This window comes from Eleginops maclovinus, chromosome 3, assembly GCF_036324505.1.
Source record: "Eleginops maclovinus isolate JMC-PN-2008 ecotype Puerto Natales chromosome 3, JC_Emac_rtc_rv5, whole genome shotgun sequence".
Lineage (NCBI taxonomy): Eukaryota > Metazoa > Chordata > Actinopteri > Perciformes > Eleginopidae > Eleginops > Eleginops maclovinus.
The window spans coordinates 13,923,968-14,371,959 of NC_086351.1; the positions used below are offsets into that span (position 1 = coordinate 13,923,968).

The 447,992-nt window shown below is 40.4% G+C and overlaps 19 protein-coding genes and 2 long non-coding RNA genes across 32 annotated transcripts in view; 16 read left to right on the forward strand and 5 right to left on the reverse strand.

Annotated features, from left to right (window-relative positions):
- The window catches only part of LOC134861564 (trypsin-3-like), a 1,390-nt gene extending 821 nt beyond the window's left edge, over positions 1-569 (reverse strand). The window contains exons 1-2 of the mRNA XM_063878859.1: positions 381-569; positions 83-242 (exon numbers count right to left, since the gene is read on the reverse strand). Coding sequence (XP_063734929.1) covers positions 83-242; positions 381-453 — 233 coding nt within the window. The 5' untranslated portion in view covers positions 454-569. The remainder of the gene's footprint in view (positions 1-82; positions 243-380) is intronic.
- Positions 570-8,698: 8,129 nt separating this feature from the next.
- On the forward strand, positions 8,699-11,792 carry fpr1 (formyl peptide receptor 1). Its single transcript, XM_063878849.1, has 2 exons — positions 8,699-8,790; positions 9,471-11,792. Exon 2 carries the CDS (start codon positions 9,482-9,484, stop codon positions 10,622-10,624), a length of 1,143 nt encoding a protein of 380 aa, XP_063734919.1. The 5' UTR covers positions 8,699-8,790; positions 9,471-9,481; the 3' UTR covers positions 10,625-11,792.
- A 5,541-nt stretch (positions 11,793-17,333) lies between these two features.
- LOC134861558 (chemerin-like receptor 1) lies at positions 17,334-19,426 on the forward strand. The gene is made up of 2 exons (XM_063878850.1): positions 17,334-17,484; positions 18,171-19,426. The coding sequence occupies exons 1-2, from the start codon at positions 17,466-17,468 to the stop codon at positions 19,277-19,279; spliced, it is 1,128 nt and encodes a 375-aa protein (XP_063734920.1). The 5' UTR covers positions 17,334-17,465; the 3' UTR covers positions 19,280-19,426.
- A 12,556-nt stretch (positions 19,427-31,982) lies between these two features.
- On the forward strand, positions 31,983-43,455 carry LOC134861575 (uncharacterized). The gene is made up of 2 exons (XR_010165430.1): positions 31,983-32,118; positions 40,314-43,455. It is a non-coding gene; the product is annotated as an uncharacterized LOC134861575 (long non-coding RNA).
- A 6,895-nt stretch (positions 43,456-50,350) lies between these two features.
- On the forward strand, positions 50,351-67,057 carry znf1035 (zinc finger protein 1035). The gene is made up of 4 exons (XM_063878805.1): positions 50,351-50,710; positions 57,483-57,537; positions 58,370-58,433; positions 58,530-67,057. The coding sequence occupies exon 4, from the start codon at positions 58,571-58,573 to the stop codon at positions 66,485-66,487; it is 7,917 nt and encodes a 2,638-aa protein (XP_063734875.1). The 5' UTR covers positions 50,351-50,710; positions 57,483-57,537; positions 58,370-58,433; positions 58,530-58,570; the 3' UTR covers positions 66,488-67,057.
- Positions 67,058-74,550: 7,493 nt separating this feature from the next.
- Positions 74,551-83,612, forward strand: im:7147486 (zinc finger protein 226). The gene is made up of 2 exons (XM_063878815.1): positions 74,551-74,709; positions 79,784-83,612. The coding sequence occupies exon 2, from the start codon at positions 79,837-79,839 to the stop codon at positions 82,801-82,803; it is 2,967 nt and encodes a 988-aa protein (XP_063734885.1). The 5' UTR covers positions 74,551-74,709; positions 79,784-79,836; the 3' UTR covers positions 82,804-83,612.
- A 1,608-nt stretch (positions 83,613-85,220) lies between these two features.
- Positions 85,221-88,388, forward strand: LOC134861574 (uncharacterized). The gene is made up of 2 exons (XR_010165429.1): positions 85,221-85,382; positions 85,987-88,388. It is a non-coding gene; the product is annotated as an uncharacterized LOC134861574 (long non-coding RNA).
- Positions 88,389-88,867: 479 nt separating this feature from the next.
- On the forward strand, positions 88,868-95,054 carry si:dkeyp-84f3.9 (zinc finger protein 624). 4 transcript variants are annotated; one of them, XM_063878814.1, is made up of 4 exons: positions 89,323-89,601; positions 90,431-90,556; positions 91,064-92,035; positions 92,287-92,841. In XM_063878814.1, the coding sequence occupies exons 1-4, from the start codon at positions 89,554-89,556 to the stop codon at positions 92,323-92,325; spliced, it is 1,185 nt and encodes a 394-aa protein (XP_063734884.1). In that variant the 5' UTR covers positions 89,323-89,553; the 3' UTR covers positions 92,326-92,841. The 4 variants fall into 4 exon arrangements, with proteins under 4 accessions (XP_063734882.1, XP_063734883.1, XP_063734884.1 ...); XM_063878812.1 differs by lacking the exon at positions 89,323-89,601 and adding an exon at positions 88,868-89,309 and having other exon boundaries at positions 91,064-95,054; XM_063878813.1 differs by lacking the exon at positions 89,323-89,601 and adding an exon at positions 88,868-89,197 and having other exon boundaries at positions 91,064-95,054.
- Positions 95,055-95,294: 240 nt separating this feature from the next.
- LOC134861566 (trypsin-3) lies at positions 95,295-97,032 on the reverse strand. The gene is made up of 5 exons (XM_063878861.1): positions 96,808-97,032; positions 96,528-96,684; positions 95,836-96,089; positions 95,611-95,747; positions 95,295-95,517 (listed from the first exon to the last, which is right to left on the reverse strand). Exons 1-5 carry the CDS (start codon positions 96,845-96,847, stop codon positions 95,368-95,370), a joined length of 738 nt encoding a protein of 245 aa, XP_063734931.1. The 5' UTR covers positions 96,848-97,032; the 3' UTR covers positions 95,295-95,367.
- Positions 97,033-99,103: 2,071 nt separating this feature from the next.
- LOC134861565 (trypsin-3) lies at positions 99,104-100,840 on the reverse strand. The gene is made up of 5 exons (XM_063878860.1): positions 100,616-100,840; positions 100,337-100,493; positions 99,645-99,898; positions 99,420-99,556; positions 99,104-99,326 (listed from the first exon to the last, which is right to left on the reverse strand). Exons 1-5 carry the CDS (start codon positions 100,653-100,655, stop codon positions 99,177-99,179), a joined length of 738 nt encoding a protein of 245 aa, XP_063734930.1. The 5' UTR covers positions 100,656-100,840; the 3' UTR covers positions 99,104-99,176.
- A 1,990-nt stretch (positions 100,841-102,830) lies between these two features.
- si:ch211-261d7.3 (uncharacterized) lies at positions 102,831-106,591 on the forward strand. Of its 3 annotated transcripts, none has more exons than XM_063878837.1 (4): positions 102,831-102,935; positions 103,222-103,906; positions 104,321-104,746; positions 104,829-106,591. In XM_063878837.1, the coding sequence occupies exons 2-4, from the start codon at positions 103,651-103,653 to the stop codon at positions 105,692-105,694; spliced, it is 1,548 nt and encodes a 515-aa protein (XP_063734907.1). In that variant the 5' UTR covers positions 102,831-102,935; positions 103,222-103,650; the 3' UTR covers positions 105,695-106,591. The 3 variants fall into 3 exon arrangements, with proteins under 3 accessions (XP_063734907.1, XP_063734906.1, XP_063734908.1); XM_063878838.1 differs by having other exon boundaries at positions 102,854-102,935; positions 103,642-103,906; XM_063878836.1 differs by having other exon boundaries at positions 102,844-103,906.
- Positions 106,592-106,798: 207 nt separating this feature from the next.
- zgc:66448 (uncharacterized protein LOC327401 homolog) lies at positions 106,799-112,536 on the forward strand. Its single transcript, XM_063878806.1, has 2 exons — positions 106,799-107,266; positions 107,628-112,536. The coding sequence occupies exons 1-2, from the start codon at positions 106,888-106,890 to the stop codon at positions 111,155-111,157; spliced, it is 3,909 nt and encodes a 1,302-aa protein (XP_063734876.1). The 5' UTR covers positions 106,799-106,887; the 3' UTR covers positions 111,158-112,536.
- Positions 112,537-113,070: 534 nt separating this feature from the next.
- si:ch211-261d7.6 (zinc finger protein 184) lies at positions 113,071-122,684 on the forward strand. Of its 2 annotated transcripts, none has more exons than XM_063879561.1 (2): positions 113,071-113,445; positions 121,038-122,684. In XM_063879561.1, the coding sequence occupies exons 1-2, from the start codon at positions 113,334-113,336 to the stop codon at positions 122,366-122,368; spliced, it is 1,443 nt and encodes a 480-aa protein (XP_063735631.1). In that variant the 5' UTR covers positions 113,071-113,333; the 3' UTR covers positions 122,369-122,684. The 2 variants fall into 2 exon arrangements, with proteins under 2 accessions (XP_063735631.1, XP_063735630.1); XM_063879560.1 differs by lacking the exon at positions 121,038-122,684 and adding an exon at positions 114,848-120,073.
- A 900-nt stretch (positions 122,685-123,584) lies between these two features.
- LOC134861155 (uncharacterized) lies at positions 123,585-134,690 on the forward strand. Its single transcript, XM_063878185.1, is given in 11 exon segments — positions 123,585-123,967; positions 124,072-124,624; positions 125,671-126,165; positions 126,523-128,562; positions 128,565-130,051; positions 130,142-130,400; positions 130,768-130,965; positions 131,041-131,130; positions 131,259-131,451; positions 131,668-131,875; positions 133,000-134,690. Coding segments are annotated over 10 exon segments (6,717 nt in total). The 5' UTR covers positions 123,585-123,967; positions 124,072-124,134; the 3' UTR covers positions 134,257-134,690.
- Positions 134,691-135,508: 818 nt separating this feature from the next.
- Positions 135,509-139,307, forward strand: znf576.2 (zinc finger protein 576, tandem duplicate 2). Of its 2 annotated transcripts, none has more exons than XM_063880379.1 (5): positions 135,509-135,606; positions 136,299-136,483; positions 136,561-136,676; positions 137,267-137,410; positions 137,513-139,307. In XM_063880379.1, the coding sequence occupies exons 2-5, from the start codon at positions 136,339-136,341 to the stop codon at positions 138,356-138,358; spliced, it is 1,251 nt and encodes a 416-aa protein (XP_063736449.1). In that variant the 5' UTR covers positions 135,509-135,606; positions 136,299-136,338; the 3' UTR covers positions 138,359-139,307. The 2 variants fall into 2 exon arrangements, with proteins under 2 accessions (XP_063736449.1, XP_063736450.1); XM_063880380.1 differs by having other exon boundaries at positions 135,511-135,606; positions 136,296-136,483.
- An 866-nt stretch (positions 139,308-140,173) lies between these two features.
- On the forward strand, positions 140,174-144,377 carry wu:fe05a04 (zinc finger protein ZFP2). Its single transcript, XM_063880374.1, has 4 exons — positions 140,174-140,540; positions 140,647-141,061; positions 141,543-142,504; positions 142,839-144,377. The coding sequence occupies exons 2-4, from the start codon at positions 140,656-140,658 to the stop codon at positions 143,628-143,630; spliced, it is 2,160 nt and encodes a 719-aa protein (XP_063736444.1). The 5' UTR covers positions 140,174-140,540; positions 140,647-140,655; the 3' UTR covers positions 143,631-144,377.
- A 212-nt stretch (positions 144,378-144,589) lies between these two features.
- On the forward strand, positions 144,590-148,565 carry LOC134862441 (zinc finger protein 391-like). Its single transcript, XM_063880378.1, is given in 5 exon segments — positions 144,590-145,412; positions 145,566-145,848; positions 145,932-146,985; positions 146,987-147,119; positions 147,122-148,565. Coding segments are annotated over 5 exon segments (1,758 nt in total). The 5' UTR covers positions 144,590-145,385; the 3' UTR covers positions 147,383-148,565.
- si:dkey-34d22.1 (discoidin, CUB and LCCL domain-containing protein 1) lies at positions 147,667-163,666 on the reverse strand. Of its 2 annotated transcripts, none has more exons than XM_063880377.1 (15): positions 163,499-163,666; positions 158,849-159,070; positions 157,576-157,713; positions 156,223-156,274; positions 156,060-156,132; positions 155,845-155,978; positions 155,687-155,724; positions 155,170-155,361; positions 153,969-154,081; positions 153,703-153,877; positions 153,509-153,601; positions 153,244-153,337; positions 152,701-152,738; positions 152,507-152,614; positions 147,667-149,259 (listed from the first exon to the last, which is right to left on the reverse strand). In XM_063880377.1, the coding sequence occupies exons 1-15, from the start codon at positions 163,599-163,601 to the stop codon at positions 148,832-148,834; spliced, it is 2,001 nt and encodes a 666-aa protein (XP_063736447.1). In that variant the 5' UTR covers positions 163,602-163,666; the 3' UTR covers positions 147,667-148,831. The 2 variants fall into 2 exon arrangements, with proteins under 2 accessions (XP_063736447.1, XP_063736445.1); XM_063880375.1 differs by having other exon boundaries at positions 152,507-152,617.
- A 427-nt stretch (positions 163,667-164,093) lies between these two features.
- LOC134862419 (glucocorticoid modulatory element-binding protein 1-like) lies at positions 164,094-172,385 on the forward strand. 2 transcript variants are annotated; one of them, XM_063880357.1, is made up of 9 exons: positions 164,094-164,521; positions 166,389-166,530; positions 166,842-166,900; positions 167,096-167,214; positions 167,339-167,442; positions 167,952-168,136; positions 168,545-168,703; positions 170,486-170,623; positions 170,788-172,385. In XM_063880357.1, exons 2-9 carry the CDS (start codon positions 166,406-166,408, stop codon positions 171,228-171,230), a joined length of 1,332 nt encoding a protein of 443 aa, XP_063736427.1. In that variant the 5' UTR covers positions 164,094-164,521; positions 166,389-166,405; the 3' UTR covers positions 171,231-172,385. The 2 variants fall into 2 exon arrangements, with proteins under 2 accessions (XP_063736427.1, XP_063736425.1); XM_063880355.1 differs by lacking the exon at positions 164,094-164,521 and adding an exon at positions 164,582-164,702.
- A 2,593-nt stretch (positions 172,386-174,978) lies between these two features.
- On the forward strand, positions 174,979-316,737 carry ptprub (protein tyrosine phosphatase receptor type Ub). Of its 3 annotated transcripts, XM_063878794.1 has the most exons (31): positions 174,979-175,217; positions 219,423-219,554; positions 247,269-247,540; positions 254,262-254,343; positions 256,882-256,997; positions 260,534-260,708; positions 264,391-264,684; positions 269,969-270,286; positions 271,879-271,988; positions 274,121-274,322; positions 276,394-276,496; positions 276,586-276,859; positions 284,067-284,103; positions 287,399-287,537; positions 288,500-288,523; positions 288,780-288,934; positions 289,591-289,778; positions 295,583-295,655; positions 295,758-295,834; positions 299,829-299,865; positions 300,750-300,847; positions 303,138-303,254; positions 304,065-304,219; positions 304,981-305,116; positions 305,823-305,972; positions 307,923-308,237; positions 310,325-310,450; positions 312,257-312,414; positions 314,218-314,353; positions 314,466-314,520; positions 315,264-316,737. In XM_063878794.1, exons 1-31 carry the CDS (start codon positions 175,148-175,150, stop codon positions 315,344-315,346), a joined length of 4,407 nt encoding a protein of 1,468 aa, XP_063734864.1. In that variant the 5' UTR covers positions 174,979-175,147; the 3' UTR covers positions 315,347-316,737. The 3 variants fall into 3 exon arrangements, with proteins under 3 accessions (XP_063734864.1, XP_063734865.1, XP_063734866.1); XM_063878795.1 differs by lacking the exon at positions 288,500-288,523; XM_063878796.1 differs by lacking the exon at positions 288,500-288,523 and having other exon boundaries at positions 314,466-316,737.
- LOC134861505 (zinc finger MYM-type protein 1-like) lies at positions 190,440-193,789 on the reverse strand. Its single transcript, XM_063878764.1, has 4 exons — positions 193,704-193,789; positions 193,348-193,446; positions 193,067-193,147; positions 190,440-192,890 (listed from the first exon to the last, which is right to left on the reverse strand). The coding sequence occupies exon 4, from the start codon at positions 192,832-192,834 to the stop codon at positions 190,558-190,560; it is 2,277 nt and encodes a 758-aa protein (XP_063734834.1). The 5' UTR covers positions 192,835-192,890; positions 193,067-193,147; positions 193,348-193,446; positions 193,704-193,789; the 3' UTR covers positions 190,440-190,557.
- Positions 316,738-447,992: the final 131,255 nt, after the last annotated feature.

A 447,992-nucleotide genomic window follows, 5' to 3' on the forward strand; every position in this document is an offset into this window, starting at 1 on the left:
CTGGAAGAAATAAGCTTTAATATCAATCTATTAGTGTTTACCAGCTTCTAACAGTTTGGTTCTGCATGCGTGTATTTCTTACTTTGTTTTGCAGTGTGCGGCAGAGAGCACCCACTCCTCAGACAGAAGAGTCCCGCCACAAAAGTTGTACCCAGTGTAGAGAGACACTTGGTATGGCACAGAATTCTTTGGACACTCATAACCTCCAACAATCTTGTTATCTTCCCTCAGGGCAACTGCAGCTGTTGAAACATTAGAAAAAAGACAAAAACAGAGAAATTATGTTATTGACATCAATCATCATCAAAATGTTAGTCTGTGCAACCATTTAATGACACACATTCCGGTTTTTTACAGTATATATAAATGATGTACTATACCTGCCCCTCCAAAGAGAGTCAAAAGAAGGAAAAGCTTCATGCCGTCAGTCTGGCAAGAAGATTGAATGTGCATTCACCCTCTGGATTCCAGGTATATGAATCCTCTTATCTCATTTTCTCAAGGTCCTCTAGCATCAGGGGTAAACATGTGTTACATTTCCCAAGAACAATTTACAGCATACTGTAAAAGACAGAAAAACAAACTGGGGGAAAAACTGCTTGGAAAAGTAAACTATTTGAACTGCAAACACTGACATTTGGAATTCCCCTTTTGCAGCATGCTTTCAGTCTGAGATTTTGAGCAGTTGTTTGTAAGATAGAGCTTACTGTGGAATCAGCATGTTTTCTATAAAACTATGGCACGATGGCAAGGTTTTTCATAAGAGGGTTATTTCACAATCAATTACTGGATATAATGAGTACTGCCTTTAAGTGACCATAAATGAACATTCACACTTGTGGATGTTGAGTAAAACTTGGTATATGGGTGTAATTCAAGTTGTTAAACACACGCTCCTGGATAGTTCATTTTCTTATAGCAAATGTGTCATTTCCATCATCCAGAGAGCCGAAATCAAGAAATATATGTAGAATTATTTTATTGTTTTAATGTTCTGCTTACTCATACGAGAAAGGATGTCAGTTAATCAGCAAGCTGTCACATTCAAATTAAAACATGATCCACATTTTCAGCTAAATATTAAGTGTTTACAGGGTTGACATAATATCAAAGGAGTTCTGTATTGTTTAGCAGAGATAGCTAATACAACTGGCATACAATTGATTTCACTTGCTCCTCTAGAGGCCAAAGTGAAACATTGTAGCTCCAGACTGCTCCAGACTGCCTCTAGCCTATCATGAGATAACGAAAAAAAGAGCTGTCGGGGGTCAATGGTTGAAGGGAATGGGTCTGTGTGCATTTGGATAGATGGTTTATTGGAGGAAATTTAAAGTCAGAGAAACAAAAAAAAAAACATTTACTTTTTTTTTTAAAAGAGCAGGATTCAGCTCAGGGAAATGGACCTTCAATTGTGGCTGTAGTACCTCAAATTTAGCCAGTGCAAACCGTCCATAGCAAACTTTCTATTGCTGGCGTTTACACTTGCGACTTTGGGTTTATTCCAATATACCAACTATCAAAGCGTTTACAGACTCCACAGTCTCTTTTTAGTGGCACAGTAAAAACACAGTTTACTAAGATTAACTATAGGCTGACTCCACACATGGAGATTAACAGAGAACTGTGTTGTTGAGTTCCAAAAACTTGGTCGAATTGTGTGTTTATTAGTCCTGCTGTTTGTTAGTACATGAATTTTAATAACTGATGATTGGAAATGTATGTTTTACGGAACCAGTAGAAGAGGTGAAATGCTGACCTTTTTCTTTGGGCATGTTTCCAGGCATTACACATAGCACCTTCAACATGAAATAATACTAACCAAAAAACTGCATTTTCAGATTCCTGTATATTATCCATAAAGAGTCATTTGTTGACAGTAAAAGCATGTATTTGTTCATTTATTTTATTCAAAATGTTTTTATTGTAACTAACACAGAATGTTTTTTGTGCAATTTTTTTTTGCGCCATTTAAACAATTTCTATGAGTTAAAAGGAAAATGTTTTTCCTTTACAGTAAGACAGAATTTTGCATGATTCAAAGGTTTAAAATGAAATCTTGTAATCCCCCTAGGAAACATATGTATCACTCTCCTCTATCTCTCTGGTTTGGGTATGAGATGTTCAAAGGAAATCAGCACTCTTACTGTTTTGACATTGGAAACTGCTTATCGTTGCTGAGTCAATGCAGACTGGAGACGTACAGTACTGAGAGGTACAAGTCTCCATTACTCATGTATGAGCATAGGTGTTTATCAGCACCAGACAGGGAAACATTTAAACGTGAGGGTACATTTAACCAAACCCTATGATTATACACTTAAGGCTAAAATATAACGCATTCCCATCCAGCACAGGCAAGTTCTCCCCCATCATTACTGTGTGGCACACTCATGTCTGCATCATTCCTCTTACAACCTGCATATCTTTTATTTTATTCTTCTTCAATTGCATCCACTACAACCTTCTGCTGAGAAAAAATACTCATTCTCAGGGTGCTTTTGTGTTCACTGTTTTGTTTGTTTACTCTTCACTCTGGAACTACACTAGTGATACAATTTCATTACGTTTTCAACAGTAAACATGAGGCTATAGGACATTTCAATGGCATTTATTAGAGAAAACCAAATTTCCAAAATCGTTAAAATGAGCAACAAATGCAAAGAGTCCTTGAGCTAATTGCCAAGAAACGTCTTTGATAGTATCACATATGACACCCAGATGCCGGTTTCAGTTGCACACATGCAAAACCACATCCAGGATGTGATCCACTTGATGAATAAAGAAAGTGGATAAATACTTTGCATGCAATCTAAAACTGTCATTGACCTTAAATAATGGCCACCACTTTTTTTCCCACCATTTACCAACATTAAGCTTAGTTACAGTACATGGAAAGGATCATAACTTCCATTATTGTCACCATCTGGTGCTCCCTGTTTAACCAGTTCCGGTTCCCCTAACCCCATTCCACCGTACCCAAGAATACCCTCGGAGAGACGGAGAGTGCTCTGTGTTGAATCATTGTATGCCTCATGCCTTGCCAGCCTTGTTTTCTGTCAGACAGAGCCCATGCTGATTATTCATATCCTTTAGGTCTGCTGAGGGGGACCAGGCATTGCGGTTGAAAGTAGGGACGAATGTAAGGAAGTGGTTTGGGTTATTGAGGTTTAGCTTTTTTTCCCTGTGTGAGGTGTTTTTCATGGAGAAAAAAAATGTCAGTCAGCCATTGGCAACGGTTTCGACTCGAAAAACAAAATTCCTGACCTCTCCGCACCCGTAAGACAAAGGTTGATTTCCAATCATCACCGCAACAAGATCAACAAACCTTTGAGGTTTCAGGACGCTGCAGATTCCCACTATTTGTGTCTTGGTTGCAGTGTAACTGGAGTCTGGTTTCAACACAACAGCTAGTAATATACTTACATTTCACAAGAGGAGTTAAGAATACTGTGAGCTCACAGTGTTTTTCACTCAGCAGCGATGGAAAGTACTGGGTGTATTACAGTGATGATGGGAGCAGGAGTCACATTCTGAGTACTGCATTGTCCCACAAGCAGAAACAAACACACTGCATACATTTAGCTATGCCTTTCAGGTTTCTACCCCACCCACTCAGCTGCTGTAGTTAACAATAAACCCCCAAGCTCAGACTGCATCAATCAGCCTCTACTAAAACTAAATTCTCTTTAAACCTCCACTAGTTGTTTTACACACCCAAATTGGTATTTGTGCGGCACAAACATAATTGCATGTTGGGTTGGCAAATCAAGAACTCTGGCAAGCCTTCGGCTCTGAAGGCTTCCCTCAAACTATAGCCTTGGGATAGCTATTAATATCCCCCACAGACACCAGCAAAATGCTCTGCCTTCAAGTTCTTCTGGAAGACTGTATGGCAGAAGATGCAAAAAGCACATTTAAGCACAGAAAATGAAAAGTGGACGTATTGCTAAAGAGGGTCAAAACCAAATTAAATAAAGTAGTTATACTGTCTAGACCATAGCTCAAACAGTAATGTGATTTACTGTTGCAAACAGGGCTGAATAGTTCAATGTGAAAGGATGATGAAGAAAGGGGGGGGGGGGGGTATCCAAAAGAATAAAGGCAATGATAACACAGGCATAAGTCCTCCCACACACTTAAATAAGGGTGTTGCTCTGAAGTCATGCAGAGACTGAGGGGGTGCAGTGTCCCTATACCTCTTTGACTCTCTCTCTCATTCCTTCTTCCCCCTCACATCTGGACTTTTGGCAGTACATAGTTCCTGTGTGGTGTGTGTATGCATTAGCGGGGGATTCTTTTTTTAGGGTAGGGCAAGTTATGGCAGCTCACACTGTGTGAATCTGATTAGTTCAAGATATTGAGCGTCATTTTGTTTCACAGTTAGATCACATTTTTAGATTTACATTTCTTTATACCATGTTTTTTGTGTGCAACCCAGTGAGTTTTTTATGAAATTAAGGAAATATCAATCAATTTTAGGAGTGGCTCTTATCTGTTTTTCCTAAACTCTTAATCTTTGGAAAATACAGACAGATAAATAGATATTGTCTATTGCTGTAGGGTTTTAAGTTCTCTTTGATTTGGAGCATAATATTTATATAATGGTTTTATATGTTACTGCAGAACTTCAAATTCAATTCCCCCCAAAATTATTTGCCAGCAAGTTTGTTTCTGTTGGCCAAGTTCCTCGTAACATTTGTTTAATTCATGTCAAAGTTTGTGTATTGAGATGCCCTTCAAGGATATCAAATTGAGTCACATGAACTAATAAAAAGGGAATCTTGCATAAAAAGTATTTTTTGTTCAACATCAGTTTGTTTGCACGTGGAAAGTGAGAATACACAGAACACTCGGAATGAGGAAACAGACCATTCATCAAGTTTTGCAATTTTCCACAAACGATTTGTAGGGGGAAAAAACGTGTGGGTAGCGTTGTAGAAGAACTGAGAAAAAGGAACCATGTGGGAGGAAATACGACCATGGAGTCAATCCCAGATGAAACATTTCTCTCGCAATGAAAGGTAGGACTGCACTCGGGGGAAATGAGACCGATTTTCTTTCTCTCCAGCCAACAATCCCCCCGTGCTTAAATAACAAAACATGTTCACTGCATGAAGTTTTAGTGAGTTCGGGAGTTTTGAGGTTCCTTCAATTCTTCTGGTTTGCCTTGTTATTTGTTCAAAATAATGTTTTTTACTCTTTTAATTATTCAACCAATCTGTAGGTCCATGTCACGGCAAGGTCTTTAGATAGATTTCCATTTTCGTGACTGAGAACTTGGCTATATCTGGAATATAAAAGCAGCAGCAATGTGCCACAGCAGGCTTTGAAGGATGAAATTGCTAAGATTTACAGCTTAGGTTTGCTTCAGGGTGGGTAGATGAATCCCCTTTTGTTTTAGGGTTGCAATCAGGTCTGTGGTTTTTGCCATATACTGCTCTGTAGTGATGCCTACAGTTATGCACCTTTACTGTGAATTTAAGAGGTTCCAGGAATGTGTGGTTCAGTGTAATGATTGATTAAAATATCCTATCCTTTCCCAAGAATCCCCTGTTTTAAGTTTTTGCAACATTTTTGTTTTTTGTTTTCAACAGTAAATGATTAGGTTGCAGAAGAAAGAAATCCTGTTTTATTTACTGTTTGACTGCAATCAGTAGTGCTTTCAATAAGTCCATCTACGATTATGATAGCACTTTAAATGTGTTTCCACATTTCAAAAAGAATTTGAATTTAAAGGTCCCCTATTATACTCTTTTTCAGCAATATATTATAGGTCTCAGATATATACAAAACATGTCTCTGAAGAGATTGTGCATTTTAGCATGCCATATTCAGCCCTGTTCCAAAAGTGCTGATTCTGTGTCTGTTTACAAATGAACTGCCACTCCCTACGCCCCTCTGCAAGATGTTTGGTTTAAAATAACACAATGTAAGAGGAGATTCAGGTGGTAAGGTGGGCGGGCGCTACCCTGGTTGGTTATTGGCTAATGGTTGCATTACCTAAAACAACATTGTGACATCACAACGTTGCCAAAATCTTATCAGCTACATTTCAGACAGGTACTTATCTAAATGAATCAGTACACATTTTCCTGAATCTCTTTACACAGAGGGGACATATATGTATGAATAAAAGACATGAACAGGTGGATTTTGCATAATAGATGACCTTTAAAGTGCAAAATAGGATGCTGTTTTTGTTTTCAGGTTTAAACCTACAGAGGCGCAGTTGTGTGTCCAGCATCAAGTGGACAGGGGCACAGAGGGAGTAACCTGCTATTTTATAAAACTGCACGGCAACCCTAAATTATCGACAGATGTTGCAGTGACTTTCTTATGTGCTGCAGGGTAAAGAGAGGAGGACATTAAAAATAAGTAACCTACGTCTTCAGATGTTAATTCGCACAGTGACAAACACACTTAACCTCAAGCCACCATGAGGTCAACCCACATAGAGAAAAACACATTACGCAGCAGGATGGTACACATGAGAAGTCTCGGCTCATTTCTGTCTCAGGTAATCATATCTACAACCCACAATTTATGGATTTAGTTGTTTGCAGAGGCGGCTGGCCCATAGGGGGCGCTGGGGCTCTGCCCCACCAGCTGTTGAGGGGAAAAAATATTTTTTGTATATATATTTTTAAATCAATGTCAGTTTTACTTAATAGTGTGTGTGCCTACATGCAATTTAAATCATTTAAACAACATTTCCACCAACTAACACTCATTAAACAGTGAATTTCCACTGACAGACAGTGTATCATTCTCTCATGGGGCGATCGGCAAAGTGCCCCTGACCGGCAGCTAAACAGCCAATCCGGTTATGGTTGCTAGGGGGAAATTATGAATAATTGGCCTATCAACGTCGCCAAATTTAACGCCGGTGGGGCGCTGGAAATTTAGCCCCAACTGCTACGTAAAATGCGTGAAGGTTTAGGATTGCTGTAGCTACATAAGGAGCCAGCGATAGTTTTTTTTCGTAGTGCGACTCCCAGACTCTGTCCTACGCTACGTGGGGAAAAAATACGCGCGACGACGAAGAGAGATGATGGCGATGGCGGTGACAACTGGAGTTCAAGAGCAGCTTCCACCAAATTCGGTGAAATCGTTAATAATATACCCTTTTGCAAGACGGACGACGGAGGAAAAACTTCTCGTTAAGGAGCTGGGACCCGACAAGCCTGAAATCAGCATTTCCCAGCAAATCAAGCTGAAAGATAAATCTTACAAACTGAGTTTTTGTCGGAGCTGGTTCAACCGTAAGACGTGGCTGGCAGGTTGTGGAGCAGCCAATGCACTTTTCTGTTTCCCCTGTATCCTCTTCAGAAGTGACAAATGTGATTCGACTTGGACAAAGACTGGACTAACTGACTTAAAACACCTCTCTGAACGGATCAAGAAGCACGATCGATCCAAAGTTCACATGGAAAACTGCGTAAAGCTAGCTGTGTTCGGAAAGATTAGCATAGCAACGCAGCTCGATGATGGGCACCGCATCGCTGTAAGAAGGCACAATGAAGAGGTAGATAAAAACCGCAATATTTTATCTAAGATCATCGATTGTGTACATTTTTGTGGTGCTTTTGAGAGGAACAGAGAGGAACAGACACACTCAGAGGAACAGACAGGAACAAACACACAGAGGAACAGACAGAGAGGAACAGACACACAGAGGAACAGAGAGGAACAGACACACACAGGAACAGACACACAGAGAGGAACAGGCACAGAGAGTGTCTTTTATGTTTATTTTACATTCAATGGGCAATATGTAATAATATTATAGTATGTAATTGTAATATAGTTGTGGAGAATGCTTTGTTGTTTCTCTCAGGCTGTGACATGCAATGACAACTGTATGGCACTGATGCTGTTTTCTCCAAGTAAATGCATTTTTCCTTGAGAGAGGGTATTAAAATAATCTGTTTATGTAAAATTTTTTGAAAATAACTTGGTTCTAAATTCTTTGTATATGTTACATTTTAATAGGAAAGTTCTGTTTCATTCTCTCTTCTCAACCCACACTCACTCATTCACTCACTCACTGTTGATTTGTATAGATTCAGCTGAAATCATACCCTTGTTGTTAATTTATCCCTTGATTGTATTGTATAGTATTTGATAGCATAAAGTCTAATATAGGCCTAGCTGTAAATTGTTACTTTTTCTGTGAAGCTGGAAACTGTGAAATTAAATTATTATTGTGGAACTGTAGTCATTTTCCGACTGTTCATTTGAATGCTTATGCTAGATTAGGCAGGGAAATCTGTTGGCACACTAGCCCCACCAAGATTTTTTTTCACCAGCCGCCACTGGTTGTTTGGTTACTTTGTGTTTTCACTTTTGGAGTTTCCCAAATGACTATTGTTTGGCTCATCAATAAGAAGGCATGTCTTGGCATGATTTTTGCGTCAGACAACTTCTAGATAAGCTCTAGTATTGAGAAAGCGGCATGTTAGAACCAACTATACCCATATACTCAATCTTCAATCTGAATGTATCGATTTAATACGCCAAAATTGTTTTGTTTTTTTAACTTAACAATATATTTACTAAGCTGCAATGCTTACAATAATGGCTTAAGAACAAAGTACAAGAGGTTTAATGGGTTTTAGGGTGGGGTGGGGGTGGGGGGGTGCAGCCTGAAGTCCCGCCTCATGAGTGCGATGACGTCACATATTTAAGGAGTCGGGGATCAGATCCTCCCGATTTCAACAGACTAGTCAGATTTGTCCGGTGTCTTCTGCAACGAGGCCACCTCTTCATCAAACTGGCGCTTTAAAGACGGTAGGTGCTATACCTTGTTAAACTCAGAAACCGTAGCTCAGGAGGAATTACAATATAAAATCATCCGATGCAGGCTGCACTGGCAACAGTTTTCGTATCAGAGATTTGCAATTCTTTGAGGTGGACAAATGTCTTTTTAACTCATTAACATGCAAATACTGTGATATTGTTAATAAGACTATCTGATCTGGGTTTTGACTCCTGTTTATCACGCCTAAGGACTCTTGCTTTAATTCAAGAGTTGTTTAATGGTTAAATTGTGTTTTGTGTTTCCGTCCCATATGTGCACTGATGTAAATTTACTCAGTATGAAATGTGCGCGCCTTATGCATCTGCATGTAGAGTGACACTTAAGTGTAACTTTTAAAGTCCTATTATGAATCCTCTAACTAGCACAGAAAGCTAGAAAACTTCTTCTTAGGAAATATTTGTCTTTTGTGATGGCTCACGAAATTGCTACAATAAACTCCAAATAGGAATTAGGACTCGTGCCTATGTGAATAGCATTTTAGAGCAAGACATAAATGGAGGTACAATTTGTCGTTTTAAGATTGGAATGAATATCCTAGCTTTTAATTGAAAATTATTTATAAAAACGTTATGCTTAAGTATTATTACGGTATTTTGTTCACATCTAGATAAATTACTGAAAGGTGAAATTTGTTGTCCCTTTGTTGCAGGTCTTAAGACAATGATGGATCTAATGACAGCTACTCCTTTCTATCACATCAATTCAACAGACGCCAATGGTAGAAATGGCTCTTCGTATGAGGAGGAGGATGAGTTTGATTACAAAGACGAGCATCCTGAGCTGAGACAGTCTCTCAACATCATGACTCTCATTGTTTATTGCCTGGCCTTTGTTCTCGGTGTGCTCGGGAATGGAGTGGTTATCTGGGTGACTGGATTCAAGATGAAGAAAACTGTTAACACAGTTTGGTTCCTCAACCTCGCTGTGGCCGACTTCCTCTTCACAGCATTCCTGCCTCTGAGTGTGACCTACACAGCTACAGGTTTTCACTGGCCTTTTGGCAAGTTCATGTGTAAGCTGAACAGCACTATAAGCTTTCTGAACATGTTTGCCAGTGTGTACATCTTGGTGGTGATCAGTGTGGACAGATGTGTGTCTGTGGTGTGGCCTGTCTGGGCCCAGAACCACCGGAGTGTACGTAAGGCGTCCTGTGTGAGTCTGGGTGTTTGGGTACTGGCTCTGATTCTCAGCGCTCCATACTTCGTCTTTAGGGACACTGGGCGATCATATAACAATGAAGAAATCATCAATTGCTACAACAACTATGCTCTCTCTGATGACTATGAAACACTTTCTGTGAATCAGCTGCGTCAGTTTCGTCATCAGGCCATGACCGTCACCCGCTTCCTCCTGGGATTCGTTGTCCCCTTCACTGTCATTGTCTCCTGCTATGCTGTGATAATCCATCGTCTCAGAAGAAACCGCACCCTGGCCAGCCAGTCAAGTCGCCCCTTTAAGATCATCGCTGCAGTTATCACCACTTTTTTCCTGTGCTGGGCTCCTTATCACATCATGGCTTTAATTGAGTTAGTAAATCACATGGCTGATCATGCAAGTGAAACATTAGACCATATCACCACCATTGGAGTTCCTATAGCAACCAGCCTGGCTTTTCTCAACAGTTGCCTTAACCCACTGCTGTATGTGTTCATGGGGCAAGACTTCAAGGATAAGGTCCGTAAATCCATCCTGAATGTATTGGAGACTGCCTTCCAAGAAGAGGTTTCTCGCTCTTATACCTACACAAACTCAATGGTCACGAGTCGGAGCAAAGAAAAGTCTGTTTCTGATGCTGAAGTATAAGATGTCAATGATATGGATACTGTAACTGTACATAGATGTCACTGTATATACAAATAACTAAGTTTTGGTTTTGGAGCTAAGCTTGAGGACCCTCAAGGCGGTCTGTAAACATTTTGTACGTTTTAAACATTGCACCTGGTACTGGCACCTGTATTGATATTAGTTATATGATTGACAACTTTCAAGGCTTTACAATCTGTTGGCTGTATGTTAATATTATACTATAACTTCTAGATCCTTTTTTGATGCATTTGTGAGATAATGCATTTTGAGACTATATATGGCTTGTTATAATATACTGGACTACTGTTTCCTTGCCCTGGAATAAAATATGTGTTAAACTATATTGAAAAGCAATAGCGATTAGCTGAGGAACTTGCCCTTCAAACATCTAGTCCAACTGAACCAATGATACCACTAAGTGCGAATATCAGAAAGTTGGGTGCATCCGAAGGGGTAACAAAGGGCCATCTTTGGGTTCATAAAGGGAAATGAGGTGGGCTGATGATCTCATTACTCATTTATCCTGTATAATAATGCTTACTAAAAATCCTTCTGTAATGTCTATTTTTTATGTCAAGTATCATTTAACTGCTACATGTCTACTTCATGCTTTAAACATTGTTTTAATCATGGGCTAATGTAAGCCTAATACTTACCTTTACACAGTGTTGCTTAAAATAGCAGCTGCATTGTAAACTTGGCATGGATTGATCTCTAAATCATTGTTAGTTATTTTAAAAGTAAATAAGTCAATGTGAGTAAATGCATAACGTGTAATAATCTGATCATTTAAATGTATCATTTTCTGAACTTTTTTATAGAACAAACCTATGTTCCTTAATTGATTTGTAACTACCGAAAAGATAATATATCCGTTTACAATCAAAATGGAAAAACACCAAATCTTATCATTTTAGAAGCAATCAGTGAATACAATGGCACACATATTCTATGTTTTGACTTTGGTACGTGTGGCATATGTGATTCAACATGAAGTTTCTATAAAAGATGTATTATTATGTAAACAATGTAAATGATAAAACGTTTTATATATATATAGTTATAGCCTAAGTGTCCAACTGTACCAAGAGTCCATAGAAGCTGATAAAGACTGCTTATGTGTTGTTACCATTATCTTCATTATTAAAATTTTATTTCCACTTCATTGTTTGCATCTCATAATCACCACTTAACTTCATCAAACAGTGAGCATCCAATCTCTTTTATCTTTTGAGAGCAACATGTATGTCGATCAACAAGAATCTAATGTAACACTTAGTAATAGGCAGTGGTGGATAGTAACTAAGTACATTTACAAAGTGCTACTTGAGTAAAATGTTTAAGTCATTCTACTTTACTTGAGTATTTACATGTTTTGCTACTTTGTACTTCTACTACACAACAAGTCAGAGGTAACTTGTGTACTTTATTTCCACTACAATCATGTAATAATAGCATCTTTAGTTGCTTTACAGATTTGGCTAAATGATGTGAAATATAATCATTATTAATCAACAATTAAAAAATGCTGTAGGTACACCTGGAGTAAATTCACAAGCTACCCTGCAGTATACAATGTCATTAACTAGCTAGCTGCACCTTTACCAGCTTTGATAAACGCATGAATCCATAAATAATTATAATCAAAACATATCATATATATTATTCTGAATCTTCATAATGAGCACTTTCTGTACTTATATTTTGATGCTAATAGGTTTGTATTTTTACTTAAGTACCATTTTGATTGCAGAAATGTTACTTGTAGCATTGTATTCCTATGCTCTGGTACTTCTACTTTTAACTAAGTACAATATATGAGTACTTTTACCATCTCTGATAAGAAGAAACCAAAAACAGGATGAACGTTTCATTGTTTCGCTTTATTGCTGGTGTTAAAATATTTTGCCAGTAGAGGGAGCTGTTCCACTCATCAGGCGCTTCACAGATCGAGGAGAGAAAACTTCAGAGGGAAAAGAAAACGCTTTGATTCATTAACATCCTTTAATATAGACCTACCTCTAATAGTGCAAACAGATTTGTAGCGCAGCATTAAAGCTATTCCAGTAAAGAAGTGAGGAAGTGGGAAAATCATCAATCATTTGTGATTAGGTATAAATATTTTGAGTAGGCTTTCAGTTCCAGACTCGGTAATTATAGCTTATGCCTCTGGTCCTACAATTCAGATAAAAACGGCAATGGTGAATTTGTAGCTGACAAAGTATTTATGATGATTTAAATACGTTTTGTGCACTCTTTATGTAAAGACTTAAACCAATAAAACTGTTAGGTCCCTTTTTACTTTTTCACAATGCTATACAAAGTATTTTGTAAGTCATTGTGAGCTTTAAGTTGTTCTTTAATATGATCTAAAAGTAAAAGATAAGTGCGGGCCAATACTCTGCTGCTAATGAAGCTAGTCGAATACTGTGAGTCAATTGTGGTAATGTTTAACGAAAGTCCAAACAAGTGAGCTCAGATGGAAGGCTGTGGCTCACTGGGATAATACGTTGATATTTGGACCAGGTGGGCACTGGTTCCATCCCCACTGCAGCCATCATGTCATTTTGTCCCTGGGCAAGACACTTCACCCCAAATTGCTCTTATGGCGATTGTCCACAGTATTGAATGTATGTAAGTCGCTTTGGATATAAAAGCGTCTAACAAGCGACATGAAATGTAAACAGCTCTTTAAATGTCTCTAGAAAGTTCACTTAATGAGGCAAATCCTGCGAGCTAGTTCATGCAGTCAACTCGAGCACCAATGATACATTCGCACATAACGCCCCTTGCCACTCTTGCAACTAACCAAACACATTCTCCTAAATCTGCCGCTGCTGCCTGATCTACCTGCCTCTGCCTCGCTAATGCTGCTGCTTGATCATCACTCAATGTTCTATGTAAATCAGTGGAGTGATGAGCCCCAAGCCTAGATGCCAAACTCAAACGATAAGCTGCTTCTAATAAATCTAATATCAAAGAAACAAGTGAGTTGTCTGACTGAACTAAATTATAGTTGTTAAATAGGTTTGATAAAAGCTGACCTTCATTGATGGGGTCCAATTAAAATGTAAAGTGACTGCTTTGATAACACTTATCAAAGCATAATAATTATAACCAAACTTATACAGCGGGTAAAATAAGTATTGAACACGTCACCATTTTTCTCAGTAAATATATTTCTAAAGGTGCTCAGTGTTGTGCGTGAACGAGTTCAAAAGAACGCGTTCATTGAACACGCTCATTTTTTCGTGAACGTTGAACTGAACGCAACACATTTTTCAATAAAGAACTTGAACGTGAATTAGTTCACATTATGTGTCATGAACGGCAGACATCACTGTAAATGAACGTTGGCATTTGTTTTCCATTGAAAACTGAGTGACATCTGTTTTCTCTTTTGAAACGCAACGAGAGAGAAAGTTCCTCCCTCCTGTAGGTGCCGCTTAAATCATGTATCAACGCAGAAATAGTTTTGGCACTGTATGCGCAATGCATTGCGGGCAACGTAGTGTCCGGCTGAGAATAGTTGAGTTGAATAGCTGAAACGTACTGGCTTCCGCACGACGTTACCCATGATGAATTGCAGCAGAGCGGCTTAGGCATAGCAACGCCGAGAGCGCGGAGGGCTGGAGGCTCGAGAGAGAGAGAGAGAGAGAGAGAGAGAGAGAGAGAGAGAGAGAGAGAGAGAGAGAGAGAGAGAGAGAGAGAGAGAGAGAGAGAGAGAGAGAGAGAGAGAGAGAGAGAGAGAGAGACAGAGACCAATGACGAGAGTGAGAGAAAGCGCTGCGATTTAAAAAAAAAACTAAAAAAACAAGATGGCTAGTGGAAGTGATGGCACGGAGACGGACTCCGATTCTCCTCACGAACATTTAAAACAATTTTACACTCTTGCAAACCAAGACCCCGACGGCAAAAATCTTTCCTTCCTGTGTAAGATGTGTCCACCTGCGCAGCAAAAACAAGTTAGGACATCGACAACGTCCTTCTCGAATTTGAAACGGCACATTGAATTAAAACATCCATCCAGTGTGAATGCAATTCAAGAGTTTTGCTCATTTCATACACACACATAGGTATATATAATATCATATATATCAAATAATATATTCATATTTCATATTATATATTCTTTATTTAATTGAATGCTAGTAGATTTCATTGCACTAAGTATAGAACTGGTCTATCTTGTCTGTATTGCTACAAGTTTCAGCACCTGTTAAGAAACCCACAATAGCAGTGTTATGAGCAAATGTCTACAATGAACAGTTTCAAAGAACGTATAGTGATTTCTAGCTCGTAGTGTGAAAAAAAGTATTTATTTGAATATTTCACGAAAAAAGTGAAATGAACTGAACTTTGAACTAGTTCAGAATTCAAATTGTGAACTTTGAACGTGAACTGTTCACTTTGAGCATGTATGAACTGAACTTGAACTAGTTCAGAAAAGCTGTGAACTGGCACAACACTGAAGGTGCTATTGACATGACATTTTCATCAGATGTCGGTAACAACCCATGCAATCCACACATGCAAAGAAATCAAACCATTAGATGTCCATAAATTAAGTTATGTGTATTAAAATGGAATGACACAGGGAAAAAGTATTGAACACATGAAATAAGGGAGGTGCAAAAAGGCATGGAAAGCCAACACACCAGCAGAAATTTATCAGTAATTAGAAAGCAATCCTGCCCCATGTCAGTGCAAATTGATATCAGTTGGTTCAGTCCCAACTGACGGCCTATAAAAAGGTCTCTGATTACCAAGGTGTCACACAAGAAAGATCTCATGATGGGTAAAAGCAAAGAGCTCTCTCAAGACCTTCAAACCTTATTGTTACTAAATATATTGATGGTATTGGTTACAGAAGGATTTCTAAACTTCTGAATGTTGCAGTGAGCACTGTTGGGGCCATAATCCGGAAGTGGAAAGAACATCATTTCACCATAAACCAGCCACGACCAGGTGCCTCTCGCAAGATTTCTGACAGGGGAGTGAAAAGAATTATCAGAAGAGTTGTCCAAGAGCCAAGGACCACTTGTGGAGACCTTCAGAAAGACCTGGAATTAGCAGATACAATTGTTTCAAAGAAAACAATAAGTAATGCACTCAACCGCCATGGCCTGTATGCACGCTCACCACGCAAGACTCCATTGCTGAAAAAAAATTATGTTGAATCTTGTTTGAAGTTTGCTGCTCAACATTTAGACAAGCTTGTGAAATACTGGGAGAATATAGTCTGGTCAGATAAGTCCAAAACGGAACTCTTTGTAGGCCATAATACACACCATGTTTGGAAGTCACATGGCACTGCACATCACCCCAGAAACATCGTACCAACAGTGAAGTTTGGAGGTAGGAACATCAGGGTGTGGGGCTGTTTTTCAGCATATGGCTCTGGCAAACTTCATATAATTGAAGGAAGGATGAATGGAAAAATGTACAGAGACATTCTCGATAAAAATCTGCTGCCATCTACCAGGATGATGCAGATGAAACTAGGGTGGACATTTCAGCAAGACAATGATCCCAAACACACAGCCAAGGAAACTCTCAATTGGTTTCAGAGAAAGAAAATAAAGCTGCTAGAATGGCCCAGCCAATCACCTAATTGAATCCAATAGATAATCTATGGAAAGAACTAAAGATCAGAGTTCATAGAAGAGGCCCACGGAACCTTCAAGACATGAGGACTATATGTGTGGAGGCATGGGCCAAAATCACACCTGAGCAATACATTATGTATGTATTAAATACATTTCAGTAAGGTTTTACTTCATTTTAATACACATAACTTAATTTATGGACATCTATGGTTTGATTTATTTGAATGTGTGGATTGCATGTGTTGTTACCGACATCTGATGAAAATGTCATGTCAATAGCACCTTTAGAAATGGTGACATGCTCAATACTTATTTTACCCGCTGTAATTAAATTATTCTGAAATGGACCATGAGCACTTTTACTTTTGGAACTTTAAATATATTTTGATGCTAATTCTTGTGTACTTGTACTTGAGTAACATTTTGATTGTAGGGCTTTTACTTGTAACAGAGTATTCCTACACTCTGAGTATTAGAAGTAGCAGAGGTAGTAGTTGAAAGTGATGCCAACAATGACTTTGGAAGCAAAGTGTACTTCCTCAAATGTTGCCTATACGAGGAAGCACTTATGAGGAAAGGCCAACTGCAGTTTCATGATGCCTTTAAAAATATTAAAGTAAATTAGCTTAAGATTACAAAACAGGATGGAACAAGACTGGTTGAACTTCCCTTATACTAATATGTATCAAAATCACATGAAAGAAAAGGACACAATCTAATTTCAGTTCTCTTTGGCTTGCATGGACAGATGTACAGAGGCAGCACAGTACAAGTTTCCAGGTTCTAGTGGAAATTTTAAAGCAGGAAGTAAACTGCTACTTTATAAAACTGTTGGAAAACCTCAATTATTAAAAGATGATGCTGTTAAGTTATTGCACAAAGGGGGAGAGGGTAAAGGGAGGGGACATTAGATTATCTAACCTACGTGTTGTTGATTGACTGACAAATGTATAGGTGCTGCTCAAAACAGTAACATGTAGCATTTTTCACCCCTTTATAAATCATATCAATAAAGCCTATTTTATTGTTTTAGAAAATGAGGAGGAAATGTAAGTACAGTGCTTGAATAGGTTAAATGTAACTGCACACAGAAGATGTAGACTTTTTTGGATGGATGGATTCTGCCCATGTCTCCGCCTCGAATTGGTCAATAGTGTCACAACCCACATGGTTAGCTAATATTATTGTGCCAATTGTATTACTTCTGCTAGAGATTTATCCTCAACCACATGGAGAACTTCAAGGAAGGTATGTTATCAATTCTTAGAATGTGATTTTTTTTACACAATATTAATCTGAAGAGGTTGTTAAAAGGAAACAAGAACATTGATTTTGGGTATACAGGTATAGAAAGCTCTTAAAAATGCTTTAATATAAACAATAACGCTAATAATTCAAATGTATACTTAAAACTAAATCACTTTGTTTCAGATGACTTGCTTGTTTGTGGGTCAATGCTTTGGAAACAGTTGACAAAACATGTTCATCATACAGTATATACATATGGAAAATTAGATTTGTTTCTGTTTTTTTTGGTAAAACGCCTTGGCCATTTAGGTCAGTTCATTTGTTCCAATTAATGTTGAAACATTTATTATTATTATAATTATTATTATTATTATTATTAATAAAGGATTAGCATATGCATTTTGCGGTGTATCAATTATAGACAGGATAAGCAACAAAGTATTAAACAGTATTGTCAATGTAAAGATGGATTATACACCACAGAAGATACAATCTAAATCATATATGTGGTAAATCGAGCCCAAAAGGGAGTCCTGTTTGGGACACCCTTGATAAAACACAGAAATGTATATTTGGGCTTTTCTACCTGACTTGTGTTGTTTGCTTTGACTGTGCTTGATTATGTTAAACTTCAAGATCTGCTTGAGAAACGTTGTTCATACTGTTTCCTCATATCACCATTGCAGGTCTCAATACAACAATGGAGCTGCCGACTACCCCTTCCTGTAACAGCTGCACAACAGACATGTCTGAATCTAATAGATCTGTGTTTATTGATGAGTATGTTGTTCTAAGACAGTCTCTCAACACCATGTCTCTTGTCATTTACTGCCTGACCTTTGTTCTCGGTATGCTCGGGAATGGAGTGGTTATCTGGGTGATCGTATTCAAGATGAAGAAAACAGTTAACACAGTTTGGTTCCTCAACCTTGCCATAGCTGACTTCCTCTTCACAGCATGTTTACCCCTGAGTGTGGTGTACATAGCTCAGAATTTTCACTGGCCTTTTGGCAAGTTCATGTGTAAGCTGAACAGCACTATAAGCATTCTGAACATCTTTGCCAGTGTCTACATCTTGATGGTGATCAGTGCGGACAGATGTGTGTCTGTGGTGTGGCCTGTCTGGGCCCAGAATCACCGGAGTGTACGCAAGGCGTCCTGGGTGAGTCTGGGTGTTTGGGTACTGGCTTTGATTCTCAGCGCACCATACTTCGTCTTTAGGGACACTGGGCGATCATATTTCTATGAAGACATCATCAATTGCTACAACAACTATGCTTTCTCTGATGACTATGAAACACTGTCTGTGAATCAGCTGCGTCAGCTTCGCCATCAGGCCATGACCGTCACCCGCTTCCTCCTGGGATTCGTTGTCCCCTTCACTGTCATTGTCTCCTGCTATGCTGTGATAATCCATCGTCTCAGAAGAAACCGCACCCTGGCCAGCCAGTCAAGTCGCCCCTTTAAGATCATCGCTGCAGTTATCACCACTTTTTTCCTGTGCTGGGCTCCTTTTCACATCATGACTTTAATTGAGCTGCTGAATTTCACTTATCGCAGTGAAACATTGGGCTATGTCATCACTATTGGTAGCCCTATTGCAACCAACCTGGCCTTTCTCAACAGTTGCCTAAACCCACTGCTGTATGTGTTCATTGGCCAAGATTTCAAGGAGGAGGTCCGTAAATCCATCCTTGCTGTGCTGGAGACCGCCTTCCAGGAGGAAGTTTCTGGATCCCACAGTGACACAAAATCAGGGGACACCAGAGGGTCAGCTCTTAGCACTGAAGTATAGGATTTTCCATTACACAAAATAAAAAATACTGGAACTGGAAACAATCTAGTAACAAATGTAATGTTTTTTTTTTGTTGCTTGTCTTCATATAAAGGACCCTCAATGCAAGCTGTAAACATTGTGCAAAATAAAAGCATTTAGACCCAATGTAGTCTGATTCATGTGAGTTTTATATTAAATAAATGTAAAATTAAATAGTTACTTGTGATGCCTTTGTGCGCTAAAACTGTGTTGATCGAGGGAGTAGTTTTTTAAATACAGAGCAAATGGCCACAAGAGATCTGCAGTTTTGTGGTTGGTTGGTTGGTTTTTGAATCACAGCAGTGCCTTAAGTCTGTACCATAATAGAGATACAGTGGGGCAAAAAAGAATTTAGTCAGCCACCAATTGTGCAAGTTCTCCCATTTAAAAAGATGAGAGAGGCCTGTAATTTTTATCATAGGTATACCTCAACTATGAGAGACAAAATGAGAAAAAAAATCCAGGAAATCACATTGTCTGATTTTTAAAGAATTTATTTTCAAATTATTGTGGAAAATAAGTGTTTGGTCAATAACAAAAGTTCATCTCAATACTTTGTTATATACCCTTTGTTGGCAATGACAGAGGTCAAACGTTTTCTGTAAGTCTTCACAAGGTTTTCACACACTGTTGCTGGTATTTTGGCCCATTCCACCATGCAGATCTCCTCTAAAGCAGTGATGTTTTGGGGCTGTCGCTGGGCAACACGGACTTTCAACTCCCTCCAAAGATTTTCTATGGGGTTGAGATCTGGAGACTGGCTAGGCCACTCCAGGACCTTGAAATGCTTCTTACGAAGCCACTCCTTCGTTGCCCTGGCGGTGTGTTTGGGATCATTGTCATGCTGAAAGACCCAGCCACGCTTCTTCTTCAGTGCCCTTGCTGATGGAAGGAGGTTTTCACTCAAAATCTCACGATACATGGCCCCATTCATTCTTTCCTTTACACAGATCAGTCGTCCTGGTCCCTTTGCAGAACAACAGCCCCAAAGCATGATGTTTCCACCCCCATGCTTCACAGTAGGTATGGTTTTCTTTGGATGCAACTCTGCATTCTTTCTCCTCCAAACACGACGAGTTGAGTTTTTACCAAAAAGTTCTATTTTGGTTTCATCTGACCATGTGACATTCTCCCAATCCTCTTGTGGATCATCCAAATGCCCTCTAGCAAACTGCAAACGGGCCTGGACATGTACTGGCTTAAGCAGGGGGACACGTCTGGAACTGCAGGATTCAAGTCCCTGGCGGCGTAGTGTGTTACTGATGGTAGCCTCTGTTACTTTGGTCCCAGCTCTCTGCAGGTCATTCACTAGGTCCCCCCGTGTGGTTCTGGGATTTTTGCTCACCGTTCTTGTGATCATTTTGACCCCACGGGGTGAGATCTTGCGTGGAGCCCCAGATCGAGGGAGATTAGCAGTAGTCTTGTATGTCTTCCATTTTCTAATAATTGCTCCCACAGTTGATTTCTTCACACCAAGCTGCTTACCTATTGCAGATTCAGTTTTCCCAGCCTGGTGCAGGTCTACAATTTAGTCTCTGGTCTCTTTTGACAGCTCTTTGGTCTTGGCCATAGTGGAGTTTGGAGTATGACTGTTTGAGGTTGTGGCCAGGTGTTTTTTATACTGATAACGAGTTCAAAAAGGTGCCATTAATACAGATAACGAGTGGAGGACAGAGGAGCCTCTTAAAGAAGAAGTTACAGGTCTGTGAGAGCCAGAAATCTTGCTTGTTTGTAGGTGACCAAATACTTATTTTACCGAGGAATTTACCAATTAATTCATTAAAAATCCTACAATGTGATTTCCTGGATTGTTTCCCCTATTCTGTCTCTCATAGTTGAAGTGTACCTATGATGAAAATTACAGGCATCTTTCATCTTTTTAAATGGGAGAACTTGCACAATTGGTGGCTGACTAAATACTTTTTTGCCCCACTGTAAGCTGCCAATCAAAGAATGTGCATTTTTGCTTTTGAAAGTAGTGAACTTTTACAACTATAAACTTTTGTTTTTATATTTGACCGGCAGAGGAAACTCTTAAAGTATAGTTCAATTCATACAAGCTATATAACCTTCATGCTATTTGTAGCTGACTCAGGGGGCTGCAGCACTGATAACGTGCAGAAAGGTCTCAGGAGTGCAGCCTAAGGCAGTAGCAAAACTGACATTTGGGAACACTGAGAACTTTAAATGAATATCCTAAAGAGGGCTTAATAAAGTGCTTCTTCTTCTTCTTCTTCTTCTTCTTCTTCTTCTTGTTCTTTAAAATCACAGGAAGAGTTTTACATTACAAATTTAAAGCCATGGTTTACTACATTTAGTGGTAGCTATATAAAGAACTCACGGTTCAGTCATTCTGAAGAAGGCTTTGATACAGCTTTACAGAACTCCCGCCTTCATGTTAGAAAATAAACATGTTACCGTAAATATAACTGAAGAGTTAACTCAATTAAATGAGAAAACATATTAAATATGAATGGGAAGGGGCGTGGCTATGGCGCGGAGCTGAGCGGTCGCATATATTCTCTCTCCGTCAAAATCGGTTAAATTGAACAGTATCCTGTGTAAAAAGCGAACAAACGCCTTTATTAACCCAAGTTAAGTGTATCTTAGACCGTGATATGTCGACCAGACAACCTAAAACAGCCTCGGGCCACCAGAAAAAGTCTCAGAACAAGGCCGACCGACCTGAAGAAACAGAGGATGATGCTAACAAGCTAGCTACCCAAACTCTGGAGGCGGCGGACATTCTGGAAGCGATCGCAGCTCTGAAGGACGACTTCGGCACCAAATTTGACGGGGTTATGACTGCAATAAACGGGATCAAATCGGATATCAAACACTTCTCAGGGAGACTGGGACAGGCAGAAGATCGGATTGATGAGGTTGAAGACGATATCGCTGTCCATAATACTAAAATAGCCACGCTGGAGAAACAGGTGTCTGAACTCACCTACAAAATGGATGACCTGGAAAATAGGAACTGCCGCTCAAATCTCAGGCTCGTGAATCTCCCGGAGAAAGTTGAAAAGGGCAACCCAGTTGCTTTTCTGGAAAAGTGGCTACCTGAAGCCCTGGGCCCGGGCACTTTTCCGACTCCGCTGATTATTGAAAGGGCTCACAGGCTAACCGGGCGCGCCGCGCTGCTCCGCTCTGCGAGTCATGATAATGAAGTTGTTAAACTTTCAAGACAAGATCCGAGTCATGCAGGCCGCCAGGAACAAGGACAGGATCATGTACGAAGACCACCATGTCATGCTTTTTCAAGACCTGTCTACAGATCTTCACAAGAAAAGGAGGCTCTTCGATGATGTTAAACAACGCCTGAGAATCGATTACGGATTTATCTACCCCGCCAAATTCAGAGTGTTTCACGAGGGTAAACCCCACCTGTTCGCTGACCCTTCAAGCGTGGACTCGTTTATAAAGAAGCTTGACACATAGCTGGCTGGTCACCTTGTGTGTGATGAACAGTCTCGGTGACGACAGCAGAGGATGTGGACACTCGACCTGAACTGAACTTTGATTTGCAGCTATCATAAAGGGAAGGTAAAGTACTGTTTTATGTAGGCTGTAACGCTGCTTTCCTATGGCTTTTGTCGGTGTTTTTGTTTGTTATGATGGCGGGTTGCGTCCCGATTTGCTTTTACTTTTCTTTTATTGTCGGAAACTTGTACATATATTTACAATATTTTAAATCATTTTACACCTGGCGTGCGAAAAGCGGTGCCGGTGATCACCGGGTCGCAGCCTTAACTGTATCACCCTCTGCTGAGTCACTGTAAACTAACGTGGTCTTATACCCACACAACAGCCAGGTACACATGCACACTTTATTGTTCGTTTATCGCCTTATACCGATTATATCCAGAGGGCTGGTTTATTTTGTGACACGCCGGTTCTTGTCTGCTCCTCTTTATTAGTGGATCAGTGAGCTCCTAGTTCGCTCCCAATGTTGCGAGGGAAGACTCGTCGTCTCGTTTGGGGAGACGACTCGGGGACAGTGTTGTGCCAGTTCACAGCTTTTCTGAACTAGTTCAAGTTCAATTCAAACATGCTCAAAGTGAACAGTTCACGTTCAAAGTTCACAATTTTAATTCTGAACTAGTTCAAAGTTCAGTTCATTTCACTTTTTTCGTGAGATATTCAAATAAATACTTTTTTTCACACTACGAGCTAGAAATCACTATACGTTCTTTGAAACTGTTCATTGTAGACATTTGCTCATAACACTGCTATTGTGGGTTTCTTAACAGGTGCTGAAACTTGTAGCAATACAGACAAGATAGACCTGTTCTATACTTAGTGCAATGAAATCTACTAGCATTCAATTAAATAAAGAATATATAATATGAAATATGAATATATTATTTGATATATATGATATTATATATACCTATGTGTGTGTATGAAATGAGCAAAACTCTTGAATGAAGGTAATGAAGGCAAATCTCAAAGGCACAACAAACTTTATTTTTAAGGAAACTGCGTATCTTTATTTGATATAATGATTTTTAAGATGTAACTTTGTGTAAGATGGAACTTAAAGCAACTTTAGGTAGGTAACTTCAACTTTCATGCACATGGTTCATGGGTCAGGAACATGGTTAGGCCTACACTATAGTACGAACTGAAAACTGAACCCCACCCCCCCTGGATACTTCTTTGTTCTTTCTCCCCTCAGGTCAGTCCAAAGAGTTTTTTGTTGGCATTTAACACCAACTGTTTTTCAAAGTTGGCATCTCCCAATCTGTTTCTCCTGGGCCTAAATATCTGGCCACCAGTACAGAACAATCTCTCCACTGGAGCACTTGAGGGAATTGCTGTGTTGTATTTCACAAACAGCTTTTTCAGCTTGGGTAGGACTGTGTACTCATGGAAGTTGTCAGCAGTTGGGGCATCCAAGTACATGTCCACCTCGGACTTGGTGACTGTTGCTGGGCTTCGAGTGAATTTAAAAAAGGAGGAAGCACTGCTTTTCTTCTCTGTTGCAGAGGTTTGCGCTTGTTCAGACTCCACCACAGAGATTGATTGCTATGCTGTCCTCGTGCTGCGTTCTCTAGCTTGCAGAACTAGACAGCTAGCTAACAATTTGTCGTCTAATAAATAAAGTTGATGAACTCAAGCGAGGCAAGAAGTGTTGGTTTTTCTTCCGTTTACTTTGTTCACCAAGCAAGTATTTATACAGGACATTCGTTTGTAAAACTGAAAACAAACAGAAACAAAGGATACATAAATTTCACGAAGATAATATCACAGTACATAGCAGGTAGCATGATACCACGAGAGCTAGCATAGCTAAGTGACATTATCATAGAGCATGTAGAAACTAATATTCATCGTATATTCCTAATTATTTACATGGCATTGAATGTACTAACAAATGATAGACACTTACAGACTAATAATGTCCAAAGCTCACGCGTGAAAAGGTAGCTCTTCGAGGAGGAATTTAGGCAGTGGCTGAATCCGTGTGCTCTTCTAACTGAGGTCAACTCCTCAATGAAAAAGAAACTAAACCTGCGTGACTTTGTAAATAATACTGTCCACTAGGTGGCAGTTTTTTCCCCACATATAAAACCCAAAGCTACCAAAAGCTTATGGAGGGCAGAACAATTGCACTTCTTGCTTCAGCATCACTCTGTACTGCAAGCGCTGAATGTCATCCGACACCCAGTCCAACTTGAACATTGGGAGTAGCACAGCTGCAAGGATGCTCTCTTTTTCTTCAAGCCTGCCATCCAATCTTTTGCAGATTGCCTGAATCATGGTTTGGATGAGAAGACGACATGCAGCCAGACCTTCTGTAGCTGTAGGCTTTGAGCTCTCATCCAGCAGCCCTCTCAAGTCATTTTTCAGGTGCACAATTGTAGGTACCAGGTACCCAAGGAATGTGTTTTTCTCCCCTTGAAGAATGTTTAGTGCAGCGGCTAAGGGATGCATCACATTCACAAAGTTATGGATGAAATCAATCTCCTGTGGGGAAAACCGCCGAAGGCCAAACTCATCACAGACGGAGTGCAGAAGCAGCCGGTCATATTCAGGAGCTGGATCTTCACCTGGCGCTATCAGGTCGCTGGCCTGTGGAGTCAATGTGGCTATGTGGCTCAGGCGCTGCATGGAGAGGAACATTGAGTTCCATCGTGTGTCATTTGGAGTGACAAAGCCAATCTTTAGCTTTTCCTCAACCAAATCTGAGGCTTTTGAGCTCCGTTTTTCTCTGTTCCACAGAGCGCATGCTTTGGAAAACACAGGCCTCGTCAGTGTGTTGTACTGCCTGTCAGTTACATTCTTTGTGTCTGCAGCAACAAGATTTAAGGTGTGGGCCATGCACCTTCTGTGAGGGGGGAGGCAGGGATCCTCTAAGGCTGAGAGGGGTGCTGGCTCAAGCCCATCATCATCATCACCATCATCCAAACGGTCAATTGCCTGGACAGAAGCCTCTTCCACTGTGTCATCAGCAGCTGCAGCCGCAGCTGTAATAGCAACACCCTCTCCAACACAGTTAAATGCCTTAACAAAATTTGAGGCATTGTCTGTCACTGTGCACACAATTTTGTTCTGAATTTTAAATTCTTTGTACACCTCTGCCAGTACTTTTGCCAGTACATCATATGTGTGTGACCCCCTGACACGACGGCATGCAAGTGCAGCTGATTTCCTGAGTGATGGATCATGTTTGTCAAGCCAATGAACTGTAATGCCCATGAATCCCTTGTTGACAGCAGACCAGCAATCAGCTGTTGTGCAAACAAAATCAAGCTCGGCAAGTTCACTTTTTAATTTATTGATAACCTCCTGAAATTCTCTATTCAGTAGTCCCTGCACTTGTTTTCTTGAAGGCACATGTCTGGTTGGTTGCAAACCTGTCACTAGTCTGATGAAGGAGGGTTTCTCAACTTTGCTTAGAGGTTGTAAATCTTCCACAATGTAGTCGATTATCAGTTTATCTACCGTCTCCTGTGAGACCAGGCTGCTGACAGTGTCATTTGCGTCTGGGGTTGGCAGGGGGTCTTTTTTCCCTTTCCTCCCTTATGACCCTCGAGGGCTTGCATATATGCATTCACACTGGATGGATGTTTTAATTCAATGTGCCGTTTCAAATTCGAGAAGGACGTTGTCGATGTCCTAACTTGTTTTTGCTGCGCAGGTGGACACATCTTACACAGGAAGGAAAGATTTTTGCCGTCGGGTTCTTGGTTTGCAAGAGTGTAAAATTGTTTTAAATGTTCGTGAGGAGAATCGGAGTCCGTCTCCGTGCCATCACTTCCACTAGCCATCTTGTTTTTGTTTTTTTTTAAATCGCAGCGCTTTCTCTCACTCTCGTCATTGGTCTCTGTATCTCTCTCTCTCGAGCCTCCAGCCCTCCGCGCTCTCGGCGTTGCTATGCCTAAGCCGCTCTGCTGCCATTCATCATGGGTAGCGTCGTGCGGAAGCCAGTACGTTTCAACTATTCAACTCAACTATTCTCAGCCGGACACTACGTTGCCCGCAATGCATTGCGCATACAGTGCCAAAACTATTTCTGCGTTGATACATGATTTAAGCGGCACCTACAGGAGGGAGGAACTTTCTCTCTCGTTGCGTTTCAAAAGAGAAAACAGATGTCACTCAGTTTTCAATGGAAAACAAATGCCAACGTTCATTTACAGTGATGTCTGCCGTTCATGACACATAATGTGAACTAATTCACGTTCAAGTTCTTTATTGAAAAATGTGTTGCGTTCAGTTCAACGTTCACGAAAAAATGAGCGTGTTCAATGAACGCGTTCTTTTGAACTCGTTCACTCACAACACTGCTCGGGGATTAATTTAAGGGTTATAAATGTAACGTTACATTATTTTCCAAGACATCAGATAACCACATGCGTTCTATTAAAAACAGGCACATCAGTGTTTATTTCCATCCCGTCTATGACGGGGCTTGTACCACTCATACTGGATTACGTTAAATATGACTTCTAATTTAAATTGAAAGTTTACGTCCTGGAATCAGAGTCGGCGCCAGAGCAGATCTACTGGAGGGGCATTGGGTCATTGGCGGGGGGGGGGGCTTGCTTGCTTTTGTGACATTAAAAACTCTTTAGCAACTTCGAACTCAGCGTCAATTATAGTCGATTGTGACAGATCGAGAATATGCTTCACAGCTGGTAGGAGGGGCATCAATGACCGCTAGGGGGGGCACGGCCCTCGAATGCCCCCCCTTAGCGCCGGCACTGCCTGGAATGTTAGAGGCTTGGTTAGACTGGTTAAAGCGAAGCAAGTAATAAGTAGGCTTAAGCAACTAAAATCATCAGTAGTGTATATTCAGGAAACCCACTTGCTGTCAGATGAAGTCATAAAGATAAAAAGGAGATGGCCAGGGCAAGTAATTTCAGCCTCTTACGTATCTCATACCCGTGGGGTGATGATCCTTATTCACAGATCTGTCCCCTTCAAGGTAGACAATATAATTCGTGATATAGGTGGTAGATATTTGATTGTTCAGGGTACATTGCCAGACGAAAAGATAAATATGATTAACGTATACGCCCCAAACGATGATAACCCCAAATTCTTTGAAAATTTATTTTTGATAATTGCCTCACTCCCAGGGAGGGTTCTCATGGCAGGTGACTTTAACTGCACTTTAGATCCCAAATTGGACCGCTCTTCTGGAGTAGACTCCTCTCACACACAGAGTAGGAAGAAGCTGTTGCAATATGTAAATTATCTAAACCTGTGTGATCCTTGGAGAAGTTTAAACCCTGATAAATTAGAATTTTCCTGTTTTTCTTCCTCTTTTAAATCTTACTCCCGCATAGATTATTTTTTAGTATCAAGCTCTATGCTCTTCTCTGTGGTAGATTGTAATTATAATAGTATACTGCTGTCAGACCACTCTCCTACTTCACTTATATACAACGTCCAGAGGTTGGTTAAGTCCACTTCTAGATGGAGATTTCATCCAAGATGGATTTCTGATTCAAACTTCCTGCTTTTTTTAAAAGCTCAAATTGAGATTTATTTTAACACAAATACAAATGAGACCTTTACAATGGTATTTTTGGGCTGCCCAGGTTAGGGCAGCAATGTTCTGGTTCTCAGCTGAGCCTATGTTACCATGGGTACAAATTGAAAGTACTTGTACAAAGGGCTTGCGGCTTGACACTTATTTATACTCTGCGCCTGTCAAAAAATTTAAAAAGCTCACTGATAACCCCTTTGTGAGAAACACAATTAGTATCTGGCATGAAGTACAATTATTTCTAGGTGAAACAGCTTTTCTTTCATGTTTTTCACCAATATGGGGAAACGACAGCTTTTCTCCCGGCAAAAGTGACCTGGGCTTTAAATTGTGGGCAACAAAGGGCATTTAAAAAATCATGAATCTATACAGTGATAACAAACTTTTGTCATTTGAAGAACTTAAAAATAAATATGACATACCTCAGAAACATTTTTAAAAATATTTACAGCTACGAAGCTTCATTTATACGCAGACACATTCTGATGTACAACCTCCTTTATCCATATTAGAACATGTGTCGGTGAATAACTGTATTGGCAGGGGTCAAATATCCTTACTTTATAACATACTGGTGAAAAACCATAAAGACTCCACTGAACATAAGAGAGCTCAATGGATAGGAGACTTGCAAGAAGATATCTCTGAGGGGGAATGGGGTGAGGTATGTTCAAGTGCTCATCTCCTAACAATAAATACTCATCTCAAACTGATTCAGTACAACTGGATTATGAGGGTTTACATTACTCCAGTTAGACTGAATAAGATGAATCCAAATATTCCTGATATCTGTGTCAAATGCAATTTAGAAAAAGGCACTTTATTTCACTGCCAGTGGAGTTGTCCTGAGATACAAAAGTTCTGGAATGAAATCATAAGAATGATTTCTAAAATTACCTTAAATCCAATCCCCAATTGCCCTAAACTTTGTATTCTGAATCTGTACCCAGAGGACTGTTTGTTAAACAGCAAAGAGAAGAAAATGACAGATTTATGTCTATTACAAGCAAGACGTTTGATCTCTCTCTGTTAGAAGGATGTAAAGAGCCCTTCTGTTGGCCGCTGGCTTAAAGAGTTGTCCGCATGCCTTGTCCTTGAAAAATTAACCTACACAGTGAAAAAGAAATCAGCCAAATTCTATGAGGTTTGGACTCCCTTTCTTACATTCCTAGAGAATTTTGATCTTGGGGAAGTTTTGGAGACTTGAGTGGTATATCCATAGTGAATACTGAATGTATAATAACTTTGATGTCTACATACAACCATATTGTGTCCAGCACCTATTTTATGTCTTTTATGTAATGTTATAAGCCTGTATGTGCGTTGCATTTTTTATTTTATTTAAATTATTATTATTATTTAATTAATTTTAATTCCTTTGTTAGTTCTGTTTATTTTCCCTCCATCTTATACCTAGGCTTGGGTTTTGTAAAAAAAAGAAAAAGAAACGGTAAGCCTATCTCACATAACGCAGCAACATCTGAACATGACTAGACTGACACTGTAAATGGCCTATAATCTTCATTTCAGTTTAAAACAGGGATGCTCCGCCTGGTAGTCAGGGATGTCATTACAAATGAACACAAATGTGTATAGATGATAGAATAAGAATAAGATTTGTTTTAAAGTAAAAAGTGGGCTTTCTCTTAACTGAGAAGGCAAGTGGGAGTGGGACAAGTAGAATGAAAAGACAAACATCTAAAAGTGGGAGGCTTTAAGATCATCGCTGCAGTTATCACCACTTTTTTCCTGACCACATGGCTAATCATGCAAGTGAAACATTAGACCATGCCATCACTATTGGTAGCCCTATAGCAACCAGCATGGCCTTTCTCAACAGTTGCCTTAACCCACTGCTGTATGTGTTCATGGGCAAAGATTTCAAGGATAAGATCTGTAAGTCCATCATGGCTGTACTGGAGACTGCCTTCCCGGAGGAAGTTTCTGGAACTCACAATGAGACAAAGTCAGGGGACAAGGAGAGAAATGAGAAAATAGGTCTTAATACTAAAGTTTAAGGCTGTCCATGACAGGAGCAAATGCTAAAACTGTACAAATGATCCACACATGAGGCAATGAAGGAATAATGTCATTGCTCAAACAACCATATAGAAGGTTTATTCTGGACTGCACAACTCAACCTCCTCTACCCCCAAAGCTTGAGGAAACTTAGACACAAAGACAAACCCCACCAAAACCCAATTTAATATTCTGCATTTTTGTGCATGTTGTATCACGATTTCATCTTTCGGAAATGCATTTTCACTTACGATTTTCACATGGTAACTTAGACTGAAATGTTTATTTCTTGTGGGGCACTGACAATCTTGGTGCCAGTGATTCTATCTACAACCTACCCTGCATGTGTCAAATTGAAACGTATTCATCTGAATGTTATAGCTATACCAACGACACAAATCGATAAACATTGAATGATATTGTTTTAGTTTTTACTGTGAGGAGCTGATGTAAGCTCTATATACAATTAACATTGATTTTTTTTGAAGTATTGAGTATGTATTTTTTATTATATCATCTGTTTTCATGTAATTCCTTTAGGTTCACAGCCCAATGCAACCAAAAACACACACATTACATGCCAAGCTTGTCGATGGGGAAACAGGACCCAAGTGCAGTAAATCCAGGGGAAGCAGGTAAGGGTCAAAAACAAAAAGCGAGCTTTATTCAAAAGCTGTTGATGAAAACATGAAGCAAGGGTAACCCAGGACATGAAAAACACTTAGCTCCAGACATGAAGGGTGACAGCAGGACCAGGCAGGTAACATGGACACGATCAGGGAAGAAATGACAACGACCGAACAACAGACAAAAGGGAAACAGGGACTAAATACACAAGGGTAATCACAAGACGAGAGACAGCTGGAAGGGGGAGGAGAAACACAGGGGCAACAGGTGAACACAATAATGCAATCAGGCACAGGAGGGAAACCCAGACAGGAAGTGAAGCTTAACATGAAACAAGAAGGGAAAACATTTCAAAATAAAATACACAACACAAAGACATGACAGATACGAAACATGGATCATGACAAAGGTCCTTTATTGTTGCTTAATCGCCACTGATTGTTTTCCATTTCATGGTGTTGAGCCACCTTTTTATTTTTTGTGGCAATCATTTTTTCAAAAATAAATTGTTATTAGAAATTAATATGGATTTTCTGTCTCTTTTATAATTTCTTCTCTGTCTTCTTCTCTTTTATTTAAGTATCGAGTATCTATTTTTTCATGTTATTCCTTGAACCGGAGGGAAACTGTTCCACACAGGACATCTCAGGAAACGGGAGTCTCCTCAATTAATTTTGATAATGTAGGATATATTGCCTAAATATTTTCTGTAATATCTTTCCCCCTACTGAATCAATGTAATACCTGGTGTATGTATGCAATGAAGTGTTTTTGTATTTTTTGTATCAGCGCTATCATTTTGTTTTATGCAATACTTTAATATATTTTTGTAATACATTTGTGGAACACTTGACTCTAGTTAACTATATATATATATATAGAGAGAGAGAGAGAGAGAGAGCGAGAGGGAAATATATTGTCGCTTATATATCGCTTATAAATGATGCGTTGATTTTGTTGTGATCTAATAGACCTAAAATGAAATAAAAAATTTGAAAAGATGTTACGTATGCGGCGTGCGTCATGACGTCACGGCCTTTACGTTCTTAATACGCTTCAGAGTCAGAACAGAAGAAGCAGCCTCGGCCTGCAGCGCTAAACACTGAACCGTACTAACGGCTGGCTGGACATATATTTTACTCTGTGCTGAGGTGAACCAGATTGCATGGTAAGTCATGTTTACATCAGGCTAAATTACCGGCCCCCAAATGCCTGTCGATTTTGAAATCACTGTGTTTTTCTCCCCTTACTAACTAGCCTTAGCTAGGTGCAGATAACGTTAGCTATCCTCTGACCACAATATTAGCTTCACGTTCAGTTAAAGCATTTTGCGGCTGATGTAACTGACTATGCCTGTCTGTAGTTATCACTCCCAAGGAGCCCTTGCCATTTATTTACGCGTATTATTTTCAATTAAACACAAGCGTTCAAAGAAGGTTCACGTTAGCTTCCAATCTACAATTGTTGTTTGGGAAATGTTCAGTCGCCCCCTGGCTGCATAAGATAATCATGAAATCCTGCACATACACAAAATTCTTGGTACGTAATGGTCATGGACAACATCTGCTCAACACAGCTCAAGAACTGAGACAATTAGACCCGTGTATACCTTTTGTAGTAAACATGTAGTTTTTCTATGAATAACTTCCTAAAATGGATGTATTGCCCCATGTATTGAATACAATTTCCAAGATGATATATTGGAAATATGTGGACTTAAAAAAAAAAGTTGGTTTGTTATTATGTTACAACTCAATCTACATGTGAAATCGTTTTTCAGACCTACTTAGCAAAATCTCTAAAGCATTTGTGCATCACATCACCAGTTTCATGCTCTGTTTAAGATGTATGCCTCGTCCCTATCAAATTAATTAAATTAATTTCAATACTTTTCAATACTTCGTACAGATTTGGTCTTTTGAAAACATCCATTTGCTATTTCAGTTTGCTGAAACATTTCTTTGGTTGAGATTCTAGTAATCAAATATCAATAGTGTTTAAAGTATGGTGAATATTATGAATGTGAATGTATCTGAAAATATAACCTACAACTAATGTTTTATCGGGAAGCCATTAACATTTTGTGTTGCTTCACATAAATCCACACGATCAACGCGCAGTTTCCTGAATGCTTTATAACAAAACACGGATACGAATTCTCCACGACAACGTGTGTTCCTTTGTCATAATCGGAGGGGAAAATCAGCAGTGAATCAGGCAGCAGCCTAGCCTTGTATCAACATGTATAGAACTATACTTTATATTTATTCTGACTTCTAAAAACGATATATTCAAGCTTTCATTTCACGATGAGGGTGTAATTGTTGGTGTTTCTGTTGCCTGTGTAGTAGTTCATTGGGTTGTATTTATTCAGATAACATACCTGCAAACCAGTGGCGGCTGGTGAAAAAAAATCTTGGTGGGGCTAGTGTGCCAACAGATTTCCCTGCCTAATCTAGCATAAGCATTCAAATGAACAGTCGGAAAATGACTACAGTTCCACAATAATAATTGAATTTCACAGTTTCCAGCTTCACAGAAAAAGTAACAATTTACAGCTATATTAGACTTTATGCTATCAAATACTATACAATACAATCAACGGATAAATTAACAACAAGGGTATGATTTCAGCTGAATCTATACAAATCAACAGTGAGTGAGTGAATGAGTGAGTGTGGGTTGAGAAGAGAGAATGAAACAGAACTTTCCTATTAAAATGTAACATATACAAAGAATTTAGAACCAAGTTATTTTCAAAAATTTTTACATAAACAGATTATTTTAATACCCTCTCTCAAGGAAAAATGCATTTACTTGGAGAAAACAGCATCAGTGCCATACAGTTGTCATTGCATGTCACAGCCTGAGAGAAACAACAACGCATTCTCCACAACTATATTAGGCCTACATACTATAATATTATTACATATTGCCCATTGAATGTAAAATAAACATAAAAGACACTCTCTGTGCCTGTTCCTCTCTGTGTGTCTGTTCCTGTGTGTGTCTGTTCCTCTCTGTTCCTCTGTGTGTCTGTTCCTCTCTGTGCCTGTTCCTCTCTGTGTGTCTGTTCCTGTGTGTGTCTGTTCCTCTCTGTTCCTCTGTGTGTCTGTTCCTCTCTGTCTGTTCCTCTGTGTGTTTGTTCCTGTCTGTTCCTCTGTGTGTGTCTGTTCCTCTGTGTGTCTGTTCCTCTGTGTGTCTGTTCCTCTGTGTGTCTGTTCCTCTGTGTGTCTGTTCCTCTGTGTGTCTGTTCCTCTGTGTGTCTGTTCCTGTGTGTGTCTGTTCCTGTGTGTGTCTGTTCCTCTGTGTGTCTGTTCCTCTCTGTCTGTTCCTCTGTGTGTTTGTTCCTGTCTGTTCCTCTGAGTGTGTCTGTTCCTCTCTGTTCCTCTGAGTGTGTCTGTTCCTCTCTGTCTGTTCCTCTGAGTGTGTCTGTTCCTCTGAGTGTGTCTGTTCCTCTGAGTGTGTCTGTTCCTCTCTGTGTGTCTGTTCCTCTCTGTGTCTCTGTTTCTCTGTGTCTCTGTTCCTCTCTGTGTCTGTTCCTCTGTGTGTCTGTTCCTCTCTGTGTCTCTGTTCCTCTGTGTGTCTGTTCCTCTGTGTGTCTGTTCCTCTCTGTGTCTCTGTTCCTCTGTGTGTCTGTTCCTCTGTGTGTCTGTTCCTCTCTGTGTCTCTGTTCCTCTGTGTGTCTGTTCCTCTGTGTCTCTGTTCCTCTCTGTTCCTCTCTGTGTGTCTGTTCCTCTCTGTGTCTCTGTTCCTGTGTGTGTCTGTTCCTCTCTGTTCCTCTGAGTGTGTCTGTTCCTCTGAGTGTGTCTGTTCCTCTGTGTGTGTCTGTTCCTCTGTGTGTCTGTTCCTCTGTGTGTCTCTGTTCCTCTGTGTGTGTCTGTTCCTCTGTGTGTCTGTTCCTCTCTGTTCCTGTGGGTCTCTGTTCCTCTGTGTGTCTGTTCCTCTCTGTTCCTGTGTGTCTCTGTTCCTGTGTGTCTCTGTTCCTCTGTGTGTCTGTTCCTCTCTGTTCCTGTGTGTCTCTGTTCCTCTGTGTGTCTGTTCCTCTCTGTTCCTGTGTGTCTCTGTTCCTCTGAGTGTGTCTGTTCCTCTCTGTGTCTCTGTTCCTCTGTGTGTCTGTTCCTCTGTGTCTCTGTTCCTCTGTGTGTCTGTTCCTCTCTGTTCCTGTGTGTCTCTGTTCCTCTGTGTGTCTGTTCCTCTCTGTTCCTGTGTGTCTCTGTTCCTCTGAGTGTGTCTGTTCCTCTCTATGTCTCTGTTCCTCTGTGTGTCTGTTCCTCTGTGTGTCTGTTCCTCTCTGTGTCTGTTCCTCTCTGTTCCTGTGTGTAGGATAGTCTGTGTCTTGGATAGCTAAAAACTCAGCTGTCTTCACTTCATCCACGATCTTTTCTCTTAGAACTGCCAGCATACAGTCCAGGAGCTCGTTCTGAACGGTCTTCGAGGTGCCTTTAAATACGGTCGCATTTTCAAGGTGCTCCCTCAAGTCCCGATCAATGGATGCCATTAGGTTGACTAAACCTCTGAATATTCCGGCGTTGTCTGAGGAATCCCTTTCATCATGTCCCCGCATTGCTAATTCAAAAGCACCACAAAAATGTACACAATCGATGATCTTAGATAAAATATTGCGGTTTTTATCTACCTCTTCATTGTGCCTTCTTACAGCGATGCGGTGCCCATCATCAAGCTGCGTTGCTATGCTAATCTTTCCGAACACAGCTAGCTTTACGCAGTTTTCCATGTGAACTTTGGATCGATCGTGCTTCTTGATCCGTTCAGAGAGGTGTTTTAAGTCAGTTAGTCCAGTCTTTGTCCAAGTCGAATCACATTTGTCACTTCTGAAGAGGATACTATTAACGATTTCACCGAATTTGGTGGAAGCTGCTCTTGAACTCCAGTTGTCACCGCCATCGCCATCATCTCTCTTCGTCGTCGCGCGTATTTTTTCCCCACGTAGCGTAGGACAGAGTCTGGGAGTCGCACTACGAAAAAAAACTATGATAATGAAAAACTGTGATAATTCACAACCATGAACCTAATCTGGATCTTAAACCTGCCAATTGCCAACAATTGTTACTACATATAAAATATGTTTTCGTTTTTAGATCGCGTGTTTCAAAGGCATCTGCGTCTTGTGTACATAACACAGCGCAATATGAATGATGTCATTTCCAACAGTGAAGCTTTATATGTGCTTACGAAAACTGTAAACAAACTCTACACACGGTCGCCAGCGTTTGTAGATTTTGTTCGTAACTCCAAACTTTTCGTAGCTACTAAAAAGTTGATGAATGCGAAACCGAAATAATTGATCCGAACGGATCACGGATCAAAGATGATCCGTTGCACCACTACTAGCTTCTCATTAACCACACACGGATGTGTATTTGTTCATTACGTGTTCGTTTTCATCCCTCTCATATCTGACCACAATGACAGCCGCCAGTAATATCAGATAACAGGACGGATGCTGTGGAGATCAGCCTTCACAAACGAATTCTTTTCGCATTGAACGAGGTGACGTAGAACTTGTCTAGCTAGGCTAACTTTAACACAATTCACTGAGGTTAGCTAGCAACCTAACAAGCTGATAAGCTTAAGCATGTTAATACACTTTATTTTGCTAAAATCATTTTACTTCAGCAACGTTAAAATTATACAGCATACAATGTTTTTGCCAGATTAGCTGCAACTAGACCTACCTCAAAACTTGTATCTGTAACGTATCCCGAAAATTGTCCAGAAGAACCACTCGCTGACGACTGAGCACTCCAAGAGGGACCGATGGGCGCTGTGGTTTATCTTGCTTATGATTGGTCGGTGGTCGTGGAACGCGAGTCATTTGAACAAAGATTTTATTTATTGTGAAGATAGCAAACTTGTTTCTTGCTCAATAATACAGTCGGTTATACAGTCTATGGTTGGTCGGTCAGCCCCCCCCCCCTAAAAAAAAAACAACTCTTCGGATCTACACGATTCACGTCAATGACATATTTTGAGTTGAAAACGGCGAATTTCGCCGAAAGGTGACTAGTTTGCAGGTATGAGATAAGAATGATAGAAACCATAACTAAATGCTCCGTGTGTGTCCTCACTGATGTTCCGACACCCATTAAGAATCCTTACCGTATATTATGTTTATACCGTTAACCGGCGGACTGTTCAATCCGTGCTGTGCCCTGCCCTGCCCTCATGCACTTTTATATTTCAAAGGTTCTTAATTACAGCTTTATTTCATATTTTAAGTGAAGCACAACGTACCATGCTGTTATAATAACGTTCTTTATCAGCCGTTGAAACTGAAATCATTTTGGGAGAAAGAATGAATAAACAAGATTAATAATCATAATATATCATATGTGTGACGATTAGTTCAGTAATCGCCTGAGAAAATCTTTAGTCGAGGGCAGCCCTAGTTAGGGTTGGGTACCGAAACCCGTACCAATATGGCAATATGACGACCGGTACTAACTGGACCGAATGGCAACAGAGATTTCGGTACCTTTCGTGTCGGGTTACACGCAACAGAAGTGCCACGCCACATGTCCCGCAAAATAACAAAATTAAAAAAGTTATAACCTAGAGCTGGAAAGCTTTTTTAAAAAATGTTTTAAACTTGGTGTAGAGGTTGCAGACATAAAGATGATTTCAGCTGGCCAGTACTCACATACCCCTTTCCCACCAAACCAGTTCCCATGTAGGGTCCATGCTTGTGGTTCTTCTTTTTAACCCCAGTTGTGTTTCCACTGCCCAGATCCCGACTTGTGCATGGCATCACCTTTTACGTTGCTGCTTTGAATCATACGAAGCCAGATTAAATTAAAGAATAACTTCTCCAACATTATACCCAGAGTGCCGTGATTCATTGTTTATTCATGTGGATCAGCAGCATTTACCATCCGCTGCAGTGAATTGCTGCTCGTCTACTGGCGTTAAGTCTACCGTTAACTCACGGCAACATTCGCTGGAAAGCATTAATTCACTGTGTGACTGTCACACCAGTAACAAACGTATATCCCCCCATCCCCATAAGTGAATGTGTTTCAGTCTGAATTGACACTTTTTGGCATCGCAACGCTGTTATTAAACCTTCTCCGGTATTACAGGTGATGTTAGCATTGCAGACCGAAGCTCATCTGACTATCTTGACTGCTTGTTGTCACAGGCTACAGGCATATTTTTCTCTATGAATTTACTTGTTGTCCATATACTGATACCATCCGATAGCTACTATAATAAAAAAACTAACAGGAAAATGTATGAGGCAGAGTGATGGTCTTCAAGAGTGGAAATAACAGTGAAAGGATGATCAGCAAAAGTAAGCCTCACTATAAAGTTTGTGTGTGGTCACGTTCTAGCCACTTTGCTCAAGGCCCCTGCCTCCGACATAAGTGTGACATATTTGGTTCTTGTTTTTGATGGGCAGTCGAGTTGGGCCAGATAAGAAACTGTTTTCGGGAAAAAAAATGCATTTGAAAAGCTCAACAGCAATGTGTATTTTTCAAAAATCATGTCCTGGTTACTCAAGATGTTCATCAAAAGGTAGTGCAGAAGAAAGTATGAATCTACTCATAGATGAGAGGCCCACGCTTACTAGCGCATCTGCTAAGTAGAAAAACACTATAAGTTTAAGCTAGCTAACTCCCAAACATCACAAGAAATAAATCTAGTCATTTACCCGTTGTATGTTACTAGTGCCTTAATTTTGCATCATCCATAGCAGGTCTTACCTTGTCAAACAGTTTCCTCTGGTGACCACATTAAAGATAGTCAAGCTAAAAGCCCTTCAGAACTCAGAAACACAGCTTTAACCAGTGGCATTAGGGATGTCACGAGACCCAATACATAGGAAACAATGCGAAGTATTCTCAAAACATGATGGTGTAGTTTATTTGGTACCACCTACTGTCCAGTAGTACTGTCAGGGTGTGAGACGTCATTCCAGAGATGATAAAAACCTGTGTTTGCGATAGGGCTGGGCGATAAAACGATAAAGATATGTATCGCGATAGACGTTACCTTTCTTTGCTGCCGGTATCTAGGCTCCGCAGCTGTAGCTGGGATGCTCACCGTGACTCTGACTATGCTCGTTGTTCGTTGTTCGGAAAAAGATGAAGGGGACGTTCAGAATCCGTTTGAACACCTCCGTTGTATTGCTGTTCAGTACAGTAACGGTGATACAGATACTGTTGAACTACACTATTATTCCGCTGACTGACTGTTCTATTTCTCTGCTTTCTTCTTAACTTTCCTCCCTCTGCTCACACCTGTCCAACTCTGCCTCGGCTGCACCCCTCCTCATACACACGCACGCACACAACTCCAAATCCCACAACCCCTTGCAGCTGCCTTCCTTAAAGGAGCAGGCCAGGCACTACACTAGGTAGCGAAGCAAGGTTGGTTGCACGAACAAAGACACTCGTCCTCTGGTACCTAGCAACATATGGAGTGACACTCTAATAGACAATCATTTAGCAGTATCACGTTTGGTTGCGCCATCTCGTTGTCTCGTGTTTGTATTTCTTAAAAAACAGAACAAGCGTCTTAGCTGCTCTCACCCTTTGGAGCACAGTGGTATTCGACAACAGCCAACAACATCTGTCGCTGCAACACCGCAAAAGCAGCAGCAGCAGACCACTATGGAGAGGTACTAGGCATCAACGCCTTATGCCTTGATAACCGACTTGATTAAAATCAGAGGAAGGTTAAGTTTAAAATACAAACGTTTAAATTTAGTATATTTATCTCCTGGTCCTTATTTTAAATAGGTCATAAAAATTATCGATATTGACCGATATGAAATACTTATATCATGATACAGTTTTCAGCCATATTGACTTTATCGACACAATATATTAAAGATAATGCTACATTGGGAACAACAAATCCGTATAGAAATAGGCAGGAAGAGAGCTAGAAGAAGAAAAAGAAGAACAAGACATACTTTAATAATCCCCAACGGGTAAATTACTTTTTCACTCTGGTGTTACACACATTTCTGGGTACACACATTACACACACAGGGTTGATATAAAGGCTGTTTACTGTTACCAGCATTTAAACAAAGGCTCATAGATTTGCACCATAGTGTATATAAGCAGTATTCAGTAAAAATGTATTTGTGTCAAAAATGTTGGAATTATGTTGGTATCAGCTAGTAAATGTCTGGTACTGTGATATCCTTTTATCCCTTTTAGTTAGGCAATTCAAATTAGTCATCATGTGTTATCCAACCGGGCTTGGATCATTTAAAAAAAAAAGAATGCACAAGTTACATTGCATAGTCATAAGGAATCATTTTTAAATGTTCACATACATTTGGACTCCAGTAGTTTGTTGATTTTATTTTTTTCTTATCCCCCTTAGGTGCTGATGCATCATGGAAAACCAGAGGGATGAACGTTCAGCTCACAAGGACATCTTCAAAACCAGCCTATTGAGAGTGGACACATTGATTCGCACATGAAAACCATTATGTGACTGGATATAGCTTTATTGATGCTTGCACATTGGAAAGCGATGCCCTCACGGATCATCATGGAAAAGCAGAAATCAGTGAATGCTGTTACTTCAACAAAATTGAGTGGAGAATCTTGTACCTTTATCTGCACAGAGTGCGGTGATGGGTTCAGTCAGTACTCTTATCTTTTGAGCCACATGACTACTCATGGACCATTGGAGTCATTTTCCTTTGATGGCTCATCAAATGGATTTGAAATCCCTCGGGAATATGTGCTGCAAGAAAATGGCACACTGACAGTTGTGAACGGCTTGGAGTTACAATCTTCTGTAAAACCAGTATCTCCTGGAATCCTGCCATCTCATGTCCCATCTGCCATAAAACGCATGTCTCCAACTCTGAAGCCACAGCCAAGGCCATCTGACTTGAACCTAGATAAGTCCCGACAGGGACATTGCCGTTGTGAAATATGTAGCAGATCATTTAACAGCCTGCAGAGTTTGCATCGTCACCAGCAGTATCGAAACACAGAGCGAGGTTATAAGTGTACTTTGTGTTGTAAAATATTTGAAGGTAGACAGGACCTTAAGAAACACCTCCAAGACCATGTCAATGAAAGGTTTCATTGCTGTAGTTATTGTGGAAAGCGATTCCTTCAAATAGATGCACTCAATGCTCATCACAAAGAAAATCACCTCCCCAAGGCTACAGCTTTGGATGGATGTGTGAATAGGCAGGAAAATAATATGGAGAAATCATATCCTTGCAGGAAGTGCAAGTTGAATTTTTTCTGGATGTCAGATTTTCAGATCCATTCAATGCATCATTGCAAAGGAAAAGATCCTGAAGAAACATTAGCATCCAAAATGGAATTGAAGTCTAAGGACATAGAAGACACACCACTTCAAAACGTCTATAGTAATGGGACATCTATTGATGTAAATATTGAAGATAGTAAAATCTTTAGGGATACTAGCAATAAGATTGTTGCTGATTTCTCTCCCACACCATACAGATGCGGTTTGTGTGGTGATCGTTTCCAAAGGTTAACATCTCTAAAGGAGCATCACCGCACACATCAAACTCAGGAGGAAATAGATAAGCTGAATCAAGAATCAGAAAAAACAATTAAGCGAAGAATGCCGCCTAAAGGCAGACGTAGAAGGACGAGTAATCCAAATGGCAAGCTGCATCCTTGCAAGCAATGTCATCGTGTTTTTAACCATTCTAGCAGTTTATCTCGGCACATGAGATACCATAAGGGTACTATGCACACATGTGTATTTTGTGGTAGACATTTCCCACAGCGCTGTGATTTAAGAAGGCATCTAGCCATGTATCACAAAGCTGAATCGGAAAAGAAACCAGGTTTGAAACACTTGTTCCCAAATCCACAAAATGGGCCAGACACCAGTTCTTTCAATGGTGAGATAAACGCAGACTCTCCTGATGAGAAAACCAAGAGCTCCTCTGACAATGAACAAATGTCCTCACCAGAGCAGCAAACAAAGAGCAAACAATCAGGAAAAGCTGGCCGAGTTAACTATAAGTGCCAAGAATGTGGAAAGAGATTTGGGCTGCTATGTGTGTACCAACGGCACTTGCGCTATCACAAAAAGGAACCTAGTAAGTCCTCGAGGTATCCAGCTCAATTCAAGAACAGTTTGTCCCTTGAGCTTCAGCTTCAGAATCACCCAAGCCCTGGAGATGCAAATGATGTTCAACAAACATTTTACAGCAGAAGGGACGCTGTTTTAGAAAAGGGGAATGTAGAGGATATAGACGATGACTATATGGACCATACCCGAAATGACAAAGGAAATTCCTCAGAGGTCCTTTACGAATGTACTGAGTGCACCGAGACATTCTCATGCTTGGACACATTCCTTCAGCACCAGACTTCTCATGGCTCAGAAAACGGGTAACTATCTTGTCAACCCCAATAGTAACTGTAATTGCCAACAACCAAGCTCTCAGGAGTTGTCTTTTTGACTTTTTGAATACAAGTATTTCAATAACAGTATGATGTAAAGTTTGTAACATTTTTTTGACCATGTACTTTAATACACGTTTCTTTGGCATGAGAAGATTTGTTTGTTAGTCATTAAATATCAAAAACCAATGGGAACCAGAAAACAGGGCTCGGTGGGAAAATGAATGTGAATTCAATTCAAACTGTAAAAAACAGCATATGTCATCAGTAAACTGCGAGTACAGTGTGGTTTAGTGCAAGATTAAATCTGGTATCAGTGTTTCCCACAGATCTGAAGGCAATCGGGTGAGGGGGGGTCGGTAAAAATAAAAATTTACCTCAAACTTGCGACTATAGTTAGCCTAACTTTATAAAGAAGGCGTAATCGCTTGTTTGCTATGGGTCGGGTCGGGACGGGACAACATTGTATTCAAAATATAAAATATTTATATAGGACTTTTTAATGTGTGATTTTATAAAGGTGCACGTGATACCAACCTTTCGTTGAATTTCGCCAGCCGTCTTCTCTTCACTAAGGCACAGCTTTCACGCTTCCAGGGATGATATCGCTGATGGAGACATGTAGTGTGCACGGAGGGGAGGGGCTGTGTGTGTGCAGGCTATGTGAGAGAGACGCGTGACTGACAGAGAGACGGAGGGAGAGCAGGGAAAGGAAATGCAGCTTAACGAATACGATGCGTATTTTTTAAATAGCGTTAAAAAAAATAATAATAACGAAACGCAATGTGTGGCGGCCGGTGATGAATCTGTGGCGCACCGCCACAAATTAGTCTATGTGTGGGAAACACTGGGTATTCTCCAACAGACTACAGGTTTAGTAAACATAGGTCCCACAAATTACTCACTAGCTAGGACGAATACATTGTATTTTTTGTGGCTAATCATGATCTTCTTGTCAATCATATTGCTGATTTCTTTAAAATACTTTGTATGTGGTTTTAAGATTTTCTTTAATATGTGATATGTATATGTCTTCCTTTTCAAAGGGTAGCATTGCTGCCCGGTGGATTTTTACTGGTGCCATTAAAGTCATACAGAAAAATTACTTAAAAGTACAGTTTTGCTTTGACTCCCTTTTTGATGATATATGGGGGTTGGAAACTATATTTGTAGTCCTTTTACATGTCATTTAGTTGTCCTATTGCGTTTGAATATCAATTGCAATTGCACAGAGAGATTTAATAATTATTTCATAAAGTGTATGCAGCTGGATAATGGAAGAGCCTTTTCTACTTTCAGACTATCAAGTACTTGCCTGTAAATCAACTTTATGTAGAGCAATACAGCATTTTTCTGGTCGTGTTGTTACGAGTTAAATTACGTTTCCATTATATTGCGCTTGTGGTATTCACGTTGCCACAGAAGCCTAGCTTGGTGTCTTGAAATAAGCATAGCCATAATTTTGTTATTATTTGTGTTTGTATTGTATTTTAAATATAGTAAATCAGCTTGTTAAAGTGCGGCAAAATTGTCAAATGCATTTCATTATGGTAGGTCTATAGCAGTAAGTAAAATACGAATCCTAATGACTGGGCCAGACATGTTTTTTCTTTATATGGCAGAACATCATGCAAGTATCCTAGAAAACAAATTTAAGCCAAAACATGTACTAGTGGTCCTTACTCCTGGACCATTCAGTTATTTCAATTACTATCTTTTGCATATTTATATATATATATATATATATATATATATATGTATAGTATATCCTGTATCAATTCTCCAACATTTTTGATGCTGCGTCAGCAAATATATTCTTGCAACAATAGGTTATGTGAGTCAACTACATTCCTTTATCAAATGCAGCAAAAACTTTTTTTTTATGCGTTTTTCTTCCTTGCAGCTCATGGTAACGCCTTCCCTAGGACAAAAAGAGAGTACTGTTTTAAGTAAAGGCCCTGTGAAACAACAGTAGTTTACATAACAACCTCTTTCCCTATTGCAACAGGCACTGTGGCCTCATTGACCTCCGTTTACTGAAAACATTCATGTTTTTTGATAGCTCTTTATCATGTTACCAACTGTAACTTTCCATTGAACTTGTTCCCATCCAATGGCCGGCCAGAATGGTTTGGTTTAGCATTCTTGCCCTTTTAATCCCTAGCCCTTCCCACACTTCGCCTGTACAACACACTAAGGTCCATTCACACCTAAGTCTGCTTTATTTTTATTCCAATATTACATGTTCATAACTGATGTGTATTTAAATTGCAGGCTTACTTGACAACAATAACATTCCATCTGAATCAGAAACTCAATGACATAAGGATAAAAAAGGAAAAGGACCAATTCATTTTCTATAAAACCTCCAGGAAAAAAAAGTCATCGTGGCAAGCTTTTAAAATCTGCATCACATTAGACTCACTGCAGCTTACACTGGGAAGTTCAGATATTTTAACATAAGAATGGCAGTATGGATAAATCTACTAACTCTGGCACTGCCTTTGAGCATTTGTAAAAGTATTCCACTGGATGGTATCAACACTGGTCGATAGTCCGCTTCTTTGGAGCGCAACAGATGCAAGATTGTGCTGTACACAGTGGACAAGTGAGGTAAGCATTCACTAAAACCAAATATAGCCTAGCTTATTTTTATATTTGTTTTAATTATTTCAGAATGAAGGAAGGCATGACCCTATAGGCCACTATACACTTACACTTCTACGGTGCTCACTATGGGTCTTGTGTTCAAAATATTGTCGAGGTCGTCATACCAAACAAATTTGTTTTTAATGTCGGGAACTGCCATTTTTCTGCAGTGCGTCCAGCACTTTTATGTATTGTTGACGGAGCTTTTTTACTTTTTCTCGACCCTGTTCAACACTCAAAAGTTGAAAAATGTTCTCTTCTGCCCAGACATCTAGAAGGCATCTGTGTTCTTCTTAGCTCCACGTTTGTCCCCTGCTGCCCATTTTGTTGGCCACAACTTGCTAACTTCTCCTCAAGTAACCAGAACAGGAAATGACGCGTTAATACTATGTTTTGGTGCGAACTGCATTCACACCAGCGATGAGCCGCTCTAGAGTTCACTAGCAAGCAGCCTGAGGCCACCTCTTTTAGGTGGACCAGAGTCCAGTTGTTAAGTTCACATCAGAGGGCTCGGACTGTGTTCACACCAACCCAAACAAACCTCACCAAGGGGTTAAACGATCCAGGGTTCAATTTAACCACACTAAACAAGGCTGATCTGAATGCAACGTAATAGTAATTCCGACGAAGACCCTATCTGATGGAAAGAAAGACATGCATATGCTTCTTTCCATATATGGGCAGTAACCAGCTCTGGCCTAAATGGCCTGTGTTCAACCTGTTGCTTTGTTTTCTAGTTACTTTTCTAAACAAACCCAGAAAACGGAATATCCTTATCTTCATTATATGGCCGACTTCTAATGAATAAGCATGAAACACAGGCTGGGTGCCTGCATATCTCCTTGTGCTTCTATGTGTTGAATATCAGGTTGTCCTGCATAGAATAAACATAAACATCTAATGCAACAAAGTCATGATAAATGCGTCCTTCAGATTGGCTGACAGTGTCTTGTTAACATCTTTAACATTTTAATGATACCCTAGACAAAGTTCAGGTGAATGAATTATCTAAAGGTCCATCCAAAAAAAAAACAATTATGCAGTGCTGATGGCTACTGGGTCTGCATGGCAAGCTCAATCAAATGAACAGTCAGTGTGTTCATACTTTTTTAGGCATATGGTGTCTGGTAGACACAAGTTTAACATGTTCATCACACAGCCTAGCAAAGGTGAACTAAACAAATGTATCAGGTCCCTTGGAGTTTTACCAATATTTTCCTGTGTATCACTAGTATGTGTTTGGCATGGTCCTTGACCTACAGGCAAGTTCCCCACCAAATCAGAACTGTGACCTCTTTATTCAATTCAATTCAAAGTTTTTAATGTCACATGCACATAAACTACAGTGTAGAAATGGCATTGGAAATCTTAAGTACCGAGCTCTTCCAACAATGCAACATAGAAGTCATAAAACAAGTAAAAAAATCAAATAAAAAATAGTGCAAGCAGAAGTCTTTTGACACGTAATTAGAATATGATGTATACAAGAACAGAATGTGAAATGAAATATTGTACAGCAAGATGAAATGAAATACTGTTTATTCCAGTGATAACTATTTAGATAAATAAATTGTAAGTGGACAACAGATGAATGCTTATGGAGGCACTTTAGAGAACTCATGTGTTTAAGAGTCTTATGGCCTGTGGGATGAAACTGTTTCTGACTCTGGTGTTTGTTGTCCAGATGCTGCGGTACCGCCTGTCAGACAGCAGCAGACATAACAGTTTGTTGCTGGGTGATGTGGGTCTTTGATAATCCTGTGGGTTTTCTTCCTGAGCCGCTGGGAATAGAAGTCCTCCATGGATAGCAGCTCTGTCCTGTTGATGTGCTGTACAGTTTTCAGGACCCTCTGGAGAATCTTATGGTTGAGGGCGGTGCAACTGCCATACCAGGCTGTGATGCAGCCAGTCAGGATGATCTCATCTGTAGAAGTTGCAGAGCTATTGTAGTAATGGTGTTTGTGTGATGAGTCCATTTCAGGTTCTCAGTGATGTGGACACCAAGGCACCTGAAGCTGCTGACACTGTCCACAGTACTGGCCCTCTCTCTGCTGCTTTCTGTAATCCACAATCAGCTCCTTGGTTTTGCTGACAGTGATTTCGAGGTTGTTATCCTGGCACCAAGATATCTAGGTTTCGACCTCCTCTTTGTACGCCGTCTCGTCGCCATCAGTGGTCAGGCCGATGACACTCGTGTTGTCAGCAAACTTCTTGATGGTGTTGGAGCTGTTTGTGGCCATGCAGTCGTGTGCGAACAGGGAGTAGAGGAGAGGGCTGAGCATGCAGCCTTGAGGGGCACCCGTGTTGAGGATGTGATGTTTTCCACCCAAACTGCCTTGGGTCTGCTTGTCAGGAAGTCCATGATCCAATCAGAGAGGGCGATGTTTAGCCTGAGGTCCCTGAGCTTGATGATGAGCTTGGAGGGCACAATGGTGTTGAAAGCTAAACAGCATTCTCAGATACAGTATGTTTTCCTCTGATCCAGATGGGAGAGGACAGTGTGGAGGATGTGTGTGATTTCTTCGTCTGTGGATCCGTTTGCTCTGTAGGCAAACTGCAGTAGGTCCAGAGAGTCAAGGAGGGAAGATGTGATGAATGTTTTGACTAACCGCTCAAAGCACTTCATGATGATGGAAGTAATGGTGGTAGTCATTGAGGTTGATGGTTTTAGTCTTTTTGGGACAGGAACGATGGTGGAGATTTTAAAACATCCGGGGACTACAGACTCCAGCAGTGACCTGTTAAAGATATCTGTGAACCCCTCTGCTAACTGAACTGCACACAGCCTAAGAACACCGCTGGGCATGCCATCAGGTTCAGGAGCTTTCTGTGGATTAACCCTTTTAAAGGATCTGTTCACATCTGCCCTGTTTATAACAAAATGGCAGGGCCCCTGGGCCTTCTGTACCACCCCCAAGCCTGACTGCTCTCAAAACGAGCATAAAAAGCGTTCAGCTCATCTGGCAGAGATGCACACATAGACATTCCCCTAGCACCACTAGCTGCCCCTTTTGTAGTTAGTCATTTTCCTTAGCCCTGCCCACATATTCCTGGCCTCAAAGCATCTGAAATCAGACTCAGCTTTTTCTCTGTAGAGTTTCTTTTCACCGCAAGTAGCTCTCCTGAACGCGACCTTGACTTCCTGTACTCTTCCAAATCTTCACCTCTGTGCACGATAGACTGCGTTTTCAGTTTGGCATGGACCTCGCCGTATATCCAGGGCTTCTGATTCGGGAATAAGAATGAGGTCATTGATCTGCTTGGTATATCTTTCAAGGAATCCTATAAAAAGAAGAACTTAGAAGTGTGTCGGCTTGTGTGACAGAGCTGACTCCCAGAAAGCCCTGGCCGACTTGATCCTGTTTCTTACAGTCCTTTTTAATGATATAATATGGGAAAAAATGTTTGGGGGTTTGAAGCTGCAATATCAAGTAGGGCCACTATACCACGATTGCTTAACAATCTGTCTCCTAGGGCCTTGCTCTTAACTAACCTGCCTTGAAACTCTTATGCATAAGTTTAAGGCATCGGTGTGCTTGTCAGATCGCCAAGGTACATCCTCCACATGCACCGCACACACACACTTTGGTGAGTGTTGGAATTGGAGTGGCACACATCTTTTTTTTCTTTTTTTTTTAATATCACAACGATTCCCCGCATTTATTTGTATGGTGTACAGCGGGAAGGTTGGATTTAAACTTGTTTCCAGACCTTTCTTTTATCATTGACCTTTATTCTGTAGAAACAAGTGCCACACCATGAAGGCCTTCAAGGAGAGTGTAAAAGTGCATGCTTTCATCTTTACTTGAACAACAATAGCATCTTGCTCATCTCCACAAGAGCAGATTTTTTGTCTTGCCTGTAGTGCCGTACCCAGTGGTCGAAAGATGTACTGCAAACAAGTTTGTTTCAAGCAATCCCCTATACCTTTAACAGTTGACAAGTACTGCTGGGGACATGGGAACTGACAAATGCAGCCACAATTGGGGTTTATTTTATTGTTGTTTTTTGCAGTAGGGAATGGTCTCATCCAAATTTGTAAAGGGGGCTATGTTTCCTTTTTTCCCAAAATCAGCATTTTACAGCCAGTATGATTGAATTTTCTAGTGAAGCATAATAGTGGCATCTGCAGTCCATTGGGACTTAGCTTTGGAACAGAGGAGGATCTCAGTGCCTCAAACCGACCAAGGGCTTAATGTTGATTGGTGGCATGGAGAAGTGCTAGTTAGCCACCCGTGCACTGCTAAAGTGCCCTTGAGCAAGGCACTAGAACCCTACAAATGCCCCCACTGTATTTTGGGCACTTTAAAATATCTGCTCACTACTTCTTATACTAAATCATGTTAAATAGATCATGTTTAATTTGCACTGTGTGACATGTGCTTGTGTTCATGTGCGTAACTACATGACATCAAAGAATACCCAAATGAGGTGTGCTGTCTCACAGGAAGGGAAAAGGAGAATTGCTGAGAATTGCAGAGGGTGCATGTTTCAGATGTTTTAGACTTGTTTTTTATGTCTGATACAGCAAGTTACCTCACTCCATGAGAGAGGTTAAATATTCGACCAGTTTTGTTGGTAGAAACCTTTTTTCCCTCTAGATTGCAAGTTTGGTTATGTGTGACTTGGTCCAAAAGCAGTTTCATATTGATTTGCATAATTTGTTGTACATGGGACCAAGGATCAATGACCTGGTGATCTGCACATTCTGAGGTAAAATCAAAGTAAACCTGATGGAAGCATAAATGCACTAATAGAATTGGACTAGACACAGCATATCAGACATAGCGTATCCAGAGGATCCTGTTCAGCCATTATGCCATGGTTGTGTAGTTTTTTTTTCTTCTTCTCTAGAACAGTAAGACCTTATAAGACCTCTCAGCCAGAGTGGTTTAGAAACAGACCAGACCTAGAAGGGTGCCATTTTGAAGCAAGTCTTGTTCACAAAATGGTGGTAAACAACGTGTTAACCCTTTAAAGACCAACCACGTCCAGTCCAGCAGACAAGCAGGCCCGTTTGATTGAGTTCCCCCAGTGACGGTCATCAAACTCATGTTACATCAACATAGTTGTACTGAAACTGCACAGGGGAGCACTAAAGCTCAAGTGTGGACTTCGCTGATCAGTGCAGAGACTGTCTGTGCAAGTACAACTGCCTGCGCCACAGCACGTAGAGGGTGCGGGTGCGGGAGCAGCTGCAGCAGGAGGAGGAGGAGGAGGAGGCACCGTGTTGCGGTCGCCCGGAAGTACTAGAACTGCTGCCCTATCAGGCTGTGGCTCTGTCAGCCAAAGAGCATGCAGGGGCGGGATATTTTTGAGACCCCGCACCTTGTCATTGGTTGTAACCAGACCGTTGCATAACTAACGCACAATTTCGGGCACATTGTGTGAAATTGCGCAAATAAACCTAGTGGAGGCGGATTTACATGTAACGTTGCAACCTGGGGCACAACAAGCCGCGTAGTGTAGCACACTTCGTGTGGGGAAAACACTGGGTTTTTGATCTAACTATCCATATCGACTCACAGTCACAAAAGAAATATCTCCTGACGATATTCCTCCGAAGAGACGGGAGCCATTGGCAACGAGGACAGCCAGTGTCTCCGTGCACTGGCAAAGAAAGCGGACATATGTGGGGGATAGCAACACAGACCACGTAGCGGATGAGTCACAAAGGGATTGCCGGTGAAGCACACAGAAGCTACACGGAGCACTTTTCCGGTAAGGGGTCCTGCTTTAGACAAGAGGAATCATTAGCTGTATCGGTGCTAGGTAGCATTGTGCTAGCTGACTGAGGTAGCTTAAGGTAGCCTCAACCAGAACATAAACCAGTGTTGGATTAAAACGATACCCACACGTGGCTAGAGTTATAAAAGCTCACGGCTTCTGAGGATGTTTGTGTGTTTTGAGCTGATTGAATCTCCGCGTTTCCTTTGTGTTCTCCTCCGTCCAGGCTGGCTAAAAGTTCATCTTCTTAAAAATTCACAACCATTACAACAGCAGAACACAACATCGAGGTGGTCATGCCTTCTTTACATAATGCTTATCTCTTACTCTTAAAAACCAGGAACTGCTTGTGGCAGCTCTGTTGATGTGTAGCTTTATTGCTTTAAATGGTATTAATACATTGCTCAGTAAGCTTTACAACATCAAATGTGTCACCTTCAAGTTATTAATGTGCTATCCTTGCACCAAAGAGTTTGATGTAAAAAGTGCATTTAGTTTAATATTTCTATGTCCTTTAGGTGGTCCCTAGCTTTTATCATATTATCAAAATACCCCGTGATCCCTCTGCAAAAGAAGCAATGTCAAACCATGTAGACTCCCTAGTCACCTTCCTATTTACACTATATTATTTATATATGCACACCTCAAAACATTTGAAACTCATCTCAGTGTACCTAATGCAGTCAAGTTTAACAGTAACAATAAATAAAACATTTAATGAATACCTCTCTGACAGTGTCAATATATCTGGACATTATTCTTTTATCAATATATCTTCCACTTTCCAAAGTGAAGTTTTGGGAAAATAAGAAATTACATTTAAGCTGTCTAGAGAGAAGGTCTGAAAATCACAGTCAGTAACAGGTTTATTGCCAAGTAGGTATAAGATATATTTGATACATTGTAAAAAATACATACAAGTACTAAAAAGAAAAACAATTTTAAGAAAACTATTGAAACATTGAAATATAGCCATATGTACATAAAATATAGATATACCCGGACAAATAAAATATGTGCAGTGACAAGCGGAAAGCCACGCAGATATTGGGTAGCTTTGTGTTCATTGTGCATGTGCAAAATTCTGATGGGTTGTGCAGGACTGACAGTATTAAAATGAACTACATATTGTTTGCCTTGTGTGCATTAAGGTAATGCATAGAATCTCTGATGTGGCTGAGGTTCAGTGTCAGTGGGGCTGCTGGGCCTTGTTAATGAGGCCGGTAGTAGAGGGGAAGAAACTGTTCAAGTGGCGAAAGGTTTTGGTCCTGATGGAGCGCAGACTCCTGCAAAAGAGGAGCAAGTCGAACGGTTTTAGTTAGTGGGAGGGGTCGGCCAAAATCTTCCCTGCCTGCCTCAAGGTCCTGAAGGCTTGCAGGTTCTGGAGAGAGGGCAAATTGTAGACGATCACCCTCTTGGCAGAGCGGCTGATAAGCTGCAGTCTGCCATTTTCCTTGGCTGTTGCTGCAGTGTACCAGATGGTGATGGAGGATGTGAGGATGGACTCGATGGCAGTGTAGAAGTTCATCATCGAGTTTGGCGGGTGGAATTTCTTCAGCTGCCACAGGAAGAACATCCTTTGCTGGGCTTTTTTGGTAGTAGTGAAAGAGATGTTCACCTTTTAATGGGTTTGGACATTTGGCTGATAGAAATGAATATGACAAGAATATAGCTATGGAAAGTTACATCTAATAAGCAAATATGCAGATTTTGCAACTGCTAATAGATATTTGCTCAATAGTTACACAGTAATTGTATGTCTGCTCTGACTTGCCTGGCATTGGCTGATGTAGGGATAGGTTAAAGTCTCTATTGTCTTTGGTTTATTCTTATATTGTAGCCACCTAGGAAGTTGTGCATGCATTTTGTGCACCTTGCAGAAAAAGATAGGTGCGCCACTTTAACAAAGGTACACACTTAAAATGAATGCGTTGTATTCAAAACACTTTTGTGAATGCCATACAATGTGGTATGCAACTCAATGTAGCTATGTCACCCCCCCCTCCCCCAAGGCTATTATATCAGCTGTTACTTTTTTTGTTCAAGTGTTGTTGTCAAATCCTAAATGTCTCATCTGGGATTTTGCAGTGTTCTTTCCTATTACAATTACCAGCAAAATTTAAAAATCAGTATAAATGTTTTGTTCAATGCTGTATTAATTGCTTTGCTTTAGGGTTATTAGGGTTAGAACAATGCACATGGAATAGGTTGGCAGTTAATAATAAAAAAGTAATGATACGGTGTGCAGTGTGCTCCTACTGGCCTTCAATCCTAGAAGCGGAAACCAGAGCCGAAAGTGGGGGAAAAAGCATGCAAAAATCCAACATCCGTGAGCAAAGGCATAGAGAGGCACACAGTGTTCTTCTCTGAATGCCCAGGAGATCGCCTTGGTCAGGGATCCTATGTTCTGTAAGACAGCATAAGCTTTTATTTATTTTTTTGTTTGGTACTGCACGTAACATAGTTGCTAGCATAAGTCATCTCTTAAATTTCCAATTCATATTGAGGCATTCTCCTTTGGGGTTCCAAATATAAGCATCCTATGTATTTTATTGGCTTACATGAATTTTCTTCATTCCTCACTGTTGACTGTTTTACACACCACTGCCAGGTGTCAAAGAAACTTTTAGCAGCTGCCACTTACAAGTCCAAGCAGTCCGGTTGCAAGATCCGAGAAGAACTTAATAACTATCGGCATAATGGATAAATTGTATGATGCTTCTGCCACTTTTAAGTCGGTGCAGGAAGTTCTGTCACCATGACAACCAGTAATCACCTTGCACAGACAGGTGTTGTATCACGTTCTGAAGTCTGATCAGTTCCTCCATTCAACTGCACAACAAGGCCAAGACAAATTAAGATGGCACCTGTTGCGTAATGTGCTAGAATGTTTGTGTGCATGAAGTAAAGTGGAAAAAACAACATTGCATGTATTTGGACATATACTGTATGTGTGCAGGTGTTATTGACATATCTCACATATTCCACCTTGTATTTTTTGGACAAAACTCCATGAGTTTATATCCCTAATAAAACCTCAGATTTTTTCCCAATTTATAGATTTAAATATTTTATTAAAATGGTTAACCAAGACACACAAATAAGTGTCACAAAAATCATACATGAGGTCCTTGTGGTGTCTTAAGTTTTTTGCAACGTACACAAACCTGCCTGCCTCTGGCTTGATGCATGCTCTGTTGCATGTTAGAATACCCCCCTTCCCTCTGCAAACTATCACACTAAAGACCCATTCTAATTCAGCACTTCATGAAGAGGTATTTCTTGACTAGATGACAGCCAGAGGGTTAGCATGATGAGTTCCCTTTTAGATACAACGGTAGAGCAATGCAAACATTCTGTTTTCTTAATAATTCTCTCACCAACCAACTCTTGCTGTTTAAGTTGACCAGGGAACCAATAGGCTGTCTTCCTGCTTTGCCATAAATTCAAATGAATTGATGGAATAGAGTTATTCACCCAGCTCGAGGATGCTTTGCCGAAGAACATTGGTATCTTCAAGTTTTCCTGTTAGGCTGGCACTATGTCTTTGACTGCTAAGAAAATGTCTGTGCCAATGGCAGTGTATCCATTTTGCTTTAATTGTCTTTTCCACAAAATTCCCCACTTCTTTAGATTGTTGTCCTTACAGGTTGTGCAAACACAACAGGCAGTTTTCTAACACAGTTATTCAACATCACTCCTACTGAATCCATAGTATTGAGAACTTTTGTTCAGTTGAAGTGGAGGATGTCATCCCACTGCAGATCAACTGTTCCTGCTTATAGTGGCAATAAGCATATTTTTCAGATACCCCCTAGCATTTCCAAGTAGTTTATTATTGGTGACTGTTGAAAGACAATTGGACAGACCTTGTTTGCTATTGACAAATTTAGTCAGTTTTATTATAATCTTTTCCGAATGCTGCTCAGAGTTATTGCAGTCCACTGCCCTTATGCTGTCATCTGTCAAAATGTTGCACACAACTTACTGCATTACTTTGGTAGTTCCATTATCCACCATTTCCGCACTGGGGATAATAACCACACAGAACTTCTATTGATTATTTGGTAACTGAAGATAGCTATTGGGAGAAATATAGTGCCATCCTCTTTCTGTTTTGAATGCCTAATGGTGGACCAATTTTAAATTGTGCCCGGTGGCAGAGATTATATATTGAAAGGGAGGCTTGTAGGGAAGCATTATGAACACCAATAGTGTTATTATTGTATAGCCATTCCAAGAAATCAACATTTAAATCATTTAACCTTAAAATAATAAGATAAGTCAAACGATTGTCTATTGATACTTTTTTATATGACCACAATAAACAAAAGTTACAGTTCACTATATCAGACAAATATGTAAGTAATACAGGACTATTTCAGGAACTTTTTTTCCAATAAGCTAATATTGTGAGATATTTAAGGAAGAGAGTACCTGATCTTTTTTTTTTTCATGAAAATGTTTTCTTCTTTTAAGAAAAATGGTGAATTTATAAATGCTATTCAAGCTTAATTAAGTGCATCTTGCTTGTTTTATGTCATAGGTGCCTCGGCTCTGGAGCTAGCTTTTCCCCCCTTGTTTTTCTGCGATGCACCAACTCATGCACTGGAGTTTTGGATGTAGGTTATGCATTAAGTATTTTTTTCAAGCAGAGATTCTCCAGAATGCCGTCTTCCCAAGGGTTTGCTTGCGTGATCACAATGTAGTTGATTGTCACACAACTTTATGAAATGTGCAAATTGGGAAGTTAGTAGATCCATCCATCCATCCATCCACCTTCTCCGTCAGGGTCTCGGAGGTAACAGCTCCAGCAGAGAGCCCCAAACTTCTCTTTCCCTGGCCACATCAACCAGCTCTGACTGGGGGATTCCAAGGCGCTCCCAGGCCAGCGAAGAGATATAGTCCCTCCACCTGGTCCTAGGTCTACCCCTCTGTCTCTTCCCAGCTGGACGTGCCTGGAACACCTCCCTAGGGAGGCGCCTGGGTGGCATCCTTACTAGTTGCCCGAACCACCTCAACTGGCTCCTTTCAACGCGAAGGAGCAGCGGTTCTACTCCGAGTCCCTCCCGGATGACTGAACTTCTCACCTTATCCCTAAGGGAGATGCCAGCCACCCTGCGGAGAAATCCCATTTCGTCCGCTTGTATCCGCAATCTCGTTCTTTCGGTCATGACCCATCCTTCATGACCATAGGTGAGGGTAGGAACAAAGATGGCCCGGTAGACAGAGAGCTTTGCCTTCTGGCTCAGCTCTCTTTTCGTCACAACGGTGCGGTAAAGTGACTGCAGTACCGCTCCCACTGCTCCGATTCTCCGGCCCATCTCACGCTCCACTGTTCCCTCACTCAAGAACAAGACCCCGAGATACTTGAACTCCTTCACTTGGGGTAAGGCCTCATTCCCTACCTAGAGTGGACAGTCCATCGGTTTCCTGTTGAGAACCATGGCCTCAAATTTGGAGGTGCTGATCCTCATCCCAGCCGCTTCACACTCGGCCGGGAACCGATCCAGTGAGTGCTGAAGGTCACAGACCAATGAAGCCATTAGCCACATCATCTGCAAAAAGCAGTGGTGCAATCCTTAGCCCACCGAACTGCAGACCCCCTGCCCCACGACTATGCCTCGAAATCCTATCCATGAAAATCCCAAACAGGATTGGTGACAAAGCGCAGCTCTGGCGGAGGCCAACCCTCACCGAAAATCTGTCCGACTTGCTACCGAGAACCCTGACTCAGCTCTCGCTTTGGGAGTACAGAGATTGGATGGCCCTTAGTAGAGACCCCCTCACCCCATACTCCCGCAGCACCTCCCACAGTATCTCCCTGGGAACCCGGTCATACGCCTGCTCCAAATTCTCAAAGAACATGTAGACCGGATGAGCGTACTCCCAGGCCCCCTCCAGGATCCTTACGAGAGTAAAAAGCTGGTCCGTCGTTCCACGACCAGGACTAAATCAGCATTGTTCCTCTTCAATCTGAGGTTCGACAATCGGCCGGACCCTCCTTTCCAGCACCTTAGAGTAAACTTTCCTGGGGAGGTTGAGTAGTGGGATGCCTCTGTAATTTGCACACACCCTCTGAAAGTAGATCAGCTAGAAAAAGGGGGTTGTTCACCGTATTAAGCATTGTTTTCCTACATTAGCAGTTTTGGTTGTAATGAAATGTATTAAGGAGTTTGTATGGTGTGTCATGAAGGATGCTGGGGCAGTAGTCGATTCATGACGAGATGAAAGCATGGACTAAGGTTTTGGCAGCAGAGAAAGATGGGTGTGTACATTCATGCTGCCTTTAGAGGTCACAGTGTTGGGTACTGAAAACTGGTCCTTATTCGAATGGGACAGGAAATGTAGCAAGCACAAAGCTAGAGTTTGAAATGTTGATGTGTGGATGGTTGGCTGGTTCAAAGATTAAAACTTAAAAGCCAAACAAAAAATCTTGAAAAAAAACATGATAGGCTCTATTTTTCAGTTTTTCCTGGTACAAATTGTTAATGCGAAAAGTTCCATTTCATCCAAATGTAATTTTGAAACATAAGGCCTAATGGGCCAATCACATCACTTTTTTGTAAAAGATCAGGCACCCAAAGCACCGTATTTGCCTGCTGTGGCCGTAATAGCATTGGTTTTTGTGTGTCACAGTTCTTCATTTTATTTTTATTTTTGTGGAGGAATAGCCGGCAACCAATGCAATTCTTTTATGTTGTAGAAACAGAACTTAAAATAAGTGACAGTGGTAATAATGCTTGCTTTTTTCCCCCCTTTACAGGAAGCCCACATCAATGTGCTTCGAGATTCAGATGCTAACAGATGTTAAACACCAGGTGAGTGTGTAACTCTTTTGGTTTTTGAGATATGCTTGGGCGAAAGGAAATTACATGTAAAAAAAAAAAATCGCATTTTCAACTCAAATGGAGGTAAGAGGTAAGTTCAAGACTAAGTTACCAGGGTATTCCACAAAGGACTGAGACTTATCCGAATGTACATACAAAGTACACCAGACACCCCTATCTATCATTCAGCTCTTCCAGGGGATCCTAGTGTCTTCACAGGCCAGATGGGATAAAAGGATTCCTGCATCTGCCCTAGCAAGAGAAGAGAAGCGTGCGATCAGACTATGGTCAGCCCTGCGCTACCTACCTACCTGCCTACAGACGCGCACTCTGCCAGTGCACTCATTGCGCATTACTGGATTGTTCCAAAAGGCTAGGCAGGAAAATTCTCACAATAAGGCTTACCTTTTGACAAGCTGCAACAAGTAAATACTTGGTTTATTTATTGAATGATCATTTTTGTAAGGAACCAATCAGCCTGACCACTCTGCCAACAACCAGATCTTGCCTTAAGGGGACCCGGTTTCTCTTACTATAGTTTCTCTCATGGTATGACCTTTGCCAGGGACCATTTTTATCTTGGTTGATACAATCAGACACAAAGAAAACTTCCAATTCCATAAAGTTAAGCTCTGTAAACCTGCTTTGGGAATTTGTGTAGTCCCCCACACCTTACCCTGTATCCTGCCTCATCTTACCATCCACACTCCATCTTGGACACATTTCATATCCTCCTAGGTTCTTATTGGATTGCATTTTGATAATATTTGAAAGTGTCATTTTTTGTGACTTTGTCCACAATAATATCAATTACTGTTTTTAGGTTCCCACTTGGATGCATCCCAAATGACCGTGGATTGAGTTATTCCTCGTGTGTCCAAGAAAAGGTCAGATTTTTCTTTTCAAATATTGTACAATAGCTTTTTAGATTATTACAGTTTTAGTTTGTCTTTTGTAACGATATACTACTTTGTGTTTTTCAGGAATTGGCTAAATAAGCCCTAGCTTATGTGTATGGCGTAAAATGGCTCAGGGATGGGATTCATACTTCCATAATATTCCACCTCTTACATTGGAGACAAGCACTTTGAGAAGAACATCAGAGTCTGAGGAAAGTCTTCCCAAAGATATAGAGAACTTCATTGGACATCATGACTTCACAGGCACAATGGATTCAAATGAAGCCCCTGCAACAAACTCAAACTTTGACAAAAACTATTACTCAAATCCCTGTATTGAAAATACCAGGTCAGACTGTCTTTATCAGAGATACTGCAAGGAAGCACCATTGCAAGCTGATCTAGAACAAATGGAGAAAGATTACTTGCCAAGATGTGCAAACAGTGATATCTCAGATTTTGCTACAGAAGGGTTATCAACATCCGGACCTTTTCCTTCTTCTTTAGCAACAGATTTGCAAGATCTTAAGCAAGACTGGGGAATGCTCGCTACATCATTAATTGGGGACTACTCAGATGTTAGTAGCTGCTCGGAGGCAGGTGAAACAAGGCAGTATTGTAAGTTCATGTCAAGGAATTCTGTTCCAAAATCTGAAAGTAATGTTGCTAAAAAGCCCAGTTCAACAGAAAAGCTTTTCAATGATACTGCAAAAAGTATGCTTCCCACTGAAAGCCTGTGCCCAAATATGTCTGAAACTGATGGTATTTTGCCAAGTACATCAAATGTGATGGTAGCAGAAAACATAGTTGAATGTACTCAACATGAGCAGCAAACTCCTGAAAAAAATGAAAAATCTTTAACAGGACACAAACATTGCTCGTCGACTTCTAACATGGTGACAACTACAGGAAGCAAGACTGTTGCGGGGAGAAATGATTGTGGTGCTTCTCCAGATCAGAATCTAAAGGAGTGTGTGGAGACAGACCCCACCCAAGAAAAAAATTCAGAGGACTCGATAAGTGGCCTTGAGACCTTGACTGGTGATGGAATAAATTACCTAAATGGCAATGAGGAGGATCAGATTATGGGGACATTTCCAAATATCATAACTCTGTTGGAGAATAAGCAAGATCACTCTGATGAAAAAGTCCTAAGAAAGGAAATTAAGGAATCATTTGACGATGAAAGTGATAGTTCGAACTCAACTAATAGTCAAGTTGGAGATATGGAAATCAACTTTCAGGAGAAAGATGTTCATGTAAATACCTCTCAATCTTCAGATCATCCATCTATCAAGGCATCCAATTGTAAAGATGCCACTCAAAATGTGGCTCAGGACATATTCAAGCCTGTGATGAGTGATGGTCATTTGGGCAATGCCAGTGACAAAGAAGAGAGTAGTGGTGCAACAGAGAAAACAAGTACCGCTGATCAAAAACAAGATTGTACTGCGCCTGGTGTCAAAAGTGTCAATCTACTTATTGATACTACTGATAAGGACGAGCAAAGTGTTACTGGTCATGTAGAATCCTGCTTGCAGCCAAACAGCCCAAGCACAGACCTAAATCCTAATCTTGAAAATGAATGTCCAGCAGAGAATATAAATACAACCTTTTCAGATCAGGAACTATCACTTCATCAAAGCCTACTGTCCCTAGAACCAGGAAGTCAAAGTGGGGATGTTGATGAAAGTTCAAGACAGTTGTTCAAAGAGATGGACACATCTATAGAGGAGCAGTCTGAGCATGACACGTTGTATGGTGAGCCTCTGTCAACTGAAGATTCTTCTTGTGATGCTGATGGTACAATACTTGATGCAAGACACTATGAAGACACCTCTGTGTCCAGACCTGAGAGTAACAGCGTGAAAAATGCAGAAGAAGCCCCGCAACTCAAATCCTCTGTACAAATGGCGAAACGCCTGCAACCTATCGTAATATTGAAGACGTCAGAGTTAATAAATGGAATAAGTAACTCTTATCAATGCTCGAATTGTCAACACACAACCAACAATGTGGATCATCTAATTGAACACCACCATTGTAAACATACAGTGCACAATTTCCAGTTTTGCAAGACTTGTAATCTCTACCTGATGAAAAATAAGCAAACAGAAAAACATGTGTGTTGGCAAACCCAAGATAGCCCTGAGCTTTCTTGTGATTCAAGCCTACCAAAGAAAAGAAAACGCTGCAGCGGACACAGATGCTCAAAGTGTAGAATTACATTTTCAAAAATTAATCTATATGTCAAGCATATGCGAATTCACACTGGCAAAACACCCTATCAGTGTATTGGATGTGGATTGTTTTTCGCACAGGGTAGTAGCTTGCAAAAACACAAGCGTATACCTGGTAGATGCAAGCGACCAAAACTTCCAGTCACAGATGTTGATGCTGTTATCGGAGAAACTAAAAAAACACCACAGAAGAACTTGGTACCAAGCAAACCATATGAAAATCCATCTGGATGTTATGTAAAGCTGGTTAACATCTCCAAAACCCATCTGTGTAGTTTCTGTGGTAAATGCTTCTTGACTGCAGTCAAGGCAAAAAAGCACATCTGCAACTTACACAATGGAAAGTGTCTGGCAGTTTCATCAAGTCTGTGTACCACAAAACACAGTAATGAGAAAACCCCAAAAGTGGAGAATGACACAAAAGGAAAATATAAATGTCCTCTCTGTCCACGGCTTTTCAAGTACTCCTACAACAGGGCTCGACATTTGCGTGACTGTGTCAAACTTTCACTAACTAGTGGGAAGAAAAAGATTACTGGTAAATATCGGTGTCCATTGTGCCACATAACCTTCACTTTACCAAGCAACCGATTTAGACATATTAAAACTTTTTGTCTCAAAGACTGTCTTAATCGACTTGCAAAGGAGAGGGCAAAATCAAAGGAACAGACCAACCAGAGAAAAACTACAGAAATGAAGCAAAAAACACCATCAAAGAAATATGAAAAGACAAAACAGCCCCAGGAAATTAAACAAAAAAAGCAAGCACCCCCAGCTTATACACCCTCTACAACTGGTCCAAGGTACAAATGCAGTTATTGTCCAGCGGTTTTTTGTCATGGTTCTGGAAAGTACAGACATATGAAGAAACATGAGCAATTTAAACTCACTGGTAAAATGTTCACATACAGGAATTCAGTATTCTCTACCTTGTCCGAAAAAGCAACTTTAAGTAGTGCAAGCACTAAAGAGTGTAACGATACCTTAAAATTCTCACAAGCAAATGACCGTCTTGCCCTGAGCTGTACATTTTGTGGAAGTTGTTTTGACACACAACAGTCATTGAAAAGACATGAGCAAAATCACAGAGGTGATAGACCATACCGCTGTCTGGATTGTGGAAACAGATTCAAGAAACGTGCCTATCTAATCGTTCATAAGAAAAGCGGTCATCAGAGGAAGATACAATGCACTGTCTGCAGAAAGATTCTCCCAACTATTGGAGCATTGATCCAGCACCGAAATTCGCATCTTAAAAGGGGAAAGCTTCAATGCCCAGACTGTCATCAACTGTTCCAGTATCCTGCATATCTCCTCAGGCATCTGGAGAGCCACAAAAATAGAGAAAACAAGACAAGCCTGCTTGAAGATAGACCAGCTATAAAACCACAGCAATCCTTGAAGTCTGTCAAAGAGAAGAATGGACCAATACAGCGGCAGTGTTCCATATGCAATGAGGTGTTTGATGATGCCCATGTACTAAGAAAACATTCTCTTACACATATATCTGGGTCTTCGTCACACCAGTGTCCATTTTGCAAGCGTAATTTCAAAAATCGCCGCAATTTGCTACGCCACATGGTCATACATACTGGAGATAAACCCTTTTCCTGCAATGGCTGTGGAAAACAGTTTTATCTAGACGCGTATCTCAAACTTCACAGTAAAAAGTGCTCAGCTGATCAAACTAGACCTCTTATCAAATTGGAGTCTGAAACCAAGAAAAAAGGGCCACATCAGTGTTCCTATTGTCCTCGGACTTTTACTAAGAAAAACCGCCTGAAAAGACATCACTATGGACACAAGACAAACACTCTGCTTTTCTGCTCCGGATGTGAGCAGTTCTTTGGATTGACAAAATTAAAACAACATCAAAACAACTGCATGGACACTACAAAGCACAACACTGGCTTCTCAGCCAAGGAGAGCATCTGCAAAAGCACTTCACAGGCAAGCAAGAATGTCAGCAAAATGTCTTCAAAATCCAATGCAGCCAACATGCTTTACTTTAAATGCCCTCACTGTATACAAAGGTTCAGGTACAGGTCGTTACTCTTGAGACATGTTGTTAGCCACACTGGCGTACAACCCTACGCATGTATGCACTGTGGACATTGTTACAGAAGTAAGTCAATGTGTTTGAAGCATGAAGCTTTCTGTGATGGTGTTAATGAAGAGGGAAAGTCAAAAGTGAAAGATGCTACTGCAACTCAATTGTCAAAGACTCTTACTCCCAGAGACGCAGCACAAAATCCCAAAATTGACGGGGAAGCTGAGTACAAGTGCAAATTCTGTACCAAGACCTTCATGAAATCACGAAGCCTGAGACGTCACATTTTGACACACAATGAAGTGAAACCGTATCGTTGTAAGGCCTGTGACAGCTGCTTTTCAAGGTACGATCATCTGAAAGTACATCAGACTCGCTGTAGGGGGAAAAAGACGCAATTGGAAGTCTGTATTCCCAAAATCAGCTTGGATTACGTTGGCAAGGGATGGCAAAATAACTGCGGAACAGAACGCAATGCAAAGCATGAGACATTTGAGTGCAACATCTGTTCAAGGAACTTTCCATCTCAGTCTATACTGTCCCGACATGTCACTATGTTCCATACTCCAAAACCATTTAAGTGCACACGCTGTGGCTCATCATTCTCTCAAGAAAGATCCCTGAAAAAACATATGAAGACGCAGAAGTGCAGAAGGCCCTACAATGAACCCTCAGAAACTAATCCACAAACAGAAAATGTCACAAACCCGCTTAAAGGGGTGAGAAATAGAATTATACATCAAATTCAGCCCTACTTCAACAAAACCTACAGATATGCATGTAGCTTTTGCCCCCGTGCTTTTAAAAGCGGCTGGCAATTGGCTGTGCACAACCGTCTGCATACAGGAGAGCGGCCATATGCCTGTGAGGATTGTGGTGAAAGATTTATAAGGAAAGATTATGTGAGACGTCATTCAGCGAAGTGTCCCCAAAAAAGAGGCACTCTATCGTCAACAAGATTATCAAAGTCCACATTATTTCAAAGCCAACAGACAATCTCTAAAAGCCAAACAAAAGGCTTTTCTTGTGCATACTGTAGTTCCCGTTTCCTGCTATTTTCACAGCTTCAAGAGCATTTTTTAAATGAACACAAGCTGGAAACAAAGGTTCCACCTGTGTCCTCTGCTCCCCTACAACACCATCTGTCAAATATACCTAACATCAAAGAAGAACCTTTGGATGAGAGTTGTGACAAACAGTTCAGTGTTGAGGTCCCCAAACCATTTATTTGCCCAGTGTGCAATATGTCCTTCACAAATAATGCTGGACTAACTGGTCATCTGCGTGTTCACACAAGAAAAGTTCCTTTTAACTGTAAAACATGCAAGAAGGGCTTCTGGAATAAAAGTCTTCTCCGTAATCACAACAGGAAATGTAGATATGGAAGCTTTTCAGAGAAAACTAAAACCAAACAATTGGAAGTCCCTTTGAAAGCAGAGATTGATATTGTGCTGAATGACATGCTCGATTTTGAAAAATCCTCCAAATTGGTGCAGACCGACTTCGCCTGCAAAGAGGAATTTATGGACAAATCACCACAAAGTTCGGAGGAAAATGACGAGCAAAGTAAAAAGAAGAAAACTGTGCAGTACCAATGTTCCGAATGTGATCAGAGCTTCACAGATGGCTTATTGCTCATTAGTCATCTTGAAGACCATGGAAGGCAGGAACAAGCGAAGAAGCGCAATGCATGTGTTAAGTGTGGACAGGTGTTTGCTAGTCAAACAAATCTTGGAAGACACATGAAGATACATGAATCTGATCAAATGTTAACTTGTCCTGTCTGCTCCAGGATTTGTACCACCGAATCTGAACTTGAAATTCACAGAACATGCCATGACCCTAATAGGCCTTTCATTTGCAAACTGTGTAATCAAAGGTTTTGGACAAGACCATCTTTACGTAGTCATTACAGAGAAGACCATTCAAATGATGTATTTACTTGTCGTTTCTGTAACAAGGCCTATACAGTCAGAAAATCACTAGAAAGACATTATAAGAAGTGGCATATTAAAGAGCAGAGGGATCTTATGAAAACTATACAGGGAAAGAGCCGTGCTGAAGAACCATCCAGCAGTCAGGTCAGTACATCTGGTGAAAGTGATGAGGATGACAGGAATGAGGACAGTGACTCTGATTCGGCGCCTTACTTCCCATGCCATGTGTGTGGCAAGACATTCCCAACATCTGAAAGTCTTGAGGATCATCAGCGGTGTCACCTGGGAGAAAAGCCACATGAGTGTGCAGAATGTGGTAGATGTTTTTTTCAGGCATCCCAGTTGCAGCAGCATCAACGAATGCACAAGTCTGAATTTCAGTGTCAGGCATGTGGCAGGGGTTTTGTCTCGCTTTTTGCACTGCGTAAACACAAGCATACGCATGGAAAGAGCCGGCCATATCGATGTTCCAAGTGTGACTTTAGTTTTACAGGACCCTTGCAGTTGGCAGAACACATGTCTACCCACCGTGAAGAAAGCTTCCCATGCGATATATGCAATCGTGTGTTCCTCTCCAAGAGCAGTAGAGTCGAGCATCGGAAATGCCACTCAATGTCAGTTGACCGCCACCCATCTTTCACTACAAGAGAAGAAAGTGAGACGTCTGTTTCATCTTCTGAGATCTCATCAGTATCCACCGAAGAACTTAAGTATCGCTGTGGTGTATGTGGTGAGCGTTACAGAGACCCAGAGACACTATCAGAGCATGGTTGCATGGCAGCCAATGAACGACAATACTCCTGTTCAGAATGTGATAAACATTTTCTGCATGCATCTCACCTGAAAAAGCACAGGGCCATCCATCACCCACCATCTAGTAGCAAAAATCTATGCAGTCAATGCAACTGTAGCTTTCCCTCTCCTCAGCTCTTTCTAAGCCATCTAAAGAGCCATGATACTGCTGGAGGAATAGAACACGGCCGTGAAAGTAAAGATGGAGATCTATCACATGGCTTCATATGTCCAGATTGTCATCAGTGTTTTGCCAGTGCCACTGACTTGATTTGTCATTTTGCTACGCATCCTAATGGTTCATTCGAATGTAAAAGCACATTACCATCTGGAAGTAAACTTGAAGATCAAGATCACCTTCATGTAAGCAACTCAGCTACTGCATTTGAATGCACCCAGTGTGGCCAGAGCTTTTTGGGAAGAGATACTTTCCGTCAGCACCACTGTTCCCATGAACAGCCCACAACAATGGAGGCTAAGTGCTCAAACCCATCTGCCAAGACATCTCTTCAAACTCATCAAGCAGCAGCAACAGAGGAGGAGGAAGTCGATGTTCTTGGAGAGGACTTGTACAATTGTCCTGTTTGCTCAATGGAGTTCTCCTCAAAAAGTGTCCTTTTGGAGCATCAAAACAAACTGCATGGAACTGACAAGCCCTACATATGCAAGCTTTGTGGAAAAATGTTTGCCAGGAGCCGGTACCTCAGAGAGCATGAGCGAAGGCACCGTCAAAAAAACACATCTCTGCAGGACACTGAAAAGTTCATATGTTCCCAGTGCCACAACAAATTTAGTACAGCACAAGATTTATCATTTCATATGAGATCACACGCTGAAAACGAAGATGGAGAGTTCCGCTGTGATATGTGCTACAAGTCATTCAACAAGTGGTCTCATCTTAAGAAGCACCAAGAAAGTCACATGGGCCAAGTTGTATATGAATGCACAGAGTGTGACAAAGCTTTCGCTTTTCCTCACCTACTGGAGGAACATCAACAGACACATGTTGGGACCTCTCCGTAATGGTTACTGCATACCATCAACCTTCCCTTTCATGGCTTATCTCTGACTGTACCTCCAATTGTTATCACAACTTAGATCTAGATTGTTTGCCTTGTGTTACATACTTACCAAGATCTTAAGTCCTGTCACTATGACAGTGCATCTTCTCCTGCATGTCTATTGACAAATATATGTATTTTTATTTGTAATAACATATTTGTATAAAGCCAATCAGCCAGTTTCGTCAGTTTTTAAATATGTGTAAATTGTGTAAAGCTGTTTTGAACATTAAACATTGTGTCCAATCCAAACAACGCATGATCTGAGGAGATCTTAATGAAAAGTCTTTGAAAAAGGCTGACACTTGTAAGATATTCTTCAACCTTGTCCTTTTAATCTAATGGTATTTGATATGACTTCATGTACTGTAGATAATTTTATAACTGTTCTATTCTCGGTTTTATTTTGAAAGTTTTGTGTACATGCATTTGAAATATACTGTAATTGAATATTCTTTTCAAAACCCAATGTTAACTTAAGGCATTTAAGCAAATTCATTAAATTGAGAAATAAAAACAACTATGAAATACATTTTTGTTTCACTTATTTATTTATTTTGAGTACTTCTACTGCCACATAAAAATTGGGTAAATATTTTGTGTAATATTTAACATCAGCAGGTTTACTTATTATTGCCAAATCATGTGGATATTGTGTTGTGTTTGTGCTGACAAAATCAGCTTGCCATGTAAAACATTAAAGGAAGACCTCTGAATAGTTAAGTTGCTAATAAAGGTTTGGTATCTTTTACAATTAAAAAAATGCAGAAGTAGCGCTTGGTAGATGACAAATTGTTCTTCATACACAGGTAGTGTGGCAGATCAGTGGTTAGCACTAACTAATAGAAGTTGGCCCTCGTTTGAATCAAGCAAAAAAAGTCTGCTCTTTCTGTGTGGAGTTTTCATATTCTGTTTGCAGTTCTTCCCAAAGCATCGGGAGATGTATGTATCTTTCTTTAATCCTTTTAATTGTTTTGACTTGAAGTAATTGTAGAAATGCCCTGCCATGTTCTCGAATTACCTTTCATTGGAAACAATTCTATAAAATACACATTTTCAATTTCATTTGAAAATAAGTCCAATATTTGCTATATTTTTTTAAATAGTGTATAAAACCAGGAAATTTCCCAAAGGGATCACATACTTTCTATACTTTTCATTAGTGACCACCTGCCTAGTATTGTGTAGGTCCCCCTTTTGCGGCCAAAACAGCCCTGACCCGTCGAGGCATGGACTCCCCTAGACCTCTGAAGGTGTGCTGTGGTATCTGGCACCAAGACGTTAGCAGCAGATCCTTTAAATCCTGTAAATTACGAGGTGAGGCCTCCATGGATCGGACTTGTTTATCCGGCACATCCCACGGCTGCTTGGAGGATTCAGATCTGGGGCATTTGCCTGGCAAGCCCAGGTAAGCGATGCACACGCACCCGGCCATCCACATTATGTCAAAGAAAACGTGATTCAGCAGACCAGGCCACCTTCTTCCATTGCTCCGTGGTCAGGTTCTGATGCTCACCTGCCCATTGTAGGTGCTTTCAGTGGTAGACAGAGGTCAGCATGGGCACCTTGACTGGTCTGCAGCTACGTAGCCCCATACGCAACAAACTGCAATGCACTGTGTGTTCTCACACCTTTCTAACAGAACCAGCATTAACTGTTTTAGCAATTTGAGCTACAGTAGCTTTTCTGTTGGATTGGACCACAAGGGCCAGCGTTTGCTCCCGGCGCGCATCAATGAGCCTTGGCCGCCCCATGACCCTGCCTCCGGTTCACCGCTTTTCCTTCCTTGGACCACTTTTGGTATGTACTGATCACGACAGACTGGAAACACCCCACAAGAGCTGCAGTTTAGCCATCACAATTTGGCCCCTATATAAAGACGCGTTAGCGTATTAGCATATAGCCATAGCATAAACAGATACACATTTTATTCCGGATGGAAGATTTAGACTGAAGCACCAGCTCAGCCCCTCTTCCATAGTCTTCCATAGCAGTTTTGTTCAGGCCATCAGTTGTCATGGTTACAGATACAGTAATCCTTGTTTCTGTAGAAGGGGCATTTCTGTGAGCTGTTTTTTGGCCCAAAAAATGAAATGGCTCCTTAATTTGCATCTAAAGTCATGTTTGCTGACAGGCACACTTCTGTAATATGGCTGCATAACCATACTATTATTAGGTAATTTTCTTTCTTTCTACCATATCATGTTTTCTTTGGCTAGATGGATAATCATGATTCTTTACAAGAAATATTTGCAACTGTCTTAGAACATTATAAGATCATCGTCAGTGACTCTATTTAACTATCCACTAGAGTCTGCCTCTAATGCAGCAGGCTCAATCCAAGAACATGGACCTTGGAGCAGTCCTTTCATCTTTCCAAGCTAGAGGAAGAAAATCCCCATCTTGTAGGGAACAGAGAAACTGTCAGTCCACCCAGTGAACAGATCCCCTTGAACAGAGATGGCTGTAGATAACATTCCTGACTGGTCAAACAGCCTTGAGACTGCAGCAAAATCAATAAAAAACTCCTTCCTTTCATCGTCAACCTTACAGTCGACACCCTTAAATATTACCTCTAATTCGACAGAAGAAGGTTTTTAGGCTCAGGTCTTCAGGGACAGATGTACCGTTAAGTCACTTGTTCTTTCCAGTGATCCGAGTAACAGGTGGTGATGGCACTCGCTCAGAAATGCACAGTCATCGGCTAAACTGATGTTAAACCTGTTCATCTGCCACTGGAATTTCAAGCTCTCTGGTACTGTTTTGATAAAGGGGTGGATACCATTTCCTGGGATCTTGAGAGATGACGGAGCCTTTGAAGCAGAAGAACTCCACAGTGTCAACTGGGGAGCCACATAGGATGATGGGGGTTGGTTGGGTTGCCTTCTTTCATGAATCCTATTAAGCCCTGAATTGTTCTTACTGCACCAGATCGTCAATCTGCCAATTGAAGGCTGACTCATCCATACCAGATAAGTCCAAAGAAGATGGTATCAAGAATTTCAGGAGATTGACAAACTGGTGACAGGGTGCAAAGTTGGTGTACATTAGAGAATTCCTGTTGTGATCCAACTGCAGGTGGGGTTATTTGCAGCTAGAAGAGCTCGTCCTGCACTGTAGCCTGTACTCATTTTATTGAAGGCTATGCTCAACCCTTCAAACCAAGGGCCATGTTGACTGCATGTGTGCAGACCTGTTGGCTCTGTGAGCTGAATGCAGGGGGCCCAGTAGGCGAGAGTTTTGTGGTGGGACAGGACAAGGCTCTCAAAAGACCTGATAACAGTGGAGGTCAGGGCCAACGGTCTGTAGTCGTTAAGTCCTGTGATCCGTTTTTGGAGGATGTGTATGACGCTACTTGGCATGTTTTCAGTGAGGTGTTGCTCCAAGCACTCCCATAAATCCTCCAAAGCTTCAGTGTTCCACTCCTTTGATGTTCTATCACCAGGTTAATGGAGCTCTAATTGTTGCCCAAATGCAGGATTCTGGTGGAATATAACAGGTCATAGTGTCCAAGCGCAGGGACTGCATGACAGGCAAAACTGATGTACTGTAACAATAAAATTGAGCTGCTCCATTTTGGTCATAGCTCTCAGTCAAATGGGTAGCAGAGCCAAGGAGGCGACACTTGAATACAATTATTTAAAAAACTATTTTAGTAAAACTATAATAACATAAAAATGTTGCAATATTTACAGTGAATATGGATTAAATGTATATATGTATATATATTACGTATATATACACAGTATATATTATAAATGCATTTTGTTTTGCAAATAAAGAACGTACCTATCAAACAAACACATTCTGAAACATGATTTATTGGAAAATGTAATGTGTTTTTTGCAAAACAAAATGCATTAGTTTGTAGATGGTGTTTTTTATTTGTAAACCACACTGTGTTTGTTAGTGACTCATAGGGCATTTGTAAAACATCTTTAGTTTGCTTGTAGAGTTATGCCAGGATAATAGCTCCATATGTATGGCAATGAAAATCTTCTCCAACATTGCAACATAATATATGCATGTATATAGAACATTAAAAATAAAACAAATTTAAAAGTAAAAATAGTGCAAGAAGAACCAAGTAGAATAGAGTAGGTTTCAAGGTTTCAAGGTTTCAAGGCTTTATTGGTCATATGCACAGCAGATACAACGTATATGTTGGCAATGAAAATCTTATGTCGCGTGCTCCTTCAACAACTCAACATACATGGTGCAAATAAGATAAATAAAATAGTGCAAAAAGAGAGAAGAATATTTACAATAACAACAATACAGATTTGAGGATGTGAAATATATACATATGTGGAATACATTGAAAGTATTTAAACACTTTACAATGTTGAATGAGGAGGTATGGACAGATGCATATATTATGTATATGGCAGATGTATATATATATATATATATATGTATGTGTGTACTATAAACAGATGTGAGTAGACATTCACACAGCTCAGGAGTTCAGCAGTCTTATAGCCTGTGGTATAAAACTGTCTCTGAGTCTGGTAGTCGTGGTCCGGATGCTGCGTCGCTGCCAGACGGCAGCAGACAGAACAGATTGCTGCTGGGGTGATTGGGGTCCTTTAATATCCTAGCGGCCTTCTTCCTACACCGCTGGGTGTAGAGGTCCTCCATGGATGGCAGCTCCATCCTGGTGATGTGCTGAGCAGTTTTCACCACCCTCTGTAGAGTCTTACGGTTGAGGGCGGTGCAACTGCCATACCAGGCGGTGATGCAGCCAGTCAGGATACTCTCGATGGTGCACCTGTAGAAGTTGCAGAGTATCCTGGAGTCCATGTTGAACTTCCGCAGCCTGCGGAGGAAGAAGAGCCACTGTCGAGCCGTCTTGGATATGACCCTGGTGTGATGTGTCCATGTCAGGTCCTCACTGATGTTTACCCCGAGGAACCTGAAGCTGCTGACTCTCCACAGGAGTCCCGTCGATGGTGATGGGTGTGTGTGCCTCTCTCTGCCTCTTCCTGTAGTCCACAATCAGCTCCTTTGTTTTGCTGACGTTGAGATGGAGGTTGTTGTCCTGGCACCAAGATGTCAGGGCTCTGACCTCCTCTCTGTACGCCGTCTCGTCGCCGTCTGTGATCAGGCCGATGACGGTCGTGTCGTCAGCAAACTTGATGATGGTGTTGGAGCTGTGTGTGGCCACGCAGTCGTGCGTGAACAGGGAGTAGAGGAGAGGGCTGAGCACACAACCCTGAGGGGCTCCGGTGTTGAGGGTCAAGGTGGAGGATGTGATGTGAGTAGAATAAAATAGTGCAGATTATGCTGCAAGACCAATGTGCAAGTAATGCAGAGGAAGTAAATATGTCCGAAATAAATAAAGCAATAGGCTAAATAATGCGGCGAATGTTGCAAGTGATCATGTTAATGCAGGAGTCTATATACAGTGCTCAGCCTAATTGAGTACACCCCTTTTTTAAACAATTTTAAACAATATCTCAATGAACACAAAAACAATTTTCAAAATGTTGACAAGACTATTTTTTATATAACATCTGTTTAACTTAATGAAAGCAAGGTTAATAATATAACTTAGATTACACATTTTTCAGTTGTACTCAAATAAGGGCGATGCAAAAATAAGTACACCCCACAACAAAAACTACTACAGCTAGTACTTTGTTTGGCCTCCATGATTTTTAATGACAGCATCAAGTCTTCTAGGCATGGAATAAACAAGTTGGAAACATTTTGCTACATCAATCTTTTTCCATTCTTCAAGAATGACCTCTTTTACAGACTGGATGCATGATGGAGAGTGATGCTCAACTTGTCTCTTCAGAATTCCCCATAGGTGTTCAATTGGGTTCAGATCAGGAGACATTCTTGGCCACTGAATCACTTTCACTCTGTTCTTCTTCAGAAATCTAACAGTGGCCTTAGATGTGTGTTTAGGATCATTGTCATGTTGGAAAAGTGCATGATGACCAAGGGCACGGAGTGATGGTAGCATCTTCTCTTTCAGTATAGAGCAGTACATCTGTGAATTCATGACGCCATCAATGAAACGCATCTCCCCTACACCAGCAGCACTCATGCAACCCCACATAAGGACACTGCCTCCCCCATGTTTGACTGTAGGCACCATGCATGTTTCTTTGTATTCCTCACCTTTGCCACACCATACAGTTTTGAAGCAATCAGTTTCAAAAACATTTATCTTGGTCTCATCAGTATAGATAGTATAGATATAGAGTATAGAGTCCCAGTAGTCTTCATCTTTGTCAGCAGGGCTTTTTTAGATAACTGCAGTGAACTTGCATGCCGATTTTCTTCCACCCTTCTCATCAGAAGACGCTCCTGTCGAGGTGTTAACTTCCGTGGACGACCTGGACCTCTGTGTGAGATGGTTGCAGTTCCATGTTTTTAAAGTTTTTGTGCCACTTTTGCTGCAGTATTCTGACTGATAAGTAAAGCTTTGCTGATCTTCTTGCAGCCTTCACCTTTTCGGTGTAAAGAAATTATTTTCTTTCTCTTCCATGTGGTGCCATTGCCAACAACATGAAATGGGAAGGGGTTTTCTTTAAGTAACACCCTTTTATAGTCAGCTGTCTGCTGGACACCTGTGTAATGAATAATTAGACTCACCTGTGGTTGATTATTGTTAAATTAGACATTTGTAGTCTAAAATTTAGCTTTGCTCCAGAGACTTTCAGTGGGGTGTACTCATTTTTGCATCGTCCTTATTTGAGTAAAACTGAAAAATGTGTAATCTAAGTTATATTATTAACCTTGCTTTCATGTTATAAGTTAAACAGATATTATATAAAACTTAGTCTTGTCAACATTTTGGAAAATGTTTTTGTGTTACTTTTCGAAGGGGGTGTACTCATTTACGCTGAGCACTGTACATGTGAATGAGACATAAGGACATAATGTAAAATATTGTAGTGAAAAATTCAAATAAAATACTGTTAATTGTATTGATACATTTAAGGATAAATACATTTTAAGATACAAACAGATGAATGCTTTAGGTTATGGAGGCACTTAACAGAGCTCAGGAGTTAAGTTGTCTTATGGCATGCAGGATAAAACTGTCTGTGAGTCTGCTGTTTTTTGTCCTGATGCTGCAGAACCGCCTGCCACACAGAACAGTTTGTTGCTGGGTGATGGGGGGTCTTTTATAATTTTGTGGGCTTTCTTCCTTAGCCGCTGGGTCTAGAGATCCTCCATGGATAGCAGCTCCATCCTGGTTATGTGTTGTGCAGTTTTCAGCAACCTCTCTAGAGTCTTAACATAGAGGGCGTTGCAACTGCCGTACCAGGCTATGATGCAGTCGGTCAGGATGCTCTCCATGGTGCACCTGTAGAAGTTGCGGAGTGTCCTGGAGTCCATGTTGAACCTCTGCAGCATACGGAGGAAGAAGAGCTGCGAGCTGTTTGTTGATAGTTTTTGTGTGATTTAAGTGCTTTTTTCCATTTGATATAATTCCTTTTAATGAAATATCTGCTTTTTTTGTAAAAAGGTCTTGACTGTTTGTTTCAATGGCTTGCACCCCATGTGACCCAGTGAAAGTGCAGTTTCCTAACAACTATGGACATGTAAACCACAAATGTTTAATAGGATTTTAGTCCACCTTCTATTTTATATGGTGGATTTTTTGGCCATGGTTACCCCAATTTGTTCAATCCTCCTATGCTAGTAGGCATTTGGCAGTAAAATGCAACTTCTGCTTTATAGGAAGTATTCCAAATCTGTGGCAATTAGGGTTAGATTATTCTTACTTATCATGATGTGTGCCTGAATAGACATAATCTAAAAATAAAATACTATACATGTTATGAGGGGATTTAGAAAAAAAGAGAAATGATTGAGGTCTGTAGTTAGAACTCAGTGCATGGACTGGAATAAAAAGGTTAATGGGTTTAATGTTCGACATCTGGCTGTAAGTGTCATAATGCAAAATAGTTTTTTTTCCTAGAGGGTTCGGCAGTGAAACACGCATGCGCTGAACCCGTTCTCTCGCCTGCTGCTGCAGCTCTTGAGTCAGTGATTTTTTCCCTCTTCCTGGCACAGCATCACGTTTGTTCATTGTGGAGCGGAGCAGATCGGTGTTTTCTTTGAGAGTGTATAGGTTCAAACTGCACTGATGTTTGTGCAGCCATTTCTTCTCCTCCGGCACACCCTCTTTAAAGTACAACGCTAACGCTTGTGGGTCTGGTGAGTACATGAAGATAGAAAACAGTTGTTTTTTTTGTTGCAAAAGCTGCTCCATAGGTCATGGTTGCTAACGTTAGGTAGCTTGCTAGCCGCGTTAGATTATCCTTTATTCGGCCTTCCCCGGGAACGTGGCTGGCCACATCCCCATGTTGGCTTTTACTAACGACCCTTCTGTGAAATGTATGCAAGACCCTCGGGTTATGCACAATAGATTCAGGCGATAAGATAGCAAGCTAGTTCTCATGTGAGAAGCTCGCTAGCCTCCTGTGAATTGAACAAGAGCTTTTGGGTAATGTATGGTAGGCTCCGACCACAACCAGTTTTCCTTAAGAGGGACGCTCGTTAGCCTCATAAAGTAGCTTGTAAATTGATGTGAGAGTGTGTGATTGTTGACACAACATCCATATTTTCGTTAGCAGTGTAAGCTAACGTGGATTGAAAGCTCGTTGTGATGGTGAACCTCTTTTTCTTCCTAGCAAAGGGTCCTTCAACGAGCATTGTTTTGTTTGTGGCCATTGCTCCACAGCTAATGCCTTTAAAATTGTAAAAAAAATACTAGCATAAACATGTAATTTAAGTTCCAAAAGCAAAAATATTTATTATGTATAATGGGCCATTTAAAGACCATATATTTTTAAATGATAATAATAATAATAAATTGTAGCTATCAGTGCTGTTGTCTTTTGAATAAACAAATCTCCTACAAACTCCTACAGAGTAAAATGGTAGCAACAGTAAGTTAAAATAATCAGAATCAGAATAAAAACATCAGGCAGACATTGCAAGAAATATGTGGTTAAAGTTCTAGTAAAAGGCTTTGTTAAAAAGATGGGTTTTTTGCCTTTTTAAAAAATAAAGTGGGGTTCATTTGAAATACTTTATAAACCCACGCTTAACCTGTAATAACATGCACCGATCAGCCATAAAATGATGACCACTGATAGGTGAAGTGAAGAACATTGATTCTCTCGTTAGAATGGCACCTCTCAGTGGGTGGGACATGTTAGGCTGCAGGTGAACACTTTGTCCTCACAGTTGATGTGTTGGAAGCAGGAAAAATAGGCAAGCGTATACAGTGGGGCAAAAAGTATTTAGTCAGCCACCAATTGTGCAAGTTCTCCCATTTAAAAAGATGAGAGAGGCCTGTCATTTTTATCATAGGTATACCTCAACTATGAGAGACAAAATGAGAAAAAAAAATCCAGGAAATCACATTGTCTGATTTTTAAAGAATTTATTTTCAAATTATTGTGGAAAATAAGTATTTGGTCAATAACAAAAGTTCATCTCAATACTTTGTTATATACCCTTTGTTGGCAATGACAGAGGTCAAACGTTTTCTGTAAGTCTTCACAAGGTTTTCACTCACTGTTGCTGGTATTTTGGCCCATTCCTCCATGCAGATCTCCTCTAAAGCAGTGATGTTTTGGGGCTGTCGCTGGGCAACACAGACTTTCAACTCCCTCCAAAGATTTTCTATGGGGTTGAGATCTGGAGACTGGCTAGGCCACTCCAGGACCTTGAAATGCTTCTTGAGAAGCCACTCCTTCGTTGCCCTGGCAGTGTGTTTGGGATCATTGTCATGCTGAAAGACCCAGCCACGCTTCATATTCAGTGCCCTTGCTGATGGAAGGAGGTTTTCACTCAAAATCTCACGATACATGGCCCCATTCATTCTTTCCTTTACACGGATCAGTCGTCCTGGTCCCTTTGCAGAAAAACAGCCCCAAAGCATGATGTTTCCACCCCCATGCTTCACAGTAGGTATGGTGTTCTTTGGATGCAACTCTGCATTCTTTCTCCTCCAAACACGACGAGTTGAGTTTTTACCAAAAAGTTCTATTTTGGTTTCATCTGACCATATGACGGATCATCCAAATGCCCTCTAGCGTCTAGCTTCAGACAGGCCTGGACATGTACTGGCTTAAGCAGGGGGACACGTCTGGAACTGCAGGATGTAAGTCCCTGGCGGCGTAGTGTGTTACTGATGGTAGCCTCTGTTACTTTGGTCCCAGCTCTCTGCAGGTCATTCACTAGGTCCCCCCGTGTGGTTCTGGGATTTTTGCTCACCGTTCTTGTGATCATTTTGACCCCACGGGGTGAGATCTTGCGTGGAGCCCCAGATCGAGGGAGATTAGCAGTGGTCTTGTATGTCTTCCATTTTCTAATAATTGCTCCCACAGTTGATTTCTTTACACCTAGCTGCTTACCTATTGCAGATTCAGTTTTCCCAGCCTGGTGCAGGTCTACAATTTTGTTTCTGGTCTCCTTTGACAGCTCTTTGGTCTTGGCCATAGTGGAGTTTGGAGTATGACTGTTTGAGGTTGTGTACAGGTGTCTTTTATACTGATAACGAGTTCAAAAGGTGCCATTACAGATAACGAGTGGAGGACAGAGGAGCCTCTTAAAGAAGAAGTTACAGGTCTGTGAGAGCCAGAAATCTTGCTTGTTTGTAGGTGACCAAATACTTATTTTACCGAGGAATTTACCAATTAATTCATTAAAAATCCTACAATGTGATTTCCTGGATTGTTTCCCCCATTCTGTCTCTCATAGTTGAAGTGTACCTATGATAAAATTACAGGCATCTCTCATCTTTTTGAATGGGAGAACTTGCACATGTGGCTGACTAAATACTTTTTTGCCCCACTGTAGATGTGAGCAACTTTGACCAAGGCCAAATTGTCAGATGGATAGATGAATGGGTCAGAGCTTCTCCAAAACTGCAGCTCCTGGAGTGTTCCTAGTCTGTAGTGGTTGGTGCCTTCCAAAAGTAGTCCAAGGAAAGAGAACCGGTGAACGGGTACAGGCTCATGGCCAACCATGGCTCATTGATGCATGTGGGGAGTGAAGGCTGGCTGGTTTGGTCTGATCCAACAGAAAAGCTACTGTAGCTCAAATTGCTGAAGCAGTTAATGCTGGTTCTGTTAGAAACTTTTGCTTATGGGGCTGCTTAGCGGCAGACTGGTCAGGGTGACCATGCTAACCCCTTCATTGCTCCCCGGGCGCTGCACGATAGCTGCCCACTGCTCCTAGTACTAGGATGGGTTAAATGCAGAGGACTAATTTCACTGTGTGTGCTCTGCTGTGTGCATGCATGTGACAAATAAAGAGGGTTTCATCCTCCGATTCTATCTTCATGAAAACAGTATTCCCTAATGGCAGTGGTCTCTTTCAGCAGACTGAGGAACACAACAAGTTCAGGGTATCGACTTGGCCTCCAAATTCCCCAGATCTCAATCTATCAAGCATCCGTGGGATGTGCTGGATAAACAAGTCTGATCCATAGAGGCCCCACCTAGTAACTTACAGGACTTAAAGGATCTGCTGCTAACATCTTGGTGCCAGATACCGCAGCACACCTTCAGAGGTCTAGTGTAGTCCATGCCTCGACGGGTCAGGGCGGTTTTTGCCACAAAAGGGGGACCTACCAATATTAGACAGGTGGTCATTATGTTATGGATGGTCGGTGTATAATGTATTAGTTGATTTATATTATATTTTGTACTGGTTATCTAAATTTGCACCCAATAAGTAACTACATTTGTAAAATAAATGTAGTCAAGTAAAAAGTACAGCATTTGCCTACAAAATGTAGTGGCGTCGAAGTACAAATTAACATGATGCGAGTACAAGAATCTTGCATTTTTGCTTAAGTACAGTAGTTGAATTAATGTACTTGGTTATTTTCAACCACCGGTAGTTATGGAATCTGTATGGGATCTGAATCTGCCGAAATTATTAGTGAGATGTGAACATAATAAATAGAATCATTTACAGTTTACCCACAGTGTTAACACTATTGTCAGTCCGAGAACATCAAATGATGAATCAAAAGCAGAACCTGATGGCTCGGCCCTAAAGTGCCAACATTTTGAGCACACCTCACAAACCAGGGCGACAGATGCTCACAGAGGGGCCAACATTGAGGATGGCCGATAACTGCCTCGGTGTGCCAGAGCCTTAAAGCATGCTTTTTCTAAACCAGTGGGAATGGTCTGTTAATCTGCAGTCACAGGAAGTGCTCCTACTTCTGGCAATCAGGGCTGTGTCTTTTCATTTTGCAGTGCAGAGTCTATCTCAGTTGCTCTGTGGTTTACTGGGAGAAAAAAACTAGCCAGGCCTCACTGACCAAGCGCAGCCTTATCTTGCCTATCAAGCTTTCTGCTCAGAGCTCGTCAAAAGAAGCCTGCTTAAGCATTTTCCCAGCATTTATTATACGTATATTCATACACACCTGTACACCCACTTATATAAATATTATACAGCCTCGGAAAAATTAAGAGACTACTTCAGCATTATCAGTTTCTCTTGTTTTACTTCTTATAGGTACGTCTTCTCAGTTAAATTATTATTATAATTTTTATTGTATTCTATAAACTTCTGTCAATTTTTCTCTGTGTTGGTATTCAACACACACTGGAATTGGGGGAGGGGAGGGAGTTTTTTTAGTCGGGTGGGGCTCGACCTTAGGCTGTGGAACCTTCTCCCTTAAGGCAGGAGGGTGAAGAGGGAGTTGAGCATTGCTCACTATGCGCTGCAGGGTCTTGCGGCTGGAAGCTGTGCAGCTTCCAAACCACACAGTGATCCAGCTGCTGAGGATGCTCTTGACGGCGCCTCGGTAGAAGGTGCACATGATGTGCATATGACCAATAAAACCTTGAAACCTTCAGTTTGCGGGTTAAGTAGAGGCGCTGCTAGGCCTTACTGGTGAGTGAAGTGATGTTGTTCCTCCAGGAAAGGCCCTCAGTGATGGTCACTCCCAGGAATTTGGTGCTGCTCACCTGCTCCACAGCACCATTGCTCGTCATATAGCCCTATACATATTGACACATTTCTTTAAAAAACGCAATAAGACCCTTTTTTGTCATGCTTGCATTTCTTTTGTTTTTGTATACGAGACCATGTTTAAATCACAATACCCCATATTACTGTGAAATGATATATATAAAGTGTATTCGGTTCTGTTATTAGAAACATGTTGATTGAAAATGTAATTTGAAAACTTTTAATGTTTTTTTTAATCTTTTAGTTTTTACTTATTCTTTTTGTATGTTTTTTGTCTGATTTACAGGACACATCCTTTCATGGCTGCAACACCCAGATTGCCTTGAAGGTTTCGCTTCCATGATGCTTGGTTTACATGGAAGTACTTCAAACCCCAAGATGTATCGTTGTGTGGCATGTTCAGCCACCTTCCCTGGATTGGCCTCTTTGCTCGTACATCAAGCAACCCATGCTAGTGTACTCCCCAAAGTCTCTACCCAGCCACAAGTGAACATCAGCCCTCCTGAAACACTGTTTGCAAGTATGGACTCATCCAGTGAGCATCCCGGTCCACTCTTGCCTGAGTGCCCTTCAGCTTCTTTTTTTATTTGTGATTGTGGAGAAGAATTTCAGGACTTTAGTCTAATGCTGCAGCATAAGCAGTCACATATCCCTCAAATCCAACTACTACCACCTCCCAATTGTAATAGTGCTATCTCTAGTGAAATAGCATTCGATGAAGATTTACCCTCCCTGCATGTACCATGTATGCCAGCGGAAACGCAGCCAGATTTGACCCTTAGTCTCCCCTCTACCTCAAGGTTTCCAGCTGTCGAACTACCCACATTAACAGACCATAAAGCAGATGTAAGCCTGGAGGATGGCATTGCCATAGTAACCACTCCTCAAGGCCAAAGTACACCCTCTCAAGATGAAGGTGAGAAACAACTTGAGAAAATATCAGGCCCAGCAGAGCTAATACCACAGACTGTAGAGGACATGCATGTGCAGGACCAAACAAATGATGTTCCCAGCAGCGTAAAGGGTGAGTGTTTGCCTAAAAGTAACGCTATAATGAAGATGCTTGCATCAGCATACATGAAACACTCGCCACAGCCACTGTCTCAGAATCAAAACGATAACACAGTTACCCCCAAACAAGAAGTGGTCCCCGTTGATATAACAACAGAAGCAAAAACTGAGGAGCCCCCAATCAACAATCTGTCAATTGCACAGTTGAGGCGGCTGCTTGCAAAACCCGGAATAAAGACAAAAGCTCCATCCATCAGCAGAATTCTTGAATCGAGCAAAAAGAAGGTTGTCTCTCTTACTAAGACTTTATCCCCCGTAGTGGTTCTTGAAACCCGTCAAAAGCTCATGGATCCTGGCACTAATGGCACATATGGGAGGTATCAATGTGGCCGCTGTCGAAGGGTCTTTCAAGACGTGGACAAACTTGCAGAGCATCATTTCTTGCACAAAAAAGAGAGGATTAAATGTTGCCGTCGCTGCAAACAGCTGATCATTGGGCGGCTTCCTTTACCTGATAATCATGTATGCCCTCGCTCAGGAAACAACACCACACAACCATCAAGCTCTCTTAAAAATAAATTACCATTTGCCAAAAAAATTGTTCCATTCCATAGCGTAAACAATTCAAGAAAATCTTTCTTTTGTCCATTGTGCAAGCACAACTACGCTCGGATGTGGAACCTCAAGATGCATAAATGCCAGGGATCAAGGTCAGCCCCCTTAACGCAGACGAATTCCTTCGTTCAGAGAATGCCAATATTAGGATCAAACAGTGAAGCTAGACCTCAACTCTCCTCGAGTGTTGCAGTGGGAACTGAACTTACTGGTCATATCAAGGTCGAGGTGACCTCTCCAGATTCGGAGCAGTCTGCGGTTTCACAGTTGGCCTGGGTTCATCCAGGAAAAAGCTTCTTACCATTTTCCTCCAAATCTTCCATGAAGGAGCAGCACATGGGCGGGGTTGCACTCAATCAAAGAGAAGAAAACAGCAGCTGGGATGCAGCAAATGAAATGGAAGACCATGATGAAGGGGAATGGACAATGCCCTTGGATGATGAAATGGAGGTGCTTAACTCTACAGATAAAACTGATGGTGATGGAGACTTGAATAATGCTGTGACAGGCGAACATGAGGTGACGTCGCTGCGCTATTTTGTCAGAGATGGTATAAAACGTTACCCTTGTAACCGATGTCAGAAAACGTACAGTCGTCAATCGACTCTGAGGCGCCACCTACAGCTGTGTGGATTTAGGCCACGTGGACCTGGCACTGTTGCACAAAGCGGTAGTCATGGTGCCAGTTCCCTAACTGCAAACAATATGAAACCAATGTTTGCCTGTTTTGTATGTGGGAGAGAATTTAACCGCAAAGATAACATGATGGTTCACAGTAAGAAATGTCAGTTGCAACAAAAAATCGCAGAAGGAGGACAGGTGGGTAGAGGGACTGTGCAGCAGAGTATGTCAGGCAATGCAACAGAGGAGGAGGATGAAAGCAACTGGGGCATCATGTCCCTGCCCTCTGTTCTTCCAAGAAGGGTGACGTGTGAGTGCGGTGTCGGATTTACTTCTCCTAGACTTCTCTTGGTGCATCTGCAGAAACATGCACAGGAATCCTACACATGTCCGACTTGTGGAGAGACTGTCAATTCCTGGGCGGACTACGAAGTTCACCTTCAGATCCACATGCATCCTCATCACCAGCTGCTGAACGCACTTAAACCACAACGATCACAACCTTTATTGCTTCGTTTTCAGCAGATGCCGCCTCAGCAGAAGCCGCCACCTCAGTCAGTGCATCAGCCCCCACAGAAGCAGCCACGCCCGCTGCAGCTTCCAAATCCAACAAAGAAGCAGCAGCGCATTGTGTGCACCCGATGTAGCAACACCTTCTCCTCTCGCTGTTCCCTTCGGCGACACTTATCCTGGAATCGCTGCAAAGGTGGACGAGCTACAAATCCCGCAAACCCACCCAAAACGTTCCAATGTTCCAAATGCAACTCTGACTTCCCAAACACAACCAGTCTTATGTTTCACCAGAGGAGTGGGGCTTGCAAACCTGCCATCAAGCCTGTGCGTTGCCCTGTTTGTCTTCGCTGGTTTGGCACTGTGGACGGATTGCAGAGACACCTGCTTACTCACAAGCCATCTGAATCAAAACAGTCTGAATCATATCGCTGTGATGTCTGTCAGGGTACCTACTCAAACTTGAAATCACTCAAAAACCACCGCAGGAGGATCCATCGCATCATGGCTGGGGACACTACACCCAAAACTCAACTGCTGACTTCCTAATGACATTTTAGTTTCTACTTAGATATGGTAGGGGTGCATTAAAAACAGACCACATTTTTGTACACTTTTTCATTTGTGCCAAATGGAGTTTACTGTTTTTTTGTTTTTTACTGGCCATTGTTACAGTGTTATTGAAGCTTGCCACTGTTAAAAAAAAGAGGCTGTGGTATACTGTAAATATCAATTGAATCATTTTATTACATAAACTCATTGGCCTGTAAATAATCAAACGTTTACCACAGTTAGTGATGTAGCTTATTGTTGTACCTGTTTTTAATAAACATCCTAGTAAGTGAAACATGTACGTTTTATAATTTTGTGCAATATGGGATCTTATCTTAAGTTATTCAAAGCAAGCAATGGATATAATTGTTACATATGTATATGCCTCCACATTATGTAAGGGCAGTTAACAAACTACTCATTGAATTAGAGTCTTAGTTAGGGTAGATTAAGTGGGCAGCCCAAAACTTTGTGCTCCCAAAAAGCTCCAGGTTTATCTCTGTTTAAATTTGTTTGTGCTTGTTTATGAATATTTAGGGGTAGGTATATTTAAAGCAGAGCAACAACTGACAGGGTGAGATCCTTAAGGTGGCCTTTATTTTGAGGTCCATCTTGATCAAATGTTATTTATTTTATTTCATTTAGAGTGTACTTCAGTATATTAACTAAGCTCTATTACGATTTTATCCTAGCAGGTAACCATTGTATTTGAATAAAAATAAGGTTTAAAAGAACAATTCTCATTACTTTAGTCTTGGAGTAATAACTGGCTAATAAAAACATCTTTTGATGTGTTAATGTGTTAAGTGAATGGTCATTTATTCCATATTTACAGAGGCTTTCTAACTGTTGTTTTATGAATCAGATTTAAAGGCAACCTCAAGTTAAAAAAGAGATCAAATGTCAAATGTGTTAGCTCTTGAGGGTAGAATCTGCTTCCAAACAAGGTTTGTATTAAACTAAATTCTTAAATAACTCTGAAATGGGACAGTGAAAATTATAATCATTGCCTAATTTATTTACATGGGTTAAGGAAAACCACATTTAATAAACTTTGCTGACTGTAGAAAAGCTACTTCTAGTATTCATTTAGTAGGCCTAATGGAAACACTACAATCAACAAACCTTCATGACCCCTGATCTGTCTTTTTTGTTTCTTTTCTGGTAAATCGTTGTAGAAGGTAAGAAATCTGAGCTATAAAACAGAAGCAAATAATGACTAATGAATTAAATCAAAAATGCTGGTTAAAAGAAAACTTAAATAGGGACCTCTGACTTGTTACTATAAATTGAATGCAATGACACTACCCATTCCTGTTTATTTATGAATTTTGCACAATCATATTTTAATATAGGCAATGTACTGTTACAGCCCTGGTACTTCTCTAAAGGACTGGTCTTCTTTCTCTTTTGTTCAGGAGCCTTTAACTGTTTCCAGGGTTGGTCAGTCACAGACTTCTTGTTTTTTGGATAACTTAATCAGATTGCAGAAATAAATAATTAAACAGCCCAGCATACATTTGACAAAATAAAACAATAAATGCATTTTATCTGAGTTAAAATAACTTTTGAGGAAAAATCATGTTTTTGTATATGGAATACTTGTGGGACATTTCTTGTAAGGTATTTGCATTGTTAGATTTTTAAATGATCCAGTCATTAAAAAAATCTGTTTAGTTAGTAGTTACATTTTTATCACAATCAGAATACCTTTAATAGTCGCACAGAGGGGAAATTTGCATTGATACAACAGTAATATTACACCAAGATACTAAAAAATATTTATATACTAGAATCACACAATTGCAAAATACACAAAACTAAAAGTATAGCAGCCAGATATGTGTTGCATAGTTATTAACACAACAGGGGGTGTTATAGTCAGTGATGTTATAGGGGGTGGGGGTCTACCGGGGGCCATGATGGTCATAGAGTCTGACCGCTACAGGAAGGAAAGACCTGTGGTATCTCTCCGTGAGACACCGCGGGTGCAGCAGACCTGTCGCTGAAGGAGCTGCATAGTGCGGACAGGGTGTCCTGGAGGGGGTGGGACACATTGTCCAGCAGGGAGGACAGCTTGGCTGCCATTCTCCTGTCTCCCACCACCTCCACAGTGTCCACCCCAGGATAGAGCTGGCCTTCATTATTATTTACTCGTATTTAGTAAATATGTATTCTAAAGCAGTCCTAAGGGTTTTATAATAACGTTTTGTATCCCTGTTTATGGTTACAATGGTGACATATCCAATAGTATAAATGTGTGTCAAATGACATTTTAAAAGTAGGCCTAATCCAACCCAACCCAATACAGTCCATTTCAGCAGACTGAGCACTGAGCAGGGACCTCATGTTAATGGTCTTTATTCTTCTCTGTGTCATTAAGACTAGAGCCATGAACTGTATATTTTTAGCTAAAAACAGTTATTAGAGTTATAGCCTCCAGACGATAGGTGTCAGTATAACGATGCAACCCCCTATGTTGAAGCGTGCCATCAGTAGAAGAAGTGAGGTATTTCCTCTTGGGTTTTGGTGTGGTTGATGGGCTAAATGAAACCGACTAGATAAAACAACGACAGGTAAGTCTGATGTTCACTGTCTTTCCAAACGACAATCGACACATTGTATGCGTTATCTGTCGCACGGATATGCCAGGATTTTAACGCAGAGACACTTAAATGTGATGTTAAGCTCTCGTTTTTGTCCATGAGCTAATTGAAGCTAACGTTAGCATGCCAGGTTTTGACCAAGGCAATGGCGCGTACAACAAAATAACGTTCAGAAGAAATGTAAAACAGGACTAAATGACGTATGTCCCCAAATATTAAGTAGTATATAATAATATTTAAGCAGGTATACTAGCGTTATTAATAGGAGGAAGACTATGTTTGCATTCCACAATTTTTGGACTGTTGAATTAGAAATGACCAAATAAAGAGTTTATTTGACAGTCCCAGAAGTGTTGTCTTTCTGTCTGATACGAGTAGATGTGCAGTGGTATATGAAAGTGTGTTAATATTACAGCTGTCTTTCCTAAGCTTAGCATCCAATTGTATATAGTCGTTAGCATAACTAGCCTACCTACTGATTTGGATAGCATCAGTCCCCATGGTGAGGTGCAACTGTTGTTATTTGTTTCATTATGTTTATGATTGCAATTAATACACCACTTGTCTCCAATAGCAAAGGTGCTCCAGAGGGCTCGACACTAGCAGTGAAGATTTCCATACCTAGCCTGATGATGGAGAGGGGAAAGTCAAAACTGCAAAATATCCTGGAGGATGGCCTGGGCAGAGATTTAATGAACGCTGGGCGGTTTTGCTTCAGCTGTGAGCAGATATTTGCAAATCGAAAATGCCTGGAGGAACACTTTTGTTCTGCTGCAAGTCATATTTGCTCCTGTGGCACAGAGTTTGCTGAATACAAAGAAATGCTGGACCACAGCACAACACATGAGCCAGGTTACCAAGTTCTTGATCATGGAACAATAAAGAAACGCAGAATTGAGAAACGCATAGCAGAGGAGCAGCAGCTGAAAAGAATACAGACTGGTGAGGTTGTCTGGAACGCACCTTCACTAAACAATGTGCCATCCATTTCTCATCCGGGGACACCTTCGCAGAAAGTACCCATGACATCAGCACTAATGCCACAAGTTCCCACACAGTCTGCACAGATTTCACAAGCGCCTCCATTGTACAGCTCTCTGTCACAAACACCTGTTCTCATTAAACCCAGTGAGAAAGACGTGCAAAACATTTTTGCAGGTGTAGGTGCACCAACTGTAGATCTTTGGACACTTTACCAACCTGTTGTGTTGTTGCAAACACTGCGCAAATTCAACAAGACAAATCCTTACACATGCTCTAAATGTGGGCAATGTTTTGAGAGAACGACATCTCTCATCTCCCACCACAGCTCTCATGTCACAGATAAAATCTCTGGCTGTATTGGATGCGGGCTGCTGCTCTCCAGCAAGAAAGTAGTGCCTCGCTTTCACGTTTGTAAGGCACCCAACACTGCCACCAAATTCAGACTCATCACTGCAACACCGTTGAATTTTATGAAGCCAACCGCTGCCAGTACAGGCAGTACTCCAAGTCTTGAGGGGCCTTGGGCCACTTCTTCTCGACAGCTGAAAAGTCAAAATCCCATTGCAGCAAGGAAATGCAGTCAAACTCCTGCTGTGATTTCCCCCGTGCAGCTGAAAAAACAGAAAATCAGTGCACACATTAAAAGCAATCGGGGGCTTAATGTCTCGCCGCACCTGGTACCAAAGGGTCCCAGCTCCTTCAGTCCTTTTATCACTTCCCCTTTACTATTGAAGACTCCTAATCCCAGTGCATACAAAAACAGCAAACGAGGGCTTACTGTCTCTCAGTTGCTGCAGCTGAAGATGCCCACACAATCTGCTTCAGGTGTATCAAGCAATCCAATGCAAACATCCTCAGCATCAAATGGTTTTGCATGTAGAGTCTGTCATCTTCCCTTTGATTCGGCTCATCTGCTACAGAGGCACAAGTGTGCCAAAGCAAAGGAGTTTATGGCACAGCATGTGCGAGGTGGAAAACATTTCAGACTAAAGAGAGTGACGCACCCAATTCCTCTTTTGATGAAAGGAGAGCGAAAACTTGGGGTTCCAGCTTATGGTAACCTAAAGACCAACCAAGTCATGCCTGGTATTCCAAACAAAGAGCAAGGGGCAGCTCCAGTGGGTGGGAAAACAGGAGGCGATATGGACGATGATTGTTTCATTGTTGAAAGTGGACCAGACAAACCTGCTGAGATGATATATCAAGTAACCTCATCCGTTCCTATCACGAGTTGACAAAATTAGAACTGTAACCCCAATTTGCATGTCACATTTATGGACCAAGTGCTTAAAGTAAGTTCTTTTTAAAACAAAATTTAATTTTTGAAGTCAACTGCACAGGAACAGTATTCGTTCTGGTTTTCTCCACAATAATTTAAAGGAATGTAAGGTGACAACATTCATGTATCTTATTAAAACTGGGTTTATTTTGCCTGGACTGTAAACAATCAGTGCCCCTGAAATTGTAATAGAAATTGTTTGTCATACTATTCTGAAAATGTAGGACCATGGCTTACCCAGGTTTGGTGGGATAACCAGGATCTCTATTAGTTTTTTTTTTTTATATATATTTTTTGTATGATAAACGTATTGTGAGGCTGTGGGAATTGAACGCAATAAGAGGAAGTATGTGTTCCTACCAACTTTGTCAGACTTTGAAAGGTATATGTTGTATTAAAGTGTATTTTCCAACTGAGTGTTTTCATCATAGGCTATTGCAGCATGTAATAATATCGATGTTATTCACATGAAAAATGAACTGAATGTACAGAGATTTTTACTGTCTGACTAATGGAAACACTACAACAGTGCAAATAATTCAATTGATGGCAGTATGTAATATGTAATACTAAACAAGTGTGTGCAATTTATTGTGCCTGATAAGAACCTTAAGATCAAGTACAACATTGACAGAGCATCATTAAAATAAGTCATAATCAATCTTTAAATGAAGATATATAAATTAAAATCATAAAAATGGTTGGCAACAAGGCCATTTTGTCCTGGCTTTCCTCCACAGTGCTTAGCGTACTTGAATTGACTATTTCTGTAATTTTTATTTTTGTATTTGTTACTTCATTTACTATTTCTTGCGATTTTATTCAGAATCCCTTTTTATTAGTGATGCTTTCAGGGACTATTGTAAGTACCCGCTCTAATTTCCAGCAGAGGGAGCCATTTCAACGCAAAATCCAGGCGCATAAACACAGAAAGGTGCTATGTTTGCAGATGAATAGAATAAAATAGAATTACTTCATTGATCCCAACTTTGGATTTTGTTATGGGATCAATAAAGTTATTCTATTCTATATTCTATTCATCTGCAAACATAGCACCTTTCTGTCTCACAGATGTCTCACTGATAAAGGTGTCTGGCACATTATTAGTAGTTTAACTGCTTGCAAAACGAATGATGGTGGTGTATCACTTTCCTGCTTACTCACACCATATATGTCACATAACATTGTATTTTTCACTGTTTTACTTCAAGCACAACGTCTCATAATTCCCAAATTTCCCACACCATCTGAAGCATCCACCCTGTCTGCGCTTTGATTGACACTTTTTCGGCTTGCGTTATGCGCGGATATCGAGCGGGTTACAGCTGCAAACTGCTTTGAACAGAAGATAAAACAAGGTCCACGTTTACAGACCCCCTGCCACACCAATGCATCAGTGTAAAAAGGTCCAAACAGCCTTGCAACGACCAAGAAAATGTTAGCACTGAGCTAGCCAGTGCTAGCTGGTGTTGCAGCGGTCAGTGAATGGCTACGCAGAGACCAGTGCCGACTCCCCACTGAGGCAAGCTGTTTGTGTTTACCAAAACCCATCACGATAAGTTACTACTGTGCAGAAATCAGACTACGTTTTTAGCCTCAAAGTTGTGTGAGATGACAATGTCTTTAACGGGAAGGTACGTATAGCCTAACCAGAGATAGCAATGTGGCCTATCAAAAGATAACGCCTACATTTGTATTAGTCATGCTGCTGATAGCTTGCAATGATAACTGGTAGCTTGACGCTGAAGCTGACTGATCGGTTGTGTGTGTTTAATATGCACGTTAAGTGACACGGTTGTCTGCGTAGTTTTCTGTGTGATTAGTTCTAATAATTACAAACAAAGGCCTTTTTGATCAGTACATCAGAAAGACCCCACTATGTCTACAAATGAAAGGCCGGCTGACTTTACATCTGCTCAAACTAAGGTAGATTTGTTTTACATTACCTGTTATATTCATACTTCTTAACTTCACCACCGTATCTAAGTGTTGGTGTTTTCCCCAAGTTAAGAAGCTTCAAAGTGTACAGTCTATGTAATGCATTGTCCGTTATAAATAGATATGGGGAAAGTATTATCATGCATTACTTGTATACAAGAAGCAGTATTTCAATGTTATTCTACTTCACAAGTGCATCAATATTTTTCGTGAGGGAAAGGGGAAAAAAATACCAGCAACATGTTCCAAGAGTTAACGTACATTGTTAAGAGAAGCACTGTCGATTGATTTATTGTGTAAGCAGCATTTTAATATTGTAGCTGGTGGCAAGGGTAACAGTTGGGCAGATTATTCTGTAACAAAAGGTTATCATTTATAAAATTCCCATGTATTTTTATGAAAATGTCAATATGCTTACTGTAACTCCTGTAGAAGTAGTGGTGGACACAATATATTTTTCGTAAAATGCTTGTATTAGCTTTTATTATGCTTGTATAACTATAAGTAACCTAAAGTGGAGGTACTAGATAACCTGACATGTTTTGACTTTCCACCAAAGGATTGGAAAGCTAGGAACGTCTTTACCAACACAGCCTTCTATAAAATAAATAACAAACCGACTACTTGGATATCTTTCAGGACAGGATTTTAACTTGGCAGCCACAAAAAGGTTTTTTATGTAGGAATTCTGGCAAAACCAATGTGTGTCAACAGTTATAAACATGTCCAGTGATGGCTTTGCAGGCTTCTCTCAAGGTTAAAAATATGTGTTACTGTTTTATTAGGTTACATTCTCCTTGTCACTGTTTATCCACAGACCTTTGACATGGGGAGTAAAATGTCCTTCAGCAGAGGAAGCAGTGACCAAAATCCAGTGTCTGAGTTAACTCCTGCGGCATCGCATCCTCACCATACCATACATAACGCTTCGGACTGCAAGCAGGTAATTATTGAGAGCGCTGTCAGCTGCAGTATACAGCACCATTTCTGGAGTAACCTGCTCACGTAATATTGGTGCGTTGTCTATACAAAATCTTATTTTTTCTTATTTAAGGGCTTTTGTTGTGATATTTTTTTTAATGATCACATTTTGACAATTTGGTGTTGAGTGAATCATTGTGTTATATTTATGTTGGTCCTGTAGAATCAAATGGATAATTTTTTTATTGCTTGGGATCTTCCCTCGTACACCTTACTGTTGTAGCTTTAAGTGCATACAAATAGAAATTAACATAATTAAATAAAATTAACGTTTGTGTCATACGTTTAAAAAGGGAAAATGTTTCTTGTTTTAAAATGTGAATTTTCTGAATAGTATTCAACACAGCTGTGTCATTACAGATGTTTTATTGTCACAAGGTATGCATGCATTTTACTTTATACAATTTGAAAAGACTTGTGCAACAACACATAACATTTGTGACAAAATACATTCTTTTTTCTTCCAAAGATACCTGAAGATGAGAGATGCAGTGAAGAAGACCTGGACTCCAGGTGGAAGGAGGAAATGAAAAAAACAGAACTGAATCATCCTGCATCTGAATCCCAAACATCGGGGATCGTTGAGTCTGATGGCCGTGTTAACTTTGAAACAGCAGGTAGAACACGCAACCAACACAGTGACAACATATTGCCGCAGGTAGGAATGGAAGCAAAGTCTCAGATGGCATCTGCAAGTGTGTGCAGCTCTACAACGGACCGTCTTGGGCTGCCTGTGGAGAAACACAGGAAACCTGGACGCCCGCGGAAAATAAAGTCATCGTTGACTAAAGACAATAAATACCCAGATTCTGCTGGTTTTGATGCAGTTCAACATAAGGAGATCAGCACGACAATACCTTTGCCAACATGTTTAGAGAACTACAACAGTAAGGATGTGTCTAACACTATAGACGGGGCTCCTCAATGTGTCGTTGTGCTGCCTAAACGGAAAAGAGGCAGACCACGAAAAACAGAAATCTCAGCTTATAACGCTATGGTTGCTAAGACTGATGCTGCTAGTTCTTGCGCTTCTTCAGCTAATGCTTATAATGCGAGCGACCGTGCACGAACACTGAGGAGTAAAGCTGATCAACATCCTTCGACACAGGATGGAAAGCCTGATTGTGATACCAAGGAAGACCTCGAGCACAATAGTAACATATTGAACTTTCAAGGTTTTATGAGAAAAAGAGCTGAACAGGCTGATCAGCGGGTTCCAGCAAAAGTGTCCATAATGGATGTTTCCCAGGAGGCCTGCGCACTGTTGAGCAATGGCACAGACTGTGGGGAAAGGGCAGAGACAGATAAGCAGATGGACATTAACACAGACAAGCAAGAGGTCAGTACAGACGAGAGGAGCTGCCACCTCTCCCCGCAGTCTGGAGGAGAACAAGAGCAGCAGACAGAGCCTAAAGGTATTCCTTCAAAGAGTTTGAACGAGGTAGGCCAAACTTTAAGGAACATGAAAGACAGGGAGGAATTACATTCCAATATTACATTTGAATCACAAAATATAGAAGCCTTACAGAAAACAGTAGCCGTAACATCCTCTCAACCACTAACTACACCTGCAAGCGTGCCCCCTGCTGTTAAAACTGAGAAAATAGAAATTGAGCAGGATATGTCAAATAGTCTTGAATCTTTACATTACAATGCCAACACCACACCTGATGTTCCAAACTCCTATTTCAGGCGCAGGAGAGGCGGCAAGAGACGGAGGAGAATAAGTAATGTTTTGTTGCAGAGAGAATCGCTGGTCCAGGGCCAAACAGGAAGTGATGACACTAAGGAGGCCAACTCAGATATCAGCTACATTATAAAAGGGGGGAAAACTTTGATGAAATGTGGTTACTGTGAGCAAACATTTAAATTTCACTCTCAGTTTGTCATCCATCAACGCATTCATACAGGAGAGCGACCTTTCAAATGCCCTGAATGTGGAAAAGGTTTTAGCAAAAATTCTAACTTAAATCTTCATCTCAAGACGCACAATAAGAGCAACATGTATCAAAAATGTCCATTTTGCAAGATCAAATTCTCTTGCTCAGAGTATGCCTCTCATATGAGAATGCATGCACACAACCAGGACTTTGAGGACAACAGATCTGAAAGACGCAGCAGAGGGAACCACCAGGAAAAGAGTCAGGGGCGTCAGAGAAACGTTTCGCCTGAAAAGAAAGAGAAGAAAGTGTGCCAGTACTGTGGTAAAACATTCCCGTTTCAGTCTGCCCTCATCAGACATGTGCGTGTCCACACTGGAGAGAAGCCTTATAAATGTGATATATGTGGCAAAGCTTTCGGTCAAGCTTATTTCCTCCGAGTTCATGAGCTGACACACTGGTCTGTGAAGCGTTACAACTGTACCCGCTGTGAGAAATCATTCACTCATTACAGCAATGCAAAAAATCATACCTGCAAACCCTCGGCAAGCAGTGACGAATTACAACCCAACCGACGTGTAAAGCCTTCACTAACCTACACGTGCCACATCTGCAAGAATATTTTTGCCCATCTGCAGGAGTTCAACAGCCATATGAGAGAACACACCGGCGCAAAGCTCTATCGCTGCTTGTATTGTGACAAGCTGTTTGGTGTGCTGTCTGGATTTAATGCCCACCGCAGTCAGTGCAGAGGAGAGAAGAATCACAGCTCCAGCTTTGAGATAAAAGCAGAAGAAACAATGTCATTAATTCAGTACACTGTGCCTGCTCTTAGGTGTGCATCAGGACACAATTCAGCTTCTCTCCCAGCTGGAAATTGTGAAACACTCAAAAAATCACACGCCAGCCCCAAGAAACGCCTTGCTAAAGTAAAACAATGTTTCCAGTCGACAGTCGTACCGGCTCATCATATCTCACACTTTGTCTCAAAGTTAAATAGCCTTGATAACGGCTCAGACCCCAGGAAATATTTTTGTCCAAGCTGCGGGCGGCTGTTCAGACACATGGGCCGACTCCGAGCCCACATGCTTACCCACGGCCCTGGTCAAAGTTATACCTGCTCCTGCTGCGGAAAGACTCTAGAGAACTGGAACAAACTTTGGCGTCATCAAAGAATCCACCGACAGAGAAGTGGTCGCTTTACTTGTCCCCAGTGCGGTCAAGGTTTTCGGTTTGTGGGAACATACAAAAAACACATGAAGGAGCACGCAGAGGTGCAGTGGGTTCAGTTCAGGCACAAAAAAGGGTTTCGGCCTCATCAATGTGATGAGTGCAGGTGCAGCTTTAAGACTATAGATTTGCTGTTCAGTCACCAGCTTTGCCATTCCTCAATGCACAAGGACTCTGATTTTGATCTACTCATAGATGATAGCACTACACAATCCACCAAGAGCAACCACGAAGCTACATTTAGTTCAGATCCTGAGGTGAACAACTGTCTTCCTTGCCCCGTATTCCAATGTTCAGTAACTCAAGAGTTTCCTCTCGCGCCAATGAGTTCTTCGATCCAAAGTAAGCATCTGGATTTGGGTAAGAATACCAAGCAACCGAGCAGCACACATTATATCCAAGACAGAGAAACCAGCTGTGACAGAAAAGATGAAAATGCACTTCGAAAACCTATTACTACTTTGAGAACTGGGAAAAGACATGTGAGCCAAAATGCCAGCACATCACATGAAGGCTCTGTAGATGGTATTAAGTGTGCTGTGTGCGGTAATGCATATCCTGCCATTTCAGACCTCTATCACCATTATTTGCAGCATGCTAGAGGCCAGCTGTAATAACTTAAACAGAGACACAACGCACATTGTATGTGTTTATCATTTTTTTTAATACATTCTCTAACAGGGGCTTCTTTTGTCCTAGATTAGAAAAGGTTGTCATTTACCCACATGGTAATGTTATGGGAAATGTAATGCAGCAAAAAGGAAGATTACTCATGTTTTCAACCCGTTTACAGATTCTGAAATATACTGAATGTACAAAATATTAGGGACCCTTTTTGTTTTGTTTAGATCATTAAGACATTTGAGGAAGAAGTTATGAGCCTACTTTAGTTCATATAGTTTCCTTTCTGTCCAAAAGTAACGCAATACAGATAGAAAGAACATTTCAAAAGGGTTTATTACAAATCATGCCTTTTCTTGACTCTTGCAAAGGAAATCAAAAAATGTTCAGAGACATTAATGTATATTTGCTTTGTTCTGTTCTCCAACAGGGACTCCTCTTCGCATTATGTTTTAACATTGAAGGTGAATATATCCGTTTAACTTGTGCGCACATTTTTCCTTATCAAATTGTCGTTAGCGTTTTCTCTATTATGCTCAATGTAAAAAAAATCTACTTAAAAACACACATTTGACACCTGAAAAAAAAGGCAACAGGAATTGTTGTTAAACATCCATATTTGTTTCACTGCCTGCTTGATTTTTGTATAATCATAAAAAAACTGTTTCAAATGTGTTTCAAAGATACTCTGTGAATATGGTTGTATGCTATAGTTTGTCTTAAAACCAATAAAGGCAATTTTTTGTATCGCTATGTGATTATGTCCGTTAAATTTCTATAGGATCCTCAAATCTAGAGATATTACATAAAAGGGTTATCCAGTAGCATGGCTCAACTATCAGTTATTCATAGTCTAAAGATCTGTATGTTAGCTAACAATCAAGACAACTATAGAGCTGTTCCGGCATTATTTTAGGTAATCACTTTGAGCACAATAGTTATACGTATGCCACAAATCAAGAACACTAATTATTGTTGCAAAGTTTATTTATTAAAGGGGCATACAGTTTTCTGATTTTCAACCAATGACTGTGAAGTGACTTTAGTTGGAGGACATGGTGTTGCGAATCCAGGAGTTGTAGTTGCAGACCTTGGCGTACACGCCGGGCTTGTTCCTCATGGCGCAGCCATAACCCCAGGACACCACACCCTGCAGCTGACCGTTGCACACCACGGGTCCACCAGAGTCTCCCTGTCGGCACGCAGAGTGAAAGGACAACATGTGAGCAGAGCTGATCTAAAGGTTGTTTTGTCGGCTTTAGGAAACTGTGACTGTGTCTCTAACCTGGCAGGAGTCCTTGCCTCCCTCGAGGAATCCAGCACAGAACATGTTGGAGGTGATCTGTCCAGGGTAGGCGGACCTGCAGCTGCTGTCGCTCAGGATGGGGGCATCCAGGCATCTCAGACGATCAGGGTAGTTGCCTAAAGAGGAACAAAGTCAATACATGTGGTGTTCAGACTCAAACATAGCAAAACTGTCTTCCAGGTGTGACTGCAGTGAGTTACTGACTTCCAGAGCCGCTGGTGTTGCCCCATCCAGAGATCAGGCAGCGAGTGCCAGAGCTGGCACAGCTGGAGGGCAGAGACACAGCACGGACGTAGCTGTTCAGGGCGGCGGGGGTGCTCAGCTTGATCAGCATGATGTCATTGTCCAGGTTGCCGCTGTTGTAACTGGGGTGACGGATGACCTTGGCAGAGTTGATGAACTGCTCTGTGCCCTCACTGACGGCAATGTTGTGCTCACCCAGACGCACCTGCACACGACTGCAGAGAGAGGCAGTGTTCAAAAACATGTAAGTAATGTGACATTGCACCTGGATGATTAATGATTAAAATTCAAAGGTTTAAATAATATCTTCCATATGTGCAAAATAGCAACAGTGTAATTTTGGCAATGAAAATGTCAAGTCTGAGGTTCCTCCAACAACCTATGATACACATTACATAACGTAAAAGACATAAAACAGTGCAATACAATGCAAAGGGTCCAAGTAAGTTGCATGAATAAGAAACTTAAGTTCATATTAAATAGATTAAGATAAACTAACAAGTAAAATGATATACTGAACAGTAGAACAAATAATGTAATACATACATTAAATTGGAATACCAATTACATTGGAATAAACAGATGTACAAGTGAACATTATATTATAAGAGGCAGTGAAGGTATGCCAACCTTTTTCAAATGTGTGCACTTACGACTTGTAGCAGTGAGCAGCAGACAACACCCAGGTGCTGGAGATCAGGGAGGCTCCACAGAAGTGGTAGCCAGAGGACAGAGAAACCTGGTACGGCAAAGCATTCTTCCTGCACTCGTAGCCGCCAACAATTTTGTCGTCCTCAATGGGAGCAGCATCTGGTGGAGAATTAAGCAGAGTTTATGTTACTTTTTTTTTTTATCATAAAGGGAAATTACTCCAGAGTCATACTGTCAAAACATTTTATGTCACTTCAAAATGACTTAAGTCTTTATACTTACAGGCCACTGCGAACAGGGCCAGAAGAATGAAAGCCTTCATGATGATGTCGGTGTGTGAGCTCAGGTTCACTGCAGGCCCTTTTAAACCCACTCTGCAGTCTGATTGACCAATGACACGTCTGTTCTTTATCTCTCTGGTGTGTGAAAGCCCACCTGGAAGAAGAGAGCCAGCGTATTGATGCCAAGAGTTTTAGTTCCACCTACGCCCCAAGCACAAGTGTATGTATAAACCCTTAAACCCAATGTGCCTGATTTCATGTTTATACCTAGAAATATATTTCACACAGAATCTCTTTTATTGGTATTCAGAGCAGACATGTATTTCATTTTGAATGTATGCTACTTGGTCTCAAGTGGTCAGGCACAAGTTGTCCCTTATTCAAAGAACTGTGTGTCAATTGCCTGTGGTATTTTATGGTATACTGTACCATCAACTCAAACCTTGGGGTGATGTGTATTGAATAACATCCCAAACTATATATTTTTTAACCGTATTGTTAACATTGAACAGCAAATATGATCCCTGGCAACAAAATGGCAACATGCCTTTGTTTTTAAATATAACCATTATGTTTGTTTTTTATCTCAATTATTTAAGCTTTGTGTTAGATACTTCATTTTAGACTCCAGCTGAGGTTTAATATAGACCTTGGTGGCCTGTTGTGTTGAAAATAGTACTTAAGTAATACAGCTGATACAACAACCTTTCTATTCAGACATATGCCAAGTAACTGCATTATATACTTTTTTTTAACACACTTTAGATCTCAACGCTTAGTAATCATGGAAAAGAAAAAGAGACATCAAACGAATGTTATAGAAAACGTATTTATTACACACAAATCAAATTCAAAATGTGTACACGGTGTCTCTGTGAAATATTGTCAGTATTTTAGAACTCGTGTTTCATCCTTTTAACAAACCATTGAGCTGCAGGTATTATGAGAACATATGAGAAGTGGCAGAGCATGTTTGACTTGTGTTCCTGTGTAATGTGTGAGAAGACACATCTGGAAGACGAGAGCCAACATATTGACAATGGGACCTCTAGTCCCGCCCCCAGTCACACACACTTTATGTAAGATATGCACTATTCTATTTGTTTCATATTACTGGAATTTTAAAGTTAATAGAGTTCCATTTGACGCTTTAAACGCCACAATCTTTCAATTAAATGTACCTATTACTATCACACATTACTAGTTGTCATATATAGCGTAACCTGGAGAAAAACACAATAACTTTCATAACAAAAGTGTATGTCAGTCATCTGTATTATGGTAAATATGAAATTATACTTTCAGTTTAAGATGTTCTGTCTGACTGTTAAACAGAGACACAACGCACATTGTATGTGTTTATCATTTTTTTTATACATTCTCTAACAGGGGCTTCTTTTGTCCTAGATTAGGAAAGGTTGTCATTTACCCACATGGTAATGTTATGGGAAATGTAATGCAGCAAAAAGGAAGATTACTCATGTTTTCAACCCGTTTACAGATTCTGAAATATACTGAATGTACAAAATATTAGGGACCCTTTTTGTTTTGTTTAGATCATTAAGACATTTGAGGAAGAAGTTATGAGCCTAGTTTAGTTCATATAGTTTCCTTTCTGTCCAAAAGTAACGCAATACAGATAGAAAGAACATTTCAAAAGGGTTTATTACAAATCATGCCTTTTCTTGACTCTTGCAAAGGAAATCAAAAAATGTTCAGAGACATTAATGTATATTTGCTTTGTTCTGTTCTCCAACAGGGACTCCTCTTCGCATTATGTTTTAACATTGAAGGTGAATATATCCGTTTAACTTGTGCGCACATTTTTCCTTATCAAATTGTCGTTAGCGTTTTCTCTATTATGCTCAATGTAAAAAAAATCTACTTAAAAACACACATTTGACACCTGAAAAAAAAGGCAACAGGAATTGTTGTTAAACATCCATATTTGTTTCACTGCCTGCTTGATTTTTGTATAATCATAAAAAAACTGTTTCAAATGTGTTTCAAAGATACTCTGTGAATATGGTTGTATGCTATAGTTTGTCTTAAAACCAATAAAGGCAATTTTTGTATCGCTATGTGATTATGTCCGTTAAATTTCTATAGGATCCTCAAATCTAGAGATATTACATAAAAGGGTTATCCAGTAGCATGGCTCAACTATCAGTTATTCATAGTCTAAAGATCTGTATGTTAGCTAACAATCAAGACAACTATAGAGCTGTTCCGGCATTATTTTAGGTAATCACTTTGAGCACAATAGTTATACGTATGCCACAAATCAAGAACACTAATTATTGTTGCAAAGTTTATTTATTAAAGGGGCATACAGTTTTCTGATTTTCAACCAATGACTGTGAAGTGACTTTAGTTGGAGGACATGGTGTTGCGAATCCAGGAGTTGTAGTTGCAGACCTTGGCGTACACGCCGGGCTTGTTCCTCATGGCGCAGCCATAACCCCAGGACACCACACCCTGCAGCTGACCGTTGCACACCACGGGTCCACCAGAGTCTCCCTGTCGGCACGCAGAGTGAAAGGACAACATGTGAGCAGAGCTGATCTAAAGTTTGTTTTGTCGGCTTTAGGAAACTGTGACTGTGTCTCTAACCTGGCAGGAGTCCTTGCCTCCCTCGAGGAATCCAGCACAGAACATGTTGGAGGTGATCTGTCCAGGGTAGGCGGACCTGCAGCTGCTGTCGCTCAGGATGGGGGCATCCAGGCACCTCAGACGATCAGGGTAGTTGCCTAAAGAGGAACAAAGTCAATACATGTGGTGTTCAGACTCAAACATAGCAAAACTGTCTTCCAGGTGTGACTGCAGTGAGTTACTGACTTCCAGAGCCGCTGGTGTTGCCCCATCCAGAGATCAGGCAGCGAGTGCCAGAGCTGGCACAGCTGGAGGGCAGAGACACGGCACGGACGTAGCTGTTCAGGGCGGCGGGGGTGCTCAGCTTGATCAGCATGATGTCATTGTCCAGGTTGCCGCTGTTGTAACTGGGGTGACGGATGACCTTGGCAGAGTTGATGAACTGCTCTGTGCCCTCACTGACGGCAATGTTGTGCTCACCCAGACGCACCTGCACACGACTGCAGAGAGAGGCAGTGTTCAAAAACATGTAAGTAATGTGACATTGCACCTTGATGATTAATGATTAAAATTCAAAGGTTTAAATAATATCTTCCATATGTGCAAAATAGCAACAGTGTAATTTTGGCAATGAAAATGTCAAGTCTGAGGTTCCTCCAACAACCTATGATACACATTACATAACGTAAAAGACATAAAACAGTGCAATACAATGCAAAGGGTCCAAGTAAGTTGCATGAATAAGAAACTTAAGTTCATATTAAATAGATTAAGATAAACTAACAAGTAAAATGATATACTGAACAGTAGAACAAATAATGTAATACATACATTAAATTGGAATACCAATTACATTGGAATAAACAGATGTACAAGTGAACATTATATTATAAGAGGCAGTGAAGGTATGCCAAACTTTTTCAAATGTGTGCACTTACGACTTGTAGCAGTGAGCAGCAGACAACACCCAGGTGCTGGAGATCAGGGAGGCTCCACAGAAGTGGTAGCCAGAGGACAGAGAAACCTGGTACGGCAAAGCATTCTTCCTGCACTCGTAGCCGCCAACAATTTTGTCGTCCTCAATGGGAGCAGCATCTGGTGGAGAATTAAGCAGAGTTTATGTTACTTTTTTTTTTATCATAAAGGGAAATTACTCCAGAGCCATACTGTCAAAACATTTTATGTCACTTCAAAATGACTTAAGTCTTTATACTTACAGGCCACTGCGAACAGGGCCAGAAGAATGAAAGCCTTCATGATGATGTCGGTGTGTGAGCTCAGGTTCACTGCAGGCCCTTTTAAACCCACTCTGCAGTCTGATTGACCAATGACACGTCTGTTCTTTATCTCTCTGGTGTGTGAAAGCCCACCTGGAAGAAGAGAGCCAGCGTATTGATGCCAAGAGTTTTAGTTCCACCTACGCCCCAAGCACAAGTGTATGTATAAACCCTTAAACCCAATGTGCCTGATTTCATGTTTATACCTAGAAATATATTTCACACAGAATCTCTTTTATTGGTATTCAGAGCAGACATGTATTTCATTTTGAATGTATGCTACTTGGTCTCAAGTGGTCAGGCACAAGTTGTCCCTTATTCAAAGAACTGTGTGTCAATTGCCTGTGGTATTTTATGGTATACTGTACCATCAACTCAAACCTTGGGGTGATGTGTATTGAATAACATCCCAAACTATATTTTTTTAACAGTATTGTTAACATTGAACAGCAAATATGATCCCTGGCAACAAAATGGCAACATGCCTTTGTTTTTAAATATAACCATTATGTTTGTTTTTATCTCAATTATTTAAGCTTTGTGTTAAGCTGTTAAGCTTTGTTCTCCTGATTCAGAAAACAATAAACAAGATAAAGTAGTGTCAAGTCAGCAAACTGTATTAACCATTACACATCACTGTATATACATAAATACTGTATTACGGTCAAGTAAATATTTAGTTTTTAAGGGGTAGGAAACATAAATGGTCTGACATATTTGTATACTTGTTGATGTTGGGATGACCCATACATTGATTGTAAATGTAAAATATATGTATGAATTCACTGAACTCATCAGTATTTAATTTGTAAAATAACATAGACTCATCCACAGTATACAGCCCCGGAAGAAATTAAGAGACCACTTCAGCATTATCATTTTCTCTTGTTTTATTATTTATAGGTATGTCTTTGAGCTAAATTATTATTTGTATTTATTTATTGTATTCCATAAACTACTGACAATGTTTATCTGTGTTGAAATTCAACAAACACTGGAAAGGCTGCCATAAATTTAGTGGTCTCTTCATTTTTTTCGGAGCTGATAATGTTCATATAGCTGCAGGCAGACCGCTCTTTATTTTACTCGCTCACAGATTTTTCCATGCAGGTTGCACAATGATCAAACATTATCCCACCTGGGAAACAGCAGCATGGTCAAAAAGAAAAAAACCTAGAATTTCAGGTCATCATTTTTCCAGTTAACAGATACAGATACTGTATGCAGCCCTCAACCCTGCTAGCTTTATATTACAACTATTTATTATATTTTGGTCTGCACATGCTTTACAAATCCTGTATTACTATTAGTGGTGGTGGTGACACACACACAAACACACACACACACACACACACACACACACACACACACACACACACACACACACACACACACACACACACACACACACACACACACACACACACACACACACACACACACACACACACAAAATAAACACTTTTGTTTTCCTGTTTAACTTCCCAGTTTATACATTTTTCAAAAATAATATATGTTTTACATTTGTTATGTTATATTATATTTATGTTTAATATTTGTCTCAACTATTATTCAATAATTGCATTGACATTAAATAAAACCATGTGATGATTGGGGTGATGTTTCACTTCACACAAATCTACAAGCTTTTGCATTGTAAGTCATTAGTTCAAACTTTATGGTTTATTGCACTTATTATAAGTCACTTTGGATAAAAGCATCGGCTAAATGCTATGAAATTCATTATTTATGTGACCCTCTAATTATTTATATATGTATACACATATCGATATTCCTAATGTCATTCAGAAATATGGGAACATTTGGTTTTCTATTTGTCCAGTTCATTTAAGGTTGGTGTAATTGTCCAAAAACTCTAAATAGCCTCATTTAAAATCTAACATGTTTGTCCATTTAGGTATTTTCAAAATAAAACAAAATAAAAAAATCGGTGCCATAAAGCATGACCATTTCACCTGTTGTTGTTTTTTAGATACAATACAACATGTGAAATACAATAGGAAAATATTTGGAAATGGTTTCCTCAAGGCATTGTTTTGGCTACAGAAAACACAATAATCATTCATCATTCAATCATTCAGATTAAACCTTTCTCCCCGACCTGATTGGTCCTGAACATCGGCCCCACCGTGACGTCCAAAGTAAGCGACTGTCTTCGGTTTGTGTATCGGTTGCTGAGCTAACAGCTGCACCAATTGTGTTTTGGTTTGTTTTGCCTCCCATGTGCAGTTATCATGAGGTAAGGAATACAACCCTGGGCTTTCATGTCATGTCTGCTCGCTGGTCACTAGTAGTTCAGGCCAGAGCTTTACATTTAAACTGTGTTTCCCTGTTAGCTAGCAGCTAGCATTGCAAGATCAGCACCTAATGTATGCGGAATGCGCAACCATTGCGGATGTGGTGCAGAAAAAAATGCGCATCGATGCGACAGATTAAAGACGTCAACGTCGGTGATACAAAACGGACAATTATTTTAAAATGCTTCACATTTGTAAGCAGTGTTACGTTGTGTTGTTTTATTTCAGCTCTGGAGGATATTCTTTGCCTTGAAGGACCACTGTATGCCAATTGGACTTTTAGATGTAGCTCTTAGCCTGCTTTAGGTGTTTTAACACCTTGTATATACATTCATAGCGACATATCACTATAAATAAAGATGCTATGGGAGCTGGATTTAAGTAGCTGCAGCTATCTATAAAAGTCTATTGACTCTTATCAAGATGCAACCATGGCTTGATTCATTTGAAGAATACTGATAAAAATAGTACTTTAACTCCATATTTCCATTAGAAATAGCCATAGTCAAATCCTTATTATCTGATACGGTATACTGAAGAGTTGTTATGTCTTTAGCAGTAGACTTAGTAACACATTGAACTTGTGTTAATGGGGCAACAGCTGCCACTATCAGAATTGGCCCACCAGTCAGTTCTGCTGTAAATCAGGTCTGACTCATGACTGAGTACTACGAGGAGGGGGGGCTGCTGTACGAGCAATCACCTCCCATGCACATCAAAGTGGAGTCTCCGGAGGGACCCTTTGGAGGGGGAGCCTCAGAAAACGGCTTCCCCAGGGAGGATGATGACTCCGAGGGCAGCTGTGACCAGAGCAGCGGATTGCCTGGGGGACTCCCCTTCAACGTGGTAGTGGTGCATCCGAACATCATGGCACCTGGCATCTCCTCAGACGACCTCTTGTCTATTGAACAAAGTAAGCCGGAGATTAAGAACATTATTGGAAACTGGATTGCATGTTTCCTTGTTTATTTGTACATTCTGCAAAGCATGTGGCTCTTATTGACCAAAGTTTACATTAAATGCTTTTCAGCAGTATGTTAAAGCACAGGCAAAGATACATAATAGTACACAATATCTATGCAAACAGTCACAGCATTTGCTTTAACATTTAGATCCAACATTATCACAGAAAGAAGATCTGATAAATTGATTTTTATAATCAATGTCTTTCCAAAAGTAGTCATGTAAGAGTGTTTTTGGATTAGCAGAGTGGAAATAGGGCTGACACTGTTAAGCACATTTTTCTTCTTCACACAGTATATTTAGCTTAACTTGAAACTGTTTTCTTTCCCTTTTGGGCTGTCCTCTCGCCTCTTTTTCTTTACAGACAGAGCTATGTCAGCTGCGCTGGCTGCTGGTGGTGCAGGAAAAAGAAAGAGTCGTTTCAGTGGAGCAGAGTTGGAGGTGTTGGTGTCAGAAGTCACTCGGTGTGAAGGGGAGCTGTTTGGTCCTGCAGGGAGACTCCGGCGGCGTGAGAGAGAACGCATCTGGGCAGGCATCCTAGAGAGAGTTAATGCCGTGTCCAGAGTCCCACGCACCCTTCGAGAGGTGAAGAAGCGCTGGGACGACCTAAAGAGACGCAACGGAGGCCGGCTGGCTGATGCTCGGCACCGCAGCTGTTACCTGCCATCAAGCAGAGGAGCTTCGATGCTTGGCCGTCCTTCACAGTCTAGCCCCAGACTTCAACATACCAGGCAAAAGCAAAGCACCAGACCAAAGCCCAGTTTCCCATGCTTCCCTGACTCTGATACAGGTAAAATATAAGTATTTTTCTTTGAAGATTCTCGAGAAACATATAACATCTACTCAAGTGTAATTACAGTATTTCTTTGCAGGTGTAGGTGGGGAAGGGTCAGAGAGAGATGGTTTGGACAAAGACGAGGACAATCCGGAGCGGGACAGAGAGATGGGAGAATCTGAGTGTGAACCAGTTGAGAACAGCATGGAAGACAAGTTGGGATTGGGACTAGGTCTGGGCATAGGACCCCCTCCTCCATCAGAACGATGGCTGCCTCCTTCCCCCCTCTACAGTGCTCCTTTCCTCAATGGCAGCCCTCAGCCCAGTAGTCCTCAGCCTTCACTCGGAGCACAGCAGGGGCCTCTTGAAGCCCCTCCACACAGCTCCTGGCTTGAAGATGAGCTTCGAGGGTTAGGGGAGGCAGCAATTCAACTAGGAAATCGGGTAGAGAAGAGCCTGCTGGAGTTTGGGGAGGGTTTCAGACAGGACATCAGAACACTTGTTGCTTCACAAGAGACACTGGCAGTTAGTCTTCAACAAAACAATGTCCTATTGCAAAGGCTTTTAGGAGTGCTTGAGGCCCAGCAGCAGCCTCAACAAAATCGTGTTCAACAAGCACACCAGTCGCAAACATCACAACAGCACTTACAGCCACAGGCAGCTCAGCAATTACAACACACAGAGCCACTGCAGCTTCAACAAGAGCGGATTGAAGCAACATTGCAAACACAACATCAGCAGCAGCCACTGGTGGTACAACAACAGCACCAAACGCAAATACAGCAGCAGCCACAAGTCAACCAGCATTCAACTCATCAGACAACTGTGGCAGTAGTTCCTGCATCATCGTCCCCTGAAGAACATGGCACTTTTCCTTTGGAAGCACCCACAAACACAAACAGAAGTGTGCAGAGGCCACGGCGAGGAAGAGCTGTTGATCACAGGCGCAGAAGAAGGCGCTGAGGACAAAATAATTTAGAAACTTAAAGTGAACATCATGCGTAGTTGGTGTTCCAAAATGTGACAAGATGTTATGCTGTTTTTTCTATTGACTGTAAAAAATATAATTTATGAGTTTTACGCCCCACTTCAAATCCATCATGCACTTAATTTTGTTTCAAAGAGGACTGAAGCCCATAAGAAAATTACACACGTGATAATAAGGTGGCCTTAACATTAGCTTGGTTCTTGAAAATTTGATGAAAGACTTACTGAAAAACAGTTGCTCTTTGGAGTGTCAACTTCCTTCATGAGACTGAAAAACCAGACAATGACATACTGTAGGATGTGATGTTTATTACGCATGTCACTGCACATGCTTTGCAGCCGAACTGACACTCTTAAGGGTTTAGCACTGTCTCAATTTTCCTGATTCACTAACTACATTGTCATAGAGTACTTGTAATCTGCAGTTGCCATATATGGTAGTCAAACAGCTATTGTACTTACCTGCTAATGTATGCTTGTGCTTTTAAACAGTTCCATGGAAAGTAATGTATTTTCCAGCTGTGGTTGGACAATAAAGTTAGACTGTGTTCTGTTTTGATGTGTTTCAAAACAACAGTGTTACATTAAGTCTAGCCAATTTTTGGTTTAAAGCAGAAAAACCTTCACAGCATAAGCAGTTCACAGTAGGCAATCGTATGTTTTTGATGGAATATAAAAGTATACAAAAGTATGTACGGGATATTTATTCAATTCTTGCATGCAGTACGATGAATGTGTTTGTAGATAGTCGCAAAGAAACAGCATATGGCCATCATCTACGTAGTTTTGCACAATATATATATTTTGTAGATAGTGACTGTTCCAATGAAATGTAACTAAACGATAATAAAACTCAGACATGGACTTAATAAATCCAGCTGATCACTTGTGGATTTGTGATTATAGCATATACAAAAAGTTTATTTAGTGTTGAAGATTTTTGATGTTGTGAATAGAGTGTTTGTTGTCTGTATAACAATAATGACAGCAAAACGGAAATTATAAACTTAAAGTTTATAATAATATTTGAAGAAATGCTGAACCACAGCTGGTTGTCAGTAATGGGTCTTTTATTTTGAAAATACCAACCGGAAGTGTCCTTCATTTTTCAGGCTGGCTGCATGAGCATGATCCTGTGTGTTCTGGATAAGGGGGTGCATGGGTGAAACATGGCCGACCCATCGGAGTCTCCCAAACGACAGAAATCCCCTGCGGAGGAGGTGGACACATCTGGGGGGAAGACTGAAGCAGAGTCGGGATGCAGCTCAAATCAGAAGGATGAAGAGACGCACACTGATCCCACAGAGAACCCCCATACTGAGCAGAGAACCAGCGTGGGGAGAGACTGTAGTGCCAGCCATCCTGAGGTTAGTATCGAGTCCGGGGCTGGAGACGGGAAAAAGACAAGTAATCCAGTAGAGGACCTAACGTCGGCGGAAAAAATGGCCGAGGCTCGTGTAAACGACCAGCGGGCTTACGAATGGTCCGAAACGGAAGACTACGATACAGAGGAGAAAACACACATGGATGCAGATGAGAAGAAGTCTGGTATGCTCACGTTTGTTAATGTTTTTTAACTATTAGCTTTAGCCTGTAGGCTAACCTGAGCTCTCACTACCGGTTAAACTCTGCTATGTTAATTACCATAACAAAATATGCTAGCATCCTGCAAAATATGTTGTGTTCTGCTTAGACCGGTAGCTGTGTTGGTTGCGTGCAGTTTGTGAAGTTAGGTACAGATATGTTGTTTATTTTTTGCATGCTCAATTATTTTAATTGTATTTATTTATTAGTTTTATTCCACTCGTGGCACTTATTACAAACAAAATATGCACACTTTAAGCAGTGTTTTGTAGCCCGTAATGGAAAGGAGCGTAAAAAATCATTACATTTTTTTAATCTCTTGCAGACCCCAAAAACGTATCAGAGAGTGCTGGAGAGCTGCAGCAAGATACACATGTAGAGGATCATATTACAAATAATGCTACTGAGGCGAAAACAACCCCCGATGAGGAGAAGCGACTGGCTGAGGAACCGGTGGAAGACTTTATCAAGACAGAGGATGTAATTGAAGAAGATGAAGAGGCAGAACAAGAAGATAGTGCTAATTTGACAGCTAAGCCCAAAAAGTGCCGTTTGGAGTGCAAAGAGTGCGGCCAGAGGTTCACCAGGCGTGAGACCTTCAACCTTCACCGACACTTTCACGCACACGAGGATGAGCTCACTCCGCTCACCTGTAAAGAATGCGGCCTTACCTTTCAGCACCGCAGCAGCCTCATCAAACACAAAATTGAACACAAAGAGAAGGATGAACAGCTTGCTTCTCCAAAAAAGGAGGAGGGTAAATTTAAATGTGCAGAATGTGAGAAGGTGTTCTCCTCAGTGGATAAGCTGAGGGACCACAACTGCAGCATTGCCGCAGAAAAGCCTTACCACTGCCCCCTTTGCCGCCAAGAGTTCCAGTTTAAGGTGTCTGTCACCAAGCACATGATGCTCCACTCCTGTGATAGCATCTTTACATGCCAAGAGTGCAGCCAAACTTTCCCAGACAGCATGGCACTGCGCTACCACCAGCGATCTCACACCGCCCTGAAACCCTATGAATGCCCAGAATGCGGCTTGGTTTTTAAACACTACTCTGTCATGGAAGATCACCGTCGCAAGCACACGGATAACACACGCTCTCATCTGTGCAACATCTGCGGCAAGACTTTCAAGTACAGCAGCCTCCTCCATCAACATCAGTATCTGCACACAGGCCAGAAGCCCTTCCGCTGCCCTGAATGTGGTAAAACATTCGCCTTTGCACAAAACATGAAGGCACACTGCCGCCAGCACAGACTGCGCCAAAACAACTCTTCAACTGAGCAGCCCAGCAACACTGCGTCCACACAGGAGGCAGGTAGAGGGCCGGGTAAAGAGAACACACACCAGAGCGAGGAACAAAAACGCACATTTAACTGCCCCCTCTGTCCCCTGACATACTTAATACCAGCTAACCTGAGAGCCCACATGCTTATTCACGAGGCCGAGTATGAAACGCTGGAGAGAACCCCCAGACACCCAAAGGAGAAGAGCAAGCATTGGGAAAAGGGATACACCTGTCCCTACTGCCCAAGCACTTTTCGTGAGAAAGTCAGTTTAAACTTTCATATTTTGAGTGGACACAAGTCTATACCACATCATATACAAAAGGTGACAACACTGCCTCAAATCCAATCTACTCCATTAAGCAGTGATAATGTACAGGGGAAAAGATCAAGTGATGGTGAAATCAACAAGTTGTTCAAGTGTTTAGAGTGTGGAAAAACCTTCCGCCACTCCTCAGTGTTAGATCTGCATATTCGTGTACATTCCAAGGACAGGCCTTACAAGTGCAGAGTGTGTAACAAGGGCTTTAGATTTAGTAGCTACTTACAGCAGCATCTCATCATCCATACAGGCGAGAAGCCATACACATGTCCAGACTGCGGAAAGGACTTTGCTTTCCTGCAGAACATGAAAACACATCAAAAGCTACATCAGGAAAAACCGTTCCGCTGCACCAGCTGCCGCAAAGGCTACAGCGACGAGACCCAACTGCAGCATCATATGTTATCACACAATGGGGACAAACCTCACAAGTGTAACCAGTGTGACAAGAGCTTCGGGTTAGCCTATCTTCTCCGGGATCACATGAACACACACACAGGGGAGAGACCTCATCGATGTGACGAGTGTCACAAAACTTTTTCTTGGTTTAGCAGCCTTCTAGTACACCAGAAGATACATTCTCGCAAACGCCAGGGTTTAAACCAGTATAATTCTTTCCCAATGGGTGCTAGGATTAGAGGCAGGGGTGGAAGGGGTAGCAGCGGAAGGAGAGGGGGGAGGCCCTTGTTGGGCTGGTCCCGACCTTTAGGGAGCTCTGGGCCTCAGCTGTCTCCTTATTCAGTTTCTGCACTGAGGGATGCCGAGTTGCACAGCAGGACGGTCGAGCCACAGCAGTCAATGCTCCCGTCACACATGGATGTACAAAGTAGAGCGCAGAAGGACCCGTGGCTGCCAGAGCTACGCCCACAACCGGTGCAGTGGAAGGTGGATGGTGGAGAGGTTATGCCTGTACCGCAGCAGCAACACGCAGAACCTCAGCAGAACCAGTTTGACAGTCCATCAAAGCTGGGTCTGCAGCAGCACCACCATCAGAGAGGTCCGGGCTGGCCCGATAGCCCCCTGATAACTCAGTCAGGCACCACATCTGCTCTGAGTTCAGAGTCATCTCACATGAAAAACAGTGCACCTGCTATTGTCAGCTCCCACATGGCAGCTGTGCCAAAAAAATCCAGCCCTTCCACAGTGAGTGAGATCGAGCAACAAAGGCTGCCCAAGCCCGTTACTTGGAGTAGCCCGCCCACCTCAACAGTGCTGGCTTCCACAAGCTCTTTGCAACATGATTTTTGTACTCCGTTGTCTTATGTAGATGGCGCTGCGCTCTGGAGCATCAGACCTGCTCTTCTGGCAAATTCACGAGGCTCTCCAAATAAGCTGGGTCAAGAGCTTCAGCTGCCAAGATGGGCAGGTGTCCCAGTGTCAATACAACAAGAGCCATCCACACATACTAAGAAAGAGGACACTAGAGTGTGGGAACTTAGTAATCCTCAAGTTATACCGTCGACTGTTATTCATCCAGAGAAGCCATGGAATGGCTCTGAGCTGCCAAAGCAGTGGGTTTCAGGCTTACCAGGTGTCTCCACCTCAGCTCAAATAGACCAAAGCAGTGCTATGCCAATTTCAACTCCTGTTTCCCATGGAGTAGGTAGCACTTTGTGGGACTTACAGACACCACCAGGAATTCCAAAGACTATAAACCCTGAAAAATTAGTAAACGCTCAAGATTTTCAAAAGCAGGTGTCATCCGCCTGGGCCAATGTGCAGAGTCTGACAACGACACAAAAGGTTCCCCTCACTATTCAATACGAGCCTCATCGTTTTGGCCAGGGTTTGGGAACCCACGTATGGGGCTTCCAAAGTAATCAGACGCTGCTCACTGGGCAATCTAAACCAGGAAATGGACCGGAGCTGCAGCAACAGCCAATGGTAACAGCCACTCAAATAATCATAAATCAGCCTTCTCCTTTTTTCTCAGCTCCCCTTGCTCCGCTCCCTCCTCTCGCTCTGCCTGGCCCACACCCTCTTCACTCTGTCGCAGTTGGCTCACTCTCAAGACCTCCACACCCTAATATTTTTTTTGCACCACAGGCAGTAATGAGCGAGAGGCCACACATGCCACAGACATTGCCCCTACCTCAGCTCGCCACACGGACAGAAACTCACAAGCTTGGCTCCCGTTTGCCTTTTGCCCAAGAACGGCTTCTCCAGTGCATGATATGCGGGTGTTCTCTTCCCCGGGAACTGGATCTACAAATGCATTACATGCAACATGCACAAGGAGACATTTGACAGTTCAATACTACCAATAGTTCTGATTTTCTTTTAAAATAATTTTCATTTTCTGGAACCTCATTTATTTGACCATCACTTGTGCTGTTTTAATAATTGAGCGGATGGGCATTAGATAAAAACAAAATGAAAGTGAATCTTGATTTGGTATCCACACTGAATTCATGGTGAAATATTTGTTGCTCCAAATAAGCTTGCACAGCGTTGTCTGTGATAGGGGGTGTATACTAGTGCCATTAAAATTAGTTTCACTGTCTTTTAAATGCATTTGTTGTTCAAATGTTTAACTGGTTTGAGCAACTTCTGAGGGTAGCAGATACATGAGGTTCTACATTTCATTTGTTGCCAATGACCTTTTAGATTTAGATAATATTAGTACTTTTAAGGCTAGTGTCATATGCTTGAACCATTTGAACTGTGTTTCTTCATGTACAGTATACTGTGTGCCTTTTTATGAGTACAGTCTGCATGTCTGCTGTCTTGGTATTTAAGGCCTAGTTTGTGCTTAAGGTTGGCTCAGCAATGTGACCTCACTCCAAAAACACAGAGCAACTCTTTCTTATAGTAAAGAAATGTAAGTTTTTGCATTTGAGGAGGAGGGGATTGGGATGATGGACAGCTTGATGGTTATGAGCTGGGTCCAAATATCACATAAGTTAAGTTTTAATCATGACAATTTGGTCAAGTGATTATTGGGAAAACACAGAAAAACTTGTCATTACAAAAATATTGAAAAAACAGTTGTGAGATAGTGACAGAAAAAAAATCAAACATAAATGTGTGTGATTTTTAGTCAATATATCACTATGACAAGACAAACATTACACTGACAAATATAATGTATATTCTGCTCTGTGCAATCAGCCCAGTTGAATTCAGCTTATTTCTGACAATGTTTCAGGACTGGTACACTTTATAATAAGACTTTAAACAGATTCTGAATAGCAGTAGCACCTACTGTTGAGTACCATGTAATGTGTATCTCTTACCAGAATGACTATTTCAAATTGGAATGTAACCGCATTTATAAAATTAGGTCCACTTTTGAGTACAATGCAATGTATTTTTTGTGAATACTGAATGATATTATTCCATTACTAGAGATTTAGCTGATTACAGAATCCCATCCCCACCATTGTGAAAATGGGCATTTGGTTGGTTTGGTGGCCCAAAAAGTCTGAAAATCTTCATAACTACTGTAAAATAAACACAGTCCATTTGTACAAAAAAAAATAACCTGTTCCTGTGCGTTTAAACATTCAATGTCTTTCAAACACATGTGCCCTTCTACCTCTATCCACTGTTTTAGCATGGAAAGAATTAGAATTTTCCCATGATGTCTACATATTGGATTAAATAAAACCTGCCTTTTACTACAATGTTATGATGTGCACTACTTCTCAGGGTTGAGATACAACATTTCGACATTCATATTAACATTAATATTAACATTCGTATTAGAGAGGACTTCATTTAGGCTTGGTAAAATTTCATATTCTGCATACATTTCTTCCTCTCCAACTTTTGGTTTGAAAAGATAGTAAGGCAAAATAAAAGTTTTGAAACGTTTTGGATAATTTTACACATTATTTATTTTGCAAAAGTACAGAAAGTGCAAATTATGGTTAAACCATTCTAACTTAATAAATCAAATAGGACAAGAAACCTTCGTACAAAATATTGCTAATTCGTTACTTAAGTAATACAACGCTTACAATGCTTTATATTTTTCTTTTTTTAATAACAAACTGATGTGCACACGTTTAAAGGATCTTTGTCCTAAAAAAAAAATTAAAAATGTTATAAATGTGTGTAATAATTGAAATATTTTATGTTAGTGTGTAGGGGGGCAAACATTTTTGCATATTTTACATTCAGATTTTCTACACTGTCCTAAAACCAACGAAGAAGAATCCACTTCCGCCGAGTGATGCATGTGTGATGTGTGTAAAACAGCTAGCTGTGCTGTTCTTCATCACTCACTAAAAGCATCACCGGCTGCTGCCTTGTTATGCAGTAGATTAGTATATGAGTTTTATTCTTTATTTTTCACCTCAGTTCTGCGCGAAGTAATTTCTGATAATAGCAACAAGCACATTCACAACAACTGTGGCGCTGTTAAGCTAACGAGCACTAGCAAGAGGAAGCTAGCACTACCACACAGAAACACTCCAAGATGGACGAAGCTGCTGCAGAGATCAGAGAGGACGGAGCAGAAAACAAGATCCACGATAGAGACATCACGTCTGAAAACAACGTCGATCCATCGGCCGAGGACACAACTGATGGTGAGTTGGCATTAGCTCTAAGTTAGCTGATGTCAGTTAGATTAACGTGGTTAGCATGCTCAATATCACTATTGTGTTCAGGCGTGGTGACCTCCTACACATACTTAACAGCAGGGACAGGGACATACTGTTCGAAATAACTGCGAATAACGATACTAACAAACCATTAACAATAAGCATGTTGCATTGACTTGCGTTGTCGCAGATCCACACACTGGACTGTTTTATATTTCATTATTTATGGATGCTCACTTCTGTTTTTACTGGAAAACCTTAGCGACCGTCCTAAAAACAGCTTATGTGGATACAAAGGGTTGACAGTAAGTAAATATGGTTTTGTTATCATCAAATAAGAAATGCATAAATAGCAGTCGTAGCTTTATTGAAAATTATTTATTAGGTGGCCAAGCTGAGAAACCATAGATATGAAAGCTTACATGCGATTGTTATTGTTTTAGTTTATGACCCGCAAACTGTTAAACAAATTGAAATATTTTCTGATGACATCAAGCACTGTATAGTAATCTATTTCGGCCTAAAATGAACACACATCATACAGAAGCACTGCATTAAGCAGCTTAACTATACACTTAGCTTGATTGTAGATCATATATCATCTTTTTGTTTCATCATAACCTAAATAACCTAATATGATCTTTTGGTGAGATAAAGCTTAAATATCTACAGGAAAGCGGCTTCCTCTCTGAAGGCTTTTCATTGAACATATTGTCTTCCTGTGGGGTTATTCCAACCTAACTTCCTATGTGCACAGATTTTGAATTCAGAAATGAATCAATACAAATATTAGGGTTGTTCTCCAGAACACTGTTTTTTTTTTTTAACAATTATGGATCCAGGGGGAGGATTTTAAACTTGTAATGGCAATGTGATGTAAAAGAAAAATACGTTTACTCTTGTGTAAAGCGAACAATAAGGAGTTTTGTGACGTCTGTTTTTATTGTCTGGCAACAGACTTAATGTTCTTTCTCAAAGCTTATCTTTGTATTTCGAAAACATGAATTTAGATATTATCATACATTTTTAAGAAACCTTGTACTGTTTACAATTAAATTTGACTGCAATTGCAGTACAACTTACAGTGAATCATCTGCAGTGAAGATTTCTCCTTACTAAACCCTATGGTTATGCACCACAATGTATCGAAATGTGGTGATTTGTAACATTTTCCTATTTAACAATGCAAAACTGAAGTAACCCTTTTTAATAACTGAACTTCACAGAGGTAATTTGGTTCAAGCACTGAATGTATTAGCCCCTCTGTAAACTTTAATTACTCATTAAAATAAAGATATGATTTGCACCTTTGTATTTGGGTTTTTTGTCTTTCTTTCTTGAAACAGTAGGTGGCTTTGACCTCCTATCTTCCCCTTTCTATTTTTAGGGGTTGGGGTTTTCTGCTGTCGGGATTGTGGAGAAGCCTTCAGAGAGGAGGCAGCTTTCTTGGAGCATCGCCATCAGCACCCACAAGAAAGCGTATATTTAGACAACCAGTTGGATGGTTTACCTGATGCAGAAAAGGACAATGAAACAACTAATTTCTGTACTATATGTTCACTATCATTTGTGGAACCAAGTGAATTCATCTCTCATTTGGAAAAAAGCCATGGTCAAGCCTTGCCAAAGGAGTCTGGCATTCAAACAAATCCTGGGATAACAAAGCAACACACCTATGAATGTCCAGACTGTGGGAAATGTTACTTTGTGATCGGACACTTCCTCAACCATCAGCGCTCACACAGAAAAGCCTCCAAATCTGTTTTTCATGATCTTGAACATTTGAAAAAGAAGTCATTTCAATGTGAGTCTTGTGGGAGGAATTATTCACGGGCTTCAGCTCTCGATGCACACCGTCGTTGTCATGAGGAAAAGTTAGTTAAGCCACGAAACAAGAATTCAGCAGAAGCATTTCACACTGAGGAGTCAATAGTTGAAGCCAAGCCCAGTGAAAGCCAGACTCTTGAGGATACACCTGAAAAAACCTTTAAGTGTTCATGTGGTAAAGCTTTTACTGCTCTGATGCGCCTTAAAACACATCAACGATTTAGCCGCAACAGTCAATGCTCCCCAGAAGAAATGAAAGAAAAACCAAAGAAAATCTCCAATGAGTTTTTCTGTGATGAGTGTAAAAAGGCTTTCACTGGACATATTGCCCTCTTTAACCATCAGCGATGGCATGCCAATCACTCTGATGATTCTGCGAAAAGGTTTCCATGTGAGGAATGTGGCAAAGTATTTATGACACTAACGTTCTACTACAGGCATCAGCGCACAGCGCACAGTGAGGAGACACCAGCAAAGTCGTTTCTTCACCAAGTGTGTCAGCTGCAGAAAAAGGCATTTGAATGTAAAGATTGTGGGCTAAAGTTTTCTAGGGCTTCAGCACTACTATCCCATCAGCTTCATCACACAGATGTTTATGGAGAAACAGAGAAGGAGTCTCAGATGAGTACATCTCTGCTACCTCAACCGAACACGTTGGAAAAGGAAAAAAAAGAGACTAAGCAGGAAGAAGTGGAATCAGAAAATGTGCCTCCTATAAGTGTGGTTGAAGAAGACTCGCATGCAAATGAGACTGATGAAGAGTTGGACAGTTATGACCCTGGGGACTTTATTGTTCAGGTGATCAGTGCAAGTGAATCTGAGGATGAGGCCGCCCAAGACCCGAATCCTGATCTTGAGCTGCTGTGTGAATCAGATCAGGAAATAAAAGATGACGGCGACACTGGAGTTTCCCCCAGTGGTCTTGTTTTAAAATCAGACATGGATTTGAAAATTGTAGAAATTGACTTCGAGCAAACTGATGAACAATGTGCACTGATAGCGAGCGAAGCCGAAAATAAACCGACAGAAGAAAGATTTGATTGCCCAGAGTGTTATCGTTGGTTTTCTAGCGCTTCATCTCTGCGCGTTCACAGAATGTGGCATGGCGTTCGTAAGAGAAAACGACAGATTCCAGGTCAGTCAGTGGCAGTTAACACATGTGACACATGTGGCCACGAATCCAGTAGCTATGCAGCTCACTGCAGTCACATTCAACAACACAATAATCTTAACACAAGCAATGATGGTGAATCAGAAGGATTAGAGACGAAACATATAGTGTGCAATAAGTGTGGTAAGAGCTTCTCACGTTTGTCTGCTTTAGTCTCTCATCAGCTGCATCATCCCAAAAGAAAACAGTATCAATGCCCAGATTGCATGATGTCTTATTCTTATGCAGCTAGTTTTGTTAACCATGTGAAAAACTGCTCTGCACAAAAGAAGGAGAATATGTTGCTCAATAAAAAAGAATACAATCCAAAGAAGACCCTTCTAGGCCCTAAGATTTATCATTGTGAACAGTGCGGGAAGGGCTTTTGGTCTTTAGGAGCGTATTCCCACCACAAGCAAAGTCAGACCGAGTGTACAGATTTAAGGCTTAGAAAAGGTGCCCCCGGATCTCTGCACTCTGTTAATGGACACCAACGCCCCAAGGTTGCATGTCCAGTTTGTGGTAGAAAGTTCCGTCACAAGGGCATAATGGCATTGCACATGCGAAAACATGAAAACGGGAATCACAAATGTGAACTGTGCAACAGGTCGTTCCGTCTTTTTTCCAGCCTTCTGAGGCACCAGGTTGTACATAGTGAGTTACTCCCACCGCCCATCAAGTCTTTTCAGCATCAGGTAGAGCAGTTGAAAAAGAACACATACAGCTGTCCTGACTGCGGGAAGCTATTTTCACGGGCCAAAGCACTTCAGTTTCACATGAAAAGCCACGGGTACGAAACTGGGCACTCGCCATCATCGCCAAGATCTACTGTCACGCTGGAGGATCTGCAGTGTGCGACATGCCTTGCACATTTTAACAACAAAGCTTCTTTGCGGGCTCATCGCAAACTTTGCATTAAAAGAGAAAGTCAAAAAGTTGATTTTAAGACAGAACCCTCCGAAAATGATTATACTGTAAAGGACAGTATGGATAGCACACAGGGAAGCTCTGAGCAAGTAACACTACATGAAGTAAAGCAGGAACACGAGAGTGTGCAGCCAATGTTGGTAAATCAAACAGGTGAAGGCAAAATAGGAAACCCAAGCACAGCAAATTTAAAATATAAATGCGAAAAGTGTGACAGAAGCTTTTCAGTGGCTGGAGCTTTGAATTTTCATAAAAGAACTCATGCCGATGATGACAAATCTGAAGCAAAATCAGAAATGGCCATGTCTGTAATGCTTAAAAAAGCTAAACAGGAAGAGTCGAGTAAAGGAGGTTTTCACTGCTCGGAATGCGGGAGAAGGTTTATGTCTAACTCGGCCCTCGGCTCCCACAGAAGATGGCACAAAGATAAGAAATTAACATGGTCCTTGCTAAAAGATGAGGAATTGAAATCTGTGAAAAGCAAAACAGAGGATGGGCATTTTCAGTGCCAAAAATGTGGCAAACAGTTTTTTGACTATCGTGTTCTCCAGCGCCACAAAATGTTTAACCCTCAGTGTCAAACAAAAACTGAACCAGAGCTTGATTCAAACAGAAGAATTGAGAGCCCTAGCAGACTAAACAAATCTAAATTTGTTTGTCTAGAATGTAACACAACATTTGAGCAACAATTTCTTCTAGCTGCTCACTATGAAAATGAGCATAACGTTCGATCCGATCGTGCAGAAGACGGTCTCGCCATAGTTGGCCAGGACCCAAAACAGGTTGATGTAAACCTTAGTCGGAGAGAGTTAATGTCATCAAAATCAAAGCCAAAAGCTCACCAGTGCCCCATGTGCTCTATGACTTTTGCTAAGGCAAGAGGTCTGCATGCCCACAAATGGCAGGCCCACTCCAAAAGGACAAAAAGTAAAAATAAGATAATTTTGAGGGTAAAAACCAATGCCTCAAGCAGTGAAGTCAAACAGACGGAAACAATGAGTCATGTTGGCAAAGAAAAGAAGAAAACTAAACCAGCCCCCTCACTTGTAAGATATGTTTGCTGCCTTGACTGTGGGAAGCAGTGCAGTTCAACAGACGCCCTGTTTGACCATAAGAAAGTGTGCCACGAGATAAAAGAAGAGAAGATCAAGACTCCGGAAACCCTGGCCGAGGTTTCCCCACCACTAAGCCGTCTATCAGAGCATACGGCCAAATGCCTATTCAAGTGTGATAAGTGTGGAAAAGCTTTCCAAACTGAGGAACAACTGGCGACCCATAAGACCAAGGCAAAGAGCCGCCCGTATTGTTGCGCCCTGTGCTGCATTGGATTTTGGTCAGAGAATCAGCTGCAGCAACACCTCGCCTGGCACGATGAAGTCCGTTGTCGTCTACCCAATGAGGTTCGCTATAGGCTCAGCGCTGCTCTGACCTCTAAACCTTCAAAAGCCAACATCCCCTCTGCTGACACCAGGGGAACATCCTGTTCATCAGAGAACCAGTCCCAAAAAAGCCATAAGTGCCAACATTGTGGCAAAGCCTTTCTTTCACCAACTGCATTACAAAAGCACGAAACTCAGCACTGTAACAACGACTCGTATCATTGCTCCATTTGCCCCAGGACCTTCAGTGAAATACAGGACCTTATCGATCATCACCAGGAATGTAATGGTGATTACAAAAGGCCGAATGATGCCCCTGCTGCTGTCTCCTCAGGAGAAGCCGATAGCCTTACTTGCCTTGAATGTGGAACTACTTTCAGTCAAGAAACTGATTTGCACCAGCACTACATGGAGCATGCCCATGGATTGTACTATACTGTACAACCTGTAAAGGACTGAAGTGAAAACACTGTAGATTGTTTTGGAGGTTGCCCAACCACTTAAATATGTTAAGCTACGTAATTCTTGGATAGAAATGTTTTTAGGCTAAGTAGAAAGCGTCTCCATTTTGTTCCTCTCTCTCTCTCTCTCTCTCTTTCTCTCTCTCTCTCTCTCTCTTCCCCCCCCCCCCCCCCCCTTGTTGTTGTTGTTTTTTTATTTCAGGCTTCCGTTACACTGGAAAAATTACTGTGCAAAGGTTTAAAAAGAACCTCTTTTATAAATGATGTTGTAATGTCACAATTATTTTTGAGCCACCCGTTGATTTGTCCCGTTATTAATAGAGTTGTCAAGAGTTGAACCGTGGTTATTTCTTTGGTGAAAATTGACTTGAGTATGGTAGTTTATATCTAGATGTATAACGAAGGATTGGAAGCATTTATGCATGTACATGTTTGTCATCAATCTGAACATTGCGGCTGACACACCACATATTTTCAAAGTTTATTAATTGAAATACTTCTGCACAACTAATGTATACTAGATTTGCTTGTCCCTTTCAGTACATGAGGTACAGGTAGTTAGCCATTACCTACCAAAAACACATTTAAATTTCAGATAATTGTATGTCATGTACAATACGTTTAGCATTAATTGATGGAGATACTCCCATGCTATTTCTTTTGTAGTGTTGTGTTTCTATGTTGTGGATATACTATTCCTTATGTAAACTAAAATAGTGCTTACGTTTATGTAGGATAGTTGTTAGTTTACTGTGCTACTTAAAAGGTATTTGGATTTTACAAAAGATGTTACTTTGTCTTACTTGCTGTTTCCAAATTAAAGAAGAAAAGAGCTCTAAAAAAGTTACAAAATAAAAGCAAAACAAATATTTGGTATGTGTCACGTGAATTACTGGGTTGTGTGATTCATATAACTTATTTTTAGTCATTAACATCAGAAGAACATCAGTCTTGACATCCATCGAAATCATTTCAGAGAACATTATGGATATAGTTTCTGGAGTGTGCCAGCAGACTATTTATAGAATTTGGTGTTAAATAATAATCAATTTAAGGTTAATTGATGCATTATAAACCTAAAAAAATGTTACATTTCACAATGAATGCAATTCTACTCATTGTGTTTAAGTTTTTAATTCAAGATGAATGTTTGAAGAATTTTTTTTATTGAAAAATAAGTTAGACATTTCTGATTCTTCTCTCTTTTTGCACTATTTTATTTATCTTTTGCACCATGCATGTTGAGTTGTTGGAGGAGCACGCGACATAAGATTTTCATTGCCAACATATACGCTGTATCTGCTGTGCATATGACAAATAAAACCTTGAAACCTTGAAACCTTGATTATAAATATTACATTTGTTTTTCATCTTTATAATGTAATTGGTAAAAGCTTCATTTGACATATAAAGAAGTCTTGATTAAAATACATATTGAAGTAATGTGCCACCTTGGAATAAGTCTGAGCAGCTGAGGTATTTTACTTATTTGAGTGGCTCTCTCCAGGCTCCATAGATGGGTCACAGATAATATCCTTACTTCACAGACAGGCTGAACAAGGCTAAAAACATTCATTTCACTTGACGAAGAGAAGAGCCACATCTCAGTCTTGTAAGTTTAACCTGCTGAAGTTAAACTTTGGCCACTGTACCAGTAATGCTTTTTCCTACCTGTAACCAACAGCAAAATATCAGCTGGAAAATCATGTATTTATTTATTCATCGAATCAGAAAATATATGCTAGTTTATTTTATAACAACTTAATGAGTTCATTCAATTCATGAAATGATTTTTTGACTTGTTAAACTAATTGCTCCTTTTTTCTTTTCTAGCCAAACAGGACAGCATTTCATGTGAGGATTGTGGACTGAAGTTTACACAATGGGACGTCTACAATACCCACCTGCACCAACACGCCCTGGAAGAGGGAGAGGAGGAAGAGGAGGAAGAGCCCCAGATGGGAGAAGACATGAGTCCTGTGTCAGAACTGGATTCTGAAAGAGGAGACGATGGAGAAAGCCAAGATGTAGACATTGGTGAAGCAGATGAGTGTGACACAAGAAGTTCATGGCAGAAACAACCCTCAGGATTTACAGAAGATGTTGGGGACGCTTCAACGAAGGAGCAAATTGGGAAATATCATACTTGCTTAGTTTGTGGGAAGGTTTATACTTATCTGGTTTCATACCAAAAACACCTACAGCTGCATGAAAACCCGCCATCTCCCACTAAAAGTCCACACAATATCCATAATTTACCTCAGCATCAGTGTCTGGACTGTGGGATGTCATTTATCAGGCGAGCACGGCTTCTTGGTCACATGAGAATCCACAGGTCATCCAAATCAATACCTCCTAGATGTGATCAGTGTGGCATAGACTTCAGGTCAATAAAGTCATGGATGAGTCACGTCGACATCCATAGAAATAAACCCTTTTGGTGTTTAAGTTGTGCCAAAGGCTTTAGAAGCGAATATTCTCTAGATAAACACCTGCGCAGTCACACTCTGACGAAACATACGTGCCATATTTGCCACGAGAGCTTCCACGCATCGAAACAGCTAAGGATCCACTACAACACCCACAGCGGAGCGAAACCTTACCAGTGTACATTCTGCGGGAAGAGCTTTTTCAAACGTGGAAATCTACTTTTGCACCGAAAAAGGCATCTTAGAGCTTATGCTGGGTTCAACGGGATGCTTCGGGGTTCCAGGAAGCGAAAAAATCAAAGAATGAAACATCTTCTGGCTAGTGTCAAAGAGGAGCCAGAAATGGATACATACATGGAACATCTACCCTGGAAACAAGAACCAATCGAGGAAAATGTAACTCAACAGCCATGTGAGTCTGGGGATCATGCAAGCTCTGAAGAGTCAGATTGTGGAGAGCCCTTACATCACTTCAAGCTTTCAAAACCACCAGGGTCTGCTCTGTCCGATCCACATGATGGATTGAAATCAGAACCTGTACAACCTCCAACAGGACAGGCGCTGTTTGGGAGCAAATCACAAGAAAATAACATATACACAGAACATAAGTATTGGGAATGGGAATGTGTTGAATGTGATATGGGCTTTGATGAAGTGGAAAAACTACATTCGCATTATGTAAAGCATGCTACTGGGGAGCTGCCGATACCACATGATGATATTGAAGATATTTAGGATCGAAGGCTCACAAGCATTTATTTTTCACATGTCTTACCATTTAAAGAAATATGGTTAAGAAACAAATTGGATGAATTTGTATGGTTTGATTATTGTTATTTAGTGTGCTTAAAGGATATTAACTCTAACCCACTGTTACATTAAAATGATTATAATGTCACAACAGAGTAAGCCTCATCATGTCTGACGCTATGAGATTGTACTACAGTTTTTTAATGCATTTTGATATGTAAACTGTGACTATTGGTGTGGGAAAAGTAAAGCTACTTCCCCATTCCATCTTAAACCCAAATAAAATGAAATGCATTCAAAATGTTTGTGTTTGTCTGTATGTGCTTTTGGATAATACAGTTTAATATAATATAGTATATGCATAGAGATGGCTATTCTGTAAATGTTGCATGATTTGAAATATTTTATTTAGAGCTGACATATTATAAGAACAGCTGAGATATCTGAGTGGTAAAAATATATATCCATTCATGAATGACAGCAACAGTAAGTGTGCCGGACTTCTGTGCATTCTATAGCTCTTAATAAAAATGTATACTATAAGCTTATATATGGCTGATTAGCTAGCCACAATCAGCAGTTTAACAATAAATGGAGTTTGTACAGTATGTGATGGCTAAGGTTTAAATACAGTGATAACTGATGGAGCTCAAGAGACTTCCACACATTAGCGTATTCTTGGTTTATCAACTTACCTTACTGAGCAGTTCCTAATTATAATGCAGCTTCAACAAGGATATAAAGAAATAAGAATACCACAGATATGTGAATAAGATAATATGTACTTTATTGATCCTTGAATTGATTGATTATTTTGGTCAAAGCTGCATGTTAAAACAACTAACACATTTTAGAAGTAGGATATTACATTAAGTGTGCAAGTGTGTTTGAACAAAGTTAAAAGTACATTTTATTTTAAAATATTTCTTAAACATAGTTGATGTATTGTAGTCTTTAAGCAGAGTGTGGGCGTAGCACTCCTGGATGAGTGGCGGGCTGATTGTGGGAAAAACCACAGTTCCCATGATGCCTCCGCGGTCCCCTCAGGAGTGACGTCACGGTGTCTGCAGTTGGTCTGTGTTGGCTTTGTGCAGAGCGACGCTGAGATGTTCGGGCGGACAAGACAGCATCGGTAACCTTAAATCTACATCCTCCTGCATTCATACAGCTATACGGGATGTTATAATGGGACACTTAGATGACTTAGGTGAAGTCTAAATGTAGCTTCTTTGGAGCTTTTACGGGTCAGAAATGGTCACATTTACAACCGGATTCTCCACATATATAACTAAATTTAAGCTAACTGCGCTACTATTATCTGCGTAACTGTATTTTAAAGAAGAATATCAGTATTTTCAAGCATTGTACATATTCACGATTCATAAAAATAAGAGTATATAGTGTAGGTTATAAACTAGCATTTAAGGGCTGCCCTACATCTCCGCTGGTCTTCTTTTGTAATACCAGTGTTTTGAACCTATTCATCCCCTGGTCCTCCAGCTGGCGCCCTGTAGATCACAAAGGTCCCATTCACTGATTTGAGAACAAATCAAATAGTGGATCGAACCCTTTTTTATACAGCAGGTAAATATATTCTAATAATACAATAACAGTGTTGTTATCCTGTGTGAGTCTCAGTGTTTGTTTACCTGTGTAATTAACAGTCATAATGTGTTTCTCTGTGATAGTTGGTTTCATAGGAACACATGAATTGCTGAACTTGCTTTTGAGAAGCCAAAGAGCAGGAAGCCATGCAGAGTCCGACCCAGTCACAGAGCCGGACAAAGCCTGTGAGCACAGCCACCCAAGAGCAACCACTGGACACCCAGACTGAAGCTCAGCCAGCACCGAAGGATTCAAATGAGCAAAAAGAGAAGGATAAACCAGCAGCTCCCATTATGACTGAAACAGTAACAACACAGGAAAATGGGACAGAGGTGCAACCAGCAGAAACAAATGCAAGCCTACCAGGCACACAGGCAGTGGAGAATGAGCCTGCAGTCCAGCCACAGACAGAGCCCTCAGTTAACAGTGTAGGGATCGAGACTGACTCAGCTTCCAAGCCAAGCACACCCTCAGAACTGGTACCTGCCACAACTGCAAAATCTAAGTGTGATGCGAAAAAGGCAAAGAAAACGGATAAAGGTGTTCGTGAGCCTAAGAAATACATTCCTTCCAAGAAGGCCATGGTGGATCCTCTGAAGATGGACATGTCCAAACCACCAGTTATACCCCTCACATGTGAGTGTTTTAACTTTTATTGTGTCGTTCTATGTCATATCATCATGTCATCTTTCTGAAAGCATAGATTGGGAGACGTGTTTGATGCTTGATTATTAACTGCAAACTAACATAAAGATAAAAGCACTTTTAGTCACATTGTGTACTTGGGAGGTGTTGTGATTTCTCATATCACAGTTTACATTGTGTTATAACGGTAAATAGACACTGATTTTCTACTGTGGCATGTTGATTGCTGTGGATTTATGTTGAATAGACAATAATGTAAAAATATATTCAGAAGTTAGTTGCACGTTAACGTTAATGTGGATTTCATAATCAGTTTAAGATAGTTGTTTCACAAGCTAGTATTCTTTAAATGCTTTCAAGTTTTGCTTTACCCTACAACCAAAACTTCAGGTTTGGTTAAACCTCTGCCATTACCGGTAATAGTTCCTGGTGTTCAAAAGCAGCCAAACAAAATGTTTCATGTTAGAGCTAGACCAATATTTTATTTTAGAATATTTCATAGCCTATGTCTTGACTGACATTTCATCAATTTTAGTATGCGTATTTTTGTGTTTTTCTAAGAGCCCTGACATGTGCACTGCTGAGTACATATTGTAGCCTAAAAGAACAAATATTTCAGAAAAAATAGAAAATGTTTGTTAGAATTATTAATTCATGTAAACAATCAGCTGATATATCGTTATAATATTTATCAAACTCTCGTAGATATATTATATTGGTATTTGCTGCATTACAGGCTACAATGCAGAGCGGACAGTAATGATGTGATTTCTAATTTTGAGCGGCTATTACTAATTGAATATAGCATTAGTTGCTAAGGATACATTGTAAAACACATATGGTCTCCTTTTCTTTCCCTTTTTTGACAATGATTTGTTTGCTCTGTAATAACAATACAAATAATAATAAAATGTCCCCAAAAGCCACATTTTTTTTAGCAAGCCTTTTTACTTTTTATAAACACTTATCACTATTCAGAGTGTATGGATGTATGTTAAATGTAACCTTTCTCCCACTCCTGTCTCGTTTACCTCTAGCGTCTCAGCTGTCCCTGCAATGCCTTGAGTGCCACATAATCTTCAGTGACCTAAAGAGCAAGGAGCGTCACCTGAAGTTGAGCCACCCTGCAGAATATGAACAGTGCATACTGAGGAACTCCCTTTTCGCCTGTTACGTTTGTGACCGCCACTTTACAAATTCCACAGATCTCATGGTCCATCAGAAAGCTCACCCAGAGAGGAAACCCTTCAAGTGTCCAATTTGTGGCCTGGCCTTCAACAAGTCATCAGAGCTCACCTTTCATAAAAAAAACCACTATGGCCAGGACGGTTATGAATGCACAGATTGTGGGAAAAACTGCAAAACGATGACTCTGTTGAAGTATCACCTCCGTAAACACTCTGGAGAGAGGCCGTATGTTTGCAAGGAGTGTGGAAAGAGGTTCACCATGTCCAAAGCTCTGCAGAAACATATGGTGGCACACTTTCCTGAAGGAGAAGGCGGAGATCCAACAGCTGACCCACTGAAAAAAGGTACTGGTAAGAATAAATCCAAGTCTTAAGATTTTACACCTTAAAATGTTGACATGTGTTTTTAGTTATGCTTGCACACTGGCTCTTAAGATGAATTGTAATTGTGACTTTATCCTTTAAATTGTCATATAGTGCCATCATGAAATCAAAATGTTATTTGTCCAATACTTGGTCATTGGTTAATGACTTATTGCATTTGGTACTAATAAGCAAGTACTAGCATGCTAACATGCTAAACTAAGAGAATGAACATGGTTAACATTTAACTTAGTGAATGTATCATTTATTTGAAAACCCCAATTTTCCAATTGTGTTATTTATTGTAAACCACAATAACTGTCTTCTTATTGTCTCTAGGGGCTTCTTCGGTAAAGCATCCTTGTTTTGTATGCAAGGCCACTTTCAAGAGTACCAAGACACGGCAACATCACATGAAAACCAAGCACAACATGTTACCTGCTGCAGCAAGTAAGACCCTCTCAGCTGAGCATCAACTGAAACAAAATACACCCATCATAACTCCAATATCTATTTGTCAGTCATCACTACTACAGGCAGGCCTCAATGGACCTCTGCAAAAAGTTGATGCCAACATTGACACAGAGCAGATTCGCAGACTTATTGAGTCTTTGGGAAATGTGCAGAAAGTAAACCAAGTTGTCATATTGGGGCAGCTGCCACCTCATGCTGCACCACTGGAATTCCATCAGATCTCACAACCACCGCAGACAGATTTTATGGAACTGAAACAGACAGAAGCTAACATAGTTGAATTGGACCCTTTAAACAACCCATGGCATTCTATGGATCAAACAATTATAATTGAACCTATTACGCCAGAAGGGCAATTGGAAAACCCTTCTTTCTCAGAACTAGGTTCCAACATAACAGTAGGGGAAAATATAGAGCTAACACTTGAGGGAGGGGGGATGCATCAGAACCTTCAACAGCATGATAATAGTGCAATTCAGTTTGATTCTATGGATCAAACAATGTTTCAGAATGGAGTAGAGCAAGACCTTGAGCAAACAGTCATATTAGAACTTATACCAACTGAAGAGCTTGAACAAACACAACCTGTTTCACAAAATGAAATCCCATCCTCCCCTCTGGTAACCACTGGCCTGCAGCAGACTGCAGATCAGACTGTAATCGATGAACAAACCAACATGTCTGCCACAGCCATCGTGACTGATCTGGAGCTGACCCCTTTACAAGAAGAACAACAGGACCTTCCCTATTTTGTTCCACCAGACACACTCACACAAACAACAAGTGGAGCTGAAGTGGTTGATTCACAATTGCAAACAGTAAGTCTAGATCAGGATTCCCCTGTAATGGATGGAACTGCACCACAAGAGACACAAGAAAAAGCTGAACAAGAAGCATCAGAGAAGCTAGCGGTAGATAAGAACAAGGGTGAGGAGCAGGTGGAGAACCTGTCTGAAGTAGAGGATCCACCTGCTAAAGAAGTGTTTCCATCAAACTTAGAGACCAAGCAGGTGCCAAAGGTGTCTGAGTTACCCGTAAATGTAATGTCAGCTCAAGAACTTGTGAAAGTGCGGAAACGGAAGTCAAATAGGGCATTTTACTTTCAAGGATATATGCATGAACTAGGTGGATCAATATACAAGGATGATTTTCAAATTGATGCCACACCTTCCAAACGGCAACGTAAAAAAAAGGCTCACCTTGTTAAATTTAACCCTCAAAGCAAAGAGAAGAAAAACAAGAAACAGAAAAAGCCATCACTGCAATATCAGCAAACACAGGAAGAAGAGATAAGAGATAAAACACCAGCAACAAATCCCTCAAAGAAAAAGGGTCCATCACAGAAGAAGGGAAGAAAGGGAAAAAAGGACAACAAAGCAAAACATTTAGCTGAAAATAAATCGCCTACATCAACCCAGGAACCACTAGTCCAGCAAATCAAAGAGGGTACAAGAAAAAACAAAACAAAAAAGACAAAAGAAGTGGCCGCGGAAGGTGGCACACCAGTTAGTAAGCACAACACTTTAGCCTCGCCTGTATTTAAAAAGAAAAAACAAACCAAAATAATGCAAAAAGATCAGACCAAGAATGCAAAGGGTGGAAAGCAAAAGAAAAACCTTTCAAAAGAGGAAAACGTCGATACAAAAGAGAGCGCAGCTTCAACAGACATACCTGCAACACATATAACACAGGATGCTCTACTTCTACTGAAGGGTCATAAACAGCCTCAACTTAAGGTTTACAAATTAGACCCTTTAAAGGCACCAGGCCAGACACCGGAAACTTCACCTGTTCTGGGCAGCAAAATATCCCAAAAGAGTAAAGACAAAAAATGTAAACATTCAACAAGTGAATGTACAAATAAGGAGGATAAGAAAAAAGGAGGACCAAGAAGAACCAGAAGGCTCTTTCATTGTTGTCCTCGCTGCAGGCTTCCCGTCAAGCTCCCGAGACGCTGCCTGCAAAGCCGAAGACAACAAGGAAACGTAAAGCCTCCTTGAAAGTGGAGACTGAGGGAGTGATAACTTCTCAATCCAAGCGTGCCTTAGAGTGTAAGGACTGTGGGCAAAGATTTAGTGAAGTGTCATCCCTTCAGAAGCACAAGACAATGGTGCATATCGTAGAGAGTCCCGGTCTCACTTACACAAATGGAAACATCTTTGAAGGCGTCTCAACGTTGGATATTTACCATCTTCCAAAACAACCCGATAAGGTTGTCGGGATGATGAATGCTGCTGCAGACTGGGATACTGAGCCTGAGATCGCAGATTTGGCATTAGATGAGAAAGAGCGAAGCGTCTCTTTTCCAGCTTTAATTCCATCCCCATCGTTTACTGTCCCTCCTTCAGATGTTGAAGTAATTGCGTATGAAAATAAGGCTGCAGATAAACAGTCCCTTCCCTCTCAAGAAGTTCACTCACCAGCCCATCAAATGAAAAGAAGTGGAATGCATCCAATCCTACCGTCTGAACCCCCATTAAGGGCCTCTACTCAGACAAAGAGTTCAGAGTCAAGTGAGCCTTTGGCATCAGACGAGAACAAACAAGAAGACGCTTCCCTGAGAAATCCCAGCACAGAATCTGAAGCCCAGGGTACCACAGATGAGGACATAAAGGAGAATTTACTTCTTGATGTAGATTTAGTCACTGTTGGGGAGCAGAATGAGAGAGTTGAAACAACCTCTCAAGAAGACTCTGTTCCTCAAAATGAATCAAGTGGAACCTGTAATTCTGAGGATCAAAGCATCGACAAACTTTCTGGGCAAGTTAGCAATGAAACAACAACTGAAAGAAGTCTAACTTCGCAAACCGTGTCATGTTCCACTCATCAAGTGGAGATCAAGGACGAGGAAGAAGAACTGCTAGTCCAGAAGAAAAAACAAGGAGGAAAAAGAGCTGTTTCAAGAAATACTACAAGGGGTAGGAAAAGAGGAACAGGACGTTTAAAACGGGACGTTATTTCAAAGAGAGCTTCAGTTGGAAATACCATCGGAGCAACAGAGTCAGAAAAAGAACAGGATGAATGTCAGCTACTTTATGAAAAACGTCCCATCAGCTCTGATTCAGAAATAAATGATGAAGGCCAGCCCGGCATTAGGACATTACAGCCAGAGGTCAGCACAGAATTTGAAGCCGACCAAACTACGGCTCCAACTGCATCTTTGTCTACCATGCCCTCTACATTAGAAAAACCTCTTGAAGAACAAGTTGTGTCGGAGTCGGACACTAGTGCTGACCAGGTAACGGGTGTTAGACGATTGGAGGGAGTCGAGGATCACAACAGGGATGCTAACCAGTCTCCAGTGATCATACTCGAGAGGTTCCTCACCTCCAGACAAGAAGCAACTACTGACAAGGAGCCGGGACTGTTGACAGAGCGGAACAATCAGAGAAAGGTGAGATGCCAATTGAACCAACAAATACCATGCATTGATGACCATTATAAATTGAACATTGTAAACTTAAAACATTGGTTTTGTTTTTAGGGTATTGACAACATTGTTGAGAATGGAGACCTTGGGAGCCAGCAGATCAAGGTTGAAGAGAATATCGCAGATCGTCCACTGGTTGCACCCATCTGTCAAAACAGGCGGAGTGCAAGTGTGCATTCACAGCACCATCGTGATATAAGGACCGTTCTGGTGAAGGAGGAGAGCAGCCTCGTGCCGAGTGAGGCCCAGACCAGCAGCAGACACATCCGATGGAATGTGGAGCTAGTCAACACGGAAAACATCTCCAGTCTATGTAAGTACTAATATGCACTGTAGATACATTACTAGTACAACTGTGTTAGTTCAACATTTGGGTAAATGTGATTATTTGATTTCTTCCTGGAAGATGGATAATAAGATCGATACCACCCATGTTTACTTATTCCGCTATAGCCAGATAGCGGTTAACTTAGCTCAGATTAGTTAAATCTAATTATTATGTTTGTCAAGGACAATGTCCAAAAATACAGCTTATACAAAAATGTGTTGCACCATAATCATAAGCCTTTTATCAGCTAAGCAAATCACCTCCGAGCTCTACCTTTTCCTGGTGGTACATAAGCCTATGTTGTGGTAAATGAGTCTGTAAGCCTTGATTTCTGACTGTTTTTGGCTTTCAGTAATTGAGAGTAAGGAGACAGCCATGGACGAGAGTTGCGTAACCCCCCCTGAGTCGATCACAAACCAGTGCATCTTCTACCCAGTAAAGGAAGAGGAGAGGGAATATTTACTGGGAGCTCAGACCAACAGTGGGAATTCAACAACAGGGGCATCCTGTGATGCCAAGAAAACAGAACAACAAGCAACAGATATGTCAAGTGAGTCATTGCCTTTCCCATTGATATTTAAAGAAGATTATACAATTATTTTAACGTTGAATATGTTAACAACAGATGAAGGTCGCCATTCTGCACCCGGCTACCAGGAGATGAGAGGAAGAGGACTGTCAGAACCTGGCGTCGGTGACTTTGCAGATAAACAAGGTATGTTTTCCTGTTGCAAATTCCATGTACTTGTGGCTACTAAAAAAATTGCTAACGTTCTTATGCTGTTTGTTAAATATAAAGATTTTACTTGAAGTAATATGTTTGTATATGATCTGATTCTTCAGCTGAGGCAGAAGCTGAGATGCAGCATCCACCCGACCTCCGGGACTTTCTCCTCCAGAGTTCGGATGAGGAGGATGTGGGAGTTTTTGAGTTGTCTGATCCTCAGCTTGACTCAGAAGCAGAAGTTATGGCTTATTTCTACAAGAACCCAACTAATTGCGCACGGCAGCACGGCAGTGATGATTTATCACAAACGTACAGTGGATCTTTCCTTCCTCAAACCTTCACAGATAATGTCTAACTGCTTCTTTCTACTATGTTTTAGATTCAATATTGTCATACTGTTCAGAAGTTATGAATATTGTGTTATATCATGAAACTTAAAATGTTCCAAAATGGGAAAAACGAGGGAGAAATCAAAGTTTTAGGGAGCACAATATGTCTAATGTGTTTTTTTTTCTTATCCTATAGCATGCCAACTTCATCAGGCCAGATCAAAGCACCAAGAGAGGAAACCAGAACCAGAGAGCCCATTGACTACTTCTCCAAGTATTTTGGATGGGATACCTGGGTAGAAATTGCGAATTGCACAAATAAAATATCCAACATGCCCAGACCTGTCACATCCAGAGAGGTTGCACAGTTTGTTGGGTTCCACGTTGCAATGGGAACTTTAAAGGTTTGTGCTCTGTTTTTTGAAAGTGTATTTGTCTCTGTGTCATTTTGGATTGTAACTTCTATTGACAAACGTCGAATGTTTCTTCACTTTCAGGGCAGTCTGAATATACTAGTATTCATTCTAACTATAAAATTTAACCAGTCGGTCTACTGGTTGACTAAGTTGTTGTGTGGACTTTTCGTTTCTTCTTCTCATGGAGCTTGCTGCCGCAGGACCTCAAATTAAGTCAAGAAAATTTACTGACAAAATGGGTCCCTGAGAAATAAGACACGCAAATGACTGCTCTGAACCAGCGATTCCCTGTTGGGTTCAGCGCTGTTTTTTCAAGCAGGCCAGTTCCCAGACAAAGAGATGATTATCAGTTGTTTTCATTTGACTGGACGTCAGACAAAGACAACTGCCTTTCTGTACACATAAGGTGGTGTTTGCCCTACTGTGATTAAGGCAGTCCAGAGAAGATCGTTAGAAAATCAGGTTCAATAGGCTAGCAGTAGTTGATTCATCGCAAACAGGGGGAAACCTGTCCCCACCGAATGCTGGAGGTAAGTTGTTAGCGGAGATGTTAAAACTCAATTTGATTTGTTGACCAAAGCTCCCTTAAGTAATTCAACAATCTGGAGTGAAGCTGAAAAACAAAACTTTGTTTTTAGTTGTCTTGACCACTGTAATGCTCAAGCCTGGTCCACGGAAATCAGCAATTGCAAAACTACGAATGATTAAGAATGCTGCTGATGCTTAACAAAAGTGGAATGAGTGCTCATATAACTACTGTTTTTCTAACCTACACTGGCTGCGTGTATCTTTTAGAATTTAGTTTACATTCTCAGTGTTTAAGGCACTTAATTTCCTTGCCCAAGACTGTGTCCAAACCCTAAGATCCTCCACAGATGATCTGTTTTGGGATGCTGCTTTAAGGCACCACAGTTTTGAAAAGCTTTTTTTCATTTATTTTTTCAATAAAGCCTATTACTAGCAGCTGTCTGTCTTTTTATCTATATGATTGTAGTTTTTATATTACAGATCAGAAATGTTTTCCCTTTCTACTTGTTTATGTGGTGGCATTTTCTGCATTATATACATAATGTTGATTCATTAATTCTAACTATAACTCAACTATTTTTCAGTATCCCAGTCCGAGACTCTACTGGGAGAACTTGACTAAGGTGCCCTTGGTTGCTGACTCCATGCCACTTTCTCGTTTCCTTGAGCTGTCTCGCATGTTGAAGCTTGCCTGTCCTGCGAAGGATCCAGTCAAAAGTAATGTTCAGGAAGGAAGATGTGATAGTGACTTTCAAAATGCTCATCAAGGTCAAACCCTGAGTGAAATTGGCCAGCGAGACACGCCAAATGAGCTAAGCAGCTCAAAAACACAGACTGATCCCCTGTGGAAGGTTCAGCCATTGTTGTGCCGTTTCAAAGCAGGGTGCCATTCTCTCAGACAAGAGAGTGATTATGCAGTTGACCAATATCCTCTCCATTTGACTGGGAGGAAGCACAAAGACAAGCTGTCTCTTTCCTGTACTACATTAATTGGATTTGGAGGTTTGCTCCTACATGTGGATCTTAAGTTGGGTCAGTCCGGCAGAGAAGATGCAGTAGAAAAAATGGTCCCCAAAGGTAGCATGGTGTTTCTTTGCAAACAGGAACTGTCCACCCCTGCAATGCTGGAGCGTCTGTTGGTTGCCGGCGTTCATGGTGCAGGAAGGGTCGGAGGAGCCAGAGGACAGATCGGAGATGAGTTCGTAAGCTCCGATGGGAAGCTGATGTTACGTAGATCACACTGTGGCTTTATACTTTCTACAGCGGGCAATAATCAGAGGAACATGGCCTCATTGATGGACAATTTTGAGAAGGCCCAGATGTCGGCTCAACTCAACAGAGATTTGCAGAATCTTTACTCGATTCCTCTCACTGCCTCGGCCCCAACCTGCTGGCCTCAGGCGGTGCTCTGGTACCTTACAGATCTGGCTTTGGTCAACTCCTGGCTCCTCTACAAACAGGATCACGGGGCAGTGTCTGTACCCTTGACTCTAATGGCCTTCAGATTGGAGGTGTCCAAATCTTTGATATTCTCGAATGGCTCTGATACCCAGGACTCAGTCCCCCCTCAACCCCCCAGAGAGAAGTCTCATGCTACAAATGAAAAGCCCAATCCTAGCCTGGTGGACGAGAGTCCTCTGCCAGATGCAGCCACACGGTACGATGGTTCAGGCCACTGGCCAGAGCAGCTTGAGGAGGGAGAAGGGGGCAGGTGCCGCTATGGAGACTGTCAGAGAACATCTCGAGTGCTATGCCTTAAGTGCTGTGTTTTTCTTTGTATCTCACGCAACCACAACTGCTTTTTGAATTTCCACAATCAAGGGAGTTTGGGAGAAGAGTAGAATCAACTGCAGAATTCACGCATTAACATTGTGCTTCCTGATTTAGTATGTAGCCGTGGTTTTGATGTACTTATTCCCAGTTAATTAAACTGTCCTTCCAACTTTTCCATGATGCCTTTCACTGGTAGGGGCAATGGTTATGAAGCATTATTTGTGCTGCAATTGAAGAACAATGCTATGTGAGGATGTGGCATTATATGTGTAGTGTGACTGAATTTGCCTCCGAAGGAAATCTAAATAAATATGCATAGACATACTATTTGTGCAGCACAAAATATGATTTTTGGCATTAAAGTAAGTTCTTTTTTCTAAATATTTATTTTAACCTGAGCAAACATGAATTGACATCCTTTAATGGGGTTGTTTTGTGCTTTTAATTAAAATGTTATTTATTTGAATTGAAGAATACAATTAAAAAAAGATGAAAAAATACATGCATTGTTGCCTTTTTTTGCAGATTGCCAACACATTCTTGCAAGAGCCATTTTTATTTTATTATTTGGGATTTCCTGTTTTTTTTTCTACTGTGACATGTCAACATGTGTTTTATTTATGCATTGAAACTGTTGTGTAATTTTCACCCCACTCTCCAATAGGTATTAATAATGTTCAATAGTTGTGACTTTCATTAAGATAATTGTAAAAGAGAAATAATTGTAAATTCAATACAAACACTCATATACAGAGTTGTGTTATGCTCCAGATATAAGCCAACAAATGCTACATATATTCTTTTAGAGAACATTATACAAAAAAATAAGGTACAACATATACCGTTGGGTATAAGCTTGTTAGCACTCATTTATTAAAGAGGAGGTTGACTAATCAATGACAGAACATTGAATGAAAACAATGAGTACTTTTAAATAAGTTGTTTTGAGTCACGTGACAGTCAATCATAGAATCAGATTGAATAGAAAACGAGGTAAATTAAAATCCATGATCGTAAAGAAATAACTTTATCTGCCCTATTTCGTATTTTAAATAATACTGTTATTTAATTAAGTGCATTAAAGTTACGGTTACATTTTTAAACCTTTGTTATAGTGCTATTATACTGTAATTAAGTAATGTTCACCGTGTCCATGCAAAGGTTTGTGCACAACATGCAAAGTGCAGCTCTGCCAAAGTGAAAGAATAACTTGGCTATTGGTTGGCTTGGTTATTTTATATTATTATTGTATTTGTAATATTTTGTTAAATATTATCAATAATAGAAACGAACACTCCACGGCAGCCATCTTAGTTGTACCAACGGCTATCACATCCACCAGGAAGTGTCCGATCTATCTGCTGTATTTCTATAGGGTCAACTCTTTCAGTCAAACTACCTTCAAAGAGCGGCTAGAGGTAACGTCTTCTCAATTTTACATTCGTTTTTAAAATACTTTGTTTTATGGCTATACAAACATGCAATATATGGTTACACGACAGGGGTATGCAGGCGCAAAACAATTATTTAAACTTGGTATGTGAAAAGGCACGAAAAGTCCTCGATCCTCTTTGAATGGCAGCCAGTGTTGTTAGCGCTAACAAGTAGCTAGCAAGCTAGCTGGCGTTAGCTCGCTCGGTAGACTCGTAGGTTATGATTAGCGTTAGCTACATGCAGATGCTTAAACCTTAGGCAGTTGCCAGTTGTGTTCATGGTTACGCTTACAATATGTTCACGTTATGGTATTTTAGCAGTTAACTAGTGGCCGGATGATCATAGGCTGTAATGGTGCTAGTTAGCCTAGCTAGCGGCCTTAATAGCAGTAACGTAACGTTAGCCGAAACTTGAGTGTTTGCTACTACTAGACAAACAGGCGAAATACACTTATGGCCATACAGGTTGTGGCATCGACATATATTTGTTTTAAATGTATCAAAGATGAAATAATTGTTGATTATATTTGTTCACTGTATCCTTTTGAACATAACTGTTTATGAACGCAACAAACGAAATGTGGGATTACGTCTGTTATATATTCCCGCTTTTATTTCCACGTCATATGTGACCTCACTTTAATTTTATCGTTGTTTTTGCTTTCTTCTTTAAGCAGCCTGTTTTGTGTGACGTTGGATACCACACAGTTTACCAGGATGGACTCAGATATTTTGAACATAGAGGAGATAGTGATGGGACGGGCATTGCCGGACCCACCTCCTGAAGCTCCCCCCGAAAAGCCAGCCGCACCATACAAACCCATCACTTTGAATGGACCTCCTGCCACCACCATTCAACCTTGTAAGTGTTAATGATGGTCATAACTTAGTTTGGCTTTTTCTTTGCTTGTCATATCTAATTTGCTCACGTCCTTTTAGACCAGCATGAGAACCTGCAGTGTTTCCAGTGCTTCATCACGTTCTGCAGTGCCAAAGCCAAGGAGAGGCATATGAAAAAGAGCCACCGGGAAGAGTATAAGCAACAGCTTCAGCAGGTAAGCTTAACACAAGCATTTCATCTAATAATTAGACATTGTAACAGTTTGTGTCTTTTTAGAACTTTAGAATAGGACAATATACATCAATAAATACACTTAAAATTTGTGTTTATGACTACTATTGTGTAAGACAAGTCATTTGCCAACCTTACTTTCCAACACTGAGTTGTATGACCCTTATTTTGCAGTGCGTGTTCCTTTACTCTCCTCAAATGGTTAATGTAGCTGGTTTGTTAGTCACACATTTTTCCAGCACACTACGCTAAATGTAAAATTGGTTAAAATGTAATGGCATTGTAGTGGTAAAAAAGCACTAGTACCAAATAGCATTCACTTTTTACAGTTATTTTGTACAATTGAAATGTATGTAGTTAACCTTCACGTTATGTATTTAGGAGAAAGCACATTGTTTATAAAGCTCATAGAATTTATACTTGTTAATTGTCAATAGCCCAAAACAGGCTTCTGAATATCACATGTCCTTTGTCAATGAAGTGATTCTGATGAACTTGGGTTGAACATTTTAACAATTTGACCTGAAACTATATTAACTTTGGCACTTCTTCTTTTTTTTTTGTTCTTAACAGGGAAACACATTGTTCACTTGCTATGTGTGTGACCGCACATTTCCTTCATCTGAGGAGCTGACACAGCACCAGCCAACCCACAGCAAGGACGATAAGCCCTTCAAATGCGTGCACTGCAAGGAGAGCTTTAAAACATTCTCTGAAGTAAGTGCAATGCTTAAAAGTAATTTTCCTTGGTTGTATTGAAACTAAAATAATGAATGTTATACTTAATGTTTTTTTTTTTTTTTACCTGTCACCTAACAGCTCACAGCCCATAGAAGACAGGTGTGTCCAGAGAAACAGTTGGTTTGTAAAGATTGCAATGAAACCTTCAGGAGTGCAGCACTGTTGCGTACTCATCGCATTGCCCAGCATCCCCGCACTGACGTAGAGACCGCAGAACAGCCGGACGATGCTTCGAAAACACATCGCTGTAAGAAGTGTGGTCAGGGCTTTGAAACAGAACCAGAGCTGATAGCACACCAGGAGAAATACCCTGAAGGCCAGCAATGCAACGGCAGCACTTCATCTGTCAAGAAACGTGGACGGCCTTCCAAAGCTGAAGACGCGGCAGCTGCTGAGAAGAAAGGAAAGCGCAAAAAGAAGGATGAGTCTGAAGCGCTCGAGGAGGCAGTCGTGGCTAGCAGCACATCAGAGTCCGCAGCAGCTCCAGCAGAGGAAAAGGGAAAGGTAGTTGGAGCAAAGCGTGGCCGTCCTCCTAAAGTGGCAGCAAAACCAGAAACGGAAGATTCAAAGAGCCTTGAGGATGACAGTGATGCTCCAGCGAAGGAAAAAAAAGCTAAAGCCGAGGCTGCTCCAGTGGCCCGTCAGCACCCGTGTCCTGAGTGTGACCAGGCATTCCCCAGCTTGATTCAGCTCCGTGCTCACAAGAAGGAGAAACACGCCCCTCGGAAAGCCCATCCCTGCGAAGAATGTGAAGAAAGCTTTGCCCGCCCTGAGCAGCTGGATGCCCACATGTCCCGGGCTCACGCAGTGGGCCGCCTCTCCTGTCCAACCTGTGGGAAGAGCTTCGGCCGTGAGCGAACCTTAAAAGCTCACCTGAAAAGTCACCCCGAGGAAAAGCCTGAAACCCAAAGTGCAAAAAGATAATTGAGACATGGGGACCTTGTAAAGTCTATGGTTTTTGAAGATTTTAGTCAGGAATTGTGATTTTTTTCTCTTTTAACATTGGAGATCTGATGGTTTCAGATGAGTTTGGAATGGTTTTGAGAATGACGTTTTAGCAAGTTTTGGATTTGAAGTTGTGTTTTGATTATGATCTGTTGATATTTTCGGACGGATGCATATTGTAAATTGACTAACCAAATGTTGTTAAAAACATTTACTACACCCTTTGCCAGAAGAAATAGTTTATTTGTAAAAACCAAGTGTTTTGATTAGATTTTTAAATGATTTGTTTCAGTTTTTTAAAGCGTGAAATATTTGTGGTGTGACTTTATTTCTTGGTGACTTGAGTTGTTAAACTCGGTGTGGAATTTATTTTTTTCAAGTTTTCCTCTTGTTTGTTTTGTTTTCAAATTGAGTAAGTTTATATTTTGAAGCAAATTAGATGCCTAGTAGAGATACTATGTTTGAATGTTTAGACAGTTTGTCAAAGATATGTTATGTACAGCTTCTGGTTCATAGTGCATTTTTTACTCTCAATATTTTGATTATGTTCCTTTTCTAAATTAAGTCTCATGGAGGAATCATTTTAAAATAACACAACTATGTCCTGCTAAAGAAATATTTTTGCCTTAGTGCTGCAGATTCAAGGTGGAGTGTTTGGCTTGTGGGCAGAAATGATCCACTATAATCCTGATATCTCCACAATTAAAAAATACTCCTTTTAATTTTTCACTATTAGAATAATATCTCATGTCTTAGACATTTCTTGAATGGAACTCATGACTCTTCAATGCCTTAGGGTCCCATAATGAACTGTGTATATCATGTGTTTTTCACTAATTGGATTGTTTCTCGCACCATTGCAATGTGGCTGGACACTGCAAGAATGAAATAAAACATGCTATCTCAAGGGAGGCTGCCGAACATTTAACTTGTCTTTTTGTCTTTGTTCACATTTCTAAGGCAGGAACACAAGACATTTTTGTGAGTCTCTTTATTGGTTTACATTTAAGGTACTGTCAAATTCAAACATTGGAGTTATAGTAGCCATGATGTTATATGTATTATATAATTTAAGCTCACATACTTAGGTACATTTTACACAATACTGTTTACTTCAAGAATTTGCTGCTTACTACTAAATGAAAAAAAGGTTTTGTTTAAAGTCCTGTATATTTACTATTATCAAACAAAACAATACAAAGCCAAGTAATTCTTTATTTAAAAAAACAAACATTTTGAAGCATAGCTTTTATGTGCCAAATTATAGATCCCTTGGTCAAAATATACAACTTTGAAAACTAAATGTAGCTATTTTTCTAGAATATGGTCAGTAACCTGAATTTCACTACACTCCCTGTCGGATCAAACAATGGCATTTGGTATATATGAAATGGCCAATAAATATATTATAAATATTAATGGATTGATAAAGCAGATGCTGAAGTGCCACGCATAAAGTATCACAAAGGGAAATCCCTAATTATTATCTGCTTTTTTTGTTCACATGCTTAATTGTTTTTGCATGGATGTCAATGTACTTAGTTAATTTACACTTCTGGTAAACCCCAATACGTATTAATACACATGATTCTGAATCGAGCATAGTACTCATAGTATTTTAAATGCAGGACTTTTACTTGTACTTCTACATTGTAGCATATTACATTTTATAGGATATAATAACTTTTTTTCACCACTGTTTTGGGTTAATTCTTCCACCTGTGAGGATGATTATTTGTAATATAATGTAATACCGCTCCAAGACGCTAGGTGTGCTCGAACGCCAACACGGGTTTCCTCTCCTTGCTTCATTTGTTTTCCTTATTTTCAACACCCATTTATGCTGTGTACAGCTAGCTAGTCGGCTAATTCTCTAATTTTTACACAGCATATGGGCAAATCTGGTTGTGTCATATTAATATAAACATATAAACAGCGCTCCTCTTTTGCATTGGGACTCAAATCTAATACGCAGGTTGTTGTATTGTTCTGAAGCCACGCTGTGCCACCATCAGTCCCTCCTGCCAGGTAAGGGAGGTTCTTTCAAGGTGCGTCATAAAATGCATTTCCAAGGAAAAGTTGTCAGACAAGCTCGATAGAAAAGATTAGCGAAAAAGGACGCACACCTTGAGGATCAGCCGCAGATGTAGTCGCTCGACAGGTAAGGGGACATGTTAGATTACCTGAACATACGTCTTAAACTTTAACCTATTATTGTGAATGCTCATTAAAGTCTTCCTGATCCTTTACTCCTTTTTCATCCCCAGACAGCAGTCATGTCCATTGAATACACCATTGATATTCAGCTAACAGAATTGGGATACTCGGACATCTTACAGGCGGAGATCACCTCTGATGGAGAGACAACCAGTCAGTCTCCCCCCTCACTTTCAACCACACATGTACAAAAACATGTAGTCAGGGGCCAGCAGTCACTTGATGGTACAGAAGCAGGAGCAGAAAAACAGACCTCTAACAATGAACACACTGCAGACCTTCCACAGCTAATAACTGATCAGCCTGACACTAGAGAGAAAGATGTCGAAGGAGGAAATGCTACAGAGAAAAATTCAACAGAAACGCAGCAGGACAGGGAGGATGACTCTGATGACAGCGATGTGTATGAAGAAGAAGAGGATGAGGAGGATGATGATGATGATGATGAGGAGGAGTTAAACTATGGTATGACTCATTACCTTTGACACACCACATAGAGTAGTAATGTATTGTTTACAGTCTGACTTGAACAAAAATGATATAGCTGATATGGTTTTTGTCTCATGATAAGATTACATATGTATATCATCAGTTCCTTCATTAAAAAAGATCTTGAATTTATAGATTATTTTGTCTGAACACTGTCCCGTAGTGGTAAATGCACACTAGAACCCCACCTTTGTCATATCACTCTGCTGAAAATAGACCCTCAACAAATGCAGCTGAATGTTAACTGCTGTTTAAGTAACTTTTGCAATAAAATACAGTGCCTGGCTGTCTAAAAATGTGTTAAGCCTTAAAACGTATTGTAATTTGTGACCTGCTTTAAAAATGTACACTGCAGGATATAATATATAATGGGCTTGGAGTCAAAAAGACGTGGTGAGAGTTTTGACAGGGTTGGATGTCTTTATAACATTTTCCTTAATTTCCTTTTTGCCCACAGAGTCGGGTCATTCAGGTGACTACAGCTGCAATGTCTGTGATCTCCAGCTGTCCTCCAAATTCAAGCTCCAGGACCACATGAATCTGCACACAGGAGCTCGGCCATACTGCTGTGCTGAATGTGGGAAGCGTTTCTGCCAGAATAACAGCTACCGAATCCACCTGCGTACGCATGCCCAGGCCAAGGTGGATCTCCTCCAGTGCCGCGTGTGTCTGAAAAAGTTTTCCTCACCGGAAGACATGAAAGTCCACCTGTCCAGAACTCACTTTGAAAATGAGTTTTACGAGTGTGACCTGTGCAAACGTGTGTTCACTTCTCTGGCAGAGTGTGAATACCATGTGCAGTTACACAAAAATAAGCATGATGTCGGATGTGAGGTATGTGGCCGCAATTTTACCTCTCCAAAATCTCTCGCGCGTCATCGGAGGACAACCTGCCATCGCAACTTTAAATGCACAGACTGCACAAAGACCTTTACTAAGAAGAATGCTCTCCTGAAGCACAGTTTCTCCCATCTAGGTTTGTTGCCTTACACCTGCGTAAGATGCCGCTGCCACTTCCGACTGGCAAAGCTGTATCGTCAACACAAATGTGAACCTGAACGCCTTCACTGTGTGGCGTGTCTGAGAGAGTTCCCAAGTCAGGAAGACTTCCAGCAGCACAAAAAGGACACAGGTTGCTGGGGCAATCAGGAGCCCAAAGGGGATGAGATCAGATGTCTGGAGTGTGGGCAGAGATTCGACACTTCTGAAGAGCTGAAGAAACATGCCGGGGCTCACCAGAGGGTACTGAAGTGTGCTGAATGTGGAAAGGGTTTCCGCTCCGCCTTACTGTTAATGTCTCACATGGGGGGCCATGCCGCGAAGTCACCCTGCCTCTGTCAGAGCTGCGGAGTGGGCTTTCCCCACCAGCAGAACTACGACAGCCACCTAAAGACCTGTGGACAAACACCCCAGCCTGCGGTGAGTTGTAAATGAAAGCAGAACGTTTTCACTTAAGAATTGAAGAGTTTGAATTGAATGTGCAACATTTTCATTGAGAAAACAGTTGAATTCAGCGTATTATTTTGACAAAAAGTTGAGGGGAATTACATTTAACTGTGGGGTCTTTCTCAATCCATCAATATCAAAGAGATTATATTCCAGTTCCTAAATGATAAATGCACTGTTGCAATTTAAACCCACCGCAAGTTTGGGTTATGGGTCTCTCCAGGTTGATTATACTGGGATGTGACCCTTGTGTTTTGCATAATTAATTGAATAAGTGGGATGTTTTTTGTTGTGTTTCTCATTTTAGAGTGCTACCAAGAAACGGTTGGCCTCAAAGAGCTCCTCATCGGAGTCAAAAAGGGCCTTTGTAGAACCAGTTCCAATAAAGCCAACAGAGACAGAGTCCACTGTTTTAAACAACCCCACTCAACCGGTGAAGGATTCTGGGAGTCGAGGACCTTTGACCGGGGGTGTGTCGGATGGCTCTGGTCCTTCAGACGGTTTATGGAAGCTAACCCTAGACAAAAAGCCGCCTCCTGGGATCAAACTTGTCGTGTTTCTTCCTGTCTGTGCATCTCAAACCCCCGGCCTGAACCTCCCGCCTGCATCTTCTCCTACACTACCATTTTTAGCTTTGCAGGGCCAGCCTCAAGAAGCTCTCCTGCATACTTCCGGAGTGCTGCAAAATGGCCTGCATTTGGAAAATGGGATCAATCCTGAGCATGAAGCCCCTCTGGATCTGTCCAAGAATTGTAACTCTTCTAAGTCAGCTTCTTGCAACATATCTCTTCTTCCTATCAAAGCTGAGCCAGGAGATTGGGACATCACAGGAGAGGGTACTGGCACTGAAAGAAAGGAGTTTAAAAATAGTTACAGCAAAGCGATTGTTAAAACAAACCCAGAAGAGAAACATTCAGAAGTGAAGCAGTTTAAAATTGATCCTATGGATCTCTCCAGTTTTGAGCTTAATACAACATCCTCTGGACTTAGAATAGACATAAAGAAAGAGTCCAAATCTCCTGGTCCTGATTGTGATCCAAAATCATCCACATATTGTCAGCTGACTGAGAAAGAAATTAAGATGGAGGTTGACATTTGACACAATGCTGATGTAGAGGAATTTGACATTTTGGTACGGGGAAAATAAAAAAAGAACATATCCTACTGGAGGCTGTGTTTAAATCTTGCAACAGACACACCTAATGCTTTACCTGTGGCAACGCAACGCATGTGTTATTCTTCAGCCAGAATTATGAACAATTGAAAATAGTATGCTTTTCTGTCGAACCAACCCCTAATCTAACCTAATTGTTTTTACCTTACCACACCCTGGTATGCAAATGCAATTTTTCAAATTCTTTCACGAGGAGTGCGTTTCTAATGCGGGACCTTCTTAGAAAAACAAATCTTTTAGTTTCTTGATCATTTTAAACAAACATTCCAAATGCTGGCCTCTTCTGGCATTTCTTTTATTTGAATTGTCACATGAAGCTGTTCCCTTCGGCCAACGGAGCGAAAGGGTACCGTAGCTGTTCTGAAGCCTATGCAATGTCAAATCTTATTTCCAATGTCTACCTTTTTCTGTTCTTGTTTTTGCGTGAGAAGTCCTTAGGTTAATGAATGTGTACTTAGTTGAAAGAAAAAACACTGGATTTTTTAGTTTTTATAGATAACTGAAAACTTGAAATACATTTTTTTTACAATGTACAATGTGGAATATTTATGCAAATTATGGTACTGGTCAACTATATTCTGTCACCATGTCATTTGCGGAATCTTTATAACCTCTTGATGTTTTCCTGAACACAAATACATATAAAGTTGTTCTTGATGAAACATCAGTTCATATCTTGTTGACATCAGTTTTTCTCAATCCAAAAATATCTCCTTGTGTCTCTCATTAAACAGGAAGACAGCTGTACATCCAATTCATAAGGTAAGTATTTTACAAGGGCTCTCTTTGTCTTGTTTATTTTTTCTTGAAGCTACATAAAGAGTGAGATCAGGCAATTACCAATTCAAAAGTTACTTCTTAAACTTTAAAAGCTATGGTTTTTGGAGATTTGTGAGTTGTAGTCTATTTCCATTTCATTGGTGAGTATTATGATTATTTTTGAACACTGATGATAAAATAACTTCCTTTTAACATATGTATTTAGATTTTTTTAAATTTTGAATTGGACTAACTACAAGGACTAAAGACTATCCTTCCATAGTCCGACACTTGTTTTGAGTTTGTTCTTGCGCAACAAACTTTTCATTATTGAAAATCATTTTGGCAATTTCTGTCGGCATAACCATAACACACTTTGGGGATTTTAGTTTTATCATATCTTAAAACACACGTTTGCCAATTGCCAGACTCATGGAGCCTAGCTGGTGGATCTTAATTTCTCATTCCTCTTTCATCTTATCTGTCATACTCAAAAAACACTATTTAAATGTTATTGGAATAACACTTTATTTGGTAGTTGGTTCAATTGTGATTTAAAAACCTTTGTACTTAACATAAATTATGAATAATATTTTCAATATTCGTTCTGTGTTTATTTTTTCTAGTATCCATACTTTTTTTTGGGGGGGGGGAACATTTATTGTTTGATGTTAAAATAAAATAAATGAAAAGACTACAACTCGTGTCACATGATTAAAGAACCCGGAAATACAAAGTCTGCTGCCGAGTGACGGGTTGTTACGAGATCTTAACGGGAAGAGGCTACGGTAGATAAGTAATAATATAAAAACAAAAGTGCATTTTGTTATGCCTTTATTGAACCTCAGTGTATGATATATTGAAATCGTTGATTTAAACTAAGCTAAGCTGTACATCCGACACTACTGTTTGTTTATATTCATGGACAAAGATAAGTGTAGCGACATTGTAAGTAGACCCCGTTATTTAAATCAGTCCATTTGAGAGGAACTTGTGTTTTCAGCTAAAGTCATGCAACACATACATCTTTGTCAATACACAATAAGTTGCACTTTTGGTTATTCTTACACCAAATGCATTCAGACTCTCTTTTACTTGTAGCGTGCTCCGTGCTCCTGGATGGAGATGCATCAGATCATTGGTGACCTTATCACATCTGGAAACTCCATGAAGGATCACCCAGATGTGCTGAACCCAGCATGGGGTGTGCCTGCTGCAGCTGCTGCTGGTAGTGGAGTTGAGGGTCTGCGATTCAAAGACTCTTCACTTGAACCTGCACAACAACCTCCATCCGCCCGGGATAAGCCAGAATCACAAACCGGCCGACAGCTCCAGCCTAGGGCGTCACAGAGGAAGGGACAGGCGGCCAAAGACAGAAGAGAAGGTAAGATCTCAAATTTGGTTTGATGGTTTCTATAATTTTCTTGCCTTTATTATATTGTAATTAATATTTCTTTATGGGTCCAGATGTGCATAACACCTGCACCTGTCCTGGCTGCCCTTACTCCACTTATCCTTCTTCCTTCGATAATTTCAAACCCAGACAATCTTTGTCCTCACCCCCACGTGCTAGTGCAGTATGCCACCCCAAAGACTTCAGCAATACTGCTCCAAAAAGCGTCAGCATGTGCCTACCAGACGCCAGTGAACCCAGCAGCACAACACCTGAGCTGGAGAGCAGGGCGTCCAGTCGTTCATCTCTGGGCTCAGTGTCCCACCTTTCCGTGTTTCCCTGCTTGTGTTGCCATCACCTGCAAACCTGCACCCAGATACTGAGCCAGCAGGAAGGCACTGACCCCCGTTTTTCTCACACCCATCATCCCTTTCATGACCACCACTGTCCTTTAACATCTTGTGTACCTTGCCCTCAGCTCTCCAGCCCTTTCCACTGCTTGCCTTGCCAGCGCTCTTTACCCACCTGCTCTCACCAGCACAGACAAACACACTCTCAGCAACAAGAAGAAAGAGGACTGGCGCCTACGAGCATGTTGTCGCTGCATCCCTGCATGCACTGCTCTGCCTCTTTTTCCAGACCGTCCCAGTTGCTGCAGCACCAGCGCTCTGAACATGGCAACAAACCATCCGGCTTCCTCTGCACGGAGTGTGGCAGGGCCTTCAACTCGCACAGCAATCTGCGCATCCACCTCAACGTGCACACCGGCGCCCGACCATACTCCTGCTCTGACTGTGGAAAGAGTTTTAGCCAGTCGGGGGCTCTGAAGATACACAGGCGAATTCATACAGGCGAAAGGCCGTATTCCTGTGGATTTTGTGGCAGGGGGTTTCCCCATCTTGCAGGGGTCCGAGCCCATCAGAGGACCCACACAGGAGAGAAGCCTTACTGCTGTAGCCAGTGTGGAAAATGTTTCACCCAGTCAGGAGCTCTTAAGATCCATATGCGCATCCACACAGGGGAGAGACCCTTCATCTGCAGCTTCTGTGGCAAAGGCTTCTCTAACCGCTCCGGGATACACTTCCACTACCGCACAGTCCACGGGCTGGCCCCAGAACACGGAAAAAGCTGGAGATGCACATCGAGGTACAGCAGGTCGTAGTTGTCATCCTGGGCGCCCCAGGACTTTTCCTGAAGCAGGCGTCGGGCTAAATACACCGGACGCTCTGGATACAAACTCACAAACAAACCCTGGTTCGGCCGCTGCTCATCTGGTAATGAGAAAAAATCTCAGTCAGGGGCAGCAAATCCAGGCAGCAGCAGAGAGGGGCTTCTGTATGCATGTGAAGACTGTGGCCTGCGCTTTAAGGACGCCCCGTCCAGGAACAGACACCAGACTCTGATGCACTACTCCTCTGAAGGGAGGGATGAGGAGGGGCAGGGGGAAGAGATGAGCACAAACAAGAGGGTCCACAATAACAGTGATACTTTACAACAGGCTAACAACATCCAACCTTTGGAGTGAATAGTTCTTAAAAAACAAGTGTTGAAATGATGGGAGCAATATAGTATTTGATATAGCTCTACATCTCTTAGCGGTATTATTTAGACCTAAATGTTTAATTTAATTTTTAACACTAAAACTGATTTAATTAAAGGTTTTTGTTAATCTTAACTTCAGAAGTTCAATCATTCTTGTTTGAAACCTAACCGTTGGATAATATATCCTATTGGTGAAGTATCCAGCTGCCTGTTTCATGTCTATTTTAAAATAACCTTAATGCTTTAATCACACACCTAGCCAATTAATGAAATGCCAATCATAGTTTTTATTATTATGCCTTACTCAGCAGTGGTAGAGGTAAGCCAATTTATTGCAAAATGTGGCATCACAAAAAATTCTAGAAGATTATATTACATTTATGAGGTTCTTTTATTAACATTTTCACAAATAATGGCAAACTTCCACGGTCACTTTACCCTTATTATATAAAAGGCCTTAGGAGAAAGGACAATTTTCTATCTTCTTCGTTTCCACAAAGTGTTGACAGATCGGTATAATTAAATGTTTGTTAGTAATTCTATCTGTTTAAGACCTGTATTTTCCCTTAAAGAAATCTTGGCATCATGGCATAGATAATTAAAGCAGGAAATACAGAGGTAAATACAATTAAATTACTGTACAGTGAGAAAAGCTAACAAAAAACAAGGCCACATATTGGAAATGTTTATGTTTTGTGTGTTGCTTTAGGACGCTGCAGTAGGTTGGATTACTGGGGATTCATCCACTCTAATCTCCACACCATCTTGCCTGGTGTGCCTTTCTGTGTTATACTAAAAGCATTTATAAAAAAAAACATGTTTGTTACTATTTATGTTTATAAATGGATGACAATTATCTGAGGAGTGAGAAAAAGCAGACAGTAAAACACTTCATTGCTGTTTAAAGCTCGAGGGAGCCCTCTAGTGGTTATTCTTCATCATAGCAACAATATGAACCACTTTGTTACAGTGTACCATTTACAGTGCTTCTTAAATGTTCGTTTTTTGAGCAAAACATGTACATACATTGTGAATAAAATGTTCTGTGAGAACAAGTAACATTACCAATACACTTTGTTTGCATTAACCTGTTAAACACTCTGAAGCATACATTGCCGTATGTGTTTTCTGAAAGTGCAGCTTGTGATTAAACCTGTGCGACACCACTGAGCCTGCAGTTTCTTTGTGCATCACGGTATACTTCCGCAACATACTTCCAGGAAGGAAATATTTGTTTGCATATGGCTCTCAGATCTTTGTGCACCCTTGTTTATGCATTGTGCTCCAGAGCGACTTCCCAGCTTTGGGTCCATCACCGACAGGAAGTTCAGCTCTGTCTGCATTAGTACTCTCTGGACAACACTGTCCTTCTTATCGTAAGCTCGAGATCACATTTAAGCTCAGAAGAGTCTTTTTTCCTCCATGTCTGAGCTCACAATGGCTCTTCATATGTGGGTTTTTGTAGTAAAGTGTCACATGACTTTGGCTCAGCGTACACCACACTGACGGGCCGGGGTCCGTTGGCATGCAGGGCAGGAGTGCAGTAGCCGTTGGACAACACCCTGTGTGAGGGGCAGTCGTACTGAGAGCGGCTGGGTGATGTCCTGGTGCCAGTGCTAGGTGCTGGTGTAAGAGGTGTGTGTGTGTGGCTGTGAGCTAGAAGGCTGCACTCGGAGATCTGCTCACTGAATGGGGTGGCGTACTCGGGCTCTGGGGGAAGGGGCTCGGCGTACTCCGGCAGGTTGCCAGGAGTGTCATAATGGTTGAAGGCGAAGGGCGTGGTGTAGCCTTCGTCTGAGGAGGGTCTGAATGTTGACCCGATCTTCTGTCCAATAGCAGCAACAGCAGGCTCTGCATAATCTAAGTGGATATAAAAGGATATTGTATTTCTATTCATTTGAAATGCAACAAACATTGTCATGGGTATCAAAACAACCAAAACTGTATCAGTGTTAATTGGAGAGCAGTGGATTTGGTTACTGTTGGACATAACTCAGCTAGCTGTTAGCTGCACTTTACATCCTTGTGTGAATGAAAAACGAACAGACATGAGAGTACAATCAAGAGTCTCATCTAACTGTGTACAAAAAAGCTAATGTTTGCCTAAATCACTGAATCAGAGAGTAATTTATCGGATATCCTTCTTTTACACATTTTTTACTTTGTAGAAATATCACTCAATGGAGGGTTTTATTATGCAACTACAAAGTGTGACTCTTATTTTGTTTATCCCTGTAAACAAGGCACTCCTGGGAAACAGATGTTATTTTTTGTGAGTTTCCCTGTTAATAAATGTTTTTCAATCCATTCAATTTCTCTGAATATGATAAATTAACCAGGATTCAAGTAAAATCTTTAATACCATTTGATTACTAGGGGTGGCACGGATCACAAAACTCACGGTTCACGGTGTATCACGGTTTGAGGTCCACGGTTTACGGTTTTGTACGGTTCTTGGTGTTTTTTTACTTTTTTATCGTAGCCCCATAATACACGCCGTTACACCAGTGGAACACTGTAATAGTCACTGAAAAGATTTTACTACCACAGCACAACATTACACAGTGCCTTTAGCAATGCATTACAACTTGGTCCTTGCCATTCTGGTAACAGCCAGTTTATAACAGGAGCCCTGTCTCTGAGAATATTCTTAGGCAGATGCTATTACTAACCATAGTTTAGGATACAGCATTTAAAAGGGTATAAAATTATAGTTATAATGTAACAATAATGCACAAACTTGAATTTCAATTGACTCTAAGCACACTGTTTTAACAATCTCAGAAAGGTAGTATTTTGATAGAGCAAGAGGGAAGACATGGATGATTTCAACATGTTTTACTTTATTACTCAAAATAAGTGTCAGGAATGTTTGCTGTCCTTTGAACAGGCGAACACAATTGCCTATGAGAACATGAGGCCGTAAACATAATATGAGCCCACCATCCAACCAGCCTAACAGAAAACAAAATCAACAACTCTTCTAATCCCTGAGAGTGAGGATGTATTTTTTTCACTTGAAATTAAAGTGCAGTGCTTTGAAACATATGGCTGGATTTGGTATCTAAACTTAAAGTGCCAGTGCCACTGTTATATTAACAAAATTTCGAACAAAATACACACAGACACAATCAGTATAAAATATTGCAATAGAACCAAACACTGCACTGTTTAAAACAGCCTTCCCCCTTTCACTTAATTCTCATATTCTTCTGCATGAAAATGAGTTTGTCAACATTTTCTGGCAAGAGACGAGACCTACTTGCAGTTACAATGTCCCCTGCTGTGGAAAAAACCCGCTCACTTGGCACAGATGTACCTGGGACAGCCAGGTCACGTTGTGCCAACTTTGCTACATGGGGATACGTGCGTTGGTCTTCCACCATGCGAGGGGATTTTCATCCACAGAGATGCAGCCTGTTTCCTTGTATGAAGTGACCTCTTCACGAATTATATCTTGGAAAGGCTTTGTGCTTCTTGCCTGTGTTGTAAAAAAATCGTAGCTTTTTGGAAAGAAATTCGCTTGTGTGGCTGTCGTATATTGGGCGCGTTTGTAATACGCAGCTTCGTAACTCCCATTGGGGATTAATGTGGTGGGCAGTCACTGTCAGGTAACTTTCCGTGGACCTAGAAGTCCATCCATCCGTCGTCAGAGCTACGTGGCATGCCAAAGACAACTCCGTCACTATTTCCTCCCTTGTCTCGTCATATAACTTGGGTATCACATTGGTGCCAAAGTATTTGCGAGAGGGCATGACGTACCGCGGCTCCCGGAGCATCCTCTATCTCCGGCCTGGGCGGCCCGCCTTCTCCACTCCCACTTGCCATGTTTGTACACGCTGACACACCTCGACCTCTTAGCTTTCGCTTCTTTCGCGCGAATGAAAACCACGTGGTAACATACGGGCATTAGGCTACAATGCAACGTCGAACGTCTGGAGAAAAAAAAAAACAAAAAAAACCGTGGACTCCGTACGGTGCACAGACGCACCGCACCGTGGCAAGCAAACCGTACGGTTCGGTTTTTTCACCAAAACCGTGCCATGCCTATTGATTACGCTATAGTACCTTTTAAAATGCTGTGATTAAACTTCTAACTGAAGATTTTACTACTCCTACCAAACCTCAGGATAGCAAATAAGTAAACTTTAAGATAGAACTTTTTTCAGTGTATGCCTTTCCGTGTAATTTTTATATCTTCAAGACTCCTTTAAATGTCAGCCAATATGGGCAGGAAATATCAGTAATCATAAAGTATTGGTGAATACCTCATTAAATGGGTATGGAAACTCTCTTAGCCTCATAGCAGAATGTTGTCCTGATGGCAACAACTTTTGAATGAACTGCCTATTTGCATATTACGCCGCACTTTCTGGGAAGTGCTTCTCTTCTTCTCAGTAGCAGTCCCACACTTGGCCAGTGTTGCACCCCTGCCTGAGCTACTTGGCCACCAACAATGTCTCCTCTAATCACAGGGACGGGGGCTGACAGTATGACCAGACCCTACTCTTCGCCTGGGCTAAGAGGCTGTGGTGTGGGAGGCCTAGACCTGACTTGAGAGCCCGGGGAGCCTCAGCCACAGCTATTTTAATCAGACGGGCCTCAGTGAGGGCTTTGATTGTCTTAGCTCTGACCCTGTGTCCTGTTTATCGCTGGACCTCTCAGTGAAGGGCCCCCTTCGCTGGGGGAGGGGATGGGGGAGGCAGAGAGGGGGACTGGTGGTGGTAAGAGAGGGGGGGGCTGAGCGCCATTTATCGAGCTCCAATTAAAGGGTCTCTTTCAGAGAGGCTCTGTGGACCAAAGAAAGGAATGTTTATACTGCATCTGGGTGATGGGCTGAGCCGGGGGAAAGAATGGACGGCCCGTGGAGAGAGCTGTTTGCCTGTCAGGCCCTGCATGAACTCCTCAAATTGACCACTGAGGCCGGAGACTGTTAGTGGAGGAAAGATGGAGGAAGGAAGGCAGAGCTCACCACTTGAGATCAATAAGAAACTGTGAATAGGCAGTGAAAAGACGAGCAATAAGGAAGCAGCTGATAATAGCAACGCTTACTGAGACACTGCCACGTTTTGTTGAAAAAGTAAAACATTTTTCTATCAATTCTCACCATTAAGAGGAGGGCTAGGTAGAGCATCATGGACATTTCTCTCCAGAGGGTAAGAGATGAGCTCTGATTGTGGGCAGGAGAGATTCTTAGCCTGGAAACTCTGACAACCTGCTTGACACACAAACGCACAGTTAGAGGCTTTTCAACAGGAAGTTTAAAATACAGGAGAATCATTAGAAGAGCATCTAACTCACTTGAGGGTAAGGAGTACTTCAGCTGTGAATCCTTTTTCCTATATGGAGAAGAAGATAAACACAATAGTTAAAATATTGCAGTCCCTGGCTACTGGAGCATCCATTTGTGCCCAATCTATATAGTAGTATGATGAGAAAAATGCCTCATTTCATCTTATTGTTCTGATTGTTGAAATCTGGCACGGACAATTTTGGGGAGGAATCTAACAATACAACTTCGATAACATTAAAAATCTCAAACATTGTGCTTATTAAATGCCTTTTTTCATATAATTTGTTTTTATTTGGACTACATGTATTCGATATTCCACTTGTTATATGCTTGTATATACCAAATACTTGATTGTGTTCAAAGACTAAATATAGTTTGATAAGAAAACCCCCCCTATTTACCAAACGGTTTGACTGATATTGAACATTTCTTCAGATTGTGATTATGGAAGCCAAAATAAAGCCATAATAAATCCATTTCAATCAGAGTTTGCAAACTGAGTATGAAATTAAATAAATGTGGAAAATGTAAACGGTTTTAAAATACAGTACCTTCGCTTCCACCAGACCCCAGCCAACAAACAACCACCGCACATTATCAGCCCCAACACCACTCCCACTGCCACTATCACCGGCTGGCTGGAGCCTACAGGAACACAAGTGTGTGAGTGAGTAAACAGTAGTATAAGCGCGAGCAAGGAATGCACTTTATTGCAATGTAGGCTACACAATGTGTGGGAGAAGAACGTATCACATTGGTTTTTTTTTCTTAACTAGACAGTTGTACACATATGAAGGAAATGATACATGTACATACTTAGTCTTGTCTCCACTAACACTGGGCCCTCTGTGGGGGTTGGATGAGCGCTGGGGCGCGGTGTACCCATATTAACTTTGATGGGTGGAGATTCTGCAGGAAAAGTAGGACGGGGGGTCATATTATCAGAAATAACCTCCACAGCTAGGAGAGCTCATGTAAACAGCTGGTTCTTGATAAGTTATAATACACACCAGCAGGCCGCGTTGACCTTGGTGTGGCCTTGGCAACGGGACAGCCCAGAACCCGCACCTGAGCGGAAGCTCGCCCCTGCCAGCTCAGCGGCTGCAGCCGGACAAACCGAGCCACTACAGGAGGGAAGAAACTGTTGAGGACTCTGTGATGGCCGTCAGTGTAGGCCTGAAACACCTGGGGACCAAAACAGCCAGGTTACGTATTGACAGAGAACAGCAGTATGAATCAGTACGAACCATCTAGGCGAGTATAGTACAAGGCATACCTTTTTTTCTTTGCCGAGAGCACCCTTGTAAAGCTTCCAAGTTTTCCTGTCCTTGCTGAAAAAAAGAGTGAAGGATTCTATGTAGTATTCATTTGATCCCGTTGTTATTATTCCTGGAAAATCAGAGGACAACCTTGCATTAGATACATAACCACAAGATATCTCATATCAAAAAAACTACTTTGATCACATTTTGTAATACCATTTTAGCCAAGGGAAAGATTTAATGTATCAATTTTATGATATTGTTTTTTCGTAGTCAATAAATCCCATGAAAACACCACATGTTGGGCCCTCTCTCAGTACTTTAAGACTTCCCCACCTTGTCTGAGAAAAAGGCAACTGAATGAGAAGTCTGTGATTGTATTTTTATTCAATCAATAAGGTAATGCCATATGGTCAGCTCTAATTCTTTTTAATAAAACAATGTTGGGAGCAGACAGAGAGAAGTCATCGTGGATGGTTTAACTTTGGGATTTTATTTGCTGGATTTTTATTGTGTGCAGTCCATTGCGTGGGTACAAGAAAAGCAAGTGTTAAAAATAGTGTAAAAGAGAGGATGTAGTGAGCTTCAACTTTGGAAGGATGTTACTTATTAAGACTTGGTGTGCGCGTAACCTTCATTTAGAGATATGTTGCAATGTCTGCTCTCCAAGCGCTGCACAATAGCTGCCCACTGCTCCTAGTACTAGGATGGGTTAAATGCAGAGGACCAATTTAACTGTGTGTGCTCTGCTGTGTGCATGTGTGTGACACTAAAGAGGGTTACTACTGAGAAGAAAAACAGGTCACAAATATAAAGTTCCACTTTTTGAAAAGGCACAATAGTTTCCATAACAATTTTAATCAAACATTATTCAGATAGTAAAAAATAGTGTGTTTGTTTGGGAACATTGTGGTGGATACATGTTTTGTATGCTAATGAGTATTTCTGCAACAGGAAAGTGTGAATATGTGGGGTTGACTAATAAGTAATTACAGTGGCCATGTCTATATGACTGGGAACAAGTCAACCATTGATGTGTTTTTAATTATTGTTGGACAACAACGGAATCAATGGCACAGAAAAATAACATCCTGCTCACCAGGCCTCGCATAAACAGAACTTAGAACTTAGTCAGACTTATCCTTCACAGAACTTCGTAATAAATTGTTTTGATAAACATATTTTGCACACATTATTTTATTCAAGCGTGTTTACCTGTGATAGTGCTTCTATCAGTCAGCCCCAGCTCCACCCACGGGGACGGGTCAGCACCGTCCGCTGCCCAGTGCAGGGGCTCATGGCTAGAATCCATGTTTGTGGAGGGCCAGAACAGTGTGTGCTCTTGACTTTTTTTATCCCAGAAAGATGAGGCATTTAAACCAGAGACACTCAGGATGTTGTTGCATTCTGTTTGGGAAGCAGAGGAAAAGATGGCGCAATGAAAGTCATTCATAATGTAACCCAGAGTGTTTTTTGACAAAAGTTGTTGACTACAAATCATGAGTACTTTACTGCACTAGTGACTAGTGTTCACTGTGATGAATCAAGAAACTCATTTTCATATCATAGCAAAAGGAAAAGAAGCTTGGTGTCATGAGGTATGTAAAATCACTGTAGTAAAATATGACAGCATGACTTGAGAATTGGACTACAGGAATGTAAATAATGTGGTGCTTGAAGGTGTGCCTTTGGATAATTCTAACAGAAAAAAGTGATACATGTCGTGTCATACCTTGACTGAAGAGCAACTTCTTTTCAGATAATGATCCCCTGTCAAAAGAGAGCAGTTGAAAAGTTCAGTGCATCTACGTCAAATCAAGCATGAACACATTTTAAGCTCCAGAACAACCAGGGGATGTCTCATTTTGAGTACAATAACAGCAGGCATACGTCTTTGAAAGGATTCCATTGGAGAAGGTTGATTCATAAAGTGTAAGACTCCTCCCTCGGCTCACAGTGATACGACCTCCCAGACTGTCAGACGCAGCTCCAGCATGGACTGCAGTCTTGCACAGGACTGAGGTCTAAAGCATGGGGGGACATAAAGTTCATTAAGGCTCATATGTGAAAAAATAGCTTTGCCAAAAGCAATGTGGTTTACTTACATCTCTGTAACCCTGTTCAGAGTTTCCCCAAACATCCCCTGTGACATTCTTGCATCCAGCGGGGCAGAACACACTGAGAAACAGAAGAACAACACGTGAGAAACAGATCACTGTTTTACTGAAACAGAGTCTATTATGGGGAATGTAGAGGTCAACCACTTACCTCAAAAGCTGCGAGCTAGAATGAGAGCCTCGTTGTAAACACGAAATGAGATCTGCAACAGCAAAACAGACATAGATATATTAAAACTAACACTCCTGAGAACTTAGAAAACATTGCCTGAATATGTATTGGTGGACTAGAATAGTACGGTGTGGGATCCAGTAATTTAGGCTTACATAATTGTCCACGCACAGACCGATTCAGTGTGAGACGGTTCTAGCCGGCTGCACGGGTGCTATATTAGGGGATGAGCGGTCATGGCTGTGGATGTGACTAAGTCCTTTGTTTCTGTGACTCTGTCACGGTTCACGAGTACAGTGGATGGTCCTCGTGTGATCACAATTAACAGACAGTGGTTTGTATGTCTGTACATGGGCTTAGCTCCAGACACTTACAGATTTCATAAACAACCCGGTACAAAAACAGGAAATGATGATACATACTGTACAGCATGGGTTACCTCATGCAGGGAAAAGGAAATTATCTCTAAGTATAGAGATAACTCGCATTCAGACCAAACAAGTCCACAAGATCATTAAAATGATACACATAAAGAAATATGACTATTTTCTAATTAAATCTGAAAATCCAGACATTTAAAAACATCACAATGATCTGTCGCATTAATAGAGCGTAACATTATGTAGTGTTTATAACTGCTAAAGCAATAGCCTGTGGGTTGCAACAAACATGGGATGGTAGTGGGCTTGTAGTGTAAACGGGCCGATGAAGAGGAGGGGGAGGGAAAATAAAAAACCTAGCCACTCCAAGAGACAGCCTGAAGCCAGAGGCCTCTCTCCATTCAGCGTGAGAGAAGGAGTCTCCTCCAGCTCTGTGAGCAAACAGGCCAGAGCAAAGACAGCGATGGAGGGTGAATGCCAATAAGTAGTGACTCACAACTTACAAACGCACACACTACACAAGGACAAACATTCACACGGACATTGGTGTTAGAATTACACCAGTTTCAACTTGTAAATGAGCAAATTTGAAAAATTCCACTCATTAGAAAATCAAGCATTTCTAAAGATGAGCTGAGTGTGAACAGATTTAGGGATGGTGATGGCGGCGTCATGCTTTGATTTATTTCTAATCCTCACTGGTGTTTCCTCGCTGTAAATTATTGAGATTTATGATAGTGTATCTTTAGTTCCTGTTTATATTTCTAGTGAATGCTTTTTTATTTGTGTATTTAATATATTTTGTGTGTTGGTGTGAAATGGAAGCACTCACATTTCACTTCTCTGAGTACTGCTAAACAGATCAAGTCTATTGGATTCATAATAAACAACCTACTTATAATAAGCATGTTAGCACATAAAAATTGTAATCAACTAGTTACAGATGTCGTACCTGGATACTGGTCAGTGGCATAGGAGAGTAGAAACCCTCGCCCGGAGCGATGAGGGCCTGACTTGAAGGTTATCGTCACTTCATTGCTTTTAAGTGTCACATTCTTCTGTGATGCATCAAGCTTCCCACACACTGGACCTGGGAACGCAGAGACATAAACTACATTGGTAAAAGAACATAAACAGCAAACTACATTCTTGAATAGTGAAATAGTGTTAGTCCCTTTTTCAGCATTTATCAACAGATGTAGATGATATAAAGGGCCCCTATTATTCTAATTTACAGGTTGATATTTGTTTTGTTTGACTCTACTGTGACATGTTTACGTGCTTTAATGATCAAAAAAGTCTTTATGTTTCTCATACTGCCTGTGCTGCAGCACCTCATCCGACCCTCTGTTTGAAACCAGAGCCCAGTCTGCTCTGATTGGTTAGCTAGCCGGCTCTGTTGTGATTGTTCAACTGCTGAGAGAGGTCCCGTCCCTTATCACTTACAATGTGTTGGAGCGCTAGCCAATAAAGGCGTGAAAGATAGTGTCCAGGTGACTAAGAGAGACAACAACATTTTGAAAGTGGTGTAGTATAGACAGAGACTGCTGCAGACAGCAGGCGGTACTGTAATGGCTCGCGGCGATTCCACAACTACAACTCATGTCAGATCAAAGTGTTTGACAGGCCCAGACTGTGTCTGACAACATTTTGATAAGGACCCTACTGAGAATTAAAATGTTTCCTTTCACTAGTCAGTCCCCTGGTGTTTTCCTGACATGTTTGCCTCCTATATAGACACAACTGTATAATAAAGAGCAGAGCCATAGACTGCATGTAAGAACAGCTCTCCGTCTGAGAAAGCTACATAAAAAATGATGAGCCAGGTATGAGGAATCCGCTTATAAAACACAAAGGCAGCCCAGCAGATTATTTCTCTCTTTTGAATCTCTCAGTCTTTATTTTGGTGTCTTGTCAAATATTCATACCCTCGAGACATGACTTGATACACCTGGTTGGAGAACGGGCATGCGTCTGTTGTGAAATTGGGTTTGCCTCTTCTGTCAATGTGTCAAAAGAATGGCATGCTCTGTGTGGATTCCACAATCACGCTGGGAGGACGTCAGTCATAATGACATGGAACATTAAGAGTCTATAAGCAGGTGTTTCAGAAAATAATCGACAAAGGAGACAGTAGTCTGTAGACACAGGGATCCGACATCTAACAGAGAAGCTTTAAAAAAAACAAAAACGTGCCATAACCAACCAGCGGTGAACAAGCTTACCCAGAGTGAGCTCTCCGCTCTTGTCTGTGATCACCAGAGAGCCATTCCTGCAGCCTGGACTGCTCTCAATGTCCAAGTCCCCAAACAGCAGCCGCAGCGTGCGCCCCTCTGGCACCCGCAGCCTCCATCTACACCAGGTGTTACTGGGGTAGGTGCCTGGGTAGTTCTGAGAGGCCAATGTGCCAGACTCTGTGCCCAGCAGGGAATGTCCACAGCCATTACCTGGAAAAATAAATAGATAAATAAGGAGGCTGTGGCAAGAAAGAGACACCAGTTCACAAAGTCAATCCAACATTTTGTATTTTAAATGTCTTACAGATTAATCTAAATCAGTCATTTCGATGTTCAATGTCAGAAAAAAGTTAAAAATTGCAATTATTTTAAGGGAAGTTGAAACCAGCTGGAAGTAGTGAATTATTGACTTTGTACTAGGGGTGGCACGGATCACAAAACTCACGGTTCACGGTGTATCACGGTTTGAGGTCCACGGTTTACGGTTTTGTACGGTTCTTGGTGTTTTTTTACTTTTTTATCGTAGCCCCATAATACACGCCGTTACACCAGTGGAACACTGTAATAGTCACTGAAAAGATTTTACTACCACAGCACAACATTACACAGTGCCTTTAGCAATGCATTACAACTTGGTCCTTGCCATTCTGGTAACAGCCAGTTTATAACAGGAGCCCTGTCTCTGAGAATATTCTTAGGCAGATGCTATTACTAACCATAGTTTAGGATACAGCATTTAAAAGGGTATAAAATTATAGTTATAATGTAATAATAATGCACAAACTTGAATTTCAATTGACTCTAAGCACACTGTTTTAACAATCTCAGAAAGGTAGTATTTTGATAGAGCAAGAGGGAAGACATGGATGATTTCAACATGTTTTACTTTATTACTCAAAATAAGTGTCAGGAATGTTTGCTGTCCTTTGAACAGGCGAACACAATTGCCTATGAGAACATGAGGCCGTAAACATAATATGAGCCCACCATCCAACCAGCCTAACAGAAAACAAAATCAACAACTCTTCTAATCCCTGAGAGTGAGGATGTATTTTTTTCACTTGAAATTAAAGTGCAGTGCTTTGAAACATATGGCTGGATTTGGTATCTAAACTTAAAGTGCCAGTGCCACTGTTATATTAACAAAATTTCGAACAAAATACACACAGACACAATCAGTATAAAATATTGCAATAGAACCAAACACTGCACTGTTTAAAACAGCCTTCCCCCTTTCACTTAATTCTCATATTCTTCTGCATGAAAATGAGTTTGTCAACATTTTCTGGCAAGAGACGAGACCTACTTGCAGTTACAATGTCCCCTGCTGTGGAAAAAACCCACTCACTTGGCACAGATGTACCTGGGACAGCCAGGTCACGTTGTGCCAACTTTGCTACATGGGGATACGTGCGTTGGTCTTCCACCATGCGAGGGGATTTTCATCCACAGAGATGCAGCCTGTTTCCTTGTATGAAGTGACCTCTTCACGAATTATATCTTGGAAAGGCTTTGTGCTTCTTGCCTGTGTTGTAAAAAAATCGTAGCTTTTTGGAAAGAAATTCGCTTGTGTGGCTGTCGTATATTGGGCGCGTTTGTAATACGCAGCTTCGTAACTCCCATTGGGGATTAATGTGGTGGGCAGTCACTGTCAGGTAACTTTCCGTGGACCTAGAAGTCCATCCATCCGTCGTCAGAGCTACGTGGCATGCCAAAGACAACTCCGTCACTATTTCCTCCCTTGTCTCGTCATATAACTTGGGTATCACATTGGTGCCAAAGTATTTGCGAGAGGGCATGACGTACCGCGGCTCCCGGAGCATCCTCTATCTCCGGCCTGGGCGGCCCGCCTTCTCCACTCCCACTTGCCATGTTTGTACACGCTGACACACCTCGACCTCTTAGCTTTCGCTTCTTTCGCGCGAATGAAAACCACGTGGTAACATACGGGCATTAGGCTACAATGCAACGTCGAACGTCTGGAGAAAAAAAAAAAAAAAAAAAAACCGTGGACTCCGTACGGTGCACAGACGCACCGCACCGTGGCAAGCAAACCGTACGGTTCGGTTTTTTCACCAAAACCGTGCCATGCCTACTTTGTACTGTTTTATTCAGACTACTTTAAAATAATAACTGATTATCAAAATGTTTGCTTTTGTTGTGCAGTGAACTGTCAAGAGTGGATGGTTATCAAAGTATTTTATAAATTATACGTCTACATTTGAAATATGTGTGCTGGTCAAAGCTGAGCAGCCCAGGCTTAAATAAAGCTAAATTCACAAAACCACACACAGTTTTGCACTTAATTCCCTAAGTAAATACACAGAATATTAAGGGCTTTGTTAATGCAATACTTCAGATGAGTAATAATCTCTTGTGAACATGCACAGCAGACCGGGGCATGTTTATACTCTTCTGATCATAACACTGAGATGACACAGCTGTCTGCTCAGGAAGTGCTCCAACACAAGACCTGTGCACCGGATACGTTGCTAAAGGTTTTCTTTTAAGATGAAGTACAACGGCCTCGGCTGTGGCGCAACTGGCTGGGGCACCTGCACCGTACGCCGGCAACCCAGGTTCGATTCCCGACCCGTGGTCCTTTCCGGATCCCACCCCGACTCTCTCTCCCACCTTCCTGTCACTCTCCACTGTCCTATCCGATTAAAGGCAAAAAGCCCCCAAAAAATAACTTTAAAAAAAAGATTAAGTACAACACATAGCCTAGGTTTTCCTGTATAAAACATAATGCTGTTTTGACCAAAAACCCAGACAAAATACGTATTTATTTTATTTATTCATTCACTTCTTTCCTTTTGAATACTGTTTTTCTTGAATTGATGTTTTATTACAATCTCTAACCTGCGGTTGCTGTGACTAACGCTTTACCGAGAACTGAACACACAAATATTTAGATCTTCTAACCTCTCTGTGGGTCACAGAAAATAAATGAGTCAATTTCCACAGTGGTCATACAGAGATAAGTGGTGTGGGGGCGGCAGTCTCAAATCTCAGCCTCAAAATGTCAAGTAATGACGTGTTCCAAGAATGGTCAAAACTTGAAAAAGGCTCCAGGGTCCATCTAAGTCTACAGCTCACCCCTGTCCTCGTCTTCCTTATAAGGATCCTGGAAATATGTTGAGGGGAAACTGGAGGATAACCTTCTACTCACCCTGTGTCACACACACACACACACACACACACACACACACACACACACACACACACACACACACACACACACACACACACACACACACACACACACACACACACACACACACACATCCTGCATCACACCAGTAGCTCCCCTACTTCCTCAGTTTGGCTCCTAATGCCATAAACCGTAGGATGTTATTGTCCCTCCTCAGGTCCCCAAAGGATTCCCTGGAAATGCCACAGCAACACTCTGTAACCGTGGGCAACAGAGTGTGGACCTGTCACCTTCCGGTGGGAGGCCGAGGAGGCCGCAGGGCTGGGGACGTTCTGGGTGGCCAGTAATCTTCCCCTGCTCACTCAACCCTGTCACCTATGGACTGTTTCTAGTCTCACACAGCGAGCGATATGTGTTCATGACCCATTTAGAACATTACTAAGGGAAGTACAAATAACTGGAGTCAGACAGGGTGGCATGGATAGTAGACAGACAATCAAAAGCAGCCCGGCAACATTGTTTTTCCACTCGAGGCTTTGCTGGCAGGTCTTTACAGGTCCACACTAGCAGAGAGGATGTTCACCTGTGCTACCTGTCACTACCTTGCCTTAGCCTAGTCTTGTGTGTCAATCACAACGTTACAACAGCTGAGGATTTCAACTCTTACCCTGGCCCCACAAAAGCTCTTTGCATACTTGCCAGAAAAGTGATTCAGAATAAGTAATTGACTCTGGACTTAATCATCTTCCGATGTGATGAAACCAAAGCTCCAGAGACAGACAAAAATCAACAAAAAAAGATTTGTGGTATTGCTGAGTGCTACAGTCACATTTAATTTGTATCAGTAAATTGCTTTCATGATGGTGTGTTTATTATCATTATGAATCATACTGCACATGGACTGGACTGATGCTTTGAAAGAAAAAAAAACTGTGGTGAGCTAGCTGGGAGCAGTTGGTAAACATGCACAAGGGGAGAGTATGTAAAGAATGCTACCATGACATCACATCGACCTTTGAGCCAACTTTAATTTAAAATAAAATAAACATATAATGTACTTAATACTACTCTAGAAACCTACCCTTGTGGTGCAAACTACAAAAGTAGAATTGACAGAAGAATAAACAACTGTTAGGACATGTGTATCACTGAGTATAGGTCTATAATGGTAGCAGAATAGTTGTTGATGTAAAATTGAATAGTCAGTGGTTTCTATGAAAGGGATTAAGGTTTGCTCAGGTAAGATGCAAAGGTTGTGTTAAAACCTGTTGGTCACTGGTGCTTGTCACAACAATGCTCTAAAACTATGTCACTACTAATCATTGCAATGTTATTAGCTACTGTGATAATGAGTAGTAGTAGTAGTAGTAGTAGTGTTAGTAGCCTATTCATAGTAGCCTAATAGCTAACAAGGTGTTAGAAATTAAGTATCACGTCTCATTCTTTATCTTATTAAAAGCGTCAACAAAATAGTTTTTTCTCACCCTCCTGGCCGTGAACACCTACGGAACAGACGCTAAAAGTGATCCAGAAACCGGCAATAACAGACTTCACAGCATCCCGGATGTTTTCGCAATTTGCAAGCATGATTTCCAGAGCTCGGCGTGAAAAAGTAAGGTGCAAGCCCCGCTGGCTCGATCTTCTGGCCTCAGTAAAAGTTATAGTACAAAGTATTGGACATCTACCATTGGCCACGAAACGTAGACTCGACCTCTCATTGGCTCCCTGCAAGTGTCAATCACAGAATCCCAAGCATTCCATCCCCAAATAGGGGTGGCCTGATTTGTAGGTGTGTGCAGATCTGAGACCAGCCGTTGGCAGTAATAATGAAGATTTACTCTTGTTCGCAAAATGGCAAGACTGAACCTGGATCAGATTGTTATGTTCTTCTGGGGAGGCTATATAATAATGTCAATATGAATAATGATGCATTCTAGTGTCTATAATCTTTGTGGTTAAACCCACATTTCCCTCATCTTGCCTGTTTGACTTACTGACACACCTACTGTACATGACTTTACTGAAATAAGTACAAAGTCTGACATCTGCTGGTGAAACACAGGCAACAACAAAAACACAGCACCCAACTGTTTTTGAACAGCGTTTATTGCAAGACAAACAACATTTAATCAGGCCACACAAGTGTAGACACGATCAAGCAACGTAGTGTTGATGACTCTTAAAACCTTGAGGAGTCAACCGTCCAATAAAAAAACCATAATCTCGACATCCTGTGTGGTAAAAGGATGTTTCTAAAGACTGAAACCCGTTCATCCCATGCGTTAAGGCTCAGAGAGAGTAGCTCACACCGAGCCGCGCGCTTGCACATACGAGCAATTTGACCGATTTACACATCGCGTGCGAACTAGCCGCTTCTCGTGACAGCGGGACAGATGCTTCTCAGGCAAATGCTGCCTTCACTGCAGGAAGTGTACCAGAGCAGCAGAGCGCATGCTCCTGTGGCTGTCTGACAAGCAAGAGGATGAGCTATCTCCTGCTGTAAAACGGTAAGTTAAACTGTGACAATACTCTTTAAAGTAGCAGGTAGCGTGTTGAAGAGTTTTAGTGCAGACCCGGTGAGTTTTTGTGCACCCTCTGTGGGACAGGAGTGCGCGCCGTCGCACTGTTGTTGGCCGGGGTGTGCGTGCTGCCGCAGCGACAGACGTCAGTGTGAGATGGTGAAGGAGGGTGAGGAAGGCACGCAACTGTCGGTGCAGGAGTTGTTGATCCAACACAGGCTTCTTGATACAGTTTGAAATATATGGTGCTCTTTGCTGCATGGAAAAGTTGTTTTAAATGTATAACCTAACAAATAGTTTGTTCATATCTCCACTATTTCTATCTGTGCCCTAAGTCGCCTTGTAGACTAACGCCTCAGCTGCTGCTTGTTTTAAGACATTTCATGGCTAGAATCATACTACTATTAATGCATCAACAGTAGGCCTATTCATTATTTTGTGTCTGCTGCTGGGGAGTGAACTGACCTCTCTTATTCTAATTCTTAAGGTATGAATTATACCAAAACATTTATTGTAATTATTTTCGGCTTTTATGTTTTTTAAGATCTCCTACCTGTGCGTGTGTGTGTGTGTGTGTGTGTGTGTGTGTGTGTGTGTGTGTGTGTGTGTGTGTGTGTGTGTGTGTGTGTGTGTGTGTGCGTGCGTGTGTGTGTGTGTGTGTGTGTGTGTACGTGTGTTTGTTTGTGTGTATGTGTGTGCGTGTGCGTGTGTAAATGTTTGATGCTTTGCCTTTTGGTCACGTAAGAACGTGCGTGCGCGTGGAGCTCTAAGCTGCGTCTCTCTGACACTATTTATATAAGTTGTAAATTGAAGTTCAATGTTATATAATCGTTTAATCTAGCTGTATATAATAACAAATACATTCGGTGTATTTCCTGAAAATATCTCACATAGATCATTTCATTTTGTTATGATTCTAATATTAAAAAATGTACTCATTTTAGAAGTTCACAAATCAGCTTACCAATAACGGTCCTCTTTAAATGTATCAGCGTGGATGTTTTATCAGGAGGGCCCACTGTCACACAGAAACACACAGTTGATGACTTTGTACATATATTTCATATCAGACACAAAGAAGAAGAGACTAAGTAGACATCAATGCCAACTGAAATCTACCTGTCATTGGCGTCAAAGCAGTGGAACACAGATTACACATGGAAAGTAGCGCAATGTAAAATAAGTACATTTTTGTATCACTATATACATTGCCAGTAATTAAGACTTGATACCACATCATTTGACTGTAATCTTTTTATAATTTATACATATTGATAATAAAGCTAAACATTATGACAGCAGGCAGAAAGAAACACTTGTCCCTAATATCAAATTTGACCGATTTGCTTTTTTAAAAAACTTGTTGACAACATTTGGTTCATATTTGTTGAGCCTTTTGGTACCGTCCTTGTGGAAAAGAAGTGGCCTAAATGCAACAAGGTTGAAAAACTAAATACTTGCTATAGCCTCTTTGAGAATTTCACTCTAAATAAAAAACAAAACACACATATCCACTTTGACTATTATATTGCCTCACCATTTTTTTTTACCAGTTTACTATGGTTTCACTAATTCCTAGGTTTTAGTCAAAACTATCATGTTTTGTCCCATTATAGTATAGAATATTATTTATGTGCATTGTCAACTGTAATATACGAAAGCAAGGCCTGCCTACAGTATGTGAGCATTATATTATTGTAAGCCCAGTATGGATTCAATTCTGTGACAGTTGCATGCCAGAACAGCCCCCGTTGGGGGGGGGGGGCTTGTGTGTGCATTAAATAGCAGCAATGAATGCATGTGTGTGTGTGTGATCTAGATGTTAACATGCGTGATTTTCCCTCTCTGCATGCAGCTCGGCGGGTAGGGGTGATGGCGGCTGCTGAGGTCACTGTGTCTTCAGGGGATCTCATGACGGTGAAGGAGGAGGAAGCGGAGTCCAGTGGCAACAACCATAAGACTCAAGTCATCCTGCACCTGCAGCCCATCCTGCATGAGTAACATGGCCTATATTTCTAAAGGCCCTGTATATGTGTAGTGTTAGACACGATAGAGAGGCATGCATAAACATATAACACATACAGACACATTTGTATGATAATGTCATAATCAAATATTATTACATTATTTTTCATATACTATTTGGAGAGAAATATATGGAATTAAAAAAAAGCCCTTTCCATTTTAAGAAAGGATGATATGAATGATCTATGCACACATTCTGCTGTTTATTGAGATCTTTTCAACTCTCAGCTTGTATTAAATAATAATGTTCTGTTCAATTTGAGGATATTGTCGCCCTCTGCAGGATAAATGATGATATTGCTGACTCTGGCACGACAGTCTTGGCCATAGAGACACATCATGGTATGTTACACAGACATTTCTCTTTACTGCTGACACTAAACCACAACAGAACCTGTGAATGCCGTGCATGAAGGGATCCTTCTTTGTTCAAACATACTTAATTGTATGATTACATTATAACATTATTATGTTAATGTATAATACAGTTCCACAAAGTTTCTGCAAGTGGTTGTTTTTTTTACTTGTGATCTTCAGACGGTAAAGCAGAAGGAGAGGAGATCGAGTATGGCTACCCCATCACCTGCGGAGACAGCAAAGCGGTTCTGCTATTTAAAAAGTTTGTGTGCCCTGGAATCAACGTCCGATGTGTCAAAGTAAGTTGAACCTTCCTCGCTCAACGGACATGATCATCTTCTCATTTTCTCATTATGATGTGTTTTATTTTTTCGCCAAATTCTTCTAAAAGTATTCATGAACATGTTGTCTTTGATTTTCCAGTTTGACGACCAGCTCATCAGTCCCAAACAGTTTGTTCATCTGGCAGGGAAAGCCACTCTGAAGGACTGGAAAAGAGCCATCAGACTGGGAGGGGTAATGCTCAGGTAGACTTGTGAAAATGTGTCTATCATTTGTCTTTCCTCTTCCTCATAGCTGCTGACAGGTGCTAACTCTAAATCTGCAATCCTTTAATTACTATGTTGCATTGGAGTTAAAGGTTCAGACCACACCACAATCTAATGTAGTCAACATCTTATCTCATTCATATAATTTGCACTTGCACCGAGTCTGTCTGAGTTGGGGTTTGCCAGTACATTCCAGAGGTAGTCAGTAAGCAGCATTATTATGGTTGCATGATCAAATAACATGCAAGCAAGCTGCTGAGTGAAACTTCTCACCCCTTTATCGTGTTTGCACTTGCTCCTGGTGTTACTGTGAATCAATGCACAGGCTCAATATCTGCTCTTCTCATCCTTATTCCTCCAGAGGTCAGATCAATGGGCTTTGTGTCAAACAAACCTCTGTAAAGTTATCGAGATTGTTCAACAAATTCAATCCGCACTTTTCTCAGATACTCTGCCATGTTCTTTTAACCTGCTTCTCCCCCTCACAGGAAAATGATGGACTCCGGCCAGATAGATTTCTACCAGCATGACACAGTGTGCAGCAACACCTGCCGCAGCACTAAATTTGATGTGCTGATCAACAGCACGCGGCTTCCTCTGGGGACAGCAGTGCAGCCGAGCCTGACGTGTCTGGCTCTTGACCTTGTTGGAGGACAGGGGCCTCCTCTGACAGGTAGATTTCAGTTGGCATTGATAGTTTGATATGCTTTGGCTCTTTTTTGTTATTGCAGCATTGAGATGATGCAGACACAAACCATTCCCCTGCATCTGATTTATCTCCAGTAAGAAAACAAGCTGAGTAGCTTTGGACACATGGTCTTTAAGCTCAAGGACAATAAGGAATTAGGAAATGAACTGAACATTAAAAGCAGTATGGTACCATTCTGTATATCTAGCTCCTACCTGCTGATACCTTTCAATAAACACACCTGTTCCTCAACTGTGCATTAGTTGCACAGTTAGGAAAGTATAATAACAAGAACAAACTATTGGATTTCCTTGGTAGTCCTTGCACTGCCTACTCATGTCCTATAATATGAGACCTTTACGCCCTTTATTTACAATGTATTCTTTTTTGCAGTCATTTCAGCTGAGGCTGTGCACGAGGCAGCAGAGGTAAAGGAGCTTGCGGAAGAAAAATTTAGTGCAACAGCGAAGATGAGCCCATGTCCAGCCCGAGATGTAAATCAAACAACCGCCAATGGACATGCTGCAAAGAGAAAGAGGGCTGATACACCTGGTAATAAATATATGAAAATATATATCTGCTTGTATAAAATGAGGAAGCCTGAATAAGATAAGGGTGAGGGTGTGGAGAAAGAGTTTCAGAATCTGCTGAAATGAAACATATATATATTTATGTATACAGTATAGACTATTTTTGCTGAATCCATGAACATTTACTCACACAAAACACAAGGAAATCAGCTCTCTTATACTGCAGCCTTACTAAAATTTGATGCTGCTGAATATAGTTCACTGCTGGAAACTGTTCACCTGCAGTGTTCCACTCTGACTCTAATAGGAGGCGCCACATATTCTGTTTGAAGCTTTGTAATTCAGTGGTATTAAACCTCCACTTTAAAGTCATGGAAGTAACATTTACTTCTAATATTGTCAGCTGACCAAGGTCAATGTCCTGGAGGTAAATTTGGAAAGTTTTAAGACGCAGGTTCAGCTCGCTGACCTTCAGTCCTCCAGAGGCCACGCATTAGTCAGTCATGTCCTTTAAATAGGATGGCCCTTAATGTGCAACTGTGTGTCCTGGCTGATGTTAACTGTTTAGGGGAAGAAGTGCAGGGTTTAAACTCAAATATCAACTGTCATTGCATGTTTATTAAATGACAGAATCCCAGCAGAGACACAATGACAAATGTGAACATTAACATCAGCCTGTCGGCAGTCCCTTGTGTCTCGCCTCGTGCAGCCTCTGCTGCTTGACACCTGTGATACATTGGGCCAATGAAAGCTCTGAAACTGCAGTTGTAGGGTGTTCTGCCATTCCTGCAGACTGACCTTAAAAAGTTGCTGACTACTCACAGGCAGAGACACATCTCTTTATATTACTACCCACGGCATCTGACGTTTTTATATGCAGCTTTTCTAGGAGGGACCTAAGCTTTGATTTAAGGGCTTTTAAAGGTGACCTGATTAGGCATTGACCCTACTTCAGTGTGAATGGTAAATCGCAGTGCTTCACTTCACAAGTGGAATTGCTTGTCATAGTGTTTGAAACAAACTGACAACTCTCAAGAAAAGTACTTATTCTATAACTATGCTCCTCCATCTCCAGAAATGTGTTTCTTTCCATTAATGTACATTCCCGATGTGGATGTATATGTGAATGTATCTTCAGATAGCTGTAAATTGGATTTGGAAAATTTCCGTAGGTACATTACATTTATCTTGACAGACACTTAAGCCTACATGAAAGTGGACGCATTTCTTTCAAGATAAGATATCAAGCACCTCTGGCATTTTATCACTTTAACATACTCAACTTCTACTTGGCTCAGTTTTGTACCGACCCCAAGCCATTTTTCAGTCTCCCTCCAATCTTCTCCGTCCTCCCTTCCAACCCATTTCCCTGCACTTTTCTCTCTACCTCTATCACCCATTTAACATCCTCTCTCCAAGCGCTGCGCCTCTCCCATTTCCTCTATCTGTTTTTATCTTTTTTCATTGTTTCGCCAACCCTGACACTTCCTCCTATATTCTCCTTTTCAATGTATTACTCTCTTTTAAACCTTTAACTCTCTAAAATCTCCCTTCCAGACATTTCCCTGCCTCCACAGCTGGTATAATTTAACCCACAGTTCTTATTTAGCTAGCTTTCCCTTTTCTTCCCATTGTGTCCAATCTCTTTTACTCTCCAACAGCTCACACATACAAAAATCACCTCTATGATTCCGCTGTCTCTTATTTCTCTGTGTCACTTTGTCATTTTTATATGAAAAGACAAACACACATACAGAGTTCCCCACATATCATAATAATGTCCCACCTAATTGACCTTCTCTAGATGAAGTACTGGGCCTGTGGAGGGGTGTGGCAGACGCAGGGCTGATGGGAGAGGTCCTATCCAGTCTCCAGACTGATTTATTAGCCACTCTTAGAGGAGTGGAGGTTCGCAGTGAAAAGGCCAACCTGCAGGAGAACGGTGAGTTCCCAGAGTGGGACCTGTCTTACCGCTGGACTGTTAAAATAATTGCTTTTAATTTAGTCAAATATCAAGTCAAAAAAAAATCTGTAGAGGTGTAGAGGTGACAAACCTTTAAATCATTTAATCCTTTTCGCTGACTCTTCCTGTTTTTGTTTTGTCAGATGCCATCATTCTCAATTCCTTGTGTAAGATGTTCGGCCTTTTAGACTCAGTGAAACAAGCTCTGGACCTGAAGCATCCTGTCAAAACGAAGACAGTAACCCAGCCTTTATCTGCTGCACCACACGCTCAGCTCACCATCAACCCTCAGCTTTTCAACTATTTCCCTGCCTCCACTGGCCAGCGTCACCATGCTGAAGCTGTCAGGATGGACAGGGACGGCCATGATACCACCCTGGAGAGGGAGTGTGAGCTTGGCAAGCTGGGACAGGAAGGCGTGGAGGGAGAACACCCCTCAGGGGTCCATAAAAAACCTGCACAAAGGACGGTTAAATATCAAGACCCTCACCTTAGAAGTGAGGACTTGGAGGAGAAAGAGGGCTTGTGTGACATTCAAAAAGTGGTTATAGGAAGAAAGTCATCTAAGAAACATAAAAGCAAGTGAGGGAGCGATAGAAACGACCCCAAAGAGATGCTGCGCTAAATGAGGGCTTTTGCCTGAGAGCTGCAGACTAAACAATGTTCAAGTCAAATGACTTTTTTCTTGTATTTTCATATAAATATATGCATACTGCAGTAACTGCAAGTGTTACATGCTCAGATTTGCTAACTGAAGATGTGATGACATTATGTGATGAAGAAGAAAGTTTTGGACGCATTTTTCTACATTTAAACATCTCGAAAGAGACTGAATTGGCCTGAATTCAGAATTGATTATTTGTCATTATCTAATCCAAAAGTCTTCACAGATCCCAGTGTCTTAAATGTGAATATGTGTTGGTTTTCTTGGTCTTACCTTTGGGTTTTGGACTGTTGGTCAACAGAATGCAATACTTAGCAAGCCTTGATCACTAGAAATTTGCAATGGGCATTTTTCTATTACTATTTTCTGATATTTTATAAACTGAGGGTTATTAAACAGCAATACATCAACAACAGTTTAAATGATAGTGTAAATATTGTTCAGTTCAATCCCTAAAACACAGACACCTTTCTTGTCTATTGAATATAGTACCTGTACTCTTTGTAAGTATTTCTAAATTTACTAAAGATAAAAAAGAAGTTTCAAGATGCTTCTCGTATATCTGTAAATATTACGTTTTGTTCTATTCATGAGCATTGATGGTAACATTTTCCCTCAGCTAAAAGTAGTTTGCAATTTTTTCAGATAATTCTGACAATATTTTCCTCTTACTTTTATAATTTATTTCCAATACTCTTTGTAATTGAACATTTTGTGAGTGACACGTCTGTTGACTTTTATATAATTTGGATTTTTGTAAAATATTTCTAACTCTTGTATTTAGGCCCTTTGTCATAATGCCTAAGACCTGCCTAAAATGAATGCACCAGACACTCACGCAGACAGTGAGAACTACATATTAAGTAAGTATTGTGACTGTTGACATATCGTGTCTTTACACAGTATTTTATTAACGTGCTGCAAATACCTATTTTTTATTAAATGATTTATCCCTTCTCTTTATCATAGAAGAACGACAAAAATAAGTTATGCGCATGAGAGTATGATGAAAAGGAATTGTCCAAATTGACCTTGTAAGACAATACAAACATGTAAAATAAAGTCCTTTATTATTGATATTCTATATTTCATTTTAGCATAGACTCAAGGCCACAACATTAGACAAACAGATCATTTGGTTTATTCTTCTACTAAGCCACATTTTCGTTTTTATCTGAAAGGTTTTATTTGTATCTCCTCATCTTTCCTACAGTCAGGTTCAGCAAACCTCTGATGTCAATACCTTTTGCTTTAGTTTCCATTCATAAAAAGTTAAAGGATAATTCAGCTGTAAACAACATAGTGGAGGAACTGCTGCTCTTTGGTTTCACCTTAAAAGAACGTCAGACTTGCGTCCACACATCAATCAGTGATGCCAAACGATAACTTTCTATTTGACACATGATTGAAATTGACTTTTGTGGTATCACTGTTTGGTGTGTAGCTCACAGATAGTGGTGTAGCAGCTGCTCTGTGATTGGCTGTTTACTTTGAAAGCACCATGCTGCATGCAAAAGCTGCGTGTGATAGACAGTGATGGTTTGATAGCCAGCCTTTGACATCTTCCCTCAGAACTAATAATATGTTATTATAAATTCATGCACAACGCTGCCTGTGTAGATGCAGTTGTTTGTGAAGGGTCATGAGTGGCAGCTGATGAAATCCTTGATAGCGTTTCTTTCATGGTAGTGCTGCTGTCAGCACCTGTCCTGTTGTTGGATTTGAACAGAGTTTTGCAACATCCTGTCTGTTTGGTTTACTGCATATTAAACTATCATGCAGTTGAATGGATTCACGCCAAAGCACTCCCTAGTTTAAATAAATTACTACTCTGTGCCTTGAATAACGGCGTGCAAAATGGCTGCCATGCATCAAGCAGGTGTAATTACAGGTGGTAGCTTGACATACGCTGTGCTCCTTTGGTTAAATTAAGTAATTTGCTTAGCAATGCATCGTTCATCTGTCATTGTGGGCTAACAACATTAGAGACTAAGATGTGTGCACTCATGTTGGGAGCTTTCGATGTGTCTGTTGCCCCCCTGTAATTAAATCCACAGGACAACAAAATGAATGATGAATAACATGCATAATGACTTCTTGATCCAATTTTGATTCCTGGATCCAAAGCAAAACGTGTCAGCCCGGCCATGTTTCAATACCCGCTTGGTTCACGCAGAGCAGTGGCTGCAGAGTCAGCACTTGTAAAACAATTTCAAAGGTGAATCTCAGAGCCTGTCTAATGATGTAATGATATACAAGAGGGCACCTTGCAGCTTATGACTTTAGTGTCCAAAAGGCATGATGAAATACACAACACTGATGCTTTTAAACATCTACAAATATAAGATTATGACATGCCAGATATTTTTAAATATCAAAGTCACACTGGCTTGCTATTTGATTTAGTTTTCCCAACAGCAGTGATGAAAAAAGTACTCAGATATTTTACTATTTTATTTATTTACTAATATTAAATCAATATTTGTTAGTCGGATGTTGACAATTAGTAGTAACATTATAACAGTAGATAAATATGTCAAATAGGTGTAGTGACATAATGTATGAAGTAAAATATTTCACTCTGAGATGTGGGGGAGTAGAAATATTAAAAAGCAGAACATCGAAATACTGACGTTAAATGTGAATACACCATATTTTTTAACATAATTTCAGTAGGACTTCAGAGGCACTCAATCACTGCACTGTACTGTACAGTACATAAACAAGTGATTTCTGTCAGGTATTCTGCAAACATTGCAGCAAACATGGCCTGCACTGGGTAGAGAAGAAAAAAGTGACCTCATCAAATGCAAATTCAATACACACAACACGTCAGACTCTAATTTATGGAAAAATATGCTTTGAAACCTGTCACATGGAGGTGTGAATCTTGTCTGAATATATGGCTTTCCTCAGCTTTAAAAAAAAATAACATAGAGTAGAAATAGATTTTGTATGCACAGGGGAATTAGACCTCAGATTGCTCATGAATTGTATTTATATCACTGTTAACCCAAAAGTCACAAATTACAGGGGTTGTGTGTTAATCACATGGGCGGTAGCTTACTTAAATAATGAGCAATTTCTCAACCTGTTGTCAGACTCATAACGTTATCCCTGTGGGTGCATGGTGACATGGTTATATGAGCTGTTGGCAGTGTATATTAAGTAATGCCAAATAAAGATTCACCTTAAATGGAGGATAAGGCATGGAAATAGTTGAGCAACTTGTCACCTTCTCCAAATATAGCTCACATGCACACTAAGAGCTAGCATTAACTAACATTTATTCCCTGGAGACTTTGCCTTACCACTAAACACTACATGAGCAACCCAAACTTTTATAAATGTTTAGTCCCAAAATGAATGAGTCTTATAGAAATCTCAACCACCACTTATTATAACCTATTTCTGACCTTCACCTTTAAATCCAGTTCAACACCTCAAACAAGTCTTTTAAGGAATAGGTACACATTTTTAAAAACAATTAATTCTCAACTTTCAAAACATTCATGTCCCCCCTGGGGCCTGGCTTTGAAAACCACGGTGTCGTTGCCGGCTCCGGCCTCTTGGAGGCGCCCGGCTCATACTTTGGATATGCAAAGAAGTGGCGGCTGGGAAGGAAAGTGGGTTTGAGAAAGAAATCTCTCTCTGAACTGTTTACCCTGACGTCAGTTTGCAGAACTAGCTCTGCCCTGTCTCTTTCAGTGTCTCTGAAACTCCTCTCAGAGAATTGGGGGAGTGGATGGGCTCGGCTCTACTACTGGCGTGCCCGGACCTCACGGAGTGAATGAAATGATTTCTTCTACACATTTAAAGTGGACTAAAACAGCTACACGATGAACACCTGCGCCTTTCTGTTGATTTTGACTGTTCAGATCTACGCCGATGGCATCGAGGGGCCAACAGGTAAGGAGCAAATTCATCTCGATCTGCTTTACCTGACTGGGAAGTTTTTACATGTGGATGAAACTCCACTGAGTGCAAAAGCGGAGCGAGTCTGGTTAAGGTGCCAACTTTGTGTCCCCTTTCCAACACACGTTGCTGCGTGAATCTGCGGCTCGCTGCTGCTTCCCATTACCCACTGATAAGGCACAATGTTATTCCTCTCAGCAGAAATTAAATACACATTCATAATAACTTTGTGAACTGAAGTGTTAAGTTTTCTTTAACATGTTTATTATTTAGGAGGAAAGCGTCTGTGTGTGCTGGGAAAGCTCCCATTTCCTAAAACAGCAGTCTCCTGCGACACGCTCTTTCTGCAGTTTGCTATTGCTCAATCATGTTTAAAGGCACCAAGTAGCCTTAAAAGGTGTTTTGTATTGTGACCCAAAGTTAGACATCAGTTATTTCACAGCGGCACTTTTCACCTCAAAATAATCAGCCACACTCCCATGACTTTTAGGTAATTTAGTCGATATTTGGGACCAAGAAATTCCCAAACCCCAACAGCCTGAATCTGTGATGACATCCAGAGGAGCTACTCCACACAGACGTTGGATTGGTTAGTTGTACAGTCACCCTCTGAAAGTTTAGATCTTGATGAGGATTATTTTATTGTAAAAGGCTTCTTATTGATTAAAACACATAATATAATATGCCAAATGATAGCCTTTCAGTGTTGGTAAACAGATTAATTCTATAAACTGCTGGATTTTCCCTTGATGTGATGAACTGTCTCTGGTTTTTATATTGTATTGCTTTAGGAGATATTCATGCTCACTGATCGGCTCTATATCCACCACGATAGTGGTAAAATATACATGTTTTATGTGCAAAAAGGCTTGATTGCAACAAGACGAAAATTTGTTTTTTTTTTCAGATTAAAAGCACAATGTAGTTATTATTAAAAATAAACTGGTGGTTTAAAATGTCAATTTCCTTATCCAAATTCATCTTTCCATTTTTTTATATCAGTAACACCATCAGAGCGATGAAAAGAGGTTCAGCAGAGAGGTAAAATCATTTTTTAAAAGAAATGACACAGACCATTTCACAATCATGTTTTCCAAATCTGCTTTTATTCCTTGACTTATATTGGTTGTTTACGCAATGTTAAAATTAGAGTGCCTTTGGATATTTTTGTCCAAATGCTAAAAGGATATGGGCCTGTTTGAGTCTCTGACACACCATGCACACATGCATAATTCTACCCTTGTAATACATAAAACCAGGTTAATAAGGAATAAATATTGATAGTTTTTACATTGTAGGCTGCTTCAAACCTATAGCGATGCGGTTGAATGTGACACTGTTTTAAAGCTTGATGATGTTGCTATCATCTGACTTGGTATTTTCATATGAATTTGGCTGATATTTGTATTCCTCACCGGCAGTGGAACAACAAATGGCCACTTCAACATTTGTATGTCTAACTCATTGTGAAAGAAGCAACAACAACAAGAATAAATTCATGCAAGCAGAGTGTGTATTGTCAAGAGCTGAATGGAGCAGATCATTAAGAGGAGTGGGCTGAGACATATGAAGGATTCAATCTCACACAGGTAATTAAAAGAGCTGAATGGAACGGGGACGCCTCACTACGGTTGTCAACAGAAATTTACATGGTGCAGGTTTTTTAGTTTGTTAACTGGAGTTTTGCAAGCCTCGCCATCTGCGCTTTCACCCTCCCATTAGCAGGTAGTGGTTAACACTACTGTTTTTTTGGCTTTTGATTTCCTGCCCTGACTCCCTTCTGCCTACATCCTACAGGAGGAAATTATGAGCATAAAGGCAGCCTTATATTCCTGCCATTTTCAAAGTGTCTCCTTCTCATAAACACTCTTCCTTTGTTGCTGTGAATGTGTGAAGACCACACCTTGACCTTGAATGCTTAATAACAGTTAAGACTCTGCACTTGGGGATTTCTAGCCTTTTTCCCTCCATGTAATCCATATTTTCTTTCTTTCTTGAATATCCTGCCATCTATCCAGGCAACAATTAGAGTGAAACAATTAGAGGCTATGAAATATAGGGGCTCTCTACTGCACTGGACTGACTGTAGTGGTGTTGATAAGGGGGAAACAAATATTTTCTCAGAAACAATGAGGTCATGAACACGAAGGTCCAGTTTGCAGTGCTTTTTTATGTTGTAAAGCCCATGTTACACCTTCAGTTTTCCTTTGTCTCTTGGGAATTGAATGAATGTTCAATTACCATCTGTTTCCTCTTTTAGCAGCAAATGGTGTCAACTGAGTGGTGTAATTATCCTGTGTCTCACACTCATTTCCTGGTTTGATCTATAGTTGATGCAGAATATCCTTTTTGCTTATTTCACTGAATAAGATAACATTTGGATCAAGATGAAAAGGACTTTCAAGCCCAGACTGTCTAGTTAAAGCATGGCATAGAATAAAAAATACTTTACATCAGCGCTGGGAAAAGAAACCTAGTACCACCAGCACATATAAGCGTAAAAGCAGAGCTGCTATTAAGAACCACATTTTTGTCATCAAATAATCCTTAAAGCAAAAAATGTCAAACATTTCCTGATTTTATTTTCTCGAATGTAAAGACTTGATGTTTTTCTCAGTCATACATTATACTTAACTAAATATGTTTGGGAGGGATTTCAGAGATTTGACAAGGAAATGTGTGTTTTGTGACAATTTCTAGTCAAACCCCGCCTGGATGGCATAAGCAGATGCAGTAACATGCTGATACATGCAACAAACAGACAAAAGAAAGAAAGATTTAACAAGATACAGAGAAGGCTCTTTTCAAAGGAAACTACACAACCGACATTCCTAACAGGAAAAACAGTTCTTCAAAATATTTTGTCTTGGCACTATTAACCTCAGCTTGCTGTCCAAATTCAAATGTTTTTCTGTTGCAGCATAGTGTCATTATTGTTACATTAATCATCTCCTAGTTCTTAAGAGTCCATGACATGTGTAATAAGCTTCTATGAATGGACGGAAAGAATGAGGCTGAGATGCCTTTTGTGAATTATTGTAGGGAAGAAAATGTAACCATCATGTAGAAAATGTTGCCTCGCACCACAGAGTGGAAGTGTTCCCTGCAGGAGCCAGGCCACCGTCTGTGGATAGAGGGTGAGGGGCGGGAGGGACTGGGCCTTAATCAGACTCCTGAAAAGAGTGGTTGATTTCCGTCTTTGTGGGATCATGGGCAGTAATTCAGTGAGCAGATGGAAAACTTTACAAGAATGCAGGGGATTGGAGAGGAGAGCATTTTCAGAGAGAGAAGACAGAAGAATTTATTCAGATAAATTGTCAGGGTGTTTTTTTTAGCTGAGCCCATAGCGGGACTCAAGCTGGACTTGAGTGTCCATTCTGCCTTCAGCACTGGATTGAGTGATTAGGTGGGGTGCTGATGAGAAGAGTCCTCTGCTCTGCTGTGTGCCTCTTCCAGTTTCTGTCTCTGATCTATTGTAATGTAGGGCTATGGAGGAGAGCCAGCCCCCGATTGGCTTAGTCATCTCACAAGCCTGGAAGATGAAATGCATCCATCTAGTGTATGTGTTCAAAGAATTCTGCTTAATGCCAAAGCGCCATGATTGGTACGCCTCCTCAGATGAAGCGTGTACAATCAGGGGCCTCCTCTGTCTTGAGCTGGTCTCATTTGTCATTATTTTATGGTGATGTATCTCAACTTGTGCTGTGCTGAGTGTGCAGACATTTCTTTATGCTAGACTGCAGCTCACAGGCATCTTGTGATGGTTGTGCCTAATTAATCCTGCTGAGCATTTTGTTTAGTTTTTAATCACACTGTTCTGTTTCTAAATCAGTCCCAATCTCTTTTTTTTTTTGAAGGCTCTGCGAGTTGCGGCCCACTCAGGCGAAAGGATGGTTTGCTCTTCTGAAAAGTCAAGTGCCGGTTTAGAGTCATGTTTCTGGGGCAGAGAGAAAGCCGGTTGAGGGGAGGGCAGTGCCCAAAAGCAGGATCCTTTCTGCTGTGTTTCTCCTCTGCCATCATATCTGCTCCATTTTTCAGGCAAACAATGAGCTCTTTAAGAATTCACTCATTATTTGAACATGCACCTTGTGTCTTAAAATATCAGGGTTTTATATCGACAACACAGCATATAAATGTGTGTCTTAGACTTGCTTTTGCATGTGCTTATCGGAATCCTTATTCATTAGCGCCTTTGCCTGTGAGAGCTGGAAATCAGGCACGGTTAAGTCATGTTATGCAAGGAAGGTCCCACAGTACAGAGTGACTCAGCCCTGACACTGATGCTAGCAGGGGCTACAGCCGCCGCTCTGGGCTCTTCAGGGTAACTCTGAGACCTTCCAGCACCCGGGAAAAAGACGCCAAAAACACTGAGAGATTTACAGTCAGTGGCCTGCCTTGGCCTGCCTCCTCCTTTCCACTCGGCAGCGACAGCCAGAGTGCAAGCTTCTCAGCTCTCTCGACCAGGTTTTATTAATGTGGTATTGATCTTTTCAAACTCTGGCAAGTCCATTTTACTTACATTTGATCAAAGTGGCATCCAGTCTGTGACCGGCGAGTTTGATGTAGTTGTGAATTATCCAGCCAGCCAGCACTTGCATGACGTAACACAAGGAGCCTGGTTTACAGCAGAGAAATGTTTGCAGCATTGTGTAGAGCCAAGGACAGGAAAAAGTTGAAATCCTCTGAAACATGAAAGAGTGGGCCTCATTTCCATAAGACGGCTGTATTTATTACAAATAAGCCACAAAATATCCCCTTGATGTACTGGTATAAAATGGCAGGACTATTTTACTCATTATCACTTAAAAGCATATGTTTTACTGGAATAATGGACAGGGAATTCAACACAGATGGGACCAGTGTGTATGGCCTGAATATGAAGGAAAATGAGACTGTGTAGCCCCAGCACAGATAGATGTGTAATTATCCAACAAAGAAATATAAGCATGGATGTGAGTTGCAGTCCCAGTGTTTTCTTCCCAGAGGAAGCGGGCGCCAGACTGCAAAAATTGGGTCTGGAAGACTGATGCTACGAGTGCTGCTTATCCCCTACCCAGAGGAAAGAAAGCCTCAGGAGCAGTTTATATTTAGCCCACTGGCCGTGTTTCAGTTCTTTACCTTTCTCCTATGCCAACACATTTACAGCCAGATTCTTCCGGCCCTCTGTTGTTTGTCTATGTAGTGTGTAACAAATGCTCAGGTCACTTGAGTCAGGGTTCAGGATTAGGACAGGATTTCATTGTCGAGATGTAACCTGTTGTTGAGCTGCCTGCACTCCCCTGCACCCTCCAAGTGAAATCTGAACTGCTGACGCTCCTCTAAAAGTCAAAACAGTCTCTTCAGGACATTTTTCTCCCTTCTGGTGTAATGGATGCAGGCTTCAGTTGCCTTTGTGCCACGGTGCCTGCTCTCTGAGGGGAAGTGGTATTTCTGGTTTGACCGGTCCCCTTTGGGCATAGCAGTATCCTCTCACAGACCCAGCCATGAACCCGAACACTTATCACCCTGATGTATCTCACTCTTATTAGACTCACGATCTTTCACATAAACTTTATTAGGACAGTGGAAATTGAAGCGCATTAAAGTGTAACAGTGCATGGATAATGGCTAGTGTGCCAATTTAAAAGAGCAAAGTATTTGCGGCCTTCACAGCATGAAGCCTAAGTAAAATTGAGCTCTTAAAAGAACCCTCATATCTGCTCAGTTTTACAGCTTTCATTGCTTGTCCCAGTTTTCTGTTGAATTGAAGGCGGTTTGTATCTCTTTTTTTCCCTGGCAGCACAGTGGCATGGCGCAGCGGTGACACTCAGCTGTGACAGATGCTGTTGCTGGTGGGTTATGGGTAGGTCATGGCAGTTGTGGTTGCTAGCTGTAAGTCAGTCATAAACTGATTCCAAACCTGTTGAGCATTTTAAAGTCCTTTTTACAAGAAGGTGGGGATGACTAATCGTGGTTTGGTCTGTAAGACATTACCAGGGTTTTCAAGAAGTTAATCTGCAAATGTCAGAATCCATGAAATAGGGAGGTGGCCGATACTACCCTAATATTTTAATTTAAAATGTATGAAATTCACCCAAACTTGAACTGCATGGTTTTCACGAGAGCAACGTGAGTGTTGCATGTCATTTCATCATAGTTTCTTGCAAAGAAAATTGACACAGTAGTCTGGCAGTTTTTGTAAAAAAGATGAATAAAAGTTAAAAGGTCATTTGTGTTACTACTGCAGAAGGCATTTAATGCTTTTCTTAGTCTGGACTGCGGGGTATGTATTGACATCTTATTTCAATGTAAATAGAAGGATTGGATATGCAGAGTGTGGTGGCATGCTAAGATATGCTAGCAGCATACTGGCTTCTGACCGCCAGTGGGGTTGAAAAGCTTTTGTCAAGTGATGTTAGTAGAGAGAGCTTAGGAACTCGGCCGGGCTTCAACGCTTTGTTCTGTTTCAGGTGTTGAAGTGAGACCGAGCAAAAGCAGAGACTATTGATTTCTCAAACACAGCCTGTCACAGTCAGCTTATTGTCTTCTTCGTTTAGAAATGCTCCTGTCTATTCTTCATGACCTCCCATCACAATAAATCTAATAAACTATTTCAGCAGTTGCTCAGGGGATTGTGAGTACCTTTTTTTTATATATAAAAAAACCAAACATCCCTTTTCACCTTGGCTGTTACACTTTGTGTTGTTGTAAGACATTTCAATGGCAACCCGTTCAGGTTTTCCCCTTTTTAACCATTTCCTCCTGTGTCACCATTAAGCAGTGCACAAGGCAACTCAGTCATTAGCAGATGATTCATTGAAAACAGTGTCTATTATTCATTTCTTCTGACAAGGTGGTATAACTGCCTGAGGGCAGAGACATGAATCTGTATTTGCTGCCCAGTGTGTTTTTACGGATTATGAGTCAGCCCTGCAGGGACACTAATGAAGAGAGATAGCTCCTGACCAGGGAAATATTGGTGCCCTTTATCTACAGATCACTGTTCTATTGTTGCGTTGCTCAGAAACAGGTGCAGCACAATTCCATATGTACTTTGATGTGCAGGTCTGTTTATACAGACCCAGAGATCCAATCTTGTCACCCGAATGCCATGTGTGGTAGCCTTGACAAACCTTCCTTCAGGGCACGCTTCACAGCCCTCGGGGGTCTTCCTCCTGGCGATTGCTGAGCTGCTTGGCGTTCCTGAGAGACAGCTCGTCAAACAGTTTGAAAGACCTTTGTTTGTTCTTTTGCCTGACTTGGTCTGCCAGCAAAAGGGGGGCTGGGATTCAGGAGGTGAAGGCCCCAAGAGATGAGGGGCTTATGAGTAGATCGAAGTGGGCACCAACGTGACCCAGAGCCTTGTTTGAGGAGCCTTTCATGTGTCTTTGCACACTCGGGCAAAGACGATGTCCACACTGTTGTTGATACATTTGAAAGAGCATTCGTTCTTGGTCAGCTGTCCATGCTAATCTGGCACTGAAAATGTGACCTTTTGAAGACGCTTCCCATGGTGTAACATTGTCATGTGGGGAAAAGGGAGCTTTTCCAAAACGCTGACACCACCATTGTGATGTGATCTACTGTAAAGCTCCTGGCGCTAAGGCCCTACGCATGCCCAGTGGAAGAGATTTCAAAGCTTTTGTTTTTTTGGCATTTTAATATGAATGGCAAACTTTTTGAAATGGACTGGAAAGGCTAATGTGGACGGAAAGCTTTCATGCCATTTTCAAAAAGCGTGGACTTTCTGCAGCCAAAGGCACCGTTTGCGTGTCTCACATTAGCTGAAAACCAGAAAAATGCAAGAATGTCCAGGGAGCCCACGGGGAGTCGTTAACAAAGAGCTTAATTCAAAAGCACACACAGAAGATTATAATAATTGCTTGGCCTTGTGCATGTGTGTGGCTGTATTTGTTTGCAGGCTGGCTAGTGCCTAGGTGTGTGTAATGGAAGGAAAGCATTGGAAACTGTTCCCACCTGATCATATGCAAATATCTGCTTTACTCCCTTTGCTGTTTTGAACTTCTATAAATCTGAGCCATGTGTTTTATTATAGAGCTTTTGTTTGTTTTGTTCCTTTATGAAGTGCTCATGAAAAAAAATAGTTAAGGACATATTTTCCTCATGATAAATACTTAGCACGGCAAAGATGAAAGAACCAGGCTCTGCCATAGAAACAGGCTTTGGAGCCATTCTGTGTTTAGAGAGTAGATGGAGTACACAGTATGTCGGAGACCTCGGAGCAGGTTGGACTGGCCTTTGTCTGTGCGGACAGCCAGGGTAATTAAGAATCCGCTTAGAGCTGGGATTATGGCTGGAAGTAGGCTGATCACAGGGGGACAGGACAATGAGCATTAGCAGAATGGTGGTTAATATGGGTGTTACTCTGCTTAGCAGTGGTATCATGTGACAATAAGACAGCTGACAATGAAACCCTGTTGATGCTGAGATCCCTCGCTCTGCGCTAATAGGCTTTACTGCAGATAGCTTTGTTTACTCACAGTGTGAAGCACTCCACCTTCTTGCTTTGTATTTCTTCCTCAAGCATTTAAACTTTTCTAATAATTTGTCTCAACCTAATTAGAAAATGGTCATATTTTGCTGTACACCTCCCCGAGGTATTTTAGCAGTGTTCAGACAAATGTACACCAGGACCTTTGAAACAAAACATGCAAGATTGTTCATCTCTCTGGTGAATGCACACACACTCTCTTGCTGTTTTTGAGATGTTTTGGATTTTTTGGAATGTAATTAATGTTCTCATTAACTGAGTACAAGCTATAAGGCAGAGCTAAATGCGTGTTCCCCTCGGGTCCTTGCTCTCCTCTACTTTAGGAAATGTGTGTGGATAGCCTGTGTCTGGCATGTGAAACAGGGAATGGAAAGACAGCTTCTTTCTTGTCAGTCCAAGCTTTTATTGTGATCCGCATGGAGAGGTAACCTGAAGCCTCTGCACCACAAGTGAAGCTATTTGTTGCCCTTGGAGCCAGGTCAGTGTGAATAATAACAACGGAGGGAACAAGTTTATCCAAACACAGAAAGGTTACATCAAATGGCCCACCTAATTTGTTTCATTACTCATATTTACAATGAGGCTGTGCATTTGTTCCTGGTGTCAGCTCTGCCTGAATTAGAAAACATTCCTGCAGGTGAATAGTTGGCGGATTTATCAGTGCACGGTGTGACATTGCAATGCTTTGTTTCAACTTTGGTTTCAAAGGGAGCGGGGAATTGTTTTCCGCAGTGTTTAAGGGCTAATCCCATCAGAGGGACTGGCAGCATGGAGGGCTAACAGAGTCACGTCGGACGTTACGCTGCCAGAACAAGAGGCAGACAGGAATGTGTTTGTCTCTAACTTGGCCTGATTTACTCTCGACTGGAAAAGCAAAAGAGGAAAACTCCTCCCAGACATCTTGACTTCTTAACTACTTTCTCTGAGCCAGGATAAGGAGCGGGTGCCTGATTCTGTCAGTGAAAGCAGGAGACAACTTCTGTATGGGTTTTTGGAGATGCAATGGCAGCTCAGACTATCATTATTGCAGATGAATTAACAAGTTTTTTACCTCTCTGCGGAGGGTTCCTCGCTTCACTGGTTGTCTATTGGCTTGGTTAGGCACATGTGCTCCTGGGGGAACGGGCTCATTCAGTGCTTAGGCCATGGAACTGAGGATTTATCCCAGCCCACTGAGTCCCTGAGTCGCCACAAACTCCTGCTGAAGGATTTAAGATTGGTTAGTCTGTCAGTCCGCTATTTTCTCAAGAGATTTGAAAAGAACAATTTTTCTTTAGTTTGAATAAATGCTTGTGTCTGCACCTGTAGTTGATACCATCTGGTTAAAATGAATAATGTGAGAACAGTGGGTGTAGGTGAAGATCAGAGTTATTGAGAAAAACATGTGTTGTAGCAGTATTTTGTGGCTCGTAATCAAGTACTATATACAAAAATGGTTTAACATGAGATCACATTCTCATAAGTATGAATTCCTAAAGAATTTTTATATTATAACTCTAACTAAAAGTGTAAATTCTTACAAAGCAAAGTCTTAAAAAACACTAAAACGTTATCTGGCCTGCTGTTTGAGCTGTATTACCAGCAGCTTCTGCAACAGGCAGAAAGGAACTTAACCATTTGGGGCCTATTTTTGCAATTTGCATCAGAAACCTTGCTCTTTTTTAATGTCATATCTTATTAATCTCTCAGATATCTATCACTCATTGACTTCAATAAATCGGTGAGGAAAAGATTGAACAAAAATGGTTGTTTAACCTTCAGAAATCACCACAGATTTTTTCAGTTTCAGATTGCATTGCAAAAAGGAAGTACTAATAGCTGAGTCTGCATACTCAAATGGCCAACATGTGCCATCTGCTCAGGATATTTTATGATATTTTAATTGAAGTGTACTTACAATGATTACCTGCCTAAACATTAAGATGGATCAGTGCCTAAAGGTATATTTAGCCCAATATTTAAGCGAATATCATTGGGTGTAGCCCAACACCTGCGACAGTTTTACAGAATTCACTCGCCATCTGTTAGTTTTTCTTGAAGGCTTTTATTTTGAAGCAGATGCACAAAGTCTTGAGTCTGAATCACTGGAAGACAAACATAGAAAGCATATGCTTTCTCACAGCTGTTTTCAGCTGCTTTCGTTCTTTAGCCAAGTTCAGTTATGGTGATGCATTGCACTCCCTATGTTGTTTTGGTGATAAAATAGTATTCAGGTTATTGTTAATTTGGTTAAAATAAAACATGAATTTAGTCATGGCACACTCTCCACCAATCCTCCATGTTGAGCTGGTCCTAGGATTCTAATAAACTGGACATCAGGTAAAACTATCTTGAGCTTTCTAAAAGACATATCCTTCTCTGTGTTGTGTCGCTTTTCTGTTCTTAATTTCTGTGTATTCATGCTCCATTATTCCCCCTGCGCGTTTCACTGGGCGTTGTTTCTTCTCCATCTTTGTCCTTGTCCTCTCAGCCTTTGGGCTTCTTTGGGATCTACAGTACACTCAGTGTTTCTGGGAAGGGCTCAGTATTCAGCACTCAGACCTGTCTTTGAGCGTGTGCGTCTGCCTGCATCCCCAGGCACTCATTAAGCTTGTTTGTGTGTGAAGGTGTGTTTCTGGAGTCTTGTAGGGGAGACATGCGTGCATGTGGAGGTTAAAAGGCACCCGACAGAGACATAATTTTTCAGCCTGTGGCGATGGGAGAAGGTAACTTCATTAGCCGGTTCCCTCTGTACAGATTAACTTGATTATACTAACCAAGTCTGGATGGCAACAGTGGCGAAGAGTACAAATGTAACACCTGGATTTCAGATCTGTGCAGCTTTTTTCCCTTATTTTATAAGTAATGGTGTCTGCATTTGTGTGTGTGTCTGTGTGTTCGTGGTTGAGCGCACGGGTGGGGAGAGAAGGAGGGTCAATTGATACACCTGGGACATTTGGCTGCTCTGTAATTTGGCAAAGTGACTCATCTTCAGGTAATGAGCAGGTACCGCTCTAGGAACTTCTTTCTATCATTTGCTTGATGGAAGTCACACTCTTGCTTTAATTTATGCCTGTATGCGCTTGCACACTCTTTCTCTCCCTCCCTCCCTCCCTCTCACACACACACACACACACACACACACACACACACACACACACACACACACACACACACACACACACACACACACACACACACACACACACACACACACGCAGCTTTTCTTCAATATCTCAGGCATGCATTCCCTTTTGTCTTGTCTTACTGCTGTATAATAATCCTGCCTCCCTACCGTAAAGTGTAACTATCAGTTATTTCCACTTTGACTGCATCTGCAATATGTGTCAGCATGTCTTTTACAGATAATATGCACCAACATTTGCAGTCATGCATAGTCACACACTCTGCCTTTCATTACTCTAGGGGCAAACAACATTAACCTCTTTTAACCTGAATTGATCCACAGCACCGCTTGCCTTAACTCTCCACATTAGCTGATGGGATTGGCAAGGTTTTACTAATATGTTCTTGCTCTCTTTGCCCCTGAGGTGCACTCCGGGCAGTAAAATTAGCAAGAGAAGTTAGTTTAATTCACAGAAGGCACTTCATTGGAACCATCACCTGTCATATAGTCATGGCCACTAGGTCCTTTCACTCCCCAAGATTTTATTGACCAGAAAATCGAGGAATTTTGTTTCATTCACAGTGTTAGATCAGATTTATCTAAGCCTTCAGTATGAAGCTGCTCGCGACAGATTAAACACTTTAAATCTCTTGAGGGAGTTGTCGTGAAGGCCACTTTCATGAATAGTCTCACCGCTTATCCTGAAATGTATTGTTGTGGCTTTGTGTCTGCACCCACCTGTTGAAACAGAGGGTTTCTTTGTCTGTGAATGTGTTTATATTGTGCATATTCTGTATTCTCCCCACAAACACTGCTGTAATATAACATTCATGAGCAAGACTTTACTGTCAGGCCAGCAGAAACGTACTCCTAAGCCATCTGTCAGACTCCCAGTGAGGCTATTTTTTCTGACCTACAAATGCTTCAGAAAACATACACACACACATGCCTGGGCTTGTCAGCTCCCCAGTCATGTATCCTGGTCAAGGTGAAGAAGTGTGATGGGGGGCAGGTGAAGCTGGAGAAATGCAGACACATGGAGATGAGAGGAGGGAATGTGGGATAGAGAGCGCACCATCGCAGACGCCCTGTTGTTGACAGTCTCAAGCTGACAGGCCAGATTCAGTGGGCTTTTGTCGAGCTGCCGCTTTGATGAAATGTTTTCAGGAAATGAGGAAAAACTGTGCTGACTGCAACCTCTGGCTCTAAAGACACAAAAACAAGACGCTCATGAAAATGAGGTTGTCCTGTTGATGATTGCTGGAAAAGTGCTTTGGGGATAATTTTTCTTTCCTCGGTCGCTGCTCAGCAAAGATGGCAGTAGCAGATTTCTTTACTTCAGGGTAAATGAAGACATATATATTTACAAGTGCAGATTATAATTTCTGGAAAATTACAGTTTTCAAATTCCGCCACTCGTCTCCATCATCATGGCACTGTGTGTGGCGCAGGGTTTACAGCAAAACCACCAGGCACCAACAAACCCAGACAAAGGCAGCCACTCAGGTTGATCATTAGTGGTTATATCAACATGAAAGCTGACAACACATCATGCTATGTTATTATCTCTGCAGACACTATACTCACTCATATTGTTTTAGCTGCACGCAGGGTGGAGGACTTCCTGTCACAGGTCCTGTTTTCCCGGCCACCTTTTAATAGTTGAGGAAAAATAACTAGAACAAGCCTCATGTTCAGCATTGACCATTTAAACAGAAAGAAAATAGGGGCATATTAGCAGAGCAGAAATTCAGAGAGGGTTCTTATCTCAATCCACAAGCAACTTTATGGCAATGTTGAATTTGCATGATTTTTCAGTTAGTTGATTAATTGTTTAGTCGCTTGGCAAAAAATGTATCGGCAGTTTTGACAAAAGATTAATCATACAAATAATTTATAGTGAGGCAAAATTGTCAGAATATATGCAAGAAATCTCTTCTCATATGTAACAATTTGATGATGTATCTGACTCTGTCTGGAATTTTCCATACTTTTATATCATTTATACACTAATCAATTAAAAAAGATATAAAGTGAGAAATAAAGTGTTTTATTTCATGTTTATTTTTTATAAGGAGAAAGTATCAACTAGTGCCTCGATTCAATGTATTTATAGCCTCAGGTACTCCTGTCGATAGATGAACCGTCACACACACAAACTCAACAAAACACATCAAAACAAAAAAAGCCGCAAAAACAATGACCAATAAACATTCTAAAATGCAGTGAAAAGCAACTGATGATTAGAATTTCAGTTCATTATAAAAAGACATGTTGCAGAAAAAGTACTCCTGCATATCCCTGTTGTGATATAACATTACCTTGAGTGATGGATGGTTCTACTCAGTAGCCCAGCTTTGCACCGTTAGAGGTACTATAACATACCTCTACACAGTAAGAGGTAGACACGAACACGCTGCCTTTTCTTTAACATACACCTTTACGAAAGAAGGTATTTACATCATAGATGATGTAGCAAGCATCATTTATACTCAAGCTGAGTGATGCATACAGTTTTGCCTGAAGGAGCAGGATTAGTATAACATGGAGGGCTTCTTTATTATCTGCCAGATATCCGAGCTGCACTGAACCTTCTCCACTTGGCGCCACAGCTTCTTTTAACTCCCCTCTTGCTCTAGTGTGATACGCAAAAGTCATCCTTACCTTGAAGAGGATTGTCCACAGGGGGTGTTTAAAAGAGGTGGTTACGCTATTATGACCCTTCAAACTTTGGCTCTGTTTCACAACTTTTTTTTCACGCAGTGCTCCATTCTCATCTTGATTGACCTGATTCAATCATTTGACACCATTCCAAGACCCACACACCTTTAGGCTACACGTTCACAGGGGGGCTTTATTTACACAGCTGCCTCCGTTTTGCACATTATTTTCAGTGGGTTTGGCACGTTCGTAGCAGTGCCGAGAACTTTGCTTGTCTTTTTGCTCATGGCATCGACCAGAACTAGAAGTTGAAAATGTTTCCTTCTTCTCTGCGAAACATTACCACCGCTGAAAAAGAAGTGCTTGGTGCACAAGCCCATCTTCCAGATCCTTCTCTCGCCCCGCTCTGCTGCTTCTACTCTTTTCTTTCCCCTTCGCTCCATCTCTCCTCTGCTGTTGTCTTTCCTTCTACACTTTCCCTCTCGGTTTTGCTCTGTCTCATCCTTTCCTCATATATCTCTGGCCCCTGCTCTGTGGGCTCTCTTGATGTCCATGTGGAAAGCCTCAAATCAACACCAGCAGCTAGTCCGGGCAGAGCCGGCGTTGTCCCGCAGCAAGGCCACACAGCAGCGCAAAATTGACGGGCTGTGTAGCCGGATGCGTTCTGCTCCGCTGCACTTTGTGTGCGTCTGAGCGCGTGCTTTTGAGATTTGCTTGATGGAGGGATGGATGTAGGAAAAGGGAATGAGAGAGCGAGAGGGAGGTACAGGAAAACTGAGGCCAGGGGAACCAGCTTTGCTTTTGTTGAGTTTACATAATTAATGCTTTGTTAAACAGAACTGTGTCTACACACAGTATCAGCTCTGATCACATATGCAAATATTGTCAAGAGGATAAGCGTGGAAAACTCTCCAAATGCTTCACAATGGTCAGGCCCGTTTCTAGGATTTTGGGGGCCCTAGGCAAAGAAGTTGTTGGGGGCCTTTAAAAAAAAAAATTCCGCAATTCTGTGCGTTTTAATCACAAAAGAGGTCAAACATACACTGAAAAGTAGCCTTTATTATTTTTTTTATTTCCTACTGAAACTGCTGCTTGCGGCCCTTGGCCTCAGCAAATGCAGACACAATCCCCTCCAAGTCCAAAGACCTGCGGACGTCACTCTCAATTGACATGAGTGCCAGTCCAGAGAGCCTCTCTTGGCTCATAGTTGACCTCATGTAATTCTTTATGCGCTTCAGAGATGAAAAGCTCCTCTCTCCGGAGGCAACCGAGACAGGAAGGGTCAGAAGTAGGCGCAGTGCAATGCTTAAATTGCTGTACAGGTCCAACAGCTTCTCACTGTATATGTAGTCCAGCATTTTAAATGGGCACCTGGATACTTCATCTGGAAAGGTGTGGACAGCAGAGTTGATCTCCAATGCCAAGTCGTCTGCATCAATATCATGGAGGGTTTGTTCCACTTTCCTGCATCTCTCATGCAATTTCCCAGTCTTGATTGTGGCCCTCATGATATCAATGCTGAACAGGAAGTCGTACAGGGCATACACCCCCTCCAGTCTGGAAAATCTGTCTTTTAGGCTGGTGATGGCAGTGTCAACCAAAGGCAGGAAGAAGTCCCTTCTGAAGGCCTCTTCTGGGGTCGATTGGGTTTCATCTGTACTCTCGTAAAGGAACTGCCTTTTCTTTTTACGTTGCCTTTTCTCAGGCAATTTCCTCTCAATTTCCAGATCTTCTGCAATCTCCATTGCATCCGTTTGGCTTGATGCGAGTCCATTTTCCCTGAAATCTTCTAGGTACTCTGTCACTCCCTCGGTTTCTTTTTTCAGTGTTTGCATTGAAACATCCGGGCTCTGGAGGAGCTTGCTCATATGGTTAACCTGATACAAAACGTTGTACCAGGTTATTGTGCACAGAAGAAAGGACCATGTTTTAAGCTCACCATGTAAGCTTTTTGCTGAGGACATGGTCTCTGAGTCCCCCTTCTCTGTAGCATATGTCTCCAGTGCTGACAGTCCGTCTAGTATTTCAGGTAGATGGTACCGCACTACCTTCACACTGTCAATTCGGGCCTCCCATCTCGTCCCTGAAAGTGGCTTAAGGGTGAGCTGCTTCACATGCTGCTTCAAAATTGCCCAGCGGTGCACAGAGGAACTGAAAAGGTTGTACAGTCGTTGCAGCATACCAAAAAAAGACATGGACAACACTGAAGACTTGGCAGCATCTGACACAACCAGATTTAGTGTGTGACTGCTGCATGGGATGCATAGCGCCTTGTTGTTCAGCTCTAAAATTCTTGCCTGCACACCCTGTTTGTGGCCCATCATATTGCTGCCATTGTCGTATGACTGCCCACGGCAATCTGAAATGCTGAGGTTGTGCTTCTCCAACTGGTCAAGCAGGATTTCACTGAGCCCTTTACCAGTTGTGTCTTCAACATGTACAAATCCCAAAAAATGCTCAGCAATAGAAACAGGTGTTTCACAGTTGACAATCCTGAGAACAACAGAAAGTTGTTCCTTGTGGCTGATGTCAGGAGTGCAATCCATGATCACGGAGAAGTATTTTGCTTTGTGCACTCTTCTTGCAATCTCCTGTAGGATTTTGTCTCCGACCAGCTGAATGATTTCGTTCTGAATGACTCCACTCAGGTAATGCACCTTTGTCTCTTTGCATTGTATTCGTCTGATGTGTTCATTCATTACCGGATCAAACTGTGCTAGGAGTTCCACTTGAGCCAGAAAATTCCCATTGTGGCGATCATACACGGTACTGGTAGTTCCTCTCAAAGCCTGGTTGCGTTCTGCCAGATGGGAAACTATGGCAATCACTCTCCGAATCACGCCTTTCCAGTGTTCAACTTCAAGTTGCATCAACTCCATCTGTCTTTGATCAATCAGTGTACTGGTTTGCAGTCTCCTCTGAAGGTCGTGCCACTTTTTCACATTGTCACAGTGCACCTTTGTGCACTCGTGTTTTTTTAGGCGATAGGAAAGGTTCTTCCATCCACCGTAGCCACAGGTCGTTAAGGCATTGTCACGCTCACGCTTCCCGAAAACAGTACAAGGGAAACAGAACACTCCATCTGTGTGGATGGAATACACCAGCCACGATCGATGTATATTCTCACCATTTTTCATGGTTCTTTTGTAACTGTCCTTGGTGAATCTTCGAGGAGGATTGTCTAAGTTTTGCGGGAATTCAATGTCCATGATTTGCACAGGTCCTTTTTTGACTATTTCACAGCGCATACTGCTTGTTAGGACACTGGGCCAACATCCTGGGTCATCACTTAATGTGGTGCTTGCAATACCTACAGGTACCCCAGTTCTGGATGGTGGGGTGGTCTCTGCCATGTCAATGTCATCTTCCTCTTTGTCCTCCTCATGAAGTGGAGATGGAGTTGATGGCACTGTTGAAAACATATAGTTGCAAATTAATTTATAGCACAATTGCCATGTGGTAAGTACAGCAACTAGGGAATGGTGATCTACTTGTATAATGCTTTAAAAAGAAAGGGTCATTTTAATACACTTTCATAGCACATGGGTGTTAGGTGATAAGTTGAAATTGTGCGGCTTAATGCACCTTCTGTTGAACCACTGCTGGGAAGTGGTGTGGATGCTTCCACTTGCTCCTCCTCAAGTCGTGATGGAGTTGATGGCACTGCTGAAAAATATGTAATTACAAATTAATTCATGGCACAGTTTCATGTGTGAAGTACGACAACTAAATGCTTAAGGTATGGTGATCTACTTGTGTAACGCTTTATAGCAAATGGTCATTTTAATACACTTTCACAGCACATGCTGCTATAACTTTGGGTCACTATGATAGGTGATAAGTTGAAATTGTGCGGCTTAATGCACCTTCTGTTGAACCACTGCTGGGAAGTGGTGTGGACGCCGCAATGTTGTCTTCCACTTGCTCCTCCTCATAAACATGTGACGAAGACGATGTTGATGGCCCTGGTGCAAAAATAAATAAATACATAAATAATATTCTTTTTATTTATATTGCACATTTTGCATGCATTGATCTCAACAACTCAGTTATTCATTAACATAAGTGAATGTCCCACATATTTGAAATGTCCAGAAGACTCTGTGGGCAAGTGGAATGAATACACACAACTATGACTTGAATTAGAAAAATGTAAAGTCATTTTTGATAACATCAAGTGTGTTGATAGAAGGCACTAATAATAGGTAGAAAAGAACGTTACCTTCAGTAGCACCAGAGACAACACTTGGTAGAGCGGGATGAAGAAATTTCAGCAATGCCCCTTGGAGAAAGAATAAGTACTGTATGATTAGCTTGGTTATTTTTCAAATGCTTTTGAAATCCTATCATTTTACAGTCTGATAATTGTGGTGAAATAGATATTAAAAGCATTACACACAGTTCCTACTAGGCGGTTTAGTGGCGGTTTCTATACGACTACAGGTGAAGCACTGCTTCACCAAAAAAAAGTTAAAAAAAAAAAAATAATAAAATCTTACAATAATCCCGTTTTCACTGGTTTGAAAACAGAAATACAGTCACTAAGACGAGCTGTTTTCCTGAAATCAATTCTGTGAGTGGCAACAGCGCCATCCCCGCACCCGTGGTGTGTCTGTGTGTGTCTGTGTACTGTCTGTGTCCCATAGAAAAAGCTCAAAGCTATCGGTACAGTTTTTAACGGTGGTCCAGTGGTATTTACAGCTATCATGGAGACCAACAACAACAAACAGCAGAATAGGTTTAGAAAAGGATTAATTGACACTAAAGTGGCTGTTTTCTTCATGTGGCTGATCTGCGCCGGGATGTTAACCGTTAAAATGTAAATAAAGTAAGTAAATCAACCCAATGGTATTCTAGCAAAATTATTGTAAACTCCCATGTTAATCTCCTATTAAATAGCTAGCTACTACAGGAATAACTATTTCACTGGTTGTCTCAAGGCTCTAACGACTGAAAACATATGTGAAGTTTATTTAGGATATTAAGAGGAATTAATCGTTGATCAATTTGGCCAGCTGATAACGTTATGAACTTATAGTGAAGTCAAAGGTAGCAGTTTAAGTTTGGTTAGCATGCTAGCATGCCAAACCACTGGTTCCTAGCTAGTCGTCGTTACAACCTCGCTACTCTAGCAAAATATGGTATACCCTGCCTGGCACAATTTTCATGTTGATTGTGTATATTCTACTTACCGGTGTCTTGTTTTCTTTTCTACTCCTCTTCCCTTTTCTTCTTCTTTTTTTGATTGCCGGAGAGATAATTTCGCTTCATTTTAATTTTTCACTTTTCACTTGCACTTGACGCTGTCGCGCTAATGCATGGGAAAGGGGGGCCCCCTCGAGCTGGGGTATTTCGACTACAATGTGTCGTTGCGCTTTTCGGACATCGCATGCTCTAGGGAGGCGCTGTTGCTGCCCTCGCAGTCGCAGCAGAGCCCTTCATATACAGATGACTGCTTATTATTATGAAGCTATTTAAAATCGTCATTGCTGTTGAATACATGACCTGTCTTATTGGTATGCATGTTGTTTGATTCATGTTGCATTTGTATCAGACTTTTCTTTGAATTTTGAAAAAAAAAAAAAAAAAAAAAAAAAAAATCTTAACCTGTCGTCTTTGGGGGGCCTCCTCCTACTCGGGGGCCCTAGGCAATTGCCTACCATGCCTACCTGAACGCGACGGGCCTGACAATGGTCTAAACGAAGCTTCTTTATACATTCATTACTCTGGTGGTTGTAGGCAATTAAATTCCAGGTAATGAAAAGCTGAAAACACTGATTACTTTTTCTCAGAGCCATTCAGATGCTTTTCCTTGTGTGCATTTATTACCAACTGTAAGGTTGTGCTGCAAAGAATAATCAAAGTTTTATTGTTTCATCACTTTTCTGCTTTGTCTCTCCCCCCCACCTACTGATTAACTTTGTTTGTTAGAAGGTTTTACAGACAAAATTTGATGTGACTTAACTCTAGCGATAACATTTGACACAGTGGTAATTAAATCAGTGATATGAGAGTGTGTGTGCATGTGTGTTTTTTTTTTCATGAGTTGGGGTTACAGTTGTTTGTCATTCATAGGCAGAAGGGCTCCAGAGAAACCGCTGTGATTAGCCTCCGGCCCCTGGGACCGTATAGCTTTTCAGGACCTGCTCTGTCAGCACCAAACAGGGCATTTATCACAAACTCCACCTCAGTTATGCTACCCCATGCAGCAGGGAGGCAAGCTAATACTGTACCTCAATATATTACTGCAAACACAGAAAGACAAACACAAACACTGAGATAATGCAAGCCTGTTTGTGGGATAATACACAAAAAACGAGAAAATTAGGCAGCAATCGTAGAGTGGATGTTTGTATTTACACTAACCATACACATATACACATACATTTGAATAATGCAATTTCGTTTACCTACAACTAAAACAAACACACAGTTTTATGATAAGATGCTTCTTGTTGTTGTCCCCCAGTGGTCAAAATAATCAGTTAATGTAGTTTTATTTAATTTAATATAAACATCAAAGCAGCTTTACTGACACAGCAGCTAACACCATACCCTATAGAACCCAATATAAATTAAGCATGTATAAATCCTTATGCCTTAAGGTCACTCTGTTAGTTATTATGTCAGTCTTTAACAACCTTTTAATACAAACATTAATGACAAATCACACAGTTATTCATGTTTCATATGAAGAAAGTTCAAAACATAAATACAATACTACATATGGGGAATCCATTTGCTGGGGGACGAAAATAATCACAAAGATAACAAGCTGTTCTATTCCTGCTTTATTAGACCATTATGGACACACAACACACACACACACACACACACACACACCCACACCCACACGCACACAACACACACACACACACACAAACACACACACACACACACACACACACACACACACACACACACACACACACACACACACACACACACACACACACACACACACGCACACGCACACGCACACGCACACGCACACACACAGGTGAAGTCCAGCCAGGCACAGTCTGAGTCACTGGACTCAGTGAAATGTGACTGTAATTCAGCCTCGGAGCTTCATAAGTCATACCCATAATGCACAGCATGCAACTGAAAAGCGATAGTTAATATTACTGAATCACTTTGATGAATAACTGCTGCATAGGAAATGGCTTTAATGTGGTCCTGACTTATTGTTGGGGCTTTGTGATAACCCTCTGGGAAGCACTGTACAGGGTGGTGCACTTTACAATTCAATGTGGGGCCAACACATTAATAATCTTGAGGCAATACTGCCATTTTATCTTCATTATCTGTAATTTATTTAAGAATATGTAAATAAACTACAACAGAACTTATCATTAAATGAGTGTAATCTAAATGTGTGATGGAGTTATTCAAGCTACCAGAATATATCTGTAACTCAGTGTAGAGCTGAAATGCTGCATTTCCTAATCCTACATTATAGTAAATTGTATATATTTTGGCTTTGGACTTTTAGTCGAACAAAACAAGACATTTAAAGACATTAGGCATGGGCAAATTGTGTAAGGCATTATTTAAACATAATTGAAAAAAAGTGGTTAGCGGTTGCACCCCTATTCAGTGTATTGGTTGTTCCAGAGAAAAAACATTTAGTATTCAGTGAATACAGGCAGATAAAAGAGTAGCTGTTATGACAATTGATTTTCAATTTTGTAAAACATTGGAGTGTTTCCAATTGTGTTTTCGGGTTATTAGGGACTTCCCTCGCACAAATCTCTCAAACATGTCTATACAGTATGTAGGTTGAGTTGTTGTAATGAGTCTTCAGATGCTCGAGCTGTCACGCTGTTGCGTGCAGATTATGTCCTGCTTGTCACTAGCTGGAGGGTATAAAGAGGATTGCATGATCAATACTTTAACCCACTGCAGCAGTCTCTCATGTCTCATCTCTCACACTCTTCCTCCCTCTCAGATACAGAGTGTGTTTCTATGACTGGCTGCCAGTGTGGAGTCAATAACACATTTGTTAGAAACTGGCCGGGACCCCACAAGAGGGACCTCTCTGGGTTCATCATTGGCTTATTAGACATACGTTTGTCTCCTATCGACCTGTTAGGCCTGCCGCATGCCGCATGATTCACAACGCTTCCTCTACGGCCCGTCCCCCTGGCAGATCTCTGTTCATACATAACATCGATTGACAGCAAATTTGTCTTTCTGAGGTTTTGGTTGTAATTATGCCTGAAGATGTGATAACTCCTCAGTTAGAAGCAATTCTTTGATAACTAACTCAGTGTAAACTGTAAACCAGTTTTATTGGAAGCTAAGGAATATGCAAATGTTTAAGCATTACAGATTCAAACATTTTGAAGAAATCTGGACGTCTTTTGACATGTCAAATGATGCATTTATTTGGCTTATAATTGTACAAAACTGTTGCCCATTAATTATTTTTGTATATTTAAGTTCTTATTAGCAGTAGGTAGAAGTTTCACTCCCACAGACATTTGATGGGCCAAATGGCAAAGCTTCTGAAAGCTAAACAGGCCTTTAAATACACGAGTGTGTTTATTATCCTTTTATCAATATATGTTTTTTCTTTGCAACTTCGATGCTGGACTGTTTTCTTTTAAAGATCCAATCCTGCCAAAAAGGGATCGCTCTTACTTTTCTCTTTGATGCTTTGAGGATTGGCCAAAATCCTGAAAGGCATTGTCAAAATATATTTAAACAAAAATGACAAACCAGAGTTATTGGAACTCTTTGTATGTTTTGGCTTCGTTTTCAGGTCTGATTGGTGCATTAATGGCCAAATTGGCAAACCGTCATCCTTTGCAAATGGTGAAGTATTTCTATTAAGATGTATAAATGTCTCCCTCAAAGTAGAAAAGAGCTTAATGCAGGGACAAAAATCACAATATTGCTGTAAATGTGGAAGTTTTTATTCAAAAGCATGACTTCATCTCTTTTAAGTTCTGCAGTCATTTCTCTGGGGTTCTGTTCTTTTGGTAGCTATTACTAAAATTACAGACAAGAAAAGAACTGACAAAGCTCTTCACCACTAATTGCCTCTGGAGAAAGCTTCCTCTGCAATATGCAGTAAGCAGAGTTGTTATCACTGTACCTCTGCAGGCTTGATATGGGCTCAGGTCTCAGGTGAGGGGCTGCAGTTCCTCTTTGTTTTCAACAGAAGATAGAGATTCCCTGCTGGTTATCAGTGGCTGGCAGCACTGTTCAGGGTTAGTGGTGCTTTCACGGCCCTCTTCCACTCGCTAGTGTTATTCATTGCCTCAACCAGGCCTGGAAATAATGCTAATCATCTTTCATAATGAGTAGGAAGTAGAATGAGGCACAATACAAACCAATCAAGAGTGGAAAGTATCAAATGGGGTGTACATAAATTTACATTTGTGAAGAATTCTGTCTCCATCTCGAACTGGCTGCCAAGTGCCTGCGTTTATAGTGAGCTAAAACTGCCACAGGCAAGATGGTAGCTGTTATTTATGTTCAAAGACTTCTGCATATGATTGAAAAGCCACCCCGCTCTTTGATTTAGCACTGTGTATCAATCAATCAATCATGAGTGTATGAGTGAGCCCGCCTCAGTCTGCCGCGCTTTGTCGTTTTACAACACTCACATCATTAGTATTCCTATCGGGAGACGTGTCGCGTCAGCCAAAGGTGGAGTAGTTGCTTTACCACTCTGTCTGCAGATACACCTTGATGATGTCTCTATGAACAAAAAGCAGAATCTTAAGCACGCGATTGGACGCTAATGAGACATTGCTTGCAATCGGGAAATTTGAAATCTAGGGCTTCTATTGTTTGACATCTCTCTGCTTGTGTAAAATGAAACCTGCTGTTCACTCCAGTGGTGTGATTGTCTCTCAAAATCCTACTACTCACTTACTGCTTAAAGCACCTTTATTTTTTCATCCTTTCTTCTATTTGTAGACAGACAGGGACCCGCACTGGGGAAGAGCAAAGGTGCAAGAAAAGCAAAGTAAAATGGGTCAAGGGAAAAATAAGTCTTTTGTACTTATAAATAGTCATAATTTATTTAAATTCAGACAGCTCCCCATTCAACCTTAGTAGCAGAGTGTAGAAATTTCAAGACGGTAAAATAATTAGGTCCTGTTCCGACAAATCGCACACTGTTCTTTTGGCTTATTAAGCACTATAATTTGCATTTAGTATCTCTTAAAAAACAAGTTAGTAATTTGTTTTGAGTATGGTAAAAGCAACAGCTCTGAATAATGAATATTTATCAAGACGAAGTTGTGTTGGAGGGCTTTGCTTCATGTTGGATTGTTTTGTGCAATTTCTATCAAGCCTTCAAACTTTTTTCCCACGCTCATGCAGTTGTCGTTCTGCTGATAGGCAGGCCTATGCTCGCCCATGACTTACAAACATCCCCTTTCTGATCCCCAGGGCTCTGCTGGAGTTAAGAATAGTAATACCGAATGACGCTTTTCCTCTGCATTCGAAGTACTGTAATGTTGTTTTTGATCTTGATTCGGAAATATATTTTATTTTCTATGAAAGTGCAATGTTAATCTGAAGTGAAGTTTTGGACAGGCTGTTTATTGGGTGTAGTAAAGTTTGGAGTGATGCTGAAAGACTGATTTTTTCGATTAACTCTCAGCAGGAACATCAAAAGGGAAACAAGAGTGTAACCCTCCAGAATAGAAAGATTCAAAGCAGTGACCAAACTGATTACCCTTGTGTTCACCTTGTCGTCTGATAGCTCTGTGAGGAACAGAGATGGAGAGGAGGGAAAAGGCGGTAATGTCTGACGAAAGACTGATACTTTGTATGCAGATGAGATGCAGAGTATTTTTAACCAAGCAAACTCTTGTGGATAACAAATTGTTTGTTTTGGGGCTTTGACAGTTTGTTTGAATATGTTAATATGACAAAGGGAATAGGGAGGGAGGGAGTGAAGGAAGGCAGGCAAAGAAAACGCTGCTCATTTACAACCAAGGTTAGAGATTAGATAATGTGGTTCTTGGTAACAGTGTAATGGAGTGTACTTCCCTTAGCCTTTTAATAACCCCTCAATACTCATTTTTACCTCCATCAGGGTTGTTGATTTGTCTGTCGCATTTCAGTAGGACTATGGGCAAACTGTTGGCCGGGGTTTCATTACACTTGTTAGAAGGATGTAGTAGAGAAACCCATTACATTTTAGTGAGGGTTTGAATCACAGGCGGTTACAAAAAAAGTTTTTAATTTATGCAAACTCTCTTGGGGTCTGCACTCCTCGAATTACACTCTTGTTTCCTTTTTTGTTTGTTTAAATGACAGTATCATGTATCTTCTGTAGCAACTTCTTTTAAATCTTAAATGAAGCGGCAAGATTTGCACTGAATTAATTAACTACAGATAGTTTTCTTCTTTTCAATAACACATCCAGCAAAGCCCTCTTCACTGCAAACCATCAGCTCTGTGTGTCTAACAGAGTGAATAACACTTTCTATAAGCACAGCTGTAGATGCATTTTCGATTTATACACTGATACTAAAAGATAAAATTGCCCTGGAAATGTAGTATATTTGGAGTAGCACCAATGCTCCTTCTCATTGAAATTTGTCAGAGGTGCTTGGCATGGTTGAGGCATCTGGCTTCCTTGCTTTGTTAGACCCATAACACGCTGTAGGGTCTATGTATCTCATCTGGTTCTTGGAGCACCTCAGGATCCCCCAGGATAGCAAGAAGACATGGACAACCATACCGCCAATACTCCCCAACTGGGTAAGTGGCCGGAAATGGATGAATGGTTTAACAGTTTTTGCCTAGGGGGTTAAAACCAGAGGATCCAAATGCCTGCTTAGTTGTGGACTGTTCCTGCCCAGCCCCGATTAATTACATGCTGAGGTTATGCATATCGACCCCCTTATATCCTCCCCGACACCTACTACTCTCCTTTGTGTTCGTGGTCTAAAATCCGCCTAATTTTGGAGGTGACCTGCTGCTCCTGAGATTAAGTTATGTATCATTCTCTTAATCCTCACCGACAAGTGTGTGTGAGTTGTGACGCCAACTTGTGCAGCACGTCAACCACTAACAGATGGCATAAATCATTCTCTTAAACGCTGCATTAAGTATTAATCATTCTCAGTGCTGTCACTGTCACATTGCTCGGTGGGCCGCAGGCATGCAAAGTGTGATTAATGGAGGTGGAGACTTAAGGAGCCACTTTTGAACCCCCCACCTCTTTTACCCAGCATCCCCTATTGGCTGTGGCAGGGCTGATGGGGCACCTGCACTTCCACAACAATGACCTCGGAGAAGTAGCCAAATGGATCATATGGGATAATTTGCTCTTTGGTGTGGCAAAACCCAGCTGTCTTGTCATGGAGGGTTAAAGCAGTAAAAGTGATGTACCATTTTTCAAGACATGACATGATATTATGTTTCATTTGACTTTGTAGAGTCTGTATGCTTTTGTCTGTCTGTTGTTCTGTTTTCTTTTTCTGAAAAACAACATGTCGTAAAACCCAAAAGAGACACTTTAATACAGTGTCAGGCGCATTATTATCGAGGGAGAGAACTCATCCTCCATATATCACACTCAGTATACATCAGCCATGTGGTCTGACAAGAAGTGACAAGTCTGAAAAGTGTCATGGAATTGTCTTTTTGAAATAAGTTTCCAACAATTTTTCGTGAAAGAACATAATAAAACGCACTGGTGAACAGTGAAAGATTTGACGCTGTGGCAGGTGGGGACTGAAGAGCATTTAGTTGCATTTTATCCGTTCAAATGGGCCTTCATGGCTTGCTTCCTCAGTGTTACTCCATTTCCCAAACATTTGTGCTAAACTTATTTCACACATTTTTCTAAATTCTTTAACACAACCTCCAGGTCCATGTTCCATATTCAAACCTGCCAACACTCTGATCCTACTGCTGTTCATCCTCAGAGACAGTCTTCCAAAGAAAAACTACAGCATTTGGTCATTTTAGCAAGTGCCTGTGAATGACACACTTTCCAACTTTTATTGTTGTAGGAAGTTTCCCTTAAGAGTAAGGAGCCTCATGTCAATTAAGAGTCACAAAGTTTGCTTCAGGAGGAGGTCAGTCAGGAGAGGTGGACCAACCAATAACTATAACTATACCACTATAACCACAATGACTCTGGGTTGCTTCTTGATACATACTGACATTTTTGACCATAAAGGTCACTTAACCTTGAGAATAAAGTAGTTATTTTATCCCAAATTAGGTTTCCCTAACCCTCACCTTAACCTTAATTATGCCTTCACAAACACTTAGTTTTGGAAGGCACTGGCAAAAAATGGCAACCTGCTAACTAAGGCATCAGAACACTTTTTTTTTTGTCAAACAATTAATTTGGCCTTTTTAGAGCAAGACTTTAAGTCTGCTGAACAGCCTTTTAATTTTTAAAACGTTGTGTATCTGAATCACAAGTAAAGCATTGTCAGAACATACAACAACTATACTTGTAATGTCAGTAGCATATCAGTAACTTGTAATGTAACATAACAAAAGTATCTACACAACATCTCAAACTAGAGAGCAGTACTTTTGCAGTAATTGCAAAACAAGCCTCCACTCACACTGAGAGAACTTTGATTGCCTGAAGTAAGGCTTGCACTCAAACTCATAATGTATGTGTGAATGAAAAAACAATGGCAGTTGATTATTGTTCTTTTAAGGAAAAGCACAGTTTTCTGTGCAAGCAGATTTCTCTTCATCATCTTCCATGATCCCAGTCCCTAAATAGGGCTTCCAGTTATGTACAGTGGCAGCGCTGGCTTCAGGATTAACACTCTCCTCCCTTGCTCCCAACACTCTTTTGCCACCCTTACCCCTCGGTGCCTTTGCTCCTTCTCTTCTTGCCAGTGCCCTTAATCTGACGCTGATGCAAAGTGAAAGACCACTGGCGCTCCTCCGACATCCCTATTCAGGCCCCTCTGCTTCTGGTCTCCGATCTACTGCCTTTGCATTCCATTTGCTTAGCTTCAGGCCCTGAGCCCCCCCCCCCCCCCCCCCCACAACTTCCTCTTGTCCCTTTGCTGCTGCTGCTGGGATGCTGGACTCTGAGCTGCAGCTGATGTGGTTTGGCGAGCCGTGCGAAGTGCGATACAATGCATAATTATGTTGTCAGAGGACATCATTATGGAAGCATCTTATTGCCGGGACATCACGTTGGGATTCTGCATCCTTCTGTGTGCAGCGTTAATGAAATGGAGGCTCACGTTGTCCCTGATGGCTGCTGGAGAGGGACTCTCTCACCCGTAAGAAGCTTGTTAGAAAGATTGAGAGAAAGTCCTTTTGGTTTTCATGACAGTGATGTATTTTAAAATCCTCTGCTATCATTGGGCCCGGGTTCATCCTCAAGTCATGTGTGTATGTTGAAGCAAATGATTCTGATGTTCGCAAAGTTCCTATGACCAATTAACCTTCAGAGACTTCATTGGACTTTATTTCTGTCTCTCAGCGTTGATTTCGATAATAGGTCCATGAAGATATTCATCAGGTTCTGGTCAAAAATGTTTATACTGCTGTTTTTTCAACTTTCTGCTGAAGTACTTGCAGTGCGATGGTTGAATAATATTTATTGATGAGCATTAATGACCACCAATTATGTCCCCCGACTACAAACACACGTCCCTCTGAACAATAGATGCATGCGAACACAGGACATAAACAATTAACGCAAACACTATGAATCATTCTGCGTTATTATGAAATAGCAGTCCTCAAATGCAATTTCAGGAGAACTTGCCAGACGAAACAATGGCAGTTCAATTTCAACACAATTATAATTTTATAATTAGGAGATAAATAGATCTTTCTGAACATCGTCATGAGCAAACGTTAGATACACGCATGCTGGGTAGCTGCGAACCAGCAAGAACTCTCCACCTACACAGAAGCCAGCCTGAAATTAGAAAAAGCGTCATAAAAAGCCGCCCCCCGCTCTAGTCTAATGCCAGGTATCTACGGTATTTCCACCTTTACTTTTCTACTACTTGATCCCTGATTATGAACCATAATTCATTATACTCGTGCTGTGTATGCGGCTGTAGAAGTCCCGATGTGAAGACTGGTAAGGAAATTATGTCTTTGATGACGTCTGTATTTCTCCGTTTGAAAAAAGCTCTTAAACTCCTTTTTATAGTCTTGTTTTCCCTTGAAAGACCTTTTGTACCTTCATGGAAGATATTATAACACAAAAGTGCAGATCTCATTAAGGGGTACAAAAAGTAGACACTCATAAATGGATTGGATTACTTTCTGACCTTTCACTAAATCGCATAGGTCTTTGAAAGCAGCTAAAAGCCTTTTTACAATATGCCACTGAGAAAACCTGTTTGAGGTGCATTAATGGCATGTGGAAAGGATTTTTTGAGAACAAATTTTCCCCTCAGCTACAGATGCTATCTCAAATAATTCTTACGAGAGGATTTTGTCCTTTATTTCATTATTTGTAAAATAAGAAGTAGTACATGTGAAACAAGTGTGACTTTAAATGATAATTTGGAATATAAATAGCACACCAATCATATTTCTGTGATTGGATGATTCAATGTGCTACATATTTGATTGTGGGCATTTAATTTGGTGTTTGAAATATATGGTTGTCAGTGCTCAAAAGAGAATACGAAGTACTTCAAAAACTAGGCCATCGTAGATGATATAAAAGAAGGATAAATACTGATACATCACTGGTTAGCAAGAACTGTCTTGTATGCATCACTTAGGCTGGCCTCTTATCATGTCAGTTGAAAATGATGTCAGCCCTGATAAAAAATCAAGTCTCCATTTAGGAATCAAATTGCTCCACAGCCCTCCAAATCTCTACTCTCAATTCTCAGGGAGTTTGAGCTTGCAGCCATCTGTGTCTGCATAACCTCTCTTTGACTCTGCATGTGTCCCACAGCTCTAAATGTGAGGAGGAGATGGAAGTAGCCCGTAGGGTCTTCCCTCGGTACGGCTAACCAACTGGGGATGAACCGCCACTGAGGCCCAGCAGGGCGCAGATATATCTGAAGGCTGTGCATGCTCTGATGTATGCTGTGTTAATGTTCTGGGTTACACCCAGAACATTAACACAGTGAGTTTGCCACAGGCATAGAATATCTAAGAAATGTTTGCTGCAGCAGTCCTAATACACATCTTACGGATTCACGTGTTACTGCAAAGAAAGGCTCACACAGTACTAGTTTGGAGTATGGCTGCACCAATCAGATATTTAGCAACTGTATAGGTATAATATTGGCCAAAATAATTTACTTGAAGTATCACTACAATTTTCATTTTGAATGTTTGAATGTTTTTTACCAATATAACATGCTGCTTAAAGTTCTGTTCAAGAAAAAAGTTAGAATAAAAGAAGCACGAGTTTGCACAACTGCTTTCTTAATCTTCCTTAATATGATATAATAACAATAATAATAATAATAATAATAATAATAGTTATTATTATTATTGTTATTATTATTAATATATGAATATATTTTATTTAAAGAGTGCTTTTAAAAGGTATTCAAATACACTTTACAGAAACCGGTTAAAATGAATAAAGAAATCATAAAAACAAAACACCTAAAACACTCATCATTACATCTACACACATGTAGCATTAAAGGCTTTGAGGTTAAAACAGTATGGTAAAAATAGTATTGGTATTAAACCTTTTTTATTGAGCCATCCCTGTTTGAAACATAAAAGGTGTTTAAATAAACTGTTCTATTTTGATGAGTGCATTGAATTTAAAAAAATGTAAATATCCATCAATAATGCACTCCAAGAACTGTCTTTCCTTTTCACTAGTCATGCATAATGTGTGACCACTTACTCTTTAACAGTCGGTTAAAGAAGCAACATCTTTTGAGGTATTTAGATGTGCAGTCAGAGTCCATTAGCTTCAGTGTGCATGGCCCTTATTCTTCTGGCCAGCAGCCATATATAACAAATGAACCCCTTACTCACCATCTTCCAGCACTGCTCATCTGCCAGCAAAATATCCTTATTCTGCACATTTCTTAGAATTTTTCTTGGATCCGCTAAGTTGTCTTCAGCAGCAGAATTACAGGATTTCTCAAAGAAATTGAGTATAAAGAGACCAATTTCTTTGCAGAGCCCAAAGGGACCTTTCTCCTGTATTCTTGGAATGTTTTCATGTTGAATTTGAAGTTGTACTGAAAAGTCTGACAAATCTGCTGAGATCCTACCTGTAGAATTTTACCTCAACAGTTGTGTCCATTTACAATTCTGAATGAAGCAGTATTTCACTGCCAGGTACACATATTTCAATGTTATTTAGCAAAAAAGAAGTGGCTAAGTCATCATTTCATTTCATCTCAACCTTGTGTCACTTCCTCAAAGCAAGACAGCTGCTGCCGTCATTCAGAGTTTGTAGTAGATGCTCATTCTTTCATAGTTCGATAAAAACACAGATGCCTGCTGCAGACAGCACTACTTGCCACTGATTTTTTAATGTATTGTGTCGTGGTGCATTGTGTTCCCTTTTTTAATGTCTTCTGCACACACAAGGAACTCATCACTGTTCACAGTGTGCACAGTGATGGAAGCTGCAGAAAAACTCCTGGAATAGCTTTTTCTTCTGCAAGGCTAATTTTGAACTTTCACAAGAGAATGAAACAGAGTGAAGTTGTAGAAAGGCCATCTCTGGCCTGTTTGTATGACTCAGTGGAAAATGTGCTTCAGTAAGTGCAGCCGCTCAGAAGGTACAGAGATACTTCCCAGGGTGAGCTCATGCCCATTCTTTAACCCTCACCTCACTCACAATAGGCAGATAGTTTAATTATCCTTCTAGCCAGCAAAATGTTGGCAGCCTTTTTCTCTCTCTGCTCCCTCCAGGACTTCTTCCCTCAAACACTCTCACCTACTGGTTGGCTGAGCTCCAATAGAGAGCGTCTTTCCTTATGATCTTTCTCTCTTTCACCCTCTAGCTCTCAATGTAGAACATACACTGTTTTCTACTTATTTGTTTGCAGTGTAGTAGATAAAAATGCATTTGATTGTTTAATTGACATTCTATTTTTACCTTTTTATCAATAATATTTGATCCTAAAAGAGTATTATTTTCCTTCCATTCCATCCATCCAGTATCTTCAGGTGTGAATTGGATATTGATGGGTTTTTTGGTAATGTCTGATGTGGTAGACCGCAAACTGGGACAGTATAGAAATTGGTTTGAAAGGTATTTTCCACACAAAATGGTATTTTCCACTTGCACATTTTCCACAGCTTTGAATCTGTCTTCACTGTGACTGAGGCATGGCTAATTACTTTAAACATGGCTTTTTGTTTCTGCCGTCTTTACTCGGCCTGACATGGCTGAAACAGGGTTTTGTCCTCATCTCCTCTCTCCTTATCACTGACAGGCCCAGCCAGCTCTCTGCACCCTGATCTTCTCATTTCTCTCCTCACATGATGTCGACAGCAGACACTCACTGATTAGTCCCTAAGAGACTAGTGGAAACACTCAGACACACTTCTTTATTATGTTTAAAAACACACCTCATGACCCACAATCCGCCCCAGCTTTTACGAAATGCTTCCATTTCTTCTACTGGAGTATCTGGAACTCATAAAAAAACCAAACCACAGATTGATTCGGAGTATCGCTGGGCTGCTAGTCTGGCCATTACTGGACTTAGCTCTGATTTCTACACATTCCACGTCTGCTGCAAAGGCCAGCTGAACTAACACAGTCTAGTCTTTCAGTCTGGTTCTTTAAAAAGTGCAAAAGGATCAGTTCACGGCAGGTTAACACTCAACAAATAACAGTTTAAAAAGCAACATATGTAACCAGTGACATTCAACTCTCTTAGACTCGAGGTTTGTTTAATCTCTTCTTTGCTTCACCTCTCAGGAATGGAAAAAGGAATAGAAATTGACCACGAGTGCCATGAAAGTCAGGACTGTTTTAGGTTTATTTGGTGTCTTTGTGATCATCCACCCTCAGATCGAGTGTGAAAGCACGTCCTCATGTGCGATTGCTCGATGTCTAGTCCCATTTCTCAACACGTCCATCTTTGTTTGAGTGACGGCCTGTCTGCCGCAGCAGCGAGCACACCGCACATATAAATGAATGCTTACAGACAGAGGCGCACATGCACCCTGGCATGCATATATGAGCACACACTGGAATGACCACTTGGCTCCAGCCGCGGGGAGATTGATGCAAAACACCACGCGACTGGGCAGGTGGCAGCTGCACCAGGAAGTAGGTCCACAGCAGGCCAAAGGACCATGTGCTCATAAGAGCTCCCCGGATACTAGACGATCAGGTGGAGGGTGATGGCTGGCTGGGTGGCAGCCCAGAAAGGGTGGCAGAGCAGGTGGAAGCTGGAGGGAGAGGACGGAACTGTTAAAAGGTGAATAAATGTCTGTCTTTAGCTGAGTTTGACTTTTTAACCTCTGAAGCATTTCATCCTTTTTTTTCTTTCATTTGTTTTGTTGTTGACTTTGTTGTCAGTTGGTTTAGCATTGCTGTTCAGAAGTTGCCCCTTAGGACAGTTACTGAGTTTACACAGCCATCTGGATTACCAGGTTGTCTGTTTTTACAGGAAATGAAGCTGGTCCCTTGGTGTAAATTCCCGTACAGTGTTTAGTTTGCTTTTGCTTTCTTTTTCCTCTACTTATTTTTACGGAGTTAAGAGCTGCTTCTGAAACCCACACTCCTTTACACCACCGGCATTGTTGCATCTATTAAATGTGGCAGATTGCATTCTGGTAATATTAGCAGAAAATAGTGTGCATGCCATGGACACCCTTTTTTTTAGGTTTTGGTGTGGGAATGATTGAGGGTAAAAATATTGCATTGTATGTATAGCATACTACAAAGATATTTATCGTTTCTGTCACTTTGTGCCCGTATTGTAAATTAACATTAAATACAATAAAGTGGTTTGCTTCCTTGATGATATATTTTTTGCATTCATGGTTAGTGAATATATATTTCCATGAATCTGATTATTGCCATGAAGAACTCACTGACACCTAGGCTCCATGTCTTTGTACCAGCAGCACAGGTGTCACTACATTTCTTCACTAATAGTCCCTTAAAAATGCCAGGCCTGTATGGTAGGATGCCCTAGTATGTCTGCTTAGCAGTGGCGATGCAAGTCATATTGAAATATATCTTTGAAATTGTGCGGTATAAATAATTTGCTGTATTTTGACTCACCATCAACACTGTGGTCGATGTTTGTGACATTTGCTGCCATGCAGATTTTTTGCTTGCGTCAGTTAGCATTAGAGTCCCTCAGCTGTGGTGTACACCAGATCCTGTTAAGCTTTCATGGGTTAGACAGGCACCTGGATGCCAAGTTGAATGTGATTGGTCTCTTAAATACCCTGAACATTTACTTTCTTAATTAGCTGTCTTTGCTTTTCTCCCTGGTTTTAAAGTGCTCAATGCTCATTTGGAAAAAAAGAGATGAAGCTGTGTATATCTGTCAATCAAATGTGATCAAACCATACCCTTACTGTCCTGATGTTGCAGATTTTGAGTGTTAAACTCTTAATGAATAATCAGTACACATTTCCAACCAAAACCCTGATTGCTGCATATGTTGTCATGGATATTTAATGCTACAAGGAAATGGAGGAAGACATTTGAATTTTAAACTAAGAATATGTACAGGTTCACCATACAGCAATCATTAAATAAATACAATCCTAGCTGGTTTTGAATAAAAATGTCTTGTGGATGCTTCCTCATGTTCAGTGGTAATATCATTTCTTTCCTCCTGTGCATTACTTGCAAATTCCATTAGGTTTATGTGTTAATACAACATGTAGGACTATATTGTAACATATTTCACAGCAATGTTTAAAGGAAAAGGTACACAAAGGTCATATTTCTTAGATGGAAACTGATTCTAGATAATGGTTAAAAAATGCTCAAATTATATTCTCTTTGTCTCTTTCTATGGTTGCCAAATGTGAAAAATGGAAGAGATAAAAAAAGAGTGCACTTTTTGTGTAGGCCTGGGAACCAAATCTAATATTTCACACTTTTTCGACTACAAACCCAAAATCAGTAAGGCTATATTGGCAGGGTATAGAGTTGGCCATTGGGGCCTTCTCAACATATTTACACGATTAGATTTTTTAACAATTATAATCAGTTAGGTGTATATAATGACTAAGTGGGTGGAGGAAAATAAAGAAGTCTTTCAAAAAATGATATCACTTTAGCGTAATAAAGTTTTAAAAAGCTGAAAAAGACTCTAATGCCATTTAAAGATATTTAAAACCAACAAAGATAACCCATCTTGTATCACTACAGAGATCATATCGACCCAGTCCTAGTTTAATGCAGCTCAATAGGAAAATTGGGGTTTGAGGGAAAAAGAGGGAAATGAAATGTTCCACTCCCGCTCCGCTCCCTTCATGTGATCCTATATGTGGGTTAGTGGAATTGAAAGGCTGCAGGTTGTGGAGACAGCAATTGGCTGCCTTTGTGTTAGTGGAATTGACAGGCAGCAGAGCGGTGAAGCTGCTACGGGGTATGTGGTTTAGCAGAGTTGATAGACGCCAGTTTCCTTTTTATTTTTTCGGCAAGTCGGGACGCTACAGGCAGTTTGATTAGGATGCACATTCAAATGGAGTTGGCTCAGCTGGCCAGGAGTTTCATGGAGTTGGCTGAGGTCACTTAGAGTGGGAAATAAGAGTTTATGTGTGTGTGTGGGAGATTGGTTGTTTACCCCAAATAATGTAGGACATTAAATTCTGACACTCTGCTCATGACCTTTCAAAATGAACCCTGAGGTCGTCCTTTTGCATATATGACGGCTACCTCAGAGCTCACTCACCCTTGCAGCGATTTGATAGAATCATTTAAGAGAGACCCATCTCTGAACCATAACGTGGCTTTGTAGATGCTTAGCTGGTGACTTCATCAAATATTTACTTTAGCTGTTCAGTTGTTACAACAGCACACAGGAAGTTTTAACAGGTGGAAAAATGTAAACACTCTCATTAGTTTGGCAAGTCTTCCAATGCCCTGGTGAGTAATGCATAAATATGTATTTTGTTTGAAATAACATAACCACATCATAGTGTAGAGAATGGTATAATAATAACTATATGATTCATAATGCTAACATGGGATTATGAATCATTATGTTTAACATATTAGTATCTGAATTAAATACATTAATTATTTTACAACTGAGGTGTGTAATAGTGCTGCATCTGTGCAGTATGTGTGCAGTATATCTGTGCAGTATAGCAGAGTAAAAATAATGTTGGCATGTGCTGCTATAGAAGTCCAGTTGGAAAATTAACTTTTTTGCAAATGAAAATGAATATGTAATATGTGATAAGAAAAGAGATGAAAGGGGAAAAAGCAATTTGTATGTTAATTTCAATAACTTTGGAAGTAAGTGCAAACCCAATCTTTATCTCTGGTCTTGGATCTTCTTCTTATTCTGATATTCAGTCTATCCTGTCATTGCTTTATTTCACTTTATCCAGACACTGATGGTCTCTTTCAAACAAGTAAAAGGCGTTTTTGTTATGGCATAGTCATATGTCACACAGAACCCATGTTCACATTTTCAAAATCCATGTTTTTTTAAAACCTGAGATATCACGGATTAGATGAAGACAAGGAGCACGATACTCTCACATTGAGAAGTTTAAATCAGATAATATTTGGCATGTTTGCTTTAAGAATCACTGCCATGGTTAATGGATTTTTTAAGCAGCATCTTAATCATTTTCTGTAGATCAACTAACCATTTAATGAACTAATCATTTCAAATCAATATCAGACCCAAAGGAACTGAATATTTGAGATAAACCAGAAAGAAGCATCCCACATTACAGCGGTTGAAACCAACGAATGTTAGGCATTTACTTCAAAATGTAACAAACTGACTGTTCACTGACTCCTCATTTAAACAGGATGCTGAGTCTAAACAATGCATTATTTGGCTGAATTTTACTTTTAAAATCTCAATATGTTATACTTAAAAGAGCACCTCTGCTGCAGTTGTCTCTGTCCCTCACTAAAGTACAGAGACACACACGCTTGTTGTCCTTCAACATGTTGAGGACCTCCTCCACTATATTTCTGCAGACTCTCGTGGTGCAAATTAGTTATTTTTCTATTTCTCTCGAATCTAAAAGAGCATATATGGTTGAAGCAGAAGCAGATGTTGGGAATGGATGGACCAGACAGGAGATATATCCTCCTGCTAATGAAGCTGATCGGTTATATTGGCCTCTGCTGTCAACGTCCACTAGTTGTTTGTCTTCTGTGGAAGAGAAATGCAAAGGGAAGAACAATGCACAGCAATGGAGTCCTGTCTGAAAAAGACATCAATTCAAAATAGAACATTTTGAGAAAAAAAAGCATGATAATTAACTATAGTATCGGCAGTGTGAACTGAGATTTCTCCTACTATAGGGGGAGACCCACAGGAACAGGGAAGAGGAATAATTACTGTTTCGAGAAGGAGAAACAGGAGACAACAAGCTCTGATTTCTTTTGTCTCAGCGTGCTTGTTTTCCCTTTGCGTTGCCCTCAGAATAGCATAGAAAAGATACAAGATTTTGATTTTAATTCTACTGACATGCAAGATACTTTTATCATCAACCCAACGTCTAGCATGAAATATTGTTCCATCCCTTTAATGACGGCAAAATGAATCGTGGCTGACTGGTATCTTTATATTCAGAGTGGGAACAACTGTAGGACGCCTTTGTGTCATTGTTCGCTCTCAGAAGATGAAAAGGGAAGCATTCTTGTGTATATGCCTTTCCTTCATTTGAATTACTGTATGGAAATGATTGGGGGGAGGGTGAAAAAAAGACCCTGAAGGAATGGTAGGGAACTTCTTCGCATCCCAGAGTTATGATAAATAGAAAAGCTGTTGAGATCTGTTATGAGTGATTGAATGTTATGTCTTCAGACGGCGTGTTATAGCCTACAGAAGCTCCTGCCTTCAGTGTAGAGGCTAAATGTTAGTTAAATGTATCATTTAAAATGACAGGGACTTTTTTCAAAAATGAAGGATAGATGAAATATAACGTAGCAGGACACATCATGTTTTAGGGTAGAAGTTTTTAATTACATTTCGGGTGCTAAGCAATATCTGATTAATGCCTTGAGTCAGCGTTGGTTAAGGCTGAAAACTACAACTTTGAAAATGAAAAATAATCTGAGGTTGTGAAGAGAAGAGGGAGTGACCATTGCATGTTGGGTAATGTAGGCTCTATGTTTTGGCAAGGGGTCCAAATGTGTGGAATAAGAAGATGATATCTTTTTTTTTGTGTATCCTTCGACAAGGTTACCTTAGATTAGAGCAAACCATCTCAGATTCTTTGTCAACTTTTAGAGAGTTACCAATTCAATAGTGTAATTTTTAAAAGATATTGAGCTGAGGGTGTTTTTTCCCCCCCAAATACAAGGAGAGTACAAAGAAAATGTTAACAGTAGTGGGAGGGTAATCTTTCTTTAATAAAAGGGAACAACTGGATTAGTTACTTGAGGTTGAATATTTTCTTACAGTATATTTCAGTGAAGTCTACCGTGAAGCTCGGCATCACCTCTACTGTACCTGTTCACCTTCTCCAAGCCTTTATTTTTCTCAATCTCTTCCCCGTCCCTCTGTGTGTGACCGGGCCCATGCAGCCACCTGGGTTGAGTTATTAATGCCCGGGGAGGTAGCAGGATGATTTCATTGCGTATTCAGGTGTGGGGATTGATGGCTTTCAGAGGCAGGCAAAGGAGTGCTGGGGAGGAGAGCCTCTGTACAGAATAAATATACCTGTCTCCTGCTGATGAATCGGGCCACACTCAGTGCAATGCAAATCAGCTACTCTCTTCCCTGTAACTGTCTCCAGTATTACTCACCCGCTCCTACCTGGATCTCCACCAGCAACACACTCAGTCACACCAGCCTCCGATGGGGTTTTCTGCGTGGAGTGCCAGAGCTCTTGGGTACGTGCTGCCTTTCCAGCATGGTCTAGTTCTCATTAGTTGAGGATGATACGACGAGCATCGGTGCCTCATCATCACGCTGCATTTCCCAGGTGACTTCACAGGTTCTAGTGTTCATTACCTATCCTGACTCCCAGATAATTAAGGGCAAACGCTGGAATTGACATTAAAGCAAAGGTTGCAAATGGGTTCCCGAAGCCCACACATGAGCTTTTACTATTGTTGTTATAAATGAGAGACTGGGCTTTAAGTGTTTTGGTCTGTGGCTTGAAATTGACCAGTTGGTTTTCCATCTCTAAGACATCGTCTTAGACAATATATCTGGAGGCTTTATATCCAAGGACACAGGAGTACGCAGCTGTGTCATCACACTTACTTTGTCTGAATTTTTATTTTTTCCTTTGAACCAGTCATGTACGTTTTGTGTTTCCAACTTGAATCTTGGAACTGTTTTTGTTTATCCATTATGTTTGAAAAATAGAACAGCCTGTTAGAAAGATTGGAAACAGCTTGCCTGGTTCTGTCAACAGGTAACATGTTTTGCCTGCTGGCAACTCAATAGCTCACAAACTGACATGTTGTATCTTGTTGTTTGTACAAACAACATTTTAAAATATTTTAGGTTGTGGGTCTTACTTTTCATGGCCTGCACAGTTTGCTTGCAGTTTCCAGTCTACGTGCTAGGCTAAACCTGTCGCCTTATGTTTAATTTTAAAATAAGTTTGCGCTGTGGTTATGTAAAGCACACTCTGCTCTACACTTAATATCAAACTCTATATTCAAGCCAATGTAAATAAGGTCTTGTTTGAGAACATCCAGAGAGATAGATCATTTTAAAGCAGACACAGTAATGTGCAGACACAAAATCATTGATTGCCCCATTTAGAGGTAATATCAGCATTTCACTGATCATGTTACTTTATATGAAGGCACCATGAAGGACTCGGTGACAACGGTCAATTTGTGGGTTACTTCAGCAATTTGTAGTCTTTCTAAAGTGGAGACAGAGCAGGATATAGCACGTTCTGTGTGTATTCTTCATGGTTACCGCATTTACTTTACTTATTTAATACTGCAAGTAAGGTCATTTGATATACATGAGACAATTAAATGTATTCGCTGTAAGCAATTTTGCTATTTTACCATAGAACATTTTTCTGTAATATCTCTAGCTTTCCATTGTCGGCAAAACCTGTATTGAATGGATTTATTGCATTATTATAGATTTATTGCATTGCTGTGTGTAGTTTCATTGCAGTAATTGTCAGGTGTTAAAGTTGTTGGATTTGCCGAAAACAAACACCCCCATCTGGTTTAATTTATCCGTTCACATTGTTGCAATTGTTATATATTGACATGTGATAAAACATTTTAAAGGCTGTGAAAGAGGCCATGGTCACAGGAAAACTGAGCCAGATCGACATGGAAATATAGGAAGGCCAATAATTTCGTTATTATTGTACAACTTGAGATTTTTTACATAATTGTTTGCCTTTTAGTATCTTTAAATGTGGTACTCTATCATATACTACTAACAGTATTTACAATCTTTACTTAATTGCCCTGTTTTAGATCTTTAGGACGACAGTGAAATCAAATGATTGCTTTCTGTATTTAATGAATGATCATTCTTTTCTTTCAAACTGAAAGAACTTTGATGACACTACACTGTTGATTTAGTTGATTTATGACTGTGGCTCTAATTTAAAATATCAGGAAATTGTTGTTCACACCGTGGGGTAGGGCTCACCCACTTTTTTTTTCATACGCTTACAATTTTGCTGTGTTTGATTTATTCAAGTGTAAAGTTGTTGGAAAAGCAACTCCTTAAATAAGCTTAGGCCAGCTTCCTTATGCTCAAAACATATGCAAATAAAAGGGATAAGCAAAGCCTCTGATTCTGAAATCCACTGTGCATAGCTGACACTCTAATTAGATAACAAGGCAAGGGATTATACAAGTAAACAGAGAGAGAGAGAGATACCCAATCTAACATGAAGGGCTACATGTGACACTAACAACTGATACTTTCAGAGAGAGTCTCCCAGATTTGATTAACTGCGTATATAAAAGCAAGGGAACATTTTAACAGACCTGCACAAATGCGGTGGCAAATTGGAATGTCTGGTAAACAAGCTGCCACCTTATTTTATGTCCTTATGAAATCAAAAAGGAGCTACTGCATCCATCCTCTGACTGTGTGGTCCATCACTCGCACAGAGTAATTGTGAAGTTTACTTTGGTTTGCTATAAAGTTGAAGAGGTTGTATCAATTTATTTATGGAGTTATCTGTGTTGGTTCACAGTAAACACAGGCATTAGTGTTTAAACAGAGAGACAAATCCAAAAAGTGACAAATATCACTTTCATATTAGGCTATAAATCGCCCCCCTCAACATCTCCAGACTCTTTTTATTTCCTTCCTCCCTCCCTGCAGGTTTCCCTCCTTACAGTGCAGGGCTGTACTGCACACAGGTCACCTCAGCTTATATGATACTATAATCTTCAAACAACATTTTACTGGCTTGTTTGTGAAAATGTGATTAATTTGTTCTTCAATTTCACTACCCAGAAGATACACTATGTAATTTCCACAGGCCTAAATTACACATTCAAAATGCTCACAAGGCTAGCGAGTAGATCAGACACATCCATCAAAAGTCTCAAAAACACTGTAATAATTCAGGCCTAAGTAATTTCATTAATTGGTTCTCCAGAAAGTGATTCTCCAAGCATGAAATAGTGACGTTAGATAACAATATTTACTATACAATAAAAATAAAGATTGTTATGAAATGTACACCGCTTTAGATTTAAAGCGGAGGTTGATTTTACATCAGCCAACAACAGCACCATCAAACTGTGAAACATGTCATCACCTTAGCCATAAAATCTTGGCAGTGTCTGTTTGCACTGGTCATTGCACTAAATTATGCGATAATTATTCAGGTAAAAAATGGCCACTGACAACCCACACTCCCATCGGTCCAGCGGAGGGAGTGTGTTTTGTCTTGATAGATGAGCTGGATCCCTCCCGGTGTGTGTTGTGAGGAGATGACATTCCCGGGCAGCGCTGGCCCTTCATCCCGGCTTACTTCTTCCGGATGATAAGACTCTTGTAGGGAGGAGTCTGCAGGCTTCATTTACTGAAGCAGCGGGGAATAATATAGTGCCAGCGTTTGGATGTGTCAGGTCCCATATCTCTGGCTGTTCTATTAGAAATAGACCCCGATGCGGGACAATTAACCTCTGGCCTTAGCAGCAGATCTGTGCAGTAACAGCCCTACCCGGTGCAATAAATCAAACCCAGAGGGATAAACCCACACTCCCTCCCTCTGCTGGATGGCTCTCACTATCACCCTATAGACCGAGCTTACACGATGGGAGATATGCTCCAGTGTTATCGTATAATCACTGGAGGAGCAAGAGCGATGTAATGTGTTGGCTTTATGCAAGAGCATCCTTAGTGTTTCTGCTGCAGTGAACACACTGTCTGGGGAAAGTTCAACACCTTGGACAAACTGTAACCCTTTTAAACAGGCAGCAACAACTTCTTCGGTATCTCATGCTGCTTTCTGCCATTGGGAATAAATGTTTTCGTTACCGATGACTTGCTGGATGTTTGCTGATTTCACACAGCAAGACTCTGTCATGTGCAGCTCTTTTTCTAACCAGCTAAATGTCCCAGTTTCTTAACCCATTTTATTCCTGTATTATTACAAATTCACTCATCCAATAGCACCACCTATTTCCATCACTACCAACAGAAATGTGTGCATAGCAAAAAGTGTATGTATAATATTGTTGTCAGAACTAATTTGGCCAACCTATTGGATGAATTGCGTTGGCTACCCTATATCTTTTTCTTGTGCCCTCATTTCATTTGGACTGTAATATAGCTAAAGCAGTCTATCAATCGCAATAATCTGTTAATGACTTGACGCTGTGGCTATTATAAATTGGTAGTAATAAGAGAGAATTATAAATCCTCACTACAGTAAATCTGGCGTTTTACTCTGCAGCTTGTCATATTGAGACCATTTGTTTAATGGTGGATTAGGGAAAAGAATGAGCAGCCATAAAGCCACAGACCAAAGGGGTCACCTTCAGGAGCTGCTCATGGTTATTCCCATCATTAGCATGTCATGTCTCGTGCTGTCCTGCTCCAATTATTCCTGAAATAGGCTCTGGTATTATGACTGGGCTGCTCCAACTGCCCACTCTTACCCTGTAATTCTCACACCAATGGACTAATGTGAAATATGGCAACAGATGCAGAACTGAGACACATTATGCAGGACCCAAGGGCCATTAAAGCCATAGCTATTAAATATAATTTGAAAAAATTAGCTTTTTTGGCGCATGGAATAGCAGGTTGTGGGGTATTATGATAATCACTATATTCCCCAGGGTAACCACTTTCACCAAATGTTTATTATACTATTTGAATGCCTTTGTGAATAGTCTTTGGGATATATAGTTCTGTTTGTGGATGCTTTATGTGAGGGGTAATTCTCTTCAGATGCAGGGGCAATTATCGCTTGCACCAGGGATTGTGTTTCTTTGTTCGAGTCTGGAGTAATTACAGCTCATTGCTTGATTTGTTGTTTGCCTGAGAGCATTTTTGCACATGTGAACAAATGATATTTAATGCAACTTTGATACACAAAAAACTGTGTGTTTGGATAGTGACCATTTAATCTCATTCAACACCAAAGCTCTGTTATATTTAAGAAATAGCTTAGTGTGAAAACAAAAAATTTAAGAATACATTTAAACATTTTCCGATTGTAGCTTCTCAAAAGAGGGTTTGTGACTGATTGATGGACAATTGGTACAATTTAAAAGAAGCAAACTACTCAAAAAATAATCCAAAATGAAAATAATTGTTAGTTGCAGCGCTGTCTCAGACATCTGTGAGGTAGATCTACCTCTTTAAAATATAAAAAAACATAAATGATTCTTTCACTGATGGTCATTGTTTTCTTTTTCTTTTTTCAGCGGCCGGCTGCACGTTCGAAGAGGATTCAGACCCCAGTCTGTGTGACTTCACCCAGGGGGAGGAGGATGACTTTGATTGGCTGCTGTTTCGGACGTACAGTTCACCTTATGCCAGTTCTGACCTCCTGCGAGGTGAGTGCTACCCTCTCATTCAGTTGTTGATGTAGTCAGAGTTCATGGGGAAAATAACTGGACCCACATTTTGAGACATTGCAGCAGTTGTTGTTTTTTGTTTGTTAGGCTGACATATCTGGAAAGAATGACTGTATGCAAATCAGCCTTTAGAGACGTCCAGTGTCCATTATGCTGCAGCTTTAATGAATCACTCACCCAAGTTTTGTCTGCTTCCCGCTAACCCCAAGGATAATTTTATGTTAACCAGCCTCACAGGACTAATGGAAACCAGCATTTTCCTGCGATCATGCTCTCTATTGGGGTTTGCCTGAGGGAGATGGCATGCATAGTTTATAAGGCACTCCTCTATCGATGCATTAACAAATACCTACAGGGATCTGACAAAGAGAAGAGTGCTGTTTCAGCTTCTCAGCAGAAATATCAATGGCAGAAGTGCTAAAAATACTTAGACTGTGGATACTTGCAGTATGATTGAGAGCGGGGCCTCCCTTGGGTATAACAAATCAATCAATCTAGCACATGATAAAGGTAATTTCACTAAAAAACATGTATTTCATCTAGCAGCGGCACTGGTTTAATTGTATATGAAAATGAGAAAAAAAGAACTTGCATGATCACTGTAAGAAAGGACTGACAGTTAATGAGGGATACATATAAACAGACAAGCGAAGAGGAACTGATGTACAGTACAGATGACAAGATAAGATACAATCAGATACAAATACATGAAAAAGTAATAATTGTATGAACACGCCATCCTTTTGGAAAAAAAGACATCCCGAGTAGCCTGTTAAATAAATGGCGATAATTTATGTAACTTGATAAATCCCAAATTCATCCTAAACTATTAAACTGCACTTCATTCACCTCCACATCATCAGCATTGGAGCTCAAATCTGCCCGCAGCCACTAGCCAATTCACAGCAGGCTATGGGATAATTAATACAATTCCCTTTGGGAGTAATTAAAACTTACTGCCATGGCATTTATAGTGATTGGGTGCCTTCAGCGGAACAGACAAGCACAGGTGGAATGAGGCAGGTACTGTAATCTGCACATGGCGAGAGGGCGAGGGAGGCTCCGAGCATCAACTCTCGATCGATCACTTCTGAGAACCAGGAGACAAATTCTCTTTCATTCATTGTCTGCTCATCCGTTAGCCTAGAGGCAGTGTATTACTCATGTTCTTCCCATGATTGGCGTCATTGTACGGTGACAGCACTGTCCCTTCGTTAGGTGGTATTTTAGTTGGATAACCTTTCTGCAGAAGTCGGTACATACATTTTTTTCCTCTTCTTTTTTCTCCCTCCTCTCTGGCTTAATCCCCCTGTGTTGACTTGTTACGATGTATCACATTGGGAAGCCAAGGTGGGGGGGATAACAAGAGTTTATGAGATAAGGCTATTTACATTGGACAAGTATTAACTTTGTGGGACTGAGAAACTGGTGTCGAGGGAAGATTAGTAAACACAGCTGAGATAGCTGCTGCTTGTGGCTCCCAGGAGAAATTAGAGAATACCGTTCCCATGAAAGATAAAATAGTCTTGGGGAAAAAAAGAGATAGAATGCGAGGAGGTCTTAATAGGAATGGACCATTTTTTATCACGTTCCCTGTTATTTTGAATAAGATCGGAGGTGTCAGAGTTGCTATTGAAATTGTTGAAATCTCTCACAGTTTTAATGAACAAGTCAGTCTTGCAGTATGCTGACCTTGTAGAGAAGAATGCGTCTGCATGTCAAGTGTACCTCGTTTTCTGAAAGGCAGATTCATTAGCTTGAATTGGTATGTGTGTGATGAAATATCCAATAATGTGTAGCAGGGTATCTTCAAGGAAGAAGTCCATTAAAGTCTTTAAGATCCTCAAAATCAGCCCACAGCAATGTATTGCTTTATTTCACCACCTTGTTATATGTATTAGTTTTCAGATTTCCGAACGGGTTAACAGTTATGATGTCCAGATTTTCCCAGCAGAAATAAGATGATGATTAGAAGAATAACTTCTTCATGGCTACCAAATCATCAGCCAACATAACTTTCTTGTCAGCCTAGCAGAAGTAGAAATAGCATATAGCATTCAGGAACCATTGAAACAACAGCATAAAGCTGCCTTTTTCTTTCTTTACTGTGATACTTTGAATAGATGCAACGGGTATGCAACTGTTTGAAGGAGACAGGTAGAGGTGGGATAAGGGACTGTTACTGTGACTACATAGCAGTTGTCTACAAAATAGGGATAATCTACTAAGGAATTGGAAAGTTTAGGCTCAGGAGATATGGCTTACAAAACATTTGTGACCCTAAATAGTAAAATATCTTGTGAGCATCACAACCTAACAGTTTATCTGAGGGTTGATGTTTAATTTTACAAAACTACTACACCCATTTGAAATTGCAATTCTATAAAAAAGGTTTGAAGATATTTACAACATTGATTAAAATGCAAAGAGCTTATACAGAATTCTTAAATTCTACAATTATTTATTGAGGGCTAATGTAGCCTCAACCAGCCGACCCTCAAGCAGAGAGAAGTAGTGGGCTCAGGAGACATAATTTGAGGTAGTTATCAGACTTTACAAAGCTACCTCTGGAGTCACCAAAGGCTTTACACATTGGTTCCCAGCAGTTCTCCCCAACACCTGCAATCAAACCAGGTGTAATTTGAGTTCCCCTTTGAGTTCAGTCAGTGGAATATGTAAGCACTACAGAAAGGCTCTCTATTTAACAGTGTGGAAGTTGTTCGTTCTTGTTGAAGCACAAAAATTTGCTTAGTAGTTAATTTCATCAGGGATACAAACACGCTCTCTTGGATGTACAAAAAAGTGGGGCTTTGCTTTCAAGCTGAGTCATACAGAAATTCTATGATGATACTGAAATAGAGCTGAATTATGTTTTTTTGTTTTCTTACCACATGTTTCTGCTAATCTTCTTTCTTCTGGTAATGTCTCCCATGCTGTCCAGCTTCACAAATTCAGTGAATGTAACTTCTATAACTGGGGTTTGCTGCGGGCTGTGATCCAGCTCCATCTGTTTTTGTACATCACATTGCAACAAGCCACAGAGTCAATTGATCAGTTGTTTTATGAGCCACTTGCACGATACATCCTTACATAAATACCCAGAGACATTCTGAATAGGCTCTAAAGTTCGATGCGCCCTCAGCTCTGGGGAAGGTTAAGACTTAAATGAAGCATTGCTTTAAGCATTGTCCTGGGGTCAGAGCCTGATCAATCGGCACATACTGCAGCAGCAGGCTCAATGTAATGACCTCAACAGAGCTAATTCATACAGTAAAACACGCAGACCTCCATCTGTATCTCTGGCATTCTCTACGAGTCTGAGATGGAGGGCAAAGTCATATCATGTGGCCTTTAGTATCTGTCACCTCTCACCCCTGCCTGGCCACGGATGCGCCGCAGACCAGCTGCACACGAGTGCGCACGTGTCATTGAAAGCGACCCGAGATTCTTCGCCGTCTGAGAAAGGATTAGGCAGAGCGAGGAGACAGAGATACATCCGCTGTAGGAGAGGGCGTTGTTATCAGAGCTGACCAGCCATCCTCACTGCTTTAAGACTCTATTACACTGCCGTCCTCCACATCTCCCCTCAAGCAGTGTGCATTTACCATATATATGCAGCATAAATATATCATCTCATTTAAAGGTCTCCATTTATCGCAGACTCCAAACACAGTTGGTTTTCTCTTATAACGCTTATAACAAGGGGAATATAGCTGCCATAGATGTCCTTCAGATACAGAGGAGAGGAAATGTGCTGTTCTGTCTACGTATATCTGTATTTGCGTTCATTTAGATAATTTATGTAAAATTAAAAAAGATGCGTAGAGACCACATAATACAAAAGACATGTTAACCAGTCACAAGATTCACACAATTAACATAATTTGCTACATTTGGGTAAGTTAATAGGCGACAGTTGTTGTTTTTATCCAGGAAAATCAACAGCCGCTGGCCTAAAATTTCACTTTGAACAACTTTTTTAAGATGCTGCTGATTGTGTAAGTTGTAATTAAAGTCCCACAGCTCCTGCAATTCTAAAGTCAAGCTCTTACATAACAAACCATTATTTTTGAATGTCAAAGGACAATAAACATTTTCTGTAACATTCTTCACCTGGTTGGAAAGAAATAACTCCTTCCCTCTAGAGAGATGAAGTATATTTCTGTACATGTTTGAAAATAAATGACTGAGGGAGAACAGATGAAGGTACGGTTGAGTCAACCTTAATAAAAAAAAAAGTAATGTAGTGGCTTAAGCAATGTATCAGCTTCCCGGGTAAAGCTCGGCTTCAAGGCTAGAACTGTGCGATGATGAATGAAATTAGGGATGAGATAAAGCACTCCGTTGTTTGCTCTCAGGAATGATATGGCATCTTCTGTTCACATCTAGAGGAGGAACTTTTAAACATCTTCTTGCTCGAGAGCTTTATTTATCATTTAACTTTGGTTGCAGAGGACAGACGTGCTGTAGAGGAGTCTGCAGGGTTTTGTTTCAGCCAAACGGTCCACGAACTGATTTCAGTAATCAACACACCTTCGGTCAGAGAGGGAGGAACTAATTAGTGAAATGGACAGCTGTGGTATCCGGTGGGAATGAAAACCTGCAGAGGCTTCTCTGGCTCAGGACCGGACACCCGTGGCTTACAGGGATAATTGCTTACGACTCATTACTTCATGGCAAAGAAGATTATATTTATTGATCACTAATGTGTTATATAAATGCCCGTCACCACACAGAAGCATTTCCAAATGTAACAACTTATTTAAAATGTTACTCAGGAAAGCACAAGCTCGCTTTACACCTTCTCAACAAGGTCGAGAGGCTTGTGAATGACTTATTTGGCTTCTAGAGCAGACTTGGTGACAGCTGCGGCACTCTGTCTGCTCTGCGCCCGGTCCTTTTATTCTCTGTTTTGTTGCTCACACACACAGACACCCAGGTGAAATGGAGGTATGGTAATGAAGCCCGCTTTTTGCCTGTAGTTCCCTTCTAATTAGTGTTGCTTTAGAGGGACAGCTAGAGGACTTTATGTGTAAGGTTGCAGGTTTAACAACATAATCGAGGCTCGGAAAGCCCACTCAGGATTGGAGCCAAATAGACTTTCCAGGTGATTCACCTTAACTCAGGTGAGATGAAGTGGCCGGTCACTTAAAACATAATGGCTTAGCTCATGAAAAAGGCCATGTGGTTGATGGCTACAATAACATTGGAGAATCTTTGCTGCTTGATTTGGGATTTTTGCTCACACATAATTGGCCTTATTTGACAGACTTGAATATTGAGAAATGTTTATCTTGCTCTTTTAACATATTCAGCAGAGTTAGTCACCAAAATCATTGGGATTTATCCACTGAGGAACATGAATATCTGTTTAAAATCCATATATCCAGCACTTCCAGAAACAATAAACTGTGTGCAGAACATTCAATCACAGTTCCACCATATTTAGCGATCAATATTTCTAATAGCTTCTTATATGTAAAGCTAATATTGATCTGCAAGGTTAATGTAAGGACAGAGCTTTAGATACAGGGAAGCTAGAAAAACTAACCTGAATTATTTATCACTTTATAAAACGGTTACTTCTAAGTAAGCAAAAATAATTCATAGAAATAAAGCATCAACTTTACTCTAGTAGGCTTTGAACCTGTTCTTAAAGTTTACTTTTTTCATTTGCTATCCTCTTCCTTTCTGCTAGTCACACATTCCCTCTTTGGTGATCTTGAGATTAGAATTAGCCCAGTATGCGTGACTGGTGTGGATCATATTTTCAGTATGTGTATTTAGATATTTCCCAAGCTCCTCTGCTCCTCTGTGGCCACACTTTGCTCCAGCTCTCTGTGCATGTAAGTAGATCACAAACTCTTGGGCTTCGATAAGTTGTCTAAAAACAGATACATTTCATGCATTTCTTAAAATTCTGTTTGTATAATCCCCTGTTAAGCTTTCTCGATACACATGAATCACAAAGAGGGGAGAAAAAGTACTGCATTCATATATCAAACAAGCAATTCATAACCCATGGGGATACATAAGTTGTAACTGAGGGAAAAGCCTCTGTGATCTTTTGTGAGAACTTGAACACAGACAAAACAAAATGTATGAAGACTGTTACTTGGATAAAGTTTCATGAGTTCAAAAGACGTTCACATTTAGACAGTTCTTGTGGCTCATCTTTGCTTAAAGCTGAACTGTTAAGGATGGTAGCCCAAATATTCACCTATTTGTAACTTTGAAAAAAAAATGTTGACCTCCAGCAAGGGGGAGCTTTATTTGGCTCAGTGAGTCTGGTTGTCCTGTTATTGTTATAAGGATTCGAGATCCTCAGGGCATCACTACTGATATTTGGTCAGGAAATGATAAATACAGGATCAGGCAGTGTATTGTATATTGGTCATATCCTATTCCTGACAATGTACTGTTGTTGTTGGGTCAGTGTGACATTGTGTTATTTTATCACTCTGCACAGTACTTTAAATTGACTTGAAGATCAAATAAAAATATATAATAAGTACATAATTTATTCTGATACCTTTTGCACGCAGCAAATATAACACATTGCAATTAAAGATTAGCCACAGGGTGCTTAAGGAAAGTAAATAAAGCTTTAATAAACAAAAATGACCAAATTAATAGACGGCTTTCAGGGCTTAGGGCACTCCTAGTAATTATTTTCTTATTGCACGGTCGTGCATGACAACAATTCTAATGCTGGATGTAGTGTGTGCCATTTATGTAGCGTGATGGGAATGACTGAGGTAATGGGGGATGGGCTCGTGACATGGTCAACATAAATGTCAGGGACTGGGATTCTGGATCATAAATAATGTTGACATTTAAAAATGTCTCAGCCATGTTGACAATCTTTCTCTAACCGAAACTGAGTAGTTGCAAATAAAATGTATGGACCTTACTGTATCATTGCCCCTCATCAACAAAATATTTAGTAGGTTGATTTTGATAAAAAATTGTGACAATGATGACTTAATGGCATCAATAAACAAACACAAATAAAAAAAATGCATTACCTGAGTCATCCTGGGTTATTAAAAATCCAGACAGAATGAAGCCCTTAAAACACAATCTAATTTTCCTCTGGGATCAGAACATTGAACTTATTATTTCCAGCTTGCTGACTTGTTATATGAGTGGCATTATTTTTCACCACCATACTTCATTTGCATTGTTAAGTTGACTGCTTTTCTAAGGGGAAATAAAATGTTGTAGTTGTCTCCAGTGGAAGTGTGAAGCAATCACCGTCTGCTTATGAATTCAGAGCCTTGTGTCCCTGTGGGACTCTGATTCATACCTCAGAGGTCCAATGGGAAAACTGGTTTCACCTTGAAGGATTCACAAAGTGTCCTCATATGTGCAACAGCTCCTGCAAAGCATTTACATAAACCTGCACCGTTACAAATACACATTTCACAACCATAAAGCATTTAATGACAATTCTGTCTGACATAAAACAAATATTTACAAGCTTTCTTTTAAAACACACATCATTGAATCCTCTACAAAGTAAGTGTTTATCAGCTGTCACTGTGGCTCAGTACCAGATTGATACATCATTTAGGACTGGAACTTCAGCAAATGCTTTACGCATCCACATCATAATCAGCATGAAAAGTGCTATATAATGACAAAGATAAATATCCGAACAAAACGAAAGAGCTGAATGTGTGTGCAGTCATTGATCCTCTGCTGTGAGACTTAATGATTTCAGTGTATTTTCCTCATGGTGGGTGGCAATCCAGTTGACAGGAGGGGTTCTGAGTGTATGCTATTTCATCTCCATTTGTTGGAATAACATTGATTTGAGACGTAGGATCCTTTTGAGTAGGCATCTGGTTAGGAGAATCATAAAGTGCCTTTAGGGAGGGTCCTTCAGGGAATAAAGGAGAGTGGGACGAAACAATTCATTCCCATTCCTGATGTTGCCTCTTACTCTCTTATCCAGTCCTGCCATTTTCATTCACATACGTCCTCTCAGGTGCAATTTAATTCAGCAGTGTTACCATAATATGTCTTGTTCTGCCCAATACTCAGTAATTGATATGTGGGCGCCGCTTCTAGGTGGAGCCATTTGCATTAATCGTGTTAACTGATATGATAATGAATGTGAAAGGCCTGATGCAAGCAGAATGACTATCTGGAGATGAATGGCTATCGAATTACACACAATAAGTAATATATTAAATCAGGTCTCAGGGGTCCACGTCTCCATCTGCATTTGTTGCCTGTCTTCTACCGGGATCGTCCCGGCCGCCTGGATATAAATAGTCTGTATCACATCTGGCATCTCCTTCTTTATCTTCCTGATGTCCTCATTTTCCTCACCAGCCTTAATATCTGATGAGAAGGGAGTTAGAAATATGTGATAATAGATGGTAGAAGTGAGCGTAAATGAATCATATTCTGAGATGGTTATATTTTAGGCTTTATTTTAACCGAGCTATCTGCAAGTGATCTAAATTATAAAGTCAGACTCTCAAAAGCCAATATTTTCAGTATGCTGTCCATCTTTTAACCAGTCTGCAGACAATTAGTTTCTCAAGCTTCGCCAAACTTTATTATTCTCCATTAACACATATGAAAGGCTTATTGCCTTTTTAAATGAGTTATTACTGAATGAAGGGCATGGATGAAGACGGGACACTGAAACAAAGATGAATTAGCTGCAGTGAAGTTATGACTTTTTAAACATTTTAATACATATTTTGGTTCAAAACGTTATCATTCTGAAATGAGTTCGAGAATGTATGATCATCCTATTATAAGTACACCAACGGGTGATTCAGCAGCCCCTGAAATGAGAGATATTCGTTCTGAGGTGTGCTTTTATGGTATCTGTATGATTACTACATTTGATTCCTCTTCCACTCTCCCAGTTATTACTATTGTAACTGCCTCCATCAAATCTGTTCAGTACCTCCTACCTTCAGAAATATTGACTGCAATTATCCAGGGAGATTGGCATAAAACCGGGATTGTCTTTCGTGATCATGATCAAAATGTGGCCGCTGGTGTCTGTGCCGGCCACAATTGAAACTTCAAAATAGCTCTGGAGAAAACAAAATAAATAACCTCTCAATATTTAAAGCATAAAGGAAAACAACAAAGGCGCTGGAGAGGTGTCTCGATCGTGGAATCGTGGTCCCCGCTTTCTCTGTTTTGTGTGTAATTGCAGCGAAGAGCATGTCCCTCCGAGGAACTTTTCCAGGTTGTTACAGCTAATGACTGCTGGGGGTTCTCCACAAGGAGCTGTCTGACAGCATTTGCTCAGATATTAATATCGGACGATGGGAGCGATGACGATGGCACGCGCTGTAAATTGGAGCCACACAAATGCAACGTTTGCATTAATAGACTTGGCATGGGCACTCAGATGCACACAGTCCCGCATTTTATACAGAATGCTGACTTATGTTTTGCGTACAGCGTAATTGACTTATTTAAGGAAACACGAGGCAACCATGTCCAGAGAAAGCTGCTTTGCTTCCTTGCCAGTTTATGTGAGATTTGAGGCAATGCCATAAAGTGAAATCTGGAAGCTCTGCATCAGTTTTATTGTGGCAATACAATTATGAAGTTCCTGCTCCCACTGCTCTGTGGGCTGCTTTCATGTCACCTTACTAAGGGCCACGGTCTCTAAAGGGAGCAATAGAAAAAGCCATAATCATAACTTCAGTGGAATCTCATATTCTTTTATCAGCATAGCTTGTAATGTTTTTCATCGCAGAGAAAACAGAGAATTCAGTTTCCAACTTGTGGGAAACATAACGTTTGAAAGTCCTGAATGATACATCCTGCTGAACGGAGGCGAAGCTGTTCCTCTCGTCTTCTGATGTTTTCCCTTTGAGGTGGCAGGGAAGGTCTATGATGCTCAGCTGGATGCCCCTTACATGGCTGCAAAGCGCTCCCACAAACAGCTGCAGGATTTGCACATCGCTTAACCTAATTTATTTGAGGTCTCGACGGGAGCAGAGGAGTCAAATCACATGCAACTATTTTTACATACACTCAGGTTCCCATTCTTCAAACTGCACATTTGGACTAGTGTTGTTTTACTCTTCCACAGCTTATCTCTCCCTCATTTGCTCACTTCCCCTGAAGTTGCATTCACACCCAGCTGTTGCATGATATTAAGAATGGGATGACATGGTAGTTCTGTTCATGAGCTCTCTTTGGTGCATAATAAATGCCACACAGATATACTGTAAAAGAACTCGAGTGCTAGATCTCGTCTGAAATTCTCCAGGGAGGCAAGCTGTCTGAGGTAGTGCAAGAGCAGCAAAACACCAGCTACTGCTACCCCAACCTGTGATCGCTGTACGCTTCAGGGTGTGAGGGCGTCATTTTCCTTTACTTCCTTGAGTGTCTGCTAGTATGCCAGTCTGAAGACACTCTAGAGTACGCTACAATATGTACCTCTTCAGTTGAACTCCAGTTGCTCTACAGTCAGACAACCCCTCACTTTACTTTTAACCGTCTATCTTCATAATCCTGTCCTCTCTCACCCCGAGAAAAAAAGACACACACATCAAAACTTGCTGCAGAATACACCCAGACAATTACAGGAATAATCTAACGATGCACAACAATATCCGCAATGCACCGGCCTATCTTTTTTTAATTGAATTAGGAGAGGAGCAAAATAAAGGATTCCCTCCACATTTCTCGAAGCTTGATTACAGAAAGAGCAGAAATTCCAGCGGCTGGGTAAGAGTCGTGCTATTTCCTGCTATGATTAAAGGACCAGATAACCAAGATTTATTAGCCAAACAACTCGACAATTAATTAGGAAACGGGGCTAGACTGATCCTGTTTCGATGGGTTTCAGCGGGTCGAACCTGTTCACACTACCAAGAGCATCAAAAGCACTTAAAAGACAAAAAAAAGGCTTAAATCGGCTCCTACATAAGAGTAATTGTGAGATATACTGTACCTTTTGCCTGCATTTATGACTGCATACGTGTGCGTTTATGTATATTTGTTTGTGTTGATATAAGACCCTAGAGGAGATATAATTAATGATTATATGAGGGTGGACACATAGAATCGGAGGATGAAACCCTCTTTATTAGTCACATACATGCACACAGCAGAGCACACACAGTGAAATTGGTCCTCTGCATTTAACCCATCCTAGTACTAGGAGCAGTGGGCAACTATTGTGCAGCGCCCGGGGAGCAATGGGGAGGTGCCTTGCTCCAGGGCACCACAGCAGGGCATAGGAGGTGAACTGGGACCTCTCCAAGTAGCAGTCCACTTTCCATATTTTTTCATGGCCCATTTATGGTTGTTTACAGTTGCCGGGTGCAGCTGTAAATCTTCCCTCTGACGTCTTAAGCATGAAGGTTTAGCCCACTCCCCAGTTCAAAGGATGCTCTATAATGCTGCAGGCTTTCAGACTCGTCCTTCTTTTTTGTACCCCGCAGCTCTGCTGTGCTTCATCTCATGGAGGCCTCACGCCCTGGGAGGCTTGGCAGGTTGCGGCACCACACAGAAATATACAGTCTGCTCTCTTTGTTCGGGGCGCGCTTGGCATTTGGTCTCACAAGACCTCCGGCTTTTAAAGGCAAAACACACCAGCCAGGCAGATGGCTGAGAAGCTTTGTTTTGGTCGTTAGTAAGCCATCTTTTCTGGGTCTGGTGATATTATTATTTATTAAAGAGTGAAGCAAAAGCCTGGCTGAAGGATCAGAAATGCATTTGGACAGAAACTGCAGTTGAATCATGACAGATAGCAGTTTAATCGAGGGACATTTTGTCAGGACTATTTTATTGTATAGTCGTTGCTCATAACGCAGTGGAACGAGTGGAAGTAAAGTGATAACTGAACATATGGTACTAAACCCACGAGGAAATGTAAATCTGCTGTCATTGTAATCCACACAAAATGAAGGGCAAATCATAGGCATGTGTGCCAAATATCTGTCTCACTCAAAATAACCACTTTTAGTAAACTTGTGTGACAGGAGTGGGCAAAGCCTCAGCTCTGTCTCTCTCTGGTACGATAATTGCAAAATGAACTAGTGTTGCACTACACACAACCAGCCTTTCTGCAGCATCTCTCTAAAGATGTGCTATGCATTGGTTCATGTTAAATACCTCAACACCATTCCAATTTAGGTCTAGAGAGTACAGTGATAGTGTATCAATATTGAAATATGAGACAATTGATTTCATTTTCAGAATTGACCAGACTGTTCTGGGTTTCTATTATCTGCTGTTACACAATTAAGCATTTATAAATATTTATTAGTAATGTGGATTTACTGACTTAATGGGTAAATACTTTGTGAAAGCATCAATGGGAAACCCCACAATATTGTTAAATTATATATCTAGTATTCTTCAATATATTATGATATACATTTGTTTTCATATTGCACAGCCCTATTCTCAAAATACATTTCTGCATGACTACATTCAGATTTATTAACATCTAAAAACATCAAAAATTGATGTCAGGCTGATTCATAAATATTGTCTCAACTGGACACTGTATCTTCAACACCTCGTGTCTTAAATTCACTCTAACTACATACCTATATACTGTATGGGAATCTGATCGATGTCTTGATCCTGAAAATGTTGTTGTGGCGAAGATCTCTTCAGACTGCCTCTGAAACAGGGAATACAACTCTTTGGTCCACATGTTGCAATGTGCCGCCTTCAAGTGTGAACACTTTCAATGTGTGAAAGTAAAACAGCATATTTGTGTGAGTGTGTTCTTTACTCTCGAGGATAGAAATAGGTTATAAACAATGAGAGCACCAGGTAGATCTCTGCCGGCGCTTCTGTTCAAACCCATGAAACACAAGTCTTCTTGTCTTCTAAGTTATTTTGAAGCTTTTAACTTCTGGGCTGCTTGTTGTGTAGAGTCAACCGGCAGATGCTTCGATCTCTGTCCGTCTGGCTCTATTGTTGATTGCAGACAGACTGGCTGATGAGTGCAGCCTAGATGCAGAGGCAGAAGTAGGGCCCTGAGCTCGTAGGAGCTCCCTTAGGCCGGGGCTTGGCAGGGTTTTTCAGAGCTGCTCTCTTGCAAATTCTCTGGAAGTGAGCACAGCAGTCTCCACGGGTGCCTAATGGCCATGCTGCTGCTCTTCAGACTTTGGCAGTTGACAGTTTCTGATCCTTTTTAAGCAAGAGATAAAACCCTGGCAGACAACGAGGAGAAGTAGTCAGAGATGTCCGCAGAGATTTCAAAACTAGGAGAGTTTGGGAGAGAAAATAAAAGGTTTTGTGTGCTGTGATTTATTGATTATTTTAGATCGAGCTGTGTGAAAACTACCAGAAAGGCTCTGTCGAGATTTTTACTACGACATTTAAAAAATGTATCAAATGTTTGCACGACATGCCTTTATGGCCTACTGCCAATAGAAAACAGATCCACAGATGCTGACAGTGCCTGAGTATTGCAATGTGATCATGAAGTGGGCCATTTCCGAGACATAGCGTAGAATCAACATGCAGGCTAAGTAAATAAGTGTTTGTTTCACCATGCAGTGAATGGATGTCCAGCCCGAGAGGCTGGTGCCATGCTTCAGGACAAACAACCCGACACTGGACCCTGCCTGGTCACAAATTAATTCCCTCACGATACACGGATAATGAATAGAGAATTGACTACAAAACACAATAAATCTTGGGCGATGAATATTAAAAGAAGAAAACTGCAAGGAAAGCAGAAGGGCAACAGATAACATGCAGCAAAAGAAGGAGAAAAAAGGGGTCCAAAAAGGGGTCCAAATTTGTTTTTCTGTGTCTGTTTTAATCATTGTTCATTGTATTTAGTGCACATTTGCTTACCTAAGGCAGTGTGTTGAAAACAAAGGCTCAGTGAGAGCTGTGCTGCTTTGCTGCCTTCGTGCATTTCAGTTTTTTATTCATTTTTTTCCCCCTTTCAATGTTTTTCTACCTCTCACATAGTGTTGTTGTCAGGACAAGGATGTCACACCACAGACAGGCTCCACAAAGAGGGCCAGAAAAAAAAATCTCTCTGCTTTCAGCCGGCTGAGGTAGTAATCGATGAGACGTTAAACAAAAACAGAGAAAGAAAAGCACACTTTCTGCCAGGCTTTAGAAAACAGAAACCACTTACATGGCAAAAAAAGTGCTTCTCAAATGGCTATGCTTTTCTCTTGTATACAGATGTGATTTTTTTATTCGTCAGTGGAGAATAATGATATCTAAGAACAGATGATGGTCATCTATAACCATAGGTGTGCGTAAAAGATTCTGCACTGCTTGTATCGATGAGCACACATGTAGCATCTGTTGTTTTCAAGATGGAGCTGTAATTAGTGGTCATAGTTTCTATAGTGTGTCATTGTTTGCCACAGAACCATCCAGACACACAGCAGATGTTTGTTCCCGAACAAAAGGCATTTCACATCAAGTGACAACAACAGTAACTGAGCAGTCCTTATCTGGAGAATACTACACTATGAATATTGAATTTCTAACTATGTGCATATCCAGGTACATTCTCCTCAGCTGGTGTTAACTGGCAGCACTGTGGCTCCAGTGGCTTGGATTGCTACTTCACAGGAAGAGTTTAAAATGTAGAAGCTTTGGTGTTGAAGTAATGCTGCTTGGCCTTGAGGATAGGTCAAATGCTTTGGACAAATTTCCCTTTGAGGGTCAATAAAATATCATTTAGGGGCCTTTCATACAGCAGATATTGTCAAAGGAGGAGACTAAAGCCTGTTAATTCAGCTAAAAAGCCACAGCTGTTCTACATGTCGGCCCACTGCCATGACATAGGGACACTTCAATACAACAGACTAATCTTCTACAAAGATGTGGTTGGGTGCCTTTAAATAATGGTTAGGGTTCATACCAAATAACCCATTGTACATCAGGGACTTTTGTTGCATGTCATATGCTCTTTGCTGATAAAGTTTCCTTTCTTTCCACATAGATAGCTCCTAATTAACAAAAAAAAAAGGTTTATGTTTGCTCTATTTGTAATGAAAAAACGATCAAGCACTTACTCTGGGAAAAAATCAAGCTGTGTACACATTCTTGTTTTTATTTGCTTTGTGTTGGATACATGACAAACAAGTTGCTACCGCTGTAAAAAGTAAAGCTGATGCATAACTGCCATCCTAAAATGGCCACCGAGGGAAAACTACTTTGTTAACATGTCCTAACAGTTTATTTTCTCAATTTGTAGTTAGAAGTATTTTTCAATGAAGCATGATTTGGTTGGTTATTGGTGTTATGGGACAAGATGTCAGCCAAATTGGAGACAACTGATGAGTCATTCGAGAGAATTAGTTTTAAAACTAAAAATCCCTTTTCACAGAAGACATTTTGACTTTTCAAAGCAGAAAAGCACAGGTGGAATTAGTAATGTTAATGTTGGTTGCTTTCCACTTGGCCTGGCCAGTTTTAGGGCTCTGGTTTTGTGCGTGCTGACTCACTGACGTGACTCGCTAAAATAGTATTATAATGTAGCCATCTTTAGTGTTATTATTTACACATGTGTCGTTCCTTCTTTAACAGGCCAAATGATCTGCCATTTCTTTTATTAATATACAAGAGATGAATAGAGCTTACAGCATTGAAAAGCAATATAACATTTTTAGGGACTGCATCTTAAAAAGTAAATAGTTCATTGAAATCGTTCCATAATAATGTGGCATTGTTTATAAAAACAGCTGTCAGCTAAAATCCGATATGTAACCTGTGGGATGAGAGGTTGTATGAGACTGATTTGTAAGCAAGGATCCTTGAGCTATATACCTTTTTTTGTCAGAATAGACCATTTGACCTGATAAAAAGGCACAGGTTCTACTGTTCGGTTCAGTAAGCCATGGCTTTGTGACAGTGAGGTGGCATGCACTACAAGCAGAAGAAAATAATGTTCTTCTGAAATGTTTGACGGTGTTGCTCAGCCATCCGTTTTTTTCTCATTTGAAATGCTTATTTAACCTTAATTTACCCAGAAATTGTTCACCTGTGCTTTTCCTACATTGACAAGTCAAAATGTGTTTCATAAAAAAGATCACTTCTACCAACTCTAGGGTGCTTCACCGTACTTCACCCAGCCTGCACTTCTATTAATACATATATGTGACTTATAAGTGATGAAAAGAAAGAAACTCATTTCCTAAAAATCTGTTTAATTGTTTACATCTCTGGAAACTCCTTAGAAAATGTCTACAGGCCTGTTGATGGAGGCCAAGGTCAGGGCTACAGTAGCTGTCATGAAGATGAGTGGTTCTTACTGAGATAGAACGTCTGCCCACCAAACAGGGGGGGATGACAGTTAATCACAAGCACATTACACCTCTGGGATGTGCGGAACTGCAGCCTCCTGCCGTTGGCTGCAGCCTGCCTGTCATTATGATGACTCTGCGGCCTATCAGTGTCGGCCTCAGATTTATCTACCCGGCACTATGCTGTGGCCTCGTATTGAGCTGAGCCTGGCACCTGTCCATCCATCAGCCTCTAAACTCCTCCTGTGACGCCTAAGACACAATCTCTCTTTCTATACAGCTCCATACCTCCGCATGGCAATGCCATTGTTCACATCGTTCATTCAATGGGTACAACTAAATAAATGCTGCACAGTGTTTGCCGACCTGGCAACGTGTTTCCACAATACAAATCGGAAGAGCCGCAGAGACCCTTTGTCATTGTTGGAGCCCTGTTACTGTGTTCACGTCAACCAGGGAAAAAGCTGGCAGATTTTATTGGGACTTAAGTGTTTTGGGAGGGATAGAGTGGGTGGACAACTTTGCTGATGGCACTGGTGAAGGCTCTTTTAAACAATTCCAGTAATTACTAAAAAGCTTGCTGAAGGCCATTCAAGCTGCATCTGTTGACACCACTGTGACACAAATTTCAGGATTAGGTGTTTACGTGTGTGTGCAAACTTGTGTGTTTGCGTGTTTGTGCAGAGAGAGAACGAGCAGATTGCGTATAGGGTTGTTTTGCTTGAATGGCTTATTATGCTGATTTATCACTGTTGAGTCTAATATCCTGCTATAGTGTGCCTCAGGCCATACAATTGAATCACTACAATGCTGATTTTGAGTAGAGCTTTAGATGCTATAAATATCTTCAAAGTATATGTATGACAATTATTTTTTTCTCAGGAAGTACTTTGGAAAAGATTTTCTAGCGTGTCAGCAATTGTCAACTGCCATTCATTTTCTCTTGTGACCATCTCATTAGCTCCGTGTCAAAGCAGATGACCAAACCATGGCGTGCATTATTATGCAGCTGCACCTTCTATCCCTGGGCGCCTCTCAGTTTACCACAGGGTTATGTCGCCATGCTGACTTGTTAATGGGATCAGTCATCTAAACAAGGAGGTAATGAAAATCTAATCAGAAGAGCCTGTCGTTGGATTGTCTTCTCCTTCTCTGAATGTCACAGACACAAAGTTGCTCTGCCTCTCCCCTGTGTCCAGTGAGACAAACCTCTATCTCAGGACTCATTAGCTGGTATCTGCCGGCTAATTTGCGGTGTCATCCTTTAGAAATGTAATATTCATTTATTTATTTATTCACTCAGTGATTTTTTTCTACCTATTCAATCCATTTTTTTTTTTCTGCTGTAGGGGCTGGACATTTTTCTCCGACTATATCAAAATAAGGCGGGCAAACACTTTGAACAGGTTGTCTTTCCATTGCAGCAGTGTTAAATTTAGCTGTTAGAAGGGGCATAAAGGAAATGAATTAATGGAGCCCCATTATTTTTTTCTCCTAGGGTGCTGAGAGGCAGGACAAAGAGTAGGTCAAGGCTAAGGCCAAGATAATGTTTCAAGCTTCCCAGCAGAGAAGGTCAGACGGATCTGTACAAGGAGCGTTAAACCTGTACTAATTTATACTTCAGCAGTTGATGAAAAACGAAACATTATAGTTTGCATAAAGCTGCACAGTCACAATGGGAGACAATGCGTTTCCTCTTCTCTACCCATGGCAATAGTGCTCAGGGGAGCCTCCAACTGGGATGAAGCCCTCAAGGTCTGGATGCCGCAGTGAAACTAAATGGGCAGCCTTTACAGAGGAATGTGCGAATGCCCTGTAGGCGTTATATGTAGGGCAGCGATGGAGAGCCATATGTGTATTGTCTGGAGCCGCAATGTTGGAGAGGTGCTCCTGAGATCTAACATATGCTCAGCGGTTAATCCAACAACAATATAATTAGATATTATGTAAATGTTAATTCCTGACTGTGTCCACAAACACATTGTAATGCAAGTCGCTACAACACTGATTGAGTGCAAACTGTGCATAGATGCAATTCGAGGCTTTCAGTATCAAAAACTGTCAGCATTTTGAGTAGCCTTACTGATGTACTGTTTATACACCACCTTGTAGTAGTTTGGAATCCATTGTTGTATTGATTTTACTGTAACTATTATTAATAAATATAAAACAACTGAATTATTTTGACAAATATTAAATTATTACTTTTTCTTTATATTCTTGATTTTAAGCTGCATTTAGTCGATCCCTTAGTTTTGTTGTTTAGCTGTCCCTTTTAGTTTTGGTTGTATTTGGTTGTTGAAATCATGGAATGCCTTTACAGAAAGTTTATGTTATAAATCACATCAATCTTTAGAAAAATACAATACAAAAAATAAACTTTAATACAGCACACACTTTCTCCATATCCCCATGTTGTTCTCCACGTAAAAAACATTTTTGCAAACCCTATAATATAACACCAATCTGTAAAGAGGTCTTCCTTCGATCTAAAATAATAAAAAATAATTCAGAAATAAAGAGTAGTCAGTCGAGCTTTAGTAGCATGCTTTTTAAAACTTTTGAACAGCAGTTTATATCCCTGACCTAATGGAGAAAATACCCTAATGATCATGATGGATGGTGATAAAAGAAGACCTATTCACCCATAGTGAGGCTGGGCACTTATCAATATTGTATTTGGTGTTATAAAAGCTCTTGGCTAATTGGCTATTGGGAGAAAGCATGTCTTTCCGTGATGTGTGATGTGTTCTCCAGGGGTGATGACTGGCTGATAAAGTGCTTCTGAGTGCTAAAGGGCGAGTTATATGGATTTCTGTAACACCCTGGAGCCATAGCTCAGCAGGACAACAACAAGGTCTTAGCCTCTTTCTCCACATGTTCAGAGTGTGTATTTTCTCTGTTTCACTGTCCTTCAGCATGTTCCTCTAGGTGGCAACTAAACGGTGTGTTATTTCACAGCCATCCGACAGCTGCACGCTACCAAATGAGAACCACGATACAACAAATTATTATGGCAGAGTGGAACAGATGCAAATTAGAAAGGTATCTACAGGTGACTGGGGCAATGAACATGAACATTAGAATGCTATCTCCTTAGTCTTCCCATATGTCAATTATAAACACTTCCCTTTTGATTATCCTACAGTTAATTTATGATGCCAGTCCCAACCGGCTTAACAGAGTTTATTGCTGGCCTGGAGGGCCCTATAACATGTTCATTCAGCAGAACAGCAGTATGGGTTTGCACTTTGACCATACTGCTAATGGTGATGCATGGCTCATTGGTGAGCAACTTTTTTTTTTCACAGACCGAATGGAGACAAAATTAATCAAGGCGTCTTGGTTATCTAGTTTGTCTGTCTGCGGCAGAGGTTATAGCCTGACGACATGGTTGATTACATTTCTGAGAAACCTATAACCCCAGAGCTGGTTTTACTGTATGTGTTCACACACATTGTCATAAAGCACACTGTTAAAAAAAAATGAAGCATGCTCCTGTGCATTTCACACAACATATAACAATTGAAAATGTTTTGCCTGGGTCTAATTTCATATTAACTGTGAATTGTGTCTTTATATAACCAAATATTACGGGTGGATATTTTGCCTATAGTTCATGATAACGAATCACTTCTTGGACGAACAGAGAAGTTGCAGTTTCGATGGATTCTCATGAATTTTTAAAGGTGAATGCATTAAAAGACATATTGGCAATTATTCTCTTCATTTGCATTTCTGGCATTTCAAGCTGAAATCTTTAAGTGAGTAACTAATAACAGTCACATGGTTAATATCTGGGCAATTATGTGAAGGATTTTTTTGGACTGCAGCAGACACCTGTCTGTCTGTCTGTCTGTGGTTCAGATGGACAGCTGGTGCGACAGAATCGCCTACGCCTGAACAGGAAGTTTTTTATTTTATAATCATGAGTGACTACTGTGTTCATTTGGCCAGAAGCATAAAAATAAAAAGTTCCAAAATGTTCAAAATGCTTTGTCCTTGTTAGGACTTTCATTATCGTTTAGGCAACAGCATGGTTGGTCACCCATGCAGCATGCTGTGCTGAGACTGTGCAGAACCGTGGGTGATTTCACTGATCAGCACCCTTTAAAACACTAAGGAGGACCTAATCAGTGAACTAGTACGGTATTTGCAAGATCAGTTTCCATCAAGTGCTCTTTGAAAGTTTTTAAATATAATTTAAACACTCAGAATGATGACTCACTAAGGATTTCAGTACTCTTATTCCTAAAATATCGGTCCAACAATAGAATAACAACGTAAGATTATATTAAACTGAATACATTGTGGTTCACAGTTACTGCTTCAACCCCCGGTCACCAGGATGGCGCCTGATATTAATATTGTGGTCACAGCACTTTGTGTGTGAGGTGACAAAGCAGCACAACCGAGTGGTTTACATTTACTGTAAAGGGCCTGAGAAAAGTCCCAATATCGGATAAAGCAGTGCCTACTCCATTCAAAATACTTTCTTCTAATAATGCAATAGATGTTTCTGACACAGCATAAAATAATGTGTATGGAAGGTGCATTACGTGATGTCATACATGCTGGGGAATACTATTGTGTACATCCTCCTTCCCTCCTCTCTTTTCTTGTGTCCACTCATCCGTTTCTCTCAGGGGCAAATCGGGCAGTTGATCCTGAACTGCCTGGAGGAAAATTCAAAAGGTCAACGCAAGCAGACTGTTGAGAAAATGCACTTTTCCTCTTTCTCCTCTCTCCTTGGAAAGAAGACAACAACACATGCTGACGTGGCCTCATCTCTCTTAAATGCTGGAAGGCACAGTCTACTTCAACAATAGCACCACTTGTATTTCATTTATTTTCTGCCTGAGCATCACTCCTCAGCTGGCACCCCTACTCTCTCTCTCACGCTTTATTTCTACCTTGTGCAGTGTGCCCCATGGTTGTCCCCAGAGGCGTGGGTAATGGCGAAGAGGATTGCTTGTTAGGATTGTAGACAATGGAAAAAACACTTGTAAAAGGTTAAGAGTTGCCTGTGGGCGCCGCAACGTCTAATTCAATACTTTCCTTTCAGTCACCTCTTCGTCTTTTTTGCATTTTAAATGAGGTCTTTGAAGAGAAGAAGTCAGAAAAATGAGGACCTTAGTATACAGTAGATGACTCCACATTATTTGAAGTGGATGAAGTGAATACTGTTCCATTATTAACATTTAGAAACAAATGACAGAAGAGATGTCATTTAAAATTGATCTCTGGTCGATGAGAAATACTGCAGCCAGAGGGGGCGGATAGTTTCAAAGAAGAGAAACTGTCAATACCTGCTTTAGACTGCTTAGAATATTTCAAAGTTGCAAGAGAGTCAAAATGTTTGATGGATGACTGTTATAATAATGAAAAGTTATATTAAGGAGAAGAGAAGAAGTATGACAGGTGGAGCTGGGAATGATAGTGTGGGGGTGGTGGGGTGGATGTTGAAAATGAGATTAGGTTTTAGACTTCAGGTGGTGTGTCAGCCTTGGGAATAGGAAACCTGTCAGTCCTTCGTGCCCTGATGCAAAGCTGCTTGGCTGCTCTATTGATCCGGCTGCAATGGAGAAGACTCCTACTGTATACAGCCAACACAGATGTTCTCACTTGTCTGACATTGTGTGTGTGTGTGTGTGTGTGTGTGTGTGTGTGTGTGTGTGTGTGTGTGTGTGTGTGTGTGTGTGCGTGTGCGTGTGTGTGTGTGTGTGCGTGTGCGTGTGCGTGTGTGTGTGTGTGTGTGTGTGTGTGTGTGTGTGTGTGTGTGTGTGTGTGTGTGTGTGTGTGTGTGTGTGATCAGTCATGTGATCTGAAACATTACACATTTATATTCTGAAATATGCCGTTATTGTTTGATTTATGAGTGTTTTTGTAGCAACACAAAATTGACCCTTTGCCAAACCCCGCCTCCCAACAGTGATTGATAATATCAGTAACCGTCCATAGACAAGGCGGGTCTGACTAGTTATAGATTCCTCCAACCATTCTAAAGAGATTTGTATCACATTTTCATAATTTTATACAAGCATAACAAATATATATTAGTATCATTCACATGTCATCCACTTTGACTCCCGGCCTCCGATTCGACACTTAAAAACCACAATGGAAAGAAACCATGTTAGTTCATTTTTATATCCTAAAGAAAAGTTTGAAATATATGCATGTGATTCAACCGTATTTAAAACAATCTAAATAAAATTAAATGAGATCAGTTTTTAGAAAGTGTCTGCTTTGAGTTTAGAGGACCTTGTTGTGCTGCTTTGCTTTTTGCGTTTAAGGTCATCCTCAAATTCCCAGCAGGAACCGTGTCATTGTGATAAGTCGATTAAGTCTGTGTGATGTATCATTATTGCACTGTCCCTCTGTGAGATGTTCCATTAGGATGGGAACTTGTCCATCCTCTCAACGGGTTTGGTCTTATCAAAGCCTCCATTTATGTTTTGTTTTTTACATAACTTCAGGCTTGTTTGGAATTATCCATAAGGCCAGTCAGTAAAAAAAACACACCAAATAATAACTTTATTAGTCCTTTAGTTTGTACAGCGATCGGCAATAAACACGTCTGGTGTTAGCAACAAAGTGCTCATGTCTGTTAATGTAACATCTTCTAATGAGAGCTCTTTTTGCGCTGTGAACAATTTCACTACATTATGAGGCAATTTTACATTCGCTTCTCTCAGAGGGAGGCAAAACATCAGGGGAATGACAACACTAATGTGCCTTTCAGGGAAATTGCCAAAGCTCCACATCTATTTTTCTTTTACTTGTTTATTTGTTCTGAAGGTTGTTGCGGACACTGCTAAATAAACAGTTTGGGGACAGCAGACCCTCAAAGATGGCGTCTGAAAGCCCACATGACCTTTTCAGAGCAGTCAGTGGTACAGGGCAGAATGAGAACACCTGGGTAAAAGATAAGCATCAAGGCCAAGGATAGCTGGCCAATAATGATACAGCAAGCAGCATCAGGGACGCATTTTAAACCCTAACACAGCCATTGATTCTATTAAGTTCAGACCTCTGCTCCCTCTAGTTTCTTGTGTATTTGATTACTCTGGCCTCTGATGTCAGAGGAACAATGCTTAATGGATAAGGTCATGCAGAAAAAGGTTGGAACATTTAACAAAGGAAGAAAACAAATAGAAAAATTATACTTTCTGTTTCCCCTTTTTTAACCATCCATATTAATCTCTATTATTTTCCCATTCTCTATTTGTGGCATTACTTAATGTATAAATTGTGCAAACCCCACCCTCTGTTAATCGCCCTCCTTTCCCTGCTCGGTCTGTTGAGGCTTGCTACAGATAGTGTCACCAAAAGGCTGTGACCAGGATGTAGTCCAGTGGTGCTCTTCATGAATTATGATGTGCTGGATCAGTCCTAATCTTGTTATGGATGTTCTTTCGCCCTTGGGAGAGGCACCAATGGATGGATGGACCTTTATCAGATTTCACAGTGCCTTGGAGTATAATTTATGAAAGCTGCTGTCTTGGTGTACTGGGGCCTTCATGGATGCACTAAACACTAAAGTTTGATTGGATTAGTTCTGATCCAGCATTTACTGTTTTAATACAATTGAAAACAAGAAAATAAATAAGCATGACAAAAATGAGGTGGCACAGTAGAACAATGACAAGGGAAATAACTATGACAAGAAAAGGCTATGTGCACTGTGAAAGATGTGATCTGTGCATTGAAAGGTAACCTAATGAAAATAGGAGAGCCATCAGATAGAAGTGAGCTTGGTTTGGCTGTAGGCTGAGATAGAGTTTAAAACCTTAGGGCCTGTGATTGAAAAGCCGACCATTGGCAATCAGGCAATTTGTTGGAACAACCAAGAGACCTGTATCTTAGACTGCCTCAAGACTCTTGTGGGATTGACATATCTATAATGTAACTGGGAGTCTGACCATGTGGAGTGTTACAAGTTATCAGTCAAATCTTAAAATCAATTGTAAAACTTACAGGCAAAAAGGAAGCAAGAGTGGTGGTGATGAATAAGCCAGAGATGGGCGATCTACTCTCCATTTTTCCCAAAAATATACATCAATCATGACAAAGCCAGAACGTCCTTAGTGAGGCACAAGCATGAATATAATCTTATTAGCGATATGCTTTACAAGAGTTAAATATCTATGTCCTTCAGTAACAGCAAAATATTTATATCAATAACAAGTGCATTTTTTAAATGATCTCTGACGATCTTGCAACACAAAAGATGAATTGAACATATCGCATTTACAACCGACAGACGCCTTTATGTAGAAAACAAAAACGGTGTCAGAACTCTCTGTGAAACAACTCACAGAAATAAGGCTCAAGTGCTGCTGACATACTGACAGCCACAGCCCAAGTGTACAATCTTGGACCTAGGAATTATAAAGGTGGACAACTTCCATTTGCGGAGTACCTTTCAGATAAAGCTTAGGATTCATAATTGGCAGTGAGGCGTTATTACTTACTGTGAGCAAGGCCATATCAGTCCTCGAGTCTTTACTTTAACAAGTTCTCCAACTGCCCGGCTTCTTCCGAAGATTTTTTTCAGAACATCCCCTTCTCAAGGTAGAGATAGATTGACTGACCGTAAACTTAACTAGTCTATCACTGAAGAAGAATCCATGCATTGTGAGCTTTTGCTGCTTATATCTGTTTGATATCATTGAAAAGAAAGGTGCTGAGAAAGATTTATTATCAAACTAGTGTTTTTTTTTACCCTTTTCAACAAAATAAAAATGAATTAAGATGAAACTTTTGGACTATGGGATTTTTTTCCTTATTGTCTTTTTGTTGTACTAAACATTTGTTCAATCAAAATAGTTGCTGCAACATATACTGTATGGATACAAATTTAAACAATTCATGAAACCAACAAAGAAAATGCATCTTAATTCAAATTGTCTATTCAAGAAATAAAGTGAACAATTGCTCTATAGGAATCAATCCAAACGATTTTAACACTCATTTGTTTGTTTTGTATTTATTACGTGTTCTCACCCAGTTGTTGGCTCAAGGGGCAGTACTTTTCAAATGACCTGCTCTAAAATGATGCATATTTTCTATATTGAATGGGCCGCCATGGATTATCTCACAGTAGATCAGAACTACTGCAAAGAATTTATTCAGAACCTAATTAAAATGGCCACAATGTTTAATTCATTGACATTTTAATTTATATACATCATAAGCATTCACATGCAGAGCCTCATTAATATGTGACTTCACCTATCTCCCATGTGACACTCAAAAGAGGTTAGAGGTGGTATAATGGCTGTTTCATGTGGCCCTACATAGTAACTTGCAAAGTCAACAGAAATGTATTAATGATGTCTATTTATAAAAGAAGGGGCACCCATCCAGTATATAACCAGCAGTAAGGACAGTACTACCGAAGCCCTTCAGCCCTTTGCTGTTATATAAGTCCATTGTGGCTGTGGAAGCTGCAGGAGAGGAGACGGATTCTGAAAGAATCTAATTAAGCAAAGCCAAATGAGAGTCGAGATCCTCAGCCCTGGACACGACACAAATCAGGTGCTGTTGACAGTGTGCTGCAGGGCAATGGGGCTTTGAGGCGGCTACTCTAGCCTCCAGATAATGACTGCTTGTACCTTACCGTGCTCCTCAGTTTAACTTTATTTATAGCCGGGGTTAAGGGGTGTGAATCTCACTACCATTATGGTAAACATTAGCGTGTGAATTTACGCATTTTGTCTTGTTTGCACTTAAAGCGGTAATTAGTGTTGGCTAAGTAGCTGGGTGGAGATGGTGAAAACTTAGATGACTCCATCAGGTGTCTCGTTCTGCACCAAGTCAATGGAGTGGAAGAAAAAAAGGCTGATTTTCTCTGTGCCTGAAGAGCAAACAAAAGTTCTCAGAGTAACTACTCGTGGATTAGGATATTAAAAAATTCATCTGTCTGGCAACTCGGCATGCACATGCTATTCCATTTGAGTGGAGAATAAACGTCTTTAGGACACCTGGCGCCGAGGCTGTGACTGTCTTGTCTCTCGGGCTTGTTTCTGACTGAGAACAGAAAGACCTTGGAGTACAAAGACAAGTGGCTTGATTGTGTGAGTACACAGGAAGGTCTCCCAACATTGTTGTGCTAATCACGTTAGCGGGCACAGACTCAAGGCGGGACAGATGCTAGGCAAAGGGCAATAGGGTTATGTTGTCCTGATTAGAGGAGGCTTTGGGGGGTTTGGTGAATCTCGTTTCTCAGCATCACCTTGCAGAGGGAAAACTGCCATCAGTTCTTTTTGTCGCCTAATCTGCTTTTCCTTCCATCTCTCACATGTGTCACTCTTTAGTTTTCACTAGTGTCGTAGCCAGCACACATTGTGTCTTTTTATTCAACAGCCACATTTCTTTTCCTGTTATCAGCCGCCTACACATGTAACAATGAGTGTGCTGGAGAATATTTTCATTTTTTTCTACTTGTGGATTCACACTGCTTAGAGTTGTTAAAAGCGGATTTGTTCCTTTGTGAGATGTTTTACTTGTTCTTATAAGTCTGCTTAACACAAATCCCTCAGTGGCTCATATACTAACCTCCACAACTTATCTTTAAATCTAGTAACAGTTGAAAAACCTTTGCAATAGACATTTTCATTCCGATAATCCGGTTAAAAGCCTTCAGGCAAAACTTTTTTTATAGAGCCAGAACCTTCTTTCTGATGTTTGGAAGAAAATGAAGTCTTGATTCTGTATTCAATCCGTCTTGGATTTTATTTGAATTTTGTGTCCTTTTTTTTTGTTTTGGTTGCTTAATGTTATCTGAGGGTTCACCCCAAAGTATTCCCAAAAAGTAAACAAAGAGTGAATGACTAAATATACACAATACAATCACTGATATGAACTATTTAAGCGAGTTATCAACGTGTTTGAGTAACCCCTTTCCCAAATGTACTTCTTACTACCGAATAGACAGGGCACACTTGCAATTCATCTCTTTTAGTGGCTATTGTTTTTTAAGAAAACAACAAAGTAACATAAAGGCCATGAATAAAAGCTGCCTTGCAGACAGTGCAAGTGTCTGTTTGTTGTCTGTTTATGATACTGCTGGCATTTAAGCTACTTTGTAACTTTTTAATGAATACTTTACTGTCACATCTTATGGGTAACGTCTCTTTCTGATGCTTGTATGACAGTTAGTGTAAAAGCTTATTATTCACTTTAAAGATTCAAGATGTTATATTATTTAGGCCTATATCAGCTGACACCTCCTAGTTAAATTAAACATACAGAGTAAATGCTTCAGTACCAATCTTCCTGACTTTACATCTTTCAGATAATGACTGTTAGTCGCTTAGTATGCAAAAAAAAAGGATAATGTCAACATGCATGAAAATCTTAACAGATGGCAGAAGTGATAAACTGAACTAAAATCTCCATAATAATGGAAAACTAAAAATAACCGCTGCATTTTTTCTGCTCCTTCCAGGATCCTATATGCTGGTGAACTCCTCCCAGCATGCCGTGGGTCATCGTGCTCAGTTGATGCTGCAGACGCTGAGTGAAAATGACACACACTGCGTCCAGTTCAGCTACTTCCTCTACAGCCGTGATGGTCACAGTCCAGGGGCCCTACGGGCATATGTGCGGGTCAATGGGGGTCCGCTCGGCAGTCCGGTGTGGAACACGTCGGGGTCTCACACTAAGCAGTGGCACCAGGTGGAGCTGGCTGTCAGCACCTTCTGGCCTAATGAATACCAGGTACACATTCAGATCCAGATTTATAGCAGTGATGACTAATTTATTTATGATTTTATGAGAAGTGGAGCAGTTGAGAAAGGATTGGGGTTTCGCATCTACAGACCCATGGACACACATCTTGTGCAGTTGAAAGATTGCACACAGTAAGGCTCTGTTGATCACCACTCATTTTAGCCTCGAGGCATATCTGGTGTTAATTACTTGCATTTGCAATTTAATTAGCATTGATTCCCCTGTGAATGTAGCCAACATTAGTGCTCGAAGGGCCCTTTCTAGGTCTCTTGTGGGCATGCCTGGTGGAGATTTCACACACTGAGGCTTGTGTTCTGTGTATACACCTGACTAGAACATTTTGCATGACATGTCACTGCCTTCTTAAAGTAGACAGACATTGACTGGCATCTACTGTTGGTTCCTGATGTGCTGTGGCCTGTAGTTGGCACAGTCAGGTGAGCACAAGGCATATACATCTATTAATCCAATTTATTTTTTCTGCAGACTTCGCAGAGCTGTCAAAAAGCAATTAAGTTGACTTGTGTGCATTTCATCAAGAACTGTCAATCCCCCCCGACTTAATTAAAATCTATCTCACTCTGCAAGATCTGACCTTCGCTATGTAAAATATAGATATCGGCTGACACTGTTCTCCTAACATCGCATGATCTAAAAATAAGGTAAACTATCAAACCCAGAGTGTACCCAGGGACAGCGCTTTTAGGGTGATTTAAATAAAAATACACATTTCACAAACATGTTAATAAGTGAGCTTTTTAAGTGCTGGTATGTGATTTGTATTCATTTATTTTATGCTTTGGAGAGAAAGGGTATCTGCTTTGCCCTGTTTCCAGTCTTTTTGCTAGGCTAAGCTAAGTTAACCTGGGTCTCAATATTCAGCATACAGACGAGAGTGCTATCAATCTTGTCTTCTAAGTCTTTGCAAGAAAGTAAGAGTATCTCCCAAAATGTTGAAACAGTTGTGGACAAAATAATCCCCCTTTTTGTTATTTGAAGGCTTTGATACATGCATTTAAAATGAAGAAACAGACAGTAAGTCAAGTCAGCTATTTGAAATAAACCCTCCATGTGTAAAAACATTAAATTACAGATTCTACTGGAGCTGAGGCTACAGATTTCGGATCTTTATATTCTGTGTTTCAAGGTCTCAACTGAGCCGCTACAAATGAGTAAACAAGAGGAGAAGAGTGCTACTAATCAGTGCTCCTACCAGTCACACTCCTGTTGAGCTCTGCCCCTCATGAACAGGGAAGTGAGGACCCCTACCATTAAAGCTCTTCATTAGCTAAAATCTATAACAAATAATGAGGCATTTTCTTTGTAAATCATTATTTCTACAATAACCTTATTACACGTGTTAAATATATGATTCTCTTTTGATGAATTTTTCAAATGAAAAACAGTGTTTTTGCTGCTGATGGATGCTCTGAGTTGAGCTGTGATCTCTTTCTTATGGAAACACCTCTTTTGCCCTATCAACACACCAGTGCAGATATGTTAGGAAGAAAACATCATCATTCATCATCGTTTATCCTTCCTTCTGTTTTTCTGAGTTTTTTAATGGGCTTATGAGGAGGTGGAGATGACTCTGAACACGGGAAAACTGTACCGGAAATGTAAATGGGCCTTCCAATAAAATGATCAACCGTGTTAAATAGACAATCCTAAACTGCTAGCAACCTTGCTTTTATCTCCTGTGGAGGAGGAAAACACATATGTACAAATGTATTATATTACATTTGTTAATATTAGGGATTTAGTCAAAGGTTTCTGCACCATTAGAGCAATTCAGTCTAACAGGAAGGAATCCTTCTTTGCTTCCTCTTTCATTTTCACATTTTACTTTAACTCAGCTCAGCTTGCCTCGCAGTACAAAGAGAGCAAAACAAACTGCCCCCTCAAAGTCACATATACCACAGCTTACATTGCTAATCCCTCTGCAGTGAAAAAGCTCATCACTGTGGAATGACACAGGGTCTTGCTTTGCAGCTCGTCAGTGCTCTCTGTTTCAGAGACAAAACAGAAAAGGGTAAATGTGGAGGTGTAAGGCTGAATGTTTCCTTTAATCTCATTTTAATGCTGACTATCGCCTGTTGTTAACCAGCATCAGTGCAATAAAACAAAATAAGGAGAGCACGGGTGTTATAGCTTTGTCGGTTTCAGCCCAGGTCTCTTGAGATTCACCCAAGACTTTTAGCTCTGAAGCACGTTAGCTGCAGCTTGTGCGACTTTAAATACTTAGTCTTATACAATCACTTTGGATTTTAAATGATAGTCAGGCAGATTTACTCTGTCATTAAACTAGCAAAAAACTCTTTTGAAGCAAGTGGGAGAATAGGCACTTTTCTGCTGGTAAAATAAATCCCAGGAGAACACACATCATTTCGGAGAGGGGTTTCAAATCCGAATGTTTTTCCTACCTTATTAGATTTCAGGTCATATAAAAGCTCCCTGTTCTTCGCAGATACAGCACAGGGATACTTAATGTCAGCGTAACCTTTTGCAATGCACAATACAGATGTGAGAGTACACTCAAGGTTGATTGTCAAATGGAATATATTTTTTTTTACAGCACTTACACTCATTGTTAATGTCATTTTGGAATAATGTAAATAAAAACACTCAATCAAACACATGATTTAGCTGATAATCACCAACACTCAGATCATTAACATGACGAAACCCACCCTTTTTATTTTGTGATCATGCGACTCAGACAATTACATCACATTTTTGTCCTATCACGGTTGTGAAATTGGGATTTGGAGTTCAATGGATTTTGCGGTTGAAAATGTAAGAGAGCACAATCACCTTGAGATTTCTCGATTGAACATGTTTTGTGTGTCTGGTGTACATTGCCATATTTCTCGCTCTGCCTCTTATTGGTAAAAGTGTTTGCAATACCTGGAGAATCTTGTTATCAAATATTAAAGATGTTATCCAGCCCTCCAAGACTGCCAACTAGAGCAGGAGACATGTCCCCATCTTCTTTTTACCGTCTCTCACTTTCTTCTCTCTACATGGTCTCCTTCCAAATGTCAATATCTTGTGCTTTTTCTTTTTTCTAGCTTTACTTTCTCATCTCTATATTGCATATATTATTCATTCCATCTTTGATTCTGCACTCCCGGTTGTAGATGTTATTGCTTCAAGTCTTTCTTCATACAATGATTACATATCAAATGCACACATACACAAAAAACAACACCTGGTAACCCTCATTGAGGAGAAGCCTTCAGGTAATCGTTGCAACCTGCCAATACATTTTCCAGAACATTACATGTAACTTTCATCAAAGTTCAAGGGTTTTTATTGTCATGTGCACAGTAGCTAGAGTGTAGTTATGCAATGATAATCTTAGGTCCTGAACTCCTCCAACATTGCAACATATTATATATACATAGTATTATATATGTAGTACATAAGACAAAATAATAAAATATAAAAATTGTGCAAAATGAAACAGAGTAGGAGAAATTACAATAAAATAGTGCAGGTTATGTTGTTAGTGCAGATGAAGCACATACACATCAGAAAAATAAATAAACACAATAAGGTAAATGATGCAGAGTATGTTAAATACTGTTTGATCTACTAATAACTATTAAGATAATACATTACATAAGGAGTAAGGGATGAGAGACGAGGAATGTTTTTTCAGGCTAACTGTTTTCCGCTACCTTTAGTCATTACGCATGTTGAGTCAGCCATTATTTCGCTGTGGCCCTAGTTTCTGGAAGAACATGCCTAAGGATCGTAACGACTCAAACTCTTTGGACATTTTTATTGGACACCTAAAGGACACATTTTTTAAGCATGACTGTTTCTTAAGTTGCCACATCATGTTCTGCTTTAAAAAGTCTTACTCGTGTTACTCTGTGTCTATATCTTCGTAACCTTAACCTATTTATTCACTTTTTATTGTTGCAATGTTTTGTGCTGTTTCAAAGCAATTGGGTCTGCATGATTGTATGAAATAGTCTCTTTACATTCTGGACACCATCGTATTTACTTATAGGACTAATTTCTTTAAATAAAAAGGGAACATGCTAGATAGTAGTTGATAGTGTTTGGCACATCAAAGAACTCTAAATGAAAGTCCTCATGTCTCAGCTATGTCTGATAATATCTCTTGCTGCTGAGACTTCTGCCAGCTGATGGGAAAGGCTTTTGTGAAATACTGTGGAGAGCAAATTGAGATTCCTAAGATTTAAAGCGTCTCCTCAGACACAGACTGTTATCCTTTGGCATTTTCCTCCTGAACAGATTTACTTCAACACGTGACCTTTGGTCTGAATATTTAAGGAGTCATTTATCTATGACGGCGTCTAATGGTGAGTGAAAGCCCCCTGTGTCTAATGGTGTCTTCTGACTGAAGTGGGAAAAGTAGAAGAAGGTGTTTTTTAGGTCCAGATAAATCATTTCTGGATTTGTATACATAACAATTGCTCCTAAAAGCCAATATTGCAGGGTAATGTAATATTTTCTCCTAATGTGCATTTTATATCAGTCGTAAATCACTGCTTGTCACACTTTTATTTGTTTTTTTTTCTTCAGAAGACGGTTCCTGCATTTCATATCTTTTAGAAGGAAAGTAGCCGTTCATTAGAATAAAGCACAGAGGTACAAAAAGTCTCATTGGGAAAGTGGCTTTCAATAAAAATCTGGGAAGGTTGTTTATTGAAACAAATGCTCTGAATGTCTCCCTCCTAATAACCTTCTATCCTAATGGCTCAGAAGACTGAGGATTAACCAGTAATCAATCTCTTATTGAGTGTTTTAGCTCAGCAGAGAGTAATAACACCTTCAATTAGACTTGCAAGACATTTTTTTCTCTTTCTTGGATACCATTAAGCCTAATCAGTGTTTCTGGTTAATTTTGATGTTAGTCTAATGGCAGGGCGGTGTGTGCTTACACAGCTAATTCAGGCCAACATATTTAAAGAAAAAAGGCCTTTAATCATTGCTGTAAATGTTGTATGTTAAGGCAGGCGCACATTAGATGTAAAGGAAGATGGACAGCCAAGGAAATAAAGGAAGGCAATGACAAAGTGAAGGAAATAAAGAGTGAAATGAGAGAAGAGGATCCTGAAAACTGCTTTTAAAGAAGATACACCTCTTGAAATAAGGGGAAAAGTGGCAAATTATGAAAGCACAATATGTTAATTTTCCTTTTTTTAAAGAAGTAAAAATTTCAGACTCAGGTTCCAGCTGTGTCTCGGAAAAACATGAAAATTGACTACAGCAGAAGGAGATTAGCCTGAATGTTCCTCCATGAGCCGAAGGACAGCAGCCAGCTTTATAGCAGGTCACTCTCCAACACTGCGTCCCAGCAGCCAGGACCTTTCCTCCCGCTCTCACCTCCCCTCCTGTCAGCTTCAGCCTTGCCTCTTTTCTCTCTGCACGCCTGGCTTTCTGCGTCTCATTCAGTCAGGACTCTCCTAGCTGAGCCCAATCTACTCACATCCCATCACATTGTGTTGGGGCACGTGCCTTCAGGGGTCGTGCACGGTTAGGGTTGTTGTCACACCAATTGTTGCCCTTAACTTGGAAAATAAGACATGTGATTACATGTCTTGTTTTCAAGTTAAGGGAGGCGGGCTGTCTCTGTGCTGCTGACTGGAAGTTTGGGATTTGGGTTACAGGTCTCGGAAATATTGTGACGAACCTTTCATTTGGATTGCCAACACAGCGGATTGAATGAGGGAGATAATATCTGTGCTTTATTGGTCTGCATAGCAAACACATCCTCTGAAATGTTTCTTTCAGCATCATGTAAATTACAAAAATTGGCATTAAATGTTGTACTCATACCGTCAAAGATGTCATACTTTTGCTCTAGAACACAAGAAGTCGCTGCTGTGACTTGATTCAGTTACATGACTTTGAAAAGAATGAGCTCCAATCTTGCATAACCCATTTAAGCTACGCCCGGGTGTAAACACACATTTAAAGTAGTTTGGAGGATATAAGATCGTGTGTGTGTGTGTGTGTGTGTGTGGACCTTTTGATAGGAACCATGTTGTAATCATTTGGTCAGAGGATTATGAGAAACAATAACTCAAAGCCGGCCTTTCGATCAAACATGTGGATGGGAGACTGTCCTTGGTGCTGTGAAAACAAACATCACCCCTGTGTCTCATAACTCTCTCAGTATTACTGAGGATGGTGATTTGATATTGATTAGGTTTCATGAGAGCCCGCTGCTCATCCAGCTTATTGTTCCATAGGACGGCATGGAGCTTTGTCCTCCCTTGAGTCTCGTCGTGGCCCTGTGCTAGCTGTATTATCTGCTGTTATGGCTTCACAGCAGCCTGCGCCCTGAATGCAAAATAGCGCTCATGACTCAGGCGCCACATTGTGTGCCCCCGATAAAGACATTACCTCTTTTTGCCCTGCGGACAAAGGCAAACTTATCCATCTCTCTATTTTTATGCTTCTGTCTTCTTTCTTTCATTGTGTAGCATTTTGTTTTGGGTCAGCAGATGTGCAACCATGTGATGATGGGCATGTTTGTAATGAATGTGTCTGTCACTGAAAGAGGGGCAAGAGCTGTAGAACTCATACAGCTCTCCATGTTCTTTAGAAAATTGCTGATACACTTCAGCTTTGATAGCATTAGGATAGTCATAAGTGTAAGCTTTAGCTGTTCTGCTTATGAGTTAAATCTGTTCATCACGTATTTACACTCTCTTCACTTTTGCAGGTACTGATTGAGGCAACCGTTTCCAGAGAGCGGCGAGGATACATTGCCATAGATGACATCATGGTGCTCAACTACCCCTGCTGTAAGTGCCACTTCTGACAATGAATTGCCATTATAGAAGCTGCTGAAGGGGAAAAAAGTGTTGTGGTTTTAGTGGAAATATGTATTTTAAAACAGTTTGAAACAATAAAAAGGATGAGAACAAGAGTGATGGCTGATGATCAAACTTTTATATGGGAACTGCAGGTTCTCCCGAGGCGTCTTGCAACAGCAGTGGTGCTATTAAAACAGTGTGACACCCAAATGCCAACACTCCAGTCCACCTGAAGACACACCTGCCACTCCTGCCTTTGGCCCTGTTTGACAGCCAAATGTATTTGTTAATCAGTCATCTTGAATCCACTCTTTGAAGACTTTGTTTTTTTCTGGCCTGACTGGAAGTGCTATGTAGGTTTTTGTCACAATTCACTGTCAAGTGTTTTTTCCACTACCAAGCATATCATTTTGAAGCTTTATGAAAATGTTCAGGGGGATCTTTTTGTAACCAATGTCTCCCTGCAGTGACTCACTTTTTGTGTCAGCGAGGCTAGCACTTCAGTTTGTTGCTAGCCCCTAAAGACCTTGTGTAAAACACATTCCTAAATCCCCTGAGCTTTATACCTGAACAAAGTCTCCTAGTGTCATGCTCCACGTACAACCCTCTACCGAACACAAAGGCTCATTTTTAACATCCATTGCTCCTACTTCTCCTTAGTGACGTATATAACTGACACTGACGTGATTGATATTTTTCTCTCATGGTGATTCAGCTGTATCCCCCTGTAAATATTAATATATCCCATGCTGTTGTCGCAATGATATTTGAAGACTTTCTAGGCTTGTCGTGTCACAGAGTATACCACCAGTGATTCTGTTAGAAGAACACCGGCTGTGAGTTTGTTCCGTACCCCTACTGTATGCGTACCACCCTGTCAGTCACCCTGTTTCTCCCTGAGACAGCAGATGGCATCTTCTGAATGCTCCCACTGTGGCCATTAAATAATTAAGACTCTAATCAAGACCTGAGCATGCCGTTATGATGTGGCACATGGCCAGCCTTCATATTTGGCAGCGAGGATAGAGTGAAAAATCGGAAGGGAAGTGTCGCATAGTAAAAAATCTATTAAATAAAAAATAAAAAAAAGCTCTACAAGTTCCTTTTATATGAATTCTGGATGAACAGGTTGACATTTCTGGTTTATTTTCCTCATGAGTCTTGGTCTTTGACTCTGACACTGATGATACACTGCTATGAAATATTTATAACACTAAAGTGTCCTGAGGATAAGATCTGACACATTTAGCTGTATAACACCGCAGTCCTTGCAAACTGTAGAGCCTGTTTTTTTTCTACCATTCACACTCATTTCTTTGTTGGTCTATGTTCCGCTCTCAGGCATGAATAATGAATTAACCTTAGGAGGGAGAGTCACTGAAAGAAACATGGCCACCTACAGGGTACATATGTGAGCACTCTTCCCTTGCTACTTTCTGTTAAAAAAACAAGATCAACAATTTGTTGTCAACTCCCCCCATCCCGCTACATATATATCAACACAGTTGTGCAAAGCCAAGCAGGAGATTTATGAGACCCAAATATTTGCTTCCCCCCAATGCTTCAGCTTTACTGTTGCTCTGCCATTTCTCCCTGTCAATCATACAGAGTGACAAGTCAACTTGTCCGACCTTATTTCTCAGAGAAGGCAGGCAGTGCTCCCGGCGTTTACCCAGTGATTTGGCTCTGCGGGAGCCTGCTTCTCACTACACTATTGTTAACCCTAGAGTTGGGTGAGAGGGCTTCACCCACACACTGACTCATTTGCAGCTCCGCACAGCATGCAGGGACATTATTAGTCGAAATGTGGAGGACTGATGCTTACTTACTGTTGTCTTCTGCAGATTCACTCCCACATTCGGCTCGTTATAAATTGCCTCTTATGTGATTTTGCTGTTTTATAGCGAGGTATTTGGCAACAGACACTAAGTCACCCTCTCAACCTATAATGTAAATACACAATAATATTTGCTTTTTATCTTATTAAAACAGTAGCCTATATTTTTATTCTTGAATTATTATAATGTTGAATATTATTCAAAGTTCTGATGTGCTGAGCAGAATCCAGGAGGGGAAAGAAATGCAACAACTTCTATCCTGTCAACACAAAAACACATGCAAAAAAAAGCTATTTGCTATATTGTTTTCCCAGTGCTTCTTATTTTTCCTTTTCTTTTCTTTCTCTGCACCTCTTGACAGCTCAGGTTTAAGCAGTACTTCTTATTTTCAGATTTTTTCACTCTTTCACTATTCAAGCAAATAAAGCACAATTCATTAAATTAGAAATGAATGATAAAGTCAATATGGAAGTTTAGTGCGGATTTTAGTTTTTGTTGCATTTCTGTCATATTAAATTCACTATTGGTAAACATTGGATAAAGCTAATTGTTTTCTCCAACAGAAATGCCTGAAAATCCTATTCATGCGTTTGAAAAATGTTATCTTGTGCAGCTGACATTGTGAATAGCTGAAAGGTAATGGAGTCTTTTGATCTCACTGTGTTTCTTTCTCCGTCTGTCTCTTTAGATAAGGCGCCACACTTCTCAAGGCTAGGAGATGAGGAGGTCAATGCCGGGCAAAACGCTACTTTCCAGTGTGTTGCTGCTGGAAGAGCATCTGAGGCTGAGAAGTTCCTGCTGGAGGTCAGTAGTTTAATGCTGGTGTTTTTGAGTTTGTTGTATTTTTGCATCCAAAAAAAGTCAACAGAAGAAACAGAAAACTGGTTTTGGTACTTTTCACACTTGATAGATTAAATCCTGTATAATGTAAAGGTGCTGCAGGTTATGGGCAGCTTATGTGACATTAGCCCCTGGGCAGAGACATATAAAGCCCTTCTATAAAGCAGTAAATCACCCAGACCGCAAGAAACACAACACAACGGCGCTCTGTAGTCCTTTTGTGTCTCCTTGTCCTTTTAAGTGTCTCTGTGGTTGTTTTGCATATCATTGTACTGTGTAATTTTTCCTCTCTATAGTCATTTTGTGTCTCATTATGGTGTTTTGCAGGGCATGTACGTTTATTTTAACCTCTCTGTTAAGATTTGTTTGCATCTCTTTGTAGTCCTTCGAGATTTCTTTGGTGTCTTTTTCTGGCTTTTTGTTTGTTTATTGATACTTTATTAACCCAATATCCTGTAAATCATTCAGTTAAAGACTTATTCATAATTGTATAACTGAGGTCTCACATACATATCGCATTTTTAAAGAGGTTGTTCACCTAAATAACCATCACAACAAGGTTTCCCCTATTTCTGTAATAATTATGTGTCCCTGACGTGACTGTTCTTAAATAAGGATGGTGGAAACAGAGCTCTAATGCTGTGAAGGCCATGAAGGCCTTGAAGCCTCCTCACTTCACTGCCTTTGAAAATTAGCATTGCTTATAAGATCATAGTGTTCTCTGCTTTCTTCACTGTCTCCTGTTTTTATTCAAATCATGCACTGTGTTTTAGATTTCTGTCTTTTCATCTAGAGAGTCTTGCTCTGTGAAGGTCAGACGGGCCATGCAGTCCTTCCCTCTTGTGGGAATTCTCTGTGGTCTTAAAATTCTCCTCTTATGTAGCGCTGATTAAAGGACCAAACGTCATTGGGCTGTAGGGCTCAGCCACACATTCACTACTTTTGCAAACATCTTACCACCCACTACAGCAAGTGTTAATCACGGTTGACCTCAGGCAAACCTACTGTATTGTTTAAAACTTGTACGTGTGTGATTTATGTAATTTCCTACCTCTTTTTCAAATCAGCCATTTGGTCACAGCACAAGGATGAAGACAAATACTATGGGTAATTAGCTGGCATAACCATACAGGCGCCTGCTGTAATGAGATCTCCAGGCCACTGAAATGCTGCTTGCCTGCCTCTCCTTTGCCTTTTACTGTCCTCTTCTCCGTCCTTCTGCCTGTAAAGCGTTTCTGTAAGAGCTGTTTTCTTCATATGAACTCCCAACACTGTTGTTTACTGTTGTTGTGCCCTTTGGTATTCATTGTGTCTGCCGCGCCAGCTGCAGCACAGTCTTGACTGCACACGCCTGCCAGATTAACAGATCGTTTTGTCGTTTCCTCGCCAATTAGCTGCAGCCAGATTGTTTACGTAACATGAAGTGATCTCATGCTTATTCGATTTATCGTAATTTCCCCTGCCTCCTCTCTGTAATCCACATGCTTAGTAGAAAAAATGACATATTAAAGATACAGGAATGATGCAGGATTGGGATTTTTTTCTTTCTTTCCTTGTGGTCACAAGATTAATTGCCCGCTTAACCCAAATCGGTGGGCGTTGTTTATGTGTTTTGTTTTTGAAGGCTTGGCCCAAGGTTTGTGTGGTCTGTGGCTTTTTGAAGGCCCAAATCAGAAGCAAAACAGAAGCTGGGATGGCCTAGCATAACCCAAAGGTCTCCTTGTTAATCTCAGCATGTTCACACTTTTTGGGTTCTGTAAAAACCTGGCAGATCAAAAGTATCAAAATTCGTGGCGTCTGTTTCACACAAAGAAAATAGCCTGAAAACATGTGAAAAAAATTTCAGACTCTGTGTTTGTTTTTGAGGCTACGTGGACTTGACAGATGCTCGTGGTTTTAATGGTGTGGAACAATGTGAGAAATACCTCTGACGCTGTAACAGCAAGGTGCATCATACAACATTAATTTGAATCACACGCTATTTTTTTCTCTATCACGATTTCCCTCTGTTTCCCACTTTCTGCCCAAACTATCTCTTTCATGTTGTGTTTTTGCTTTGTGACACTCTACTTTATGCTGAAAACAGCAGTTGTCTCACAGCCATTTTAAATGTATTTTTTTGTTTTGTTTATACCAAAACACAGTCTACATTCTGCCATTCCTTCGTTAGCCTATTTACTAAACTGATTAAACCTTAATGCAGCAAAGCCCATCTGTCTCCCAATTCTAACGGCTGAGCAGTTAAATGTTTCAGTTCAGTAACATTGCACACCAAGGACAACTGAGGTTGTAGATGGGCTTCATTAAGGGACAACACTCATGACATCTAACCCCCATAACCACTATTATTCTAACTGGATTTCAATTGTTTTTATTAAAGCAGGTCTGATTGTCATATTGGCTGATTAAATCAGAGACATTTTCCTGCCATTCTAATTAAATTGCATACAAATGGACAATCCATCTTTTTAATCACATAGACGTAATAAGAAGTGACCCACATAGCAATAATTTAAGCTTGTTTTATTGTTACTGTTGTTAGATTATTAGTTTTGTGTCCCAGGAGTTCACTGGGTAATAACTGCTTCCAAGGGTTAATTAATAGGGGATGAGTGTGTGTGTGAAGGTGTGTATGTTAACCGATGAGGTTGGATAGTGTGTGTGCACCTGGGTAATTTTAATAGAAAATTCATCAATATTCATGGCCTACATAATTACTATTTTAAAGTGGGGAAGTAAATAAGGGTAAAATAAAAGGAGAGCAGGAATAGAAAAAAAAATCCCAGGGAAAAAAAAGGAAACATACTCTACACACTGGGACAAAAAGTCAACTCACTTTATGGATATTCACTTCAACATGAAACAAAAATCATCACATACATTTTCTGGGGACGCCTAGAAAAAAAAACTACCTACGTCTTTATTATTATACTTAAAAAACTCATCCTTACCATCAGCAAAATCCTTTTTCTAACCAGCTTAATTTTCTTTTCTCACCATTTCTTTGTGTTGCATAAACAGAGGATATACTGTATGGAGGTGCATCATGGGGACTGTAAGATAGAGAGTTTGTGAGCAGATAGGACAAGTTATTCTTCAAAGTTTATTCCATATCCGCTCTATTACAAACCAAGCCATGTTCAGTTCCAGAGCATGTAGTTTTGTTGCAAAAAAAAACGTATAAGAAGTATTTCATGTCTGGAATCCTTCAAAGCAGTCTTTTCCTTAGGGTTGGATCATTCTTCTTTTTCTGACTGTGTCTATGTGTGTATAGCTATTGCACATGAAACACTCTGTGTGTGTGTGTGTGTGTGTGTGTGTGTGTGTGTGTGTGTGTGTGTGTGTGTGTGTGTGTGTGTGTGTGTGTGTGTGTGTGTGTGTGTGTGTGTGTGTGTGTGTGTGTGTGTGTGTGTGTGTGTGTGTGTGTGTGTGTGTGTGTGGGGTGAGGGACATGATGACCCGTCGTGTTTTCTCTGACCTTGTCCTTTCTTGCCTTTCAGAGACACAATGGGGACATTTTAACAACAGCATCAGTCAAGCACCTGAGTCACAGGCGCTTTGTGGTATCCTTCCAGCTAGACAGCGTCCAGCGAACAGATCAAGACCTTTACCGCTGCGTCACACAGTCTCCCAGGGGCTCGGGGGTATCAAACTTTGCTGAACTTGTTGTTAAAGGTAAACGCTTTCTCTTCTTTTGTCTTTTTTGGTTCTCTTTTTTGTCTTTCTCCCCCCTACTGTTTCTTTCATCCCAAACATGAGTTATTCCTGCTGCTTTTTTATGAAACATACTGTTCTGCATGTAATTCAAACGGTAATTAAAATAAAGTTGATCGTGACAAACTGGGATATGTACCCAAATAGAAAATTGCCTACCTATTTCTATCTACCTATTTATAAGTACCTATTTCGCCGAAAATACCAATACGTTTCTCAAAACACAAATTGTACATTGTTCGACACACATGAAGGCTCTATGCATTTCAAATCCACTTTACTTGATATGTGTTGTTTTCTGAGCTCGAGTTGTCAAATATGCTGCCATGCTCAGCTCTTCAGCTCTCTGTCAAAGAGCTGTTCACTTGACTTGGACTCCTGCAGCCCCTGTCATATCATGTACCACAGATGGTGACCTCACTCCCATTACTCACTTCAACTCCACAGCCTGACACCACTTTGACAGCATAGTAATGACATGGCTGTGGGATGGTTTGAAGACATAACGAACTCCAGCCCTCAGCAAAGGGAGGATAGGAAGGCGAAATGTGAAAGATTCCCGATCTCCCTGCCCTCTACTATATGCTCCTCCTGGTATAACGTTTTTTTAAAGACTGTTGTGAGGGCAGAAGAGAGTTAGAGAGAGTGCAGAACACGCTGATGGCATTATTGGTCTCTCTTAGTGGACCTGTCCATCCCTTTGTTCAAGGCTAAATTACTTCAACAACTGTCGGAAAGATTGCCCGGAAATTGTGTGAGGACGTTCATGATCCCCAGATGATGTATCTTAAAAATGTGGTGATAACTTAATTTTCCTCCTATGCCATAAACAGGCTGACATTTGTGGTGATTTGTGGAATGTCTTATCAGCTATTCAATGGTTATAGCTTGAGATAGATCTGCGTGATTGATGTTGAAGCACATATGTGGTTTAGTATTGTTAATCACATCTCTTGCCAAACTGGAGCTCTTTTGCCAAAATAGTAAAAAAAAACACTGTCACCATCAACTGCTGTAAATGAGGAATCAGTGAACGTGCTCATAGAGGCCCAGGAAATCCCTTTCAGTGTAATCACATTCTCAGCAAATAAGTATTATTGTATCCATGCCTTTATTGCTTTCCTTGCTTTTTTATGCATCTGCGTTGAAGCCAGCGGTGGCCAGCGGCGTAATGTCTTTGAGTTGCATGTTAGTCTCATAATCATGAATGCATTATATCGGGAACGCCTTGAGGGAATTTCTTTAAATTTGGCAAACTAGTCAACTCGTACTACTTGGATAAACTGATTCGATTTTTGTGGTGCATTTTGTCATAATTAGAGAATTAATTCTTGAGTTACCTCCAAGAAACATGTTTTTAGCCATAAGTCAAGAATTTATTTGCTAATTATGACAAAATCCCACACAAATATCCAATAGGAGTATATACAGTGTCCGAACTACGGGGGGACTCGGGGGATCCGAGACCCCCTGAAACTGACACGAGACCCCCCGAAAACATGATTTGGGAAATGTTGGGGGGTCTCTAAAATAGTGTTTTCGAGATCCGCGCTCTGAGTCAAGCGCAAGAGCAAGCGCCCCCCCCACCCCGAGAGAAAAATGGGACCCCCCGAAAATCTCGGCATAGTTCGAACACTGAGTATATAATTATTATATTATGAAACGATGAAGTGATGACAAGGTCAATTTCACTGTGACATAATTATGTTCTGCCAAAACCCTTTTCTGGCTATGATTCAACACCATGCTCTGGAACAGAAGAGGAGACAAAATTTCATATGTGGTTGGAAACTGACTTTGTGAAACTAATATTCGGTTTCTGCTTTGAAACTGTGGTGATGAAGCATCCACATTGAAGAATTTGCAGCTACTATATGGACTAAAATCCACATAAAAAGCATTATCGTTGAACACATTGTCTGTGTTCTATCAGAATCAGCTTTATTGGCCCATTATGTGAGCACAACCATGATTTTGACTGTGTGGTTTCCTTAATTAACTATACACACTAATATACATACAAGAACAACAAAGTTTATCCTCTATCCTAAGACCCAGATTGCCAGATTGAGCTTGTTGTAGAGAGGGCGAGAAAGGTTTTCCAAGATGGCTTTTTCATTCCCCTTCCTAATCTCTACATTTTTATATGTTGAGATCTGGACATAAACTGCAACTTGACTGGTTGGTGGGGAAATATAACAGCCAGGCCATAATTCTAAGATACAAACAGGACAAATATGTTATCTATGGGCCAGCCTATTCTGCACCTTGCGTAGATTTAATGGCCGGCTATAAGTTAGATTCAATGAACTGCCTGTAACCCTGTAATCTATGTCACAGGAGCCGAGATCGAGTTCTTAACGAGACTTTCACAAATCCCTTTCTCCCTACTGCCCTGCTAAGAAGAGCCTAATCATCCCTGTAATGAGTTGGAACCACTGATTTCTAGACCGCAGATTGCATGCGGGAATCATGATGAATCTTTATTATTGGCCCTAGGTCAGCAACATGTCCACATAATGAATAAAACATTTTAATCTTTATCTTTAAGGTACTTAATGTCTCTGGCTTTTGTGGTGGCCCCATATTATATTTTGATCCTGACTATATTTAAAGAAGAGGACATACTGTATTAATCTCCTGGGGGAATTTAATTATTTAATTCTGCTGTAATATTTAAGAAGGTGTGTTTGACTCCTTGTTAAAGCATAAATCTCTGGCTCTATAAATCCTTAATTAAACAGAAGGGGGCACTAAACAATGTAAAGTTTGACAATAGCTGTGTAAACCTGGAGCAACAAAGACATTCATAATTTAGAAATAAAAAGAACTTGAAAGAGTGAGTTATTTTAAATGTGCCCCCACCGGCTGCTCAGCCTAAGGCCTAAATGTGGCCTTTCATTATGGATGCAGTCATTGACAGTCGAAAGATGAGCTGCTGCAGGGGAGGGAAGCGGTACAGAGGTGAGGCACTGGTGATGTTGAAAGCTCACAGGGAGGAGGGCCATCAAAGACAGAGGTGCCTCTGCAGGAATGAAGGATTAGTCACAGCCACAGATCTAACTCTGATCTTTTTCTCATGCTTTGTCCTCATTTCTTTTGCATTCCCTTCCCTTCCCTCACACTGTTGCCCGTGTAATTGTTCAGTGGCTTGGATCTGCCAGTAAGTGACATTTGACCGGTGGGCTCTGGAATTAATCCTGGACTTGGCAATCTTTTCCGACATTGATGCAGAGTCTCCTCTTTCATCATGGTTACCAGCTGAAGGGAAAGAACACTCTGTTAGAGAAAAAGATGTACAGCACTTAATCCTTCATCCACAATGACCATACACATTCAATGGACTGCATGCACAGCTGTTTTTTCACTCCCTGCTTGGTTGAAATGTATGGCTCTGAATGCCTTATTAATAGGTATGACTAATCTGCTATTTGAACGCAGTTTGACCTCCTCACATCCAGGAGTCTCTGGGGACTAATTTAAGACACAGTGGGCTTTAACATGAGGAGACATCTGTTTGCATACAAATGTTTAATGCAATGAAATCCACAACTTTACCTACCTAGACTGTGCAGCTTCTACTAAAAGAAAGTTGTTTTTGGACAGAAAAACGAAAAACAATGCTTTTTATTTCCTCTGACAGTACCTCCATCCCCCATTGCGCCACCCCAGCTGTTGCGAGCCGGCTCCACTTACCTAATCATCCAGCTCAACACCAACTCTATCCTGGGAGATGGCCCCATTATCAGGAAGGAGATTGAGTACCGCGCCAGCCAGTCTCCATGGTCAGAGGTGCACGGAGTCAACATGGTCACCTATAAGCTGTGGCACCTGGAGCCAGACACAGAGTATCACATCAGTGTGCTGTTGACTCGGCCCGGGGAGGGAGGAACTGGTCCCCCAGGACCGCCTCTTGTGAGCAGGACCAAATGTGCAGGTGAGTTCGGACGCCCTCTACCACTGGACAGGGAGGGGCTGCCTAAAGCAGAGATTAACAACCTTTTTGGATTTAAAGGAATCATTACTTCATTTAGCCAGGCAGTCGCATAGAAATAAGATCTCTTTTCCAAGTCCAGAGAACAAGAAACATCTACTATTACACTATTAGTATTTACAATACTGAGATGATATATACACACATACATAAATACATATATATATATATACAGTATATTACAAGAAATGTAATTTGTTTGCACCTATTTTGTATATATACAAAAAAGGTGCAAACAAATTACATTTCTTGTAAACTACCTTTTTCCTTCTTATCCTTCTAATCATCTTCAGACCTTTAGGTCAGTAACTGCTGCCCTTATGTATTAGAGGGTGGTGCTTGATGTCACATAGCATCATTTGATAGCAGGGCATGTTAGATAATAAAGCTCAGAGTCTTAGTCCAGGCGAGTACCATCATCAACATACACACTCAGTCATTTAATAGAGTATTTTAACAACTCAAAACATAAAAGGGCTGTTGTTACTTCAAACTGCTATTAACTGGTCGGTATCTGCTATGACACTACAAGCTGAAACACACCACCAAATTCACCTGTATGTGACTTTGTTTTGAACTGAATTATAAAATAATTGACCTTATCACTGGAATTAAAGCTCAAAGTACTGATGCCCAACAGCCACACATTAAGTCTACGGAGACTTTTATTATACGGGGCTGCATCTGTCACGATAATCTGCTACAATTCAATCAGAGAGGAGCTGACGGACAGACTTAGTCGTTGCATATACTTATCTTTAAGAAAAAGCGCTTTTGCTATCACTGTGTTCTCTGAGCTCTGTAGCTGAGGCGGGGGGAGGGATTTTTTTTGCTGCCAGCATGGCACCATCAGTTTGACGGTTATTTAAAAGATAACAGACTCCTGTGGCCACCCTAAAGCGGGCAGGCTTCTTTGGTATCTTTAGAGGATAGCATTTTTTCTTTAGCCTGTACAATATATTTACAGTAATTTGTAGGTGACAGCTCTGGAGACATATCAATTACACTACACAAAGATAACAATCCAAGATAAACCAATTAAATCCACATGATATTCAGCTCACTGGCATACATGACAAAAAAAAATCGTCACATATGACTGTGTCGCCATTTCACACTTACAAAAACGATGAATCATTTATCAAAATAAAGTTGTCTCTTATAGATTTTTAATCTAAATTAATTAAGAGTAAATATTTCCGCCATAATGATCTTGCTTTGTGCCGCCTCTGTGCAGCCAAAACAAGACTTTCCCCTCAAACTATAGTTACAGCTGACACTCCAGTAATACCGATTTAGATATAAATGATTTAATATTAATGATCATTCGTCATTAAGGTGAAGCTTTTCTTCCCGTCAGGCTTTTTTTTAAATTCCACATTTTGTACTCCCTGCTCACGTCTGCGCCTCCCCTGTCATCTGTCACTGTGCAGACACAGAACACCCAGGGAGATGAGCGGGATGCCAGCCCCTTTTAAATATATGTACAAGCATATAGCACAAAGAGAACTGTGTCGATGCAGATGCACGAACAGAGATGCAGTCAGTCATTACCGCTGCCTGCATCTGCAATGTGTGCATAGCGCTCTCAGGCACCCGAAATGGAGAGCTTTGTGTTACCCAAAGGCAGTCTGTGGATTTGAGTCTTCCATGGTCATCACTCTTTCCTATGCCCAACGGTCTCTTCCTGCCACACACCATCCCTCACATATCTCCCCACCCTGCTTCAGTAGAGCCTCCCTGGCCCCGTCTCCAATGACATATTAAAGCTACTCTCCTCCTCAACAGCCAGAGACACCCCCCCATTCATCAGGGTGCCATGAGCTCACAGCCTTCCTGCACACCCCAGCCAACCTCAAGAGACACGAAAATTCTCAATAAAATTGTACAAAAAGTTGATAGCAGGAGAGGGAAGAGGTGAGGGAAGGCTGTGGTGTGGGAGTATGTGTGTGTGTGGGAGACGAGTAGTAGTTTTTCAAATTGAGAGACTGAAACAGTAAAAATGAGGCATGTGAATGTGCGAGAGGTGAAGCGAGAGAGGATCCACAGCGTACGGAAATTGCTTTCACAGTTGCCGTATCGGTGTTGTGAAAGTCACTAAACTCAGCCTTTAATGATGTATTTACATTTCAACCACTGGGACATTAGCTTGTTCAACCATGTGTGGGATAAGTAATACTGCAGTGTTTGCTGAGCTGTTAAACAGGGCATTTAGATGCAGTACTAGTTAAATAAATAGCAAGTATAGGTGAAATTGAATTTGCTGTTAGTCCTTCTGTCTGGTTGAATATGTTTTTTTTTTTTTGGTGCAGCTACATCTGATTGATTCCTGCTTGGCTCTATCAGTGTTTCCGCTGAGGTTGTTGCTCTGTAAAATGCTGCAACACTGCAATCCTCCACCTCGTGTATCTCACCTTCTTGACCCTGCAGTAGACTCCTAATCACCACCTGGTTCACAGAGCTCCCTCCGACCCAACCTCCAAACCATCTGCTCGACACTCTGCGTCCTGACCCCACATTCCACCGCTGAATCTTGATCGTCCCTCCTCGCTGTTGGCCTGATTAGGTTTTAAGCGGGAGAAAATAGATGGTGGGCGTGTTGCAGTGATTTCAGGGAGGTAGTAATTATCCAGTGAACAGAAGGGAAATTTGAACCCATCGCTGTATTGAGGAGGAAAGTGAATTTCCTCTCCAGAAGCTGTGTCTCGCTACTGTGACTAATCTCACTCATTTATTGGTCATGTTGAATATTTCCCTTCCTCTCCAAAAACGTTAACTAGCCAACCTCACTGTACACATGCACATCCTGACAGAGCCGAGCTGTCCTCATGCAGTAGCTGTAAAACTAATGGCCGTGAATGTGAACATGGTCTCTGCCTTGCTCTGATGGCCATCCAGGTGTGCTTGATGAGCCATTGCTGTGATTATCAGCACGGTGCATTAGCACAGCTTGAAGCCCCTCAAGTAAATCACAGAGGAGAGGCTAGGATTTGTACTGCAGGTGGTCCCCAAACCACGTTAATGGGCTTCCACCTGCTGCTGGGTCACTGAACCTTCTGGAAAGCTCCTGCTCATGATGCTCAGGGTCTGTCAGAGAGAGCCAGCCCTGTAGTCTGACTAAAATTAGGCACATTAGGAACACAAGTGCTTTGCCTCTTTTGGCATGTCGTTCATCATGTCTTCCATTCTGAGCCAGAATTCCCTATGTGTTTACATTTGGGTTGTTTGGATTTATGTGTGCTCTTGTTTTTGCTCACACATGGGTACATGGTGTGCTTGTCTGTATACATGTGGTTTTCCCGTGTGACACAGTCAATGCAGATCTCCTCCATGGATGCACTTGTTTTAAGGCAACTCCGCTCTGCCTGCTGCCGTCCCTTGTCACAGATTTAGGAGGGATAATAAACCAGAACCTGTCACATCTACTCTAACGTCCAATCTCCAAGGATCAACATGGGGCAGTGGGCTTTTGCCAAGTTTGGGCGGCTGCAGTTTTCACTCCACAGGATGCCAGAGAATGGGTGCCCATAGCATACACAAAAATAAGACGAGGCAAGAGGATGGGGCTGGCACAAATGTCCACTTTGAGAAAAGCCACAATGAGCACACTGTGGCCTCTTTGGCGGCACTTTCATCAACTCAGCAGTTAAATGCCTCTCTTTATTTAGCTCTCAGACTGTGCAGACTATCAATTGCACCATTAAGACAATCCTTAGCCACACTGAACAATGGAGCATTACCATTTCATTTGGGCTGCAGTCTACTACTTTGCGATTACTGTGCCTGCACATTTATCCGCAGTCACATTAGCCGGATGAGGGTCAGATCAATGCTCTGGTCATATTTCCATCTAGTACAGTATGAGATGCCGGACAGCAAATTAAAAGAGAAAGATAGTGACTGCAGAAGTTTCAATTTAAAATAACTGTGCTACCACAGTAATAAGTGAGAAAGTGGGATTCTGAGAAGGGGGCTGTTGTATTTCATGTAAGTATTCAACTGTATGTGTGTTTGAGCAGTGGTTCATTTAAAATAGCGAAAGAAGGAAGAGAAAAGTGAGTAATAAAGACTTTGAGCGAAGTAATAATGTTATACAGCTCATACAGTATGTCCTTGCACAGCTGCAGAGTAAGGTACCTTTCAGATACATCTTTATAAATGCTTCTTGTTTTACTGCATTAGCCCCTACTCTGTTATGCATTAGCCACCTTATTTCAGTTCCCTCCAGTTATCTGAGCTGCAGCAAGAATCCCAAGTGTGCAAATCAGTAAAGAAATGAAGACCTTGGCCAGTAACCTCAAACTTCACTGATCTCTTCCTGTACCCCATATGTCTGTTGTCAATCCCTGCCTCCCTGGCCCATTACTCAACACCGACTATTAAAAGAATGAAGCATTACAGTACATTATGTAGCATGTTGCTTGACAAAAAGGGATTGACTGTGTTAATAATGGCCACTGATAAATGCCTCCATTGATACTGAGGATGTCCTTGGCTTAAGTCAGCCTCTCTTTAGTTTCCGACGTCCTCCTGAACACTGCCTTGTCTGTGCTTCAGTGTATAGAGGCTCTCTGTGTATTTCAGCCAGCCATTACATTTGAGGAAGATATCAAAGACAGAACTGTTATTCCTTTCGTCAGATTTAAGTCAGGGTTAACCTGGCAGTGACCAGAATTAACTCTGTGCCTTCTAAAAATATGCAACATGCAATCGCGATGACCCATCAGTAAAAGTGACCAGCAGAAGTGAATGCCCTTGTATAACACTGGCATTTCTGTGTGTGGATTAAACCTTAGGGCATAGAAGTACAACTGGATAGTGAATTTGCTCAGCAACATACAGGCGGGAACTGGTGGGAGTGGGATGGCAACCCACAGCCTGTCAGATTAATTAGCGCAATTGGCATGAGTTCCCGCTCTGACTTGGGGGCTGTGGGTGTGTTGTGCTGGCAGCTAACTGTCGACCTCCATGTTGTGGCACGGCAATATGGCAGCATGTAGGACGAGCACGAGTGAAAACAGCCAGGGTAGTCCTGGATGTGAGTCGAAATGTCCATTGCTCTGTCTGAAATCAAATATTCCTCAATAAAACAAATTTACAAATGTAATTTTCTCAAAAAAATTGTGTTTGGCCTTTAGGCCTTTTCTAATTGTATTATTTGTTTTTGTCTATCTTTGTTACTCAATTTTCTTTTTTATCTTTCCTCTCCAATCTTCCTCCCTCCCAGAGCCTATGCGTGCACTTCGGGGCCTCACAGCCGTAGATATGCAGTCCAGGCAGTTGTCTCTGCAGTGGGAGAATCTGGCGTTCAACCTGACACGCTGCCACACATACTCAGTGTCCCTGTGCTACCGCTACACCACGGCGGGAGGTGGTGGGGGGCACAACACCACAGTGCGCGAGTGCCTGGCTGTGGAACACAATGCCTCACGCTTCACGCTGCGTGATCTGCCACCCTACCACGGCATCCATGTCCGTCTGTCACTTGCCAACCCAGAGGGGAAGAAAGAAGGCAGAGAGGTCACTTTCCAGACCGAGGAGGACAGTAAGTCTATAAAGGAGGTTAGCGAAAAGATAGTTTGGAAGCACAGGACAGAAAAACAAAAAATGGAAAACATTGTTACAAAATGGTAAACATTTTGAGAAAAATAATCACTCCTAACAATAATATACACTAAAGCACCATTGCGTCTAATTCGGTCGAAGTCATTGTTTCTAATGTAGTCTAATACAACATCTTAAATCCTACCTGCATTAAAAGTTTTACGCCAAAAACATTATAACCTTGTTTAGTGAGGAGATATTGTAGCTCTATTGGTGGCATTATTTTTCTTAGTAAACTGGTAACTAAGTGTTTTTATATACCATCTTTATTCAGTGAGTCTCAGAGTTATCATTGTCTTATCTTAAATTATGATCAAATGACACTAGATAACTATTTTGGAGGAGTGTGACGTCTAAATGTACCGGAATACCTCAAACTGTTTAACTATTCTCATGGTAAATGTTAGACTAAAGACTGATCAGACCCGGGACTAACCATAACCTTACTTGTTCTGTCACATTGGGTTTATTCTTTGATGGTTATTTTTAAAGTTTCAAAGTATTTTAATACATAAATTAAGTGCACCACGTGTGTACAAAATATACAGGTTCATATGAGTCACTTTTGGTTCAAGCTGGTGAATTTTCTCAACATTTTCAAACATTCAACAGCTCCTCTGTTTTTCTTCAACAAAATAGAGAGAGGGTGACCATCAGACTGAGGCTGAATCAGCAATACAAAAGATCCATTTCAGTTTCAGACGAAAATAACATAAAAGAGAAAACATTATATCTAAGTCCCTGGCAACCCTGAGATAGGATTTTGTACTTATTTCTTATCTCCTATTATTCCTTTGTGCCGCAGCACATCGTCTGCATGTCAGTTGAGGGAGAAATCAATTCAGCTGAGGAAAAAATTCAAAACAAACAAGATTTTCTAGAAAGAGAATACGCTTTACAGAGAAAGACAGAAAAATATCAGGACAGAGAGAGGACACGCTATTTTTTCCGAAGTAATTAAAAATAAATATATATTAATATACAGTCCATGTCAATTATGAAGCATTTTTCAAAAGCCTTAATAAGCAACTCTGTCCTCCAGACTAGCTCAATTGAAAAATAACAGTCGACTCAGCTGTTTGGCTCTTGTTTTAGCCCCAGGCCTGAATCTCACATTACAGTCTTCTTCTGTACAATCATCACACAGACCATGGGGACTGGGGCTGCAACCAGATGGCCTAAAAAAACTTTTAAAGAGTCTATTGTTGAATTTTCACTGCTATTCAGAAACAAGTTTACCAGGCACATTCATCCATATGCTTAACTAAACTTTCAAAGCCAAGGATAGAATCCGTCTTGGATGTTCTTTTTCTTGTCTGTGTTGTGGTAACATAATTGATGCAGATCATAAATTAACTGTGTTCTTATCTGATGGTCTCTGCCTGCTGCTTTGGGCTGTCTGAGTGTCTAATGTGGTGCATTGTGTTCTGAGCCGCAGTGACATTCACTTCTGTGATATTGACAGGAGAGGCTCACTGTGGGATTAGCACTTCAATTTCCACAACAAATGTTTGTTCTGACAATTTCTTATAGTTCCCGGAGGCATTGCGCCAGAGTCACTCACCTTCACCCCGCTGGATGACATGATCTTCCTGAAGTGGGAGGAGCCTGTGGAGCCCAATGGCCTTATAACCCAATATGAGGTGAGCCAAGAGGGATGCTCTGTCGAATTTCACTGTCCTGTCTTTAAACAAATGTTTTATACAGTGTTAGCTTAATTGTTCACTTAGTTTAGATGCTTGGAAGAGCAATATAATGTTTAAAAGGTATTTTTCTTTTACAATTTTGCAAAAGGAAACCCTTTTAGGATGAAGACTAACAACTTACATTTTAAAAATACTTCCCTAAGCCATTGTCATTCGTTCCCTTAAGCTAGGTTTACTATTGTGAGTAAAAAGCTAGTTGGACAACTGGGTTTGAATCTAAACATACCTAACATTGTAGTAGTATATGCCAATAGGAACTTATAACTGTACACTGCTTATTTTGGTATTCCAACAGCACGTAGCAGGCACTTAGTGATGAACACTTATTTTGCCTCAAATTCTGAGCTCTTTTCTTCAAGTGCCACTGCAATGTGCACACTACAGACATGTGTCTAATCACAAAAACACTCTGCTCCATTTTATATTCTACCTCACCAAACCATTTAGTGCATGCTTGGATGGATTACTAAACCTGTCTGTCAGGTACAGAGCCATGGTCCCAAAGTAGCTGGGCTTGGCATTAACTTACAGCCTGCCACTCAAAAAGACACCAAAAAATGTCCACAAAGAAACAATAGACCGAAAAAATGGCAAAATGTCTACAAAGAGATGCAAAATTCCAAAATCGAGGCAAACTCATTGCAACAAAATGACTTTGGATACTATGTGGGTCAGGTGGTGGGGAATTCTGTGCCATGGGGGCCCATTGTCTTATAATCCACCCATGAGTGCATATTGCGCTATGCATGCATAAGTGAAAATTGCAGTGAAGCTCGAATATGCTCTGACTGACTTTGTGCACAAGGCCTAGCCCTTAACACTAGTCTTGTGCCATTAAAATAGAGCTCTGTGTCATTAATAGATAACTCACATGTGTCTGTTGAGCCTTATGTTCAGCCCTATAATGATTTTGGATTAGTCTGTGGTGAGACATCAGCGGGCTTCCTACCTATCCTGGAGCCTCCTTTCCTTGGCTCTCTGCAATGCTGCCTCAAGGATATTATTAAATAGGATTTTAGGTCTGACATATAAAATGAAGGCTGCTCAGGATATTTTTCCCCTGTAATGTGTTGATCTCTTCCAGCTGACATAGGACTTCTTACAGAGCTTTAGAAAGCCTTTTCATTTCTCACAGATTAAACCATTGACCACTCTGCCTGAGCCCATCGACCACCATGCTGTCCTGCAGGCCTTCCTCACTGGTCCATGCACTTGGGTATCTTTTGTGTCTGCTTTTGTAGAGGAAACACAGAGGTTTGTCTCTGTTTAGTCACTGTATGGCTCATAATTCTATCTTCACACTAAGGAGGCGTGAGCAGGCATTAAGCTCTTCTTATGATAATCAGCAAAGCCTTTGGTTTTTCTTTGGAGTGGCATCTTCAGTGTGCCTTGGGTGCACATGCATGTATGCGTGTATCACATGCGTAGGAGCATTATACAGAATTTAGTGAGTGTGTCCATTCCTTCAATGAAGGGAAATGTTCACCCTTGTCTGATTAGAGTAAGGTCGCCTCATTTGGCTCTCTTCTCTTTCCAAGAGCATAAGTGGAAAATCTCAAGAGTGCCGTGGAAGCGAGGCAAATCAACTCTCAAGGAAAAACTTTATAAAAGATTTTGAGGGCATTCGTGAACAGCAATACTTGAATGTAAATAAGAGTTAATTAATCTCATCAACACGTAGCCCTATTGGTTTGAACATTTGAATTGACTTATACCGTGGGGTGTCCTCAGTCAATGGCCTTAACACATTACACTCAAATCATTTTTGGAAAAAGGAGGTTGTATGACTTTGATTCAATAGTGCCAATGCCAATCAAGTCCTATTCATCTAAAACTATAAACCCATTTTTAATTAGCACACATTGATTTGAAGAACACAATTAATTTATGAGTGAATCATATTAATCAAACATTAAAATGAATTCTTATCTCAGAGCCGTTTGAGTTAATGCCCTCTGCAGATCAGCATGCATCTATTACTTGAAATGTGTTAGCAGCTGCGATAATGAAGCATAAAATCAGTGCTGAGGTTTTATGATATGACCCTGAGACCATCTTGTTTTAAACAGATAAGTTACCAGAGCATCGAATCGTCTGATCCTGGCATCAACGTCCCGGGACCCAGAAGAACCGTATCCAAACTGAAGAATGAGACCTACCACATGTTCTCAAACCTCCATCCGGGAACAACTTACCTCATTTCAGTTCGAGCACGCACAGTCAAGGGCTTTGGGCAGACAGCTCTCACTGAAATCACCACCAACATCTCAGGTATTAGCACCGACAACTGAATGAGCATCTATGCTTGTGAGTTATCGAGAAAGCTTCGTACAATTGTAAAATAGAAATAGAAACATGCAGCACTGATGCATCATGCCGGTACACCGCTAGATTTCACTCACTGTGTGCTATAATAAGGTTTCAGGTTTTCTCTCTTTTGACCTCGGCAGCTTTCTTCTCTCAAAAATACTGCTCCCTTAGTGTAGGAGCTATTTTCCATTGCTTCACCAAACTTGTGACTTGCTGTCATCTCGCAGTTCTCAAGACATAAATTAACTTGTAGGAAGCAGAGGAACACCACAGTGGGGACACTGTTGTGTATAATGTGTGAAAGAAAAATGCAGTACATTCTTGGGACTAGAGTGTCACTTCCGAGAGTCCCAAAGCTTATTACTGGTGATAGATATCCAGCCTCAATGTTTCTATTTCCTCCTAATGATGCATTTGTGCTTGTTAAGGAATGGTATTACACCTCTTATGAACGCCAAGCCACTCCCGCACATTTACTCACTCCTTCCGTCTCTTTACAGAGAGGCCCGGTTTGTTTAATTATAGATTTAGAGCACAATCACTGCTTACTGGCTGTATGTCAGACATTGGCATAAAGCCAGACCACAGATAGACTCCAAAAGTCTTTGCAGATCATCCTCAACCTCCTCCACTGGCCCACCGTGCAAAACATTCACTTACACTGAGCCTCTCTCAAATCTGCACTGACAGCTAGCAAACACTGAACACCTTCAACAGATACTACTGTCAGCATCTTCAAGCTATACCCACCGCAGAGTATCCAACAACACACATTGCCTTATTGGCTTACCTGCGTTCAGACGTGTGCTACAAAATCATCCTTCAAACAGACTCAATCTGGCAGAAAAGTGTTGGGTTCTTAATCTTGAGGAAAGGAATAGGCAAATAGAATCCAAGGAGCTTCTCGTCAAGTTTAACAGCATTTATTAATACAATGATATGATAAGTCCACAAAGGAAACACAGCTGTGGTCCTTCCCCATGTCACTGACCACAGTCCACTTTGAAGTAGTTAATCTGTCTACAGCTGCATGGAAAATGCCTCGATCTTATGTTTACATCATGCATTTCTACTCTCCGGTCCTTCCGTCTTCTCCCATTGTTCTCCCAACGGGGGCCGGATCCTATTGGCCTGTTGTTGTCATATGGGCATATCCCCGTCTCTTCTATTGGCTGACGTTGACGGAGGCTGGTCTAGGGCACGTTCTGTTTAGCCCTCTTATGAAGTCACTGTCAACATCTGGTGACGTAGTCGTGAAGCTTCCCCTTATGATATTCTATTATACAATTCTTCTGAGGTTTATTGGTTAAACACGTAATAGTATTATTGCAGCGTTAATGAGTGAGAGTTAGAGATGGTGTGTTTAGTATGTAACTCCATGCGTCATTCTCCCTCTACTCATATACACAATATACTATTAGCTACATGCTAAGTGAGGCTAAAAACAATAACAACTGGTACGACCAAAAGTACTGCAATCCGGTCCGTCGAGAAACAGTGAATTATATCATTTAATTTTCCGTTTCAATATATTGATTATTCTTACAGAAGCGTCAAACCCTTTTTAAGTTGTTCAAACCACAATGGACCTTTAATTTAATGTCAACAAATTCAAGTTCAGTTTTCTTTTAATGCCTCACCTTATTACATTGATGTCGTCCTTACAAATTGACTACTGATAATAAAGAGAAATGCGCCGCCACATCTCTAGGGAGGAGCACAACTTTGGACAAATCCTCTCAAATGAGCAACCCGTTTAATTCAGCGTCACACACATAACTTTTAATTGGCCTTGTATTGAAGACAACTACAAGTGAAACACTCTACTGACTATAAGATTATGGGTACTTGTTTTATTAGCATTGGGAAAAGGAGGGCTCTTTAAGGTCTGACAGTTTCACAAGATATTGAGAGGCTGAACATGTACGTTTATGAGACTGTATTTAAATTGAATCAAATGAACACTGGGTAAGTCAATATGTGTGTTATTGTGTGTGAACATGTACTATAAAGACTGTTTCTGTGTACTCAGCTCCCACTTTTGACTACGGAGACATGCCTTCCCCCCTGAGCGAGACAGAGAGCACCATTACTGTCCTGCTGCGCCCCGCCCAAGGCAGAGGGGCCCCTGTCAGGTGGGAAGATCTGCTCATCTGTACGTCTTTGATCTTTTGTTTATACCAAACATGGCTAATTAAAGGTGCACATCCCTTCTGTGTTACAGCACATACCAAGTGGTTGTTGAAGAGGAAACGGTGAAGAAAGTAAAGAGGGAGCTGGGGCTTCAGGAGTGTTTCCCATTGCCAATGTCCCACGGGGAGGCGCAGGCCCGAGGTACACCACACTACTACACAGCTGAGCTGCCGCCCAGCAGCATCCCAGAGGCCAGTCCCTTCACTGTGGGCGACAATCACACCTACAACGGCTACTGGAACAGCCCTTTGGACCCACGCAAGAGCTACCTTGTCTACTTCCAGGCTATGAGCAACTTCAGAGGGGTGAGTGATTTTTAATGGGTGAGTTTGGATGTTTTGAAGTGGGTTTGTATGATGTATTCTTCACTATCCAAAATCAGTTTATAAACTGGATCTAGGTCAGCACACCTCCAGTTTAGAGACGCAAATAGAAGGCACAGCACGGCAGCAAAGCAATATACGTCTGTGGAAAGGGGCAACAACAAAATATATTTTAGCCACCTAAAATGTTTTGGAGGTACAGTGGGGCAAAAAAGTATTTAGTCAGCCACCAATTGTGCAAGTTCTCCCATTTAAAAAGATGAGAGAGGCCTGTAATTGTTATCATAGGTATACCTCAACTATGAGACAGAATGAGAAAAAAAATCCAGGAAATCACATTGTAGGATTTTTAATGAATTAATATTCAAATGATTGTGGAAAATAAGTATTTAGTCAATAACAAAAGTTCATCTCAATACTTTGTTATATACCCTTTGTTGGCAATGACAGAGGTCAAACGTTTTCTGTAAGTCTTCACAAGGTTTTCACTCACTGTTGCTGGTATTTTGGCCCATTCCTCCATGCAGATCTCCTCTAAAGCAGTGATGTTTTGGGGCTGTCGCTGGGCAACACAGACTTTCAACTCCCTCCACAGATTTTCTATGGGGTTGAGATCTGGAGACTGGCTAGGCCACTCCAGGACCTTGAAATGCTTCTTACGAAGCCACTCCTTCATTGCCCTGGCGGTGTGTTTGGGATCATTGTCATGCTGAAAGACCCAGCCACGCTTCATCTTCAGTGCCCTTGCTGATGGAAGGAGGTTTTCACTCAAAATCTCACGATACATGGCCCCATTCATTCTTTCCTTTACACGGATCAGTCGTCCTGGTCCCTTTGCAGAAAAACAGCCCCAAAGCATGATGTTTCCACCCCCATGCTTCACAGTAGGTATGGTGTTCTTTGGATGCAACTCTGCATTCTTTCTCCTCCAAACACGACGAGTTGAGTTTTTACCAAAAAGTTCTATTTTGGTTTCATCTGACCATATGACATTCTCCCAATCCTCTTCTGGATCATCCAAATGCCCTCTAGCAAACTTCAGACGGGCCTGGACATGTACTGGCTTAAGCAGGGGGACACGTCTGGAACTGCAGGATTGAAGTCCCTGGCGGCGTAGTGTGTTACTGATGGTAGCCTCTGTTACTTTGGTCCCAGCTCTCGGCAGGTCATTCACTAGGTCCCCCCGTGTGGTTCTGGGATTTTTGCTCACCGTTCTTGTGATCATTTTGACCCCACGGGGTGAGATCTTGCGTGGAGCCCCAGATCGAGGGAGATTAGCAGTGGTCTTGTATGTCTTCCATTTTCTAATAATTGTTCCCACAGTTGATTTCTTCACACCAAGCTGCTTACCTATTGCAGATTCAGTTTTCCCAGCCTGGTGCAGGTCCACAATTTAGTCTCTGGTCTCCTTTGACAGCTCTTTGGTCTTGGCCATAGTGGAGTTTGGAGTATGACTGTTTGAGGTTGTGGACAGGTGTCTTTTATACTGATAACGAGTTCAAAAAGGTGCCATTAATACAGGTAACGAGTGGAGGACAGAGGAGCCTCTTAAAGAAGAAGTTACAGGTCTGTGAGAGCCAGAAATCTTGCTTGTTTGTAGGTGACCAAATACTTATTTTACCGAGGAATTTACCAATTAATTCATTAAAAATCCTACAATGTGATTTCCTGGATTTTTTTTTCTCATTCTGTCTCTCATAGTTGAGGTATACCTATGATGAAAATTACAGGCCTCTCTCGTCTTTTTAAATGGGAGAACTTGCACAATTGGTGGCTGACTAAATACTTTTTTGCCCCACTGTAAGTGTATTCTATTTTGAGAATATTTTATTTAGTCGTTTCCAACAGGGAACTGAGGCTGTTATATGTATGCTCTCCTCAAAGCCATCAGACTCCATTGACAAAAACTGTATTTTATCTTGCAGCAATAGTTACTTGTCTACTGCTGCCTCGATGGGACAGTTTATTTGTGTAATTATCTGACTTTTTAAAAGGTTTTTCAATCATATTCAGACAACAAAGCAACCAAAACGGAATTATTGAGGGAAGGGTAGCACAGAAACCTCTATGTTCTGCAAGGTAAAATCATGTTTTTGTCAATGGAGTCTTAAAACAGTGTTTGTTCCCCCATGGAAAAGCTGCCTGCCTGCAGGGTTCAGCTAGTAGGATATTCTAAATATAGCACACACTTAAACTGATATTGTTTTTCTTAGGTGGGTCTTTCTTTCAGATGGCTATAATATGTTTAGCTGATGCCTCTGTCCACAGCAGTACATTGCTTTGCTCCCATTTCAGTCCCTTTTGTCTGTTTTTCCAAACTGGGGATGTGCCAAGAGCAACCGACATCTACAGTAAATACACTCACAGACTACAGCTTACCTCATACAAACCCACTGAAAGAAATATCCAAACTAACATTGTGCTGTGGGTGTGACCTTTAGAGATAAGAATAATGATCTTGTTAATGAGTATCTGTATTTACTAATGCTTTGGGTGTCTTTAGGACAGTTCGCATTGTCTGTTCTCACAACCCTTGAAAAGAGCAGTTGTGCTTTGAATGGGGTTGTTAAATGAACACATTGATCAGGCAGTGTAACTGTTGAAGATGATTTACGTTGATATTCAAAAGCTTAGATATTTTCTGCAAAGAAAGTCTGTCCTAAACTGGAAATGACTTGCATGGATTACTTAGAGCTCAGGTTCAACAAGGTTCTTCATTTCACTTTATTCGGGTTTTATTTTCTATGCTCTTCATCTTTACTATTTTTTTCTCCTGTTTATCAAGTTATTTTTCAAAGGTTCTTTCTCGATTGTCCTTGTATTCTCCTCTTTCTTTATGCACCTAATCAGCTGAGTATTTTTTTAATATCAAGTGAATTTCGATCAAGGTAAACCAGGTTTGGAGCTTTTATTTTAGCATTTGCGTCCACATAACAAAAACTCTTGGTGCATCCTGGTTGTAAACCCCTTTAGATAGCAGTATGTTATTTTACACTGTTGTGTTTCGGGTGATATCACTGCACAAGGCCCTCCATTCCCCATTCATACCCAGAGGACGCCACATTACCCTCCCAAATTCCATTACAGGGAGAAATGCTACCTGGGTGAGGCAATTACTTAAAGATAATTGGACACAGGTGCAGATGATCAGAGGTAGAAAGCTGCCGCTTTAATATCCACAGACAGTGGCATTGGAGCTGAGAACTGTTGCCGTGGGTTACGCAGCCTTGTGTGATCGTCATCTGGGAATAGAAACATGGAAGCTGGGTTACTGGTGTTTGACTTTCCACGTCCTGTTAGTGGTTAAAATCCCTTGAACACCAGGAGGATCTTTTTCCAGCCCAGTGGAGAAACACACGGATGTAGTGCAGTGTGAGCACTTCACACAACTAGGCTACCAAGCATGGGATTAGATAGGGGAGGCCTGGCTTTACCAGCGGATGGGATTAGGTTTTGTTTTGTCTGGCATGGGGCCAGGATCCGTGACCCACAATGAGTGGAGACACAGTGCCAAATCACACAACCAGCACTGTCCCCGGTCTCTCAGACACTGTTGCCTGTGCCTGGAAATACATTAGCAGTCACTATCGTAATCTGGGCATCAGTCCTGTGTTGGTGCTGCAGGGCTGCAACAATTCCTCTTGATTAAATACAGCGAGTGCAGGAACCTGATTTCCATAGCAGCATAAAATGATTTTAATCCAAAAAATGTCCCGCAAACACATAATTAAATATTCTGCTTTATATTAGGATCAGTGTTCAATTCAAGGTCTTGTGACTTGGTGCAATGTGGTGCATGAATGTTTTCTTTATTTTTAAAACGATGTCAGTTTAAATGCTTTTGATTTGGCTCAATTCTGTTGAGCACAGCTGAGGGGCTATGGCAGCATGAACTGACACATGACAAAGTGCTAACTACATAGAGAAAAATAACATTAAAGAGCACAACACGGCAGCAATTAAGCTAACAGACCAACAAATAACAGTTTGGCATTGATGTGTTTCTTTGCCTCTTAATGACATTATTAACATTGAACAAGTGATAATTAGACTGTCTGTGTGAACCACAAAACAGATGTTGAGGTTTGGCTCGTGCAGCCTGTATGGACTGGAATGTTGCACTTGCATAATCTCCTTAGGGTTATTTTGTATCTTCATTTGTGTTTGGTTTTCTTGCCTATCTTCCGTGTGCAATTATGCATTTCAGTCCTTTTAAATTTAAACACTCTGTTCTCTCTGTCACAGAAATGTAGGCCAAAAATAGAGGATTTTAGCATTCTAAATGTGATTTTGTAGGGAAGCATAAATGCATTCAGCATATTCATGTACTCTGGGGTATTGTTGTAGTAGTTTCTTGGATTGTATACAGAGAAACTAATTACCTTATGCCCACTCATTGTGGAATAAGTTTGAATAGACATGTCTCTGCTCTTGAAGTAAAAGGGCTCCTGGCATTGAAAGCAGTCACAGATATACTTTAATAAACAAATGCAAATAAGAGAATCTGCATGTGGAAGTGGTTATAACATTTGTATTTACGGCAAGGTTTCTGCACCCTGAACACCTTAAATTTTTTTTTAAAAAATCAGCCTTCTTAAGTTCATCATTTACAGTACAATAAATCAAAGTGTGTCCTGTCTGGATTGTGTTTGTGGGAAGCAACATTGTACCTAATGCTAAGTTCCAGCAGTGGAATTAGTTGAAAAGTATATGGGACACAATATTTGGCATTCACCCATGCTAATTATCTGGAGAGTAAATGTCAGGCCTCTAATTGCTTTGATTGATTCATCTAAAGAGGTGCTTGTGGGCACAGACAGTGGCTTTGCCGGCCACAGAATAGTCATTTATGACCTCTACACTTACCACTATCAAATACACAGTCGTACACACACACACACACACACACACACACACACACACACACACACACACACACACACACACACACACACACACACACACACACACACACACACACACACACACACACACACACACACACACACACTGTACTGTGGAGGTATACTGGCACAGCAAGGACAGACGTGTCATGGCTTCCACTGAGCCAGCACACAACCATTCAGATGTCCATGCTTCACAAATGTGTGTATATCCATTAAAAAAGCTCATTTGTTTTTTTTCTTATAATTTATAGTAGATGATGATGTTAATATACTTTGTTGTGATTTGCCAAAGCTTGTTATGAATAAAGATTTATAATGCTGTCTCCATACAGTAATGGGGATTCAGATGAATTTGCTACTACTTGATAGAAAATATTTCCTGTAATTGAGTCATTTATTTCAAAAGCTCAAGTTTAAAGAGAAACATTTGGTAGAAATGCGCTTTGATTCATAATTATGAATTAAAACAAGCATGTAATTATTATAAATGGAGATACATTATATGAAACTGCAGAGCAGCAATTCAAGTTTTGTCATGCAAATAGCAATACTACCTCTTGACTTGAAATATTTATTTTCACCCACTCCAAATAAGATCTGCCTTAATATCAGAGTGCAGAAAAGGCTGTTCAGTTTCACTGAAAATAAGAAATATCTTCATCAAGGATTCAAGAATTCACTGTATACATGAATACAGAAATGTATTTATTAGGATAAACCCCTTCAGATGCACCATCTCATTTTAAAGGGGCTCCCGACAAAAGCAACATCTCACAGACATACATGAACAAAATATCAGAAAGCAAAGCATGACAAACAAAGACAAACCACATAAAGTCTGTTAAGTAAAATTCATGAAGTAATACCTACAATCATTACAATTTGACAGACAGTAGTGTCAAATAGATCAGTTTCATCAATAACAAGAGCCGACCAGCTGAAAGTGAGATAATAATGCATGCTTAAACATACCCAAGATGCAAGGGATATAATAGTAGCAGGTCAAATATTCCAGTCTTTAAACATTTTTTGGGTCCCTGCAAGTGATACATCAGGCGAACAGTGGTAATCATGCGAACAGTTCCTCAGTAGTTCATGATGAAAAAAGTAGTGTTTGTTATGGAATAGAAGTAGAAAGTAGCAGAAAAGGAAGTACAAATACTTTAAAATGGTGCATTATTACAGTATTTGAGTACATCTTTTACTTTCCACGACTGATAATAAATACCCAAAACATGTGATGCGACTCAAAAAATACCTTAAAAATCGAAAGAAAAAGTTATTAAATAAAAGTGAGCAATGTGCTGTTTATGACTACAATGGATTTGACCAACATTTAAACCACTAAACACATGTAGTATTAAGTATTATTCAAACTGTTGAGTACAGGTAAAAGTATATGAGCCTATTTACCTGTTTTCTGTTTTCAGTCTCACAGTACAGACATGAAAAAAGAAGATTTAAAAAAAGGTTAAGAACTTGTTTAAATATGTGTCACCTTGAAATGGATTTTCAATCAAATATATAATTTAAAAAAGCAATTTAACTGGAGTTTGAGGAAAGTGCTTTTTGCTCATTTCTGAATGGGTACATTTCCATAATTGTCCCATAATGCCTGAATTAGCATCTGTAAATCTTAATTTGATAATGCATTTCATCCAAGAAGTGGTTGGATGGAATTGGATTACAGTGTTGGATCTCATTAGTGCTGTTTGACAAAGGTCCTTTTCATAATACTGAGATGTCATCAGTTGAAATTTGAATAAAATTAATTCCTTTTTATAGTGGTGCACTGGTCTGAATCCCCTCCCTTTAATTATGCGCTCTCCCTTTCAACGCTCGGATTTTCTCCTTCAGCAAGAATCTTTAATCTCCTTTTCAAACACTTCACCACAGCTCTCAGATTTGAAACATTTTGTAACCTCACGTCGTCAATAGGACTCTAAACACTTTACGCTGTTCTTTTTTAGAGGAGTAGTGCAACCCACTCATGTTTAGTCACTTGAATATTTAATCAGAGGGTAGTAACAGCAGCGAGGGTTGACAGCAGTGTGATTCCAGCTGTGGTCCTCACCTGTTTACTGTCTAACATCATGTTTTAATGTTCACTGAAAGTGTCTTTCTTATCTGCTGTGGCCATTTTTCCAGCGTGATGTATGTGTGTGTGTGTCTTAGCTCGGCAACACAGACTATCCTATTTTCTTTCATCTCATCTGTTTTATGCAAAATGCAAAATAACACCCCCCCCCCCCCACTGATGTCTGTGTTTCTTTATCTTTCAGGAATCAAGAATAAACTGCATCCGCATTGCTCGCAAAGGTAATTCAACAGGAATATCTCCTCCCACAAACACTGTGACCTTGAATGAATTTCCTATGCATTGCCTATTGTCATTGTTCCAAGATAAGAAATTAAGAATGTCATTTCCACGGTATTGTTTAGTTTATTGTACCCTGCATTGTTATTCACCTATTTCTCAAGTACAAAGCTGTGGACCTGGAGAAGCTTTCTCTGACTGGTCCTTGTTGTTTAGCAGCGGGCCTCTGAGAGAAGGGCAACAACCGGGGAGGGATTAAGGGTCAGGCTTTCATCCTGTTTGTTTGGGGGCAGACACCGGGACACACTATATCAAAGGCAGTCTCTTTGTTCTCATCAGCAGCCTGCTAGACTGCTACATCTGAGGGCTTTGACCTCAAAAAGGTCCAGAAGGGTCTTCAAGATCAAAACTACCAGATGGAGTTACTTTGGCCTATCAGTATAAGAAAGTCTAACCCCACCCCCTCATCTTATGTACCTCCAGCTAAAGGATTCACAGGGACATGAAAAGGGCAGGGAAATTGACTCTAAGTCCTATTGGCAGGAGAGCCCGTCCTGCTGTTGCACACTGTCAGATCTTGGTGAATAAAAGTCATGTATTTATAGTTATCATAGCACCGCAACAGTAAGCAGAGCCTTGCAAGTAAATTGTCTTGGCGGGTTTCTTTTCTCTGGTGAAGGCCTTTTTATTGTATGAGAGGGAAAAACGAAAAGAGATGAGACTCTCCTCAAGCATAGAGCTGAAAGGCAAGGCCAGCCATTTCAGCTCAGTGCCTCACTCCATCTGCCCCACGCAGACACCCGGTCGGGCATTGATTAATTATGCTTTCACACGCCAATGCAGTTTTACAGTGTTCTCGCCTCTTCTCTTTGACACTAAGCAAAGAAAGGAAGAAAGAAATGCACACTGGAGCACTAAAAGTTAAAATGATAAATAAGCAACATTTTAATACAATCAACATAGAGAGACGGAAGTAAAAGGAGGAAAAAAGCCCACAATGTAAAGTTATGTTTTAAGATTGTCGGATTTACATCAGCCACATCCCTGATGATGTATTTAGTAAAAAAAAAAAAAAAAAGACATATTCATAGGAATGAAATGATCACGTAGATTTCCAATTTCAAGGTGTGACAGGTCAGTTTTTTGTTGGTGCTGTTTGTGAACTCCATGATTCCCTCTACCATTTACATAGCCTGTGCATCATTGGGTCCTAAGCCCTTATTATCAAGCAGCACATCACAAGCAAAGTGGAGGCAAATGATTCTGGCTTGGATAACAAAGCTGGAGATTACATTTCAACTTCCAGGTGACAGTTTAATTAAGGATCCTCTGGCAGGCTCAACACAACAATAGACTTCCATTTCTCCTCTAAGTGCCAATTTCCACCATCGGGCAGCTGGCAGGTGCAGGGATTCATGTGGAAATCTATTTCATGCTCGTGTTTGGCTTAATAGAAATTTCCAGGCTAAATGTGGCAAAACCGCCTTATCTGTCCAAAATGTCAGAAAACTGAAATTGATTTTTCACCTCCTCATCTACATTTCTCGGCAATAAAAGGCATCCCTGTATTTCATGTGTACGTGTCACTTTAAATGAAGTCACAGAAGAAAATTAACTGCAAGTGCTGAGTTGTGGCTGTTTGGGATGGACTCTATGTTATGTTCAGTTACAATATATATTTGGGTGATAGCGTGTCTGTGTGTGTGAACATGAACTATAAAAAAATATTTTATGCGGTCTGACTAAACCGCCTCCTTCCACTCAGGCAAAGTAAAGTATACCTTTCAGATGAGCTGTCTGTAGGTTGAGCAGCACAAACAAATGTCACATTTTTGGAACAACATAAATCATGGAGGTAGCAATCAAAAGCCACATCCTGAGCATATATAGAAGGAAAAGATCCTTTCTTATATCAAGCCAATGACTAATTGTCTCCATTCACATTTGCCAAACACCCATCATTGATTTTTAAAACCCGCCAAATTCTGAAATAATATTGTGCTACTTTCATCTTTGGTACGAGGGTTCTAAAGCACCCTGGTATATGCCCCCGGCTGCAGATAGTTGGGCTCAAACATGGCTCCGTTTTAATTTTCCCTGCCCCAGATCTGATTCTTCCCCAGCAGGCTGCAAGATACAACTATATCCCCAGGCCCGCTGTGACTTCTTCTGTCGCTTTCCAGCTCCAATAGGCTGAGAATGGCTAGTTTCGGGGTTGTTAAGGCCTGGAGGACAGGCTGACACACTCAAGAAAAACTAGATCAGTGGGGCCCATACAACAAGACAAAAAAAAAAAAAGTGCTCAGCACCATTTACATAAGTATGAAGCTTTATGCCAGAGAAATGAATAACCTGCTATTATGATAACGACCTTTCCAGAGGTTTACAGACACTCAGGCACCTTGAGATTGTACTGTAGGCCTTTGTGGCTGACTTGTTACTGGGAGAAAAAAATACACTTTATATATTTATTTTACACATTGAATAGAAATTTACCACAACAGTGTAGTACATGTACAGTAGCATAGAAATGTGCAATTGTAATATCACAAGGCGTCAGGTTATTGTTACTGTCTTATTGTACACATTGTTACAACTTAACAATAGATACAGAAGAACAACTGCTGAATTGCTCCTTTTTGTACATGACTAATGGGTCTCAGCTAATGAGTTTCTTGTCTTGGACTGACATATTTGCAAATCCTGTGAAAATAGTTTCTTCTTCTACATCTATTTATTGCAATCTGTTTATGTTCTCAACTCAGTTCGATTTCTGTAAACATCGGTATACATCTTTTAAAGTTTAGCTGGTTTAAAACCTCTTAGACAAACCAATCATTTTGCTTGTCAAAGCACAAGTTATCCTTATGTATGTCTCAGGATTGCAGGTTTGTTGGGTTGGACAGCATGGACAATCGCTGTCTGCCTTCAGGCTTCACTTCTTTTATTCACGTGTCTCTTTCATCTTTAACAAGTATAGGAAATAACTACTGGTATAGAAATGTAGCCTTGACGTTGAAAAGACCATTATTACATAGTGGATCTCCTCACAGCAGTCGTGATAAGCACTGTGAGTGTCTGTAGTGTTGTGTGAAAAGAACACAACTCTGAATTCATTCAAGTTCTTTGAAGCTGTGAGTTTTCTATTTTCCCATGTCTGCATTCAATTTTACACTCTCTTTGCTTTAGACTTTACTATGAATCATTTCTTTGGCACCTTCAACATTATTTCTTTATGTACTGTATTTGCATTGTGCCTTTTTTTGTTCATGTGCATCTGTGTTTCTGGTTCTTTAGCAGCCTGTAAGGATCACCGCAAAGCTCTGGAGGTGTCCCAGCACTCGGAGGAGATGGGTCTTATTCTCGGGGTGTGCGCTGGAGGTCTGGTGGTGCTCATCCTTCTGTTGGGTGCCATTATTATCATCATTAAGAAAGGGTAAACGTCTGCTGATAACTGTTGATCGCACATCATGCCTCATTATGCACAACCACATCACGGCTCCCATATTGTTTTAGCCTTTTATGTTTTGTTTAGGACCTTTTAGTCATCAGTTTTCATATTTGCTGAACTTCTGAAAAGGTCATGCTTATTTAGGGTAGAGTCTGAAACCAACAACCAGCACTGCATTGTTTTCTTTTCCTTATGGTGCACAGTGGAGACCAACCAACTCACATCTGTTGAGCCTATCTGAGTGTGAAGTATCTAATTAAAGGCGGATGCAATTCAATTAGCCACTTAATTACGCACACCAAGCAGAGGCCTGACCCTTAAATGAGATGGTAATTGGGAAGGAAAAGGTGTGCTTAAAGAGATTATTAGCCAATGATCCTGCAGGTTTACGGTACATCATCTACACCTCTGGCTCTGCAGTTATATAGCAGTAGCTGTAGGGCAGTTTAAATCTCAAATAAGGCTTAACCTGCCTTACTAAAATAAGATAAATGAAAATTTGAAGAACCTTCCATGCCAAATGGGAAGTTACTCAGGGCTCCAGCAATCATTATTAAACGGCTGACACAGCGTCCCGGCTAATATTGAATAATGTTGATTCTGAAAGTCATGACTACTTTGCACATTAGCCCTCTGCTAAGCCACCATGAAGTCCGCTCTTAGAGAATTGATTGCTAAATTTTACTGACAGGAAGCCTTGCGGTCTTGTCCTTGAAGTGTAACACTAAGACATATTCGATATAAGGGAAAAAAACTAGTTTTTCCGTCAGCACCTGCATGGTACGTTTGCATGTGTCATACAGCCGCCTGCACAGCCGAGCTCCCCGGAGGATGGATTTCATTTTCACTGTAATCAATGCATTCTGCCCTCAGCTGACATTGCTTTCATCTTACATCTCTTTTTCTTTTTCTTGATTTTTTTTCTTCTTCTCCTGCACTCTTGCCAGAAGGGACTACTACTCTTACTATCCGTAAGTGACTCCACCTCCTGCTCTCCCATCGTTTTGTGATCCATCAAATACATGCTTGTGCTCTGGCTGTCAATCATAAGCTGTATAGGGAAAATAATGAAGCAGTTATTTTGACTTCATCACATTTTTTCTCTTTGTTGCTCTACATTTTTACCTCCATAGTATTCTTTACTAACATAACATTTCCTTTTTTCCCCTCTCTCTGTCTCTCTTTCTTGGTCTATTACAATCTCTCCTGTATTGTTTCCATGAATAGGAAACCAGTGAACATGAATAAGACACCCATTACATACCGGCAGGAGAAGAGCCATATGAGCTCCATGGAGCGCAGTTTCACAGACCAGAGCACTCTGCAAGAGGATGAAAGAATGGCCCTTTCCTTCATGGATGCGCACACCTGCGGCACACGCAGTAAGACAAAAGACACTCAGTGTACACAAACCTGGCAGCTTACCGCTACTACACAATGCAATTTCAAAGTCGACACACATCATCCCTCACTTTTTAATCTTGTTGACCGTCACTCATTCACTCGATAAATGTCTGAATCATTCTGAAAGATAATTATCATGCCGTGTGAAAAATGTTCTGTGGTTCGACTCCCCCTCAACTATTCACTGCCTGCAGCAGATACACAAGAAGAATCCCACAAGATTGCCAAAAAGGGAGAAGTGAAGTTACATATTTGTATTGAAAGGAGTGATTTGTGATGCTTGTCAGTACGTCTTCATCTCCTTTCTAATATCGTCAGTCTGACAGAAAGGGAACCACAGATTTTTTTACTTTACAGGAAGTGCTGATCTTGTTCCCACGTCATCTAAGACAGAGCTGCTGTCACGTCTCTATAAAATATAATATGAAGACGTCTGTGTGCTTATCAAAGCGACACCTGTAACATTTACTGTACTGTATGTGTCAGCATCAGCAAACATCATCGAGATATAATGGTAACACCAGCGTGTGTAATTCCAAACAAAACATTTTACAAAATGTTTGATGTTTTACATTATAGACCGTCTTCAGCTGGAATCGTGCTGACATTGAAAATGTGACCCTTTGTGCCGCAGGTGATGTCCGTAGTTCAGTGAACGAGGCCAGCAGCCTGCTGGGGGGCTCCCCGAGGCACCAGTGTGGACGTAAAGGCTCCCCATACCACACAGGGCAGCTCCATCCCGCTGTCAGAGTGGCTGACCTTTTGCAGCACATCAACCAGATGAAGACTGCCGAGGGCTACGGCTTTAAACAGGAGTATGAGGTGAGAGAGTGCTGTTACTTTCCTGTCATACACAGCACAAGACAACATAGCCAGTTTATTACTCTTACACTCTGACTACGTTAAATGAAAAGCAAGTGTTGCTTCTGGTGCTTAGTGTCTTAAGAAGATTGTGCTGGTTAATAATCAACCTTCACTGTTATTATTTAACATGGGTATAATTGGTTCATTCTTGCCGGACATGTTGCGAGTGGTTTAACTAGAGGCAAGAACACTCAAACTGCGGTGATATACATAATCCAATGCTACAGTTGGAGGCTTGGTTACATTAACTTTAATTTTCATGCCAAAAATTAAAAAGCGGTCTAATTATGCTTAAGAAACTTTTTGCAAATTGGGTAACACTTTCTTTGAGGACCATGTCTATAATGCATTTATAACGCTTCATTAAAATAATCCTAATCCATTATAAAGAATTCTATAATAAATTATAAAGTCAAATAATATTGCAAGGATGATGGTGTGCTAGTATAACTCTTAGTGTTTACTGTTGCTTTAAAGTAGAGTACGAAAAATCATTTAATTTATTCAAGAACAGATCACATAAAATAACTTGACCACTTTCAAATATTCTTTTCATATGTACTGTATATATATATATTTGTATATCTTGTATCTATGGAGACAAAAGTGAAACGCTGTAACTGTTTGTGGCAGGAGCACCAAAGGTATAAACACTCAGCTTTTCTCTGTGAAGCACAAAGTCATCGTCTCAGTTCAGACTTCAAGTTATTGCATATGAATAATACGCCCTTTTTTGCTGCTATATCTACTTACCCACTTAATCTCATCCACAAATTATGTTTTAAATAGAAACCCGCACTGCATGCATCTATTTTCACTTCACCTAGATTTAAGGTCTCAGCCCAAAATGTTTTCTTCTCTGTTGCTGCTTTCAAGGCGACCAGAAGGTATTATCTCTCAAACATGTCTCTCCTGAGGTTTCCTATCTATTTGCCAGTATTGCTATTAAGGCTAGTCACCGTGTGTAATACACAATTATTTCAGCCATTTCTATACATGATCTCATTCTTTCTTTCCTTTTCTGAGCATGCAGAGCTTGTTGCCATAGGGGAGATTTGACAAAGTTGCGAGACAAAGCTGTGCTGAGCTCCCTCCGCACCATAAGGTCCGGTACAGTGGCTACACTGATGTACTTCCATGCCTGGTTAACCAGCGCACTCCTCCATAACACAGCGGAGAAAACTGGCCCGTTCAAAAAAGCTGTTGTACTACTTAAGTTAGTGAAAGCATTGTTCTGGAGTTGAAGAAGCCAGGGGTCATCAGTAAAAAATGTTTTGCAACACTACTTGCCAACCAGTGATGAGGACAGGTCAATACCCAGGCTTCATTCAGCAGAGTGCTCGACCTTAGTTGTCCACATTTTTACAGAAGGAGGAGGAAAGACTATATTGAGGATCTTATAAACCATATAGACAAGGAATGAAGTGCTTGAAGAATTTGAGAGTGTTCAAGCTTGTTTACTTGGTAGAGGACAGTAGGCTAAATAAGTGTATTATTAAAACTTTTTGAAAGTTAACCTTAGTGGAAGAAACTCAAGCCCAACATACAAGTAACAGAACAGCTACTGTCCTCATGATGACAGAAAAATGTATCCCTGATGTCTAACTGCAAACTGCTTATCTTTGCCTGGACATTTTTTATAATATCTTGTGGGAATTGCTGCATAATTAACTGTTTAAACTAATTATGCCCAAAGAAAACGTATTTCCATTGTAGGCAAGTCCTATCATAACAGACACAAAATGTAATTGATAGCCCGTAGACTGAGGAGTTCTGCAAGCTTATGCATTCAAACTCAGAGCTTTGAGCTGAGTTTCTTTAAAGGGGGGCTGGATTCTTGCAATTTTAAGGCCACCATGACTCATCCAGACAAAGTGAAGTATTTAAAACTGAGTAATTTGGTTATCTTAACTGGCTGTTAGTGAGTAGTAAGAAGGATCACCTGCAATTACCACATGTTGTGGATAACTGTGAGCTTAGATAGGCCATGTTAGCTGGAATGGCTCTTGCTGGAGTGCTGTGGGAGGCCATCAATCCTCCTCTGACATCCTCCAGGAGCCCTTCTCACCACCCTCCAAAATTAATTAATGGGGGTTAAAAAAGGCATCTGGATCACACTGTCGCTGTGCAAATGAATAAATCATCCTCATTTGGCCCCAAAAGAAGCCCTCTGTCACGACGGCAGGCCTGATGAGGTTAAATATCTCCGGTGGTGCTCGATCTGGTGAGTCTTCTGTCTACAGCTAAAATATTTTGAGGTACAGAAGAGAGGTAAGGGGAGTCTGATGGGCTGAGTACTAAGGCAAGAAAGACAAATGTGAGGAAAGAGAGCTCTTGTCTTCTATGCCCTGTCACCTTAAAATATCCTCCTCCCAGTAGCAATGTTAGTATTTACCTCCCTCTGCAATATATGGTGCAATGTAAATGCGCTATGATTTCATTTAATTTCTATCAATTTATCCGATTGATATAGAGGACGATCACTTTCTCACACAGCAGAGGTCTGATGATGCACTGACTCCTGTCATCTGATCCATTAATGGGTGGCTCTACATTCAAAAGAGGAGCAATAACCATTATTTCAGACACACTGTGATCAACCAGGTCGTTGTTCAGAAACTGCATGCACCTCATTGTTGCATATTGTAAATCATGGTTAGTTTTTTTGCACCATTTCCTTGTGGTGGGATGTAAGTCCTGAGTTGAACTGTAAGTACAGGCATTTTTCTCCTGCAGAGAATTGCTTATCCCCCTCCTGCTGTCGCAGTGGCTTCTGTCTCTAGCTGTTTTAGGGCACATAATGACGGGCCCAGATCTCTGAACACTTCTCCCTGGTGGAACTTTGTGGATGAGAGCTGAGATCACACCCTCGGGAAAAATCCATCCTTGTCACCCTCAGCCCATGGCCCTCGTGAAAGGAGAAAACATCTTTTGTCTCTGGTTCTTGGTTTTCCCTGTGGAACCCTGCTTGTAGACTCATTAAACTGTCCCTCACGGGCAAAACACACTCCACTCAAAAAATCAATACACACCTTTGTTTTGTTTTTATCTCTTTGCTATAGTATGTGTTTTGATAGAGTGTCTCTCCATTATGAAGGAAAATGATGAGGAGTATCATATTACACTGCGCGGCAGTATAGGTTTTTATTTCCCCAAAGAATACCTATGTTGTGTAAAACATTGATCAAGAATTTACAGTGAGTTGTAAAGGGGCGTGTGTGTGAGGCAGCTACAGTCATATTCCCACTGCTGAATCTTGAGAGTAAACAACGGCCGAGCTCAAACTTTCATTATTCCACTTTATACCCAAAGGCTGAGGTTAGCAAGGATGATTATTGATTTAAAGTTTAGTTACACCAGAGGCTACTGAATTATTATTGTGCTTATTTAAAAACAACGGTTACCTCATTCCATATTCATACCATTTTTTTTTTCATCAAATATCCCAATTGTATCACATCTCCGTCATCTCTGATTGGATTTTGACTGAATGTAAAGGGATTACGAATCTCATCCCTGCTTTTGGCATTTTAAAAACTGCGTGAGTGAAAAAATTACAGGTGACATAACAGTTATTGAGTGAGATGAAAAACATCAAGTGGGATGGCACATCAAGATGTCAAAAAAAGTGCTTTAAAAGTGTTATAATGTCAGAAGTTCAGGTCTGTACTTGACTGTAATTATTTCCTTCATCTCGCTTTTCTCATTTTATATGATCCTCTTAACCAACCCACTCAACGATCCCTGCCAATGAGGGTTTTCTAATCAATTTTCCTCGGGTCTGTGTTGTTTCCCTTTGGGCCCTTCAGTAACCTGTCACTCTCACGGTTTGTTTTTTTTCCAGTTTTTTTTTTTTCTCTACCTGCTGCTCTCTCCTTTCTGGAAGGGAAAAGACAAAAAAGACAGCTCAGAGGTCTGGTGTTAAAAAATAAGCAAGGAAGGAATGTGGACAGAAGTTTTCAGGAAAGGTTCAGAAAAAGGGAGACATACCCTGAGAGAGGGTGCCTGCATAGAAAGAGGAGAAAAAAAGTGAGGAGGATGGTGTAATCCCAAGAAGGCTTTGGCTGGTTCTTGGCTCTCTGTGGGGAGAACAGCGTTGTAATCCCCTGCTCAGCATGCATACTTGGGCAGAGTTTCACCAAATTCCCCTAGTGGCTGAAAACCACGGGTGGTAGACTGGTTTGTGTTTGTGTTTGTGTGTGTGTGTGTGTGTGTGTGTGTGTGTGTTTCATACATCTGAAGGGGCTTTGGCAAACTTAATTTAGCCCTCAGCAGACGATCAAAAGTAGCTTATGATGACGTGTGAGAGTAAGCATTTGCTTGTGCATCCATGCAGACAGGTGGATGATAGGAAATGAGGAGAGGTGTTGCTGAGTATGATGTGTTATAATACAACTGAGCAGCCATCCACCAAGCAGGTGGCAGACACTCTTCCTCCTTTTTCTCTAATTACCAGTCTCCTCACCATACAGTGATTCACAAGCTGTATATAGAAACATTCAGTAACTTCCAGAGCTGTATTCTTCAACAAAATGTCTTCTCATTTTGCATCCAGTTATACTTAATGTAAGCGGCTAACATCTGTTTTTGTATTTTTCTCTTCCCACACGGCATAAAGGCAATTTACTATAACAGAGAGGCAGTTTCTTGTCTGTAAGTTCTTGTTCTTGTTTGAACAATAAGTCCTGATTTTGGATGAAGATAGACAAAAGCAGGCTTCTCATTTCTAGCCAGCCAACCTCCATCTGATTTGCTTTTGTGTACAGCCAAATTCTTGTGTTGAAAACCCCATAGAAGCAGTCTTAAACATGTTGTTATACTATACTTTGATATCCATTAGATAATCTTCTTTATTTTATTTAAAGCAAGTATAAAATAAATAAAAACATTTATTTTTGCATTCGTTTATATTATGTTTTAATGATTCTTGCTTTTGCAGTATGTTCATTTTGTTCTCCTATTATGCTTATTGTGAACACTACATCCCACAATATCAAGGCAAATTTCTTGAATGATAAAAACCCAACATTGACTGTCATTGGGTACGATTAGCTAAGCCATGATTGGATGGCGGCTATTTGGTCAATTTGTTGTGTAAAACTAACATTAACTCCATGAGCCTCTTCTGTGATAAAGTTATGGGATGACTTTTGATGGATTTAAGGATAAGGTTAGTTTACTTTGTATTCACATTTCAGAAACAAAGGCAATTTGAAGGGCTTTAAAATGGCCATTTTAAACTACTACTACTAATAATTAAAAACTAAATAAATTGAAAAAAAAGACAATTCATAAAATAGATAGAAACCAATTAAATAAAAACATTGTAAATACATCTTGTATTGTGTGAAGTGTTGAAGTTCGATGATAAAACATAATTACATCTCTGGAAAAGCAGCATTAAAGAGTTGATACAACAATGACCGTTTCAAGTATCACCTGATACCGTCATTGATGTTGTACACAAAATATTACTGTAGATGTTATGTCCATAAGGTGTGAGGACAAAAACGATTGGAGGACTGACTATTTGATAACTAACTTGGATAAACCAAGAAACCCCTGTAGGATACAATACCTATTGATCTCCCTTGTCATGTTTGATGCTGATAAGCTTGTACAGTATGCCATTAAACACAGTTTTCGCACATAAAACAAAGAGTGCTGGCGCTTTGATTATCGTTCATCTCAAATATTTGAATTGTTAATATGGAGAAGCCCTTTCCCTGAAATGTGTCTCTTTTGTCTTTGAATCTTTGTAGAGCTTTTTTGATGGATGGGACTGCACAAAGAAGAAGGACAAAACCAAAGGGAGGCATGACACACTGTCGGGATGTAAGTCATCAGAACCCATTTGATTTTGTATATTAAATAAAAGCAATTGTGGAATTGTTGTTTTTCAACAGTGCTCTGCTATTCTATTTTAATCCGTCCCAGATGACCGCCACAGAGTCAAGCTCCACCCCCTCCTGGGAGACCCCAACTCAGACTACATTAACGCTAACTACATCGATGTAAGTGTAATCCTGTTTTTCTGCCTCTGTTCGACATGGGAAACAAATAGTCTACTGAGTCTCTATCTCACAACCTGCAAAGCCACAGTCCATCTCTCTCATTGCTGTAAGCTCACCAGTCTGCTGGCCCACTTTCACCTGGAAGCTTTCATCCAATCAAAGACCCTTCTAGCGATGTTTTGCCAGCTGCCATGGTTGTCAGTTGCTACAGCGAATCCCTGACCCAGACTAACTCGACTATCGCTTTTATTAAAACAGATTGAAATGAATGCATTTAATGCCTTGTGGAGGAAATGAACCTTTCTGTAAGATGCCACAAAATCCCCCCTAAATTAAATAGACCTGATTGATGTTATTCAATATCCGGATGCCCCGCTGGGAGGAGTTGATCCTTTCCATCGTCACCTTAACTGTCTGCCACACATGCAGTGCCACAGTAACATGCTCACTGATCATATTGAAAAACATGTATATGTTGCTAACGTGTCTCGCACACTCTCATTCATACGTGTTCCCATTCATGAAATACTAAAGGAGGCTGTGTCTATTCAGAAAGCATAAGTGCGTGTTCAGATTCGGAATAATGAAGTTATTGAGGAAAGAATAGTACATCCAGATATTCTTGGAGATAGAAACTTGTATTTTGGTTCCCCTGTGAATGTGTTGTCAAAGCCCTCAGGTGTTGCTATTCATTGAGTCACGTCATGTCAAGTGAGTCTGATGTTTTCTTTATCAAGCAAGATTTATTTTACACGCCTCGAATAGGGACTATAGAAAACATGGTACTTGGAAAAAAGTTGAGGCAAGTTCACGTTCTCCCAGTGCTGATCGAGGATGATAAGATGAGAAAAGGTCCTGTTTCTGTCAAAATCTTTATGGCCATTTATATCATGAAAAGGCTTGACGCTACGGATATTTTTTTTCCTGTCTTTTAATTTCTCTGAGAGTAACCAGTGGGGAAATGCTTTTAGAGAGTTCATTACAATGAGAGGGCATTGAAAATGTGGCCTGCTGTTAGGACTGTAGTTATCATGAGGGTCTCCATTAGCGTTTAGGGCACAGAGGTGCAGGCATTAGAGAGAAAACACCACTCAGCAGCCACTACAGGGTCAGTGTCATTGATGTTACACCCTGACAAGGCTGACCACTAAGCTGCATGGTATCTACTTAGTCACAGCAAAGCATCATTTGGACAGCCTGTGATTATTTCACTGGAGGTTAAATGGAAAAGTTTTTCCTCCCTCTGAAAATTGCACTTCCAAAACAGAGTTGAGAAAGCGCCACCTCTTTTCTCCGCACTTAATACTCGAGCCTTTGCTTGACTGTGATGTACTTTGCATAAGCTTCCTGCACCTTTTGCAAATGTAGAGCCGTCCAGTGCGGCATGTCTGATGCTGATTTACATAACATCTGCTTCTAAAGAGTAACAGGGTCTTTCTGACAGGTGTAGCATGTCTACGCAATTATGCACTTGCAAACACACTCATTCAGACATAAAGACAGACACACAAACACACACACAAACACACACACACACACACACACACACACACACACACACACACACACACACACACACACACACACACACACACACACACACACACACACAAACACACGTGTCATACTGAACTCAAATGCCTCAAAACACGCTTGTTCTAAACACCTTCTTCAGGAGTGATCAGCTCCGAAATTAACAGGTTTTTTTTTGACAGGTTAAAGCAAAGATCCTGCATTTAGCATTTTATTGTCTCGCTTTTCATATTGGTTGGGAAGTGGGTGGGGTTTCGTTGATAAAAGAGGATTAAATAATTTGAGGCTGTCAAAGTTCCCAAATGTGATCGTTGTTTATAATTTTTTTTAAAATCAAATCTCATCACAGTCTCGAACAAGCCACCATTAATATTTAATTCACCTTTAACTTTGGTTGTTACTTATTCGTCATGCACATGACATTTATTGAAAAGTGACGCTCGCCTGGTTTTGCTCATTAAAGTCTGTTTTTCTAGTTTATTTAAATAGGGAATGCGAAACCCAAATTTAAAGTAAAGGGACAAAAATGTTTTTAATTGGGAAAAAAATCCAGCCATAGATTAGTATGAATAAAAAAAACATGGCCTTAGGTCATTAATTCCTACAAAAAATGAATGGTCTATAATCCATTAAGCACAGTCCTGCTGTACCACACACACACACACACACACACACACACACACACACACACACACACACACACACACACACACACACACACACACACACACACCTCTTCCAGCCTGTCTATTACCATAACTCCTGCTTACTAAAAGCTTATTTCATTAACTAGCCTATATGTCTTCTTTTTCTACTCCTTCCCCACCTTCTCGACCTTGGACCCTGTAGATTCGGATTAACAGGGAAGTAAGTACTTCACTGCTCGTTCTGCTGCCTTCCATCGCTCTCTTTTCTCTCTCTTCCCCCCTCGTCTCTTCTCCCTTCCCTCTTCTCTTTCGGCTCTCCTCCATCCTCAAATGCTCAAAGGTCAGTGTGTTCAGGTTTGTGCACATTTGACAAACCCTCTCTTTTTCAACCTCCACTCAAAAAAACATGCCCTTTTAGCTTAATGATTTTACATTTTAAAACGCAAGGAGATGTGTCCTCTCCAGAAAAAGGACCCTGTGGTTTTTAGTTCTCATAAGTGGCAAGGACTCAGGAAGTATAGTTGCCATGGCCACCGTCTTAAGTGGAGGAGTGGTAGGTGTGCTGATTGCGTTCGGTCGAGGCCAGAGGAATTGTGGATAGCAGGCCTCACAGCACTGGTCATCCATCTCCATTTCAAACATGTCCCTACTTACATGAAATTCAGTTTTGCTGATGTATGTATAATAACGCTCCATGTTAGGAAGATGCTCTCAGCAATAAAATGAAAACTGATAAGGATTGGCCCATCATGCTGATTTGATGAGAGCCGGTGGACTTGAGGGTTTATTCAGATTATTCCCGACCTGCTTTTCAGCTACAGAGTCATGTAAGGTAATTGGGGCGTCAATTATCCTCCCAGCTGCTCCTCTCAAAACGACAACAGACAGTGAACCACAGCATCCACATGGTTGTCTAAGCGGTTTCTGCGGCTTTGAGATTGCCAGGTGTCTCCTTTACTGTGAAAGGTTAGATAGGCAGTGCATATTTTTAGGACTTCCTTTAAAGACTTTGCTTGTCTTTAAAGTGCTAATGCTTGGAAGGCGCTAAGGTGGTCTTTGTCATTTTGATTCCCCTCAAGGTGGTAGAGGTGACATCTCAATGTTCATTCATATTCACCCCATACTCACGGTATGAAAATGTCTGTCATCTATATCAAAGGGCGTCACATCCTCTGATATAAAGGTTCCCAGAGTACTTCACTGTATGTATTGGATTTTTGCAAACCGTTTATGTTTGTGATGATATCATGCATTTATGTGAAACCTGTGTATAATATTCTCATTATTCAAAAAGACCGTTCTGGTTTGTAGAAAGTGTTAGTTTTAATTTAATTCACCATCCCAGAAACTGTACAAATTGCACCTTCAATACAAATTGTTTTTGGTTATGGGACGCACTTAGAGTTTGAAAAAGAAAACGGACACCTGAAATTGAAGTGTTTGCAACTTAAGTTTCTTTATCAAATCTTTATTAAACTGTCACAGGGATACACTTTTTGATTAATCAGCTAGCCTGACTTTTTGTTGGAAGAGACAGAGATTTTTCAGCTTTTAGCCAAGATATGTTAAAAACCCATGTGTTGACTCAACAACTCCAAATTCTCTGTGGGGACTGTGAGGTCAAACACATGGTCAGGGGTCAGCATTAGGTCAAACAGTGCTGGACAGTAAACTGGATTCACAGTTACAGTAGGTCAGTAGGAGAGCAGAATGCAGAGGAAAGGAAAGGGTGAGACAGAAAGACACCCTCCTGTACAGCTGTGCCCGAGGCGCAGATGGCTTACTCAGCATGTCATCCCTCTTCTCTCTTTCAGGGCTACCATCGATCCAACCACTTCATCGCCACTCAGGGTGAGTTTCTTGGCAAGGCTATAGTGTGTGTTTATTGTGTGGATGAAGAACAATTCAATAGGATAAATGGAAAATGATCTAACCAATGAGCCCACTCTTGCAAACTATCTTGCCTCAACTTATCTCTTTGGAAAATCCAAAGGTGATGCTGTGACTCCCAACCTGTGAAGGCTGTGCTAGTGATGTCCCTGAATCAATCATGAGAAGACATGAATAATAAAACATATTAATAATAGCTCCTCAATCTCTAAGACATGTGGAGCAGCGTGTTCATTGTCAGAGAGAGGCCCTTTAATTCACCCTCCATCGCTCAAATATAAAGGCGCTACTGATGGACAGTCGGCCTGTATTAGAAAATATCCCACTGTCGTTTTCTAAACCAAAAGGAGTGTCAGTTTCCAGGGAGCTACCGTCACAAAGTCACCCAAGGTCTGCTCATCCGCTTATCTTGCAACCACACCTCCCCTTCCCCCCGATACAGAGACAGAGAGATCAAACCTGTGAGAAAGAAAAAAATATGTCAGCAGTGTTTTTGTCTCTCTGAGCATTTCTTTTCTACGTGATCCTCGTTTTTAAGTTGTATCTCCCTTCCTAAATGTCTCCTGCTCAGATGACAATGAGTGACTGATGGTCCCCTGGGCTTCCTTCATCAGCTACTGCTGTTGTTTGTCAACCATCACCCCCTTCACTTACTGCCTGGAATTCCCAATCACTTTATTGACAGCACAATCTTGAGAGATCAGTACCCCGCTGTCTGAGGAAGGACACTTAGGTCACAATAAAATGAAATTTCACAACAGCGAGAACTCCCTTATTGAGCAGAGCGTGCTTTCATGCTGCCATGTTTGTCTCTTTCTCTCTTATTCTTTCCCACATCCCACTAGGACCCAAGCAGGAGACTCTCTATGATTTTTGGCGGATGGTGTGGCAGGAAAATTGTTTCAGCATCGTCATGATCACTAAGCTGGTGGAGGTTGGCAGGGTAAGTGATGTGCACTCCCCCCTTCTTCCCCTCCTGTCACCACCCAGTGCTCAGAAACATCCCACATCCAACATAAGGGAACATTTTGGTTTCTATTCTAAAGGCTTTTATGTGTGTGATAAGTATAGATCTCACAGGAGCTTGCTGTGCATGCAAAGTGCAGCCTGAGAGCTGTTCATTTTGACAAATATACCCTGCATTTATGTGAAATCACAAGCAGGAATAGTTGAACATTGTTGGGGAAATTTTGCTGAAAGTTAGACGAGAAGATCAGTACAACTCTCATGTCTGTTTGCTAACTACGAAGCCAGTAGTGAATTAGCTTAGCACAAAGACTGTGCAAAGTTACAGCAATAAAACCCACCTAGCAGCACCCTTACAGACTAGTTCAAAGAAATGAGATACAACAAGTATCATTTTAATGGGTGCTTTTTTTAATCTTTGGCCAGAGACAGGTAAGCGGTTTTCCCATGTTCCCAATCTTCATGCTAAAGATGCTTTATGCCACGACGGTTGTATCAATCTTCTCGATTAACTCTCTGCAAGACAGTGTTAAAGCATATTTACTAACATGTCAAAGGAGTCTTTTTCATTTCTGCGTGAAATTCTTCTTGTGGCATTTGAAAATCAAGCAAATCTACACACATCTCTGTGAATACATTTATTCACCTGCATTTGCTTCATGTTTTATCTTTTATTGGTCTGTTTTTAAAGGTCATGGTATTACGATGATTTTCATGATAACTAAGGTGATAATGGAGTCCATAAAATATGCTATGAAATATTTATGAGCCTAAAATGTCTCAGCCACATATCTGCTGTCCATGTATACACTGCATGACTACGCAGGTTTCACGGCTTTACTGTAGGGCTGTTTTTTCTAGCCTTACATAAATACTGTTGTATGTAATTCTGCTCTAAGTACCCTATCCTGTTCAGCCCCGGAAAGACAAATGTATTACTGAGAGAATGGGTAAAATTGCACTGTTTTTCCAGCCGTAGAAAACACATCAGATTTTTTTCTCCATACCAACAAATCTGGGAACAGTCGACTAATGGCGACTGGTCTGTGTGGTTAAATCCAAATAACACCTCCTTTAAATAAATAAACATACCTCCTTTGCCCATGGTGTTGGTAAAAAAAAGTGCTGCCCTCTTGTCCATCATGCTTTTCACCATTATGTGATTATTGTGTTTTTCTGACATGAAATACCTGCAGAGGAGCAGACTGTTTTTGTTCCTCCACAGCATTTGAGGTGTCACTAAATACATTTCACACAAACAAGTGAACAATTGAAGTGCTAAATATTTGCTTATCATTATCAATTGCGTAAGAATTAGGATGACTCAGGTGATAGATTATCTCTGAGCCGTGAAATTATAAAACACCATGTTTGGTCGATCAAATGCTTGATGCTTTTTTCAATTCTTAAATCTCAAATATGATGGTAAGGACACCTGAATAAAAAATAGACTAAGTAAAGTCGTCTTTAATAAAGTCAATCTTAAACCTGTAATCTCATGCTTTATGCACTTTCATAAGCAAAGATAACACCTTGAGACATTTGTTCAAACGTCACCTTGTAGTAGTGGTGATATTGACGACAACGCTGTTTAAGTAAGTTGACATTGTTCTCACTACTGATGTTCTGTCCTTACAACAACCCAAAGCATCCTTCAGTAGCAGAGAGTCGATTGGAATCAAGTATCATTGAAGAAATTCATATGGTATCTTCCTTTTTAGACATATAGACATATTTGAGGTGTGTTTCTCAAAGAGAAGGGAAGATCCAAAGGTATTGATCCTTAAGAGGGAGACGTTTTAGGAAAATCGAGGCACTTTAGGACTCAAAAGGTTAAATTGAGGAAACTCTAGATCATATTATCTCCCAAAGAATGGAGGAGAAAATGCGGATTTTGCTTAAAGATGGATGTTTTACTGCCAACTGTATTGAATTTTTTAGTTAAGTTCATCCTTAAATCCACCTTAGGCGGGAAATTGTATCTTGGCAGTTTCAGAAAGTCAGTTCACTTAAACACTGCTGTTGTAAATATGGACAGATGTGCACATGCATTTGCTATGACGATATTTTTTATGATCAAAAACTACGGAGTCTAAAACTTTTCTAAAGCTTTATTGTTTTGAACCAGTCGAGTGATATCCAACCTTTAAAACACCTGATCAAACTGCTTATCTTATCACCTTTTCATGTTTTTATTTTTAGCAGGTGCATTTTCCAGGAGTTTTAACATGAGGTTTTAACTCTGTGGTTTCCCTATTTTAAAACAGGTGAAATGCTGTAAATATTGGCCTGAAGACAGCGAGATGTATGGTGACATCAAAATCACTCTGCTTAAATCAGAGACACTGGCTGAATACACAGTTCGCACCTTTGCCTTGGAGAGGGTAAGTTTATGTAACGTCTTGCCTACCCTCCTTTCCATGTATTAGTACTTGTTGTATTCTTAGAAGTAGGCCTAGGAGTAGAACATTAATAGAGGGGATTAGGTACTTGACAGGATTTACTGCAGATGGATTTGAGGGCCATGTGTTAAATTGGGAGGAATTAACACCAGTAGCTATGTGGATGCCCCAGCCATCTTTGCTCCTGATGGACTCCATCCTGTCAATCTCCTGGGGGATCTCTCATTGGAGGGGCTCAGAGCTACGCTGGATTGACAGTGGCACAAACATAGAATTATCATCACACTGTCACATTTGCTCTCCATTGGCAGGCACTGCTGCTTATTCAAATCAGCACGAATTGGGGAGCTGGTGACAGCTTGTTTTTCATCGCTCTATTCCTTTCTTTTTTTGGAATTCTGTCTTCGACAAATCTTTGCTTAGTGCCGCTTTACTTTGTCATCTCTGTACAGCAGAAGAAATTGCTGTGTGACTGCAGCAGCCTCCCAGTAGAGAGGAGAGCTTCAGTTATTCCTTCTGCGTGTCTGTCACACAGCAGCCGCTACTAGCATGTTATGCCCAGAGGCCTAACTGTCCTGGAAGACCTAACACCCCATGTAAATAATGTCCTAGTTGTCCTCACAATGAAACAAATTTTCTAACATATCCATCTCAGAGGCGGAATGTCTCTAAATTGATGGGAGCACGTCTTGGATAAAATTAGGGCCTGCAGGCTACTACGGTTAATGTGCAAGCCATGTAAATGTGGTGTTTTACATGTAATGCTAATGTGCACTGTGTTGCTGTTTACAGAGAGGATACTCAACCAAGCATGAGGTGCGTCAGTTCCACTTCACATCCTGGCCTGAGCACGGGGTTCCATATCACGCCACCGGACTGTTGGCCTTTATACGGAGAGTGAAAGCGTCTACGCCTCCTGACGCCGGCCCTGTGGTGGTCCACTGCAGGTAACGTGACGCTTAGCAGCAGCTGTATCCTGTAGTGTCATGAAACTTAACTAAACGTTCTATATATATATGTAATCACAATTCATGTTTCAGAATATGACTATTCGTCTCAGTAGAAATATTCTACTTTGAGAGGCTCAGAGACCGCTATGATGTTCAGAATGAGGGTAACGTGATCGATGGAGGCAGCCAGCAACTTTGGCAGGCTAATCTTTGGTAGCCTTGCTAGCTAGGTAGCTTGTCCTTTGAAACAAGTATTGAAACAGAGACTAAAATAAGGAGTCAATGAAGCTTCTCTTTTACGTTAATATACCTTATTTCCAGAAATCAAATGTAACCCAGAATAAAACAATTTTGAACACTAAGACATTGGGTAGAGAGATTCAGATTTAGGCGTATTTTCACAGAATGTTCTCATCTAAGTGGCCTTACAAATCTTCCATTACCTCAGTGAAAGAAGGAAAAGTCAAAACATGAAGTTTGGTAAATTGTTGGACATTTTTTAACACGGAGGATGGGGTATGCGTTCAGGTAATTTTACTAAGGAGAGGAATGGAATCAACCCTAAATCCCTTTCTACCTAGCACGGTTTTGCCCCATTTAACTAGTTTTAGTTGGCAAATGTCGTAGCTGTCTTGCTAAACTTTCCCGTTTTCCTTAAAATCACATTGTGCTCCTGAGGAGGCCTATTGTACTGTATCTTTTTACAAACATTTAAACAACAATATTACTCACTCATGAACGATGTCCCCTGTGTGCAGTGTGGGGGCGGGCCGCACCGGCTGCTACATTGTGCTGGATGTCATGTTGGACATGGCTGAGTGTGAAGGCGTGGTGGATATCTACAACTGTGTCAAAACCCTCTGCTCCCGACGCATCAACATGATCCAGACAGAGGTCAGGTCAAGAGCACAGCAAAAAGAAACCAATTCACATTTAAACTCAAGTAATATATTGGAATGATGTTCTAAAGTTTTTTTGCATAAATTTGCTTCACTAGTCATAGTATTGTAGCGTTTTCTCCAATGGAACAATTCCGGAGAGTCAAGTTTTTACACATCAGTTTCCCTTTTGCTGTCTTAAAATTCAAAGAGTGAGTGGGGTGCATTATCATACTCCCCCTCTGGGATTAATGTAAAGGTCATTGCAATAGTTGTAGAGAAAATACTCACATTGTCTCTCAGTGTGCTGCGTAGGCACGTGCTGTTCTCTAGATATGCTGATCATTTGCATATTCACCACTTATTATGTAGATTTGACATTGACTTAGCTGTTTATTACATTTGTAGTTATTTTCAGGGGTACTCTAATTAAATGCACATCGCATGTGTTGTTTACTTTGATAAATGTATGTATTTATATTATAACAGAACATGGTTAATTCAATACCAGGTTATGAAAAATCTCTGCCAGTGGTTTTATTGTTTGATTATTTTCTTACATCTGTTTCCTTCTCAACTCACTTCTATTGTAATTTGATTACCTGTCAGAAACACACAACACTCTCTTACTGTATGTGTTATCAGACAGCACCTAAAGTATATACGCATACCCAGACATGCACAATCACAGCACTAAATTATGTTACCGGTTGTCCTTTCAGGAGCAGTATATCTTCATCCATGATGCTATTTTGGAAGCCTGTCTGTGCGGGGAGACGGCGATCTTGGTAAATGAGTTTGCGGTTACTTACAAAGAGATGCTGCGAGTCGATTCCCAGAGTAATTCCTCTCAGCTACGGGAGGAGTTTCAGGTAAGTCATTAGCTCGACATGGTCTCAATCAACTTCCTAGGCATACATTTGTTTTGTTAGAATATGAAACCATTTCAAGTTCTCCCACTCCCTCTTTTAAGGTTGTCTTTATGATGTTGTTTGTTTTGATTTTTTCCCCTTTCTTTTTTCTTTTGTTTATATTTTTTTGAGTTGTGAAACTAAAGTTAAATTGTAACTAAGTAAAGTGAAATCTGGTGATATGTTAATGTTTGTAAAGGTCTTTAAAATGCAGTTAAAAACATAAAACGTGCAACCAGGTATTCTGAATAACAAAGCCATCACAAAGCATCGACCTTATTTCAATGTTCTTGTACTTTTAGTAACAACAATATAATTCTCATAACACTGAAGTAGTAATACTACTACATTATTCCCAAAAGTGGAAACATGGAATTGTTGCATGTACATGCTCTACTATTGTTAGTACTAGTAACAATGATACTGTCAAAGTAATATTCCCGTAATGTTGTTAAGCTGATGGTTTGCATAATAAAGTTACATCATTTATGATACATTTTACACTTTTACAGTCAATTAACTCTGATTACAGGTGCTTTTGCATTTATTCTGCTGTGTACGGTACATTTGCTTTTAAATCAATATTCTTGGTATTCAGACAGTTACATAAACTAAAGACGATGAGTACATCCTCTATGCTGTGGAAATGCACTTACAGCAGACATTTTAAAATCAACGAGTGCAGAAAAGAAGGGGCTATTGTGTGTGTGTGTGTGTGTGTGTGTGTGTGTGTGTGTGTGTGTGTGTGTGTGTGTGTGTGTGTGTGTGTGTGTGTGTGTGTGTGTGTGTGTGTGTGTGTGTGTGTGTGTGTGTGTGTGTGTGTGTGTGTGTGTGTGTGTGTGTGTGTGTGTGTGTGTGTGTGTGTGTGTGTGTGTGTTTCTCATATACATTCATAAATGTGTGTGTGTGGATTTGTGCAGGGGATGATGTTGGTTTCCTTTTACTTTGACTCTGTGAAATCCTCTGTGTGGTTTGTAGGTATGTGGTCTTAGAACATTTTTATTAGATGTTGATTAGGAGAGAAAAGATCCAGCTGTGTTCCCACATGATGTACCTGCTACCCCCGCTCCATCCCCCAAATGCCCCTCCATGTCGCTGCACAGCTCAAACCGCAGCCGCATTGATTCCAGGTTTAGCATTTCAAAGAAATACTGGAAAAGGCTCCATTCTTTAATTTGATATAGATTTATCCTTATTCTCCACAAAGGAATAACGACAGATGTATTACTAAGAGTTAGGGAATTGTACTGAAGGTGGAGCATCGCTCTGATTACAAACTGTTGGTTCTTTACAAAGGGAACTGTAACATGCCCACACTTTGATCTTGTAAACCTATCCTTCTGTTATTGTTGTTGAAAGCCTCTCCACCGCCCAATGAGCTCAGTGTTTGTCTTTTACTCTGTCATCCTGCCTACTGCAAACAGACTACCGGTAGTACTGACATCAGCAAGTCACAGATCTATTATTGATGCTGTGTGTTAATGATCCAAATATTTTTTTCCGCGTTGTCTAATGTAATTACAGCTAGATGAACAGAGAGTTCATAAAAGAAAATTGGTATGCAATATTTCCCTTTGAGTCTTTACTCTTTTTTTTTTTATTCATTACATTTCCTTTTAGAACGCAGTCGGCCTAATTTATCTTTTATTATTTTAAATCAGTTTGTCAACGGGATGTTCAGAATATTACGATTCTTTCAATTAACATTATTGGATTCTTCATTCTCTGATCCCAGTCCTCCCACCTTCTGTCTGATTAATTTATTTTCTTCCTCCTCCTCCTCCTCCTCCTCCTCCTCCTCTCTGACATCTTTAAATCCTCTGCAGTTTCTCCATCCTTTTAAGTCTCTCTTCAATTTTATTTCATCCTCCTGTCGCTGTCATCTCACCTCTGAAACGTTTCCATTTGCAGACGCTCAACTCTGTGACTCCCCATCTGGATGTGGAAGAGTGCAGCATCGCTCTGTTGCCCAGAAACCGAGAGAAGAATCGCAGCATGGATGTTCTGCCGCCTGATCGTGCCCTGGCCTTCTTGGTTACGACCGAAGGGGAGAGCAACAATTACATCAACGCTGCTCTCGCTGACAGCTTCCATCGGCAGGCTGCGTTCATTGTGACCCCTCACCCTCTGCCAGGGACTACAGCCGACTTTTGGAGGCTGGTCTTCGACTACGGCTGCACGGCAGTGGTCATGCTCAACCAACTCAACCAGTCAAACTCTGCCTGGGTAAGGTCAAAGTGTTACATACTGCTTTATTGCCATTGATTTGTTGACGCTATAGAGGAAAATAGACATAGAAAAAAAGTTTGAGTTCACTCACACAAGAGCTGCTCTTCGGCACACATGTTTTTGGCTTCAATCTTTAGTTATCTGAACTTTAATTGAGACATTCCCCAGCATATGCAGCCTTTACTGTGTCTGTATTTTACTGTGCTTGGGATTAGTTCCTTCATTCCATTTTGTTGGGCTTTGATCCCTGACCACATTGATCTCAAGGCATGAATAGATAACACCCGCCCCAGTTTTTCCTTCCCCTCCTCAACATACATATCTGAAGAATAGGCTTGCATTACCCTCCAGCCACATCTCAGGGTTTTTTTTTTCATTGGCGTCCCACTTTTTCTTATGAGCATATATCTTCATCTGGTTTCCCTTGATCTTTCTTTAGGACTTGTAATAAAAGCTATCATAATGAGTAAAAGCACAAAACAGAACATGAATCAAGTTCAATTTTCAATTAAAAACAACACCAAGTGCTAAGATCAAATAACCAAAAGATGAGATTTTAAAGTCCGTAAAGCCTTTGTTGCACTAAACTCCTATTGTAATTAAAGTTGGCTGGATCTCTAAGGGCAACGCTTGAAGCTGATAAATAAGGCTCTATTAGATAATCAGGTGCTTATCAGAAGAATGCTTTAAAAGTCAGCATTAAATCCTAAGTATAGGCTTAGGTTCATATCAGAACTTTGTCAGCAAGCTGTTGAGCAAACAAACCAATACTTTCACCTAAATGTCATTATACCTTGTATTAAAACCTCTATAATTAATATGTCCACAAGTAAATAGCCCAGGACATTGAACAAAGTGGCTTGTGAAAAAATCTAGATTTGAGTCTTTAGGAGTAAAGGCAAAATGTACAAGCCTTGCCTAGCAGGACTTTGAATATTAAGCTCGTGAAATATGTATTATATTGTATCACAGCCTCAGAAAGCCGCTGCTTACTATTAATTATGAATACTTTTTGGTCCAAGGTCTACCTTAGATTATGGTACAAACAGAATTAACTTGATTAATTAAATCACCAAAGGGAATATATTTGTTTGTGTATTGACAATTTTAAAGTGATGTGTTTGACATAAACATAACTTGATTGAATAAAAGTCTTCAATTGGAAAAACGGTTTTGACAAAAAGACCCACTAAACCTCCGCTGCAGTTACCCACTATTTCACTTTTATCCCAAAAACTGGATATATGCTTTCTGACTCTTATTCCTCTCAATGTTCACTGGGTAAAGAAAATGTGCTTAAAGGTTGACAGTTAATGGTAATTCATTGCTTTGTAATTTCATTTGGCACTCACACTGAGAGTTTTTTACCAAAAGATATTTTTAAATGAGTTAACGCTCAACATGACTGCTGCGACAGGCTTTCTAACTGTGAAACAATGGTAATACATTATATTAAATCTTTGAGTACAATTTGCTCTTTAAATGTATTCATTTAGAGTTACTGTTTTGCCTTTTTTAAATTCAGGCTATTTTATAGCACCCTACTCTAGCAATATAACAATGAACAAATAGAAGCTTACACCTTTACAATTGTATTATTCTTTCAATCCGCTTGTAATGTTTTCCATATTTTCTGCAATGCGATGCATTGTTGGTCTTGCTTGAATATTATTCTCACCATCTTATCATGTTCTTACGTATACATCTCTATAAACTGTTAAAGAGTTCACTCATGGCACCTGCGTAATCTGGGTCCCTCTATTTACAAGAATTCAAAGAACATTACATTTCTCCGTCCTCTTGCTGCTTCTCACCCCTCATTAACACCAGTAGGCTACTGTTTCATCTTCTATGTAATTTCCTTTTGTGTGGGTTATCCTTAGATTTTATACTTTCCCTAATATCATCATTTCAGCTTCTTAAATCCCTTTGCTGTTTGATGATTCAAAGTTTTGAGAGCAGAGGATTTTTTTTCTGGGCCACAACTACCGAAGAATAAACGAGTACTAACACTTAACATGTAATCACTGATAAAAAAAATCTCTCTCCCTCTCTCTTTCATTTACCTCCCCCTCTGTCTGTAGCCATGTGTTCAATACTGGCCAGAGCCTGGTTTACAGCAGTACGGGCCCATGGAGGTGGAGTTTCTGTCCATGTCTGCTGATGAAGATGTCATCACTCGTCTGTTTCGGGTTAAGAATGTCACACGGGTGAGTCATTCAGGAAAGCCTGCGCAGGACATGTTGTGCCACTAAGTGGTATTTCACAAAATGAACTTGAACCTTATTAGAAATGCATTAGCTGTGGCCTTCTCAAGTAAGTCATATTTTACCACCAGTATATTTAGAGCTACACACTTAACACCACGTGACACAAGTCTTTAAAGTCAAAGAAGAATCTCGGCTGAAAATACTGTGTAGATTATGATTTGAATTTCTATATAACTACTTGTAAGCAAACTCAAAGGATGAGTGTTTCACTTGATGCTGGATTTCCACACAGTGTGTGCCTATGCATCATTATTTATCCATATTTCTTATGCATAAACAATGGTGCTTCTCTAGTGTGTGCCTCGAGGGAAAGAGGAGGTTGTCAAATAAATAAAATGTCAAATAAATTCACACTAAAAAATATAACCTGGAGATGTGCACTGAGCACAATGTTAAAAATAAAAGATAAAAATGATTCATAGATTGTATCATACAAACTACAAAGGATATTGTTCTGATATTCGTCAGTCCAGAAAATTGAACCAGACGCACCAAGATGTTCCCATAAGAGTGATGCATATTATAAGAATTTCTAAGGAAAACATGCAAGAAAAGCCCATTAAAAGAAAGGCAATAAAGGTCATTCTTTCCCTTTTTTCAATTTCTTCTTGTCATTCCCTAGATAAGCGTCTTAGGTGCATGTTGGCATACCAAAAAGGAGGCTTTTATAATCATAAAGCAATGCATATTTTCCGTGGCAGGACACTCTTCTCAAGCTGCAAAGCAGACTCTTTTAAGTTTCTTCTAAACCATGTCACAGATTTTACCAAAGTATGTGGCATTTAGAGAATTAGCAAGACCTTGTGAAACAGGCTAAATAAAGGCACTGGCAGCTCTGTCATGGTAGAGGGAGCACAGGGGATGTCAGGGAGGTCTTTTCTCAATTTCTTTGAGTTGATTCTATGTGACTGTATGCAGGTATGGTTAAAGCCTGCACATTTGCATAAGTACATGCATGCATTCCACTCAGGATCACTGTCAACCCAATTATTGAAGAAATCTGTATGCAGGGCGTTTCTTGGCTGCTATTAGAAGCAGCGTGACATGCTTCGCACAGAACTTCCTTTCTTGATTGGCATCCTCACCTCCTCTGTCGACCGCCCTTGTCATTCTCCTCTCCACCCAGGGCACCTTTTTTGTACTCAGTACATACCACATTCAAGCAGAGGGCAACTTAACCCAGCACGGGAGAAATCAAGTCACACAGAAATAAAATAAACCTCTTCCTCTCTCTGCATTAGGGTGTGACAATGATATATTCTGGTAGGGAGTAAAAGTCAAAGAAAGTGCATGGTAAGCGTATGTATGTGTGAGATGTGAGTTGTATAAAAGAAAAGAAAAGAGTACATTGTGTAAATCCCGCTTCCATTGAGGCAATTCCTACGTGCATCATTGGTGTCTTTGCCAGCCCAATTTGCATGACTTACAGTTCTCCACTGGTCCTTAAGTATTAGGTGAGATTCCACGGGACAAAGTTATGAACACACAGGGACCTCTCACACACACATCCCTGGCATGGCTTACCTCTGCAGACCTATATATCTCAAAGTCAGTCTGCTGAGTGAGCACAGCTGAGTGCCGGCACCCAGCCTGGGGAGCACTCTAACACGGGTGTTAACTGGCGCACACAGAAATACTGAAACAACCAGAAAATGCATTTCAACACAGACCCAAACAGTAGCAAGCATACTCACACTCAAAGGACTAGTTTACTCATGTGTTTTATTTTTTCTGTTGCATCTGAAGCTCCAAGAGGGTCAGCTAGTGGTGTGTCAGTTCCAGTTCCTGCGCTGGTCGGCGTATCGAGATGTTCCCGACTCCAAGAAGGCTTTCCTCAACCTCCTGGCTCAAGTGCACAAGTGGCAGAGGGAGTGTGGAGAAGGTCGCACTGTTGTCCACTGCCTGTGAGTAATCTGTTAGCGACACACATCATGTACTGTTAATTAAAAGAGAAAGAGAGAAAGCTAAAGTACGTTCCTCTCTGAAAAGGTCTGAGTGTATATTACTGCTGTTGGAAGGTGACATTTAAAAGTGTATTTAAATCAAAATCGTATTCTCAGAGGGGAGAATCACATAAATGTTAAAATATGGTGAATCATGACTGTTGGATGAGACAGAGTGTGTCGTGTTGTGACTCTGTGGTGTTTTTTGGGCAATGAGATGCAGTGCTTGTGAAAAGTATTTTTCCATGCTAGTATTTTCATAAGGTAGAGAATCTAATTGTGGTGTAGTGCAGTGTGTGGTGTTGTATGCCCCTCTGTTGTCCTAAGCCTCAGGGGTGCACACCCGTTGATGAATATGAATGGGCCGTCCAGCTCATTGCCAACCCATCACACGTTTATCTCCACCGCCCCCATCCGAAAGCACATCACTCAGCGCTGTCACACAGTGTTACCCACGACAACCAGGAAAGAGATTATGGAGATCAAATCAATTATGGCTTAATACAGAATGCGATGGTTCTCACTACAGTAAATCCAGCACTGCCAAAGCACTGACGACGATTGATTACCTTAATATTGCCTGTATACGCTGCGGAGGTTTCCATGCCCACCTTCCCTGCAGATGTCTCAGGAGAGAGGAAGTGGATTGTCCTCCACTATTTTATTGATATTGACTTTCTTTTATGAACACAATATTTCCAAGAATGGTACACCTTGCTGTTATTTCTGGAGTTTCCCTTCCTTTTCTTGTGTCATTATTTTGTATCAAGATATTGCATCTGCATGCTGTATGAACAGTATCAAGTGTTTTTCATGAGGTAGCATGAACACAATCAGAATCAGATTAAGAATCAGAAGTACTTTATTTATCCCAAACTGGGACATTTTTGTAATGGGGTTATCCAATTACACTTATCTTTCCTGCTTGGACCGGTTTATTGTCTTTGGAAGCTCGGGCTGGAGACGGAAATATTCACTGCCCGGCCAAAAAAAAGGTCACACTCTAATATTCGTTGGACCGCCTTTAGCTTTGATTACGGCACGCATTCGCTGTGGCATCGTTTCCACAAGCTTCTGCAATTTCCCAACATTTATTTCTGTCTTGCATTAATTTTTCGCCAAGATGTTGTATTGATGACGGGAGATTCGAACCACTGCGCAAAGTCTTCTCCCAAAGATTAAATAACAATTATAAAATAATTCTTAGCCATGTGTCGTGGCCCTGAGCACAAGTAGGAATAATTATTGTGATCCATTTTCTAAGTCTTAACTTGATATTTTTCTCTCTTGAGTTCATGACTTAGGGACAGGTGGAGGGATTATCTTTATAAGATTCTTAAAATGTTTTTTCCAATTGTAAAAACGGGGAAAAAATGTTTTGGCAGGTGAATTATGAATAACGTTTTTGTGAGGATCATTTTGTTTATTTTTGTCATACTCATTTGGGGCAAAAGAGGCTGAAGTGCAGCATTACCTAGCACGCTTGCAATGGCAAAGCCCAAATGCTCTTGTTGAAAACCGTTATAACTCACCCTGAAGGAAACATCTCAAGGATGGCTAGAGGAAATGTCTACATTTATTATATCAATCCATTGAATGTTTATCAATATATTTCACACACATTTTCCATTCATCATCAGTGGCAGACGGACCTGTCAACACTGTTCAATCGAATACAAAAAAAGAATTGTAAATAAGATTTTTTTTTTTCAAACGATCTGTTGGATATTTTACATGTTTTGTAAAAGAAATTCTCATCTGCAGTAACGGCGGTGGTCGCAGTGGGACCCTCTGTGCCTGCAACATTCTCCTTGAGATGATCCAGTACCAGAACATGGTGGACATCTTCTATGCGGTCAAAACTCTACGCAACTGCAAACCCAACATGATAGAGTCCCTGGTGAGAGCGTGTGTAAATAAATAAATCTGTGTGTTTTCAAGTGGCAGCAATTTGCCTATTATTATGTTTCTTTTTATCCATTTCAATTGAAGAATATTGTATTTTTCCTCAGGACCAATATCGATTCTGCTATGACCTTGTCCTGGAGTACTTGGACTGCTTTGAAGGTAGATAGCAACCAAATGTTCACCACAGCATAGATATCCCGTCTGCTGGAGATTCAACGTAAAGCCCCCCGGAGACCCCTCTACTTTAATGTTTGGACCCATGGTTTGAAAGGACTGCAAAGAAAAGAGAGAAGAAAAAAAAACAAGATCAAGGTTCTAACTTTTAACCTTTAATGTACAGCTGTGATTTCCTCCTTGTCGGTGATGTTTATCTCTTTTGATATTTTTTGTGCTTTTCTTGGTCCTCTTTGCCTCTGGACTAAAGCTCTTTTGTGCGGAGGGTCTCTGTAGCAGCCAAACAATATTCTGAGCTACAAAATGGACCTGTCTAATTTGAAGAAGGGCCACCCTGGCTTTGTTTAATTGTGTTGTTTAAAAAGCGAGGGGGCTGGATGAAAGTGCAGAATCACAGCAGAATTATCTAAACGTGGAGGCATTTTATTCTCTCTCAAGAGCTACGTACAACAGCAGTGCTCTGCGGTTGTGGCATGACTTATCTACCATACCATAAACTGCCTTATTCTCTGATGATAGGACAGATTATTCAAATCACTGAGTACACCTAAAAGGTTTTCCTACTGGTGAACAAACAGCAACAAGATATTTTAACAAGGACCTACAGCATAAGGATAGCCCAGCCCTCGACAGTGTTGATGCAGAAGCTGTACAGTAGTGCAATGTGTTGTATTTTGCCATAATGTTTGTGCTGGATTACCATGTGTGCTATTGGTGGATGTTTCCAGGGACCACAGCACTGGGCCCGGTGCCACCACTGAAGAGTCCTGTCTCATTACAGTCGCAGTGCCAATCCCATCGACTGACTTGAATCCTCTCTTTACTTTGCTCTTCTGCTTCATCTTGATGTATGCCTACCAACATAGACTATGTACTGCATCAGCTATTGTTCTCGCTCCAAAGTGATTGTTTGTATTTTATACCCAGCGAGAAAGAAAAAAGGACAGGGATTGCTGGAAATGTACTGACATGCCATCGTGGTGAAAAATGATGTTCCATTAATGCTGTGGTGAAGTGTCTCAACCAGTGCTGCGTTTCAGGTTTGAGTCTGTGGCTCCTTTTACTCTTGTTGTCTGAGGCATTTCGTTGTACTGTACACAGCGAGCTTAACCAGTTTGAATTGTATCACCACCCTTTCAGGTAGGGGGTTCATTTGGACAATCTTGACATGATTTCAGTTGTTGTTCCTGGTGGCGTAAAAATAAATAAATAAAATATATATATATAGTTAAAAAGGGGCATTAACATTGTGCAGAGGGAAAAACTGCTACTGCATGACCGCTGGTGTTCTCCCAATAGTTGCCATTTAAAGTATCCTACAATAATATTGGTATACAAGAGCAACAATAAGAAATACTGCCCACGGACTCTGCTGTTAGGATCCCACTGGTCTTACCAAATGAAATCCACTTTTTTCACCTACCAGTCAAGGCATGGAGAGTTTGGAGTTGTAAATGCCTGGATTAATTGAAGAACGTCAGGCAGTATGATACACAGGATCAAAGTCAGCTGGTAAAATGAACCAGCAAGCATTTTCCTTTGTATTTTTTAACATTACAATATGTTCAAGAACGTATCTATTTCTTTTGTTATCGCCCTTCAAAATATGTTGTGCACCACCACCATATATCCTGACATAGTGCAGAATTTCAAGAAAGGCAGTAAAGGTATCACTCCAGGACCTGCCCGTATAAACAAGGAGAGACACCTTGAAGCCCACAGAAACTGAGAAATGGCAGCTATGCGAACTCTGTTGCTAGTCCGCAGCTCACAGTCTGGTTCAGGTGGGAGCGCCAGGGTATGTGAGGAATCTAACCATGTACCAACATCACCGGGGATCCCACAGGTTCACTGATAGAGCAGCTTGTTTTCTGATGAGGATGAAGAGTGAGGTAGCTACATTGTGATCAGCGATCTGACCCAGGATCACTGCAGGAAGTGCCTGGACACTTTTTCTCGAGGGTAGAAGGAATGTGTACATACAGATGTATATTATGTTATGTGAATACTATGTGAATAATATACTATATGTTTGCCAAGAGTAAAGACGTACAGTAAGTAACCACTACATAACCACCAAGGTGAATGTGCTGTAAATGACCATTTTGTGAGTTTATTGCCAGAACTTTTAACAGCTGAGTGTGAAATGAGTCTCCCTGATGGTTCATTCTGAGCTCTGAGTAAAACAGGTCTGTCAAAGCATGTATGGATCTATTGTCTGCTTTGTATTTCATTTAGTTCTTTTCAATATATCCAGATCCACATTGTTTATTTCAACAGCTTTGTTTTCAGACTGTGTGAGCGCAATGTACTTTTGCCATTCCAAAGCTTTCTATTATGACAGCTCTCTAAACGACGGCGGCCCCCCGAGAGTGGCGCTGATTTCACATGTGTGTTTGTGTATGAAGCGATGGTACATGACATGAACCTTGTATTTGTGGGGGCAGTTTGTGTATTTAAAGAGAGAGACGGAGGAGATGGATGTATTTTGAGGTCGGTACAAAGGGTAGGTTCTGAAACATAACAGCGATCAACAATAAAAAAAAAGGGGGAGAAAAGAGACATATTGTTGTCAACTCATCATTGGGTGTTCTGTCATAAAAGCACACACAGCAACAAAAATAAAGTTTGTGTGGTATTTTGATGGTTTGTCAGCAGAAGTACAGAATTGAAAGCTGGACATGGACTTCCTGTCCACGCACCTCTGACCCTCCTGCGGTTTCTCATACGGATGTGGTCTTTTAGCATCTAGCCTTCGCTTTGAACCACATCGACTATTTGATCTCTCTTCTTTTTAAGCTCCCACTTTATTTCTTTCCCATTTCCCCCTTTCATCACCCTCCTTCTCTCACTTCCCCCATCCTCAACTCCTCTTCCATTACTTTCATTTCTCCCTCTCATCCTTCTCCATCTGTCTCGCTTTGCCGCTCAGCCCAGAGTAAGGTGACTCCAGACCACAGACTTCCTCTCACCCACGGCTATGTTGAATAATGCAGCAGTCCTGCAAACCGATCCAGTGTTTAGCAGGGGGACAAGCCGGATTAATTAGAGGACAAGAACCCCTACTGTTGGGTTGAGGACAATGCAGGCCCTGTGGATTTGCCATTAAAATGTTTGGAGATTGATAATCCTTAAAAACAAGCTCAGATATTGTTAATGCGAAAGTTCCTGAGATAAGATTTTTCATTTCTCACGACAGTTAGCAGGAAAAAAATGCATTATTTATTTAACATGACATAGATAAGGAACTTTTTTCATGGAGGCAGGTCATTTACACTATCCTATTTTAATCTAAAAGATTTCCTCAATTTCCTTTTTCACCTACAGAAAAGTAATACAACCTGAAATCCTTAGCGGCAGGCTCCATCATCCTCTTCTTAAATTTGACCGGTGGTTTAAATTAGAAGGTAATTGGAATCTTATCATTTAATTCTGACGGTGTAATGACTGCCATGTGTAAGGTAACTTATCATGAGGCTGAGATCCAACTGGGTTTTGTCTTTTCTCTCTGGGCTTCCTGCCTAATATTCCTCCACTGACAGGCCTGATGGATGTCTCTCCTGGTCTCTCTGGTGAGCGTCGCAGTAGATACACTCTCATGGTGTTTCTGTGAAACTGCAGCGAGATCCGACAGCACAACGCTTCAGCTGATACAAAGGAGGAGGGCCAGTTATTGTGATAACTGCACTTGAATACTTAGTTTCCCACCTTTATTTGCCCGACCATTTATCAATTCCATTCTAAGTTTTTCAGCTGTTTATTTATAAATGTTAACTAATCATTTCAACTGTTTGACAAACAACTACTTCTGCATTCATTAATTAACCTACTTTTAGTTAAGTATTTAAACCATTCCTTCACTTATATATGATCATTTTACATAATGTGTTACTTGTAGCAGACGTAAACAAATGTCACCATTCAAATTGAGCAAAAGTTAAGCCTTTTAACTTTTTTAGACAATCTTTTTATTTTTATTTATTTTACGATGTATCCTTTCCTTTTACTGTTTGAAGAAATTACTTAAAGCTAACTATTTCCATTTTTATCCATGAATAATAGACAATTATTTCAGATAATTGTCTATAGATAGTTATTTTTTATATATACTTTACCATAGAGAATTAAACAACAAAATAACTCTTTTAGCTAACTCTCTGCTAGCTTACTATCGTTCTCAAAAGATTTCATCCACTTGCCACAAAAAAAGCATGCTTTTAATGTGTTGGAACTTACTCAAATTAGTGGTATTTGGATAGATATTTGTATTTTGATCAATATGTTTATACATTTTTGTATCTTGGATAAAAGTACCTCAGTTTGGAAATCACTGCTCTGAAAGTGGTGTTCAGTTAAATCCAAATATCTACAGAGACAAGCTGAATATCTCCTGAAGAGTTTTAGTGTCGGCTAAATGTTCTGTCTCAAACCACAGTGGTGTATCTGACTGAATATTAAGCGTTTCTTATTTCATGCTAAATACTTTACTGAAAGATGCCGATAAAATCCAATATTCTCTTGGAGATAATTGTCACAAAAGCTTTTGCAGCTGACCTTGCCCAAGCCTCAGTCGATAAGAAGGAAGCAGAGATGCATGCATATCCTTTAACATGGCATGAAAACGGTGTTAGAAGCTTTTTAAAAAGGAAGAAAGATCTGGATCAATGTGTTATACGCTTTCTTGGAAACAATTCAGATTTGTAAAGAGACCGCTTTTCTCTGATGAGAAATTCGTCTCCCCTGTCTGGCATTTTCCTAATAAATGCACAATGTGAAATGTGAACACATGCAGTATGTTGTCTTACCGACATGGTATTACTCAACTTCTGCTGAATAGTACAGCATACAAGACAGGTAGCTCCAGCTCTGTGTTCATCAGAGCGAGGGCGGAGAGGAGCTGGCCAGATGGCTCTTTCCACCATGTTTCCTCACTGGTTCCACTGCCACGATCTGCCTGACTGGAGCCCTTATCTCAAAAATGTGCTCCCAGTTCAGTGAAAGTTATGGTTCAAGAGAGGGAGCTTCCTATGGTTCCAGCTCCGAACGCTCAGGCATACAAGAAGCTTGAGACAGATAACCAGAATCACAGTGCACACGAATGACTCTACCGTCCTGCTCCTCTTTATCACACTTACCTTTTGCTGTCACGAACCCTGCAGTATTTTGCCTCTTCCACGGACACAAGCCACCTTTAACTTAGGATGCTTTGACCTGTATCATTTCGAGGCCTTGCACGCATAGTTGAATTAAGCCAGTGGAGGAAAAACTTAATGTCTGGCATGACATGGCCACTGTAAAATAAAACAAGGCAGAGCAGAGCTGTAACAGTTTGGGAAGGTATAGTGCTGAAATATCAAGGATTCACATGGAAAATCCGTCTACCACCATCTCTTGATAAAAATACAATCTCAGGTGATGCAGAGGCTGAAGTTGTTTTGCCCCAAGGATAATCTCTTTTTGTTAGTACACATAGAGAAATGTTGAGCCTTGGGGGTTCTCTGGGAAACACTTGTAAATGATCTTATGTCAACATGAACAATTTCTAGGTTGTGGCAATAAAGCATCTCCAAGCTGCCATAAATTTGAGAGATGGGCTTATCAAAAGGTCAGGCCTTTGAGGGACTGGCTTAGCAACTGGATTTATCCCACTGTTTATTTTGAGCAGAAAAAAATTGGGCTGCAAGTGACGACTAACATCAATCACACTTCATTGTGATCCTTGACAAAACTTCAACGAAAACAAATGTCTTTCTGATTTCCTTTAAATCCAAAGAACAATAACTGGGAATTTATATCATCATGAATACAATGTAACCTTTTCCTTTATTGATTTACAAATAGAGTTCTGATAATTATCAAGGCAGCTATATTAAGTGGATGTATTCAGCCATGTCTAAAGAAATTGTAAATAAACTTAATTGCCTTTCTGTAGCTGTAGGTACTTGTGTCAGAGACGATGCAAATTACACACCCCCAGATAAATGTTATAAGTGTTAATTGCTGCCTTTGTTTTTGTTGCAACATGCTGTGTTTAAAAAACAATATAATTTCAAAGATAGGACTCTGAAATGAAACCTGTTATACACTGTTAAGGCACTTAAAAACAACAAAGCAGAGACTTCTTCTTTAAGTGCTTATTGTCTAGGTTTTTAATTTTTCAAGTGTCTATTTCTTCAGCCTCTCTCTTGTCCTTCCCCCCTCCCATCTTTATCTCTCTCATTCTCTCTGTCTTCTTTCCTTTATTCTCCTCCAGCACTTGATGAAATAAATGCAACCACAGGAAGACAGTTGTGCAACTGATAGTACTACATTAACCTCGGGGAGAACAACAGGCGTCCTCTACTGCCTCATCTCTCTTCTACACCAGACACCCCCAAGTGCAGGATGCTGTAACCTCAGCACCCCTGCATCCCACGACATCCCTGGAGCCCTGTGTCGTCCGGTTCATGCAGCCCTGTAGCTGCAACCTATCTTACTTCTGCCATGGCTGAGTAATGTAAAGCTAGTTGAGAGAGCGCTTCTCTGCATACTCAATGAAAATGTGGCCCACCACTTCTTCTCAACACTTAGTTTTTTCACTTACCAGGTCTTACTTACAATCCCCTCCCATTAAATGCCCCACCATATGGAGAATAGGCATACTCCTAACATGCCTGCAATTACTCTCATTTGTTTATAAAGGAAATGACAGACTAAATGTATTTTGCAGCTCCTTTCTAAAATGGCAAATACATGCATTTCAAGCAAACACTGAACAAAGACATCTACAATGATTTAGTTAGTTTCTGGGGTATATGTTCCCCAAATACGGAATTGATTTTAAGATAAAACATCTGCCATTTGAAAAAATACACTACTTTTAGAGCTATCTTTAATACTAACCCACAGAGAATTATGAACCTCCCCAGTCATTCCCCAAAGCCTCTACAGAGCTTTTGAGTGTCTTTTGACATTGTTATTCTGGCCGGTAACTGTATGTTTTGTTTTCAGTCTCACTGCTTTCATCAACCTTGTTACCAGCAAGAAGCTATTTCTAGCTAAACAAATAAAAAAACCAAACATTGTACACCACCTGTCCAGTGCCAAACGGTAAACAGACACAGTCTCAGAGTACCTGGTGAACAAAGTAAAGCATTTAGAAGCTGAAAAGCAACGTATTTCCCTCAGGAGTTGGTGGAGCACAAACAGAGCTAAAAGGAAAGCGAATACTTCAGTTGGACAAAAAATACTCATTTGTAAAGAAAGCTGCATGACAAATTTATAAGGTTAAAATATCAGTGTGTATAAATGATCAGTGTCAGCTTTGTTCCACCATCCATTAAATCCACCTTCTAGCACCTATGAAGTCTACAAATTAACACGGATATACGCTCGGTTTAGTCTGGACAGGTTCCTAGGTAGACGTTGCAGTGTAAGCAGGTGTTGGGTGCAATAATACTTTTTAACTGCATGGAAACCTGGCAACCTAACAGGGATAACATGACTGTTTCAAGTCTTTATGCTAAACTAAACTTCATATTGACAGAAAAGAGAGTGGTCTTATCTCTATCAGTAACTTTTAATAAGCGTATCACCTAAAAAATCTAATTTTTACATTTCTTACTTTATATCAACATCGTTTTCTGTAACCTTTATTTATGTTCATCTGTTAATTTAATTAAGCATCTGCTCATTTAATGACATTTGGCAAGTCCTTTTGCTTCATCTGATTGCCTCTACATCTGCGAAACATACTGCTTTTACATTTACCCATCAGCCTGCAGGTCAGCCAGACAGTAAATTGGTCTCTGGGTTTAAGAGTCTTGTCTCTTGCCTAGAGAGAGTAACTGTCAGTGTCATGTTCTGGTCTTTCACCACCTTCAAACGTAATTAGAGGAGGAAAGAACTATTTCTTTTCATCTGTCTCCATGGCTTTTCCATTTAATACAGCGCCTGGACCACTGGGGCACTGGGGATTATGCTGTCGTGTCATGTAGGCCAAACCGTCGTCTCTACATGCATGCAGATATGAACTCTTTAATATTTTATTCCACTGGTCATCTGTAACGGAAGAATATCTTCTTGTCAAAATAAAAAAAAGTCTTCAGAGACTGCTGTCAGACAGGATAACAACAGAATAATTCATGGCCCTATTTTACCTTTTTCTTTATCAATTCCTCTCCTGCTCTTGCAAAGTCACTATCTGTCCTTGCTTTATTTTTGTACGACTCCTTTCCTTTTTCGGCCACTGTCCTTTTTCCCTTTTTGTAAGCAGTTTCGTTTTTAGCTCCTTTGTCCTTTTTCTCTTCTCTCTTTCTACTGGTTCCGTGTCAGGGTAGAAGAAGGCGGAGGTAGGAGCCTCTGACAGCTGCTGGAGTGAAGAGCGTTTTCTTCTCTCTTGTCAATTGTCTGCTCCACCATGTGGATGAGGTGACGGGGTCATGACCTGCCTCGCGGATACATGTTTTGATGTTGTCGTGTCACTCATAGTGGAGGGAACAACATTCTCAGTGGAGTCCGCCCGCACACTATATAATGTAAAAGCCGGCTTACTTTGCACCTGCCATCAGGGTCAAATCATTAAGTTACAGACCACAAATGTTTGAAGGGGCCCCTCACCAATTCAGGCTTTATTTTGCACATACTGTTGGGCAAGCACAGAATAGTTCTAATCTGTAGAGTACTGTTCCTCTCTGTTTATCTGTTTCCTTTAAAACTAATTAAATGTATTTCATTTCTGTCTCCCTCCTGTTCTCCTCCTCTGCATTCCCACCTCCCTGACTCTTTTGATTTCAAACATTTCCAACATTCTCATTGAACACAACATGTGTCAAATGATGGCACACATATAAGTAATCTTTTTTCTTCATTTCTCTTTTGATAGATGAACCCACTTCTGCTTATTTTGTTCATTTTAGAGCTTCTGTAATCTCAACATTAAGCTGACAGCCCAGGGGACCGCGAGTAGAAGTTTAAACCCAGACTACTACTACTACTTCAGTATTTTACTGATACAATCATTCTGTTTAGGTAAAAAAAAATGCAGTGTGTTTGTAATTGGTAATATGGTTTCATTTCCTGGCATGTGTTATTTTTTTAATATAAAGTGGTGCTTAAGCCTGGCCCCAAATAAGCTTGCACACCTGTGCCGTGCTCAGAATGCCGACTGGCCCAACCTGCGTCAGCCTCACATTAGACTTAAACAGCAATGTAGAGGACTCCAATTTAACATCAGCAATATGGCACAAAGCAGTCATATTGGCAGTGTAATGGACTTTTGTTTTGAGTTGTCACTATTAGTTGGAGAGCAGCTGCTTCACTTCAAACTTTGATTTTACCCTTGCTTCTGTTTGAAAAAAGTCAGAGAAGTTATAGAGTGAAAAAAACACCACAGTCCGCTCACAGAAAAACAAGAAAGAAAGTCGCCCTCTCATAGGTGGGAAGAATAACTTGACTACGACTCTATGCTTAGACATTGTTATATAAGGAGTTCAGTGATGCATTGTGGCATTCCTAACTGCGTGTTTGATGTTAATCTGCTGGAATGAGTAGAAAAATACAACACATTGAACCGTGCTGCATATTGCATTGAGCTTGACGTGTGTCTCTAACGACTGTCCATAATCACCATGAATGGCCAAATTCATGCTTGCATTATGGATGGAAGAAGAGTTGGTTAAGTGATCCTTTTATTATTGCTCCCGAATGGAAGCTATTCTACTGCTCTCTTCATAGCAAAGTAAATGTACTTGTAAAGAATACGCCATGTCTTTAGGTCAGTGAGAATTTTAGCACTAGACTATCTCAGTTCCAACTCAGCTCTTGTCAGCTGGCTGTAATAGCCTTCTCCAATGGGGCTGCTTTAGATGCAGATTAAATGAACACAGACAAATCAGGAGGGTTCACTCTACACAAACGCAGCAAAATCGTGTTAGACAACAGAGGCAGCGGCACAGGAGAATGCGCCCTGTGTTTCTCTCCCTCTTTCTCGCACATGAATGCCTGTCCTCAGGTCCCACTCTGGGCGAACTTGGTTCAGCTTCTATGGGCCGACAGGCTAAAAGTCTATGACATGTTCAGAGGTACGGACGGACCAAGGCTTTAATATGTGTATGGGTTACCCTAACCTACTTTCACCTTGTCCAATGTGTGAGACACTAGATTGACTGGAATAGAAAGAACAATTCATTTTGAATCATAATATCTGGTTGTGTTTTCTTAGCCTGACTATGCCCCATCTCCTCACAGACATGGACCATTAGTGGTGAAACAACAGGGGATCTCATCTGATCTCCGAAGAACAAATGTTAAATCCAAGAGTTTGGACCATTAAGAAGTGCTGTTTGTCACATTGAATACCAATTCTTTTTCAACTAATCTATATATATATTATAGTGATGTTTTGCATTGTAAGATCCCTCTGTTGTAGCTCACTGGGGCGTGGAGTGCATTGATGGGATGTTCATTTACTATCTGTATAATTATGTTGATAGCAGTGACTGGGCTTCATCCAGGGAAATAAATCACATTTTGCTCGTATAGCAGACTTAATAATTAATTATAAATAATTACTCATTTTGTTATTACTCATTCATTTCTGGGATTCCTCAAAGTTTTCCTTTTTTTTTTGCACTTCTCTTAGGTAAGTGAAATTATATTTGTCGTTTAGAAATGTCAGAGTATGCTCTTGCATGAGGCCGTTCGCTGCAAATTGAAATGTCTGTCACAATTGACGTTCTTTCTGTCTGATTTGATATTGCTTTTGGTAAAGGTGTAAATTGAACAGTAAACCTCCATCCTTGTCTCAAACTTAGAAAGTGTGTTTTAGTAATTAGCTGTGCAACTTGAAAACAGCACACACACAAACGCTCTGAGGCATTCACACACCCGTAATAACGATAATTTGTGCTCGCAAATTTGGAGGAAGTTACACATGTAAAGTAATTGTCATGCTTTTACAGATGCATACTTCTCAACTGATAAAGTGATTATGATAAGCTGGAATATTCTGTTGACGCAACAGTTTCTGAGGACCTAGCTAATTTATATTTATTTCTCACCATCTGTTTTTTCTTGTTCTAAATACTTCAGCGTTTTCTCACCTGCCTCTGAGCTTTCATGGTTCTGGCTCTTGGGCTTTGTGAAAGCTGCTGCTTAGAGATTGTTTGCAGCCGCAGGCACTTCCAGCTCAGTTCCAGGGGAAAGGAAAAGCAATTCCATGCTTCGGCCACAGTGAATCCGTCTCTGTCAGTTCCGCTTCTTGATGCCCTCAAATCACATTCCCCCGCCCATCCGCTCTCCCATCAGCCCTTGCTGTTCTGTGATCAGGCAGTGAGAGAGCATCAGCCTATGAGTGAAATGAGGATGTGCTTTACATGCTCCCCTACCATACCATCCTCCTTGATGTCATTTACTTCTGTTCCCTGGCACTTGCAATTTCCTGCTTTGCAATGAAACTGCATACTTCACGCAGGAGTAGTCACAGCCTACAGTTATGATACACCCCCTCCTCTGTCTATCAACCGTCGTAAGGCCAGTTGTCATTCTATGATCAATACACTTGATTGAAACTACTTTTTTCATCTTGACTGTTTATTAACTAGTGCAACTCCTGGTAATACAGTGTTTAACTAAACTATTATTTGTTGCATATTGCAATACAAATACATTGTGTAAAAACATGCTTGTAAGATTAGCACATTTGTGTTTGCCTTAAAAAACCTTTCCGTCTCATGTCTTTATTTTGAGAGATGAGCAGCTTTTGGAGTCTTTCACCGATATTCTGTTTTGCAAAACTATTTATACTTTACTTCACAGATGATGTATGAATAGCGCTCTCCATACAAGTTCAAGTTTCAGTTTTATGAGGTCAACGTTTAGGTCTTTTGTTAATAAGTTTACGTGTCAAAGAAAGCTTTTAGCTTCAGTCCTTTTCATTTTCTTGCATTTATCTCATGTCAGTGTGTTGATCCGAGGGAACCTGTATATGTGAGCTCTCTCTGAAGGTCAGCTCCTGCAAGTTTATTTTTTATATAGATTAATCCTGGTAACTCTTATCAAAGCATCTTCACTTACGTATACCAGAAAACTGATTTCTGTTTGCTCATCTATCTTTATTCATGTATGGGCGGAAATTGGAACTTGTCATGAATAAGTTTAACTTCCCGCTAATTTTACCCTCAAACTCTTGCATTTTGTCATCACTCCTATTCTTAGTGACTAAAGCGGCTGCTTTGCCTTTGTAGAAAACACGGACACATCATTTTTGAAAGTGATGAAGGCACACAGAATGATTGATGGCAGCATATTGGATGGGAAAATAACGTTCTGGACCGTTAATTTTACCGAGTCAAGGAAGCAGCCTCAGACTGTCAACACAGGAAATGAGTAGGATTTATCTCTGGCCTAGTGTCTGGGTAGCTTTCTTGCACTGGATGCATTTATAGAGGACCACCGACCACAGTGATGGGTTGGTTTCAAAGGTTGTGTTGTAAACATTGTAAAAGCTTTAGGACAAACATAGCCTTTGAAAGATAACATCATCATTGCCTATTATTGTTGATGTCAGCAGTGTTGTTAGGGCAGCAAATATGAATGCAAAATGCACAAAGATCACGTTAAGGGCATTTTCCGCCAAAACAATGCAAGACAGTATAAGCTGATCTAAAGTCACCCTTCCCCCCCTGTGAGCTATGTTTTCTCCAGAATTTGTACCATTCAATTTTCTTGTCAACACAGACAAGGTATCATGCTGTGAAATACCAACGAGAATAGCTTTTGAAATAATGGAAAAGCCATGCAGACACACACATGGCTTTTTATATACACTGTAGATCTCTAGTGCAGTCAGCGGTCAATGCTACAAGGTGATCATAACCACAATACTAATGTGTAAATTGACATATAAAGTGGTAAACTGGATATATGTCTGTATGCAGCAATAATAATCCTGTCACGGCCTGTTACACACATTGGGGTAAACCAACCAGCATACCATCTGGATATCCTCATACTCAGAGATCGATATAAAGCACATTGGAATCACCGTTTTTATTTCCACTTGTATATCTGCCATCTCACATGATTTCTGTCCAAAATGACATCTTCTGAAATGAAGCAAGGAACATTCTTCATCACATGCTATACAATGAAGGAGAATGAAAGAATAGAGTGTAAAAAAGGAAAGCCATTAGCTATAAAACATTAGAAGGTCAGCTGTAGTTTTTTTTTGCAATCATGTAGCTAGCATTATCTTAATTAGCAAACTAGCTACAGGGGTAGTAACAGTTTACATACTGCCAGAAAAAAGGAGGCCGGAAATGAATGGTCTGCCTTTTTCCGTTTGTCTAAAATCAAGGACAATTATTTTCCATATCAAGAGGTCAATGCTACAATTACTATTGTAAACTGAATTGTGTGCCGTATGGAAAGCATTATAAGTGTAATAACTTGGTAAGGTCAACTGAGTACATGATGGTTCTAAGGTCAGAGCTGTGGAGAAATATCTTAGAAAAATATACGATTCTATTATTCTTCACAGCCATATCTCTGTGATGTGCAGTGTTTCTTTATGAAATTATTGCTTATATAATTAACCAACAATGTCTATGTTATTCTATACTCCACATCTACATACGTAGTATAGAAACCATATACAGGAGTTTTTTCAGTTGCTATGTTATGGTCTAAATGACATACCTAGACTTTTACCATCATTTATTTACTTTAGCCCTGCAGGATTTGTAGGTATCATAGCTCCACTGTCAGGGATTTCTTACTCCTTTGAATGTGATCTGGTTCCAGGGGAGCAGAACAGACCTGATGTGAGCTGACACACATATTTTCCCTATGACACTTCTTTCTCCTCTCACATAAGTCATTGTCAATGACCCCCGGAGTGAGGAGAGAGGTATGAGGGAATCATACAGCCTCTCATATTGCTGCCGATAAATCTCACTGTGAGGTGTGACAGCACCAGTGTCTCCTCAGGGTGAAGTGATGGTGGGCACAATTCTTCATGACTTTAATGACATTTCATAGTGTAATCTTATGCTCTTTAACACATGGATCCTAAATACAGTATATTTACAGGTTCATTCACGTGTGTAACTTTGTGATTTTGTCCCTCTCATATAAGGTCTGGTAGAAATTTGAAGCAGCTTTGGAAATGCAACTACATCAGCATTCATGTACTTGCATGTTGAGAGGGGTCTTTATAGTCTTTATAATCAAACTTTTTGTTAAAATCAAGAAATAAACTATTCTCTCATGTTGACCTTTAACAAAAACAAACATATTGAGATATTTCATAACAAATGATATTAAAAAAAGTCACAAGTAAAGTGAAAGACTAAGTATGCCGTGTCATTGTACATCATACCATTGCATAGTTTATAGTTAAAAAAAAAGTCTATAAGAAGTCAGACATGGGTGAACACTGAACATAGGGAATAAACCGAGCTGTAGTTTTAAATTATTTTTTTTATCAATAACGGGGTCTAAATTAATATTATTTCCGATTTAGTTTTTTGAAATTTGGTCAAATATTTTGACCATTATATAATGAAGGCATGCAAAGCTAGTGTATTCAAATAAAAACAACAAGTTACTGTAATTTCCCATCCTCTTTTCTCACAGTACCTGATATAATGATGATAACTGTGTAATAAATATTTCATGCCAAGTGCACAGCTCAGCATATAACTATTATTAAATAGCTCATTCTCTGACACCCTTTAACCTTATTAGATGAGTAAAGATGCCACAGCAGCTTCAATTATGAGCATATGTTGAAAGTCAAAGACTAGGTGTGTTACTACTGTCAGCATATATGGGTACAGTGTCTGTGAACAGACAATATCTCTGGTTAGATCCATTTACTATTAACACCCTGTCAATCACACACTCCTCATTTTTGAGAAAATATAAAGAGATGGCCTGAATCGTTGCTTGTAGTCAAAGGACTTGAACTCAATCTGTGCTGCAGAAAAGAAGTGCCTTCACACAGCCCGTGATAGAGAAACGTTGTACAATCCTGGCATTGCTACATAGCTTCACTGTTATCCCAGGGGAGAGTGATGAACAACAGGAAAACCTAGCTATATTTACTGCCCTGTTTGTAATTTCAGACTACATATGACAGGAGAGTGGCAAGGAGAGCGGAGCAATGTGTCCTCAAAAAAAAAAGTGTATTTCCTAACCTTTCAGTGTTCTCAAAAAACACAAGGCAAAATGATTCTGTTCCAAGCAAAGGCAAGCAGTGGGCCCAGCCACTTAAAACGTGTACTGTAAATGTGTTGGGTTGACACAGCAACACCACTTCAAACGAACCCAAATAATAACCATCGGTCTTTCAAAAAGAGGATGGCCTGTAACTGCCACAGATAATAATGGAGGCCAATGATGGCAGCTAATGAAATCCCAGATCCTCCTGAAAGGTCTTGTTAGGAGGTTATAGCATGATGAAACAAGCTGTAATCTTGTCAGTTGCATTAGCATTGTTGGTCACTAGTAGCAGCATCTTCCATAATTTCATTTGGAGTTTTTCTTTTTTCAAACAGACTGTGGGTTAAAATGTGACTGCAGAATATCTCAGTACTTACTTACCAAGTACTCTCCTTAAACATTATGATCACTTGGTGATACCAGACAGTTGTTAGCATTGTCTTGTGTTTTATCTAAAGGGGAAATGTTTGCAATTTTGACTTTATTACTGTACATGAGATATTAATTGAAAGAAATAATAGTATTTAATAATTTCCTTGGCCGTCACAACCTTTCCCAACCCTCATGACAATCAATTGCTTAAGTCATAAACTTGTATCCATACAGAACATGGTTATCGCCATTAGACCGATTTACTGAAGTTTAGAATAAAAAAAAAAAGATACAATAAAAGAAAATATATAACAAATAACACAACATAGCACACCATCATGGTCCGACATAAATGTGTATTCCAGTTGTAATTGTCGTTCTGGCATGTATGTATCAGCGTGATACAATAGTGAAAGCAAAGTTACACACTCAAACTGTGCAATGTTTTTAGTCAGATAAAAAACTGCAGATTTTTTGTTCTGATAATGAAAGCTCAAATGATTTAAATTATCTCAGTCAGAGGCACCAAAACGCACTACGTGCTACTGACAGGGGAGCTTTTAGCTTCACTCAAGCATTACCTCCCAGCAGGACTGGTAAATGCTCATTTGTATTCTTTGGAAATCTAAAGGGAAATTAAAATTAATGCTTTAATTTTATCCCAGCTACGAAGATCTATTATTTTGATCACACAGATTTAATTGGCCAGTCATGTGACAAAGATTCCATTTATTTTTGCTAGATTAGTGCATGTTTGGATATAAGTTGTCGAGGCCTCAATATCAAATCCCATTAGGGAATCCTGGAAAGTAATGGGCAGTTCCTATTATAGTCCATATAACAAATTTAATACAAACAGAAAATCCTGCTCTGTTTTCTATTAGAGCGCAGAGAGACAGACACACTCTGGCATTGTTTAGTCCAAGTCCATCAGGGACAGATGAACATAGATTGCTCCAAAAGCAGAGTCTAACCACACATGTAATATTCTGTTCGCACAGGCTATTGAAACCCCCCGCAATCAGTATGAAGATTTTGTGTCTTAGATGTATGTCCTCTGTAACAAAAATGGAGAGCTGAAAAAAAAAAAGAACGCCACCCATTGATATCCATCTTGTTATATGGTGAGCTCATTAACATAAAATATACTATAATTGAAGGTTTTTTGGTGGTTTAAGTTTGTCATAAAGGTATAATGGCTCAGGGGTTGTGTTGTGATTTATTTCAGTACATTATAGCCTTGCAATTACAATACAATCAACCTTGCTCTATCCCCATACAGTAGCTCAGCAGTGCAGCTGACAGCATGATGCAGTGGTTATGTGACCAGAGGACTTTACAAATGGAGACATAATTAAAAGAGGATAGATCTCCTTCCAGGGCTTCTATAATGACTCTTCACCAAAGACATAAACAACTCTCGTTATCACCTTGCCAACAAAATCTCCATCAAGATAGCGGTATAATTAACAGGAATAGCATAAATGTTAAAATCCATTGATCTTCCCGCTCAACCACCCACAGCTGGCTGTTCTTGTATAACCTGTATGCTGAAATCATTAGTCTTCTGACTACAGCATCATAGAAAAATATCAATTCAGTGACTCTGTAAAACAAATCAAAGTATGGTTACAGTATGTCAGGAAATTGTGAGAGACAATCCTGAAACAAAATAAAAATCCAGGAAAACTTTCCAAACAGGGAAAGAAAAAAAAAGTAATCACATGAAATCCAGCCCCTTATGTTTTCCACCTGAACTGAAGTTGAAGTCCTTGAGTCGATATTGCCGCACCATCTGCTGGGAAGTGGATCCATCTGTTGAATCAGAGTTTTCTCATCCTCAAGCAGTCAGGTCTATTCTGGTGTTTAGTACCCAGGTGTTTCATATACTTTAAAAAAGAAGAGTGGCTCCAACGTCCAAACTACATACAATTTACTGAACTAAGGCATATGCTCACTTCTCCTTAATGTGTCGCAAAAAATTAAAACCATGCTCTAAAAATAAATTCACCCTTAAAAAAAAAGGTTTTCTTTCTTTATTTTGTCAGATTCCTTTTTCTCTAAAGAAAGTGGAGCTGAAAGGAAATACAGTGATTTTGGCTCAACTGCGCTCTGAAACCGATCTCATCTAACCTGAAAGACAGGCTTTTAAAGAAGACCTGTTATGGAAATGGGAAAGTAGTTTGGAGGGAATAGTGTGTGTAAGACAGACAACCCCTGTAATCTTGTCTGGTTCTCTGCTAGGTGGAAGAAGGATGATGTCGAATACGATGAACCCTGATCCAGCCGGCACATGCTCAAATCCAAAACTGGCTGCAAAGAAGGGGGAATATGGGTTTCATGATGTAGTACTGAAAGCCCAAGTCTTTGAATTACAGTCAAAGTCAAGTATATTTTAGCTGCTGTAATGGACTTCATGGGTGTGATGGAATATAATCTTTGAGAGGATTTTTGCATTTTGAGCATGTAGCTGAAATCATACCAATTGTGCTACAACAACTTTATTAGGAATATGTTTTTTTTAAATCAGTGAAGTGTTTTTTAGCTGTCACTGAATGACTAAAAGGCTCTTTAAAAGGGTCAGAGGTTTCGACAGGTTACCATATTTGCATGCATTCAAAATCCGTAAGGCTTTTAAAACCCAGATGTTTTGCGTGAATAAATCATCCAACACAGCAAGCCTTGATAAACAATAGAATCAGTCAAACTACGTCGATAGATTTGTAATCACTGAGAAGCATGTTGTGACATTGATACCATGCAACAATGTGAAAGGTACATTATCAAACCATCAACCCACTTGACTTGTTTCTTTATGTTCTGCATAAGCAGGAGTGGAAACTAAATAATAAAGTGAAAGCTATTGTAGATGATAAAACATAGCACCCGCAACCTGTTAGCTTATGAAAGCGTTAAGACTTGATACTACCTGGCCTGGCTATGGATGCATAACTGCAACCATGTACCGGTCTGAATATCTGTACTAATGCTGCATTAACATGGTCCTTTGGTTGTCCCACGTTCATGCGCTTATGTTCATTGCAGTTTTTGGATTAACAGAGCTGCTCTGAAGAACATTTGCCATAGCTTCTTGCTTTTAGGGCATTAAAACAAAAAGGTGCTGTATGTATTATTTGTAATCACATTAAAATACCTAACTCAAATCTAACCAATCTAGTTCACTCTATCTGGACAGCATCCATTTACATCCTCATACAAAGGATATGTGTTCTCATTGATATGCAATATCTGAAAGAACGAGAAGCTTCTTACCAATCCAACATTTTTCTTTTGTACATTATGTTAGGGTATCAATTATTATACATATACATACATATATGTGGACAACCGTGTACCAAGTTTTGACGACTTTCAGAGATTGCTGTTTTGACTCGATGGGCCGTTCAAATACATTTTGAGTCTGGAAAAAATGTTTCTAATTATTCTGACTACACATACATAAACGTGAAAGACATGATGCCAAAGTCACTTCAGGTTACCTGTCTTTGTGCTAGGCTAAGGTGGCCGACTGCGGAGTGCTGCGTCAGATTTAAAGACATGCGAGTAGCAGTAGTAGAGTTAATATTCTCACCTAAAACTTTTGTAAACTTCCCTAAATATCTACATTCTTGTAAGCATTTACATATTCTTAAATAATGAAGTTTCTTTCCAGTGTGCTACATGCTGCAGTGCTATATAACTGCTGGTAGCTGACCTTAAACTGCCCGGTCAGCAAGAACTCTGCCCAGATACTGTATTTTATCTCCACGTTATGGGCATGTGGCTCATTCCTGCGGGTCTGATTGTCTGTAAAATGTTGGTACAACAGAAATTGTGCTCTATCAGATGAGATGACAAACCTGATCGAGGGCCAATGTCTTAGTCCTGGCATCCTGTTTGTCTTAAGCCCATGTCCAGAGAGTTCCTTCTTGGCTGCTGGGGGGGTACTAACAATCCTCTAACCTGTCACAGCCAGAAAATTGTCCTTCACAGCAGCAGGGCGAGCAAGCAGCCTAGAGGTCTGAAACAATATCACAAGTCCAATGATTTTATTTATAGCTTTAATACAAGAATGAGTTCCTCCTCTCAGTGTCATCCCTGGGGCTTTATGAGGTCGACCGACAGTGTCATAAAATGTTCTGGCAAATGACATTCCCAGAGACAATGACCCATGGCCCTAAAACTATACAATGAGCATAAAAAAGACCTTTACTCAGTTCTCTGCCCATATGCATACTTTGTTAAAGTGTGGTTAGGTGTTCCTTTATCCACATTTGTACATTATGTACTCTGTGCATGAGCCCCTTCATGCCAGAGGGCCCTCCAGTGTGTTTCATGTGGTCCCTTTTAAAGGGTGACATTTATCCTTTTTAGAGAGATATCAGACCGAATGTAACAATGCACCCATACTCTCTTTTAAAATAATTGTATTTTCAGCTATTTATTGTCTGGCCAGGTCACAGCCGGCTGTTACTTTTTAACTTGCATTGAACTTTGAGATTAATGTATTTCCTACACAGCAGGATGGTGATACCGGGAAAATGTTATCTCTCAAAGCAGCAGAGGTGAAGTCGAAAAAAATACAAAACTGTACAGATTACACTTTGCTTCACACTAAAAGGTGTTAGTTACACCATCGACCCCACAATACCATGACCCAAGTGAGAGTGATGTCAAACTATCGGCTGTAGCCAGTCTGTTTCTCTGGCCTCGGACCCACTCACCGATAGTTGTATTTATTCATGCCTTTCAGTGTCCCGGTGATACAAACCCCAACTACAAAGAGGTTGAAGGAATATGCATGAGATATCCAGGGAATTTGAGTATTTGTATTAAGAATGTGTATGTGCAGTCAACATACAGATTGTGTGTATTTTATTTTAAGTAATAGAAGAATCTGAATAAAAGAAACCACAGTGGCCATCAGTATAATGCATATACAATGTAGTGAAGATAAAAGGAAAGAAGAAATTTCCTCAATTTCCCTCAGGATAAATAAAGCTTCTTGAATCTTGAAAAGCTTTTGCTTCAACTGAATACACTCAAAAGTACTGAATGCGCAATTGTCACATTACATTTTGATGCACTTCAAGAGCATGAAATAGTTTATTCAAGTTGAAGGTACATATGTACTCAGATTCAATCTGAATTTAAGGCATATTTAAGGCAGTAAAGCTGGCACAATGAGAAACTTGTTGTGCAAGGAGAAAAAGTAAACCTTATTCATGCCAGAGCAATTGTAAAATAGAAACCTTACCTTACTGTCTTTATGTCCGACTTGAAATCAATGGACTTCACATTTTATCGGCCTCTAATTAAAACTTTAAGGATGAATGATAAAATGTTGTTTTCCAGGGAATGCCTATGACATTACAAATGCCTATAACATTTTTTGTAATGGACATTGTGTGTCACTTCACTAGAATTAATTTTAAGCAGCAAACTTGATGTCTAAATGAAACGTTGTGATAGGAAATATTTGAAGTGGAAAGAACAAAAAACTGTAGAGAACAGAACAGCCGTAGCAAGGTTTTATGCCATGATGGAGGCATTCTCCTCTTCCTTTCTTCTCCCTCCCTTTTTTCTTTCCGACCCCCAATAAAAATAACTCGGACACCGCTGGATGGTTTTCTACGGAGCCCGCGAAGGGTCATGTTGGTAAATATTTTCATTGCGTTCCCTCGCAATAGTTTTGCGTTCCCTCGCAATAGTTTTGCGTTCCCTCGCAATGCTTTTTGCGTTCCCTCGCAATAGTTTTGCGTTCCCACGCAATAGTTTTGCGTTCCCTCGCAATAGTTTTGCGTTCCCTCGCAATAGTTTTGCGTTCCCTCGCAATGCTTTTTGCGTTCCCTCGCAATAACTTTTGCGTTCCCTCGCAATAGGCTACTTTTTTCCTCACAATAACTTTTGTGCTCCCTTGAATAGGGCTCTGTATTTCCAACCTCACAATAGGCTACACGGTTGATTTGGATTTCAGTCACCATGGATAACCTGGACTTTAAAAAATGATCACAAAAAGTTTTGCGAGGGAACGCAAAAAGTATTGCGAGGGAACGCAAAAACTATTGCGAGGGAACGCAATACTATTGCGAGGGAACGCAAAAACTATTGCGAGGGAACGCAAAAACTATTGCGAGGGAACGCAAAACTATTGCGAGGGAACGCAATACTATTGCGAGGGAACGCAATAAAAATATTTACCAACATGACCCTTCGCGGGCTCCGTAGGTTTTCTATCTTAGGGGGGAGAGTTCTATTTCATCCCTACTGACCGCCAGAGGCGGTGCTTTAAGCACTGGATATGTCCATCTTGCGCATGCGCAGGTCGAGTACCAATACCAACAGTCACCTGTGACCCCACATGACACCAGGCTATTCGCCTTATTCACCTCGAACGTTCCACCGAGCCTGAGGGGTACACTTACCACTTCCGGGAGTTCTCACAACGCGATTTCAATGGCGCCTCACTACTGTGTTCCCCAATGCACATCATCAAAAAGGAAAAAATCTAACCGAGGACAAACTTTTCACCGTTTCCCCATCGATCATGGACTACGTCGGCAATGGATAGTAAAAATCAGAAGGGATCCTGGTCGTAATTTTAAGGTAAGTTTTATTGAGTTTTAAGGAACATCAAGCAATAGCAACATGCACCTAGCGCTGTCTGGCTTTGCTAATTTGAAACAAGATAATACTGTATTTGAGTAGATATCAATGAGGCTTATGTGATATTACATCAACTAGAGAAAACATGTTAATGAGATAAAATCAACATGTTATTTTCAGTCAGACAGGGAAAGGTACATCGTTGATAAAACTCATAATGAACATTTAGCAAGCTGGTTTAAACTGTGGCACTGCTCTGCGAACTGAGCAGTTTGCCCACTTAGCACTATGATACCTGTATGTTGTACAGTGACTCATTTTTCCGCACCGAGGGAAAAGACCTAGCCCTCACAAATATGTGTATTGGGCTCCTATTAACTGTCGATTAAATACATGTTAAGTTTTAAATAAAATCAAACATAGTACAGTCAACAACTCCATATCACAGCTAAGCTTACTACCCCTAGCTGCTACACGCTAGCAGAAACTGAGGTAAATTAGCGTCCATTCTTACCTTCAATGTCGTGGATAAAACCTTCGATCCAGTTACTGTATCCTTTAATTAACACCGCCCGGGGGATGTTGCAGTCGGTACTGGCCCACTGCTCCACATTTTGAATTGTTAATTCTGGCAAACAAGAAAGGTTGGTGGTCCACACTGGAGTTTCCATTGCTGGTGCTGCTGAATCTTCCATAGATCGTATGCGTCGGAGTCAAACTTCCGGGTTTGTGTACCCCTCAGCCTCGTTCGAGTTTCAAAATGGCCGCCAGGTGAATAAGGCGAATATCCGCCGGGTCATCAGAGGATCTCTTCCTTTTCATCTTCTCGCTACGCGGGTAACGTGGCTACAGGTTGTAGCCTACAGCGTTCGGCTTGAATTAAGGAGCGTTGTACACATAGCCAGCTGCGTGCAGCTTCGCGACTGATCCAGTCGGAGCCGCGAGTTGCTACTCGTCCTCCAGTGCTCTCGCTCCCGCTCCCGGTAACATATTACTTTGATTGTTTATATCAACTGGTGAAGGCAGTGCTCTCGCTCCCGCTCCCGGTAACGTATTGCTTTGATTGTTTAACTCAGCTGGTGAAGGCAGTGTTCTCGCTCCCGCTCCCACGGCTGGTAACGTGGGTGTAGAACATTTGTGTCTGCATCCCTCTTTACGTTCTGCGACTAGTAGCAGTATTTCGGGCTACTCTTTCCGTTCAGCAGGTAACTGGTGAAGGCTGTGCCCTCGCTCCCGCTCCCGGTTACCTTGCACCTGGCTACCTACATGATGGCCCATTCATGTAGCGCCTGTATGGCTTCCCTTGAGCCCGAGGACGGCCATGACCGCTGCCCCTCTTGCCTCGGTCTTGAGCATTTGAGGGAGGGTCTCACACAAGACGCCTGCATGAACTGTAGTTTCATGCCTCGGGCGCTCAGGGCGGCTAGAGTCGCAGAGGTGGAGCGCCTGGCAGCAGCCAACGCACACCTCTCCTTGTCACAGCTCCCTCCAGCTCAGTCTGGCTGTTCCCAGCGACTTGACAGAGTGAGGGCTATGGGTACACCCCCCAATAAGAGGGCTAGAGAAAGTAGGCTCTCTTCCAAAGTGGACCAGTTAGCCGCTGACATGGAGCAGATGAAGTCGCTCCTCTTGGCCCTTCAGCCAGGGGCAGGTATGGGGGCTACTAGTTTGCCCCCTGGCCCCCCAGTTGCTGCACCTCTGCTTGAGGATGCCATGTCGCTAGCAGCCTCAGCTAACCTCTTCAATGACGAGGGGGAGGACGAGGCCTTGCTTACTCTCGAGGAGGCTTCCCACTCCTCTGCTCAGAGCTCCCTGCAGTGCAGGGAAGACACCTCCATGGCGACCATTGTGTGCAGCCCTTGCACGCCTGCAGCTTCAGGTTCCGCAGGCCGACTCGGCTCAGACTAGCGCCTTCTTCAGGCGTAGCCCTGCCCCCGTCACTCTCACTGTTCCTCCTTCAGGATCCGGCGAAGGTGGGGCTGGGTCGCATGCCATCCGTTGAGCCTGCCATTGCCTCCCTGATTCTGGCTCCTGATGAGGCTTTGAGACCTGATGCCAGATGCCCTCGGCCTCAGTGCAGGGTCACAGATGACCTGCTCTGTAGGCAGTCTTTCTCAAAGAGTGGTCCGCGGACCACTGGTGGTCCGTGAGCGACCCCTAGTGATCCGTGAGTATTTTGGTAAAATGTCACATTTGAAATTAATATATTATAAGTTTAAAGTGTTTCTCAAACTGTCTTAAAATGACTAGTATAGAGTGTAGCATAGATGTAGCGTATGTAGGTTCGTAGCTACGTAGGTTACGATCTTACGTCATAAATGATTTGCGCGGTCAATTTGAGCTGTCAACTGACAAGATGGATCGATGGCTAAAGACAGGGTCAGTTAAAAGAAAATGAAATGACAAATCTGACGTGACAGTCAAGGTGCATCGTCCTGATGCAGGAGATCCAGCAACTACAAGTGGTTCAGCCGCAGCGACAAGTGATTTTGTATGCGTTACTGAGTCCCAGGAGAGCGGTTCGCCGTCTAACCACCACCCGGCTGAAAGCTGTGAAACTCGGCTTGATCGCGGAAAGTCCAGTGCTAAAGTGAAGAGAAAATATCACAGCGACTACATAAAATTCGGATTTTTCTGGACTGGAGATGAAGAGGATCCCAATCCACACTGTGTTTTGTGCTACGAGTCGTTGGCTAACGAGGCTATGAAACCCGCCAAGCTCAAGCGTCATTTTGAGAGCAAACACAAGGATTACATCGGGAAACCTTTAGCATTGTTTGAGAGAAACCGTGATGAACTTAAAAAACACATGACGAAGGCGCCCTCACATTTTTTTGCGACGGGGGAGAATGCGAAGGCTACAGAGGCATCATACAGGGTATCCCTTCTCATCGCAAAAACAGGGAAACCTCATTCGATAGGTGAGAATTTAGTCAAACCAGCTACCAAGGTTATGGCTAATGTATTGTTTGGGGAGAAAGCAAGCGACGAAATTAACAGGGTCCCCCTCTCCAATGATACTGTCCAGCGGCGAATAACAGCCATGGCCGAAAATGTGAAAGATCAGCTGATCACACGTTTACGCCAAAGCCAGTTTTTCACACTGCAACTGGACGAGTCAACTGATATCGTGAATGAGGCAAATCTGCTGTGTTTTGTAAGGTACATTTATGATGGCGGTGTGCAGGATCAATTTCTGTTTTGTCGTTCCCTGCCGACCAACACCACAGGGGAAGCCATTTTTGACTCAGTCAACGATTTCATCCTGCAGAATAATATCGACTGGACACGATGTGTTGGTATTTGCACAGATGGTGCAACTGCAATGACTGGGAAACAAGGGACTGGCAGCGCGCATACGCGCAACCTTGCGCCACAGCAACACAGTGTTGCATTCACAGAGAACAGCTGGCTGTGAAAAAAATGCCACCATGCCTCAAATCAGTACTGGACGAGTCTGTGAACATTTTTAATACAATAAAAACCAAAGCACTGAACACACGTCTTTTTAAAGCTCTGTGTGATGAAATGGGAAGTGAACACACAACTGCTTTTCCATACTGAAGTTTGCTGGCTGTCCCGTGGGAAAGTTCTCACCCGTCTATTTGAACTGCGCGATGAGGTGATGTTATTCTGTATCCAACCCCGACCTGTACAAGCTCGCTATGAGCGTCATCCCTCTCCCTGTCACGCAAGTCAGTGTCGAACGGGCATTTTCGAGTTTGAAATTTATTCTTTCCCCGTTAAGATCATCATTGAACGAAAAGGTGCTTGAAGACATTCTGCTGGTACGTCTGAATAAACAGTATGGACTGTAGCAGCCAGTCACCTCCTCCCAAGCCTGAGCACAATTTAAACTTGTTTTATTTCAGATAGGCCTACCAATGTGTTCTGTTCATAATTTGATTGTAGGCGAATAATAATTTGATTTCTGCACTTTGTAAAAAACGAATAAATGGACCTTTGGTCCAAATGTGTATATTTTGTCTTGCTGTTGTAATGTAGGCCTATCCTATAGTCTGCCACTTCGGATCTTAGGCCAGCTCGTAGCATAGGCCTAAAGTGAAATTGATTTGGAAATTGTAGGCATAACATAATAGCCTATTTTGCCTGTCCACGCCTTGTCGTTTTAAAGTCGGGATTTTAAGTGTTTGCGCAATTATAGGCTATGTAGAGTTAAATAGGAAATTGGAGGTATATTTGTCAGCAACAGACAGGCTACAACATGTTCGCTTATAAGCGGGGTTAGGAATTATTGAGCAAGCCTTTGAAGATCTCCATATGGATAAAACTTACAACCAGGTAAGGAGTTTCTAGCAGGAGAGGGGGAGAGCAGGGACGAATGAAACAGCGATTTCCTCGAGAACAGTACACATATGAAACATGTAGGCTATTCTGTCAGTAGCCTACATTCATCTTACCCGTCGTAGTTTTTTTGTGATCAAAAGTTGTTTTAGTTGTTTTATGCAGTAGGATGTTATGACCATACAGCAAATGAATCGTTACTTTAATAAATCCGAAAGTATGAAATGTTAACGTTGTCAGGTTTACTGACAAAAAGGATTTAAGTGTCAGTATAGGAGGACACTCGACGAATGAAACACTTGTTTCAATCGTCACCCACGCCTTAATGCTGGATCAAAATAAAACAGGAGGATCCACTATAAATTCTGCAACAGGGCTCAAGTAAGTAGCCTAAAGTAATAATAATAGAATAAGTGAATTAGATTAAATATAGTCTTCACAATGGTAGAAAAAAAGCTTAACAGAAATGTGGATCTCGCGCATTGGCGCACGTGTTTCATTCGTCCCGTCTCTCCCCCACTTATCCAGAAATGTTTTTGATAAGAAATTATTTATCATGGAATAGGACTAGAGGCTACAGTAAGCTATGTGGGATGGATAGCCCATCAGAATGTTTTTGGATGCCGCCGGTGATTTAGCCTATTATTTTTGGGCAGAGCTACGGTGTAAATCAAGGGCAAATACTAATGAGTAGCCTACGTCTATTCTAAGGTAAAGTCCACACACATAGACTTGATAGGCCCGCCAAACACTGCCGGAACGATAAGAACGAACGATATTTTACGTTCCGAACCGGTTCAGGAACGATATGTTGGTGGCGGAACGCAAGAACGAAAACGTTAAACATGCCTGAACCGTTCGGAACGGAACGATTGAAAAATAATTTCGTTTTCAAGCCCTGGTGCTAGAGCTTCGTGCTGTGCAGCTTGCATTCATGCACTTTTTACCCCATCTAGGGGGCAAGCATAAGCTTGTCCGCTCAGACAACATGTCCACTGTTGCCCAGATCAACCATCAGGGGGTCACCAGGTCCACACAGCTACTCTGGGTATCACAGAGCCTTTTGACTTGGGCGTCTCCCCGCCTGGCCAGTCTCCGGGCCGTCTTTCTACCGGGAGTTCAGAACCAGGTCGCAGACTTCCTCTCCCGGCACAAGCCTCCACCGGGGGAGTGGAGGCTTCACAATCTGGGGCCTTTTCGGCAGGGCCGAGGTGGACCTCTTTGCCTCGGAGGAGTCAAGGCACTGCCCCCTCTGGTTCTCCTGGACGGAGGTGAGCAGCCCGATGGGGCAGGACGCTCTGGCCCAAGATTGGCCAGACAGTCTCCTTTATGCCTTCCCGCCGCTGCCTCTGATTTTACAGACGCTTCAGAGGGTCCTTACACGGGGACACAGGCTCCTTCTGGTGATCCCCCTCTGGCCGGGGAGGGTGTGGTTCCCACTGCTGCGCAGTCTCTGCTGCAGCCCACCATGGCGTCTCCCCAACAGGAAGGACCTGCTGTCACAGCTCAGGGGTCAGGTCTGGCATCCCGACCCTCATCGTCTTCAGCTCTGGGCTTGGCCTCTGCAGGGCCCAACCCACCACTGAGTGATCTCACGGCGGCTGTCAGGGGAACTATCCTGCATGCCAGAGCACCATCCACTCGGGTGCAGTACGAGTGCAAGTGGAAGCTGTTCTCCCACTGGTGTATAGGCAAGGCTGAGAATCCAGAGCATTGCTCTGTGGCCTCTATTTTAGAGTTTCTGCAGTCTCTTCTAGATCGTGGACGTTCTCACTCCACTTTGAGGGTTTATGTTGCTGCTATCTCTGCCCGACATGCCGGAATCGAAGGCGCCACAGTGGGGCGCCACAGGTTGGTGTCCCTCTTCCTGAGAGGGGCCTTAAGGCAGCGTCCCCCTAGCACCCTGAGGGCTCCTGCTTGGGACCTACCCCTGGTGCTGGATGCCCTATCGTCTCCTCCCTTGGAGCCCCTGGCCCAGGTGGGGCTTAAGTGGCTTTCTATGAAGGCAGCATTTCTGCTTGCCATAACCTCAGGTAAGCGAGTTGGGGAGTTGCATGCCCTCTCTGTGAGCGATACATGCCTGAGGTGGAACTCCGACGGTTCAGGTGTTACCCTTTGGCCTAACGTGGCGTTCCTGCCCAAGGTGCTTCCACGAGCCCACTTCAATCAGCCTATCCAGCTTGCACGCCTTGGTAGTCATCAGGAGGATGGCACATCTGAGTTGCTGTGCCCTGTACGTGCCCTAAGGGCGTACATTAATGCTACCGCCTGTATACGGCAGTCAGAGCAGCTCTTCGTTTGCCATGGTGGCACTAAAACGGGTTGTGCTCTCTCTAAACAGCGGCTGTCCCACTGGGTTGTAGACACCATCTCACATGCCTATGGGGCCAGTGGCCACCCCCTGCCATCAGGGATTAGATGCCACTCTACAAGGAGCATCTCAACATCTTGGGCTGCCCTGAGAGGGGTGCCCCTGGAGACCATCTGCGCCGCGGCATCGTGGGCGTCTTCTGGTACATTCTCCAGGTTTTATCGGGTCAATGTTGCCACTCCCCATCCTTTGGGCGTGGTCCTGTTGCCAAGCTCTGCTGCTTCCAATTAGGGTATGTGCTTGGATTCTTCATGACATTGTTGGTATAAGTCATCCAGTGCTTAAAGCACCGCCTCTGGCGGTCAGTAGGGATGAAATAGAACGTAAGTTACAGCTGAAACTATGGTTCTGTGAATCCCGGATGACCGCCAGAGTATCCTGTCACTCAGAATCCTCGTTTTTTCGCAAGAAGATTCTGGGAACAGATCCTCTGATGACACCGGCGGATATAGCCTGGTGTCACGTGGGGTCACAGGTGACTTTGTTGGTATTGGTACTCGACCTGGCGGTCATCCGGGATTCATAGAACCATAGTTACAGCTGTAACTTACGCTTTACACATACAGCCAGAGCTGTTAGAGAGCACTCTGTATTGAGCGCTCGGCTCTTTCAAATTCTTCGTTTTAATAGCTTTCACAAACATCATCAAGAATCCTCTGCCAGCAATAATGGACCTCTTTTCAATTGCTGGCTCATACTTCTCCGACCAAGTGACATTGCCTGGTCATTTGGACATCCTAGATAATATTATCTCTGCTGCCCATGCAATCATTATATTTCTACAGCACACATTAGGAATAATCAGTAAATACAAACACACACACCGCAAGCAGAATGCATGCACGCACAGACCTGCAGAAGTGCTGTAATTAAAGATGTTGCACACACTGTACACAAACCCACACTAAAGTATATTTGTGCAGATAATGAATAACTCACATATATAGGAGCCATTTTCCACTAGGATGGGTCATGATCTTAAGTGGATCAATTAACTGACTTCCACCAGTTATCACAAAGGTTACGTTTCTGAAACATCTTCTATTCTCTGTTTAGGAGGTAGGAAGTACCAATTTCAATTCAGTTATTGGAGTGTATAAGTATGTCTTATAAAGAATAAGAGAAATAAGAACAAAATAATGAAATTGTGCAAGGGAACGAGATAAGCGGAGTCAACCACTCCACTTCATCAGCCACTTGTAGACGAGCACAGCTTTGACTGCAATATTAACACTTTTGAATAAATGACACCCTTATCTTGCAGTAAAATCACCTTAACCAATTTAGTTCACCTCAGTGACAAAAATAGATCTGGCTGTTAGTGCATATTAATTTTTAAAAGATAAAGAAAATATAAACTAAACTTTTTAATTGACAATCACACCACATATTTTAATTGGTGGATATTTTTAGGAAAGCCTTTGAGCAAAACTGCTTCTTGACTTCACCTCTCTCTGCCGGCCAGAACCTCCTATTCAGTTAACATTCCTGAAGTTGGGAAATTCATAGAAAACGTCATTTAGAAGGGATTTCTGCAAGAAATTCACTTTCACAGAATCAATCCTTGATGTTTTTTTCAAAATATTCTCCAGCAGGGTTTCTTTTGTTAAATTATATGTTGTATGTTTTCCAGTCCCCATTTCAGCTTTGTGATTTGCCACTCTCGGTGACACAGTAGAAAAAGAGAGTCAGACAAAGAGCTTGAACAAACAGATGGCTGGATGAAGCAATTTTGCTGAACAGTCCAAAAATACAACAGTTCACGATATAATTGCAGCCATTACATTAGAATGCTAAACTCCAGGTTTCCCTTGCAGATTTTACTGATGCCTGAGGGGAGGCAGTTTGGATGGAAACCATGAAATTCATCTACACAGGCTTATTTTATGTGTGTGCGTCATTTGTGCTGCGATTAAATGTAAACAATTTTGTTTTCAGACAAAAGAGCAGACCTTTACAACTCCCAGTTTAATTACACATTGACAAATGATAATCAGTCATTTACATGTTGTTAACCAAATGGAAAATGTCTCTGTTCGACTGAATCCTTACATACACAAAAATGTTCTATGTACTTTATTAAGGGTATGTTCTTTTTTAATATGGTAAAATGCATATATTCGTGGGACAACTAATGGAATTTATATTTTTCTAAACAATAAAAGGTCAATCTAACTGGCTGTTATATGGTGAATGTCAGGCTAATGGAGCTACGGTTAGCTTCATTAGCTACTGTAGCTCGCAACTGCTGAGAAAATCTGAACAGCTGTCATTTCAGCCTGTATAATTACTGCAGGGTTGTATCAGCACATTAACTGCTTCATATAGTGTGTAGCTAGTGGGAGTTCAAATATATCAGGTGTGTTTGATTCTGAAAAATAAAAAAACAGTGTCTCTTCAGTGTCTGCCCTTATGACAGCAGGCAGCTGGGATGGAAGGTCTCACACTCAAAGAAGGGACGGGGTTGATCTCAGGTCTTATCTGAAAAGATAAAGGTATGTATGCACCTATAACATCTCATTTTTTTGTTGGGCTATATTAAGCATGTCATTAAATTATGCCGGTAACCTTAACAAACCGTCTTTCTTCAGAACGATGATGTGTAGCCCTGCGATAACAACGTTTTAAACAACCACTATAACTGTTATTGATTAAGTCACCTTCATTTGGCAAAACCTCAAAGGTAATTGTACTGACAAGTCCTCCGTGTAATTTTCAATTCTGGAGGCTTAATTAAAAGACACCTAAAGGTGCACCGCCCAGGGCACCATATCAGCTAGAACCACCACTGATACCAACACACAGGCTGTTGTAAAAGGCTTTAGAGAATCAAAAGCATCTTGTAAAGGAACATATTTAAGTCCTTTTTACTATTTTCTGTAAAGCCCTAAGTATGGATGTGGTAAAATAGGCATGCACAGTAAGTATGCAAATACCTTTTTGTAGGAGCAAACAATGAGATTTACATTGTTTTACTTTTTCCTTCCAGTAATCTTAACTTTCTTGAAATAATTCAGTTCAAGAGAAAAATGCTTACAACACTCTCCTGAGAATCACCACAGGGTGTTTGTTGTCTTTAAGCTGCATTGCTACTAAACTGGAAATGACATGCTCTTTTTTGGTTTTCTATAACAAAAGGTTGGGGTCAGTTCCTGGTACTGGCAATTTTGTAGTATCAACTTAGCTCAGGTTCCAAGCAAGATAGTAATTAAAGATGTTGCACACACTGTACACAAACCCACACTAAAGTATATGTGTGCAGATAATGAATAACTTGCATATATAGGAGCCATTTTCCACTAGGATGGGTCATGCTTCGTGTTTTCGTCAACAGCTTTTGAATAAAGCCCGCTTTTTGTTTGGACCCTTACCTGCCTCCCCTTGATTTACTGCACTTTGGTCCTGTTTCCCCAACCCTGACAGTTGCAAAGTGCTTCTCTGCTGTGGCAGAAGAATACAATTTTAAATTGAAGAACAATTAATGTACAAAATATAAAGGAAGTCATGCTGAGTCTAAACTGTGACTTAAGATAAGATTTGAGTCTGAATAATTGGACAGCCTTCACATTAAGAATACAGACTACACAATACCTTTCCTAATAAATGATAAACTCAAATGTCCTGTATAAACTTTTCTGTTATCAGATAATAATAAAATGATCATTTTGGGAGTTTAACTAAATCCTGCTGCTTCTTATACTGTACTAGCAATATTAACTAGTGCCTAGTATAGCCGAGTGAGACAAAGAAGGAAATGATTTGTGTTGCTTTAAATACATTGTGCCATTCTTTTCTCTTATATCTACCTTTAAGCATCAGTTCTAGTTGGTGTGATTTTTGGATCTCAGCAGTCATGCTCTGAATCCTTAAATTTGACACACAAGTGAACTTTCTATCCACTGACACAGCCCTCTTTGTGGGTGTCTCATTGAACCCCACACTTTCACATGCATGTGAATTACTTTGAAACGCACAATTTATTTGTGGGTCAATTCATGAAGACTTGAGGCTGGAGTCAGCTAAGGCTAGTCAACACTTACACAGGTATATTTTAAGGTAGCTTTTTCTACACATTTTGACTTTTCCAATATCCTTCTGCAGCATTATCCACTTTTTAACTGCACATCTGTACTCCATTACTACAGTAGTTTCATAATTGAAATTAAACTAATTGTGTGTTCCTCAATTTGCACGATTTTGTAAGTATGTTGATTTGTTGCTCTTCTATTGGCCAAGATAACTGCTCTGTCCAAGCTCTCTCATTGGCATACCTAAGACTGCACTTCCTGTAAACAAAACAGAAAAAAGGCTGGGAAGAAATGTACTCTACTGCATGTAGCGAGACAATTAGAAGCAACAGAGAGGAGTAAACAATAGCTGCCTGAATCCTACTGTTTGAGTGACAATCGTAGCAACAAATGAGTTACTACAGTATGCATTCAACCAACAGCGAGCTAAAGGCGGGCCTGTCAAACGCTTATTTTGCTTATGTGAAGACTAAGTGCTAGACCTTTGAAGTGCCTAATCGTGCAAGCAAAAGCAGGAGGAAAAAGCATGTACAGCCTCCCCCCCCAAGCCCCCCGCCCCCCGCCCCCCTTGGAGATGTATCCTGCCTTGGCAAATGCCAAAAGGATCAACCAGATGCTGAAACATCTGTGAGTTTAATTTATTGACTGATAACTCCATATGGGGATTCTCCCTTGGTGATATGTGTGGAAAATAATTAATCCTTGTTTTATTTATTATTTTCACAGTGCTTCCTTCCTACAGTCTGGTGCCTGTTGCAAAGACAAACAGTTCGAACACGTTTCGTCACTTATGGTGATATTCTGTTGAAAAAACAAAGCAAATATTTAACTTTAAGATTTGAAGTTTCACCTTCACTTGATGAATGACATCTATTCTTAACAAATGTACCTTTAAATATAGTGTCTATATAGAGTAGTGGCATACTGTGTTTTATTCAAAGCTTTGTATGACACCCCCTATCTCTAAATAGGAATGTTTTGTGACTGATTTATGGATACCTTCATGTATCATCATAACTTTGCTAAAGATTGTCTAAGATACAATCGTTCTGAAGGAAGACTTTGTAATTGAATATGTAGCGATTGATAGTATATGCCAAGTATAGTAGGAGAGCCAGGGCCTTTTTTAAATTACACGTTTTAATGTCCCCATTAAGCCAGTTTGTGTAATATTTCAATCTCAACAGCAGTGCCCAAATGCATCATCTGGCCAAATTTAATCTAAATAAGACCTGTGGGGCCTGAATTTCTCAAGCACCTGAGACATCGTGTTCGTCGTTATCATGAACAATGTCTGATTAATGTTCCCAATTGAATTCATTGTGTGGAGACAAATAAATGTCATGCACAAGGGCAAAACAAAACGAGAGACTCACCTAGGGAAAACAATGGTTTGAACCTTGAAGTATCTAAATTAAAAATGTACAGTCCCACACAACAAGGGTTGGAATTTCACATTTTATCGAATGAAACTCAATCCAATATTTGTCTGGGTCATAAACAATAACTTTCAGCCCCTGGGGATTACCTAAAGGACTTCAGGCGTTTGGACTTGACATAGTTTGTTTTGTTAAATACTGAATCAGCCTACTTTAAACGAATAGTTGGATATTTCTTTTGGATTTCAAGTTGCTGTAACACCAACCGGTGTTATACATTTCCATTTCCAAGTTCCTTTGAAAAATGTACTCAAACTTTTTTTTCATAATGATCTAATTGGGATCAAACTTCACAGTCAAATCAGAGGATCGATTGCATATCACTGGAGGTGAACAGACACTGAAGTATTTAAGCTGCTGCAGCCAAAGCTTTTTCCTGCTTTATACATTGTTTGTTTTTTCACTTTCTCCATAGACTTTACAGCACTCAATGAAACAGAGTCAGTCTCTCTGATTGATTTGCAACTTGAAAACCTATTGTCATTTTTATGATGAGTTCATAACCATGAGTAGAAAAAAACAATGTCAACTCAGTGTATTGTTTCTGAATTGCAAACTTCCCTCTAGGTTGTGCTGATATGGGTCCAAGGTGGTACAAGAATGGATCCAACTTTCAATCAATGTATGGCCTTGTGAGACCCAGGCTACTAGAAATAGTCCTGTACTCCAATGTTGGTTCTATTGACAAGCCCTGTACTCAGAGGACACTTAGTTTATTTGGGCAGACAATAGATTAAAGCAATAAGGTGGAAGGGTTGATGAGCATGGATTACTGAGTGTGTACAGGACACTGCAAAGTTTAAAGTGGCACTCTGAGTCTTGGTATTGGCAGGTACACAAAAAGATTGCGAGATAAACAGATAGATATTTGGAAACAGGTTTGTAGATTTGAAATGTAACCTTCATTAACACCCACCAGACATACTGTTCAAAAAGAGAAAAGGTGTTGAACAACAGCAGTGTCTTTCCATCTGGTTGTGTAAAAAACATGTTATCCAGTGCAAAACTGGGAAAACACCTTTTATCTCAGAGGAAAAAAAATGTGCCTTTTTATAGTGCTTCTTCACATCACCCCAATCCAAAGGAATATCTTTGAGGCCGCTCAGTCTTCCATGTCAGCCGGTCCACAGTGCAGCAGCAGGCAACAGGAAGAAAACAATACGGCTGTGGAGCTGTGAAAAGTTTGAAAAGTGAAATGGTTAATAAAAATAATGCAGTTCAGGTAGAATGAGGCTCGAAACATTCGTAGTAAGATTTAACACTAGTGGGCAACGTCAAGTGCTCGGTCATCGATGTGAGTGGTCAGTCCAAATACACTATCTCTGCTCTCTTTTTGTGCAGTGCTAGGGTTGTTATTATTGAAAACAGCTGCCAGCTGTGCTGGCCAAAAAAAGGGAGAATCAGTCGGATGTGCAGATTGATAATCTAAGCCAACTATTTATTTCCATAGAAGTCCAAAATAAACATTTTCACATTCTCTGACCCTTAAGGTTGCACCCTGTCATATGCTGAATTTAACATTTCACTTTGTCAATTAAAATGAAAAGCCTTTTAGTTTGTTTAGCCATGAAGGCATTTGGGAAATGATGAAGCATATTTGCACAAACCTGTTTCAGGTGAACATAGGGAGTGAAAAAACCTTTCTAATTAATTTGCATTCTAATCTCTGCAGTCACATTGAAGGCCTGTTTGGATGTTGTTTATTTCCTGACTTTTGATAACACCCAGCAGAAAAAAAATACACAAAGATTGTTGTGCAGAGTTGTGTTGTTCTCAATGGGAGAGAACTTAAATTAAATATGATTAATACATTTATCACATAAACCACTATGCCATGATGACATCATTCTCATAATAATTGTTCAAATATACTTAGATATACTGTAGTATTATGCTGCAATCTTGGTCTTATGGGGTTACAAGTTCTGTCAAGCTGCACCAGAGATGTATGAATTTTAAATTAATTATGTAGCTAACAGGTCACCAGTGAAAACAGGAGGGGATTCATGTGATTTTATAAAACCCTGATGGCTGAATTTTCTATGAGTTCGAGAACAGGGACTATAAGCTTTAATAAGCAAAGATTTGTCTCACAGTCAAGCCATGTCTACTAGAAATAAACACATATATTGTCCCAAAGGCATTATATACAAAAGCAATCTCACAGAGAACATACTTTTCTTCTAAACATGTTTATCACATTTGGAGACATCTCAACCCTAGTTTAAGAGAAGCCTAGATGTTTTCTCTAGGCATAGAAAAACACTATTGTGATTGCTTATTCAAGCTAATATTGAATCAAATAATGTTCTATCAAATAAGCAGCATCATGCTTCATTGACATCCCCCTCCCTCCCTCCCTCCCTGTCTCTCAACCCTCTTTATGTAAGTACATCTCTTTCTGTCACTGTTCCTTGGCTCACTTCTTATCAGGCGCGTTCAGCTGTCGGTGGAGGGTCCACAGGGACTGTCAGTGTCCCGGGCTTCTTGGCAATAGTCAATAGCTTTTAATTTTTACTACTTTCCAATTTTTTAAATATCTATCCACTCTAGTAAGTTCCCCTCAACATTTACCCCCACAGATAACCCGTGACAAAAAGAAACTAACAATATACAGATGGATAGATTTTCACTGAATTGTTTTGGCGGGATATGATTTCTCCTATCAAAGGTTGTAGTTTCTACCGTACTTTGATGTTGATGTAATTGAGTTTGTGTGTGTTGGTGTGTAGATTTGTAAACTTGTAAACTAAAGCAGCCAAAAATTACAGGCCAGTTGTTTACGTCAGTATTTATAACACGGATTATTTTGACTAATTCGTCTTTCCTTGTTTTATAATATAGAAGTGTTTTGTCAAGAAGGATGGCATAACAGAGACTAAAGGGAAGTAAGACAAAGAGTTATCAGCTATAGCATCTCCATGAAGTTAAGCTAAATGCTAACATCAGCATGCTAACATACTCATAGCAACAATGGTAGCATGCTACTGTCAGGTGGGTATAATGTTAATAATGTTCTGCATTTAGTTTAGAGTGTTCATATGCTTACATGTAGGGATGCACCGGATCCAGGATCCGGGGTCCGGTTTTGCCGGATAGTGGCGTTTTTGACGAGGTCCGGTTACTGCCGGACCCGGTGCCCCAACCGGACCGGATCCTACAGCACGTACGCACAACGTGATTACGTCGTTAAATGTTTAAAGAAGATAACCTCCATTGTGCTAGCAGTCGTCGGCGGAAATGGATGCATTGAGCCGAAAAAGTGCTGTATGGCAGTACTTTGAACTGAAAGAGGGAGATTCAAGTCGCGTGATATGCAAGCTTTGCAGTACAAATTTGGCTCGTGGAGGTAAAGACACTAGACACTACTCAACATCTCCGCTGTTTAAACATCTCCGTGCAAAGCATCCAACGGAGTATGAGTTGTGCAAGGCCGAGTCTAACGTCAGTGAGGCTACAGGTACCACAGCAGCACAGTCACAGAGTGGTACTCAGACCACTATTACCAACTTCACTAGCCCTGTACCAAACAAACCGTGGGCTTCAGACAACCCAAAAGCCAATGCCATACATGCCGCAATCGGTAAAATGATAGCTGTTGATTTGCAACCATACAGCATTGTGGAAGACACTGGGTTCACCGAGCTAGTGCAATTGCTTGAGCCTCGTTACAAACTCCCCTCACGGCGTTTCTTTGCTGATAAAATAATTCCTGAAATGTATGAAACGGTAGCTTCCCGTATACGAGCGCATGTCAAGGAAGCGCAGGCCTTTTGATTTACATGTGACACATGGACTTGCGAATACACCACTCAGTCATATTTGAGCGTAACATCACATTGGATTGATGATCATTTCAACCGCGTGACTGCTATCCTACAATGCGAGGCATTCGATGGAAGACACACAGCTATTAACATCGCAAACGCACTGCAAGGCATTATGAAAGCGTGGGACATACCTGTCAACAAATGTCACCTGGTCCTGAGGGACAACGCTGCGAATATGCGCAAAGCCATGTCCGAAGCTGGCATTCCCAGTGCTGGCTGCTTCGCACACACGCTCCAGCTGTGCATACACGAAAGCCTTCTATCCCAAAAAAGTATCTCTGACATGCTCGCACTGGGCAGGAAAACAGTAGGCCACTTTAAACACTCTTCAAGCGCGAAATCAAGGCTGTCAGCTCTTCAGCAGGAGTTGGGGCTACCACATCACCTATTAATCCAGGACGTAGTGACACGGTGGAATTCTACCTATCTGATGTGCAATCGCTTGGTGGAACAGAAGCGTGCCATAAACCTCTATGTGTCAGAGACGGAGAGCATGCAACATATTCATGCTCAGAGGTGGACTCTGATGGAAGATGTGCTCAGTGTGCTCAGGCCTTTCGAGGAGTTGACAAGGGAAATAAGTGCAGAAAATGCATGCATATCAACAGTCCTGCCAGCTGTGATGATGCTGAAGCGCTTCATTCACAATGAAACCGACAGCAGTGGAATTAAACAGATGAAAGAGCGCATGCTGACGTCCCTGCGAGACAGGTTTGAGGGACTTGAGGGCAACGCTGCGTTCATTGTGGCAACAAGTCTTGATCCGAGATATAAAACCAAATTTTGGATGAATGACACACTCCAGTGCCGATCAAAGTTACTTGTGCAGGAGGCTGTCTCCCGCATATCCGAATCAGATCAAGACTCGCGTGCGAGGCTAGCGCCATCTGACCAGGCTGAGACAGAGGGGGCGACAGGCCGAGCGAAACGACACTGTTCAGGTATCTGGAGCAACTGGGACGATCTGTTCCGCAGCAACACCGAGTGTGAGACAGCCACACTGAGCGCCGAAACAGAGGTCAGCGTTTTTTACAGCGAGCCACTGATTCCTCTAACCGAAGACCCGCTTCAGTGGTGGAGAGGCAATCAGCAGCGCTTTCCACTGCTGTCAAAAACGGCCAAAGTTTATCTCTGCCCACCACCAACCTCTGTACCCAGTGAACGACTTTTCAGCACCCCTGGAGACATCCGTTCTCACACGCGCAACCGGCTGTCGCCGATAAATGCAGAGCGTCTTGTTTTTCTGAAAGGAAACGCTCATTTTCTGTGAAAGCTAGCTATAGAAGTTGTTCATAATATAGAGTAGGTTCGAGTTTTTTGTGCCACACTTTGTTTAATGTTCTAATTAAGCCTACAATTATGTGCTTGAAAAGTGAAATAGCCTGTTCCATGAGCATTCATGATTATCAAGATTCCCAGTGTTTTTTTTTCTGAGAAAAAAAAATCAGTCTGCAGTTAATAGGCTACTATTAGCCTACATCTTTTTTCATTACATTTACCAGGCCTATTAACATTTTGTATCCAAGAGTTATACATGTGCTACATTTGCTATATTTTAGTTTGTAAAAGCAGTAGGCCTATGTTGGATTCTTTTTACTCTTTTCTTTTACTTTTCAAAGAGCACTTTATGGCTTGCTGTTTATGACAGGCCTCATTCTCTTTAGTAATAAATAATCTAATTTTTTGCTCTCTTTCTTTGTTCTTTGGATTGAACAGAAGTTGAACAATAAGCCTGTACACAAATGACGTTAAGCTGCACATTTCAGCGGTGTGTTCCAAGTAACTATTGAAATAAAATAGATAATGTTAGAAGTTATTGCGTATGTTTCATCTGTTAAGGAAAGGAAATGAAGTAATGAACTGTAAAGTGGTTTTCACTGCATTATAATGTACTAGCTGATGATCCGAGTAGGATCCGGTTCCGGTTCCGGTTCCGGCAGTATCTTAAGCAGTGGATCCGGTATCCGGCAGGATCTTAAAAATCAGGATCCGGTGCATCCCTACTTACATGTGCCAATTAACACTGATCACAAGGCATATTGTAAGTTAACGGGATGTCATTAGCCCGTTAGATGAATGTCGTCTCAACAAGGGGGGGCTAACTGTTCCCCGCATTTTAAGCCCCTCCTTTATGCCCCATTCCCAATTTGGCAATGCAGCAAGATTGATCTTTTTGAAAGACGGTCTCTACTTTTTATCCTAAAGCTCAAAATCCTGGATTTTGTTGATGATTTTCAAGTAAAAACTGTGATTAATTTATTGATGAACTTTGAGAAGGAGCTTTTTGAAAATAGAAACTCTAATAACTGATACCTGAACCCCAAAAGTGATTAAAACATATTGCAGTTAAACACATTTGATCCCTTTCATCCTGTTCTGATCGTTATTGCATCATACATGTTGACTGTCCATTACAAAGTAAATTGTTGATGTTAGATGCTTCAATGTAGCGACAGAACTCCAATGTTATGTTCATGTCGAATTACTTATGTTCTCACACAAGCTGACAACTGTTAAAAAAAACCATTCCACATCAACTTCTTAATGGTAATTACAAGTAGCATTGTGAGCCTTTCGGGAGGCTCTGATGTCTCTGGAAAGCATCACAAATTGTGGAAGGTTGTCACAACACATTTCTACCACTGTTGACAGCAGTCAGAATAAATGTTTACATTCCCCATAGCATACCACAGCCGTTTTGCAGAAAATGGTTTTTGTGTTACACCTTTTATTGCCAGACATGCATAAACTGACAGCTGACACAATGAAATGTGTGAGAAATGTAAAAAAAAAAAAAGGTTGCAGGGGAATTGCTATGCTATTTATTTGATCAAAGCTTTGTATTGATACGTAAATGCAGTGTTTGTGTTATTGTTTGTTGTGTTGAAAATAATTGCCTAATCACATTTTCTGGGTGCAGCTGTTTGATTTGTTTTGCTCTTTTAATGTGTTCTGGAGAGAATCACTCAAAGCTTAAATTCAAAATAGCTGAAATACCGATTCATAAAGAAGGGAGTGTTATTCCCATTGGCAGATATCTATTAACTTATCATTACCTTATGATGCATTCATAAAGGGTCTTCTGGTCTGTTCTACATAACTCATTATTATCAGCTATATCATCCCTGGTTATTCATGATCAGGTCCAGATGTTTACTTTACAACCATTTTGTGTGTACCACATTGTAAAGTGTTACCAGGAAAGCTGCTCATTAATATTCTGTCTCTAATTTTCTTGGAGCAGTGTTCCAGGAGGACGGGGGGGGGGGGGGGGGGGGGGTCTGTGACTATCTCTGTGCCTCAGCGCACACTGGACCCAGAGGGACAGACCCATTAACAGGGATCTGTTTATTCTGCCTCACCTCAATCTCAGCGTATACCTCCTGACTAATGTCAGCCATGTTTAACAACCACCTGCCTTATCACTTGTACACACAGACAGAAGGCACCGACAGTGAAATCAATCAAGCACAGGACTTGTGTCAATTGCTGCAGAAAATTGGAAATAAGACATTAAGAATGCACTGAAAGGTAGAGATGTCATACATCAAGTGGATCTAAAAAGGGTTGGGCTATTTGAGAATAGATTCATATTTCACTATCGCTCCAAAGAACCATAAAGAATTATTTCTTTGTTGTCCATGCTCTTTATGCTTAATAGGTAGGCTGCAATTATCTTCACACATTCTCCAAATGTTGATGCAGTCAAAAGGGTCAGAAGGCCAACCCGTCATGTAGCAATTACAACTTAACACAAAAAGTGAGGAAATGTGTGTTTGGTAGTTTATTTCTTTGTTGTAACAATGCTTCTTGGCAATAAATCTTATGGTGCCGCATTTGCGAGGAACATGCATTTGTGGGAGGAGCAGCAGAGCTGAGTGTGTGGGTTGCGCCCATGAAAAATGTGACAAATCTCGTCTGCAAATGCCAAAGAGCTTTTTTTGCTGTTGAGTCTTTTGGTGTTGCTGGTGGATTGGATGATTGAAGTCTGATGAAACAAGACATATTGGCAACAATGTATTTATCAACAATTTATTAATTTAACAAGCAGCCTGTCTAGCTTGTATTTGTCCCAAGTCAGCCAGCATGGTTGTGTGAGTCACTCTGGCAGGGACAGCACGCCCAAGCCGATCCCACAAGTCTTCAATGGCGACGAGGTCAGGTCTGCAGGCCATTCCCTCCTCTCCACTCCTACTCTATCGGTGCAGCAATCAGCCAAGCGCTATCCTTATCTTCTCCACACTGTGACCCTACAATCCAAGTGCCGTAGGCAGACTCTGGACTCATCGCTGAACATAATGTTCCTCCACATGTTGAGGTCCCAGTGCAAGTGTGCCTGACAGTCGGCCGTACGAGACCGGAGATTGGCCGCAGTTTGGCATTGGCCGAGAAGATTTGTCACATTTTTCATGGGCGCAACCCACATACTCAGATCTGCTGCTCCTCCCACAAATGCATGTTCCTCACAAATGTAGCACCATTTGAACGGTAAGAAAACAGGCTCTCCAACGGTATAAGATGTATTGCCAAGAAGCATTGTTACATCAAAGAAATAATCTTTTAGTTTATATACACTACTAAACAACCGCTTACTACTTAAACACAAATATGAGGTTGATAGACAAATCTGTAAAACCACAAAATGCTGTTACTGTCAGTGAAATATTAAGAGTAAAATGTTTATTAAAATGTATATTAACAGCACTTAGTTAAGGGTAGGGGCCTAGTTCTAGTCCCTGGCTCATGTTTTTTGTGATGGGAGATTGGTACCAAATCAGTGAAATTCAACCAAATGCCAGTTTCCTACCTTCAACATTTTGGCATATTTGATCCAAGATGACAAGCACATGGATTTGTGAGGCATCTTCGAGAAAAGGGGTGAGTGTTTCACTCCCTCCTGACCACCATCCTTAAAACCCATGAATTGTGTTCACTCTATAACCTTTGTTTGAAAAATGATATCATGCAAAAACAATTCAGTTGTGAATTGTTGTCCCTATCACAACATAATCCGAAAAACGAATCATCATTACCAAATGTAATTTTAGGAGCAGGGTTGATAGGTGGACAATCAAGCCAGTTAATTTAGTACTTTAAACACTATGACACATTAAGATACCAAAATTGAGTAATTCATCTTTTTCAGAGGAACTTTCACAGCAGAAAAACACACTACAAAATAATAATAATGATGACTGAACACCGATTAGCTGCTTCAATTTTAAAAGTCCTGCTATTGTGCATGTTGGTTCTGTCACCATGTCGAGTTTACTGGACACTTCTTATTATTCATTATATTAACATTATTTGCAACACCTGTAACAGCTGAATACTTCTGTAAAAAAGGGTCTATTCAATTACAGGTGGGTAGAAGGTAACCTGATGCCAACACTACAAGGTGTTTTTTTTATCAGCATATGTCAGATACTGACAGCTTGCAAAAGCTGGCTGTCCAACTGGATTTCATGGCTTTGCAATGTAATCATATATGTTTCTGTGCCATGAAAAAAGTATAGGGGGTTTCTGAAATGTTTTCCAAGCTGCTCTTCATGCATTCATTTGCGAACACTATTAGACAAGTGACTTTCTGGTTGGCTTTCAATGTTCAGGCCCTCATTGTTTGTATGTTGATTATTTCATAGAGCTCATACACACAGGTGCTTGTCAAAGGGGGTCTTTAAAGCACAAAAATAGGATGGGAACCATGTGACCCATGTTCCCTGGACTCTTTTACATTCATTATCTCACTTCATGTCAAACACAGCCGGAAGCAGCAGCAAAGAAGCCATTAGGCCTTATCTATTATTGAACAGTTGAAGGCCTTCTAATGGCTGGAAATCGCTGACACCAAGATTCCTTCATAGTCGTATGATTTACAGTCTATCCCTGCTTTAAAATAAAATAAAAAACACGCACACACCATGGGCAGAACTGTTTTGTTTACATTTTGGCATTCTATAAACCAAAAGCAGTCAGCGGTCTGCTTAAGTCTCTTCTCCCTGTTGTTCTGTGTTGTGAGTAGGATAGTTAGAGTTGCATAGCCTTATGACAACTCTGTCGGTCCCCTCTGGTTATTTCTATTCCATGCACCACAGTAGTGGCATTATTATTTCATGTGGATAAAGACATTGAGAAGACAGAGTTGGCTGCCCTTTCACCAAAAGCTGAGTACGCGATGCGCTGCCGCTGCCTGCTCTAATATGCGTCTGTGGGTTCACTGTGGAAATGTAACCATTCAAAGGAAACGTTCAGACCTCTATCAGCGGCCATATATATCCTGAACATTTAGGCTGACAAGGTGGCCCTTTGATAGTCAGAAGCAGAGCCACACAGTACAGGTGATCTTGTTGTGTCTTGTGAAATTCTTCTCCAAAAGCTCAGACAAGTTGAAAAGGTAGGCCTTTTGAATTTGTTTTTGTTTTTTATGACAACTGACCGACCATGCTAACTCCATCTGCTGAAGAAGTTTATTTAATGGCTCAATACAAATCACATTTTACGTTTTCTCATGCTCTTGAGGTCATTAGTTCCTTGGCAACATGCAGAAATAAAGATTTACTTTATTTGCCTTTGCTGACCCGTTGGTATTATTCTAACTCCCCATTTCTAAAATGTTAAACTCAGCTTAGCATTTAATGACAATGTCATTGAGTTTATTTTCCTTTTCTTGTAACACTTTTAATATAATTTATTTTTTGTCTACTTGAGCTGTCAAACTCGTCATTATATTACATTCACAAGTTTAAAGTTTCTGTAAGAGCAGCCATGGCGTAACACTGAAGGAGCCTAGGCCTGTCCCTAGAGTTAAATAACCAGCTTAAATGCAGAGATAGCATAGGTCTCCTGTGAAACTAATGAGAAGGCAATACCAAAGGCGCTGTGAAAGGCCTGCTAACAGAGCTGACTGGTGTAAGGTGAGAGCTAATCAGAGCCTTTCCATGCTCTGACAACCCTGTGCGCCTCCAACAATTACAATGCTGAGGATTAGTGAGTTGTACAGAAACACACACTATGTCAACCTGCAATCATTAAATGATGGTTCCTCTTGGTTGCTTCTGCCAAAACCAACATGGTGCATTTGTATGCAAATGCCGGTTAGTAGCAGTACTGATTCTGGCATAATTGACATCTGCGGCTGAATGGTAATATTTTGATATCATGTTGCAAGAATTTACAGCATCCGTTTCATTGAAAAGTGAGATTGAGTCCTAACTGACACATTGATAACACTCTAAAATTGTACACTATGAACAATATTATGTCAGCTATTAGCTTGTGTGTGTGTGTGTGTGTGTGTGTGTGTGTGTGTGTGTGTGTGTATAGATTTTTAGGGCTGTCAGGATATCAGATTTTCACTCCACGGTTATCGTGGCCAAAATAATTCACGATAACGATATTATTGCGATACCTATAGAAAATGTTAACAAAATAATAATAATAATAATAATAATAAGGCTATCGGTCAAATTCATTAGTTTATTGTGCATGTTGTGTCTAGTGTACAAAAATAGCAATTACACTAGTATGGATAGTGAAAAGGCAACCAGAAGAACTGACACACCAAAGATCCCAAAGGCCTAACATCTGCCATCAATACCATGTCAACTGAAACAAAACCACAGGGGGACAGACCGTTTGTATGCCACACCACAGGCTGACAACTAACCACTCTGAAATAGTGATTCAATGTCCACTGTCCTTACAACATTTTTTCTCTTTCCATTTTTCACATTCTGTCTATGGCAGATTTTTGAGAAGGAAGAGCAGCATGTTTAGTTTATCAGGTTTCATGCTGGAGCGAAACACTGTCTGAGGCCAATGATTTAGTGATGGCTTCATTCTGACATGCACTAGCCATGTCTACTTTCCTTTTCTTATCAATTGACTCAAACACCTTTATCTGACCTGAATCCCTGGCTCTGTCTCGCTTCTTTGATGCTGCGGCTGCCAAACAAATAACCAGGGGAGAGAAAATACTGTTTAGTCCAACGCCATGATAACTAAGCTCTAACACAACTAAGACCGTAATGTAACATTTATCGTCTCTGGGCTAGCAATCTAACTGCAGCTTATTCTCTGTACCGTGGCGAAGTCTGCAGGGTGATGGACGCGAAGGTGGGTGGACAGGTTGGTAGCATTTTGCGCTTACTGTTGCTTGGCACTTCTTGCAGACTGGGGTCTCTATCTCTAACACCCCGTCTTTTTTACGAAATCCCCAAAACTCCCACACTGGCGAGACAACTCTTTTTGGGTGCGGGTAGAGTGTCTGTCTCGCTCTCCTCTGTAATCTCCTCCGACACGGTTTTGCGCGAGAGTAGTGGCCACACAGCACAGCACACACTGTGGTAGTAGCTGCTAGCTAGCTAGTTACCGCGTCTTCTTTTTTCAGTTTTATTGCGGGCTGGCGCAACCAGTGTTAAGGAGCGTTATCGCCACCTACTGGTTGGAGTGTGAACCAGATAGTTACTGGTGTTGGATTATTTATTATATTATTATCATATTTGTATTATTTACATATCGTCAATATAATTGTTTGAATATCAGGGTTACCGTACCCCTAGTAGATTTACTGCTCAGGCTGGTACTCAGTAAATCTACAGTATGTTTACATGGTTCCCATTCAGGCGACACTGTGTTGCTTTGACTCTCTAAGTCTAAGACTAAACCACCATGAGGTTTATCATTCAATAATGAGGTGCCTCCTAGATCAATTCTTATTGATTGTATGCCTCCATTACTAGCTTGTAAGACATTACTGGTTCACCATTATTCCCTTAATTATGTTGAAGGCAGAGCTCTGCTGGTGCAGCTCCCTCTCTAGTACAGTACACATCTGAGAAAGTACTAATCATCCTTTCAAATACAAACATGGCCTGGGGTGCTACCGGCTTTACTGTTGCAGTCTAATGCATTCATTAGCAAACAACAGTGATTTATTTGCATAATGCCAAGAAAATGACAGTAGATTTTTATTTTTATTTGCATTTATGGAGAGTTAAATATTTGTAGGGGACAAATGAGGATACACAGACGGAAACACTAAAGTTCATAAAGAGCATTTTTTTTACTTTACAAAATGTCACCTGTGCAATCGACACAGTACTTTCATTGGCCTTTGTCTGTGTGAGAAGTATTACCTTTTCATGCAGAGGAGGGTTTGGAGAAAGTGTTATTTAAAACCCTTGTATTTCTTATGTTCCCAACCAGAAAATACACATTTTCAGTTTTCTGCCTCATATGTATCAGTGAGTCATCTACTCACTTTGTGTAAGGACATGATGATTTTTTTGTCATACTGACAAAAGGATACTGTTGAAAAGGAATCATTCTCTCAGATTTACTTAACATGAAATCAGTGCAGCACAGTATCCACACTCATTCGTTAAAAACAACTTTTCAGAAACCAATTATACTCAACAACCAGTTTCTTTTTTTAACATCTGCCACTAGATTATTCAGTCTACTGGCCCTATGACTTTTCAGTGCACATGCAGTAACTGTACATAGTGAATGGCAATAACCCTTGAAACTTCTACCGATCTATCCAAATTAGGTTTGTCCTTTGGATATTAACAACAATTCCTTAAAACTTTATTTAGTCATTCTTTACTTTTAGTTTTTACAGATAAAGCACACGTTCCATCATGTAATTTGACATTTTGCAGTTATATTTGTTCCTTTATTGACAAAACTCAATAAAGTGTTGATTCTTACTCAATTTAATATTGCAGCATTCGCGGCTCCGCCGCACGGCTGGCTAGCTAGTTGAATGAGGAGGACACGGAGGATTCAGTTGAACCAGAGAACCGGGTTTTATTACCCTCACAACAGACTTAACCCCAGGGTTGGAAGACTGCCCAAAACAACAAAACAGGCTAGACTAGCTAGGCGGCGCACGCTCTTCTCACCAATTGTTTTTCTCTCTTCTTCTTCGCTTTTCTCAATCGCCGCAGCCCCACACTCTTCTTCTACTCTCTTAATTCCCATCATCTTTTCTACCCGCCCTGTCCAGCTAACTAGGGCAACATCTTCCCCCCATAAATCCCCCCCACACACTTTTGAGTCTGTCCCCCGTCAGCGCTGCAGGGTCGCTACAATATAATTGTTTTTAATCTGTCGTTATTTCGCTTTAAAAACCCACTTATACATGTCCAAATGACATTGATCGCATTTATTTCCTCAAACTTGATCAATTGCAGCTGCAGGCAACAATTCAAATTCAACCATCTATTTCGAGTTGCCAAAATCTATACAGAAAACTATCACAACTTCTTTTTCTTTTGAGAAAACTATTGAATTATGCACATACTTTATAACTTTGACAAGATGGCGGATCTGCCTGGAGGTCAGAGCTGGAAGATGGAAGGTGTAAGACGGAGGGAGAGGGCGCCGGTCCCTCCCGTCACAGATAAGACAGCCAAGAATGATGGGGCCAAATGGCAGCAGAAGAGAAAAGGGCAAATTATCTGATACATCAGCAGCTTTGAAATCTCAGTGAATACAAGCAGGGAATAAACAAGATACCCTACCACTCCTGCACTTTGGATGGATGGCTTACACTTACACATTCTAACCTTTACCTTCTTTGTCCCAGTTTGAGGGGGCTATACTCGTTTGTGCGGTGATATTTTCAGCATGTGGAACAAGATGGAATCCTGCTTTAAGAATAGATAAAAAATAAAAAGCACATCATACATGTTGGCTTGGTGCCCTTTATCAAACAACTGCACATGTTGAGATTAAAGAAACCCCCACAAGTGACTGACACATTCATTATAGTGACTTTTTTCTCTGAGGACTAAATGCATCTAGTCAGATTGAGATGTTAGCATGTCATTGGATCATTTAGATATATTGCTGTAGAAATACAGAGAAGATACAGATATGATCTTTTTCTCAATTCAGTTCCATTTTCCTTCAAACATCAGCAGATTATGAAAGAACAAATGCATGCTCAAACATGGATGATTGCTTTTGACTTTGTCATATGGTATTTAGCTGTATAGATCCCTCTGCTCTGCAGATTATCTTCTCGGCTCTTCTGTCTTGGTGATGGTCGCTGTTGGTGTCTGACAGGCGGTACAGCCTGGCGTTTGACCTCTGAGATTTTCCTCTTATGTGTGAGTGTGAGCTGACAGCAGTTTAATGCCTTGTTTTAAGTCCTTCCTATAAAGGAGAGAAAAAGACACAGAGAAAAGACTGCTGCTGCACTGCACACCAGTTCCCTACCAAATCAACCTCACAGCCTGTCACAGAAACCTTTCAACAATATTCCCTTCCAAATTAATTTTAAAAACCTGTATCAATCTTGTTATTATTATCTGTACCTCTAATGCTTTTTTTTCTTTTCCTTCAGAAGCAGAATCCCTTTGTTGGTCCCACAGAGAGGACATTTTAATTTGCTACAGCAGCAACAGAGCCAAAGACAGCTTTACAAAAGAAAATATGCATTAAAAAAAAATGTAGATAAAGAAAAACACAACATTTATAAAATACACATCCTGAAGGAGATATAGCAGCCAGGTGTCCTTTTTCATGTTTTCTTAACCACTGCCTAATCTGCAACTCAGCAATGTAACAGGGTTATGCTTAACAGTACAATATACATATAGAAAGTCATTACTTTTTAAATATTCTAATATTATATTCTTGTGCAGAATTTGCCAAATTAACTTGAAAAAACCTGACTTATCAAGAATCAAGAAATGGAATGTTATAAGTTCTGAATCCTGATGCATTTATGCAATTCTTTTGGAGACATAAGTATGGCTCACAGCATTCAGCTGAAAACCACCATCACCTGCAATTTACTTCCATCTGAATGCCAGGTTATAACAAGCAGAGCTTTCATTAATTGGATTATTTCAGAACCCTTATTATTTTCTATTACAAAGTCGTTAGTAGGCCATCTCCCGGTGCTGCAATTTCTGTCTGTGAATCAAGTCGAACACCCACTGATTTCCAGGACTTTCAGCTTACGTCCTTTCAGAGAGAAGAACCTGCAGTCGGCCAGATTTTTACTGAAATTCAACGTGACTTTACAACACGCTTGAAAAACCTTATCATGAAGCTCACAGAGCAAGATGAACGGGGCTACACTGATGTTGCTTTTCTCAGGTTCCCCTTCTCTTCAATAACATGTTGTCTCGTAGACCCACACACATCCAAGCTGTAATTCCTGACCTATTGCCAGAGAAATTAATCAAACTCAATCATCAGTTATTACAGGTTGCCACTAGATATAGATTTCAGAGGAACGTTGGAAGAACACTAAGCCTACAAGGGAAAATTTCCCAGCTACTTATTAGGGAGTCCAAAACAAGCTGTTGGGTCTGTGTGTTTTAGAATAACTTTGGGTATAATTCATACTGACGGAAAGTCACTGTTGTCTTGCTCACAGTGCCCCCCCCCCTCCCTCCCCAGGTGCCAAGCTCTTTCAGTATGCACACAATTTAGAAAGTGAGTGTGTTGACCTGGCTTACCTCAGCTCTGCATCGTATCTGCCAACTAAAACCAAATATTTGTGCCTGTCAACACTTTCATTGTGTTAACTGGATTGTGTTCACTAGATATTTTTGTATATTTATAGGGAAATTGTTTGGGAAGATTGCTCGAGTTGAGCACAAAAACAAGGTAACGAAAGCACTTAAGTTTGGAAAGCATCATGATTTTGGTTAAATATTGTTACAGTAACTGTGTCTGTATGTCTGTTGATGTTGTTTGCAGTGTTAAAGGAATAGTTTTACATTTTGGGGAATAAGCTTTTTTGCTTATTGCTACCCCGGCTCTATCCAGGGAGCTAAATAGACCTACAATACGAACACCTCCTTAGGGATCAACACGTACCTTAGTCTTTAAATCTTTAAGTTGCGTGACATTAAATGGGACAGATGTACAGTAAGTCTGGCGCGCTAAATGGCCCTATTAACGTGTGTTGTTAAAATAACAACCAGAAAGAATCCCTATTGTATTTCAACTTGACTAACTTCTCATTCTATTTCTATGGAACAGATTTTTACCACAATGTTCCAGCTTTGACAAAGTTTTAGGACATTTCTATGCAGAACGTATAAAGTTTCTCATGCATCCATCTGTGTGAGAACATGACAGGGGTGGGTGTAACAAGCTACAGAGAGGAAATTTTGGCTGGCCAGGTTGTTTACCTCAGTGAACACGGGATAGAGGCACTAAATTGAAAGAAAGGATTATAGAGAAAATCCGGATAGATATCAGGGGATGTCTACTTCAAAAAGGAGCTCAGTCAACAAACCCAGCCCCTTTCTCATCTCAGTTAAATTACACCCCTTCTATCTTCCTCCTGTCTCACAATATCTACCGTTCGTGGAACAATTCAATATGCAGTGAGAGTTTCCTACAGTCTTACACTTCCTAACACCCTCCTCTCAGGCGCTGGATTTTCTCCTGCTGAAACTCCTCCAGGGGCTCTTTAGAGCATTGCTTTGACTCTGCATTGAGAATGGCTCTGAGATCATGAGGCTGTGCTAATTCGGGCTTTAGATTATGGCCAGAAATTCTCAGGTCCAACCAAGATAAATACAGACCAAGTGACTTTAGAAAAAGAAAGTGTGTCTCCTGGGAGTTTGAGCAAACTGGGATATCTGATACTTGAAGCTGTGATCACAAGAGACAACCATGGACAGTCCTCTCACGTACTACCAAAATACACCAAGGTTATCTTTCAACTTCATAAAGAGCCAGTGTGTTGCTCCTCAGGGAGAATGGTGCACGTTGTCGTGGAAAGATCTCACTGTTCCCCAAGGATTGTGGAAACAAACCTAAGGGTGTCAGCTTTAGATAGTGATAGCAGCCGGGCAGCTCTGACGAGTCTTTGACCAACAAGAATTTAACATTCAGCATCAATACCTTATAATACATACATGATTTATGATGCACTGGGGCGGTGGATTGATTGCAAATGGATTCTCTGTACTTAAAAAGATGCACATGATAACAATGATGGAAAGATAAAAAGCGACATCAATTTTTATATCTGTCTTTGCTATAATAATATGTGTAGCGAAATGGCTAATTTAAATAATAATTTTGATTTAAAACCATAATACATCTATATCTGTTATGCTTAATTGCAGTAAAGCAAATGTATTATATCAAACAATTAAGCTTGAATGGACAAGCCAGTCCTTTATTTAGTAGTCTACAGTGTATCTTATTCATAAAAGAAAATAAGAGCTGGTGTGTGGTTGTAATGGTGCTCTGAATGCCTTAAAAACAGATTAATCAAACAGGAGCATTTCATATTTTGCTTAAGTAGGAAGTTTTAATTGTGCATTTTAATTATTTAACACCATTACACATTCACATGAACACATCATTTCAGGTTAAAATATACATAATGTGTGCCATTTGTTATAAGGACACATAATAAAGGTTGTTTTATGAATGTGTTGTTGTCTCATTTCATGATAAAACAAGTGAATGGTATTGTTAACCTTAAATAGGTCTGTCTTAAGCTTGGCACACAGAAAAGTAGGAAATAAAAACAGAGAAAGGGAAGCGATGAAACTGTTGTGTTTTTGAAGGGATGTTGAGATCAGTCTCATTCAAAGCTGCCCAAATCCTCTCTCATATCACTTTGTATTGAAGAACTAAGGAAGGAAAAATAATGTATGTCACCCTGAAAACCCCTGTTAAGATTAAATTCATAATCCTTTTTCACTGAATAATTTCACAATCACAGATGAGATTATGCTCAGTGAAACAGGTTACCCAAAATATCACAGAGGGTGGTTTCTCCGAAGTTAGGATAATCCTTTATGCCCAACTCAATTTCAAATATCGTTGTCTAATACTCAATATGCAACATTTGATATAGAGTTTGTGATGCGTAAACAGAGTGTATATTGAACTGCAAAAGGAACTGAACCAGGACTATATGACATATTTCTCCTTTTTCATAGCTTAAAAAGGAGGGGATAATACTGTGAGTTTTTACCACATAAAAACTGATGATTTTTTTTATGGGAACCCTGGATTACAGAGCTGGAAGAGCTCGTGTTGAAATAAGTGCCATGTGTGGAATAAACAAATAAACAAACAAATAAAGCATACCCAGTTGTAGGAAAAAACCTTTTACCTGTTGATACAAGTATAATGATGATTTTAATATCTGTATTCTGTATATTGTGAATACACAATGCACACATGATCCTTCACTCTTTGTGTATCAACAACTGTTGTTTTGAAATCATGATTTAATTATCTCATTATGATGTAACAACAACAAAAGGCCATCTTCATTATGTAAATGATCTAAGTTATCACTTGTTATCATGATGTTGCACTTCATGCTGTGCATTTGTGACTTTACTCTCAGTGTGCAATAGTGAGTGATCATTTTAAACAGTTGTATCAATTGTAAGATGTCATTGGATGCTTTGAAAGGCACCTCTAAATAAAATGTATTATTGTTATTATTATTTATTTTTCTTTCCTTTCTATTATAACAATATCAACCCTTAATTTTATCATTTAAAACTTTTTAGGTTTGAAGTTCTTTTTCAAATTGTTTCATCCTTACACCAGGAATAAAACAACATGTGAAAGAGGATATCTCCTGCTCTACCTATTTGTTTTGGATTACAGACATCTTCTACTTTTATTAAACATTTTCACATTTACATCTGTGCATATCCCTAGGAAGCGCCCTTACTATATCATTCAATATATTATATATTATACAGTGGTATGCAAAAGTTTGGGCACCCCTTAGGAAAACCACTGCATCAGTTTGTCACTTGCTGAGCTTTTGAAGCAGCAACTTCATTTTAACATATGTTATACCTTATGGTAACAGAAACATCTCAGTAGTGAAATAACTTTTATTGGTCAAACAGAAACATGTTTATGTGCATTCAAACAAAAATAGGCATGTGCATAAATTTGGGCACCCCTAAGAAATAATTCCATTAATATTTAGTATTGCCTCCTTTTGCTGCAATAACGGCCTGTAGACGCCTCCTGTAGCCACAGACAAGTCCCTTAAGCCTGGCAGGTGGTATTTTGGCCCATTCTTCCACACAAAACGTCTCCAGTTCAGTCAGGTTTCTTGGCCTCCGTGCATGGACAGCCTTCTTCAAATAAATCCATACATTTTCAATGATGTTAAGGTCTGGGGACTGGGATGGCCATTCCAGAACATTGTACCTGTGCTTCTGCATGAATTCCTTGGTGGATTTTGATCGGTGCTTAGGATCATTGTCCTGCTGAAAAATCCAACCCCGGCGTAGCTTCAACTTTGTGACTGACTCTAGAACATTCTTGTCAAGAATCTCCTGGTACTGTAAGGAATTCATGTGGCCCTCAACTTTAACAAGTTTTCCAGTACCTGTGCTAGCCACACAGCCCCATAACATGATAGATCCTCCACCAAATTTTACAGTGGGCAACAAGTTCTTTTCATTGAATGCAGTGTGTTTTTTTCGCCATGCATACCTGTTCATGTTATGACCAAATAACTCAATCTTGGTCTCATCTGACCACAGTATTTTGTTCCAAAATGCTTCTGGCTTGTCCAGATGTGCTTTTGCATACCTCATGCGACTCTTCTTGTGATTAACACTCAGGAAAGGCTTTTTGCACATCACCCTTCCAATGAGCTCTTCCTGGTGCAAAGTACGCTGGATTGTGGAACGGTGAACAACTACACCATCAGCAGCCAGATGTTGTTGTAGTTCTCTGGAGGTGGTCTGTGGCTTCTCTGTGACCATTTTCACCATCCTTCGCCTGTGCCTTTCCCCTATTTTTGTCGGCCTACCACATCTTTCCTTCACACGGACTGTTCCTGTGGCCTTCCATTTCACAACTACGTTTCTGACTGTGGAGACAGACAGTTTAAACCTGTCAGATAATTTTTTGTACCCTTCTCCTAATTTATAATGTTGGATTATCTTAGCTTTCAGGTCAGTGGAGAGTTGTTTTGAGGTCCCCATCTTGCCACTCCCTAAGAAAGAACCTAGGCCAGGCACAGCCAGCTATTACCTATGTTAAATAGCCTTTTTCATGATTGGTTCCACCTGTCTTTGTAATTGAAGGTCTAATGAGCTAATCAAAGCAATTTTGTGCAGCAACCTGTCAGCTATAAATCCGTACAGGTGTTGAAATGAATGCTATTTATAAGGGTGCCCAAACTTTTGCACATCCCATTTTTTGCATTTTATTTTATTATAATAAAACTATGTAATGCTACCCTAAGAATTTTGGTCTGGAAAACACTAAAACGTCTACATCTTTGTAGGAAAACAAATGTTGTTGCTGTGATCTTCTATTATAAAGGAAAAGCAAATTGTCATGAAATCTCAGAGGGGTGCCCAAACTTTTGCATACCACTGTATATAATATCATTTCTTATGTCTTTTTTTGTTGTGTACTCACAATATGAGTGTGGTTTCAGAAACCATACCCCATATAAATAAACAGTTTATTGTTGTTAAATTTGCCAACTAACAATTTTGTCCTTTTTAAAATCAGTTTTTTATCCTTTTAAAATCTTATTATAAACTCTAAATAATGAAATTGGAAATGTAATAAAAATTAAGTTTTGAATAAAATTAAATGAAACTATTGTTAAGTCTAGAACAAGCGTTTGCGACTATATTTGACCCTTGTGAGGATACAATAACGGTAGGCCAAGTATATGACTAACAGCACAAGAACACCCTGGACAGGTCCCCATCCATCACAACGCTGACTCCCCTTCATGACAGACAACCAGTCAGGCTTAAATTCACAGACATTTTTTCTCATTCATCTAACCTGTGTGCTTTCAGACTGTTGGAGTAAAAACTCAAAAAGGTTGGACTTCCAGACAAACTGCTCTAATGAAACATTGTCATCCACCTAAAGATGTGTGGATATAGTAAAAAATAAATACCTTGACACATCAGACACTATTGAAGATAGGATACAAAATGCAACAACAATCAGTTGTGTAATTAAGATGTGATTTGACAAAAAAATGCCTAATGAGACAATTAAACCATGAGGAAAAAACATTTGACATCAAGATAATGATTTGTGTCAATCACGCTAACTACAGTAAAAAAACGCAGCTGCCCTGAGCTACTGCACAGTGAAGAGTTCCTCCTGATTCAACAATCGCAATCAGGCTGTGTGGACAGTTTCGGTTTGACATAACATTTTTAACCAAACCTTTTAAAAGGTGGTGGGGACAAAATTGGACATTTCATAAAAGTGATGGGGGCTAATGTCCAGCGTCCTAAGTTAAATAGTACCTACAATATGATTGCATTGATTTGGAGTCACTTGGAATTTTCAATGAATTATTTATATAAAATAGCAAAACAATTGATTCTAAATAAAAGAGGTATGTACTGCTCAACTAGTGTTGTGATACAATGCATTGATTGATTTAATAAAAAATCAATTCAGAGCTGTATCGCCCTTGTGTTGCTCCTCCCATTTATTTAACTTGGAGGTAAAACATCAAGCAGGTTTTCTTTACACATTATTAGTTAATAAAAACAGACCCTTTTATTATTCATCACAGAAGATTAAGTCGTTGACATTTATTCCTGAAGGAGAGATGACTTGGAAGGATAATCCTAAAATGACATCCTTTTGTTGCAGAGGCTTCTGTGTAATATCCATGCACCAGGGGCTACTAGATGAAGTTTGATGAAAGCGCGTTTGATTGTATCTTCAACTGCTTGACATTTAAACAGAATGCATTCATTAAAACATACACCGTGTTCACATGGTTTTGTTTGGGGCTGTAATGACTCTAAAGTTAAATCTCCTCATTAAAGGTCACGGAGTGAAGGACTGAACTAAACTAAAGTGGTTCCATGTAATAGTTACGAGTGTGGTTTGCTTTAGTTCTCCTGTCTTTAATACCAGAAACAAAGGAGCCAAAGTTTAATGACCTAAACAGTGTGTTACACCTTACTCATAAACATAAATGCATCCGGTTATATATGTACTAAAGTCATATTTACTTTTAAAATTTAGCCAATAACTTATATGCACCCAGGATGTAAAACAGAACAGAAGCTGGAGATGCCATTAGCCAATTAGCTAGTTAACTACAGTAGTCTTGAGAAGAAAATATTGACCATTAGCCAATGTGTTAATCAATATTATTAATATTTGAAATCATGAGATTTCACAACAAACCCTACTGTCAAGACAAATTGTTAGCAGGAGTACTGCCAACACACAGCAGGAGTCCAATAGTGCAACACTAGAAAGGTAGACGAGACGAATTCTTCCTTCAGCCTTTAGGCCATATTTATTATATAGCAAACAAAGGAACTGCTCTTCCAGCCTTCATCATATTGGGAGCGGGCCAAGAGAAAAAATCACGCGCAGAACATTCATAGATATAGGGGCTGTGACGTCACCAATCATATTCATCTCATATAAAATCAATAGCACCCCCTTATGGTGTGGAACAGGTAAGTAGTACAGAATACATCTCAGTCAATCATACACACACATGTCAACACAAATAAATCCTATTTCTCCACTAAATTAAGAGACACGTTTGAAACTGCTTTGCCAATAATCTAAAAGGTCTGTTATTATTGTATTTTACCATACAATAAATCAGACTTCCTTAGAGAAAGAATGGTAGCTGAAGTTACAGTCAAACCAAATAAATATTGAAACTAGGAACTGATAACTTTGGAAAGCACAAGACAACAGCAGGCTATTCCTGCAGTCCATAAGGCACAATATGTAAATAAAATGGCTGTTCTTGTTACTGCTCTTCCTGTGCAAAGAAGCACATTAATTAGAGGGATTTAAAACCTCAGTAGTGTGAACCACTACCTCCCATAATGACATCCACATCAGACAGTACACACTACACAAACATACCAAAATAGAAGTGCTGGCATACCGGCGATAGGAGGGGCAGAGAAGCTGAATGAGTATGTGTGTGATGTTGAGAGGGAGCAGGCGGAGGAGTCACTCTGAGAACTCCCTGCAGTCTCCTAGAATATTCCCTTGACATTACACTCCCAAGATTTCTCCACGCTTTATGTGAAACATGTTACCTCTTTGAAAGATCAACAGAATAGACCCCTGGTGACATCAATAAGGTCTCTACAGTTGCACAGCAGATAGAGAAAAGGAAAACAAATTCTCAGGTGATGTTTGTGCTCCCATAGCGCCCCCGTCGGTCATTCTGTGGGCACAGTACTATAGTGGTAAAGGGGAACAACTGGCTAACAGCTACTAATATATGAGTCTACAACCTTATGAACACACTTAAAGAAAAGTCTGAAAAAAAGTGAGAAGCAAGGTGCTCATCCATGAGGTACAAGGTAATAAAAAAGACAATGGGTTGTTGTTTTTTACTGAGGTTTAGGAAGAGTTAGAGATTGTATTGACAAAATTTCATCTAATGGCATCACACATGCTTTATTGCAGACCATAACACCGAAATGGCTGATGGATGTCGTTAAAATAGACTACAAAGAGTGACAATAATTGCATGCTTCGATATATGAGTCTTTCCTAAGTTGAATTTCCATCCCCTCAGGCTGCGAACGTCCAGCCTTCTCATTTTCAGAAAAATAATAATGTCTGTATGCTCTCTCACAAATAAAGTGCATCTGTGTGGCTCCTCATTTCCATACAGCTGTCTGGTTCTGGAGAAGCAATGATAGATCTGCTGACTTCCAAATGAGTTTAAGGAGAGCAAACTTCATTTTGCAATTAAATCTAATGTACAGATATAGAGGATAACACCTCATATAGTGATCCACGTGCTGTCAGAACAGCCTAACATGGCTGATGCATTATATAAAACCCCCCCTATCTCCTGATTCCTATTTGTCGTGATATACGAGCAACTTCACTCTTCCAAGTTAAACAATAAAAAGTGATTGAGTCTGATTTTGCCTTGCATATTATATCAGACAGGTGTGGAGAAACAGCAGCTGCTTTAAAGCTTCTTTCTGAGCACTTTTTATAGTTCTGCCAGGGAGGGCCCTTAATGAATCCACACTTGCCTTTGAATATTGAGAGGGAAGAAGGACCCACTGTGCATCCCTCAAAACGTATCAAGACATGAAAGACATGCAACGTTATTGTGAACGCATGAACATGGCAGTGGCAAGGAACTGCCGTCCCTTGCAGGACTGTGCTGTGTGCTTCAGATGGGGGCAATGTCTGTTCAGACTGAACCTTGCTGGCTCCACCCTGCTATAATGGGCCTTATCTGACAGAAGGATTAGTGTTCAGCAGAGCAAAAACACCATTTAGCCATGGCCAGCTGGGAGGGCGCTAGAAGCCCCTGTGTGATGCATTGGCTTTGTGATCTCACAGCAAATGAAAGGAAACAGGGGAGCTCTGAATTTGCCTCATTACTGCAGAAAGCATTTATTGGAATTAAGAAAGAATGAGGTGAACACCAGCAACCAGCAAAGATAAGAAAATGTGAAAGGATGGAGGGTGAGATTTATCAGCCTTGTCTCACTTGCATAGAAATTATAATTATTAAAGCACAAGGAATCACATAAATCTAGTTGCTCCCTTTGTTTATAATTGTTTTTAGACCGCCATCCGACAATAAATAGAGTCTTAAAGGGAAACGCTGATCGAAAGCTAACGGTATTATCTTTAAAAAATGCATTTCTACGCTGTTGTTTTTTTTGTGGATGGGGCTTTGACATGGATCAGTGGCTTATATTTTGTTCCACTTCAAACGATCATCTGCCATTAACCATCATCTTGGGATAATTCAGTGGATTATTTGAAAATGCCACAGTAGGACGTAAAGTGTTTAAAAAATCCGGTTTTTTTTTCTTCATTTGATCAGCCTTCTGCTCCTGCTGTGGGGAGAGGAGAATAAAAGCTTTGAGTTCACCTCGTTCTACTGAGTAGTGGGAATAATTTTTCCCTAAACAATAACTCTTGCACTAATTAAAAAATAGAAAGGGAAGTAAATAAATATTCACACTAAGTTGATATCTCTTCACAGATATGTGCATGCTGTTATGTTTTGCATAGTGCACCCTGTCTATTCCAAAATGATGGTCCAATACAGCTATACTTCATTCTTAATAATATACGTTCTGAGGGAAAAGTATGATCTCCAGGATTCAATCACATTTGTATACACATAATTAACCTTGTAAATTGGAAAAAACAAACTTAAAATGGAATTCACAATGCTGTTTCATTGTATGGGAATTTTATTTTATTTTTTTGATACCAGACTGCAAAGTAAGGACAAACTATATTGATTGATATCAAAAGTTATCAAAATCACGTTCAAAGAGTATTCCCCCTTGTCTTACCACTGTTTCTATGGCAACATTCAACTTCAGAACATCAGGCATCTGAATATGAGAAAAAGGCAGAGCAGGATCCCCTGCATGAGTATTTGTTACAGAAACAGGGATGTTCCACAGCTCTGCTGGTTTGGAACTGATAACTTTGTGTAGCAGCTGGTGTTTCTTTGACCTCAGTGCTGGCCTGCTTTTCTTTAGGCTGAGCAAAAGTGATTTATCTCCACATGTTGCCCTTTGCCTCCTCTCCAGATGAGGATCTGCACAGTCTACCAGGCTGTGAAGACACTAAAGCACTTTGTTGTAGAAATGGGAAACAATTTACTGTACAGCAATGACACAAATACACAGTGTGGTTTGGCTTTGGGGCTCCTTGTACATTATTGGGAAAACATAATTCAGTCATTGTTTAGTAATATAAATGCATCATGGGCACAATCATAATTAAATTCACTTTACATTATATGTTGCTCTTCTTAACTTTGATTTACTACAAACTTGTATGTGTTGTTTTTTTTATTGGTCTGTCTTTCTATACCGAATAAAAATCTGACTTAGCCATGCTGAATAATCAGTCAGTAAGTCAGTCAAATCAATGGATGTGATTTACTCGGCCTCATTATTCCTCTTTATCCAACTGTTTTATTTCTGTCTCTTTTCTGCGAGAGGCAATGATATTAATCAAGATGGAACGTTGTAAAAAGATTTCATGTCGAGCTTTCTTTCACTCACACTGAATCTAAATTTGATTCATTAAATCATTAGGAGATGTTCTTGTTTTCTTTTTTCTTTCTCACACAGTTCACTACTTGTTTATATTATCATTCCCACAGAAATACCTTTCAAAGTAGGGTATTTAATCAGTTTGTACAGAGTGATATATGGTGCCGTGTTTTTCTCCTAGCACCTGCGATTGATCAGCCCAGCCTTTATGAAGACATTTTGGTTTAACACTGCACTGTTTTATGTGTAAGATTTCCTTGGTGCGAAAAGAAATGTTCTTATACTTTTTTAATATTTAGTTTTACCCTGTATTCCCCACTTCCCACCGTTCTATAATTTTTTCCCATTTACGTTGTTTACATCTGAGTCAGATGAGGTTTACTGCTTTTATTGCTTTGATGCAATGAGTGGCAACTCAAGAAGGTTACTATTGATTTTGCAGGCTTTATGAATCAATCATCTGCGTCCTCCTGCAGGTATATAGGGTACATTTGGTGGCTGTGGCTCAGGAGGTAGAGCAGGTCATCCAATAATCATAGGTTTCGTGGTTAAATCCCTGGCTCTACGTGTCAAAGTGTATTTGAGCAAGACACTGAACCACCAAGCTTGTTCAAAAGTTTGGAAAAGCTTGCCACAAAAGCTTTATTGGGTACAGTCAGATTGCTGAGAGGACTACATTTCTGAAGGGTTTTTCATGCGTTCAGGTTGTATAAAGTCCTCAGAAATATATGTTATTCAGTATCAAAAGTGAGCAAAAAAGCAATTTTGTACATAGAAACCAGAAAGCTATTCAAGGGTTCAGCCAGACTGATAATTGAAAGGTGTAGAAAGAGACAGACACACCTCCGAGCTACAGTTAAAAGAAATCAGTACGTGGTACCAAAGCCACCAGTCTTTAGTAAACCACAGGGATTTTTTTGTGTCCAAAACTATTTCAAATGCAAATTATAAATATGAATGTGTGTGTTTTATGTATGACATGTCTGAATCATACTGTGTTTATGTTACAATAGCCGTTATTGAATGATAGAATAAAAACATCAATAAGATGGTTATTCCAAATGTTTGAATGGCAGTATAAAATATTAAAGCAGTCCATTTTTCCAACCCTTTTCCACACTAAGTGAAATAAGGATCCATCCTTCACTGATCTCATCTGAGCCTCTTCAGAGTTATCCATTATCGTCTCTGCAGAAGCGTGTCACACACAATGCAAGTTATGCTCCTAATGTAGCTGCTGCCATCAGAGACAAATCAAATATATGATTATCATATTTCACATTTAGCATCACCGTGGGTTGCAACACTGCACTGCCTATAATGTCACATTCAGTGTACTATATTGCCCATTTTCTCCCTGGGGGTAGATCATCACATCTTGATACAGCTCTGTTTGAAGTGATATGCATTTCTCCTAAAATTATATTTTTCTAATAAGTAATTGTTTCAAGGACCATATCAAGTCATATGAAAATGAAGACTGACATTTAATACATGAAAATACGAAAGGATGGGAGAGGAAACATCTTTCAAAATTCTCTTTTACCGACATCAAATAATATGATAATGTTCGCCGCAGAGGCTTGCCTAAAGTGCAACCACTTCAAGCCTTCTCCTGAACAGTACTTACTGTTTGAAGTGGCTGATATAAACTATAACAGGAATCAAGACCCTTTTTGTTGTCCCCTTGTCTGACAAAATTTCCCAAAGGTGTTTCACTGTCACAGCATGGAGTCTTCGCTCTCCTGATCATGTTTGTCCCCATGGGCTCACACATTTATGCAAAACAGCAGCCATGTTGTTGAAACAGTTGTGGTCGGTTGAAATGGCCAGGAAATGTTTTTTATTACATAAGAAAGCAGTTTACAGGTACTCTAAAGGGAAACAATAGCCTATAAATATTGATACTTTATATATATATATAAACAACAGCAAATATAAAAGCAAAATATCTTCAGCCTTAAATTCTGTTTTTATTCATCTCTAGTTGAACGTGTTTTCCAATTAACCCAAGCCTTTGTGCTTGGCCATCATCAGGTACTAGTGAGAACAATGTGTCCCTATATCAATAAGTCAACACAAATGAAGAGAAGCTGACTTGGCACAGCAGACGGCAGGTGCAGCACTTTACTTCCCATAGGCAGAAGAAGAAACCACACTCAATTTGAAGCCCATATGCTCAATGCAATGCTCGCTAAGAACTTGTCCCTTTAATCAATCACATTATTCCATGACAGATATCACCCCCTTTAAAAATAGATCTCCTTTCCAGGTGCTTGGGAAAATCTGGGTTTGTTCTGACTAAGACAGATGCAATCACATCCGAATAATGAATTACAGACACATTGGAGCACACACTGGAGTTTCCTGCCATTATGTTAGTGCTTTCAGGACGACAAACAGCTATTATAAAAGAAAATATCAGGTATAATTCAAGTAAATAAAAAAGCCCCGCAGCTGCAGAAAAAATATTTTTCAGGATAAAAAAACAACCTCAAGTCCAAACCGAATTTGCATTCCTATTTATTGTGATTGTTTAATTTGAGTGGGTGGCAGTAAACTGCTCATGGATTTCTACTTGCCAGGAATCTGGGTGACACTGTTGTCTTCATAGCTTTTCATATAAAAGCAAGAAACCTATTTTTCTTTTCCCTGTGTGCAAAGATTTGAAAAAAAGAAACAGCAGAGAGAGTGTTGTTTGTGCACTCACTTAACTGCTCATTCCCCACCTGCTTCAAATGATATCAGCCCATTAGATGGCCGTTATCAGCATCTTACAGTAGATATAGGTTAGAAGGTGCCTGCTGCACTTATAAGGAGGTTCACAACGGCTTTATCAGCTATTCACATGGTTGCTCGCTGATAGGAATACAAGAAGGCGTTAAAGGCCAAAGTAATTATGATGGGACGATTTCAGTATAGAAGTCTTGCCTTGTGACCTTATTAGTGGGGAAATGCAGTTAAAACAGTAATATAAAAGATAATTTACAAATTCAGTCACTAACATCAGACACTGTTCCCACATGGTTATATAAGTAGTTCCCGTCAAACACAATTTTTCTTCATGTTGACTTAAACATTCAATATTATTTCCCTATAACTTTCTTGAGAAGTAACATTTATTTGGCCAATTAATGGATTATGTCTGATTTTGATTATATGTCTGTTTCCATCTGCTTATGCAAACAAGCCCCGTCTATCTATTTATTCAATTGCTGTTATTTCTTGTTAATCCCAATCATTTCTGTTAATCCCAATTGAAATCCTGGTCACTACTAGAGAATAAATCGTCCTGTTAGTCCGACTTCTATTGTGTGAGGATTATGCTTCAACGGAATTGGGTTTTTAAATTTATGCTAGCTTGTAATGTATCAACATATTAACAATTTCTTTGTTTCTAATGCATTTTTAAGGCTCAGCATCTATCTGTCTTCTACCTAGTCTATTGATGATTGCAGAAAACATGTATAGAGACCTTGAATTATTCGTTTTATATAGAAAATGCACACACAGAAAGAAGTAACAGATGCTACTGCCAAGCGCCATGAACAGGAACGAGGTGTGAAGAGGGTCTGGCACCTTGTCAGGGTGCGATTCACACTCACAGGCGAACAATATGTTAAAAATAATGTCAGCGGCTTCCTGTGTTTTGAGCCAGCAATGTTGACATTGATCTTTTCATATCAAAAATAACTTAACTGACAAGTAAAGACAAGACATGATATTGAACTGTTATGATCAAATCTCTGTCTCTGTCAAACATGATTTCCAACCTTGCAGCTTCAGAGGATCTTATTATTTGGGTTGTCTAGAGCCACTGGTTCTGAGCAAACAAACAGTACATTGGATCCGAGTTGATGTATTGGTAATTCTGTTCTCATTTACAAGGCAATTAGTAGTCTTCACAAGTAATCATCACTCCATTTACACAGCAAGGCATGCTTGAACAACTTATTGATAAACCTTATAGCAGGAAAAGGAAATTCTTGGCAGGCAGGAACATTAAAGAGAACATTTCCCTCGAGGAGTTTTTGCATGTAATGTCATTGGCTGTTTACATAAATGTGTATTACAGACTAACAAAGGAACTGCATACATGTTTGGTGCAATCCTCTGCTTATCTTATTGCTGTTCTTTCTTGTTTAGCTTTAAATTCCATCAAAATGCATATGGCATTTAGTAATATGATAAATGTCCTCTTGTCAGGAAAATGTACCCCCAGAGGGAAAGTAAACATAGAAGCCATCCCAATGCACAGCTGTTTGCTTTACCATTAGGCCTTTACTGTACCCAAAACCTAAACAGATGTTGCTCAATACCAGAAGTCTCAAACGATGCACTTCATTAATTTCATTAGTTTGGTCCACTCCTCTTGGGTTGGAAAAGATTGCATTTCATTGATTAGCATTAATTAATATTGATTAGGATTAATCTAGCGGAACAAGGGTGACTTGAGAGAGCTTAGGTGATGTCCCTTGAAGAGATTTCTGAAACACCTGCATTGACTCATTTAAGTAATGATCCCTGTCCACAATCCAACAATGGGAAGCAGAAAACACCTGGGAGAAGAGTTTTTCTGTAATTACTAAAAAGGCTTGGAGAAGGTAATTTTTGAGTGTTAGTACTAATTGAATAATAGCTCACCTTGTCTGAGTAATTAAAGCAATTAAACAAAATACAATGGTGACCCCATACCCTGCAACAAATTGTCCTGAGAGGCTTAAACTGCAAGAATCTCCAATTAATCCTTTCGCAAAACACATTTTATATGCAACAAAATTCAATTTAATTTGTAAATTTGTTGTTATACTTTTAAGTTTCCTGCAATGTTCGCACACTGCTTGATTTAAGTCAGGAATGGATTGTTAGGTATGATTAATGTTTGGCAACTAACTTGGTTATGTGTGCAGGCAAATGTATGTGAGACTAGCTGTAACTTAGTTTTGAAAAAGTGCTGTTACAAGGAAGTTTTGTTATTGAACACTTTATCCTGAGGGGAATGGTAAAAAAAAGTATGAGGAGAAACAAATGAACAAATTAAAAGTAATACAATGCTGTAGGTGTATAATTTTTCCTGAATTTTAGAATGCCATTAGAAGTGGACCCATCTGGGAATGTCTTTCTTACCCTAAACCTTTTTCAAATGCAAAGTCCGTCCCTAAAGCAATGGTTACTGCACCCAAAACAATGCGTGTATCCACCCCACCGAGCAAGCAATAAACACAACCTTCTGGAGGACTGTCTACAGTTATCAATTTAAATATATCCTATTTTTTTACCCAGGGAGCCAGCGTGGCAGAATTAAAAGTTGAGTCAGGGGAAGCAGTGGTGTATGGCCAGCCATTACTTATGCTCCGGTAATTTGATTATAGTGACTCTGGGCCGCATGTTGTGCCACGCTCCTGGGGCCGCGAAATATCAAATTAATAATTGCAATTGACAGGCAGTCCATATGTCAGTGTGTAGAGTTAGTTGGTTGGGCTGATGATCTCTTTGCCTCCCCTCCCTCCCCTCAGTCAGACATCTGTGCAGCAACCAGCAGAGCTGGCATCAGCAAACCTCCTGAAACCCTGTTTATTCCTATGTGTCCATGGGGGAATGCTCCGAACACACTGGACGTACATCACTTATCACTGATTGCCACTTTTTTCCCACCAGATTGGTTTGTCTGAGAAAAAAACTGCCATTTGAATACAGAACAGCTGGAAAAAAAATGAAGGATTTGCAGAGCAGAATCTGATAACCAGATAATCAGATAATAACAATAATGAATACTAGAAGTAAATACCAACTATTACTGTTCATCAAATTAGGCAATTACTTAATTGACTGTTTGCCATACTCCTCACACCAAGAGGGATGTGTGTGTTTTTTTTTACCATATAATCACTAATCACATCAATTCAAAGGGTTTTTCATATGCACAGTTAAAAATATGTTTTCCTGTACAATGAAATCCTGTATTTGCCATCAAAAAAAAAATATATGACTGTGTGTGTATCCTCATATGATTAATGTGCGTGGGCATGTGTATGTGAGGTTGGTTAGGGTGGGGGAGTGGATTATATCTGTAAATATCCGCTCGGTAAGAGGAATATAGGTATTCTGACTCTGATACTGATTCTATATCTGCGGAACGAATTTGTTAATGATTGATTATTGCTATTAATTAATGTTAAAATTAAGTAAAACTATATCCAACAGTGTCTCTTTAAGGAATCACCACAGTGCTGCAATGAATGTCCTAAAAGATAAAGATCATTGACTGCTAATAGTCTCAGAAAATAAATCTGACATAATACTGCCATTTTCTGTATACAGCCTACTAAAGAGCACTCACAACACTGATGTGGCATGCACATTTCTCCACAGGGATAAATAAAGGTTTTGAGAAACGTTTTTTTTACATCATTTTTTCTTTGGTTACAATGGAAAATTGCTGAAAAATGTATTCCGAAAAAATATTTGCAGTGAACAGCGAGAACAATTTGCCATTTGATTAAATGTTGTGAGCGCAGAAAAGCCGCATGATGGCCCTCGGAGCTGTCTGATTTCAATTTTAGCATGATGCCTGATAACTGCAGCACGTCAGACTCAGAGCCACTGATGTTCATATGACGGATCAGAGATATCCTGGTGCTACATGAAATGAAAGATAGATCAGTGTGTTGATGATTTACAGTTAGTGCCAACTTCAGACCTTATAATTACCACATTAGGAAAACAGTGATCAGACACAAAACTTCTCCAACTCAAAACTTGCCTGTTTAGCTTGAAAAGTCAGAACTGTTTCCTTCAGCATACGGTTACTTAAACTCTATTCAACACCTTTAACCTACTTATATTGCTATAAGAAAATCAATTAATTGCATTGCAGCCTGTGCCATATTGTCTCCCTGTGTGCTCAGATTAGATCAGTTAATATCGCCTTGAGGTTTTTTAAACTGTTCACACATTGCAATTTATTTTAAAACTTGACTGGAAGCAAACTCTTTGTGTTGAACAGAAGATGTCTTGATTTAAGAAATAAAGGTAAAGGTGCAGCTAGATTGAATGACTTTGTATACTGCAGGGTAGCTTGTGAATTTAATCCAGGTGTACCTAAAGTCTTATTTAAGTGTTGATTATATTTCACATAATTAATCAAAATCTATAAAGTAAATAAATCTGCTAAAAAAAAATCTAGTGGATTAAAAGTTAAAGTACCATAAAATAGAAAAAAAAGTACAGTACTTGAGAAAATGTACTTAGTTACTTCCGACCTCTGCTTTAATATTCTTATTTTTGTGCATGTGATTCAACACAGTAGTGAGCAAAGGTTCTGTTGTAAGAACAGAGCCTCACTAAAGCTCATTTGTCCGGCCTAGATTCAGTCCTGTTAAATCAGTAACAGAATGGGTGAACATAAAACCTGTTTAATATCGAGGACTAAGGGTGTGTTGTGGATCATTATTATCTTTAGTAGGGTTAACAGTGTATTAGCTGTGATTATCCAGGACACACTCCGGAAGGTGGATGGGCTTTTGACCAGAGCTGTGGAGCCCCTGCTTGTAAATATAATTAACTCTTAGTAGAGTATAATATAAACAAATATTGTATTTATTAGTTTTAACAGGATTGCATTTTCCTTGCCGTATACAGTAGCATTAAAATAATAAACTTTACTATCCACATATTTAAGTGGGGAGGACACGATAACGCAACGTATTTTGAGGTATTGAAATTAAGAAAAAACATCAAATGTTGTGCCATGCTACTAGAAGTTTTTCAAGAAAGGAATCAAATGAACACGACTCCTATGATGATATTAAAATAAGTTAATTTGATGGAAAAGAACAATTTTAGATAATGTACAACATTTGACTTTGCTTACCCTTAAATTAATCATTAAAATGCGCACTGAGGCATGATTTGTGTGTGCAGGGAATCATTTCACTTTTATTCCAACCCTAGCGAAGGTAGACACTGATGTTGTTGCATGCCTTGTGTTGTTTCGCCTGCGGCTCTTTACTGATACAGCAGAAATTGGTCAGAGGACACCCTAAATGAGCTTGATTACAGTACTGCATAATTTAGGACTCCTCTCAATATTGTTTTGACATGTTCGCTGCCGCTCTGACAGCCACAACAGTGCATGTTAATTATTCACTGCTATAAACATTACTCAGATCAATAATTAACTAGAGAAACTGATGAAAATCACAAAAATCACGGAGGATTGAAGCACTATATAATGCATTAACACGCCCTTTTATGTTGAATTTGAAATGGATAGAGTTTAAGTTCTGATCTCTGATTCGATACATGTGTTGCATCACTTTGAGGCAAAGAAAGATGAATTTGAGGAAAGTTGTTGCATGTCTGCAGAAATTAGTCAGTGAGGCTGCATTAAAGATAATTTACTTGTCAGCCACTGACTCTTGTTTGTCTTGCACTCAATTCCTCTAAATCTGCACATGACACGTATTTAATGCAGATCATGTACAGTAATTGTAATCGGTGCACCTGTGCATACATACAGAACTCAATAACTATGAGTTACAATGAAACTAATATTTCAACTTGTTGATTTGCAAAGGCTTTACAGCTGTGTACTGTAGCTCTACGAGTCTGGTGTATTGGGTAAATAAGAGGCTGATGAATGTAGGAATTATTCACTCAACAAATTGCACAAACAGAATCTCGACATCAAGGGGTGGGAACGTTTGCTTTCATGGTTGTTTGTTTGTTCACTGGGAGGATATCAACACAGGTAACTGCCTCTTTGATACTGTGCACCTTCTACATAAATTCCACTAACAGAAAGGCTTATCATTATTGCACTTTCCAGTGTTTTTCTGAAGGTCAAGCTGTAAAATCTTTAGCTGTAAATGTGGGCTGCACGTTCCTTTTGTCAGGTGGTATGCAAATATATTTTTGTGTAAAGGAAAAGACAATATATGTGCAAATCATTCACTTATAGATTTCCTTCCAACACAAGTTAGAACAGGTGAAAACACTGTGACACTGATGTTGAAAGTTGTCAGAGTTGACCTGAGGTTTTTGCATGAAGTTTCTCAAAACAGTTTCCTTTCCAGCTCTCTCAAAACACTCTCCTGCTATAAGTAAACATGTCATCCCTCATGACTGATGCAGAGCTCCTCTGGAGGTAACACTCTCTGTCACCTTGGTTATACCTATAAAAGTGGCTTCCGTGGGCTTGTCATAATGTTGAAAATACCAGAATGCAGTGGGGAGATGCATCAAGCTCCCAAGGTAGATAAAAATTTCCCCGGATTGGTCTGGGATAACACCTTTGACAAATCGCGACACTCATTGCTTTAAAATTAGGTTAATAATTTTTTTAAGCGTATACTGTGCGTCTAGGCCACAGGCAGTTCCTGTCATAATGCTTATTGCAGCTAGAACAAATAACACTTATCCTTCTTACGAAAGAAGCATCTTCTTTTGAGCATCAAAATATAATTTCATTTACAGTATGAGTCACACAACTTTTTGTATGTTTTTTTGTCTGTAACCCAATTCTTTCAGTCACTGGCCACACAACCCTCAGGTTATTCGGCTGGTAAAATTTGAGTAAACCCTTCAACACGATCAAATTACACTTCAGCACCTGGGTGGCTCATGTAATTAATTTAATTAATAACTGGCTGTCAGTGCAGTCTGTTATGCTATTACCAATCTACACTTACACTCCCGCTAGTACATACTAATGTGTCATTGCTTTCCATCGCAGGCAACAAGGCTAGAACAAAATGTTTCATCTTTAAAGGATGTTCTGGTTCAGTTCGAGATGGCTTATTGAGTGTTGAAACACGGCACCTTACCCTCTGAAACATTTGTGCTATACTTGCTGGCAATTTCGAGAAACACTTTTGCTGTCAGGCAGAGGCTAAGGTGTTCTGTCCGAGAGCGGCTATTGTATCAATCACCTCCTGCTGTTTGTCCAAAAATTACTTTTGGCCACAGGAGCAACAAAATCAAACTTTCCTGCAAGGAGTGTTGCTCGTCTTTAGAATGACTCAGTATGGCCTTTCAGTTTTGATTTCAAGGGCTTGCAGGGGGTCTACAGATGAAACCCCTTCAAATCTTTCATTATACAGACTCTGTTTTTTGAAAATAAGGAGGCTTCTGTACAAGCATGGCAGCATTCACGTTTGGCCTTTTGATTTCCTGTAGAAAATTCAATGTGAGAACAGTCAGAACAGTGGGGTGTGATGAAACATCAAACCTCCCTTCTCCCTTGATATATTGTTCATGGATTCTTGCCATCTCCTTAATTTGTGGTTTGAAGCAGGGATTTCTCACATGCCATATTTGTGAGCAATGAAACCATCTTTAATAATATAAACATTTTCTTAGTAGTTATGTGTTGCATCATTAGTGTCTCACAACATCTCAGAAAACCACACTTTCTCACACCCAAGTACAACATGTGAAAATAGGTCATACTGAGTGGTACTTTGGAAAACACAACCAAAAGTTGATGTACTTAACTGGAATATAGTATATTACATAACTACTGTTTATTTGTTTGTGGCCACATACCGCTGTTAAAGACTGCATTAAAATTATAACTGGGGGAGTAAGGGTAAACAAAGGGCGAGGTCATGGTAATTTGTGCTATGGCTCCATCTAAGGTAGTCTCAGTTTTGGGAGGGAGCAAGGGAGAAATCTATATTTTTTATCTAACAGTGCATATATCTTCATTTCTGTGCCTGCCTTTGCCCAGTTCCTAAATTTTTATTTCACAAACACAGCAGTGGTTATAGTATTTTTTAGATCTTATCAGACTGCTCATTTATGTTACTTTGTTGCCAGTTTTGTCTTTTATCTGTTGGATGCTATTGCTGGCTTTTAGTAAATAATCCTGATTATTACACAAAAAGCCTGCCTTACAAGAACCAAAGTTGCTAAAATAAGTAAAACAAAAGATGATCTTGAGCATTAAGTTCTGTTGGGCATTAATTCACTTAGCTACTGGACAGTTAGTTGCAGTTAGTAAGTAGTAATTCTATTTATTTGGTGAAGTCTAAAGTTTTGATCATCTATCTATGTATGCTATTTACATTGTATTTATTATAAACCAGATTTTTTAGATAATAAATAATAGGCACATGTTAAGGTCTGCTGTGTGACTGTTTTTACGAATAAATATAAACATATCAAGTATTAACACATTTTAGAAAGCCACAGAGAGTTCTTTAATTGTATCATATTAATGTGCATACTATGCAGGAAAACGTTTATTGGGGTTGCAGTTATTCATGCAGTATGTGGGAGGTTCAAAAGTTAATCTAAAGAAAGCTTTTTCAGTTTCATAAATCATCCCTGTCCTTCAATTTGATGGCAAAGAGATACCAAATTGTATCTATATCCCTCTCTTACCATGCTTCTAATCCAATAGCTCTCAGACTATTTCAATCCTTAACCAATGTAAATGGCTATAAAAACGTGTGCATAATGGTCACACTTTTGACTGACCTGCCTGTTTTCGATGCAGTTCTCAGATAGAGACGTGGACACCGTCCCAAACCTATGAATAGACAGACACCACAGTAAATTCTCACACAGCCATTGAATAGGAGTGCTGTGCTTACTAAGCTTGTTCCTATTTAGCTTGATTCTCTGGGGCAGTAACTCTATGCCCCTCTCTTATCTTATCACAGGGTTGCATTCAGCATAGCAGCAAACAGCAGAAGTCACCTTGGTGATATAAGAGATGCAAACACTCCTGCAGAGAGGTCTGTCATGACGTAGAGAAGTGTGCCACTGCAGTCAGTCTTGTCAAAACAGGCTGGGAAATTATCTGTAAAGCTGCTGTTAACTAAGAACATCAGTTAATAAAACTGCCATACCTAATTTTAAGACTACATGTTGGTGTAGCCGAGGTGGATTGATTAAGCTTCAACATTTAACCACCATGGTTCCCACTCGAATGGCGGAAGCTTATATCCTTAAGAATGACTTCCTTACTTTAAAATATTGCACGATTTGTTTAAAATGTACATTTCTTAATACCAATAACCCTTTTTCATATGTAAGAATGTAGAAAATCAACTTATCTAATATGTTACTTTGTATGAAAGGTAGCAAGTAGATTTTAATATGGAGAACAAAAGTCTGTGAAATGCTTCAACCAGATTGAGATTTCTTTAGCTTCACATAGAAACATTAGAATGGGAGGATGAAACCCTCTTTATTAGTCACATACATGCACACAGCAGAGCACACACAGTGAAATTGGTCCTCTGCATTTAACCCATCCTAGTACTAGGAGCAGTGGGCAGCTATTGTGCAGCGCCCGGGGAGCAATGGGGAAGGGGGGATTGGAGGTGTCCGGTGACTTGCTCAAGGGCACCACAGCAGGGCCTAGGAGGTGAACTGGGACCTCTCCAAGTAGCAGTCCACTTTCCATATTTCAAGTCTGTTTGGGGACTTGAACCGGCGAGCCTACGATTCCCAGTCCAAGCCCCTACGGACTGTCAGGGTTCAGTAGAACAAACTACAGAACAGCATATAATGGCTTAAAGTTCTTCAATCAAACCACTGAGTAGATCGGGCTGAAAGAAACACAGTTTCCGAAAATATTTAAGTCCAATTGCACCGCTGTGATTCAATAATGATTGGGGGTCACGGACGCTTTTCTGCACTGAAAAACGGATTTAAAATCAAAGTGGGGGATGGCTTCGACGGTATTGTAACCTGCACAGAAGGGACATCAACTAAAAGGAAAGTTGGAATCATTTAAGACTCTTTTTTTTTTTAAGCCTGAGAACTATTTAAAAATTAAATAACACATGTTTCTGAGTTATTTAGTTTTATATAAACTTTGATTTAAAAGCCATTACTGAAGGAAAGATACACTCATCACAACAGGTGATTACTGACACCTGAAAGGTGTTCATCCGAAAACATGTATTCTCCGATAAATGCTTCTTTCCTCCTCATGAAAGATGGGAAAAAATGGGTTTAATAATACTTTTTAATCACATCTATTGTTTGCCAACTTGCAGTCTTCGTCTTCCCTGCCTGCAAGTATTGATGTGTTACTGCCAACTGGTTATTGGTTAAATATGGTAATAATGTGTGTATGTGTATTGTGCCTCCTGTGGGTTAGTGTGCTTTCATATGCATCCTTGTGCATGTACACGATACAAATAAATAGAGGACACCACATACATTTGCTCAATGGTGCTACCAGTTGTCAAAATCCTCACAAGGTGTCTTTAAGCACTCTTAGCTATGGCAAACTATGAATAAATAGGTCAGCAGTCATCTATATTAACAGGCCACTGTCCGCACAAGGCAGTAACAACTGCTTTTATCACTTGATTTCAATCATTATCATTTTATTGAATAAACAACCAAAATTGCATCTTTTTACTGCAATTAAGAAGATATACACTGGCTTTGGTTTCCTATCTTTTCGTCATTATCTTATGTTTATTTGTATTATCCGCATATCTCAGAGGCAATTATTAAGTCTTTGATGTAATGGAGAGAGAATGTGAAGGGGAAGAAGAGGAAGAGGACAGGAAGATTGTATCTTTTATTGTTCTTCTTTTTGCTTCTCCCAGCCAATTAACCAGATAAATCTTGCAGTCTGTTTTGCGCTACGGGAAGCTTCTGTGTTGTTATTGATTGCCATGCTTCACGTAAGGATCATTGACCAGCCGAGGCAAAAACAGATGTCATGCACTTCTTGTCCTCTTCAAAACCAATACTATCCGAGGTAGTATCGTGCCTGCAGTTTACCTATATTAACAAAGGCTATCTATTGACATGTAGAGGCAGACTTTTGAACATGTCAAGAAGGATATTGAGAACCCTCCTATGTTTATTCATGACCAACACCTCTTTATTTCAAGAGTTACAGAGTGCTTTTAATTCTGTGGTTTTAAAAGGAAGAAGACAACATGGATTTCTATTACTCCTTTTCTTTTTTCTCTTCTTCCAGCTAATCACACCCTCCATATGCTTTTAGAAGTCACTGCTCATATCCTGGTCAATCTGCTGAGTCGATTGCAAAGACAGAGATACATGTTTCAGACACTTCAGCTGCTAATGGGAATAATTAAGAGAAAGCGAGGTGTCCTGTAGGGTTGATTTATGTTTTACAGAAGGATTTTTGTGCTCACATAACTTCCCATTCCTAGGTGGCTAAAGAGGTTCGAAGTAAGCTTTCTAGATTGACTTCCACTTAGTTGAATGAAACGATATGATCTAAAGTGACCAATAACCACAGAGGGCAGAGGGAAATTGTCCCGAAGGTGCAACCACAAGGTGAAAGTGATAATCTGAGCTTTAATAATGTCCATTCCCTGCGAACATCAATGATGGCTTTTTCTGTGCTCCTACACGGAGTGCTTCATAACAATCTTGCTAAGTGACCTTGTCTCACCGCCGAGTCTGAAACAGCGTAGGATGGCACAAACACAAGAGAAAATATTAAGACATATACATTATTATATTCCCAATTACAATAACTCTTTAGATGAATGTTTATAGAAAGAATATCACCGGATAACTAGAGAGGGTTTTTAGAAAACGCAGTATAGAAAATGGGAGCTGTGATACCAATGCAAACTGCCTTTTATATATAAAATGTTAAACTGCAAACTTCCCTTCAGCATGTACACATTTGTGTAATTTGAAACAATTGTTTAAGTTCCCTGAAAGTGAAGATGATAAAGCACATGGTAACATGGTTCCAATAAGGGGAGACTTCATTTTTTCGCTTAAAGAACATTTATTGACACATGCGCCATGTGATATACATGTTAATAGTCTGTGGTGATTTTACCCTGATCCTGATATCGTATATCTTAAGGTGGAAATGCGCCATGAGCGTATAGGAAACCCCCTGGGGTCTAGACACTGGTGAGGATGTTGGAGATCTGATTTGATTAAGAGATGGGAAGAAGAGGATGCTAAAGATCTGGATTGATGAGGCAGTGGGATGAGGAAGATGCTGTAGATCTAGGTTTGATGAGGAGGTAGGAAGAAGAGGAGGTGTGATGAGGTCTTTGGATTAGCTCTCCCAGGCACTGGACATGATGACAGGAGGTAGATGGGGTGGAGACAGTCTGCAGCATAAACACCTGAAATCACAGCTGACAAGACGAGGAAGGCAAGAAAGAGGAGAACAATTTTAAAGTTTGACTGCAGCACAATGATTGGCTGGTGGATATTGTGATTGTGAAATGTAATTGGTTAAAAGAGAACACCCATAATGAGATGATTATATGCAGCTGTGGAGTAAATTAACGTATACCCAGTCTTCTTGCTTGAACTTGTGCTGAGCTTCAGTACAACACCAGCTGCAGATAGCAAAACAGTTCAGTTATATAACCATTGATTAATTTCCGAGAAAATAGAAGACACACTAGCCAAGGAGTCAATATAAGGAAATTATGTAAGTTATGTAATATCTGTGACTACTTGAAATTGTGCAATAATAAATAGATTCAGTTTTTTGTTGAAATTAAAGCACGTTACAGTTGTCCAGAATTGATAGAGTTATTAAGATTTAAGAGACACAACCCCTTACAGTAATTGATGGTGCTTATGAAATTATCCAAAAGTGTGTTGGAGAACTTTTACTTACAATAAACTTTGTATGTTAACACCTTTCATCAAAATACACTTGTACTTTTTACTGTGTTATAAAATGTCCAAGCTAACTGGACATCTGCATACAACATTATGTAACAGAAGCAGAAACAAAGAGCCCTTTTATGAATCAGAACTCAACTCATTAAGAGTTATTTGAAGAAAAACCAAGACCAATTAAAGGTGAACACAAATATCATGTTGGTTTTTTTGTTGACAAATCACAGAGGTTTTTTTTTTTACTTGTCAATTAACAACAGGCTTTTTAACAGCATACATTTTGACTTGACTCAAAAGGAAAATAAAAGGCATCGATATGCAATTAGTGATGGCTCTGCTCTATTCAAATGTCCCAGTAAGCTACAACACGAAATCAGGACCTTGAAACTGAAGCAGCCACATGAAAAGAAGTCAGAGGTGGATTGATTTTATTTAGAGCAGTTACAGCATGTCTTCTTGTGATGTTTTGATTCCATCGCATGGCCCTTTCACATGTAATTGCCCTTGTCTTAATGTTTTCCATGACTGACATTTTTTAGATGCCCGAGACACTGCAGTGATCAACGGCTTTTAATGTTGCTTTGGTCCTTCAATATATGAACTTTCAAGTTAAAAAATAGAAAATAAACAAACTGAAATGGCTGATTCGAGGTATATGCTCCCCTATAAACCAGGGGATAATTGAATGGTCACTATCCCATATCCCATATATTTTATCAGCTCAGAAGTCTTCACACCAAACTTATTTTCACATACAGTATGCAATAGTTTTTTTCTTAACAACCATCATAAGACAGACAGTTTTTAAAGTTTTTAAAGTTTTCAGCTTGCTGGTCAAAACAAAAACAACGCTTTTTAACAATGTTTCTTTTCTGCTTTTAAATTGATTTATCAAGATATATTTGCATGCTGAGTTCACTAGCTTCACACACCCGACTTCTCCTCACGATGCATAGCACAGCACTTCACATCTTTATTATTGAACGCATCCACTGAACGAAAAGTGCAAATGACTGTGTTTTGATGATGTATTTAAAACTAAGTGGGTCAGATTTGGTGGGCGGACATTCAATAGCTAGTATTGATAGGATAACGTTTGTTCAAAAAGGCTTTATGTAATATATACTAACTGCGTGTAAGATCACATTCAGAATCAGCTCAGAAAAAATAATTAACATTGTTATATTTTATTTCATTTCAACTCTGGAGCAGCTCAAATCCAAGCACTCAAAAATGAGATGCTGAAGATAATGGAGCGAGAACTCAGAAGAGGAGGGTACTTATTTTTACCATAAAAAGCCCACCAAACATTTCTTCCTCCTAAGTGAGAATCTTGTCTTTTATCATCAAAAGCTAGGAGGGGAAATAATTTCATTAGGTAGATTTCCATTTTGTTTTGACAGCAAAAGATATGTGGTTTACTGCATGTCCTCTATAAATGTGCCGTTTGTGTCAGCTTGAATAGCAGATTATTGTTGTTTGTTTGGATCATTTTTTAGGCCTGATACCTGAAGGGGCGGTGATCGCCTTTCTATTTATCTTTGCACCACAGGGAGTTGTTTGATGTTTTCATTAACCTGCGCCCTGCTTGTCCGAAGGCCGCAGGGTGGCTTTTGGACCTTGGCGCTCCATGCCTCTTGCACCTCACATGCGCCCAGGAGAGTTCAATCACATGCCCTGCATGGGGCAGAGATGACTGGTGGGATACACTACAGCCTTGGAGAAGATTAAGCTGTATAACCCCGCTTAGTGTGAGCACAGGGAACTTAAATGCATACTCCACTGGTGTATGACGGCGATGAGCTTGAGTTATTTGTGTTGATAAATAAAACTGGACATGTTTGAGAAGTGAAGAGATACTCCTGCGATCATAAACAGCACAGAACTAAAAGTTATGAATTTTTAGATTTCCAAATGAAACGTCTTCTGCACATTTGCAATTGTATTTTTTCAGGCACAAAAACTAATTATGTTTTTCTGGTTTGTGTGTTTGTTCAAAATGCTATCTTACAACCGTTTTAAGTTTCCAATTTGCCTTATCTTTCACTCACTACTCCCTTGCTCATGGCTTTTGTGTAACACATTACCTATTTTCCCACTGTAATTGCAAGTGCATTTGTTGTGAGCCAAGCTGCCTTACACAGAAAGGATTGTTTCCCTATTACTTCATTGCTTTGTCTGCTTTTGATTGCTTTCACAATTCTTTTTAACAACTTTATATGTGTTTAGATTCCATATGTTCTTATCAAGGATGTACAGCCTTTATGTAAATGTATTATTACTACTACCTACTATGATGATTATCTTAACACTTTGAGGTCAGTTTCCACTGAGAGCAGTTTTTTTACACCATGTATAAGGTAACAGGTTTTCACTGACTGCATTGGCAAAACTTCATGAGTTCATTACAGCGTCACAAGGTCAAATAAATGCTTGAACTGTTTAGAATAACATAACATATCAGATTTAGTTGGTAAAATACAGTAGAAGGGGCATATTTGAAATCACCTGTGTACAATAAAGGATATACAGCAAGTAGGTGAGAGTGATATATAATGTAAAGTACAGTAAATAAAGTCAGTGAGCAAAAAGAGCTTCTCCAAGTCCTTATCCTGAAAAATCTTTTGGTAGTTATTTTCAAACATACTGTGTGTAACTATAAAACTGCTGGCTCTTTTATTTCTCTCCATCAGGTCTGCTGGTGGGCGATGTTTCTGTTTTTGTAAAGGTCAAATATATTTAATGAGGGATTTTTACCATTTTTAACGTCTGTGGTTTTACATTATGGTTTGATGTCAACATTAATTATCATAACAATGTATTTATAATCTTGAGATCATTGTGCATGAACACAATGTATCTCAACTCAGTTTATTAGCTTTCACAAGCAGTTGAGGTTTAAAGTTTAAATGTTTGAGTATATGGAGAAAAAACAAAAAACTATATTATAAATTGTTTGAGAGAACAAAGATTTTCCAGGCAGTAGCAATCAGTGTTGGGCAAGTTACATCCAAATGGAAGTGTATTGTTTAGGAGTGCTGACCAACTACAGGCCAAATCTCAACTCTTAATTAATAAAGTAAATCCCTTTGTTTTGGCTGACTGAAAGACAGAACAGCATATGTAAAGTTGAGCTAAACAAATATAGCTCTAAAACATCTAATGGTGAATGGAAATGGACAGCTTGGGTTTTCACTTTATGTTCTAGCCTAGTTTTTAGTTTTGAATAAGTGATTTAAAATCTGTTTAATATCTCACGTTGCTTCTCCCCCTATTGGAAAGCTGACAAGAGAGTTGCTTCACTCCCATAAATTAGAAATAAGGCTGGTGAATGAAATGTTATCATAACAACGGAATGATTGGCAAAAGAACGAAAATAAGGTTTGAATTATATTTTTTCAATTTAACACAATCAAAGAGTTGCTGTCTCATCGTTGAAGTAAACTGATTAAAGCAGCTTTTTTTCTCATCCGAGTGAAACATTCACTTGATGTTTTAGCGTATTTCTTTGATTGAGACATAAATTGCAATGTTAAAATGAAAGCAGGAAATTATACTACTGTGGGATTCGTCCTGTATTATTGCATCCATCTGATGTTTAAGATGACAGATGTTGAGATCTATAAATATGCCTTGTTAGCTCCTGCATGCTGACAGAAAATACTATACAGATTATTATTTTATTCGCTCCTTTTGTTTGCATTCATTAGCCTCCTGTTAGTTTGAAAGACATTTTCCTTGCGAAAATATTAAAGAACTCTCTTACAGGAAAAATCTATGAACAGCTGCCCTTGTGTGTATACACTGCATATGTGTATAATGGCATAAACTAGAATAATGACGTTATTATCTATTCACATCTGCTCAAGTCTGTGAAACCCAGTTGGAGATCATGTAACATGTGAGAGGCATGCTTGCAGTGTTCCATCAAAAGAAGTGAATGGTATATGAAGTACAGTATATACACAAGGAAGTACAGTCCATTATATATCCACGGAATGGAAGAGTATCATGAACATACATTCAGAGAGTCAACTACAACGAGTCCAACAAGCCTCTCTCAGCCAGAAAACCTATTTTGTATGTTCCTCCCACAATTATTACAAATCACTGTTGTCATATAAATCAGTTTTATGACATTATGGCTAAGGTTTGATGAGGTTTATGGGTCAGAGTAAAGGTATGCTATTATATAAAACTGATAACCTAATAAATTGATTGGCACCAACCATATGATAGTAGTCAAAGAGAAGGATAATTAACGCCCCATAGCAAGGCTCTTTATGTTGCATTTTATAGAGATTTTTGACATATTTTTAAAATGATAGTGGTCAAAATACTAATTCTGCAACCGAATCTGTACAACAGATTGTATAATCACAAAAGTACTCCAACAACTTATGAGACATAAACGAGCATGGTGATGGCCATCGTATTTTCCATCATGATGTTCTTGTTGAATGGTGCTCTCAATTATTGTTTATTTTGTTTCCATAAATTATGGGCATACTTAATTTGTGATTTTCTTTGTGATTCACACTGACAAGCCACCTGTGTGGTGGGCGTGGTTAATAAAGGGCCTTCCTGCACGCAGCTGCGCTGAGTTGCAGTGAGTGCCATGAGAAGCAGCAGAGAGTCTCTCGTCTTTTTCTTTGCCCTCCACGTTCGGTGCACCCCACTGTCGAGTTTCACAACGAGTAGCCGCTGTAACGGGCTGCTCTGCTAACAGGTTATGGGCCCAGAGAAACTAAGAAACAGGTTTTAGCACCATGAGCGGACGAGCTGCCGATGGAAGTAGCCGCCACGTTTGATGGAGACGAAAAGAACTATGAGTTATGGGAGGCGAAATTTTTGGGCCACCTTCGTTTGGAAGGCTTAAAAGAAACAATTCTAACAGAGCCCACTGCCGACGACGCGGATGAGCTGCTGGAAGATACCAGAAAGAATGAGGAAGCCTATGCAGAACTCATTCAGTTTCTGGACGATAAAAGTTTGTCGCTGGTGATCCTTCAAGTCTGCCGATGACGGGCGGAAAGCCCTACGAATTTTAAGAGACTATTATCAAGGTAAAGGAAAGCCACGCATAATAAGCCTCTATACAGAACTGACTTCACTTCAGAAGTCAGAAAGTGAAAGTGTGACGGAGTACGTGCAGGCCCGTCGCGTTCAGGTAGGCATGGTAGGCAATTGCCTAGGGCCCCCGAGTAGGAGGAGGCCCCCCAAAGACGACAGGTTAAGATTTTTTTTTTTTTTTTTTTTTTTTTTTTTCAAAATTCAAAGAAAAGTCTGATACAAATGCAACATGAATCAAACAACATGCATACCAATAAGACAGGTCATGTATTCAACAGCAATGACGATTTTAAATAGCTTCATAATAATAAGCAGTCATCTGTATATGAAGGGCTCTGCTGCGACTGCGAGGGCAGCAACAGCGCCTCCCTAGAGCATGCGATGTCCGAAAAGCGCAACGACACATTGTAGTCGAAATACCCCAGCTCGAGGGGGCCCCCCTTTCCCATGCATTAGCGCGACAGCGTCAAGTGCAAGTGAAAAGTGAAAAATTAAAATGAAGCGAAATTATCTCTCCGGCAATCAAAAAAAGAAGAAGAAAAGGGAAGAGGAGCAGAAAAGAAAACAAGACACCGGTAAGTAGAATATACACAATCAACATGAAAATTGTGCCAGGCAGGGTATACCATATTTTGCTAGAGTAGCGAGGTTGTAACGACGACTAGCTAGGAACCAGTGGTTTGGCATGCTAGCATGCTAACCAAACTTAAACTGCTACCTTTGACTTCACTATAAGTTCATAACGTTATCAGCTGGCCAAATTGATCAACGATTAATTCCTCTTAATATCCTAAATAAACTTCACATATGTTTTCAGTCGTTAGAGCCTTGAGACAACCAGTGAAATAGTTATTCCTGTAGTAGCTAGCTATTTAATAGGAGATTAACATGGGAGTTTACAATAATTTTGCTAGAATACCATTGGGTTGATTTACTTACTTTATTTACATTTTAACGGTTAACATCCCGGCGCAGATCAGCCACATGAAGAAAACAGCCACTTTAGTGTCAATTAATCCTTTTCTAAACCTATTCTGCTGTTTGTTGTTGTTGGTCTCCATGATAGCTGTAAATACCACTGGACCACCGTTAAAAACTGTACCGATAGCTTTGAGCTTTTTCTATGGGACACAGACAGTACACAGACACACACAGACACACCACGGGTGCGGGGATGGCGCTGTTGCCACTCACAGAATTGATTTCAGGAAAACAGCTGGTCTTAGTGACTGTATTTCTGTTTTCAAACCAGTGAAAACGGGATTATTGTAAGATTTTATTATTATTTTTTTTTTTACTTTTTTTTGGTGAAGCAGTGCTTCACCTGTAGTCGTATAGAAACCGCCACTAAACCGCCTAGTAGGAACTGTGTGTAATGCTTTTAATATCTATTTCACCACAATTATCAGACTGTAAAATGATAGGATTTCAAAAGCATTTGAAAAATAACCAAGCTAATCATACAGTACTTATTCTTTCTCCAAGGGGCATTGCTGAAATTTCTTCATCCCGCTCTACCAAGTGTTGTCTCTGGTGCTACTGAAGGTAACGTTCTTTTCTACCTATTATTAGTGCCTTCTATCAACACACTTGATGTTATCAAAATGACTTTACATTTTTCTAATTCAAGTCATAGTTGTGTGTATTCATTCCACTTGCCCACAGAGTCTTCTGGACATTTCAAATATGTGGGACATTCACTAATGTTAATGAATAACTGAGTTGTTGAGATCAATGCATGCAAAATGTGCAATATAAATAAAAAGAATATTATTTATGTATTTATTTATTTTTGCACCAGGGCCATCAACATCGTCTTCGTCACATGTTTATGAGGAGGAGCAAGTGGAAGACAACATTGCGGCGTCCACACCACTTCCCAGCAGTGGTTCAACAGAAGGTGCATTAAGCCGCACAATTTCAACTTATCACCTATCATAGTGACCCAAAGTTATAGCAGCATGTGCTGTGAAAGTGTATTAAAATGACCATTTGCTATAAAGCGTTACACAAGTAGATCACCATACCTTAAGCATTTAGTTGTCGTACTTCACACATGAAACTGTGCCATGAATTAATTTGTAATTACATATTTTTCAGCAGTGCCATCAACTCCATCACGACTTGAGGAGGAGCAAGTGGAAGCATCCACACCACTTCCCAGCAGTGGTTCAACAGAAGGTGCATTAAGCCGCACAATTTCAACTTATCACCTAACACCCATGTGCTATGAAAGTGTATTAAAATGACCCTTTCTTTTTAAAGCATTATACAAGTAGATCACCATTCCCTAGTTGCTGTACTTACCACATGGCAATTGTGCTATAAATTAATTTGCAACTATATGTTTTCAACAGTGCCATCAACTCCATCTCCACTTCATGAGGAGGACAAAGAGGAAGATGACATTGACATGGCAGAGACCACCCCACCATCCAGAACTGGGGTACCTGTAGGTATTGCAAGCACCACATTAAGTGATGACCCAGGATGTTGGCCCAGTGTCCTAACAAGCAGTATGCGCTGTGAAATAGTCAAAAAAGGACCTGTGCAAATCATGGACATTGAATTCCCGCAAAACTTAGACAATCCTCCTCGAAGATTCACCAAGGACAGTTACAAAAGAACCATGAAAAATGGTGAGAATATACATCGATCGTGGCTGGTGTATTCCATCCACACAGATGGAGTGTTCTGTTTCCCTTGTACTGTTTTCGGGAAGCGTGAGCGTGACAATGCCTTAACGACCTGTGGCTACGGTGGATGGAAGAACCTTTCCTATCGCCTAAAAAAACACGAGTGCACAAAGGTGCACTGTGACAATGTGAAAAAGTGGCACGACCTTCAGAGGAGACTGCAAACCAGTACACTGATTGATCAAAGACAGATGGAGTTGATGCAACTTGAAGTTGAACACTGGAAAGGCGTGATTCGGAGAGTGATTGCCATAGTTTCCCATCTGGCAGAACGCAACCAGGCTTTGAGAGGAACTACCAGTACCGTGTATGATCGCCACAATGGGAATTTTCTGGCTCAAGTGGAACTCCTAGCACAGTTTGATCCGGTAATGAATGAACACATCAGACGAATACAATGCAAAGAGACAAAGGTGCATTACCTGAGTGGAGTCATTCAGAACGAAATCATTCAGCTGGTCGGAGACAAAATCCTACAGGAGATTGCAAGAAGAGTGCACAAAGCAAAATACTTCTCCGTGATCATGGATTGCACTCCTGACATCAGCCACAAGGAACAACTTTCTGTTGTTCTCAGGATTGTCAACTGTGAAACACCTGTTTCTATTGCTGAGCATTTTTTGGGATTTGTACATGTTGAAGACACAACTGGTAAAGGGCTCAGTGAAATCCTGCTTGACCAGTTGGAGAAGCACAACCTCAGCATTTCAGATTGCCGTGGGCAGTCATACGACAATGGCAGCAATATGATGGGCTACAAACAGGGTGTGCAGGCAAGAATTTTAGAGCTGAACAACAAGGCGCTATGCATCCCATGCAGCAGTCACAAACTAAATCTGGTTGTGTCAGATGCTGCCAAGTCTTCAGTGTTGTCCATGTCTTTTTTTGGTATGCTGCAACGACTGTACAACCTTTTCAGTTCCTCTGTGCACCGCTGGGCAATTTTGAAGCAGCATGTGAAGCAGCTCACCCTTAAGCCACTTTCAGGGACGAGATGGGAGGCCCGAATTGACAGTGTGAAGGTAGTGCGGTACCATCTACCTGAAATACTAGACGGACTGTCAGCACTGGAGACATATGCTACAGAGAAGGGGGACTCAGAGACCATGTCCTCAGCAAAAAGCTTACATGGTGAGCTTAAAACATGGTCCTTTCTTCTGTGCACAATAACCTGGTACAACGTTTTGTATCAGGTTAACCATATGAGCAAGCTCCTCCAGAGCCCGGATGTTTCAATGCAAACACTGAAAAAAGAAACCGAGGGAGTGACAGAGTACCTAGAAGATTTCAGGGAAAATGGACTCGCATCAAGCCAAACGGATGCAATGGAGATTGCAGAAGATCTGGAAATTGAGAGGAAATTGCCTGAGAAAAGGCAACGTAAAAAGAAAAGGCAGTTCCTTTACGAGAGTACAGATGAAACCCAATCGACCCCAGAAGAGGCCTTCAGAAGGGACTTCTTCCTGCCTTTGGTTGACACTGCCATCACCAGCCTAAAAGACAGATTTTCCAGACTGGAGGGGGTGTATGCCCTGTACGACTTCCTGTTCAGCATTGATATCATGAGGGCCACAATCAAGACTGGGAAATTGCATGAGAGATGCAGGAAAGTGGAACAAACCCTCCATGATATTGATGCAGACGACTTGGCATTGGAGATCAACTCTGCTGTCCACACCTTTCCAGATGAAGTATCCAGGTGCCCATTTAAAATGCTGGACTACATATACAGTGAGAAGCTGTTGGACCTGTACAGCAATTTAAGCATTGCACTGCGCCTACTTCTGACCCTTCCTGTCTCGGTTGCCTCCGGAGAGAGGAGCTTTTCATCTCTGAAGCGCATAAAGAATTACATGAGGTCAACTATGAGCCAAGAGAGGCTCTCTGGACTGGCACTCATGTCAATTGAGAGTGACGTCCGCAGGTCTTTGGACTTGGAGGGGATTGTGTCTGCATTTGCTGAGGCCAAGGGCCGCAAGCAGCAGTTTCAGTAGGAAATAAAAAAAATAATAAAGGCTACTTTTCAGTGTATGTTTGACCTCTTTTGTGATTAAAACGCACAGAATTGCGGAAATTTTTTTTTTAAAGGCCCCCAACAACTTCTTTGCCTAGGGCCCCCAAAATCCTAGAAACGGGCCTGAGTACGTGATCCGGGCAGAGACCGCAATCACAGCGCTAAGAAATGCCTGTGAGACATTAAGTGACGGACTTTTGGTAGCGATGGTGTTGAAAGGTTTGCCTGAGTCCTTCAAACCATTCGCGATCCATGTTACACAACAAGATGAGACAATATATTTTGCTGAGTTTAAAACAAAGCTACGCAGCTACGAGGACACGGAGAAGATGCGCACTGCAGCGACAGATGACAACGTGATGAACTTACGGCAGCAGAGAGCGAGACCCGCCGGGACAGGTGACCGGGGAGCCGAGAGGGCCGCAGCGGACGCGGTGTGCTTCAGATGCGGCATGAAGGGACACCTGGCCAGAGCATGCCAGCGTAAACTCTGGTGTAGTCACTGCAAGAGCAACACACACCGGACACAACCTGCAGACGGAGGCAGCGGCGGGACCGAGACGATGCACGAAAGGTATCCGGGCAGACAGCTGACCAGGACCAGGAGTACGTCTTCCGGGTGAGCGAAGGAGCAGCAGGAGTGGACGTGAGGGGCCTGATGGTCGACTGTGGGGCAACTTCGCACATCGTCACAGACCTGGCAAAGTTTAAGAGCTTTGATGACGGGTTCCAGGCCAAAACACATTGCGTGGAGCTGGCGGACGGGACGCGGTCCAAGGGCGTCGCAGAGCGCCGAGGCGATGCAGAAGTCTGTCTGATCGACAGCAAAGAAAGACTCCTGAACACAACGCTGAGGCAGGCGCTGTATATCCCATCCTACACACAAGACATTCTATCCGTGAAGGCAGCTACTGCCAGCGGAGCAACGGTGATCTTCAAGAAGGGGAAGGACGTTCTGATCCACAAAGACGGTACCAAATTCCACATTCACGTACACGATAGACTATATTATTTGCACACAGTAAACAATGATGACAATGAATGTGATGATCAATGCAAGGGATGTCATGATATGCAGACATGGCATGAGATACTGGGACACTGTAACTACAATGACATTCAGAAGTTACAAGATGTTGTGGACGGTATGAAAATTAAGGGTTCAATGAACAAACATTTACATTGTGAAGTGTGCACTCAGGGCAAGTTTTACCAAACTAGAAACAGAGACCCTGATGTGAGGGCTAAGCCCCTCTAGAGCTATTACACACAGACTTGGCAGGACCAATCCACCCAGAGTCGAGAGAAGGGTACAGATATGCACTTTCATTTACTGATGATTTTTCCAGTACAGTGTTTGTGTATTTCTTGAAAAATAAAAGTGACACAGTACAAGCTACAGAGAAGTTTCTAGCTGATACAGCCCCATATGGCAAAGTGAAATGCTTCAGATCTGATAATGGTACTGAATTCACAGGGAAAGCATACCAGACCTTACTCATTAAAAATGCAATCAGACATCAAACATCAGCACCTTACTCTCCTCACCAAAATGGGACTGCTGAGCGCAATTGGCGCACACTTTTTGACATGGCAAGGTGCATGCTAATTGAAAGTGGTTTGCCAAAACAACTGTGGACCTATGCAGTCCAGACTGCGGCTGTGGTTCGGAACAGGTGTTTTAACAAATGCACAGGGTAGACACCAATCCAGATGTTGACAGGAAGACGGCCAAACTTGTCTAGAATGCAAAGGTTTGGAACCGAATGTTTTGCTTATAAACAAGACAAGAGAAAACTTGATCCAAGGTGTGAAAAGTGTGTTTTTATCAGGTACGACAAAAACAGTCCTGCATACATTGTTTACTTTCCTGTCAGTAAGAAAGTGCAGAAGCACAGACTGGTAAAGTTTGTGGCTAAATCAGGTGTAGAACGACAGACACAGACTGATTTTGCACCTGAGAATGATGACTTCATCCAGCACAGGTCCAGAAGTCCAGATCATCATGTTAAAGTGGAACAGAGACCTGAAGTCAGCCACCACCAACCACAGACAGTTGAGGTAAAGTGTGAGCCTGAGTGCAGCCGTTACCCTTCCAGAGAGAGGAGGAGACCAGTCAGATACACAAATTGCGGTGTTTCTAAATATGTGTCTGAGGAGGAGACTGATCAAGTCCAGAGTAACATTGATTATTGTTATCGTGTGATGTGTAACATACCTGTGTCATTTACAGAAGCTGTAACCTCAGATAAATCAAGAGAGTGGGTCAAAGCAATGGATGAGGAAATGCATTCACTTAGGGAGAACAGCACATTTACCCTGACCAAATTGCCTGAGGGTAAGAAAGCAGTGGGGGGTAGATGGGTGTATGCTATTAAAACCAATGTTGATGGATCTGAAAAATACAAGGCCCGATATGTTGCTAAGGGGTACAGTCAAAAGATGGGTGTGGATTATGGGGAGACATTTTCCCCTACAGCTAACATGACTATTGTAAGAGTTTTGATGCAGAAGGCAGCACAAGAAAATTTGATCTTACACCAAATGGATGTGAAGACTGCCTATTTAAATGCACCCATAGACTGTGAGATTTACATGGAACAGCCAGAAGGGTACAAAGTGAAATCTCACACAGACAGAGAGTTGGTGTGCAAGCTAGAGAGGTCATTATATGGGCTGAAACAATCAGGCAGGAATTGGAATAAGTTGTTACACGAGTATCTGACACAGAACAAGTTTCTACAAAACCAAGCTGATCACTGTGTTTACACACAAGAAAGAGAACATGAGAAGGTCCATCCATCCATCTTCTCCTGCTTTTCCATCAGGGTCGCGGAAGTAACAGCTCCAGCAGAGAGCCCCAAACTTTCCTTTCCCTGGCCACATCAACCAGCTCTGACTGGGGAATTCCAAGGCGCTCCCAGGCCAGCGAAGAGATATAATCCCTCCACCTGGTCCTACGTCTACCCCTCGGTCTCTTCCCAGCTGGACGTGCCTGGAACACCTCCCTAGGGAGGCGTCCAGGTGGCATCCTCACTAGGTGCCCAAACCACCTCAACTGGCTCCTTTCAACGCGAAGGAGCAACGGTTCTACTCAGAGTCCCTCCCGCATGACTGAACTTCTCACCTTATCCCTAAGGGAGATGCCAGCCACCCTGCGGAGAAATCCCATTTCGGCCGCTTGTATCCGCAATCTCGTTCTTTCGGTCATCCTTCTTGACCATAGGTGAGGGTAGGAACGAAGATGGCCCGGTAGACAGAGAGCTTTGCCTTCTGGCTTAGCTCTCTTTTCGTCACAACGGTGCGGTAAAGTGCACCAAAGCACTCACCAAAGTGTTGCTTTAAATTTCAAGTTGTCACAGACATCTGAAAAATACTAAATCCTTATCTCAACTCCTTCATTGCTTTAACATCATTGGCACATAATTCTTCTTGTATTGCTGTCTTTTTTTGCTAGTTGCTAGTATATTAACTCAACTTGGTGAAAAGCCTACAATGAGTTAGTGTGAATAATGGAAAATGAATCTCATCAGTTCATCGATTAATGTACTTTATAGTTTGAGGTTAAAGCCACTTTGTACTCAAAATGTGTCAGCTTTTTTATTTAATATTTTAGCAGGGTCATCCAGAGCTCGTATCCTTTGGATGACTGATGGGATGTGAGAAAATCTATAAATTCAAAAGCTTTTGTTTTACAATTCTCAGTGAAAGCTTGCCAGGGATGTGTATTGGCATCTTGCATAGTCTTATGCAGTTCCTCAGCGGGACACTATGTTTCATGTGCTTTTCCTCTGAGTTGATGGATATATACATTTTTTTGATTAAAAAAACCATCCGCCCCCTGCCGTTCTTGCTGGCTGATAAGTGACAACTTTATAGATATTCCCTGTAGGACAACCCCACTGAGGAGACATTGTGCTGTTAGCCGGAGTCATGAGAACAATTCAAATTAGACAATTGAATTTGTTGTACATATGAGGGAGTAGGCAAACACAAATTAACTGAGGGAGGCAGACAGTCAGAGTTTATAAATCAGTTCAATTGAATTGTTTTTTTCGGCTTCACAACAAGTTAATTAATACGTTTGTCAAGACGGCGAAAGTCTCTCTCAAGAAATTGAAAAGACCACGTTTCTAGTCAAGGGCTAATTAACATGGAGACAATACAGAGAAAAGGGAAAATGTGCAGTGCTTTGGATACATCCCTGTCACTAGTTTTCCTTTTCTTTCTTCAGATTTTTAAAGACGTCTACATGCATGTCTGTCAGTCCGCCGTTTTTGGTCCGGACTTAAATATCTCATCTAATGTACATAGACATGAAATTTAGTATATTCACTCATGTTGACCTATACCTTAACATTCATCTAACGCCATCACCATCTCAAATTCAAAATCATTCCCATCAGCCTCAGCTGTACTTTTTTTGTGTTTATTAGGAAGCTAGCCAAAATCTTTAAGCCTGATAAACCTTCAAGGTTAAACTTGTAAATACAATATAAGCTACCTGCTTAACATCAGCATGTTAATATTGTTATTGTAGGCATGTTGGAATGCTAACATTAGCATTTAGCTAAAAGTATTAATGTGCAAAAATACCTACTCGCAGAGCTTCTAGCATGGATCCTAATGTTGTTCATAACTTAAATCTGTTCGACATGTAAAATAAATGTGTCTGCTATTTAATATAAAAAGCAAGGAAATGCATTGAAAGCAGTTCACCTTCCCAAAAAGTGTAGCTTGATCCACTTTTTGATTAAATAGTAATCAATTCGGTAAAGGTCACTACAAAGAAAGGTATATTTCTTTGATATATTTGGCAGCCAATGGCTATGAATCTAAGTTCCCTCTGCCGCTGTCACCTCCATAAATAACAATGCAAAGTCACAATATCCAATTTTTCCACTGTTTGTGGCACATAAAATGATATTCCTTTGAGCCAAGAGCTCTTTCAGGTCCACGGGGTCTGAATAACTGACAGGAAGATGTGTGAGACAAAGACTCTGTGCTGCCATGTGATTGATGCTTTCCTCATTTAACACCAATCATTTCCACCCATGCTGGACCTTACATGTGTGAAATCATGTCCAGGAGAGTTTTAATGTGCGTGTGTTTATGTCTCTCTAGGTATGTTCATGTTATGTGCAGTTGTATAAAACAGACTGAATTTCTGACTCTTTCATCACAGCATTTCTGATGTTACATTGTCTTAACATGCTATGTAAAGCCAATTACCCTGAAGTGAACAAAACAGTCAAATAAATTATTAACCTTACCTCTTACTCTTTGCGGCTGTTGGTGATGATTATACTGTGTAAATGAATGGGCTCATCAGAAGAAGACAGGAACATGCGTTGAAGACATTTCCCCTGTCTGTCGGGTCACTGAACTGTGGCTACAGAGCTTTATCTTATTAAAAAGTAATAAGACACCGTGGGAAGCAGCCTAAGATGCCTCAAAGTAGAAGATGCTTTTATCGTGGCCAAAGAATTGAAAGAAAAATAACTGAATGATGAAGAGATTACTTGACAAGAAATATGATTTTAGACAATGAAGCATTGAGACAACATTGATCCATGTTCCAAGAAGTGTCTAACGCAGGACTTCAGTTTTTCAGGGCAGCCAGTCACTGATTTAAGGCCTACAAACAAACTGTTTTACAAAACCATTTGCAGTAAACTCTAATTGTTGATATTGTCGATGATTGACAGTTTTGTAGAGGAGGAGGCCTCAACGGACCCAAAGGAAAGAAGAGGGACTTTCCTCCTTCCGAGGCTCCCTGAGCTGTCAGAATTATTTATGAATGTAAATACTGCTTCCTCTGCCTCGTAATTACTTTAAGAGTGCACTTCAATTAGAGTAGCTAATTAGTGTTTATCGTGTTTATGTTTCTCCCACACCATCTCTCTCTCTTTCTCTCTCTCTCTGTCAGTGCTGCTCTGTCTGTGGCCTTGCATTTGCCATCATCTTTAACATCTGCTGCTGAAACTCAGGCCCATGCAATTCCTCGATTTTATAAATGAATGATGTATTATAATTTTTTATTCAAAGGAATCTGCTTTGAAGTTTGGGAGTCATTAGGCCTAGCAAATCCAGCACTACTCTCCTTGGCTCACAAGAAGCCACCGGGGGACAATCTCCTGCCTCACACAAAACGTTTTTTATTTTTATAAAAACAGGGGTTTGACCATGAGTACAGGACTTCACCTATATTCTGCTCGTTTCCCCTCTGAGGTAATTTTGTGTGTGTGTTTTATCTCCTAATTCCACAAGACAACAAAGTAACCATGCTGTATTATTTACTGTGATGAAAAGGAAACTGTCCTCACAGTTTTCTAGAACTGCGACTTAGTCAACACAGGTCCTTGTAATGGGTTTTGCTTGTGGGGGTTAGATAACAGAGTGCAGTATAGGACAACAAACTTTGTCAAGGTTGGTAAAACATTCAATTTGGTTTTACTTGAGGGGTAATAGCTGGCGCAGGCCTATTACAAAAGCCCATCTATTACATTACCAAAAAACATTGCTTTGTATAACTACCTCAAAAGAGAAACCTTATCAAACATATTATTATAGGATTTATTCATCAACAAAATGCAACGTATTATAGAACCCAGAGCGGAGCAGCAACTGTAGGGGAAGTGTGTCCTACTCGTAGTTAAACAATGCCGCACCAAAATGAACGCTATTTCAAAAAACCTGTAATGATATTCTATGAAGAAATGTATTTCTTTTAAGATGTGTTGTTCTACAAAAGACATTACCACTTAAACCAAGATGAAGTAATGTGAGAATATTTAGGAATACCTCAAATGTATCTTTACGGTCAGAAATCCAGGTAAAATATTGACATATTCCTTGGATAAAGTTATTTATAATAATCACTGGAAGAAAGCACAGAGCTGCATGTGTGTGTGTGTGTGTGTGTGTGTGTGTGTGTGTGTGTGTGTGTGTATTTTAAATTCCCTCCTAACATTTGCGTATTACTGTATCTGGGAAACATGCAGGTTCTTGTGTAGGAGGATGAGAGGAGTAACAGAGGAGAACAGGAAACAGGTAAACACAGTGTAGGATGTTGAGTCTGTGCACTGCTCTCTGTAGGCCAGATGGTATCTGTCACTGATGTGTATTTCTGTGAGTGATCTCTCCACAGCGGTTGGCTGTTAAGTCAGCATCCTCCTGTTTCAAATACGCATCTTTTTTTTTGTCATGAAAATTAAGTTAAAGCTAAATAAAAATGCTAAATAAAACAATAAATTGGTAGATGTTATTGATTTTATTTTAGAGCGTGTCCATTAAAAGCTTTGAATAAAAGATGTTGGATTCTAAGACATTGTTGAACAGTAAAAAATAAAAAAATGTTTTTATTTAACAATTAAGAAATAGCAGCTGTGGAAGCCAGAACTGCAACATAATAAATACAACTGATTTGTTGCAATTATTATGGTAAAACAATATAGCACTAATGGTTTAATCGTAAAGGTTGGAGTGTGAATACATATTTTACCATATAAATGTTTTTTTAACCTTAGAAAATGCTGCTTTGTAATATTAACATAAAAATGTTCTTAAGTAGAATGCCCAAAATGCATTTAGTGACTCGCAGCCACAATGCTGCATTCTGCGTTTGTAATTATGCATTATTAAGCAGCTCTAATGGTAACAAACTATAGGCAATTGTTTTTATTTTGGTTTTTTTTTACATAACATACAAACTTCTTTTCTGATGAAGTCCATGAGATTTGGCTGAAATACATCCAACTTTATGCCTCGGCTCTTGATTCACTTAAAGGGGCTAATTCTTATGCTAATTATGCTCATTCTGGATTCATATTTGTGTTTTTGTGCTGGTATTGTGACATGTTTATTTGCTTGAATGTTGAAAAAGGGCTTCATGTTTCTCATCTTACCTGTGCTACAGCACCTCTTCTCACCCTCTGTCTGAAACCAGAGCACAGTGTGTTCCGATTGGTTAGCTGGCAGGCACTGTTGTGATTGGTCAACCACTGAGAGATTCCCCGCCTTTTAGCCTATCACGTACAATGTGTTGGAGCGCTAGCCAATAGAAATGTAACTGTTACATAGTGATGTCATTATGTTATGAAAGCAAACAAAGGAGTCCAATGGAGGGAACTTAACCTTTGCAGATCATTGACATGCACACAAACCTAAAAAACACACTACAGGAAATGAAAAACAACTAAAAGAAAATAGGGCCCCTTTAAAAAAAAATACACCCCAGCAACAAAAACAGCACAAATCCTCCGCAGTTTTACCCACTCACACAAAGTATTGATAACTGTCCTAATGGTACATACATAGAGTAAATTCAGTGTTGCCTAAACTTTTCAATTTTTCTGGGGGAAAAGTTATTTGATACAAAAAGAGAATTTTTCAATGTTTTGCTCCCGACACATTGAGGCTCACATGACGTATTATCTCAGTGAAGCCATGAGAAAAGACCTGTGACAGTTCCCAAATGAATCCCCGCTTTTCTAATGAGCACTCCTGGTTAATTAAGAATCACCACTGTTCCATGGAGTAGACTAAAGAATAATAAAGATAAGAGTATAATTTAGTATGTTGCTTCTCTGTTGATTAAAAATTGTCAACCAAAGACACTGCATTAAAAAGAAAAATCAAGGCTTGCTTGAAAATATATACAGCATATATACTATTGTGGTATACTTTGGTGCATTCTCCTCGTTATTGTGAAAAGCATCTTTTTCCTGTGCAAGTATATAGCTTATGTACCAAAATAACATAATGCAGCCATTTGCTAAATCAAAATAGGCAGACCACTGAATGAACAATGCCCGTCTGGCTTCTCTTTTATAAAGCTTTTCACAGTTTGTCTCTGACCTCAGAGCCAGAGGAAAAAAGAACTGCTGTGTTCAGTTATTCTGTTCCTTTTTACTTAGAAAGTCTGACAGTGAATGTCTGTACATTGAAATAAATGTTAAAGACGCAGGAGCACTAAGAAAAGATGGCACACAGGTGTGGAGAAGAATAGAGGTGAAATATTAATACATAATAAACAGCTCTCTCTGCTCCTCATTAATCAGTATTGTAGAATCCTCATCGTATTATTTTTTGATTCAGTGAACATAAGCATGTGGGCTGGTTCCACCCGGACACGTCGGCTCTGCCCCCGTACAATAATTGTTTGTTTTGGCTGACTGAGCCCGTGTATCTCCCACTGATAACGCTAAACACAATTTCCCCCAGGAGCAGAGTTTGCCGAGAAAAACCTGTGGAGTCCATTTCCCAGTTAAGGGCAAAATAAAGAAAGGAATAACGGGACCCTCCATATTGAACATAGTGCGTTCAGCCTCTGAGTGAAAAGGGTATTTCGAGGAGATATTTTCAAATATGTGCTTTCTGTCTGTATGTTTTATATGTGGTCAGACTTGCTGTCAAACAGAACATACAGTAAGATACAGTTATTTGTCAAACATATTATACAGAAAAATACTGAATTGGGGTGGTTGGATTCACTACCTCCCTCCTTATGTATGCCTCAATGTCCCTTAAGTTGTCAATTCAAACCTATAGGTGGCAGATGAGGCTACATTAGTTTATATAGAGCTGTAAAATATACTGATATTAGTGGGTGTCCATCATTGATCAACAGCAGGTAGCCTGTCCCGGTGGGGATTTGATTGGAGAAGCAATCGGAAAGCTACCATGTAATTGAAATGTCCCTGTTGTGTATAGATGTCTGAAAAGAGAAATGACAAATCAATAATGTCCTCTATTAAGTTGCCTCCCCATTTTAAGAAGTGGGGGGTTGGGCATGTTAGAAAAAAATTGCTCCCTGTCAGGTGCGCTTGCATCTTGGGGTTCAATTTATCTAAGGTCCAAAAATAAAGAAATTGCTGCCTCCCTGTTGTCTTGAGCTTGGAGATATAAACAGTCAATATTTGCTCCTAGGGACCCGCAAAAGGACGCGCACATAAATCACCCAGCATGCACCTGTCCAAAGAATCAGCCTCAGAGTCCTGTGTCATCGCGTTTAGGATCATGCTGCTGCTACTGAGGCTCCCCCTTCATCTCTGAATCAATGTGCCAGGGGCCACTCCTGGTAGAACGGACAGAAGATGAAATTACTTTCCCTTTTCCATCGTCTCCCATTGTGCTCCCCTAGCAGCCTGTTTACACGCACTTCCATTCCGTTGTGATGAAGATCGCAAACTATGGCCTCACACCGGTTATCCCCATAGGTCTTCATTTTCCTCTTTATATGTTAATATACTCTATGGCTGTCATGCAGTCAGATCATTCCTTTTTTTTTTTTACATGAAAGTGTTTGCCTGGATCATAAAGCAATTCATAATTACAGTTTGAGTTCTTAAAAATATGATGATAGTATATCTCTTCTGCTTTTAAAAATAACATAATTTACTGACCATGTTAGGATTCATTATTACATTTGAAATAATATGTTCTTCTGTACCGTATAGTAGGAACTTTTGGTCAAAATCAGTTTAGTGAAAATGAGTGTGGACATTTGGCTGGCTCAGTCATTTCTGATCACACTTTTTGAGACAAGTAAGACCGGCCACACATGCAACAGGGGTCTCGCATCACATCCTGTGTCATGGGGGGGCAGTCTGCCTGGAAGAGCCTCGAGCAGCTGTCATTAGGAGGAAATGGACCTGAATACCCGGCTCTGCAAGACTGATAGGCCTCCATTGACCAGGGCAATCATGCTGAGACAACCGAGGTTCCTTTACAATTTCTCACATTGTGCAGACCTTTTGTCCTCTGTATAGCAGTGTGATGTGTGTTGTTACAGTTTCAGCTTTGTTGTCCGTAGTATCATATACATTTTTCAAGTGAACTGTGTAAGTGACAGGATTAAAGACTTTGTCTATATGACATATGCAGTGAAACAGTGGGATATACGTATGTCACTGCTAAGCATGAGCAATGCATTTGAAACCCGTGTTTTGTCTCTCGGTCTAATTGTTTTATCAGTGGGATATTCATTGGAGTAGAATACGGACAGAAGGCTGGCGGTACAGAAATGGAGATTCATGTGGGATAATGGCTTCCTCTCTTCCCGCTTTTCCGTCTGCCAGTCTGTCTGTCTGCACACACACACCCCACTGGTGTCACAAAAACATTTTCAGGGGTCCTGGCAATCTGTTCAATCACTCCCTTCTCCAGGTCTTTATACGGCTCTCTGAGGTCTAATTATCGGTGACAGAGGACGTTACCCAGTTGAACAAATGACAGAGCATAACGAACCATCCCTCCTTCACCACAGTAAGCAGGAGCTTTAATGTAAGAGCCCCCTAATAGTTAGCGCGTTAAGTCTTAATAGACGAGAATCATTCCCGGCCTTAAGGTGATGAAAAGGCAGCAGGATGATGGCATAAATGAGAAAAGGGAGTCGTAATGTTCAGTGGCACAATTTTAATTGAAAGTGGCCTTTAATGGAGACTCAAATGCTGCAGATGGATGTCTTCCATTACTGCCTTGTAATACAGATCAGTATTGAGTGAACCAGTGAGTCCCAAGGATGCAGAACGACCTTTGGATGCTTTTTCAGGATCAGAAGGACTCATTTCTCTGAAGGAAATTTACTCAAAAAAGGGCATTTTTAGAAATGAAACATGACATCTTATGTAATTATTTAATGTTTCTTTTTTGTCGCTTTATTATGTCCAAATGTATGTTATGTGATTTGTAATTCCTGTTTGTGGTATCCAACAGCAAAAGAGACAAGTCCCAATACATAAGGCATGTAGATAAAACCGTCACTTTGTTTCATCAAGAGGTCTACCTTTCTCTACAGACATAAATAACAGTATAAGAAACATAGAAACAGAACAGAGTGAGGAGTATCTGAGATGAGATAAGCCCTGATTGAAGTGTATTCCACAAACCATTGCTCTCAAGTTTCTCTTCTTTTGTACTACTTTGCGATACTGAATTTTATTTATTCACTTGGCGTAGCATGTGCAGCATTGCTGAATTAGAAAGACTGGAATTGCATTTATCAGCCCAAAGAGTTAACGACATGCCAGGTGGGATGATATGAAAGCCTTGCTTGAACAGGGAAAGAGGGAATACAAAGTTAATCTAAAAGCAGTGGGAGGTGCACGCTTCAGAACATGATAGTGCGAGAGGGAGGCAGCTTATATTCCATGCAAAGCGTAGCTTTTCTGCAGAGATCTTAATGCAAACCTGGGACGAACATTGTCATCCTTGATGTCCCCTGTTGTGCTCCGCTGCTTCTCCCTAGATAACTCATGGAAAACCTCTTGTAAATTCTTTATTGAACTTCAAGATAACGACAGCCGCTAATACTGTCATTCTGCCACAATCTGAAGCTCACAATGTCTTCACACTTATCAGCTCATTCATGGATTTTAGGTAAGAGGAAGGAGGAGCTGCGCATAAAACAAATACGAGATTATGGACGCACGACCCTGTCAAGGATGTGTCCCTATAATGTTAACGGTATATCTCAGAACCGCTTTAATACCAATGATTATTCTGTTTATTCCTCCAGAGCAGGGTGAATTTTCCTTGTTGACTGGATGTAATAATTACTGTATGTATCATTTTGGTTGCTTAAGTGATGTCAACAATCTTAAAAGATAAATATCCTCTTGGTTTTGCAAAACAAGTACTGTGTTATTGTTGTACGAATCCTCTGCCAACCCCCAAAGTTTGTTTAGAACATGTTTAAAAATATTTCTAATGAAAATCAACACCACTCAATACGCAAAATAAGGAATAAGAGTAAGGATTTTCGCTTATTAGCTTAGCATAAAGACTAGAGGCAGAGAGAATGACAAAGATCCAGAGGTGGAAGAAGTACTCCGATCTTGTACTTGAGTAAAAGTAAAAGTACCAGAGAGTAGGAGTACTCTGTTACAAGTAAAAGTCCTGCATTCAAAATGTTACTCCTGTAAACTAAAAAAGTTGCCACCCAAATATACTTAAGTTACCAAAAGTAAAAGTACTCATTATTCAGATTGGCCCATTTCAGAATAATATATGTATGTGTTTGGTTATAATTATTGATGCATTAATGTGTTTATCAAAGCTGGTAAAGGTACAGCTAGTTTAAATGACTTTGTATACTGCAGGGTAGCTTGTGAATTTACTCACGGTGTAACTCAAGTATTATTCATTATTTGATTTTATTTCACATCATTAATCCAAATCTGTAACTAAGTAACTAAAGATATTAAATAAATGTAGTGGAGTAAATGTACACGATTTACCCCTGAATTGTAGTTGGGTAGAAGTACAAAGTAGTATACAATGGAAATACTCTAGTAAAGTACAAATACCTCAAAATTACATTACTTGAGTAAATCTATTAACTTACTTTACACCACTGCAAAGACTCCAGAAAGTCAGCACTCCCATCCAAGACCAATTCAAACATTAAACCTGCAATAAAACACTTAACCACAGTTAGTTTTACTTAAAAACTTGATGTTTTTACACTTATAGCATGTGCTGATTGTCCTTGTTTGAGAATTTGCTGTGCTGGTCGGTGTTGTTAACTTTTTGAACAACCCAGACTAACTGTTTTCCTTTCGTGTCCTATTTTATATTTTCCCCCTTTTGTCAGAGTGATGAGATGCTTATTGTAAGGGTAGTGAGAATAAAGAGGTTATTAACTATGTGTTATCACTAGAGAATGCAGAATATAGCTCCATCCTGAATTTTCACAAATGTCTATTTTTGACATAATAGTCTTTCAATACGTAACAGCAATGTTTTCTTCATAGAGGAAATTCAAATGAAAATAAGCCTAATGTGTAAAGAACAACATTATTAATAACTCTATGCGTATCTCACTCTGCTTCTACACTTTTCTTGAGGAATAGATGGTGTTCAACGCAATGGATTGTAAAAGCAGTCTTTGTTAAAATGGCAGGGAGATAGGGTTTCCTTGTGTGGTAAGTTTTTTGTTGCTGTTACTCTATAGACCAATAGAGGTCAGGTTTAGTGGCACACGAGCATGTAAGACTGGATCGGGCCAGAGTTGTACAGATGGCCCTTGGAAGTCGTAATCACTCAATGTCAATCAAACATTCCTCACAGCCATTCATGCTCTCACAAAATCCCCTCTATCTCAAGGCGCCAAAACAGTGTGAATATTTCCTATTGGCAGGATGCAGCCTGGAAGTAAACAGACCCCAAAGACATTTATGTGTCACATATCATTACAGCAATGTGCTGTCAACTAATGGTTTTGTTTTGCATGTTTCAAGGCCCTTTTTAATGCTGTGACAGTTCCTGTTTTACACTGGGAGGCATGGCAGACGAACCAGTAAGACTATGTTTTAAAAGGCTGTATTTCTGAAGTTTTCTTTAACAAGTGAAACCCGTGCAGAGACAGAGTTCATGTAGGTTCATTGAGTTACACTCAGTTATTGAGGCACTGTATATGAAGCGTTTATCTAACAAATGCTGTCTATTCCAAGCTAGCAAATAACCCATATGGGCAGTATATTAAATAGAAGAGAAATATTAGTATTACTCCCTGTCACATTCATCTTTGGTCAGTCCGGGTTTCAAAATTAAAGTAAATGATGCAAATAACAATTATGCCAGAATCCAGAAATGAAAAAGTATTCTCTAAAATAGATTGAAAAATTATGAAATCATTCATTTTAATCCGAAAATGAAGCAGAATCTGTCACCTGTCCTTTTATTCAAGACTGAAGACATTTTATTTAATTGTACACTGCAATGCTAACTCATTATTTAGTTGCCTTTCTAAAGCAAGCTTGGACTTCTCAAATCTCCATAGCTGGAAATAAAATCTTGCCAGATGGGACTGAAATGATAAATTACCGTTACCTCCTGTCTGTGGCTCTGTTTGCCATCCTGTCACAAGAAGCTCCAAAGGCACTAAGTGAGTTTACAGCGAGAGAGAGCAAGCACCCTGCAGTCTGACACTCAAGCACACACTGCCCTGTACCAACAGGACAGACAACCTCACTAGTGTATGTGGTGAAGTCAATTCCTTCTGAAAGTAATAATTACATAAAATGTGATTTACCACACACACACACACACACACACACACACACACACACACACACACACACACACACACACACACACACACACACACACACACACACACACACACACACACACACACACACATCGATGCTACCACTAGAGGCCAGTGCAATGGGAACTATAAATAGGCTGCACAACAGTCTGCACCTTGGTTTCTAGTGAGTGTACACGTTTTTTTAGATTTACTCATAGGTAACACAAGTCAGTGCTTTCACTTTTGAGGAAATTCAAAAAAACCTGAATGTAGAAATACTGGAGGAACTGAATATTGTGTGTTAATAAGGGCTGGAAGACAGGCTTTATTAAGGTATTATATGACTTTGTTAGTCTACGTTTCAAAACTCTTTTACATTTTAAGGCCTTTAGGGCTGCCCTACTTTTAAAACTAGTCATTTTGTCTTAGTTGTTTAAGATTTAATTAAACTATTAGTCTTTTGGTGTCTTGTTTCGGAGCAACACATTTTTTAAATGCCATGAATAAATAAAATGGAGTATCTAAATATATGCATTCAGTACATTTTGAATGCATATCCAGTAATAATCTAGCCTGTGCAGCGCATCTTTGGCTCCTATTTTCTTGAGATATTTCAGTGGTTTTATCCTTGTTGCCGTCTTCCATGTTTTTCCATCAGTCTAATCGCTTAATTATTCTATCTGTCTTACTATTTCGCCCAGAACCATTTTTTTTTACCAAATTCAGTCAAAAATTTCAGTATTTATAATCCCTGTCCTTCTGTTGTACTGATTAAACTCATCTGCTCTGTCTTTAATTCTCTTGATTACGAGGCTCTTTGTAACTTTCTTTCAATAATTAGGCATTTTCATTTTGTATCAATTTTATTAATTTGTTAGTAGTTTCATAATTTGTTGCTAGCCCTAATTGATAAACGCTGTTTATGTTTTTAAGCCTGATGCCTGAATATTAAAAGAAAACACTTGTATTCATACTAAAACCTCAAGAATAACCTCAATTTTTTTGAATATTGAACCAATCATTTTCAATCTTCCTACACCCACAACTGAACAGGCACCTTCTTAACAGTTGGGGAGTTTTGGGGTCAAAGATGGATGAACTTTCAGCAGTGCACAGCTCTGTGGAGTGAAGGTGAAAATATGCTGGAAAAGAGCAGAAGATGAGACAATTCAACCTTGGTTATCCCTAAAACATAAAAATTATTTCCCAAATGTCAGAAAAAAGTACAAGACTTTTTATGCATATGAAGTAAGTGGTTTTGTGCTGGGAAACGTTATCATGAAAACTTACATTTACTTTTCCGAGATCCCTAAATCCTGCTGATGATATAACCATGTTGCTGCTTCCAGTGACTCATAACAATCGGTCTACCATCTCAACAACTGACATCACCAACTCATTATTCATCATCATATTAAATGTTACCTTGTTACATGCTGAGTGGCTTTGCATTTTAGAAAAAACATATTCTACCCAGAATATATTCTTGTGTGTCTGCAGAATAATACAATCAAAAAGTGAATAAAAATGAATTTGAAATGGGTCTTCTTTTTCTAAGACCTTTTTCCCCCTGCATCTCTTATGCAAGACAGATGAACGTCTTTAAAGTCTGGTTAGGGCTTTGCTGCTTTAACCTTTAGGAAAATGTCAAGATTATTCACAGAGAGGATCCCAGCTGAATAAATGAGTAAGGTGGATATATTTACCTGGCCTTAAACCTTAAAGGTAAATAAAAACAAGTGAGCCACTGAGAGCACATCCCTATGCCAGGAGCATTGCAAAAAAAACTTCCAGATCTCATCCAAGGTCTTCCTCTGCATGTCTTTAAAATGTTCTGTAATCCCATAAAAGTACCGGTGAGAGTGGCGTCTGTTTTTATGCCCCCAAACAATTTGCTGCCTTTGCTGATATTAGAATGAGCGCTCTTTCTATTTATTAAGGACAGTTTCAAATGTTTTTGAAACTTTGATTATGTTTTTATAAATTTTGTATCCATCTTTTGACTTTTATTCATTCATATTTAACATTTTATCATTGTAATTTGAGGACTTCCAACATTTTAAGCTATAGACTTCACAGAAATACAGTGAGTATTAAAGTTGCGGTATAAAAATACAAGTTGAGCTTAGTGTGTTAATTGAATTGACACTATTTTCACTTTAGTGATCACCATGTTGGCTCAAATGTAGTGGTTATGTGCAAACCCTTTACCTCCTAGAAATTCAATCAAACATTCAAAAGTGATTAATTTTTCATCCATTGCTCTACCCTGAAAGACTCCAGATTTCTTTCAAGTCATCATGTTTGTAATCGCTGCCTTTGATCATGAAGTTGTAAAGATGTGTTTAAATATGCGTTTATGTTTTTTCTTGGATACAAAGCCCTGATTCTTTAGGGAAACACGACCATATGTAATTTGCGGGATGTCAACTGCCCTGGTACTGTAGATAACACAGGAAGCACATTTGAGCATTTTCACATCACTGACATGAATCCACCAGGGATTTCACTTTCATCATGAGTAGCTGTGCTGTCTCTGCTAGTGGCCAAGTAAGGTTTGATGACATCAAGGCTGCGTTATCTGCAGCCCGTATAGAAAGCCCACCACCTTTTCTTTTTTTTCCTCTCGTAAACAGATGTGACTGAGTTTAAATTCCTTTCATACATGTTAGAAAACGAGAACACTTACCCTGCTATAATGTCTCAATACCCTTAATCGTGTCAAGTATTAAAAAAAAAAGCATTCATTTCAATTTCAACATGTGTCACAGAACATTTAAGCACACACTTGGTCAAATTGAGACTGAATATGCTGGTCTGATAGCACTAAATAATGACTTTGCCACCCACCAACCATTACCATCCAATCCACCAGCACCCCACACAGAATTGGCAGCGGGTCTGGTGACACACCAAGTATTCAGAAAGCACCGACTGTGGAAACTGTGAAGCGTCAAATTTCCTAACCCCTCTGTCACTTTACTCACTCGGTTGAGCTTGATTGATACTGCAGCACACCATTCCCTCTTAATCCTATGCATTTTTAAAGAAGTAGTGAGACGCTAGCAGGGAACTCATTTCCAATGGCCCAACCATATTGTAATAAGGCAGAGATAGTGCTGGCGTGGCACTTTGTATTGATTCAAGTAGAGGGCTCCGAATTGTGATTCATTACAAAACCCAGCAAAGTAAAATAGATAACTAAAAGACCCTCTTGTGTGTGGGGATATGTGATATATATGTATATGCTGTGACTCCATTTCCCTCCTATATAGAAGTTCTTTTAAAAAGTATATCGATTCACACTGGACAATATTAGCATTTACTGCAAAGAGAGACATCAGAGTGCTTAGAGTTAGCATTATGCAGTTGCTCCTTTGCCAATATCAGCTGTATATTTCAGTGCACAATAACCCAGGGAGAGCCAGAGACTGTTTGCGGGCTATACTGAATATTTTAACACCTCTGCATATTGTTCTTGCACTGGAATTGTTGTTCATCTTAAACTGCCTGTAGCAGCTTCATCTTTCAAATTTTTCCTCCTGTTGAGAAGAGCGGGTTCCATGGAATCATTTACATATGGCAATCACTGAATTATTAAAAACAGTGTCAGAGGAGATGCCATAAATACACACATTTTCCTTTGTTTGCACAAACAAAACCACAATACACTTGCAGGACGTAACTCAGCACTTGCAGAGTCACCAGATTTAAAACTCTGATCATTATCCAGAAAAACCTGCACAACTGATGCCGCTGAGGTGTTTGTTTTCCTGTTTAGAAATATAAAGCCATCAAAACCAAGAAAAGTCAAGAAATGTTGCAGCCAAACTGCAGTGTCCATATTTATAATATGTTCTTCATTTTGCATGTTTTCATGAGTTCATTAGCAGCAACGAGTACAGAGGCACCATAAACAAATGCCAATTCCCTATTATACTCAAAATGCATGGCTTATTTCATAGGTCCTTGGAAAGAGTATAACCGCATAAAAGGTTGAGCCACCAATTATTTGCATCAGCATGGCTTCTCAGAAAACCTGATTATCTACAAAATATGTACCAATACACACACATGCACACACACACACGCGCACACACGCGCACACCCAGATTTTTGAGAAATGGATTTAGGTCCATGATAGAGAGAATCAAAACAGTGTTCATATGCAAGAAAAAAACAACTCAAATACTGAAGCAGAACAACAAAGCCTTTCTTAGGGTCCCTCTATCTTCATTTGTGATGACAGGCGGGTCTGAATGTGTGACAGGCTCGAATGAAAAGTGTATCTGGGCAAGCTTTCTAATGAGATCAGGGAGTGGTCGTTAGAGCTTTAATCCTAGGCTCATAGCAAAGGCAGCATAACGAATTTGATAATGGCAGATTGTTATGAAGTGACACAAATTGAAATTAATGCTCTTGTTGGTACAGTGAGGTCAGGAGGGCGTAAAAACTATGGACATGTTGGTTGGGGAGCTGTGAAGAAATTGCTTTTTCTGCCACAGGGCAGATTATCACACAGCTCAGGCCATGAGGAATTGCTTTTTCAGTTGAACAGGTTTTTTGTTGTAGTTTTTTTTCTTCCAAAAGGGAGCTGTTAGCATATTCATTGTTGCAGCATTGTTAAAGCAAAAGCATTGTGTTGTCAGTGTGGATACTATGCCCTATGTCGGGTAGTTAACCAACCCAATGTGCTGCCTGAGGACATGCTTGATAGCAATTGGTAGAATAATGTAAAAACGATTGCATGGAAAGACTGCTCAACTGCACGGCAAACAACAAAAAAACAGATCCTTACAGTCAGTCCAGTGTCCTTTCATGCCTCTCTTAAGCTCGCTCCTGCATTTTCTTTCCTTCCCCTCTTTTCTGTTTCTTTCTTTTGCTCTGCATATTCATGTATGGTCATAGACAGCCAATTATCTTGTGTACGCTTCGCCTTGGGGGGGTCTGTATGTGTTTATGTTTGTACTTTTATTGCTATTTCATTATGTGACCATCATTGTGGACTACATCAGAGAAACATAGACTGCACAAATCTGGTGACAGCTGAGCCGTGTTTCAGCGGTTTCACCACTGCAAAAGCCTAAAATGACCCAATCTTTAGAAAGTGTTACAGGCTGTTACTGCAGCCGGCAGTAAAGCTCATTACATCAGCGATAGCCTGGCTCAGGACCTCAGTTACCTGCTGACCTTTCATTCACACATTATTTTTACAGAAACGTATAACAATTGGTCCATTCATTCATTCAGCTGTTTCACTTTCATGCTGCCACATATGAATGCTCCACACATACTGCACATATGAAAAAGTTTTTTATAAGATGTGTATACTTTCTCAGAACAGCAGGGAAGCATGTGAAGCAGGAAGAGACATTGCTGATAAACTCCTAAGCCGAGGATCAGAAGTTAATTTCATTTACTTTGCCCATCAGCTTTTAGAAATAAAGGCATTTGTCACAATTTAAAACTTAATTAATATGCCATAACGGTTCTTTCTTTGTGATGCCAAACATTTGCGTTCGTTTTGGCCTTGTTTCAGTGACCTCTTCAACATCAATATTCAAGGTACAAGTGGCTCAACAATAGTTTCCAAGCATCTCCCGGTGGGAGGCCAAAAGTCATTACAGGGGGGAGTACACGGCAATAATTCCTCTGTCCTGTACATTGGTCATAAACCAAACACCACTGTGAGATAGAGCGGGTTATTATGCCTGCTGTCATGCTCAAGGGCATTCCTAAACATTGCTGAGTTGCCTTTAAGCAAAATGTTAACCAGTGATTGTCGTGTTTGCTTGCAGCCTTGAGTTTCAAAAAATGTTCATAACAAAATTATTTAACGTGAAATTGTAATTTATGCAGAGATTTGGTCTCATTTCTGCTTAAGAGACTTTTGACTTCAGTTAATTTTATAAATGTTGTCGGATGGGGAAAACCTAGAAACAATAAAACACACAAATCATCACCTCATCAAAAACAAAGTGAATAGAGCAGTATTAAAAGCACTCGAAAAACCCTCATCAAAATTGAATGGATGGGTAACTGTGATTGAGAAAGACAATACTCCTCGATTCCCAAGGTATGATAAAATAATTACAGTTAAGAGAGGTGTTTCATTTACATTTTGTTCTACCCGGCCTCCGTGGAGAACTTTAGAGAAAAAAAAAATTGCCATTTCTCCAAAATCAAGGTAACTTTATTATGACGGAGAAGACTTTTCAAGGCTCATTTCTAATGTTGCTGCTCAGTCCTTTGTTATAAGCCTGTTGGAAGTTGGAGTGCAATTTATTCAATAACCCATGCTGTTCACTCAATACAACTAGCTATGGGGGAAATTGGTTTTATATACACATTATGTAACCCATGCCTAACTAAGTGACATAATGTAAGTGTTATATTTCTGATATATTATAAAATGTGTTACAAAGCTGTGATAGCATGGATGGATAAAGTAGCAGGAGAAATCATGAAGTCATGATGTCCCCAGATTAAGGTAATTCCCTTCCCTTTTGCTCTCTCCGTTCCCTCTACAAAAGCCTTAGTGAACACTCTCTTTATTCTCCAGACATTAAAATGTCTCATTTCTTTTCACTAAGGAAGGAAAAGAGAATAGGTCCCTTTGCCTTCATTAATCTGCAAGCTTTTCTTTCCATCCTGCCCCAGCTCAAAGCAGACCGAGCAAAGTCTGCTTTAATATGAAGTTAAGTGATGCTGAGGCTGCAGTGGCAATCAGTGCAGAACACTGATGGCAGCCCAGGCTCAGTGTTAAAAGAGCAGACATTAGCCCTCTTTTTAATGAAGCACATCTCATTATGATATCTATTCCTTTCTCTTTACATCGGCCAGAAGAAAGGAACAAACTTCCCGGCTCATAAAGCTGCCATTCTCAGTTGTCAATAGCTACTCTGGGATGGTTCAGCAATGGAAACTAAAGCCACTAAGGAGCATGGTTGGTGCTTAGGATCCAGATGGCCAATACCCGAAGTACATTCACGCAATGCGAGTTTAAACACCACAACCAAAACAAACAGAGGATCTTGCTTCATAACCTGCCATGCATACTAAGTGACTGGAATAGGTTTCAAGGTTTCAAGGTTTCAAGGTTTTATTGGTCATATGCACAGCATATACAACGTATATGTTGGCAATGAAAATCTTATATCCCATGCTCCTCTAACAAGTCAACATACATGGTGCAAATAAGATAAATAAAATAGTGCAAAAAGAGAGAAGAATATTTACAATAACAACAATAAAGATTTAAGGTTTCGAAATATATACATATGTGGAATACATTGAAAGTATTTAAATACTTTACACTGTTGAATGAGGAGGTATGGACAGATATGTATAATATAAAGATATGTGTATTATAAACAGATATGTATGTCACACTTCTTTTAGCTAAAGAATGCCATATCTTTAACATTACATTTTAAGATTCCATATTACTGTGGCTCAAGAATGATATTTGCAAAGGTGAAAAATAAACATAGTTATGTCACTGTGATCTCATCAAGCTTATCTTCTTTTGCACTTTAGAATTTGGCTTAAAATGTTTAACCCCAACCTGCGTCTTTGGTTTTAAAAAAAGCTTAAGGTTGCAATGGGGGATGTAGGCTCCATTTTTTAGGGGTCTTAGGCCCTCTTGTGAGTCCCCCATTTCATGGACATCAAATAATAAAAGTACAGTTTTATTTTGACCATCTCAGTCTTCAGAAGTGTAGCAGGGTGGTTGAATATTACGTATTTAGATTGTGGGACCCAGTGAAATGGTACCCACTACTGCTTCAGTACAGAGGGCTTGGTAATACACATAGTACATTTAAGATATTCTCTGATGTCAAATATCCCTTGACTACTAGTAGAACGTTTTAAATGTTCTGAGTGGTCTTACGAACCAGCATTGTAACCGTATTTCTATACAAACATTTTAGCCTAGTTCGCAGCCTCCGTCAATGATAATGGATATAAAATGTACAACACATTAGATCTTTAGTATTTTGGATTAATGCTTCTATTAAAAAAAAGATACAGTCACAGGGACCAATTATCATCAAATGATTGTAAACAGAAAAACTATTTTTGAACTCGATCCATTTGACCAACTTTCCATAACAGCATTCAAATCCCCCCTAAAGACTCCTTTAGAATATTTTTGAGGGCTCAGATTGCCCTAAACATTAAAATCACATTAGGCAACAAATAATTTATACTCCGTCAAGTTCTCAAGGAAAGTCTTTGAGGAAGAGAAAAGAAAGATACATTCAAGTGAGGGAACAAAGTAGAGACCGACAGCACAATTTCATGAACACAGCTTGTTGCATTAGAGATCTGGAGAAAGCAGAGTGTTGCTGAGAAAGGAAGGAGAAAAGGAGGAGAACCAAACCAAATGTGAGCCCCTTGCTATAGGAGGTGCAATGGTACTGAGGCACTTTAATGAGAGCTATTGCAATAACCTTTAAAAAGACGGGCATAACAATAGTCTAGGCAAAGCCACCCGTTGAGTCAGGTGTTTATCTTCGCTGGCAAAGTGAACCTTTTTTTTTTTTTCATAGTTCCAGACGGCTTATTTTCGAGATCACTCTGAAATGGACTGTTCAGCTTCATTGTTCGGCTGCTGAATTCCCACTTTTGTGACAGCAAAGGCAGAGAGGCAGCCTATTATTTGGGTTATTCCTTATGCAATACAAAGCAAGCAGTATTTAAAAACTAAATTTGGTAGGTGAACAAATAGGTATAAACTCTGCCAAGTAACTCCAGCACACAATATTCTTTCATAAGAAAAAAATGTGGGGAGCTGTGTTTGTGTTGTTGAAGAGCTCATACACCAGATCTGAGGAGAAAACCCTCAGCTGCTGCTCCAAGTTCACAAGAAAGCAACTTCCTCAAATCAGTTTCTGGCCTACTAGCTCCCCCTGCTGCTTGATGAAAGAGGGAACTCAAACAAGAGAGGCTTTCCATGTACTTCTCAACTCCACACCTCTTCACATCAATCTATTTCTCACCAAAAAATCCCTCTGGTGGGCAAGCTATCTCAGCAGGTATATTTCTCAGCCACAATTTCGAGAACAGCAAGATGTACACTTTTCTTCCTCACGTGGAGCTACAGTAAAATCATTACTTAGAGAAATGATGCATCTGCTGACATGGAATATTCATTACAACGTTCAGAAGAGGATCTCTCAGCTCACGTTAACATCTGAATAAAATATAAATGACCCTGGTTCATTTGTCGGGTTTTAGTGTCTCACTCACAAGAATCAAAATGTTTGATAACCATGTGCTTTAGCAGTCAGGGATAGTATATGAATACAGATTACCCACATGGCACACGGTGCTGTGAACTTCACCTTCAAATTTAAGAAATGCTATTAAAATCACCATGATGAAAAATGGAAGATGCGGGTATGAAATATGGTCTATTTGAGATGCCTGTGACCTTGAAAGATAAGAGGGTTGATAGGCTTATTGATTAGCAATTCTCTGCAGACTCTAAGAATATTAAATGAGAGCCATGCACTGCCAGTGGTGCAGTCTTCTTCAGGGTGCCATCAGGCAAGAAATATAGCAGCTGGAGCAAAGACTGTACACAAATAGAGCAGGACATGACGATAAAATCTGCACACAACGGATTAGTAAATGTTTTCAAATGCAAGAATCCTTCCACTTTGAATTTCACACCTAGTATGAGTCCTGTTAGTGGCAGCTGAGCTCTCTTCACCCTGTCTCTTTGTGCTGGCTCCAGTGCCCACTAAAATGCAAAGACCCAAAGGGAGAGAGAAAGAGGGTGAGGGGGGGGGGGCTTAATCTTAACGTCTCTCTTAACTGGAATTATCAGCTCCCTCTTTAATTTTCAAGGTACAAAACATTTGAATTCCATAAGAGCCGCCTACTTGTGTAGATTGTATTTAACCCGCCTACTGGAATTCCAACCCTGTGCATAGCATACTTGGCCAAACAGCAGTGTGCAGCACACACAGTCTAAGACATTGTTGGGTGTGTGGGAGCTCATTTTGGCAGTGTTTGACAGTTAAGCTTTTGTTTCTCGGAGCTTTTTATGTTTGTTAGTGTAAGCTAAGGCAAAGCTCCTCAGTATGGGAGAGGGAGAAAGAGGAGGACATTCAGCATGATGAGGAAAAAGTCATTATGGAGGGTTCGTAACGGTGCACACTGGTGATAGCAACTTCTAAATGCGAGTGCTGCTGTCATAAATCTGCTGTTATTCAAGTTATGAGTAACACTGCTGTTTGCTCATACAAAGCAGGGGGAACATGCACAGCTGAACTAAAAATAAAGAGGTAATATTCAGCACTAAAGGGATATCGGCGAGTGTAATTTCATAGATATGAAAATGTATGTCACTTCTCACGAAGACTGAATAAACATGATGGTCTAATAAAGAACATCGCAGAACATCAAACAGCTGGCCCTCTAAGAAACTATGACAGCTGGTTTAGGCCCTCAGTTGTTCCAAGGAAAAAGAGCTTTAATCTGGTTTGGGCAGCCATAATGAAATGTGCTGTTCATAAGGCTTGTAACCGTATTAGGAGGAGAGAAACTTGATATTGAGGTAGCCTCCATGGCAACCGTGGCAGGGACTGGGAGTCCAATGTTTGGGAGGATTTTGAAAAAGATTTGTCGGGCTTGAGGGGAGATGACAATGTGGAGGGGGTGGGGGGGTGAAGACGTTGCATTTGCACGGTGGAAATCCCTTTGAAACTAGACTTTGAATTCCTCCTCTGATCTTTTGGCTTTCCCAAACATGATACTTGCTGTGGGAAACCAGTGGTATCATATAACATATATAGATGTGTGGTTAGTATTGTAGCAATAATATACCCTATGAGACTATTGGCAATTGTTCACATTTAGGGTTTTTGATTGCTGAATAGTTGTTGCCCTGAGCCAGTTGTGCACAACACAATGTCAAAATGTCAAAGCTCTGGACATTTTTTTGCAGACCCTTTTTTTCCCCTGCTGTTTGCTCTTGATTGAGCATGCTGTCACTGTCACAGGTCGGTAATGTGCCCTCTCCTTGCTCGCCGCACTGTGGAAATGAATGTTTGTCTCAATGTCCTGGACAAGTGTGGAAGGTCTAAAATGAATACTCCCTGGGGCAGGAGCAGCTTTAATAAGACATTACTGAAACAGAATTGTTTACAGCCACAGGAGTCAAGACGTTTAGAAAAAAGAACATCTCTGACAGAGAACAACTTGGAAATGGAGACATCTAGCAGCTCTAACCACCTGTCAAACACAGGAGTGTAGGACCCAAAAATGACTATACTGATTGTAAAGGGTAGTTTTTCCTCATCTAATTGGGGGACCAAGAATAGAAGAGCTTGTATGCTGTACAGATTATAAAATCCAATAGCAAATTTGTGCTATTGGAATAAGTAAAACAAACTTTATTTGACTAAACAGACAGAAACATAAGACAAGTGATAAAGAATTGAAAACACAAAATAAAAACTGGAGAGCTCCAACCAGATTTTACACAACTTTGTTCATTTTTGCCGTCAGCATTCACCCCATTAGATATACTGTTACTTTCCAAAGTGTAGAAGGGCCTCTGCTCCAATTATTTGTCACTGACATGTATTCCTTCAACTATAAGCTAATACCTCTAGCTGGCACTGCATGTAGAAGTGCCTCATGTAATTGCTTTGATGATGCTAATATTGTTCTTGGCTCAGCATTACCAAATGCAATACATACAGTATAGGTTGTGTAAAGATCCAGACCGATAGTTTACTTATGTTTGAGTATTTGAAGAAATGCTTTTAATATGCTAGCAAGTAGCCTTCAGAAAACACAAGTGGTTGGTAACATCATAATTTTCACAAATTTGGCATCCATGGACTCAACCACTCACATCAACCCTCAAAAAAAAGGGAGCCTTGAAGTTGAGATAGATGGTCCACCTACACTACCCAGTCCCTTCTGTTGGATTCTTACCATCAACTTGGACAAAACTACAGCCTTGGTTTTATTCTTCACCACTTGGCACATAACATTTCAACAAACATGGAGGCCAACACCAGAGAACAGAAGCACTTTAAACAGGCTTGAAGAACCTGTGGTTACCCTGAGTGGGCCTTAGCTGAAACCAAACATCCCTAATGTAGCGGCTGTGCAAACCACAACATTCTGGTATTTTACAAACCTGGCAACACACTAAAGCAACACTTAGTTCACCCAAAGGACTGCATGCCTAAACATCAGCAGAGCGTGGTGAAGAGAGAGCGAACAGATCTGCTGGCACAACCCTACTGAAACTAGTGGCACAACATAGAAGAACCAGCAAATCATGGCTGAACTCAGCAGTGTTCAGAAACAGTTTCAGTATCTATTTTAAATATTGTAGAATAGTTGTCTTAAATGAAAATGTTCTCAGATAATGGCCCAGAATCCTTCTTTCAACACAAACCTAATCTGGCTTTGAGAGTGGCAATGTTAGTGAGGCCTTCCACCTTTTTGGATTCAGATATGGTTGACATTTTATACAGAAATTCATGCTTCTTATAGGATGAATACTAATGACTTTGTTTATCCCCTTGCCATTAATTTTGGCTTTTTTCTATCTTCTGGATGAATTGTAGTAACTTCCGTGTTACCTGACGTTTAATGTAGTGGCATCATGATGAAGAAATAGTTATCCGGTCAAATATTTGTCTCATAGAAGACTACACAAAAGAAAACCTTCTTAGGGTGCTAGTGAGACACAACGTTTTTACTTTGCTAGTTTGTTTTGTTGTTTTGTTGTTTGTTGTTAGACGACTCAATACTCCAAGTGGCGCAAAGATCAATTCATCTGGGTATGATAGTTTAATAAGATTCTCAATATCAATTCAAATATCTATTTAAACTCACTTATCCATCAAAGAAGGGTAAATCCCTCCAGAGATTCTTTAGGCAAAAATATGTATTAACATTAAATAAAATCATTCTCATTTCAAGCCTCGGGTGATTCATTGAAAGGCCTAGGTGCAGATCATAAGATACCAATATTCACAAATGCTATTTATACATAAAACAAATTGCACTTAAAGGAAAGCAAGTATAAAGTCATGTTTAGAACTAATACATTCAAAATCAAAATATCTAGGAATATTATAAATATACCACCACTATACTACAAACCAAATGAAAAAACTGTTTCACAAATCACAAATGTATTACTCAAACAACTAAGGTAGCTCAAAGCACACAACAAAGCACACCTTCGAGAAGGCTACGAGTCAGTCCCCACACAACAGAAAGCCCCACGAGAAAAATAAAACAGAAAACAGCCCATTCAAAGTTAAAGGCACAATAAAAGGTAACAGGAGCACATTCATTTACAAGAGGAAGCTTTACAAGAAACATTTTATGAATCATAAACAATGTAAAAATAAACATACCTGGCTGGACTACTTGATGGACTGGAACAAAATTGCCTACTCCCTACCGGAGATATGCAGGTGACTGGAATCTATATTTAGAAAGAATCAAGTTAATATTGTATTAAATAGGTTAATCTAAATCAAAACAAAAAATGATTGCTTGAGCCTACCTCGTCTCTGAAGAATCCAACAAATCCAATGAGTGAACTCTTTTGTTAATACTATGATCTTAAGTTAATAGTTTATGGTTGTGTGATTTCACTGTTGTTAAAATAATGCTTTTAACCACTTTTAAAGAAGGGAGCCTACCAAATGAAACACCAAACAAAGGCTGTCCTCAGCAGCTCCCTCAGGTGTGTCTCAGTGCAGGAAGAAGCCTCAGGTGAGCTTTCCTCCCTTTTTTATAGACTCCGCCCCTCCCCTTGATCCTATAGTTCTATAGACTGTTCCCTTCCCTTCCATATATTAAACATCAAAGATGTTTATCTTTTCTTGTTCTTTTTCTTAATGACATTTTCTGCTCTTTTCAGAAACAAAGAGATAGCTGCACATACAAAGTAATCTGCCAAACTTTGCTAAAATGTGCAGCATGTATGAAGTCTGCCTTCAGGTATTTAGATTTTCCTCTGTGATAATTTACAATTTATTTACAACAGATCTTATCAATGTGAAGTCCATATTATCACAGGGAAAGATGAAATACTCTGTAGTTGACTTGATGCCAAAGTTATGCTTCTTTGGGTAAATATGTGGTATTGACAGAGCTCAGATACAGATTTGCGGTTATGTTAGCTACCCTCACACTTTAACTCCAGTCATATTGTCTTGGCAACTTTCCCAGAAACAACAGTACATCACATCCTGGGGAAAGATAATTCTACCACAAAATCAAACTTATTGCCCAACGCTTCTGATAGCCAAAACAGCTACTGATTTATAACATTAACTTACAATGAATGAGCACGGAGGTGACAGGTGCTTCACACATAGTGAGGAAGAGGATGATCCTTCTCTTTGTGTACAAGCAGATGTACAAACACACACACAATCTGATAAATATGCATGCAGTGAACAAGAAACCCCTCAGTGACCTGACCTTTAATGTTGCCTGTTTGTCTGTGAATACAATGAGTTCACAAGTAGCTGTTCAGAGAATCCGTGCAGGAAGTTAATAATTGCAAAGTCGTGCTGATCTGATTTAGCACATGTTAATACTGTCCCCTTCTCCGTCAATCTCCCACGTCACCCTCCACACACTCTTCATAACCACCTGAGTCTCGTTCATGAAAGAAATCAAGTGTCATCATCCGCATCTTGCTTTGGCTCTGCTCCTCCGGGTCTCCTGCTTCCTGCCTCTTGCGGAGGAGAGACGTCACAGCTGGAGAACATGCTACCTGTTTGGATGGCGTTGTATTGGCCCACAGAGGACTAGATATGAGGATTTAGCCACATTTGCATTTTAATTTTATATTCCGCACCATAGCGTCCACATTTTTAACTACTTTGTGCTTGTTTAATGGTCCTTGGTGAAATGAATGTGCACGTTAATAATAAGCAAAGGAATTCATTATGCAAATAAAGACCCGAGTCATACCCCAGACTTATAAAAACGTTTGTGTGGATGCTTGCTGATATACAATCTGTCAACTTGTGCTTTTCCACATGAAACAAGACGCACTGGGGAGGAATGTGTGCAAGCATTATTGAATTACCTGCACTGCTGGATAGGATACAGATGCTGGAGCGCATGCACTTAATTCAAATTCACATTTAGCTTTCGACATGCAATAATACCCTGTGCTTACGCAGCACTTTTATCACCTCAGTCAAATGTGAGTGTATGTAAAAAAAAAAAAAGCAAAATACTGCATTTTCTTTAAGTAAAAGTAAAGTGACACCCTGTATAATAACTCTGGTGTTTAATACCTTTATCGTGGCCTGTGTCAGAAAACACTTGAAAGATGTTTCTTTCATTTAGAAACCTTTCAAATGCAACATGAGGAACTAAACATAAATGAACTACTTTTATTGTTGGAGTAGAAGAAGGTGTTTTAAAACAATAAGGATTTGTAAAACCATCTGCAGGGTAAGATGATCCTTGTAAGACCCCACATGATACATCTGCTGCCTGGAAGGAAATGTTAACAAATTCAAAATAAGTGATTTGCTTTTCATCTCTTTACTCCTTTGTAGTCTTTGGCCTTTGCCATAGTAAACCTTTTTTTCTGCATCCTGAACACACACACTCTTACTGTCACGTTACCTGACTATGGTAACAATATTTCATTTAGCACTAAACATTCTACTTCCAAGGTTTTTCTTGTTTAAATGCTAAAGGTTTACTGCACAGTCGACTCCAGGAGACGGTGGTTTGCGCAATGTGCTATTGTATTGACTGAGCTCACCTTGGCAACAGTGACCTGTGGAATGGGCAACTATTTATTTTTGAGGTACTCTAACTAAACTTTAGAAGAGGAAAGTGACATCCACCTTTAAATGAAGCATTTCACACCTCTCTATCTCCTTCAAAGCACCGCTATGCTGAAGCCAAAGCTAACAAGATATTAAATGCATTGCAGGCACAGCTTTTAGCAGCTGAATGATGCAACAGCGAGTAGCTACAGTGCACTAAAGTGAACTTGCCTTAAGTGTCACAATGAGAGATTTCTGAAAGGACAGGAGCTGATGTTGCTGGTAGAAGAATTATCCCTCTGACTGGTAGCTAAGCAGAGACTGTGCTCAACCCTTTTGACCATAAAAGAAAAAGTGACCTCAAAGCCTCCTAATATTTTTATAAAATGTCTCATGGCTTATATGTTTTTGAATAGGCTAGATTTTAATCAATCCATTGTTTTAAATTGTAGTATTACAGTTAGATCCAAAGTGGTGGACTGACTGACTGACTGGCTGAAGTTGCCATCCACATAATGTGCAATAACAACAGACCAACAACCCAGACTGTTGCTCATAGAAAGTGTTTTTCTATAGAAACCCAATTACCTGACTGAACGCAATTGCACAGAGCTTTGAAAAACATAGTCGACAAATTACCTGGCAGTGAAAAAGAAATGGCACAAGTAGGATTCATCAAGAGCAATAAACAATATGAGTCCCTTACTGACAGTGTGAAGAAAGGCTTGGCATACCTTCAACGTGTCTGCCTCTAAATTTAACAATCTTACCGAAGATCAAAGATGTTTTTGCTTTTAATCCGTTAAATGTCACATACCAGATTATTTAAGCATGCTTAAACTACCTTGGGGGAATGTCACATATGGTATTAGAAAAAGTAAACATCTGCTAATACAGGGATGTATTATTATATATTGCCCCTCGATTGTGTTGCTTTTTTTTAACGAGTCTCGCATGTGTGGTAAATACTGTTATTTTTGGGGAGATACAGTATACTGTTGAAAGTTTTTTGCTTCTTTTAGATTTTTCTACCTTCCACTGAGTCTATACACGCATTAAGTTTCCACCAGCTGACTTTACCTCTCTGAAACACTCGTTGAACAGTAAACTTCTTGAACACATTTTGAATACCTTAATTATCTCCACCACGTCTCCTGCAACAGTAAATGACTGAACATTTGAAAAAATAAATGTTGATACTCTGCAGATCCCTTGTAGGAAAAATGCATTTTTCCACTCATTTTCCCCTCAACAATGACAGCTACAGCATGCCCGGAGCCAGAGGGGTTTTAGTGCTTTAGTGTCAATGATGCTTCAGCAGGGTGGATACAGGCTGTCATGGAAGTTTAAACCCAGTCTTCAGTCTCAAATTCACACTCCTCCAGTTCAAAAAAGATGTCCCTCACAGCCATGCCACTCTGCTTCCCTCTCTAAAGGAGACTTTTCTGTCCAGGCACATCAAACCATCTCTCAACATTTCTTTGAATCTTTCCTGCCACATTCACCCCGTTATTTTCTTCAATACATGACCTTCTTTCCTATCCTTCATCTTTTTTTAAGACTCTCAAATCTTCTTTTGCCACCACCTGAGCTAAAATGGCTTTCCTCACTATCCGTAATAAGTAGTGCTACAGTGATTTGTGTTTGAAAGGCTCCATGAATCCAATCTTGGTGGATATTAAAAAGAAACAGCCTTTTCAAAACTAAAGACCATACTTGGAGATACATTAAAGAGCAGTGCATATAACAAAATGAATTTGGTATTGTTGAAGTAACCACATGAGTTCAAGAAGTCTACACTCTACACAAGTTTTTACAAGTGAAACTGGAGCAGCCTTAAAAGTGTGTGGACAACAAAAGGAAAGATAGTCTTAATCTATCAGTAATGGCAGATCGCCATGAGTAAAAAACAGACACCGTGCTGTTATAAGCAATTTAAAGCCAGGTGTTGTGGCTGCCCTTTGCACTCCAGCATGAGGTAAATCTGTGTATAGAAAAACAAGTCACACCTCTGAAGCTCTGTGTAACATCTGTGATGTCGGTGTGAAATTCAAAAACAACATATTCAGTGAAAACACTAAAGATAATCAACCACTTCTTGTCATGATAATATTCAAGCTCTGAAATAATGTCACACGAAGACCCCTGAGACCCCTTTGTCGACCAGACTCAGAGTTATTGCAGTCTATTTTCAGGGGGACTGGAATATGTGTACCAAATGTTATAGCTATCCCTCCAATAGTCCTGGGGATTGTCCTTTTAAACCATGCCTTATGGACAAGGCATCTCATGATTACGATTTAAATAATCAGCATTAATTCTGTTTGCATCATGATGTGTGCAGTTAATTCCATGGCATACCTGGAGATATGTCAATTTGACTCTACTGGTTGATCAACAGAACAACATTTTCATAAATACAGCTTTTTCAATAGCTTAAAAACACCTCTTACAGTCAGAAAGCCCCATCCAATAGAAACTCCTCCCCCCTCCAAGAAACTGTTACCACTCACATCTAAAAACCTCTCTGGGGTTGTTTGTACGCCTCTCTCTTCAACATTAATAATAGATTTAGATGTTGTATGCTGTTGCTCTCTAGTCACTGTATTCAAAGACCTTTCATTCGTCGTGTAAGTAATAGCAAGCTCCAGTCTTCATTTTTAAATCCCATGTCTCACTCTGTTTCTTTGTCTACAGGTGGATCACGCCTTTAAGGTTTCCTGTATTAAGATTTAAACCCAAGTGGCCCTGGCACTTGTCTCATGATAAATTGATTTGCCATCTTTGGGTCAGACAGCATATTATTTCCTTATTCAAATACGGATATTTCCCCCCCCTATATTTGAGGAGCTTTAGAAGGTGTTCAAACAAAAAAACTTAGCATTAACATCATTTAAGTTAGTCTCTACCACACTGCATATATTTGAGCTCCTGACTTTTACACAGTTGGACTTAAATTGCAGTGGAGCTGTAGGTGCCCTGTATGGAGAAATGGTCAGGGGTTAGAGAAAACTATATTAATCATAATGCTTCGATGCAACGTTGAAACTGTCCCCTTTAATGCCCATTGATTAAGTCATTTTCAGTAATTACTGGAGGAATAGCAAACAAATAATAATAATATATTTATTTTGTAAGCGCTTTTACAGATGCTCAAAGTCACTTTACAGAGGTAATAATAAAAAGACAACAAATAAATAATGTGAAAGTCAGATTAAAATCAAGCAATAAAACAACAATTGCACATTAAAAGCCAGTCTGAAGAGGTGAGTTTTTGTGAGTTTAAAACTGTGGATGGGGGAAAAAGGAAAAACAGCAATCTCTTTCTGAGGCATGAACTGTGCTTCTTGAAAGGTTGAAAAATTGTTTATAACCTAACTGAACTGACAAAAATAAGACAAGATAACATACCTTGTATAACAGTCTCTATAATAAATGCCGCAGTGATTTACAAGCCATTTGAAATAGTTGATGTTGTGCATGAAGGTTAGTGCTGTATCTGTTGGTCCAGAATATAGACACACTGGTGATTCCATATTGAGTGGTTTCTTATGTTATTTTGCACACTGCAGGTTTGCAACTTGTTGAATTACCTATCTTTTTCTTGAAGCTAGATCAGCATCTCATATTTCACTATAGAAATTAAATATTCAAATCAGTGCCTTCCTTGGTGGTCTCTGTGTTGATTCTCTACAGAGGTACTAGAATCAGCGAAGCATCAGTCACTCATACTGATGGCTTACAACAAGTCAGCGGAGTGGTAGGAAAAAAACAATTTACAGAGGGAGGAAGATGATGCAGATAGTAGTTCCTATCTGAAAAAGATTGAATACCCAGTGCACAAGAAAGATTGAACACATTCACCAACTTGGGAGTCTAAAAACAGAGCATCCCCCAGGAGGAGCACGAGGATAAGAGGACGGTATAGCAGCTCGACATGTCTTAAAAATCAGGCGGCAAGGCTTGGACCTTTGGGGTGGGTTGCACTTGAGTACAACAGATGGTGTTGAAACGTTGAAGTTGTGAATGTTGAGAAACAGATGAAGCTGTAAACTCACTAAGCCTGGGTCTTGGGTCAGGACCACCCTGCCAATAAGAAGAGAGAAAACTCCCCACAACCAAGAAATATCTTGGGGTTTTAAAACATAAAATAAGTGTGTGGTACTCAAATTCATGCTGGTAAACAACGCAAACCAATCTGCAATAAACAACTCACTTAAAGGATTGTTTTATCTTTCCAAGAATTACTGCATGCTTTACATTTTTCTCCCTATCCCTCTGACATTTTCAGTCGGGCCTGCATAACAATGCATTACTAGTATGCCCCAATCCCTTACACATCATGAAGCTTTCAAAGACTCATTTGTACTTGCAGGATTCTCCCTAGCAATGCCATTCATGCTAACCAGAACACAATGCAGGCCTGATCAGGGTTAATTAAGCCAGCAAGAGCTCTGTGTTGCCAAGCCTTCCCATCATATTTGTGACATGCTGCCTGTAAGCTTATGCAATATCCAGTTGCTGCTTTCTTTGTACAACTAAAGCAATTCCTAATTAAATGCAAATAAGAATGACCCGGGTTTAAGATGCAAAGCAACACATTCTGATCTCCACGGGGCTCAACATGAAAACTAAATGCAGCGCAACAATGTGCTTCAGACAGAGCGTCTAAATGGAATGACTCATGTCTGTGGAAACTTATTGAAACCTCTAGGAAGACGAATGGACTCTCCAAACTGTCATTAAAGTTATATGATTCATATTTGTAGTCAATCTTGCCATCCCTCCTCTTATTACCCATCATCCGGGATTCCAAAAATGCTCTTCATCCTGTCTTTCAATCCAGAGACACACTGATCTCTTGCTCTCCTCTTTTCCCTTACCTCCCTCAGCCATCTGTCACAGTGGGGTCCTGGCTGCCAAGCATCTACTTTGAAAAAGATTCAACCGTCTCTCATTTAACATTTTCTCGGTTAGATTCAATCTTTCTTGTTGGTCTCTTTAAATTCCAACACTTTTTTAGAGTCCTTTAATATAGCGGTCCTATTTAACACTTTTTCATTCTCATTCATAACATGCAGTAGAATCGTCAGTGCTGTTTTTATTGCAATACTATTCTTCTGCTTGTGGTATTTTTATGTAAGGATTCTTTAATCTTAAAATTTGACCACCCTAATTCACAGATTTGTATTCTAAAGTACATAAAATAGTAGAGCAGTACTGACCTAAAAATGCAAAACTCAATACCTAAACTTTCCAAAATGAACTTAACAAATAATGTCACATATAAAATAATGTCACATATAAAAGTGTAATTCCTAAGAAAATAGCTTTTTAAAGATTTAGTTGCAACAAAAGTTTAACATCTCAGCAGCTGCCATCTGAGCATCTGGCCAAATTCATGAAATTAAGCTACCTGTATTCAAATATACTGAATTGTAAAGTGATAGCAGCTCTTATTATAAATGGACAGATAGTTGAAAGTCTGCAAATGATCCAAAACTTTATTTTCATTGCTTTATTCACTGTTTCAAATGAAACAGTAGCTTAAAGATCCCTTGATTTTGTAAGATACTGCATTCAACATTGATTCCGTAATGACTATTCTTCAAAGGCAAACTGTAGCATCATTGTTTTAGTAAAACAATCAGCCTTAAGATGCCAGGAATGTTGGCACCACAGTGTTGTGTCAGCCAGCCTCTATTACTTAGCTTCAGTGCTCTCTGTAGCGGAGACTAAACACAGAGGGTTTGTTTCAGCATTTTTCTATCATACATCAAAACAAAGAAAAACATGTTTTTGAATTCAAAGTCACTTATTTTAGTAAAAATTATATTCTAGGTCTAACTTCAACTTTAATTGATTTTCCTCTGCAGTACTGAGAGTCAGTCTCACATTCACATTGTGATTCTGCACTTAGCTATTACATCAGAAGTGAAACTCAGGCTTATTCAACTGTGAACATGAGTGCTTGGGGGCTTGTTATCTGAATGATGTATTGATTCTTGTCACACCTTCAAACCTTGGTTCTGTTCTTTCTGTCAACTAGTGAAGACTGAAAACTTATCAGCGTATGTAAAATTAAATCAGTCCTGACCTGGCAATAAACAATTATTTCCAAGTTGAGCAGAGAATAGCTGAAGTATCGAATGATGTTGACCGCAGGTTTTAATAATGACCTTTTTTTCCCTCACATACTGTAATTGCTGCCACTGAGGGGTAAAGTCGAAAGTGTGTGTTGTTTCGAAGGAACAGGAAAGTAGTCATTCAGGAGCAAAACATAGCAATACAGCTCTGTCTGTGGTATCCGTATGAGATTTGTTGCAAGTTTAGTTTTTCTTCTGAATGTTAGGTGTGTTCGGATTGCATTTATATTCAGCTGGCTGCCCACGGTGCACTGTAGTCTGGGACAACTAATTGCCATGTTTTTGTCAACGATTTGAACAACTCTCTAAAACATCACCCTGCTCGAGGAACAAACAACTGTAGAAATCCTTCTTGACCTTTGCCAGAATGCTTTAAGGCAGGCCTTTAGAGCTTTGAAAGGCTATTGTCCCTGAGATACAGACTAGTGCTTGATTAAATATTCTGTTTAAATTCCCCTGCGTTATCATGAATGGACCCCTATTTCTTATCACCTAATGCCAGTCCCTTTTATAAATATTTACCCCAGAAAGTTGTGCCGGCAGAAGAATACCGATTCTATGGCAGCAAACCTTCACGCCGAGGGGGAAGAAGAGTATGGCATGCCGCTGAGTATTAGATTAAAAAGAGACTAAATTAATACAGCATCTGTTCTTCCTCTCATTCACTAGGATTTAATATGTTTATATTCTCTGTATATTTGATCAGACTGCACTACCATCTGTGCTGATTTACAGTATGTTTATCATTTGAGTCCTTTGGGCAGTGGCCATTGCTGTGATAGACAATGTCTGAACTATACCTCAATTAAAAAGATTTCACAATGTCCAGATTTCCTTAAAAAAAAAAGAAAAACACTATTACGAAAAGACTGTTGTTGCCATTGTTGGAGACTCTCCAGAACAAATAGGGACTTGCAAGATCCAGTTTAATTTAGTCAATTTTTGATCATAAGACTTTACAACTCCACATTTTGAAAGAGAAGCCTTGGGCTAATAATTGAAGTCCAAGCTGGGACAACTGAAATGGGAGCAGTATGGTATCATCTGAATAAAAACAACAAGTCAAAAGCTCCTTTTAGAAAACACATTTGTTTCCAAAGACCAACATCGACAAGTAAACTTATCTTCCACAATCAGTAGTTTACTCGTTCAAAGAAGAAGTTATTTTCATGTTTATTTGTTGCAAGAGAATATAATTATCTCACTAACAATTCCATCTCAAGAGAAGCTATGTCTAAACCTATTTTAGTGGATTTTAAAAAGCTGTAAGCTTTTAACAAATTGTTGCTATGTCTGGTTTCTCAACAGTGAGTTTACTTATTTGCAGCCTTATATAAGTTGTTGAGCCAACTGTCAACCGTAGCAGAGGGAGATGACTCACAAGTTCACGTGGGTGTGCACGTTTCGTAAAACCACAAAGACTTGCTCTTCACACAGCTTGAAATATATTGTGGTCGCTTTCAAGGGCATATTCTTTTAGAGGACTCTTGAGTTTCCACCAAAATGCAAGCCACTGTAACCATACAATTTATTTGAAGTGAGCATACCATTAATCTTCTGAAGCCTGATTTATTTTGATTTAAAATGTCTGCAATACATTTTTAAAAAGCACCATAACTAATGTTCAAATTGACTTACAATTAAGTGGTTATTTCTAGCAAAAATAATAATCACACCAAACATTTTCTTTCTCTATCCGTCCAAATTCAGGCTACAAAATGAAGATTTACACAGATGGCATGAGAAACACTTTAAATGCACATCATGCTTGACACTCTACTCTTGCAGAATAATGCTCAGGAGTTGGAAGTTCTTCGCCTCCCTCAAGCATCTCCGAAAACTCTCTCAAACTCAGTTTAAAAGTATTGCTCACTCACAACTCAGAGGCTGAAAGAGAACCCTAATCAGAAACAGTGTGACAGTCGCAGAGTTTTTATCAGCCCTGCCCCTCTCCTTTGTGATTTAGTTACTGTGCCGGCGCTGTCAGCCCCGGCGCCATCTATCAACCTATGTCGATTCACAGAGCCGCAAGCTCAACGCCACAGCGATTGCTTCCACCCATTCCTTGTTTTCCCTCAGGCACTTCTATTTAGATTTTGTCAAGATACACTCATCACAGTTTATGCATTGTTTCGGAGTGATGGGCATGGGAGGAGTCTTCTTATACCTTCAAGTCCTTTTTGTTAATGCTCCAAACTCCCCTCCTCAACAGATAAGAAAAAGGATGTGTAACATGTACTTGGGGATTATTGTGAGCCAGCCAACAAAGCCAAGTAATATTATGAATTAAAGGAGCTAATATGGATCTGTGTTCAACACCACCTGTTGCTCACCATTGCTAAGCGCTCATGTTCATTTCAAGGAGATTACATTTTATTAACTGACTCTGATTAAGTTCTGAGACAAGAATTGACTTCATGTGACAGAGGGTGAAAAACAAACAAGTACAGTCAGTAAAATACCCCGAATTGAATCATAAAGAAGTGGCTGCAGTTTAGAGAGATTAGACTCTGCATGTATCATTATTTGAGGTTAGCAAACACTTGACTACTTACAAATTCATCAAACACGCTTTAAATTTGCATTCTTTACAAGTCACGTTTCTGGCTATACCTCACACAATTTAGGTCTGACCTTTACTTAACTTTACCTAGCTGCATTTTCAGCTGCTAATTCCTCCACTGTCACCAGTTTCAGTTTCGGTGCTCAGCAGTAGTGTTGTAGTACTCGACACTCTTTGGTCTCGGTGGTCTCGGTCTCGAAGGGATTTCAAAAAACAGGTGTGGTGTATTAAATCAGTTCATATACAGTTAGTTACTCTCTGAGGTCATAGAGAGTGCAGAGAGTGATGTGGTACAACAGGATGTTGTATAGCAAACCTCTGGAATATGTCAGAAGGCCTCCAGGGATGAGTAAGAAAAAGACCAACGTATATCTCACCTTATTTGGGATACGCGCAAGACATGGTGTTCGAACGTATAGATCACCTTATTTGGGTACACATTCTTATAGAACATCGCATTTTGTCACACACCCACATTTCTCCTATAAATTGCATGCACAAAGAGATTTCGGGGGGACTTCCACAATTGGCTCTGGGAACCCCGTATCGCCCGTGTTGGTGTATGATACTATGCTGTTGTAATAAACCTTATTATATACAAGCTGGTGTCTCCGGAGACTTCTTCATCATCTTCGCAAACATCGCTACAAGATATACTTCACAGGTAAAATCGTCCTGGTGCTGTATCATTCGGCTACTATTATGGGCCCTTCTTCAAATGCAACCAATGAGATGCATCTATTTTAGAATCATATTTTTTCTCATTTGCACTGCCTACACTCTAACGTCATTTCACGAGCTGACCTCTCTCACTCACCAACACTTATCATCCACCTCCAATCATCATCTGACTGAAAATGACAGCGAATTCTGTAGTGACAAAATTTGGATACACAGACCGTAAGGAGTTTGTCTGTCCAAGAACACACAAAAAGAAGCATTTTGCTGTGTGCAAATTTGGCAAAACTACTCTGAAGGAGACTGCTGGGACTACCTCGACGTTCACCAGGCACCTGGAGAGAAAACACGGCGAGAGGTAAACTAACATAGCCGGGCTCTGCTCTTCAAACTCTGGGGGGTGAAAAGCGTCCCAACCACCTCACGAGCAAACAGACATTTGTCAGGGTTGGGGAAACAGGACCCAAGTGCAGTAAATCAAGAGGAAGCAGGTAAGGGTCAAAAACAAAAACAAAAAGCGAGCTTTATTCAAAAGCTGTTGACGACCACACGAATCAAGGGGAACACAGGACATGAAAAACACTTAGCTCCAGACATGAAGGGCGACAGGAACAGGCAGGTATCATGGACAAGATCAGTGAAGAAATGACGACGACCGAACAACAGACAAAAGGGAAACAGGGACTAAATACACAAGGGTAATCACAAGAGAGAGACAGCTGGAAGGGGGAGGAGAAACACAGGGGCAACAGGTGAACACAATAAGCAATCAGGCACAGGAGGGAAACCCAGACAGGAAATGAAGCTTAACATGAAACAAGAAGGGAAAACATTTCAAAATAAAACACACAACACAAAGACATGACAGATACGAAACACGGATCATGACAACATTGTATGTAATTTATTATTGTAAAAAATACTTTACATGAACGCAAGGTATAATCTGTTAAAGACCCGAAATGTCAGTTAACTTAATTGGTTAACTTAACCTCGGCTAACTGCAGATAGCTAGCTCTAGCAGTGGTAACAAACTGGTCATAGACAGTAACCACTATAATTTTATTTGACCAAGTACATTTCCTAACAAATTCACCGGGGGAAGAATATAGCTATCGAATCATAGTTAAAGTGAGAATTTGGGGGCTAGTGCTGCGTTGCTAGTGATAGATAGACAAGAGTAGGAATATATAATGTGCACAACCAGATGTGCATTTTAGGACTTTAGGTTTTATATGCTAAAACCTGGTTTCTTTTCTTCTTACCAGTAAGAAGATAGTTTGTTGTGATTGAATATGACCCAATATCTTACAGAATCCTCTCTCCTAATTTGCAGATGGTTGGAGTACAAGGCCAAAGGAGGTCTTGCACCAGCAGACAGCCAACAACCCTCAATATCATTATTTGCAAAGAGAGTGCCGTTGTATGCCCAAAGTTCACCCAGGCAACTAGCCATCACAAATGCCATCCTACAGGATCTGGGTATCGGTTGCTCTCTCCCCCTGTCTTTGGTAGAAAATCAGCATTTCAGACACTTTTTAGAGGTCATGGATTGCAAGTACACACCTGTGTCCAGAACAACCTTGACAGAGAAACGTATACCAGAGCTAGTCAAGAAGGTGAAGGGGATCATCATTGCAGAACTGGAGGATCAGACGAGTGTGGCAGTAACTACTGATCTCTGGTCAGATCGGAAGCTTCGCTCCTTTCTTGGAGTTACTGCTCACATCAGTTGTAAGGACAAGGACTGCTATCATCTGAGGTCATTTTTGCTTGACTGTCGGCGGTTCACTGGGAAGCATTGTGGTGAACGTATTGCCTCAGCTTTTGACGAGATTTTAGAGGAGTAAAGAGTTAGCCACAAAATTATACTAACCGACAATGCCTCCAATATGAAACGGGCGTTCAAAGTGCGTATGCAAGACCAACCTGACAGTGACAGTAATGGTGACGACTTGGACGATGAGATGATATGGAGGACCTTGATGCTTTTGCACAGCCACCAGTGTCAGGTGAGCGGCTGTCTTGTTTTGCCCACTCTCTCCAATTGGTCATCCATGATGGCATGAAGGAGGTGAAGGCCATATCCATAGCTATATCAAAAGCCTCCAAACTCACATCGCTGTTACACAGCAGCTCCCAGTATAGGGACAGATTTGAGGCGCTCTTTGGGGCTATTAGGTCTTTCCCAGCAGCCAACACTACTCGCTGGAATAGCACAGGCAGATCCAAGCTCTCACCGCTCTTGACCACAAAGTCCTTCCAGAGATGTGCAGTGACAATCTGGTATTTTCAGCAAGAGAATGGAATCAGTTAAAAGAATGATGTGCTGTTCTTCAAGGCTACCAATCTCACAGAAGGAGACAAAGCAGTGACCATAAGCATAGTGGTCCCCACAGTGCTGGATCTGAGAACCCATCTCCTGAAGATGGAAAATAGCCTGCAGATCGTGCCTATAGTGAGGGCACTGCGTAAGTCTTAAGAAATAAGATATTCGGGAATTTTCAGGAGGAAACAAATGGAAGAGGGCAATCCTGAGGAGCCATTTAGCCACCGGATCTATATTCTGGCTACTATGCTGGACACACAGCTTGGGTTAAGTTGGGTGGACTTAGATGTTACCAATGGGGAACAAGGAGCACAACTTCAGAAGTTCAGAGATGACCTTAAAAAGTGCAGGTGCAATATATTATTATTGTTATTCCAGCTTATTATTATTACTATTGTTGTTATTAATAGCGGCAGACATTATTTCTCTCTAAAGCTAATCTCATTATTTGTGTGTGTGTGTGTGTATGTGTGTGTGTGTGTGTGTGTGTGTGTGTGTGTGTGTGTGTGTGTGTGTGTGTGTGTGTGTGTGTGTGTGTGTGTGTGTGTGTGTGTGTGTGTGTGTGTGTGTGTGTGTTTTCTCTGTGTGCTCATGTTGTTCCAGACGTTTTGATCTCAGAGGTGGAGACCATAATGGGCAGTGATGCAGCTGACTTAATGGTTGACACAGAGGACTCACCCAGTGATTCTCCGCCTGCAAAACACCAGCGCCTGTTGTCCCAATATAAAACGTTTAGACAACGCAATTCCACCCAGGACACCTCAAGTGCAACGCAGATAAGCAAATACTTTGATGCCATTAATGACTGAGGCACTGATGATGCGCTTGTCTTTTGGGCCAAAAACCATGAAAGGTGTCCCCAATGCCACCCTGTTGTCCTGAAGGTACTGTCTGTCCCTGCCTCCTCCGCACCAGTGGAGAGGGTTTTCAGTAGAGGAGGCATTATTATGAGGCCCCACCGAGCATGTCTAGGTCACAGTGTGTTGCAATCACTAGTGTTCCTGAAGTGCAACCAAGTTCTTCTTTGAATTTGGGAATGTATAGCCTAGATACACCCAAATGTTTAAAGGTTCACACACTGGCACTTCTTTACAGCTACTTTCCATTAGTGGGTTTTATAATGACACTCCAACAATCTTTTACAGTTTGTGTTGAATTTGTATTTTTGTATCCATCTTTTATTGTATTTTATGTATCTGAGTGTGTGTGTGTGTGAGAGAGAGAGAGAGAGAGAGAGAGAGAGAGAGAGAGAGAGAGAGAGAGAGAGAGAGTGTGTAAGTGAGTGAGAGATAATTGTTTAATTATTGTCATTATGGTTGGACAAAATAAATGTCATCATTGACCTTTGAATAACAGACTATAGTATGGGCACTGTGTTGACATTAGGAGCTGTCTCACTTACATTAAGCCATTTCAGTGATATTTATGTTATATAATGCAATTAATAGATAATGCTATTTCAGTTTATGTAATTGAATTGATTCTATATAATCTAGAGAGTAATTATCATTTAAATCAATCATGTGTTTACCATTCATTAGAAAACAGGATCCTGGAGTTGCAACTCACACTGGGGCTTCACACTCTTAAATGCAAGGGATCCTTTACATAGGAGTCATATTCCATAATAATCCCTAATAATCCATAATTATTGAAATAACTGGGTAAATTGAAAAAGTTGAATGCCTATAAAGTCTCAATCCTTTAAAAGGGCACTTGTAGTTGCATGCATTTGCTACACAAAGTTTCTTTCACCCAAACACAGCCCATATACAATGAATGAAACATTAAGAAAGACATGTACTGTGCCTGTCGATGAAATTATGCCATAATAGGTGTACTGATTTTATGCCTACAATTCGATAGTGTCATGACGATTCTAACACTAGTCTTTTTTCGGTCTCAGTCTTGGTCTCAGTCTGTCTTGGTCTTGGTCTCGATACTCCCCGGTCTTGGTAGTGTTTTGGTCTCAGTTAAGGCGGTCTCGACTACATCACTACTCAGCAGGTAACATACAGCTGGATTTATCAGAGCTGTATGTGTTTATTCAAACAAGAAAATGATCTAGGGTAAAAAATAGAAGAAGCAAAAGATTAATTTCATGTCTTGAGCATTCTTGCTAGTCTGTTTACAGTGGGAATTCTTTATCAGATTACAGCAGTTAGATCTCTTTTAAGGAGGTAGTGTTCCTTTCATATTGCCTCTAGGCAGCTGAGGGCGTTTTAATTCTCACTATTCTAACAAAGATTGGTGATTAGTTTAACTTCTCATCACTATTAATTACTGTTTTTTCTGTATTTGGCACACATTTCCTTTTCATTTTGTTCACAACTTCTCCAACAGAATCCACCTCCCACCGGATACTCAACTGTTGCTGAATAAGCCAGTTTAGACTGTAGAAAAGGGATCAGAGAGGGTTGCCAGATTCAAGTTTTGCTCTTTGAAGAACAGCAGGTCTGTTCAGCAACACTGAGCCAATATACCATATAACACCATTTCTCTTTATCACCTCTGTACCTCCCCGAAATTCAATTGAACAATTTCTGTACTAATCCCTCAATGCGGATGTAATCCCTGAAAGTCACAAAATAACTGAGCCCATCCAATTGCACAATCCAAGAATTAAACTCACTGTTTCAATTGAAAATATATTCACACAGCATTGTTCTGTCTTGCTAAAGACTTTCGTCATTCACTCGGAGAAGGGAGTTATTTTAACTGCTCTAAGACTCTTCAACATTGACTTGATTATTGTGAGGAAAAATAAAATTAGGGATTGTAGGGAGTATCAAAATGGCTTCTCTTTTTCTATAAGCATGAAAATCTTGTTACACTTCTGTCGGAAAATGGTGCTGCAGGTGCATGGGTAATTGAATGGTGTGTATCAAGGAACAGATGAGCGGAGGAAGTGTTCAGGCCTCAACAAAAGATCCCGAGCCATCTGGAGTCTTTTGAGAAAACTCATACTGAGGCAGAGAAGGAGGAGGAGGAATGGGGGGGGGGGGGGGGGGGGGGGGGGGAGAAGAAGGATGGCACTCTTCACCAGGTGATGGATTTTTAGAATTGGAACATAAAGACTCTGCTGCGAGGCACAATGTAAATAAAGGGAGCATATCTATTGGGTTAGAGGATCAGGGAATGAGATTTTGACAGACACACAACCATCAATACCCTAATTTATTCAGTATCTAAATCAGTCATACAGATTATGCTAATCCTCTGTCATAATCCCATTTACATATGATACACGCATTATGAGCAATACAATCATTACAGTGCAAGTAAATGTTTTATACTAACAGGAAATTATGAGCCTTAATTCTAACAAGCATATTTTATCTTGCTATGTAAATGCCATAATCATCTTATCACCTAGGCATGTGGACACAAATAAAAAATGTAATACTCAATGGTATTGATTTAAATATAAAATGTTGTTTTTGAATTGTTGAGATAATATCCTGATAGCTGCCTGCATGTATCTGTTCTTCATCAGTAAGCGTATTTTCCACACGTCAGAGGGCTAGTTCTGTAACGAGAGCCAAAGCAGAGACATGACCAGCGGCTCACATGTAACACAAGTCAAATTTGTAACTGCCCTAATTTGCGAGCTACGCTTGATTTATTTTGCCTTTGTAATGTTTTTTGTCTCAGAATGCCACCAAATAGGTAGAGGAAGATAAGGTAAATGCCAAATGTGCCATAAATGGGGAGCCTGCGAGCTAGTTCAGGCAGTCAACTCAAGCACCAATCATACGATACCTTCGTACACAACGCCCCCTGCCGCTCTTACAACCAACCAAATACAGACTCCTTAATTTGCCACGCTATTTAAGCTACCAGATCTGCCTCCATATGCATGGCTAATGCCGTTTCTGCTGCTGCTTCACGTTGCTGCTGTTTACCTGCCCCACCACCACCCCAGCTTCCACCCAGCATCCACCTGTAGGCTCAGGTGGTTAGTTATCTAATCATCACTCAATGTACTATGTTAATATGTGGAGTGGTGAGGCCCGAGCCTAGACGCCAAACTCAAACTATATACTGCTATAATAAACATATTAATGAAACACGTGAGTTGTCTGAACATGCATTATAACTGATCAGACAGAGTTTCTCTATGATCACAGGCTTACACATTAAGCATACTCTGTATAGACCAATGCTCACTTCTGTCATTCAATTACATCCAAAATCAGATACAAGCATTCTATATTTAACATTTCTGTCAAATTTGATTATACCATGAAGATGTAGTCAATTTGCTTTCCTACAAGGAAGGTCAGGGATTCACCAGCTTGACATAAAACTTAATTGTATAATGCCTTTTTTT

Bases quoted from the DNA above. Each gene is read 5' to 3' on its own strand.
- znf1035 (XM_063878805.1), top strand. From the start codon at position 58,571: ATGGCTCAGGGATGGGATTCATACTTCCATAATATTCCACCTCTTACA.
- LOC134862419 (XM_063880355.1), top strand. The intron at 167,443-167,951 runs GTAGACTTGTGA...TCCCCCTCACAG, and splicing joins CTGGGAGGGGTAATGCTCAG to GAAAATGATGGACTCCGGCC. The intron at 170,624-170,787 runs GTGAGTTCCCAG...TTGTTTTGTCAG, and splicing joins GGCCAACCTGCAGGAGAACG to ATGCCATCATTCTCAATTCC.
- LOC134861505 (XM_063878764.1), bottom strand. From the start codon at position 192,834: ATGGCAGAGACCACCCCACCATCCAGAACTGGGGTACCTGTAGGTATT.
- wu:fe05a04 (XM_063880374.1), top strand. From the start codon at position 140,656: ATGTCCATTGAATACACCATTGATATTCAGCTAACAGAATTGGGATAC. The intron at 141,062-141,542 runs GTATGACTCATT...TTTTGCCCACAG, and splicing joins TGAGGAGGAGTTAAACTATG to AGTCGGGTCATTCAGGTGAC. The intron at 142,505-142,838 runs GTGAGTTGTAAA...TTCTCATTTTAG, and splicing joins GACAAACACCCCAGCCTGCG to AGTGCTACCAAGAAACGGTT.
- im:7147486 (XM_063878815.1), top strand. From the start codon at position 79,837: ATGATGCTTGGTTTACATGGAAGTACTTCAAACCCCAAGATGTATCGT.
- ptprub (XM_063878794.1), top strand. From the start codon at position 175,148: ATGAACACCTGCGCCTTTCTGTTGATTTTGACTGTTCAGATCTACGCC. The intron at 175,218-219,422 runs GTAAGGAGCAAA...TTCTTTTTTCAG, and splicing joins TGGCATCGAGGGGCCAACAG to CGGCCGGCTGCACGTTCGAA. The intron at 260,709-264,390 runs GTAAACGCTTTC...TTCCTCTGACAG, and splicing joins TGCTGAACTTGTTGTTAAAG to TACCTCCATCCCCCATTGCG.
- fpr1 (XM_063878849.1), top strand. From the start codon at position 9,482: ATGATGGATCTAATGACAGCTACTCCTTTCTATCACATCAATTCAACA.
- si:ch211-261d7.6 (XM_063879560.1), top strand. From the start codon at position 113,334: ATGGACGAAGCTGCTGCAGAGATCAGAGAGGACGGAGCAGAAAACAAG. The intron at 113,446-114,847 runs GTGAGTTGGCAT...TTCTATTTTTAG, and splicing joins GGCCGAGGACACAACTGATG to GGGTTGGGGTTTTCTGCTGT.
- znf576.2 (XM_063880379.1), top strand. From the start codon at position 136,339: ATGGACTCAGATATTTTGAACATAGAGGAGATAGTGATGGGACGGGCA. The intron at 136,484-136,560 runs GTAAGTGTTAAT...ACGTCCTTTTAG, and splicing joins TGCCACCACCATTCAACCTT to ACCAGCATGAGAACCTGCAG. The intron at 136,677-137,266 runs GTAAGCTTAACA...TGTTCTTAACAG, and splicing joins ATAAGCAACAGCTTCAGCAG to GGAAACACATTGTTCACTTG.
- LOC134861566 (XM_063878861.1), bottom strand. From the start codon at position 96,847: ATGAAGGCTTTCATTCTTCTGGCCCTGTTCGCAGTGGCCT. The intron at 96,685-96,807 runs GTAAGTATAAAG...ATTCTCCACCAG, and splicing joins GGCCCTGTTCGCAGTGGCCT to ATGCTGCTCCCATTGAGGAC. The intron at 95,748-95,835 runs GTCAGTAACTCA...GTTCCTCTTTAG, and splicing joins CAACACCAGCGGCTCTGGAA to GCAACTACCCTGATCGTCTG.
- LOC134861565 (XM_063878860.1), bottom strand. From the start codon at position 100,655: ATGAAGGCTTTCATTCTTCTGGCCCTGTTCGCAGTGGCCT. The intron at 99,899-100,336 runs GTAAGTGCACAC...CTCTCTCTGCAG, and splicing joins GCTGCTCACTGCTACAAGTC to TCGTGTGCAGGTGCGTCTGG. The intron at 99,327-99,419 runs GTTAGAGACACA...GCGTGCCGACAG, and splicing joins GAGGCAAGGACTCCTGCCAG to GGAGACTCTGGTGGACCCGT.
- si:ch211-261d7.3 (XM_063878837.1), top strand. From the start codon at position 103,651: ATGACTGAGTACTACGAGGAGGGGGGGCTGCTGTACGAGCAATCACCT. The intron at 103,907-104,320 runs GTAAGCCGGAGA...TTTTCTTTACAG, and splicing joins CCTCTTGTCTATTGAACAAA to ACAGAGCTATGTCAGCTGCG. The intron at 104,747-104,828 runs GTAAAATATAAG...ATTTCTTTGCAG, and splicing joins CTTCCCTGACTCTGATACAG to GTGTAGGTGGGGAAGGGTCA.
- zgc:66448 (XM_063878806.1), top strand. From the start codon at position 106,888: ATGGCCGACCCATCGGAGTCTCCCAAACGACAGAAATCCCCTGCGGAG. The intron at 107,267-107,627 runs GTATGCTCACGT...AATCTCTTGCAG, and splicing joins TGCAGATGAGAAGAAGTCTG to ACCCCAAAAACGTATCAGAG.
- si:dkeyp-84f3.9 (XM_063878811.1), top strand. From the start codon at position 89,554: ATGTCTACAAATGAAAGGCCGGCTGACTTTACATCTGCTCAAACTAAG. The intron at 89,602-90,430 runs GTAGATTTGTTT...GTTTATCCACAG, and splicing joins TTACATCTGCTCAAACTAAG to ACCTTTGACATGGGGAGTAA. The intron at 90,557-91,063 runs GTAATTATTGAG...TTTCTTCCAAAG, and splicing joins ACGCTTCGGACTGCAAGCAG to ATACCTGAAGATGAGAGATG.
- si:dkey-34d22.1 (XM_063880375.1), bottom strand. From the start codon at position 163,601: ATGCTTGCAAATTGCGAAAACATCCGGGATGCTGTGAAGTCTGTTATT. The intron at 154,082-155,169 runs GTAAACACGCTT...CTGATTTTCCAG, and splicing joins TGATAGAAGCACTATCACAG to GAATAATAACAACGGGATCA. The intron at 152,618-152,700 runs GTGAGTTAGATG...TTGTGTGTCAAG, and splicing joins GAAGTACTCCTTACCCTCAA to CAGGTTGTCAGAGTTTCCAG.